This window comes from Rhinolophus ferrumequinum, chromosome 22 (assembly GCF_004115265.2).
Source record: "Rhinolophus ferrumequinum isolate MPI-CBG mRhiFer1 chromosome 22, mRhiFer1_v1.p, whole genome shotgun sequence".
Classification (NCBI taxonomy): domain Eukaryota; kingdom Metazoa; phylum Chordata; class Mammalia; order Chiroptera; family Rhinolophidae; genus Rhinolophus; species Rhinolophus ferrumequinum.
Window position 1 is genome coordinate 16,483,545 of NC_046305.1, and position 531,642 is coordinate 17,015,186.

The 531,642-nt window shown below is 36.5% G+C and overlaps 1 protein-coding gene across 1 annotated transcript; it reads left to right on the forward strand.

Moving 5' to 3' along the window:
• The first annotated feature begins 86,740 nt into the window (after positions 1 to 86,740).
• On the forward strand, positions 86,741 to 485,295 carry HMCN1 (hemicentin 1). Its single transcript, XM_033093361.1, has 107 exons — positions 86,741 to 87,389; positions 180,797 to 180,867; positions 199,728 to 199,886; positions 200,790 to 200,912; positions 238,748 to 238,919; positions 240,702 to 240,808; positions 250,468 to 250,588; positions 251,537 to 251,800; positions 253,102 to 253,246; positions 256,893 to 257,014; positions 261,895 to 262,170; positions 281,100 to 281,241; positions 282,366 to 282,493; positions 284,853 to 284,966; positions 290,133 to 290,291; positions 296,823 to 297,017; positions 299,756 to 299,851; positions 301,020 to 301,147; positions 302,585 to 302,729; positions 305,769 to 305,881; positions 307,706 to 307,865; positions 308,465 to 308,633; positions 310,384 to 310,511; positions 311,993 to 312,265; positions 314,531 to 314,626; positions 317,065 to 317,259; positions 318,324 to 318,454; positions 318,613 to 318,760; positions 320,719 to 320,845; positions 323,316 to 323,470; positions 325,550 to 325,828; positions 326,380 to 326,661; positions 327,394 to 327,502; positions 329,045 to 329,214; positions 330,360 to 330,514; positions 334,018 to 334,141; positions 343,057 to 343,158; positions 344,174 to 344,350; positions 345,004 to 345,155; positions 346,294 to 346,417; positions 351,098 to 351,273; positions 353,611 to 353,707; positions 357,418 to 357,540; positions 358,319 to 358,480; positions 362,616 to 362,897; positions 363,902 to 364,069; positions 368,106 to 368,219; positions 368,768 to 368,854; positions 372,311 to 372,502; positions 376,256 to 376,429; positions 377,760 to 377,873; positions 378,739 to 378,884; positions 382,766 to 382,916; positions 384,256 to 384,450; positions 386,105 to 386,218; positions 390,404 to 390,591; positions 392,185 to 392,281; positions 396,570 to 396,731; positions 397,415 to 397,528; positions 397,643 to 397,845; positions 398,138 to 398,219; positions 398,330 to 398,461; positions 398,916 to 399,065; positions 401,047 to 401,206; positions 403,387 to 403,511; positions 403,746 to 403,929; positions 404,524 to 404,621; positions 405,525 to 405,803; positions 411,218 to 411,414; positions 414,701 to 414,782; positions 416,129 to 416,265; positions 419,794 to 419,935; positions 420,941 to 421,085; positions 421,472 to 421,599; positions 421,913 to 422,069; positions 423,598 to 423,719; positions 423,914 to 424,078; positions 425,713 to 425,820; positions 426,220 to 426,357; positions 426,489 to 426,623; positions 429,865 to 430,134; positions 432,724 to 432,914; positions 434,796 to 435,009; positions 436,539 to 436,673; positions 437,092 to 437,282; positions 439,346 to 439,427; positions 443,800 to 444,069; positions 444,633 to 444,803; positions 444,937 to 445,107; positions 449,077 to 449,247; positions 449,545 to 449,715; positions 450,347 to 450,517; positions 450,688 to 450,858; positions 453,383 to 453,532; positions 453,806 to 453,943; positions 454,954 to 455,075; positions 456,337 to 456,574; positions 461,874 to 461,936; positions 462,959 to 463,078; positions 464,019 to 464,153; positions 466,606 to 466,719; positions 467,388 to 467,513; positions 469,369 to 469,497; positions 471,796 to 472,146; positions 475,943 to 476,062; positions 482,177 to 482,303; positions 483,809 to 485,295. Exons 1-107 carry the CDS (start codon positions 87,122 to 87,124, stop codon positions 484,173 to 484,175), a joined length of 16,908 nt encoding a protein of 5,635 aa, XP_032949252.1. The 5' UTR covers positions 86,741 to 87,121; the 3' UTR covers positions 484,176 to 485,295.
• The last annotated feature ends 46,347 nt before the right edge of the window (positions 485,296 to 531,642 follow it).

A 531,642-nucleotide genomic window follows, 5' to 3' on the forward strand; every position in this document is an offset into this window, starting at 1 on the left:
TAGGGGAATTGTTTTATTAAACAAACAGCCGGCCCCATCTTTGCCGTACACAAACTCAGGGGATGGAATTTTAAACAGATTTGATAACATAATCACTGGGAGAGTTGAATATATTGCCCAGTGATAAACTAGACTGCTGGAGGCTACGGGGTCTGCAGAAAATGGAAAGTCTATTTTGGGGATTCATCCAGTTTATACTAGGTTTTACTTTAAAATAGAAGGCATGAGTTGTGATGCTTGGCAATGCTAAAGAGATAAAAAGATCCTAAAATATTGATAATGGATAGTCTTTTTTTTTTAAGCTCTTTCTCAAGGTCTATACATCTAGAACAAGATGTCAAGAAGGGAAAGATGATGTTGGTTTGGCATTATAACTTTTGATTCTGAAATTTTGGGTCCCCATTTATAAAATGTGAATAGGAATTGTCAGGAGATGAGCAGAAGGTTGAATTATAAGGTGAATGATTTTACAGAGAAAAGGGTTAAACTGAAACTCATCTGAAGCTATCTAAGCTAAGAAAAATGAATATATCATTTAAGAGATATATGATTTGAAATGTTGGAAGTCAGATGAAAGGCCAGCAGGAAGAGATAATTTCCAAATAGATTCTAATGTCTAGAAGAAATAGTTTCTTCCGTGTATGAACAGTTTTTTCCGTAGTTTATAAACTATTATACTAATTATTTATGTAAACAAAAATTGAATTAATACCTCTCCCCTCTTTTACCTTTGATGTGTACAAATAACTGCAGTACTTGACATGTTTGGATGTTTGGACAACTTAAGATGTCCAAAAATAGAGCCATGCCATCACTACCTGTGGCTTCATAGTTAAGTATTTTATTTCTAAGAGGCTATGAAACACTTACCCCAATGCATGCACATTATTCTAATAAGTATTTTAGTACAGAAGAACAGGAAAAGCAAAACAAAATTAATGTGTTTTAAGGGCAAGATGACTGACCTCATAAAAGAGAAAGCTGTAAGAAAGTAAATGGGAGGAGAATAAAGCATCACAGAATTAACTTCTGATCCCCATTCGGGGGCCTAACCCAATGATTAACATGGAAGTAATTAATTTTCCTTCTTCCATTACCCTTCCCTAAGCCCTGCCAACCATACTTTTCAGATCTCTTGTCTTTTATGCTCTCTTTAGAGTTTCCATTTTCCAATCAGTCAATATAAAAGGATGAGAATGAAAACAATGGTGAAAAGTCTGGAAATCATATTATGTGAACCTCAGTTAAAAGAAAAAAAGGACATGCATTTGTGTGGCTGTCACATAGAAGAAGAACCCTACCTATTTGGTGTGCCTTTCGTAGCTGGAACTATGAAAGTTCATAGTGGGCAGAAGGTATATCAAAGCAGACATTCAAGTCCTCAGAATTGCTAAAAATCAACCAGGCTGGTTTAAGGGCAGAGAACTCACTGTTATTGGAGGTGCTTAGCTTATTACTTACCCTGTCTTGTACTTAGGTCCCTTTGGCAGGGTGAGGCGGGGGCGGGTCTTTAGGTTTTCATTGCGTCAGCTCTCTCCTCTCTCTCAAATGGCTTTTCCCCTTACACTAGATATTCTCATGTCTCTCCCTTTAATCAGCGCTTTTCTCTTCATCCATTCATTGCATCTAAGTGAGAAACAGGCACCAGGTCCTATGGGTTTGATCTCCTCACTGTCTCTTGAGCCTGCCGTCTTCTGTCCATCCTCTTACTGCTCCATCACAGTTCCTGTCTCTCCCTTGAGATGTGAGCTCCTTGAGGGCCTGGGTTGCCTTGTTTGTTTATTTGTTTGTTTTTTTCTCCCTAGTTAACACAATAGTTGGGCACTCAGTAAGTATATACTGAAAGAATACGTGGCTGTCAACAATTTATTCTGATGCCACTTTTGCTTTGAGTAGCAGGTTGGTGTATGCAGTCCGTAAACATTTTTGAGGATCTACTATGTGCACTGGGGATATATGGTAATTCTCCCCGTCCCCACCCCACCCCCAACCCCCTGCAAAAGATCATGATCTAATTGGGAGGAATGTATGTAAAAAAAATTGACTTTGCTCAGGCAATGTTATGAAAAGAAATATATACCTGACCAAATCAATTGGAGCTCCAGAATATGAGATTCCTACCACTTTGCAGGGGACTTGCAACTAGCTCAGGCAGGTGTTCTTTGAGAAGCTAAGGGCAGGGTTTGGGTTTCATGGGGCTGAAAGTAATTTCTCCCACAGGTAACGGGGATGCCAATGTCTGAATGGGTCAACTAAACAAGTTCGAGAGTGCAACTTGGTTCTGACTACCAGACTCTTCTTGTTAGGGACTGTTTTCCCTTAGTCTAGAGATGCTCATGTTTTCATTTTTCTTCTTGGGTCTCATCTGTTTCTACATCAAACTCTGTTCCACAATAGTTCACCGTCAAACTGGTCACTTCTTATAATAGAGTGCAGGTATAGTTACAGAGCTTTTGAGTTTTCAGTCTTCAGTTATTTAAAATTCAGACTTTCCACTTGGCTTCCCAAACCTAGTTAGCTGTTTTATGATCCCCCTAGTTATTTATTTTCCTGTTTCCAATTTTATGAATCCACGTAAATGCACAGTTAGACGTGCAGGGCTCCTCCAGTGTATATATTCTGTTAACCAGTTCATTGGAAATCCTTGTAAATGACTTCCCTCCACCAAATGTTCTAGTCAAAGCATTTTCTGCAGCTTCAATGAGAGTGGTTTTATAGACCATCCTGGATTTAAGAAGAAGAAAAAAAAGATGTTCTTGGCTGAGTATGACCTGGAAGAATTTCCCTTATGACTGTGATCCCTTCTCCCTCTACTTATTTCTGGTCTCCTTCTACTAAATATCACCAGCTGTAGTTCTCCTGCAACAAAATGTGATTTTGTTATTTTATCTGTTTCTTGCTCCTCCCATATAAGCCGGAGAGGTATTACTATTTTAATAGAGGAAGAAAAGAAATACAGGATTTTGTATGTATGTGTGCATATGTACACCAGAAACAGTAGAGTCAAGGGAGAAAGATCAGAAGAGGGAATAAAACGAATAAATACAAACAATAAAATTTGGTCTTCAGTATTTGTACCCTCAAATTTTACTTTTTTTTTTGGTCTCCAATTTCTTTCCATTTCATCTCTAATTGTTCTGACATGCAGAATGGCAGGCATATGAAATGAGCTTTGTCTCATGAACCCCGATTCCCAGCTCTGCAGTCTGACTCCATGTCAACAGCCGGTGACACACTTAAGCCATGTGATGCCATCGCATCATGGTCAAGTGAGGAGCAGGGAAAGTCTAAAGTATGTGAGTGGAATCATGAAATACACCCTCAGGTCACTTTCCACAAGCATTTGACTTTTAAAAATTGTCTATATTCTGATTTTATTATCTAGCCAGTTACTTATTCACCAAAAATGTATTGCGTGCTGGGTTATGCCATTGGTGCCTTGTAATGATTGGGGTGGTATGAGAAAACCAAAAAGAACATGTGTTCAACTCTTTCCAATTCGTTTGCAAGTTCCAATTAGTGTCAGAGGCATTTGTGTTGGTTATTATTTTCCAGTCTTGAAATGTCCTATCCAGGTGCCTGTATTATTTGGTATTTTTCTTCCATCTTTCTTTTTTCAGTCAGAATTGAAGAATTAAATTCTGCTGTTATTTATTGCTCATCTTCTGCTTATCACACTCAGCATCTCTAGTGGTTTCTGAATTCACAGGAATTCAATCACCTTCAAAGTTTATATTCATAGAAGGCTTAAACCCAAAACTTACTTAGACCTCTTGGGTTCAAGATCACACAGCTTGTTTTCCTCAGTAGTTTCTTCCAGAGGGGGATAATAAAGAATTGTATGTTGATATGGCCAACTCCTGATTATTAAGAAAAAATGATTTGGGCATGAATAATCTCCAACTTAAAATATGTCACTGTGTAATGAAAATTAGGCAGCACATTCAAGTCAGGCACGAATAATCATCTTTCTAAACTTGTGCAATGCTCTCTGCCAATTCCTGATTATGTGGGAGTTGCTGATCTGTATTTTAGATTTTCTGGGGGTCTCCTTAGGTCATGTTCTGTTCTGGGATTTGGGTTTCTATGCTTAACCGGAAGGCTGTGTTCCAGGCTGCTACTTCCAAAGAGGATAGGGAAGCAATCCCCCAGCCCTCTGAATCGTGAGAACCTGGTGTGGGCCCGCTCTACCTTCGGTCACATTAAGTGGCAATTAAAGTGCCTGACTTTAGAAATCTTCCTGAAAGCACCACCTTACCTTGGTCTGAAAATCTCTAATGGATTCTGTTCAGAGACTGTTGTCTCCAAAAGACCATGCTGAAAACAGTTGAGCAAGGTCAGGACAGATCATCTTATGTCAAAAATATATTGAGTACCTGCCTCAGGGCTTGTATGTGTTTGTGCGATGAATGACTATTTCTTGTAGGAGAAGACAGGTCCTGATTTAGTTTATCCGCTTAGCTAAACTAATTAATGCACATAGAGCATGGTTTTGTCCGGGAGAGTATGGCTCGAGGAAGACATTCGTGATAGGCAATTGGTAATGAAACGGGAGGAACTGTGCTGCACGTCTGAATATAGAAGCCAAGAACCCTCCTAGAAATACTGAATCAGGATCTTTGGAGAGTTGGGCCCAGGAATATGCATGTCCCTCCAGAATTCCACAGGAAATGTAGACGCAGCCACGGTTGGGGAATTATTCCCACAAAAGAAAGTTTCCCAGAACGGGCTTGCATTTAGTGCTTTCTGGATATGTGGACAGACAACAGGTGCTTATGAAATGCTGACTGATTGCATGAATAAGTAAATTAGGGTCTGAGCAGAAGATGAGTCCTGAATTATAATTCCAGCTCGTTGCATCCAAGCCTAAGCCTAAGTTATACACAAGCACTACCAGTTTCTCAGCTGCAATCTGGAGGATACGAAAACAGGTTAATTAGCGATGAGGAGACAAACAAAAGATGACAGTTGCAATAGCTTTTTGGGGTGCTTTGGGTATATCTGGCCTCTCCCTGCTCCTCCCCCCAAAAAAGAGGCAGAATGACGTCCCATCTCCACCAGCCTGTTACAGCAAGTGCACGATTGTAAGTAATGTATGGCTCTTCCCAGTCTCAGCCTCGGAGCCGGAAAGCTGACATTAAAATGGTTCATGTGGCAGAAATGTGGCCTCACAGTACCCCCAGGGGAGCTCCAGATCAGATCAGCTGCCCTTCATTAATCAGAAGTTGGCTGTATCTCACGCCTCGACTTGGAACGCGTCTAGTCTCCATCATTATGGCAGAACGGCAGGCTCATGAATAAGGTTTTAGCATGAACCTCACTACAGACTCGTTATTGTAATCTCTGCCTGTGAAATGAAAAGTCTCGCGGGCCGAATCAGCCCCCTCATCTGCAGTACCGCAGGTCGAGTGTCTGTCCTCTTCTTGGATGGCTCCCCTCCTCCTTCCAACACAAACCTGCGGCTGGCGCTCCAGAAGTGTGACCTTAGGCATTCAGCTGGCATCTCCAACTCTAAGTCAGGACTGGAGACAGTCTTCCGAGAAGAAGCCCTGGTGGGAGGGTAACTTTGCCATTTATATGAGCTCTGCGGTAAGTGCGCTGCAGCATAAATTCCTTGGACATGATATTATCACCTCCACGTCACAGATGAGAAAACTAAGATTCCAACATGTTGAAAAGCTTGCCTACGTTTACATACACGGTAGTGGAGGGGATAGTCAGGGATAGAGGCGGGTCGTAGAGAGGTGGTGGGGAAAGCACTAAAAAAAGAGAGGACCTGAGAGTCTTTGTCACAAAGCAAGAGGAACAGAAGATGTGAAAAGGAACAAGGAGAAGAAGGGTTAAATGGAGTTCAGTTATTAATCATTTGACATTTTGGTCAGTTATCTGTATACTCGTTGCTGGTGTAGAGTCTCTTCTCTGAATAGCATTGGCCTTGAAGCCCAGGGGAGGAAATTCTTTGGACAGAGCTGGCTATGGTCTAGTGCCAGCTCAGGCGCACTTGGAATTGATCCAACCTGGGGACCAGACATTCTCTGCTGCTGGTGTCAAGTCAATGTGATCTCGCTCCAGCCCTCCCCTCTTACATGATCACCAGGCAAGGGTCACACACGTCCCAGGAACCACGTGTCTGTGCCCTCCTCAGCCTGTCATTGCCCTATGCCTCTTGCTTTTCCCTGACGGCAAGTTGTACCCTGAGTCACATCACATCACATCACATGATGCAGTCAGAAAAATACTCTGACTAATGTTCCTACAACATTCACTCAGCTATAGAGCAACTAAGTGTGGCAGGAAAGTAATTAAACAGTTATGATATTTTTCTTCTTGGTGTTTTCTTGGACTCTTTGAATATTAAAAGTAATGTTACAATAGCTGCATTTACTACACAACTGAACTGAGATTCACCACCTGTTAGACAATCTTGAGCAGAATTTGGTGCTACACTGGTGAAATTTAAAAAAAGAACAAGCCTAATAATTTCAGAAGTCTGGTAGTTATGCAAACATTAGAGGGGATTACAGTTTCTGGTACCTTTACAGCTCCCTGGAAAGTAAATATTAAATCCCTGTTTTCAATTAGGGACCTTGTTTTCATTAACCCAGTCAGTGAGAGAGCTGACTGTACAGTTAATGAAAGTCTGGGAATTGCAATAGCTTGTACTTCTAGAGAAATTTTTGTCATCTGGGAGCACAATAATTGTGACAGGAGACTAATACGTGTTCTTAAGATGCAGGCACTTGAATTTAGCTGCATGATGATTACATTTTTTATTTTTTTTTGATAATAGGGAAGAAAGACTCAGAAATGCTCTTGTAAGCATGGGCATTTATATTGTGCTTTGTTTTCTTTTTAAAATCATGCTCATAATGACGTACTCTGCCTATCTCCTCAAAGCTGCCCTCAGTCCTGGAAGCTACCTGCTTTGATGAGGGCCAGTGAAGGGGCAAACTGAGTCAGAGTTCTGACTGGGGATTGTGGAAAGCACAGCAAAAGCTGTGTAACTCAAGACACCCTAAGTAAAATGAATCCTTTATAAATAATGGCATGCAATATACTTGGTACTGAATTTCTATAGCTACTATATGGGAGTATTTGAAATAGATTTTATTTATGTTCCTGGTCCTTAGACCTTTATTACTAAATTATTAGTGTCACTTGAGTAACACTTATTTAGTGTTACTGAATTACTAGAATGTCTGTATCTGCTCTCTGTAGGGTCAGTTCTCCAAAATAATCAGATACACTCTTAACTAAAAGAAGCTGGCTAAGCATTCTATACATAGAACATTGTAGCCAAAGGAGAGAACGCCACTCTATAATCCAATGGCTGCTACCGACAGACCTCTGCCTTCTGACTATGGTTTCCTGTCTATAAATGGAGTAATCCAGCTTATTTTATTTAAGAGAGTTTATATGATTATTTTGGGGAAGCTATTCCAAGGACTTTGATCCATCCATCCATCCGTTCGTTTATCCATCCAATAAATATTTACTAAGCATTTAGTATAACAAGCCACTGGGCATGTAATGGTGAAAACAAGGTAGATAAGGTGTCTGATTTCAGGGAGCCTACAATAGATCAGGGAAAGGCCATGGGGACACACATAACCTGTGGTGGTGAGGTAGGGGCCGGGTGTCAGAGAAGCCCTCACAGAAGAAGGGATTTCTGAGCTGAAACCCGAAAGCGGTGTGGGAGAAGTCAGCCAAAGAGCAGGTGTCGTAGTGTCCTGGGCAGAAATGGCCTAGAGGGAGAGAGAGTAATGGGGTGTTTGGGGGACCTGAAATGCTGGAGGTCAGAGAGTAATAGGAAATGGACTTGCGGAAGCAGGGAGGTATCTACCTTCCTCTCCAGAGGAACCTTGAAATGTTAAGGAGACTGGACTTCATCCCGTTACAGGGTTTGGAGTGGGGAAACAACGTGATTCAATTTCTGTTTCCCGAGGATTATCTTGGCTACAGGGGAGAATAGAGGCAAGACTGGACGAAGGGGGACCACGTGGTTGTTGTGGTCTTGACATAGAACAGAAGTAGCCTGGGCTAGCGTAGCGGAGAATGGAGATATGTAGGAAGCAAAATAACACAGGATTTAGTGGCAGACTCTTGTGGGAGACAAAGGGACATGATCAATCCTTATTGGTGACCAGCGTGGATTTTCAAGGGGAAAAAAGTGAGGAGAATGAAGTGGGGGCATTTTCTGGAGCTTGCAGCCAATTGTCAGTCTGATTCTGTATTGGATCGCTTCTTTACTCGATGAGCAAATCTAGGAGGACAGAAATCATGCAGTCTCGTTTCTCCCTACCCATCTGGCATCAGGAAGGAAGTCACAGAACCACTGGGTCTGAGCCCCAGCTCTGCCATTTCATCACTTTGAGATCTTAGGCAAAACACGTAATGCCTAAGTAGAGCCCACTTCGGGCCTCAGGGAGACAACGGTGAACAAGAATGAAAAATCTCTCCCTTTGTCGAGCTCTAGTTGGGAAGACAGACGATAAGTAAATAAATAAATAAACAACGAGGTCATTACAAATTGTGATAAGTGCTATGAAGGAAATGAGAAAAGGATGATGAGGTAGAGCTAAAGAAGGAGATTCAGTCAGCCTCCAAAGAGCTGGGGGAGGAACACGGCAGGCAGAAGGGACAGCAAGTGCACAGCCTGCCTGTGGGACAGGGCTTGGTAGGTCGTGAAACAGGCGCTCTGTGGAGGCAGGCTGTGGAGGCCACAGGGAGATCGCATGGTATTCTAAGAGCAAGAGAAGAGATAAGCGCATTTTAAGCAAGGAAATCTCCACGTCCAGATATGCATGTTTACAATGTCATTCTGACTGCTGAATGGAAAATGAAATGGAGAGAAAGAGAAGAGATATAGGCTGCGAAACTATTATAGTTGTCCAGGAAAGGGCCTCAGAGAATACTAATTAATGCACCTATAGCACTTACGCTCTTGAAAGCAATTTTTTTCCCATGAATTATTTATTTTGGATGAGTTTTGGACCAAAAACAACCCCTGAAACTGAATATGTTTTACCCAATTTTGAAATTTCCATCATTTTATTATAAAAATACACAAAACTTGAAATAAAGTATTATGGTATTACACCATATACCTACCACCAAGATTCTAGAATTAACCTTTTACTATTCTTGCTTTGTCATGTATTCTTCTATCAGGTCATCTTATTTTTTTGATGCATTTCCAAGTAAGTGCAGGTAGCAATATACTTGACTACTAAACCATTCAATTAACTAGGAATATGTATTTTCTTATTCCTTTTTTATCCTTTTGTCATATTATATACATAGTTGAAATGCATAGATTTAAGTGTACTATTTGATGAGTGTGCCAAACACATACACTTGTGTACTTGCGTATGCCCCAGTCTCTCTTTTTCCTCTCCTTTTGGGATTCCAGTGACTCTTTTATTATCCCCTTAGGGCCTGAAGCCTCTGTAAATTTTTTTCAATCATTTTTCTCTCTCTTATCCAGGGTGGATAATCTATCGCTCTTTCTTCAAGTTCACTTTCTTCTCTTATCTCCAATCTACTATTAATCTCATCCAGTGAATTTTTTTTAAATTTCGGTTTTGTATTTTTCAGTTCTAGAATGTATTTTGATTCTTTGTTATAGTTTATGTTTCTCTGCCAAAATTTTGTGTTTTTTAATTCATTATGTAGATATTTTTCTTTGTGATATCATGCATAGCTATAATAGTTGCTTAAAATCCTTGTCTGCCTATTTAAACATCTGGATCATTTTAGGGCTAGTCTACATTGATTGCCTTTTCTTTTGAATTTAGTTCATATTTTCCTGTTTCTTTGTGTATAAAGTAATTTTGGATTATATCCTGGGTACGTGGATGATATTTTGTGTAGACTCTGGAGTCTGGTACGTTCTTCAGGAGAGTATTAATGTTTTTAAGCTTAAAATAAAACAAGAGCTGCCTAATCAAAATGTAAAGACTCCAGTTTCTGTTGTAAGCAATTTACATATGTTGACTGATTAATTTTCACAACCTGTCAATCCTATCAGATAAGCCATTTTACAGATGAGGAAACTGAGGCACAGAGAAGTTAAGTAACTTGGCCAAGATTACACAGCTAGTAAGTGGAGAAGCTCCAGAGTCTGACCTTCAAACACTTCTTGAAGTGTGGTGCTAGCAGTGAATACAGAAACAGGTGAACAGATCTGAAAACTATTAAGGAGTTAGAATCTCTCCAAAACTTAGAGAGCTAAGATATGAGAGAGTGATGGAAAGACAAAAATACAAGAGTGCTCTGAATTTTTGGCTTGAACAGTGGGATAAATCGTAATAAAATTTACTGATTTAATGAAAACTGGAGGAATACTTGTATTTTGTTACTGTTTTTTTTTGGGGGGGGAGGAAAGGGGTGTAGTCTTTTGGATTTGTTGAGTTTGCAGTTCCATTAGACATTCAAATGGAATTGTCCAGTAGGCAGCTGGGACGGATCTGGAGTTTGGAGGGTGGATTGATTAGGGCTGGAGACATACCTGTGACGGTCATTAGCACATGGATGTTCTTTAAAGCCATTGGATTGGATGAAGTAACTAAGGCAAAAGCATAGATAGATAAGAGCAGATGACTCAGGAAAACTTCCTGAGGCACGTAAACCCTAAGAAGTTGGGTAGAATTTGGCAACAGAAACTAAGAAAAAGCAGCCAATACTTCTGAAGGAAACCAAGGAGAACCAGTATCGTGGAAATCAAGACAAAAGAAAGTTTTCAGAACAAGGAGGTAATAACAGTCATGAAATGCTCCTGAAATATTTAGAAAGATGACAACAGAAAAGTATCCATTGGATTTGGCAAAGTGGAGGTCAGTAGAGTAATAATGTTGGAATACATATTGGAATAAGTGAGGAATCAGTATTGGAATGAGGAAATGAAGACAACAAGTTCTGACTCATTAGCTAATAAGGTTTGATGTGATTGGAGAGCAGAGGAATGAGGCAGAATTTTTTGTAGGTTGGAATGATACATTAGAAAAGGGAGACATTTATCAACATCAGTCATTAATCAAATAGCTGATTTAGCCAATTCATTGGATTGTTTTGAAAAATCAAATGATTTCTGTGGAACTATTCTGTAGACTATAAATTAACGTTGAGAACATTTTTTAGGGAGATATTTTTTCTAGGCTTTGTAATTTTGTGGGTCTTTCTGTTTATGTAGTAAATACCTGTTGATCAACGTCCACATTGGTTTTAGGTTCTTTTGTGTTGTGTTACCTAAAAAAATGATGTTTACTAAGTACTTTTTCTAAATCATTTCCTTTTGAGATTTGACTGGTTGTTTTATTCCTCTGGACTTCAATTTTCCCCTTTTGAAAATAGATAGTAAATGATGAAAACCTGTATTTATTGTCATAGAGAGAGGTCCAAACCTACTGCTGAGTGAAAAGGGGGACTTTAAAAACAACATGTAGTGTATAATTCTATTTTTTCAAATCTGTATATATACATCAGTGTATTCATTTTATTCAGTTCATTTATTTCATTTATCAATGTTTGGAAGTATTTTAACAGAATATCAAAACAGAGCTGTTTATCAAAATTTAACAATATGAAAGAGTAAAACTAAAGAGAATAAAGACAACAAAACCATGCAAAAATAGGTAATACTATTTTCTTTCCCAACGTAGGAATATTTTGTTATTTGCAAAGGAATAACTATCAAAATTAAGGTGGCTTACGTGGAGAGAAACCCAGCTTGGTTTATTCGGGTGTGAGCCCATAAAGGGCCATCCATGTTAATTTTGCTATTTATAAGTGAAGTAAAAAAAATCAGCCCGAATCCAGGTGTCTTTGGATCCTTTCTTACACTTTCCATTCTCTGTAAGCCCTTCCTTCAGTGGTATCTGCCTCCATCTACGCTTTGCTCTTAGTACCAGCTCCATTTATTGACCCATTTCTGCAAGTGACTTCTTTGGGTTCTGGCTTTGAACATTTTGTCAGTTGAATCCTTCCCTTTATTCTGGGTTTTATCCAGAGAATGTTGAGTTCCAACTCAGTGTCAGTTCTGGAACACAGATTTCCTGCCTGGCTCTGCAGGACAAATGCTCTTCTGCCAGTTTTTTGTGGCTTTGTTCCACTCTATTTGCAGTGGCCCGTGGTAGGCATCGCATTCTGGTGCCCTCTGATGCAGTCTGCCCCTTGTGCAGCTGCACCTTGGCTTGTATCCCTGTGTTCCAGCATTCTTTGTGATTGTCCATTTTTGGATTTAGAAGTGCTTTATAAGAAATTGGTAACTGTGCTTATTTTGGGTTGCTGGGAAAAGAGTCTTAAGAATATCAATCGTAAAATATATATATCCTAAAACAAATTATGATTTTTCCAATAGTTTTCTTTGCTTTTAAAAGTCATCTGAAGGTGATGGGGTTGAAGGACATTTTCTTGGGCTGTTTACTCTGCCTTAGAGACCCTCCTTCTCCTTTCTCCTCATCTAGTGCAGCCCTGCCTTCAAGGTCCAGCTGAAATCCCAGCCACTCTGTGAAGCCTGCTTCAGGGATCTGCCCTTTCTCTGTGTCTGGTAACACTGAATGTCTGCAGTAGTTCTTTCAAACTTAACCTGTGCTGCCTCTCTGCTCAGTATAAGCTTTGTCTTCCCCATGTGACTGTCAGCTTTGTCCCTTCCCTCACCTATACTGGCTAGCTGTATGATCTTGTTCAGGACACTTACATCTTTATGCCTTAGGCTCCTCCTCTGTTCAATGTGATAACAGTATCTATATTTTAAGGTTGTTGGGCGGGGGGATAAATGGAATAATACATGTGACATGTTTAATACAGTGCGTGGCACAAAGCTAATGTTCAATAATTGTTATCTTTTGTATGCTTATTGTTATTTAACTCCACTATAGTTGAAAGAACTGAAGAAACAGTTACAAAATAGGCAGTGTTTTACAGAAATGGTTTCTGCCCTAACGGAACTTATATTCCAGCCCTTAATAACTAATTCCTCAATTACTTATTTAAATGTTGCTCTTTCAAGATGTTCAGGGTACAATGAGCCTGTGTCACTTCCCCGGAGTGTTTGGGAAGGTTCCCCTGAGGAAGTGATACATGAATTTACATCTGGAAAGGAATAGGTGTGAACCAGGTGAATGTCAGGAAGACTACCCTAGGCAAAGGGAACAGCATGTGTGGGAACTTTGAGCCGGAGGAAAGCATGGAGTATCTGAAGAACTGAAAGGAGGTCAGTGTGGCTGGAACATAGTGGTCGGATCCTTAGGGGAGTTTCAAGAGAGACACATGTGACTTTTATGTCTTGTCATTTTCCTAATATCCTGTGCCTATAGATTAAGGAGCTCTATTAGTACTTGCTACTAATATACTCTACATAAGCTGATTCATCTGATTCTCTTAGGCACCAAAAGAAAGTGGTTTTCTGGGTGAGCAGTCAATTAATAAGGGTCCAGTCAGGAAAACAGAAACCACTTTGGGTATTTCAACTGTGAGAATTTAATATGAGGAGTTGGTTATATAGGCATTGGAGAAATGAAAAACCAAAGAGGAAACACTGAAGTAACATGGACGGAGTAACTGTAAGAAGCCACTACCTCTCCAGACTAGAATCTCAAGCTCTGTATGTATCGCCTCCCTCTCCTATGTGTGGTCTCCCTCTCCTATGTCTGGTCTTTGTAGCCCAGAGGAGCTGGAACTCAGAACCATACACGTGGGTGGGATGGGTACTACCCAGCAGGTGCTGGGAGTTCAAGAGCACAGAAGAGCTGGGAAGACTTCCCAGGTGGTGCATATACCTGTCCTTCTGGGGGTGAACCGCTCAGGTTAGTTCTAAGAACACTGAAATAAAGCGGGAGACTGAGGCCAACTGCACATCCTACAGTGAAGGCCATTGCTAAGAGGATGGTGGTAGGAACAGGAAAGAGCCTGCCTTCTCGCCTCCCTCTAGCGACCCCTATTGGTGGAAACTGACAGGTAGCCAGCAGGCCAAGCAGAAGTGTGATTTGCAGAGTCCCAATCCCATTGTCACACAGCATAGTGTAGAAGGGTGGGTGGAAGTTTTTATTTTTGTGGTGGGTTTATAGAAAAGGTACAGGGGGTAGAAGATAAGAAACAAGGAAGGGTGAGCATTGATCATTCAATATTAAGGGTGACATAGTATTGCGTCTGATTCTCTTAACATCTGACCTTCAGCACACAGTAAATTACTTCGAAAGACTGCAGAAAAAATGTTCCAGTAACTCTTTCTTTGGGGGAGGAATGAAGAGGAATTCCTCTGCTAATACAGAACCATAGAAAAAACCTCTTTGTAAGTTTTTGCCACTCCAGTCTCTGAATTGTAAATACATATGTGTATGTATGTATATGTATATATACACGCACTTACATACATAATACATACACATACCCACTAATCTACATACATACCTCAATATATAATATTTATTTAAGTGTATATTTAAAATTATCGAAAAAGAACAAAACTTTGTGAGACCCTACTCTTGTGTGTGAAGCTGTTGGAATCCAGCATATACACTTATTAAAGGAGACTGCAGATGGTTACACATGTCGGTGTCAGACCCTAAAAGATCTTACCATCTACCACATCTCTCGCCTGTGCACTCCAGGGGAATCTCTGCTTCCCTACCTCTTCCTTGGTGGTTGAGTGCAGACTCCCACGCATGTGGAAAAGACAAGTGCCTTCTAGTCCGGCTCTGACCTAGGTTTTGATTGGCTGGTGAGGCTGAGCAGGCTCCACTCAGAGACCTTTTTGTTACCCTCCCCTCTCTAAGCCCCATGCTGTAGAAGATTTTGTCGCCTAAACCACAAACAAGAGATTACAAATAATAATCTCGGTATTTATTAATAAAAAATATTCTGAAAAGATAAGCACTATTTCAACACTAAGTTGACTGAATTCCAACCACAAGCAAATGGATGTTTTAGTCATCCGCAAGCAGTTTGAACAAAGACAAAAATGTGATGTTCATTAGCTATTTTGGAATATTAAAAATAATGACTGAATTCCCCCCTACCCCTTTTAAGAACCATCAGAGGCACATGTTTAGGTATAATTAATTTTTTTTCATGTGTTCAATATTCAATGATGTGTTTGCATGGAAGATCTGTTTAGTGCAGAAGCGTGACTTTTGACCGATTCCTCTTGGTCAAAGACAGGGCTTGAATTAAATACTTTAGTTCCTTTATTTCAACTCTGATATTTCTTCAGAGAATGAGTGAACTAAGTACTTTGGTGTGCAAAGAACTGTTACCATAAAATTTTCACATAAAAGGAGCATTAAAATTTTATTCAAATTGACTCATCTGTCTCAAACAAGTATATATAATTGAAATTCTGTATAATAATTGAAGTCTTACTGTTTTATTTCACCTGCTTTCCATGTTCTCGTTTTCAGCATTGGAAAAGCAATAATAACCTCGGTGAAGGAATTCCTGTGGACTCTTATTCCATAGCCCACCCTTGCTGTCCATTAATCCCTCAGGAATGCGACATCCTTTGATTTCTGTTGCTTAGACCAACACAAACCAGAATTACTGGCAGTCACAAAGGTCTGATAATTCAGTGTTCAACTGAAAAACAAAAACAGTTTTTATCAGGAATACAAAATCCAATAAACAGATAAATACGTTTATTTCTCAAAAATATGGGCTTGTTATGGACTCCTAAAAAAAAAAAATCAGCCAGATATCAGTTTTAAAAAATAGACCCTGCATTATTTATGTGTTTGTTTCTCTGCTAGTAAAAATATTTATGTGAGAAGCATGGGAAAAAAAAAACCCACAGTGCAAACAAAACATAAATCTTTGATGGGGTCTAGAATTCTTTCCATTTTTAATCTGCATAATATTTGCTGCCTCTTCACAGGATCAATTATGTATTTGAAAAACTAGTCATCTAACGTTATTTAATCTGGACTCTGTGTTTTCCATTAGAATATATTACCACGAAGTGCTGGGTTATAGAATTACATACTTTCACATTAATGCATAAAACTAACTCATTAACATAGTAAAACATACACATTGGCTAGAATTATGAAACATGATTATTATTTTTAAAGTAAGTACCCAATTGAAAACAAGGGTGAAACATGTTAATAAAAACCTAGGTACACTTCTGTACCTGGGTCTGATTCTTAGCAGTCAAACCTCAGCTCTAGTCTATTTCTAATCTGGAAAAAATCTGCCCCTCACTTGGCGAAGACATTTTTGGGGCTTTTCTGCTGTACTGAAATTTCTCGTAGCTTCACTAGGTAGTCTTTGATTCCCACAACAAGGTTTAACTTCCTGCAGACGCAGTCTTCTGACTGTCTTTAGCTTCCTCACTTACCACTACAACAGGCCCTTGGGAAACATTGTTTTGTTTGTTGTAATGTTGATGAGAAAAGAAAAAAAAATGGATTCCCAGCCAAAGCCACGTCTGTGTGGAGTTTTCAGTTCTCCCTGCGTGGGCTTTCTCTGGTGCTCCTGCTTCCTCCCACATTCCAAAGATGTGCCCAGGACATGAATTGGCACGTCCACACTGTCCCCGTCTGAGTGAGTGTGGGGGTGGGTGTAAGTGACCCTGGGATGGAAGGATGTCCTGTTCAGAGTCACTTCCCACCTTGTGCCTGAGCTGCCAGGACAGGCTCCAGCCACCCACGACCCTGAACCGGAATACTTGTTTTTATGCATCTTCCTGAAATCTATGTATAGCGCACGTTGGTCTCAATGTTGAATATTAAAAGTGTTTGAGGTCCTAATTTAGAAGTTTGTTGATGTTTTTATGACCAGAAATATGCCTTAGGAACTTAACTCTTGTTTATCTCAATTACCTATGGTAAAATCGGTTTCATTATATGGCATTTTGCTTAAACTCATAGTTTCCAAGAACCTATCAACGATGTTAAGTGAGGACTTACTGTACTTAGTTCTCTTGCTGAGTTCTGTTAAAAAAGAAGCCATAGACCCAACATTGGAGTCACTTGTGCTAAGCCCCACATCAGCAAACGAAGACTTAATACCTAACCTAATTGCAGTTTCAACCTCCCCCAGAAATATAATCTTAACTGATCAGCCTGGAATTTCCTGTTCAGCACTAGTGAGGTAACCCCCAAAGTACCCTTCTGTCTCCCAAAGAAAGGTGACATTGCCTGAGACAATCCATTCCTCGGTAGAAAACTTCCTTGTTCACCTCCTTTCTGCCTTTAAAAACCTTTCCTTTCTACAGCCTTTGGAGCTATTTTACATTTGCTAGATGAGATGTTGCCCAATTCATTATTCATGAATTGTTGAATAAAGCCAATTTGATCTTCAAATTTAATCAGTTGAATTTATTTTTTTTAAAAACATTTTCCTGTACCCAGTCTCTTGCTTTCTCCTAAATGGGGTAGAAAATCATCCTTCTGATTCACGAAGGTGCTGCTGATGGAGAAGACTCACAGAAATTATCCTCCTCTCTCAGGCAGCAGCACACCTGACTTGACAATCACATTTTCTCCCTCAACTACACAAAGACTTACTAGCTTCTTTGTCTCATCTTAAAGAAAACTACTCTGAACTCCTTTTCTTCTTTCCTGACAAATTGCTTAGTTGAGCGCCTGTACAATGAAATGTACATCAAATCAATTCCATAGCAACCCTCATACCGAAGATACAAGATGTTTTCTTTCTGGCCTTCCCGAGACCAAGAAGTGAACAGTCTCGAGACCAAGAAGTGAACAATAAGAAGTGAACAATCTAAGTAATACCAGAATGTCACTTTTAAAACCACACTGAAACTCTTCCAGAGAGCCAACAAAAGATACAAAGTACTTTTAAAACAAGCTCAAATGTGGAAGAAAACAATAACTGCAGTGTAATGATGCTTTTTGTGATTAGGTGGGACAGCTCCTCACAATAGCTCTTGGTAAGCAGAGTCAATCTTTGGGGAAGAGGCAGGAAAATTTGCAGAGGAGCTCAGGAAATTTCTGGGGCCAAAGAATCCAGGACCTGGCCCCATCCCTTTGGAGTTTTAATGTTATTTGAACATCTTCGGTAGACAGAATTAGTGCTAAGTGAAGTCTTCTGGCAGAAAGGACTCCAAACTTTCCTAAGTAATGTGTAGAAAATTGTGGTGTCCCAATTTTAATATGTGATGGTGGCACATATCCACCACATGTGGATATCGTAGAGGCTAGTCTTGGTCAAGCCAGAGGAACATGCTTGGGGTCATGTTTTAGATGAATATGTAATCATGAACTAAAAGAAGGACCAGCAGAGAAACCATTACAAGTGGACAGACATCCACAGGGCATCCAGTGCTCAGTAGCTGAGTGATGTGGCTGCTTCAGAGCAATCACACCAGTGGTTTTGTTAGACTTCTTGGTTCTCTCCACTTGATATTTGGAAGTAGGACTGACCAATCAGGGCTGAGTAAGTAAACTGGTAGATTTCAGAGCAGGTAGTGGTCCCTAAAGGTAAATACTGGACTTCCTGCTAATGAAGTAATTAGTTGGTATTATAAAAGAGATATAATTATCTTTGCATCCCAAGCTTAATAAAGACATCAGATGGGTTGTGGAGAGGAAGTGAGGAAATCTAGAATGACTCTCTGTTTAAGGCCTGAGAAACCACTGTGAGATGGTCTGATCCCTGAAATGGCAGAAGAGATAAACAAGTGTATAATTTATGAGGAAGATAATAAACTTATCTTGGGATATGCTCAGTTTGAGAGTCTCTGAGCCATCGAGATGGGTATGTCTGGTAGACATTTAAAAATACAAATCAGCATGTCGAGACAGAAATATGGCTAGCAGAAATCACCAGCCGTTGAAGCCTGATAAACAAGATCACTGAGGGAGAACACGGGCTGAGAAGCGATGAGTCTTTGATCAAGGACAGAATCACAGAGAAACCCAAACCATGAGGTAAGAGAAGAGAATCCTGGGGAAAAAAAAAAAAAAGATGAGAAAGAGTGGTGAGAAAAGATGGAGAAATTATGAAGGAACAAGAGAGAGAAGTATGTTAGGATCTACTGTTACTTCAGGAAAGTAGTTTAAGGAGCTGTGGCAGACACAATGCTGCGTTCAATAATCTGTTTTCACTTTTTTCCCCTCGTGGGTACCAGGAAGACTACATTTTGCAGTCCCCCACTGCATCTAAGTGGAGCTATGGGATGGAACCCTGGCCAGTGGGGAGGAGGTGGAGAGGAAGTAAGGTGGTGTCTTGCCAAGTCACCCCCTAAAGCATTGCAGGTGATCTGTGTGCACGCTCTGTTTTTCCCATTCATGTCACTAGATGGAGAGTCATACAAGAGAGCTTCCTAATTGGAACTGTAATGTCTACCGGGGGTGCCAAAAAATGTATACAAGTAGACACTTTGGTCAACGTTGCTCAGAAGTAGTTTGCCAAAATCAAAGTGTCTGGACACTGATGAGCACCTCTTGTAATTGCAGAAGTCAAACGTGACTTGTATTCATCTTTTGTTATTGGTATCTATTAAGTATTACAACTTAATGCAGTTTTCTCCTTTCTTAAAATGTGTATACATTTTTTGGCACCTTCTGTATATTGGACTTTGCTTGAGTGAAAAGTAGACCTTTGTTGTGTTTACCTACTAAGATGCTGAGGTTACTTATTACATCAGTTAACACATTTTGATCACTACAACAATTAAAAAATGTTTTTAAATGGGGATGCCATTATAAGTTATATGTTTGGTGTTGTGGACACTCTTTAAAAGCACAGCCATTCTAACAATGTGTATCTTTCAAGGTATTTTATTTGCTGTCTTTTGAAGCAAGAATGTACTTTTCAGGGTGATTGGAATGGCATCAAATCTTAAGTTTATGTTTAAAACACAGTAATAATAGAGGACTAAAAGGTTAGTCAATGCATCCACTCAGGGAGCATGAGTGTGTCCCGATTAAGTTAGCCCATCATGGATGCTAAACAAGCCTTTTCTCCCCCACCAGCCCTGGGGCCACCCAAACACTTCCAGGGCAGGACCTGACACCTAATATCCCTGGTGTCTAAGGCTCGTGACATTTGCATGTGATTTCTTTGAATGGAATATCTAAGCCGAGGGTTACTACCAGAACAGAAGCTGCCTGATTCCAGATTTAAGAACCAAATACAATATAACATGTCCCTGAGTAGAAAAAGAAGGATGCTCAAGGAGCTTCTTTCACGTCAGTTTTCTGGACTAATAGAAAAGGCCTCAAAGGCAGCCTGAGGAATTAGGAGCTCCTCAACGTATTGTATTAAAGAAGTAAATTCAACTGCAAGAAGGAATTTAGGCAACAAAATTCATAACTTTGTGATTATAACCCAAATTATAAAATGGGTCCTTACTATACGCAATGAGTTATCCTGTTTTCCAAATTGTATGTGGGATGCTCAGAATTTGACTCCAAATACGGTCCTTTTTGTTTTACTTCTCTCTATACCAGATATATCAGGGAGAAGTAGAATCAGAATGAAACCCACTTGTGTTTCTGACAAATAGTCAATCAGTAACCTTTCTGGAAGATAACTTTGAAAGGCTGTTGATTGTAAGAAAGAGCAGGTAGGGGAACAATGTGTTATTCATGATGCAGACGTTTTACCAAACTCTTCAGAGGGCTTCTCAGCCCAGATCCTTCTCCTTGCAGACAAGGCCACCATTTGAGCTTCATTGCACAGTGTTTAATCTCTGTCCTTGAAGTTCACAAATTAACTTGCTCTGTGATTTCCTCCCTGTGACGGCCTCTGGCTGTGTTTTTACTGCCTTAACAGCTACTGGCAGGCAGCTTGTCTCTCACATTCACTACAAAGTAAACAGGAATTTGGTCCCAGGGTAATTGGCTGCTCTCCAGCCTAAGAATGCAAGTTATTCATGAGCATTTTGGGTTTGCTTCTGTTTAACAAACAGACAGTTTTCACTTGGGAGCAGGAGGACAAATGGAGTCGGGAAGGTTTTCAATCTTGAGGCTTATTCCTTTCAAATATGTGATAACCTATAGTTCTTCTCCCCAACTATTTGCTAACCTTCCCCCACCTCTTCCACCATCTTTCATTTCGTAGTGATTACCGGAAGTTTACCAAAGAAACTGCCAGGAAATTACATATTTATTTCAGAAATGCAACTGGCTCAATAACCACATATGGGCGTGCTGTTACTTTGGAGAAAGATTATGTTTACAAACTTTAAAATTAAAATTAAATTCATGGGCATGTAGGGGTCAATGCCAAATGAATTTGTGGGGTGCTAGATTAATGATAATTCAGAACAAACAGTAAAGAAAACCAATGGAGAAAAAGGTGGTTTTAAAGATAGGGATGTATGTACTTTGAAATTTGAAAACTAGAATCCCAGATTTAAATCCTAGATTTAAACTTTACCAAAAATTTAAGAGATTTAAACAAAATTTAAAAAGGTAAAGATAGTTACTATTCATTAGCGCTGGGAGAAAGTAAAAGAATTCTAGGCTCCCCTAAGATAGGGCACCGAAAGGACGTTATTATCTTACCTGAAAGGTTTATACTTTAACACTGGATACTATGCTTTCTAAATTCTGCCATGAGTGACACTACCCACAAAACACTACGATATTATAGTTCTAATGTCTGTTTAGCAGGGACACTAACAATTGTTTGAGATTTGAGAAAAAAGAAAAAAATAATTCCATCGGTTCACTCAAAGCCATACAATGACTGGTCAAAATACAAAATATTAAATACATTATGCATCCTGATTTATTTAACTGTTCATTATTATTTGCTGAGAGCTGAAAACATGTTGCTTTTTTTGGAATATAATTTATAAGTGGATCAGTTCCTTCACATTTCAGTTCCCAGTGTGTGGTACCATTTCTCTTTCTTTCATGATAGAGTTGAACTTTTCTTGATGCCTGCCTGTTGTGAGGAGACTTCTGAGATTGACACATGGAGATTTTCAATGGTCTATATTTAATAGATGTCTGAGGTATAATATTAGTTAACTTCAGTATGCTACTTGCAGGTTTTGAACTCAGCATACCGTGTTTCCCTGAAAATAAGACCTAGCCGGACCATCAGCTCTAATGCGTCTTTTGGAGCAAAAATTAATATAAGACCCGGTATTATATTATATTACATTATTTTAATATAATATAAGACACGGTATAATATAATATAATATAATACTGGGTATAATATAATATAATATAATATAATATAATATAATACCGAGTCTTATATAATATAACATAATAATAATGTAATATCGTGTACTATAATATAATATAATGTAATGTAATATAATATATAATATAATATATAATATAATATAATATAATAATACCTGGTTTTATGTAATATAAGCCGTGGTTTACTAATTAATTTTTGCTCCAAAAGATGCATTAGACCTGATGGTCTGGCTAGGTCTTGTTTTCGGGGAAACACGGTATTTCATAGATCGGACACTTGCATTGCAGGCACTAACACTAAAGTTGAATGATGTATGACTTTTGCCCACAAGGAGGCTTCAGGCCAGTGGAGAATCTGGACACACGGAAACACTGATGATGAAATATAAGAGCAATAAAGGGAAATGCGGCAGACTGCCACAGAAATACTGATGAAAAAGCAATTCATTCTTTCAGGCAATTGGTGAAGGTGAACTTTGGCAAGAAAGTGATATCTGAGGAGGGTCTTGAGGCACATGCTGGAGAAGGTAGAGGCGGGGCGGGGGGTAAGTCCTACATACAGAGGGCAGTGTAGACAGAGGTGTGTAGTGTGAAGACACACACGGTATTTCTGGGTAGTGGTGCGAGGAGAATGGCTGGAGTAAGAGGCCTTCTGTGTGGAGGGCATCTATATGTACTACAATTTATGCAGTTTTGACTTTCTTCTGTACATAGGAGTCTTCAGAGAAAAATAGTATAATCAGATCCAGGTGCCATTTGGGATTTTGTATGGGAGGAATTTAAGTATTTGTTAAACGTTTATAAGCCAATCCAAACATCAGAATGGATGCATATACTTATCTGTACAATTGGATAATGGATTATTACAAGCCAATTATTCCTTAGAGATTGAGAAAGTTCTTAGTAACCGAAACTCTTTGCCTCAGGGTATGTAAAGAGCAGGATAAAACTAACCAGGTCTAGAATTGTCTCACCAATACCAGCATGAGCAAGATTAAACATTTTAATGCTCAGACCTTTTCTCTTCCGAGCAGCTGCAATGGTATCAGAAGACCCAAGTGTGAGCTCCAGGGTTTCACTGCAGCTGCCAAGCCAGTTACATACTCTTGGGCAAGCCCCCAGACTTCTTTGAGTCTCAATTGTTTTATCTATCAAATGGGAAGTGTAATTATACCTACTTACCTCAAAGGCTTATGAAATTAAATTAAATGAATTAAATGAGCCCATATAAGCAGATATTTTTAGAAACCATGAAGTATCACAAGTATGGGGTTACGGTTGTACTTTCAAAAGTGGAAGTCCAACTGCTTATGATAATACCCGTAATGGTAATTATTTATTGAGGATTTGGGGAGGGGGCAGTACTCTAATTTCTTTACATATGTTGTCTCATTTAATCCTCATAGCAAACCTATCAGAACAGTTTTTACAAAGAAGGAAACTGAGAGTGTCAAGGCAAAGACTTCGTGGGCAATAGAGCCAGAAGTCAGACCCGTGCTTTCCTGACTACAAGCTGAGGCTTTTATCCACTACCTCTCAATCTTTGCAAAATGCTGGCTTCTTCCTTTAAAGTCTAGATGACCAACAAGAGATCAGCAACACATGAGAATAGCAGTTACTAGGCTAAAGTTTATCAGTGTTCCTTCTCACTATCAGAAATAGGAAAGTAGAGACAGAAAATGTGATGCATTGCCCTTTATTCCAGATAAGAACAAGAGCTCTTATTGTTGACTACAAATAGAATATGCTACGAGTTTTTGTTGTCAAAATAGGACTCAAGGAAAATTTAATGTGGATGTCATTTTCTCAGGGAGACAAAACCATACAGTCTTTCAGATTATGTTCTCTACTTTTTGTCTTTTAAAGACAACATTGTTCAAGAATGATGGAGCACAGAAAACCTGGAATGCTTGTTCCTAGTCCCCTCCTCCAATATCTCAAGATCCATCTTCCCTTGAAGATTGAAAGAGAAGATAGTTAGTCACTTTCAGATCCATGAGATACTAAGGACACTCCAAAAGGTGCAGGTTTTTTCCCACAATGTTGCCTAGAAATCAAAGAGGTTATCTAGTTTGAGTTTTTACTCCAGAAGTGGTAAAGATTTTTAAAGGGGGGTGGTATATAATTAGTTATATATTGGAAACCCTGGCTTGGTTAAATCGAACCCAGTATCTGTTATTTGTTGACGCAAGTCTTGTCGCATCTCTTAAGCATAACCTCAGTGGCTTCTATCCCATCTTTTTCTAAATGGGTGTTGATGGTCTAGCTGTGACCCTGGACACTGGAACATACTCAGGTCTCCACCAACCATGGTTTCTGCCGCTAGGCAGTAGATGGCAGACTTGAGCTTGGCTTTTGCGATTCTTCTCACCTGTCTTCATTTGTAAAGTTGAGACTGTCAAGCTATTCCTTAACAGCTTTATTTTTTAATCAAAAGTAACTTGATTTGACTCTTTTACTTTGTGGGAATCTCACATATTGCATATTGTGTAATGCTTTTTTGTAAAGCTTATGGTAACTCCAATAAATTTCTATTTCTCACTTGGAGGTTGTCTACTCAAAAAAGGACACCACCCTCATTTCTATAATTTTTCTTCTATCCAGTTTCACTATTTACTTTCTACCCGTCTCTTAGTAAATCTAAAATCAACAGTAGGTTATTTTCTTCATGCCCTTCAAATTACTCAGACAACTCTGCTAGTCTTAAGACTATAATGAAACTCCTGTCTCCACAATATATAGCGTATAGAATAAAAGCGTATTCTTTCAAAGGACATAGGATCCATTTTGGTGTAAATGTGGTTTTTGAGAAAGATAGTGTTTTAAAGGACCTACAACTTGAAGCCACGGAGAGACCCTTAGGACTAATTATAGGAGTTGAAGGAGGAAGAATAAATGGAACTTTGGGAAAACAGGAACCTGAAAGCAGGATATTTTGGTCAAGGGTGAGAATGCCATGGAAAAAGCCAGAAGCCAGTTGTTTCACTTTTGTTGAGAAAGGCTGGAAGGCAGATAATAAATATTATAGAACATCTTCCATTAGAGTACTAGAGGGAAATGCCTGGGAGCTGTGTGTTCCCCAAAAGCAAGAACCAGCTGAAAGAATACCTCCATGAGAACTTCTTGCGATCACAAGTTCTGCTAGAATTAAAAATCCATGTACATTCTAGAGAAACTGTATAACTGGACACTTACTACTTCAGCAATTAGTAGAGCTAACAGAAGACTCTTAAATTGGTTTAGGAGTAAAATAATGGCTAGAAATATATTGCAAAAGGTCAACCCTGAGTCAAACTAAAATAAATAGTCAATTGGTTTACTGATTTATAGTAATACATATCCTACATTTCTTCATGCAAGTAGAAAATGTGAGCTTTGCAATTTATCTGCCTGATGAAACATTTTATGGAAGAATCTGTGTAAGAAGGGTATTTGAGGAAACAAAAAGGTGGAAGGCACAGATGTCAAGATGAAAATAGCCAAAGAACTAGAGAATCTCTGTTATGAGACTGCCCAAGACCTGTGTCTTGATAAAACCTTATATGATTGTTGTGTATTCATTTGATATGATTTCATATCCAGTTGTTTATGACAGAAATGATTTTTTTAAGGAATAAAGTTATTATTTTCTTAAAAGCATATAGTCGTTATTTAGTATGTACATTTTTTAGATGGTATTACCAATAGCTGTTCCCGCTGGCCTTCATTCTGTGATTCCTTGCACCTTGCAGCCTATCCCCAACCAGCCATTTCACAGACATAGGTCTTGATCAGGAAAGAGTGTCAAAGTGAAAAACTGGTCTCCAGTGGAAAGGCAGCAACTCAAGAGGCACCAGAGACATACGGGGAAAGACTGAGTTGTGTGGATTCAGGGCAAGGGCTGGAGGGACAGCAGCCATTACCCAATAAAAAAGTTATTTTGATAGAAGAGTGAGGTAAGCTGTGTCAGGATGTCATCATCTCATTTGTTGTCATTGATAAGCATTCAGTAGCTCAGCTGCTGAGGCAAGCCACTGGGGCTTATGGATAAGAACATATGAAAAAACAACTATGGCAAGGGGACATTTAAACTATAAATACCCTGAGTTTGTGAGGACGATCTGAGAGTGTTCAGTCTGGACAAGATTTAGTCCTGATCTAAAAAGCTTTACAAAGATCTTTGGGGCATTAGCTTTTGCTGCGATAAAGGCAACTTTTTAACTTTCTTTCATTCTTTCCTCCCCTGTCTCCCCTACTCCTCTCCCCTTCTCTCTCTCTCTCTCTCTCTCTCTCTCTCTCTCTCTCTCTCTCCCTCCCCCCCCTTTCTTTCTTTGTTTCTAACTCAGCAAAGGGGAAAAAGAGGTTGTGAGGAAGAGAATATTGGGTTCATGAACACTATTTTAAATGCCAGGTCTTGGTATAAGTTTCCTGTGTTAATTGACCAATTTGGCAAGGGAATAACAGTCATTTTCCTGAACCTAAATTTAACAGACACCTGATAACTCTGTACTTGCTGACATGAACCAAACTAAACAAGAGCTGCTCACAGCTTTGTTGTTATTTCTACTCTACTGAATCCATCTAGATATGGAGACAGAAAGAATGTGACTTGATAGGAAAAGAATTTGTTCTTGAATGAGAGGCTAATCTATTCTGTGACTTAATCCTTTGAACAAAGCCTTTAAAATAATTGGGGGGGAAAATACTACAAAAGGAAAAAAAATAACCTAAGTTAAACTAATAGCATTATTTCTTTTATTGAGAGAAGAATCAGTATAGTCACGTTTTCTTAGAGCTCCAAAATGGAGATTTCAAAACAATTAGTACAGGGGTTCTCAATCTTTGCTTCACATTAGAATTACCTGAAAAGCTTTACAAGGATATCAATGCCAGGGCAGATTTAGTAAGTCCAAGGGAAGGAAGTCCAAGGGAAGGAAAGGTCCAGGTAGGAAATTTTTCAGAGGTCTGAAGGTGATTCCAAGTTGGGAATCATTCGTGGCTGGAATAAAGGATATTTGTTAAGGAATGACACAAAATGAGATTTGAGAGGAACGTTGTATATTAAGTTAAGAAGTGTGTATTTATCCTTCAGTTAATGGGCAGCCATTGAGGCAGAGAAGAGGCGCGATTTTGTTAGTTTTTGATGATGATCACCCTTTTTGTGGTATGGATAATGGATTGGCTTTGGGAGCACGGAGCAGCAGGCTTCAAGGGTTGCCCTCATATTCCATGATCCTTAGATTTGCATGTTTACTCCCATTCCCGGAATCACTTTTAAAATTTTTATTCTGTCTTCTCTCCTTTCTCTTTCAAACTCAGGCAATCTTGTTAGTATGCCCTCAGCTTCTTTGATGATGATTTTGTGTTCTAATCATCAATTTCTCCAGATTATACCTTTAAAATAGTTCCCTAAAAAATCAACAATTGTTTGATTAAATTTAAAGTTTTTAGTCTCTTTAGTTTTTAAGTCTCTTCAGTTTTGAATGTATATACACATGCTACTCCTTTGAAAACATTTCTCTTTCAAATAACCTGGAATTGTAAACCCTTCTCAAGAAAAACAAAACAGTGAACAGATTTTTGTTTTATTGTTAGGAAATTTACAGTTCATAAATTGGAGAATCAAATGGCATTTATTTGATCAAGTACATTAAAATGAGAATTACCTTTAAAAAAATAATCATTTTCCATTTAACTTAAGCCTCTAGAGACTCTTCAGTGCCTGGACCAGGATCATAAGGAGTGATGATTAGGAAGTGGTTTGATGAACATGTCAGAAAAAATTGTAAAAGACATTGAAATGGGCAAAAATATTACTAGGTGTCTTTTCAGCACAGTGTTTTGCATTGTCTAGGGTATGCTGCAGAGTTATCTGATTCTGTAGTGTTCTGTGTCTTTCATTGTCTTTGACCTGTTTTATAAATCTGCAAATTAAAGAAAACTGACAGCAGAGCAAATTTTCTGGAATGCAGCCTATTTCCATCTGCCCTATAAAAGAAGCCTGTTTTGCACCTTTAATGGATTCCAGATTTACTGATTATATATTTTTTCCCTCTAACTCATGTTGCATTACAAAATGTATACATGTTAGTGATGCAGAGAGTAGTTCCCCATAGAGAGTGGACACTTGGTAATGGTCCGAGCTAACATTTAAGGAGAAGAGGCTGTGTGGCAAACATGATGCACCCACCATCTTTAACCCTCACAACAACCCTGGAATGGAGGTGTTATTATTTCCATTTGTATTCGTTATCTATTGCTGTGTAACAAAACCTCCCCAAACTTAGCAGCTTAAAACAACACACATTTATTTAAGCCAATAGTTCCTGTGGGTTAGAAATCCAGGCATGGCTTAGCTGGCTCCTGTCCCTCATAAGGCTGTACCCAAGGGGCCAGCTGACACTGCAGTCACCTCAAGAATCAACTAGGAGAGGGTACACATCCACGCTGCCAGTAAATTGTGCTTCCACCACACATGGCTGTTGGCAGGCCTCAAATTTCCACTGGCTATTGGTCATAGACAGAGAGGCTGAGAGAGAGGGGGAATGTGGGAATTAGGTCTGTTACCTGATCTGGCAAGTGATATCTCATCTCTTTTGCCATAGTCTGTGTTCTATTCATTAGAAGCAATACACTAGATGCAACCAACTGGCAAGGGAAGAAGACTACACAAGGGTATAAATACTGGAGGCCATCATTGGTGGACGTCTTAGAGGCTGCCTACCACACCATTGTGGGTGGGCGGGGGAGAGAGAGAGAGAGAGAGAGAGAGAGAGAGAGAGAGAGAGAGAGAAGTTAATTAATGGTGAGACTGGGATGCAAGCCCCAGTCTGCCTGATCCAGAGCCCACATTTTTTCCACTGCATTTTGAAGCCTTATGATCATTGCTGAGGATGATTCTAACATCACAAATTGGTGCCATAAAATAAAACCAGATATTTTTCATACCCCCTAGACTAAACTACTAATCTTGGCCATTCGTTTCACAATGGCCTATGTGAAGAAATGTCTGGGTAGATCATCAATATAGTAGAAAAGCATAAGCAGCAATGCGGAGGGCATAGCCTAAGAGCAGTGGGCTGTGACATGTATGAAAGACATAACCACTTATTACTGCAGAATTATAGAAAGGGTGGTGCGGCTTCTATCCAGATAAATGGTAAATATAGTCAAAGAGGTATTGACCCAAATATTCAAGTACCTGATAACTTTACAGATTCCTGCTTGGTTGTTAATTAAGTCTCCTCGGCCTAAGATATTTACTTTATTTTGGTGTTCTTCTGTTCAATTTTAACTGCTATTCATTTTGCATTTTCCGTACCCTGAGTTTTGAGATAACTAGTAAATTCTGTGAGTCACTCTCACGTACTTCCTTCTTCCTTTTTATTTTTTGGACCTTTGTTAGATTCACTCAGGTAGACAGAAGGTCAATTTAAAAAGCTTTTGGGTGCTGATCACCAGAGGTAACAGGGAATGACAGGCAACTTAATCACCGCTCCTCTGTCCCTAATTTCTGTCTCTCTGTCCTCCTGGCACTCCACTCCCAGAGTCTCCAGAAGGGGTGAGCTGCAGTGGCTGCCAAGCTCTTCTTCCCAGAAGTATTTATGGCTTGAAGTCCAGACCTTAAAAGACTTTAAATCCTAACTGTAGATGTTGTTCTTCATGTCATAAAGCTTGAACATAGCTGCAGATTTATGTCTGGCTATAAGAAAGACTCGCAGAAATAAAATGGACATGGCATGGTTTGATGTGAACTAGCTGGTCACTGATTGTCATGTAAATCTGGGCATTTTGTTCTTTAGAATCTGGGGATGAGACTTAATAAATCAGCACGTTGTATTTCACATACTTTCTCCTACCTCTTTTTAGAACAAAAATTTTTAAAAAGGGGGGTTGCATTTTTAAAATGAATGATATTCCTCTCTACAAACAAAAATGCTTGGGAAAATATGCTATTTAGAATGCATGGATTCTGTCTTCTTGGAGTTTCTTTGAATTCATTACAGGTCACAGAGTATAACTCTCACTTCCCATGAAACTTGGAGAATAGCGTGGGCCTCATAATAACCCTTCAAAGGTATCCTCTCAATGTCAAACTGCACAGAAATTGCTCTTAGATCCACTGAATGGTGTCTAGATTATAGAAATAGAAGAAAGGGCAACGATTTTATGCTAACCTATTTGAATCTCATCTGGAGGAGATAAGCTTATGTGTAAGTGAAAAGCAAATAGGTGTCTTTTTCCAATAAGTGCCAAAGTACATGAGCCCTTTGTTCGCAGTAAATACCAGGGAAACAAGATAACCACAGCCAGCCTGATGGCAGGTAACCAGCCCTGTGCAATTTAGTTTTCTTGGAATTTTCTTTTCACATAATTGCTTTTAAAAGCACCCCGGCAACTGTGCAACTGAATTTCCACTGTCATCCTCTCTTGGACAAGAATGACTTCTTCTGATTCATGTGACAGTCAGGAATAATAAGGAAACACACCTAAGCATACTGAACTCCCATGAGGGCACTTTACCAAATAGCTCTACAGCTCATGATTAAATCGGGTCCAAAGAATGTCTTTTTTTCCTCTGTTCAGTGACACAGTCATAGGTCTATGAGTTACAGTCCACTGATGGGCAGTCGAGCTTATATAATTCTCAGTGTTGGCCCTAATAGAATTTATATCATCAAAAGTCCAGCACTCCCTTACAAAAAGAAAACAAAACTAGGGTTCTTAAAAGACATACAAAGGTCTGACAATTAAGTTTGCGAACTTGTTGCAACCATGTTGCTAAACTTTTTTTTGTTATCAGAGGGATTATTCATTATGAATTTGCACCAACTGGACTATTTAGAAGTGCTGAAAAAGTTGTGTGAAAAAGTTAGACGACCTGAACTTTTTGCCAACAATTCATGGCTCTTGCATCATGACAATGCACCAGCTCACTTGGCACTGTCTGTGATGGAGTTTTTAGCCAGTAAACAATAACTGGTTTTTAGCCAGTAAGTAACTGTATTGGAACACCCTCCCTACTTACCTGATCTGGCCCCAAAGGACTTCATTCTTTACCTGAAGATAAAGGAAATATTGAAAGGAAGACATTTTGATGACATTCAGGACATCAAGTGTAATACGATGACAGCTCTGATGGCCATTCTAGAAAAAGAGTTCCAAAATTGCTTTGAAGGGTGGACTAGACACTGATATCAGTGCAGTTTCCCAAGGGGAGTTCTTTGAAAGTGACCATAGTGATATTCAGCAATGAGGTATGTAGCACTTTTTCTAGGATGAGTTTGCAAACTTAATTTTCAGGCCTCATAAGCCACACTGGAAAAACTGTGGTGTCTGATCTGTCGTCTAGAAGGTACACATACATGTCTGTTGATAAATGCATGAGAAGCACAGATATTGGGTTAACATAATAGTTACAGCCCTCACTGAAACGACCCTAATGGGATGCAAAGGTTTTAGAACAGGAAGGGAGTGAAGATGTATAGTCAAAAATGGTCCTGTTTATAAATAGACAATCTAATTAACCCCAGAGTATTTAGGTGGGACTGTCAGTTTACTGATTAGTGATGAAGCCCAACTGAACTCAGCAGATTCTTAGTTATGGGTACAGAAGTGAACCTTGGATGATTTAGGCACAGAAGAGATTTAGAGGACACCGGGCAGCTCACAAGTCTCCAGGAAGGCTGGAGAACCAGGATCAGAAAATGGTTGGGAACAGGGGACGCTGGGCAGGAGAAAGCATCTCATTTCCCAACCAATCCCATGAGGTTGGCTGCTGCAACTGTTGCTGACCTCTGGACCCTGTGGGGTATATGATGCAGGTGGCGCCACTCCCCTTGCAAACTGGATTTCAGTCGGGGATTTCCTCTGCCATCAACATAGTGGAACCACCAGGGTCTCTGCTTCTCGGGGTCATGATGTCCCAATTTGAAATGTGATTAGGGCATTGAGATTATTGGGGAAGTGAGTATCTAGCTTTATACAAAGGGATAGTCTTTAAATACATGAAAGGGGCTTTGGAGACCCTTTCAGAATAGTGGTATGAGAAAATGTCTCAAGAAAAGAAATTTCTCTGTAATCTAGTAAAGGATCTAGTAAAGAATCTAGTAAAAAAATAGGAAGACTTCCTTCTTCCTATTACCCAGGAAATAAAATAATTCTAGACTAATTTTGCAGGCTAAAGTAAATTATATAATTATTTCTCTGCTTGGTGGTAGTTTAGAACTTTTTTTGACAAAAAGAAAACAAAACTGTAACAGATTATGTGGTATCCTATTGAAAATAAACTTCTCATTTTGTCTCCAGTAGAAGAAACTTCACTACTTTTTTTTTTCTCTTCTTGTCCAATGAACATTTACAATACCAGATATGCTGACTTGTTCTGAGTTTTACTTGGTTTAAACATATTTTAAATTTGGACTTAGTTTATTCTCATTATGAAGTTCAATAATAAATGAAGGTTAAAGCGATTTTTGTTTCTTTTTTCCTGTATTATAGCCATAATAAAGTTTTCATCATCCGTTATAGTCTTTATTCAGATATACTTATGAGAAACGATTTAGAAATAATATCAGATATGTTTTGAATACACTGAAAGGAAAGCCATTTTATTTACTCAAGATGGACCCATGGGGAAATTGTGAAGGTAAGTTTGTTCTCAGTGCCACTGACCAACTAGCCATCCTGCCTTCCCTTTGAAAAGCCTTTTTCTCCCACAGTGGCCACTCACAGGTACCCTGTATCCCGGGCCTAACCACAGCGGCCACACATAGCTCCAGGGGTCCTTTTTCTATGCTGCTGTTGCTACCATTGTTTTTATTGAATTAATTCCATATTTTCTCTCCTAAGTTGGACTTAAGGTGACATTTAGCTGAACCGATAAAAACAAATTGATGTTGTAATGAATGAAAACGGGGCTGGAGGGGAGCTTCTTAAATTATGCTCAATGCTCTTCCTTCTGTCTTCTGATAAGAATAGTTACTATTTGCTGAATGTTTTCGACAGGCTCCCGAACCCTTTATAGTGCTTACACTGACCTCGATGGGAAAGTATTCTCACTGGTGTTCTCATTGTACAGATTCATGAATATTATATGATTTCTCTAAAATCACACAGATGTTGTGGGGTTTTAAATCTAGATCAGTATGATCAGAATGCAATATATTTCCTTTACGGGATAATTTTATTTCTGGGAACTTTTGTGCTTTCCCTCAAATTTAAGATTATTTATATTAAACTCTATAAGTGTCTGTATAGTCTTTGTGTCTTTTCTTGAGTTTTATGTCTTCCCCTTTCCTTCATTTTCAGTTTCAGTAGAATGTTTTCCATGCACTTACTTCTCTTCTTTACTTCTTCCTTTCCTTGTTATACATGATAGTAACTAATGAGCCAAATTTGAAGCAGCCATTGGCAGATCAATTTAGTTTTTGAAAATAAGCAGTAACCCACATGTCCTAGATGCAAACAAAACAAAACAAAAATCTTTGACCTATGCAATAAATATTAAGGAGAAAGGCTATGTGTCCATTCATTAGGGTTACTGTGACAAATTACTCCAAACTGGGTGGCTTAAAACAATAGAACTTAATTCTCTCATAGTTCTGGAGACCAGAGGTTTGAAATCAAGGTGTCATCACTTCTTGGCCTTTGGCTCTGGTCAAGTGAAGTCACGGTGTCCGCAGGGCTGTGTTCCCTCCAGGGCTCCAGGGAAGGATCCTTCCTTGTTTCTTTCTAGCTTCCGCTGGTTGCCAGCAATACTTGGCATATCAGTGCTTCACTGCAGTCTCTGCCGCCATCATCACATGGCCCTATGTGCCGTCTGTCTCTTCTTATAAGAAAACAAGTCATGTTGGATTAAGGGTCCACCCTGTTCAAGTAGGACCTCATTTTTACTTAACTAATTATATCTGTTTTCAAATAAGTCTGAGGTTCTGGAGGTTAGGACTTCACCATGTCTTGGAAGGACACAATTTAACCCATAACAGGCTGCTAACATTTAACATTAATTTTCCTTCTTATTGTTCCTTAGGGGTTTGAGTTTGTGCTGCCATTACTTGAAAAACAAACAAACAAAAAAGAACACAAACAAACAAAAAACTACCACACATATGAAAAATAGCTATAAAGTGCAATTTTCTTTATATTGGACAAAAAAACAAGTGAGCCCTTGAAAAATTATTTAATTAGTATCTACAATACTTGAGCCTGCAGCTAGGTGTTATGGAGAAGATATAAGAGAAATAAAATCCCATCAACGTCACCTAGCAACTGGTTAGAAATGCAGATTATCAAGATTTGCACACACACACCCCGCACCCAAAGAATCAGAATCTGCATTTTAGCAAATGCCTCAGTCTGCACAAAGATCAAAATTACCCGGGCAGTGACTCTGGAGACGTGGTTCTCAAACCGTTGCACATTAGAATCACCTGGAATTTTCAGAAAAATCCTGATGCCCAGGGTGTACCCCATACAAATTAAATAGGGATCTATGGGACTGGGTCTGGACAGCAGCATTAAAAACAAACAAACAAACAAACAAAAACAAAACGAACCCATGTGATTCCAAGGTACAGCCATAACATTGCTTCTCAGACTTTCAAACACATACGTATCACCTGTGGCTCTTACTAAACTACAGATTCTCTGTGATTTATTAGGGTTGGGGGAAAGCCTGGGAATCTGCATTTCCGACCAGTTCCCAGGTGATGTTGGTGCAACTTTATGTCTCTTGTATACCTTGCAGTGCTTAGCTCCAGGTGCAAGCAAATGCTATTTAAATAAATATTTTTTGGAATGGCAAAACTGTCCAAATACAGAATTAGTAAATATTCCAGGTATGAAGGAAGAAATAATCTTCAGTAATGTCTAATTTGTAAGTACTTCAAAGAGGTGTTTTTTTTTTTCGTGTTTTGTTTTTTTCTCAAACTTGAAGAAGGCAGAAACACTTCAAACAAGATGTCTTTTGTTTTCTCAGGATTCTCTATGAGAAAGTAGACTCAATAAAAGATAACAGCTTGGGCTGTTTTCCTGTTCCTCTTACAGAGTTGCTTCAAGTTTCGTGATTAGTTTCCCTGGGTACAACACTCGGAGGTCGTTCCCAGAGTGTATTAAGTTCCTGTGGAGTGATTGTTTCATTACAACCCATGCACACAGACCAATGGTTTGAAAAACAATAGATCACCTCAAATTCTTTATAATTTATTAGGTTCATGCCACCAATGCATTGTTTTCTGTTTCATAGGAAATACATCCCAGATTTGTCTGAGCGAGGCCACTTGGGTAAGAACTATACGATTTCTCAGTCCTTGATCAAACTTTAAAGAGTCTGACTTGATTCAAAACAATACTTTCAAACAGAATCCACTGCAGAAAACCTCCGAGTTTGGTGTGATATATTTATTCTGAGACATTCTAGAAATAAGAGTATAAAACTATAAAACTGTCTGTATATATGTTTCATCTTACTTCCTGAACTATCACTGCTTCAAACGACCATGTCTCTTCTTGTCTCTTTTTTTTCTATTCTCTTTTTTAAGGTGCTTCATTACTGCTGCCTGAAAGGAAGGATTGTGTGATTCCTACAGTTTGATGAGAGATTCAAACTAGATACGTAATTATCTACTTAGCCCTGTGTGTGCAAATTTAGTTCATCCTTAGGACTGTAAGATGCTCTCTCCCCACCCGCTCCTCCCTCCATTCCTCCAAATTATTCTCTTTGTCTAGGTATTGACATCAGGTATTCTGTCTGTTCTAGGTACTGAGCACAGAGATGAATAAACCACTCCGTTCCCTGAAATCTTTCTCAGTTTTCCCTTTTGCTGAACTCCTCATGTGCTTTTAGACAGTACAATGCCATTTAGGATTACATTGCTCTCTAATTTTTTTTCCTGTGAGTTATTTTTAACTTGCTAAGTCGATCAAAGGCTTGTTGAAGATTTAGCGTTGATAATATTCACAAATAAAATGCAGATCTGGACTGCTGAAGAGGCTCTGGAAAATGATAGGGGGCACTTGTCCTTACTTTCAGGGGCATGGAAAGCTCTTCCAGGGAGACAGCAGCTAAGTGGGGTGAGTGGGAGGTAGCCACATGGAGAGTAGAAGTGAGGAAAGATGTGGCAGAGTGTAGGGTCTCGTTCCATATTCAAGAAGTGGTTTCTGCAAAGAGGAGAGAAAGCATGGCATGTCCAAAAAGCTGCACAGTTAGTTGAGAGTCACCGAATATAAACTGCAAGAGGGTAGAGGTGAAAAGGGAGGTGTACAGTGAAAAATATACAGGAGACAATACAAAGCCTGACTTCGTGTCAAATTTTGTGCAATAGACCCAAAATTCTATAAAGTAAAATTCTACCCATTTCCTAGAACACAAAATGCCCAAATGTCAGTTTTCTTAAGTCACTGAATACTCTTTCCTCACCTTTGATTATTGCTTATTAATAACTGTACAACACTCAAATTGGTAGGTAGAAAATAGTCATGGGGATGTAAAGTACAGCACAGGGGGATAGAGTCAGTAATATGGTGTTGACTATGCATCGTGCCAGGTGGGTACTAGACTAGTCAGGGGAACACTTCTTAAATTGTACAAATGTCTAACCATTGTACACTACACCTGAAATTAATGTAAAATAATATTGAATGTTAAAAAATATCTTACAGCACTGACATCATTTATATCCAAGTTTGCAGCGAAATAAACCAAATCAAGTGTACAAAGAACAGTAGATTATATGCTGAGATAGCAATAGTCTTACCTTCATCTATGTCGTCATCTAATTAGGTCTCAAAAATATTACCATCATGATCATTATTATTACTCTCATTATTTCTTTTAGCTACTATTTTTATAGTTCTTTTTAAGACAAAAGGGATTTCTGTATGTCTAGCATCCCTTCCCTCTTCTTTTTGCCTTTATTTTTTTCCTTTTTGGAGACCATCCCTTCCTTATTCTAACTCCATGCATCCACCCCACTGCCCCTCTCTCCCTGTAAGCATTGTGGGGTGATCGCTATGGCTTGGGTGTGTCCACAGTGACTGATGACAGGTGGGCATGTATCCCAAGGTGGACTGAGCCTTGTCAGGGCCTAGACTTTTGCTGGAGTTTTTGGAAAAGAGGAACTCTTTTAAGTATAAGAGCTTTTCAAACCTGGGGCTAATCAGGCCAGCCTGCTACCCTGAGAAGAGGACCTACCTGACCACGAAGTCGTTGCGTAGGAAAGCAGAGCCAAGAGATGGAGAGGGAGCAACCACGCCATCAAGACATTACATTCTGAAGCCAGTCGTTCCCAAAGGGAGCATTCTGCTTTGCCAGAAATTCCTGTGTGTCCTCATTAAGCCAGTTTGAGGTGGGCTTTTCTTGGCCACTGAAACAGGTACAGATATTATACATATATATTTTAACTATTATAAAAAAGTCCCTGTTCTTAACCACCATTTCCAGGGATGTGTGCTGGTGAAATAATACGAGTACATTTAAAATAGACTCTCTCTCCACCAGCCTGTAAGTTTTGTGAGCTTCTCTTTTAGGAACATTTTACATGAAGACTGTTTTTAGTGTTGCAGCTTAGCAAATGTTCCTTTGTCTATGAGAGAACAAAGAGCACGTATTTCCTCATGGGCAAAGCCTGTTATAGGATGGGAACAGCTGTTGGGGTGCGAATGAGTTGTTTGTGGGTCCCTCCTGCCAGAATTCTCCCTGTCCTCACAGGGGTGGTCAAGTTTGAGGCATTCTCTCAATGCGAGCCCCAACCAATGGAGGGTCCTGGCTGTTCTGATTTGAAACTGGTGAACAAAGGTGAGAAGCCTGCTTTTCACCAGGTGAGAAGCCTGCTGGTACCAAAAATAGTTTTGCTTAATTATAGTCAGTCTTGAAATTGATGAAATGGCCCCCTCCGGTGGTTAGAGCAGCTCCTGTATTCTCCTTCAAGAAGCTTCCTTAAGGTATGAGGCCTAAACTGAAGAGTCCCTTGTCCCCTAATATTTACTGTGTTGGTGAAAACTGTACAAACTAGACTACAGTGACAGCAGTACAACTCAGATGGCATCGTTCAAGAAATCCCCAATTTGAAAGACTTCTAGACACGCAGATGGAGTTCCTTATATTCTGGGAATGGTAATTTCACATTCCTTTATGAGGGGAAGCTCAGGAAATAAAACATTCAGGAGTATTCATTAAACCAACCAAACAATCCTAACACAGTAGACTAATTTAATTATGTTTAGTCTCTGACCTGTAGAAGGGCAAGATTCAAATGCAGGTACTATATCAGAAGGTAAACAGAACAACATAAAATGCAGTCTCCTTGATGTCCCCACACATTTGGCCTAAATGCTTCCTAGCTTGTTTTTAAATCAGCTGATGCAAATGACAAGTTATAAATAATCAGACAACCTGGAGTGCCCTGCGCTGGAGAGATGACCTTTATGTTCACCGAACACCTGCTCTAGCGTTCTCTAGAGAAAGCTACCTGACATCAGAAGGAAAAGAGCTTACTAGGAGTGTTGTTACGAAAAATTCTCCTTTGCTCTCTTAAACCTCATGGGAGTTAAAAATGATGCTAGTTAGTGAAATAGTTCTTTTAAATATTTTTAGAAACATTTTCACTTTTCACTTTGCTGTCAGAGTGGCAGGGCTCCACACCTATAAAATTATTTATGTAGTTTGAAAAATATACCTTTATAGATGTCTGCATCTGTAGATACCTGCAGCGTTGAGTTCTTGACCTTTAAGCCCCTTTCCGGTTCTAAAATTTTGATGGATATGTGTCTGTCAAATGGGAGAGATGCAACTCTCCCATTTACCAGATACCGTTCATCCTTCTCTTTTTGAAATGTTCTCTGACTTTGAGATACCTGATTTGCCTTGTATTTCTGTCCCCTCTCTCTTTGTTGGTCCTTCATCTTCAGCAAGAAGCTTAAACCTTGTTCACCCCAGTGCCCTGCCCATCCTCGGCCCTCTTCTCATGATACTGTCCCCCTGGGTGATTCCATCCTATCTCATGACTCTACTTAACCATTTGTATGGTGTGGTTTGCAAAATTCAGATTGCTATCAAAAATCCTGGGCTGAGCCCTGACCTCCAGACCTGCACCTAAAACTGACTGCCAAACATCTACCTAATATAGTAAAACTAAACTTAATGTAGTAAAACTAAATTTACTATATTTCTTCCCAGAACCTAGCTCTAGTTCATTTCATGGCGTCACACCCCCATACCTGTGGTACATACTAGAACCTTACCTCTCCTTTTCTTTTCTCAACCGAGCAGCTACCGTATGCTGTATTATCTACCCTTTTGACGTCTCTGGTATTTGTCTTCTCCTTACGGTCCTTACTGATGTTGCCTTTATTTAGGCATTCACAATCTCTTTCCTAAACGATCGCAAGAGATTTCAATTTTAAATCAAACTTTGCAGCCAGAGTTAGTCTTCCAAAATGCAAATCAAATAACGTCCCTCCCCTTTCAACACCTTTTAGGGGTTTCCATTTCACATGCATAAAAGTCAATCTCTTAGTGTATTGTAAAAAACCCCTTCACATGTGTCTAATGACCACTTCTCTGTATCAGTTATCTAATGCTACAATAATGTGTAACAAGCAACCACAAAATCTCAGAGACATCCTTAGGAAACATGCATTGCTCTCTTGTCTGGAGGGGTCGTCTGGGTTTCTCTCTTGAGCTTGGCTGGAATTGCTCTTGTGTTTGGGGATTTGCTGTCTCTGCCTGGTCTTGGGTGGACTTAGCTGGACTAACTGGAACAGCTTAGCTCGGACCACGTCTCCCTTGTCTTCCAGCAGGCTAGCCTTGGCATGGTTTATGGGGATGACAGAGGTGCAAGAAAAAGCATAAGCAGAAACAGACAAGGTCTCTTGAGGTCTACGCTCAGAATTGACACACTATCATGTCTGCTGAATTTTATTGGCCAAAGGAGGTCATAAGACTGGCTCAGACTCAGGGTTTAGGAATCAGATGCTGCCTATTTAATGAGAGGAATTATGATATCACATGGCCATGGGTTTGACTGTGGGGAGCTGGGAATCGTGGGGGTGGGGATTGGAGCCTTCACTGCATTCTCCTTCTTTATCTTCACGAGTCTATACTTGTCTGCTCTGGCTGTTCTGTACAAAATGGATGGAAGTCTCTTGAATTTGTCCAGCTCTTGGCACTTCTGTTTTGTTGAGTTCCCGCTATACCATCTGCCCAGGATTGCCCCCCTCCACCCCCCAGGACTGGCCCCAGTACACACCCACTTGCCTTTCAGGATCCGGCTCTATCCTCGACCTCCTCACCCTGCTTCCTTTGAGAACTCTATCTACCCTTTTCTTAGGTCTACGCAAGACCTTATCTGTTTTTTGTCCATATTTTTTTATGTGCTTATGTCCCCCTAGAGACGACAAAGTTATTCAAAGCAGAAACCTTTCTTAGTTACTTTTTTAACATTAAAGACTAGCATAGTGTGTGGCCGATACTAAGTACTGTGTAATTGTTGGTTGAATAGAAGTTTAGAAGTGAAACAAGTGTTGGAAGTGTGGTTTACAGAATCTATTCCTTTGTCTTCAGATCCACTGAATTGCTAAAAAGAAGTCGCTCACGAACGTGATTGATCTGGGAAATAATTTTCAGTTAAACATTTAAAAGACAACTCTTTTTCTTTCTCTCTCTCTCTTTTTTTTTTTTTTTTTGAATGGTATCTTTTAAAACAGAGGGGTGAAAATGGGAGGGTGAAAAACATTTCTAGCCCCTCTTCTTTTAAAATTTACTCCAAGTAAGGAAAATAAGAAAGAAAAGCACACATACCGGTTTGAAGGGGCGAGGCAACATTTATGACCCAGAGACCGATAGTGATTGAAGCAATGGCAAATAACTCATCACAGAGGAGGAAGGTGAACCCGTGTATGGGGTAGATGTGCGTGTGTGTGTGTGTGTGTGTGTGTGTGTACACAAACGCCATTGCAGGATTTACAGGCTCCAGGTACCATGGAAGGTAAGGGCAAGGCTGGAAGCTGGGAATAGGATGGTTAGAAAGTCTGGATAAGGAATGTCAAGGCCTCCCTGCTTCCTGTCAGACCCATCACAGTCAGACAACTACATGTTTCCCATTCTCTCAGGAGAGGTTTGTTTTGTCCTGAGAAACTGAGCCAGGGAAGCTCTGGACTTGAGCTCCCAAGAGAAGAATCAGAGTGAATGCTAAGCTGAAAACGGGAGCACTGAAAGTTTGCATACTGAGTGGTGAGTCCCCTTTCCCTCAGACAGCTCCAGAGTGCCAGGCAGTCTCATTTTTCTTTAGACAGGCTGAGGATCCTTTGCTGGAAAGCCTAAACTTTCCCAGAGAAAACATTTGCAGATACAGACTCTGGGGGCCCCTGACAGACAATTTGATTAACCCCCTACAACTCTCCTGCACTCTGTCTACTCCTACAACTCTGCAGGCCCACTCATGCACACAGAGCTTCCAGCAGTGAAGCAAGTGGGAGACTTAAAGAAGCACTTACCCGCGGCGCTTACCACTGACGTTGCACTTCTCACTGACATTGCACCTGCACAACTTTGAGTGCATGTGTGCCCCTTTAAATTTTGTGTCCCAGGCATTTTGCTTGTCTTAACCACTCCTGGCTCTGGCTTCCAGTCAACTACATAATGTTCCCATATTAAATATGAGTGGACAACCAAGGATTGGCAGATATTTGAAGAAAGCTTCCAATATCCAAGAAAGACCTCATGACAAAGGAAGAAAAAAGAAACTCAGGAAATGGAAATAACACATGGAGAAGGAGAAAACTTCAAAGGAACTATAATTTTTACATCCTCAGAGAGGAAAGAAATGTTGCATCTGTTAATAAAAAACAGAGCTTAATGAGACAAGAAAAATTAAGAGAACATTAAAGCAATCTTGGAAATTAAAAATATCTTGGCAAAAATTAAAAACTCAGTGTAAAGGTTGGAAGATAACATTGAGGCATATCCTGGAAAGGAGAGCAAAAAGACAGAAAAAAGAAAGGGACCCTAGGAAAGAAATAAGATCAGACCCAATCCAGAATATCCACTATTTGATTAATAAGCGTTCCAAATAAGAAAAGGAAATTATCAAAAGTATAAGAAAATGCAGATGCCCGGGGTTTATCCCTTGAGAACTCTGATTCAGAAGGTCAGTAGATTGGAATGAATTTTTTATCTTTCTTCCATCTTCTTTGAAGCACTGAGTGTGAAACACAGACAAAGCAGAATTCCAGAACTGATGAACCATTATTAGCAGTTGTTTGAGGAAAATGTGAAGGTCCCTTGTGGGAAAGGAGTGTAAAGAGGGGGATAACTGTGCTTCAAACTTGTCAAAGTGGAAAGCAGCTACCCAGTAGTGCTCAGTGATTACAGGAAGTGGAGACAATGCAGCTGCTAAATGAGTTCCTTAAATATTGCCATGACTGATCCTAGTGTGTCTTGCTTAGCAGGAAGTGAGAGAGGAAGCAAACATAGACCAAAGCAAACATTTGCTCAAGATAAATGAAGAGAAATACAACCTTTCTGTGCTCCTTCACCCCTGTGAAAACATGGCCATAAGCTTCTGACAAGTTTTTTCTCAGCTTTCTATTGTTATGGACCTGGTCGTGATTTAGCACATTCTAATGACTTTTATTTGTGCTTGTCTGTCGGACCAAATGCTAGATAAGTGTTTTATGTTGACATTGTCAAAACTCTTCTGGGATGAAAGTTACTGCTCTCCTTCGTTACAGACTAGAAAGAAGCAGTCTGCAGTTGTGTTTTTTAAGATTATTTTTTAAATGCTATCTCAGCAGGTCCTATTTTAAAGATTTATAGAACTATGTATACATTACTACAAAGTTAATGGGAGAAATGGAAGCAACTTCTTAGGTAATTCAGAACAGATAATGTATTTCTGAAGTTTTAGATAATTGAGGCAAATTCAGTAGTCTGATGTAGTTGGTGCTTGCTTAGTTCTCTACTGTGCCTTTCATGTGTAGTGTGGGCAGCTGGGGAGTGTAAAATCCCTGCAGAGAAATCTCAGAACAAAGGAATGAAGACAGCACAGCACAGGACCATTTTTTTTTTAATCTCTCTTTTAATGAGAGAAAAATGTGCTATAACAACTCACGTTATATGCAGTGTTAGGCAAAAGATTTTCCTATGTAAAGTTGCTTAATTTGTTATATTCCACCTCTACTGGTTGAAAAAATATTTCTAGAGACATGTTAGAATTGATGTAAGCACACTGAGAAAGGTCTATTATGGTATTTGTCTCTCCTCATTGGCTGAATAGATGTATTTAGAATTAGATTGAATTTTTCTTTTTAAATGGAAATTATAGGCATTCATTGAATGAAATGATAAAAATTCTTATTCTCTCTTTGGCTTTCTATTTCATTCTTTATTTAGACTGCACTTTCCATCTAAAGATTTTAACCTAAAAATGAACAATGGATTGCTGATGTTGTTCATCCTTCCATCAAAGTTCACAGTGGTAAGGAAATGTCTGTAATAAATATATTCTATAATAAATTATGAGAATATATTGGCAGTGCTGCCCTAATATGAAATCATGAGACTTAAGCAAAATTTCAAGCAAGCAGTTGCTATAATAAAGCAAAATATAATTGCCCACATCATAAAGCCAAACTCTAGGTCATCTGAAAACTTCTTCGGGTAGATTTATTTAGCAACATCCATAGCTTTTTGAATATAAAAGAACTTACTATGCTTTTCGAAAGATGCTCCTCATGTTTATTAACAATCACAGATTTTTATGAGTCAAGCTTGGACCAATCAGAAGACAATTGTGCAAAGAGGCCACCAGTAGAATCTGGAAATAACTCTACTACTCAAGTGTAATTTAATTCTTATTTTATTCTTTTTAGAGCCTATTTAAGTATTTCTAAAAAAGTATGATGAATCCTGATTAACTCTGATATGTCACAAGTCCCCATGCGTTTCTAAATAGATTTAATTCAGTACTGAAGCAAAGAGATAAGGAGTAATAGTTCTTTGGGATAATAGAGACTAGCGTTTATATACTCACTGTATCTTTTTAGAAATCATTAAAGACAGGATAATATTTCTCTCTAATCCTTAACTTCTTTCTCTAGGAGATTTAGCCCAAGAAGTGAAATATATGATTTTTTATCCTGCAGAAGTTTTAAGAATTGTGCTTTTTAAAGGGTCTCTATTTTTCCTACCATCACCATACTCCTTTCCCTTTTCCTTCTGCTTCACCATAGTCCAAAACTGCAATTAAAAATTTGCAAAAAACAATGTTAGGTACTTTAAAAACATTGTCTGTTTCAATTTTTGCAACTTACCTGTGAAGAATTAATTCCTCCATTTTATAGATGAGAAAACTGAGATTCAGAATTTACATAAATTCTCCAGTGTTACATAGCCAGGAAGCATCAGAATTGTCACCGAGAACCCAGGTGACATGCTCCCAAAGTCCATGTTCTTTCTCGTCTACCACCTGGCACTTAGGATCATAAGGAAATACTGCCTAACCAAGTCCGTTAGAGCAGTGCTGCTCTAAGTAGCCAGTCTGTGAACTGTTGGTAACTATCTGCCATGAGATAAGGTTACTGCAAGAAAGATTGTTCCTGTCTGGAACAAGCCCCTCATCACAGAATCATAACAAACCGTGTGGGGAGTGGCAAGGTCCTTGGACCACACTTTGAAGAGCATTGGACTCAAAGAAGAGCCTGTGACAACAGTGAACTACTGGGGTCACCGTTAGCCAGCACTGGATGTGAGCCCCTCTGGAACTGGAATCAACTGGGTTGCATCTCTGGAACCTGCCGAATTTATGACATAGTTCTCCATTGCCCAAATCAAAGTGCCAGCTCTAAAGAAGTTCAACATTTCCCACACAGGGAGAGTGAAATGGTTCTGAAATAGAGACAGAACCCTGACTTAAATCCTGGCACTTCCTGGCACTGTGGCATGGAAGAAAAAAAAAGTACATGTTTGAAACATTGGAACTTTGGTAATTAGGATGGACTGGGGAAGGTATGTCATAGTGAGGTGAGTAGGCTTGGAAATTCTACCTCTTTGGTTTGACTTTTAAAAGGCTTTACGTTAGAGGGCTGTTGTGAGTAGTGTCAAGTGCTTAGCACAGCCTCAGACGCAGCACTCCATAAAGAGCGTCTTTATTACTAGATCAGCTTTGCAAGGAAGCAGATACACAGGTGAAGCAATTTGATGGTAACTGGGACCACATCTTACAATGCATGAAATGCCATCTTAAACTGTAATTTCTTCACATTTTAAAGCCTTTTAAATCTTCCAAAAGCTGGTTTTAAACTGCAAATACTCTGGACATCTTCCTCTGTTTGGCTAGTATGAATAGAAATCAGTTTTTCTACTAGTATTTATTTTGCAAATTTTCAAAATGATCATTTCATTCATAATGACGTAAAATAAAAGTATCTACATTTCTGGAAAAGACTCATCAGAGCTACGCTGGTTAAGAATTAGCTTCTGTCACAATGTTTCCCAACTTGTGTTTCATTTTATCAGAGTATGTGCGATATATGCTCATGTAAAGAATAAATAAGATATATCAAATAAAGTTATGATATGCACCTCTGAAGATCCACAAAGCACATCACCATATTAGAGGCCTGAAACAATTCTCCAGAAAAGAATCCTTTACCTAACCTAGAATTTCCCAAACCTATTTGATCAGAGACCACTTTCGTTAGGCATCATCGCTTCATATGCCATGGCACAAATTTTGGTTTAAGACCACACGCTGGCTTAAGAGACTATTTCCAAACTTAATAGTGAACTGAGAAATTCAGATTCCTTAGGACCAGAACATAGATTAAGATGTTGGAACAAGGAGCTATGAGGAGAGGATCCTAAAAGGGGACGTAGGAGGATGATAGTGAACTCTGCCCTACATGGAAAGTGCAGGGAAGAGAAATCCATGTGACCCTTAGTCTACTTCTAGTTTGTTCGCACACTAGTCAGTGACCTGTGTTTACATCCAAATTGCTTAACCTATCTCAGTTTTCTCCGGCATTAAATGGAGGGCCAAGGGAAGATATTTTTGGATCTAGATCAGCTATCCCATTCTTCAATTTAATTATCTTGTTTTGGATGAAAAAATGCATGATATTTTTATTTGGTAGAAGTGGTGATAGTATACATTTGTCTTACCTTTGTAGAGATTTTTAATTTTCTTTTAAGGACTTTAGACTGTCCCCAAGGTCAATAAAAATGTTTGATATAGAGCATTTTGGTAATTTTTTTATAGTTTGAAGATTGTTAATTGTTGGACTACATAGTATCTAGATAGGGATTATTAAATCAAAAATTGAATTAATATTGTGGGTTGTTTTTTTTTTTTTTAATAATGGGAGTTATTTTAGGTGGACAGATCAACTCATGATTTCATTGCTTCATCTTTGATGTCCACTCAGCTTACTGACAAGCAAATTGAATGAAACTTTAAACAATGGTAGAACTAGAAGATGCCTCATGCTCAGTGGCTAACTGGAATAACTTTATAAATCAGCAATTGTATTTTGCTAATGTGTTCACTGTTGACTCAGGTTATCGAGGACTTAGGGAGGGATTAACATATTTTCACAAAATCAGGCCTGTCTGTCAGGTGGTCAACTTTTATTATGAGATGAGCTGTAGAGCATTCAGAAGCTTTATGGAGTTTATCAGCTGGAAAGGGAGTTGACTGACAAAGGTGGAGAATAAAAAGAGAGATCTAGAAGGCATTACTAACCTCTGAATAATAGGTATGCGTATCGCTGGATTTTTAGAAGTAGCAGGTGGTTATGAGTCACTGTTTTTCAACTCGCTCACTTTTCAATTACATAAGGGAGGTATTTTGGTAAGATGCATGGTTATATGGCAAAATAATTATTCTTCCATTAGAGCAATTCCAATGATACTGCTTTGGACATAAAGTATATTAATAATGTTTGTAGCTAAATTGAATACTGATAGTACAATAATTACTTTTCCACTGACCAGCTTCTGGTTTTCCTCCTTTTAATTCTGGGGGAGAAAAACACATTCTATAAAATCAAAGCCTTTTCTCCTCTTCAGATCGCATGATTATACAGAACATAAGGTCTCTCTTTTTTCTTTTTTTTTACCAAGTAGGAAGTACTTTGAACTTGTTGGGTGATATATCAGCAGTTATTTTGGATGAACTTCTCAAGGATACTAAATAGATTTGAATTAAAATTACTTAATAATTTTCATTTTTTAGAGCTGTAGTCAGCCTGGAGAAATAAAATCTTCACTCTGATTCTCTTTCATCTTTTTAATTTAATTGATACATACTTTCTACCTTAAAATTTCCAAGGGGATGACCATCCCTGACCTTGGAAGGACATTGGGATTAGATACCTTAATGGTAGAGTTTAGAAAAAGTGGTAGTTATTATTCTGTGCTAACAGATGTATAGCTCACAATCAGAGAATTCATATTCCCTATGCTTTTCTAAGAAATACTGTTCAATTTAGCAAAATTAACACAGTTTTCCAATTGTATCTCTTCTCTTGTTAGCTGTTAAATAGTATTTGGATTTTTATGGCTAAACAAGACAGGATTTCAAGTGCCAAGAAAGTAAGTGATAAACACACTTTCTTTGTTCAATAAAAAGAAAGGAGTTTAACAAAGGACAATAAAACTAGCTAAGATGACATAAGGTCTGAGGAAGCTCAAAGGTCTCAGACACAAAGGAAATCTCCATCTTTTAAAAAATTCCACAGACTTCCTTTGATACTAAGCTTTTGAATCAAAAGTAAAGGCAAAATGCAGTACAGTAAACTGACAAAAAGAAACCTGTTTGCAAGTGTTTCAGGAAATACATGGAGACAAATTCTCCAATCTACATACTAGTTTGGAATTTTAATACAAAACAAGTATTCCTCGGTGTGCAGTCTTGGAAGGGAGGAGGTGCATGGGCTAGAATTTTCTATAGCACAACGTTTGACTTTGAGGAATAGAAGACCTGTATCCTCGTCCTGCTTCTCCACGCATGAATTTTGTTACCATGTACAAATCATGCCATTTGAGTGGCCTTCGCTTCCTCATCTGCAAAGTGACAGGACTGTATTGACTATTTCATTGATCTTTAAGGCCCTTTTCACCCTATTATTTAAAAATTCTGAGTTTTATGGCTAGCGTTTTTCTAGTTACTATTTTTCTGATCGTAGCTCCTTTGAGATCTAATATTTTTACACTTAAAATTACATATGGTATACTTTCAATTGCCTGAAGAACAGATAATGTTTATTGCAACCTTGGAAGACTCCTTTTTAATAATCCAGAACATTTGAGGAATTGAATATCACTAGACACAGACTAGATTGTGAACTGAGGCTTAATCTGGAAAGTTTTATCACTAACACGTTTTTGTAATGAAGTTTCGGGCAACACCATTAAATTCCTTGGAGAATAACAGAACTGAACAGGAGTAAAATAACTTCAAACCACCATCATCAATCCTGATAAACACCTTATCCTTCCAGAAATTCTCACAAACTGTTTCAAGGATACAGGCCTTGATCTCATCATCATTCTAGGAAAAAACAAACAAAACGTGCTTGAAATAAGTTTTCGACTTAATCACCACTCCTGAGCTAGTGCTTGCGTTAGGGAAACTCAAGTGTGAAAAGACAATGAGGATTTCCTTCCATTTGGCAGGACAAATCAGTTTATAGTGTAAATCCATTGAAGGGGAAGAGAAAACAAGCCGCCTTGACCCTGATTGCACTTCCTCGTGGTGAGGAGACTCTACTGACAGATTCCCAGCAACACAGCCAAGGACAGAGAAGGCAGAAGCCCAGCGGAAGCAGGTCCGGGGAGGACCACGTGCCCACACCCACATTGGCAAGGCAGTGAGTAGGACGATGATACGTGCAGCAAAGCATCAAGTGACCTCGCTGTCCCTCTAGGCTTCTTCCTCCGTTATATAACATCCTTACCAAGGCTTCAACAAGAACCCAAAGAGCATTTCTTTAGCTGTGAATTGTAAATGACTCGGGCACTCTCTCCACTGGCAAAATGAAATAATGGTTAATCAATTTTTACTATGCGGGTGGTACAGACTGAAGGATTACATAGCCAAATGAAAATCAACAGTCAGTTGTTTCCACATCAAGTCTTTTGCTTTGATTTCCCCAAAAGTATGCGACTTGATTCTCAGCTTCATTCCCTTTCTTTTCTTCGGTTTATAAGATTTAAAAAGTTCTTGGTGTTCGGGGAGAGGCAAGAGGAAGAGGATGGGAAATATGGTAGTAGAAAAAGACAAGGAGCTCAATAATCTATAAACTGGGTAACCAGGACCGAAGTTTATAAGAATTATTGGTTTAAAAAAAAGTATGCCCCATAGATCAGACTAATTAATTGAACGTTAAAAGCAGTATGATCATATTAATTAAGTTACTCAATTAATGTTTATCTAAACTGCTACATGCTTGCTATATAGCCTGGAGGGGAACTTGTGTCTAAGACTCTTTACCTCCTTTCTGAACAGGTTCAACACCTCACCTGCTGTCCCCGTGGGCTCAGCCCCCAGAAGAGTACACCCTCCTCCTCCCCCCAGGTGCTGCTATCTCTGTGTATCTTCCTAGGCTGGTGTCCTGAAAATCACTGGCTCTTCCCATCACTTCATGGACTGCTCCTCACCCTGGTTTGTGTCCCATTCTTGTCTTCCATCATTTCCTTAAACTTGATCACTACTTTAGCTTCCTCTGAAATACGTTCCCCTGAAAACTCTGTTTTTCCTTTCTGTGACATTCGGTCACTTGTAAAGGATCATCCTCTACCATGAATGTCATGGCAGCCCTGCTGCTGTGCACAAAATTGTTTCCCAAAATCCATCTGTTGAAGCCCTAAGCCCCAGTTTGATGGTGTTTGAGATGAGGCCATTGGAAGGGAAATAGGTTTAGATGAGGTCATGAGGGTAGGGTCCTCACGATGGCATTAGTGCCCTTATAAGAAGAGACACAAGACAGCTTGCCTTCTCCGTCTCTCTGTCCACCTGCCTGCACTGAGGAAAGGCCATGGGAGGACACAACGAGAAGGTGGACATCTGCAACCCAAGGAGAGAGTTCTCACCAGACACCAACTCTGCTGGCACCAGTTTCCAGACCTGTGAGAAATAGATTCCTGTTGTTTAAGCCACCCAGTCTTTGGTATTTTGTTACGGCAGCCAGGCTGACTAAGAGACTGGCATGGGCTTGACACCCATTGGACACTTAATGTATATTTATTCAATAAGTTAATGAGCATTTGGGAGCCTCCTGGGCTCCTTCCACCCTTTTCTTGGGTCCTGAACCATAGACTGTTACCCTCTATTCTCATCCCACAGCAACTAGCTCACCCACTGACTCATTCACTTCTCACAGCTCTGGAATCCCAGCTGAACCAAAGCCCTGGTTTCTCCTTACCTGGACAGGAGGTCAGACCTCTATGGTCCCCGTAGCGTACATGCATTTGGCACATAAACAACATCCCTGACTGAGTGCCTTCACTTGGCTCTATACACACCTTAATGTTCCCTGTGTACCATAACTCTCTCCGGTAAGTGTTAGCCTCTGACCCAGCAGTGCTCGCGGCAATCATCCTGGATCCTCCTCCTTTTGCTAACCTGCTCTGATTTCTATCCTTTCCTCCATTTCCCGTGTCTCAGCAACGTCTTCCAGGTACCATTTTAATCTGACACCTTGCTTCTAGGGCGTTTCTGATCTTTGATTCCTGATTTATGGCTCCCTCTTGTGGATGTTGGCCTGGGTTTGCCCCCTCAGTCTTATCTAACCCAAAGTGGCTCTGATCTACCCCATTCCTAAAGGAGGAGGGGTTCAAATAAGAATATGATAATATAATAAAAGGCTATCATAGAAGTATGACTAAGGCATAATAGATGTTAGGAAGACCTGAATCTGTCTGGGAGAGAAAGGTTGGGCTGCATAGAACTGTGAAGGAAAAGGGGGAGTTTTTCAGGCAGAGAAGAGGAAAAGATAGTTAAATCATTGGCACGATGCACTTTGGTAGTCAGGTGGGTGGCACTAGGAGAAATGAGAGTCCAAAACAGAGTTTGCGCCGTGTTTCTGGCATCAGCGCCGGGGCTGCTACCCTCCATATCAGAGAGCCTAGAAAGTTAGGAATAAGCAGCTATTTCTCTTGGTTTAATAAAATATTTATTGATCAATAATGAAAATTACCACTGTGAATTAATATACTGAAATATTTTAAACACGGGAATATTTATAAATATTATTTCCATTCAGATAATTTGTCAAAATAATATTTTGACTATCATTAAAGGAGTTTCCCTAAGATCTCTTTTCAAGATACAGTTTTTGGCTTTGGTACATTCTTAGAATAATAACTAAATGTATGGTTAATATTAAGAATATGGTTAATAATGTGTGTTATATATAAAAATAACAACTCTATTCTTCTATAACATAGGTGCTTATATTTGATATTCGATAAGAATGTGTTCAGTTTCTTTGAGGTGCGTGCCCTATGTGATCTGATGGTGGTGAAGTCATGATACATGGGTCGTACTTAGTGTACTGGAGAATTTGCAACAGTGATCCTGGTTTCTGTCTTGCTATACTCTGTGGGTTGTTCACAGCCCTTGCAAAGTATATTTTATCTTAGAACTGATGGAATTAAATATGTTGAAACATATCTCTAGCTGTCAGACTGCCATCACTGAGCAAGATTTTCACAGGTTCTCAAACACTGACACACTTCAAGCACTTAAAGTTAGATTCAAGGATATGGTAAAAGAGTCAAGTGAATTAAGTGTATATTCTTTGAAAGTACTCTTTATTTGATGTGAACTTTTCTTTGCAGATAGATGATGTAGTTTTACTCAAAATGAGGTAGGTAATATCCGTAGAAGAGAGGAATATCTCAAAAGTAGGGTGTATTACCCATCTTACTTTATTATGAAGTTGATTTTATTATTTGTACTTAATTTGGGATTGGGAGAGGTTGAATGTCAGAGACTCATATCACCCACTACTTACTGAAACCTGTCGGGATTTAGCACATTTTATATTATTAGTAGAATAAATACTGTGTATCTATATTTTGTCTTTTAATTATTTTAAGAAGGGGATAAACCAAAGTTGTATCTATTCTCATCTAGCTTAATTTTTATTAACGAGGCCTAACAAACATTTTAAATAACATTTTAAAAGCATTTTAAATAACAAAGAATCTTATATTGTTTATCAAAACAGTACATAAAACAAGCAAACAGAAATGATAGATATTGTTATAGGAATATTAACTTTTTTGTGTGTGCTTCAACTGGATCCTGAAGGGACCGACAACAAGAAAATAATTAATTGCGTGTGTGTGTGCGCATATGCACGTGGGCACCCCTCTGTCTCCCCCCAGTCTTTCATGGAGACCCCCAAAAAGGGAGACCATTGTTCACAGGGAGAACATGGTCCCACGCACAGTGTCACTGGTACAATAGGGGACTCAATAAATACGTGTAAAACAAATGGAATCTCACCTGCCAGACCATGTTATGCGGTGCCAAAGATAGTTATCAAGCTTCTGTTCCCTTGAAACTAGTGTCATATTCATTAAAATATAATTTTTATTGCTTTTGGTATTTTACTTGCAGAGATAATGTCCAGTATCTGTTTTTCTGCCAGGGACTGTGATTGGAGTTGATGGAAAGAATGATTAGAAAAGACACAGTCCTTGCCCTCAGGTGGCGAACTGATGCATGGGAGTGATACAGTCATGGAATGGTGTAATAAAGAGGTGAGCCCAGGGGCTAGGAGAACTGGAGGAGCCGTTGGGTTTCAGGGAGTAGCTGGGATTGGGGCCCCATGGAAGGCTTGTTGGAGAGCAGGAAATCCAATGTATCTTTACTTTTTTTCTTCCTTTGATTAAACTTTATGTTATGGAAAATTTTAAACATATATAAAAGTAGAAGGATAATTTAATAATTATCTGCAGATGGCCAGTTTTGTTTCATCTGTATTCTCTTCACTCCCCCCAATCCCTCGATGGACTATTTTAAATCCAATTCCAGACCTCATATTATTTTATCCATAAATATTTTAGTATATATCGCTAAAAGACAAAGCTTCTTGTTTTTATTTTAAGAAACCCATAACTGCAATACCATTGTCTCACCTAAAGATTAATAGCCATTTCTTATTATTTTCAAATATCCAATCAGGTTCAAATTTCATCTGTCTCATAGTTTTTTAAAAGATGGTATGCTTGAAGCAAGATTCAAAAGAGGTCCACATACTGTGTTTTGTTGATATTGGAGTGTGTGTTGGATGGCACGAAGAATTCCAAGGGAATGTATGACCTATATGGGCAACGGCTTTTGTTTTGTTTTGTTAATTGTAGTTGTTCACTATTTTGATCACTGAGTGCCTAGGACAGTGTTTAAAACTTAATAGGTGCTCAACAAATATTTGTTGTGTAGGTGGATAAATGAAAGAATGGGGTAGGTAGGCATTTCAAACTGAGGAAGCAGAAGCAAGTGTGAAGGTCTGAGGACCTGTGAAATCACAGTTCCAATGTGTGTATTATTTTTACACCACCAAGTGATTCTCTGATACCATCTGGATGTTCTACAATTCAGTTCAGTTCTGACACTCTGTCTGGAGAGAGTATCAGAGCAGCACATTCCACAGGTTAAGAACGACCCCCCCACCGGCCGCCCCTACACACCCCCACACACACTTCAGACAGTAGTCGCAAGCTTAGGTTGTCACCTGGCTATAAATGAGAAGTTCCCATGAACCCCTCCTTGGGTTCGATTAATTGGCTAGAGCAGCTCACAGAACTTAGGGAAACATTCTACTTACGAGATTACTGGCTTTTTATAAGAGGATATCACAGGAATAGCCAGATAGAAAAGATGCATCGGGCAAGGTATTTGGAAAGGGGTAAGGAGATTCTATATCCTGCAGAGTCTCCCTGCATCTCCAAGTGTTCACCAACTGGAAAAATCTCTCCAAAGCCCATTTTTTTGGGGGGGGGTTTATGGAGCCTTCATTATATAGTCACGATTGATTAAATCATTGACCACTGGCGATTGAGTCAACCTCCAGCTCCTCCCCTCTCCCCAGAGGTGGGATCGAATGTTCCAACCTTGTAGTCACCTGGTTGGTTCCCCTGGCAACCAGCTCCCATCCCTGGTGCTTCACCAAAGTCATCTCATTAATGTAACAAAAGACACATAGGAAATTCCAAGGGTTTTAGAAGCTCTGCCAGATCTGGATGAAGACCAAATATATGTTTGTTATTATAAATCACAATATTACAAAAGTACATTTTGGGAACCATCCATTTTACATACTGCTGGAACATAGAATTTGGGTGATGGCAGGTGATGTGATTGAACTAAAGTAGGGGCCAGATCAGGCAGGGTGATTAGAAACTTTTCAAGAGCTTTTAGCAGGCGAGTGACATGATCAGATTTGCATTTTGGGAAAGCTGTGATTTTCATTTATGCCCAAAGGGCTAATGGATTCCTTGCAGATGGTGCCAGATTCAAAAGAACACCAATCAAGCAATGAAAATCAACTAAATGGAAACTAAGTGTTTATTGCAATGTCCCAAGACATTTTCAAGAGATCTCATCCTTAGCATAGTGAACCTTTCAAATTTTCTCTCCCGTCTCTCCTGCTAAAATCTCTCTCATGAACCCAGTTCACACACGCTGTTTTGAATTCTTCACCTTTTACCTTTTTCTCCTCTGTTTTGTTTCCATGACCTCTAATCTAAATTCAGATGGGCTTCAGGCCTCTCCCATTTCCCCTAAGCCCATCAGGCCAGATGAAAGTCTCCTTAGCTCGAAGGAAGAAGAGAAGCAGTTACACAGTTATGTCTTTTCTCTGTCACTCTTACATGACACAAACTTCTCAAGGTCCTACAGAACCTATCTGGGTGACAGTGAGACTCTGTCTGATACTCTTTTCCCACTAGAGTGCCAATCCAATGATTACACTTGAAATTGGCCTTTTTCTTTTTCTACCAGAATATAGCTCTACCACATCCTTCAGAATTCCATCATGAGTGCCTTGACAATGTGTTCAGTTCATTAGAATGTCACTGTTCAAGCCTCAGAATTTGGCCTGGTGCCTCCACACACGGTGAGCTGCACCTTGGGGCTCTTTTTTGAACACAGGTTCTCAGGGAAGGAAGCTGGCCATAGGGGAGACTGGCTGGGAGGTGCCAGGCAGAAAGCCACACGAGGACTCCCAAGGAGCTGGTTTCTGGCAGCACTCAGATTTGAGAAATTCATAAAAGTGCATCCTGTTAGGATTAAACTTGATTTCTGGGGACCAGATTGTTTTGGATGAAATTTAGAGTAGTTAGTGGCAAAAGAGTGATTACATATTCTGGGCCAGTCGTTTTATATTTGTGTTATAGTATTGAAACCTTGATACTTATTTTAGGATCTTATTTAAGCAGCATGGGCTTCCTGAAAGATATCTTTATAGACAAATTATGAGGGTTTTTTTTTTCCCTTTTCTAAGCAGCTGCTGCCATATTATTTGCTTTTACTGAATTTCTTTTAAAAGCTTATTTAGAAAAACGCTTGTTTTGAAAAAACTTTGGGAGAACTCACATACTAAAAAATTCTTAATATCACTGTGAAATATACCAAAAGTAGCCTCTGATGAATGGCTACAAGGAAGGTTTCCTTAGATTTAAAGTTAGCCCTAACTTGAATTGCTTCAATGTGATATATTATCAAAACAGACCATTTGCGACTCAGTTGAAATTTAAAGGATTTTTTCCAAACATATGTTCAAAGAAACAGATGGGTAAAGTACTAAATTTGAGGTTTAAAAAACTTCCACGTTGCAATAAATAAAGAACAGCATGAGTTTCAGTGCTTGCCTTCTATTACCAAGAGTCCTTTTTACACTTTAAAAGGATATCAAAGTTCAAACTATTGGCAGTTGCTTCTTAAACTCATGTTAATCCATGACACAATTCATAAAGAGAGAATAAGATGTGAAACACAGCAATCATAAGCCATGCTGACATGGCTCAGCAGCTCTGACAATTAAGTAGAAATTCAAGTGAGTTAATGAATTGTTACGCTATTGATTTCAGCTACCATGTAGTTTCCCAATTTCACAAAAGTAGCTAATACAAGACTAGTGTCAAAGTGGACCCTAGAAGAATGCTGCTTCCATCTCTCAGAGCAGTGCTTTCTTTTTCTTGTTGATATTATGCCTCCACATGCTTTCGCTTTTGCTTCGAAATGGGTACTCAAAATATATATTGATTTGCTAGTTTTCAAAGGGTCAGATGGTGGAGGCACTTGCGAGATATGTAAAGGAACTTGGATTTTATCCTAAAGGGGATGGGAAGTTAGTTAGTGATCCTATTTGTATTGCAGGAAGCTTTATCTTCCAAACCTCATTATTTTTTTGCTTATACAATTTATGTCATCTCTCAATCATTACATCTCCTTGTTTTTACATTATCTCATTATATAAATGATAGACTTGCCCACTGTGTCATGTGGAAGTTGGTTCAAAGGATCTTACATTTAGATTTTAGACATATTATAGCATATGTTTATACTTACGGCTTTGAAGTCCTTTCTTCCACTAAAAAGGAAATAAATTGCAGAATGGTCTATAGCTTCTGGCAAGAATACTATTTCAACTGCCTTTTTTTTTCTTTCTTTTTTTTTTTTTAAAGTAAGGATCTTGTTTTCTTGAGTCTGGTACAAATTATGATTCCTAACACTGGATTTATTTGGATAGAAAGCTCAATTTATCTTAGAAACGACCATTAACGGCAGTGAAAGCTATGGCCCGAAATCGATGCACAGTGTTTCAATGGAAATCATTCTATCTTCCTGACATTGAATAAAATTCTTATAATCCACTGACTACTTTAACATGTTACTGATGAAGGGAATATGGTGGAGAATCAAGTCAAACAGATACTGGGTTTTCCTGAGGGAACCAAGAGGTTTCACACAGGTTCATGATAGGAGAATCAAACCTGAATCAGGCTTCTCACCTGGGGTATCATTGGCATTTGGAAAGTTCAATTCTTTGTTGTGTGGGAGGCCCCCCAAAGGCAATATGTGTAGCATTTCTGGCCCCTGACCGCCAAATGCTCGTAGCACCCACCAGCCCACGATGTGACCTCCCCGCCTACATTTCAAATGCCAACTAGAGGGTGCTTCTGTTCCATGTAGAGATGAGATGATAACCATCCTCCCTTTACGCAAACCTCACTCTGAAAAGAATGTCTGAGGAAAGATCTCAACCTTTTTGTCCAAGGCAAAATTCCTGACCAACCCACTTGACTGACCTAATACACAGAGCTCATCTGGCTGCTGCGTGAGAAAAGCTGAGGGCTATATGTAGCCCACTCCCTTCCCTCCCAACTAATTTGAGACACAGTGGTTCATCCATTTAGGGCTGTAGCATAGTTGCCGCAGAGCAGTGCTTCCTAAACTTTAGTGTGCTAGGAATCACTGGGAATGTTTATTACAATGTAGATTTTGATCTAGCAGGTTTGAGCCAGAGCCCAGAACCCGCAGTTTGCAGAATCACTCCAGATAAATGGGATTCAAGTTGCCACCTGTCCACCCTTTCTATATACACTTCCTTAGAAGAGTTCAAATCCAAGAAAACTCTTATAGACCGACTGGCAATAAAACTTTTAATAAGAGCATGAAAGAGATGGGAGAGGTGCTAGTATAAGTGGAGGGCGGTATTAGAGGCAAAGAAAACAGTTGTCTTATCTTAGGTCTAGGTCTTTTGACAGTGGTTCGGGGCTCACACCTGCCTGGCGGGAGGAGAGGAAATAGACAGCCTGGTCCTCCGGAAGTGGCCACAAGTTACTTGCCCTCTGTACCTTCACCAGAGAAAAACCATGTAAAAAAATATGGGAATGTCCTCAGCACACAAATGATACAAACTCCAGGGTAGAGAAACACTGCAGCAAGAGACAGAATCAAGAAGTAAGTGTTAGGGGGCGGCCCGGTGGCTCAGGCGGTTAGAGCTCCATGCTCCTAACTCCGAAGGCTGCCGGTTCGATTCCCACATGGGCTAGTGGGCTCTCAACCACAAGGTTGCCGGTTTTGACTCCTAAAAGGGATGGTGGGCTGTCCCCCCTGCAACCAGCAACTAGCAACGGCAACTGGACCTGGAGCTGAGCTGCGCCCTCCACAATTAAAAAACTGAAAGGACAGCAACTTGAAGCTGAATAGCACCTTCCACAACTAAGATTGAAAGGACAACAACTTAACTTGGAAAAAAGTCCTGGAAGTACACACTGTTCCCCAATAAAGTCCTGTTCCCCTTCCCCAATAAAATCTTTAAAAAAAAAAAAAAAAAAAAAAAAAAAAAGAAATAAGTGTTAGAAAGAGCTTTAAGATGGCAATAAAGAAATGGGTTAAAGGTAGTTTTCAAGAAAGAACCAAGGATCTTACGAAGGATTTTTATTTTAAAGGAGAAAGATTGTTCTATAAATGATGATAATCTCTTTTTATTTAATCCAAACTCAACCAATCCATATTGTATCCCAAATAAAATTTCTCCTATGCTTAGATCTCAGAGATTATTTCCTACATATGAACTGTTTTTTGCCTTATAGTGTCAGTAATTTTAAAAAATAATAACAACCATTTATAGAGTACCATGTGCTAGACACTCTACACGATAACTTATTTTGTCCTCAAAGATAGGTATCATTATTCTCTTCCATTTCACAGATAAGGGAAGTATGGTTCAGGGAGGTTAAGCAATTTGCCAAAACTCACAGCTCTGGACACATCCAGCTTCACATCTCAAGTGTGGCTGAATCCAAACTCTGTGCTCCTAACTCTTTGTCTCGCTTCCTCTTTTAAGTGATATCCTAATATTTGCTAAGGTTTAACGTGTTTCCACATTCCAAAATCACTCAGAGCAGTGGTTCTCCAAGTATGACCCTCAGTTTAGCAGAATCAGCAACCTTGGTAACTTGTTAGAAATACAAATTCTCTGTCCCCACTCCAGACTTAGGGAATCAGAATCTGGGGTGGGAGGTGGGGTGCAGGGCCCAGCAATTTGCATTTTATCAAGCCCACCACGTGATTCTGATACACACACAGTTTAAGAACCACTGCCTTTACTGCTACCTAAGCTAGTAACCCATCACCTGGCCCACGCATATTACTTGCATTCCACCCCTGGAGAACGTTTCTCACACTCTCAGGTTCCACAGCGAACCAACCAATATGCATGATGACTTGCAAGTGTACAGATTTTGTTTTGCTTTACAATGGTGTCACATAAGCTTACACTGGTAAGTAAAAGGCAACATTTGAACAAAATTTAATGCTGTGGTAGATTGTAAAAGGTCATTGTGCTTTTCGGTTAACGTTGTCATGTTTCTCCACTTCTGCTAGCGTCCAGAACAGGAAGCGGAAGTTCTAAATTACCAGGAAGCCGGCTCTTGGTATTTCCGGACTTGCTGAGACCGGAAAGTAGCGGAAGAGACAAAACTTCCTTGTTACAGTTTCCATTAGATTTCCAAATCGAGGTGCATAGGATCAAAAGTCTCTTAAGTACAGATCAGCGTCCCAAACTTTGATGCTTATCTAAATAAACAGCTTGGAGCTCTGCTCTACTCGTTGTAACATAGGCAGGTGACAGAGATAAAGACATAAATCAGACTAAGGAATGAGGGGAATTCCCACCTAACATCTGAAAGCAACAATACTTAACGCCTGTGATTGCCTTCCTGTTTTCATTTTCTAAGGTGTAGGTGATCAAAACCTTTAATAAATTGGAGATTGAAGGTCTTAGAACTGAGTGAACTCGGAGGAAAACAATTTGCACAAATCAGTTCTTTCATTACAATCAACAATAGCAGAAGAACTTGAAGGAGTTAGCCTGCCAAGAATTTTAGCTATGGTTGAGTCTAGTTAATTAATGTCTGTTATATGATCTCTAAAATAAGGCATATGGAAATGGAAGAAACAGACAGAAAATATCGTACCATGTTTTCTATTTATTATTTCACTGAGATTTTCCCCTTTCAATCGTCTGTTTGTTTCTGTAGGGAAGAATAATTATTCACACTAGAAGAAACCAAAGGAAATTCAGATTATTTTTAAAATAATGAAACTCCTAGATGAGTAAACCTGGAGGGTAATTTGTGAATCAAACAAGTCTGTTTTGTGTGTAAATGAGGAAACTGATAAAACCCATTCATCTAAAGAGGAGGTGAGGGTTTTCTGCTGTCACCAGGCCTATCTTGGTTAAGTGAGTCCCACTACCATATACACATGAAATAAAACTAGAGGGGTATTTTAGCCATTCTTTTGGTTGAGAATCTTCAGAAGCACTAATCTGGCACTGCTACCTGTCAGGTTAAAAGGAATTAGTTATTTAATACCAGCTATAAAATATCTGGACTAAAATAATTATATTAGCCTTTGTTAAATGTACTCATGATCGAGTGATATAACAATAACCTTCCTCCTTTAGCCCTAAAGCTTGAAATTTCTAATATAGTCGGTGTGTCTACTTGGCTGACTGACAGTATGCTGCTTAGAGCTTCCCGAAATACTTGCACGCCATATATATTTCTAATCTCTATAAAAGAACACTGATATATAAGCCTTGTATTTTCCCCGAGGTTAAAATAAGTCAAACTCTGATACAACCTGACTGAGAATATGTACAACTCTTATCTTAGAAAAAGTTCTGGATTCGAAGTTGAAGTCAACTATAAAACTAATCTTTGCTTTAGATCTCCACCTTGTGGTTAGATGTTTAAAATGTAAATTCCTTCGGATTGTGTTATCCTGGTTTCTAGATTCTTTTAAAAAGGAAGTCAGGAAAGACATAGTCTGAAAATAGTGGAGATGACATTGTCTGAAAACCACTGAGACTTATGATTTGGTATTTGGAAATTTACAATTCAGATTTAGATTACTTTGGGATGAAGTTTTTCTCTGAGGCAATCGGTGGTCCCTTTTTGTTCAGCTACCTTGAGAAATTAGTTTTGGGGTTGTTAAGGATTGAAGAGACTTTTGGAGACCATCTTTTGAGTTAGTGCTGATATCGAAAGATCCAATAAGAGGAACCTTATTGGTGGTACCTTCCCATGCCTTCCATAAACTCCAATGGGTGGAACATAAGGGTTCTAGAGCTTACAACCTTAGGACATGGGGGAGAAATGTAAGAAATACTCCAACAGGTAGTTTAATTTGGTCTAAGAAAGCAGGCAGAGGACAACTAGAACACCCTCTGATTTCATTTTCTGCGTTTCCTCATGACAACATAGAAAAGCTGTCTGGCATCTGCTGGGTGTGCAGAGGTACTCTGTGCAGCTAAAGGACCATGGGGTCCCCATGCGGTTCTGCTAAGCATGGGCTTGACATGCTGGAATCAAGTTTAGAGCTCTGGATTTACATTTGGCTGGATTTAGGTATTTACTTAACAAAACGCAGTATTTTATTATACTCACGTGTTTCCATATTATCCTTGACTTCTGTCATTTTGTCACTCTCAACGGCAATTGGTGACTCTACCTTAAAAACATACCCCAAATCTGACAACTTCTTGTCACTTCCATTGTTTGTAGCAACCAGACGGATCCTATTAGCACATGTCAGATTCCCATCACTCCTCTGCTTACAAACCTTCAAGACTCCTCTCTGACTCAAAAAAAGAAGCCCAGGTCCTCATAGTGGCCTTCTGGACTCGTCTACCTGGCCCATGTTACCTCTCCAATCTCATGTCCTCTGACTGTCACCTGCCCTCCTTCTGTAGCAGCCACACAAGGTGGTCTTGGCACAGAAAAGCCTTTGAATTATTGCTTCGTCTGCCTGTGGTGCCCTCCTTCCAGACACCCATCTTGTGTGCTTCTCTCACTTTTCAGCGTTACTCAAAATTGATGCTTCTTTCCTGGCCATCCTATTTAAAATTGCAACACAGCCAGTGTCACATCACTGCCTTAATTTCTTTTTTTAGCCCTTATCCCACATGTTATAAATTTTCCTTATTTCTCTAAGGTACAGTCCTCCCTTATCTGCTGTTTCACTTTGCGTGGTTTCAGTTATTCGTGGTCAACCACCATCTGAAAATATTAAATGAAAAATTCCAGATAAACCATCTATAAGTTTTAAATGGCGCAGTGTCCTGAATAGCATCATAAAATTTTGCACCATCCCGCTCTGTCCTGCTCAGGATGTGAATCTTGTCTTTGTCTGACATACTCACACTGTATATGCTACTCACCTGTTAGTCACTTAGTGGCTGTCTCAGTTTATGAGAGAGAAAGACAGAGAGAGAGAGAGAGAGAGAGGGAGAGAGAGAGACATTTACATAACTTTTATTACAGTACATTGTTGTAATTGTTCTATTTTATTATTAGTTATTGTTGTAAATCTCTTACTGAGCCTAATTTATAAATTAAACTTGAATATAGGTATGTATGTGTAGGAAAAAACATAGTATCTATAAGGCTTGGTACTATTCTCAGTTTCAGACATCCACTGGGGGTCTTGGAAAGTATCCCCTTCAGATAAAAGAGGACTGCTGTATTACCCATCCGCTACACTAGAATGTAAGCTCCGTGAGTAGGGAGCTTGTGTTTGCTTGTTTTTGTCTGCTTGTTTTTGTCCATTCGTGTATTCCTATTCTCACAACAGGGCTTCTATCAATGGGGGTTGGGGGGTGGGGTCTGGGTACCCTAGTAAATATTTGCTGAAGGAATGACTATCTCACCCATTAATCTTTAAGTCCCTTAGGGCCACATCTTGTTTCTTTATAGTCTCACACCTTGAACAATGCCCAGAACCTAGTAGATTTTTAGTAAATGTTTGGTGGGTGAATAAGTGCCTATGAAAGTGCCTTCCTGAGTATTCTTAACCTATTGAGCATATAAACATACAATGATTGCATTATTTATTTATTTCTTACTGATTTTAAATATTCTTTGTTGAACTGCCCTTAAAAATATCTGCCCCATTTCATATTGTTTCTGACAATTTGATTGTTGGGACAGTCTAATTATATGAACATTTAAGACTGTTCATTTGAAAACTTCACCTCAGCTTTTTTCCTCCCCTTTCCCTGACGCTGTCTGCCCAGTGATCTGAAAATTGGTTGTATGTGGACTTTTCTTACTCATTCTTTCTTGTTTTCTTTTCCCTTTGGGGCTTCCTTCTCACCTCTCATTAGACCCTAGGCTCCTAGTTGTCTGCAATACCCACTGCAGACAACTCAGCAGAGAGGGAGAAGATGCTCTCTGTTCCCCTGACTGGTGAGGGAGTCATGATTTATGGCACTGTTTCTCAGACGTTATGTGGGTATGAATCTCCTACTGGGCGTGGTAAAAAGCAGATTCTGCTTCAGGAGGTGGAGGGCGGGGCTTGAGACTCTGCATTGCTAATAACTCCCAGGTGATGCCGGTATGCCTGTCAGAGGGCCACACTTGAGTAGCAAAGAGTAAGAGAGCTTCTCTGCACCTTCGGCTTTAGCTTGCTTGTGTCTGGGGCTCATAGCCTCTGTTGATATGGTGGTCTCTGCATCGGGACTATTGGTGGCTTTTCGGAGACACAGTTTAACTTCTTTGACCCCTTCATTGCTACCAGGGGTAAAAGTTCTAACCTCTCTCCAGGTGGAGCTGCTGGGGCAGCTCCCAGGGCTTCTGCCCCTCTGCTAACTTCTGCGTCCCTTCATATGGAGCTAGGGGATGAGAGGGTGGTGGGACAGATCCTCCAAGGGCCACAGGGATTAGGTAGGGGTTGCCCCCGTCCTCCTGTGAGACACATCACAGGGCAGTCTCATCAAACCTTACATGTGTGGCCTCCTACATCCGTGACCTCTTACCATGGGAACCGATGCTAAGCAACCCTGCCTTCTTCCCAAGATTGGGCAGGGGACCAGAACATCAAACATGCTACAGGCCTCTCCTCTGAGAATGGACTACCCCCACCATGAGAATGGTCTCGTCAAGCTTGGCTCCTGTGCCAGACTGAATGTGGACCTGTGGGCTCTGCCGCCCAATGTGGATCTGGAAATGATGCCCCTTTGCCCCTTTCTGCAAGCGCCCAGCTCTCCTTTAGGACTCTCCTCAGAACTCCTCTCACTTGCCTTCTGGAAGGAAACCTTCCCTCTACCTACTCCCCCCCTGACACTCCAGCTCAAGTTTTCAGCTCAAGTCTTACCATACCACGGCTACAGCAGTAAAAATTACTGCTACTTATTGAGTGAAAGTACATACTAGTTACTTCCCCAGACATTTTAAATTCACTTAGCCATTTAACCTTCAAAATAGATGCTATGAGTAGCATCTCTGTCCTTGTTTTGCAGATAAGGACACTGAGGCTTTACAAGTTTAAGTGACTTGCCCAAAGTCACACAGCTTGTGAGCAGCAGAGCTAGGATTCATGCCCCTACAGCCTGTTTGCAGTGACAATAAAAGGAAAATAAAGGCTTGACCTAGCTACCCCCGCAACTCGCGAAGTATCTTTAGGTTGTGTGGATAATGAAAATTAATGCTAGAAGAGAGATCTGGTCTGAATCCTCATTCTATAAAGGCAGAGTGACATACCCCAAACCAGACACTAGTGATTGGCAAAGCTCTGATTGGAACCCCTGAAATTTGCTTCATTGGGTGTTCTCTTTCCTTAGACAAAACACGGCAACATGAGTAGATCTATAGCAGGACATAGGTCTTTCTCTTTAAGTTAAGTGAGCTGAGAATATGGACATTCTCTGGCAATTATTTTCCTCAAATTACTTTAGGAATCTCTTATTTTATGCAGTATCCTCTCAAAATTTGCCTGTAAGTCATGGAATGGAACTGGATGGGACTTTAGAATCCATGGGCCCACTCTTTCATTCTTAGCTAAGGAAATCCTTCCCAATTGAGATGATAGGTTTCTCTAAGGTCACACACCACTAGCAGTACCAAAGCCTTGCTCATTCTACCATCCTGCTTTAAGCATTTGTATTGAGAAAGAGAGAAAAAAAGAAGGGAAGAGGAAAAAGAAAAGTTTAGAGTCTTAGGGCATTTTGATCCTAAAAGGTCCTATTATGAATTATTTTGTACCATCTAGAATCCTTCTATGAAGAAAATAATTTCCCCATTTATATCTTTTATTATTATTTTTTAAATTTTGAGCTTTTTGAATTCATCATATACCTCAACTTTTTGTCCAAGGCAGCGTGGATCCTTAGACTGAATTACCCACAAAATTTTTATTTTCAAATCTGAATTGTCTGTACCTTTCTTTCTTCTGAACCTTGGGTATGTGAACCTATGACAATTCACATGGCTTAAAGTCATCCTGCATTAAGCAGAAATTTGGCCCCACATGTTGCCAAATGGTTTCTGTGTCAATGAGTATGACATACCAACAAGGTGCAACACGACTTAAACCAACAAGCCTACTCCGTTGGAGTCTAGCTTTGTGTTTTCTCTCCTGTTGGCAGGAAAACTGGAATGAAGCTGTATTTCATATGTGTTGTGCTAGCCAGACATTGTTAGCATGTGGTAACATGAGCCTTATCTCTGAGGCCAATAATAAAGGTTGGAATAAGCAAAGAAAGGGAAGCCGATAGCAATTGTTACAGCGATTTTGAACTCATTGCAAATACAGTTGTATAAGAGACCTTAGAACTTCTGCCAACTTATCTTGCTGCAGCAATTGGCAGCTGTATTCGATTATGCCAAAGGCCCAAACACAAGAATGCCCAGCTATAAGGAAACATATAGAAAAACTCTGAATTTGTTTAACAGATGAATTAGAAAGTGATAATTCCCATTGCTAAATAATTTTTCATTTTGTACAAGATTATAACTATTTTCCTAATAGGCTTCTCAGGGTTCCTAATGCATAATTTTTCGAAAATTAGAACCATGACTCACATATAAATGTAAAATGAATACATGTCAGAAATTTTATTCACTCATTTGTTAATGAGGGAATCAGGAGATGTTGAGTAGTTCAAAGAACATTTGCACACTTACATTCTGATAGGAAATTTAATAAAAAAAAAAAATCTTAGGATAAGATTCCTGAAAAATACCAAAAACTGGTTAATATCCTGTAGGGAAATAACCATAATTTTTGGGCTTGTCCGTTTCATAAAATAGACATTATTTGCATCTCCGCTGGACAAAAATCTACAAGTTTCATGGTAACATCACTAAGTCTGGGACCTTTAATCAGTACGTAGTAAATAATAAATGAAAAGGTGACAGCCCCTAAATAATCCTTCAATCCATATGATACTGGTAGGACATGCCATCTACTTGTTTTACTTTTTCCCATTTTGGATACTTTTCCTTAATAAGGCATTTAAACTAAACCCTTAATTATTGGGCTCCAAAGCTTGTGCTTTATAGAGGTTACTCTGTACTCTACCACCTCTCACCATATCATTATGGGGTAAGGATCTTACCATTTTGTACATTTAATTAAAACACAAATACTGACTCTTAATGCTCGTCTCAGTTTGAAACGTGGGGCTGATCTTTAATGGAGAGGTACTGGTCGCTATGCAAATGCCTTGCCCTCCCCAGCTTTACTTACTTATTTTATTAGTTTCAAGTGTACAAAACAAGATAATGATTAGACATTTACATCTCTCACAAAGTGATGATCCCAACAAGTTTACTCCCCCTCTGATAGTACAGAGCTATACAGTACCACAGACTATCCTCCCTGTGCTGTACTTTATAGCCTGTGACTGTATGTCTATATATGGTTAGGCATTTATATAATTTCTGAAGTGATCGCCCCGATAAGTCCGGTACCCATCCAACACCATACATAGTTTTTATAACATTATTGACTGTATTCCCCATACTGTATTTCACATTCCTGTGACGATTTTGTGACGACCAATTTGTACTTCCTAATCCCTTCACCAATCTCATCGAACCCCCACTCCCCCTTCCCATCTAATAACCATCGGTTTGTTCTCTGTATCTATGAGTCTATTTCTCTTTTGTTTGTTCGTTTATTCTGTTCTTTAAATTCCACATATAAGTGAGATCATATGGTATTTGCCTTTCTCAGTCTGACTTACTTTCACTTATCATGATATTTTCTAGGTCCATCCATGTGTCCTCTTTGTCTTTTCTAATTATCCCAATAACTCCATGAGGGGGATTAAAAAGCACCCTTAGTTCACAGTGTAGGTCAAAACACAATGATATTTAGCTAAATCACAATTTGCTCTGATTTAAGAATCTCCAAGTGTCTTATTGCAGCCTATCTATAAAAGAGTCTCTTTCCCTCTCAGAGTTTATAATCCAAAAGAGACAGTGTAAATGTAAGACCATATTGACATCTATAAAACTACGCAAATGCTGAACAGAAGCATAGATTAGACAGAGGTCTATCACGTATCATTAGCAGATTTCCTAAAGTACTGTCAACATTTCATAGAGAAAATGTGTCACTGGCACATTCTGACTTTGGAGAATCATGAGCTTTACTATGCTGGTGCAGAAGTTAGTTCAGTGATTGAGGCTTTCTGACTCCTGGCCTTCAATTTAGAAAGTGGAGTTATATGCTCTAATATAACTTAGTTTATTTTCTTTCCCTCCCTCCTTTCTTTCCTTTCTTCCTTCCTTTTTTTAAAAATCACTGTGTACAACTTGGCATGACTCAAGACTTGAGAAGCACAAATTTTCATAATATTCACATTTGATTTTTTACTAAGGCAGTTACAGTGCTTCTCCTGGTGTCAAGAGGAGGTTACATAGACCCGAGCACTCCATTGGGAGAGCGTCAATATCTTCATAGCCATCTGCCAGAGATATCCTGTGGCCTCTGCCAGATTCTTATTGGTACTTATTGTAAGTTAAGGTTGTTATTTTCTTCTCTGGGTGGTGGGTTTATGGGATCTTGGTACATTAGTAAAAACAGGCAAACAACCAACCATAAAAGTAAATAATTAAGAACATTTGTGGATCAGTAATGAGAATGTATCTTAAACCAAGTATTATGATTATTAAATTTTGGTGCCCTTGAGGCCCAATAAATAACGGAAAACAAATGTGAAGGTTACTATTCATATCCCTCCACTTGGATGCCCCAACTTTCTTAAATATTCTTCCTCTGATGTGCCTTTAAAGCCTCTTACCACCTCGGTCATGGTCCTTTCAGTGCTCTCCAATTAGTAAGCATTTTTCTTAAAGTGCCACACCGGAAGGCAAAGATGGCCTCTAATTGAATGCAGAATACAGTGGGCTATTTGCTCTTTTGGCGGGTATAGAAATATTTATATTAATACTAAAGTTTGCATGAACTTTTTAGTAGCCATCTCACAGCATTGCCTCACACTGAGCGATGGTCAATGGAAAACTTTACATTATTTTTTTTCATTTCATACTCTACCATACCATATTTTTCATACCATCGTGTCCAGATTCTCTCATATTACATTTTACATTTGTTTTCATGAATCTAAAGATAGTCATTTCCATTCGTCTTTGTTAAAATTACAAATAGATGTCTTCCAGTCAATTTTTGAGATCTTTGAGATAAGACAGAATCTCTGTTCTGTTGCATCGTGTATTAACTGTCCTTACCAATTTTGTAATAGTCACGAGGATGATTAGACTGCTGGTTATGTTTTGATCCAAGTTTATCAGGACAGGACAAAGAATAGAATCCTGGCAAGTTTAGCCTAGGATTATTTGTTTTTAGTGAATCTAGGCTTTCTTTCTTTCTAAGGAGTCAGAATTCATCTACGTACATTAACTTCTCACTTAACATTGTAGATAGGTTCTGCAACTTAAAGCAAAACAACACATAACAAAACCACCTTTACCATAGGCTAATTGATATAAACACAAATTACGTTCCCGTGGCATCTCATCAACCTTGTAAGGAAACAACATTGAAGAAAATGGCATTATTTAAGGACCTGCTGTATTTCTTATTTCAAGAGAAGGTAGATGTTATTTTTGCCAGTCTGTGGTTTTCAGAATCTATTTGAATTGATTATATTCATTCATTCATTCACTCATTCATTCATTCACATATGTTACAGACCCTATATTAGGTGCTGGCAATAGAATAGTAAATAAGAGGTAGACTTTCACTTCAAAGACCTTGTAGTTTTGTTTCTCCTGTTCCCCACTCCCTTGAAAAGCAGGATTTTGCCTATCTTTGGTCTTCTGGCAGAGTTCCATCATTTCCCTAAAAGTACTGACAGTGGGATCAGATTTATGAATGTTATATTGAGAAGACAAAGAGAGGGTTAGAGGATAGGAAATTGCCACCTTACTTAGGCAAGTTTTTGTGGAGGAAATGGAATTTTAGGAAGCCTTAAACCGTTTAAATCTTGAGTAGATTTTGTTAGATTTGAATTTTGTTAGATTTGTCACATTGTGATATGCAGGAATGTAGAACTCAGAACTAATTATTAACTTGTCCTCAACCACACAGTAAATGTGAAAATTTTTACCACTGTTGGAATATATCTTAGAATGTGAGAAAAAGCATGTAACTCACACTAAAACTAGTTCTGTTTTTAAAAATGAACCTTATTACATTTCTCACTGTAAGTTTTATATTGATATTCTGTATGTGCACATAATACTAGGCGAAGAAATCTTCTGGAAACAGTGCCTCAGGCATTGAAGAAACAAAGTTTACAAATTTTATTGTAGAACCAACTTTTTTCCTTCAAAGCAGTAACTTTTTACTGCCTGGTTGTACTCCATTACTGTGATAGTAAATCTGTAGGGATAAGAAATTGAGACGTTACTAGAGGTGAGCCAAATATAACTTCCCCAAAACTAAGTGCTTGAATTGTCATTTCATGACTGACATGGACTTCATTTTACCATTCATTTATTCTTTTCAACCAAAATCTCCCCGTTATGCTGTGTGTATGTGTGTGCATTTTGCTAGTTTCCTTATTTGTCTCCCCCTTTCTGTTTACCTCACAGTTTTTTTCCTTTTTCAGAGTGGAAAGAGGGAGAAACGATGAAGATTTTCTTGTTCCTTTCTTTTGTTGTTTCTTTTCTCAGAGGCTCTAATATTGGCCGAAACTGAAGGTGGTGAGAAGCACTGGGTTTGGGATGGCTTTTGTGACAGAAAGATTTTCTTAGGGCTTCTTAAAAGCAATCAGTCATTGAGAGATTCTTAAGAGAAAGGAAGTACTATAAAGAAGGTAGAAATGGTGAGGCTGTACAAATTGTTGCCACACATTCAAGGATATTTCTTCAATTATGTAAGTCAGTCTTGGACTGAATTCTCTGCCCCCAGAGAAGGTCTACTCTTAATGGGTTTTTTTTGTTTTTGTTTTTTTTTTCATTTTTGTTTCCTGTCCCCGTCTATTTTTGTGGGGAAGAAGGCAAAGGGGAGTAAGGAGTAGAGACAGGGACCAGAAGGAATGTTGAAGAAAGAAAGGGAAAGGATAAAGGTGGGGAAAGGATGGCCTTGTGTAATTAGAAAGAGTCTGTGGATAGGAACTTAAATGAGATTTCTTATTAAATTCTGAGCTTGAAGGCAATTTTTGATGAAACATTAATGATTTTGGCCAATACCATGTCACATTCTGGTGTTGGGCATAGTAAGAAAAATTCAGAACTTCTATAATCCTTTCTATGCTATGATATAGAAAAAAGATGAACAAGGGCTTTGAACTGACTGTTTCACTTGGCAAATGTGAAGACAGGCAGAGAAAAGCACTGAATAGTATAATCCATTGATTTGTAATTTATTATTTATTAAAATTAGGTATATACTTTCTTTTTGGATATAGCACAAGCTTATAAACTTGAAAGGTCACCTTTGCCTCCCAGAAAGCCTCCCCCAGAATTTGTTATATATACTTATGTTGACTAAGGTAAAATAATGGTAGTAAAGTTTCTGTTTTATAACCTACTCTTTTCAAGTGATTCAGTATCGATTGCCGGTTAACAAATACACTGTTTGTACTTAACTTTCCTTTCCCATGTTTTATCCCTACTCTATTTAGTCTTTAACTTATCCCCAGAAGTTTTCCATTGTTGATCGAGCGTTGTAAGACAAGAAACAATTATTATTTTATTTCCACTGAAAAGTAACATAAAGGGGTATGTATCTACAGTCAGTCAACTTTACTTCTTTCTGAATAATAGATCCATTTGTGAATATGTTGAGAGTATAAGCCTTGTCTGCATAAAAATGTACATACCAATCTGACATACAATTTCAGGGGGATAAAATTCCCTTAAAGGTACAGGGATCCCAGCTTAATGCATTTATTTGGGATGTGAAGCAGCAAGGGTGAAAATGAATCATATTGTTAAGATCTAGACATGGAGCTACCATGTTTCCCCGAAAATAAGACAGGGTTTTATATTAAGTTTTGCTCTAAAAGATGCATTAGGGCTTATGTTCAGGGGATGTCATCCTGAAAAATCATGCTAGGGCTTATTTTCGGGTTGGGTCTTATTTTTGGGGAAACACAGTAGATCTGGTATCGGAACAACGGCAGTCAGGTGTTGCACGTCTTTGCACAGAATATTTCTTGACGGTGTGGAAGCTCCTTTAATTAAAATATGACGAGAGCAGCTGGCCACCAGCTAGCATTGGCAACACAACAAGAATGTCAAGAAATGCACCAGAGGAGAAAACTTACAGGCACAGCTGTTTCTAATGGAGACTCTGAGTCTGTAGTCCTACAAAGTCTTCAACTTTTCCATTCTTGCTCACACTTGCTATAGCATCTTTAATATTGAAAATAAACAGAGAACTTCCCCAGAATTGTTTAAAAATAAAAATACCACCGAGGGCACTTAGACTTTGTAAAATGCTGGAAAAGTAGTTAATTCCAAACAACTCACAACATGTCTTATTGTGAGTCACCGAGAAAACCAAAAAGGAATGAGCGCCAGCACTGAGATTGGATGTCGCCCTTAAGCAGTACACCGCAATTCCATTGGCCGCTGGAGAGGGTGCGGTTCTAGGATGCAATGCCCAAAATGGACGGCAGGGGGCACTGGTGAGCACGTGATGGCTGCTCCTGAGAAGAACACAGGTTGCAGAGCATCCAGAGTGGGTTGGGATGATCCCTGAACAAGTCAGAACACAGGGCTTCTGGTTTTAGTTCCCACATTTCTCCTCTCAGTTACCTCAGCTTTGAAATGGGGGGCTAATGTGAAACTGGAATGAGAGAGTGCATATTAAAGTGTTTAGAAATCTGCAAATCATTAATCTAACGGAAGGTGTTATAATTTCTCCACTTTTACTTAATTGGGAAATGACTCTAAGTAAAATAAATTTTCCTAGTGCTTTTTCCAAGGTAGGTAACCTCTTTTGAACTCAGTAGAAGATCTAGAGCAGGCAAAATATGGAAGCTTATATATACATATTCTTATTGTTGGTGGGGGAAAGAAAGCTTTGACAACTTAAACATAGTGTAACTCAGCACATTCTCTTTCTTCTCTCCTCAAAAATGGATCCAAGCTTAATTTGCTCCATAATTGTGATTAAAAAGAAGGAAATTAGCCATTTACCTGCAAGGAAAGGGAAGAGAATAAAAGTTTGGAATGCTAATTATGTGCCAGATACCTTACCTATTTTATCTCATCGAATTCCTACAACATCTCAAAAAGGTAGTATGATGTTTCTTATTTTACAGAAAAGAAAGCTGTAGCTCAGAGAGATTAGGTGGCTTTCCTACCACCCAGCTGGGTATCAAAGCTAGGATTTAAATCCAAGTCTGTCCACCTCAAAAGCATATGTTCTTCTACATACCATATCACATTCTACCCTAAGCTTTTTCTTGAGAAATAAGGCCTGATTTGATTAAGCAGAGTAAATGGAGTAGGCCAATTCATTTATCTATTCAACAAGCTCTCCTTAAATATGTATTATAAATGGGACACTGTGCTAAGAACTAGACATACAAAGATGAAATTATACTGCTCATTCACCACCAAAGCTTCTTGTATTCATCTACATTTACCAGAAAAGAGAAACTCATTGAAGCATAGCGGAAGTAACTCCCAAGAACCGTTCGAATCTTTTTAACAAGGAGCCTTCATTTGACAAACCTCTCAATCCACTAACATAGGATCATCTAAAACTGAGTTTGCACAAATATCTTGAGACAGTCATGTCCCCAAGTCTCATGCCACATCTGAAGTTTTACATTGAGCGAATTCATACACTTCAATGGAGAAAAGAGAGGCATTATTGTTTGTTATATGGGGTGACACAGACTACTCAAAGTTCAGAGCCATCTAGTTTGGAGGGTCCTAGAGAGTCTTGGATACTTAGATTCAGGTTCAACAAAATGAGATTGGGAAATCCCTGAATTTTGAACTGCTTTGCTGTGCGACAGTGTCTACATATGATGTGGATAGAACTATGTTTTTTAAAGTATTTATTTTGGTTGCTGCTGACTGTATTTATCATCATTGCCTAGACATTTTAGATTTTATGTCAAAATGAGTTCCAAGTATTACTTATAAGAAACAAACTCTAATCTCTTAATGTCCAAATGTATCCTCCAAAGACTGAGGAAATATGGTAAAATGGCAAAACAAACACAATGATTTTTACTTGAGGAACCTACCAGCAGAGGGCAATATTAGTTTTCACACTTTCCTAATACCTCTACTGATCCTAAATCACTAAGTATAAAATAGCTATTTAGTGGAAATCTTAGGCTATACTTTTTATTTTTCCTCCAGGAAAATAAGACTAGTAACATAGTAGAAGCAAAGATAAGGCATAATGTTGATTATTAAAATTCCAACATCTCTGATAAGAAATAAGCTAATTTATTAACTTACCATGAAAACTGTAGATATTTGCTGATTATAACACTGCTGGAGAGTTACCATCTCCTTATGGTGTTTCCCTAGTGTCTTGCATATATAATAGAAAATTCTCAAAGACTGTTCATTGAATGACTTATGAGTAAATAAATGCTAATCAAATATATGCATGCTGGTTTGGGGTGGAGACTGAGGGTAACGTGAAAAGTGCTCACATTTTCCTCTCATTTAGGATGTAACCATTTTTGTTCATGGTTTCTCTAATTGCTTCAAATAGCACCTTGGAAAGCCATTTCTGGTTATGCAAATTTTCGGGCAACCTTAATTTTCATAGCTTCATATTAGTAGAAGACAAACACTATTGATGAATTTTCCATTAAGAGAGTTCTGAGGTTTACTTAACCTTGGTAAAGACATTTGGCTATACTGGATTTGTGAAGAAGAAGATTAGGAAAATTAAAATATTGTTGATCAACTGCTGGTTAAATGAGCCACTTGACAGAATTAAAGTCAGAAAGACAAACTAATGTTTTGAGGCTAAATTCATTTGAGAGATTTAATACAAATCGTCAGCTGTGTCTTCTTTGTCACTTTCGGTGTACTGTGATTTTATTGTTATTTTGTTCCATACATAGGATGATAGCAGCAATGTTGGTAGCTTGAATTAGTTGACATAATGCCCAAGTTTTTTTCAGCATCTGTTCAATACCGTTCTAATTTTTTACTCTCACTTTCAGTATATAGCTAAATATTTAGTATTAAGGAATACCCTGGGGGATGACTGAACGAGTTTTCATGCTTCTAGGAGTTCATCGTGCATTTGTGCTTACAGCATCAAGCTTACGGCATAAACTGTAGGCCCAGTGGAAGGAACCTCTTTTGGTACACAGTGCACTCTTGACATTTAGTTCTTTGGCCAGCCTATAAGTCACAGCGAAAGGAATTTGTGGAGATGCTTTAAATGTAGTACAGAAAATCCTTTGCTGGGAGACTTGGGATTAGCTGCAGTGTGAGAGGAAGGACTTTGCTGAAATTTGTCCACCAGATCTCAGCAAAGTTCTCCCACCAGAGTCACTTAGCATCAAACTTGCTTCACCTCTGCTCTTGTTCTCTCCTGGGTTAATACAGGTCAAGTTTCATACGAAAATAACACACCTGATCTATCATCAACAAAATGTCCTGTTTAAGCAATTTTTCCAGGGAAGGGTTTGAGTTTATGCTGATGTAAGCACGCTCTTGTCCCACATTGACTAATGGCTACAAGGCTGGGAGCTGGTATTGGGCTGGAGTTTGTCACCAGATATAGTCAAACGAGGTGATACACATGCTAATGAGTTTGGTTCCATTAGCAAACTGTTCTGATTGAGTACAGCAGTTGCAATTTTTTATATATAGGTTTTTTGAACAAATAATCACGAATCTCTGCCACCCTCAGTGTTTCAGTAACTAACACTCGACTTTCCAAGCCTTGCTCGAGTGGCAGTGATTTGCCATATGGCAACGAGCAACAGTAGTATTATTGCTTCATGGTACATTTTCAGTGTTTATTTATGTTATATAATGCCTTCTGTCTGACTTCCAATAGGCCCAGTAGAATTTCTTTCAGATGTTCCGTCTTTTAAGTGTAAGACATTATTCTGCTGGTAAAATACACTCATGCATTACCATGAATTATTTAATTCACTTTATCGTGTGGATCACAAATGACTAATAAAAGTAATTTTTGTTTCTTGATGCTATCATATTCATGCCTCATTAAAAATGGTTTGGGAACTACTTTTGCCTTTGATTTATTTTATTTTATAAATAACCTTCTCATTTTACAATAGTTTTAGATTTATAGAAAAGTTGTGAAGATAGAACAGACGGTTCCCATTATATCACATACCTAGTTTCCCCTATTGGTTGTTACCAATAGATATGGTACAGTTGTTACAACCAGTGAACCAATATTAACTAAATATTAACTAACGTCCACCATATTTTATTCGTATTTGCTCGGTTTTTACCTAATGATCCTTTTCTGTTCCCGAATCCCATCCAGGATACCTTAGGCCTCCTAGACTATGACAAGAAGTTTTTTGAGGGGATTCTTGGAAGGAAGACAATAGATGCTGTTCCAATCACATCACATCAACAATACATGCAATCAACATGACTTACCATGATAACTTTGACCATCTGGTGGAGTTAGTGTTGGCCAGGTTTCTTCTCTGTAAAATTATTTTCCCCTTCCTCTACTGTATTCTTGAAGAACAAGTCAGCATGTGTAGTGTGCGTTTAAGGGGTGGGTATTTATCCTTTATCTCCTTGAGGTGGGTGTATCTACATACATTATTTGAAATTCTTCTGCATGAGAGAAGAGTCCTTCATTTATCTATTTATTCAATTATTTATTTGCATCCTTACAAATTCAAGGATGTTTATTTTATGCTTTGAGTTATAATTCAGTATTATGTTATTTTGTTGCTCAAATTGTTCCAGGGTTGACCCCTGGGAATTCTTACCTTTGGCTTCCGTGTACCTTTGACATATCCCATAATTGTGTGTATGTGTGTGTGTGTTCCTTCAGTTACAGCCCTATAGGATGCTCCAAGCTCTTCTTTATGTTCCCTGTCCCAGCCTCAGAAGCAGCCATTTCTCCAAGGTGCCTTGCTTCCTCTTAGTGGAAATTGCCATTAGAAACCAAGACTTGAGCTCTAGGTGTGCTCATTGCTATTGGACTGTTACCACTTCTAGGCCCCGTGAAATGACAGAGCAATGGAATACATACGTGTATGTTGACCTACATGTATATACATCTCAATAATTATTCATATATTTATCCATCTGTATCTGAAACAAGTCAAACTTGAATTCATTCTCCTTTGCTTGTTCTTGTTCGTTATTTCTCAGCATAGGGAAGAGCAAGGTTGTGTTCCATGGGCTATGGATAGGAAAGGTTTGTGCTCTGTTGTGAGCTTCACCCAGCTTGGCTCCTATCATCTCCCAGCTACAGTTTTCTCGTGGGCAGAATCCAGTCCTCCCACCCTTTCATGCATTTCAACACTTGGGTCTAATGTTTCAGGAAGCTGGGAAGTCCAAGATCAAGACGCTGGCTGGCATGTTGGGTGTCTGGGGAGGGACTGCTTCCTGGTTCTTGTGTCCTGACTTGGTGGAAGAGCCACCAACTTGAGTTCATTCATTCTGATGCCTCCAACTCTAATCTATCACCACAGTACCGTGCTAGCCTTCTTTAACCTTAAAGTTTTTCAGAAAAAAATCTCGATTTTTAACTGAGTATAGGCTGAAAAATAAAAAGGAAAGAAAAAAAAAAGAAGATTGGTTTTCAGGATATGTTCCCTTATTTCTTCAGAGTAACCTGGGATATTTATTACATTTTGATTAATGTGGTTTGAATAGGACTAAGGTATTAAAATAAAGGCAGAAAGCTTGAATCCAGTTTATAGTTGTTGAAGCCAATACCTTTTCCTTTTCATTAATTGACATAGGGAAAAAATATATGTGAAAAGTTGTGACCAGCTGTAGTCCTTCTGAAAACAGAAGAAAGAAGAAAGGCAATTAAATTATATTAGAAAATTATAAGGGAAAATATTCTGATAAAGGGAGTTACTGAATGTTGGAATGTAAGATAAGAAATTAGATTTTTTCCCTCTGTTCTTTAAAATTAGCACAGATTACTAGCTGTCTGGAATAGTACGTGTTTTCTGATTTTTAAAGCACTTTCCCTCCCTGAATTCTGGGACTCTTTACGTACCAAATCAAAGCCTTCGCCTAGGAAAACCCCTATTTTTAAGCGTGGGTGGGAGGTTTGCAAAAGGAGAAGAAATTCGTACTTAAAAAATTCATATAGGTGAAACAGAAAATGGGTTATATCTACCATTAGAACTGTCTTCTCATACATTTTTGTATTCTTCATTGTCAAGTAAATCCATGTTAGAATTTTGATCTTCCCCTTTTGCATAGCCCTTCATGGTTAATACAATCTGGTCATAAGTACTAATGGATGTTTCCTTCTAGTAAACAGATAGGTGACGAGATATTCACAGCTCCATACTATTCTCTTTTCATAGAGCCTCTTTGTTTAAAGCTACTATTTGCTAAATTGTCCTCACTTCTACAACTCTCTCTCTCTCTCTCTCTCTCTTTTTTTTATGTGAAATGTTTCACATAAATAAGATGGCTTAAACAATTACTTTGGCCTTATGATGATTAATGTTCTCTACAGAATACTTATTTTCCTAGAAAAGTTATACTCAGGTTACTAATAAAATTATTTTGCATGGTGGCAATGGAGTATATTGGAAAGAATCCTGGAAGACCTGTGTTTTACTCCTAGGTGTACCATGTATTACCGATGGGATCTCAGGCAAGTTTCTTGACATTCTGAGTTTACTCTGCTTGTCTCTGAAATGGCCATAGGAATATTTATCTTACAAGGTTATTGTGAATATTGAATGCATTCATGAATTCTCCTATGTGCTAAGACCATGTTTAAAGTCCTCATAAAATGGCGGTTGTTATTGTTACTGTTATTATTATTAATCATTCTGAATTCAGCAATTCATTAAAGAAAACAATTATTGAATTCCTACTAGGTAGTGGGTACTATGTGTTTATAAAAATGACTCAAACACAGGCTTTATTCTCAAGGATTCATTTTTCCCATGGCATCATGGGAAAAATGTAAAATTAGTTTGAATTGCTCAGTAGTGAGGGAGAAAACGCAGAAATAAGCTTAGGGGCAAGGAAAGCTCATTCAAGCATTTAAAAATGCTTCACAGGAAATTCACAAAGCAAAAGAAAACCAAGACTGTAGTATTATTTTTTTTCCAATATAGTATGTGTATTATGTCAACGAGGAACTCTGCAATATGCTATAAAGTTATATATTTCAAAGTTTTATTATCACAATTTTAAATTTAATGTAAAATAATAGGGAAAATGTGGACTAGTGGCAGAAGGAGGAGAATAAAAGTGAAGGGAGAAGGATGAGCTATGAGAACTAGGACAGATGGCCTAACCTGTTTGTGAGAATGTCATCTTCAATTCTCTTTTCTGTGAAATGCGGATCATTATATTAACTACCTCATAGTTTTGGAATGATGGTTAAAGGTGATTAAAGGCGTTAGTACATATAAAGCACCTAAAGTAGTGCCTGCAACATAGCAAGTACTCAATAGATATTAGCTAGTACCTCTGGTGAGATGGTAGAGTGATAATTACAGGTCCAAAATATACTTCCTGCACTACTTAAAATTGTCATGAGATCTTGAACCTCATGAGATCTTGGGCCTCAGTTTTCTCTCTGTAAAATGAAGGTCCTAGAGTAGAAAAATGACCTCTAAAGTCCTTTCTGGCTTTTGAATTGGGATCAAGGAGCAGAAAAGACTGGCTGTGTGAATATGGCCTCGGCCTTGGCTCTGTGGGACCATCAGCTACTGTGAGAGAGGATGGAGGTTTGAAAGGACATCTTGAGAGGGGTCGCTGAGGATTCATTTTAATTTCTTCAATATATTTTTCAGAAAGTGAAGCTGAGGCATTCTTGGTGCAAGCCTCTCTTCTCCATTAAGTGTTCGGCTAGACTTTCAAAACTTCTCTCCAAGTCATATGGAGATAGCTTGGAGGTCTCTTAGTCTTTATTTTGGGAGAGGTAGATAGCTGTGGTCCTTATAGAGAAGATTGCAATTGAAACGCAAACCAGAATCACGAGTCCTGGAGAACTAGGACACCAGCTGAGCCAAAAGGGCGGCTCCCGTTGGACAAACTACCAGACACATGTTGCCTGAGTCCTGTCCTCTTGCTGTGAGCCAGCTCCCTCTTTCCCAGGCAGAGTACTTCTTGTTCATTACAGGCAGAGAGTTTTGCCTATATAAGGACTAGGAGACTAGACCCCTGGAGCTTCCCCCCTTTTGGTTGTCCCCTTTGCTGACCACAGGCTCTGTGGCTTCATGAAAAAAAGTAAAAGCAAAGTGTTACATTCCCCCAAGTATGCCATGACATAGTTATTTTAGTGCTTTCTTCTCTTGACTTTCGTACCAAAGAGAATAAGAATGTAAACATCTGTTTTATATAAGCCAATTCCAGACTTATAACCTGATTAGTCTAAGAGAATATTTGATGTGATTAATTTTCCAGTTACAGCATGATGGTTTTCCGTCCTTTTATTGCCTTCTGAAGGGAGACAAGAGAAAAAAAAGTTTTCCTTTTTTTTTTTTTTTTTTTTTTAGTTTCATAGCAGTGCCAAATATAACCACTATGGTTGGTGTAAAAGTCCTCTATGTTTGATTCCGTTGTAATAGCAAGTTACTTACCCTGTAGAAATGTGCTAAAGTAAACATAAAATAATCCTGGGCCTATTACATAGAGAACCAGACATTTTTGGAAGGATCCTTAGGGATAACATCAAACCATCTAGTGATTTGCAAGAGGCAGTTACGATAAAGCAATGCATGTAGACACTACTTCATAGCAATCATTTTCAGAACTCTTGTTCTTTTAAGTCGGCGTGTTTCTGGGCTAGGCTTTATCAGGCCTCGTGTGAGGAATGCTTCCAATTGGGTGATCACTTGAAACACTTAACCAGTGAACAGACTCTTATCCTCTCCAGGGCAGGTAGAAAATTTTCAAGGGAGAAAACTGAATTTGAGAGAGGATTTTAATATTGGTTTTGCTATAAATGTGCTAGACCACTTTAAAAAAAAAATTTACCTTTCATATCCCCTCCCCCCCAATATAATGTATGTAAAGAGATATTTGAGAGCTAATTTGGTGATTGTTAGCATGACACTGGAAATGTTCCATAATCTACTACATGTCACTCCAGAGTCTGCCTCTGTATGAGTCTCCAGGAGGAGCGAATCGCTTCTCTACTCCCATCTCCTCTCCTAGGATCTTGTAGGACTTGCTGGAGGGATGGGTGGTGATGGTGGGTGGGATAGATCAAAGATAGGTATCTGTTCCTGGTAAACTAAGAAGTTACTGTTGACGTGAATTTTAGAAATTGGTCAGTACAATCTGCTTGTGAGGGACAGACCTGAAACAATTAGTGGCTAAGCAAGACTAGATTCACAGATGACTGCTCCTTCCATCCTCAGAGAGACCAATTAATAACAAAAGCAGGAAAAAGACTCGGGTGCACTGTTATTTCTGGGCAATTCCCTGACTTAAGCATCACTGTCTTCTTCACCCAACCCTTCCCACCCCTATCCTGGGCCATGCCCTCCGCCTAAACGAATCACTTTCTCCCAATTGCCATTCTTGGTGTTTTTGGCTGCCCGTCTGCCAAAATGTACTTTAAAGGACTCATTTACTTTCAAGGGTAAATAAGATTTCTGTCCAATGAGCTACCTGGTCTCTAGATATCTGCATCGCAACAGAGATCAAACTTGATTGGAAAGCAGTGGCAGGGCCCACGTCCATCTCTTCCATGTCCCACATCGTGCAGTCATCGTTTAAGACATCAATTATATGAAACTAAAATGGAGAGATGCACTGGTATTACATAAGATAAATGTATATTTCTGCATAAATACATATAAGTGAAAATGCCTCTTGAGACATGAAATATTCCTTTTCTTTGTCACCCGTCTTTCCCGACCACAGTGCCCTATGGACCTCCAACACATTCTTAAGTGCTACCACCCACTTAGATTTCAGGATGTGAGTGAAGCTACGAAAGACTTACCCACAAACAAATAAAAGCGCCTCTCTAGTTATCTGTCTCTTCCAAAGCATTGTGTCCCCTGTGCATATACAGCTTTCAAAGCTGTATCCTCAAGTAAATATAATGGTATTAATTATACTTAACTTCCGTTGAGTAATTGCTGCATTGCCAGGCACTGGGCTCAATGCATACACTATAAGCATGCTTTCATTTTATTCTCAGGATAATGATTCCAGAGACGTGGGTAACAAATGAGGCAAGTCCTATTATTGACCCAATTTACCACCTTCAGGGAATTTCCAAGTCACACTGTATGGAGGTGTAAACAGGATGGAGCCTACAAGGCTGCTTGAGTTGAGATGGAGCTGAAAGTACAGGAAGGCTCAGACAGCTAGTGTTTGCAGGAGAGAATACCTGACGAAGCTATGTAGTTAGAAAACCCCAGAGATCTGAAGGGGGTCTCCCTACTATGTTCAGCTGAGTTCAGCTAACCAGCATATGCATGTGAGCAAACGACCTGAAGCCCAGGAGAGAACCACTTGACAGGATTAAAGGTGATAATGCCCATGCTCACACAGGGATGGGAATTGGTCTACATCCCGACCCCGGACCCCCACCCCGCCCCGCCGCCAGACTTGAAAATCCTCCTAATTCACAGAGTGTTGGGTAGAGAACACAGAAGTTTCTTTTCTTAATAATGGAGAATAATTAGTGCTAGACTGAATACTGCATTGGCCTGACCTAACAAATTTTAAAAGTAAATCCCAAAAGGATCACATTGTTTCCAAATACTTAACTTTGTTCCAGAGCAGAGCTCAAGGATATTCATAGGAATACAAAAACATCTAGTACGCAACACGGTAAAATTCACAACATCTGGCACCCAATTAAAGATGATGAGGCCTGAAAGGAAGCAGGAAAATACAGTTCATAATAAGGAGAAAAATTGGTCAATTGAAAGTGATGCAGAACTGACAGAGATGTTCGGATTACCAGTCAAGGGCATTAAAACAGTTGTTATATTCATACAAGATCTGCCAATTAAGTTTGTGAACTGGTTGCAATGACACTGCTAACCTTTTTTCTATATCAGAGAGATTATTCTTTATGAATTTGTACCAACTGGACAAACAGTTCACCAAGTTTATTATTTGGAAGTGCAGAAAAGGCTGCGTGAAAAAGTTAGACGACCTGAACTTTTCGCCAATTCATGGCTCTTGCATCACGACAATGCACCAGCTCACAGAGCACTGTCTGTGAGGGAGTTTTTAGCCAGTAAACAGATAACTGTGTTGGAACACCCGCCCTATTCACCTGATCTGGCCCCCAATGACTTCTTTCTTTACCCCAAAATAAAGGAAAATGGAAAGGAAGACATTTGGATGACATTCAGGACATCAAGGGTAGTATGACAACAGTTCTCATGGCCATTCCAGAAAAAGAGTTCCAAAATTGCTTTGAAGGGTGGACTAGGCGCTGGTGTCGGTGCATAGCTTCCCAAGGGGGGTACTTCAAAGGTGACCATAGTGATATTCAGCAATGAGGTATGCAGCACTTTTTCTAGGGTGAGTTTTCGAACTTAATTGTCCGACCTCGTACACTTGAAACGAAACCTGAGAATTATAAAAAGATCCAAATCCAACTTCTAGAGATGCAAAGTACAATGTTTGAGATGAAAAGTACAGTGAATGAGGATAATTGGCATGATAGACAGTAGAGAAGAAAATACTAGTAAACTTGAAGAAATAGCTATGGAAACTATCAAAAGAAAACATAATGAGAAAAAGAAGTAACAATTTAAAAAAGCTAACAGTGATTCACAATCACTTCAAGTGTACTCATCATATATGTGAACTGGGATCTCCAAAGGAAAGGAGGTAAAAATATTTGAAGAAATAAAGGCCCCAAATTTCCAGATTTGATGAAAACCATACACTCAGATGCAAGAAGGTCTATAATCTCTAAGTTCAAGAAATATGAAGGGAACCACACCAAGGCACATTAAAATCAGATTGCTCAAAAACAGTGATAATAAGGAAACTCTTAAAAGCATCAAGAGAAGAAAGATACGGCACACGTAGAAGGAACACATATAAATGTGATAGTGATTTGTCACTGAAAACAGTGCAAGCAAGAAGACAGTGGAGTCTGTTTTTAAAGCACTGAAAGAAAAACAAAAAACAAACAAAAAAATTGTGCACCTAGAATCCTCTGCCCAGCAAAAAAAAAAAAAAAACCTTTCAAAATCAAACGTGAAATAAAGACTTTCCAATGGAGTAACATCTTTAAGCACTGAAAGAAAACAAAACAAAACAAAAAAACAAAAAAACCTGTGCACCTAGAATCCTCTACCCAGCAAAAAAATACCTTTCAAAATCAAATGTGAAATAAAAACTTTCAAACACACAAAAGTGAAAGAATTTATCACCAACAGAACTGCACTACAGGAAATACTAGAGCAAGTCCTTCAGGGAGAAGGAAAATGATACCAGCTGGAATCTGGATGTATACAAAGAAATGAACAGCAGTCAAAGTGGCAATTACATGAGGAAGTATATCAGGTTTTTTCCTTATTATCTATATCTCTTTAAAAGCAAATTGACTACTTAACCAGAAAATAACATTAGTGTAGTGAGGGGTTAAAAAGACGGTAATATAACACAAAATGGATGACAATAGAAAAAAGGTCAGGAGGAGAGTAATGAAACTATGCAATTCTGAGGTTCTTACAGTATACATGAAATGGTATAATATTACTTGAAGGAAGACAATGATAAATCAAAGATGTATACTATAAACCCAAAAGTAACCACTAAAATAGAATTATAACTAATAAGCTAGCAGTGGAGATAAATGGAATCATAGAAAAATATTCAATGAATCCAAATGAAGACAGAAAAACAGGAAAAAAAGGAACTAAGAACAGATGAGACAAATAGAAAACAAATAGCAAGATGATAGATTTAATCATATCCATAATCACATTGAATGTAAATGGTCTAAAAAGCCCAATTAAAAGGCAGAGATTGCTCGAGTACATACAAAAACAAACAAATAAACAAACAAACAAAAAAACAAAGGCCCAATTGTCTGATGATTACAAGAACCACACTTTAAATATAAAACCCAAATAAGTTTAAAATGACAGGATGGAGAATGATATATCATGCGAACACTAATGAAAAGAGAGCTGGAGTGGCTATATTGTTATCAGACAAAGTATATTCCAGAGCAAATAATATTACCAGGAATAATGAAGGTAATGTCATGATGATAAAGTTGTCAATTAATCACGAGGACATAATAATCCTAAATGTTTATGCATCTAACTACAGGTCTTCAAAATGCCTGAAACAAAAATGCATAAAACTGCAAGAAGAAATAGGCAAATCCATAATTAAGGTCAGTGATTTCAATACCACTCTCAGCAACTGATAGATAGAACAAGTAGGCAGAAACCGGTAAGGATACAGAACAAAACTATCAAACAATTTGACCTAATAGACATTTATAGAACATTCCACCCAATAACAAACATTCTTTTTTAATGCCTATGGAACATTTTCTAAGATGAATCATTTAATCCTTGTTAGACAGATACTATCGTTATATTCCCATTTACAGCTGAATAAACGAAGACATGAAGAAAGTAGGTAACTTGCTGAGGATCCACAGTTATTAGGTGTCACAGCTAGGCTTTGAACTCTGGTTATCTGACCCAGAACTCTTATTAATCACCAGGCTCTGCCCCTTCCCTTGAACACCTGGAATAGCTCAGGTCTCAGTGAAAACTCTAGGATTTAGAATGCAATCCCTTTTGAATAAACAAAGAAGTGGGTTACTCACATAGCATTCTCTAAATAGGACTTGGAAAGGAAGTACATTCCCCCTCTCCTCTCATATTCCCACTCAACCCAAATGGCCTGTCTGCTTCCTTTAAGTGACATGACTTATAGGTATCATAAACTCGGATCCCCAGAGCGGCTGGGTCTGAAAGAGAAGACAGTTGCTGACTATAAAAGGCTCATGGGAGCTGGCTCTCCTCAGGCTGCCTCTGTTGGATCGGTGGTCTCTCAAACACATTGGAACATGATCAAGTTGCTTGTTTGGCCCTCTTTAAATGCCAGTATCCAGACAACTCCTTTTCCAGGAAGGAAATACATTTTGATTAAAATGAAGCAAAGACTCCTTAGCTGATGATTGACTTTCTTTGTCCACCTTCTTATCTCTGTTATTAGTATTATAATGTATATAATAATTACCACACGGAAAAACTTTGTAATGTTTTTCAGGGCGAGGTTTCCTTACTTATCAGCAAGAAAATGCCATAGAGGGGTAACACCTTTTTAATGGATTTTTGGCGGAGACTTGGCACATGGCAGTTCTATGGGAGGAAATGTGAAATGGGGATATTATTCTGCTTCACCATGCTAAGGGGAGGATTCAAACTGCTCAGTAAACATGAGTCTGGTAATGAAATTAAAAAAACAGTTTTCTCTTTAATATCCTCCCCGCTCCCTTCATCTCCTTATCCTTTCCACCTGGCTTCCCCCTGCATTCACAATCCAGCTTCCTTCCCTGCTCCCATCTTCCCTAACGATAGTCAGTGACACCCCACTCCCTGCTGTCTCTCTCATTTCCCTCCAAAGCCCCTTTCCTTTTCCTCCTGCTTTTTGCCCACGCAGCTATCTCTTTCCCCCTTCTTCGCATCTCCCAAGTTCCCGAAGTGATCAGGGTGACAGTGTGGTTGCTGCCCGGCCTGGAGAAGTTTCCAGCTCCCCCTCCTGGCCGGGCTGAGTTGTGGGCTGAGGGACAGGAGGCTGGGCTGGGGCGTCCTGGCTTCTGGGGGGAATTATAAAAGAGGTGTCTGAAGCAGCGTTGTACACAGTCGAAAAAGAAAATTCCCGTTGCGCTAGTGAGTGTGCTGTCCCTCACTTTGGGTCTTTGCCACGCATTCTCCAAAGCCATTGTTTACACTGGGTGTTTGTAGGTTAGGAACAGGGCCGGTGGGAGTGCAGCTGACACTGTGCGCGCTTCCCTGGAACTGAATTGACCCCAGAATCAGTCCAGAGAGAAGTCACCCTCGCGGAGGGGGCGCTTCAGAGCAAAGGGAGGGGGGACTGCAACTGGCCAATCAGGAGGTGAGGCCGAGCCAGGCTTCCAGCTCCTCGCTCCCGAGCAAGCGGCGAACAGTGGAAAGTTGGGAGCCTCAGTGGCTGGCCGGGAGGAGAGCGGCGGCGGCGAGGGCAGGGGACTCGGCGCGGCGCTGCAGGGCTCAGGGCAGCCCCCGGGGCTCGGGCGGGCGCGCCGCCCGCACTGCGCTACACGCCGCCCGGCCGCGGGCAGATCCCGTCCCGGAGGAAGCTGCGTTCAGACAAAAGCTGCCGCATCTCTGCGGCTCAGCCCCTGCAGGGATTCGGGTTCGGTGCTTGTCCCCATCCGATTCTCAGCTCCCAACTTTTTGCTAGGTCAAAGAGATTTCCAGAGTCTAATGAATTGCTGGGAGAGGAAAACCTCTGCCTGTTGTTGAGGAGGGCTAAGCACTGTGCTTAGGCGCTAAGAAAAAGAAAAAAGAAAAAGAAAAAAAAGAAAATGATTTCCTGGGACATTGTCCACACGGCATTCCTGTTTGTTCTCCTTTATTCTTCCCTAGCTCAAGAGACAAGCCCCCAGTCTGAGAGCGGGGCGGAGGAAATTCCCGAGGGGGCCTCCACCTTGGCTTTTGTGTTTGATGTGACTGGTTCCATGTATGATGATTTAGTTCAGGTTATCGAAGGGGCTTCCAAAATTTTGGAGACGTCTTTGAAAAGACCTAAGAGACCTCTTTTCAACTTTGCGTTGGTGCCTTTCCATGATCCAGGTAAGGGGAAATGTTTATTCTTTGTGTTTGTTGTTTGTCATGATCACATCGTCTTATGCTATGAAATTGTTTCAGTGTTGGGAGGTTTCAGAACCTTTGTTGTTTTAAAAATGTGCAACTAAGAACAGTTGTAACAAAGAATTGCTGGCTGGCATGTGGGGTTGCTCTCTGATACCTACTCAGGTCGCAGCCATGGAATCCATGGATGGCTTGTTTCGGGTGCTTGTTCTGTGGTCCCCAAACCTGGAAATGTGGAATTACGAACACCAGACCCAGGGTCTTCAACAGCAGCATCAAAATAGCAGTTAACTGACTTTTTTATTTTAGAGCTAAAGAATGTTTAATTCTGAAGGCAGATTTGGACCTGGGTTTTTCCACAGCAGTCCTTTAAAATAAAACCTAACATCCAGGTTGGGAGCCCACTCAGGATGACTCTCACAGAAGGGGGTGGGGAGCCTTGTGTGAGACACAAGGAAGCTTGTAAGTAATTATTACTCGTGGAACGGAAGAGATGAAAATAAGAGAGAACCCATTCATTTCTCAACTGCATCTATTCATCTTTGCACCAGGACATCATTAGTTAGGTTCACAGATGGGTATAAACATTATGTCTGTGTCTCATACAGTAGAAATGCATGTAATTTGGTATGTGGGTGCTCTTTAAAGGTAGTTGAAGCCAAATGACTTGATTTTTTTTTTTTTTTTTTTTGCCCTAAAGCTATGGGTTTCAGCTGCTCCACTGTAATATGATCCCATTTACTTTTTTCAGTTTCTCTTTAAAGTGGCACCTTTCTGTGAGGCTCACAGGAGCTCTCATTGTCATCGCTGAGGGTAGCATTGCCAGGGGAGTCCTGGGGCTTGCTGTCTAATATCCACCTGAGTTTCATTAGCACAAGTCCCGAACCAGTTGAAGAAATAAAGCAGTGGTTTCTTAAAAGTCCTCCCCCACTGTTCTCCCACATTTTTCCTGCTTTGAAATTCTGTCTTCTTACTAGAAGACCTTGACACAACCTCTTCACAATGAGACCTGCTCGATGCGGAGAATTTCAGAGTCTTTCCTTGTGCATTTAACAAACACATGAGTTCAGAATATTGCTAGGTATTAAAGGTGGCAGGCTTCAGATAGCTTTTTTTTCAAAGTAGTGTGGGGAGAAATTTAGAGGAGAAATAGAACTTTCTGGGACTTTTTTCTTCAAATGATGGAAACCATAACCTATCCTACTCTTCTGGGATGTGCATACATGTAGTAATTTCTACATTGATGAATCATGAAGTGTTCTTTATATGTGAATGAAGAATTGAATGGTCATTTACTATGTTTACTTTCTTAGTGACAGAGCTCATTTTTTTTAATGTTTCAATTTGTTAAATATCAAGATGCCAATTGTGATGCAGTTCATGACTTTTGTTATTTTGGAATAGACCCAAATATGTTTCTTCCATAGGGATAAATCTGAACGTGGCAAAAAAATAAAGTAAAAATTGTCTTCTCTAATTAACACCATAATTTGCTCTTCTTCAAAAGACTCTTATGAAATTATGTTGCTGCAAACGGAACACAGAAATTGCCTCAAGTCATAAATGGAAACTGTATCATCATGATATTTTGATGTGATATGAAAATTATTGGAATAAATTGTATTGTGGTATGCCGCATTCCAATTGTTACCAAATGGGAAAGTTTGCTACAGTTGACTTTTCCTTATAGTTTAGCAATCATGTTTCAAAGTGGGGGAAACTTGGCATGCCTAATAAGAGATGACTAATAAATTAGAGCTTTTAGAATTAATATGAGAATATGATTAAATTGGTTCCATAAAATTAATTGTACATATAATTCAGCAAAACTATTCTACGCATTGTGATTCAGAGTAGAGAGAAGTAGCCAAGTGTTTCTGTTATCTAACAGTATTTTTGAAGATAAAAAGGGAAGTAGAAGTTAAAACATATCAATAACGTTTAATTTAGTTTACTAATTCATTTTAATGGATTGTAGTAATATCTTGGTGTGACATAGTCTTTGTCTCTCTCTCTGTCTCTCTCTCTCTCTGTATAATCATTAAGAGTTTTTGATTTTTTTTTACTTCTAATTGGTGATCAGCTGGGAATGACAGAAAAGGAATCAAATGGGGATCGGCTGTTTTACTAAGTGACATTGGAAAAGTCAGATTACCTTTTTGAATCTGTTTCCTTAACTATAAAATGAGGGAAGTGGATTTGAATGTCTCTAAGGTCACTTCTGACATTTTATGGCTGTCTGTTTTACATGTGGTTGTTTTGCATAATCCCTTACACGTATTCCTATGGTTGGGTTATACAATCGACATTGAAAGAAATAAGGTGTGGAATTTAATATAATAATTATATACATTATAATCATAATTATTATTTATATTAATAACCTTGACTACAGCTTTTCTATGCCCCTTGATATCTGCTATTGCATTTAACTAGATGGAATACTGGACTATAAGATCTGGGATGTAGTCTAAGACATTTGACAAAAACCTTTGACCTTTACAGATGATTGCTTTGGACATCTGCATTACAGTTTGGGGCAAGGTGTGTGCTTGCAGGTGGGGGTAAAAATTAAAATACATGGAAAACATAGATATACAAGAGGAATAAGTCTAACAAGGAAGTGATAAAATCAGTCAGAAAGCATGCACCTAAGAAGCCAGTGTTGGAGGACCAAGAACATACTTATGGTAGAAGGAAATACCAGAGACAACCGGGGTCATGCAACGTCAAGCCAACTTCTTGAAGCTAACCCTATTGAAAATGGGGTTTTCGCTTCCACAATCGCATTTAACGTGTTAATTTTTTAACGCTTTATTGAGATACAATTTCCTTACCATGTAAGCATTCATTTAAAATTTATCATTCAATGGTTTTTATAATACTTGTCCCAGCCCTAAGCAACCACTAAGTTACTTTCTGTCTCTAAAGATTTTCCTGTTCTGATCTTTTATGTGAATGAAATCATATAGTACGTGCTCTGTTTTGACTGGCGTCTTTCCCTTTAGCATAATGTTTTCAAGATTCATTCAGGTTGTAGCATGTAATAGTACTTGATTCCTTTTTATGGCCAAATGATATTCCATTGTATGGATGTACCACATTTTGTTATTTATTAATCCATAATGGGTATTTGGGTTGTTTCCACTCTTTTGGCAACTGTGAATAATTCTATAAACATTTGTATAAAAGTTTCTGTGTGGATATATTGATATTGTGATTTATGATAAGAAATGTATATTTGGTCCTTGTCCCCATTTCTGGCTTAAAGCTGCTAAAACCCTTTGGAATTTCCAAAGTGGTGAGAGCCTTAAAGGTATCTTTTGTTCTGTTAATGAAGTTACTTTTGGACTTCACCTAGGAATAGGTGATGGTTTCCAGGAAACCTAACCATGTGATTAGAGGATTGGAACTTTTTCTCCCACCCCTGACCTCTGGGGAGGAGAAAGGGACTGGAGGTTGAATCAATTGCCAATTGCCAATGATTTAATCAATCATGACTATGTGATGCAGCTTTCATAAAAACCCAAAAAGAGGTCTTTGGCGAGCTCCCAGGTTGGCAAACATGTGGAGATGCAGGGAGAATGGTGAGCTCCGAGAGCATGAAAGCTCTGGGCCCTGTTCCCCACACCTTGCCCTATGCATCTCTTCCCTCTGGTTCTTCCTGAGTTATAGCCTTTCGTAATAAAACTGGTGATCTAGTGAGTAAATGGCTTTCCAGACTTGTTTGAGCTGCTCTAGCAAATTAATTGAACCCAAGGAGGGGGTTGTGGGAACCTCTGATTTATAGTCGGTTGGTCAGCAGCACAGGAGGTAACGTGGGCTTGTGACTGGCATCTGAAGTTGGGTGTGGGCAGTCTTGTAGAACTGAACCCTTAACCTGTGGAATCTGATGCTATGTCCCGGTAGATAGGCATCCGAATTGAGTTGAATTCTCAGACACCCTGCTGGTATCTGAGAATTGTTTGTTGGAAATATGGGAAATACTCCCTCCCCATTCTGAAATTGAGTGCTCAGAACACAAAAGAACATGTCTTCATTTCTTTGAGTATATACCTAGTTATGGAATTGCTGGGTCACGGTAACTCTATGTTTAACTGTTTGACGAACTGAAAGATGGTTTCCAAAGTAGGTATACCATTTTACATTCCCACCAGCAGTGTATAAGGGTTCTGATTTCTTTGCATCCTCATCACCACTTATTTATTATTGATTCTTGAACTTGTTGATTCTTACATGTTAATTTTTACTATGCTTTTTACAACCCTCAACATGTATTTCTGTCTTCCTGAGAACACAACTTTGGGGAGGGCCAATGGTCTCTTCTATTATCACGTAGTCTTTCGTTTCTCCTCTTCTCCATATGGCAGATACCAGAGGCAGAGAACAAAAAATGAGGGAGTGCATTTTAATGAATTACTTCATATAAAGAAATGTTCTCTTCCTATCTTTCACAATTATGTCTTCACTTTTTTTTTTCCTCAGGATGTCTAATGTCAGCCTACATTTATTCATTCATTTACTCACCTATTATGTTTCAGGCATTGCTTCAGACACGGGGGATACAAAAGGGAATATAACAGACAAAAGCTTCTGTACTCACGGAGCTTACATTCTATTGGGGGGCACAGATATATAAAATAATTACAATACATATGGTATATTTATTGATGATATTTGCTCTGGGGAAAATAAGCAGCAAAGGGCCATGAGTTTGAGGTGGGCTGAGAGTGTTAAAATTTTAAATGGAATGATTAGGGAAATCCCCCAAAAGTCACATTTGAACAAAGACTTGAAGAAGATGAGGGAGGAGGCAGTGAGTATATCTGAGGACAGACTTTGGCAGGCAGAGGAACCATAAATGAAATGCTTTTGAACCTGGCAGGAGCTGCCATTTTCAAGGAACTGTGAAAAGACCAGTGCTTCTAGAGCCCAGTGAGTGAGAGAGAGAAGTCAGGAAGCGAGGTCAGAAAGGTGATGGGGCCACACCATGGAAGGGCACATAGGGCCCTGTGACTTTGGCTTTTCTCTGAGTGAGCTGGGGAGCCATTTTAGAGTTTTGAACAGAGCAGTGACATGATCTGACTTATGCATCTGCATAATCATTCTGGCTGTTGTTTGAGAATAGTCTAATGTAGAACACGGGCAGGACCAGGGAAGGTAGAAGACTACGAGCACCATTCAGGCAGAAGAGGATGGTCTAGCGTGGGTGAAGTTGGTAGCCATGGAAATTTTGAGAAAGAGTTGAAGTCTGTGTTTATTTTGAAGAAGAAACCAAAAGGATTTAATGATGGACTGGATGGGATGCGTGAGAAAAAAGAAGACAAGAGAGGTTCTGAGTTTGGCTTGAGTAGGTAGAAGCATAGCATAGCCGTTTACTGAGACGGAGAAGAATGAGCACGAAGCAGATTTGAGAAAGAGTGAGAAGTTGAGGCTTTCATTTTTGGATATGTTTATGTTCAAGATGCCTTTTGGTACCCAAGTGGAGATAAGTTTGATACTAAGTTTGAGATGCCCTTTGGATGCCAAATGAAGGTATTAAGAAGGCAGTTGGATATATGAAATTAGAGTTCAAAGGGAGAGGTCTAGATCAGAGATATAAATTTGGGACGTAAAGGCATACAGATAGATGGTATTTAGAGCTATAAGGCTAGATGGGACCACTAAGGGATTGAGTAAAAGGAGAATAATAAAGGTCTGAGGACCCAGCACTGGGACACTCTAGTATTTAACAGTCAGAGAAATGAGGATAAACCAGTCTGAGAAATTAAAGCCAGAGAGAATGGAGAAGAGTATATTATCCTAGAAGTCAAGAGAAGAAAGCGTTTCAAAGAAGCAAAGTTGGTTAATTAAGAGAAGTACTGAGAATTGGCTCATCTATTTAGCAATGTGGAAATCACTAGTGACTCATAAAGAGGATGTGAAGTGAAGTGATGGGAGTGGAAGCCTGTTTGGAGAGAATTCAAAAGGCAATGGAAGAAGAGGACTTGGAAATCTTTGGAAGTGTATTGTTGTTTCTAACTACTGGAATAGTTTCTTTGTTCATGAAGCTAAAATTGAAACTAGTTTTGATAAATGATTCCAGCAGTATTTTACAAAATGCAAATGTGATGAAGTAGGAAGGACATCCAGTTTGGAACAAATTTGGGTTCTCTTCCTTGTTCTTGTAATTTAAGCAAATCATTTAACCCTGCCAGATGTCTGTTTCTCTGTTTATAAAATTAGTGCATTGATAAGTTAGTATCAAAGAACATGATTTTAATGATCATAATGTAGTGAAAGATAAGTGATTGTAAAGAGAAACATCATAGCAAGGACTTTATTTGTTGGGAGAAATATCGGCATTATATGTCTCTACACTTAGAGTTTCATAGTAGCAGTATCTGTGGGCCCTCAGTGACTTTGTATGATTCTGCAGTACCCACGCAGTGGTACAAAAACACTCCAGGTCTTTTATGAAACGACTTTCTTAGAATATTTTTCTGAACTGTAGTAAAATTTCATGAAACCATAATGAATAGAACAAATTTGACAAGGAAAATATTGCATATTCAGGCCTGGAAAACCTGTAGAAATGTATACGAAATGAACTTTAAATTAAAATATCTTTGGTTTCAGTGGGTATAGAAAAAGAGGCAAGAAGTTATTAGTCTCCTTTTGCCACTGGCACATCCTATGTGATGAAGGGTTTTCATGAGGGAAAGCATTGGTCTTTTAAGTCCAAGAGAAATCCAACTAAAGGAAATGAACTAAAATTTCAGAGTGAGAGATTTTGGCTGGACAATGATAACTTGGTTTCCTCAGATGATAGAGTATTTCAGCCTGAGAGAGTGGGTCCCACGTCACTGGATGTTTTCTGAGGATATATAGAGACGTTTGCTGTGCTTAATGAACACTTTCTCTCAAAGTATAAGGACCACATTTTGATAAAGATGTTAAATGTGTTAGGGATGTTTATAGTTAAAAGAATCCTCTCTGACTCCCACAGAATGAAGTTTGTTTGTTTGTTTGTTTGTTTTTTTCGAAATTGAGGAACAACTTTTAATTGATTGTTGGTAAGTCAGAATTTGGTTTTGCTTATGACTTATCTCTGGTCGAACAATAACCATTCTCAATGGTCTTTATAACCCTGCTTACCTACCTTTCTGTCGGACTAGACATTAAGCTCTTTGGGCAGGACCCATCTATCTTACAGGCCTGGCACATACTAGACACTCAATAAATGTTTCCTGAATGAATGAATGCTGGAAACAAGAACCAAAAATTACTCTGAGTATTTTAATCCTTCCTGTCATGTCTATGATTTTAGTTTTTAAATCATAACAATCAGAAGAATACACTAAAGGATATAACGTTTGCTAATTAGATCTTTTTCTTGATATATATCTCCTACCCAAGCTTGAATATGAAATAGAAGTCTCATTGTGACCTATGTAGTGACTGGGTCTTGGGTAGTCATTGCATGTTTGTACAGCAGGTATATTCGGGGAAGGGGGATTTCTATGCACTCTGGAATGTCTTAGTTGCATGCTGTAAGACAATCTGTCTACTTTCCAATTTTAACTGGATTGGCTGAAGGAGTGTCACTACAAATAAATTAATTTCTGGGGAGCATTGTGCAAACAAAAGATCCACATTTTAGGTGGTTCTCACAAGTCTACAGGCATTCCTAACCTTGGCTTTGTTTTCTTCTGATAAATCCCCATGAGGATCCCCATCTCTATGGAGAGTAGGACAAATTTCAAAATGGACTTACATCAAATGTGAGCTGTAATGATACCAACTTTCCCTACTTTAGTCATGTTATCATGGTTAAAAAACAATATATGAGGTCTGACAATTAAGTTCACGAACTTGTTGCAATGATGTTGCTAACTTTTTTTTATATCAGAGGGATTATTCATTATGAATGTGTACCAACTGTACAAACAGTTAACCAAGTTGACTGTTTGTCAGTGCTGAAAAGGCTGCATGAAAAAGTTAGATGAAAATGACCTGAACTTTTTGCCAACAATTCATGGCTCTTGCATCATGACAATGTACCAGCTCACACGGCACTGTCTGTGAGGGAGTTTTTAGCCAGTAAACAAATAACTGTACTGGAACACCCTCACTACTCACTTGATCTGGCCCCCAATGACTTCTTTCTTGACGTGAAGATGAAGGAAATACTGAAAGGAAGACATTTTGATGACATTCCGGACATCAAGGGTAATACAATGACAGCTCTGATGGCCATTCCAGAAAAAGAGTTCCAAAATTTCTTTGAAGGGTGGACTAGGTGCTGGCATCGGTGCATAGCTTCCCAAGGGGAGTACTTTGAAGGTGACCATAGTGATATTCAGCACTTTTTCTAGGATGAGTTCACGAACTTAATTGTCAGACCTTGTATTGTAGTATCACTGGTGTTGTTCTTACTTATTGAATGACTCACCTTCGTCTATAAATATCAACTAGATACTGGAGAGAAGCCAGTTATCATGAAAAATAATAGAACATTAATAACAATAAGACTGAAAAATTCAATAGAAAAAAATATCTATTTGATGACCTGCCTATCAATCAACCCACCGGGAAAGGACAATTCAGAGCAGTTCAAATGCGGTATCATTCGAATACACTCAATGTTTGAGAAGCGTGGGTTCATTGCTACACTGTCCCTTTGAACCTGAGACCACTGCTTCATAATTGGGAAACCAATGAGAGAATTCAAAAATCCAAAGATAAGCCATTATATTCACTGATTCGCTCATTTATTCACTCACTCATCAGTCAATAATAGACTTCCTACTATTTGTCAAGGACTATGGTAGGTGCTTTTGATTCAAAGATAATGAGGCAAAGATAACAGTCGATGAGACTGAGAAATAACAATATTATTATATATACCTTGATACGTTTCATAGTAGAAAGAAACACAGGGCTGTGTGAGCCCAGGGCAGTGCCCCTGGTCAGCAAAGATTTTTCTGGAAGAAATGTGGCCTGGCTGACACCCGAGGAAAGTCCATGAGCAAAAGCAGCTTAAGCAAAATATTAAGAAATTTGGATTTTATCCTGAAAGTTACCAGGAGCCTGGAAGGATTATAAGTGAGGAGTCACATCATTGCATTTTTATTTTAGATTTCTATCTCTTGGAGGAATTGGAGCAAGGCAGTCCTGAGAGCTGAGAAATGAAATCTGAGGCCATCACAGCAATTCAGGGGGGTAAACACTGAGGTGACTCGGGCATAGGAAGAAGGGTATAGATAGACTTCTAAGAACGTCCAATGAACTTGGCCCTTAGAACATGGTAAAAAAGGAAATATGATAGCCTTCTGTAGGTTAAAATAGGAAATTGGCACGCAATAGAGGAGAAAAGATATGTAAAGTTAGTTTTAAGAGATACCGTTACCCTCAGGCCAGTAGTCTTGATAGTAAGTGGCTGATGCATTAATTAGTCCAAAATAAAATATCCATGAAAAGTTTGGGGGACTCTCTTTTTCATCGCAGAAACACACATCAGCATTGTACAACCAAGGTATTTTTTTTAAATGGAAGTATAATTGACATATAACATTATATTAGTTTCAGGTATACAAAATAATGATTTGCTATTAGGACATATTGTGAAATAATCACTATAATAAGTCTAGTTAACATCACTCACCATACATGTTATACATTTTTTTTCATGTGATGAGAATTTTAAAGATTTACTCTCTCAGCAACTTTCAAATATGCAGCACAGTATCCACTATAGTCATCATACTGGGCGTTACACAGCCAGGACTTACTTATCTTATAACTGCAAGTTTGTGTGCCTTTTGACCTCCGTCACCCATTTCACTCACCTGCTCCCCACCTCTGGCAACCACCAATAATATGTTCTCTCTGTCTGAGCTCAGTTTTTATTTCCTAGATTTCACATATAAGTGATATACAGTATTTGTCTTTCTCTGTGTGACTTATTTTGCTTAGCGTAATGCCCTGAAGGTCCATTCATGTTGTTACAAATGGCAAGAGTTCCTTCTTTTTATGGCTTAGTAATAGTCCATGGAAATATAATTGACACATAACATTGAGAAATATATATCCATTCATCCATTGATGGACACTTAGGTTGTTTCCACATGTTGGCTGTTATAAATAGTGCTGCAGTGAACATAGGGGTGCAGATACCTTTTCAAGTTAGTGTGTTTTTTTGTTTTCCCTTTAGATTAATACCCAGTAGTGGAATTGCTGGATCATGTGGTAGTTCTGTTTTTAATTTTTTGAGGAACTTCCACACTGTTTTCCGTAGTGGTTGCAGCAATTTACGTCTCCACTAACAGTACACAAAAGTTTTCTTTTTTTTTTCTTTTACTACATTCTCTTCAACCCTGTTATTTCTTGTCTTTTTGATAATAGTTATTCTAACAGGTGTGAGGTGATATCTCCTTGTGGTTTTGATTTGCATTTCCCTGATAATTAGTGATGTTGAGTATATTTTCATGCACCTGTTGGCCAACTGTATGTCTTTTTTGGAAAGATGTCTGTTCAGATCCTCTGTCCATTTTTAATTGAATTATTATTATTATTATTATTATTATTATTATTATTATTATTTTTGCCAAGTTCTATCTAGGGTTCAGAGTGTAGTTTATTCTACACTTAAATAACCAGTCCACCCGTAAGCAACATTCCAAATGTGGTGATAGACTGTTTATCTTTATAAATATGTAATGATGTCAGTACATATTTGGATCATACCATTAACTCTCCTTGTTTTGATTGCGTGCTCACCAAAGAGCCTCCCTGATAATTTGACCTCATGTACTTTCCTTATGAGGAGAGAATGCTTTGGTCAGACTGGCACATACATCAGATTTACCAGACAGTTATATTCCTCATTGGTAACTCATATTTTGGCACACCAGCTTTATACGTCAGTCTCTATTGTTTAAAATAGCTGACAGTGTCAAGTTAAAGTTCCCGAGTTTGTAATTCTGAGAACCTTGGTTGATGGTGAATTTATCAAAGTAAGTGCTTCTCCGGGGCGGATGGGGATCTGTTTGGGTGGCCTGTCAGTCTCCAGGTATCACCCTCTAAGCATTTCCAACTGTCACTGGTAGTGTGAAGAGTGCCAAAAAGCTGTTCTGTCCACTTGAAACTTAAATAGATGACAGCTGAAACCATTGGAATAAATGAGGTCATCCAAGGGATATATGTAGACTGACAAAAGAAGGAAGGTGGGATAAAACTATGGAGAACACAAGTATTTAAAAGACACTGAAAAGGGAACTTTATAAAAGATTCTGGAAAGGAGAGCCCAGATCAATAGGAAGAGAAAAAGAAATGAGCAGTGTTTGAAAATCTAAAAAGGTGTTAGATTTAAGCAGAAGTTGTCCGTTGTATTCACTTATAAGGTTACTGAAAATAAAGGCTAAATTAACAGACTACAATGGACACTCTTCATTGGGGTTGTGGAATCAGGAGGCTGAAGTGATAGGAAAGAAAATTGTGGTTAAGAGCATAGGTCCTAGAGTCTGATGCCTCGGTTGGAAGCCTTGCTCCCCCAATTACTTGGCACATGATCTTAACTTTTTGGGGCTTCAGTTTTAGTTGCTGGAGATAATATTAGCTGCTTTATAAACTTGATGTGAGGATTGAAATAGTAGATGTCCAAAACTTCGCACAATGTCTTGCACACAGTAAATTCTCAATAAACATTAATTATTGGGGCTTAGAGTTGAGCAAGAACATTTTAAGATGGCAGAGAGGAGAGAATGTTTAAGTACTGCTTGAAAAGAGTTAACAGAGTAGAGGAGAAAGAATATACCAAAGAGAGAACAGATAATTTCTGAAACCAGGACTCTGAGGAAGCAAGAGTAGACAGGATGCAAAGTAGAAGGGTTGGTTGTTGGCAGCAGAAGAACTTTGGTTGATTGTGATAGGAGAGAAGCGGACCACAGACAGGCACCATCATGGACAAGGTGGTGGGGATGCAGGATATTGGGTGACTTCCTGTCTGGTGGACTCTTCTCTAAGGAACAGAAAGGGGTCATTTGATGATAGGAAGGGAGTGGTACTAGAAGGATAAGTAAGGGATTTTAGAAGAACAATGGAGTTTTGGAAGTAGAATGTGATATGGACACGCAGATGGTATTCCAGGATGAGTTGTGCTTCAGAAGAGGCATCCGTGATGCTTGAACACTGCCTGGCTATGTGACTTTCTCCAGCAGCTCTCAGCAGCCTGGGCGTAACTGCTGAAGTCAGCCACTGATTTGATCTAGGACTTGGGTTTTGTTGAGCAGGTGTGACTAAAGAAACAAGATATGGTTGAGAAGGGTATTTGTAAGAAATATAAAGAAGCGACAGATCATAGGGCCAAATCTGGACTGACAAGAGTTGAGAATTTTCATGTGAAAGACACTGTAACAGGAAGCTATGATTATTATTTTAGAAGAATAGCCAACATGATTGATCATAAAATTTCGCTTGAGTAGAAAAGGAAGTTATACCAGCCAGAATGAAGATTGTGAAATTGAGATCAACGCACTTGAGTCTGCAGAGTTGAATGTGTATATTAAAGTAACCCACATACTAACCGCTTAAAATGGCGAGGAAGACAGTGAGTCATGCACCACTTTTCTATTTAATAAGATTTATTGAGAAGTCTCCAGGTGGCAGTTGTCAATGATGAAGAGGGTTAGAGGGTGCGATAGGTGTTCACCTCAAAATGGCAGGTGCTTTCTCTGAAGGTAGAGAAGTAATGAACTGGGAGTGGGTAAAATGCTGACCGATCTTTTGACCCTGGTGTATGTGGGGTGTTGGAGAATGAGCAGACCCCACTGGGGCGGTGGTGTCATCAGTGGAAAACTCTGTTTCTCCTGAAGTGGGAGGTAGATGGAGAGTTCCTGTAGGAAGATGGTTTGGAAGGCCACAGGATTTGTGAGGCCATCGGATGGTGAATGAACAGGTCACGAGAAAGGAAATGGAGAGGACGAGCGTAAGAGAAAGAGGAGTGGTTTGCATTTGGGGCAGTGACCACAGATGATGGTGATAGAAAGCAGGGTAGGAGATGCTGGTTGCAAAGTCTAACTGAGGCTTGGGTATAAATTTACGAAACCAGTTCAGGCCCTGGGAGAGTTGGAGCCGGGTGAAGTCAGCTGTTGGCAACTCTAAGGGCAGCATGGCTGCCAGGAACTCCTGAGGAAACACCTCTTCTCACATGTCTTCTTGACACAGCCTTAGTAGCATGATTTTTATTTCTAGCAATATCAGCTACCATTTTATTTTCTGAGTCATTACTATGGATCAGACACTGAACTGGATACATTCTGTATTTTATATCACTTATGGCTCACAAAAACTCTTAGTGATAGATGTTATCTTTATTTTACATATGCAGCAACGGAGGCTTGTATTATATAAACTCTCACAAAATATATAAAGTTTCCTGAAAAAGAATAGCTTTCTACAAGTTATTATTATTACTTTTTGGCCCCTTCGTTTGTTTTGAGAAATGTGTGAGATTGCAGAGATATGCCCATGGCAAAGGGACCTCTGTGTTAGTTTCCTAGGGCTGCAATAAGCAAGTACCACACACTGGGTGGCTAAAACAACAAAAAATTATTGTGTCACAGTTCTGGAAGTTAGAAGTCTGAAATCAAGATGTTGGCAGTTTCCTTCTTCAGGCCGTGAGGGAGAGAGAATCTGTTCCAGGCCTCTCTCCTAGCTTCTGGTGGTTTGCTGGCAATCTTTGGTGTTCTTGGCTTGTAGTTGCTCTGTTCTCTGCCTTCACGTTCACAGGCCGTTCTCTCTGTAGACTGTCAAATTTCCCGTTTTTATAAGGACACCAGTTATATTGGATTATTGGCCCACTCTACTCCAGTATGACTTCATCGTAACTAGCTACATCTGCAACAACCTTATTCCAAGTAAGGTCACAGTCTGAGATCCTAGGGGGCAGGACCTTAACGTGAATTTTGGGTAGACACGATTCAACCCATACTGAGACCCCTCCATCATAAGCATTTTTAAAAACAAAACTCTGTAACTCTTTTACTAGAGAGACGCAATTTGGTCTATACATTTGTGATAAAAATATTTTCATCAGGGAGTATCATGGACTTTCAGCTCTAACCTCTTTTTGGATAGAAATGGGGTTCTCAGTGGGAATTATGGAGACAGGCATTAATATGTTTGGGAAGCTATTTAAATCCTTTAACCTACGTTGAATTTTAAAAAAATATATGACTTTTACTTGTAAAGCATTTAATATTTTAGAGCATTTACTCTTAAAACATTTAATAAAGCTTTATTTGATTTTTTTTTTTTTGAGCTGTGGAGATATTTAATTTTGAAATGGGGAAAATTATATAGGAGCTAAGAATTCTGGGAATTATGTGTGGTTTCCAAAATATTTTGAGTTTGCATACCTCTAGGTTTCTTCTCTTGGAAACTTCAAACACGCTAATTGGGGCAATTTTTCCATTAGCACCAAATCTCCAAGAGCTTAGCTTTAAGCACTATTTTATTGCAGGTGGGAGAATTTCCTTGAAGTTCCCAGGCTGGAAGGCACTCTGATTACCACTGAAAATGTTCAGGGCAACTCTTAGCTCACTTTGCCAAGATCTGACAGTGGGAGGCTAGTTTAAATGAGACTGATGGGTGATGAGGAAGATGTAAATCCATAAGATGGATCCTGTTCTTTAACATTTTATTTTTCACCAAATACCAAAGTGAGAAAACACACTATTTCATTCAGCAGTAGAGAACAAATTTCTGAAAGACACTGTACTCTCTTGAATATCTATTTTTGAGATTCAAAGTGAAATCTGTTTTGCTTTTTGTTTGGTTATTTCCACTTCAAAGCCTTTTCCCAGAGAACACAAAAAACCTCATTTCTATTGTTTTGTATTCCCCAGAGCGTCTCTCTGGCTCGTCTTAGGTGAACTTGGTCACCACCCCCTGGATCAGATGATCTCTTCTGCCTTGAAGTTTTCTCCTAAGCCACACCCTATGTTGGAATGTCTCCCTGTGTGAGAGACATTTTGTCTTCTGTAATTAAAAAAAATTCTCAAAATTTTACTTCCAAGGAATTTTCCTGGAGTACTGGAAAAGTGTCATTCAATATTTAGATCCCCTTTTATATTTATTGTACCTTGTATGGACTCGGTTTGTGCCTTTGATAACTTCACTCCATTTTTTTTCCCTTCTCCATTATAACAGAAATTAACCGTTATTTGATTTATCTTGTCAAAGTTAAATTTAGTGGAGTTAGAATGGCGTAGGTTTTGATTGAATTTTTTTCTTTTCTTTTGTTTTTTATTCTAATAACAAATGGACCGATGTTTAATTATTAGTCAGTTACTAAGTTCTCAAAGCCTTAGTTTCCTTCACATTAAAGTGAGAATGACAATCATACTTCCTTTGGAGAGGGGTGAGGATTAGAGGAGAAAATGCATGTAAATCATTTGGTACAAAGCCTGACACAAAGGACTCAAGGGGAGTTCTAGAGAAGGGAAATAACACTTGACATAGAGTCCAAAACCCTGGGTCCTGGCTCTGTAACTGTGCATGTCACTTGACCTCTTAGAGCCTCAGTTTCCTTCTAAAATAGGAATATAATCCGTGGGGTGCTGGTAAATGTTAAACCACTGGCTATGGAGTCGGGGGTGGGTGCAGGTCCTTATTTGCAGTATTTGACAATTTCCATGGTGTAGGTACTTCCCTACTGCCACTTTCAAACTACCAATATGATATCACTGCATGTGGAGCTGAGAATAGATGAGCACAATTATTCAGCCTCCCACGAAGGGGCTTATTTATGTTTAAATGAGATGATATTTGTGAAAGAACTCAGTGTAACAGGCATTCACTAGTGTTAGTTTAATTTTGGTTGGAAAAGTGTTTTAAATGGATGGAGTTAATGAGGATGGAATTTGTGTTTTGATGGAGAAAACAGACTGAATGTTTTCTTCTCCATGACAATTTGAGAAATGTCAGCAGTAAATGTCCAGAGAGGCCGAGCAGGCAACACCAATGCAGAAGTGGAACACGAGAAACCCACCACCTTTTTAAATAGCCACTGGGACATCTAAGAGATATCTCCCGTTCATCAGCACGCACCCCCACCTCCGCCCCACATGTGTCTTCTCCAGTGTTCCCACTACCATTTCTCACAATTGTTTCGGACAACGCCCCTGGAGTCATCCTGGATTCATCTTTCACCTACATCCCACATCCACTCTCTCTGCAGATTCTTTTGGCTCTACCTTCAAGATTTTAATTTGACCACTACTCATTCCCTCTACCCCTGCTCCTCTAGCCTGAGAGCCACTTGAACTAAGTGGACTTCCTGCTACGCTCCCCAGAGCTGTCAGAGAATCCTTTTAAAACGAAAGGCAGACCACATTATTCCCAACTTCCCTTTTTGACCTCCTTCTTCATTTCACTTTTATTATATTGGGCTCTTTATTGATTCTTACAAGCCAGGCACACACCCTCTCCAGAAACATTGCTCTTGCTGCTCCTTCTTTCTCCAGATCCTTGCATGGCTTACAGCATGACTTCATATAGCTCTTGGCTCAAGAGAGGCTTCCTCTGACCACAATCTAACATAACTCCTCACATGACTCTGTGCTGTTGACCTGCTTTATTTCTCTTTTTATGGACTTAGCACTGCTTGACGTTAGTGATGATGTGAACCCATTTGTTGATGCTCTGTCTCTTCCATTTAATGTAAACTCCATGGGGGCAGAGACTTAATTTTCATGACTGTATTCCCCAGAACCTCACATACAAAATGTTGGACAATTAAGTTCGTGAACTCATCCTAGATAAAGTGCTACATACCTTATTGCTGAATATCACTATGGTCACCTTCAAAGAACTCCCCTTGGGAAGCTATGCACTGATGCCAGCGCCTAGTCCACGCTTCAAAGCAATTTGGGAACTCTTTTTCTGGAATGGCCATCAGAGCTGTTATCGTATTACCCTTGATGCCCTGAATGTCATCAACATGTCTTCCTTTAAATATTTCCTTTATCTTTGGGTAAAGAAAGAAGTCACTGGGGGCCGGATCAGGTGAGTAGCTAGGGTGTTCCAATACAGTTATTTGTTTACTGGCTAAAAACTCCCCCATAGACAGTGCTGTGTGAGCTGGTGCATTGTCGTGATGCAAGAGCCATGAATTGTTGGCGAAAAGTTCAGGTCATCTAACTTTTTCATTCAGCCTTTTCAGTACTTCCAAATAGTCAACTTGGTGAACTGTCTATCTATTTGGTACAAATTCGTAATGAATAGTCCTTCGGTATCAAAAAAGGTTGGCAACATTATTGCAACCAGTTCGCGAACTTAATTGTCAGAACTTGTAGAAGGGTCCCTGGCATGTATAAGGCATTCAATAAATAGTTATTTAATAAAAGGATGAATTTTTGTAAATGTTCCATATATACCTGAAAAAAATTCTGCAATTTTTGAGTGCCAAGTTCTATGTATGTTCCCAAGATCAAGCTTGTTAATTGTTTTTCAAACATTCTTTATTAGTTATTGCCTAATTGATCCTCAGTTTTTGAATAAATATTAAAATTTCCCATTGTGATTGTTATTTTGTTAATTCTTCTTATAACTCTAGTCAATTTTTGCTTTAAGGGCATATTAGGTACACACTGGTTCAGGATTGTTTTATGTGTGAATTGTTCATTGTTCATTTTATCTTTATTTTTTTTAGTTTCTTTTTCTTTTCTTTTTTTTTAAAATTTATTGGGGTGACATCATTTTATCTTTAAATATACGACGGTCACGTTCTCTTGATCTACAACAGTAGGAATTCTTTTTGATCTTTTTTTGAGAATGTATGTATAGCACATTAATTCTTGATTAATAGTTTAGTTAGGTATAGAATTCTGTACCTAACTTACTTAGCCCATTGAAGATACTATTTTATTGTTTTCTGATTTCTTTTGCTGTTGATGAGAAGTCTTCCTGTCAGTTTAATTATCATTCCTTTTTAGGCTGTCTTTTCTTGCTGGTTATTTTAAAATGATCTCTTTTGCCTTCCTGTTTCTGAAGTTTCTTATTTAGTATATAAGCTTTGGATTTGATTTTGTTTTTCCTGCTTGGAACCTGGTTTGTCTCCCCAACCTAAGGACTTGAAATTTGCATTCAATTCTGGATAATTCTTATTTTTCAAATATTTCCTCTCTTCATTCTATAATAATATCCTCTGCAAAAAATCCCACTAAGTGTATTTCAGATCTTCTCATTTTATTTTCCAAGGCTCTTTATCTTTCTTTCATATTTTCCAATTCTTTTTCTCTCTGCTGCATTTTGGGTACTTCCTCAAATCTTTCATGTTGTTCTCTTCAGCTTTATCTACTCTTATGTCATCCATTGAGCTTTCAAGTTCAATAACCATAGGTTATTTTTTTCCCCCCAGAAGTTTCATTGAGTTCTTTTTCAGATCTGCCTATTTTATTTTGTATTGCGTGTTCTTCAATATTATAGTCTCTTTAATATTGTATTATTTCTAGCTTTTAGAGAGGTGCAAATTCTCCCAACTATATGGTCTACTGAATTTCCCTCATTGTGGTTTGTCTTATTGTGTGGTTGCTAGATGTTTACTGTGAGTGCATCTTTAGCAGGGAGTCTAGTGTACCCTGGATTGTGCGCCACTGATATTTCTACGGAGGGTTTTTTTTTGTTTTTTATTTTTTTATTTTTTGTTTTTATTTATTTTTTATTTATTTATTTATTTATTTTTTATTGGGGAAGGGGAACAGGACTTTATTGGGGAACAGTGTGTACTTCCAGGACTTTCTTTTTTCCAAGTCAAGTTGTTCTTTCAGTCTTAGTTGTGGAGGGCGCAGCCCAGCTCCAGGTCCAGTTGCCGTTGCCGTTGCTAGTTGCAGGGGGCACAGCCCACCATCCCCTGCGGGAGCCGAACCGGCAACCCCGTGGTTGAGAGGATGCACTCCAACCAACTGAGCCATCCGGGAGCTCAGTGGCAGCTCAGCTCAAGGTGCCAGTGTTCAATCTTAGTTGCAGGGGGCGGAGCCCACCATCCCTTGCGGGACTCGAGGAATTGAACTGGCAACCTTGTGGTTGAGAGCCCACTGGCCCATGTGGGAATCGAACCGGCAGCCCCCGGAGTCAGGAGCATGGAGCTCCAACAGCCTGAGCCACCGGGTCTGCCCAACTACGGAGGGTTTTTGCATTTGCTTTTGTTGGGGGCCTAAAATTAGCTTTTGGGCTAATATTTATTTTTATTTTTTGACTTTATATTCTGCACCATACAATTAGTATAATACAACTCCCACTAATTCTTATATGTTTCTGGCTTAGTGTTGCAGTTTCTCTCAGGAGATTTATATCCCACATTAGAGACCTGTATTGGTGGCAAGCTTTCTTGCCAATTTTCTGGCTTAGTGTGAGGAGTTTTTCCTGATCCCCATTTCACTGATAGGACTTGGCTTAAACAGAGTACTCTATTGTAGATGTCTGATCCAAAAAGGCTGATACCATGAAAACTGGACTCACATGGACATTAAAATCTTAGCAGCCAAATCCTGTATCAGGATCTGACACCCTTTTTTGCTGCCATGGTGACAGCCGGTTTACTTCCAGTTTGAGTTCCCTTTTTATTTTAGGTAGTTGGGAGATTTCCCTTTACTTTTTATCAGTTGAATTTGGCTATTTTGTAAAAAGGAAATTGAACTTTTTACTCAACATTTCTGTTTTGTAGGAAGACTGTCTTCCATGTCGGCTTAGTCTGCCATGTTACTGAAAGGTCATTCCCTCATAGCTTCACACTTTTCCTTGCCTCTGTATTCTTTTCCCATGTCCAAATTTCTCCCATTTTAAAATAAGGTTTTCTATATAGTCATATATCTGCCTCCAAAGAAAACTCTAGTCCCAGATAATTTCTCAGGAGAGCTATACCAAGTATTCAAGGAAAAATAATCATGATTTCACAGAACTACTTCCTGGCAATAGGAAAAAAGGAAACACTTTCCATGAGGCTAACATAACCCTGGTACCAAATATCTCATAAGGATAATACAAGAAAGAGAAATGATAGGTCAGCTTCCCTTGCATCAAAATCTAGATGCAAAAATTCCAAATGATATTAACAAATCGATTCAACGATATGTAAAAAAGAACGTATGAAATGACCAGGTTATTTTTATCTTAAGACTAAAGAGGTAACACTAGAAAATAAATCATGATAATTTCTCATGTTAGTAAATAAAAGGAGAAAAATCACATGATCATTTCAATAGACACATTTGATGTAATTATATATCTACTCATCATGAAACAAACAACTCTCAGAAAACTAGGAGCATACAGTAACTTCTTTAATTAAAAAGAAAACAAACGAAAAAAAAACCACCTCTTCATAAACTCTAGTTATCATATTATCATATTTGGTAGTTAAACTAAAATTGTTTCAGTTTTTCCCATTGAAATTATAATCAAGATAAAGATGGAGTTACTTTAGTGTCTATCTCAAAGACTCAGTTTTCATTTCCAATATCATTTACTTGTGCCTTCTCTTTTTCTCATGATTTGTTTAGGTCAGCTTGTCTATCTCAAGGAAACAGCCTCTGGTTTTTGGATCATTTCTAATATTTTGTTTTCTATTTTATTAATTTTTGGCCCTATTTTAAATATTTCTTAGCTTCTACTTTCCTTACTTTTGTTCTGTTCCCTTTTTAACCTCTAAATTTAAATATTTAGCTTTACCTTTATTATTTATAATGCAGATATAAGGCTTTTGACTTTAATTGATACATTTATTTGCATGAGCACTTTAGCTGCCTCTCAAAGATTTTGATCTGTTGTATTTATGTTGCATTCAATTCTAAATACGTTGTCATTTCTATGGTGATGTCTGCTTTAACCATCTGTTATTTAAGAGTGTGTTTTTTCAGTTTCCAAACACATTTTTTTCTAGTAAAAAGTTATTGAGACTTTTTTTTGTGAACTAATTTGTCAGCTATTATTTTCCAAATATTTTGAATTTTGAATGTGTTTGAAAAACATGAGTATTCTCTGCTTATAGCATATATGATTCTTTACGCATATCTTAGATAAACCTATTCATTACTATATTGTATAGAGAGACAGTCTAACATAGTGGTTAAGAACGTATGTTCTGGAGTAGACCGCCTGGGTTCCAGTCCTGGCTCTGCTACTTGGGTACAGGTCTGTGAATTGGGGATAACCTCTCTCTCCTCAGTTTCTTCATTGTATAATGTGACTAATAATAGTACCTTCTCATAGAGTTGTTTTCAGGCTTAAATTAATAGGTAAAGTGTTTAGAATAGTGCTTGGCACGTATTAAGAGCTATAGAATATGTCTAAAATGCTGTTGTTCACATCTATATTTCTAATTATGTTTATTTCCTTGCCCTATGCATTTATGATAGAGCTATATTGAAATCACCTCGTATGCTGTGTGTTTTTCTCCTTGTACTTTTCTCCTTGTGAGTCTTTCCTCTTTGTTGTAAAGCTGTAATACTGAGAGCATATAGAATTATTGTTATTTACTTGGTGGATTTAACCATTTTGTTATTACATAGTAGTAGCCTTCTTCATCCAGGGCCTCTACTTCATCTAGGTGCCTTTGTGAAGATTAGAAAAAGCCACATCCTATAGGTCAGGCAGCTTGGCCTGTGGCCAGCTAAGGAGGTTGTCCTCGATGGCTTAGAGATGTGTAGGCCCAACGGGATCACACCTGGCCAAAACTTGTCTGGAAGGATGTCTTTCATTGGTTCTCCACTGGAGGGTGCTGCTAAGCCTCAGGGTGCAGTGCCAAAGGAAGACTCTAGAACTCATCTTTAGTCACTGTGAGGTCACGTGCAGCTTGGACAGGGCTGTAGGAGGCTAGGAAACCTAGAGTGAAGAGCCTCAGGTATTACCTCATCAGCTGGCTGAGGAGATCACAGCTGCTCGAAAAACCACATCTGAGGGGTCAGGAATGGGCTGAGGACTGTAGCAGCCAACGTAGCCATGTCTGATGAAAATCAGAGGAGAGTGGAACCCTGTTATTCTCTGGGGCTGATGGGGTTCCAGGGAGACAGGAACGGAAATGAAAGGACTACCTATAAATGGAGCAAAGGAGAACCAAATTCTTATCTCCTGTGCAGCAACCTCAGAAAGCTCTTCTAGACTATCAAATCCATAGGCTGGACAGAAAACGCTCCCAAATGATATCAGCAAGACAGTTTGGGAGGTGGAGCCTGGAGAGATACTTTATGCGAAAAATTTTACAGGGTATCCATGGTGAAATTCTGGGACAAGACAGTTGTTAAAAGCTGTAACCAATTCATTTTCTTATTATTCCCCTTTCAATTTCTTACATTCTCCATTCAAACTGAGAGTTCAGATTTCCTGTACAGACATTTTCTGTCATTGTGTCTTTACTCCCATCTTTCTCGTAGCCCCAGGGAAATGCTAGGTCAAAAAAGGACAGGTTTTGAGTCAGATGGACCTGGATTTGAAGATCTTCTCTCCCAAAGTCATGGGACCTTGGGAAATTTACTTAACATATTTCCCCCTTAATTTTACCTCAGGGAAAAAAAAGGGGTCAGGGTGATGATAACATCTACTTCTGCAATTATTGTGACGTTTAAATGAAATAATCGTTATAGAGTACCTAGTCATGGCAGGTGATCAATACATATGAATTCCTTTTCATTTTTCTCTCTTTCGGTTGCCCTTCTTCTCTACCAGTATTCTAGATGGTCAGGTCAAACAATGTGACACACGCGCATGTGCATGTGTACACACACACACACACACACACACACACCCCAACACTTATTCAACATGTTTTGCTCTCTCTAACTCCAAAATACAGTCTGGATCTGCCCATTTCTCTCAGTCTCCACTAGTATCAGCCAACTGCCGTCATCTCGCTTAACTTCTTCTGCAGGAGCTTTCCATCTGGTCTCCGTGCTGTGGAACTTGCCTTTGTCCACACAATAGTCATAGGAATCTTTTCAACAATGGGAATAAATGACATTACAAACCTTTCAACAGTTTCCCTTCGCTTTTAAATAAAACGGTAAATTCCTTCCTGTGGCCTCTGTGGCCCTATGGATTCTGGACGCTGAGCACCTCTCTTCCCTCCTCTCCTACCCGTCCCTTTCCAATTCCAGCTTTCTTATGAATGCTCTGTTATGGTCCACTCATTCTCATTTCAAGGCCTTTGCACTTCCTCTTCTCTTTGCCAATAATGTTTTCAGTTATCAGCTCAAATGCTAAAACTTCAGAAAGGCCTTTCTTCGCCACTTTATCTGAAGTTGCCTCCTCCTGCCCCAAATTGTTCTCCATCAGATTATCCCATTTTGATTTATTCAAACACAATGGCCATTCTCTAAATGATCAGTAGGTATGTATAGATATGTATGCTTGGTTATTGTTTTCTTCCTCTGTAGTGTAAGTTTCATCTATCTAGATCACAGAAGTGTTTCTGACGCCTTAAACAGTATCTGGCATGTGGGAAAATACCAAAATATTTTCGCATAGTGCATCAATGAATAAATTAATACTATTTTCTTCAGGAAGCCTTTGGGTGCTTTCCCACTGGTGATCGTTTTCCCCCTCCTTTTTGTCCCTACTGTATTGCACTTGCATTTCTTACTATGTTGAACACATTTTCCCTTGCATTTTGGTTATTTGTGAATATTATCATCTATACTAGACTGCAGGATGCTGGAGGGCAGACTTGGAGCGGAAGCAGTCAATAAATATTGGTTGAATTGATGAATTAATTACAAGCAATAAAATCATCCTTATTTGAAACAGTGATAGAAGTGGCAGTGCTGAAAATGTCTATAGCCTGGCTCGTGATCATGTCTCAACACCCCTTGACAGTTGTGGCATTTGGTCTCTAATTGGTGTTGCTGAAAAATATGCACATTCTCTAGGACTGCTCTCAACATACCCACGTCCTTTTCTCAGCCCTGTTAGGTTTATAAAAATGCATTCTTTATTCATTTATACCTAGCTTCTCAAGCAAACCACCAGCTTGAGGCTTTATTTCTTTTAAGTCTCTTAATTTTGTAGCTGTTGTGCTATTGAAGCCAGACAGTTGTATTTTCCATGCTTGATGACATTCGTGATTTAATAAACCTTTCCATGGTCTTTCTTCCCCTCCTTTTCCTTGTCCTGTTCCTCCTCCTTCACTTATTCTTTTTCCTCCTTCCTTTCCTTCTCTGCCTCCCCCTCCTTTTTTTAAAAATTAATTTTTGACCCAGCAGTTAGAAAGCCAACATTTGTCAGGCATCTCATGTAGTTGTTTTTTGTTTTTTTTAAATCTTTATAACAAATGTGTGAAGTAGCTGTTATTTCTGCTATTTTGTTGATGAATATCCGAGAGGTTAAATACCTCTCCAAGACCTCTACAGGTGGTACAGGTGAGATTCAAACCCAGGTATTCCTGCTTCCAAAGTCTTAAGTCCAGGCTCACTCAGCAGTGTTCCTTGCAACGCTGTTAATGGCAAAGCAGAACAGAAACATTACGGAATGTCATGGTTGGAGATTTAGTAGCACAAATTACATCTATTGCTGACAGGCTGTAGCCGTATTGGAAGAAAAATGTAGACATGTAAACATAACTTGACTGGCACCTATGTTTTCTACTGTCTACGATTATAAACACTTGAGAATGCCGTCCTTTCCCCTTATTTCCTTTTTGCCGTATGAACACATTGCCACCCTTTTAACCGTGGCAGGAATGTCAGTGCTTTTTACAGATGACGAAGATTGTGGAGGCATTAGTCCTGTGGCTGTTGAACTTAGCTTCACTCCTTCCTTTTCTGGGATGTTACCTGGTAGAGTAAGACCAGGACATTATAATGAATTGGTTATTCTGTTGGACTGTATCCTGACCATGAGGGTCATAAGGAGAGAAAGTCCTTTTGGATATATCCTACATACATATATTTAGAGAGATTTAATAGAAACAACACACATCCTTCAAAAGAGATGATTTCAGTAGGTGTTCTTCAAGGTCATGAGGGCAACATTTTTTTTTTTTCCTGGTGAAGAGCAAAATTGGAAACCTATGCTTTTATTTCAAATGCTTAAGTATTATTTTAACCTAAATTTAAGTCCACTAACTTGTGAAATTTTAAAGACACAGACTGTGATTTATTCATCTTTACATCTCTATCCTTTATCTTAATACACGACAATATGGTAGGAATTCAATACATGTTTTTGAATGAACAGATGAAATAACATTGTTTTAGTACCCTTGATAAGGACTTGTATATAACCTACCAATATCATCCCTTGATTTTGTTAGTATGAAACACTTTATATTTACATGTCATGGACAATGGAATGGGGTTATAAATATGAAAGATTCTTAAATGTTACAACTAATAAAACACTAGAGAATACAATGTTACTGAATATATTGAATCAAATCATTATTAACAATAATTGTCATTGTACCATAACAGTGAGAAAGTAACAAAGAGTAGAATTCCAGTTGATATTCAGAACAGATAATTCTTTTTTCTAGAGCTACCTAGTTGGTGAACACAGTCATATATTGGGTTGTTATATTGTCAATTTCCTCAATTACTGGTGGGGATAGGATACAGACTAGATGTGGGGAAATGCTTGTCCAGGTGGCAACTCACAGCAGTGTATTTCTTATGCACAGCTCGGGTACAGATCTTTATAAATAGTCCAGGAAACAAGCCAAGTCCAAACACCCAATAAGTCTAAGAATCAAGTAGTTTTGTCCAGGAGCCAAGTTATCAAATTAGACAGAGTATTTCAAGAGCAGACTCAAGTCCAAAAGGCTCAAAGCTAATGCATGGTGGTACTCAGTGTGGGAGAAGTCGGGGAGCAATTCTAGAGCAGTCGAACCCCTGTAGTTGTGAATGGAGGACGTGGACTTGTAGGGATACAGTGACAGTTTCCTAAAATGGAAGATTGAACTCATGGCTTGGAGGCAGAGTCATTGTCTGACAATAATTCACTTATTCATCAATTCATTAACTGTTGATTGAGTTCCCATTCTATGCTTTACATAGTACTCAGTGCTCAGACTGCACCAATACATGAGCCAGAACAGATCCTTTCCTTTACAGAGTTACAATGTTTGGAGGGTCACGCTAAGAAAATGAGAATGATGGTGTAATAATATAGTACATATAGGATGTGGGAAATCCAGATTTTGGGGAAATAATACTAATACCCAACGCATATGGAATAGTTATTATGCATCAGGCATTCTTCTTAGTGCTTTGCGTACATTAACATTTAATCCTCACAACAACTCTACAAAGTAAGTATTAGTATTGTTTATAGTTCGTATATGAGGAAGCGGAAGCCCAGAAAGGTGAAATTTTCCTGCTCAGGGCCTTACACCTAGTAAATGGTAATCTAAGATTTGAAATCCAAACATCTAGTCACTACACCTCTGCCTCCTCCCTATCGCCTATTCATTTCTCAGGTCTTCAGTGGAAGGTGAGTGTGGAGCTGGGCCAAGGAGCCCGGAAACGTTTCCCTGAGCAGGGGCGTTGCAATAAGAGGTACGGGAAGGGTTGGAGGAGTAGTCAGGGAGAAAGGTGGGTGGCGGAGGGCAATGGGGAAGGGGGCTAGAGAAAGCATGTTCCAGAGTCAAAGGCAAACAGGATATGGTGAAGATGGTGAGCAGTCAGGCAATCGAGGTGGGGTGGTAGAGCTGTTTTTGTTGGCTGATGTGTGAGCTTCAGCCTGAATACAGTAGGTCCATGGGGAGAGACTTTTGACTGTAGATACATAAAAACTAAAGAAAAACATGACGTGGAGTATGAGATGTACAAAAGGGGTCTTAGATACTTTACTATTAATTAGATCCTAAGTCCTATATAATTAATCTCCTAAAATGCGAAATTTAAGTGTTTTAGCATGAGAGAAAGGCTAGTGATACTCTTAAAGGCATGTCTTTAAATAGTGTCACCATTAAAATTGCCTGTGTACAAGAATAACGTCCTGGCCTGTTATCCTATTTAAACAGGTTCACAGCCGGCATTCCAGCTTTACCAGTTTCGGGGACCAGAAGAATTTCCACATAGAATGCTCTGTGTGATTTGTACTCTAGGAAAAAAGAGGGAAGAGTATTTTAGAACAATGATTTCCTCTGTTTCTGAAGGAAGACTTAAACTACTCTGCATTTCAATTCCATCTGGAAAGGAATAACTGATATTATTATTATTGTTAATTATTTCTTTTAAAGGGGGTTTCCTTGAGACGTTTTGGATGTCTCTGCACTTTTTTTCAACTGCAGTAATTTATTTTAAAGAAGTTCTAGTTTCAGCAGGTAAAGATATGTCCATGTTATATAGGACTTTCATTTACAGATACCTGGGTGTGTATACGTGGCATTTTTGAGTGCTCATCTTCTGGGTACTTGTAACTTGTGTTAGGGTGCTCCTATGTTGCTTCGACACTGATATAATTAAAGTGAATTAAATTTGTGCCTTTTTTTTTTTTAAGGTTAATCCTGAAACTTTAGTTCCCATAGTCATGGTTCCTCAGAAGTAAGAGAAGTAGGGACACCAGAAATTGCTGTGCTATCAGTCCATCAAGAATGAATCAGAGAAGGAAATTCTACTCCTCCTAGTGATGAAGTCGGGCAGAGAGTCTAACAAGACAGGACAGGTGGATTTCAGCAATATTGGCCACCAGCATAAGACATGTAATTCGGTGAATCCATTTTAACACTGGCCTTGATAATAAAAGTGTCGACCGTATCCTAAAAGTACAACAGCCCAGAAGCCTGAATTGAAAGCTTTGAGTGTAGAAGAGATTTAGACATTGGTTAAGACAACCAGATGCCAGATGTTTTAATACTGAGGATGTTTATACGAAACTTTTTAGACTTTAACAGCAATTTTTGTTCTTTCCTCTAATGTGATGGTCCACCTCCTTCTTGCCTTCCTCAAAGACCGAAGTTTCTCCCTTGGTTCACTTATCCCTTTATCTCCACTCACAGCTATCATAGCCCAAAGGTTCAGGAACAGGGTCAGGGGCCTGAGAAAAACAGAGATCTGTCCTCCGGGTGAGGTTGTCTGGAAAAGGGCAGCATTGATTCCGGGAGTCCCTAGGCCCCCAAACCCAGGGACACTGGTAAATTGATCATGTTTGGATTGATTCCATTTTCTGCGACAAAATGTGAGGGAGAGCTGATACCAGATATGGTATCAGACACCCGAGAACTGGCACTGAGGCAGCCAGAGACAGGCTGACAACCACAGAGGTGCATTAGGCCTCAGGGAAAATTCCAAGGTTGAAATGTGGAGTCAAGAGCTGGCCAGAATTACAGAGAACAAAGGCAGATTCCAAAAATGAGGATTCAGTTGCTGAAAGGATCCGCTTGAAGGAGGGTCCGCATAATCAAGCTGAAGGTACAGACACAAAAAAGATTTTGTCTGCAATAGTATCCTTTACAGGTGCTCCTCCTCCCTTTGCCAAAATTGGGCACTTTATATTAATTAACTTTTGGAGTAAGCTAATGGTAGCTGTTCCAGGAACTTCACAGTTATCTCTTCCTAACTGTCTTGTAAAAATAAAAGCAAACTTACATTTTAATGCAGCCTCTGTCATCTGTTATGTATTTAGAAGAAAATGTAAGTTTCTTATATTTCTTTAAAATAGATACTCTCCTGAAGGCTCACATACATTTTCTCATTTAATGCTCACAGTTTTGGCTTGAGGTAGATTCTTTGTATTCCCATTTTACAGATGAGAAAACTAAGGCTTCGAGAGATTATGGAATTCACCTCGAGTCACTCACACCATGTTGTTGGCCAGTTACTTATGTTCTAAGTTTTATGAGCTATACTATTTGTAACATTCTTTATTTTATAATTAAAAGTTCAAATGATATGACAGGCCTCACGTAATTGAGGGATACCTGTATAAAAGTGATTGTGCAAGTCGTTTATTCAGGTCAGGAAGAGAAAATGTATTCTGGGACCCAGGAGATGGATGTTAATCCTGTGACAGGGTCCATGAGGATAAAGGTCTAGCCAGTTTCCTGACTGGGGAACAATTAAGAATAGTTCACAGCTCTCTTATTCAACTTCTTGAATCAGCTGAGGGAATCCTGTAAAATGAATTCAGGAAAGATAAGAATATACCAACATACTCTGTTAATGGACATTTTGAGAGGAGAAAAAGCCATTATTTTCTACTTCCTTCCATGGTGGTGGAGGGTTAGGGGGTAAAAAAGTGCATGTAATGTTTCAACGTGACAAATAGTTTCAGTAAAGATTTTGGTGAACTCATAGATGATGGATCTATAACTAGTATTTCGGTAGGAAATTAGGGCCGTAGTCGTTGATATTTCAAGATGGTGTTTGCAGAGCAGCTATCACATTTGCATAGAATTATTATCTGGTGCCATTTTTAGAAAGACTTGGATTGTTGTTTTCATTCATATTGATATTTGCTGTGCTCTTCCTGTTAATTATTATGGATTTTCTTTTGCATGTCACTCTCTCAAGCAGTCTCTATAAATTATCCCTTTTATCATGCTCCCTGACTGATGGATCTAATATTAATATCAAAGTAGGCAACATAAATATACACTCAGTAGAACTTCACCCCTGGGATGGGATCAGTTTCTTCCTCTGTCTCTTAGCACTTCCTTCTGGAAGTCCTGTTGTATGTATTGCTGACAACCTCCAATGATCTGAACACATGTGAAGCACATGACAGGAGAGCTCAGACATAGTTGAATAAGGTCTGTATAAAAAGAGGAAGTCGCTTGATACTAGGGAATTTAATCACAGTATTTAATTTTAATGAGAACAGATTGAGCAACAACATTTAATGATTTTTAATCCTGTAATGATGCTTAGACACATCAGTCATGGTATCTGCCACATGCCCAGACCTTTCTAAGTAGTCTTCCCCATTCACTGCTAGAAGAGCAGTCCTGTGCAGCCTCGTTTTATTCCACCCACCCTCTCTCATCCTGCTGCACCACAGCTGATTGGACCAGGAGTAGCGACTTGGCCCAAGGGCAGTGAATTCATGGATTGTTTAGTAATCTGCGATGTGACACGGTAGCAGATGATAATCTAGACAAGTTGAAATCTCTCTTGGGAATTTCAATTGGGAAAGATGGACAGAATTAAGTATGTAGTTAAGAATGAAGTATAATTAAGAACTAATTAAGTATATAATAGTCCTTAATAAACTCAAAAGATTGGAAATAGAAAAGTCATAATTTAACCAATCATGAAGGGGGATAGCAAGTAGTCTGTAAGTGTCTTACAGACTATAAGGAAGTTAAGGAAGATATGCTGGAAAATTTTCACAGCATCAGAGGGAGAGAGTGAGGAGGGAAGGTGGGATGGAAAGAGGGAAGGAGGGAGAAGGGGAGGAAAGGAGAAAGAGGAGGAGGAAGCTGGGAGAGGGGAGAGAGAGAGAGAGAGAGAGAGAGAGAGAGAGAGAGAGAGAGAGAGAGAGAGAGAGAGAGAAAGAGAGAGAGAGAAGAAAAAGCAAGTTAGTGATAGGAAGCAAAATACGACATACACAAAAAGGAGACTAAATACTGAATATGATTTAACAGGTGAATGATAACAATAGCAGCTAATATTACTAAGTGCTTGCTAATATTGGCATATTCTGAGCACTTTACATTTTTTGTTTTATTTAATCTTCTCAACAACCCCTTGAAGTAGGTACTGCCAGTTTCCTTATTTTACAGATGAGGAATCTGAGCCACTGAGACAGGAAACCGGGCATGGAGAGGTAGAATAATATGTCAAGGTTCACACTCCTGGTAGGTGACAAACTAGGACTGGGATTCTAGCAGTGTAATTCAGAGGCTTTGTTCTGGAAGAGGAGAGCTTCTCCTAGGGTGGTCCAGGCACCAGCAGGATCAGCATCACCTGGGAATTTAGTAGAAATGCAAATTCTCAGGCCCTACTTCAGAAACTCAGCCAGTGGGATTCAGCAATCTGTTTTAACAGCCCTCCATGCGATTCTGATTTCTTTCTAAAGTCTGAAAACCCCTGAAGTAAAGTGGAAAGCCCAGGATCTCCTGTGTCTAATTCTTCCAGTGTCCAGGTGGCCCCACCCCTCTCCCCTCCTGTGGTTCAGATTGCTCCTGGGATCTTGTGTACCTGTACCCTTATAACTACCCTTGCTTATGTGAGGTATCCTGGGCTATGTTTGTTACTTGCAATTAAAAGATTGAATTAAAACAAACACTTAAGGCACCTGGAGTAGATTTGCTTTAATGAGGCTTATTAAATCTGAGTAAGGTTCTATTTCTGGAAACACAGTGGGCTAGGACGCTCAGACCATCTCTGCACTGAACACAGCTAAAAAAAAGCTGGGATGAACACATATGCAATCTTAAAAGCATCAGAAAGCTAAAAATAAATAAATAAATAATAGTAAGGAATCACCTGGTGAAAGTCTCCGAGGAAAATGAGAACCCAGAAAGGTCAGTGGAGCACTGAAGCAAGCCACTTCTGCTTGAGGACATTGGCCAGGTATTATTCTAGGCAGAACCTGGTCACTGAGCCCAGGGCCCACCCAGGGTAGGGAGTCCAAGAGGAAACATTCTCCCCTCATGCAGCTGATTTCCCAAGGGCTATACCAGAATAAGGGTGAAGCAGAAGTCAGGACTCCCTGCCCTCCCACTCCAGGGGGACTGTAAAAGGAATGGCATTAGTGCTGAATAGGAGAGGGCACAAGAACCAATCCCAAACGAAATCCCCGAGAAAAACAACATGGATATTCTCAAGGAGGTGTTTTTAAATGCACCTCACCTAGGCTGTTCATAGGATGGTTGGTGTGGATTTGGTTTCAGGTGGCCCTGAACTGGTAGTGCCCTGGCATGTGCCCAGGAGAAGCACAGGAAAACCCTAGGCCTCCAGGAATTCCCACAAATATTTTCATGAGTAAAATGGGGAAACCACTGTAATATTTTACCAAACACACAAGGAAGCCAGGCACCGAGGACAACAACCAGCAGAAACAACCAACTGCCAAAACAGACCTGCAAAAATGTAAAGTTTTAGAATTGTCAGACCGACTAGAAAACACAATCTTCTCTTTAAAGAAGTACTTTCAGTGTGAAAACGTTTTAAGAGAATAGGAAATGAAAATCCTGGTAAATGTGAGAAAAATAGAATTTAGAAAAATAAAAAAAGTAAAAGAAATTAAACCAAGGCACTGATGACAAAGGTTTATGTACACTATTTTCTACTTTAACTTTCTGTATTTTTTGACAGGAGCAGATTGCATAAGATATTTTGTACAGTTAACTTCTGATTTAAATTTATTTGAAACGAATGAATAAATGACATGCTCAGATTAATATTTAAATTCTAAATGGCCAATATATAAAGATAATTTAAAGTACACTAAACTTACAGTAAATCTGTATTTGTTTCCGTGTCCAACTGAAATATAGATAACAGGTATCGATATAGATGTATGAGCAATAAATTAGGCAATGACTTATTATTGGCCCCGATTATCTGAATATATGAACACTGTGAATTTTCAGATTTCAGCTCAATGTTGTCAGTACTCCATTTTATTTATCAACTTTAATTAAAGTGTTAAAAGAGTTTAAGTAACTTTGGAAGAAATGCAAAGATACAACAACAGGGTCAATATTAGAAGCCTGCAAAGGTCAAGTTTCTGGGCTCCACTAGCTTGCAGCTGATTCAACACTAACACAATCTGTGCTCCCCAGAGGATAATTTCCGTTTTCAGGACTGGCAAACTCCTAACTGAGGCTTAGTGTGTGGAAAGGATAGAAGCACTGTTTTCTAACTGTGGCTGAACAGAGCTGCCAATGTTGACTATGTAATATCCAACTCATCTCTAGAGATGCTAATTACCCTTTAAGAATGTGTTAATGAGGCAAAACATACTGCGTGCCAGCAGGCATAATCGATCATATTTCATATCACTCATTTAAATCAGGGCATTAATTTTCATTACAAGATAGAGTCAGTGATAGAAACGGAGGCAAACTGCGGGGAAAGGAAAGTTTAGCAAGTACAGACAATGAGCCGCATAATCGTTGGCTTTTGAAATGCTGATCTCATTTACTTGCAACCAGACTTGTTGAAAGATGGCTATCAGAAGAAAAACAAAAATCCCCTCTGTGGTGCAATATTAATGTTAATAGCCCTTAGCAAGGAAAAAACATAAAGTTCAAGTTAAATACCACAAGGGGTAATTCTTTTGAATGTACATGAAGCCAGGGGGAGGGGAACAGAGTTTCCACTTTGGGGTCTTATTCCTCAGCATCCATTTATTGAAAACCGATCATGTCAAAATAGAAAGGAAGAAGGAGACCTCGTCTAGAAAGCTTATGACACATGTAGCCAAGAGCCAGGGATGAATCTCGTAGATGAGAAAGTTGGCGTCTTACATTTAATGAATATTTTCATGTTTTGATTTGCATTCCTTCCTCCTCCTCTATCTTCTTCAGTTGTAGATAGGAGGACAGGCTGGGAAGAGTAAGAAGTTTTAGGGGAGAGGGCTGATTTCGACAGAAAAGTGCATGTACAGTGAGCAGGTGAAAGTGGCTCAGTCCGTTGTCATGACCTCTGAGAGGAGAAGAAAGCACGAAAGTAGGGAAGGAAACCCCGAGATTCAGAGCTGGGAATGGTGGAATCAAAAGAGGGCCCATTCTGATCTGCAACTGCCACTTGAATGAATGAGTGAACAAACAACCAAACTTAAGGATTTTGGTATTTAGTTCTACAAATTGATGTGAAATTTACTATATTCAAGCCTTTAAGAAATGGTAGTCACATACTCTCAAAGTGAAAATAACCAGGATGATTTAGTGGAAACAGCATAGGCTCTGGAATCAGAAAGACATGAAAACATGAATTAACCTATTTTCTCATAGAAAAGATGAAAGGAGATACAATGTTCAAAATATCTGGCATATAGCAGGTTATAATCCTAAAAGGAATACAGAAAGATTTGTTTCTGTATTATATGACAACTGTATGAATTAGTATAATCTTAAATATTTGATTCTTGAGGGAAATTTTACATCCTTCCTTTGGTATCATGTAGCTAAGAACAACTTTTCCAAACATGTTGGGAATGAGGAGAATATTTGCATCAAAATATAATAATTTATATTATGTGCTTAGGTGAAACGATCGTCTAATTGATGAAAAATATTTAGCCTATTATATAAGAAGAAGAGTAGCAAGGTAGAGAAGATTGTTGTTAAGGAATGTGTACGGGCAGCTATATGAGTTAGTTTTTGCTGTGTAACAAATGATCCCCAAATTTCGTGGTTGGGAACAACTACCCTTTAAAAAAGTTCACAGTTCTATGGGCCCATAATTTTGGCTAAGCTCAGAGTAGTTCTTCTGGTTTTGGCTGTCCTCACTGATGCTTCTGTGATAAGCCACTTAGTCACAATGGCTACTCTATACAGACCTCGGCTGGGATGGCTTGCTCTGCTCCTTATGGTCTTCCCTCATGCAGGATGCTAACGTATGCTTCATCCAAGAGCTGAGAGGGATTCCAAGAGAGTGAGGGAAGTGTGCAAACGCTCTTAAAGGCTGCTCTTGGAACCGGCATACCATCACTTCTACCATATTCTGTTGGCCAAATCAGGTAACAAGGCCAGTCCAGAATCAGGATAGAGGAAATAGACTGTGCCTCCTGATGGAAGGTAAAATCAAATTGCGAAGGATGTGCATGCCGATAGCTGTGGCCATTTTTGCAAACTGATGCAGTAAGTAAGTGAGGTCTAGTAGATTTTATGATGAGAACAAAGGAACTTGAGAAGGAACTACAAGAGACTGATTCCACCAAACTGAACAATTTTCTCAGCGGTGCTTAAAAAGGCCCAGAAGGATGATGTGGAACTTGATGGGAGCGCTGATTGGGAAGAGTACTGAAGAGGAGCAAATTGGATTTACATTTTTTCAGAGAGTATATATTTAAGTTATTCTGCATAAAAAGGAAATCAGGTTTAGAGAAAAAAGAAATTGTTTTGCTCGAAACTTTAATAAAATGGTGAAGACAACAACTGGGTAATTGCAGCATAGAGAAAATCCAGGGGACTGTTTAAATGTTAAAAAGAAGAGAAAGAGAACATAAAGGAAAAGAAATTCAGATTCTGTCCAACAAAATATAAATATGACATATAGCTATCTATGATTTTTTTTTCCCTGTAGAAATGTGGCGATTTTGTTTTATGAGGCAGTAAGCTCCATTTTAGACTACCTAAAGGCTAAAAAAAAAAAAAAAAAAAAGGAAAAAAAAAAGACAACCTAAAAGCAAATGGGAATTTCTGAAAAATCTGATCTGTTTGCACTTGTAAACAGGATGAGGGGAGGAGTCTGGAGAAGAAATAATGTCTCTTCAGCCCTATAAACTGCCTCTAGTTCAGCAATGTGGGAATGTGCTCTGCCTTGTTCATAATTTATATTCTTTATGTGTCCATCACTAATATTCAATTGCTGCCACTGTGGAGCAATCATTTAGCAGCGACTGTCACTCTCTTCCAGCTGATTAAACAGGAAATGAAAATAAAAGTGACATTTAAGTGCACGACCTTATGAAGGCAGTGTTTGTGGTCTCCAGACTGTTAGTGAAAAGCAGTGGAATTATGCATAGCCAGCTCAGCTCAGGCCATCTTACTAGCTCTTGCCTCTTTCTTGGTGCCTGGAGGACTTTTATGTTATTACAGATGAGAGCTGGATCCTGTCATGTTCCTGGCAAGTGGGGTTAAATAAAAATGTAAGGAACAGGGAGGACAGGGCCACATTATAACATTATTATACAAATCTCACTTTGGATATAAGATTAAACAGTGTGCTATTGGGACACTAATTGTATCTCTTTAAATAGATTTAAGAGATCGGTTTTGTGTGTGCACACAAAGAGGAAGCCCTTGCAGAATTCTGACTCCCACGTGCCATGGCCAGCAGGCGAATACAGTTCAAGTCCCCTACAAGGGATAGGAGGGGTCCGCAAGCTTTGGCAGAGAACCACATGTGTTTCTTCACCCTCCCCAGACAATGAAGTGTCCAGACTGGGGCTTCCATCAGGGTGCCAGAAGCAGCGAAGTTTAGATTTTTTTTTTTTTAAGTGAAACCTCATAAACTACTGTCAGCTAATCTGTAATCTTTGGGACAATGCTAATGAAGCTTATGACTTCAGATCTGACTTGAATTCCAAGCTCCTGGGACTTTCCAGGAAGTGCAATAAAACTGGACCAGTCCCTCCAGCAGGCTATGTAGACCTTTTTTGGGGGCAATCTACCCAAACACTGGCTGTTCCTGAAAATGGGTGCTTTGTGCAGCTTGAACTCGAAGGCACGTGTACGTGGATGATATTTAATGGTGACTCAGCCTCTGTGGTTCTCTTGCCAACTTGAAATTAAACTTTTGAAAAGTAATATAACCAGAGCAGAGGAAGTTTGGAAGACAATGAAAATGTAAAGTTTAGAAATTGCTAACGCTTTGGTATTGCCGTGATCTTTTGGGGTATATTTCGGTAGAATCTTTCCACATATGATTTTTTTAAATTGATGTATTTGTGACTGGAATGTAAGTATCAGGTTCATAAGCATCTCTCCATGTTTCCACATACATGCTACATAGTCTTCAGAGCTAATTTCATTGAGTGAATGTAAAAAGATGTAATCAGTCTTTTATGCTGGATTTGTAAGTCACTCCTGTTTTTTTCTTGTTTATAAAGAAGGCTATAGAACCATCTTTATGAAATCTTACAGATTTCCTTCTGGGTGTTCGATTATTTGCCTGGCAAACATTTCCCAAGTAAGACCTCTGTGACAAAGAGAACACACATCTTTATGACTCAATACATATTGCCACATTGCGTTTCCAATTTATAGGCCTTTATAAATTCTGTTCTTGACATGTATCCTCTACTCAGGCATCTTGTGCACTAAGGAATATAACAACAGACTGGAAACAATTATGCCTCTGTTAGTGACTCTCCTTCGATAGTCTCCATTAACCCTGACCCTTGGTTTTGTACTCAGTTTCTCTTTGGTTAGGTTTAAACAACAACAACAAAAAAAGCCAAAACAAAACAAAACTCCCTTCTTGTCTTCTAAAAATGTGGTTTCTGCTTAATTTCTCAGACCTGGTTGCTTCACTCGTTTGGCATCTGTTGGGGCTTAACAACGCTCCTACTGTAGCTCCTGTTCTCAGAGACCCCACCCCTACCCTGTTCCTCATTAGGGGTGAAGTATGAGGAGGGGTTTTGATAGTTTCTGGGAATTCACATGTGTAGCAGCCTCTTGGAATCATGCAGAGAAATGGAAGTGATCATTTCTCTTAACATTTTAGTGATTTTGTAGGTGATGTGGCAGTATTTTTATTTGTCCCACTGATCACTTGTTTGACTTAATTTATTTGATTATTAAACAAATGTTCATTAACATTTTATCTGGCATATAAATTTTTTCAGATAATTTGGCTTATTCTTAGGAATAAGTACTTTTAACTGACTGATTAAACTTAGTCCTAGAGACTTACTATAATTTAGGGTAAATGTATTGAAATCAGTTCAATTAAATCCATTCATATCTGCAGCCCTGCATTTAGAACCATTTTGTTATGCTCTAATCTGCAGTGTCAGACATGGTTGCTATTGATAGAGATAACACCTCACCTTTAGTAGCCCATGATCTAGCTGGGCAGATGGAATAAAACTATAATATGATTCATTAAGGGCTTCACTTAGAATTATATTTTTTATAAGTACTATGGGGATACAGCTGCTAGAGTAATTAATTTCTCATGGGGAGAATAAAAGTCACCAAAAAAGAAATAATACATGAGAAATGTGAAGGACTTGAAGATGGATTAGGAAATGGTAACTAGGTCCTCCCATGCAGAAATACTAACTCAAACAAGTCAGTTATGTGTCGGATGGCATGTCTGGTCTGAGAACAATAAATAATCTGGTGGTAGAGAATAAGATAAGTGGAATGGCTGGAGTTGAGGTTGTAGCAGTGGGCAAGGGAGAAATCACTACAGCTCTTGTATGATAGGCTGAAGATTGCAATTTAGATTTGTGGGTAATGAGAAGTCATCAAATGATTTTAAATTGGGGGGACAGTGATTGGATTAGACTTATTTACTCTTTAAAAATAACTTTCAAAACTTTAGGAAAGCCTGGGAGGGAGGGAACATAATAAGGAGGCAACCACTGAGATATTCAAGTGATAATGGAAATGGAGGGAAGAGAACAGATCCACAAGATGCTTCATCATCAGTATTCATAGGAACTGCTGACGATTGGATATGGGCAGTAAGGGAGGTATTAAGATGACTCCAGGGTTCTTAGTTTGAGCCACTAAGTATCTAGACTGTGATTTGTTAATCAATATTGGGACTTCAAGAAGATAAATATATTTTGGAGGTGGGGAGTAGAAAACAAGTTCGTTTTGGGACATTGTAGTGTTCACTATTGGTTGCCTCGTCAACATTCATTTCCTGTCTTCCTTTGAAAGAAGATGACCATTATTTGTGTTCTGAGGATATATCATGCTTAGTCTAATCCAGCAGTTCTCAGTTGGGGTGATTTTGCCTTGCAGGGAACATTTAACAATGTTTGGAGACATTTTCGGTTGTCACAAGTGGGCAATACTACTGGCATGTAGTGATTAGAGACCAAAGATGCTGCTAAACATTCTACAATGCATAGAATTGCCCCCTACAACAAAGAATTATATGGCCCCAAATGTCAGTAGTTCCAATGTTGAGACACACTGGTCTAAGCTAAGTATGGTCATCTTTTTTCTATTTGCCAGTAATTGGTATAGGAATAAGCATGGATTTCATTCAGTGGGATGTCTATGTTTTCTCTTAAGGAAGTAAAACACTTCTTTTATGGTTGATGTTATGTTTGAATATGACACCTAGAATTGTTGCATCCCTCTTGCCATCAGCTTGAGGATGAAGCCGACTTGTAGAGGAGGGCAGAGCCAAGAAAAATGCAAAGAAAAGGATCCAGAGCCTTGAGGTACATCTGAACAGAGCCTGTAGCCTGCTCGACCTCTTATTACATGGGGCTGTCAATTTACTTACAGTCTAAGAAAGATAAGTAGAAGCTTCCTGTTACTTATAACCAAAAGCATCCTGATTCCGCCAGGTTGGATTGCTTGTAGATGAGTCCAAATGGTAGTGTTAAGTAACCTGTTGAAAATGTGATATTGGAGCTTAGCAAATAGTTAAGACTGGAGTTCCAACTGTGAAAGATTTCATAGAGAGATGATAGGTACAGTCTTGGAACTGATGATCTAAACCAAGCAGGACTTGGAGAGCAAGAAGAAAAGGCAACGGAAGTAGAATCTTTGAATATAACTCTTCAATTGTGAGTTTGAGAAGAGGAAGATTTAGTAAAAGATTTGCTGAAAAGCGTCAGGAAGGCTAAGTCCTAATGGAGTGATAGAGACAGCTTGCTGCCATTCGAAACATTGTGCTTTTGTTCCATACTAGGGAGTCACTGGTCTGCAGATGCTCAACCAGAAGCTACATTTCCTATGTCCCTCTAACCTCCAGAAAGCCTAGTGGAAGATAATTTGTTTTTTTATTTAAAGTTTGGGTGAGTGTTCAGTATATATTCCAAACAGAAGGGGAAAAAGACTCTGGAGTGGAGGAGACAAATTGATAAAAAGAAATAGAAAATGTGATTGGTAGCTTTGGAAGACATATGGAGAGCTGCATTTGAATTTACTGAAGGAAGATACAGCTTTGGAGAAGAAGCAACACCGACAGTACTTTATTACAGGAGTGAAAGTGGGAAGAATGGATACATTACAAATGAAGCGGGCAATTGAGAGAGTTCTTGGCTGAAGTCAAATTTTTTTTTTTTTTTTGACAGTTGTCTACTGAGAGTGAGGAGGGCAGAAGCAGGGAGTCCAGTGCTTGAAGTGAGTGATAAAGGTTTGGAATGACGACTTTTAGGCACTGGAAAAAGGAGCAGAGGAGAAATAAATTAACGGACTGCTGAGCAGCTGCAGTTGACTCATAAATTTGTGATGGATCCCATTAGCGTATTTATGTGATGCCCCCGGGCAACGCTCAGTGACCCTTGAAAGGAAATAGACAGTTATGTTAACATGAGTTTGGGAGGTGGAGTGGAATAGAAGGTAAACTGGCAAAGGAATAATTGAAAACTCTGGTAAGAATGTTGCTGAAATTATTCCACATCACATTGTCAATAGAAACACATTTAGATAGATTGTGAAACTTAGAGTATTGAAGAACATGTTAGGAGTTATGAATGGTTAGAATGGGCCATTAGCCCTCAGTTAATCATTCAGGCATGAAGCTTGCGGGGCATGATGGTGGATCTTGAATGATTTCTTAAAATGAGAATGGGATGAAGTGTAACCGAAGGCTACAGATCACTTCTTGGATGTCCTGTGTTTCACAATTAATACCATTTTGAAATAGAAATGGAATTACCAGATATCATCTGCTTTGTAGATAAAGAATCTGAGCTTCAGAAATGCCAAGGCAGATACCTGCGGTCAGGTAGTCCTCTGTGACTAAACTGAGATTATAACCTGAATATTTTTTGTCCTCAGCTGAATGTGGTTTTCCCAGAGCAGTTCTGGAGTAAAGGAAAGATACTTGACAAAGACTTCACAAAAAGTGCTAGAAAGGGAACAAGTGAGCTTCTTCAATTAAACAAAGAATAGAAATGCCTCAGTTGCCGTGGGGAGTTGCTTGGAAAGCATGTTTCCATCTACCACAGCACAGAAGTTCTAGAAAGCTAGTCACATCTATAGAGGCTGGCTCCCATGGTCTGGAAGGGGCACATTTTGCAGGGAGTCTGGAGAAAAGCCAGGTGAGGCATTTGTTTAGGAGTCAAGTGACAGAGTGGCCAAAAGTCACTGGAGGGAAACAAAAGGGGATTTGATGTAACTGATTGATTGTGAATGTAGCCTGAAGCATGCGAATTGGGGGAGACCTTCACAGTCCACTGGCTAAGTATGTACTTTCTAATCAAGAGGTTAGTGTTCATGTAAGTCTTGTTTCTCTTTTGAAAGGGGCTTATTCATTGGGGGAGTTATTGGGAACATGTGTTTATCAGGCTGGGATGCTGAAAGCTTTAATATTGTTGAAAGAGGTCAGCCATGTTTCTCAACCTCTGTTGTACACTACAGTAATTGACGACGCCACTAATAGGAGCGCGATGTAGAGGGAAGTTGTGTTTTTTCCCTTCAGGTTTTATTGTCCATTCTATATGTTGGAATGTAATGCTGCGATATCTGGGTTTGTTTTTTTAAGTGACCAAGTTCTTAGGGCAGAGCATATGGTTTACGACCGTAGCTGATACGCCATCGCTATTTTCTGTTTATATTTAGTATTAGGTCTAGTTTATTTTCATATTTAAATTTTTGGGTAAACTCACTCTAGTTTTCTTCTTTGAGTTGTTTATGAACCATTCAGTTGTCTCTTTGTGTATTTAGTAATTGGAGAGCAGAGCTGTCCTTCTGCATTTTAATTAGATAGTTTGTTTTTAGGGGCCATACACTTTCTTCAACTCTGGGTGGAATGTCAGTTGTCCTTGAATTTTCCTGCACATGAGCAACCCAGGAATATGCCCTTCAGGTGGTGACTGACTTTCAGTATTAACAATAATTGTGTAGGCTTGTCTCTTTCTCTTGTTTTGATTTCCCTTCCTCTCTCTTCCCTGCTTTCCCCCACCCCCTCCTCTTTCTTTATTCACTCAATGAAAATAGCCATACTATAATGTGGAATAAATATCAGTAAATATGCATCTCTTTTTTAGCAATTACATTTCTATGACTTTCTTTTCTGCAATTAAAAATATCTCCCCAAGAATGAAGCTGACTTCATTAGGTCTTTGCTGGGGGTAGTTTGTTTTGAAAGCTTGGTCACATAAATAGGATTATTATGAGAGTGGGAAAAATATATAAGCTTGTAGCATCCATAGGGTTTCACGTATTCTAGGATAATAGAATGTAGGATTACATAAAAATGCATAATGTGGATGGCAGGTATTCTGGTTGCCTGTTAAGGATGCTTGCTTTTCTTTTAATCTCTTTCCTGGCAGAATACTTACTTTTTGTTAAGACTTTACATATTTTATTTCAATAATTGCTGCTTTCGTTTGGTGAACACCACTTGGCTGTATTATTGTCTATAGTTAAGAACAGGGTCTGCCTTGCCTTTGAAAGCTTGGTTTGCTCATAGCCAATGAAAAAATAAGTACAGGAGAGTGCAGTCATGTTGAACGTTTTACTCTTTCCACCTACTGTCCAAGTGTAAAAGTGAAGTCAGTAGATAAATACAGGAAAGTACTTATTCTTATAGTCTTATTTTGCGTAATTTTCAGTACTCAGGAGCTGTTACAAGTTCCGATGCCTTTTCCCATCCTTTATTTCTGCTCATTTCCTTTGGTTAGTTGTCTGATAGATAAAGACATAGCAAGGTGGAAGCCATGGGAAAAATACAGATGTAGGCTTCTAGCGGTCTCGTCTCCTCTGCCCCTGTTCAAAGATGTCAGTACAGAGCACTTCACCTTCTGATAACTCTATTAGGCATTTATTGGTTGCATTCAATAACTCACTCTTTTTTTTAATTTTTATTAGGGAATATTGGAGAACAGTGTGTTTCTCTAGGGCCCATCAGCTCCAAGTCGTTGTCCTTCAATCTAGTTGTGGAGGGTGCAGCTCAGCTTCAAGTCCAGTCGCTGTTTTCAATCTTAGTTGCAGCGGGGGTGCGCAGCCCACCATTTCCATGCGGGAATTGAACCAGCAACCCTGTTAAGAGCTCACACTCTAACCAACTGAGCCATCCGGCCACCCCTCAATAACTTACTCTTTGTAATCTTATAGTTGTGTTACAAAAGATTCTGCAGTTTCAGATGCTTGACACATTAAAGTAGGATTACTGGGATCCCAGGGTACACAATTTTGGTGCACCATGCTTGTTTCTTTACCTCTTATTCATGTTAGATGCAGGCAGTCGTCACCCCCTGATTGATTGTGGTGTGGTCTTGATGAATTTTCTTGCCTCTACTCTGTTTGAGGCATATTTGTCATGCCCTTAATTGCTGTTCCAGCACTGGGTAGATTGGGTCTTTAGTAGGCTTTTCTTTGACCTGAAGGAATGGGGATGGAGAAGAGGAGAACTTGAAAGGGACTGTGGCTGGCTTTGGTGATTGGTGGACCGATCTCTGTTTGCCTAAAGGCTATTGAAAACACATGGGCTAGGGTTTCCTCCACTATTTGGTAAACTTTCGTACTCCTATGGGTTTCAGACCTTCCCCAGATTTGTGGTGAACCCCCAAAACCTTCACTGCTTTCAAAGATAATTGGTGTAGGTGTTCACTTGCCCTGATTTATTCCAGCAGGTCTTACTCCTTTCAGTTTGTGAGGGGACCACTCTAGGTTTAGCCTAGTGGTTCAGAGAGGTGAACCACTATAGGGACCCTCTATGTGTTTCTCTCTGAAGCATCTGTTATTCCCTCAGAAAATCATCTTATTTTACCTTTTGTTTTTCTTCCTACCAAATCCCTCTTTATGGCTGGAGATTTAGTGGGTTCATTTTGACTGTTCTGTTTTCTCATCCCAGTTTTCTTTCTAGGCAGGGAAAAATGAGTTGGAACTCAGTGGAACTTTCTGAACCTATGACACACTGTGGTGGTAGGAAGAACTTATTTGTGTGTGTGTGTGGGGGGGGCAGGGGTGTTCCAAGTCTTTTCCCTTCCACTTATCCCCTCAGCTGCATCTTTTATTCATTATTTTGAATTTAAAAAAGTTAATCATAGTATAATTTGCACACAGTAAAATGTGAAGATCTTAAGTGTATGGCTTGATGAGTTTGACAAATGTATACACCATGTCACCCATAGTGCAATCAAGATAGAGAACATTCCCATGTGCTCAGAATGTTCCCTTATGACCGTTCTCTGCCACTGTTCCCACCATACAGGCGACCATTTTCTGATTACTGTCATTATGGATTAGTTTTGCATATTAATGGAATCATAGACTCTGTGCTTATTTGTGTTTGACTTCTTTCCCTCAGTTTACTGTTTCGCATATATCAATTCCTTTTTCATTATTAAGTAATATTCAGTTATATGAATATACCCACAATTTGTCCATTCTTTTGTTGATGGACTTTTGAGTTGCTTCCGGTTTTTAGCTATTATTATGATTATTCTTATTCAAGTCCTTTGGTGGGCATATATTTTCATGTCTCTTGAATATATATCTGGAAATACAATTGCTGGGTCATAGGATTGGTATATGTTGCTAAGTCTGCTTCTTTAAAAAAAATAATTGGGGATATTAGTGGAAAACATGGGACTGTCCACTCATCTGTCTTCCTTATTGCTCTGGTGTACTCAGGATGTGGTTTGGGATGACTGAGCCACTTTCTAGAATCTTCACTTTCTCTGGCCACATTTCTTTAAAAAGGCCACATTTCTTTAATGCCACATTTCTCTGGCATTAAGACTGTGTCCTCTTTCATTTGATTGCTGTCATATAATTCTTGGTTAGTTTTATTCTTTCATTTTTTTCATTTGTTAGATTTATGGGAAGGAAGATTCTGTGATCTGGCTTCAAACTGCTAATTTCCCTTGGAAGTCCAATTTATAGCAGAGAAAATTTGAAAATTATTCAACTAATTTAGAATCCATCTCCCTTTCCATGTTTTATGTATATTTCTCAAAGCAGATAATACATTTTAAAACCAATTTGGCTTTATTCTGCCATCTTCCCTCGAAGTCCAATAATTCTGTTTTGAAGGCCAAATAGGGAAAATTTTTCTGCAGCATGACAAATATAATACTATCCTGTTTGTGGCTGATAGCAAACTCTCCGTCTTTAAAAAATCAAACACTTCATTAACATGAACAAATCCTAGGATAATTCTGAGACAGATTCATCTTCTTTAGTGGGATGTTTTAAAAACATATGGGTCATTCTCCTCATTTATGAGATTTTAAGTGATTCTTTTGTGGACATACTTGACTTTAAAACAGCTCCACCTACTAGATCGAGGTCTGTTATGTGAATTGGGTGACTTGGTGCCTAATCCTGTGTCCTCTTATCAGCTATTGTGGAAAGTCAGTATTTTTTCCTGTGATTGAAATCCTCAATCACTAAAATGTTGCATGTGTATCTCAGGGAATTCCATGCAGGTCAACACAAAGAAGTCTGTAAGACACTTTGAGATATTCTAGAAAAGGATGCATTGTGATTTTATAACATCATGACGATGTTGTTATTTATCTGGCTCCAAAGAGGCCTCTTTTAGTTTCCAAATTGAAGGCCCAGAAATCATTTTCCCTAACATGAGGTTTTCCATGGAAATGCAGAAAACAGTGTTTGGAACTTGCAGTTATGAAGTACATATTCTTCCATGTTCTCTCTGCCATGCCCATTACTTTGCATTTAGCCTAATTTTTTCCCCATTAACATTGATTACCCTTTTCTTTTGCCATTTCTTTCTTTGTAGGGGCTCACTATTTGGCCACTAAGAAACAATCCTAATTTTGTTTTAGGATGAAAATGCACATAGGCAATGGGAGGCTGGGCTTTGTATTAAAAATGGCATCTTGGCTCTCTCAGCCTCATCTGGGGTTCTCTTGCATCTTGGCTTGCTTTGACTTTCTTGGAAATCTGTTCTATGGCTCACTCGGGTTCCAGCAGTTGCAGTGCATCATTGTGCAAACCTTAGCTAGCTGCAAATACCCTCTTAAAAATGTATTTAACCGCATATTTCGATCTGCAAATTATTAATGTTAAAACTATTTGAAGAAGGATACATTTCCAGATACCAAGCCAACATGAAGCTTTTACATAAATCAAATATGGCAGAACCAAACTAAAGGTTATTGAATTTTTCCCAGTCTCTAGCTTTGGGCTGTCGTGATGGCCTGATTTCCCATTTGTGGTTAGCATTATCACATCCTCTGCTATGTGTCACCCCAACGCTGCATTTGGCAATGCCGCATAGGGAGCCTTTTCTCCTCCAGGCTTGTTAAAAGTTAAATGTGGATGAAGGGACTTGCTCTTTTGACTTGCTTCTGGCAACATGAGATGCTTTTGCTTTTCAATGTCTTCTCTTTCTCTTCCTGTATTTTAATGTAGTTTCACAAGTTAAACTATGTTCCTTTGAATTGGAACCTATGAAGAGAATGTTTGCTTGTGTATGTGGTAGAGCGGGAGAGAGAAAAGGGCATGGAGCATTATGTTACCATGTTGCCCCGAAAATAAGACCTGGCCGGACAATCAGCTGTAATGCGTTTTTTGGAGCAAAAATTAATATAAGACCCGGTCTTATTTTACTATAATATGAGACCGGGTGTTATACAGTATAATTAATATAATATAATATAATATAATATAATATAATATAATATAATACTGTTAATTTTTGCTCCAAAAGACGCATTAGAGCTCATTGTCCGGCTAGGTCTTATTTTCGGGGAAACACGGTATACATAAGTTTTCTTGACGAAAACCTGGCCTAAAAGGCAGATAGAAAAGATATACCTTCATGGGTACCTTACCTTTGATCAGATATGAGAGGAATTAGGTTAAGACTGGGCCTGAAGGTTGCAGAGAATGCCCTTCTTAGAAGCTGCTTTAAATTCCAGGTTGGCTTGGTCTCTTACTGTGGGCTGGGAGAGTGGAAATCAGCAGGCTATGCCACATGAAATTAGAGTCTGGAGAGACTGGCAGAAGCACGCCCGTGCCCAAGGATGCCACTTGACCAAAGTATATGGTATGCTAACATTGCAAAATCAATTGCCGTGCTTTCTGAGAGCTCACAGTTAAGTGTGTTGGGGAGGGAGTCACCAGTGTGGAAACAAGGAAGGCAGAAAACTGTAAAAATCTTGAACTCTTCCATTGTGACTTTTCAGCTCTCCTTGAAAAGTCCTTATTCATTCTGTGACTGAAATCCTCAATGAGCAAAATGCTGGAATATGTTTTGTATCTCAGGGTAGAAGGAGCAATGCTGGAGAAGAGAGAGGAAGAAAACTAACATCCCTTGTGCTTACATGCATTTTCTCTTTTAATCCTGTGTGGCAGTAATTGTGTTTGTTTATAAATACCATATTACAGATAATAAGGTAAAGCTCTAAGAGGTCAGGTAACTTATCAGAGGCCACGGAGCAGGTTAGTGGTAGCTAGAATTTAGGCCCACGTGTTTGGATGCATAGTATATGTTTGGACTAATATATACTAAACCTTGATCCCCCTGGCTCACCCTCAGATACTAGTATACAAAGTAGCAAGTCAGTCTATATTAAAAATCACCTTAGCTTAGTCTCTCCTACAGGCCATACCCAGTGAATTAAGTTAAATTAATTTTAAGCTAATGATTTGGTAAGTTTGAAATATATAATATTGCCTTCTGTTTTGATTTTTGGTTTTGAAAGACTCCAAGGATTATTGCAGTTTTGACATTTCTCTAATGCCAACACAACAGACAGAAAGAGCACATAGCTTCATCTATGCATTTATTAAAGCGCCATTATAAAATACTTAATTCAACACATCTGTACACACATATGTAAGGCATTGTGCTCAGCTTTTCCCTCCCTTCACTCCTTCTCAAACAAAACAAAACAAAACAAAAACAAAAACAAAGCAAAACAAAAAAACAACTAGAATGAGAGAGTGTGAAAATTAATATTTCATTAGAATAGCTTCTTTTTATTTTTGTAGAACATGGAAAACACATGGAACTTGAAATAGAAAAGATTTACTGTTGACAGATGAATGCACAGATCAGCTTTTAAATAACAGGCGGTTTAACCTATGCTAGCGGTTTGGTTGGAGTTCTGCCATATTGTTTAAATTAGCCCCGTAACCTAGTGGGGCTTTTGCAGGAAACCATTGTAATTTTCATCCCTTAGACACTGGTATTTTCATGAGCTGAAGTTAACTGTGTCTCAAGGGACAATGGAATATCACTAAAACGTTTCCTGAGCTCTCTTGAGCTATACATCGGTATGCCCACGTCTCCTTTCAGAAGAACAGAGCTTTTGTTTCATTTTGTGAGGAAATGATGTTGCCCTCAAATGCGATTTTTTTTAAATGGAGATTTAAAACAAAATCATATTCAGAAAAAAAAAATACAGTTCAAGTAATTTATTCAGTAAAAATGTTCCATACTTAGTTTGAAGAAATCATAGGGATTTGATTATTTTTATTTGCCTTTTAATACCTATGGAATAAAGCAGCAAATTGAAAATATTTGGTTAACCTAATGTTTTCTGAAAAATTATGAAGTAAAGCTTCATAGACATTTTGAGATAGAGAAATTGAAACACTTTAACCAGACTTGTTTTATTAGTGATTCCCGAAGATGCGTAAGTTATTTTTATAAAATTAAAATTCACATATGGTATTTGTCACAACCTTTTCACCATCGATATCCATAAAGCAATAAAAAGCAGCCATAAACAGTGGTACCTTATTGGATATTAATGCGACTTGACAGACATTTATTTTATGTTCCTAGCTTTCACAGCTGGGTGAATGGGTTGTCTGTTAGTTAAGAGAAGAAACAAGGGTACGTAAGAAAATAGTGAGCTGTTTGGGTCTTGTTAGGTTTGCGGTGGCTTGTGGGGTACTTCGCTATTATCACAGTTTCACTGGCAAACAGCCCCAAGGGAGGTTTTGTGGGACTTCATCTCCAGACCTCAGTACAGCTCAGGTAGCATTTTAAAATCACCATATTCTCATTAGGATACAATAAAGAATGCTTGATGATGTTCATTGCAAAGCATATCATATCCATGGATTACTCTGTGATTTTGTGCAGCAGAAATACCATTGTAAATTTTACCTAAATTACGCCACAGATTAGGATAACAGTCCGCAGAATGGCATATGACATGGCTATTTTCTCTGCCATGCGTCTGAGTGGAGACCACCACCGTCTGTGATTGTGGTCATGATTACACTAGATGTACCTCCTAATGATCTTCCAGTAATTTCAGTGACTCTGCCCTGCTTTTGTCAGAGTCTGCTTTATCTGCTATCTCTTAGCTCCTAGGGAGCTCCGGCAAAGAGCCCTCTGTTCCAGGGTCAGAGGTGATCTCTGAGTTAACTACTTACTGTGCAGTCATCGACTCTGTGCATTCCTGCAGGCATAGGTTAAAACTCTATGCCCGAGTCTTTCTGATTGAAAGATTTTCAGTGCTTGAGTATTTGTCAGATCTTTCCTTTCTAAAAAATTATCTCTTCTGGTTCCATTGCTCCAAGATGATCTTCTCCAGTCAGTTTTAATTGGCCCATACAAATAGTTTCTCCTACCATTCATGAAACACACACACACACACACACACACACACACACACACAGCCCCCAGATAGTCTCCTGATCAAAACGAAAAGCAGTGAGAAAAAATCTTGCTGCTACAACTGAACCACTCCTTCAAGCTACTACTTTGCTGTCATGCTACTTTGATGTTCATTGTCAAATTTATTGAAAGCACATTTTAAACCTACCCGAAATTTCCACATCCTCATCATCCCTTCCTGTATTCCTTGTAATAAAGCTACTATTCTCCGATGGTCGCCAACAACATGCTTGTTGCCAGAGCAAACAGTGATTCGGTCAGTGTCATTCTCTCCCTTTTCCGTAGGCTGTGATGCTACTGACCTGATAGCTCTGTCTTTTCAAAAGCTGTCTCAATGCTTGGTTTTCACACCACAGCTTTGTCCTGACTTGTGGAAGGCGCAGGGCTCTGTGATCAGATAGACGTGGTGGGGACCTCAGACTTAGTGTGATCCTTACTATCTGCATACGGACCCCTTCTTTAACCACTGGGCCTCCAGAACAGGAGGCACTGAAGGAAGAGTGGAAAGGAAGGGCATTTGATGTCACACAGCATTGGCATTTGTGGTGGGACAATTCTTCCTTGTGAGGGACTGTCCCAAGCATTGCAGGATGTTTGGCATTCCTGACCTCCATTCACTAACTGCGGGTCGCATACCGCCCTTCCCTCCCATCTTGCCAACTGAAAAATGTCCCATGCATTCTCAGATGTCCTGTACAGAGGTGACACTGCCCTGGGTTGAGGGGATGTGGTAGGTTATGGTTAACTTTTCCTCTGAGAGTCCTTAGCATTTCGTACAAGCCCTTCCTCAATGTTTCTCTTGAGACTAGCGTGGTATGTAAGGTCCAGCATTCTTAATTTGTATTACCCCTGTCACAAAATGTGCACCTCCCATGTTATCCCATTCATACTTTTCCAAACGTGCCTTTTCTTCACTTCCAAGCCGCTATAGTGACATGGAACTGCCTTGTGTCTGGCACATCGTAGGTCTTCAATAAACATTTGCTGTTGTACAAACTGATGGTTGCCAGAGGGGAGGGGGTAAAGGGATGGGTGGAAAAGGACAAGGGAACTAAGAGTTCGAGAAAACCATTTTCTGTTATACGAATAAAACATAAAGGAAGGGAAGTACAGTAAGATTCAGAAAAATTTTTAGGAAGAATTGAAGTAGGAAGATGTTATGTTAAATGGTTGTGAACATTGTGGAATGAGGTGGGTTATGTTTATAATTTGAAGTGTGGAGGGAAATTTCACTGCCGTATCCTGACAATAAGAGTCAACGAAGAATAAATGGACTGAAGTAGCACATACTCCCATCTGAGCTTTTAAAGAATACCTTTGTAGTAAGCGTAATTTTTTTATTCAAGTCATTTTCAAAAACCCCAGATCACAATTGAAAAAAATGGAGAGTTGAAATCAGAAACATAAAGGCTTGTGATTATTCAGAAAGATTTCAAAAGATTAGAATTGGGAAAGGAGGAAGACTTGGAGTTCCCTCCAAACAAAAGTAAATTAAAAAAACAAAAACAAAACAAAACAGAAAAAGCAGTGAGCTGTGCCCTCTTTCATGCAAAGATTTAAATGGGTTTTAAGAATTTCATTTTTCATAGTCTCTGAGCCCCTTTTCTTTATCATTGAGGATGTTTTAAAAATAAACCCTTATTTTAGAACTTAGCTTTTTCTAGTTGTCAGATTGTACTCTCAAAATTCGATTCCATTCACTCTTATAAGCATGTCTTCAATTCTCCATCCATTTGCTTTATTCAAGTAATAGTTGGCACAGCTGGTTTATATAGAAGCCTTTTTTTTCTCTTAGCCTATAGAAAAATATTAGGTGCTATCCAGTGGGCATAAGCACATCTGCTGGTATTTCTCTGGCCTTAAATCTTTACTTTATTGGTGCTATTTAAGCTTTTATGTGGTTCAAGAGACTGGTTACTGATTTGCTTTCCTACTAGTATTCTAATTTTGTCCATAAAAACTGTTCTGTGCTAATAAACCAAATCATTGGCCAAGGGTCTTCTGTAGTTTTTTTTTTTATTCTGCAGTCAAGAAACTAGAAAAGAGATCTTTGCCCTTGGGCATTACAGTTAACTGTTAACATAACCTAGTGTTTGGAGATGAAGATTTAGTTAATGCTTAAAACCAGATGGATTCTTGTTTTTTTTCCTTAATGCTTTTTTTTTTTTGCTGATTTTATTCAGTAATTTTTGAACCATTAACTGCCTAAGACTATATTTATGTCTTTGTAGAAGAAAAAAACTGGAGTATTCAGAACTCAATAGCCATGATTAGTTCATCTGTTCAAATTAATTCATCTATTCAAAAGTAATTTTGAACACATACATGTGCAGGGCAATCCTAAGTAGCTTAAGAAAACCCATGTGAATCCTGAGCTTGCGACAAGTGAACTTGCTGTCTTTTGCTCTGGGATCTGCTTCACCAAGGTATAGGCCAAGATGAGACTGAAGGATATTAATAGGTAGATGGATTGATCAATTGAATAAACATTTACAACATGCCTACGGTGTTCCAGGTAATGAAGGTATAGAGATGAGTAAATGGAGATGAAAAATAGCTATAATAAAAACTCAAAAGCCATGCAATAGAAGTGTATGTCATTTCAGAAGGACTCCTCTGAAGAGGGTATGGTAATAAGTCCGGTTGGCTCTCTTGGTAAGGGGCCATCACCATGCTCATAAGAACAACGGTTTGTACCTGCATGGACCACATAGTATTCATCCTTTCTAGAGCCACAGACCATATTCCCAGTCACCGTCCTGTGGTACGTGAGATATAGAGATACAAATTTCACGGACTGACATCAATCCTTCTCATCCATGAGGAAAAATTCAGTGTCCCCCTCGTTTTTGTTGGTGGCTTAGTACTATCATCTTTTTTTGAGAAGAAACGAATTTCCTCAGCATGTCCATGGGCAGGACAGGAGCTGCTTGAATTAGTGAACATAGTTGGTATTTCAATGTCTTGGTTCCCAAAGGACGCCAGGTCAGAACAGAAACTCAACCCATCCAAGTCCAGCATATTCTTTGTGCCTTTTCTTGGTTTGTATTTTCATGATTGTGGATTCAGTGATGGTCTTTATGATACATGCTTTCTTGTGAACACATTTCTGAAAGGGATTGTTACCTGCTAAGACATTGGCATTACTGGGAATGTTCCAGTTAGCCCACCATCATATCACTATCCTCCCTATGGCTACATCTCATATCTATATTTCATGGTGGGGGTGTGTAACGATATCACCTACTAATCATTGGTAGGACCATGATCACCTCCTCATACTACAACACACTCTACTATAATTATTAAAATGAAGGGGCTTAAATATAGGTGACCATTACTATTTTATAACAATTTTATAATCATTAATTGTTCATCATTCTTTCATAACAAAGTTTTCAGTGTCTGGACTCAAGAATAAATGATCCACTAGTCTAGAAGAGGAGCCAGCATTTCATTGGACAATTGACCTACCGATGGCTGTGATTTCAATACCTTTTCTCATGGTTTTGTCTAGACACGTTTAGGTTAACGCAATTTATGTCACGTTTCTGAGATTTTACAGTTGCTGACATAGCAGCACTGTATTAGTTTCATGTTGTTACTGTAACAAATTACTACAACGTTAGTGGCTTACAACAGCACTTACTGTTTTATAGTCCTGGAGGTCAGAAGTTCAAATATCAAAGTGTCAGCAGGGCTGTGTTCCTTCTGGAGACTCCAGGGGAAAATCCAATCCCTTGTCTTTTCTAGCTTTTAGATGCCGCTTACATTCCTTGGTTCCTGGGCCCTTGCATCCCTCTGACTTTTTCCATTGTCCTGTTTCCCTCTCTGACTCTGACCCTGTAGCTTCCCTCTTGTAAGAGCTCCTGTGATTACCTTGGACCTACCTGAATAATCCAGGACAATCTTCCTGTCTCTAGTTCCTCAATCACCTCTGCAAAGTCCCTTTTGCCATGTAAGATAACGTATTTTCAGGTTCTGGGAGTTAGGATGTGGACATCTTTGGGAGGGAGCGGGAGCAGGGCATTATTTTGTCTATTACAGGTACCAAAAATAAAAGGGTCGCAATCATTAAGAATTATTTTAACGAATATTTAAAATGCCGATTAATGTCCAAAGATGATCAGGTATTGAAATTTTTGAAACAGGGGAATGGGGAAGCATTTTTAGCATCATCCAGGTTTTAGAGGGTAATTTTTAAAATAGTAATGTGCTTCTAGAAGATTCTCATGTATTCCACCTAGGGGTTAAAGGTTGCATTCCCTTTCCCTCCCCTCAGTTGAGAACCACTGCCTGTAATGAGAGATACTACTAATTGGAGCATCTTGCACACATGAACCATAGGCAGACCTAAAACATGGTTCAGTACCAGTGAGTTAAATTTTTGTTAAGAACTATCAGAAAGTTGAGTCATTAACTGTGTTTAGATAAGTAATAATGAGTACATTCCAAACGCTAATAATTTCTGACTTTAATGGCATTCATTTACCACTGCCAATGCTCTTACTTGATTTCCGTAAAACTTCTTGATAAGTACACAGTTCTGGGAAATGTTATGATTTGCCTCAGTTATCCAGGATTTTGTCTTTATTTAATAGATCTTCTTGCCACTTCTGTTTTCTTCCTGTAAAAGGCGCAAACTTTTTTTTAAAGCTTGTTGAACATAACACAGGCATTCTAACTAGACTGTAATGCAACCACATTCTCAGGTCCAAATGATATATTTAGCTATGTCTTAGTGAATGTATGTAGAACATTAATTTTTAAAAAAGTCTTGTAATAACATTGCCAAAACTCGACTTTTGTAAGGAAAATGAAAGTAATGCCACTATATTTAGAGTAGGAATTCTTAGATTAGAACCTTAACTTTCGGAATATTAATATTAGTTCTGAAATTGTTTCCATTCGCCATTAAGATTCACTGTCTATTTCTGGAAGCATCTAGAAGTCTTGGCTGTCTATTAAAGGAACGATGTGTGTGTGCATTGTATTAGAAAGAAGTAAGTCTACCTTAATGCGTGTACTCCCCATTGGACTTTACACAAAGTTCCCACAACTGAGTGTTGAATAGTAGTAGGATTTTAAAGGTGGGAGTGCTCATGGTTGAGCTTGTGAAATATTTTCCCCACAGTAATTGGCCACTAGCTGACGGAAGCTATAGTGCCTTTGACTTACTTATAACTTTCTGTTGCCAATGCAAATATTTCAGTTTCTTTGCTGTCCAAGAAATGTACATTTTTATCTAGTTACTTCATAGAGTCACTGAATCCTAAAAAAATAAAGAGTCATTTCAACATCTTTTCCCAAGAGAAACCCTTTTTCCCAAGGAGCTACATGTTGAGTCGGTTGGTTTACAAATCATCAATTCTGACTGTTGAAATGACCTTGTAGTAACTCTAAATTAGTAATTCTAAATTCGGTGCCCTCGTGCCAAAGACGCAACTCAAGAAATCACGATAAGCATTTGGGTGCCAAATTCTGCTTTACAGTTCTTCATAGGAATATCTTTTTGAGTGTGGCGATAGCTCTTCATTGCTTAAAGTCCTCAGAAAAAGATGTGATTTCTGTTTCCAGTAGTAGGTCATGAAAAGGAGTATGTCCAGCATATGAAAAACAAGAATTTTCTCATCCCTTTAATTCTAGAAAACAGCTACTTGAACCAAAGTTTTGGGGTTTTCCATTTAAATTGCAGCAGGAAATTTTTTCCTCTTACAGGTTTTAAAAGATATACTAAGTAGTTTCAGTGAGGGTCAAGGACCATATCTGTCTTGTTTCATGTTGTATCCCCAGGCCTAGCACAGAATAGGTACTCACTAAATATCTGTTGATTCACCGAGTGAATAATGTTAACGGTTCCTGCTATAGTTATATCACCTTATTTTCAACTATGTGTTGGAAATCAGCCAGTCATCTGTTTAGTCTTTAATATTTACAAACTTCAATTTCCTCCTCTGTAAGTATGACATATATTATATTATATTATATTATATTATATTATATTATATTATATTATATTATATTATAATGGGTTGTTTTAGAGATTAGTGATAAGCACCTAATACATAGTAGATGCTTATTAAGTTGTAGGAAAAATTGTATTATAAATAGAATAATTACAACTTTAATTACTTCATGTATACTGGGGGTGCCAAAAAATGTATACAAGTGGACACTTTGGTCAGCGTTGCTCAAACAGTAGTTCGCCATAATCAGAAGTGTCTGGATGCTGATGGTAACCACTTTGAACACCTCTTGTAATTGCAGAAGTCAAACGTGACTTGTATTCATCTTTTGTTATCGGTATGTATTGAGTATTACAATTTTAATAGTTTTTTCCTTTTTAAAAGTGTGTATACATTGTTCTGGCACCCTCTGTATATAGTTTTGCAAATAAATTAGACCTTTCAGTAAAAATTCCCGTGCATCAGAGTATTTGAATTAACCACATCCAACGTATGAATTGTTTTACTATTATGAATTGTTTCTGTTAAAGAGAAAATAAGTGCCTACTATTGAAAATGTGTTGGGCCATTTATGAGACACAAATATCTGATAACATTTCTTCTGTTTTATTTTTGTGGAAAACAAAAGTTTTCTTAAAATACAAATTTATACAGCAGCTGAGAAAATAAACTACATTGCACAAAGCAAAAGATGAGCTGGTTGGGGCACATTTGAAAATAAAATGAAACAACAACTACATCAAAACAAAAAAACACAGTGGCATGTAGTAGCACATGGTGTAATGCCAGGTACACAGGAGATACTTCTTGTTTCAGTTGAATTGAGAACAACAACCCCTTCCTGAATGAAAACCATATACTACCACTATGAAAGTTTTGCCTGCTTAGAGTTTGGTCAATACAGTCATTCCCCCCTACCCTGGGGATACGGTCCAAGACCCCCAGTGGATGCGTAAAACTGCCTATAGTACTGAACCCTGTATATACTGTGTTTTTTCCTATATATACCTGTGATAAAGTGTAATTTATAAATCAGGCAATTTCACAGATGGAAGATTCGTTCTTATCATAAATCTTAGCAACCTTAGTATACAATTTTTTCCCCCTTTCCATCTTAAATCAGGAACTTTCACCTTTTCACTTAAAGGAAGCACTTTATGGCTTTTCTTTGGCATATTCGAATGGTCAGCATCACTACTCTTGCACGTCGGGGCCAATATTAAGTAAAATAGGGGTGATTTGAGCACAAGCCCTGCAATACCCAGAGAGTCAATGTGATAGGTGGAGAGGTGGCTTATACAATGTGGACATGCTGAATGGTTCCTGTCCCTGGAGAGACAGAGCGAGTGGTGAGGTTTCATCTTGCTACTCAGAATGGCATGCAATTTAAAATTTTCGAATCTTTTTTTGGAAATTTTGATTTCATATTTTAGGGTGGTGGTTGACCACGGATAACTGAAACCGTGGAAAGTGAAACCGTGGATAACGTGGGGAACTACTGTAAGTCAGAATGATTCATGTTAGTGATGAGTGCTGAAACAGAAACAAGTCCATTGGCTAAGATACTATCTCTCGTGTGCTGAGAAAAAGAAATGTTCTGGCAAAATAACAGCCCAGATGACTGAGTATATTCTTCTTCCGTTCCTTGCTTGAGCTCTCCAACAGCTGCGGGTTATTCTGAGGGTTCAGTGCTCCGAGTTTCTAGTTTGGTGATTTACTCTTTTATTTAACAAATATTGCTTCCCCAGTGTGTGAGGCACTCATTTGGCACAGGGATGGTTGAAAAGCAAAAACAGATGCAGTCCCATCCCTCTTTGGCTAACAATCTTGTGGAATGACAGAAATTGATTAAAGTAGTCAAATCAAATATTTGAAAATGTAAAATACAACTTAGAGAGTATGATGTAGTTGGGAGATGAAGGCAAGTCTTTCCCATGGTAGTGAAGGCAAAAATAAATGCCAAGGAGGAATAGGAGTGAATCAGAGAAAAAAGGAGAGGGAAGAACACTTTAGCATAAGAACACAAAGGAAAAGTCCTATGGGATAAGAGTGTGCAAGGTGAGTAAGAGAAACTAACAGGTATGGAGAAAATTAGAGATTGCTGGAGGACTAGGTAGAAGTCAGACCATGCAGGGGCAGCATTGTCCATGATTAGGAGTTTCTACTTCAACCTGAGGGTAATAGGAAGCCACTGGAAAGGTGTAATCGGCAGATGATGCAATCAGGTGTACGTCTCAGAAAAATCACTTTGGCTTCGTGTGGGGAATGGATCAGCAAGGAATTCATAGCAAACGATGGAAGAACTGTTAGACTCTCTATCCATAGTCTAGGTCCTCTAAGAGATAAAAATGGTGGATGAAGACTAAGATTGTGGGTCAGGAGAAAAGGAAAAGTGGAAATAGTCAAGAACTATTTAGAGGGTAAAATGGTTCAGGTTTCTTGATGGTTTAGGTAAGAGAAGAGTGAAGCTGGGGGCATGAATAATGATAACTGCTAAGGTTTTGTATTGTGCAACTGGATGAATGCAGGTACTTTTCCTGAGATGGGAGGCAGTGGAAGAGAACCAAATTGGAGGGTAGAGATAAAATTACAGGTTTTTCTTTTAATATATTGAACTATATGTAACTTAGAGATATTTTAGTACAAATGTAGACTTAGAGATGTTGTTCATTGCATAGGTTTTAACCGAAGTTACTGGCATGGATGAGATCAACTAGGAAAAGTGTAGATAAGATGGCCTAGGACTGAGCCTTTAGGAATTGCAGAATCTTTATTGGCCAGGTACAAAAGAATGAACATGTAACTGAGAGACCCAGAATCAATGATAAAAGAGGAAGGAGAAAATCAGGACAGTGTTATGTCAAAGTCACCAAGGAAACAAAGTGTTTCAAGAAGGAGGGAGTGTAGTGCCAAATCCTATTGAGCGATCTTGTGAGATGTGGCCTGAAAAGTGCTTATTTGATTGAGTGTGATGAAGGCCACTCGTGACTTCACCCAGAGTTGTTTTGGTCGTTGGGGAATGAAGCCAGATTTGATTAAAGTTGAGGCTTCAGAAGGAGATGAGATGGTGAGCATAGACAAATATTTTGACAAGTTTGTCTACAGAGGGGAAGAGAAAGATAGGATTGCAGTGGAGGAGAGTAAGGAGAATGGGGATGTGGTTCTTTTGTTTTTGTTTAAATTGGAGAAATTTGAAAGATTTAAAAGCTAATGGAAAAGAGGGAGGGTTTAGATATATACAAGAGAGAGATCGAATAATCCAGAACATAAGGCTCCTACTGCATGTTTGGAATTTGTTTTTTTCTTTTTTTCTTTGTTTTTCTCTTTGGTTCCTAGAATCTGATTATATTTGCACCAACCTATAAGGAGAGGAATGTCAGAATACTCTGTGAACTTCTTGCCCCACTTCATACAAGAAAGATTGTCCTTTTTATTAAATGCCTCCACTAAATTTAGCAGAACCAAGAAAACAAGAAGGAAATGACTTTGGCGAGTAAAAATGGTGAGATAAGAAAGAAGAGGAAAGATAAATCCCTCTAAACTTACTTTAACCTTCATAAGCACCTTCAAACATATATATTTTTTGACATTTTTATAACTATAAAGTAGTCTCATTACAAACACTCACCATAGTAACTTGAGTCTATAGAAGCAAAGATGAGTATTTATCTGTGGAATTCAGGCAACATCTGGTCATTTAAGCTGAAAGAGCCATGATTATTTTTTTTTCAATAGCCATTATTTTTTCAGTCAGTTTTACCTTCCAAAAGAATTTGTTGTGGGGCTGGAGGATGGGGGAAGAAAAGAAGTGGAAAAGCAAATCTCTTAACAGCACATGTTCTCCCACCATGTAAAAAATGAGACAGAAAAAGGATGAGGCAGAAAAGGTACTTTTGAATGGTTGATACCTGCTTAGAAAGAGGGAAGTAGAATTAAGTAGAATTCTAGTTGTTTTAATATTTTTTTATACTTCAGACTGCTTTTTATGACGTTTTTTCCCCCATTTATGTTAAAACCTTCTTATCCTCCCCTATAATACCTGCTAATCAGTTGTATAAACTTAGACAAATCCTCCAGTCAGTTTTGTCATCCATAAAACAAAGGGATTGGAAAAGATGACATCTGAGTTTCCTTTCTGATCCAAGATGGTAGGATTCAGCCAACTTCAGTCTTTACTCCTTGGCCATCATTTCACTGTCCTCACAACGAATCTTCTTGGATTCTTTAGTTATCTGTTAACAAAAATAAGTTCTTTGTCTTTATTCCTGAAATATCCCTCTGAGAGCCCCGAATGTGTGAACTGATACAGAAAAGAGATAATTTTTATCCATCCCTGCCCACGCCTCCTACATCAGCTGGGTCAAAAAGAGTTTGCAAGTCAGTGTGTTTATGTTTATTTGAAAATGAAGAGAAATGGCTAAAGAGCGCACACCATATACTCTGTGCTTCCAAAGTAAATTTTTGGTAATCAAAATATGATTCTGTGAATTCCAAAGTGAGCAACACGAATAATTATACATAGTGCATCACAAAAACAGCCCCGACAAATGCTTAATTTGGTATAATGTCTGCTTGCTGAGACACTGGCTGCTTTGCATGTTATAACTGCAGTCATCATGATTTTATTCATTGTGTTTATTGAGCTGTTGTCTGTTTGTTTGACAGTCTTCTGGAGTACTTACTACCTAAATTTAAATATCTAGTTCTTTTTCTTCTAAATATCTAATGTGCTTAACTGACAAATTAAAGAAAAAAGAAAGCCTGATTTACCTCAAACTTAACTTCACCTCCTGCAGGATTTCAGGAATGGCCCTGGAACCCCACGGCCCAAGTCCTCATGAAATTTTGTTATACTTGTGGATTACTAAAAACATGTTTATGACTTTCAACTCAAAGCTTTTATGTGCTTGGAGATGGCTTCTTTTGGCACCAAACAGATCTACCCCCACTTCCACTTATTATGTCATTATTCATCTGTTATTCTCACCTTTTGGACATTTCTTAAATATGTCCTTACCTTGACCCAATTGTGCGGAAATTCTTATTTATGTCTTAATTGTTTCCTGTCCTGACTGTAGCAGTTCCTCTTTTATAGTCTTCCTAAATCCTTGTTCTCTAAACTTCAGAGGGGTCTTAGCATGTTATGGCGAGACTACAAATTCCTGCTCTTGGAAAGAATGTGCATTGTATTGAAGTAACGTCTATTGACCTAGTGGTTTGTTTGTTTTGCTTTTTTACTATACTATTTCCCTATTGACTTGTTATGGTTATTTGGTTAGAAAATGGATGAGACAAGTATTTGGAAACAATAGTATATCTGACAGATTCTACTGGAAACTGTATCCTGAATCATTTCAATTAGATTTTCAGTGGGGAAAAATTAGTATGATGGTAGCTTTTTCCTTAAATTTATGGTAGACTTTTATTTAAGTTTCACTTATCCAGCCTTAGACCGAGAGAATGAGAAGTTTATGAAATATAATTATGTTTCTTTTATTTTAAAGACATTAAAATGCCGTTCACAGTTGTGATTGTAGTAGAACTTATTTATATTGTGAAGTATTTTTTAAATTAGAAATCCAACCCCCCAAATATGCTTATGAAGTGGACAGCTGACAGTTTTCCACTCCCCCATTCCACAAGTATCTAGTGGAGAGGCTAAAGTTCAAATATTTTACCTCTGGAACTGGTAAAAATTTCATTGTCACTTAATAACATTTCGGTAGAAGTGTCAAATGTTTGTGTGTGAAATGACAGTATTACTGACTATCAAATAAAATTTGATTGGCACTTCTTAACTTCAATAGGCATTATTGTTGAGTTTTTGTCACACTTCATTATTAATAAAGAACAAGTGTATTTTATCTCCTTCAAAAAAATCTTTAGGGAACCTTCTTACTTTATCAAAAAAAATTTTTCAACCATTTGATCTTTTTGTGATTTATTCTGGGAAAACAGGATTTTGCTATATCATATGTACTATTTCTCCCCTCTCCTCTCTCTCTCTGTCTCAATCTCTGTCTCTGTCCCTTTAACACATATATCTAACCTTCATCCATGGAGTACAAAGGGTACTTCTGAAGATTGTGCGGGCATCACAGCATGTCAACTCTGCGTTTCTTCCTGAAAGGTAACGCCCCAGTGTTTGTGGAGCCAATCCTTTAGTTGATCTTGGTGCAGGCAAAACATCTGCTCTAATCATTACCATTTGGTGCTACAGCCATGATTGTGGCATGGCTCATTTTCCATTAAAAGAAAAAAGTGGGGCTAACAAAAGAGAACCCTGTTGTTTTTATTCCTGGGGAAACCATTCCCCATTGCAGAAGAGGCATTCTAGCTGAAGAAATTAAGAGCTTACTGTAGAGTGAATCTAAGCATACACAAACTTGACATAATGGTGATAATAATAATAATAATAATAATAACAATAATAATAATAATAATAGGTAACTTTTATTGGGAGCCTACCACATACTCATGATCACTATTCTAAGTGCTCTCATTTATTAACTCATTTAAACGTCCAGTAATGCTGCAAAGTGGTTCTATTATCTGGTAAATTAGAAAAGCGGCAGTAAGAGGTTAAATGCTCTAATAGCTAAAAAGAGACAGAAATGGCATTGGAACATGGTCTGACTCCAGAGCTCACATCCTTAAAACCAGTAGGCTTTACTGCCTCTGATATCTTGGTGGTGCTTTTCTCAGATTTACGTTACACGTTTTTTAGGTCTAACAGGAGAAGTTTCATTCAGCAACATTTACTAAGTATCTCTCAGGGATGTCTCTACTTCTTGCTTCATTTACCTTTGCAAACTGTCTTGCTTCTTTGAAAGAGCCTTTTTTATTTTTCAGAGTTGGAAAATTAAATGTAGCCCACTGTGAAGATTTGTATTGATGTAATATTATGAATACATATATTAAAATGCCCACTGTGTTTTGGTTATGTTTAACTTTATTTGATGTGGCTTAATGCAGGCTACATATTGAGAGGGTTGAATTAGCCGTGTTATGAAACTCCCATTCTCATTTCCTGTCTTATAAATTTTTTCTTAACATTTCATCAGTGAAACAGTTGAGGTTTTTCTTCACTGATTGAAAATACTTAATATCGTGCATTTGACTTTGAAATAACTTCAACTTCACTAGTATTTATGATTACAATAGTAATTAGTAAAAGAAAGGATGCTTAAAGTGTGAGCTACTTGTATGTTGAAGACTGTAAAATAAGTAAAACTTGTTTGCTGTTAAAATAAAGTATTTCTCCCAACTATCCAAGAACATTCACAATCCCTGAATGATATGAAAATATTTAATACTTCAGTGGGATTGTTTCCTGAGAAGATTACATAGTCCTTGTAAAATAAAGTTACATTTTGGTACCATAGGGTCAATATTCAGACTTCATCTTCTTTAGCTGTTACACAATTTGGCATAGTTCACAAACAAGAAAACAGATTGCTTCTCAGAACATGAAGAATAAATCTGATTAAGGAAAGCAAACCCGCACATAAACACATGTACACACATGCAAACATGCACAAATGCATTCATAAACATGCACACGTGTTCATGTAGTCATATATATACAAACACAAATTTGCACACACACTCATGCACACTCACATACACACACATTAACTTACAAATACATGTGTACACACACTCACACCTACACACTCACAAATAGACACATGTGCACACAGATACATATATACATGTTCACAAACACACATATTTGAGAATAAAACTAGTTTTGGCCAAAGGCTATTCTTGGATGGCTTTTTTTTTTTTTTGGTATTAGGATTCAAGAACTCCTTTAAAGTAAGTTTTCCAACATTATTTATAATTTGTGAGAATGGGCCTTGCATTCTTATCTTTAGTATCACTTCCTTCATTTTTATGAATTTTATATCTTACATTGGATTCTTTCTGTAAAAATTCTTTATGACAAGAAGACATCTTCTATTCCTTGCAGTCTGAAAGATAAGAGATAAGTTAAGTAGCATAACTTAGTAGTTTTCTAAAAAGTAAATAGCTTGGAAACACTATTTTGTTCAGAAAAACAAGTGACAGAAATGCTTTCCTTTAGAAGCATTTAAGGCATGAAACTTTCTAATCTAATTTTTGGGTGTAGAGAGACAGTTCTGGTTTGTATTGAAATTTCCAAATGATCATGAAAATAATTCATCGAAAAATCACTTAAAGCCCAGCAAATTATCTCTAGTTTGTCTTTGTTATTGCTTGTGTTATGGAGTACTTATTAATTTTTTGAATGTATTGCGATGCTTCCCACAAGATTTTCTTTCTGTGGGAATAAACCTGCAGCTGCATTTCATATTTTATTTCCATCTTTGCAACTCGATGAACTGTGTGAAATAAGGGGATCCTTCAAAGTGCATTCTTTTTTCTCGACTCCTCAGGCATCGGAATGACACGAGAGGTTTAACTGTTCCATTTGTCTTGGAAGATCCCTATTTCTTCCTTTGAATGTTAATGATGTGATGGCATCCAACATGGATCTTTGGGCAACTCTTGTAAGAGTCGAAAGTATTCCGAAGGGAAATAGCAATAGGCAGTACGTAATGGATTTGCTCGTTGGAATGGATAGTTATTAATTTATACCAGATCACTTGTTCAAGGTTACTTTACCCACCCTCCTCTTCTGTGATCCAGAGCTGAAGGATTCAAATGGGTAATTACCTTTTGTCAAATTATATTTTGACCTACCTTATGATAGCTCTTGGTACAGAATTTTTCTCCCAAAGGACATATAAGCACTTTATTAACATCTCTTTCATTCCTAACATATGTCTAAGAATAAAATAGAGGCCAAGTATTTTCCTTTACTACAGTAAAATCCCCATTTTACAGACAGGGCTGGAGACTGAGGCTATTTTCTGGAAAAGAGATTTTGGCAGAGTACCCGAGAATTTTAATTTTGAAATACTCTCAATAACTTTTATTAGTAACAATCTTTGAGATACAATTAACAAAATATGTTTTTTCTGTACTCTGTTAACAGTTTTATATATATATATAATTATATATACATATGTACATACACATGTGAATATATATAGATATAGATATAGATATAAATATATATATGTCTACACATATATATAGTTTTATATATCTCACTGGACATTCCTAATCACTGTATGTAAAGTAGTTTTGGGGACTCCTGAAATGTCAGCTGTTCATCTTGTATTCAGCTGGGTGATGAAGATAGGAAGATAATGTTGATAAAAAGCTCATACTTGCCCTTGGCATTTCTGAAAATGATATTAAGTAGGATCTTTACATACTTTCTTGTATGTGGATATTGGATCAAACAAGTATGAAGTATTCCGAAAGTATTTAGATTTTTGTCTACACTTATCAGATTTAGTAAATTACATTTAGCTATTAATCACTACTTTGAAAGACTTAAGATATGTTCTGAAGCAATTCAAACCCCTACCACTACCTACTATTAATAGAAACTTCAAAATGTTTGTTGCAGAATTTAGGCAATCCTTATAGTATTATTTTTCTCTTTGGCATCAATTTGTATTCTGTATTCTGGAATTCCTTTGGCCCTACTTATAAATCTTATCTAGTGAGGATATTAAAGGTGAGGTAATAAACTCTTGAAGGGGCAAGCTCATCATTGAAGCTCTTTTCAGGGATTATTAGTAATTGCAAAGTAATCTTTTGATACTTAGTTTGTAGCACTGCAAAGCACAAGAGAAGCAGATTTATTTGAGCCTCCATCACACGAGTGAATGAGAGGGAAGACATATTCTGCAGTGAAATTATTCTATCTACTCCCCTTTCATCCATCGACTTTTTCATTCATCAGTGAGCTCATAGTATTTCAATAGGGCAACTGCATTGTAACTGAATTTAGAAAGTGTTCCTTAATGGTTGGGAGAATTCTGCATTTGCACACAGAGTTTGGGACGAGATGGAGGTGAAACTTACCAAATTATACTCAGTAAACATTTTAAATCTAAAAGGAAAAAAATATTATTTGGCCCAATAAAAAGATTCAGAGGCATCACAGAAAGGACTGAAAGTGAAACTCAAAAATAAGAAAACTTGCATCAGTGCTTTACTTGTTGAATATTTTTTTCAACAGTATTTACTTGTTGAATATTTTTCAGCGTTTGACAGTGAGTACTTAAATATAGGTAGTATTGCATATTACATAAAGATGGATCCAAACCGCTGTAAGTAGTAAAATGAAATATTTCATCCCACAATCTGTTTCTGGACAACTTTAAATATGTTCCTAAAGAGTGACAGTTGAATAAATACCAACTGTGTGTGTGTGTGTATGTGTGTGTATATGCATGCTCACGCACGCACGCACAACATGGGAAAACCATGAATTCTCCCTGATTATTAAAATTTATAAAGTACATAGAAAGTAAAAGTACAAAGAAATATGTATCAGAAAATGTCAAATATATAAGCTCATTAACACTAAATTGGTAAATTCCATTTTTCAAAGTTCAGCTGGGTGGTGGTTTAAGAAAAAAATACTCAGACATTTCAACATTGTTTGCTTATGGAAAACATTTGTAATTCTGTTAGCAAAGAACAGTGTCAAAAATCTAAACGTTTTTCCTTCAACATCTGCATTTGCTTATTAAAAACACCCCACACCCCCAATCGCTCAAACAAGTTAAGTTTGTCACGGAATGTTTTTCAAGTGTCATGAAATGCAATCTCAAATATTTTGTGCATCTAGGAGTTTTAGTCTGATGTGTTTATTTCTTTTCCACATGACCTTACATTTCAGACTAAAGATAGAAGAGGTCTAATACAATTTTGAAAAAATGCTTAAAGAAAAAAGTAATTTTGGGATATCAATCTGAGGGACAGAGTAAACTAGATTCTCTTGTCAAACTTCACAAAGAAGTATGTGTGCCCCCCCCCTTCACTGGTGCTTCTTCAGCTGAACTCTGTATATTCATCTGGGGCCATGACAGCTGTCATTCTCCACATGTCAGGCTACTTGAAACAGGGAAATACGATTTTGGTAGACATGTATGAGGGTCTGTTGGTATAACCTCTTTTCTTATGAATCTGATTTTTAAGCTAGGAGATTAACAAGAAAGAAAGGGCAACATGATCTCTCTCTTTCTCTGGAAAAAAAAAAGTATATATAAGTGTATATACATATGCCTTCATTGGATTATTTTAACTAAAACATTAGAAGAAAATGCTGAACATACTGAAGTAGCCTAACTGTGAGATCTTCCTTTTTGACATATTTTTGCATATATTTTTTTTAAAACTTGGTAGATATTTTAAGATTGCCTCAGCTAATGAGATGAACTTGTTTCTAGGGCATTTCCTTAAGAATTGTGATGTGATAGAATACAGGAGACATATTTAATAATATTTACAAAAGTCATTTATTTTCAATTTAAGGCAGATCCTGTGAATTAAAGTTCTGGGTAAAAAAAGGGAAGGGATTAAGAAATACAAATTGGCAGTTACAAAATAGTCACAGGGATGTAAAGTACAGCGTAGAGAATATGATCAATAAAGTTGTAACAACTATGTATAGTGTCTGGTGGGTTCTAGACTAATCGGGGGGAATCACTGCGTAAATTATATAAATGTCTCACCACTGTACATTACATCTGAAACTAATATATAATAATATGGAATGTCAACTGTAACTGAAAAAATAAGAAGGGGGAAAAGGTGAAGGGGAAGAAAAGGCTCAAGTTTCTAGGTATAAAACAAATAAGTCATGGGGATGTAATGTATAGCATGGAGAACATACTCGTAGTCAATAATATTGTGCTAGTTTGGTACGGTGTCAGATGGTTGCTGGACTTATCATGGTGATCACTTCTTTAGGTCTATAAATCTTGAATAACTATGGTGTACCCCTGAAACTAATATAGTATTGTATGTTAGCTATATTTTAATAAAAAGCTTTAAAACTATAAAATGATATTGAATGTCAACTGTAACTGAAAAAAATACATAAATAATTAAAAAAAGAAAACGAGACATTTAATAGTATTTGTCAAGGTCATTTACATATTTTTTTATTTAAGGCAGAGCTTATGAATTAAAGCTCTAGGAGTCTCACCTTTTAATAACCCCATCAGCTAATCTGTAGGTAGTATATAATTGTTTCAGATGGTCAATTTAAAAGAAAAACTACATCTGCTTAATAGTATGTTGTTATTTTTAGGGCAAGATATAAGTGACGATAACAAGGAAAGAAAGGGCGTGAGTGCTGAACTGGTAAATGGGGTAATTGCTGAGGTGCCCAGCCTACATTATTTGGCTGATTTCCTCTCAATCAATATTTTTCTACTGAAATGTTAATTTTAGTTATATATTTGACACGTTTAACTGAAAAACATAATATACACACACATACAAACATTCATGCTCGTCAGTGGACAACACATGAGTGTAGAAGAGACTTGATCATCTTAAGAGTTGATTGACAGGGAGAGAAATGAATATAATTTTGGCTTACTGACACTATTTCTTTTTTAAAAAGGGTGTGCTGCCATATGCGGCTCCAGTAAAAATTAAAGTGATTTCTTATTTGCAATCCCTCTTATTAATAGTTTTTCACATTCTCTGGTTATCTGTTGGTTATACAACACATAATATTTGAGATCTAAGAAGTGAAAATTATATTTATGATCTGCTTCCCATTACAAAGGCCACTTTGTAAATATTTAAAGGTAAATATTAGCACAGATATGAGGCTTTGAAACAGTTGTATTTGTACATAAAGTAAGAATAATTGAATAATTGAGGAAAAGTATTGAAAATGTTTCTGGCAATTTAGTTATTCACTAGATTACTTTCTAGCTCTTAATTACCCCAGTATTGACACTTTCATACACATACACACACACACACACACACACACACACACACACACACACACACATACACAAACTCATACACATGCATATTTTTCCATTGATATGCTTCATACTTACTGAGATGGGAATAAATCCAAACTTCCTTTTAATGTAAGAGAGAAAATACATAGCATAAATTTCCAAATTTACAGTGTTGCAGTTTTATAGAAATAACTATTATTACTTGTCTCTGTACAGTATACATGGGTATACTTTTCACATGCTTTTCTCTTGAGAGTATTTTTTTATTTCCTCACTGCACCTGATTGAAATGATAGAGACAGCTTGAGTAAGGATTTGTTTAATTTTGTCCCTCAACTATAAAATTCACGTCTGCCTTCCTCAATTCTGTCTCCCAAAGCCTAACAGGGGACTTGGCCCATAATATGTAGCTGCTCAGTTAGTATCTGTAAATGAATGAATCAATGAATCAATGCAATCATTCCATCAGTCAATCAACAGATATATATTAAATTATATAACGTTTGTCCATTTATTAAAATTGAAACATGGGTGCATGGGAACAGGGTAAATTACGTTTAATTACTGAGGTTTTTACTACCTAGTTAAAATGTGAAAAATATAAGCCAGAATAGAAAGTTAGTACAAAAGCAGAGTAATTTATATTTAATTTTACTCCTGGACACATTTTAAGAAAAATCAAATCCTAATTAATCTTGTAAGTTATGCTGCTATGGAGGTTTAAGTCAGTTTTGAAAGAACACATTTAGGACTAATCTTCGAAGGGTTTTTAACATGGATCTGGAAGTACCAGTAGGTGGCGCTGTATTCCAGTGCTCAATAACAAATGTACTGTTCCAGAGGGTTGACTCTTGTGATAGAACCAAAATCCTGGTCAATCATTTTATAAGGAATTTTGTATGTCATGGTATGAAGCACACATCTTAAATTCTGTATACATATACTATAACCATCATTTGCAGTTTAATAGGAAAATTTTTTATTACTCTTTTGCATTAGTTTTGGATTTGAACCTTGAGTTTGAGTTTGCTGTCATGTAAATTGTTATAATTTTCTTATATTACATTTGATTTACCTGTATACTAACAAAATACACACACCACAAACTGAAATAGAAGTAACTGCAAAACCAAGTTCAGATCCATCATGAAGAACGAATTGAGAAATGATGAGTGGATCCATAGAAAATGGAATTTACTCAAAAGTGACAGACAAACTGTAGTGGTGTTTTGGATAGTGTTAGTTCACGTAAGCATGTTTGGCTTATATGTCACTTCTACATCTATGAAGTTTTGTTATTCACTGATGAAGATACTGCATATTTTGTTCTGAGAGATAAACTGGAATTCCAAAAAGGAAAACAGCAGTTTTAGATGTGAGCAGTCAAATTTAACCTCTAATTTGAAGAGAAATAGAGCGAGAACCTGACAGCTTGAAAATGGAAGAAACCCTGACATTTGAGTTTTGTCTTCTTCCTTTACACCAAGCAATTCTTGATAAGTCTCTGACTTATATGTTTTATTCTCTTGACTTTTAAATAAAATATGTTTTTCTGGAACATCTATATACTATAACATTGAGATTTACTGCTAGAAACAGGGGTGGGGAAATACTTCCCAGTATATACTGGGTTTTACAGTACAATAAATTGTAATAGACAAAGCTGTGTTCTGAAAAATTATTCTCAGTCCTACCTGGGTATAGTTGAAAATAAACATCTGCTTTCATGCTTCTTTTCTTATTTAAACCGTAATTTAATCAAGGTATGTTATGCAGTTCCTTGATGTATCACCATAGAAGCCATATTTGTTTTTTAAAGGAACTGCCGCCAGCTTGATATATTTTGTTTTTATTCACATGCAACTACATCTTTTTGTAAATATTCATGACCATTTTAGACATTTTCTTGAATTGAAAATTAAGCTTACCAGTCTATGTATGCTTTCCAGTATTTGTCACTCTTTCCCTGTTTTTGGAAAATAACATTTTTTTTCTATTCATCATTCTCTGTTACATTTTCTCATTGCCCATGAATTCTCAGATATACATAAATCTGCATCCTTATGTATGTTTTCAAAAACTAGAACACTTCAGTCAGATACTTGAGAAAAATATCTCATTAAAATCGATTGTTTTCTTCCTGTCTTTTCAATGATTTTGCACCTACTTCTCTGATTATAATGACTTTTTAAAATAACTCCTTATAATCTTTCTTCTTACATACTTTAATTTAAAAATTATTCTTCTTTTGTTGTTTGGAAAGAATTGGAGAAAGAAGCAATCTTATAAAGGAATTGCCCAAAATATTTTAAAACAGAGAACTCCAAAACAAATCAAGGAATTATATTGAATCACTGATGTTTTTACAGTGGAATGGTTAATAAATCAGTTCAATGTTATGAACCCCAACCAAAATTCTGAAATGTAATCTTATTTTCCTTTCACTAACAATGCGTCATGCCATATAACCTGTTTAACATGACCTCTTAAAGGTGCAGTAAGGCACAGGAGAAGAAATAAAAACCCAGAGAGGGAGCAGGAAGTAGATAAAAGAAATAGCAGAAAGGAGAAAAACACAATGACTTGTGATAAAGGGGGTAAAGGAGTACAGGAACCACTGCTAACGGGCTGACCAATACGTGCGTGCTATAGGTCTTTGATTGGAAACTGTGAGCAGGGGCAAGTGTTGATGTACTCTCTGAGGTTACTTAGGTCTTATTCTCCAAGAGACAAAATTGGCTCGGGGCATGGATCCCAAATGAATGTAGCCTCTCCTTTCATTTCACCCAGTAGCTTTATTTTTGTCACTCAAGTGGCCATACAAGTTGGGATGGAATTTTGCCATATTCATTTTACAGTCCAAGGCATTCTTCATTCATGTTCTTTAATCTGGGATTTAAAATGGTAAGGCTGAGGCAGCCCCAATAATACATATTCTTAGTTGGTAGGATAGGTCATCAACAGACCGAGATCAAACTAATCAGAGGAGAAAGATTTGGTTCCCAGTGACTTCAGTTTTCGAGGTAATCTCTGTTTCTCTGAAATTAAATTTGTTTTCTTTGATTTAAAGAAGGCTACAAATAGTAAATTTTAAAACATAGTCTGAAAAACTGTATTTAAGTTCGTGGTACATGTTGCTCTTTGCAGCTTTAGAATTTAGGGGATTAATTATATGATGAAAATCAAGCTGGAGGCAATTAGCCACATACATTTGAGTCATCAGAGAATACTTTGTGGGAAACAATATTGATAGAATATATAGTATTTTCATGCCACATAGCAATATTTTGTGGTTGTGAAGTACTTGCAATAAACTGCATGTAAAATGGACCAGCCTTGAGCTGGATAAAGATACTTGCTCCGGTAGATGTTAGCACACTGATTTTGACATATAGACTTTTTCAAGTTTTATTTTTTTATATTAGTTTCAGGTGTACAAAACAATATAATGATTAGACATTTACACCCCTCGCATAATGATAATCCCCCTCAAGTCTACTACCCTCTGACATTATAAATAGCTGTTAAAACATCACTGACTATATTCCCTATGCTGTGCTTTACATCCCGTGACTATATATATATATATATATATATATATATATATATATATATTATAAATAGTTGAGATAAACATATATGAGCCAATATCTCTCACATACAAATACTCTTATGCACCCTTTTGGAATGTGTGTACCTCACAGTAGAGACCAATAACGAAGGGTAACATCTTCCGGCATAATTTAACTAAAGGTACATACGTTGAGAGGAATTCTGAAATTAGCTCCAAGTTTTGTCTTCTCTCTTTTTAAGTTCATAGTAACTGTCAGTCAGTAGGTGTTTGCTATATGTTTGATCTAAGGGAAATAAACTTTCTTATGCGTGGAAGGGTTTAGGAAATTCATGTCATGTATTAGTAAAAAAACTAATACATAGTGAGCAAGTTTGAGGGTAGTTTACTGTAATCCCTGCTGAGTTGCAGACAACAGTGGACAATTTGTTTGCCCAGATTGCTACATATAACTCGCAACCAAACCAACTTTCTAAAATGTAATTCACTTATCAGATGCGTGAGTTTAATGACTGAGTACTTGACTGAGTCCATTAGAATACCAGGAGTGCTTTCCTGCAGCCAGTAAGTGTTTTTAACTAAAGGGTCAGGTTAAAAAAAAAAAAAATCTATCTTTGGCTAGCATTCGCAATGAGTCTTTTGTTGAATCTGTTTCAGTGAGATTCAGTGGCATATTTGTTGCCTAACAGGAGTTAGTGCATCCAAAATAAATAAAATGTTAGCTGAAGATATGGACTTCCTCATTTAGGATTTCCTAATTTTAAAAATGAGTAGTGTTTCTCTTGACAGAAAATACCTGTGTAGTGGACAGGAAGAATCCTATTTGATAGAGAATACTTAAGATTAAGGATTTTTTGTTTGTTTGCTTATGAAAGCAATTCATGTTCTTTGTAGAAAACTTGGAAACCATATAAAAGTATAAAGAACAACAAAATCAGCAAAATTCTAATAATTTTACTGTTAAAATTTGGTATATTTCTTTTGTCTCTTTTACTTCTCTCCCATTCTTTCACTGTTCTTTCTTTTCTCTTTGTTTCAAATGGAGATTATATGGGATATTTTATTTTTTATATTTCACTTCCCCCTCCATAAATACATCATGAGTATTTCCACAAGGAATTAACATTATTGCAAAACAGTATTTAAAATGTTACATGTGCACCGTTCATTTATTTCATTATCTTCTATTGAACATTAAGATTTTTTTTTTCCCTTAACAGAGAATATTGGATTGGATATAATAATTTTGGGGGAGCAATTTATTCTTGTCTTGAGACAATATTATTTTATGGAAAAAGGTAGTTCATTTCCCCCCCCCCCCTATAATCAACAGCGTATCTAAGACAAACATGGAAAACAAGTGTAAAAGAGTGGGCAAGATATTTAAAAAATGCTTTTAGAAATTTAAGGTAAAGTGTAAATGATGTTTAATGTTAATTTCATACCTCTACATATTGATATTTTTTTGTTGCTGTTGTTTTTATTGCCTCAATTGACTACAAATGTGATGTTGCCTCGATTTACAGATTTCTGGCAAAGGTGCTCAGTTTTATGATTGAAGTTAGTCACGGGCTTCCCAGGCGCCATCTCTTGGCTTTGTGGTTTTAGCGAAATCCAAGTCGAGTCGATTGAGCCGTTCACATGTCTGAATGCCAGAAGATAGAACCGAAGTAAAAGATCCTGTTCTGGAAAAATAAACCACCCAGAGGACCTGCGTGTCTTTCCTTATTTCTTTTGATTTCTAAATTAAGAACTAAAATTTAACTACGAAGCAGTATTTTCAATTTAGAATTAAAACAATCCAGACTTCTAGAAAGAAGTAATTAAATGACCTAGGTGCATAGTGCAGTCAAGTGTGTTATTTTCTTTTTATTGCTTTACCAAATGTGTTACTATTTCTATGTTTTTTTTCTTCCAAGTGTATCTGAACAGTGGAACTAACAACAATTTGTATGTTTGTGTAAGTCACCATCAGCAACATTTTATGGGTGAACTGACAGCGTATCTTTGATAGAAATGGGATTCGATGTAAAAATAGTCTGTCCTCAAAAAGCTGTGAGACTTAGGCGATAATGATATTATCATTAACTCATGTGATTTGAGTGCTGGGCTTTATGCTTCAATTTTGTTTAATCTTCTCAACAATTCTGAGAAGGTCGATTCCATAGATGAGGAATGTGAGACCCAAGGAGTTTCAGTAAGTCACCCAAGGTCATGCAGCTAGTAAGTGGTCCAGCAGAACTGGAGCACAGGATGTCTCTCCTTCAAACTCCATGTGTGTTTAGGCTTAGTTCCCCTAGAGATGTGAATATTGTCTCTCTAAATTCCTGTGGCTTTTTTTGCATCATACTTAGCTCACAACAGTGTTGTTTGTACTTATATGATTCATTTTTATCTTCCTACTAAATTATAAGCTGTTTGGGATTAGGGGTTGAAAAACTGAGAATGCGCAAATTGTGTAACCCAATAAAATACATCCTCTCTGCAAGCCACACAGTGCCTTCTAATAGGAGCTAATAAATACTTATAGATTAATACCTACTGTGGGCTAAGCTCTGGCTGGATCCCAGGAGTAAATGGACGTATACACTGGGTGCAAGCACAACTGGAACTGTAAAGACATTTGGCATTTTCATGGAGAAGGAGCTAACCTTTATGGAATGCCTACTACATATATGTGTTTACATATCCCATTCAGTTCAGACCAATCTGACAGATGAGGAAACTGAGGCTGAGAGATATTAATTAACTTGTTATAGCTAGTAAGCAGCAAAATCAAAATTGGTATTCATGTTTGTTTTATTCCATAGCCTACATTTTTTCAAACCTTTTTATTGTATTCTAAAGTTAACTCTTATATATGTGGCCAAACATGGAGGAAGAAATAAATAAGTGGAGAATGAATACAACTATAGGCTAAAAATCCTTGAGAAAAACTCTGAGTAGAGTTTTGTTACCATTATTTTATTAGATCTTAAGGCAACAGAAATGAGAAACAAGAAATTGTTCACAATTTTATGTAGATTCAGTAGATCTTACTGAGCATTTAATATGTATTAGAAATTATACTAGCTGTACACAGATATTAGCCACACAGAAACACTTAGGAGAGGTATTTCCAAGTCTATTTTATCCACAAAAGCACTGAAGCTTAGAGAAGTAAGTTGTCCAAATTCATACCACTAATAGCGTAGAACTGGTATAAAAACACAGGACTTGAATAGAAATACAGTGCTCTTCTATTGTGTCTTTTTTTTAATGCCATCCTGAGAGGATAGCTATTAATTGTTAATAAAACTGTATTTTGAAATAGGGAAGATTTGTGCACTGCTTTCTTTTTTTGAATGGTAAGACACGTGTGTTAGCAATTGCTAATTTCTGTCTGTAACTATGTTTGAAATATTGGATATTTGGAGTTTTCATATGTGTAGCAAGCTTAAAATTGTTCATGAAATAATTATATCAATTCTGCCCAAAGTGAAGCATTTATAATCTTACTCTTAAATTGTTTGTCATTTGAATTCTCGCCTGTTTGTTATTTATGTTATATTCATTCAACGTTTATATTTTAGGTAGGGGGTGTGTCTACATTCTTCATCTTTGTCAAGTCCATTGACAGGCACATTTATCGTGGTGTTTGGTCAGTTGCTTAGGGGACAAAACCAAACAGCATATTGGTTGTGTTATGTTGGGCTTTGTGGTTTTACAGTTTAGGAAGTCCAGTCCTTGCTCAATAATATGCAACCATTTTCTGTTCTAAATTTTTTCTACTATATGTAACCAGTGCTTTAAAAAAAAAAGTATTTGGAGGAGACTAAAGAAATTTAGATTCCAAAACAAAGCAATGATGCCAGAATCTAATCAATCAGGAATTCTTTTGTTTCTATAACAATTAAACATTTAAAAATTACCTTTAGAGAATAGGGACGTATTTGAGTGTGGTTTGGAGTAAAGAATGTGGACTCTAGAGTCAGGTAGATCCAGGTTGAAATCTGGGCTCTGCAATTCATTTGTAAAATGAAGATAATAATACCTAACTTTCAGGGCTGTTTTGAAGAGTGCACAATAAAATAAATGTATGTGTATGTACAGTGCCAGACAAAAAGCAGATGGCTATTATTATTTCCTACTACTTCCAACTCAATTCCTAAACATATAAAACATGTGGATTCTGAGAATATTAAATTGTTAAAACTAAAAATTAGTGAATTTAGGATAAGACCTCTGATTTGAATGTGGTAGTTTTAAAGTCCCATTATGCCATCGTCTTCCTTGAAATTATCCAAAACAACAAGGTAATGAGACACAAAAATGTAAACAACCATTTTGGGTGACACTAAGAGACTACTAAAACCCCAGATTTCCCCCCCAAAATGAAATTTCTGCCCAAAGCTGTGGAGATTGTGCAGTGGGATGTAGAAATGGACAAAAATGGAGACAGAAGGCAGCACTATAAGAGGACTGTTTTTGAAGACAGAGGAATGCACGCTGAGTTGCACTGTCTGAATGCCATTTTTATAACAGGACAGATTGGTTGTAGCAGCAGAGGGCAGTTCTTCTCAGACCCAGTCTCAGCAGTGACGAAGGTGGGCCAACCACACGAACCACAGGCCATCCTTTCAGCAAATGGCCAGTCTCTGTTGCAGTGGAGAAAAGAGTGTTTGAGTTCAGAAAACTGCCACATCTCCTCTGTCTATTGACTGAAGGAATGTAAACGGCAAATCAACATACAAACAACATACTTTATCAGGCGTGAGAGTGCTGTTACCCTGAGCCATGTATGTCCCTGGATGCTTCCTCACATGAACCTACAGCAAATAGGTGGTATAGAAAAACATTGTCAGTTTCAATACTGTGATACAAAAAAGAACCAGATCAAGATCTTTTTTTTTTTTTAATTGCAAGATACAATATGAGGAAAGAAAGGGAAAAACCAAAAGCTAGGTAAGGGAAGTTTATGAGAAGAAAACAAAACAAAGCAATGTAGCCATGAAATAAACAAAAATGGTTATTGGACATTGTGCCATAAATTTAAAAATAAAGCAAAAACAAAACCTTGAAGAAATAAAGGTGTCTATGAAAGATTAGCATAAATCAAAAATACGAGAAGTCAGAAAAGAGATAGTAGGTAAACAGTGGGGAGACTCAAGAAAGAAATAGAAGAGAAAAATAAAACCATCAAAGAAATAAGTTGGCAGGAAAATTAAGAAAGAATAAACACTGCTGAAAACATGGTGAAGATCTAGAAGACAGATGTGAGAAAAGTGAGCAAAATGAAACAGAAATTTAAAAAGTTTAGATGGATCAGAGAGAAGATGGTACCTATAAGAAGACCAACAAAGGAAATGAAGCATGTACATTATGAGTCACTGATAAAGAAAATGGAAATTATTGACAAAATAAATATTTGCAGATATAAATTAAGTGAGCTTCATCAATTAAAGAAGACTTGAACTTAAATATTGAAAAGTATACCAAACGCAGTGGAAATTGCCCCAGAGCCATGAACATAAAAACATACCCAAATTAAATTGCTTAACATCAGAGATAATGAATGAATCCTTTTGGTGACCAAGGAAGAAGTCACTTGCAGAAGAAAAAGATTACTGTGACCTTAAATTACCCTATAACACAGTCAGTGCCAGAAGATAGTACAATGAGTGTGACTCAAGAATTTTATAACCAGCAAAAATGTCGTTCAAGTACAAAGCAATAACAAACGATTTTGAACATACACAACTCAGGGATTTTTTAAAAAGATGAACTATAGTCATTCAAGAGATGTCTGTAAAAACTATGTCTGCAAAAGTACTAGCTTTGTGCCCTGGGTCCATGTAACTCATCGACTAAGAGTAAAACAAATATGGGGATTAGGACAGCATATCAAATTATAATGTTAGTTGTGTTGACAGTAGAAAGAATTAACCATACAAAAGTGGGACAATAGAGGGAAAGAAAATGTCAGGTAAAATAAGCACATTGATTTCAAATGTATATTGAAACAAGGTAGGGTAAGGATCTTGATGATATAAGACAAGGTTTACTTTAAGTCAAATTAACCTGAAATACGTCAAAAGATCATTTTATAATGTTAAACAAGACAAAATAACACTTTATATATTGAAATATTCACAATGAACATATAGCAGTGACATATGTATAATTGATAGAACAAAGCAATATTGACAGAAGTAAAAGTGTTTTAGAGTAAGAACCCTAATTTTCTTCCATAGTTCTTGACAGATCAAGTGGACAAAATTACGTAAATCTATAAGACCTAGTTAACAGAATTAATAAAATAGATCTAATTAGTATGTAAAACTGTTTCCTAAAAACAGAGATGCACCTTCTTCTCAATGATCATGGAACATTAACAAAAACTAAGCATTTATGGTGTCTAAGGAAAATTGTACAAATCGCAATGCAGCAAAATTAGAAATTAATAACGAGAAAAATATTAAAAACAATTCATCGAATGTGAAAATCTTTCTATCAAAGTCATGTCAAAGAGGAAATCAAAACTAAAATTATTAAAATCTAGAAGATAAATACAATAAAAACACAGCATATCAGAATCTATGGTATACGAGTATAGATAAAACAGCTCCCAGAAGAAAAAGTATAAATTTACTATTTTGAGTAGTAAATTAGGAAGTCAGAAGAAAACAAAATCAATCTATGCAAAGCAAAATGAGACAATTAAAAATATAAAAACGGAAATAAATAAATTAGATAAGAGATAAATAGATGTACTTCTTTGGGAAAAAATATTAGCTAATGAAAGTTTAAAAAGGTAGAGGCCACAAATATGTAATGTATGAAAGAATAGGATTCTAAATATGCTGGAAATTTAAGCAATAAGAAATGTTGTTTTCTAAACTCTAGGTGAGTACTTTGAAACACTAAATAAAGTGGTTCAATTTCTAGAGATAATTTACTAAAGATTCCAAAATGTATAGAAAATAAAAATAGACAAATGAACTGGGGTTGGGGGGGAGGGGGAGAAGAAGGGACAGAAATCTAGGTCCTGATGATTTCAGAAGGGAATTCTACCAAACCCTTAAAAACCTGATAAGTCAATTGTATTTAAACTGTTCCAGAGAACAGGAAAAGGAAATTTAACAATTTTAAAAATGATGTGTGTATGATGCTGACATCAACATTTAGTAAAGATTGCACTTAAAAGAACTTTAGAATCGCTCATATTCATGTTCATGCAAATAACTATGCAAAAATCCTAGATAAAATGTTGATGAACAGAACCTAGCACACATTAAAAGACTAAAACATCTTGATGACGGGAGGGAGGGGACAGGGGTTATTTCAGGGACATACTGTTTCAATAAAATGAAATCTATTAACATTACATTTATGGAGAGAAGCTTGTGATTTTAATCGTACATGTGAAAAGGCAATAACATTTAATATTTATACATTACTTAAAAAAAAAAGAACAACCTCTAATACAGTTGGGAATAGATAGATATTAACTGGATAAAATATTTCAATCCCAAATCCAGTATCATACTTAATGGAGAAACACGCGAAGCATTCTTGGTAATTTCAGAAACAGATAATAAGTTCATTATCACCACTATTATTTAACATTGTTCTGCAGTACTGACCAATTCAATTAGACAAGAGAAAGAAATGAGAGATATAAAAATTCGAAAACATTTTCAGCTTATATGATTGTATACTTGGAGAACCAAAAGAATCAGCTGAAAATTCTTACAGAGTAAAAAAAGTCAAAACAGTGGTAAAAGAAAATAATGATACAAAATAAATAGCTTCTACACATTAAGAGTTACAGCCATTTAGGAGATACAATGAAAGAAAGACCCCCAATTTTCAACATCAAAAAAATATATAAAATAGCAATATGCTTAACAAGAAATGTGTGGGCTTATATATGGGGGAAGGGAGAGGGAACTTTGAAAGGCTTCTAATGTTACCAAAAGAATACTTCAATAATTGGAATATTGCACAATGGAACGTCTCAGCATCTTGTTAGTTTATCCTAATTCATTCTGTAAATTTATGTGACATCCACAAAAAACCTACAGGATATTTTTTTGGACCTAGATATGCTGATCTAAAGTTGATATGGAAAAAATACTAGCACAAAAAGCCAGGAAAATTCAGCAAAAAGACAGTAATGATGTGGAATTAGCCCCACCATAGATTAAAACATATTAAGCCTCAGTTATCAAGACAATTTGGTTCTAGGACATGAAGGGAAAGATTAATGGAAAAAAATATAGAATATGTGTGTGAATTGTAGTGGCATATAATATCAAGGGGGAAAATGGACTTTTCAACAAATAATGATGAACCACCACAGTAGCCATTGGGGAAAATATGGATCCATGCCTCATAGTTTACACCAGCAGGAACTTGAATGGATCATAGATGTAAATGTAAAACATAAACCATGAAAGTACTAGAAGACATCATGGGACAATCCTATATAACTTCAGCATGAAAGAAGTTTTTTCAACTATGAGAGAAAAACCAGAACCATAATAAAAATAGTCATAAATTTTACTACATAAAAGCAAACTTTCTGCACGGCCAACATGGCTATAAGAAACATCAAACTAGAGAAAATGTTTTGCAACTCCTGTTACAGACAAAACCTAATTTAATGTATTAAGAACTTCTATATTGATACAAAAAAACAACAACACAATATAAAAATGGACAGAGGCTGTTTTTTATGAAGAAAGTGAAGAGAGGTCTTCCCTTGATACTGTATATTAAGCATTTCCTTCCTCCATTATTTCTGTCTCAATAGCCATCTTATTTCCATCATAGCACTTATTCTAACTATTGCTATTTTTTCTCTTTGCTTGTTTACTTGTTTTGTTCTCCATTTTATTCTCCATTTTCTCTTTAAGACTGTGAATTCCATGGGGAATGTGATCATGTCTGTCTCCTCTGTAGGTGGCTCCCTTGTGCCAAGCACTGTGCTATGAGATATAAGGCGCTTAATAATGTGTTCTATTCTATTCTATTCTATTCTATTCTATTCTATTCTATTCTATTCTATTCTATTCTATTCTATTCTATTCCTTCTTCAGAAAAATGCCCCCTAAATGTACTTCCTTATGACCTATGCCAAACATACTCAACTTTCTTACAGTAAACTTGCGAGATGGGTTGAGATTTGCAGAATTAAAAAGAAGTCACATAAATTCACATAGTAACAGAGCTAGAATGTGAACTGTATTAGGCTTTCGATGGCCAGCTTCAAGCATGGGACATGATTACCTAGTAGGGACTAAAAGATTATTTGTTGAATTAAAAAGTGTTAGAAGAATGTTTGCCAGAAGAGATCGTATATAAATAATATAACTTGATAATAATATTTTCGTATAAAATATTAATTAGTAATCCTAAATCAGTTATCTATTTTATCTTTTCGATAAATGCTGTTGTTTTAATCTCAGTCTTGTTTGGATATTACTATTTTTAAGAATCATAGAAATGGAAATTAAAGATCAAGTATATTTCTGAAATGCTTTAATCACGTAACTTCAAATTCTGAGATCTGATTTAATGGTAAGTATGGAAAATGATGTTCTATTATCTCCAAAGGCAAGAAAGTGGAGTTTGAATTTATCTAAAATTAAAAACTCATATAAACACGAAGTTTGACTTTTTCATCTCATGTAAGGTAAACATATAAAGATTGTTTTCGGAGGCACGGCTTAATCAGAAGGTACTTACTGATGCCTTTTTGCAATGGAAATTTGAATTCATTAAGTTGTCTTAAGTAGGGATAGGAACAAGAAAAGTTTTCTTTTTTTTTTCCTTCTAAAATATCAGAGGGAAGTTGTTCCTCGTACTATAGTGCATATTTATTTTACCTGGCATAATGTCTTTGATGTTGTCATGACAGTTACGGGCAGGAGCAGCATGCTATCCTCATTAAATTCCCAGGACAACTCTGTGGAGTCTCTATGATTATTATCTTCATGTGATAGATGAGGAAACTGAAAAGTCATTGGGATTCAGGAACTTGACAAAAAGTAAAAACAAAGCAGAACAAAAAACTGAAATGTGGCAGAGGCTTGATTGTAACCCAAGTAGTTTTGATTCCAGTGCCTGAATTCTTAACCAAAGCAGTAGACTGCGTGTTAGGTCAAACATTTAGTACATGTGTGCCACGTGAGTGAACAGTTCCCCATCAAATGCCATGTTTCCTCTATGCTCTGTGCATTTTCTGGTGGGGTCTGGAATAGCACCAATCCGAGCACTATTAATCATTTTGGTTGGGAACTTCACTTGGACCTCTCTCCCTTTCAGAGTGTTTGCTAATTGTTATTAATGGATGACTGTAAAACACATGTTAATTACTGCATTTGGGTTTGAGTACAGATTGTACACCAAAGAAACAGCCCCTGCCTTTGGAGTTCAGGTTTTAAAGAGAAGGCTTGATAGAATCAGTGAACAGGAATGTTCTTCAGAGTGAAGTAGAGAAGCTTGGGAACTTGGAACAGAGGTATTGAAACCCTGTGATGATAAGACAGGCCTGATCACTGTGATACCAGAGAAATGCCGCGGAATGTCTTTTGTTCCTCATCTATAGTTTTTGGAAAGTTCTGGATATGTGCCGCAGCCTGTTGGTAACTCTGGGGACACCCATGCCTCTCCTTGAAAATGCAGCTGTGCTTTGGTGACATGGGAAGAGAGGGAGTGGGGTGCTTCCTATGTGGACACTTTCCCATCACCATGGGAAATGATGTGCGGGTTTGCCTTGGGTTAAAGATGCCTTTGGAGAAAATTGACACTGGAACAAAGTAACTTCATTGACCTTAAAGAGACTAGGTTAGCTTCCCAATCTAGGATGGTTTTAGTTACCAACTGACATGAATATTCCGAACTTCTTCACATTAGGCGAGGTATTTAAATTCAAAATGAATACTGTGTTTCCCTGAAAATAAGACCTAGCCAGACCATCAGCTCTAATGTGTCTTTTGGGGCAAAAATTAATATAAGATCCAGTCTTATTTTGATATAATATAGGACCGGGAATATAACATAACATAATATAATATAATATAATATAATATAATATAATATAATATAATATAATATATAATACCAGGTCTTATATTAATTTTTGCTCCAAAAGACCCAGTAGAGCTGATGGTCCGGCTAGGTCTTATTTTTGGGGAAACATGGTACTCTTTTAAAAGATGATTCAATTTTATGTTCAATATTTGCAATTATGCTGCATATTTCATATTTTTAATATTTATTCTCTGAAGAGACAAAAAGCAAGAAAGATACACACGTGTATATGAATAGACACACACCATTGCAAGAGTGTGTAGAGAAAGTAAAAATTAGTGGTAAGCAGAAGGGAACCCACATGTGCCCGTGGTTGAATTTCAGTGTTACAAGTCTGAAGAGTGTTTTATTTCATTCATTCCAAAGGAATTCTTTGTATGTTCAATAAAGACTAACAGTAGGAAGATGACATTGCCAAGAGTTGTGCACTTAAAAGAAAGATGAAAGCTTTAAGGGAGAGGATTGAAAAAGAATACCATACGCAGATAATGACAGTTTTGATTAGATTCTAAATACTTAAAATATTTTACCTCATAACATTAACGGATAATGTCTCTAATCAATGCTTTCCTTGTTATCTTGCCTAATGCTGAGGAGTATTTCTGTGCCTTTTCCTGGTGGCCATTGTGAACCAATTAAGAACCACAGCCAGAATTCATAAGCACAACTTCAGGCTTGTATGTGATCACGTGAAATTCCTCCCTTTCTTCTTAAAGTATAAGTATGTACAGTAATTTTAAAATTTTGAAGAAAGGTAAAAGTACTCATTATTCTACCTGTTCTAAATATCCATTTTTACTCTGGTATGACCTTTTAGATTTTGTACTTTTGCATATCTGTCTTTGTAGATAGTTGCAATCAGAGTATATATACAATTCTGTTTTGCCTTTTTTATTTAATGTTATATGATAAACATTTACTTGTTGGAGCAGTAGTTTAATTGCTGCCTAATATTATTTAGGGAATCATATGGTTTTACTCATATATCTATTTTGAAATTATTTATTGATATCTTAGTAATGTCACTGTCTTTTTATGTTCAGTGAATTACAACAAAGAAGGAAATTATTGCAACATGCTTTTAAGACTTATACCTATAATACACATAACTATGGTAAATTCACAGCAGTGGTAATCACTTATAATCTTACCAACAGTATAAATATTCCAGGTCTATTATGACACTGGTTTGAGTGATAATCTTAAAAGTAATTGTGTTCTTTCTTACATCAAATTTGCTGCAGTCTACATCTCTTTCATTCACATTTTCTCCTGGTCTGGTTTCTTTGCTATCCTTCGTTTAATGAATTTTCTTTTGATATAGTAATTGGTAATTTATTATTTTTTGTCTATAAATTGAATGATCTCTTCAAATAGTACAAATTTTGGTCTATTTTATTTGATGACATAAATGTTGCAAAATCTGTTTTTACGTATTTTTTCATTTTCATTTGATTTCTATATATTCATACCTATCTATTTTCTCTTGTGATTTCTTCTATTACTTTGAAAAGGAGAATGTCTCTTCTATTCAGATATATTTTCTCATTTAGATTCAGTTAATCGTAATGGTTATATGAATCATTTAATCCTTTTGGAGCTTATGTTACAATGTACTGTAAAATATGAATTGAAATTAAATATTTTAAAATGAGCAATCCTGTTTTATGTTCCTTGTCTTCAGATACTAGTTTGTCTATAGCTTATTAATTCTTTTGTAGTTATCACATATTTATTTGTATACAGCACTTCTATACTCTTAGTTATTGGTGCTTGTAATGTTCTTTATTGTCTTGTCAGTTTTCATTGATATAAATTGCCCATGTGCTATTCAAAATAAATTTAAGAATATTGTTACTAAGTATTCTAAAACACACACAAGCAAAAAAAAATACTTTTGAGATTTTTAATGTATTAAATCCATAAATTAACTTGCCAGCATATACATATTTTAATATTTAGCTTTCTTTTATATAACTATGGTCTTTTTTTCATTAAAGAGAGGTCTTTTATGATTTTCAGTAAGGAGTACTACCTAATTCAATGTCATGATAAACCTAGAACACTCATACTGTTGGCTGGGATTCTAAGTGAATGGTTCCTTCTTCCACCTTCCTAAATCTAGTTTGTTTGTGTCTCTTCTGGCCAGCTGGAGGCACCATCTGGCATCAGCCATAAAATATGAATTGTGTATTTTTGGGTGAATCCACATAGGAGTTAAATGCTCTGATATTTGCATTTAAAACTGGCATTGCACAAAACAAAGATGGCTGGTAAAATTCATGCTGATAGTTTAAGCCACAGGGTTGCCAGGAGGAAAAGATCTTTCAGGCATGGTACCTGCGAGGGAGCGCCCATGGGTACCTGGATACCTGTGGGCCAAGTGCAGACCCGTGGTAGCCCTGAAGTCCCACTTTGGGATGTGGCTAAACTCGGCCTCCGGCCAGATGGGCTGCTGGGTTACCCCTGCTGCCAGGTGCGGGACCAAAGCGCTGTGCTCCGCCTGGAGTGGGATCTGGTGAAATTGAGGCAGACATTTCCTCTTCCCATGGCCCCACTGCCTTAACCTTTGGCAGATAGGTGACCCCCAGGGATCTTTCAACCTCAGTGTTGGGATGTGCTTGGTATCTGGGTTGGGAGTGCAGGAAGGGCTTACCCGGCGAAGGGCTGAGACTTGGCCTCTGGCCTTGGCCAGTGCTCGCACTTCCTCATCCCAGCCCTCTCCACCCTCACATCCAGGTCCCTTCCGGGGCGGACGGTGGATGGTGGCAGCCAGCAGAAGCAGAGATGGGGCTGCTTGGTAGGACCTGGGGCCGATGGGGGAGAGGAGAACAGGTGACTGAGAACTGTCCTCAAAAGGTGGTGAGAGGTGGGACCGTGCGTCAGCCAAGGCTCCACGCTCGGAGTGCACATTCCATTTTGCCTTGAAACTTCACTTACAAAACACAAATACAAAGATAAAATGGTTTCAAGACAGTGACTGCAAAACATTAAACCCCAGAGGGGGAGAGCCCTTTGGTGAGCAGGGCTTTGTACCAATGCACTCGTCATAAACCCACGTCGTCAGCCTTTGATTTGTAAGACACACCCCGATATTTCTGACTCGGTGACACTCAAAGATCCCACTCTTCAAACGTATTTGCTTGCTTGTGCTTTCTCCTGCCCTCTTGAACGGACCTTAAGGCTATAGTGCCTGTTTGTTGAATGAATGAATGCAAGTATTTAGGGAAAACCATACACATAGTATCACAAATATGCAGACACATAAAAGCTTCTGTCATATTTTGAGCAATGTCTCTGATTCCCATATTTTGCAGATAAAGGGTTTACGTCATAAATATGGTTTTGGATCACTGAATTACATTTTCCCTGAAAATAGACTGCATACATTTGTTTAGTTGTGCAAACAGTCAGCGCTGAAGTTAAGTCTAGTCCCCTAACGTGGAAATTTCAACCATATTAATGATTCTTTTCTAAGGACTTGCAAACATATTTTTTCCTTCTTTTTTTGTGTGTGTTTTTTTTTTTAAAATTTATTGGGGTGACAATTGTTAGTAAAATTACATAGATTTCAGGTGTACAGTTCTGTATTACATCCCATGAACCCCATTGTGTGTTCACCACCCAGAGTATTTTTTCCTTCTTCAACAACATTTTACCTCCCGTTTTGTAATTTTCTTTTCTCTACACCTCATTGATGTCTAGATTTATTAGAAAAGTCATTCACGCTAAAGAATTGTCCACGAGAACAATTAAAACTTTGAAATAAATTCTAATATTTTTACCTTAAAATTTAAAAGACTTTTTTTCTATAAGATTATCATTTAAATTTAAATTTTAAATTTTAAACATTTAAATTTTAAAATGTTCTTGTACATGATAGTTTCTTCTTTTTTGCTGTCAGAGTACCTTGATCACGTGGGAAAGATTGTTAATGAAATTTTATTAAGTAGCATGACTTACAGTATTATATTTTCTTACCTCTCTGAGTAAACCTGATCAAGGCATGGATATATTTTGATGTTAAAATGCCATTTCGTATTTAAAATGACAGGTGAAACTGAGAGTCTGAACTTTGTTGGCCATTAAAAATCCCACGGCTGTTTTTGTAAGAGCGCTTGCTGCAGCCCTGGCCGCAGTCCAGTCTAAGCAATAACATCCTAGTAAGTCTACCTCAAAGTCCTGTGTCAGTTATTAAGGCATTCTTCTTTGCTTCCTGTTCTAAACAGCTGTGTGACGTTGCTGGATTCATGTTCACGATTTTTCTATATCCTGTTCTGCCCTTCAAGTGAAATGACTTGCATTGTACATAGATTATCTGCAATTTTGTTAAGTGCATATGTTTAAGGTTATCATACAACTCATTGTTAAGTGATGAATCTCTTTGGATAGTCAAGTGGAATGCTATTTAATCAATATTGGCTAACATGCTATGCATGAATTCATCATTGACCTGGATTTTATAAAGCACACCAAATTCATCACTTGTGTCAAAACAATCATTAAGGGCCTTTGAGTGGTCTTGAAAATTACCTGTTTAATGTGAGTAGGAATGTACTCCATTAAATGAGTCCTGAAATATATTTGGCATCAGCTCAGCTCGAAGTCAGGAAACAGTTCTGTGTTAGTGGATTATTTGCAGATCTTTTAAAAATGGTACCGGACAGGAACACTGTAACTGAATGAGGACAGAGAAATCTGGAAAGAGTATATTGTACATTAAATTGAAAACAGTAAAAGCAAATGTAGTTACTCATCTGATTCTCTGTAGCATCCCAAAGCAGGAAATATAATTTATTAATTTTTCATTTAGATAACTTTCATGCTTTGCCTACATAGATTTATACTAGCAACTTTGCACACGGAAGACATTATAATTAATTTGTGTTAAATCAATTGAGAGTAGAAATTAGGAAATGGAACACGTTGAGCTATATATCAGTGAAGGGATTGCGAGCAGGCCACATCCCAATGCCTGGAATTTCTTTGCTTACTGTGTCGCCCTGTGTTAACCTGGTATTCTCTTCAGGTCCCAGCTCACACCTCATCTCCTCATTGACGCCTTCACTGTGTGTTTTCCTAGAGTTCAGCGGTTTCTCTGTCCTCCCTGGACACTGAGAACATTTGCTGCCCCGTTGCATCTGTATTACTTGGCTCTTCTCAGAGGCTAGCTTCAACTTTTTAACTTTTCATAGCTTGGTATTTTTTAAGTTTTCAACTATATTTAAATTTCCATTATGGCAGATCCTGTGATTTATATATTTCCTTGATTCTTCTGTAATGTTTTGCAAATATTGATTAGTTTGTAATGCGGCTTAGGGGCTCTTGTTTTAACTTTTCCCATACTTATGTGTAACTATACATGTAAGACCAAGACCTATATATATATATAGTTTTAAAAAACAAAGAAATTCTGGACACTGATATCAAATCATGCATAGGCAGTATTTAGACCCCAGCAAGCAGCAGTAAATATTCTTCTTATTATCAAGGAACCACTTTGAGTGAAGAAAAACTATAAGGAGCAGAAGTCTGTTAGTGGAAAGGAAAAAGGAAGTGAGGAACTGGATATTGATCTTGCCAAGTGAAGCAGTGAAAGAAAATACTACATGGAATTTCTTTCCATTATTTTCTCAAATACAATCCAGCAACTCAGATTAGGAGAACAATGGCTGAGACGCTGGAAATAAAGTTAAGCCATCTGATAAATAAATCATTAGGAAACAGGCTATAACAAAATTAATGAAAAGAGGAAAGACTTCCTTTGTGTTTCAGATACTGTTATGTTTTTTAAATCAAAAGTGATCTTCTCAAGCAGGACATATTTCATCCTTTCTTTTTTTTTAATTGGGGAATATTGGGGAACAGTGTGTTTTTCCAGGACCCATCAGTTCCATGTCAAGTTGTTATTTTCAATCTAGTTTTGGAGGGCGCAGCTCAGTGGCCCATGTGAGACTCGAACCAGCGACCTTGGTGTTATGAGCACTGTGCTCTAACCACTGAGCCAACCAGCCACACAGGACATATTTCTTATAGTATTTGTAATATACATCTTACTTTAATGTTTCTTTTGTTTTTTAAGACATGCTATATGTGGAAAGTTGTATCTTTGGATTATCTACATCAATAATTTTATTAAAGTAAAGAACAAAACATTTGGTTAAGGGAGGAAACTGAACACTTTCTCAGTTGACTAATCAGTATTACCCGGGTTGTGTAGCATGATCTTTAGCCTAGAGCACAGAGGCTCAATGGTGTAATGAAAAGAGTAAGAAATAAAGGATCCGAAGGCCTGGGTTTAACCTTCCTTTTTGAAAAAAATTTTTAAGATTAAATTTATTGGGGTGACATTGGTTAATAAAATTATATAGGTTTCAAGTGTACAATTCTGTAATACATCATTTATAATATAGCATTGTGTGTTCACCACTGAAAGTCAAATCTCCTTCCATCACCATATATTGCATCCCCTTTACTCTCTTCTCCCTCCCACTTTCTCCCTTCCCCTTTGGTAACCACCATACTGTTGTCTGTTTCTATGAGCTTTTGCTCGTCTTGTTCGTTTGTTACTTTCAGTTTTATATCCCACATATGAGTGAACTCATATAGTTAGTTCTCAACTTTTTCTGTCTGAATTATTTTGCTTAGCACAATAATCTCAAGATCCATCCATGTTGTTGCAAATGGCAGTATTTCATCTTTCCTTATGGCTGAGTATTCCGTTGTATATATATATATATCACATGTGGCCACATGTGGTAACCTTTCTTCTTTTTTGGTCTTCCTTCATTCCGTCTTGAAACATTTATTGAGTATCTCTTATAGGTGCAGTGAGACCATTCATCTCCTTGTGTTGACAGTCAAGTGAGGGAGACATAAAAGCAGTGGCAATCACAGTATCACACGGTATCAAGTGGCAGATGCCATCATTCCACAGGGAACATGGTACTGTGGTCCTCAAAGGGACTGGGTGGCTTTGGTTTATCACCTAACCTTCAACTGTTTACATAATTATATCTGTTCTACCTTCTTCATGACGTTTTTGTGAGGCTTGAAAGTATCACTATATGTTACAAAGTATTACGAATTGTAAAAAGTACTTGCAAATGTAGATATAGGTCATAACAGTAGTTTGATAGAATATGGGAATACCTTGTAAACTTGATAAATAGAATTGAAAAATAAATGAGCATTAATACAGAACTTACTTGTTTTCTCTAACTTGAAATCCTAATTTTTCATCTCCTTTTTGAAAACTCCCTTGGTTCTTTTTGCAAAGAATATTCTTTATATGAATTAGTGCTCCCACACCACTTTTCCATACTTCTATTTTTGTATTCACTACATTGTACTATTATTACATATTTACAGTTTTATCTTCTCCACCAGAGCTTCAGACTTTGAGAGCAGGGTTCACCTTTGTTCATCCTTATATCACCAGTGACAACCATATATACTAGGTGCTCAATATACGTTTGTTAGGTAGACTAGAAAAGGAATTTTCCAGTGAGGTTTCTTTGTGTGTTTAATTCCAGTGTCTACTAGGCAAGAGGAATTTTTGTTTTCTTTTTCGGTCACTTAAAGATAATTCCCAGGCATGCAACAGTAAAGAATTCTGGATGTTGTGTGCATCAAATTGGGCACTCTGAAAATGCCCGTGGTGTTCCAGAGGAAAGGAGAAGAAAGTTCCTAGTGATATAATCATGGACAGAATGGAAGCCGTAGAAAACAGGAGGTTAGTGGACTGCTCAGTGGGTTGAGTGGGCTACACAGCCTACTTGGTGTAGTAATGTTTTCAGGTATCTTAACCTCTTTCTTCACCACCAAAGTTCTTCATTTTCGTCTTCTGCGGACCTCACATTTTCTTTTCTGTAGAAAAGGGGATTGAACCGAATGATCTTTAATGCCTCTTCTAGCCCAATGATTCTATTTGGAGACTGATGGTTGTTTTATTATCTTTTGGTGGGTTTTCTTTATAAATAACTCGATAAAATCAGTCAAATGAAGGGGAGATGATCTCTGCATTCTGTTAAATGTTATGCACCTTCATTCGTCCCATGTCTTTACTGTAGAAATATTATCAAAACAGCATTCAAGTAAATTGGAGAAAAGGCAAAACATTCCAGGAGGTAGGGCTTAAATCAGGCTTTATAGAGTGAGAGGTGTATGAGCTGATGAAAGACGGTGGGGGTGACCATGGGGATGGTAAGGAAGCACAGTCGCTTCGTGCAAAGTAAGGGGTGTTGAGTAAGGGTGTTGATGAAGCTCGAAGATTGGATTAATGGCAGTGAGGGCCTGGAATACCTGGGAAGTTCTCATTTAATTCTGTAAGTAACAGCGGACCATGTTCAGGCAGGAAGAGAGGACAAAGTTGTACCTGCTGAATGTCATCAGAGGCTTGGCAGGGGATGAAACCAACACAAGCAAAAAGGAAGAGAAGAGGAAATGGCTCATGACACAACTGGCACCAGGCTCGATTAAGTGAAGAGAGACTGGGATGGAAGCAAGCTGTGAAAGGAGGAGGGCTGATTTTGCCAAATAGTCATATCATTCAATTCAAGAGTTGGAAAGGATACTTACAGCTGGAGGGATATGGCAGCTCGGCAAGCCTTTACCTCTCCTGAGTATTTCTCATAACTGATAAAAGATTTATCTCAGCTGTCCAGTGTGGTTTGCAAAAATGTTTATTAATGAACTGCAGGAGAGGTTTCCTATCTTTGTTGAAAACAGGTGGATATTTGAGTCTCTGGAAAACTAAATGAAGGCTAATCGGTTCTCTTATTTTAATAACATTCCTTGGTCTCCACTCTTGAAGCAGGCATATATCCAGAGCTGTTTTTTAAAAAATTATTACTAAAGAGAATGTTCTTGCATGTATGCACTTTTTATTCTTATGTAATTGCTTTTTTCCCCTAGCATTTATTTTGTATTCCTTTCTACTGCTCGAGTTTTGAATTCTAGAATTATTTCAGTATTATGCCATATAGGGTCACAGAAGCTTGGCTTGACAATACCGCTGGCAATTTATATGTCAATAAAACTGCCTGGCATGTTCTTTGCTGTTTGCATTCCTTTGCAAAGTATGCCATTGTTTAGTCTTAAGGGAGTAGGCTTCGCTGATTTTCCATATTCTTGGGACATGACTTTTACACAGCTAATGACTGTTCTGCTTTGTATGGAATGTTTGCATTTTCACACAGTTTCTCCAGTTGCCTCTCCATTCCTTGTATATACTCCAAGGTGTCTAATATACGGTGAAGGATGGAAGCTTTTTTTTCCCAGGTATTTTCTAAGAAAAACTACATGGGAAGACAAATTGTGCTTCTTTTCCAATTTACTTCCTTAATTTCGAAAATCCTACTATCTGTTTTTGTTTCACATTTAGCACATTATGGAAGACCTAGCTAATTAATTATTCTTTTTTGAAGTCATGAAGTCCTTTTCTAGAAGTTTTCTTTTGAGATTAGAAAATGTCTTATAAAAACTAAATATTAAGTATTTTATCTAACTGTGTACTTTAGTTGCACATGATAGTTTTGAAGGCAGCCCGTGTCTTCATTAGATAAAACAGAAAACTTTTATCCACCCTGGGTATTTAAGATGATATCTGTGCACATTATAGCCAGATGAATTTTAGTACTATTATTTAAAGATATGGATGTTGCTTGGAGAAAATAGGTGATACCTATAAAGGTCACTTTGCACTTGTCTATTTTAAAGGCTGATTATTTTTAAAGAAAATGATCTCTGTGAATTAAAATATTTACTATAGATGTGCTATATCCTACAAAAAAAATATTACTAACATAACCCACACTGTTATCTGGGCTCCTGGTTTTCCAGCAAATGCCATGGTCCCCTACCTGTTCCCACTTGAAGCAGTGGTTTGCGCAGTACATCAGGGCAGTTCTGAGGGTGGCAGTGACCCCAAAGGTAATCATGGTGGTGAAAGCCAGCTCAGGAGAGTAGTGATAATGATGGACGTTGACTCCAGCCATGGGGAAGGAAGAATTAGGGACTATTTCTTATGCTTTTACTGTCCTCATGTCTGTGCTTCTTCAAGTTCTTAGAAACCTTATGGGCATTGGTTGTTTTTTTTGTTTAGTTAATTAAACTGTTTTATTATGAATGAATTTGGACTGATGGAAAAGTTGCTGGCACATTTACAATTTAAAGTTTAAAGAAAAAAGAATCGTAGGACCAATACGTGATTTATTTACAATCCAACAACAAAGTCTGCGTGCAGTAAATATTTACTGACTGGTGAGAATAAAAAGGGACTGACACTGGGGTCTCCTGATTCTTTGTCTTATGACATTTTTGACTACTCATTAGTATTTTTCAAGGCTAAAATCCACTTTTTTAGGTATTCATAATTTACAGCAAATTGTAAAGTATACTTTGGTAGAGTCTGTTGTTTTGCAGACGATTTCTTATTAATAAATAACGATGTAGTTTACAGTGAAAAAATATTTGTAAACATGATGCATTAAAGCCTTGAATGCTATTGATTATTATTTATTGATCTATGTCATTTTTATCTTCACAGAAATTGGCCCAGTGACAATTACCACAGATCCCAAGAAATTTCAGTATGAACTCCGAGAACTATATGTTCAGGTGAGTACTTGCTTTTGATTTTATTTCTTTTAGGGGAAAGGAAAATCATGAACTTTTGGCTGATTTTCTTTATTCTTATATCTGAAAGAAGTAATCACTGATTTTTTTCACTCAGTACCACTTCTTTTTCTCACTTGAGTCCTCAATGAATTGGACCACGGATATGGGAGTGGGACAGATTGGGTTCAAAATATCACCTTCATTTATGCATTGTCAATGGCTGCTTTCATGCAACAATGGCCAAATTGAGTAGTTATGACATAACGTTTGGTCCACATAGTCTAAGATATTTACTATATGACTCTTGACAGAAAAAGTTTACTGACCCCTGCTCTGGATGAGTCCCTTCACTGAGAATCATAAGGAATAGTTAATTCTTCCCCCACAACAGTAATGGTATAATTAAGGTAATTTTGATAGTCTATGCTGTAAGTCTATCATATAAAATTTTTGACTGTTAAGAATAATTTGGTTATTAGGGAAGAATAACATTGGTTTAAATGTTATTCTGGAAGCAGGACTTGGAGATAAGGTTGATATGTACCTTCTCAGGGCTGCTTTGAAATCATTATTCCCAAATCCATTCATTAAAAATCACTCTACTGTCCTCCTTGGATGGTGTGTGCTGCTGTCATCTGCGGACCTTTTGATCCCTGCCCATTATTCATCTAAGCTATTGGTACCTGGATCGTTGGCTACCTTACCCCTTCAGGGCTGTCATCATTCTGGGGGCTTCAACACTTCTGGGAATGACCTGTCAGCACCTTCTCTCTTCAGTCCCTTGACCTGCTAGTCATGTTTAATGACCTTTTCTTTACTCTGCTTCAGTCTTCTATTCCCACACACACACCCTGGACCTTATCACCTCCCCAATCTATTTGCATCTTAATTAATATCCAGCCACAGCCACCTGTCCACCCACCTTGTTGGTTCCTTACATGACAACGGCCTCTTCACCCTCATCAAGACTCCAGTCCATGGGCCCCTAACCCGTCTCCCCGGCCATCAAATTTCTCCTTTTATCACACTCCCTTAATCTAATTCAGAGTTCTGTTATTTCAAAAACACTCCTTTTTCTTTCTTGTCCATTGCCTTTCTGTTCAAAAGGCAAAACCTCATTCCTGAATGACCCCAGTGATGTACATTATTCACGTCTGTCCACCCCTGGCCAAGGGGTATTGAAGTCTCACAACGTGGCAGGTTGATTCCACTGAAAATACATAACCACCTGTCTCCACTGGACCCTTAATACTCCCATGAGCCAACTGTGTTTCTTTGGTCAACGAAATCTCCCATTCCTCTCAATGACAATTATAAATCTTGTCTACTCTTAAGCCTCCATCCCTCCATCCATTTATCTCTGGCTATTTCAGCAAATGATTTACTCTGAACAAGTGACCTCACTTACTGTTTCCCACAGGCACATACAAAGGGAAGTCCTCTGCTTCTTCATACCAGTATATAATCCACCTACCTATACCCAATACCCTTCCTGTTCCCATTCCTTTTTTTTTTTTTTAAAGAGTTTATTGGGGAAGGGGAACAGGACTTTATTGGGGAACAGTGTGTACTTCCAGGACTTTTTTCCAAGTCAAGTTGTTGTCCTTTCAATCTTAGTTGTGGAGGGTGCCGTTCAGCTTCAAGTTGTTGTCCTTTCAGTCTTAGTTGTGGAGGGCGCAGCTCAGCTCCAGGTCCAGTTGCCATTGCTAGTTGCAGGGGGCGCAGCCCACCATCCCTTGCAGGAGTTGAACTGCCAGCAACCTTGTGGTTGAGAGCCCACTCTCCAACCAACTGAGCCATCCGGGAGTTCAGCGGCAGCTCAGCTCAAAGTGCCCTGTTCAATCTTAGTTGCAGGGGGCGGAGCCCACCATCCCTTGAGGGAGTCGAGGAATTGAACCGGCAACCTTGTGGTTGAGAGCCCACTGGCCCATGTGGGAATCGAACCAGCAGCCTTCGGAGCTAGGAGCATGGAGCTCCAACCGCCTGAGCCACCGGGCCGGCCCCCCATTCTTTATTTAACCTCAACCCCTTGCCTTTCTCAGGCTCTTCCTATCAGTGTTTCTTTCAGCTGCTTGAGACTTCCCATTTACTTTTGACTATGTTCAAGAATTTCCAAAAAACAAATCCTTACAAACGAAACCATGAATAAATAAATAAATAAACAAACAACACATCTCTGTTTTTCGCAAACTCTCTCACAGATAACAACTTTTATCTTTCTCAGTTCGTTCAATGCCAAGCAAGTGGTCTGTATTTCCTGCCACCATTCCCTCACACCCCCTCTCCCGCGTTCACTACTCAGTCCCCTCCATTAAAGTAGCTCCCGCTGGTGAACCATGACCTTGATTTTGCCAAAGGCAGTGGAAACATTTCCATCGTCAACATACCACGTGGATGTCTAGGTAGTCTTTGACAATGCTGACCTCTCCCTCTTTCTTGAGACATTCTCTTCCCATAACTACTCTCATTTTTCTTTCCATTTTTCCTCAGCTTTCTAGGCAATTCATTTCCCGCTGTTTGGACATTAAATATTGAGGTTCGGGGGGAGTGGGGGGTGGGGGGGAGGGTGAGGGGATTGGAGGGCAGTCGGTGACCACAGGATGGCCACGGGGTTTGAAAATTAATCTGGGGAACGTAATTTGGTGGTTACCAGAGCGTAAGGGGGTTGGGGGGTGGGGGATGAGGGTGAGGGGGATCAAATGTACGGTGATGGAAGGGGAGCTGACTCTGGGTGGTGAACACACAGTGTGATTTATGGATGATGTGATTCAGAATTGCACAACTGAAATCTATGTAATTCTACTAACAATTGTCACCCCAATAAATTAAAAAAAAAAAAATAAATAAAATAAATAAATAAATATTGAGGTTCCTGAAGGTTTGGGAACTGGCCCCATTTTTTCTCTTATCTTATATTCTCTCTTTAGGCAAAACCATCCATACCCAGATAAACATGTTTCTAACCTAGACCTCTGCTTTGAGAAGCAGACCCTTATGTCAGTCTCTTAGATGTCACAGTCCCTCTAAAATGAACTCACAGATGTTCCCTTGCCACTGCCCCAAACTTGGCCCTAAACGCTTGCTCTTTGTTTTCTCTTTGTTACCTTTGTTAACGATGGTTACAATATTTAGTTATACTACCAAACATCTGAGTCATTTTTAAGACATCCCTCTCCCCCATATCAAGTTTTGGTTTTTAGCTTTTTAAATTTTTTATATCAATTGAATTCTCTCCATTTCTACTGGCACCACCCTAGTCCCAATTTCTATAGCTTTAGCTTAAATTGATGCAAAGAACTTCTAGGTGATTTTCCTGCATTTACTCTTGCTTTTGTTTTCCAGCCTTTCTCTACTCTGCAGACAAAATTATCTCCAAGTACATCTCTGAACAATTTTTCTCCAATACCCTCTCCACGCATATTCTACCATCACCTCATCAAATTCTTCCCATGGTTCTGAGTGGCCTGAGACCTAGCTACCTTTCAGCCCTATCTAGTGCCTCTATCTCCCTTGGGCTCTGTGATCTGCCTTGGGGCCTTGCATAGAGCAGCTCCTATATCTCTATCCTCACCAGTCTCCCCATAGAGCTTTTGCATGTGCTCTTCTCCTTGTACAGGAATTTCCTGTCCATCATCCTGCCCTCAATTCCACGCTCCCCTAACCTAGTTTAGAATTCTCCATTCCAAGTCTCATTTAGAATATCAGGTCCTCAGAGAATCCTGCCTTATCCTCAAAGCTTGGTCACATTTCCTTACCTCTCTTAATCACAAGTAGTTGGAAGGACCATATCTGACTGATTTAGCTCGAACTTTACCCTGGTAAAATTCCTGCCATATGGAACATGCTCAGTTTTTTATGAATAAAAGAAAGAAGGAACGAATATACCACTATGTACAAATTAACAGAATCCAAATTAGACTTTGAGGTTTAATACCTTGGTTTCACTGTTAGGTGAATGACCTGATTTAGAACTGTATGTGGTATGAGCATAATTGGGGCATAGTGAAAACTCAAAGTTTGGTATTCCAAATATATATTCAGTCATGATTCTTTTATTGTACATGTCTCATGTACAATATAACATACCAAATTGAATTATATACTAAATTGAATTATATTTTATAAGTATCCAAAGAGATTTTATATGGGCATCCCTTGGCTATTTTTCCCTTTTACTAAATTTCTTCTGATAATCATCTCTACTAATAATCTTTCATTTCCTTTCTCTGAGACGATGTTTTCTTTTTCAGTCATTATCTTGATACTTATTTACAATTTACTTTTCCATCTCTCAGTATAGCAAATTCTTTGCCACTTTGGATGTCCAGAATCTCTGAAAAAAATCTTTACATAAAAATGTCCTCTACATGAATCACAGGAATTAGAAATTTTATTGCTCTGGTTGTTTAAATTGTTATATTCCCCTATTGTACCGTGAAATCTTGAGGCAAGAGTCCTGTAGCTCTCCTTGAGTATCTCATCCATCTGTGGGATGAATTAGTGTCTGCAGTAGAGTGGATTTAAATAGCCGTTGAATAAATGACTGTCATATGAGGATGCCTATACTTGATGGTACAAAAGATCCCTTAAAAACCTAAGCATTTGTTTTCATTACCGAGAGATTCAGAAGCGCCAAGTATGGAGATTTCTAGCTGATAGACTATTAGGAAGGGATTTACTGTATTCATTTTTTTTTCCTCTGCAAGAGTACAGCTGGGCTCCATTCTTGGCTATCTGGCTAGAATGAAAATACCTGTATTCTCAATGAGACCTGGCACTGACACTTCCTGATTTCCTGCCTCTCCCTTTCTTTTGTTCTGAACAATTTTCAGGGAGTGACCTTATCCTCCTTGCTTCATTTATCTCCAGAGTGAAGGGCTGTGACTCCTGACTCATACTCAGTCGATTCCCTTCCCCAGAGCACCCCCCCCCTAGTTTCTGAAATTGAGCCTGATACAGACACTCTGCAGCTCATATAGTAACTCTGTTCAAGAAAATAATCTTACTTTCTGTCTCCCGTGGAATGAAAGGCAGTGTCCATTTCTCTGGAGCCTTCCTGTGAACTGGCTGCATCTTATAGATGCATTTTTGCATTGTCTTGGGAGCCAAGAGAATGCTTAATTAGAACAACCAGCCAGGAAAGAAATCAATATTTACTTTTTCCCTTCATTCAACATTGGGCACTGTTAGAGGCATTGAGGAAATGTTTTTACTTTCACAGTTTCTGGTGAATTGTTCTTTTTAAAATCAATGGCAAAAAATTTCGTTAATTAAGTGTCACCTATGAAAAGCTTGAGGCTGCATCATCACTTCTATTCAAAATGTGTTTTATTTTCTCCTCAGTATTTGCTTAGAGAATATTTTATTATTTCATAAACCAGTCTGAGAAACTAAACTTCACAAATTTCATAAAACTTTAGTGTGCAGCACTAAAGTGTGTGCTGTGTGTGATTTCCAGACCCTTTTTCTGTTCCCCTTCTGCCATTTTTTAATAATTCCCCCCAAATCACTGACATCGGGAGCAAAAAGAATTGCTGTCCTGTTACAAATAACTTGGACTTTTTAGAAAGGAAACCATGAAAAATATTCCTTTCACATTTGTAATAGTTTTGAAAACCAGAAAAGTAAATTCAGTTTCAAGTAAATTAAATAATCACCCATTAACATTTCACTAGGCTCAGCTATTTTTCTTATATAGACATGGGATTAATTTGAGGAAAAGAAAATTTAAAATTTCCAAGAAAAACTTAGCAAAAAAATCACTAAGTTTAAATCATTAAATTTGTAACTTTAATTTCATTTTGCTTTATCCTCTTTCTTCTGGCATCCAGATAAGTAACTTTAAAAGCAACTGAGCTTTCTCTCTGGGGAAAAGAAGGAAAGAAAAATGACAGCAAATGGTATTCAAATCACACAGAGCTTTGGGAATTAATATCCTTTTAAATATGCAGTGCAAAGTCCTACTTCGGGTTACGGTCTTTGTAAGAAACTATAAAGCTTGTCGATTTTTAGAAAATGGTGTTGGTAGTGATATGCTTTCAAGCCGTTTATCTAAATATTTTAAAGAACAAAAAGCATATTTGTCAAACATTTGAAACTTAAAAAAAGATATTTCTGCAATAGTGGAATTATAAGTCTTTTATATAAATAATTGATCCCCAAAACTGAAAATGTTTCACACATAATTTAGTTTACCTTTTGTGAAATCTCTTAATAAAACTGACTTAAAAAAGCAGAATAAGAGTAAAAAATGTGTAGAACAGTATTGTCACATAACAATAGGTCAATGTTATGAAGAAGATAAAGGTCAAGTCTAATTATTGTGTTTCTTAAACAGAAACGGAAGAATAAATATACAAGCTGCAGCAGGCTGAGGTTAAGGGGGAAATGTTTGGCTGTGATATGAAAACAGTAGACGTTAGAATTAATTGCCAAAGGAGGATATGAAAAACCGTGGCCAGTTAGATAAAGACTCGTGAAAAGATGAGGACAAGATAATACTGATTTTAGAAGAACAGTTTCTGATACCAGTATTGGTATACACTTTATCTAATTCCTAGTATTCTAAATCATGCCGCTATGCAAAAGTGTGCTTTTTATTTCTGGATTTATAGAGAAGTCTTCTATATGAATTGAAAAAAATCAAACTGATATATCACCAAAAAACGTTAACGCAGAGAGGAAAAAAATTTGACTAGAAAAAGAAAAGGGAAGGCATTATACGTTAGCATAGATACATATGTAATATAGATCTATAAAAGACGAGATTTTCATTTTTGGTGTTGGACATGGTTCAACTTAAGAAAGCAGTTTTTATTTCCATTGAGGTTTTCTTAATATGCATTTGACTTACAAATGCATATATATATATAGAGAGAGAGAGACACACACACACACACACACAGACACATGTATATATGGTGCCAAAAAATGTATACACATTTTAGGAAAGGAAAACTATATTCAAATTGTAATACTCAATATATACCAATAACAAAAGATGAACACAAGTCACATTTGACTTCTGCAATTACAAGAGGAGCTCAAAGTGGTTACCATCAGAGTCCAGACACTTCTGATTACGGCGAACAACTGCTTGAGCAACGCTGACCAAAGTGTCCACTTGTATACATTTTTTGGCACCCCCAGTATGTATGTGTGTGTATATATATATACTTTTAGTATACACATATATATACACTTTTAGTATACATATATGTGTATACTAAATTTTATATATATAATATATACATATATATATACACTAAAAGTTCTACTGTTCCTGAAGTTTTTTACATGTATTTTGAGTTACATGTATTGGACTCTATCTCACTTTCTTCCCTAAATTAAATACACACATTTCTACCTCTAAAAGTGTCTCTCTGTGTGTGTGTATGTGTGTGTATATACTAAAAGTGTGTACACTTTTAGTATATATATATATATACACACTTTTAGTATATATATATATATATATACACACACACACATACTTTTAGTATACATACACACACACACACACACACAGACACTTTTAGAAGTAGAAATGTGTGTATTTAATTTAGGGAAGAAAGTGAGATAGAGTCCAACACATGTAACTCAAATACATGTAAAAAACTTCAGGAACAGTAGAACCAGTGTGTGGCCTAAAGTAAGGGCTCAGTAAATACTACTATTCCTACTCCTACCTCTAGAACTCAAAGTACTTTTCTTTAGGGAAATAAACACCAAACAATTATACCATAAATGAGCAACAGGTATGGAACATGTACCTTGTTATTTCCCTAAACCAAGTACTTCGAGTACTAGAGGTAGGAGTAGGAATATTTTGCGAATATTTTTAAGTCATTCTCTCAATTTAAACCCACACAAATATTAATATTGCTATTTACAAATGTAGACACTCAAGCTTTGAGACATTGGGAACGTGTTACTCGGGTCAGCAAACTGACACGTAGCAAGACTGGTCTCGAAACTGGAGGTATAGTCCTTTTATTGCTCTGCACTTTCCTTCTAAACATTGGTTTCAGTAACCTCATTGATCTCATCAAACTAACATTTATTTATACAATTTCTCTGTGTTTTACTTCAAAGTATGAAAGTAGAAGAGTAAAGACAAATGTAGGTCAAGGGGAGTTCTCATCCTCAATGAAATGAATTTCCTCCTTAAAGAGTTTGACTTCCACTTTTATTAGGTTGGTGCAAAAGTAATTGCAGTTTAAAAGGTTAAAAATAATTGCAAAAACCACAGTTATTTTTGCACCGACCTAACACCATTCCAATGATCACTTTCAGTAAAGGCTCACCTAAACTTACTGAGCAGCAAATGGCAAAGTTAATTATAGATTAAAAATGACTGTCTTTGCTCAACATGTGTTCTTGATACGTAGGTGGTAAGCGTATTTAAGTGTGACCTCACAGACACCCTGCAGAGACACAAGAACAAGGTGTATTTTAAGAGATAGAAAGGTAGTGTTTATACTATAGTTATGTATGTGGGTGTTCTTTTGATTATTTTTATTGTTAGAATTAAAACTTTAGTTTGCTGCTAGACTTTTCTGCCAGAGTAATGAATTCTCTGAGGGCCAAACACTCCTACGTCCCTAGGGGTTTGAGGATGGGGCTGAGATGAGAGAACGGGGGACGCTGAGGGGGCCTGCTTGGGTCTTTTCGGGCCATCCATCCTGGTACCCTTTGCAGAAGCAAGTAGCTGGTTGATTTCTTTGTGATCTTTTGGGTGCACTTCAAAGGACAAAGAGTATAGAAAAGGTATTAGGGCTGCTGAATTGCTCTTTCAATGGGGTGGGTGTGGATTATGATGGCAAATTTCTTGATTTTCTTTTCAAAGTGTGCCTGCGTGGGAATATTCTTAAGGTAAATACATGAGTCATTGCAGAGTAAATATTGCAGTTATATGTGACAAAATAACATTTAACAAGGGTAACCCACAGACCTGTAATGCCTGGATTCACTCCATACGTGCTACTGAACCAACCAAGGGCTTGCTCTATTCTCCACAATAAGTACAATATCCGATTTTGTCAGATTTTCGGTGATGGAAAGGATGGAGGTTAAAAAGTTTTCCGTGGGAGAATGTCCCTTGATCTAAAGCCAGGACCCATAGAGTAAACTGTAAACCTCAATTTTTAACAAAATGGATGCGAAGGAAATTAAGCAGTTTTTTTTCTCAGTCCAAATTGATCAGAAGCGGTGCTCACGAAGCTGTCTTTTTTATTCTTAGGCCTTGAAAAAGTCTCAAGAAGAATTGTGGAGTCTTGTTGTTGGTACTGACTGTGTATTATTTGCCCAGTTACCCCATCAGATGTTTGAATTCCTTTGAGAAACCTATCAGTACCTCAGGCATGAACTAATACCAGTTAGAGGTTTGATAGCACTGGCCTTCGTCTCCAGATGACACGTGGGGGTCTGCTCTGGAGCGATGTCTGGGAGCCTCTGTTGATGTCTGGGGCTCTCTGGGCTCCTTTGGCAGGCATCTCACATTGTTGAAAACTGGCGCAGTCATGGCCAAGACCCTCACGTTTCCTCATATAAACTTTAAACCGGGTCCTCATCCTTCTATATTCATGATGATTTTTTAAAATCCTCATTTATCTACTCTGTCTCTATCTATGTACTCTCCTTCTCTGAGGTGCCCTAGATCTTCACTCACCAATTCTGTTTAATGACTACTAGCGCTAAAAAACAAAACCAAACAAAACAAAAACAAAAACAAAACGACCCGTAACATTTGTCTATCTCAAACTTTTCTATAATAATACTTATAAATTATAACGATTTTATTGCTAAAAAGTGCATTGTATCGATAATTTTTTGTCAAGACCTAAAACAACATAAGCAGTATAAATATATTTTTATCCCATTAAATAAAAAGAATCACAACATTACAGTCTCCTTTGACTACTCTAACAAAGGTAATAATACCAAATGTGCTGGAACGTATGTAAAATTCAAATGTGAGTGTTGGAAGAGAAAGGAGAAGAGAGAGAGTTTGGTGGGCAGGTTGAATAATAGTACAGAGGAAAGATAGGAAAGGATCATAGCAGACGGAAGATGGGGAGAAGGAAAACCCGTCCAGTGGAATTACAAGCAGGTTGATGTTCATTCTTTGAATAAGCGAGTGATGACTGACTCTAAGGGCCCCTTACCCTCTGCCTCTTTCTCCTTCTGGCTCATTCTTCCTGAGGAAATAGGGAGCCATCTGGGAGACTAAGAATCCATCCCAGCCAGGGACGAAAGCAATGTCTTAATTTGATGGGAAAAGGTAAGGTCACAATTAAAAGGTACAAAATCCTTGCAGGAGAGAGGAAGGAATTCTCTAAGAAGAAGGGGAGAATTCCTGAGGGGGAGATTGAGAAACACAAGATATCATTTTGAGTTTTCCCATGTTGGCCTACAGTTAACCCTCCTTCCACAAGTCTTCTGATTAGAAGCTATATGGCAGTGTTTTTAGTTAAGCTTTTAAAATTTATTCTTCAATTATCATTGACATACAATATTATATTAGTCTCAGGGCAGTGTTTTTCTTAGACTTGGTTGCCTCCTGCCATTTCCCTCAGCAAAGGATCATGGTGCATTATAATTCCTGTGAATTATGAAGCTTTCTTCAAACTAGTGAAGGACAGCATAGTGGACGGCCTGGGATATAACATTTTCTTTCATTTTGATTAGGGAGATTTGAAGTTTGGACTCCGAAATACTCTGATTATCTCTTCAGTATATCCCTGCCATATTTTCTACAAGTGATGAAGCCCAGCACATGTCACTGACTGTAGAATTCTCCATTCGTTCTGATTGATTTTATACTTGCTTGGACCCAACTTTAAATTAGAGTCAATGTAACTTAATGTTTTCCACATGTACATTCTGTTTTCTTGGTCATTGAGGTCTACAGCTGTATTTTAAAAACAAGAACTGAGGGTTCTAAACTTTTGTTCGGCTTGCAATGGAGTTTCATTCTTAAATTTTATAGGTAAAGGGCAAATTATGGAAATAAGACATTGCAAGCAATGGGTGTTCCATGTGAAAGGAATACAGCCTGACTTTGGAACTAGGCTTAGTAAGTTGTATTCATGTTAGAATTAGGGTAAGCATTGTACTGCCAATAAGAATTCTTTTGACTCAGGCATGACTCTACCAAAAGTTTCACTGTTTTGATTGCTTAGAGTTAGGCACACCTGGAAAACAACTGGTATAAATGGTAGTTCAGTGAAAAGCGATGATGAGAATAGAAGAATTGAAATGGATTGACTGGAAGAGAAATAATAAGACATAGACAACGACTTGCTCTCAGATTAGCCTTCCTGGTTCCCTGGTCCCTAGTTTGATGAACATTTCCCCATTAGGTTTGGACAGGGACCTCATTAACTCCTCTTGGGGTTTAAAGGTTCAGTTTATTCCAGTGCCACTGCCACACTTGTATTTAGAAAAGACAGCATGCTAATCTGTTTTATTACTCTCTTGACTGATAGGATTTCTACTCATTCTTATTTAATCTTTCCAGGAATTTATTTTTTGAACAGAATTATCACTGTAACGCTGAGGTTACAGTTTTTTTCTTTCTCTTTAATTCCAGGAGCACCATACTGTGAAAGGTTACATGCTTCTGATTTTTCAATGCACATTTTTTTTCTATCTGAAGTGTCTTTCGCAGCTTAGTAAATTGTAGCCATCAGTAGAATTATAAAGATAAATGAAAATCAAAATCCTGAGCAAGAATGTGCCTACTGATACAAATTAGTTATATTTCAGACGTTCAAATTAAAACATAAAGTGAACAAAGTCAGGCCCTCCTTATATACTTTTAGGGAATTTTTCAATTCAATGCATTATGCCTTCATCTCCTTCACACCTTCCATTTTCATGTATGTGTGCAGATTGATGGGGGTTTGGAGGAATAAACTTATACAGCCTTGTTGTTTTCTTTTGTTAAATATTCAACCTGTCTTCATTCCTGAAGAAAGAGGGAGAGGGAGAGGAAAGATAGATGAGAGATGAGGGAGACATATATATATATACACAAGAATACACACACAAAACCAAAAAATGCATACACATTTTAAGAAAGGAAAAAAAACTGTATCAAATTGTAATACTAAGTATATACTGATGACAAAAGATGAATACAAGTCATGTTTGACTTCTGCAATCACAAGAGGTGCTCAAAGTGGTTACCATCAGTGTCCAGACACTTCTGATTACCGCAAACTACTACTTGAGCATAGATAGCATCGCTTAAAATGTGTATGCATTTTTTTGGCACCCCCAGTGTGTGTGTATGTGTGTGTGTGTGTCTGTGTGTGTGTGTATGTATAGTGTTTGGATAAAGAGCAACTTTTCGAACTTGTACTTTTAGGGGACTTACCTCTGGAATCATATGACTTGAAATGAGATGGGCTAGGCTTGAGCAGAATTCAGGCTGAATACAGCAAGTGTGCCTAGACTGTGTCAAGATTGCTTTGCACAATCTCATTCACCCATTGACTCACTGTTCATTCATTTATCCATTCATTCATCAGACAACAAATAGAACGGTTACTAAATTCCTCATGGAACAAAGATCTAGTAGGAGGAAACAGATAAATTATAATACAACTCAGCAAATGCTACAATAGAAGAAGGAACAATATTCTGTTGGCATCCAAAAGAAGGAGACTTTCTTCCTCTGCTTTTACAGTGTCTCTGACAAGCTAAATTTATAATTTATAAAGCAATGTAAACTTTGTTTATGAGCTTTGCATCTATCTATTGAAACAAAGTCAATAATTTATAGATTTTTGGAATAGACTGTAGCTTGGTTACAAACCTTTCGTAAATTAAAGTAACATGAGTTTTGTTTCTAATGACTTCTGCCAGGAAACAAAGTTCGTGCAAGACTCTTAGATCACAGCAACAACCTTACACATAACAGTCTAGAAGGAAACCTATGTAACTAAAGCAAATGTATCATTCTAAAGCTCTGCTGTCCAACAGAAATATACAGTGACCCACATATGTAATTTAAAAAAAACTGGTGAACACACAATGTGACATATAGATGACGTATTACAGAATTACAGAATTGTACACTTGGAACCTATGTATTACAGAATTGTACACTTGGAACCTATGTAACTTTATTAACTATTGTCACCCCAATAAACTTTAATTTAAAAAATGGTTGAAATTAATTTTAATAATCTATTTAACCCACTATATCCAAAATATTTTAATTTCAATGTCATCAATATAAAAAATTAGTACTTCTTTAGTTTTTTAATTTCAATTATTTAAAATAAAATAAAAATTCAATTCCTCAGTTTTACTACCCATACATCAAGTACTAAATAAGTCACACGAAGCTAGCTAGTGACTACTGTATAAGACAGCACATGTCTAAGGTATTCCTTTTATAGGTACTTTTCATGGTTATTTACAAATTTAAATGATTAGAACATCAAACTCAAGTATCAGATAGGGAGCTCTTATAAGAATATAATATTATATGTTAAGTTCTTTTAGAAAAAGAAACTTTTCTTTTCAGGAACCTCCATCCATAATGAGATGGGCAAATAGTTTCACTATGATATGAATTACTAGTTAACATTTATTCTTAGATAACCACTAACTACTATATGCAGGAAGGTAATTATTTAAGGATAATGTACTATTTGGGGAAGAGAAGAGTTTTATTCTTGAGAACGACTTATAATTAATAAGGAATCAATGTGATTACAATATAATCTGTGTAGGCAAATGTGAAATTTAGGGCAGAATAATCATTTTTATTGTAAAGAATACACTGATTTCCACAGCAGGAAAAATTAACTAAACTACACAAATCATTCCCAAGGGATGTATAAAAGCACATCCATAATGGGTTTCAACATACATGGGTCAAAATGTTTCCTTTTGATTCTCCAATATTATGGCTACTTTGAGACTTTATGTTGGTTTCTCCTTTGAAGTTAGAGAGTTGTTTTGGAGAGTAAGATATAAAAAAGAACAAGAAATAAAAGGAAAGCTTTTCATTTGCAATTGTAGTTGTGAAATTTTCTGTGCAGTTATAGCTATGTCTGCTTAACACACTCTTTCCTTTGGATATTGACTAATGTTAAGCACCGTATTTATGAGGTTCAGTGTTTCACAGAGGTGTTTTTTTTTTTCAGGAGAATAAGGTGGTTCCAATACTTAAAGCAAATAACGTATTGACTATACTGCTTTTATTAATATGTGGTTTTATTTATTTATTTATTTATTTTATTATTTTTTTAATATGTGGTTTTAAACTGCTCTATATAAACATATAGGGTAAAAAAAAATAATCAAAGGCTTAGAGGTCCCATTTCAACACATGTTTTTTTTCAGGGTTTTAGGTTTTAGTATTCAAGTTTTAGGATGAGCCTGAAGTTATGGAGGGATCTCAAGGGGATGAATTCGTTTGGAGTCACTTCCAAGGATGCTAGTGGTCTCTAGAGTTGACTTGTGGATAATGTTTTGGGATCAAATAAGGCACCCATCCCTAGATCTTCTTAGAGTGCACTTGAACACAAGTCAGTTGGCTCAGAGACTGTCCTTCACTCAATAACTGGACGAGGTTTATCACTCTTGCCATTTCTAGCATGGATCTCAAACTCAAGTTTCAGATAGGGAGATTTCTTAGCTATTCTAATTTTTCCCCACAGACAATAGATTTCTTCTAGCCTCTTGATAGTAGATGACAATTAGCAAAAGCCAATTGATTTCTCCTCAGAGTTTTACCACCAGGGAGCTGTATTGTGTACTTGGCCATTTAAGAATTACTTGTGGAGTGGATAAATTATATTGTGATTCACACTCAGGTACATCATTCGACCACAGTTGGGGAGTGTTTTGGTGTTGTTTGTTTGTTTGTTTTAAGCTTCTGAAAATACAATAGGAGTCTAAATTTTTTTGAGTTGAGAATTCCGGAAGATTCATAAGAGATATGCCAAATTGGCTGCAAGAAAAAATTGTTCCTATCCAAATATAAAGTTACTAATCTGCTCAGTAGCTATTTCCCACTTTCCTAGCACACAAATGCTCATTCAAGGGTATTTGTTGCACATGAAAATCTCTCCAAATAACTATTATGCAAAGGAAAATATGTTATGTCATTAAAGGGTAAAGCATATTAGAGCACATCTGAAAAGAAAGGACGTACATCTGACTGGAAGAAAAGACAAAGTTTTAAAGAGGGGAAGGCACATTATCTCAATCTTGGAAGGAAAATAGTTCATTTTGACAAACATTTACTCAGTGATTACTGTATGCCAGCACATGCAATGAACTGAGGACTAAAGGACTACGCAAAGCCCAGTTCCTGCTATCAAAGAGTTTATAGAAAATGGGAGAATTTAGACATGCATATACTAGTGAAGAGTGTTTGATGGTGAAGATGGAACAGTAGAAAGATCCCTTGAATGAAAGTTCTAAAGACTTTGAAATGTGAAGCAAAGGAGCCAATTCAAACAACAGGAATTGGTTTCAGCTTAAAGGAAGCAGCCTATGAAGAGGGAGGAGGAGACAGAAAGCTAGGAAGATACTTTGATCCAACACAAGTAGTTAGTGAAAGATTTTAAGGAGGAACATGATGTAGACAGCTTTTTACATAAAGTGTGGTGGTAGGAAGAATAGAAGATTAGACAGGAGGCTATACTTATAATAAATTTAATGATACGAAGAGTGAATTATAGGACATAAAGAAGAAAGGAGGGGACAGATTCATGAGGGAAGTAGAAGGAATATGGTTTGACCACTGATTAACTAAAGGAAGAGGGAGGAATCAAAGATGACTCAGGGTTTGAACTTGACTATGTAGGCAGACAGTACTATTAACAAAAATATGGAAGACATGGTTGGGAGAAAATATAATGAGTTTCATTTTAGATGTATTGAATTGTAGAGAGCCATAAAACATCTAGGAGTAGATGTTTAACAACCAGTTAAAAGTAGAAGATTGGAATGTGGGAGATAAGTACAGTCTGAGGATACAAGGGTACAGATTTTTGAGAGCAGTATTATCTGTTACACTAAATACCATGAAAATGCACAGAGTAATAAGGATAAACGATAAGCCCTGCAAAAATAGAAGGGACTGCTAACTCAGTAACATTTCTGGGAGTCTATAGCTGATATCGTCTCAAAAGTGAAGATCAAGTTACTGCAGCGTCCAGCTCCCTACTATTAAGAAAGTGACAAGATATTTAATGGGTGTCCCAATTTTAGAAGCATTTAATAACAGTTGCTCTCTTCCAACTCACTTAAGAAATGGTACTCAATGGCTAGAAATTTTGAGTGGGATCCAATGCAAGACAATATTCTTCAGTTTGTCCAGGCCACAGTATAAACGATCCTAATGTTTCGTTCTTATGACTCTGATTAGATTTATGATGCTCAAGACATCTGTATCAGAATCTGAGGCTGTTTAGAGTCTGGGGAAAAATCCCCAATTGGAGAATCAAGCAGAATCCCAAGAGTTTAAAGATAAAACCTTATCCCTTTCATTGAATAATTATTTTCTTTTTGAGAAAGAGATCTTACATATTGGATTCTGGTAGACCATGGACTCACAAGGGCCTCCGCGATCTCAAGTTGCCGTGCATTTTATTTGATTGTCTTTTCTAGGCTATGAGCTCCTTGAGAACAAGATACTTTAGCTTATTCATTTTTGTATGCTTATTCTAGCAAGGACAGTTATTAATTGCTCAAAACAGATTTGTTGAAAGTCCATTCCTTTGGCCCTGCAGTTATTGACATTTATGCTAAGGAAATAATCAGATATAATATATATATATATATATATATATATATATATATATAATATTTGTATTTATATATTTATAATAGAGGAGAAGTTGTAAAAACATTAATGTTCAACAGTAGAGAAATGGTTGACTAAATTATGGGATGTAGGCATTATAGAGTATTATGAACTAAATATTATCACTAAAACCTGTGATTTTGAAGAACATTGATGACATGGAACCATAAGCAAGGTATAATCCTAAATTTAAAATATAATACATAAAACTGTAAATACTACATGCTTCCAATTTCATCTATAAATCCATCTTTTTATTATTATTAGTTTCATATGTACAAAACTACATAGTGATTAGACATTTACACACCTCATGAAGAGATAACCCCAGCAAGTCTACTAGTCATCTAACACTGTACATTGCTATTACAATACCACTGACTGTATTCCCTATACTTTACATCCTGTGACTATATACTTTTTAATTATAGCTGACATTCAATATTATTTTATATTAGTTTCAGGTGTATAGTATAGTGCTTAGACATTTATATAATTTATGAAGTGATCCCCCCAATAAGTCTAGTACCCATCTAACACTATACATAGTTTTTACAATATTATTGACTATATTTCCCATACTCTATTTCACATCCCCATGACTATTTTGTAGCTACCAATTTGTACTTCCTAATCCCTTCACTCTTCTTACCATCTATTTTTGAAGGAAATAAATATGATAAAAATTCCTCTTAGAGTGAGGATTATTTTTGTTTAGGAAAATACGAGGTGTGATCAAAAACTCTGATGAATGTTTAAATAAAAAAAATTTATTACAGTAACAGACACATTGCCATTAATCCCCCGCAAAATACTTCCCCTCGCTTCAAACACACTTATCCCATTGTTCTTGCTCCTTTCTGAAGCAGTTCTGGAAGTCCTCTTTCGTAACTGTCTTTACTTCATCCTCCATCATGACAACACTGTGTGTCACACATCGCTTCTGGTACGGCAATTTCTGTCAAATAAAAACATTATGGTGTGTCCTCATCCACCTTATCCACTGGATCTGACACTGTGTGACTTCTGGCTCTTCCCCAAACTCAAAATGATTCAGGACATCGAGTCAACCATGACCGCGCAGCTAAAGACACTCACGAAAGAGGACTTCCAGAACTGCTTCAGCAAGTGGCAAGAACGATGGGATAAGTGTATTCCAAGCAAGGGGGAGTAATTTGAGGGGCATTACTGGCTATGTGTCTTTAACTCCAATACATTTTTTAAAATTTAAACATACACCATATTGTTTGATCTCACCTTGTATATTGAGCCTGTTCAAGTAGGAAATAAAACTCAGAGATCCTGTGTTCATAGGAAAAATGAAGCAGAGTGAAAAGAGTGACACAAGGTGAATTTTATATAAGTTTGTCATGGAAGGCTGCTCTGATAGGCAATATCTGAGCAAAAACTTGGGTTATGAGGGATATGCCGTATGTTTGCTTGTTGGGAGGAATGATCCAGTAAAGAGGAAATATCTGGTGGAGTAGAGAAAAGAGATAGCCACAAGAGCCATGTCCTTGACTACGGTAGGCTCAGGTGACTAGTTAGCATTAGCTATGAGCACAGATGAGTCCTTCATTCTGGGTGCTATTGCTGGTAGGTTAATAGGTATCATGAAAGTTCTCTTATGGTTGTTTCCATTTACAGCAGAAGCAAGGTCATCAAATAAGAGTAAAAAGAGATAAGAAAAGAGGAGATGTATGAAATAGTCATGTAAGAGAATGGTAAAATGAATCAACATTTAATTAACTAAATTTATATATGTAACAATTTTTATTTTGTGTATTTTGGGTGAATTTATAATTTATTCAGAAGTGCAGGTTTTTCCATCTTTACGTCACTTCATATCTTTTCCATCTCCTCGTACCAAAGTGGTTAATCCAGTGGCGAACTGACAGAAAGTGAAAGTGAAGAGAATTTGCTCAGTTCTAGAGCACCCAAAGTGAACTTTCATAACTAAAGTATCCCTTTTTTCCCTACTGATGAAATAATTGCATATTTTCCCCTCGCTTTTCCTTAACAGGGTGGTGGAGATTGTCCAGAAATGAGTATTGGAGCTATAAAAATTGCCTTGGAAATTTCTCTTCCTGGTTCTTTCATCTATGTTTTCACTGACGCACGGTCCAAGGACTATCGGCTAACGCATGAGGTGCTGCAACTGATACAACAGAAACAGTCACAAGTGAGTAGGAATCAGCCCTAGATGTTCCACGGCTGCAAGTAGTACTGCACGTGAGAGGTTGCCTCTGCTCTGTGACTATACTATGCGTGGCAAATGTCAATAATTACAACTATTGAGCCATAGATGCGTACTCCAATATGTATGCATCATTTAATTTAAACATATTAAATGGATGTGTGATATTTGCTCATAGCATATGAGTGCCTTGTTTTGTAATACAGAGAAGGAATGATTGGGGCTTAATTAAAGTGCTTGTTGCCATTGTATCCTTATAACTGACAAAAACGTAGACCTAACAAAAAAGACCTGTGTTTAAAATACCACCTTCTATGTGGAATTTTGTCAGAATCAGAGTTACTTATTGTATCAATTAGCTATTGCTGCATAATAAGCTTTCTAACTCTCAATAGCTTAAAACAGCATCATTTATTTCTCACATGTTTGCAGGGCTCATTTGAGCTAGAATGTCTGAGGATACTTTGAGTTTGGCTTATGCAGGCTTAATTCTGGGGTGACTTGCCTCTTCTCTGAGACCAGTAGGCTACTCAAGGCATGCTCTTCACACGGACAAGGCAGAAACACTAGAGATCCAGTGGAAACATGCAACGCCTCGCGTGTAGGCTCAGAACTGGTAGAATGTCCCTGTTTGTCGTATGCTGCTGACCAAAGCAAGCCATGTGCCCAAGCTTTGATTCAAAGGTGACATAATGAGCTCTACCTGTTTAGTAATAGAAACTTCCACAGCTTTCTCAAAGTCCATGGATATAGGGAAGAATATATATATATATAATACTATATATGTTCTACTTGCCTAGTAGTATGTTAACATATAATAGGTGCTCAGTATATGTATATTGATTTCTGAAAACCCTTTAAACTGTCTTCTTTTTTTAAAAATCGTAGGTGGTATTTGTGCTTACTGGAGATTGTGATGACAGGAGCCATATTGGCTATAAAGTCTATGAAGAAATTGCCTCTACAAGTTCTGGTCAAGTGTTCCACCTGGACAAAAAGCAAGTTAATGAGGTCAGTTTAATAAAGTGGATCTACTTTATTACTCGCTACCAAAAATCAGTTTGGCCAATCTAATTGTGACAGATTTGATTTAAAAAACATTTTGAACAAAAGTTTTTTGTTGTTGTTTTTTTTCCCCTAGGCCACAGGTCAGTAGAGTCATTAGACCAAAGTGGAGAAGCATAGATGTATCCTGTATTAATTTCTAGATCGTATTATGCTATACTGACAAATTATTTAAATTTAAGCATAAGGGTATTTAAAATTTGTTTAGTGAGACTTGAACAATTTTATAGTTTGTTCTTGTTGTTTAATAAGGTGAATTTGTGTCTCTGATGCACAGCTTTTGGCATGGATGAAAGGAGGCTTGACTGTTTAGTGACGTAGAATGTGTGTAAGTTATTGAGCAAAATTCTAAAGAAGTTTGATGTCTCAGATTAAAAGTAAAAACCTATAACTACTTAGTTATCTAAAAACTTTTATGATAACAAAAATCTATAACTTGTATACAATGAAAATCTTGGTGATTTCTAAAAGTGTTAGAGATATGTCTGATTGTCAAGATTCTTTTTTTCTCTTTTTTGTTACCTTGCCTTGTCCTCACTTGTTTAGTGAAACTGTGTTTATTTATATATTTACTTGACTCCCACTTAAGTTTCCCACTGGCAAGTAGGAACATGCCAGTACAAAGATAAGGTTGTATGTGGAGATAATTCACATTTGATTGATGTGGCCCCTCTATCTATCCACGTTCTATTAATGTCATGGTAGACTCCTTTCTGTCTTGAATAAAATGGTTCAGTAGTCCTCTTGTAACTAAAGAGTTCCTATTACATTGTGATGGAACCAGTAGGACATTGCAAGTTCCAGAATAAACAATCCAGCAAAAGTATTTTTTTTTTTTTTTTTATCAACAGACGATATACAAACCTGGAAGGTGACTTTAGTCTAAAAAACTTTTTCTTGGAAAAAACAGCCTTAAATGGGGTTGTGGCTTGAGTCCATATTGTGTCCTTTGTAACTGTTCAGAAATCCCTGACAATTAGAGAGGGAAGCTCTTAGCAGTTATTTGTATAAACGTTTGCATGAGCATTTGGGAGCCTGGGAAGAAAAAGTTGGAGAAGAGTGCAGGACTCTCTCAGGAACTGGGTTTCCTGTCCCATCCCACAGACTGCGCTTGACCCTAGTGAGGGAGAGGCCACTGTTGAAATTGTTTTTAATCTGGAATTGTGTAAGACCCTGGGGTACAATCAATATTATCGGTACAAAGTAGGGCACGAGTGAGGAAGAGCGTCATTCTCTCCTGCATCAGTGAGGACACTATCCACTTACGGTGTTGTGAGCCTTTTAGTTGGAAGAGACCGTGGAGTTCGGTACAGACAGATGGGGCATTGGCGTCAGCAGAGGATGTCATGCCCGGTGGACACGGTGGTTCCCAGCAGAAAGTACTAGAGAAGAGAAGAGGCGAAAAGAGACATAGCTGGCACTCAGGGCCTTTGAAAGAACAGTTGTTTGTATCTGTTTGTGAGCAGTCAGGCACAACTTGCAGATTCCCAGCACAAATGAGGTGAAGCTTAAGGAGAACCATAGACTTCATTCAACGTTGGGCCATAGAGCTGAAAAATAACATGGTGTGTCCTGTGACTGTAACTCCATTTGTATCCATATACCCAGGGAAATTGACTTACACCGAATTGAAGATATTGTTGCCTTACACAGACAAAATAAGCCCCACAGAAGCACACACTTTATTTATTAAATAAACAGCATGATGCATAATTTTTTGTTGTCCTAATATTTTTAACAATTCTGATAATTACCAAATAATTTACAAGAATTACAATTTACAAACATGTGGTGTGTATTGCAGAGAATTTTGCGTAGATGTATCACAGAAATTTCACCCAGTGGTTTATTAATAGTGTTTCTTTCCCACATTATCCACTGACATTCTGATCTTTCCATTTAGTTTATGCAGAAAAGGACTAGAGAGAAGCATTGCTAAAATTGTCCATTTTTATAAACTGAAGTTTGGTGTCAATGGGGATGGGCCTTAATTTGTCTCTCAAGCATAGCAATTCCAACCCCTTGCCAATTGGTATGGCCTCCACTTTGGGCCATGTAGACTCAAGGGGAATTTAGCTAAGGATGCCTTGGGCAAGTCCTCTTGTTCTAGCTATTGTCCTACATGCATGTGAACTCCAGATCTGATGCAGGCATCTTCATACAAGTCTGAGATGAAACAATTACAAGGGGGAATAAAGAACTAAGAAGATCCAAGACCTTTGGATTAAGTCAACGTTCAAATCCACCCTATTACTCAGCCTCGAGTTAAAGAAATGATCTTTTGGCGTAAGCTACTTAGAGTTGAGTATTCAGTTGCCTAAGGATAAACGCATCCATGGTACAATCTCTTCAGAAACAGTGTGGCAGTCTCTTGAAAAATATGCATTTACTGCATGACTTAGCATTTTCATTCCTAGATAATTTCCCAAAAGAAATGAAAACATGTGTCCACACAGACTCGTATGTAAATTTTCACAGCAGCTTTAGTTATAATAGTAAAAAACTAGAATCAATCCAAACGTCCATCAACTAGTAAATGGATAAATTGTGATATATATCGATACACTGGAATGTTACGCAGTAATAAAAACAAACTATTGATACGCACTACAATATAGATGAACTTCAAAAATGTTATGGTAAGTGAAAGAAGCTAGACATATTGAATGATTCCATTTATACCCATTTCTAGACAAGGTGAAGCTACAGAGAGAAAAAGCAGGTCAGGTGTTGCATGGGCTTGGCAGTGGGAGTGAATATGAACTTCAAATGGGCGTGTAAAATATGTACTGGATTTTGAAGAGTTGGTAAGAAAAAAAGAGTGTGAGTAGTATCTCAATACTTTAAAAAATGTATTACATGTGGAAATTGAGACAGGTTAGTTAGCATGTTGCTAGGTAGACAGGGGGGGTCCCTGGTGGAATAAACAAAAAAGCAGCCATATCCTGAAACTCCAGACTCTGGAACATCTCCTTCACTCCAGGACAGAGACATGAGAATACACCTTGAGGTTAATAGATAATCTCAAATCCCTGTTGGCTGGACAAAGAAGCAGATCTGATAGATAGAAATGGGTTATTTTGTTAATCCCTTCATGAAGGGCAAACAGGAGATCCTGATAGATGAATCCCATTAGAAGTCTCCAGCCCCCTTCCCCAAACAGGCAAGGGAAGGTATAAAAGTAAGAGCTTTTGCCTCAGTCACTGGGCACCCCCATTCGGTACCCCCTCCCGCTCGGGAGCTGCAACCTCTTCTTCTGCCTCTAATAAACTATCTTCCTTTACAAAAAAAAAAAAGAAAGAAAAAAGAAAAAGATAAATGCATCCTAACTGATAAAAATTCTGTATTTCTTTGTGACATAGTGTCTGCAAGGCCCAGTTTTCCTTGTTTGTCAAAGGGGGATAATAGAATTATCCATTTCAGAAAATTCTTGTAAGATTAAATGAGATAATGTAAAGTGTCCCACACAAAGTCTGGTGCAGGATAAGGTCCAAATAAATATTATTATAATCCTTGTAATATTGTTATTTTGCTTTCAAAGTGAGGAAATTGGGCCAGTGTGTTTGTTAGAAACCAGATGGCTAGTTGCTAGGAAATGAATTTGAGTGGGAGAGTCCCGGAAGAGGCTGGCGTTTCTTTTTTCTTGTGTGTAAGGAAAAGATATTGTGAAGGGGCTATTGGAACTGTGTAAGCCAACATATTCCTTATAGAAAGCTACCACGGTGGAAGATTTTGCTAACAAAAAGCAGAATGACAGCGTTAAAATTGGATTTGCAAAAATTTTAGTACATAATGTAGCCATTTTTCTTTTCTCTTGTTCCAAATTCTCCTATTATAAAAACATTATAAATTCTAGGGACACTACATGCTACAGTGACATTTGTGCATTTCGTAGACATAAGAACTGAAGGGAAGCCACCCACATGCTGAGTCCTTTCGTTTTACTCAAGAGCATTTTTTTCATCTGCTGTTTTTAAAGGAAACTGTAGAGTCTTTTGCTTTACCCTCTTAATCTAGTTCATCAATTTCCTAACCTAGTGGGGTATATTTTGTATCAACTCTTTCTTGAGCCAGTTTGAAGTTTTTTCTTCCTAGTTTTTTTTTTTCTTAATAATGGTGATTAAGTAGAAGATCTAGGTATCTTTCATCTTTATTTAACATAAAAGGGAAACCAGTGAAGAAATTAATTGGCCAAGCATAAGAAGTCTATAAATCACTGTATAGTATTACATTTTAGAAGCACAAGTTAAGACACATCTCAAAGATGTACTTAATTCACCTTTGAAGATGAAACTGGAACCAAACAGTCTTACCCTTCCATTCTTTGTAAACTGGATGATTGTCAATGGATGTAATTTAATGCTTCCTTTGGTATAAGAAAAGTCCAAGTTTGAAATCTCAAAGTTACTCACAGATGCTATATTTGTTGTGTTAAAGAAGCTAACACAGAGATCTATTGCTAGTTGGATGATTCTTCATCCCTTTTCATTTCTTGGTGACTTCCATTTCCCCCAGTCTAACTGGAAGATGGAAGACCAAGTTGCCCTGTGGAGCCATTCCATAAAGGTCAGCATCCCAGGGCACAAACCGTCTGGAAAAAGGTCGAAAACAGATCGGGAGAGACAAAATGAAAATATCCAACACAAGCAGTACTGTGTAGTGGTGAAGACTCCAGGCTCCGGACCACGACGCATACCCGAGCCATGTGACCTTGGACAAGTTACATAGTTTTCTGTCTCAATTTCCTCATCTGTAAAATGAGAATGATGGTACCTCCCTCATACGTTGTTGTGTTTAGAACATCAATAAATATTAACTGCTATTATTTTTATTTAGTGACACATGTTAGTCAAAATATTCCAGCAACATTTTAAGAATTTTCCCTAAGACAAAGAAATATATATTTAGTGTCCATCAAGGATGAGATGGTCAAAGGCCATACGCTATAATGAGAAACTCGGGCTCTTTAGAATCAGGGAGACCTGGGTTTGAAAGACCTCCCTGTCTTTAGCTAGTTGAACAACCTTATATAACTGTACAACTTCTCTGAGACTGTTTCTTCATGTGAAAACAGGCACATTAAGTCACTCCTAGGACTGTTGTGACAATAGAATAAGAAGTGCATATAGTAAGTTAAATAAAGTCCAGGAGAATGAAAATCGCCCACCCGAGAGATTCTTAGAACAAGCAATGGCTCATTTGTTAAGGAAAGCACCTATGGTTTTGCTTTGATTGTAGTCCTAGGGGTACTGTTTTCCGATGAGGGCTCAGAAGGAGAAGGGTATTTTGGTACATCCTCACCCCCACCCACACTTTAGAAATAAATACCTAAGGGAGAATGGACTCAAAACTACTAAAAACATTTGTAAGATTCTCAAACTTTTACAATTTACCTGTATTTGTCAGTTTTCTTACTTCCACATCACAAAAATACCATTAAAAATGTAAAGGGTCTAACTGCTTATTCTGAGAATAGGAATAACATCATAATAATCATAATAATATAGGTAACAGTAGTTATGATATTCCAAGCACTGTGATGAGTGCATTCATTTAATCCTAACAGGCCTATGGCCATTAAATAAGTTTTTAAACTATAAATCAAATATGTTATTTTTCGTTTTTTTCTAAACAGATGGAAACATAATATACACGTGGCTTCATTTAACCATATTGGTGACCTTTAAAATAATAATAATTTTAAATATTAAAATACTACTACTAATAATAACATAGTAACATAATATGCACTGTATAGGAATCACTAAGGAAAATAAATGCTAATCCCTTGCAAGTTCTCCTGCAGTAAGCATGTGTGTATTCAGAGCTACTGAGAGGAGAGGAAAGTAGACAGAGTCCCCGGTGCTCCTGCAGGAAAGAGAAGGGAGGGGATTTGGGCCTGAGAAGCATCCTGGCACTGAGCAATAGACAGATCCATGGAATTCTTCTGGAGGAAGACAGAGCAGATGATCCTATCTTCTGTCTCTAACGGGAATGGGGACTCTAAGATTTAAAACAAACAACCAAACAAAAAAAAAAACCTTTATTTTTTCCACTAAGGAATTTCCAGTGGAAAAGAAAGAGTTGAATTCACTAGACATTTTAGAGGAAGCAGCTAAAATTTAGGAAACCAAAGTGACAGTTTTGCAGCCAATCTGTGAAAAATAGCAACAACCTGGCAATAAAAATCCTCATAGGTGAGAGATTACTGGATATACTTCTCTAGCTAGTTTTATATTCATTTTCACTGGGGTCAATATTGATATTAAAAAAAAACTATCAGCTTTGCTGGAGTACGAATTCGGCATAGCCCCTTCCTGCTATTTAGGTTGATGGCTACTTGTGACTAGAATTCTGACCAAGAGTTTTCTGCATATGTGCTTAATGATGAGAATCTGAAACCCAAGGTTTTGAACAATTAATAATTAATTTAGATGAGGTACCTGCCATTTTTTCCCCCTTATTCTGAGTTTCACTTCAGACATTTTTAAAAACGTAACCTTATTGCTGACCTTGAAAATAAGTAGAAACGGGTGTTTCCTCTGAAATTTGAAAATGTATCAGAGACAATTATTACATTGCAGAATGCTACAGGAAATGTGTGAAAACAATGCGTAAATGTTTCCACTTATCCCTTCTTTGAATTCACCTAATTAAATTGAAAAGGAAGTGGAAAGCTCAGATCTCAAACTTTAAAATATTTTGGAAGTCTCTAAATGCTCAAACACACCAAAAAAGGAACACTTACCTTAGGTTCAGTGGAATGCTTTATTTCTCTATCCTTATGCTAAGAATGACATATTATCCTCATGAGTGTGTGGTGGGGATGCTAATACTCCAGGCACAGTGCTTTATAGGTCACTAATATAGTTAAAATGCAGCCATGTGTGCTTTGTGTTTCCATTTGTTTAGAAAAAAAGCAAAACATAACAATTTATTGTTCAAACAATTATTTATTGCTCATAGGCCTCTGAGAATGTGAACAGTTTTTCAAAATGATATTTAAAGTATATAAAGTACATAATATTCCTCGCAAGTGGAGAAAATAAAAAAGATGACTCTTCTCAATAGAACTGCATTTAGGCAAAAAATACCAAGAGTCCAGCAGAGCCCTCCACATTGTGAAAAAGTGGGATGTGGAGGGTGCATTGTTTAAAAAGATAAACCCTGTAAAAAGTGGATGTGCATCTTACATTGCTTGGTTTTGTGTATTGACTCTGGGACCTGTTGGAAGCACTGGTTACAAACTGTGGCAGTACATTCGGTGACGGCAGTAGAAGTCATATCTTGAAAAGAAAACTCACTGCCTGTGAGTTTTCAGTATGTAAGGTTCAGTATGAAAGTGTTCCCCCACAGACCTTCAGAAGACAATCGTAATATGTGGCCCCTGGTATTACTTGTCTATAATTCAGAAAACAGAATGGATACTGCTCACTAAAGCTTCTTCCTAACATACAAATGCAGAGAGAAAGGAGAAAGAAGATTATATAAATAACTGAAAGAATATTTCCGAAAAGAAAAGAAATGTTATTTAAGAGCAAATGTTAGTCAATAGGTTACATGCATTCAGCAGGACAAAAACACATAGCAAAAAGAAATAAATCTGTTTATTTAGTTTGACAACTATTTTGATTAGAAGCTGAAATAAAATATCAATCTATGAGACGTCCGCTTTAACTACATCAACCAATCACTTGCATAGCTCACTCTGGGTTTTCAAGGGTCTTAACTATCACAAAGTTATAGCATCAACCTCAGTCTTTGAAAAATTCATTCCAGCTGGCACTGGCTTGAAAGAGATGATCTATTCTCCTCATGTAGAGGGCTCGGTCTTTATTTTTACTGGAGTTGTGGTGGAAACTAAAGATTTGATTTGAGAGAAAAAATGTCGTGGTGCTTGATAGTTAAAACTGAAACAAGTGGTTTACCACTGACGTCCGTGACCACGATCACTTGAAGAGTTGACCTGTTGGGAACCACAAAGGAACACAAGAAACCATGAGGAAAAATCTGCAATGTTGAAGCAAATAAAATTCTAGTGAACCATTTTCAGAGCATCAACAATTTGGATATTTTCTTTCATATTTTATCTCTTTAAATTTTAAAGCTTCCTTTTAAAATTTTTGTTTAGAGAAAGCATATATCTATGGTCAAATAAACCTCTCTCTCTCTCTCTCTCTCTCTCTCTCTCTCTCTCTCTCTCTCTCTCTCTCTCTTTCCCCCTCTTCCTCTCCTTCTTCCTCCCTTCCTCTATCTCTCTGTCTGTCTCTCTAAAACCACACACACCCCAGAGTCTATCTGATCTTAGAAGAATTCAGCAATAACAAGAGAACTAACACATTTAAAAGGTTATATACCTGTTGTTTCAAACAAGATTGTATTTGTATTTTATAAAGATTTTAAATCATGGTTAAGAAAGCAGTTCCGTTTCAATAATCGAATCTAGGAATTAGAGACATATACAGAAATAATTTTGTTTGGTGTGAAAATCAAGTGAAATCATGTGTCCAAAAAATTTTGAAAAGGACCAAATTTTAAATCTTGGGAAGAAGAATTTTGGAATCTTAGTCTCTTTTTTTCCAAAGGCTCTTTAATATCTAGAGCAGTTGGTCAATCTACCCAAGAGCTTCTGTGCCCAGGATACCAAAGGTCAGTCTTTTGTCTCTCAAAAAAGGGGGAAAAATAAAAATATCTGGTTACTACATCATTTCTCCAGATCAAGAGGTGCCTCCTCTCCTGCTAGTATTTTCCCTTAATAGTGATAATTTAATAATCCAGCCCAAGGTAATTGGCTGCTATTAATCTCTAGACATAGAAGAGTTTATATAATTTTCTAATTGTTTTAATTACCAACCCAGGAGTTCTATTATATAATTACTATTCATATGAAAGAAAAAGTCGTAATTTTATACTACACACAGAAGATAAATATTATTTTAAAGTTGCAAGAAAAGACTTGGTTAGTATCTCTGGCAGAAATAATTGTGTCAGTTAGAAGTAGCTTAATACCTTTGGAGAAAACATTTGAATTTGTTGTTTGAAAAGCAGTTTCAGGGATTTCATACAAAAAGAGTCAAGAATACTCTAGGCCTTATTTTCAATGTTTTTGTGTGATACGAATCAATAGTCAACTTGGAAAACAGTAGACTTACCTAATGAATTGGCAAGCAATTCCATGAAGATATCATGTTGCAATTCCTATGTAAAAGCCTATATATCATGATTTATCCATATTTGCACTGGGTTCAACATAAATAAAAACACCCATCAGGGACAATCTAATTTTTAGTTCTTTTTCTGCAATAGCAAAGAGGAGATGAAAGAGTTAAGAGTCAAAGTAAGGGAAGTTTTATTTTAAAAATTTCCTTATGACCAAAGGTAAATAAATGGAAACAGAATACATGCTTCATATATTTTGCAGGTTTCCTTAAGCATTCCTAGAATGAACCAACTGTAATAGGGTTATAAAAGCATAATGTTTTGAGAGATGGTGTGAGGTAATTTTGAGAGTTCCCTTGTAACATTTTGGTTATGATTTGGCTTTGTGACAAAAATTACAAATGGCTTTTCTCTTTCTTGCTACAGACCCCAGAAGAAAAATGTACTTTCAGGTCATTTACTATATAATTTAAACAGCTTTGGTGTGAGTGAATGAATACGAGAAAGGAAAAAAAAATTCAAAATTCTTAGTTGTAATTTTAAATAGGCACAAATAATTTATTTATTTTAAAATGTTTTTGGGTTACTTTATCACCTTTTTAAATATAAACTCATGAAAAGGACATGGTATGGTTAAACCATTTACAATTTGAATATTAGAATCTTCTGTAAATAGGAAGAAAGTCTTCAGGAATTAGTGAACCCTTTTGTGAAAATTTGGCTGCTGTCCATTCAAACAATATTTATAAAATTAACAAATTAACTCAATAATATAATAATGAAATGAACTTAAATAACAAATTAGTAAAAACAAATAATTAAAATTATTATTACTTCAAATGATGTTTATTAAGATTACATACCCGGTAAGATTGCAGTTTTTAAAAATACAATATATACATTTTTAGAAAAAAATGGGAAGATTATACCCAAATATGTTGATGGTAATCACTGGATAATACAATTATAGGTCATTGTAATATTTTTTCTTTTATGTGTTTTCTTGATTTTTAAAATGAGTGTGCATTATTTTTAAAATAAAAAAAACAATGAAGGCATTTTCACTAAAAAAAGAAAATTTCACATACTTACAGAGTGGGTTTATAAGCAAGGCTTTATGCTGTGAGCTATAGGGATTATGGATGAATCGCACACCTCAAGATGTCAGATTTTGAAATCTAGGAGGAGAGAATAAGTCTCCCCTATCCAAAAGCAAAATTAAGAACCAAACCCCACCTTCTAAAGTTTGTTTCTTTCTCAAGTACAGGGCTTCTGTGTTCTCAGCTGGAAACTCTGTAACAAAAGATAGATTAAAAAAAGAACAGCAAACAGAAGTTTATTAACATGTCTACTTCACGTATACTCGGGAGATACCCAAGGCAAAAGGAGTAACTTTCAGAGATGGCTCAGAACTCAGGCTTAAATAATACCATCTTCAGTAAAGACAAAAGAAAGGTGTATGGGAGGCCAGTTTTGGGGAGATGACCAGAAAAAGGTTAAGGTTTATTATGTTGATTTAAGTCAGAGCCTACTCCTGTGTCTGCTGTTTCTTAAAATAATCAGGTCAAATTAATCTTTATGCACAAAGGCATATTTTGGGGTGGCATATTCTGTCACCCTTCCAAAGCTCTTCTGGATCCTTTCTGGATTTTTTTGAATTGGCCTATCCATCAGCTGACATTATCTTCTTTGTACATAACACACACTCAGTTGTCAGGTCGTTTTTGCCACAGAATATATGGTCCCCTCTGCTTTGGGATTTTTTTTTTCTTGTTATTAGGATAACCATGGTTGTAGTTTTAGAAAAATAAGTATGCAGAGGTATCAAAGAGCCACTAGAAATTTGCCACAGATTTACTTTATGTGAGGCAGTTGATACACGACAACAAAGGACTTTTTGTAGTGATATCTAAATTAGCATAATCTGTGGGAGTGGAGAAAGTTCATGGGTCAGTTAGAAATGTATAGCACTTCAGTCTTTTTAAATGAAATAATGCAGTCTTATGCAATGTATTTAAGTAATAAACTCATGAATAGGGAAAGATCAGACAAAAGGACCAATTTCATTTGCTTATAAATTTAATTCACTTTGTTATCTTCTTTAGGAAATATGTGATTTATCTCGAATTTCAATTATTTTATAGTAATAGAAATGTCACAAGAGTAGGTAACCTGCTTGTGGTTCCCTGGATTTTTGTTTTCGTTTTTTTTTTTACAATGTCCTCCATTTTTATTAGAAATGTAGAGTACAGCAGAGGGCTCAATACATAATTTTAGATAAATGTCATTCGTGAATTCAGCCTGCAGTACCAAACAGAATAAAGTTCATTTTCAGATGAGGTTTCCAAAGCAAACACAATAATACCCAACTTTTGAAAAATAAAAACCAATTTGTACTTTTTCCCCAAAACTTACCCAGCATATTTTTGCAGCTTCAAAAATATTTGGATAAGTCTTGTAGTATTTTTGCATTTCACTCACTTCTTATACTTTCTCTTTTAAATGGGGTCTGGAAGTGGAAGTTCAGAATTTCAAAAGAGAACTGTTCTTTCAGAAATTTCTAGCTTAAACAGATGTAGAAAAGACGAGGACCTTAATGGAAAACCATTCATTAAATACATGAAGGTTTGTCAGACTCAATAACTTTTTTTTTGAGAAGTTTAAAGTTATTTTTGTTTTAGATTAGTACTTAAGTATTATTTTAAAGTGCCCATAAACTTACTTGGCTAGCTCTATTGGCCATGAAGACTTTCCAAATATGCATTGATTTATGCAACTGTGGAATGAAGTGTAGCTTACTCCCACTTGAAGAGACCCTATAAGCCAAGCTTCATTGAATAAACTCTAATGGAACATTAACAGCTTATTAGTTCTGACCTGAAAGAATAAGAAGCAAATTAATGTATTGTCCTTGTGCCAGTATCAAAGAAATGAATCAGTTGTTTTTTAATTATGTTATTATTTGCTTATGCAGCTAAGTGGTTTTAAGCTGTGCTTCAGAAAACAAACTCAATGTCCAACAATGGTGAATGCTAAAGAAAATCTTATATATGACATACATACATGCAATGGAATATTATTCAGCCAAAAAAGAATGAAGTCTTGCCATTTGCAGCAACATGATTGGACCTTGAGGGCATTATGCTAAATGAAATAAGTCAGACAGAGAAAGACACCTTCTGACTTGAGAAATTAGAATATAAAGAGTGATAAAAATAACATTTAGTTTTGGGGATTGAGTATCAGCTGAAGTCTATTTTATGGGTTTTTTATTTTCCCCTCCGATGCCAATGCTAGCTAGCATTGGTTTGAGTCTTCAGTCATAAGAAATGATTATTTATAATATATTCAGCTCTTGAAAAGCTATCAGAAAAAAATCTGTGCTCATATTTGGCAAACATCAAAGGCTAAACAAACGTATTTTCCATCTCTAGCTGGTACAGGACAACATTGACAAAGCTCTCAAAACGTAGAGTCCTCTTCTCCATAGAATTCTTGTGCCCTCTCAAATCAATACTTCTTTCTTCATATGAACTCTCCTGTTTCTCTGATCTCTGTAATAGTGCCAGACTGTGAGCTCCGGAGGGCAGGAGTTTTGTCTTAAACACTTTTAGCATCTTATCCTACTGTGATGTTCAATTACTATTATTTTTGAATAATGAATGAGTGAATGAATCACATATAAATGGAAATTATTTTGTCTAGCTCTTTTCATTTAATGTTTTGAAATTCATCCACAAATTATTGTATCTAGGTTTTTAAATTTAGCTTAATGTTTTTGATAATTCAACTAATATGTGCATCATTAGTTCATTTCTTTTTATTTAGTGCAGTCAATTTTATGGATATATCACAATTTATTTATCCCTGTCCTTGTTGTCTGACACTTGGGTAGTTTCCAGTGTTAGTCTACGTTGCTTAAAGCTGCTTTAGGCATTGCCGTATGGTTCTTTGTGCAGACATATGTTTTCATTTCACTTGGATGAGTAATTAAAAGTAAGTTTGCTGGGTTATTTGCAAGTATATATTTAACTTTATATTAAAAAAAAACAACTATGAAGCTATTTTCCAAAAGTATTGTACCATTTAACATTTGCCCTAGCAACGTATGAGTTCCAGTTGATCTACATTCTTGTTAACACTTGGTATTGTCAATCTCTGTAATTTTAGCCATTCTATTAAGTGTGTTTCTATTTTCTGATTTTCATTTGCACTCTGCTTATAACTAATAATGTTGAACATTTTTTTCTTGAGATTATTGGCATTTGTATATCTTTTTTTGTGAAGTGACAGTTCCAACCTGTTGTTCATAATTTATTGGGCTGTTACAAAAACATTACAAGGAAAAAATAGTACAGACCAATATCCTTCATGAAATATATATATCTATATATATGTCTATATGTCTATATATGTCTATATATATAGATATATATATATTTCATGAAGGATATTTTAGAAAATCAATAATTTGTTAAATATATATATCTATATATAGACATATATATAGATATATATATTTAACAAATTATTGATTTTCTAAAATGTGTTAAATATATGTATTTTTTTTTATTTCATGAAGGATATTGGTCTGTAGTATTTTTTTCCTTGTAATGTTTTTGCTGAATTTGAAATCAGAGTAATGCTTGTCTCAAACAAATGAGGTAGGAAGTGTTTCTACTCTTCTATTTTCTAAAAGAATTTGTACAAGACTGATATATAGTTTTTTTCTTTAAATATTTAATAGTCATTGCAACGGGAGCAATCTAGGCTAGGAGTTTGTATGTGGGAAGATTGTTAATTATGAATGCACCTTCTCTAGTAGACATAGGCTTATTCAGAGTTTCCATTTTTTTCTTGAGTATGTTTTAGTAAACCATCTTTCAAAGACTTTTTCCGTTTTATCTGAGTTGTCGAATTTATTGACAAAAAGGAAAAGGTTTTTTTTTTTTTTGGTAATAATGCCTTATTATTCTTTTAATGTCTGGAGGATCAGTAGACATGTCACTTCTTTTATTTCTGATATTGGTTACTTATATTTTCTCTCTCTTTTGCCTAATCAGTCTGGTCAAATAGCTATCAAATTTTAAAATTTATTTTAAGATATTAAAAAATTTATTTTATTCTGGGTTTATTGATTAATTTCTCTCTCCCTTTCTCTTTTGTTCGTGTCATTGTTTTGTGCCTTATTATTTTCTTTCTCCTAACTTTGCATTTAATTTACCCTTCTTTTCAAATTTCTGAAGGTAGAAGATTAGATCATTATTTTGCTTTGAGATCTTTTTTGCTTTGTGATACATGCATTTAATACTCTAATTTTTTTTTTCTGTAAACACAGCTTAAGCTGCATTCCAGGAATTAGGATCTATTGTGTTTTCAGTTTTATTGAGCTTAAAATATTTTCTAATTTCTTTGTGCTTTCCTCTTTTGATCCATGAGTTATTTAGTAATATTTTGTTTAATTTCCAAGTATTTGGAAAATGTCCAGAAGACTTTCTGTTATGGATATTTAATGAAATTTCATTGTGATCAAAGAACATGCTTTGAATGACTTTATTTTAAAGTTGTTGAGACTTGTTTTTTGGCCACTTGAAAATAATGTGTATTTTTCTGTTGGGTGGAGTGTTATATAAATGTCAGGTCCAATTGTAATATTTCTCAGATTTGCATGCTACTGACTTTATGTCCACATGCTCTAGCAATTACCAAGATAGATGCTAAAATCTAATTGTGTATTTATCTGTTTGTCCTTTTAGTTATGTTAGGTCTTCCTTCATGTATTTTGAGCCCCTGTTTTTGGGTGCATACATAGGTAGAATTATTATGTGTTCTTGATTAATTGAAACTTTATCATTATGAACTCTTTTATTTCTAGTGATATTTATTGTTCTGACATCTAGTTTTCTGATGTTAATAAAGTAATACCCGTTTTCATATATTTAGCGTTTATATGATAAATCTTTTTTTTTTCTTTTCAGTTTCTGCTTTTAGTCTACCAGTGTCTTCATATTTAAAGTGTGTTATTGTTGTAGAGAGCATAGGATTTGGTTTTCTTTCTATATCCTGAGTGATATTCTCTTTTACAAAAATTGGACTGGTTAGGCCATACATATTCAATGTAATTATAAGTATGTATGGGTTTAAATATATCACTTTAGTATTTGGTTTTGTTCCACATATTCTTTGCTACATTGTTTCTTATTTTCTCTTTTTCTGCTTTCCTTTGCATTAATTGAACATTTTAATCTCTCCTTTAATCTATACTATTGGCCTATTATCTATTTCTATTCTTCAAGTCATTAGTCTTTTCTTGTACAGTGTCTAATCTTCTATCAATCCTATCTAGTGTATGTTTCCTTTCAGGTTTTGTATTATTATTATTTTTATTTTTTTATTATGATTATTTTTTTACGTTTTCAGAAGTTCCATTTGGTTATTTTTTAATATTTTTCATTTCTTCTCATTATGTTCAATTTTTTAAATATCCTTCATCATATGAACATATTTGTGTCATCTGTTTTAACTTCATTGTCTGCTAGTTCTATGATTTCTGAGTCTTTCAGTTGAGTAGTTGTGGGTCATATTTTCCTGCTTCTCTATATGTTGAGTGATTTTGGACTATAGGTTATGCATTATTAACTTTATACTGTTGAGTGTTAGATTTTGTTGTATTCATTTAAAGATTATTATACTTTATATGACAGGGATTTGACTTACTTCTAGATTTGGTTTATCCTTTCAGGCTTATTTATAAGCTCTTATAGTGTGGGTAAAAAAATGCCTCTATTCTAGGAATAATTTAATAAGGGATGGTGGTCTCTACTAATTTCACCATGAATTCAATAAGGTCTCTACACTTTGGCAGAAAAGAACTCATAAATCCTGGTCCTGTGTGATCTCTAGGAATTTTTGTCTTACTTATTCCAAGCAATTTTTCTTTTGTGGGAAGTACTTCTCTATTGTCCTCATATAGAGGGTCTGTGGGGGATCAAATGAAAGAAATTACGAAGAACATGATACCTCAGAATCAGTGAGGGCTGTTTTACTTTATTATGTCATACAATGGTCACTGTGCCAAAAGTGGCTTAAAGAATGGCATTTTTTTTTGTTTGTTTTAAAGGATTCAACGATACTGATTTTGTAGAGAAAAAATGCAAATTATTATGCATAAAATTGGTAAAATAGACTAAGGATAAATAATAGAAAACCTAGAATCTTAAAATGTTATAAAGTTGAGAATTAATGATTAAGGTTTAACATTACACTTTTTAAGGTTTAACATTACATTTTTTAAGAATGGTTTTTAATAATCAATGGAAAAATGCCATTATTGGACAAGCCTTTATTTTGTATTTTATCTGGTAGGTAGGAGTACTTGTTTTTCAAAAGAACTGAGAAAAACTTGAGGAATTCCAAAGGAGCAAAAGTTATTGAAGGAGTTATGGATTCAGTATATTATAAAAGATTATTTATTATTTTTAAGAACGAAGGTACATTACAAAGCGACGATAAATATGAAGATAGCATACAGAAAAGGATGGACACTATCTTAACAAAAAGAAATATAGGGAAGAATAAGAAGAACTATAGTTTGCTTACATAAAGGCATAGAAACATAAAGATCATGATTATAGAGCTTTTGAAAATCACTAAACAACATTTACCATCATCTCTCTTGAGAGTTACAGACATAACTGAAGCAGAGAACTGGATAATCTGATTCTATCCTTTTCTGAAATTATGTTCCATAGGTAAATAGTAACTCTTTCATTGTTAGCTATGTTAAAAACTACCCTTTTACTTTTAAGCTTTGACCAATTTCTGAAAGCATTTCTTTTTTCTAAACCACCAGCATGATTCTACTACATGTCTCTATACTAAAGGACAATGTTCCTATACTCAGTCCTCTAAATTATGTCTCTTGTGGTATAGGCTTAGCTCCAATTGCTCTGCTACTAAGATTTATAAACAGAAGTATATGTCTATAACTAGATGGATCAGAAGATTTTGAATGAGTAGATAATTATATTTCCTTATGTCAGACACATTACCCTCTTTAATTATGTCTACTGCAAGTAAAGGAGAGACAATAGCCAGTCTTCTACCCTGTAATTCATAAAATTTCCAAGAAAATAAATTGATGACAGTTTTTTCTTCTGCAATGCAGGTAATACTGTGTTTTCATAGCCCTATAGCTTAAGGGAATAATTCCATATCATGCATGTGATCCCAAATTTAATTAAAAGTAGTGTCTTTACAGCTTTGTAGTCATTCTATAGATTCACCAATTGGAAATCTACCTTTTTAAGTTAAGAAAGTGCCTAAATGTTTATTGTGCGCCTGAGATTCTCTCTAAAGACAGACAATCGTTATTTGCATAGCTCAGTAATGAAGACCACATAGGTTTTGCTCCATTTCATTGAACAAAGCACTTTGCTAAAACATTTTAAGCCTTAATATTAGTGTAAAGATTATAAGCACATGAGGCTTTTGGTAAAACTAGCTAGAGGAGAAAAGGGGATGGAGATAGAGATATGTAGAGATAGAGAGATACATAGGGAACCAATTATGTACATGTTCAGGGGCTTATAATCACTCATGATCTAAAGGAAGTATACATCCAACCATAGTTAAGTAGGTTAAATACCCAAGAGATTCTTTAGTTAGGTGTTTAGATATTTTAGGTTTTAAACTTGAAGATAAAGCTTGAATGAATCTTCTTTGAAAAGCTTGGAGGTATTTCTCATTATAACTCTTTTTTAATCTCTTTTACTTGCACAAAATGCATTATATTTATAGATCAAACACATGTTCACATTTCCAATCTTACGTCAAATGTTTCATAAAAAAGGAAAAGCATGTACATAGTTGTTTTTTTTTCTTTCAGGAAGTTGTGCCTTACTATAATGTTAAATTTAGTTTTACACATGGAATGCATCATAAAGATAAATTGTGGAAATTTTTATTTAATGTACTTTCTAATGCCAGGATTCTAGCATTCTAGCCCAGGTCCTCATCACTTCACACCTGTATTACTGCAATAATTTCTTCCTTCTCTACTTCTAGTTTTTCCAATCCAATCCAGTAAGATAAGTTTCCTCAAACATCACTTCAACCATGTCTGGTCCCAGTTCTAAAAACTAGCCCTTACTGCCAGTTGAATACTACCCAAATTGTTTTTGTTGGAATTCCAACCCCTCTATAATCTGACCTCACCTTGGTATCCAAATATATCTCCAGAGATTTCCTAATACTCTGAGATTCCCCACTCTTATTAGGCTATCTCCTCTCTGCCGCTACACTGCTCCGCACTTCTGCTTCTAAAGCTTCCATAATCTGGAATAACCTCACCTTCCAGCTTTTAATTTGTTTCCATTCTACCTTTCCAGGACCATCTTTTGTCCTACTAATATGTGAATCCTTTTTAGAGTATCTGCCATGTGGACCCTTTCCTAGTTTGACCGTCCTCAGTACTTACTTTCTATTATGGCACATTTCTCACCCATCCTAAGAGGCACCTACAAAAAATAAAAATGAAAACAATATATTTTAAATGGAATTGATTTTACAATTAGTGGCTTGCCATAATTGATTAGAAGTGTTTTTCCTTTCTAATTGGCACATAAAATAATAGTGCATCTAGAATTTGTTATCTTTAGAGTTGAAAATCAGTGTATATACTATTATTTATTGTTTCCCAATGGTGTTCTATGTCTGGTGTGTTGTCCAGCGTTACTAAGAATTTTACTACCATGGAAATCTTTTATTTATTTTTTCCATCTTCTTTTGAATTCCCTATATTGTTTTAGGTATATAGTTGGGCTTCTTGAATTTAACTAGTGAAATTTTATTTCAGTTAAATTAAACTTAATAAATATAATGAATATGTTAGTTAGAAAAGTACTTTTATGAAAGATTGTTAGTTTTTTTCTTTTATTTTACACTTTTCACTGAAGTCTTATATACATACAGATAAGTGCACATAAATAGGCAGCTTAATACATTTCCATGAATTCAACACAACCTATGTATGTAACCAACACCAAGATAAGAAACAATACGTTCCCAGAACCCCAGAGACCGTTATTCAGGCCATCTTCCAGTCACAAGGGTTACCGTTATACTGTTCTTGAAAGGTATATATTAGTTTGGTAAGTTCTTTCCTTTATTCTAGAACATATCATTTGTTGGTGTATGTATTAATTTCTACTGGTCAAATATCTAGGAGCAACAGTGCTGGCTCACAGAGCACCGTAAGTTCACCTTCAGTAGATACCATAAGCGTTTTCCATATTGGTTTCAATTTACACTTTCCCAGCAGTATGTAAGAATCTTGGATGTTCCACGTCTTCACCAATACTTGGTGTTCTCTGTCTTTTTCATTTTGGCCATTATGGAGGCTGTGTATCATATCAATATTATGTTTTTGTACAGAAAAAAACAAACACTTTCAGCAAAATTTTGGATTTTCCTTCATAAATGTGACAGTTATTGAATATAAGCACTATAGGTTGAGCTATAGATATTCTTATAAAAACAATTACTGAAACTATTACCATTACTCATTTTGGATATTTGCCTGACTATAGTTCAATGCCTGCATGACTAATAAACACTGTATTAGGGTCTGTTTCTGGTGATATTTTTCTGGTGACATTCAACTATAAATCATTTTTGTCCTTGTGGAAATGTATTGACCATTTCATTTTGTCTCCAGAGTTATCTATTTAGTTCTCCTGACTTCTGAGTCAAGAATTAGTTAAGCTAATTCCTGGGAGATGGGAACAATTTAATCAGCATTTTGTTGGTTACCTATTTGGATTAATATCATTTGTTTTTGTTTGTTTGTTTGTTTGCAAATGACTGATTAATACCAGCATTAGTTACTAGATAAAGTTAGAAATGAAACATTTGAGCCTCACTGATGCTACAACTAGTATCTATTGTGAATATATGTTACAAGTGAAAGTCATGGTTTAAAATGTGTCTTTAATCTCTAAAAAATTATTTCTCATTGATTTTTTTATATGTTCTAAGATATTTTAATACTTAAAGTATTAGATAATTAGTCTATAATTCCATTTCTCTACCCTATGATTGCTGAGAGAAGCACTGTGGTCATTTTTCTTGCCAATATTCTTTCCTACTCATGGTCAGGCCAAGACATTTGGTTTCTTACTGAATCATAAAGCTATACTTTTTTAATTGCTCTAAAGTCAAAGATGCTGACTTCAGTATATTGAATTCCAGAAGTTTGTACAGAATACATGGCTAATTACCATAAAATTAATTATGGCCCAGAAATGAGCAAGGTGTATTCCCTCTTTCTATTGCAATGTTCCGTTTATAAAACAAGGCCTTTGAAAATAACCAAGGGATCATTGCAATAATTTTATGAAACCATGATCAATTTCCAACTATTTCTTTTGAGGTTTGGAAACTCAAAGTGCTGAGTTCAATTGGTCTGTGATGGATTGCATCTTAAGAGCCTTTTACTGAATAAGCATATATAAGACCTTTCTTTTTACAAAGTCACTGGGTAAAGCATATTTAGTCGTAGGATTTACCTCTTTCCCTGGTATTCTGGACACGAATTACTTCACTACCTATAAATTGCTGTATTTAGTTTGTCTCCTAACTTCAACGTTAAGTATCTTATTACAATCTCATTTAATAAGTTAAAAATCTGCTTTAGGACATGAACTCTGTCTAGTTTTTTTTATATTCCCAAAAGTCTCCTAGATGAGTGAGTGCATAGTAAGTGTTCATTTATATGTACTGAAATAGAAGTGTATAAAACTATATGTGTAGCATAATCCTATTTATGTAAGTCTGTGTACACACACACACACACACACACACACACACACACAAATGCACAAATATGGAAGGAAATACCAAAATATTGAAGAGTGATTATTTGCAGGTAATATAGTAGTAGATGTTATTTATTTTCTTCTTATATAATTGTGTCTTTTCCAGTTTTTTTACATAGCATATATTGCTGTTATGATAACAAAAAGTTTTAATATAAAATTTGAAAATAAAAATGTAATACGAAGTAGTTTATCTAATTCATGTTAGAAACAGAAACAGCAGGATTCTTAACTGATCCCTCAAAATTTTGGTTAAAGCGAATGTCAGTGTTATACAATTGATACAGAAACCGGGATTCCTGTAATTGATTCAACATAAAATACAGCTCAATAGTCGTGGACACTAGTTTTGTAGTCATTCTGTTGTAGTGTAGGAATCCAAAACTAATGAGTTTATTTAATATTTGAATTTATAGTTACACTATAACTTGAGTTTTTTTCCTTATCCTTTATAAAAGTACTGTCACTTAAAACTGATAATTGGTGTAACATTTTGTCTTTGTAACACATTTCAAATATACTTTCATGTTGTTTTAGTTTTATCTTTTCCTCTTAGTAGGAAATGTGATGACTCTTGAACCTCACTATCCTTTTGTATTTCTTGTCACAGGCAAAACAGCATCATCATTCTTCTTGTTTCTCAAGCCAGAAATCTGAGTCATTCCAGACTTTCCTCTTTTTTCATGTCTCACATTAAATAGCTACCTAGGTAACACTGAATGTAAGATATCTTTGTCATCTATTTCCTCTTCTTCCTTCCCATTATCATTGGTTCTTCTTCATTATTATTATTATTATTATTATTATCATTATTATTTTGCCTAGTTTGTTTGAACTGTCACATTGCTGCTCCTTTTGCTTCCAGTCTTTTCTTGACCCTCCCAACCCATCCTCCATATTTTTCCAGTATGATCCCTCCTAAATATAAATCCAATTGTGCGACTCTGTTTCTAACCTCTGTTTGTGACTTCCACAGATCTTCCGGTAAGGTTGGCTATCTAGCATAGCATGTGAGGATTTCCATGTTTTTCCAAGCCCTTCCCACCCTTCTCTCTTTGTACGTACACCAGCCATGAAACAGTTTTGTATCTTTTGGAGGTGCCATGTTATGTCTTATCTTCATGCCTTTGAATTTGTTATTCCTTCTGTCCCAAGTGTTCTTCCCCTTCTTGTCTATTCACTCCTGCTCATTCTTTAAAACTGATCTCAAGGATGGATGGCCACCTTTCCAGGTAAACCCAGCCTTGATCTTTTTTTCTGTGCCATCATACCTGACATTTACTTTTATTATTGCGCCTCCTATAGTTCTGTTATTGTTTATTTCCATGTTTGTTTTCTCCACTAGACCATGAACCCCCCAAAATAGTGTATCCATGCTTCACTCCATGAGGACTGTCTCTAGCATGGGATCGCTCTCCTCTTAGCTGCCTCACTTTAAGAGATAATGTCCCCGGTTTGATCTTTAACCCATTTCTTCCCCTCCATAGTATATGCATTCACTTTTCCTCTTTATAGGTATTGAATATTATAGGGGAACACTCATTCATCCACCTTACCTACTCCTCCAGTTAATTCTATAAAATGGGAAAAATAAGCAGAAGTTGTTCAATAGGGTTAATTATAATATTATTAATGGCAAAACTGAATGGGAATGGAGGGAAGAAACTTCTGTCTCTCACCGAATTTCATATTGACCCCACACCCAGTCACAGGGAGTGAAGCTGGAGGGTGATGGCCCTCCTCCCACATCGGGGACTTCCAGCGATGGGTGTGATACAGAAGATAGGACATGGGGGAGGCTGGGGTGCTAAAATCTAATCAGACCCACTCGTGTGCAGCGATGCTGCTCCTGCAGGACCTGGGACAATGGATTCACTACGGTGAGTCACGTCACCTCTCACAGGGAGAAACAAGTCAGGAAGCGGAGAGAAAGGCCTGAATAGTTGACTCCATCACTCCCACAGTCAGGAGGTCTGAAGAGGACTGCAGGCTCGGAAGTTTGCTGAAAGCAAAAGTTACCAATGCCAGTTAAAATGGAAGATTTATTCTTTTAACCGAAAAGACAGATGTTTCAACAGGAGTACCACACACATCGGGGAGATGAGTCCTAGCCTGGGGAGCCCTCCACAGATGGTCCGGGGGTCCATGAGCCCTGCTTTGATACTGCTGCACGCTGCTGGAGGTCCTGTACCCAAGCAACAAGCCCTAGATCTCAGCCTAGGGAGGAACTTTGGAAGTAAAGATACCAATGATAAGGGCTCCATAGCCGCTGACTCTGGAGGGTCCAACATAGGTAATTTAGTTCATTTTAGAGATTTTGTAGAACCTAATGGCAATAACTTAAAATGGTCCCTGGGTATTTTATTCAATAATCAGTCCAAGAATGTGATGTAGTTGAATCTCTAGCTGCTAACCAAGCAAGGGAGATAGTGAAACCCACTATTTACTGAAGAAAGGGGTGGGGAGTGGAGGAAGAAGGAAGGAAAGAAGGGAGGGAGGAAGGAAGGAAGGGAGAGAGAGAGAGAGAAAGAAAGGGAGAGAGAGAGAGAGAGAGAGAGAGAGAGAGAGAGAGAGAGAGAGAGAGAGAGAGAGAGACCTGACATTGATGGTTGCCATTTGGTTGGTCTAGTTAGTGGGCAAAGAAGTTGTAATTAGCATATCCTCCAATGAGGCAGGATTACAGTGAAGGTAAAGAAACTTAAGTCTCAGGGACTTTGTCTTGTGTGAATCCATTTCACTGCTCTGGGAAGTGAGCCGAAATGTGTTCACAGAGTTAAAAATTGAGGGCCAGGGAGTGGAATTTGCAAAAGTAAGATATCTAAAATGATTTGTTAAGACTGCTATTTCCTTCAACTCTGACTTCCCCTCTAACACATGTGCCAGTGACATTGCGTCCAGTGACATTGGGGTGATTTGGCCATGTTTTTTAGATCCGTAGATTTAGCAATACTATAAACACCGGGTATATCAGTGTATGAGGTTGGTAGTTTTAAAGCATCCTAGATAAGAATATATATATATTTAATATATATATATATAAATATATACTTATATTTATATATATGTATTTGATAAGTGATACTGGAGAAAAGACTGAATTATCTATTCTCTCTATAGAAAATATTACACTTTTTTTTTTTTTGGTCATGGGAATAGATATTCAAAGATTACGCAGCCAAAAAACCAAAGGAAAAAGAATTACAGACTCTTGTCAGTTAGTAAATAATAACATTGTTATTAATTTCTACATTTTGTGGGATTTGCAGTATTTGTCAGCTTTTAACAATTTGAAATGTATGTGAACATTTTTTATTGTAGACAATTATTTTTGTACCTACTTTTATAGTTGTAATTTTTCATTCTTTTTTTTTTTTTTTGAGAGGGTCCCCAAATTGTATAAGCTTTAGGCCCACAGAATCTGGGTCTGTCCCTGACTAGGAGTTATTTGAGGGAATATTTGTGTTCCATTATCACCTGCTGAGGCATTTCTTCATTGCTCTTCAATCAGAGACCCTGCTCAAAAAACACGGACTTACTAGAGGTGAAACAGAGAGGATACGTTATCTTAGTTTATAATAGCAAATGCCAAATGCATGTGTGCTCCAAATGCATGTTGTTGGAATCTGGAATCTGGCCTTGTAACTATTATAGGCAGGAAACATACCTTTCACTGATGTGTACTTAGTGCAGAACCCACTATTTGGCAGAATGACTTACTTAAATGTTTATTGACTTAATACAAAATCCCCTTTCAGGCCATAAATCACTTTCATTTTTTCTTCAGCTGTTAATAAACTGTGATAATTAACTTTGAAATAAATATAAACAGTATTTACTCCAAAGACCCTAATAGGCTACGAGTTAGATGCTTTGTCTCCTTTTATTGCTTTCTCTGCCCCCTGATGCCCCCACCCTCCTCTCAATATTGAAAATGTCTTCCTTCTGCCTCTGTGTTACCTTTACTTTGCATCTCATCTTTTTCAGACATCTCGATTACCAGTTGGTATGCTGATGGCTTGGACTTAGACCATTGCTTTCATTTACTTCCCAAATTTGGATCCTTGCTTTACTTTTTTCCACTTAGGACCTCCTAACATCTGTACAGTTGTTTCCAACTGCCATCTCTGCAGCGATGATATAGTTGTGGGAGTTAATAACATTTTACTGTAATTTAAAAGGGTGACTGAAGATGTTTGTCGAGTGCTGAATATTCACCTATATGATTGGTAACGTTACCAGTAAAATCCAGGCTGTTGTAAATTAAAGGGTCCTTTCTAAAGATGAGAGGGAATCTGGAAAGAGTTAGTGTGGCTATGGTTTTTGCACATGGTGCCAGATTTTAAAGGCTGTGAAGTTTTACCACCTCTATTAAGCATTTCCCAATAATTTTCATCCACATTGATGGCTCCTCATCGGTGGCCTGAAGCACACATTCATACCAGCTTCGTTGCCTTGTGGAACCTCTGAAATAACTGGATCTTTAAAATCCTCCCATTTATGTCCTCCTTGAATGCACTTAAAGCTCTGTTCCATGACATTTGAATGTATGCTTCCAAAAGCTTGTTTTTGAGTGTGTTGTTAGTTCTTAGGAGGCTACTTTGCAAATATGGAAAATATGATGATATCTTGAACACTTCACTTTAAAATCAACACATAATCAGTGCGGAAATATACAAAAGGCTCCTTTTAGTGGCGGAACGGCTTGGGGGTAGGTGAAACTTGCCTGTAACTTGACTACATTTTACAATATTTAAATAATGTGTCAATCAGAATGGGTGCAAATCAACATGGAAGCACAGAAACAGTGAAATCATGAAGGGAAATGTTTGCAGTGCCCACCCAGGTTCTGTCTAAAAGGGAGGGAACCTCAGCCAGCTGAGTTATGGTCTGCTTGGTCCTGTATGGTTCTGATTAGTGAAGAAGAGAATTGTAGTCTATAGACCATGAGATTTTCCCATCTCATTGATGAGATTAATCAACCAAATGCTGTTGTTCATTGCAATCACTTCTACTATTTTCCCAAACTCAACAAGCATGTGACAGTACACTGAATTTACTTTTTAAGAATGTGTGTGTTTGTGTGTGTGTGTGTGTGTGTGTGTGTTTGTGTGTGGTGGGGGTGGGAGGGTAATCTTAAGCCAGGACATAATTTGAAAATTGCATATGGTCAAAGTTATGCTTGCAGTCTCTTGAATCACTTGTAAATTGCTAGGACCTAGGTAGGACCTCAGAAGCTCAAAATCTATTATATGTATTTCTCTCTCCTTTCCCTCTCTCTCTTCTCCACCCCCTTCCCGTTCTCTCTCCTCTCTCTTCCTCTCATCCTCTCTTCCTTTCTCTTTCTCTCTTCCTCTTTGTTATTTCCCGGAGGCAGTTGGAGTCTAAGATTTCTTTCCAAGATAGGAATGAGGGGTAATGGGCACCCAAAGAACTTCACTCTATGTTATAATTTTGCAGTGGTTAAGAGCATGAGTTTTGGAAACCTATGCCTGTTTCTTTTTTTGAGACTGATACTTACTAGCAATGTGTTACTTACTTTAAAATGTAAATGCTTACAGGATATGGAAATGATTAGATGAGGTAAATTTTGTAAAGTTCTTAGCATGGGGCTTAGCATGTAAGTGCTATTTATATGGTAGCCATTAAAACAACCATACAGTTATGATTTGGATTCCTAAGCCTGCCCCTAGAAGCCATAGAAGCCAGTAGAGAAGTCACGTGGTCATCAGTGTTCTGATTCCTCCTTCTTGTGAATGTATTACTTGACATGATCGGGTTTGGGAGTTCAATGTATGTGTGTCTGCCTTAAATAAATTAAGTGTTCTACCCCCAATTGTTCTAATGTCAGTTGAAATTAGGTTCCTGAATTTAAGAACCAGAACTTAGACCATAAAAAATTCTTTTGGGGGAATGTAGTCTATATTTTGAGGTCTGTTGGAGAGATCTTGCTAAATTCCATTAGGTATAAGCTCTAAAGGACTCATAGGATTTGTACATGTTTAGTGTAAAACAGGCAGTTTTATATTTTAGCTTCCTTCCAGTAAAATGGGGGTAGGGGCAGATCAGGACACATAAGTACCTAATTTTTCTTAGTCATTATAAATTAAATTTTGTTTTAGTCCTGGGGAATACTTCAGCTTCATAGTCTCTTAATTACTTAATGACTATAAACAAACACTTGAAAAGAGCTTGTAGCCCATTTATGAAATGCAGAATTCCTTTGTAGTGTGAATTATTTCATGCTTTAATTTATCTATTTTAAGATGTTCAGATCCTTTTCAAAAAATTAGTAATGTACATTTCTATAGAAGAGACAGTTCCTCTGTAAAGTTGTTTCTTAAAACTCCCTCTTGTATCCTTTTGAGAATACAGCCAAACTGTGCTATGAATCCTCCTCCGGTGTACTGTACACATATAAAAATTTCTGCCTAGTATACAGTTGACCCTCTGTACATGGAAGTTGTACATCTGCAGATTCAGCTAACTATGGAATAAAAATATTCCCCAAAAACCTACATTGTTGCTGATGATATAATCAGGTCTACTCTGGTTGTGTCTGTACTGAACATATACAGGTTTTTTTTTCTTGTCATTATTCCCTAAATAGTTTGGTATGACACCTATTTACATCACATTTACATTGTATTAGGTATTATAAGTAATCTAGAGATGACTTATAGTATACAAGAGGATGTGCATAGGTTATATGCAGATGCTATGTCATTTTATAGAAGGGACTTGAGCATCAATGGATTTTGGTATCTGCTGGGAGTACCTGGAACCAATCCCCTGTGGATACTGAGGGAGATTGTATATTTAACCAAAGAAGCTAACTTTGGTGGTGTTCAAGTACCTCCTTAACTAGGGGTTGTTTTTGTTACTCATAAAGAGACTTGAGTAAAGATTGAACTTCTTCATGATTTTAGTGTACCCAAGAGTGAGATCCTAACTAGTCTATGTATGTAGGCATACATGCGTGTATATATGTATCTACAGATGTATGTATGTATGTGTACGAATGTATGTATTTATGTACTTATGTATTTTTACAATTCCTTTTCCTTTCATAACTAGGAAGAGTTTTAATGGGACAATGGAATTCACTAAGATTTTTCCATTCTAAAATAGATGTTTAGTAGAGGAAAAGAAAACATCAAATGAACAAAAAAACACAAGCAAACAAAAAAGAACTTAAAGATATGAATGAAAAAGTCAATCTTTTATATTTATGTTTTTTCAGCTTTAGTGGGGCATGATTGACAAATAAAATTGTAAGATGTTTAACATTTACATTGTGATGATTTGATACATGTATATACTGTGAAAGGATTTCCCCATCTATTTATCACATCCATCACTTCACGTATTTATCTTTTTAAGAATTATTGTTATTTTTTGGTGAGAACACTTAAGTTCTACTCTCAGCAAATTTCAGTTATACAGTACAATGTTATCAGCATGGTACCACTTATAGATTGAATCTGGAAAAAAAAAGTCAAACTCATAGAGTAAAACAGTGGTTGCCAGGGGTTGGAGCGGGGAGTGAGGAAAATACGGAGAAGCTGGTAAAAGGGTACAAACTTTCAGCTATAAGATGAGTGAGGTCTGAGGATCTAACGTATAAAAGTCAATCTTTTATATTTTTATTATTTTAAATAATGAGTATTTTTTGGCAAGCTAAATTTCCTCCATCATTTGTAACACATTGAAGTTGTGACACAAGAAATTTATGAAGATTAATTAATAAAATACACTTTAACACTTTAAAATAGCTAGCAGAAATGATTTCACCCTTCAAAAATGTCTGAAGTATGCTTTTATTTTTTCAGCTGTTGCACATTAGAGAACTTTCATCATGTTGAAAGTGTGGTAGTTTTACCCAAGTTTTAGGTGTTCATAGAGTTGAAATTGAGGGTCACTTTTGTCATCAGTCCTCTGTAGTATCCCCATTTAACCCATATTTACTAATGCCCTTCCAATTTCTAACCCCTCTTGCAACCCATTTTCTCATATGAACTAGGTAAAATTTTAGTTCCGTCAGAAATATTTTTTTTGAAAAAGACCTTACGACATAAATTATTTCTTATTTTGCATTCCTTCAGCACGAGCATTGGTGGTCTGTACAGTGAATTGCCAGCCACAGTTGTTTATGAACACTTACTATTGGAAAAACTCATTCTAGAATATTCCAAATTAAGTAGGTATAAGGTACACAAAGACTAATACGAATGGATATTATCAGTGGAAGATCTTCTCAAGAGACCTCAAAGTGTGACAGTCTCTGGTTGATTTGCTAAGATGTGTAAACTGTGAAACTGGTTTTGTCAGTGCTCGAAGAGTGGACCCGTTCTCAGGAATAGACTCTTATTAACCATGCTCACAGCACTGATTGAATAAAATCAGAGTGCCAACTCCTTTGCCAATGATGAGAAATCTAATTGCCGTTAAGTCTAGAACATTCGTATCAACATAGTGCATTCTCTCCCTACAGGCTCACATACAAGGGGGACAAGTCATCTTCTGAAGGTTGTCTGGAAGCAGGACAAGGGGAGACTTGTTCCAAGGCTCCGTTCTGAGCCATTATGTATTGATATCTAAGTTTATTTTCACAGGATGTTGTATTTCCCCATCTGTGTAAATTCTTGGTGGAGAGAGGCTGCCAGAGGAGCTTCATAAGGTTAAATTCTGGTGTACCTCCAGCCTGGACTTCTCAGCAGAACTCCAAATCCTCATGTCTGACTGCTTCCTTCATGCATCCACCTGGATGTCTAACAGATGTCCCAAATTTAGCATGGCCACACTGAGATCCTACATTCTTGTCCTTATTGCATCACCCCTTTAAATCAACTCTTTCTGCATCTTCTCAGTCTCAGTTAATGGCAACTGTGGAATCGTTTTCAGACCTCCACAACTGGTCTTCAGTAGTCCCTATCAAGTCTGGCTGCCATAAACATCCACAGAACTGGCCATTTCTTACTCCCCAACTGCCACAACCCTGGTGCAGGTCACCAACAGCTCCTCATTGGATTATTGCGGTGGCTTCCTGTCTGATCTCTTTGCTTCTGACCTTGCACCCTCTACAATCTGATTTCAACACTGAGGCTAGGGTAATCCTTTTAACACATGTCATGTCATGTAAATTCTGAGCTATGAAGGTTTAGCTTGAATATACTGTCTAAACATAGGGATATGTAGGATCACAGTACTACATACTTACTCTTGAAATGAAAGTGAGTACCAGAGTTTACGTGTTTATGTACCTGAAATGTAACTGGGAGTTCTTTGAATTAATGTCTTTGTAGAATGCAGTATTTCTAAGGGGAAAGTAATAAAAGTGTTCTAATTTGAAGCTTACATGTATTATTAAAACAATAGTAATAAGAGCAATTATTTAGACTTTAGACCAACAGAAGATTTCAAGAAGGACTCTTGGACTGATATTGTTTAAGATTACTAAGACATAATGATATTAAAAAGCAGACCAACTTTTAATCAGTTTTATTATTGTTTTTAAATTCTCCACAGATAATGTACCCCTTTATTATGGCTCACGTTTCACCCCTTAGTATGCTCTTGGCTTGTTGGGCTTTATCCTGGATATAACTGGAAATCATTAAAATTTTTTGAGTAGAAAAGTGCATCAGTGTTTAGGACTATAAATTGAACATTTGTATTCTGATCTTGCTTATTTATTATGTGAAGGTAAAAACTAGTTAATTTGTTTTTAATGTCTGTCCCATTTGTCCTACTAGATTGTCATGTATTATAAGGCGGGAACTGTGTTTCTATTTCTTTGGTATTCTTCATAACATCAGGTACTATCCTTTATATTCAGTAGGTGCTTAGTAAATACTTAGTGACTTCTAAGCAGATTCTGAATTATGGGCTCTATGCTATACTACAGGGTAGCAATGAACTTGAACCTGAGGGGAAAGGCTCTCCTTGATATCCAAAGGAGATCTCTTAGTCAGATCAGAGTTGAGTGAAGTCTGTCTCTGCTATCATGTACGGCTTGCCAATAGATGTTGTTCTGGAAACATAGCAAATCTTTCACATCAAATGCAATATAGATTTAAAGGCTTTAATATTTTTATATGATTTAATTCTTGACTGCCCAACTAGTGATAAAATGTACAGCTAATCAAATCATTATGTTTTACATGCCATTACTTATTAAACAAAATAAATAACAAATTACAAATATATGAATAATTACTAATTGTGTCTAACACCTTACCATATTTCTATTTCCCACCAAAAGGACAAAGGATATGCTGGGGAAATTCATTTGGATATAATACATTACATTTAAAATGTCCTTCAAAATTGCACCAAAAGAACAAAATACCTAGAACTAAATTTAACCAAGGAGATGAAAGACCTGTACACTAAAAACTATTATACACGGATGAAAGAAATTACAAAGAAATGCAAAGATAGTCCCTGCTCATGTTTGGAAGAATTAATATTATTAAAATGTCCTTACCACCCAAATTAAAATTTCAATATAATCCTTATTAAAATTTCAATGAATTTTTTCACAGGAATAGAACAAACAATTATAAAATTTGTATGGTCCACAAAAGACTCCCAATACCCATAACAATCTTGAGATAAAAGAACAAAGCTGGAGGCATCATACACCCTGATTTTAAACTATATTACAAAGCTGAAGTCATTTATATATATACATATATATATACATATATATACACACACATATAATACATATATATACATACACACACACACACACAAAATATATGAAGAATTCATAAAACTCCATAGCAAACAAACAAATGATTAAAAATTGGGCAGAGGATCTGAATAGACATTTTCCTGAAGACATATAGTTGACCCAAAGGTATATGAAAATGTGCTCAAAATGCAAATCAAATCACAATGAAATATCACCTCATGCCTGTTAGGTGGGTTATTATCAAAAAAGACAAGAAATAACAAGTGTTGGCAAGGATGTGGAGAAGAGGGAACCCTTATAATAGGGAATAAGGAACACGTATGTGTATGTGTGTGTGTGTGTGTGTGTGTGTGTATGGCATTGGCATAAAAACAGACAGATCAATGGAACAGAATGGAGAGCCCAGAGACAAATGTACACATATATGGTCAATTAATTTTCGAGAAAGGAGCCAAGAATATACAATGGGGAAAGGACAATCTCTTCAATTAGTGGTGTTGGGAGAAGTGGCCTGCCACATGTAGAAGAATGAAACTAAGCCACTCTCTTACATCCTGCACAAAAGCTAACTCAGAATGGGTTAAAGACTGGAACACAAATCCTGAAACCATTAAACTCCTAGAAAAGAACATACTAGGTGGTAAGCTCCTTGACATCAGTCTTGGTGGTGATTTTTTGGATTTGACCCCAAAAGCAGAAGCATCAAAAACAAAAATAAACAAGTTGGGTTACTTGTTTTCAAACTAAGAGGCTTCTGCACAGTAAAGGAAACCATGAACAAAATGGAAAGGCAACATACCAAATGGAAGAAAATAATTGCAAATCTGACATGAGGTTAAATACCCAAAATATATGAAGAATTCATACAACTCCATAGCAAACAAACAAATATTAAAAATTGGGCAGAGGATCTGAATAGACATTTTCCTGAAGACATATAGTTGACCCAAAGATGTATAAAAATGTGCTCAACGTCACTAATCATTAGGGAAATGCAAATCAAATCACAATGAAATATCACCTCATGCCTGTTAGGTGGGTTATTATCAAAAAAGTCAAGAAATAACAAGTGTTGGCAAGAATGTGGAGAAGAGGGAACCCTTACAATAGGGAATAAGGAACCCTGGTGCGGCCTCTATGGAAAACAGTATGGGGGTTCCTCACAAAATTAAAAATAAAACTACCATATAATCCAGCAATTCCACTTCTGGGTGTTTATATGAAGAAAAAAACAAAACACTAAATCAAAAATATATATGTGCCCTCATGTTTTTTTTTCTTTAATTACCATGTTTCCCTGAAAATAAGACCTATCCAGACCATCAGCTCTAATGCGTCTTTTGGAGCAAAAATTAATATAAGACCCAGTCTTATTTTAATATAAGACCAGGTCTGTAATATAATATAATATAATACCCAGTCTTATATAATATATAATGTAATATAATATAATATAATATAATATAATATAAGACCGGGTCTTATATTAATTTTTGCTCCAAAAGACGCATTAGAGCTGATGGTCCAGCTAGGTCTTATTTTCAGGGAAACACGGTATTAAATTTGTTGGGGTCACATTGGTTAATAAAATTATTATATATTGGTTTTAAGTGTACAATTTTGTAGAACGTCTTCTGTCTATTGCATTGTGTGTTCACCACCCAAAGTCAAATCTTCTTCCATCAGCATATGATTGACCCATTTTACCCTTTTCTACCTCTCTCCCTCTCCACTTTCCTTGTGGTAACCATTATACTGTTGTCTGTGTCTATGAGATTTTGTTTGTTTGTTTGTTGTGTTCATTTGTTACTTTCATTTTATATTCCACGTCCGAGTGAAATCATGTGATTCTCGACTTTTTCCATCTGACTTATTTAGCTTAGCATGATATTCTCAAGATCCATCCATGTTGTCACAAATGGCAATATTTCATCTTATGGCTGAGTAGTATTCCATTATATATATGTACCACATCTTCTTTATCTAATCATCTATCGAAGGACAATTCGGTTGTTTCCATATCTTGTATAGATGTTAACTAGTTTTATTGTGGTGATCATTTTGCAGTATATACAGTTATTGAATCATTATTTTGTATACCTGAAACTAATATGTCATATGTCAATTACATCTCAATTAAAAAAAAATTTTCTTCCAAACAAAGCTGTTCTTTCAGGTTCTATCACCTTCAAAAATTGACTTCACTTCCATTTCTTTTTTTTCTTTTTTATGTATATATTTTTAATCTTTATTAAATTTATTGGGGTGACATTGGTTAGTAAAATTATATAGGTTTCAAGTGTACAATTCACTTCCACTTCTATTTAATACTATTCTGTTTTATAATACACAATGTATTTGTATATAATAATGTATTTAATGCTTAGAAATAATATTTGCATCTCATTCCAGAGTGGAATATACATATGAACTTATTTATAAGTATTGATTATTACATAGGATGCAAAATATTTAAACTAAGAGAATATCTTTAGGAACAGAGAAGCTTATATAAAAATTAAGTATTGAGCCAGAATCAGTCAGATTAAATATTTAAAAGGTACAAGAACTCTTTCAAATATCAGTTTCCTCATCTATAGAATAAGGAACTTGGATTAGATTGTCTCAGTGCCCTTTGAAATAGTATAAAGTGCTACAAATCATCAGAGCACCACTTATATATTAAAACTTTTAACTTATAAAAACTTATAACACTTATATATTAAAACTATAATTAATGGTTCCCTAGTTGTTTGAAATAATTTTTGTGTTAGTAAAAATAGACCAATCCAAAGACTCACTTTATTCTACTTTTTTCCATTTGACATTATAATAAAAGATAATTTCTAATCTTATGAGGACATGTCTCATAATTAGACAAGTAAAGGTTTTTTTTCATATATGTGGCAACATTAGAGACCAGAAACCTCACTTATGGTGATTCTGTAGTTTGTGGTGATCTAGTTTTATCCATATGTTGGCAATATCCGTATTTTCTAATAAAACGGGTTGCATCTGTTTTCAATTTGATTTTTTCGTATAAGTGGATAAAACAGTGATTTGAGGCTCTTGACAGAAATCTGTTCTGTATCTTTCCCAACAAGTAATATTATAATACATGGTAATCCCTTTGTGAAAGCCTCATAAATGTTGATGAATTGGAAATGGTATTAAGAGCAAATCAAAACCTGCTTATATTCCATACAATTTGGTCACACTTTCCCAATGAAAATGCAGCTAAATTAGAAAGGCTTCCATTTTCATAAGATTGCCTAGATTTAGTGATTTCCATGCCTAGCTAATAGACAACAGGATAGACTTCCAGTGATATATCATAACTTCTTTACTTTGGGTTTTAAGGAAAGATAGATTTGACAGGCATCCAGAGATATATTATACTTTTAAAGAAGGATGTATAAAAAGTGATTTTACTTCCATTTCTACCTATCACTATTGAATTTCATTGTTAAAGTTGAGATACTATACAATTCTTGTTTTCTAATTATTTTTCTCCTTTTCAATTGAGATTTATGGCCCCGTTGTGTGTCTTACCCTTAAAACAAATGTTCTGTCCCTTCATCCAATTTCTCTTGTCCTTTGCCCTCTTGAGTCTGTACAGCAGATATTACCCTCAAAGTTATTTATTATAAGTCAAATTTATCAACTGCTTTCTCAGACAATAAGTCAATCCTTTCCATTTCCTTGCGTTAGGCAGCCATGTTCTATGTATAAGACATAAAAATGTCAACAGTCTGATTATTAAAATACATGCTCAGTTTATGGTCAAATATTAGTTACAACAAGTCTGATTTTTGTAGCCATATGGATAGATTTGATGAGCCATACATTTTAGTTCAAGCATGATATGTCACTCAGAAGTCCTTTTTTCAAAATACAGCATCTGCTTCTTTAGACAATTATGTTGATATATGTTTTATTTCATATGTAAAATTCCAGGTGCTTTACAAGGTTAAAATTTGAGGAAATATATCATTTGATTTATGGGGTAATTAACTGTAATTCACAGATTTGGTTTTTCTGTTAAATTCATTCATGATACCACTGCATTTTTTTTAATACCACTTTTATTGCACTACTCCTCTGCTTAATCCCTTCAATAATTTTTCACTAGTTTTTAGAATAAAATCCAAATGTCATACATAGCCTGACTTTGTGGCCACACATAGTCTGTCCTTGACAGAAGCTTCTAACCTCATCTTTTGCTTCTCCTTTTTCTGAACACTTAACTGTAGCCAGTTGGATTCAGTCATGTTCCCATATTTGGAGATATGGGAACAAGTAATTAGACAAGTAAACAAGCCCTTTCTTCTACCTGGAATGACTTCGCCTCTCTTTCTCATTTACAGAAATCTTATTTGACTTTCACGGATGCATTTTTTTCACTCTGCCTATGAAGCTATTGTTGAAATATTCAGTTAGGGGAAGAGGAGGGAATTTAGTTGGAAAGGGAAGAAACCATTTGAATATCTTCTACGTGGCAAGTACGGGGCTGGGCACCTTACATACATTGTTTCAAAAAGGGCTCCCCAATTCATGAATCCCCATGCTATTATTTTATTTATGAAGACATAATTATTATCATTATTATGACCAACTTCATGGACACTATGTATATCTCACCTTTATCATGGGTAAAGCATGGCACTTGGTTTTGACTATACAGAGATGAAGGAGATATGGTTCTTGACCCTGGAAGAAAGGCAGGAAGATTTATTAAAAATAAATAATGTATAATATGAGCCAAAAACTTAGTAAATACTGCTAATTCAGAGAAGACTTGTTACCAAATATTGAGACTAAAAATATGCTCATCAATACTTATGCAGTACCAGGAAGAGTACCTTGAATGATAAACAATTATTTTATGAATGAACATAATTGTCTCACATTATTAGTTATATGATACGTCTTCGCCACTTTCCTCATCTTTGAGGACAGAAAAAAGGATTGCTTTTTATAGAGAATGGAGTTATTGCACAGTATTGGTGGTTTGATTAATTGATTTGTGACTACCACTACTGAAATTTAAAAAGTGGTTTTGTGTATTTTGAATAGCTTGGCGGTAGCTCAATATCCAGCTCTGTCCAGTGTTTTATGTGTAATTTCAAGTGAAATTGTTCAGAGGATATAATCTAGAAGGATATATAAATCAGAGAAAGATCTGAGGTAGATTAAAGATTATCATGATAGAGAATTAACTATAGTAAGTTCAGACATACACTATTTATTGAATGAGGAATTGTAGTTGTTGCAAAACACTTCTGTGAATTGAAATTGTTCCTTGTTCACAGTGAAGCATTAACACCTTTTTATAACCCAATTTCTTAATATTTCCCAAAAGACTACTTTCAAGAATACACTACTTAAATTGACTCTAACTGGAAGTGTTTTTGTATTTTTCTAGAATATAATAGTTACTTTTTCTATTATTTTTGGTACTTGTTTATTTTTAAAAAAAGAGAATATTTTGCTGTCATTGCACTTGTTTTGTAATAATATACTACTATATATTATAATATCCAGTATATAATTACAATATATAGTACAGTAATGTATATACCTAATATATTGAAATGGGATTTCATAATTTGCTAATTATTTTTTATAAATTGGACCTTGAAAGAAATCCAGAAGAATGGAGGGAAAAGGGATCTCAGAATATTGGCAATGCCATTTTTTTATAGGTTCTTTTCATTTCTCTTGAGAAATATAAAACTGTCAGTAATATCTCTGCATGTCTGACTTAACTGGTTTTTGGACACTATAATCTCATTTTGAATATATTATTCCAAGGTAGAAAACTTGAAATTTGAGCATGGGTGAAACTAGCATTTTATTCTGAATCTACTACAATAACTGGATGTAGGAAACACTTTGACTTCACTGTGATGGAAATGAACTTCACACCAGTACAGGAAGTGTCTGAGTTATGTAATTAACCAAAGGCAACTACTGCCCCTGGAAGTCGCTGTGGTATTAAACTGTAAATGTTTCTGATATCACTCACTCTTCTCTTTCTCTTATAGGTGTTAAAATGGGTAGAGGAAGCAGTGCAGGCCTCCAAAGTTCACCTCTTATCAACAGATCATTTGGAACAGGCTGTAAACATATGGAAAATTCCTTTTGACCCCAGCCTAAAAGAGGTTACCGTGTCTCTGAGTGGCCCTTCTCCAATGATTGAAATTCGCAATCCTTTAGGTAAGATATACCGAACATCATATAATAAAATACCAAAACTATGAAAGGTAAAATATTTTTTTCCACACTTATTCATGTCCAATTAAAGCTAACTTTATGAATGAATTCAAAATTGACTAGGCGATATGTTCAAAATATAAAACTAATGTTTTTACTCATAAATATCGTTGAATTAAATGAGATTCAAAAAGCTAAGACTCCTAATAATTTAAACAGATAAGATTTAGTAACTAATTTGTACTAACCTATCACCTCCAAATGTTTAAATTGAACCTGAAATTATATTTTCCTAATATACTACATATAAATAAATATTTCACAGTAACCTATTCTGTACAATTCAGTCTTTTATGTTATTTTTAAATGAATCACCTGAAAAAATTCCTTTTAAAATAACTGTAAATTTTTACTGTATCATCTTCTTGACAAAGTTTAATTTTACAGAAGGCAGTTGTTAAAAAACAGGTTTATAGTCTTACTAGAATAATGTTTTAATTTACATTGCATCCTCACTTAACTACATGTTAAAACCCTAAGATTTAGTCTGATGCCATTTCTGGTTGAATATCACAATAAGACTTACGTTGAAAAGTAATCTAGTAAAGACAGAAACCTTATTTTCCCTAATAATTTGCATTTAGAAATATTTTTGCCTATTGATATTTATAAAACATTTTTATTTCCATTGTGGCTTTAGTACATGACACATTTTAAACCTATTTGTGAATATTTATAAATGAGGAAGGACTAATAGCTTTCTTACTTTATGTGAGTCTTAAACAATAACTGATACCAGAAGAAAACAACATATGGAATTGTCCTGAAAGACCACATCCACACTAGCAATCGAATTGAAATTTACAAAACAAGCAAACCCTCTTTTTCGAGACTTCTGCAGGTCTGGCTTTATCAATTGGTTTGTCTGTTGAGGTAGCATTCCACTCTAATAACATCCGTGCTCCCAGGAAAGATTTGTGTTTTTCATTACCTGGATACTTAAAAGTCCCTCTACCCGATGCGTGATGTTGCTACTACTTTCAAAAGTCATTGACATCGACATCAGCATTTAAAAAGTAATTCACAATGATGATAGAGCTTTTGATGTGAACATGGAATTCTTATAATTGATTTGTTCATACAACTGCAAAAGTAGTCCACGGGAGAGCCAAGAGTGAGTGAGTAAGTGAAGTATGGCTGAATTCCAAATGTGCTTTTCTTCCTTTCTAAGTTCCAACTGTTAGATACTTCAGATACATCTCAGGTTAGTAGGAGATGGTATCGTGCTACTTCATTACACTGACTCCTTTAATTATTCCTATGACAATAAAAGCCTTCTCCTGTGTTTCATGCAAAACTGATTAAAGTTTTTGCGTTTTGTGCAAAGATATTGCAGGGCTCCTGTGTTATAATACCTTGAGGGATCTCCAAAAACATGTTTATTCTGGTTTACTGTTTTGTCATGTTTTAAATCTAAATGTCTCTAGTGATTGCATATAACTTTTCAGTAGCCACAATCATTGTTATCTAGAATGACTTTGAAATTATGATTATAGTCTGCCAATTGTCCTCATTTTAAGACCAAATCAGCATAGCAAATGGGAATCTTACTTCAGGTCCAATGTCCAGAAATCCTACTATTACATATTGTTTAGATGTAAATAAAATAGCGTCTTGAGCTATAAAAACAAATGTCCATCAGGTAATTCATACTGGAAATGTATACAGCTAATGTACATAGCCGAAAGAAAAATTATGCTTGTTACCTGTATATGTGTCTTTCAGGGAAGCTGATTAAAAAGGGATTTGGCCTGAATGAGCTATTAAATATCCATAACTCTGCCAAGGTGGTGAATGTTAAAGAGCCAGAGGCTGGAATGTGGACAGTGAAGGTACTGTTATTTTACAATGTCTGTTTATTATTTTATGTTGATGTTGGCATGTTCTATAAAGTGTGTACAATAAGTTTACTTATATCTTCTTTTGCAATCATGGAGAGTGCTTTTACTAAGAAGCAAATACATAGTGCATTTGTAGATCTCTTGATCATATGAATTTGATAGCATTGTTTTAAAGACTAGGAAAAGCATTAATACCGCCACAAAATACACTTAAAGTTCTCAGAGAGTTTTCGTATCATCAAACCTGAAAATTGATGGTATTATTCACATCCTGTCTCTAGAGCAATCAGAGATGGAGCTAATAAAGAATAATCATTAGGGACCTAGGTGAGGAAGTGCCGGGGTTGGAATCTCAACACCACCACTTAAAAGCCATCTTGCCTCGGGAGTGTATCTTCTCTGTGCCCGGCTTTCTGCCTCTGTGATATAGGGATGCAAGAACAGTCCTTTGCTTTATAGAATTGTGCTGAGGATTAAATTAATATGATACAAAGAAGACACTTGGCATAGTTCCTGTTACAAAGTAAGCACTGAAGTACTGCTATCTATTATTAGGTGGCTCTACATTCATTTTCACTTGAACACTAATAGTATTTGTATCCTACATTTACATTAATTAGTGTATAATCACTCTCCAAAAGCATTGTATGTTGGCAATATGGAGGAAAGAGCATATACCCCAAATTCAAGATACCATAGGTCTCAGATCTAGTTTAGCTACAAATTGCATGTGTGACCCACTGGTGGATATTCTGAGTCACTTGCCCATATTTCTCGGACTTTTCCGTGTGCTCTGGCCTATTGCCAACTCTAGTATCTGCATTTCTGAATCTGAGAGGTTTTTTCCCCAGAACAAGCAAAGGCTGTTCTCCTGAAGAATTAACCCTGTAGGAAACAGTGTTTAGCCCCGGCAGGAATAAACTCCAGTTGTCCACAATGGAAGCAGGATTTAAAAGCACACCCGTAATTGGCTGCGTTCCTTTTTCTGTGTCACTTCCCCTCTTCTATTTGCATCTTTTGCACCTCCCAGATAAACAACTGGTTCTAGGATCCTTCTGGAGCAAGTCAAATGCAGATACCCCTTGCATCATGGACTCTTTTGTTGTCTTGGCTTCCCTACATAAAACCTGGGACAAATGGGCTCATGATTCAACTTACAGAGCTGCTGTGAAAGTACGTGGAGGAATTATGCCATAGAATTTCAAAGTACCATTTTTGCATGCCAGATTTTGTTTCTTAAAGAATATCTATATTAACTTTCCCAGTTTAAAGGATGAAGGTTTCCATGGTAACTCCATTCAAACCTTAGAATATCAGTTCTTTATTCACAGAACTCTCAGCCTGTCTTTTGCTGCTATATTTTAAATAAACGTGGCCAAATTTGATGTGACAGTCATTTTGACCAACTTGCCCAAAATATGATGAGTGTGGAGTGTGACTTCCTGGGACCACAGTGGGAAGGAGTATAAGAAGTTTTGAGTCACCTTTTCCCTCCATCACTCTAAGCATGACCTAAGCGATGTCCTGGGCTAGCAAGTCTGTTAAGGCAATTCGCTGTTGCTTTCTGACTAGAACATGAAGTCACTGATTGTGAAATGTGTACAAGTGACGCCATTCTTCTTTGTTATTTGAAATTTATTGTGGAAGTATTTGAACCCCTTGTAAAGGTGATTTGGATTGCTACCAGCGGTATTTCCTCTATTAAACTCTTGCCTGGAAGAAGGATATGAGCATGTCTGTTGTTTTACCTCGTGACTGCCACACCTACTCATTCAGTCATCCATTCATTAAACATTTACGGGGTGTCTACTCTTGGCCATGTTTCCTGATCCTTAATAGGAACTAAGCACGTTTTAATTGATAATTAGAATGGAGAAGCACTGAGGATTAGTCTGTGAGTGAAGAGGAGACAGTAAGAGGATGAGGTGATGGGAGAATTCTGTTTGGACACGTCTCTAAGCTCAGTCTCCTATAATTAAGAAAACAATAAAAAGACAGTTATTTATTATCATATTATCTGAAATTTATCTCACCAAAAATGATTCTAGTTCTGATGTTACACCATTTGTAGAGTACAATTAGTGGTACCTAAACAAAGGATAAGTGTTACAGTGCAACTTAAAGATAATAAACATATTTGCTCCTATATGAAATACTGCGATAATGGATCAGTTTGATGTGAAGGAAATTGAGCTGAAATTCCTGACACAAATATTACTGCTGACTTTGGATCTCCTTTCGGATGGCTAATGAATGGTAATGTTTTGCAGGTGTGCTTTCTCAAGAAGAGAAATGTCTGAGATTAGGTGGTATATCCTGTCTTCCTACACTCTACTATCTGGGAAATGTCTGCTCTATCAGTAGAATTAATAATGGTTTTTGAATGTTTCACATAACAGTTTTTATCCCAAGTATGGAGAACCCTCCATCCATTATTTGACCTTAGTATACTTGGTATTCAAGGACCATCAAATGAGCCCCAACCAATCATTCCAGTTTTCTTCCATCACTTGCCTTTACACTCTAGCAAATACAATTTTGTACTGTTTCTTACCCTCTCTCCTACTGTATTCTCTTGACCTATGCTTTTGCTTAGACTGTTCCTTCTCCTAGAATTCCCTTCCTTTCAGTCTGACTTACAACTGTCTCCTAAAACTCAAATGGCAAAACTTTCATCAAGCCTTCTCTGATATTTCTATCTAAAATGCTCTCTTTTTCCCCCTACTTTTCTACTGCAAATTTTCTTCACCTCTCTTTTGGATTATTTCCCCCTTTCTATCATATGTATTTCTGTATAGATTTTTTTCTTCCTATTTTACTGTAGGCCAGATTTTGTCACTAGTATACTAATACATGCCAGAGTGCCTGGGAAAGAACTTATAAATATTCATGAATAAAAATGAAGACCTTCATTCCGATGATATCCAAGGAAGCAGGAGAAAGAGTTGATTTAGCTGACAGTTGATGTACTGGCACAGAACACTTAAATTTTTCCATGATTTAAAATGCTGTGAGAGTGGCAGTATTTTTTCCTTCTGTAGTTTCCCTCTGAAACCCTGGTAATTACTTTTTTGTAACTTATTAGGACACTTTTACTAAACAGAGGCAATGAGTCAACTTACCTGTATAGATCATATAAATGACCCAGATGTTTTTAGGTCACTTCTGATGCAGGCAAACTTATGTTAAAAAGAGGTAACTGAAAAGAATGTAAGGTTTTATTACAAACAGAAGGGAAGGTTGTTTGATGTCCCTAAGTTCCCATTTGTGCAGAAGCTGCAAATCCTGGATCTTATTTCTCAGAAGCAATATAAATTTTCTATTCAGGGAGCTATAGCTATATAGAGAGTATTTGAACATAACCATGCAACTCTCAGGCCAAATTTTGTCTTCTGCTCTTTACGGGAAACTCCCTGCAAAGACAAGAAAGTTGTCAGCACCCATTGGGTTTAGGAGGTACAAACTGTTTCTGTTAATGTAGGATTATCAGTGTGATCATGTAATTTAACACATCCTCTGAAGTAGCTTTCCATTAAGTAAATTTGGATAAACTGTCCTTAGATAATCTCCCAAGTAGAGAAGGGAGTGTACCCGACCACATGCTTACATTGAGATGCTGACACTAGGAGAAATATTTTGGTTTTAGATAGTTATATTGGTTGCCAGAGCCTACTAATGCATTTTCTAAGAATAAGGCTATTTTAAAAACCATGCTCAAGTGGCATAAGCTTGTTTAGGAATCATAATTAAATAAACTTTAAGTCTACAAAGGACCACCCAGGAAGAATATTGTGCTAGCCTCTGATTATTCTTACCTGGTGACTCTTGAATAAGCCTGAAAACTACACCAGGTGTGTTATTTAAATGGCTTAGGTGTGGTATTAATTCAGTGTTTTGGGTCAATGGAATGCTTTATAGATTTTTCCTGGAAAATATCCTGGTTATTTTGGTTTGCCAGTATCAGAGTGTCAACGAAATGGAATGTTTCCGTTTCATTTTTTAAAAAGATGTCTGTACACGTGTATATGTATAATGTACGTGTGTATGTACATATATTTAAGTAGAATTTATTCTATCCTTTGAGTACATTTCTCTCCTTACATCACATTTCTCTAAACACACAATGCCTAATAAAATGATAGTATTTAAATCTAGCTGGCATTGTTATGTCTTTCTGTCTGGCATAATGCCTAGCCCAAAGTAAGTTCTCATAAATATTTGATTGAAGCCATCATGTTCTTTAATTTGTACAGAATGGAATGTCATTTAAGAACAAATACAGTACTTTGAAAATAGCTTGGAATCTATTTTAATTGAAGATCCGCTACTCAATACCTTTTTGACTTTGAAGAAATTATTTAAACTCCTTAAATCTGAGAAAAACGGGGGAACATAATACCTACTTTATATTGCTGTGATTAAATTAGATGTTGGTAAAGTGCTTAAATAGTTTCTGACACATGAATAATACAATTAGTTGTTCTTGAACATGCATAGTTGATATCTATACTTTCTATGAATGCGGTTACACATGAAGTATTTTTTTTATTTGGGCTTATTTATAATTCTATAAAACATCGTGACTCTTTAGGAGAGACAAATGACAACCAGCTCTATCCATCACACTTTAATTCAATTTATAACAGGACAGGCTTCATATTTCGTACCAGGAAGAATTCTCACTGGCTTAATACAAGACATTTAATTCCTCACCAATGTTACTGGTCCTGTGGGGGTTGACGTTCTACTTCACACAGTCGCTCAGGAAGCCAGGCTAATGGAAGTGCCACCATAATGTTGAATGTGCAGCCTCTTCGGTTACTTTAGTTGGGAAAAGAGAATGTACGCTGAGTTTTTTAAAAGGAAGGAATTTGTGTCACTTCTGGGATGCCACAGACATCTCTGAATGACAGACACACTTCACTCCCTTTATATCACATTGACCAGAACTCTTACAATGGCCTTATGGCATACTGAGGCTGGCTCGTGATAGCTCATGGAGAATCAATTACATGCTTTCTCTTCCCAACTCTGTTCTGTGACATCATGTTGAGTACTTGAAATCGATCATGGTGGTAGTATTTATACCACAGAATTCAGAAAATGCTAAAAATTAGGGCTTTCTTTTTTCGTAGAGCACTTGAGCAACACTCCACTAACCTGGTCCCTCCTAAATGAAAGTTTAGAAATGTAGAAAGGCAAGTGAATAGTTGCAGGGTATTATCGTCTTCTATGTCATAGGGTCCAAATCAACCCAGAGATAATGCTATCCTAAAATGCTGTGCATCGGCTTAGGAACTATAGAAAGAGTATTGACTTGGAGTAATTGCAACTGAACATGTTGTCTAAACCTAGGCAAGTAATTATTTCTTTGAGCCTCAGTTTCTTTATGGTGCTATAAAAATCATCTTTCAATGTAATAGGATTTTATGCACTGTGTGAACATGCTTAGCGTAATGCTTCTAGAAAAATTCAAAGAATTCTTGGTGAATCTGGCATTTGCCGATCCTATTAGGCACGTATTAAGTGCCTATTGAGTAATATTTTGTAGGTGATGACATAGTTATTGTTTGAAGGGATTTTCAATCTAGAGAGGTATTTAGTAGCCCTGCGTGTTAAACTCAGAAGTAGACCCATCTGCAATAGAGCTGACCGAGAAGATATCAGAGGAACACTTTCCCTGGAGCTCTCCATGGTGCTTTCTCCACTTCAGCCTGTGTTCCTCCTTTATTCCTCATAGATTCACTCCAGTTCAGAAACCTAGACTCTGGTCCACGCTGCCCCTTCTTTTCTCTTACTGCTTTGTGAATAAAGGTTACCTATTTACAATTTTAGGTTGCCAGGAGCTATCTAAGTATAATCTCATCTTTGCCTCACATTTTCACTTTGCTGCAGTCTTTGTATCCCTGACTCAGAACCTTCTTCAACTTAACCAACATGACATTCTAACTCAGAGTAGTAACGTAGCTCATTATGAACTTTTAAAAATTGTGTGAATAAATACATGCTATTTGAAATGCAACTCTCAGAATTTCTAGACCACACAAACCCTGTACAGAGTCTGGTGTCTAGAAAATTTCCTGTTATGCTTGGAGCCATTATGCTGCTCCTTCATTTCCCTCTTCTTAAAAGTACAGAAGCCATGAGGTTAGGCTGGCTCTGTGCAGGAGCAATACTTCAAGAAATTCTATGGTGGAGAGATACATTTTGGAGCCAAATTCTAATTTTAATGTAACCCACAGGTTAAATCTACATGACATAAAGACTAAATAGAAAACCATTAAGCCAGTAGCTTTGGTCTTACTAATTCTATTGCATATATAGAAAAATGATACTAAGATGTCTAAAATCATTTGGAAAGGAAGAGAGAGGGCAAAAATATGCAGCTGGACTTCCTCTCTGCTTGACTCATTTACAGAATTAATTGAATTCTCTCTGCCCCTTCAAGACCTTCATACGATTTAGTTCCCCTCCAACCCCGCCATGTTCATACATGTGAAAATCCAAAGCCTTCTACTAACATTTCTGGAGTTTCCTGAAAGCTTACTTTCTTGTCACGTCCTTGTCTCCTGATCATTTGAGTGTGGATTCGAACCTTTTATTCTTTGAGGCAAGGTGAAGCTCAGCCCCTTCAAAAATTTCACAGGAAACCCACTAATAACCGTCTTTTTGTGAGGTTAGTAGTAGATTTTCCTCTGGATATGGGGGTGTCTTGAAGTACCTTGTGTCCCTCTGCTCTCTCTTTGTCCCTCATCCTTCTTTCCCCCCATTTTGTTTCTGCTTGTCTCAGGAGTTTCATATCACTTTTCCATTTTGTAGAGTACATCAGCATATTTCAACCTCAGTGAAGCCAGCATAACTGAATCCGTTGCAGTAATCGTGAGAAATGCATGGGTGGTTATGGAGGTCAGTTTCATTGGGTTGTCACCCCTGCTCTGCCACCTGCTGTATCTGTGACATTGAGCAAGTCACTTAACCTCTCCGATCTGTGAAATGAGGATAATAATAGTACTATCTCACAGGGGCTTTTGTGAAAATTATAGGTGATAATTTACATAAGAGATTTAGTTTGTTGTACAAAATACATTTTGCATGTGTTAAAACTTCTTTCATTTACTGGTTTATCATCCTTATACTGAAAACCTTCTTGTTCCTATTACATTAATATTTGAAAAGGGGAGCTCAGCTAAGAAACAGACTAAAATAATAGCTTACTTTTTTAAAAAAGACCGAAATAATAAATTACTGGTACTTTCTCATGCAGACATTTAATGTGATGCTTTGTGTTCCTAAAATATTGTCCAAATATTGTTGCAATTTTTAAAGAGAATGAGTAAAGAATGATAAATGCATGTGTGAATATCTGAGGTCATTTTAAATTAGTTTACTTTTTCTTCTTGTTATGTTTTTAAACCATAATTTTGGTATATTTATGACCTCCTTTGCCCCATTACCCTGATTAATCCAGAGTTGGATACAGTTGTGCCTAAAAACTGACTCACTTGGAAATATCTTTTATTTGCCAACCCTTTTAAGTTCTATTCAGACATTCCTACTGTTTACAGAATAACATAGAAACATGAAGTTAAAGTATTTTTAACTTATTGCCCTTTATGTTTTTAGCATTTCTCAGAGAATAGTCAACCTGTGTTCTTGTTTCCACGTATTTGTTAATGTGGTATTTTAAGGATCTAAATTAATTTATTTTACAATAATTTTGTAGCGATTATAAAGGGTAATTTATGAATCAATTCAGTTTTATTTTAGTATATTATTTAGCAGCAGAGGATATCATATTTTCAAACACTTGGGTAATTTTTAATTTTCTCACTTAGATATTAAGCACCACTTTTTTTTCCGCAATGGACTCTGTCAGCTGGCTTTTGTACACAGAACACTTGGCAGGCGATTAGCACTTGACAGACAATATCAGTCATTTGGCAAATTGTATCCTATTTTCCCTCAGAGCCTCAACAGCTGTTTTATCACAGGGGACTTTCCGAGCAGCAGGGCAACTAATACTGATAGATGATGTCAGCAAATCCATCTACATCAGCTCATCATAATATGGACCATTTGCTTTGTCCTCACATGAGATCAGGAGGCATTCATGTCTTAGTACAGCTCTACATTATCTCAAGCAGCTGACATCAGACTTAGCAAAGTTTTGGGATCTTTTTTATAACTGTGTAGGAGATCCTCAGTTTAAAATTGGATCATGGTCCAGTTTCCTTTTTTGTGTCTATTATGTAAAATTCATAACACATTTTCCTTTAGAAATAATGGCATAAGTGCCACTATTGAGATCCCTACACTTTACACATACAGTCCTTGGTGATGCTTGTAAAAGTGAGCTGGAGTAATTGGCAGCATCGTTTCTAGCTGGGTATAATGGAATTGTTTTAACCAAGTCGTGTTTTTTTCTTTCTCCTCACTTTCATTACGCATACAGTCCTATGAGTTCCTGCAAGTTCTGCTCAATGAGGGATAAATTTGGTAGCAACAGGACATGTTGCTACCTCACCTTTCTTTTCCTCATAATAAAAGAAGCCACAATGGTGTAGGGAATGTTGTGTAGCTTGCATTCTGCCATTGCTCTGATACCTAAATTCACGTATGTGTTGAGCTTGAGATGTGTTTGGTGCCCTGCTGTTATCATGTGAATGCTTTTCTCACTCTCCCATCTTCTACTTCTGCTTAATTCTGCTATCATGCTGTTGTTTTATTCTGAGGCAGAATCTTGGTGACTTCTTTTCTGTACACTGGTGACAATGATGGTATTATGATGAGGATTAAAGAAGCTAATTTATTTAAAGAGTCTGGGCACAGAGAATGTGATCAATAAATGTTAGTGTTATCATTTTATCCAGTGGCCCTAATCCAAATTACTTATGATGTATGCACGTCTGAGTCACTTCAGGACATCGTTGTCATTCAGCATTTAGACCCGCCATCATCCCCTTTGGGACGTTTTCATTGAACTACAGGATAGTCTGTACTCCTTTTATGTTTTTCTATCACTACATCATATGAAAGATGTCTGTTTCTCCATCTGTCTCCTTCCCTGACCATGAGCTCTTAGAGGGTGAGGACCGTTTTACTTTGTGTCTTCAGCCCTGCTTGCCTTGCTGGGACACTGCTGATGTGACCATGTTGGTCAGCTGAAATCTGGAAAATAGTCCGCTCTCGTGCTTGCCCTGGTTGTATCCTCTCAGAGGCAAAAAGAAATATCTTCCATAATTGAACCTGGAGGGTGTTTAGCGGAGAAGATTTAGTTGTTAATTCATTTCCTCCACATTTCCTGAACTTCACCATGTGAACTACAGTGAACAGAACAAAGATCCATATCCTCACGGAGCTTTTACAGATTTACTTCAGATTCATTCACTGGTGACTAACCACCTGTGTCTTTTGTCATTGGGCACGCAGTGTATTACTAAACTGTATTTGTGAGCAGTCGTCTGTGATATGTAGTATAAAACATGCATTTAAGATATAGAATCATAGTTAAGTTCAGAACACGCAGATCAGAGCCTCGATTATTGGGCATCCACCTTCATTAAACCCTCTGTAGTTTCCCATACTGGTGTTTAGTGTAACCAGCATCCTGGATCAACGGCTGATGGGGTTTGTCATTCAACATTTTTCAGATTTCCAGCAGTGGAAGGCACTCTGTTCGCATCACCGGCCTCAGCACTATTGATTTCCGAGCTGGTTTTTCCCGAAAGCCCACCCTGGACTTCAAAAAAACAGTGAGCAGACCAGTACAAGGTTTGTATGTGCATATTACTGAAATTGGCAGGGTAGATATCCCAGTGAAAATATTTCCCAGAATGTGATTTCCTAATTCTTTAGTAGTCAATAAAATTGGGAAACATAGCTTCTTTAAACATGATTCCACTCTTGGCCTAGTCACTGTGTTTCAAAATGTCGTCCCAAGACCAGTGATAATGAAATCGCTCAGGGAGGTGGTCAAAAATTCAGATTCTTCAGTCCTGCCTCAGATCTCCTGCATTAGACCCACAGGAGGTAGGGCCCAGGAACATGCACATTAAAGAGCCTTCCAATGGATTCCTATACTTAACTAAACTTTGAAACCTACTGACCTACATCTTGAGACTTCCTCTTACCAACGTCTATAAATTGCCTTGTTGTCAAAATGAAAATGTGGATTTTGTGCATGTGTGTATATGGCTTAAAAATTAAAGACATCGTGTATCATTATATGATCAAAGGTGAACTTAAAACTGCTGATTTTTAAAGCTTGTTCTTCCTTTGGTTTTATTCATGAATGATTATTTATAGTTTTATAGCTATAAAAAATGCTCAGTCTTACTGTGACTCTTTAAATTTCTTTTTCTGGTTGTTGTTCATTTTATTTGTGGCCGCAGTTGCTGGGATGATACAGCAAGTGAATCTTTAAAAATATTCATGTACTCAAACATCATGTAACACAGTATTCACAATTCTAGTTTTTCTACATAAACATGATTAAAATACTATAAAAATAGTCTCTTAGGTTTTCCTAAGTTTCTCTGGTCATGAATAAATTGGTTTTTTTTATGTAGAAAAGATTCCACAACTGGGCCACAATTTGTAGGGCAGCCTGTAAGTACTCATACTTGTGGTACTTGTTATCTGTTGTTTGAATGTAAAAGCGTATTTGATAGCAAACCTCAGTTGTTACTTGTAAATAATAACAAAGTCTTTCTCTTGTAGGAATACCTACCTATGTGCTCCTGAATACTTCTGGAATTTCCATCCCAGCTAGAGTAGATCGTCTTGAACTTCTGAGTATCTCAGGCAGTTCTCTTAAGACTATTCCTGTTAAATATTACCCAGATCGAAAACCTTATGGTATATGGAATATTTCTGACTTTATACCACCAAATGAAGCTTTCTTCCTCAAAGTAGCAGGTTACGATAAGGATGATTATCTGTTCCAAAGAGTATCAAGTGTTTCCTTCTCTAATATTGTCCCAGGTAAGTCATCATTTTATTCGGCACTGGAGTATTGATAGCTTAATAGGGTGATGTTGTCCTGTAAAGGTAAAGAATGGATTCTAAAGTCCTGTAAAGGTAAAGAATAAAGAATAAAGATAAAGAATGGATTCTAAAGTCAGAAATAATGTCCCCACATTGTTACTGGGTCACCAAATTGATGAGCATTTTCACTTAGCATGAAATGACACATCCAAAGTTTAATGTAAGTCTCACTGGTTGTACATCTGAAATTTTTAATTATTTCAGTCAATGTAAGAACAAGAACTGGCAAATTTCGGCCCTTTTACTCCCCCTAAAAAGCTTGGCACCTAAAAAAGTTTAATGTTGGATCAAGCTATTTAAATTGGCCAAATGGACTAAATGTTTCTGTACAATTGTTAGAAACCATCTACCTTTGGAACAGTAGTTTATTGTGAACAACTGGTGGTGATTCTGCCTTTATCTGCTAAGTTGGTTAGTTAGTTAATTAGTAAACTAATTACTTATGTTTGCTATTATATAGAGATGAAAGCACAGATTAGAGATTATTTGGGGCCATCAGGTAGCATTTCAATGTGTCTGTACTTGAGCTGTTTCTTAACACTGATTATGGAACACTGCTCAAAACTTTAGAATTGGATCTAGAACTGTAGACAAAGATATAGAAGGATTGTTTCTAATATTGTACTATTGGATGGAGGAAAAACAATTTGTCATTTATGCACAAGGCTGTGATTTGGGAAATTTAGGAGCCACTCTATAGCTGCTGTTCAATAGTTGTAGAATGGTGAGAACACAACCAACCTCAATATTTCCTCATATACAGTATCCAAAGTTAGTTGTCTGAACCCCTAAATTGAATACTTTAAAATCTACTGGATTCTTAAAACTCAATTTTCCATTCTTTTTAGGAAAGCAGTCACCCCATGAATTCAATTCTAAGATGTGGGTTCTTTTCATACATTTACATTTTTGAAATCAAAATGTGTTCTACAATGGGTGATGTATTGTAACTAATTTGGTAGCTTTTTTTTTTCTATCTTGGCGGTATAAAAAATAATGTGACATCTTTAAATCAGTGGGGTTTTAGAGTCAATGAATACCTTAGTAAGAGGTTGATGGAGATCATGAAATGAATAAGCTATGAACAAAGAAATATCACGAAAGTAATTTTTAGTGATTTAGATGAACTGAAACACAGAGGATTTCCTGGAATATTTGAAATCTGAAGCTTCTGAATTTCTTAACAGGAAGTACTGAATGTCATTGTGACCTTCTTGCCCATGTGCTTTTTTCCCTAGGTGCTCCCAAAGTTACAATGCCTAGGAAGACCCCGGGATACTACCTGCAGCCGGGCCGAATTCCCTGCTCTGTTGAGAGTCTTCTGCCCTTTACTTTGAGCTTTGTCAGAAATGGAATTACACTCGGAGTAGACCAGTACTTAAAGTGTGTAAATGTTCCTATCAGTAATAATTTGTAGCACTAAACACCTCAGTACAAATGATACTTATTTGTAAAAGATGCTTATTTCAGTGTACTTTTTCATTGGAAATTCTCATGAATTGGCTCCAAAACCTTGGAATATAGCCATGAGCAAAACAGACCCATGTCTGTGCCCTTCTGGATTTTATATTGTAAAGAAAACAGATGATAACTAGAATATGTTAATGTAATGAATGTTAGAATGCCTTCATGAGTTGATTTAGGTTTTACAGAATCTGAATTGTATACACTCTGAGGGTCCCTTGTTAAGACAAAGAATACAAAATTATGGATACAAAGTTGGGTACCGAACCTTGGAAGAGTCTCTGCCAATGAGAGGCACTGAAACTTAAGCTTTATTGACTTCCAGATACACACCTCTTGGAATCTGATTTAAAGTGTTATGATAAGCGAAGTCGATCTGTGTTATGGCAAAATGTCAAGCAGGTTAATTGGGATGAGTTGCGTGAGCAGGTGGGGTGCATGTGTTTCTGTGCGACTTGCGATTTTAAAATTCAGGATAAAGGCATTTGTGCAAAGACCTGAACATGATGAGAGAGACGGTCATGCAGATATCTAGAGTGTGCATACACCAGCAACAGCAAATGCACGAAGGCTGGAGTGAGCAGGGCATGTAGGGAGGAAAGACAATAAGGAAGCTAGTGTGGCTGGAGCCCAGCGAGCCAGGAGAAGAAAAGTAAGAGGTCTGCGGAAAGTGGTGTGTGCTGGGGGTGGGACGACAGGTAGAGCAGAAGCCAGTGTGGCTGCTGCATATAACAGGAGTGTGCTAGACGGTGCCTTGTGAAGATGGGGGACTTTTTAAGACAAATCTCAGTAATCGAATCCTAAAAATTAAGTAGACCCTGACAACTAGAGGATGATTTCTGGAAAATGTTTTTTTGTTTTTTTGTTTTTTAAACTTACTGTGAAACAAACTACATTTTGGGAAAAGCTCTAGGAATTATTTATAAAACTTTTATGCTGTTAATTCAATATTAACATAAATAACTTCCATAAGATATTAAATATTTGACAGTCTTAGTTTATACAGTCTCTTTATGGGGAATCATCTTACATCAAAACTATGGCTGAATGTTCATTATTACTTTAGAAATTTTTCCGTTATTTAAAGGTTGAACTGTATTATTTCCTGCTACTTTTTCTCTCACATTGTGTATCTTGACAATTTACTTAGCTGCATATTTAAGAACCATAAATTAAACATAACTGACCAGGATATCAAATGATGAAGCTACATAACTGACTGATGAAATCAAACAATTCTGCTTTGTGTTTAAATAGTAGCATTTCTCAAAAGTCAGGAGACTCTTTATAAACATTAACTCATTAATTCCATGCAGTTTCTGGGAGGTAAGCCACAAGAATTCTTTCTCTCATTTTTTCTGCTCTGTGACCGGAGATGTAACATGCCTTACTGACACAAACTAAAGCTTTTGGATGTGAGCGGCTAACGGCAGAATTAAGCAGGGATGCTGATGGATACTCTAATCTTGATTCGCACATCTCTGCCCTGGATTTCCTAAGAACTTGAGACATATGACTGAATCTCTGTTATATGCATCATAACAGGGGGATGTTACTAGGTCACTAGGTCACTAGGGGGATGTAAGAAAATTCATTTGCGTTAGCAGCAGAATACGTTTTTATTGGAGTGCTCTTCCCCTATTCCAAAGGCCATTTCTTCAAAGCATTTTGTGGCCATATTATCATAATGCAACTGAGAAAGCTACATGAAAGAGAGAATTATTTTCACGCAACACTTCGTAAATAAGAGAGGAACTAGGATAACTGTGAAGAATATCTTCAAGCAACCTGTACACGGGTTATGTGCCTTTGAGCAAATTATTCGTCTTTCTTCCTGGATCTCAACTTTCTCTTTTTTAAAACGAGGGACTTGGGACTAGAAGAACTGTCACTTTCTAATCTAAATGTCCATGTGTCATTTTTGACGAATCCTAATATATGTTCGTTTCTGAAGTAGGCACTGCAGAGGATGCAAACGACATACTGTGTTTCCCTGAAAATAAGACCTAGCCAGACAATCAGCTCTAATGTGTCTTTTGGAGCAAAAATTAATATAAGACTTTATAGTAAAATAAGACTGGGTCTAATATAATATAATATAATATAATATAATATAATATAATATAATATAATATAATATAACATAACATAATATATACCGGGTCTTATATTAATTTTTGCTCCAAAAGACACATTAGAGCTGATTGTCCGTTTACGTCTTATTTTCAGGGAAACATGGTATGTATTTCGGAATCCTACCTTCCTGGGACTCACCAGTCCTTCTAGAAAATGACGTCTATAAACTTGGGCTTAGCGTACTGCTGTTAAGCATTCAAGGTACAGCTTAGGTGATCAGTACAGAACAGAGTCAAGTCATGTTCCATTTTCTTCTGCATGTGCCCGCAGAGACCACTGGCACCTAGTGCGTACACAGTTGAAAGGAAACAGCATCAACTGGAAGGACTCTTCTCAGTTACTAAAATACATAGAACAGTGATCTTGTTTAGTTTCTGACTTTTCTGGTGGCAGGAACTGTGCTTTAACTTTCTCTTACAAACCTTAGGTTAGTGCTAAATACACACTAAGTGCTCAGTTAGTCCTTTGTGGTTTGTTTGATGTTGGGTGTGTTTTGTTTGGATGTCAAGGGACCTGGAATTATTACTGCAAGGTATTGTATCTGATACAACTTTCTGACTTCGGTAGAAGATGTCTTGACTCTGTAATGGGCTTTTCAACTCATCTATATCTTGAATGTTTAAAAGGTTATAAGTAGCTGTGGGTGATTGTAAGAAAAAATTATGGAAGTATTTATGAGATTTCAATCATATTTTAAAACAATATAATATCTGTTGTATAGATTATTGGAATCTTTTAAATAAGGATTCAGTATCTATTACTAAGATATTTCCACAAAACGAGAAATAATTTGAACACTATTAGAGAACAAAGTATATGTTTATTAAATGGATGAATATGCAATATAGTAAAGGGATTTTTTTAAACCTAAATGACAAGTTTGACTGTAAAACATAATTTTTAAAATTTTCTCGTTGTATGCATAGATTGCACCAGATATGGCATGTAGACTTATGTGAAGCTTATCTATAAGAAAAGTTAAAGACAATTTATTTTTTGGAGTCAAAAAACCCATTTTCTACCTTGAAACCGCTTGAATTGCTTCATCTAAGAACCTCCCTGAACACGACCCAAAACTAGAAGTGACCGAGGAAGGAGAGAGGATTTAAGGAGTGTTTCTCTAACAGCTCTTTATTTTATATTTTGACATTGCCAGAAAATACTTCCCTAATGAAATTTATAATCTCTGTAACTTATTGTCTTTGCTATCTCTTTGCTCAGAGCAGAGAAGCTTAACTTTCTTATTAACATATAAAGTTTGTGCAATTTTAAGCTATAAAGAACTCTGCAGCTTAATCTATTTTTTTTTTTTTTTACACATTGTTCTTTTCGATGACTGCTTCAAAACAAATAGCAGAATCACTGCTTTCAACAGGGTCAGGGTCTTGTTTTTGTAGTAACTAAATGTGTTCCTATTTTCTTACCCCAGAGAATCTGCCCATGTGAACTGGGATATTGAAAAGGTCAGTCTGTCTGACGAAGGCTTCTATGAATGTGTTGCTATCAGCAGTGCAGGGACTGGACGTGCGCAGACATTTTTTGATGTGTCAGGTAATTATCACCCATTGCGTTGCTGTTACCAGAGTATTAATGCAGCTATGGAAATGGAAAATTTACTTATCCTAACCTCACCACATATGAGCTGTGTCACCTTGGGCCAGTTACTTAGGGACTCAGTGCCTTGGATTCCCTAACTATAAAATTCAGATAATAATAGTAACGGTATCTCATGGAGAACCTGTGAGGATTCAATGAGATAGTATACGGGAAGCACGTAGAAGAGAGCTTGGCACATAGAAACACTTAATAGACATTAGCTGTTTGTTATTAGATTGCTCTTGTTGTTGTTATGATGGTGATGGTTATTATTGTTGTTATTATTATTGGGTCTTGATATTTTTTTGAAATGACCATATCACATTTTCCTTGGAGAAAGTAAAATGAAGAACAGGAGGGGATCTATCCTGATAAGAACAAGGTTAAACTTTCCTTTTCCTTCTCCCGTATTCATAATGAGCAGAGAGCTTTTCTGAATGCATTCTGACATCTCAACTGAAGACAGTAATGAAAGTGACCATGTTCAAGAAACACAGAGCCTCAGTGGCTATAATAATGGTATTAAGAAGGACAGAAGACGTGCTCATTATTTTACATGTACATAATGTGTTTCCTATGAATAAATGGAAGGCAGGACTCGCCTTCTTTTATAAGGTAGAACATCTTCTAGTGAAAAAAATCATTTTTCCACGAATCTCCCAGAATTCTAAGGAAACAAGCAAAAAAATACCATATGTAATCAATGATCAGAGTTTAAGTCACTTATTCAGCATATATTTAGAATTTACTGGAAACTGTTTGGACTGAATTATTTTCTACGTGCCTCATAGACTTGTGTTGCTGTATCTTTAGTAGTCGTCTTATTCTGACCTAAATGTGGCGGCTGAGTTTATAACAATGTCTACACATGCCTTTAGCTCATTTTCTTGAGACAATTGAAGACAAAAGAAGCTTGATAATTGTAGAACTGTTTAGAAGCCTAGGATTTTTATTCGTTATCAATACATTCAAGCTGAACTTTAAAACGGAGGCACGCAAGCGTGTTCTTCTTGCAATAAATTATTTGTAGTCTCTTATTCTTAAAAAAATAAAGTTTTTCCTCTGGAACAATTTAGCAAGTTGACATGCATCATAAAATATTTATTTTTTTTCATCCCCAGTAATTATGAAAAGCATTGGAATTGTGTCAACATTCCTCAGCTTCTGAGAAAACAAACATTTGAGTATTTGAGTTGGTTTCCCAGCAATATTAATTAAGGGAAGGACAACAGGAACAGAGGTTTGAGTGAGTTGATTCAGACATCATATATAAATAACTGGGAAGCGCCAGGAAGAACTTGTGAACTGACTGTTAAGAATCTGGCTGTCTGGTGTCGGCAACTTCTGTATGTGTTCTGCACATGCCCCGCCACGACAAACCTGTGCCAGTCAAGCAGTGGTATCACTAGAAAATTGTACTGTGCCTACTCCAATTCTCCAGAATCTTGTCCCACTCAGTCAATTATGAAAGAAAGAGGCAGAAGTATTGGGAGTAACGACAATGACTGTAACAGCAGAAGGATCAAGCAAGCAACTAACCGCCCCTTTGGATTGAAAGAGTGGACATTTCTTTCTGGGCCACCTTTTGCTTAACTTTCGAGTCTCAGACCCCAGCCCCTTTCTAAATCTTTGACTACACTGAGGTTCCAGTTCAGCCACCCCTCTTTAACTACTTACCACACACGGGAATCAAGGGCAAATTCACAGGGTGGTTAGCTCGTATATTTCAGACAGGAGGGTTAGGAAACAAGACATAGTTGTATAATTGTGGACATTATTTTATAGTCAAAAAAGATCACCCAAGAGCAGTTTGAAGAAAAGCTGAAAGTTCTGCCAATTATGTTACCTTAATTTTTTGGTCAGCATTTTCTTTTACCTGACGTGTTGAAGCATTTTTGGTTCATTGGAAACCTTGGTTATTGATCGTTTCAAATGCAAAGTATGTATAAAAACATCCTACATCTCTTTAATCGCATATGCGAGTATACACATAGAAACTAATAAATAAAACTGTGGAAAATGGGAAACTTCTTTTCACATGATATTTGGTAGTTTATATAGTTTAGTATGATTACAAAAGTATATTAATTTTCTCTACTGAATTTCTTTATTAACACAATCCCCTTTCTCCAACACACACACACACACGCACACACACACACACACACATACACACACACACACAGTACTAAAATTCTTGGTTTAAGTAAAATACTGAATAGAGAAAACTTGTCAAGAGCATGTCAATGACAGGCGATCTTAAAAATTACAGGACATTATTTTAGAACAAGATAAGATTTGGAAATAATATGACACCATCTCATCATGAGCCTGAAGCCCAGAACAGGCAAGTGACCCATTTATGATGGGTAGGTAGTGAGAAGTAGTTTCCTGGCTTCCTGACTGTCAGTCTAGTGACCTTCACCTAATGTGACAAGGCCTAGGCTTGTTATTGTTTCTTTCCTCTCAGGGTTGAAGTTCTGTCTCTGGTCCATGAATCCCATCTCAGTCAGTTTTTTTCACTAAGGAATGACTGCCCTTCATACTCCCAGGACTAGGCTAGTTGTAGTCATATGTTATCTTGGCCTCTTTTGTAAACTGCTGGAATTCTCCTTCATCATCTCCCCTGTCATCACCAAATTTATTTATGCATTCATAAATATTTCACTGTGCACATTTATTTTCTCCAGATATGTATGCAATGGTGATATTGTATGTCATATTTCAAATCTCATCTATCCCTGTGTGGTCTTCGGCAGTTGACATTTTACATATTTGAATTTATATTTGAAGGGGAAATAGACTCTGAGACAGATTTTGCATGCAATAGGGTTATTGGAGAGTTTGCTAGGGAGAAGTACCTGTACGGGTGTGAGGGAGGTAGCAGACGATAGATTGTGATATAGTCACAACAGGAGCCTCAGCTGACCCCCCAGGGAGCTGGGATAACCCTGAGTTGAAGCAAGAGACTCTGGTTCCCTTATTACGTGGTCCCTGGAAGTGGGCGCCACTCAGGACCTAACCCTGAGTATGTTAGCTCCTTTGGCTATAAGCTGTCAGTAGCCAACAAGCAAAGCAACTGGAGAAATGAGTGTCTTAGTTCTTTAGGGGGATCTAACTATGCACCCAACATCTCCTACATGCCCATTACATGGATCTTACATTCTCCAAAAATCTTATAAAATCCCTCGTCTCATTAAAGAAGTTTGCTTAAAAAGAACAAAAAAGAAAATTACACAAAGCATCTTGTGATCTTCAGATGGATTTTGATAGAGGGTGAACACGTGCACACAAATGATCACTTCCAGGTCTTTGTTGGCCTATACCATCTTGTTAGAATCATAGAACCTTAACACTAGAAGTGGTCTGTAAGGTTACTGAATTCAATCATCTCATTTTCCAGAGAGGGAAACAAACACGGAGTAAATTCGCTCCTCTAAGGTCACACAACTACTTAGGGGTAGAACTAGGCAGTCTGTGATTGCCAGATGTAGCAAATAAAAACACAGGATGCCCAGTTAAATTTGAATTTCATATAAATATGTCCCCTATATTTCACGAGACATAGTTATACTAAAATATTATTTGACGTTTATCTGAAGTTCAGATTTAACAAAGCATCCTGTATTTTGTCTGTCAAACCCAGGCAGATTCCAGTCAGAGCTTCCTAATATTGCCATGTACTCTTTCCACTTGATTTACCAGCAATTTTCATAAAAGATTTAAAAAATATGACAGAATGATAAAAAAAGAAAATGTTTCTTTTTTTATAATTTAAAATAGCATGTACTCATCTAAAAATTTTGGGGAAAGATAAATAAAGGAAAATCTGGAATATATACGTATTTCTTTCACTCAGAGATAACCGCTATGGTTTTGGCATATTGCTTCCAGGTTTTAGTCGAGGCTTATGATATTCATCTGCATTTATACTGCATTTTAAATAAAGAAGGATAATTTGAATATGTGATATTATTTCATAGTTAAACTAAAACAGACATACGGGTTTCCTGCTGGCCTAGCTTACCACAGCTTTTATTGCTGTATTACTCAATAATGGCTTGCTACAGCAGATCATTTTAAAGCTTTTGGGCAGAGTGAACTTTAGAGGGGTATTTAGATTTATTCTCTAACTTAACTAGAGCAGTAAGTGGTCCTCTCTGGAAATCTTGGTTCCATATTTAATTAGCAAGTGGCTTTTGACCACATCTGAAAGGAGCATGCGTTAGTCAATGCCTTTTGTGTACATGGCTCTATGTGTACAATTTTATGAAAGGTCCATCCCTACTGTTAACTTGACCTTAAATCAAAATGTCCCCTATCCCTTCTGGGGGAACATTCTTCTTACTCTACTGTTGTATATTGTGTGTCTTAATGAGATTGTGACCCCTTCCTCCCCATTAAAGCTGATATGTCAAATCTTTGTCATATCTACCATACTTTCTGTGCTATTTTTCAAAAAACACTAAATATTTTTAAATTTAAAAAAAAAATCATAAATTCTACTTTCTTCAAAATTCAGATTGAGATGTGATTTATTCTACAATCCTAAATCAGTCTAGTCATATCCTTTGCCATGCTTCTTTGATTCTCCCATCTCTAATTTATAGATTTAGACATGAATATACTTTGGTATGAAAATATACACTCCTTTTAAAGCATCTTTCAAGCAGATGATAACTTATTTAGGGTATAGACGTGTATTGATGAGTTAGTTCTTTTATACTGCATCTTTTCTACTAGCTATTCAATACTCATTAAATTTTAAACCACATCTATACGTGAGCAAATGTTGTTTTTGGGTCTCTTGATTTGAATCTTTTCGTTTCACACAGAGCCCCCGCCAATCATCCAACGGCCTAATAATGTTACAGTCACTCCTGGAGAAAGAGCGGTTTTGACATGTCTCGTCATCAGTGCAGTGGATTACAATTTAACCTGGCAGAGGAATGACAGAGATGTCAGACTGGCTGACCCAGCAAGAATGCAGATCTTGGCTAACCTCTCCTTGGAGCTAAGGACTGTGAAATTCACTGATGCTGGAGAGTATCGTTGTCTGGTTTCCAATGAAGGTGGATCATCAGCTGCTTCAGTTTTCCTCACGGTGCAAGGTACTGTGCTTACAGTGACTTCTGCGTGACAGTGTCTTTCTCCTTCCCTCCTTAATCTCTGTTCTCTTAAGTTGGCTATCTGAGAGCGACAGTTATCTACCCACATAATTAAAGGTTGAATGACAGAATGCTTGTGGACCTTGAGTAGTCTAAAGCTGGCAAAACTGGAAACAAAAACATCATTAATAAATACGTGACTTTAAAGCTAACACAACTAATCCTAGTAGTTGAAGACTTTTATTTTAAGAGAATATAAATAGAAATTGCATGATTTAATAGTTTTAAATTCTGCAATCTATCATGTGGCTTTCTTAGAAAATCTAATTGTTTTAAAAATTTGTTCAAAAATTCTTTCCCAATTTGAGTATTATATTATTGTCATATCTAACTAATTTACTTGCATTGTTTTAATTGCGGTTTAAGATGTTTCTCATCTTGGTGAAATTTTATTGAAACTTTAGCAGAGTTCTTTTTACCTTATTTATCTTACACACACACACACACACACACACACACACATACACACACACACAGTGCTTATTGAAAACAAACTAATGTTAAGCCAAACTTGAATTATGTCTGCATACACTAAATGTTCATATAGCTGAAAACAAGTGTATTAACAATGGTTTAATGGCTACCGAATATGTATATTATTCAGGAACATCAAATTAAGATCAGAAACTCTTCCAATGTATCTCTTTCAGTAGAATCATATTTGGCTTCTAAATGTCTATAGACCAGCTGGGAATCTTAATGTAACGAGCAAATTAGTGTTGGCAGTTTTTCACTTTTAAGCTGAAAGTTTCGGTTGCTGTCTCAGCAGAATATTTCATTTCAAATCCTTGATGTGGGAAACTGATTACATCAGAATTGGGTCTGGGTATTTGGTTATGGTATTAGAAACAACTTTATATCATGCCTGAAGTGACACTCTCAGATGATGTTTTAACAAGGTTATCTAAGAGACTGACCATTCATTTCAAGGCTGGTTCTTAGAATGTTATTAATGACAGGAAAATGAAACTACCTTGAGAATTAATAAAATGGCTGACATCTGATTCTAGTTTTCTCTCTGGTAGTTGAGATATGTTCTGCAATCTGAATGTGTGTCTTTTGTTAGTTGATCTGGTGAAACCTCGAGGGAAACATTGCTTTTGTAAATGGTTCGCTACATTTCCACATGGTACACTGCCTAGATAATTTGAGTCAATCCAAGTAGTAATTTGAGTTACTAGAATTTTGAAACTATTTTTACCAAACTATAGTTTCAGATAGAATAAATGCTAATGGGCTTTGGAAATTTGACCTTGGTTCTTTACCCTTTCTAAGTCCCTTACTATAGGATTGTAAAATAAAATCAGAAGCTTCCTTATTTATCCAGGTTAACATTTTAGACCGTTAGTACTCTGCTTAGTGAATTAGAGCAGTTATTCTCAAACTTTCATGGATAAAGAGTTATCCAAGGAACTTACTTTTTGAAAAGCAGATTTCTAACTCTATGTCCAGAGATTCTAATTCCATAGGCCTGGGAATCTGCATTTACAACAGACCTCTCAGGAGGTTTCATGGACAGTATTTTCTGAAAACAGCATTTGAACCTACAGAATGAACCTTATGATCTAGAAGTGTATATCTTTAAAGGAAGCCATTGACTCTTCTTTTTGGTAAAATAGAGTCATTATTATCCAACAATTTAAATAAGTCTTGAGGTAACATTATATAACACTAATATAAAAAACATAAACATAAAAACAAATAACATGACATGATTACTGTCTAGTCTGTATAGTCTCTAGAGTTGTAAAACTGTTTGGAGGCATTATTTTATGGCCTATGTAGTTGCCTTGAGTTTAAGAGATCAATTTGGTTAAAAAAAAGAAAAGGATAATTTGAAAATCTAACAGAAATGTATTCTAGGGTTGATGACTCTATTTAATAAAATGTCAGAGACTGTAGCTAATTGTAGCCATCTGAATGTATTATTTTATGGTTGAATGCACTATTGAAATGCTATGGGTATCTGATGAAATAAACCGCTGTATCAACGTTATAATGCAGAGATGGAACTTCACTCTTAAGATTTACAGGCATATAGCATTTATAGATCTATATCAAAGACAACGGAAAGTAAAGAAATAGTGAAAGATGTAATTGGAAATAATTGTCCTCAGGAGGAAAATTAAAAAATGTCCTTGGTGAGCAAATCATCAAGGTCAATGAAGGGAGAAATTCGTATAGACATATCCTGTCTGAAATTTCAAGTTCCTGGTATGAAGACAAAAACTCTGTAAGCATAATTAAACCAATATGTTATAAAAAGTAGGATAAAATCAGACTAGTGTCAGACTGCTCAGATACATTAAGGCTAGAAGATAATTGCAGTGCGGATTTGTCATATTTTGGTCTTAGAGGCTGAATATTGCCCCTAATTTAGGGAGGAATTTTGTATTATCTTACTGGGAAGAAGAAAACAAGTGAGATCAGAGAATTCCCTTTCCCCACCCCTTTGTAGGTCACATGATGTAGTCAGCCAATCAAATGTTCCCAGTGGGATTTTGATTCTTGCTGAGACCATGGATACTAAAAAGATTTCAGTTTTGGCAGTATCTTGGAATTTTGAGTACAGTAGCAATAGAAACAAGTGTCCCAGCAACCCTTTTCCATCATTCTAATACACTATTTTTTTAGCCTAACATTGGCAATGTTTTCAGCTGCCCAGCCTCCTTTGGTTTCTAACTGATTTGTAGTCTCCTTTTGATTCTGTAGATCAAAAACCATGCTTCCAATGAATTCCTTTTCTGCTTAAGTTAGCCAGCGCTGGTTTCTATTGTTTGCAATTGAAAACCTTAACTGGCACAGTAATGAAAAAGACACATGTAGGTTTGAAGGAAAATATCGGGATCCAAGAATTTAAGATCCAGTTAAATTATCTTTCCTATGAAAAGCCATCAAAAGAATATTCCCAAATTTTCAAGGATATAGGTAAAATATCAAACACATAATCTTCTTTGAATGATTTATTGGAAATACCAGTTAACTGCCTTGAAAGAGAGAGAGAGAGAGAGAGAGAGAGAGAGAGAGAGAGAGAGAGAGAGAGAGAGAGAGATATTAAGGCAGGGAGGGAAGGAGGGAGGGAGGGAAGGAGGGAGGGAGGGAGGGAGGGAGAGAGATTGAGAGAGAGAGAGAGAGAGAGAGAGAGAGAGAGAGAAAGAAAGAAAGAAAGAAAGAAAGAAAGAAAGAAAGAAAGAAAGAAAGAAAGAAAGAAAGAAAGAAAGAAAGAAAAAGAAAGAAGGAAAGAAAAGGAGGTCAAATATATGGCGATGGAAGGAGAACTGACTCTGGGTCGTGAACATATAATACAATATATAGATGGTGTATTATAAAATTATACACTTGTAGCCTATATAATTTTACTAACCAATGTCACCCCAATAAGTTTAATTAAAAAAGAAAAGATATAAAAATTGGGGAGAATGTGGTGTAAAGAACTGGTGACTATTAGGTTTAGTTATCGGAGAAATCTTGAGAAAAAATACTGATCTCAGAAACTATGGCTGTTTCAATCAGTCACTAATGAGCATACGAGAATGTGAATGGGTTGATATGCTTATTTCTTTATGAGATTTCTCACTATGGAAATAATGGTGTAATTATATATAGGAAATTCCTCAGGAAAGGGATTCCCTCAAGCAGGGTTTACCACAAGACTCAAAGTCCAGCTAGGCAAACAAATAGAAGTCACCACAGCTACATTCGGAGAAAAAAATTGGATTAATGTATACAAAAATTTGAATATGATTGGGAGCAATGGAACTGTGACTTCTTTACTTATGCTTTTCTGCTATCGAAAAAAGTACTGCATAGGAATGGATATTTTTAAACTTTTCCTAAACAGTACTTAAAAATTTCTGAAAATTAATTTATTTGAGGATTGAATTATGTATAGGTAATATGTTTTTATTTCTTTGTTCGCTAAATACTCTATACATTTGCTTTAGCACTTTTATATTGAAAGTAATAAAAATACAATTAAGAAAGTAGAGACACTGCAAAATAAGGAATAACTAACTAATAAAACAAATTAAAACGTCATGTCTCTCAAAAAGAAAAATAGTAAGACTGAAAATAAAAATCATTTTTAGATCAAACGTCTATTCTGAGTTACATAAATAGAAGTATAGAGTATGACGTAAGGATCTAGTGGTATGTACCCCTAAATTAAAAAGTTTAGCGCTGAAAAGTTTGTCTTGGCAAGCTAATAATCTTCCTGAGATTTATTTGTTGGCAACCCCAGTTCAGTTAGGTATAAAGGGATGGAATGCAATTCCATCACTGCATGCTAAGCAGAAGTTCTTTCCAGGTACAGATAACTGAGAAATGGTATCCTCATGCTAGAAAATTATTACTTTTTAAAATAATTTAAAACTTATTTAAATATATTATGTTAGCATTAAGAGAAACTACTGCTTGATATCAACATAAAATAACATCATACATAGTGTATCCCTAGTGGCATCTCATATTAACGTTAACTTTCACATATTACATGCTTTCATTTCAGTTTTCTTTTTCATGTTCAAATTGCAATTCACTCATTAAAAAAAACAAACTCCCATGACTAAGTTTGTTCCCTCACACTATAAACTATGGCTATTAAACTGTTTCACCTTTGAAGATGGGCTGCTCTTAACTTGTTTTTGCAGGATATCAATTTATTTCTGAGTGCTGATGAGCTATCTAAGTTGCTGTTTTCATATGTAGAAAAAAATAGACAGTATTTGGCCCTTCCATCATTGCTCAAACATGGCCACCACTCCCAATGGTTATGGTAGCATGAGTCACACACTATGCAGGTAAAACTTACAAAGTTTACTTTTGAGAGAAGCTGCTGATATGAAATTTCTTTTCCTGCAATTGCTTGTCACTAGAAATTTCTTTCCGAGTATGAAACTCATTTTAAAATGGCAAATACATGGAATTTACCTGAAGACTCTTAGAGTTGAGATGATGACCTCACTTGGCCTTCAGACAGGATTACTTGTGCTTGTTCCACCCACTTTGGAAGTTTATCTTATAGCTATAAAATTTTAAGAGTTATTCTGTATATTTTTAAGTCCCTTTGGTACTTAAGTGTCCACCACATGGAGTTCATTGTAAATTAAAGTCAATAAAGCAATTAGGCTTAAGGTGTCAGGTTAGGACTTTTGACAGCACACAAATTCATGTGTGAAAGCTCAGGGGTATGGAATTTTATAGAACTATATTATAGAGTAAGCTGTTTTAAATCCTTTCCAAACCAAAGTGAGGTTGATCAAAAGAATAAATGAAGAATTTCAATTGATAATTAAATTATGTATTCTTATACTGAACAGCCCATAAGAGAGCCATGAAAATCCCTGAAGTACCTCCGTCAATTTTCCCTTTGCACAATTTTCATAAGAATAAATTTTGATTTGTAGAAGTCCAAATCCATGGACTAATGAAATTGTTTTTTTTTAGCTCATTTTCTTTTCCAGACATTTTAGTACGTTGAAGTCTTGATAGTTAATCTTTCTTATTTTTGAAGGTTGACCTGAGAAACATGGATATCTGCTTTGAATACTAGTGCTGTCGTGGTGGATTTCATTGGGATGGAATGAAATTACATGCTTAAAATGAAAATCCCCAAATCACTACTTGTTGTCAAAAGTTCATTTTATTTACAGCCTGGGTTGTCCCAGTATGAATCAGTACAAATGAATAAGATGTTCTGTTAAAATACTGGCTTTTGTTGCTTTCTGTACTAAAGATCTAATGAGTGAGTTGGAGCCCTTTAGATTTGAAGGAAAATATTCTAGTGAGGTTTTGCATCAAGTATTCACCACAATTATATCCAAAGAATATGCAGTTGGACTATAGAGATAGTTGCATTCCTAATTTGTTCTATGGTGACTGTAAACTGTATGAAGAGAAAAGTTTAATATATACTATCTTTATCTGATGAATGTCTTCTACCGACTCCGTGGTTAGGGACAAACTTCTTTTATAATACAGTCCACTTCCTATCAAGACAATGTATAAATGAATGTCAGTACATTTTCTTTTCTTTTGTCTTTCCTCCAAGACATCTATGTGCTCGTAGATGAGAGAGCACTTTAATTATAGATGGAAAGAATCATATTTCTCTAATGCTTAGGAGCGAGAAATATTGTTAAAGTGTCTAAATAGAAGTTACAAGGAATTAGAGTTATTTACATTGTAGAAGTAAAAAGGAAGGGATATGATATATACATATAAATACTTCAAGTAAATAAGGAGTTGTTATATAAAAAGCTATACACCAAGGGCATTTTAATTTCTGGCAAAAATGGACTGTGAGAAAAATGTATATTAAGTCTGATTGATTTAAATGAGGTTGAAAGAAAGATGTCCAGATAATTGGAAAGCTTAAATGCTCAAATCTGATAGTGTAGGAAAGGTAATCATGTTTTCAAAATGCAGGGGCTGCCCGGAAGAGATACAGCAGATGACGAATCAGCAAACACTTCAACCTACATCAATGTCAATTCATCAATGTCATTTTCCTATCCATACTCAAAAACCCTTTATTTATTTTTTTCATCCATGTTACCACCAAAAACTTGAAGTGTCAGGCATTATGCTTCTTATGCTCCTTGCTGAGGGTATAAATGAAAGGAAAACAGCATCCTTCCCCACCATCTAGAAAGGTCCAGCAATGTGTTTTTGGTCAAGGCACTTCATGTGATTCAGTATTTGTTTCATTATTAGGGATAAAAGTAGTATTATTTAGATAGTGCCATGGGAAATAGCATAAATGTAGATTCCATCATCATAATGATTATCTATCAGTTTTGCACTCTCAATAACCGGTTTGATTCCCATATGGGCCAGTGAGCTGTGCCCTCCACAACTAGATTGAAAACAAATACTTGACTTGGAGCTGATGGGTCCTGGAAAAACACATTGTTCCCCAATTAAAAAAAAAATTGCTAGAAAAAGTCAGAATTGGTGTCTTTTTGTTAATTTGTTTATACATTTATTCCTTCATCCATGTGATCACCAAAAATTTAAGTGTCAGTTCCTTACTGAGGAATTATGTTCCTTGCTGAGGGTATAAATGAGAGGAAAACAGCATCCTTCCCCACCATAAGCCCATAATATAAGAACGGAAGTAACTAAGTGAAATGAATAAATATTTGCAACACACTATAAAAACTACATACACCATGGTACTACAGGAGCCTGTATTACTGTCTCAGTGATGAATAGAGATTGACAAAGGTTTCATAGAGAAGATGATGCCTGAGGTATCCACTGGAATATAAGTTGGCATTTGCCTGGTAGAAGTCAGGAAACAGCCTTTCTAGATGGAGAAAACTACATGTGAAAAGCCATGGAAGAATGAGGACACAGATGTGGCCTTGCTGGGAGTGGAGAGTCCAGCTAATATGGAGACCTTGTCTCCATGACGGTGTGATTGTCTTTTTTCTGCCGTCTCAGTAGCTTTTTCATACACAAGTAGAAGAATCATTTAGGTTTGTGGTTTTGTGAGGATGGTTCAGCAAAAAGACAGGGTAACTAAAAAAAAAGTGGTTTCGGTGATGATCTATGTAGGCTGGGTAAAGAAAGAAGTGAAGGTTAAGGCTTGGTCTGATTGATTGTTAAAAAAAGAAGGTTCCCAGTGGTTGTGGCCATGACGAAGTTGGAGAAGGGAAGTGTGGGAGTCAGGGACTGACAGCTGGAAAGGTGGCAGGTTGTGAATCTCAGATTGGACTCCCAAGACAAGTGTTGTTTCAGTTGAATTGTGGGTTGCTTCCCTGAGAAGATAACTAAGGTAGCACATGAATGTGTCTAACAACTTAAATTAACTGTCAGGTTATTAAATCTTTCCTTCATGGAGTGCTGTGAAGATATACTTTCTTATGGTTTTGATTCTATGACTGTTGCATATTTGTAAAATTACTTTTTTGAGTACCATAGCCATTTTTTTTAAGACTATTTTGTTTTTTTAGAGCAGTTAAGGTACAGAGATTTCCCATAGTCCCCTGCTCCCGTACATGCACATCCTCTTCTGTTATCAACATCCCACCAGGTGGTACATTTGTTATAATTGATGAACTGCATTGATACATCATAATCACCCAAAGTCCATGGTTTTACATTAGGGTTCATTCTTGGTGCTGCACATTCTATGGGTTTGGACAAATGTGTAATGACATGTGCCCATCATCATAATATCGTACAAAGTATTTTCACTGCCCTAAAAATCCTCTGTGCTCTGTCTATTCATCTTTCCCACCGTCCCAACCCCTGGAAACCACTTGTCTTTTTACTGTCTCCATAATTTTTGCCTTTTCCAAAATATCATACAATTGGCATTATTTAGTAAGTAGCCTTTTCAGATTAGCTTCTTTCACTTAGTAATGTGCATTTAAAATTCCTCCATGTCTTTTCATAGCTTGATGGCTTGTTTCTTTTTAGTTCTGAGTAATATTCCATTTTACATATATGTAAAGCTGTAATAATATCCTTCTAATATGCCATGAAATAATAATGCTAGCTATGATTTGCCACTTTTTCCCCACATCAAATGAGAATGTAAGTCTCAACTTTGGCCTTCCTGTCTTATTTGGAAATTCTGTGGTTTTAGAAAATTGTTGTAAAGAGACCCAGTTAAAAAAAAAAAAAAAAAAAAAGCAACGCAACAGTCAATGCTAATCATCATTTAGTTGGAGATTTTCTAAGTAAGAAAGAATAAAACTTTAAAAATTTTATCCTTCTTATCAACCATATTTATTGTCTTAATCTGTTTTTATTAATCACCCTCAAAAAAAATCCTGAATTCATGATTTTTGTTGTTAAGAAAAAATATAGCATTAAATGGAAGCAATATTAATGTAGAAATAATTTTATACTAAGAATTACTTAAAATGGATATCAAGGCAGCAAACCTCTGCTACATATACATACCCTTATGTCTTATACTGAGATAATAAAAATTGTAAATTTTTAAGAAATCTCGATGCATTATTTGCCAGTAAGGTTTCGTCATTAAAATAGAATCTAACCTAAATTTATCAATATATATCTCTGAAATTATTGCCCTTCTCTGATTAACTGCATTTCACAACCACATTGGTGCTTGGGTGTGGATTTTTTGCAAATCCAACATGTAACTGTCAATGTGTAGTTCTTACCTGTGTGCTTTATTGCCAATGCACCACCTACTGGTAAGTCAATGCATTCTCTCAATAGATTTTTTAATAGACTTTCTCTCTAGTCCAGCAGTGCCCAATAGAACTCCCTACAATGATGGAAATGTTGTATCTGTGCTGTGCTACGTGGTAGCTACTAGTTATATGCGGCAATTCAGCACTGAAATACGGCTAGTGTACCTAAGGAGCTTGTTTTGAAATTTGATTTAGTTTTAGATTATTTAAAATTGAATTGAAATAGACATGTAGGCAGCAGCTACAGTATTGAACAGCACAGCTCTAGTCTTTGGTAAAAGAAGAAAAGCAGCAAGAGCAAGAGCAGAAGCTTTAGGAAACTTCTTGCAAATACTGTGTAGATTAACCACTACCATAATTCATTTGAATTATTGCCATTTAGGAATTATTCTACCATTTTGGAAAGGTGGTACTAGGTCTTCATATCTGCATTGATGAGATCATTTTGAAGTGTTGTATTGGATTCCTTATCTTTGGGATCTCAGTGACCCTTGCCTCTTTTCCCAGGTAATTGATCTCTGTTTTTGTTGAAAGCATTGGTTGGTTTTTAGTTTTTGTCCTTTGCTCTTTGGAAGGGATCCCTTGGCCCTTGTGCAAACTCTCTGGTAGGAATGGGAAAACGTAAAAAATGTTAAAATATACTCCATTGCCACTTCTATTTAGGAAAATTAAGGAAAATTTAAGTGAGCAAGCACTTCCATTTGCTGTAAATCATTCTTAGTGAAATTTTGTTACTCTCATCGCGCAAGCTTCATGCTTAAAAGTTAGGCCCAGAACTAGCTGGAGTTACCTCCCTAATCAGAAAAATGAAAATCATGCATTTGTGAACAGTGTGACTATGTTTTAAAAACAAATTGGGCTAAATCAGTAGGTATGCATCTTTTAGGATGGAACATAGCTACGAATTACAACTCTCAGCAGGCTCAGTGATACTCATGTAACTTTTTGAAGTTAGCTTTTTCTACAGAAAATACATTTAGAAGAACCAGAGAGCCTATAATATATATTTTGCAAGCTGTGTGATTCAATAGAAATTAGGGTCTATAATTAAATACTAATTATTTTCCCACTTCTCAGGGAGCATTGCTTGGTGTTAGATCATCCAACAATTTAGGGGAATATATTAATTACTCACAATGAAAAACATATTTGGGAACAGTTGTAAACCAGTTCTATTATTTTTTCAGAAATATAAATCAAGGTGGTTGAGCCAAATGTAGGGTTTACGTAAGTATCTCCAAAATGAGGATATTTACTTAGAAAACATTGTGAGAATTAAAATAAGAAAATAATTTTAATACTAGAAAGTAATTAATGTAGTAGATTTCTTCTCATCAGAGTTTTTATCCCTCGTTACATAAAATTATCGGTAGGAATATTTAGACGCTTGGGAATATTCCATCATGGAGACCTAGTAACAGCCTTGAAATACTATTTTCCAAAATGTAATTTAATGCCTTTTTAGGCAACAATTTATAGTCAGATGTTCCAGTAGGTTTCTTTTGGGCACACATCCTTTTGTGGGAAGTTTTAAAATCTTTTAAAACTTTATAATCCTACTTCTTTTGAATATTGAAAATTATTGAGATAAAAACGCTTTCATGGCTGATTCTGTTTGTTTAATTTCTTTTTGGGATAATGAAAGGGCTCTAGACCAGGCATCAGGACACTTGGGATCCACCATGTTTGCCCAAAAATAAGACTTAGCCGGACCATCAGCTCTAATGCGTCTTTTGGAATAAAAATTAATATAAGACCCGGTATTATATTATATTATATTAAATTATATTATATTATATTTTATTACATTACATTACAGTATATTATATTATATTATATTATATTATATTATATTATATTATATTATAGACTTGGTTTTATATTAAAGTAAGACCGGGTCTTACATTAATTTTTGCTCCAAAAGATGCATTAGATCTGACGGTCCAGCTAGGTCTTATTTTCAGGTAAACATGGTATTTTCAGGAATCATGCCTTAATCCTTGACATATTTATTTATTTTATTTATTTATTTTGGGGGACACGTTTTTCGTGGGCTGGTGCTTAAATCAGTGGATGCTTGGCAGTACTGATAGGAATCAGTGTGAATGAGCTAATGTGAAATTTAGAATTCAGGTGGGATTATCCCAGATGCAATGATGTTTTTAGGCCTAGAAGCCTCCCCCTTCTTTTATGCATGGTTTGTTCAGTTCTTCAGTCTCTCACACCACTTTGTTCCTTCTTATTTCTACTGGTGTTCCACCTCCTTCCTATCAATGCCACATGCATACACTATTAAAATCCTCTTTGTATAGCCTTTTTTTTCTCTTCCCGTTTTATTCTCCCATTCTAATCCATAGTACATGTAGGTAAATTTTCCCTAAATATATTGCTTTAAATGTCTATCCATTCAAAACCTTTTTGTCATTTCCTAATTACCCCAGAATAAAATTTATATTCTTCAGTTCATCACAAACTGACTCCTTCATAATTCTTTTAACATTGAATCTTCAATATTTATCCTCATAAAACAACATATGGAGAAGAAAAAAATAAAAATGTTTCCTTTCAATATATGAATATTGTTTACCTTAAAAGAACCACCAGACATTCATCTGTCTTTTCTTTTATTCGTGTTTCCTTCAGATGGGTAACTGAATATTTGAAATTGCTATTAAGGCTTCATCTCTAATTATGAATTAAAAGTAGAGAAACTATCAGATTAATTCTTCAGTGCCATAAAATATTACTGATGCGCTAAATTGTATGTATCGGAGTAGCATCAGACAGATAATTTTTGGTGTCTGTGTATGACTTTTGAATTTTCTTAGTATTGAATTTCTCAAAAGGATGGATAAGTACTACCCTTATCCACGTTCAGTCTCCAAACTCAGTTGTTGTTGGCCAATGAATGTTTTCTCTGCCAGACTATATGTCCATTATACGTATACAGTGGATTCCTGTTTCCTAACCCTTGGACTCTCGCCCCGCTTTGTCACTTTCTGTCCCTCCATGATTTGCCCTAACTCCACTTCCCGTTCCTGAGTCACAGAGGCATCCTGACTGCCTCCAAATGACGTTACTCTGATTCTAGTTCTAAGCCTTAGCTTTTAGAGCTGTTTTGACTTTAAAATCCCAATCCAAATCCTACCTATAATGTAAAACCCCTCTCATAAACCACCTCTTTCCTGAATATTGTTGGTCTCTTGGTTCTGGTGGCCTATAGAATTTTTTTAATTTTAATTTTTTTTTTTTGCCACACAATTTTGCTCTTAATCATGATCAATTTCATCTGTTTGGTTCCTTTTTCCGCTACATATGCACTGTGAGATACTTACTGACCATCCCGCCCTTTTTTATTAATCATAATACCTTCAACAGAGGGAGAAAAAAACCCCAAAATTTCACTCAATAGGTATGCATTCCTTAATTGCTGAATGTACCTCAAACATACCCTCAAAGTAACAATAGCAAACTATAAGGAAGTTTGGGTCACTAACCTCATCTTTCATGTTTCTATCGTGTTTCCCAGAAAATAAGACCTAGCCGAACCATCAGCTCTAATGCATCTTTTGAAGCAACAATTAATATAAGACCCAGTCTTAATATAAGACCAGGTATAATATAACATAACATAATATAATATAATATAATACCTGGTCTTATTTTGCTATAACATATAATATAATATAATATAATATAATATAATATAATATAATATAATATAATATAATATAATATAATACAATACAATACAATATAATATATAATATAATATATAAGACTGGGTCTTATATATTTTTACTCCAAAAGATGCATTAGAGCTGATGGTCCGGCCAGGTCTTATTTTTGGGGAAATATGGTATGTCAACTTCAATGGCTTATTTGAATCACATAAACAACTTTAGATTTCATTATGTAACTACTTTCTTCTCCACTTGTAGCACATGCCAACATATAACTGCCTACGTTTAAAACCATATTTTATAACAAAATCTGATTATCTCATGAATATTGTATGGAGAAGTCATTTTTAAAGTATTACTTAAATTAGTTCACCCTAATTTAAAAATTATGTTATGTGAGTGAGTTCTGCAAAATTTTCTGAAGTAGTCTAAAGCAGTTCATCACTTTTAAGGTGACACAAGGGCTGTTAAATTTCCTAATGGTGCTGAATTTCCAAAGGAGTAGAAGTTACATTAAGTGGGGTGGTATTTATTTATTTGTTATGAGTTTAAGGTTTGATTTAAAAGATACTATGTTTCTATTCATCTGGCAATAGAAATAAATTTCTCTATTGATTTTATTAGCTGTCCTTTCATGAAAAGGATTTTAAGAGCTAAAGATGAATGCAGGTTTCCTGGTTAAATTTGACCGTATTTAGTGCATTTCTTCCACAATCACATGTTGCCACCTGGAGATCAAAGGGTCAGACAAAGCATCCTTTTCCCCTTCATGTTATGTCTGTATGAGCATTAGAACTATTAATGTGTCTTCTGTGGTGTCAGGAAAGGGTGGATATCCGTCACTAATTAGTCCATGTCACCAGAGAGAATATTGCAATGAAAAAGGAAACATTTCTCAAGATGATTGATGAAGTCAGTCCCTAATGACCAGAATTACTTCACTAAGTATGAAACTGATCTGATCATTACCATATGCTCATTGCATCATCATAACTCTTTTATAACATGTGCCAGGTGACATGGTATTAGCATGTTGTTGTTTTTTTGCATCAGTAAAATGTGGAAGAACTAAATTTATCTATTTATATTAAGATTTCTAATAAATTTTGAGTATCTAGAAACATCTCAAATTTCAGAAGAATCAAATAAGACATAATAAGTATTATTTATTCGTAGGATGTGTAATCTAAATAGAATATGCAAGTGTGAGAACTCTGACCACATTCACATTTGTGAATGTCTACATAATACATATGTAAATATATATTTTAAATAGTATGTACTCCTTTTGTCATTTTTTGTCATACTTTACCATACAATGGAATATCAATAATAGCAAAAATTACCTAGTGCCTACTATGTGCCAGGAATTGTTCTAAGTGTTTTATGTATATTAATTTAGCTAATCCACAATAACTCTCTGAGTTAGGTACTAGTATTGTCTCCATTAAGGTATAGACCAGACACTATGGGTCATTTAACCATTTTGAGCCTTAGTTTCTTTATCTGTAAAATAGTAGTAACACTTCAGAGGGTTATTGTGGAAAATAAATGATAGGGCTAGAGTTAGATACCTAGCACATCATAATAGGCACTCAATAGCTTTTGCCCACCTTCCTATTTCAATGAACTGACTACTAGAGAGAGATTTAGTCCTTAATTGTGCATAGTATGCTTTTTATACTTTGAGATCTCTGGTCATAAAGTGTCTGAAACATAGTAGGTACTCAATAAATGTTTGTTGTGTGCAAGAATGAAAAATCAAATAAATTTGTCCAGTTACGGTAAATATACCAGGGGTGAAAAATATTTTAAATTGTTGCTTAGGTAATTCAAAGCATTACCATTATCTTACAAACCTGTTGATGATAATTAATTCACCTTAAAGAGACAGTCCTGAAGTCTTTTCTTTGAGAAGTTCCTATCAGAGGCAGAACAGCAACAAATCAGACCCCACCGACCACTACCAGGAAACGTGCCTCCTGCATGTGAATGTGATGTTAGAGATTTCCAAGAGCTAGGCAAGATTTTATCTTCCCTAGCCTTGGTAGGCAGAGCAATGGCTGCTTTTATGGGCAGTTATAATTCCTTTTGCCAACCTTACCATTATTATGTATTAAGACACCTATGTCTTAGTGTTCATTTTTTATTCTTAGCATCATAATCTGTGTTTAACTTTTTAAAATCCTTGGTGAGATTATAAAAACATACGTATTTTGCTTTTGTCATGATTAAAGTATGAAAAATGAATGACTACCTTAATACCTTATAGTGTGCCATGTTCCCATTGCTTTAGCTAATGAAAAGCAAGTTGTTATAAGTGATGATGATGGTATTGTTTGATGGTAGGGGTGATGATAATGATAAGCACATTGGTGGTGATGACTGTGTGATGAAAAGAGATCGAAAGCCAATTAAGAGTGGATTACTTCTCCCCAAAGCCAAAACTTGGACTCTGAACTTTGATGGAGTTGAACTATGGTTCTTTAATTCCTTGTTCTTGCTTTATTAAAACTACTTTATTAAAACAAGAGGGATTCCTTTTTTTCTAGGAATTAAAAAAAAATTGACCATTGAAATAATTATAGTGGTTCATTCCATCCTTTCTTAAACCAGTCAAGTAAAGTCTGCATCATTCTGACCATCTTTCTTCAACTATTACTTGGTAGAAATCCAATTTTGCTTCCTTTTATTTGTTCATGTCCTTTCTGATTTTCTTATCACCAGCAGGAATATTCTTTCCAGGGCAATGGTAAATTTCTCACCTTCTGTGGGATGATGTCATCCCATCTGTATGTTACACACAGACTTATTTCATGACCCTGAGCAACACCCTACATCCAGGCTTTATTTGCGAAATGACCTCTTAGCTCTCCGCATCCTGATTTGGTTAACTGATATTTATTTTCACTTTGATATCTGAACTACAGAGCATACCAGTGGGATTCTTACTGGGAGAGATGCCAGGTTAATTCTGGCAGACTCCACTGGAAGGCACCTTGTTTAGACAAAAATCTCGAGAGCTGTTAAATCTTTGCAGCAGTCCTATGTCAAATGAGCTAGACATGAGAAACATTTTATTTGAGCAAGGTGGGACTGAGTCAGTGTGGGTATTCAATAAATTCCAAAGAAAAAGAAGTGTTCATCTTTTCTTCCTCATCCTCTGAAGATTGACTGCAACGCTCACACAGCATGTGTAGTCCTCCAACATTTTAGAATTGATGGACTCCAGATGGAATCACAATTTGAACTTGCTGGCCGTAGCCAGTCTGCCCTTGACCTCACACTTTTCCTTAGCCCTATATATACCAAGAAGAATCCATGGAATAATGAGACTATAAACCAAGTCCACGTGCCAGAAAAATCCTTCAAACATTAACTTCAAAGACAATCATAATTTGAAAACCAAAATGTGAACAGGAAAAAAAAAAAGAGTGACAATTGTAAGCTGCTAGCAATTAGGCAATAATTACATTTGTTCAATTGTGTAGCTGCCGGGTCTAGTGGTACCACTTGTATCTCTTTCAAATGAATAAGGCTTCCACAGGCTAAGTTTTTCTTAGTGAAACAATTTGCAGACTAACTTATAGTAAAGGTATGTCATAAATATTTCCAGATATAACTGACTAACTAAATTTCTCAAATTCCTTAATTGTAAAAACCCAATTAAATGGAAAGCTGACACTATGCTTGTCTATTTGGCTTATCAGTGCATCCTTATAAGTTAACAGAGAGCTTAGAACATAATAATTGTGCAAAACCCCACGTTATTTAATTAATTTGTTTATTTTTGACATCTATTTCAAACACTGTGGAAATGAATTTATTTTCATTTATGTTAGTGAGTGGAGGATATTTACACAAAGAAAATTATTTAGTATTGTTTTGATGGTCCCTTCCTTAAAGATTAGGTCATTCTCAATAGTAATATAGATGCAAATGTGTAATTGATTAGACTAGATATATCAACAGTTTCTCGGTTACCCCAAATGATTTTTTGTCTCGTTTTTCACAATAAATTTCTGATTTAATATTTTATTTTCAAGTCTTTTTTCTGCCATAAAATTAGAATACAGTTGGAACTTTGAATAATTGACATTTTCTGTAGTGTTGAGGTCCTCTGAATCCATAGACATGAGGCGAATGATCAATATAGTAGGATCTTGAGAGGCTAGTGGGTATGAAAAGTCTCAGAGCCAAGTTACATTTTAGGAATGGCCACGTATTCCGTCAACAGTTTTAAGTGTGTTTTATTTACAAGTCACTGCATGACAAGCAAAGGATGTTAAATACTGTAGAATATAATGGCATATGGAATATATGAAAGATATGGTCTCTACCTCAACGAATTTATAATCTAATAAACAAAAAGAAAAAGGGCAATTCAAACAAAGCAGGCAGTAGTCAGGACAAGTTGTGACTCCAAACCTGGGTTCACTAAAGAGGCAAAAAGATCCTATCTAGGGACTTTGCCTAAAAACAGGTTTTTGTTGAAGTTCCAGATTAGCAGACAGCAGCCAGTGGTCAGCTGGTAGGAATAAGTAGCAAGACAACCACTGGAGATACAGAAACATGACATTGGGAGCAAATTCATTTTCCTCTCAAAGAGAATTTACTTCTCCTGCTTTCATTACTTGTGGTTTCTCTCCTGCACTGATGGGGCCAGATCCCTGCTAGGGTCACCCAAAAAGCTCCTTTGCAGTCTCCACCGCGGCTGCAGTCATCTGCCTACTGCACTACTGGGGTCGGGTGGTGGCAAGGGCACATATTCCTTCACTTTGAGATAAAGGGTCTCTAGAAGCTGGAGGTGGACCACCCCTGTATCATTTATAACCACCAGAGCTTCCTGGATGTGATGGGCCTCATGGAGGTGCTTCCCAGAGGCTGTGTGAACATGGCCAAGTGAGAGCTGTTCTTCACGGGGCCTGTGGGCCTGATCAGGTACTTCGGGGACATTGTCCTTATCAACTGGCAGTGCTCTAGGACTGCTGTGATCATGACGGCCAACTGGGAAATGCTCAAAATGTGGATCTACCCCAAGGGCACGTAGAAAGACAATGGGGATCCGCTACCTTTCAAGAAACACATCTTCTACCTGGCTATCCAGGCCCAAGTGTCCTTCATACTTGTCGTATACTCTACCTTCTCCTCCTTTCTGCAACCAAAGACGGAGCTCTTCACCTGAGAAACCCTCAAGGTAGAAGCGCTGGATGCCGTCCCAACCATGGCTGACAGCCCCAAGCATGTGGACACCTGCCATGAGGACTACCTTCTTCCCCGGTAGAACAGGGCCACTACAGGGCCTGGTACTGGGCCAAGCCAGTGGCAAAGGCCAGGGGGTAGGGCAGGATCTGGCTAGAGAATGGACAGTGGGACCACCCATCTACCCCAGAGCTGCCAAATATTACTATGTCCCGCTCTTGCAACTCCCCTGACCTTCATTTGAGCCCCTTCCTGTCACTAGCCTTGGATCCAGGGTCCTGACATCTCCTCAAAGGAAAGTGTGCCAGACCCTCCCCAAGCTCTGGGAGCAGGGCCTCGTCATTCTTGTGCCTCCAGGACCCACGAGGAGGAGCAGGCCTGGGGCTCCAGATGGGCTGACAGGGCTGGGCTGAGCTTCAGGGTCTCTGAATGAATGGCCGGAGGTAAGGCCCTCCACCCTCCTGCCCTGGGCCTGTGGTTGTAGAGGCAGGCTCCGGGGTCCTGGCCACAGACTACATCAGGCTTTTAGGGAAAGTGGGAGAGGAGGGTCTGTGGGGACCGGGACTTCTGTGTAACCTGGGCCGTGAGGAGCCAGAAGGCAGGGTCTGCCACTCCTGCTGGCCTCGGGGAGCAAGTCTACTGAATTGGTACTGCAAATCAGTTGCTACTTTTTATAAACGAACGCTTGGAAGTGCAAAAAAACAAAATAAACCAGGACATGATAGTGAGAAGCCTACAAGTTTGCTAACAGGAAGCTCCTGACATCAAGGTAAATTGTCATTTCACTGTATATGTTTCTTTTTATTTGCAGAACCACCCAAAGTCACTGTGATGCCCAAGAATCAGTCTTTCACTGGAGGATCTGAGGTCTCCATCATGTGTTCTGCCACAGGTTATCCCAAACCAAAAATCGCCTGGACTATTAATGATATGTTTATCATGGCTTCACACAGGTAGTGGATATGTATCATGTTCTTTGTTTTTATTGAGTGAGACAAGTTGATGAAATTTCTGGACAAAACTAATCTGATCAAATCCCTATGACTAAGAGAAGTATGACCCAAATCCATAGCTTTAAATTTCTAGGTAGGCCAGGAAATGTCAATAAAATAATACTTGATGAATTTATAGAGTTTGAGGTTCTTAAGTCCTGAGTTCCATAGCTTGGACTAAGTGCTTTTCAATACTTTGTGTTGCAAACGTAACACCGTAACAGTGGGTTTACCATGACTATTTGAAGTGAGGATAATAATCTTTCTGTGAGGTCAAGTAATGTGTAGTTTTAACCAATCTATTAAAGATGTGGCCCTGGGATTTAACAGGAGAGAGAGGGAGGCAAAGGACAGAGCAGCAGTTCTAACTGAAGTGTGTGTAGACATTTTTTGTAACCCCTATTTACTTTTACTATACTTCATTGAGAAGTACTTTATTCTACTGGATGCTTTAAAAATAATTGAATCCCCTCACGCTCAGAGAGCATAAAGAACATGTGGAACATAAACAATGAAGCTTCCAACAATTGGGCTTCCATTATTCTGGTTTTGGCATGAGGAGGAGGGCTTAGGTATGAGCCAGATTCTACTCGTATTCCTAGATTCTTCACTGACTCACTGAGTGACATGAGTCCTTGCAGTTCTCAGGTTTTCATTTTGAGGAAGCATTTAGCATAGCAGTTCACACAGAGTAAAATTGCCTGGGTGCAAATTCCATTTCTTCTATTTATTAACTGTGAGCAAGTGATAGGACCTCTTTGCTCATCTGTACAGAAATAATAATAATAATATCTAACTCACTGGGTTGTTTTGAAAATTTTATATGTTAGTAAAGCTCTTAAGGCAGTCTTTGGCACCTCGCAAGTATTGGATACATGGGACTTATTATTATTATTATTATTAATTATTACTATTACTATTATTGCTACTGCTATTATTTTTATTACATTTCTGCTTATGAAATTATAAAGTTAATCATTTCTGCAGTCAGCACCAAATATTTGAAGATATGTGAGAGGAAGGTGCTGTAGTTCCTTGATAGTATTATTAGGGTATTTTCAATTTTATTTTCTTTTTGTTCATAGGTATAGGATGACTTCAGAAGGTACCTTATTTATCAAAAATGCAGTTCCCAAAGATGCAGGGATCTATGGTTGCCTGGCAAGTAATTCAGCTGGAACAGATAAGCAGACTTCTACCCTCAGATACATTGGCAAGTATAATCAGTTTAAGAGGAAATTAAAATGAGATGAGGGTCATATTAAGCAGTGTAAAAGTACTTTTCTGAAAATTAATATTCGGAATGAGTTATACCTAGTCTTATAATTTGTTATTCATTTCACACATTGATAAAAGCAAATATTATAACTAATTTAAGTTAAAAGTTCAGGAAGTGAATAGCTTCGTTAGTCAACGGAAATCAAGGAAGCTTCCAGACTATGGAAGAGTTCCAGATTGTCCACAGAGTTCCATCCTTCCTTGGTTCATCGATTCTCTATAGTATTTCACTTACTAATTAATAAGGTCAATATATTTTCTGGTTTATCTCAACGTCCATTTTATATTTTCCACTTGTATTCAAAACCGTTTATAACATTTCTGTCACTTATCTTGTCTATACATTATTTTCAATTTTCATATTCAGTTTTCCCTTCCAGACTCAAACATTTATTGAAAGTGCACTTCATGACAATTATTCTACAATGTAATATTCCATAATGTAATAGAATACAACATGTCCTAATATATAATAATATAATATAATATAATATATTCTAATATATTCTAATATATTCTAATATATAATCTTACACATTCTAATAATATATAATATTGAATAGAATAGAATATTTCCTTTAATTTAATCTTTTTTAAACCAATAAATGACAATGACAATGACAAATGACATAACTCAATGTTCGTTTGTAACTGTGGATAATTAATGGCTAGCAACCCGCCCTTTCATTCAATCTCATTTGCCATGCGTAGTAAGGCAGTGAAACTGGCAGTGGAGAGGAAGGGGTGTAAAAGAACCACAGTAAAAACTGAGAGTTGTAGTTCATAGATATAGATGGGAAGTAGCAAAAGTCTCATACGTATTGAACCTGAAAGCCTGGAAAGAAGTGGTCTCATTTATAGAAATGAAGAAGGCACATGGCAAGCAAATTGAGAAGGGAAGGGACTCAGAGATTTAGAGATAACAGATTTAGAGATAACAATTATAAGTCTTCACAGAACACCCAGGTGGAGAGGCAATAGATAGTGGGGAATGAAGAAAAGGGGTTGAAACAGATTCTGCATTGCAGAAGCAAATTTTGGTTCATTTTCAAAGAACCAAAGTATTCGACCTATTTATTTAACTTGTTTATCACCCAAATGTTGTGCTAAAGATTATGAAGTATAAATTTTTAAAATGTATGTTACCAAGTTCTTACTTTTCAAGAGCTTGCATAAAGAAATATCAGAAGACAGACAGATAAGTACTGCAGTAGAAGATTAGCAGAGCGAAAGATTAATTATGACTAAGGAATTTGCAAAGATTTCTCAAATGAGACAGGGTTTAAACTCAGTCTGGAAGAATGAGCAGGATTTGAAGGGCTGTGGCAAAAGGCTTTTCAGGCAGAGGAAACAGCTTTAGCAAAAGCGGGAAGATAGGAGAGAGTAGGGAGTATTTTGGACTTCCAGTGTAACTCCATACCGTGGGATAAGTAAGGAAGTGACATGGAGGGTAAGGTTGAAAAGAAAGCTAGGACCGGTTTATGATTTTTGAAAGTCAAACTAGGGAATTATGAAATGGAGTCAGTGAAGGTTTTCTAATAGAGGAGTGACGTGGTCTTTGAGAAGTAACTCTTGACTTTGTGTAAAACGACTTCATTTGAAGTTAGGAAGTCCTAAAATGTCCAGTTAAGAGAAAAATATGTGCGTGAACTAAATATTCGGCAAGGGGGTGAAATGAGCAGAGCTAAGGAAAGAAACTTAGAGAATGTCTATAGTTAGCATCAAAGGGAAAAATAGAGTCAAACCTGGGAGACTCTACTTTTTATAGATGCAGATTTTAGCCTTAAACTACAACTATCTCTTTGTAGAATATCTTAAAGTCACATAAAAGTGCTACAATAAATTTACCTGCAGTTTTATTATCCTCAAGTCCTAATGTAGCCAATTGAGCCTTATCATCACAGCTCTTTTGATATTTTTATTACTATCATCTTTGTCTCTGCTCTTCTAGCATTGTTTCTATCAGATGTATTCAGCTTTCGAAGATTTGTCTTTCCTTATGTACCTCTTTTTTCATAAAGACCATCCAATTAATTTCCTAAACTTCTTTGGACTCTTATTTCATCAGAATTATTTTTTGCCTCATATCCTTTTTTGGCCTGAACAAATGATCTTTTCATCACACACATCTATGTGCATGTGCATTATAAAAGTTTTTCTGTTTATGAAAACTGAAATAGCCACAAGTACATAAATAAGGATAGATTTTTTTTATTGGCTTATTTAGTAAATATAAACAAGGCACATGTGGCACTGTACTAGATATTAACTATTTGCATGTTTATTGTTTTCAGAAGCCCCAAAGTTGATTGTCGTTCAGAGTGAGCTCTTGGTTTCCGTTGGGGACACAACAGTCATGGAATGTAAAACGTCTGGTGTTCCTCCACCTCAAGTGAAATGGTTCAAAGGTACATGTCTTAAGTATGTTCATGTCTGGACTTAGTTTTGTTTTTGCTTTAGAAAAATGATTTGTTAAAAGTTTGTTTTGGTGTGTGACTTAGCAGCCCCATAAAATGTGTTTATGATCTCACTAGAGACAATAGTTTAAAATTCTGCACTCTGCATTTCAGGATTTGACATCTGGTGTGGATTATAGGACCGTGAAAATCAAAGCAGGAAAGGTTCGCCTTTGCTAATCCAGCTGAACATTCTCTTTGTTAGTTTAGGATTGTTTCCTGTAGAAAATGGTCCAAGAATCCTCAGCTAATGTTTAACATAGCTCCACTGATTTTTCAGTTCACTTTTCTTAAAGACAATCACTCTCACTATTAGAAAGTTTTCTAGATTCTCAAGGACACTTTCTATAGTGATCAACTAAAGACATGCATTGAAGCTTAAAATTGAACGGCACATGTTATTCAATTAAGAGACATGTTATTTCGTGGTCAGCTTCCTCATGCTTGGTAGGTGCTTATAGCAGGTATAGAAATGCTACCTGCCTACATTTGTAACATAGAGATTACACCTCTGTGTTTCTGTAATAAAATAATAGTAATGTCCCATTTTTCCTTAGTGAGAATACACTTGGGGTCTTGGTCCAGGCTCAGATACTGACAGCATATATCTGTGTAAAACATCCTGCTTCTGTTTCTGTCTCAGTTCTTCCAATCCATGAGAAAGACAACTTCCCGCAAACGCCCTAACAGGGAGGTTGCTAGGATTATTGAGATACTGTTTGCAAAATACTTTTTAATCTTCAGATGAAAAATGCAAACTAGTACAAAGCACTATTGTTATGATTCTGTTTATGAAATCACAGACTTTTCCATAGCAACGGGTTGATGTCATAATCACAAAATTATGAATTCATCTCGGGTTCAAATGCTTGGGGAACATGAGGCAAAAAAGAAAGGCTTTGTGTAGAAAACAAACACTTTTAAATAACAGAAATCAAAAACAAGGAAGGAAACTAGGAGATAATGCCATGTTCCATGTTAAATGATTTTTAGTCTTCATGTTTTCTCTCATAAATTATTTCCGGATTTGCTTCTTGATTAGGTTTATTTCAATTAACATAAAGTAACTTTACGTATTTAAAATACTAAAGTCTTTAAATTACAAATGAAATAGATATCAATTTCAAGGTCCTGTCATAATTAAATTGATTCAGAAAAAAAAATGTGTTATAGAGGCAGTATTTCTTTCTTTATATGTCAGTCAGTAGCGTATATTAAAAACAAAAACTTTTAGAAGTAATGGAACTTGCTGATTTCTATGCCAGTCATACATATAGTATACAGAAGTCGTAGAGAAAGCCTTTTATTCTCCTAAATTGAGGCTCCTTTCCTGAATAACTTGGTCTTCATTTCAGCCTTGGTCCCACAAATGGCTTGGAAACTAAAGGAGGAGTTAGGGAGTCATGCAGCCACCACACAGAAGATTCTAGAATTGACTACTCATTACATTCTTCTCTCAATCACTGATGTTAGAGTTCAATGGGCCCAGTAATAATATCCAGTTTTTCTGTCTGAGTTATGAGCCAACAGAGCTAGAATGTGGGTATTAGCTACTCCATGATGGAGGACATACTCCAACATTCATCAACAATATGTAGAGTGTCCGTGGACCCCAGGGTGAGGGCCACTTATTCCTCCCGTGACAGGAGGCTCACTACATAAGCAGAGTCTGGATCATCAAGAGCAAAACTAGAGGACAAACTCTTCTACATGCAGACTGGCTCCAAAAAGAAAGGGGGAAGAGGCACCTGGGCCTTCCCCTCCCACTTCTATAGGGGAGGAGATACCAGGAAGGTTAGGAAAAACCTACCTTATGGAAATCACAGGGGTGGACAAGAGTTCTTATCCTAACCATAACAAGACCTTTTTCTAAATGTCTTTTTCTTCAGGCAATTCTGATTGAGTAAAGTAGGTGGTTATTTATTTATTTATTCATTTAATTGTTGTGAAGAATACTTGAGATCTACACTCTTAGCAAATTTTTAAGTGTATAATACTGTATGGTTAACTCTAGGCATGCACTATGGTGTACAGAAGAGCTCTAGAACGTATTTGTCTTACGTAATTATTATACCTGTTGAACAATAACTCCCCATTTCCCTTCCCCCATCCCCTGGCAACCACTATTCTTTAATAAATTATATTCCACTTGGACCCATAGAGAAATGGAATTCCATAAGTACAAATGCCCACCACACTTTCAGATTTTTCATTTTTAGAAATGAGCAACATAAAATGGGTTCAAAGAAGAATCAGGGACACTATTAACATGTTATGTAAAGGATATTTCTGGTAAAATATTAAAGAAATTGGATTTATTTATTTAGATCAGTAGTTCTTAAAGTGTACTTAGTTAGGAATCCATAATTCTTTTCTGAGAATCCACGAGATCAAAGTTATTTTCCTAGTAATACTCAGATGTTATTTCTCTTCTTTACATTCATTGTATCATAAGTATATAGCGGAGTTTTTGCAGGCTCCGTGACATGTGATATTGGATAAAGTGAATGCAGAAGCAAATTTGAACACTCAGAGATTATTCTAGAAATGTCCAAAAATGTTGGATAATGCCACTCTTCTTACTAAATTTTACTTGTTTTAGGAAATATAATTATTTTTTCATAAAATGTATTTATTATGTTCAAATGTCATGAGTTTGTTATTATAAAATAAATTCATACCTTTTCAAAATTTTCAGTTTCATTTATAAAATGATAAGTACAAATAAATATAATCAACATAACAAAAACTTTTGAAATTCCCCAATAATTTTTAAGAATGTAAAAAGTTCTTGAGACAAACATTCTTGAGAACCACTTAATTTCCATCAGCTATTTGAAAAGATCTTATGCCAGGAATAATGATCTCTGTTAGTGTTTACATCTATAGAGACCAGAATTGAATTTAAATTACAGCAGAAAGAGAATCCTCTTCAACGGTAATAATAAATCCTAGAATCAATTATCAGGAAAGTTTATATAGTTTACTATGTATAACATTCTTCTAATCTTTAATAGAAACTACAGCCTATTTAATTTCCAGGTTAAAGTTTTGTATTTCTCTCTGGCTTCTCAATTGTCTGATGACTAATTTTTCAGTAGAAATCAAGAAAGGAGAGATTATTCAGATGTGATCAAAATGGAAACTGGATCAAACCAGTGTTCTCCAATTCATATTTTGTTTTATTACTGCTCTTCTTTAAACATTTTTGTTCTGAAAAAAAGCTACTCGCAAAAAAAGGTCTTTATTTCATCCTGTTATAGTCTGTGACATATATGGAAGAAGTAAGGGAGAGCGTTTTAGTCTAAATATTTTAATTCTTGAAGAACAGCTAGGTCACATGGCATCCTCCCTTAGTGGGAGGAAAGTTTATGTCAACATCATCTGCTTTTATTTATGAAAATTTCCCAGAGGCACATAGACACGCCTTTAGTTGCTTTTCTTTCTCGTGTGGTATGTAGTAGCAAGCTTAAAAGGATGATTGGGGTTTTAAATATTGGAATGCTGAAAAATACTTTATTTTTGGCATTGGCGGATGCTAATATAATTTTTTGTGCTGTTAAATTTATGGCTCTTTTGACCTCTCCTCCTCTCAAAATTGTAAAAACAAAAAGAGAATTGTCTGTTTGTTGCCCTGAGTCTGTTGGTTGGTGCTTTTTATAGTGTCCTAGAGAATTACTAGCTCTGGACTTCTCTTTGCCTGTTAGAAGCTAAGGGAGTTAATTCTGTAGTTCTCAGGCCCATAGCCCATGGCTAGGCTAGTCTGTGACATTTTGGAGAGTATCTTTTCAGACTTGACATCTGGGCATGCTATAAAACCCTAAGAGCGATGGCTCTAAAATCTCCTGGAAGTTTTCATGACCTCCACAAAGAGTTTGATATAAGCCTCTACAAAAACAAATAAAAAAGCTATGGACACTAAGCTGGCATCCAGTACTAGGTATTTTTTACAATACTTCTCATCTTGGTTAATTATATTCTTAGAAGAGGAGACAGCCTGGAGGAGGGAGACCATAAGGAGAGGCTAACCTAACTTACAGATTTGTTGAGGCATTGCCTGCCTGCCTTCAAGTAGAAATGGTTCTCAGGGGATCTGAGGTGCTAGGGGATACACAGCATATACAGGTATCTCAGACATGACCAAGCTTTCATGGGTCATCCTACCCTCACACTAAGGTCAAACTCAATACGTGGTTCCATCCCACATACATTTATCCCCTACCTGCTTCTTCCAAAAAACCCGTAACTCCAACTTACAGAACTTTGATGAATAAAACAGATTTAGTAGAGGTATCCTGGGAGATTTGTACAACACCCCTCTTTGGCCATTGTCAGAAGTTTCTCATCCATTCTTTTCTACCAACAAGCTCTTCCCTACCTTCTCCTGCTAGCTGTGGGTCCTTCTCTACCAGTCATTCTCAGACTCCTCTAGGCAGCTTATACCGCTCACAAGATAAAATGTAATTGATAGCATTCAGCAAAACAAAAACCTGGTCATTAACCAAATTCGGAATCCCTGTAGTCTCCTGATCATTTCCTGGATAACCGAAATTCATCCTGGCACAAAGATAGTAGTAGAAACTTCCTACAACTTTCATCTTCCCATTCCCTTCTTACCTGATACAGCCACAGTGACAACTGCTACCTTTTCCCATTGCGCCAATGCAGCTTCAAAGAGTTCGTTCTTATTTAGGTACATACCGTGTTTCCCCAAAAATAAGACTGGGTCTTATATTAATTTTCGCTTCAAAAGACGCATTAGGACTTATGTTCAGGGTATGTCATCCTGAAAAATTATGCTAGGGCTTATTTTTCAGTTAGGTCTTATTTTGGGGGAAACACAGTATATACCAGAAATATCTGTATGTTATTCACGTAAGACCAGATTTGGGGCCATAGGTTAGCCCGTAGAATTATACAGACTAATAAATCAGCTCAGTGCCAAGAAACGCTTCATTCTTTCATTGCATAAACATTGTTTAAGCATCTACACTGGGGGCCAGACACTTGTATTTAAAAATTTTACAATTGGTTTTCTTCAGAAGTTTTGAAATCAAACCAATAGCCAACTATGTAAATACTTTCATGCTTAATATTCTCCCCTTTGTTTTGACTTAGGGGATCTTGAACTGAGGCCCTCAACTTTCCTCATTATTGATCCTCTCTTGGGACTTTTGAAGATTCAAGAAACTCAAGATCTGGATGCTGGTGATTATACGTGTGTAGCTATCAATGATGCTGGAAGAGCAACCGGAAAGATAACCCTGGATGTTGGCTGTAAGCATCCCAGCTCTGATAGACAAATTTGTTTTCAAATCGATCTGCTCCTTTTTCTATGCTAATAACTTTGAAACAATTGGTTGGAAAAATTTTTCAGAAAGGCAAAATTAGAGTTAGAATTTAACATTATTAATATAATAAAGGTAATTAGCATTTACCAAGTACTTTCTTAGCACATTTGCCACAGTGCTAAGAACTTTTATATGTTTTTTCTCATTAAACCCTGATAATGATCCTAAGGAGAAGTTACCCTAATTACCTCCATTGTATAAATAAGGACATGGAGGCTTAAATAGGCTAAGCAACTTGACCACGGTGACAGAGCTGTGGAGGCAGGGAACCTGGATATTTGAACCCAGGTTGCCTGACTTTAGAGACGGTAGGCTTATCATCTATTGGCAAGTATTTTTCTATCAAGAATCATCCATTCTGACACCAAATTCCTAAGTATTAACATCTGGAGGCCATGAATTAGATTTTGGCCCTAGACCGTAATTTGGAGATGTTGATGACAGCAAAGGTAGCAGACTGTGCTTTTACTTTTATTTTTTTACTTCACTAGCAATGACTCCTCAGTGTATAACATAAAGGACTAACTACAAATAAATGTCAATCACCATGTGAAGGATACAGCATGTGCATGACAACTATAGTTGGATTACTCGAGAAGTTTGGTCCTCCCTCCTTCTTTGTCTCTCCATCTCATGTTTCTTGAAAAAAAGAAAAATTCTACACAGTGTGGTAACACTTGAAATAAAACAGAGCTTGCTTTGTTTGAAAAAGAACCTGGCAGCTTCATTTTAACAGATAATTCAAATGTTTGCATCATTTAAATTTATAAAATATAACTTTTCGTTAAATTGTATTTTCATTTATGTATGATGATTTTCCTGCCAAAACTGTTTTGTTTTGTTTTTTTAACAAAAGTTAGGAACTGTAAAAAAAATATGTTTTTTAGGATAAAATAACGCAAAAACATTTTAGATCTACTATCGTAATTCTTTAAATGAAAATCATGGCCCGCTAAGCTTAATATTTCGTTTCATATAAACTAATTTTTTCCTCCTGGGTTTTTTCTTTCTTTCTTTCTTTCTTTCTTTTTTATGGTCCCCTCCCACTTGGGCTGTCTGCTGAACACTCTGCTTTCTTGCTGGTTAAGCCCTTGGGGTGGGATCAACAAAGCTGGAAATGGCCACAAAGACCACTGTAGAATCTGCCTAGGACACAGCAAGAATCTTTGAACCAGGACTAAACTCAATGGCTATTAAAAAAAATGCCTTGGAAATAAGATTGGAATATGTGGGTGGAGGATATGGAATCGACCAGCAGAGTGTAAAACACAAGTGATTCTTGTAGAAATGTAAGGAAGTTCACTAGGTGCAGAACTCTTATTTTCAAGACATTTCGATTCTCAGCATTTTCTAGTTCTGCTTCTCCCTTCTCCTGGCACAGATATTTCATATTTACCCAACATTCTTTTAGAGTTATCTCGCTCCAGAGGAAGTAGGAAAGAGCCTCCTCGGTCATTGTTCCCAGCAAAAAGGGAATGACTCCCTCACGCCCCCTCCAAGAGAGAAAATCTAAATATCTAACACTTGTTGCTTTGTTGACATACTGTACTGCCTTCTTGATAATCTTTTTAGCTTTTGGACTTTCCAGGTTCTCTCTTCTGACCAGTGATAAACTGTATAAGAAGTAGGGCTATCTCTGCTGGAGTGACTTGTGTTGGATTAGAAAACGTCCTAAGAAACGTTTTGTGTTTACCCTTTATTCCTTGAGTGAAGTTTTGTTTTATTTTCACTCATATTCAAGGTCTTCACTCTATGACCCTTTCTAAAGCAATGGCTTTCTCAACTTTATTCCAGTAATTATCCTAATGGATCCATTAACATAAACTGAGTTGTTTGCTCACTGCAACCTTGATCATTGTTAACAATTGCCAAATAACTTAATATTAAAGTCCACGCCTTTCAGGTTTCTGTTATGCCTTACGTACGTAGTCAGTTCCTCATTCCTGTAAAAGTCCTGGTCATGTAGCTTACAACGTTTGATTAGGCCGTTGTCTGTCCACATAAAACTATTGTTACATATCCTCACAGATACAGGATGTAACTAAGAACTGTGCAAATCACAATTGTAATGATTGTGGTTATCACTATTAGGCTTAAAAGCAATCAAACAAAACCCCCAAATTGTCCCCAAGATGTTCTATAGTGGTTAAGAGAATGGGCTCTGGAGAGAGACTGGGTTTTCTGCCTGACATTTAATATTCCCTACCTGATAGGTTGGTTATAAAGATGAAATGAGGTGTCATTACCCGATGTGCATTCATATGTCAGTGGTTACTGTTCTTCATCTGAAGCTGCTTAGTGGAACATGTATCAATAGGTGAATATGATTAACTTCACAAATCAAGCGGTCGTTTTGATTCTTTGAGTCTTGGGGAAAAAATGTAGAAATGCACGTGTAGTAGTGGCGTAGTATTTAAGATTAAGCATTGGGCTTTTAATGTGAAAGATGTTTCAACTCGATTTTTTTTTTAAAAAAGCCTTGAGGCAAGGATTGCTATTAGTAGTACATAAAATTATTCATTTGAATTCCAAATCTATTAGGCATAAATCTAAGTCGCTTATGATTTAAGAAGAAAAACATGCTTTTATCCATATCATGTACCTCTTTGGGCTATCTGATTGTTTTTGTGGGCCTATTACTTTGCATCAACAATACCAGATCACACATTTTTATATGGTTATAAAAATACGATTTCATATTATCCTTGAATTCTAGCTTCTTGTAGTGAGTCTCTTTTTTTGTCTATTTCTCATTGTCTTGACTTTAAGTTATGGACATTTCAGGTCAACAGGGAAAGTTACCAATGCCTTTCATCCTTTTAAAAAAGCGGTAGTGAATTGTGAAGTCATTTGGAAGCAAAGAAGATTGGCTACATGAAACAAAAAGTTGGCCTGGCAGTGATTTTATTTGCAGCATTCCACACCACACAGGGTTTGAGTCTTAGACGGTGGTTTCATGTTTTGTGGTTTGGTAGAAACAAAACAGTGTGTTCAGCCATGTTAGGAAAGAAAATCTCTGTTTGACTAATATAATGCAAGAGTTGCCACGCGGAGATACATTTAATTATCACTAAAGGAACAAGAATAATGTCATGGAATAGGTTTTAGAGCAAGATGGTCAATCTGTTTGCACCTTTTGTATTTTCACGCTAATGTGGGCACACAGTGTATCTGTTGTCACTTACAAATATTTATTTGTTGTCACTTACGAATACTTATTTGTAAGTGACAACAGAAATGTACTTTGCGTTAATCCCATATAATTCTCAAGGTGCTTGCACACAAATATTTAGGGGATCACAGAGGATTCAGCATAATCCTTATAGAAGCCAAAAATTGAAATTAACAATAGACATATTAAACTCCAGAACTAAGATTTAATATTTAACTCTACCATATTTACGATGCATGATAATATTTGGGTGATTATTACATGCTGAATGATTAATAAACATTCTCTCTTTTAACAACATGAGATAAGAAATGTTATTATCATCCTTTTCTTCATGGGAAAATTTAGTCTGGGGGAGGTGAAATAATTTTCCAAGTTTACAGACTAAGAAACAGTGGAACTGCCATCTGAAACCACCTACTGGATTGCAACTTCTTTAAGCAACACAGCCTCCTCTACAAAAGTCCCGTATTTTGTACTGCAGTCACTTCTGCTTCTTTCCCCCTGGTCTCTTTGATCTGTTTACCATCCACCCAGTGTAATTCATTTGAAGTCTGAACGGGCCACATGCAAGAGGCTTCTTGGCCTGAGTTTGGAGTTGCTTGGTGTTTGAGGTTCGCTTGTCAGTGATGCTGCCGTGGCTGCTTCCCTACTTAGTATCTGGTACTCTCATTTGTCTTGTTTCCTGGTGCCAGTCCATATATTCCCTGACCTAGTGCTTGCCTTGTACCTGACACTGTTCCTGAAGCTTCTTCTCCCCAGATGACTTCTCCCTTCTTGTGTTTTGTAAGCACAACTTGAGCTCCACTTATCCTTTTATATTCCAATTTGTTCTTGGCTTCCTTAGTTCTGAAAATTCTAATTTGTCTCTCTTTTCACTGATGGTTGTATTTTATTATGTCAGTGTGCTGGGTTTCCTCCCAAATACTTTGTTGATCGCAGGCTTCTGCATATCTCTTTGCTCTTCTGGGATTTATTATCTGTCCCATCTCCACATTCGCATGCCCACACTCTGGGCTTAACACTTCCTGAGACTTTTACATTAAACCTCTATTTTTTTGGGAAAGCACCGACTCTAGAGTAAATGACTACTATCACGTCGGAGAAAACTCACTAGGCCTTACAAATCTAGGATAAGCAAGCTAGGAATAACTATTTAAAATAGGTTTATTGTGCCTATTATTTTTATACGTCAAATTCTCATATAGAATTATTAAGAGAAATCTAAACACAGATGCATTACTCCTTTCTAAAAACGTATTGCTCAACTGTGGTATTTAACTTAATTTTATTTAGGTTTGAAAAGCAAGGAATAGCATTTCTAAAGTTGCCTTGTTTTTTTTTTTTTTTTGAAAAGTGCAAATTCAAATGCCCTGGATCAAGGTTGTTATCACATACACTTACGCAAATGCACACACGATTATTGTTCAAGTGTTTTAATATTGACTGAATCATTTACATTCACAAAGATCTAGCAGCCATGTATATAATGCACTATGTTAGTTGCTATGAAGGATAAAAATATGGTTGCAAATATCAACTCTCTAGGGAAAATCAAACATATAGTCTAAGAAAAGGCTGAATGTGGTCACAGTCATGAGAGTGGTAGAGTGAGTTCTCGGAAACCTCATGTTCATTTGAGATGGGAAGAGATGGCATCGAGGAGAGGCCTTTGAACTGGATTAAAGAATTGTCAATATTTTTATAGCCAGAGACCAACAGCAGACATTGCCTTTGAAAGGGACGGCAGTAACACAGGTACCAACATGAGAAAGGTCAATCCTTGTTTAGAAAGGATTGAGGAGTTCTGATTGTTTAGGGAACAGGATTTGTGAAGGGAGATAATGGGAAATGAGAACTTCCTGTTTGAGGAGGTTCTTTCTCCCAGGCTAATAAAGCACTAATGCTGCTTAGAAGACAACTGTACATCCGAGTCCCAGGATTCCCATTGAGAAGGAAAGATGTGATCTCTGGACCCATTTTTATTAGTCTCCTAAACAGATTGACTATGGACAGTGGTAAGAACCCATAGAAAAGGGGAGGCTGATAAAATAACAAGGAACTGTGATTCTGGAGTCAGACTGACCTGATTTTCAATCCTATCTCCACTGTTCAACTCCATGTGACACTTAGCAAATTACCTGTGTCTCAGTTTCTTCATCTATAAATTGGAGTAATAATAGTACCTACCTCATAGGGATATTGTGAAAATTAAGTGAGCTAATTAATGGAAATCATTTAACCCAGTCCCTGGCTCTGTAAGTGAAAGTTGCTGTAATTCCTGACTAATATTTAACCTTGACATTATCAAGGAGACCTCCCTTGGGTAGCTCCTCTAAGAGTCCTTCCTACATGAGCAGGTTTAATGAATTCCCTCTAACAGTATCTTCTACGTTTCTCCTTGCCTGGAGCCTCAGACATCTTTACTCTTATAAGTTCTAGAGGACACACTGAGTGCCTCCTCTGTTTGGGCTTGCTGCCAGCCACCTACCTCCCTGTATTACATTCTGGTGTTTTCCAAGGTGTGCCTCTGACATATTTCTAATTCTTCCTCCTGACTTTTGTGGTTTGTTGAATTATGTAAATAACTGTAACCTTATTATCTATAATTTTAAAATTTCTGAATCATCTCTTAACTCTAAGATTTTAAGCACTCACTATTCTCCTTTTATCAAATACTATAATCTGTTACTTTAATTTGTATTATTAATTCTCAAGCTTAAATGTCTTAAACTCAAAGATGCCCAAAAATGTGATATTTTGAGAAACAAGAATATGATATAGAATGGATATAATTTGAGATTATATACTATTACTTTGTTATATAGTGATCTATTGAAGAATGAACCCTGGCATAAATTAAGTTCATTTAAAAATTTGACTAAATGGAGTAAGTTTTGTAAAGTGTCAAAATATTTCATTGCCAGGCAAACTTCTTCATAAGAAAGCTTAAAGGTTTGAGCAGTATGGCATAAACTAGAATTGAGAACAGATTTTTAAAATGAAAGATTCTCTTTATTTAAATTAATCTTGATTTAATTCCCTACTTTTCTTCATTGATTGTTTAAAATGAATAGTTGAACTTTTTTGTGTCTCTAATTCATTTATAAAGCAAAAAGGGAAATCTGCTATGTCAATAGCAGACAGGAATACTTAAAGGGTAAATTTATAATATATGAGCAACAGTTTGACTTAAATTCCATCTGTTGACAGTTTAATAATTAAGTTTATACTTAATATGCCTGTATACTGTCCCAATGACTTTTTTTTAAAAATATCTTCCAGCACCTCCAGTTTTTATACAAGAACCTGCTGATGTATCTATGGAAATTGGCTCAAATGTGACATTACCTTGCTATGTCCAGGGTTATCCAGAACCAAAGATTAAATGGCGAAGGTTAGATAACATGCCAGTCTTCTCAAGACCCTTTTCAGTGAGTTCCATCAGGCAGCTAAGAACAGGAGCTCTCTTTATTTCAAGTAAGTTAAAGGAAATATATTTTATACAAGTATATATATACATGTTACATATTTATGGTATGCATAGGTATTGCTATGTTTAAAATAGTGAATTAATCTTGTCAACACATTTTGTGTTTGTTGCATGTCACTTTAAACTAGTATTGAACTCTGATATTTGAGAATTGTCATACATGAATTATATTTTATTCAAATATATAATAGTTGTTATATCTTAAAGGCTTATGAAGCAATATGACTTCTTCATATCTCACCATTTCTTATTGCAAATAGAATCACCTGGGTGTGTAGGTGGATAAGTGATTACATTTTATTGACTCTTGAACCAACTCTTGTATACAAAGGAAAAATATTACTAGCAGTAAATGTTAATTATTATTATTATTTTTTTGTCAAAAACACATAACCACATGCATGGACCCTATACCCTATGGAAATTTCTTGATTAAAAGCTGTGTCTATCTGGAGCAAAAGATCTTTTAAAAAACTCAAATATGCCATCATCAAAAATTTTGCCTATCAAGTATTAAAGCATTCAGATATTTGTAAACATGTTGCACTTTTCCAAACATTGTTAAGAATATTTGGATAGCGGCACCAGAGGAAAAAAGAGACATTTAAATGATTTACTGGTTTTTAATAAGTAATTGCATCTTTGGGATATTTTGTAGAAAGCCTCCAATAAGTGATTTCCATATTTATTAATGATGTTAAATGTAGATTAGCCACTTACACTGTCAAATATAGATTAAACTGCCTAATTACAAGTGCTTCAGTGTTCAGCTAGGCTCTGTGGTGAAGATAGAAGTCAAATATGGGCTTCCTTACTGAGGCCTTTTACAACCCACCATCAGAGTGGATGACCAGAAATGTACGTACTGGGAAATACTCTTTAGATTAGATTGCATTGTGCAGGCTCTGAAATGTGCCAGTGAAGAAATGCATGAGATTGAAAATTAGAAGCACCCCAACCTCAAGCTTCATAGGCAGGGAAAGGCATTTGAAAATACTGTTTCAGGACGACTCCTCTGCAGGATAGGAGGAGAGATGAGAGAGAGCAAAGAATGGGGAGGCTCACGTCGTTATACAAGGAGGGTGAAGTGAGATGAGAAACAGCCCAGAGAGAAACAAATTAGATTTGAAAACAAAGCAATTAGAGGAGATGAAAGAAAGGGAAGAATAAAAGAGAGCAACGTATTGACCAGTGGTGGCCCAGTTGTCCAAATGAAATCCTCTAGTAGGAAGCTCATGATTACAAACTTAGTTCTCAGTATTATTTTGTATTTCTACACGAATTACTCCAAGAGTTATTAATATAAAAAATGTCATGGTTAGAAGTAATGTATGACTGATGAACCGGCTGACCTGTTGAGTTTTCCATTGCAAATGAATGTTTTCTATTGCTGAGTGGACACTGCCTCAGTGGACCAAATACAGTTCTGCAGTGATAAGCTTGGGGTGAACAAAAGAGTAGAAACTTTGTCACTGCAGTTTGTCTGAGAGGGAGTGGAACTCTTCATAATGGAAAGGTACATTTTTGTCTGTCAAAATCTTATCAGTTGATTAAACTGTGCTTATTTTAGTAACGACGCTTGCAAAGATGACAATCTCATTCCCCTATTTAAAATCTTCTCTTGCCTCCCCTATTGCTCACAAGACCAGAAAAAACACACTCTTTAGAAGGCACCAGGCTGCCTCTTCAGCTTCAGTCCTGGCTGTATGCACACAAACTGTAACCCACGAGTTCTCATCCTGGTCCCCCTAACACCCTCTTTCATTAAAAATATTTTGTAATATCCCTTTTATTATTCTGATAAAATTCTGTATATTTGATCTAGCTACATAATAAAAAACTATTTTGATATTCAAAGTGTAGTACAAAGGAAAATGAAGTAATTTCATTTAAATTATGCGTATTTCAATTACTCAGTAAATATTCTGGCAATGTCTATGCAATGTGCATACGTGTTTATGTATATCACCATGAATTTGACAGCTCAAATGTAGACTGATACCCGAGTATGGGATTGATCACTCAAAAACTCTAAGCTGGTCAAGTGACTTTTTAAAATAGTGGGCATTTCTTGCTAAAATACTTTCTTCTACTTACACAAAATTAGATTATAGGCTCATATAATTATAAACAGTCATCAAATCCATGAATTTCTAGTGGAACCTTCAGAAATCTTAGGATAATTGTTCCATTCGTGATTCTGCCTCACACATCACCTGTCTAGTTTTTGCCCAGAAATGCCCATCATCTCTCCCAATCATTGAGTCAACTAAAAAACTCTCCCCTGCAAGCCTCCAAAATACTGGTGGGTGGTGCAGCACCCATGGGTGGTGCAACTTCCCATTCTTACAACAGACCATGATTTACCTCAAGTCCTGCTTTTTTGCTTTTACAGCCTATTGGGTTTGGACTGCCCTTCCTCTACTCTATCTTCTGTTTAAGGTATAGCTGAGATATTTTCTTCTATGTGAAGCCTTCCCTAATTCTTCCATATGCCATCAGTCACTCTTGTCTCTGTTTCTGCAGCTCATTGTTTGAAGCTTTAGTATTAGAATTTATCACACTGTGGTATGATTGTTGTGCTTTGTGTATGTCTCCTCCCTTAGAATGGAAACTACCAGAAGGCAGTGCCATATTTTCTACCCTCAAATCTCAGTCCTGTGCCTCGCACATAGTTAATGCTCCAGGGATGGTGTTGAGTGAATAAATTATCTCTTATTTTTAGACTTATGGGCAAGTGATAAAGGAACCTATATTTGTGAAGCTGAAAACCAGTTTGGAAAGATCCAATCCCAGACAACAATAACAGTGACAGGACTTGGTAAGAGCAATTAAGTGCTTAAACACCACACTCTTGAAAATCATCGGTCTTCTTTTACTATATCATCTCTTGCCTGTACCACTTTCATTTTTTAAAAAGCCAGGTAAATAGCTGACTGGTAGATTGGTTTTCCTTCCCCCACTCTAGTTCCTATTTCATAGGATGTTTGAACTGAAAATAACCCTAGAAATCATCTTCTCCAAGCTCCTTATGTTCCATTTGAGGAAATGAAGGTCCATTTGAATAAACTGCTTTTAGTCTAAATATGAATATACACACATATTAGAGTAGTCAAGTTCTGTTTACCTTTTTTACATTTACCATTTTAGTTCACATGGAATTGTATTGTGTATGATATGAAGTAAGAATATAACATTGTTTATTTCCAAATGGTAAGGCATTTGTTTCAATATCTTGTATTGAATATTCTCTTCCCACTGATTAAAATACCCATTTGGTAACGTGCTAAATTTGTATTGCTACATTTATTCTTCAGAATTCTATTTAGGCACTAATTCTAGATTGTTTGAATTATTATAGCATTTAGCATGATTTTTAAATCTGTCAGTGCATGTTTCTCCTTAATCCACTTTCATAAAATTTTCTTTATGTATCTCCCTTTATTCATCTACATATACTTAAATTTTCCAAATAAATCTCTTATGGATTTTGCTTTAATGTATGTTAAACGTATTCACTGATTTCTAGAAAAGAACACCTTTACGATAATTCTCTACCATTTCATCTGAGCGAGTCCAGTATGTTTTATTTGCTTGGAAAATGGCAACCTCCTCCCGGATCTCATCCCTTCCAGTTTCTCACTTCTCCAATAAGTCCTATGCACAGTTTTATATTAATATTTCCTGACAATGTCCCAATGATTCCACTCTTCTGTTTAGAAATGCTTTTAGTCACTCTCCATCTGTCTACTGGATACATTGTAAATTTCTTGGTTTGACATTTGTGGCCTTCCATGCCATAGCCATATTTGTTTTTCCTTTCTCTGTGTCTATGCTTTTACCTGCCCTCTTGCAGTGCTTAGAAGGGCCCTTTATCTCTATCTTCTGACTCTTTTTAATAGCATAATTAGTCATCATGGTGTCCGATAAAAGAGTTGCCTCCCTGTGGGTGAAGTAGAGTTGATGGTCCCTGTGCTCTCTCTGACCAGTTGCTCCACTCATTGGAATCAGCCCTTCGGTGATCAGTGTAATTGAGGGACAACAGCTCACGCTGCCTTGTGCTCTGTTGGCTGGAAACCCCATTCCAGAACGTCGGTGGATTAAGAATTCAGCCATGGTAAGAACACTTTAAATCCACGCATTCACATTCCTAATTTTCTTGAGCAAGAGGCAATGTCTATAGAAATGCACACGTGAAACCTATGTACTTTTACTAACCATTGTCACCCCAATATATTTAATTGAAAAAAATAATAATAATGAAAAGAAAGCCAATGTATTCCCACTATTGAAATTTCAATTTGTAAATATACAAAAAAATATTTTGTGAGTGTACCAAAACTTTTTTTCCATATTAACATGCTTATGCAGTTCATATCATTTGGGAATTAATGAGATGGAGAAATAGTCAATGGTGTACATTTTATAATTTTGCATTAAATTCAATGTAATCATAAACTCTTCAGAATATGTAAAACCTGAAACAAGTATAAAGTTATTTTCATACCACTTAAAATGTTTTTACATCCTTCTTTGCAGGGCATAATGAAATGTGAATATTCTCATAAAATCCTTCCATTTTATGTATTAATCTTTAGTATTAACCCCATGCATTGTCTTTTATTGTGAACTATTTAAAAATATGGATCTATTTTGCATCATTGTTTTATAGTATATAACTTTTAATTATGAAAGGATGTGAAAGATTTTCTCAGTTCTATGGAATTTTTTCTGTAAACATGCTATCTATGTCAATAAATTTTCATCTAGTTACAGCATTTTTTTTCCATTTTCCAGAGCAGTCAAACTCACTCTCTTCTTGAAGTACTAATGAAAAGTGAATTGACTCAATGGAATAAGACGTAAAATAGTTCATATTTGCATAAAAAACCTGAGAAAAACCAGTACACCTCCATCAATAATAAATGCCCTTATAACATAGTATGATACTTTTTGAGCACTAAGGTATCATGTGATTGAACAAAACGAATCAATGGTACAGAGTCAGAAGTGACCATTGTTAGCAGAAAATATTGTCCACCTTCTCTGACATAGTTCCCGTATCATACATTGTCCTCTAATATTTGCGTCTTTCACTGAAAAGCGTGGGTATTGAGATTAAGTCATATTCTGTCATCTTGAATAAGTGCCTGTTTGCCAAAATAAAAAATATCAAATGGCTTGCAGTAAGGTCTTCTTGCAAAAGAATAAATGAATCCAAAAATGAAAATTACCCAGTGAAATTTGCATCCTCAGTGATAACAAAAATTACAGAAACATGACACAAGTGGTGTCTCTATTTCTTTCCTTTTTTCAGCATGTGCATAACTCTGACAGATGTTAGTTGGTATCATTTTTGGTAATATATCAGGATGACATACAATTGATACTACTCTTGGTTTAGCATTTTTTGCTCATCATTTTTCACTTAAGGATGTTAAAATATTTTGTTATTTTACAAGACATTTAATAACCCAGTTGAAAAAAAGCAGATTCAGTTTTGGCGTAGGCAACATTGCCTTTTTAATTAAAAATGACCTTTTTTGTCTTTAAGTTGGTCCAAAATCCTTACATCACTGTACGCAGTGATGGGAGTCTCCATATCGAAAGAGTTCGCCTTCAGGATGGAGGTGAATATACTTGTGTGGCCAGTAATGTTGCTGGAACCATTAACAAAACTACCACTGTGGATGTACATGGTAAGAGATACACCCATTATAATTCTTTTCAAACGTGTTCAAAGCTGAGTTCATTCATAGCTTTAAATGAAATAACTCTGTTCCTCTAGTTATAAGAAATAGATATCTTTCCTAACTGTTGTTCTGGACAAAAAGCCTTGTTTCTTGAACAATATTTACATTGTTAAGGCTGTTTCCAGATTTCTCTTTCCTATGTACACAAAAAGACATTACTGGGAGTTACCAGCTGAGTCTGGCCAAGGGCTGTTGTAAGTGGTTTCTTAATTGGTGAAAGTGAACTCGGCTCTCAAAGAGTTATGTTTAAAAATGCATTTTAATTTCAGGCAAGCTGAACTTATTATACCATCCAAATTGCCTTTTCTTTTTGGATTGTGCAACAAGCATGTCCTTACAAATGACCCCTTTGTGTGTTAGCTAGCAATGACCTAAACTTTTCTAAAGGCCACCTCATGTGCTCCAAACAATCTTTTTGCCTGCTAAATAACTTAGTAGTCACAAATAAGAAAATCCAGAAGCTATCTTTTTTCCGTTCGTGACTAATAGTTACCAACTGTTTACATCTCGATAAATAAGTGACAGCTTCATAGTTTAAGAAATTGTCCCAAGTTTTTTTGTATGTTCCCTTTAAAGACTTTTCAACATAACTTTTTTTTTAAAGTGTGGTATTACAAAATAGTTCTGTGTACAGAGATGAAAGTAGCAGAGAACATTTATTTTTAGTAGTTAATTCAGTCTTTTTTTTAGAACATGAATTGGAGAATCCAAGTAATTTCCAAATTTTGCTTGGTCTGTTGAAATTTTCAGTGGATGCAGACCATCTTCTTTCAAAAAACTATCATCTTTTTATTATCTGCTTCTCATTGTAAATAGTCACTTCCACCTCTCTCAATCTTATACTAATCTCAACCAACATCACATGAGACATTCTTGAAGAAATATTATTTTGAAGAAATACTAATGTAACACTAAATTAGTTATAGACTAAATTATATATAGTGTATACTCATATACAGAGAGAAAGTAAGTAAATGCATAATCGCAGATTGGATAAAGTTTTGTTTAACTATTTTTAAAGAAGATCAATCAATAGATTTCCTGGAGGGTACTTATGGATTGGTTTGAGAATCCAGTACAGAAATACATTCATACCATTTCCCTTTGGCTTCTAGAAACTGCCTAGAATATGATGTTGGGAAGGATTCTGAGGCATATTTCCACTTGGGTGAAAGTGACGTAGTGACACAATTAGTTCCGATGTCTGCCAGATCAGAAGAGTGAGGCAAAGACAGACAAATCAATGATGTAGTTTATCATGATGCAAAATATTTTAACAATTAAAAGTTAAAGGTTATTTCATAACATTGTTTCACCCTTCTTAGTCCAAAATGAGTGTCTGATTTAGTCAATAAGGTTAAAAAAAAAATCAACCCAGACATTTGACATGAACTAAAAGCAAGCATCCCTTTAACCCACAGATTTGTCCTTGAGTTGGATGTGAAGCAGCACCACAGGTCCTGTATTTCTGTTAATTAGCGTGCTACTCTCGTATCACTTTGCCTCTCCACTTTTAAAAAGACTCATGAAAGGCCCTCAACCAATTCTTAAAAGAATGACTTAATGAATGCAAATGTAAATGCAAATTAAAATGACAAATAAACCAGTTACATGTCATGTTGATTTCTGTAGATTGACAGTCTGGAAAGAAACAGTTCTTCTATATTCAAATGGCATCAGATTTGAAAACTGTTGCGAAGTTCGCCACTGTCCTTTATAGCTGTCAAACTTCATATACCTTCAGGAATATGGCTTATTCCTTGTTGTCACAAAGTGACCGCATAGCTGAAAGTTGATTGATCTGTGATGATTCTGAAAATTAAATTTCTTGCTTCAGAGAGTAGTCTGGCATTCTTGTTCAGAGCTGGGAATTTGCTTCCAATTCTTGAAGAATAAATTATCAAAAGAATAAACCCAGCCTTAGGAAAATATGACTATGTAGCAAAGCTAATCTAAGCCTTCTAAAGAAGTTTGTGCACGAAGGTCTCTGGTAGCTCTTATTCTGGTAAATTTCTACTCCATGGTAGCTGTGATAATTCTAGAGAAATCTGACTTAAAGGCAAGAGACACTGAGTGGTTGAACTCTAGGGAGCAGTTCTAGTCTCATCTTTCGAGAGGAAGGAAAGGAAATGTCTGGTATATACGTATTGGGCTTTCATTACGTCTCTTGTGTGTACTACAAATATGTTAGGAACTTCATGTATGGGAGTTTCTTTAATCAGATTCATTATTTTGAGAACATTGAGTACTGATAATTTTGTGCGCAAGTTGGTTATGATTAACTGAGATATGCACAGAATGGAGTGATTGAGATTCTTTCTTTTCCTTCTGCTTGTACTCATACAATGTTAATTGTCAGTTGTTTTCTTAAGTCAAAAGGTGGCATTATTCTTCTTAGTGAAAAATATTGACTTAGAATCTATTATTTTAGTCTTTTAAATGTAAACTCTTAAGGCTTTTCAAGCTTTACTGTTCAATTCCTTTTAAGAAAGCAAATCACTTTTTCTAGGTTAAATTCAGTAGCTTGCTAAATGATTCATGTGTATAGATAGGTCTTCAGTATATAGTGACTAAACAGCCTATTTTCCTGGTGGTGGGCATAAGTCAGCTCACTCAGCTTAATGGGGAACGGCCAATAATGAAAGATAGGTGTTACCTGTGTAACTATTAGGATGAAACTCTATCTTGAGTTTCCAGGGAAAAATTGATTTTCTTCAGCCCTCTCTTATTTTTTGTTCAAAGTGTCAACTTATTACATATAATTTATTAGTTGATTTTTAAAGTTGTTGTTAAATTCTTCAGATCATAACTATTGTATTTACTTTGTTTATTACACTCCTTTACAAATTACCCTACATTTCTATCTGGAAATGTTGAGTGTCTGCGAGTTTTTATAAATGGCATATCCAAAAAATGTTCAAGTTTAAACATCTAGGGCTAAATGGAAGGAGAGATGCTCAGATTTTGAATCCTGCTTCTTTTCAGTTGTGCCAACCATTCAGCACGGGCAGCAGGTACTCAGCACAATCGAAGGCATTCCAGTAACTTTGCCATGCAAAGCAAGTGGAATTCCCAAACCATCTGTCATCTGGTCCAAGGTAAGTGACCCATGTAGTGATGTTTGTTAATGTTACGTGTTATGACAATAGTTAAATATTCTTCGTCATACATGGAGCTTGTGACTGTACCATAAAATCTTATAAAAAGGAAAACCCATGCAGTCATACTACTTGGAAGGGACCTTAAACAAGCCTTAGAGAAGTCACCTACCTGATCCTTGCATAGTATTAACACCACAGTGAACTCTACTATAGCACATTCTGCATACCAGAAACTTCCTACACACTTTCCATGTCCTAGCAGGTCCTTTTACCCCTTGCCTCATCTCCTCAGCCCTTTGATTTCAGCGCAGCTCTGGTGGACAGCTCCATGCACTCTGCCAGGGTCACACGTCATGCATGTGCCTCTGGGTGTTTGGACTCAGGGCTTTCTCCAAAGCCCCACTCAGCCTGCTGTGAGGTATCCAGGAAATGCAGGGGGATTAACTCCTGTCGGAGGCAAGTGTCCTACATAAATGCCTCACTTCTCATTCGTGGAAAGAATCCTTTTGAGGTGCATTGTTTCTTGGAGGGTCCCCAGCACATTGAAACTTGTCAGCCCAGCCACAGAGGAAACCAGAGCATTGAAACCCTTTCTTAGCTTTCCTTCCTTTGTGCCACAGTCTCCCATCTCCCTGCTCAAGGCCCTGGGGATCACTACTCACGTAAACTTCCGGTCCCCAAATCTTTGTCCCAGACTCTGCTCTTCCGGGAAGCCAAAATAAGACACATATACAAACTCATTATTCCCCTCTGTATCTCTAGTCATGGAGTTGTCGGGCTTCTACTTGTAGTTTTGCAGTGAGGAGAAAACACATTTCCTGAGGCATTCCTTTCCATCTAAACAGCCATGAAGATGGCACGCTTTTTTTTAATGTAAATCTGGTGGATATGAGTTATATAAAATGATGACATAATTATGAAATGTGGCATTTGTATAATTAGTGCAACAACTGGACGATTTTGCCATACCATCTCATTATATACATCTAAAAATCTGTGAAGTTGGTGTTATCAGCAGATTAAATTAAAAAGATAAGATTTCAACATTCTGGACACAAACACACAATGGTGAAGCTGATCCCCAAACTGTACAGTGTCTGGTACTGAGTAGAAGTTTAAGGAATTTTAGGACAATGGAAAAGTGAAATCTTTCCAGTCTGGCTTTTGTGCTGTGATCAAGCCCAGAGGTTCAGAGTTTGGGCTTCAAAGCCTTCGTGCTGGGGTTCGAGTTCCAGGCCGACCACTGAATGACTCCGTGACCGTGGGCAAGTTATTCCACATATCCCTGTAGCTTTAATATTTTCTTCTGTAAAGTGAGGATTGTCATCGTTCCCACTCATAAGATTGTGAGCGTTAAAATGGCTAATTCATGAGACGTGCTCAAAATAGTGCCTGGCTGAGCATAATCACTGTCTCATCCCTTACTATGACCAATACCCCCTCCATTTTTAAAAAAGATGTTATTAAAATATAGCTAGCATACAATATTATATTAGCTTCAGATGTATACCATAGTGATTCAACATTTATAGACCTAAAGAAATGATCACCATGATAAGTCCAGCAACCATCTGACACTGTACCGCGCTATCACAATCTTATTGACTATATAGCTTTGACATGAAGGGGACACAGTTTTGTGTGAAGAAATATCACCTTTGCTTTATTTGTTTAATTTTTTCTTACAAATAACTTTCTTCAAATTAGTGTGTTTTTAATCTCATGTTTCCCCCCTTGGAGATCTTTTTTTCTTCCTCTTCCAGACATGAAGTCACTCTTTATTATCTTAAAAAATACTTTGCTCTTTGTTGTGTTTTGCAGAAAGGCGAGCTGATTTCCACCAGCAGTGCTAAGTTTTCTGCAGGGGCTGACGGAAGTCTGTATGTGGTGTCCCCCGGGGGTGAAGAGAGTGGGGAGTACGTCTGCACCGCCACCAATGCAGCCGGCTATGCCAAACGGAAAGTACAGCTGACCGTCTATGGTGAGAGCTCCTGGAGGAATGTTTTTCTTTGACACGGTCTGTCTGTGCCAAAACTCTCATTTCTCTCCCAAATAATGTTACCAGAGAGAGGGTAACATTAAAGTGAATTTTGTTTTACAAAAATGCATTTTAACTGTTAACCAGCATCTCCTTTACTTAGATTCAAATTTAAAAGGAGAGTAATTGTGTAACCTTTTGGAAAAATTTGACGGTGTTGTCCCAAAGAGTGTGTTTATTGAATCTAACCGTCTTCAGAAAACACCAGTTAGTTAAAACTCCCCACAAAGCCAAACCTCAGTTATGTGTTGGTTAGCACTCTGCCTAGAGGGGTTCCTTGTACAGATGACAAACGCTAAAGGACATTTCAGCTGACTTCTTCATTGTGTCATGAAGGAGAAGCTAAAAAGGGAAACTTTCTAATCATTCTCCTTTCAGCTCTCACAATAAATATATTAATGGAAAGTTTTAGATACTCCCCAAAACCTCGGAATAAACAGCATCTTTTTGTCAATTATTTAAGAATATTTGTAGTCCACATTTTAATGTAAATTAAATGTTTCAATGTACTATTTCCCTTCCAAAACATGTGTTTATTTTAGTAAGGCCCAGAGTGTTCGGAGATCAACGAGGACTGTCCCCTGACAAGCCTGTTGAGATCTCCGTCATCGCTGGGGAAGAGGTGACACTTCCATGTGAAGTGAAGAGCTTACCCCCACCCATAATTACCTGGGCCAAAGAAACCCAGCTCATCTCGCCATTCTCTCCAAGGTAGGAGACCTGGGACGAATTGCAACACAGGAAAACATAATTTCTCAGACTAGATAGTTGTACCTATTCAGGTTTTTAAATGTTTCAAAAAATAACTTTTGAATTTGAGGTAATTCACACATACATTCGAGCCTTTAGAAAATATATATGCTTTCCAAATCATTCTTTACTATCACAAATGCTAACAGTAGGCTTTGCCATAATTTTCCATGGGTGTATCTTACAAGGTAGTTGTAAAGATAGAACATGTGTTTACATTGACTCATGTTAACACAAAGTGCATGTTACACATAAAATTCCATTAATCCCATAGGAGAACAAAACACAATAGGTACTCGAATGTCTAGGATTTGACATCATTAGATGGTTTTGTAAAAATCTTGATGAAACCCTTAGACAAATGAAGAGCCCCTGAGACAATATATTCGATATGCTAAGTGACATGGAAAGCAGAATGCCAGAGCCTCCAAGAGCAGAACCTTTGTTGCCATGCAGGTACATGTTTCAATTTACTCTGCCACTTAAATAAAACTTGCCTGAAACTTTTGGCAAGTTTTCTAGTGGATCTCTCTGAACCTCAGATGTCTTGTTTATGAAATGGGAATAATACTTACCTGAAGGATTATATAAGATAATGTACATATATTCCACAGCCCCAGTCCCTAGTTAGGAAGAAATGGTAGCAATTACTGTTTTCACTCAATATCCTGCCATAAGTTACTGGTGAAATAAGAATTATAGTTTCTAGCTACTGTCTGTTAGACTTGTTATGAAGCTACAAATTTACACTGCTATAGTTTCCACTACCACTGCTGAGGAAAAAAATAAACAAGTAAGAACTGCTTTACATAATTTTACTATTCCTTTGGAAAAATATTTGCTTTGAATATTTTTATATAAAAGAAATTCCATATTACAGATAACGGTGAAGTTTCATATGAATTTTTATGTTGTGCGTTGTATTAAGTAGTGCTCTAATTTTATGTATTTATTTTTCCCATGTGGTGAGTCAGTTACCCAGCACCATTTTTGAATAGCCAATCCTTTCCTACCTTTTTTAATATCACCTCTGATATCGCATAGTACTTGTTGAGTTCTTATATATGCTTAATTCTTTTGGGGGAGTGTCTTTATGCTTAACTATTTACCCATTTGTCTGTGTCTAGGACAGCAGCACACTTTATTTTTCTTAGTTTTATAAGAAATTCTTGATATTATGTAGATCTACCTGCCCCCCCTTAAAGCTATTTTAATACAATTAATATAATGACATTTTTATATGTAGGTCTGATTCAACCCACTATGTTATTTTTCTATACAAGGAATATATTCAATATATATTTGAGAATTACATACATATATATCTCCTTTTGCCTTTATTTTAACGTGCTAAATTTTTAAATGTTTTTTAGAAAGAACAATAAAGTATTCAAAATATATTTAAAATTTACTAAAGTATACATTTGCTTTGTACTTGCAATTTAATAAAGCAGAGAGATGCACAATTTGATGGTTTCAGACCATTAGATTAGATTTAAAGGAAAGAGAACGCTGATTTCGTATTTTCAAGAACATCATACAGAATACACTAGATAATTATGAAATTAAACTGGCTTTTAAGGTGTATAGAAATGACATTGAAATGGGAGAGTTGTCTCAAAAACTGCTTGGATGGTAGTAATTTCACAATGCACACGGGATATTTAAGTTCTCATGTTCTATAGTCTCCTATGTGGTTTCTTTATTTTAGACACACATTCCTACCTTCTGGTTCAATGAAGATCACTGAGACCCGCGTTTCAGATAGTGGGATGTATCTTTGCGTTGCCACAAACATTGCTGGGAATGTCACTCAGTCAGTTAAATTAAATGTTCACGGTGAGTTTTGAAATGAAGGCACAGATATCTGTGTACTGGCCAAAGGGAAATCCATCCTCCCAGTTTCTTTGTAGGTTAACTTCCAAAATGTGTGTAGAGTAATTAGAGAAAAGTTTTCTAAAGTTTGAGACATGATTTTCCTTTATTTACTTTGAAAAGTTTATCTTCCTTCTATAAACAACTCTCCCCTTTTTCCTCAAGTGAACAATACTAAGATTTAGGATCTCAGTTTTGCTAGATGTCCACATTCATTTATGACTATTGTTGATGTACAGTAATAAAAATTTGTTTAGATGGGTGGATTTCTGTAGACGTGAATGTGTGTTCTCAAAGGATAATTTAATAGTACTTAAATATCATTTTCACTGTTTAAACTGAAAACATTCCGCTTCCTAGGATTCTTTGCTTTAAAACTCTCTAGTTAGTCTGTTTTATTCTCAATTTATCATAGTCTGTCCAATTATTCATTCCACCAATATGTATTTGGTGAGTACGTACTCTTAAGCCAGACATTGTATAGGTGCCAGATATTGAAATATTGTAAGAAATTTCCTCTGATAATATTGACCTGACTTCACTCTCAGATTAATCACTACTATAGTTTCCTATTGATCATGAGATTTGAAATCTGATGAGAGTTCTTCGTTTACTAGCTCTAGGGCATTAGGCGTATTAGTAACCTCTCTTATCTTTAGTTTTCTCTTTTATAAAATAATGACAATAATACTATCAACCTTATAAAGTTGTCAGTGACAACCTGTAGAAAGTATTGGTTAAATATTAAGTTTAAAAGAAAGGACTGAGGGGGGCTCGTGAGGGACGTAAGGTACATAAATCCTAATTATATCCTTGTGAATCAGTTTGATTCTTTCGCACACAGTGAATGCCTGTAGAAACCAATAATGCTTGCCAGTTTTTTGATAAATGATTTCATTTAAATTTCTAGAGGAAGGTAAATAAAGAGAAATAATAGAGACTTATCTTGATTTTCTTCTATGAAATTAGCAAAGGCTTGTATGAGAAACTTTTCTTACTGTCTGGCTAAATGTTCCACAAAGACTACAAAATCTAAAAGCACACAGAGAGAAATGCTTTTTGTTTTACTCTCTTATATTATAGAAATTATCCGGATGGCCTTTTAAGAGGGTTTTAAATCTTCAGTTGTTTGTAAGTTAAACGAAACCTAACGTTTTTAAATGCTTGCTCTTCTTCAAGTTTCGAATGAGGACTTTTGTATTCATTATTTCCCATCATCCTTGCATTGTACTGGTATTGAAGAGGTAATTTTGCTTGGACTGTCAAGAAAGCAGGCCTCAGGAAATTTACTAACTTGCCCAACATCACACCGTGAGTGGCCTGGGTCTCGATCCTGATACAGTTATACCGTCTCATGCTGCCTCATGGGAAAGGGCACAAATTTAAAGTGAGAAAAGGAAGGAATTTTTTTAAAAATTGGATTAGTAATGCTCAGTTGTTTCTAGTTCCTCCAAAGATACAACGTGGCCCTAAACTTATGAAAGTCCAAGTTGGTCAAAGAGCGGACATTCCATGCAATGCTCAAGGGACGCCTCTTCCTGTAATCACCTGGTTTAGAGGTGGAAGCGCCGTGCTGGTTGATGGAGGGCAGCACATTAGCAATCCAGATGGAACGTTAAGCATCAATCAAGCCACGCTCTCAGATGCCGGCATATATACATGTGTTGCTACCAACATTGCAGGCAGTGATGAGACGGAAATCACACTTCATGTCCAAGGTGATTTTTGGTATAGGAAAATATATGTATGGTGGGGGTGGGAGTGGGAAAAACTCCTCAAATCTATACAAAATATAGTCTTGGATCACTTTCGGAAGATTTCTATGTAACTTTTATGACTCCTTTACTTAACTTTGAAAGGAGAACCATTCCAGAAAGAAACGAAAACATACTGTTACTAAACCTACATCCATTTTTGTATGTTTATTTTTGAAAATGAAATTGCCATGGATAATGTAGATGATGGAAACAATCTTAGATAAGTGCCCCACTCGCGGTATTTGGTTTGGGAAAAGCTGTGGGCAGAGTTGGTTCGAGCAGGATTTTGCATCTTAGTGGTTGGGTGCCTTCAATATTGATCCCTAGGAAATCTAGGTCTATTGTTCTCTCTAATGATGTCAGCCTTGTTTATTCCTTCAAGCTACAAATATTTATCAAGCTCCTGCCAGGTGTCTGTCATGTTCTAGGCAGTGAGGAGAAAGTAGTGACAAAGGCAGAACACTTGCTTTTATAAGCTGTTCTACTGTGAGTAGGCAGAAAGCGAGCAAACAAATGAATAACAAATGCAGATCGTGAGAGGTGCTGGGTAGAAAAATTAAAATAGGGTGATGCTTCCAGCAGTTGGCTACGTTAGGTTGTCAGGTTGGACTCCTCTGAGGAGATCATATTTAGGGTGAGGTCTTGTTGACCAGAAGGAACCAGCCGTGTGAAAATCAGGGGGAAGAGCATTCCTAGTCAGAGAGAATACCAGTGCAGAGGCAAGAAGAAGAAGAGATAAACAGGTATCGTACTTAGCAGAGTACTTTGTATTTCGTTCCAGGCTCATCGCAATTCTTTTTGGATGGATGGCTAGGACGTTGTTGGAGAGCTTGTCCAGTTCATTCATTCACTCAGCAAACTTTATTGAGTGCTTACATTTATGGTTGAATAGGAAGATAGACATTATAAAATAATCTCATAATTACAACAAATTGCTTAGTGCCATCATGAAATGGTAGAAATAGCTATATAAGTTTTTAACAGAAAGATAAATCAAAGAAGAAGCCTTCCTTAGGGTAGGGACATGCCAGATGAGATTTGAAGGATGGGTAGAAGTATATTAGGTGATGGGCACGGGTGCAGTAGGATGGGGTGGGGGAACCTTCCAGGTCATAGACTATGAAGAGGAGGGAACGTGATATTTGGATACACTGGGGTAAATAATAAATTAACCAATAAAAGACAGCTGGCTGCATTCCAGAATGTGTGCTGACTGATACGGGGTAAAGCTGGACACATAATCATGAACCAGATTATCCAGGACCTAGGAACCGAGATTAAGGTGTTTAGACTTTTTCCTAAGTGCAATGAAAAGACTTAGAGGCCTTATTCCTGGAGAAGTGATGCATCAGATTGGGATTTTAAAAGGTCACTTTTTGGGAACAGAATAATTTGGCCAGAGAAGTTGAGGGGAAACAGCTGGAAACTTGAAGTTGTTCAGGCAAAAGATAATGATAGCTGGACTTGGAGAAAGAAGGGTATGGATTCAAAAAAAATATTTAGGAGAGGAAATCATTAGGAAATGGTGACAGGTTATATATGGGGAATGAAGGAGATGGAATGACTCCCCAATTTATTCATGAAATAGATGGTGAGGCTGTTCAGAGAATTTGGATACACTGAGGGCACACTGGAGAAAGAGCAGGTGTGAAATTTTATCCTACAGCCAAAATGAATAAAAGTAATTATTTTAATCAGGAAAGCCATACGATGAGACTTGTGGTTCCGAGAGAATATTCTGAGGACTCTGTAGAATCTGAATCCAAATAGACACATGTTTGAGAAAAGGACACCTATAAGAAGCCTATTGAAATAGTTCTGGCAAGAGAAAGTAAGGGTTTGAAATAAGTGGGGGCCCTAAGGATAGAGAGGAAGATACAGATATGTAAACATATGTGGCACTATGTGACTGATTGGATGTGGAAGTCAGGAGTAAGAGAGAACGTCCTAAGAAACACCAGGTAGAACATAATGCCTTAACTGAAGGAACAGAGGAAACCAAACAGGATTGTAGGAAGCATGAAATATTGACTTTTGGGAGGACATTTGGAGTTTTAGATCCCTGGGTCATATCTAGGTAGAAATACCTGGCAGTTAGAAATATGAGTTGTATTTAAAAGAAGAATCAGGAATGATAGCAACTCACTGATGTAGGTGGTTGATGATGCTTCATGGAGTGATATTTCCCAAGGATAGCCTGTGATAATGCATTTATTTTTCTAATAGAACCGCCTACACTGGAAGATCTAGAACCTCCATATAACACTCCATTCCAAGAAAGAGTGGCCAATCAGCGCATTGCATTTCCATGTCCCGCAAAAGGTATGTAAAACTCGGACATACAGACATTGGCGTGATGTTACAGTGTCCTCAAATTCTGTATTGAGCCCAAAACATCATTTTTATAAATTCCACTTGTAAGTCCTTGTTATTACATTTGGGCATAATAGAAACTAATCCCGCTTTCCAATAACAGCCCTCAGAAGAGGTAAAATTCCCTCCTAGGAATTGTATTGTCTTCCATGGAAAGACCTGACATTCTCTCAAACTTGCCTCATCTAGTATGTTTTCCATGTAGTTCACACTCTTTCCTGTCACTTCTTAGTTCATTCCATTTTGACAAGATTTCTCTTTAAAATGTGGCAGCTTAGTGCTATTCAAGATATTCCACATTTATCTTGCTCAGTGAGAAATATAAATGAGGACTGTCCCGTTATTTGTTCTGGATACTTCTCTTCTGAAAACCTCTTTTCTTAGATTTACCCTGTGCTGGGAATTCTAGAGCCAGGTTGTAACTTGGCCCTCAGAGACTTATTCAAGACCCCTCTCTCCCTGAGTTTCTGGGTTTTCTATCTGCCATGTTTCCTGGCCAAAGATTGTTATTATCTCTCCTCAGGGGGATGTGAGAGGCACTGTCGCTATTACCCTTATTCTGGATGCTCAGGAGGTAGTTAAGAATATCCTCTCGGTCACATGCATTTATCTGCAATGACTCAAATGGGTTTGTAGCAGTTCTGGAAAAACCAAGCAGTATTCTTTCCCTAACCGCGAGGAGTGTCCATATCGCTGGTTGCGTTAGCGCCCCTACGTGTGCCTCTTAGCAGTTGTTCTTGGACACAGCCCCAGTGAAGGTCCTCATGGCTGCTTCTGTTTCCGCAGCAAGATTTTGCATCTCTCAACAGTAGTTCTCACCAGTGATTATTTTCTACTAGCTTAAAAGATAACTATAACAAACTTTTCAGATATCAAAAGAAGTATCAGTAACTATTCCCAGAGCCAGGTAGGGAGGAAGGCACAGAATGGAGAGGAAACCTTTAGAAGGGTTTAAGTTCATGGAAATATGTGGGCACTCCCTATGGCTAGCCCCATGCCAGTGATCCGTATTGTTCCTTGCTCTCTACTTGGATCCCTAACTGCTAAGCTGGCTTGGACTTCCCCTTTTCAAGCTGTTTTGACTTCCTTTTGTGAATTTCATCTTGTCACTGGCTATTCTGCCATTTATAAATTAAAGATAATGCAACTTATTTCTTTGCTTGCTCATTTGTTTTTTTTCATTTATTAACTCAACAAATATAAATTGAGGAGTCCGAAATCCATAAAAGAATGAGTGGGCTGTCACACCTCTTTTTTCCTTGACAATATAGACAACTGCGGTCCATCAGTTTTACCTTCTCTTTCTCACCCGTCCATGTTTTACGGTCAGCACAATGAAATAGGCCAAATTTTTAAATTTATTTTTCTCATAAATATATTGTTCACAGTCACTTTTAAGTCCTTAACTCAATTTGAGTTTAGCCTTAATCACACATTCTGTATTTTCCTGCCATTTTTTTACTTGTCTTTGATTGTATGACCATTCTTTAATAGTTTTTATTATCCTTTAATATAAAAGATTAACAATGTCTTTTGCAATAATTAGTTTTATTTAATGTACTTTCTTTATATCTTTATAGGATGAAGTAAATTTTAAAGTACCTATAATAGTGCCTGACACATTGTTTCCTAAATAAACATTCTCAGTACAAAGTTAATGTTTGTCTATTTCCAATATGTCCATTGGCTCATTATGTACTTTAGGATGGTTTTATCACTTGTACTCACAAGCACATCACTTTCATTTACTCTGTTGGTCATAAATAAATGCAAGACATTAATTCTGCTCACTGCTTTCTCAAATCTCTTTTCAGCATAAAAAGTCAAAAATTATTCTATTGTCTTATGTTTAACAGCATGAGATCTCCAGGAGACCTGTGGATATTAAAATTTTTCATCTCCACTATATCAGGTCTATTTGAAATGTGAATTATAGAGCTCAATTTCTTTTTATCATTTATGCATTCTATTTGGTTGGGAATCGTCATGCTGTGTTCCTATGATAGTATCATATTTTTGCTCTTCCTTTATTTTCAGCCAAAAAACTCTCCCTGCATCTAGTCCTTGTGAGTCATTTTCCATGAACTCACTCAAGAAAATGCTTTGCTTTGCTTACTATCATCTGTATATCTCGATAAATCAACTCTGATCAAACTCTACACTAGAGGCCACGGGTCTCTTAAAACTAATCAGGAATTAGAGGTGTTAAATACCATAATCTCTTTAAAATTCCATGCTAGGAAACATATCTTAAAAAGTAGCATTTTACGTTAGGGTACAAATTACAGACATAAGAAAAAAATTTATTTCTCCTTAATATACTTACATATTTAATAATGGTTTCTAATTTTGTTGTAAATATCATAAGACTTTAATTTCTTGTTTAGGTACCCCCAAACCGACCATCAAATGGTTGCGGAATGGTAGAGAGCTGACAGGCCGAGAGTCCGGTGTTTCTATCTTGGAAGATGGCACTTTGTTGGTTATTGCTTCTGTTACACCATATGACAATGGGGAGTACATCTGTGTGGCAATCAATGAAGCTGGGACCACCGAAAAAAAATATAACCTCAAAGTTCATGGTAAATATAGATAAAAATGCTAAAATCACATAATTGAATATGTGACATTTTCAAATTATGTATGTTATTCTCTCAATGTAGTATTATTTAATATTAAAATGAATAGAAATGTTATCAAACAGAAAACAGGTGATCTGATCACATTTATTTACTGATTGATTTGCCTTAAAATTTTATGTAAATCTTTATTGAGACTTTATAACATTGAAAATTCAAATGGTAGAAAAAGATACATAGTCAAAAGTCTCATGACCCTGAGCTGAACCATCTGTACTTATCCTTCCTAGGGGGAAAGAAAGTATTAGCTTTGTATGTATGTGTGTGAGTGCATGCCTCTTTCTGTGTGTGTGTGTGTGTCTGTCTGTCTGTCTGTCTTCCCAGAAATATTTATGCATATGCAAGGAAATCTGAATATATAGTTTATCCTCTTTTATGTATAAAAAGGTACACATATAGTAGAACATTATATCCATTACTGTGCACCTTGTCTGTTTCACTAAAAGGAAAATTCTATCTTGGGGATTGTTCAATATTCCTAGCTCTTATGTATACCTACATAGCATTCCACTCTATGGTTGTACCGTGATTTTCTTGACCTTTCTCTATTAATGGTAAGCATTCAGGTTGTTACCAATTCTTTGCTATTATAACACTTCAGTGAAAATCTTATACATTTCTCATTTTGTCAAAGGGTATGTGCTTTTTAAAATTGGATGGATATTGACTTTCATAGCCACTGGGCAATATTCATTCCCATCAGGAAAGTAATGAGCCCCATGTGACTTATTAAGACCCCAGGAGTTTGTATTTTAAGTGGTATGTGGAATACATAAGTTCTCCTTTAAATTTATCCTAAAGTTCATCCCTAATTCCAAACTCTGAAATAATAATTAAAGGAAAAATTCAATAAGGGTTACTTAGAAACATATTGGTGGAGACTTTTCACTTTATATTATGGCACATGCTTAAATATGACCAGCCTTTCTAGCTATCACATGTCTCAGAATTTGTTTAAATAATAGTTACAATAAAATTATCTAGCCATGGTTCCTCTCTTTTTGCAGTCCCTCCAGTAATTAAAGATAAAGACCAAGTAACAAACGTGTCTGTGCTGGTCAATCAGCTGACCAATCTCTTGTGTGAAGTTGAAGGTACTCCATCTCCCATCATTATGTGGTACAAAGATGATGTCCAGGTAAGTGGAGACATCCAAAATCTACATCATTCTTCACCTCTGCCTCTCAAATGAATCATTCAGTTGTGACTTCTTAATAATATCGAAATTTTACTTCGATTTTAATTATGCATTTTTATTAGGACTGGAAATAACACTGACCATTTTGGCCTTTAAAGGTGACCGAAAGCAGTACTGTTCAGATTGTGAACAATGGGAAGATATTAAAGCTCTTCAGAGCCACTCCAGAGGATGCGGGAAGATATTCCTGCAAAGCAATGAATGTGGCAGGCACCTCGCAGAAGTATTTTAACATCGATGTGCTAGGTGAGGAAAACATGCTTGTAAAAAACTACAATTCAGATGCATTTCTTACATAGGACAGAGCTGACTGAAAGAGTAAAGAGATAAAAAGTTGATAGGAGAAATGTCATTCGTATCACTCTATCGTTATTTTTGTCTTTAATATGGTTAAAAGGAACCATATGAAATAGAAAGTGTAAAGGGATTTATTGTTTATCATGCAGTGAAGTCTTTGGTTATTTGGTCTATTTTGTACATAAAATAGTAAATTACTACTTTTGTCAACTTCTCCATTTAGGCTGGCAGGAAATTCTCTGGGTAGTAACTATATACGATGATACAGAGTGAAATTCACTCATGCTATCAACATCTCCTGAAGCTGCCAGATTGTACTTGAACTAGGGAAGGTAGAAAATCCACCTTCCCCTGCATTCTAATTATTGTGACTAAATCACCTCAGCCCTGATTCTAATTAAGGGGGGGAGAATTCTGGGAGTGGGTAGTAGCTGTAATAAATTGGGGTATGAAACATTTTAAATTTTTTAATGGTAATCCTAAATTTAAAACTTTAGAGTGTGTGAGATTATGTTTGCCAATATGAGTTTACATTGTAATAAAATGACTTCCTCTCTTGTCAGTATTTTGCACATCAAAATGGGCAAAGGGGTGTCAGTGAGGTCTAGGAATGATGCTGCATTAAAATTACCATGCATGAACTGCTATACCTTAAAAATAGTCCCTCTCATTTGTCTTCTCAAACCCTGCAGTACTTTGCATATCTTCTACCAAAATTACCATTATTATCTTTAAGTATAGGCTATAAAAACTAAGTAATCATCTCTATCATTAATCTCACTGGCATTATTTCTCTTGGCACTCATTTATTTGGAATTCTTTTTATGTGCTGATGACGCCTAAATTTTTATCTCCAGCTCAGACTTCTCTGAATTCTAGTGATTTGTAGCTAATCTTCTCCACAGACCCTGGACTTGAATATCTTACTGGTGTAGCAAACAGAAAGGTCTCAAGGAATGTCTATCCTGGTCACTTCAGTGATGCTTGTCATAGAGACGACACCTCCATCCAGCCACTTGCTTCTGCCAGGACCTAGCACTCATTCTTCCTACCTCCCTGTCCCTGACCCCTTAAATCTACATCTTCTTACGTCGACTTCCTAATTCCATTTTACATTTTTTATCCTTTCCATTTCCACCGTGAGAATATTATTTCTAAATGAATTAATGTAATAGTCTCTTCACTGCTCCCCTTCATCCACTCTTTGCCACTGGAATCCACTCTTCATTTAACAGCTAGTGTGGTCTTAGCTGATATGATCACAACCCTCCCCTACTGAGACCCTATAGTGGTTGGTCATTGTTCTGAAGACGAAGACCAAGCACGTTAACATGATGTGAAGGAGAGGATTACAAGGTCAGGAAGGCTTACAGGAGCTCTTCAGTATGCTTGATAATTCCAAAAATAAAAATTAACATAGTCAACATTACATATTATATCCAATTTTAACATAGGAGCCCTTTAAAAGAGACAAGAGTAATATGTTTCAAACAGTGCTATGGTGTAATATGTAGAATTTGAACATTATACGATTGACATCAATTATATCATTCATTATCTAAAATGTATAACAGTAATAAATTGTATTCTATGAGTGTCACTGCTCACTAATATTCTAAACTCCTTTTATACATAGGTTTAATACTCCTCAAAATGAGCAAAATGAGTTCTATACTACCATAATTCTTTCAGATAATTGTCCTGCTATCCAGTCTTTCATGAGTGTGTTCCTAGGTTTAAATTTAACATTTGGTTCCATAGATGTGATATGAAAATGGATTATTGTGTGATATTTTTAACAATAAGATCTTGTTGAACTGCTATAAAAATCACTGATTATCTACTCTCATTCCCCCTACTCTTTTTGCTAAGTCATAGATTCTCATGATAAAATGTCTTTGTTCCAGTCCCACCTACCATAATAGGTGCCAACTCCCCAAGTGAAATCTCAGTTGTCCTCAACCATGACACCACCCTTGAATGCCAGGTCAAAGGTACTCCCTTCCCAGTTATTGGCTGGTTCAAAGATGGCAAGTGAGTATCTTTTCTGTATTTGTTGCAAGAGTCTAATAAATAGGAAATAGATGTGTAAATGCATGTGGATTTTCTCCCTCTTAATTATTTCACCAGAGTATTATTCAATGAATGTGAACGAAAACCAATATTGCTCAAAAAATGGTCTCAAAGTCTTGTAATACCTTTCGTCCTTGTGAATTACAAAGCTCTTTATGATTGCTGAGAATGTATTTTAGAAACATAGAGAAGCTCAAATGTGTTATACACTAAATAATCTGTCCCCAGGCTAAGAATGAAAAATGCAAGGTCCAAAGACAGATAATTTTGCCTTCATATAGAACTGTTTAAATGATTAAAAAGGAAATATGTTTATGACAACAAGATGAATACTTAAGCTTAGTTCTATATATGGACAAAAGGCACCAACACAGAAGAGCAATTAGATGTTTCCCAGACTTTAAGTTCAAGGACCGCTGAGGTTTGCCCATACTGATATTACTCGTGAGAGCTTATTTCTCACAGCATGGTCACAGTTCATGTATTATAGTTTCTGAGAGCAGCAGTGCAAGACCTAAGTAGCAAAGGGTAAAGATGTGCAGTGTATGAAATAACGGATTGTATGCAAACTTTTAACAAATCAATAAGAAAGACAAACTACAATGTAGAAAATATATGGAGGGTATGAGTAGACAATTGAAAATACATAGTTAAGCAGTATTTGTATTAAAAAGTGGTCATCCTCAGTAATTTGCAGAATGTAAACAAAAATAATACAATTTTGTTTTTCACAGGTCAGATTGGCAGAAATAAAAAGAGGTTGAAATTATCAAGTGTTGGCTAGTGTGGGAAATCAGGATGTAGTACTCTGATGGGAGAATGTACATTAGTTTTCTGAAAGGCAGTTTGTTGATATCTATTAAAATTTGAATGCTCATATGCTGTAATATAGCAATTACACTTTCAAGATCTGGGAGCGGGAAGTAGTCATGGGTGTCCAAAGCAAAGCTTGGTTGGTAATATTCCCTGCAACTTTGTGACGGCAGAAAGGTGAAAAGTGACTAAAGAGAACAGGTAGGTAACTTATGGCAAGGTGGTATTATGAAACACTGTGCAGCAATTAAAAAGAGTAAGATCAAACTATATGTACCAAAAGTATCTCCATAGCTATTGTTGAGTAAAAAGAAAAGTAGAGCAATGACATAGCATCATTTATGTATAAAAACTTTCGATCCCTTTGGAAGTACGTTTATGGGTGAAAATGTTTAGAAAAACATGTGGAAGAATACCAGTCACACTATAATGGTGAGAAGTCTAGAGAAAAGACTCACATTAGGGAAAATAAGCCAAGGAGAACTTTTCTTATTATAACGCTTTTTTGTTTAAATTTTTATGTTACTTGCTTAATTACCAATCAATAAAAGTTTTAAAGTTACTTAAGTTTAAATAACATTACTAATTATTCACTTCCTTTAAACACTTAAAATGCATTTAACTAAGGTACTTTAGTCCCTAAGCTTTTGAGAACTTTATATAAAATGTGATACCAAGAAATAGTAAAAGATGCTACTATAGAAAATTAAATGTTTCTGTTTAATCTTGTAATCTGACTTCTGGTTTATTAATGTAGCTGTGCATCTAATTATCATGTTGCCAAGTCTCTGCAACTTTTTAAAAACTATGGGTCTTCCTAAAAGAAGATCAATGAATTTTAAAAGTATGACGGTTGGGAGATCATAGACTTCAAAAACGATGGTGTTTCAAGTATTAAATAAAGCTGCTGTCTATTATAAAGAGAGTATTATATATTAATAGTAGTTATTAAATAACTGAATAGTAGAAAAAGACTTCTTTGATCACTATGTGTGAGCATAAATATCTTTAGGCATAAATATCTTTCAGTATTCATGGTTATAAAAGCAGTTATATTTATTACAATGTCTACTTTTTGGAAAAGTTGGCATGAGCAAAGCCTTTAGTAAGTAATAATCATTCATTCTCTTGTGAATACTTTTCCAGGTATTATGATGATATTGGTTTAAAAATAATATTGGTTGTCCTAGTGAAGCTCCTATACTCTTAGTTTTTCTTTTCTAAGTGATGGTAGAAATTATGGCTATGCAAACCAAAAACAAACAAACCAACAGCCCAGAAGAAGAAAAAGAATAAGGGATGAATGAGTGAAGCAAATAATGACACTACCGGGTTTCTATTAATATTCTTCAACAATTTAAGTTGGAAATGAAGAAACGTTTCATTTCAAAGTGATAATTATCTAACTTTCATTAGTAAAGTTGTTTACTAATTCTATTGTTCTGAATAGGAGTACTAACCACATCATTATATATATTTTTTAGATTTATACTAAAAAATTCAACTTTGATTCATATTTTTAACCTCAGATGACCTAATGATTTTTGTTGTGATTACTAAGAGAGGAAACACAGGGAAATAAAAATAGACCCATGGAATAAAATTTTGTATTTTCTAGGCCTTTATTTTTGGGAGATCCCAATATTGAACTTCTAGACAGAGGACAAGTTTTACATTTAAAAAATGCACGAAGAAGTGACAAGGGGCGTTACCAGTGCACTGTGTCTAATGCAGCTGGCAAACAAGTCAAAGATATAAAACTGACGGTGTACAGTAAGTGTGACTTTCTTACGTTTTTTATTATTATCAATTCTCAGTATAAATGGAAAAGCCAGATTTACTCTGATAATAACTGCTCTTTTATTCATACTGAATAATTTGGAGTGCTACTTGCTTTAGAAGGAAGAACCTGTCTTCATGTGTTTTAAGCTAGAATGTTAAATCCAATTTTAATGCATTTTACCATTACGTATGGATTTCTTCAAGTGGTCTAGTGGTTTTCATAGCATCTCACCTAACAGGTCAAAAATTTCCTAATTGCTTAGTCTATACATAAATCAAACATCTATATCCTTTAAGGTGCAAAAAAAAAAAGAAAATAATCCTCTTAAAAGAGTAGAGATGCATGACACAGAATGTAGCTGATGGTATGCCAACTCAGTTGTTCTGTTTTCAGTCCATCTTGGTATTTATCCTGATCACGTTGTAGTATTTTAAATGTCTTATAGTGTGCTGCTATTTTTTCCCAACTAAGTCCGCACCAGAGATATGTAGCCCTCATTTCACTAAAATTCTCAATATCCCCTGAGGAAGGTGACTGGCAAAGTCATTTTACTTTTTAGGCACAGAACCATAAGGAAGACATAAGGAAGAATATTGTGTTGCAGGCATAAAGAATTACACAGTAGAAAGGAATGACACTCAATAGGTCAGTCATGCTCATTGTGATTCCACTTAATGTTGTCTAACATCATTCTCCACTAAAAGGAACCAGGGCTTCTTGGAGAAATGGTTCATTCTAGGGCCGGGGCAGAAAATATACAAGATGAGCCTGGAGCATGGAGTAGGGCCAGAAAGTAAAGAAGTGCTAAACAATAAAAGAACATGGCTATGCCATAGGGTCCTAGGAGCCAGCCGAAATAGCTTCCAATGGCCAAAACTGGAACAATTTGAAGAACAAAATAAATAATGTAATGTTAGAGTAGAACCCAAAGTATAAAATAAAGTTCCCCGAGTCCATATGGATATAAATAAATGATTGAAAAATAAGTAAATTGGAGAGAGGAGACAAATCTTCCATATAGAATAATTCCAAATAAATGATGTCCCTCTGAAGGAGGTAGCACATAGCTTCCTACCCCATACATAAGAGTGGTTTCTTTCAGAAGAAAGGGGGTAAAGAGAGCAACTCTACAATGGGGAAACCTGAAAAAACTACCTCAACCAGATTGTCAAGATCAGGGATAATCATATTGATAGTATGTACCCCTGCCGTGATTTGATGACAATGGCAGTTTACCTCTGTGATCTTCTCCAAACCCATAACCCTATTCCAACCATAAGAAAAACATTCCACAAAATATCCTCTTCTAAAATAAAAGTGCAATAAAATAATGTCAAGGCACTAAGTTCAAGTGCATGCCATTTGATTTCTTTTAAATTGTTGCAATTATAGTGCAATCCTGGAATATCCATTGTTCAGAATATGTAGCAGTTCTGAGCCACTTGAGTTGTTCCAGCAGCAGAGTCATCATGTGGTGTGAGACGCCAGGCATGTGGTTGCAGAATTATGGAAGATACATATGTACCCAATTAGATGAGTAAAGTTGAGTGGATGACGTCTTGGCAGTTCCAAAAAAAACCGAAAAACAAAAAAACAATGTAAGAAGCAAAAGTTAAAAACTGCACAGCTATGACCAGTAGCTGGTTCTGCAAGCACTTAGACCTTTAGTATTTTTGGGGGAGAGGGCCTGAGGTTGTACCACATCTGACATTTTTCCTCCCTTCGTCTAATTTCAGATGTATTATATTTACTTTAGGTGGGGTTTTATTTTGTTCTGCTTTGTATGTTAAACATAATGTTCTCAATACTATAATATAATCTATTAGATCTAAATGAACCCCTGCAACAATAGCTGTGACTCTGCTTTTACTGAAATCTGAAACCCAAAAGGAAGGTGATGAAGATTGACAAAGCAGGCCATTAATTATCGGTAGATAAATCACAGACTTCCTAATTATCTTTAATTTGTATTTACATTAAACGCATTACTTAAACATCTATAACATTGAAGTTTTTGAAGCAGATACTAAAGCTTAGAAGACTTGTTTCTGTTCTGAAATTGTTTGTAGTTCCACCAAGTATTAAAGGAGGGAATGTCACCACAGAAATATCAGCATTGATCAACAGCATAATTAAACTGGAGTGTGAAACACGGGGACTTCCAATGCCCACCATTACTTGGTATAAGGACGGCCAGCCAATCATATCCAGCTCTCAAGCACTTTATATTGATAAGGGACAATTTCTCCATATTCCTCGAGCACAGGTCTCTGATTCAGCAACATATACGTGCCACGTAACCAATGTTGCTGGAACTGCTGAAAAATCACTCCATGTGGACGTCTATGGTAAGGAAAAAAATATGTGCTTGGATTATATACCTTTCTTTCCAGGCTCTCTAATTTGCCAACTTCCAGTTTCTTCACTAATAAGGTCTTGGTGGGTTTGGTGATTTTCAATATGCATGGGGTGGAATTGGAAAAATGTGTCCCATGATTTGGAAAGATATTTTTAAAAGCTACGGTTAGCAAGAAGTGGTCCATTCATTTGGCCAACCATTTACCCATGGCACTTGGGCCAACCATACCATTTGTTTTTTATGGAGGAGGTAACATTATATGGAGGAGGTATAACATTATATGGAGGAGGTATACATTATAACGTAACTGTTTGCCTCTTGTAAACCACAGTGTAGAGTATCCCACAATATTAAGAATAGTCGCAGATTGGGTGAACCATGAAGGCGAACCCTCTTTCCTCAACAGCCTAGAGGGAGACGGACCTGTAGGTAGTTTCTGGTCAAACTGTGTGAGGAAAAAAAAAAACAGACACACACAAAAACCTTTATTTCATTAGGATTCAAAAGAAGCATCTGAACTATTAGTCTTTTTCTCTCTAGTTCCTCCAATGATTGAAGGTGATCTGGCTGTACCTCTGAACAAGCAAGTGGTTGTTGCTCATTCTCTGACACTGGAGTGTAAAGCTGCCGGCAACCCTCCTCCAGTTCTCACCTGGTTAAAAGACGGGGTACCTGTGAAAGCCAGTGACAATGTTCGCATAGAAGCTGGTGGGAAGAAACTAGAAATTATGAGTGCCCTCGAAGCGGATCGGGGACAGTATGTATGTGTGGCTACCAGTGTGGCAGGAGAGAAGGAAATCAAATACGAAGTTGATGTCTTAGGTAAATAAGGATGTCGTTACCTGGATTCTCAGTTTCACAGCCAAACCTGACTAGTTTCTTAAGTGCTTTTTGGGGGCCATGAAATAATCAAATAATCTTAGAGAAGTTAGTTATCTTAGTTATCTGTTCTGCTCCGGGCTGCACATTCCTGAGTGGCAGATTTCGCTATCACCAGAGTACCAAGATCTAAAAACCCTCGTACACTGTCCACTGATCTTGATAGGTATACTTTGTAAGGACATAGGTGCATTTTACTTCAGATGACAACATCTGAGTACAATGAGTGATAACATGGGTTTCTGTCATGAGCACTGTGCCACAGAACAGGAAACTAGTCTCTGGGTCTTCGGAGGTCATCTTGCAACCTCACCAGTCTCTACTTCTTTATTAATTGAAGGCTTTTGAAGAGAGACCCCATTTTGGAAGTCCCTTTCTCCTATTCTTATGAAAATATGCCATATAAAATATGGATCAACTTTCCATTTAGATGGCACCAGCAGCAGCATAGTGCTAGATTAATTGAGAAAAATCCACAATATGTAAAAAGTACATTCATCGATCCTGGCAAGTGTGTATTGTAATATGTATTTTACATTACAAATCCCCTTCATGTACCAAATTACTGTGACACTTGCCAACAATCTAAACTGCGACTTAATGTTGTTTAAAGTGATGGCACATTTTTTTTCTTGTATATATTTCATTACAAGCGACATCTCTGTTGTTTTCCAGTGCCGCCGGCTATAGAGGGAGGAGATGAAAGATCTTACTTCATAGTGATGGTTAATAACTTACTGGAACTAGATTGTCAAGTGACAGGCTCTCCACCACCAACTATCATGTAAGGGTTTTGGTATGTCTTCTAAGTACCGCCCACTTCTTTGTTTGAGTGTTTTAGAGAGCTGTGTTGAAAGAGGTTCTGTGTCATTGAAAAGTGGTTGTAGAAAATTACATTCTTTATAGTCCTCTTTTAAAAGACATACTCTATATACAAGGTGGCTTTCACTTCATACTCACAGGGCCCTTAAATTTGCTCAATTAGCGGAATTCCATTTATGCTCTTAGAAATTACATTTTCAGTTCATAGAGATAGACTATTGGTCAGTATCTGTTAGATCTTCCCGAGGCACTGAAATGTTTAATGAATGACTAAATAAAAAGAAATGTACCAGACATGTTAGGGAAATAGAGTTAACATACATATATGTTTACTAGTTCTTTATTCTCATTCCTTCATTCACAAAGCATTTCTTGAATACTTATCTTGTATTTCAAAAGTACTACAGGATATGCAAAGGTGTAGTCAACTAAGGGAATAAAATGTGTTCACTATGATTATAAAACTATATGGAAAGTGATTAACTCTTAAGAAATGAAAAATAATGCTAAGATTGTGTTCATTTTGCTAGTTAATATTATTTAAGCATTTGATATAAATAATATTTAGGGGCATTTGCCTCGTCCTGTAGCCCAAAATTAATAGAAGAATGAAGAACTCAACACTTAGTTACTAGGTTCCAACAATATGCAAACTTCTGTATTATGCCAGGTTTCCTTTATTCTTTTCCTCATTTACTATTTATTTTATAAAATGAGTAAATAGGAAATTAGGCAAAAACACAACTGAGAATTTATGTATTTATGTATGTATATAAAAATCTAATATATAAATAAATGTAGTTCCTCCAAGAGATATAACACACACACACACACACACACACACACAAGATGTGATAAAAAATACAGTGACTGTTTAAATAAAAAAAAATATTATAGTAAAAGACACATTAATCCCCCTCAAAATTCTCCCCCTTGCTTTAAATACACTTATCCCATCGTTCTTGCCACTTTCTGAAGCAGTTCTGGAAGTCCTCTTTTGTAAGTGTCTTTGGTTGCACTATCGTGGTTGTCTTGATGTCCTCATTGATTCAAAACATTTACCTCTCATGGTCATTTTGACTTTGGGGAAGAGCCAGAAGTCACACGGTGCCAGATCTGGTGAATAAGGTGGATGAGAACTCACCGTAATGTTTTTATTTGACAGAAATTGCCATACCAGAAACAATGTGTGACATGGAGCGTTGTCATAATGGAGGATACAACTGTTTGCCCATTTCTCAGGACATTTTCTATGCACATCATTCAAATGCTCTAATAAGCCCTTATAATATTCAGAGTTCACTGTAGCGTTCCTGGGTACAAACTCAGCTCACACAATTGCATCAAGGTCAAAATACACAACTAACATCTCATTGATGGCACTCAGCCTCAGCGTTCACCATATTGTTTGATCACACTTCCACATACTACATTCAAGGAATTTAGTCGGTTATTTAAAATGTATATATATATATATAGACTTCTTTTTGCCTTGTTTCTGTAGGTGGCTGAAGGATGGCCAGCTAATTGATGAAAGGGATGGATTCAAGATTTTGCTAAATGGACGCAAACTGATTATTGCCCGGGCTCAAGTGTCAGACACAGGCCTTTATCGGTGTGTAGCAACAAACACTGCTGGAGACCACAAGAAGGAATTTGAAGTGACTGTTCATGGTATGCTAAAGAAGGGACAAGAGCATTACATTTCAAATTAATTTGTGCATTGTTTCATTATCTAATTCAGATTGTAGCTCTAGATAAATTTTGAGCTGTGGAAAGTAATGTAAAGAATGTGAATTTGAGTTAAATAATAGTAGATTTTGAGTCACTTTGCTAACAGAGATTTACCCAAGAGATACCATGTGAGTGAATATAGACATAACTTAAATGTTAAGAAGTCTATGCTGCATAGAAAGCCAGGGTCTGAGAAATGAGACCAAATAAGATAAAGGAGGCAGGCAGCAAATTTCGAATAAAGGGGTTAGGTCAGCATTGAAGGGTTTAGCCAAAATAAGAGGGAGTGTGAATAAAATCATTTCCAGAAATGGAGGCTGAGGGTGTTGTACAGGATCCAGGGCACGTAAGTGCATTCATAAAACTGGCACAATAGTGTTAAAACCATTAATTTAATGATAGAAGCGACTTTCTGCCAGGGTATTGTGTGTCTCACTGGCAAGCAGAACTTGGGAAGGGAGGGACTGGAATGAGAGACTGGAGAGACACTTGGAAGTGACAGCAGAGGTTTCTATGAACATCAACTTTGTTTTCCCCTCCGTCAATGCAGACTGCATTTTTCCTGCTTTTCCAATCCCGTGGTGGAATATAACTTTCCTGTTTCTCAGTCTCATTTCCAATTCCTGTGGGAGAGAATCTGGCAGGTCCAGCCTAAATCAAGTTACCATCCTGGGTTCATTCAGCCTTGTTCGGGGCAGAGTCATACAGTATGGATATGGATACTGGAAACTCACCCTGATTTAATGAGGCAGTTGTTGAGAAAGGGAGGGACATAATAGATTGGGAAAACACACCAAAATGTGTAAGCCAAACATGCATGTAGATTGTAGTTGCTATAAATACATTTTATTTATTCTTTGGAGAATTAGAGATCCATAGTTAAGCAATAAGTAATCGCTTAAAATATAAATTAAATGCATGGGATGAAATTGTTTTATTTTTCTTTTAAAGAGGGATTTTCCTCTTTGAAAGTTTTGGTTTCAGGTTTTCGCATATAGATTTTCAAGTGTTTAGCCCCCTGATTATGGTTTTCATTTCTTCCCTGCCTCCCTCCCTTCCTTCCTCTTTTCTTCTTTCAAATCTAGTTCCTCCAACAATCAAATCCTCAGGCCTTTCTGAAAGAGCCGTAGTGAAACACAAGCCTGTCACCTTGCAGTGCATAGCGAATGGCATTCCAAATCCATCCATTACATGGTTAAAAGATGGCCAACCTGTGAACATTGCCCAAGGAAACCTCAAAGTAAGTATAAATGTCACTGAGTCCCAAAGGAGAAAGCTACATAGATCTTCCTGGAGCTATCACATTCTTCTTTCTTAATGGTAGATTTTTCCTGTTGGACAGATTTTGCAGAAAATTTATTAAAACAAGATATGTTTTCTTTAGAGTTTTTTAGAACTTAACTTAGTATTTTGACTTGAAGAGTGTAATTAATTAAAGAATAATAACCTTAACAGTGACATCAATTTTAACATATTGGTTGGTATTTTTATTATTTTGATTTATGCTTAACTATGGTGTTTCATGGATGAACAGTGTTCATCAATATTAAGTCAGAGTATCCCCCATGTGTTTACCATAGATTAAGATTAAAGTCATATCAACATAAACCTAACTGAAATAGTCTTGAAAAACATATTTTAAATAATTTATAAGCTTCAAGAGGGCAGAGACTCAATCTCTATGAATAAATTCACTCCTGTATCCTTCACAATGAATATAGTCCCTGGCATATAACTGTACTTCAGTACATATTTGTTAGATAGATAGATAGATAGATAGATAGATAGATAGATAGATAGATAGATAGACTGATTGATTGATTTCAAACCTGGATATCTATATGATGCATTTAAAAGTCCAAATTAATAGCTATTACTGCTAGGATCAATTTAATTGACGAATGTGTGTTGAATTTTGCTTGTAGTTAAGTTTTCAATAATGAGGGCTGTACTGAATTTTTTCCCCAGTACACATGGTAGCTATCTGCTCAATTATTGTTCCTATTCCTATTCCAAATCCAATGAACCTAATGTTGTACTTTGGCTAGTGAAAAGATTCAGTATGTAGCCTTCAAACATAGTGCAAGTAAACAAGTGTTTACCTGGAAGGTGGGTATTTATAATCATACAAGAGTATAATTGCAAACTGTAATGAGTAATTCTAAGAGAAAATATGGAGAGGTGTAAGAACACATAATGGGGAAAGCCTTTAAGCATGAGAGTAATTTATGGAGAAAGCCTTTGAGCAGAGATCTGAAGAATGTACAGGAGTAAGTGGGTGAATTAAAGGAAAAGAACGGAGTAGGGTATTTCAGAGAAGATGTGCACGGACAAACTTAAAGTAAAGGAGAAGCTGACACCTCTTGAGGACCTGAAAGCAGGCCAGTGGAGTGAGGAGCAGATTGCAAGGATGAGAATATTAGGGGAGACTACAGAGCAGGTAGGGGGCATTTAATACCAGTGATTTTATTTTTACTCCAAAGCAATGGGAGATCATCGAAGGGTTTTAAGAGAGGAGAGACATGATAAGGTTTGCATTTTAAGAGTTACCCAGGCCCTTTTTGGAGAATGAATTAAAGGATCAAAAATAGGTGTGTGGAAATCAATTAGGGCTTATTTGTCTAGGAGAGAGAAGAGAGAGAAGAGAGAAATTTGGACTTTTCATGCTGACCATGGAGATGAGGATAGATGGATATATTTGTGAGTTATTTATTGATTAAATCATTAGGGCCCAGTGATAACTTGCTTGTGAAAGGTGAGAGAGAAAGTAAGAGAAGAAATCAAGGAAAACTAGCAGGAAACTCAGAGGAACCTAACTTACACAAATGTACAGATTGTCATGCCATTCCGTGAGATAGGAGACTCTGTAGGAGGACAAGTGTGAAGGGGAAAAAACTGATTTGAGTTTTAGACTTTTGAGGGTTGAATTGACTTTGAAATAAACTAGGGAAGATGTCGGGTAGACCATTGAATATATGGTCCTGGAGCTCAAAGGAAAGCTTTAGCTGGAGATACTGACACATAGATGATATTTGAAACCATGGTCGCGGTTGAATTGATCCAAGTGGAGAATAAAGAGTAACAAGAAAGGAGAGAGAACTGACTGAGTTCAGAGTCTTAAGAAATTATGGCATTGAAAGGCCATGGGGCAAAAGTCTAAAAGTGATTATAGATTATAAATGTATGAATGTGTTGCTTAGCATGTTTAGTACAGTATGGCTGGAGAATAGTGGGAGTTTACATGGGAGTATATGGAGAGAAGATCATTTGGAGTTGGACTGTGGTAAGCCTGGAAGGCTATGCTGAGTTAAGATTTCATTCTGGGCAAAGTGGGGAGCCATGAATGAGCTTTGACGGAGGACTGGTAAAAGGATCAACTTTGCATTGTAGACAAATTATTTTGGCAATGGTATGCAAGATAGATCAACAGTTTGGGAGGTTGGAGACACTGGAATATAAATTAAGTTGTTATAATCCCATAGTTGTTATGAGAATGGAAAATAGGGGATCTGAGAAACATGGAGTGGTAGAATTAATAGGAAAGTTATAGTGGGCTCTGAAACCCAGATGACTGGGAGAATATTGGATGCCATTAAACAAGATTGGAAACATGCAGTGAGAAGTAGGTTTAGAGATACAAGGAAACAATTAAAGCGTTGTTTTGGATATGTTCAATTCCACGTGCTAACCTGTCCGGCAGATAGCTGGAGCCATAAGTACTGAGCTCAGGAGAGAAGTTGAGGCCAACACTGTAAATTTAGGAATCTGTACAGGATTCTTCACTGAAGCCAAGGGTTTGGCTGAAAACTATCAGAAAGTTAAATTTCCTCTTTATGGGACAGGAGGAGGAAGCAGACTCTGTAAAGTAATCTAAGAAATTCAGAGAATGAGAACTGAGGGAAAATGCTATGTCTGCAATACTCAGAGAATACAGCAATTCAAGGAATAGGTACCGTGTTTCCCGGAAAATAAGACCGGGTCTTATATTAATTTTTGCTCCAAAAGATGCATTAGGACTTATGTTCAGGGGATGTCATCCTGAAAAATCATGCTAGGGCTTATTTTCCAATTAGGGCTTATTTTGGTGAGAAATTTGGTAGATAGTCAACAGCGCCAAATACTATAGACGATGAGAGAGTCTGCGATTACTACGTGGGCTGCTGGATATTATGATTGGAAGTTACTGGTAGCCTCTGAATAATCAGTTGTAAAAAAATAATCGCTGAATTTCTAGTTCCAAAATGGTGGTAGCCAGTTGCAGTGGGTTTAAGAGGGAAGTAAGGAAACACAGGAAGAAATTTATCTGCATTTCCATGACTCATATTTTATAATTTTTTATTGTTTTTCTGGCCCCCATGACCATTTAATCAAAAAAGATTGTTGTTTTAAAGCTATTTATGAAGTGTTATATAAATGTGACCATGTTTTTTCAAATAGCTTACATTTTCATCACATACCTCATAGTTCAGTGCTAAAGTCTTTCATTCAGTGGAGTTTTATGACTCTACCAGCAGGCTGGCCTTCGGTTATTTTCTCCAGTGAGTAAGAAAAGCTTTTCAATCAGTCCATTTTCTACTGCGTGATGGAGTGATCTGGCTCTTAATCTATCAAGACATAATTACGATATTGGCATAAAAATATTATTAGATATTATACATTTAAATCAGTTCCTCTATCTTAGCAAATGTTTTTAAGTCCAAGTATAAAGTACCAAATCCTGCCATGCTTTCTGCTCCAAATTAGATTCAATCTTCGGGTCGAGTTCTACAAATTGCCAAAGCCCTGATGGGAGATGCTGGCAGATATACATGTGTGGCTACCAACGCGGCTGGAGAAGCACAACAGCGTTTTCAGCTGCACGTGCATGGTAATGTCATTCCCACATCTTAACTAAAGAACATCTCTAGGGTCCTTTTGTAAACATAGTGGGCTCATTTTTATTGAATTACGGTGGAAAAATGATAAATGTTTTAGCATATATGAAAAAAACCTAGATAGCTTTTTTTTTAACATTATTGCAATTATAATTGATCATATTAAGATCTTTAGTTTTCAAGTTGTCAAATAGGATGTGTTAAAGCTCATAAATAAATAAACACATTGCCTTGTGTTTTAAATTATTTGAATCTTGTTAACTGATTAACTTTCCACAGATAACTTTCATTGAAAAGACAAAAATTGCAGCGTTGGTCCTTAGCATTAGTTTTCATTTTCTTGCCTGCCTATAAGAGGGTTTTCATGAGTAGAAGCTATCCTTGACTTAGGATGTTCTCTCATGTGCTTTAATAAAACGTCTGGTGGCCATGGAACACCTTGTGAATGTTACAGCTTCACAGTAAACTTGAAAGACTACCTGACCTTGAAAGTAAGACTTCAGATCTCTGGAGAGTCATCAGACAGGGCTAAGAAATGCAGGCTTGGACTTTCCTAATTCAGCCAAGGATATTGGCAGAGAGCTATTCAAGATCTCCACGTATGCATTGTTCATTTTCTCTAATTCCCATGACTGCATGTTAAACCATTGTTTCTTCTTCCTTCCCTTGTTTTCTTTCTTCCTTTTTCTTTCTTTCTTCCTTCCTTCCTCCCTCCTTCTTCCCTCCCTCCCTCCTTACCTCCTTTCCTTCCTTTCTTTCTCTTTTTTTCTTTCTTTCATATATTCACTCCACATTTACCGAGTAATTTAACCTAGGAGAGTTTAACCTTAGGCAGTCAGTAAATATTTAACAAATGAAAGAGCGAATAGTAAGTAAATGAAAAAATTTTAATTGGACATTAAATTCTTTTAATCTGCTTCTTTACATATTCTTTTATTTAAATCAACCACTTAAAAGATTCAAATCATCAGTTCCCTTCAATGTTTCCAATAAACCAATTTATTCTTTCCCCAGTTTCCTAAATATGAACACTTAACTTACGGATGTCATACACACAAACCATGTTCCTTAAGAGGACCTTTATTTTTTTTACTGACTAACTTAAAGACCAATATCTGATTGTAACCATCTTGGAATTGGCTCACCACGCTGAAGGGTTTGGGGACAGGCTGACCCTGCTCTCCCTTAAGTGGCCTTGAATTGAACTTGTTCTTCATAAGGCCTAATATCTCTCCCTGCTCGTCTTTGGCAACTGTCTCCAGCACATACTCAGACCTCCACTTCCATCTAAGAGTGTGCTGGGAGGGGTGGGCTTGCTGTCCTTTCGCTGTTTTCCTGCCCTGAATCTCCATTGTTCCTTCTTGTTCAGGCAGTTTATCCTTCCCTTCCAACAATTTCAGTCCTTATCTGCTGTCCATTGTTGACTAAGAGAATAGCTGGTTATGTTACAATCATCTCTCGCACTGGAGCCAGGCCGACTTTGATTTGTGTCCTGTGCTAATCATGTTCTAGGTCACCTTGAGCAAATTATTTAGTTTCCCTGAACATCGGACTTGTAGAGTGCTTTAGTGGTGTTAGGTATAAAATACCTCCCACTTCTACTCTCTCAGGTGTTATCAAAAAGAAGGATGCTTTTGTTCTCTAGATTGGCTTAAAATACTTAAATGAAGACTCTGTAATGAAGAACAGAATGTATGTCTCCAGAACTGGGAAGAACTACTCTTTATTGTTTGGGATACTCAAACTCCAATGTTTAGGAAAATCACACATATTGCATGTTAAAAATACAGTCTCCTGGGCCCAGTTGCAGATCTTCTGAAACGGCGTGTCTCATGCAAGTGGTCTGTGTGCAGTTACTTGGAGAAACTTTGGCCCAGACTCTAACGACTGGCCTACAGACTTGCCAATGTCATCAAGAGTGACTGAAAAACAGAGTCCATGAAAGAAAGCAAGCCTCCCATCAAATACTGAGCAATAACAGAAGAGAAGAAGCAGAGTCAATATGTAGGAAAACAGAAATTTATAAACGCAGCGTCTGATCATGATAACAAAAAGTATGTTAGCAGAAGGTGCAATTAGGGTACACACCTGTATGGAAAATTATCAGAGAGGTGAGGAGCAAGCTGGAAGACATCTGGGTTAATGTGAAAAGTAAGAGAAACAGAAGGTTAGTCATTGCAAGGATTTATTAAAAATTACTGAATCAGGTAGAGAATATAAAACAATCTTCTTGATACGAATCACAATTAGAATAGAGATAAGATACAATACTAGCTGAAAATGTTTCATCTAATACCATCTTGACTTGTCTGTATAATAGTTCATCAACCTGAATGTAGGTTAAATGATAATGTGAACTTTGAATTTAGTACTTTTTATGATCAACCTGGAGGAAAGAGTTGGCTAAGCACATGTGACAGGAGTCTGGACAGAAAGCTGGCATATCCTCTTGCATCACTGCAACGTTTAGTTGGATACAAATGGCTCTGAATTTGATTCGGTCCTCTTTCATACTTATATTAATAGCTTCAGTGAGAATTGGAGATGGTAAAAAAAAACCTGTAGGAATTTGTAAGGAATTAGTTGGTCATCGATTTCAAAAAGATCTCAGAGGTTAAAAGGACAAGTTAATCTAATTTGAAAAACTATATTAGAATAGAGTGGAAGAAGAGTGGCTTAAAGACCACACATTGAAAGACTTGATGTATTAATGGCTGTCTTCAATTACTGTAAATATGATAATTCAATTTCATCCTAAAGTTAATCAATTTTAGAAGTCAATAATAGAAGCTTATAGTAGTCTGAAGAATAAGAGAGGAGTTAGATCTGTTCTACTCTCGCTCCCTGAATGCTTCCAAAGCATTATATCTAGTTCTGGTGCCATATATTAAAAGGGACATTGAAAAATCTATAGGGAGGCAACTATCACTTAATGTAGTTCATTTATGAATTTATTTAACCCATTCTATAGTTGCCTTTTAATTAGGATTTGTTTTTATCCCAACCTTTATTGAGGGGTTAACACATTCAGCAAATGAGCATTTATGACAGTTTGTCATCCAAAAGTGTTCAATCCTAAGAAACTCAGCTTTCTAATTGTTTAATATTTTCCTTTCATATAAAAAATATCATAATGCTTCCATTCTTCTCAAGCATGGCAAAAAAAAAGTCTTTTCAAAAGGTGAAGTAAGGGTGCATGGTGTCCTGGACTGGAAGACCAAGTTATGATCATGAGAAACGGAATATTCTCACGCTCCCTTGGGGTTTCCAGGGGGAGTTCTGTCTATTATAGAAAGCAGAAGCTCTCACTAGGTGGTCCTTTTTGATCATCAAAGTTTCATAATTCTGTAAGTTCTAATTCTCTAGACAAAACTATGAAATTATATCTAAACCTCAGATATTTGCCAAGTGAGACAGATGTTTCCACAAACAAATGATTATTTGGGGTCTAATGGCTCAAGCATTCATTTCATCTGCACTTAATTATTTCCTAGGAAAAAAAAAATCAGCCATGGTGAGGCACCAGAAGTGCAATGTTGTGGATAAACGCGTGGACTTTGAATTTGGGTTCCTAAAGTGCCAAGTGATAGCTGTAGAACAGTGAGTTTAGTGTTAACTGTTTGAAAGTTCAGTTTCCTCATCTGTAAAATGGAAAGGATAATGATAATACCATGCTCAGGAGGTTGTTGTGAGTGTTGGAAGGATGAAATGAAAGATGACACGGGAAGAGCTTAGCCTGTTGTCCAGTTCCTAGGCATCATCTGTAAACGGTAGTTTAACCAGTATTTTGGCCTAACTCGTTTTTAGCTTCTGGCTCTTCTCACTGCACCAACATTTTAACAAATACGTCTAAAGTCCTGCTACCTTTGCTGTTAGCCAGGAACCATCTAGGGCCTGTATTAGTTGTCTGGTGAAAACATTAGTGAAGCACCCCTTAATTTAATTTTATTATTTTAGAGTATTTGCTTGGCTAACATCTGCTAACACCCACTTAAAAAAGGTTTTCTCTTTCGTTGCTGGGTTTTGCTTAATAGCTCATTTGTGGCCTAAAAGAGATTGGGAATATTGTAGGGAACTTTTTCTTTCTTTCTTGATGGATAACTTTAGTTCAGGACTCTACTATGCTATTTTCTCAGTATAGGTGAATTTATTACTCACTATATCATCATTTTGGTGGTTAAGGAGGATTAACTCACCCATGTAATTTTTAGATCAGTTATGTATTAATTCAAATTGAACCAAGATTTGAAAAAGACAACTCATGCCTTTGAGTGATTAAAATAATAGGCAGAATCTAGCCTACCATGTGTTCTGAAGAAGGTGTTGTGGTTTTGGCATGCAGCTTTTGGAAGAAGGAAAATAGAGGCTAAAACCAACAAGTCCAGTGGAATTCAACCTCCTGCTTGGAGTATGCAGACATCTTCTCATTGTTAACATAACATACTGTTACCTTACTAATGCTTCTGTCTAGAAAATTGTTCACCTAAACTCAAAATTGCAACACTATCCCTTTAAGAAGAGAATAAGTGAATTTATATTTATATTTATTTTTTACCTAAAAATGTCCCAGCACCATTTATTAAAAAGACTATTTTGCCCCACTGAATGGGCTTAGCACTCTTGTTGAACATCATTTGACTTTAGATGTAAGGGTTTATTTCTGTAATCTCAATTCTATTCCACTGCCTAAATGTCTATCCTTACGCCTATACCACACTGCCTTTTTCATTCCTTTTCCATCCAAATAAAATTGTACATATTTAAACTGTGATGATTTGATATATATATATACTCATATATAACTATCTCATAGTTCCTGTGTGTGTGTGTGTATGTGCGCACGTGTGTGTGGTGAGAACACTTAAGATCTACTCTCTTAGCAACACAGCATTATTAACTCTAGTCACCATGCTGTACATTAGATCCCCAGAGCTTATTCATCTTCTAAATCAAGGCTTGTCCCCTTTGACCAACATCTCCCCATTTCCTCCACTCCCTCAGTCGCTGGTAACCATCATTCTACTCTCTATTTCTGTGAGTTTAACTTTTCTCTATATAAGTGAGATCATACAGTATTTGGCATTCTCTGTTTGGCTTATTTCACTTAGCATAATGTTCTATAGGTTCATCCATGTTGTTTCAAGTAGCAGGATTTCCTTTCTCATAGCTGAATAGTGTGTGTGTGTGTGTGTGTGTGTGTTTGTGTGTGTGTGTGTGTGTATGTGTCTTACATTTTCTTTATCCATTCATCCATTGATGGACATTCAGGTTGTTTATGTATCTTGGCTATTGTGAATCATGCTTCAGTGAACATGGAGGTGCAGATGTCTTTTTGAGATACTGATTTCATTTCCTTCTGATATATTCCCAGAAGTGGCATTGCTGGATCATATGGTATTCCTATTCTTAACTTTTTGAGGAACCTCCATACTGTTTTCCATAGTGGCTGTGCCAATTTACATTCCAGCAACAGTGCATGAGGGTTCCCTTTTCTCTACATTCTCACCAACACTTGTTCTCTCGTATTTTTCATAATAACCATCCTAACAGATGGTAGGTGATATCTCATTGTGGTTTTGATTTGCATTTCCCTGATGATAAGTGATGTTGAGTACCTTTTCATGTACCTGCTGGCCATTTGTATTTTGTATGTCTTCTTTAGAAAAATGTCTATTCAGATCCTTTGCCCATTATTTAATCAGACTTTCTTTCTTTCTTTCTTTCTTTTTGCTATTGAGTTGTATAAGTTTCTTACATATTTTGGATATTAACCCCTGATCAAATGTATAGTTTGCAATTATTTTCTCCCATTCAGTAGGTTGCCTTTTCATTTTGTTGATGGTTTCCTTTGCTGTGCAGAAGCCTTTTAGTTCGATGTAGCCCGACTTGTTTATCTTGCTTTTGTTGGTTATGTTGTTGGTATCATATCCAAGAAATCATTGCTAAGACCAAGGTCAAGAGTTTGGTCCCTGTGCCTTCTTCTAGGAGTTTTGTGGTTTCAGGTCTTACATTTAAGTCTTTAATTCATTTTGAGTTGATTTTTAAGTACCACACGATCTTGATTAAATTGATTGATTGTCCTATGTTAAACCAACCCTGCCTTCCTGGGATAAGTCCTCCTTAGTCATGGTGTATAATCTCTTTTATATGTTGCTAGATTCGCCTTACTAGTATTTTGTTGATTATTTTTGTGTCTGTCTTCATAAGGCATATTAGTCTGTAGCATCTTTTTAATGGCTGTCTCTGTCTGGTTTTGTTATCATCGTAAACCTGGCTTCTTAAAATGATTTGAAAAGTGTTCCCTCTCTGCTATATTTTGAAAGAGTTTGTGAAGGGTTCATGTTAATTTTTCTGTCAAGTTATATGCCTGGCATTTTATTTGCGGGACATTTTTCATTACTAATCTGGAGTTCTGAAAAAGTTGATTTTGACAATATTTCAGTGCTCTTTTTTTTAAAAAAAAAACCAGAGGAGTGGGTTTTTGGAGTCCTTACTCTGCCATTCTTCTTGACATCTAATCTTTTTCCTTTAAGTTCTCTAGTGCAGTAAAAAATAACCAATGCACTCCATAGCCTTTTTTATTTCTTATTCCTACCATATTGTTTTATTGCAGCAGCTACATAGTCTGTCAAAGCCTTCAGTGATCGCTTCAGTCCAGAAGGCTTTAAGTGAATATTTAAGTAACTGATTCGAAGGACTGTGCCATGGACTAATTATTTTTCCTTTCCAGTTAAAAAAGTCAGATAACCATATTTAAAGATCTTTTGCCCTGAAATACCATATCATCCATCACAATCAGTGCAGAAAACAGAAACATTCTAGTTATTTTAAACAAAAAAATGTTAATACATTGAATTAGGTAGATACAAAGGAACAAAGGATGGATACAGGTGCGAAAGAGGTGTGGGTTCTATGTTTTGTCTTTAGGAATAACTTCCAGAAAAATAGAGATCTGACCCACAAAGACATCTACTTCTGAGGACAGACTTTGTTTAAAACTTGCCAAAAACCAACTTTGAATTTTATTGCCTTTTTGGTTGTTTTGCTCGCTTGTTTCCTTTGGTGTTGACTTCTGCTTTTTTATTATTCCTTTATTCCTGACTTCTTTTGGTGTATTTAATTGGTCTTTTTCTAGAATGTAAATTGAATGCTTAGAACATTTTTTTTTCATTATTTCTTAGTTTTTAGTATATTAATTTTGGCGGTAAAATTTCCTTTAAATATTGTATTACGTGGTGACATTCCATAGATTTTCATTTTAATCTATCCCGTTCTAATTTATCTTTCTAATCCTATACTTTTATCTTGATTTTTCTCTTTAATGAGGTTTTCCCCATGCAGAAAGCTTTATATTTTTATTATTGATTTCTAATCATTTTTGTTATAGTTTTATTAAATTGTGGTATAAATGCTTTATTGACAATTTTGTGGCCTAATATATAGTCTATTTTGAAAATATTCTATTGACATTTGAAAAGAATATTTATTCTTTGTTAACTATAAATACACATGCACAAATACACACCCAATCTGTACGGGTAATTTTATTTTTCAAATTATTTATAACTTTATTTTTGTTTCATGCATCGTCAATTTCTGAGAAAGTGGTACTAAAATATACTACTTTTATATTTTTTCACGTTTTCTCTTCTTTCGAACAACTTTTGCTTTGTTATTCAATGCATAAAGTATTGTCATTATAATGGATTCTTCATGAATTGTAACAGTTTAATCAACAGAAAGCATGTTGCTTTGTTGTGTTTAATGATTTTTGCTTTGTATTCCAGTTTGTCAGAAATTGATATTCACCCTTGTTGTCCTGGCAAACCTTTCTCTGGCTCTTTATTGTGAATATTTTTATGGGTTTTTTTTTTTTTTTTTAATTTGTGCTTTTTATCTATTTGGATTTTTTTAATTTAAAAAATTGTGTTAACTCTCAAATAGTGTCAGTAACTGTCTGCCTATTGACCAAGAAAATGAAGTCACTCACATTTATGCTCTTGATTCAAATTTAATTTTATTTCTGCCATCTTATTTAGGTCTAATTTTTCTTATTCCCCTTTCTCCTCTGTTTTTGCTAACTTAATGGATCAATTGTTTGATTGTATATGAGGTGGGGATGAGGGACTCAAGTGCATAGAATGAGTTAAATTTAGCAAATCTTTAAAATATGTTTTTTAATAAACTTTATGTATTAACTTATATCGATAGCATCTTTTCCAAATAAGACAAGACCTCTAGTCTATTTGTCATTTTTTGATCCCAGCATCCCTTCTATGCTCCTTGAGACAGTGTTGAAAACATGGGCCATTGTTCCAAGTTGTTATTCCTTTCCCACTATGCCTCTTAGACTTACTGAATTCCCACAGTAAACAACAGACCAGTATTAGCTAGGATTATTTAAAGTGGAAAACGCAGTTTTCTGTTTTAGTTTATTAATATTGTAATTGTAATTTTTATATCGAAAGAAAATAACTTATAAACAAACAAAAAATGGTTCTAATTTCTCTGCAGTGGCTTAAAATAGTCAGATATTTTGAGAAATATCAATTTTTTTCCTTCACTAGAAGAGGTCAAATGTGATAGATTTCTTCTTAGTGAAGGCACTTTACCATGAGACCAATCAAATTTATTGGAATAAAAAATAAATACCCTTCTACCATTTTTCTACTCTGCTAATCTACAATTCTAAGGATATTCCTTTCTGGGCACAGAGAAATGGATGATCCAGAAAAACTGTTAAAGTCTTGTCTCATCCAGGTCTTCAATTCTATTCACTACTATACTTTAGTTTTATTCCAAATATATCAGTGTATATATATGAAAGAGATGACAGTTCATACTGAGAAAACATCCAATTTAAATATGATACTTACATGAATTAATTATCGTTTTGGGCTTCTTGCAGAACCACCCAGCCTGGAGGATGCAGGGAAGATGCTTAATGAAACTGTGGTGGTGAACAGCCCTATACAGCTGGAGTGCAAGGCAGTTGGAAATCCCTCGCCTGGTATGTTTACTTGTGGACTCTGAACTTATTAACATTTTAAGATTTCTGGGAATAGTTAAATCTGTTTGTGAGCATGATATATTACTAATAAAGGAATGATGATAAAATACATTTCAAGAGTCAAAGGATATCATTAGGTAGGTAGATGATACTTTTGAATTTTCATTGCTTTTAGCTATGTGAAATAATTTACCCATTTAAGCAATGCAGAAATATGTGACTAATTGTCTTATTGTCCTTACTGTGGCCACAAAACACACCATGGTATTTTATATACATTTATGTTAAAGAATATTTTTTTTCTCTAGTCCAGATTGATTATCTTTATAAATCAGTCATTTGATGTGATGTGACTATTATTTTGTTTATTCTCACCACTGGTAAGTTATATGAATCAATAATAATATAACTATTTTGAGGCTTATAGTGTTTGGTTTTGAGTTGATATGTAGACAAAACTTTTTTTAATATATATATTTTTTATTTTTCAATTACAGTTGACATACAATATTAGTTTCAGGTGTACAACATAGTGATTAGACATTTATATAACTTACAAAGTGATCACCCCAATATATCTAGTACCCATCTGGCACCATACATAGTTACTACAATAGTATTAACTATATTCCCTATGCTGTACTTTATATCCCCGTGACTGTTTTTATTTTTATTTTTTTATAGATGAGAGGAATGTGTACAACAAAAAGAAATAGAATCAGTTTAAAGTTTGCTACCAAATGACATTCATACATTCAAGATAATATAGAGAATATCCTTTCTTATAAATTAATTTCAGGGCTCTTTTATTGGTATGGCTATTCTTGTTTTTCTTAGGGTTACCTCCTCTTAAAAAATCAACCCTAAGAAGATATTTAGACAGGTTAAACTGAAATGATAAATATAAGAATAAAGCAATTGTTACTGTTTTATTTAAGCTTCAATGTAGTGTATGTATTGAGCTTCTAGAAGAAAAATCTTAAATAGAAGGGCTTCTTTCCTCTTCCCCTTGCAGCTATTACGTGGTACAAAGATAATCGTCCACTCTCAGGTTCCACCGGTGTGACTTTCTTAAACAGAGGACAGATCCTTGATATTGAAAGTGCCCAGATCACAGATGCGGGCATATATAAATGTGTGGCCATCAACTCAGCTGGAGCAACAGAGTTATTTTATAATCTACAGGTCCATGGTTAGTACTGGATTCTCCTAGATTCATCCTGGGATAAAGAAACATTCAAAATGATTTTATTGTCCTTCTATAAAATACTAGTATAAATATTTAACAGTGTTTTAGTGTCATCTTTTATTAAAGAGTGCAGTGTTCTAAAACTGATAAATGTTTTTATTTCCTGATTCCTATTAAAATGCTCTATTTTCACATGCTGTTGAACTTAAGTTTGCTTTAGATGAATTGTTGAAATAGTTCATCAATGATCTTATCATCTAATGACAACAGCTCTATTTGTGAATAACTGTCTATCAGGATCATAATTTTAAACAAATATTTCCAAGTTATTATCACTAATAACGCTTTTAAGAGGACTTGATAGTTAACATACTAAAGTGGATACAGTGGAGGGACATACATACACACAAGAGCCTAGAAATCAAGAAATAGAAATCCACTGTGACATCAAAAACTGGACTTCCTAAAAAAGGGGCAAAACCTATGTTTTTCATCTGTAAGATGGAGAAACTGGTAATTGCCCTACTTACCTCACAGGATAGATGTGATTAGAATCCCAAATAAGAGATGTGAAAGAATTTAAGGGGGGAAGTGAAATCTTCTGTGTGTTAACATATCTTACTTTTATTTATATATCTATTTTTATTCCTTTTCAGTGCCCCCATCGATTTTTGGCAGCAATAACATGGTGGCCGTGGTGGTTAATAACCTGGTGAGGTTAGAATGTGAAGCCAGAGGTATCCCTGCCCCAAGTCTGACCTGGTTGAAAGATGGGAGCCCCGTCTCTGGTTTCGCTAATGGGATACAGGTACTTTCCATCATTCCTTCAGTGAAATCTACTACCTGATTATTCAGTACGGGAAGTACAAACAGGTAAAGCTGTTGAAGAGATTTGGAGAATAAGGATTCACAAATGTTATCCAAAACCGTACACATATACATCCATAAATACTATGGACACACAATTGGGATTTCTAAACAATTCATTAAAAGCTCAGTATATTTAAGAGTTCCTGTATATCTTATACAGCACTGTAGTTTGACCATTTGTGTTAAATACTTTCTACCTTTCTACCCCCATTCCCTGCCACCGCCACAACAGACACCTTTCACAAAGAAATGTTCATAAACAACATAAAACAGGAATTTCTTGGTAGAGTTTACATTTAAATATATGGAAATAATAATGAGTCAGAAAACCATCTAGAATGTATTTACTTCTGCAAAATCATTAAATAATAAAGTAAGAAATCATACAGGCAACATTATGAGAAAAGAAATTAGAGTCTAAAGATTTTAAGTGCTTTACACTGACTCAAAATTAAAAGTACAGAAACACACATATCTCATTTAAAGTGTACTTTAATTTTATTTTGCCTAGCAGACAACGTAGTTCTCCCACCATTCATTCTACTTCTTGATTTTTTTCTTGAAAATCCAATGCTTGCAGAATTTGGGATCATAAACGATCTGGAGTTAATGTCAATATTTTAGAGGTATAACTAGATCGATGGGATAAAAGGGCAGTGAAAGTGACTAATTAATTTATTTGGCTGCTGCTTTGCTGTTAATTTGAACTTCTTTCTGGTTCTCCCAAAGAAAAATTAAGAGGATTAGCTCCTCTTATTCCTGCCTCTTCTCATCTTTCTCCCATGGTGGCTTTCTCTCTCTCTATAGTCGGTATGGATGAAATTAGACCTTCACTTCATCCTGTATATCAAGACTTGTTTTCAGCAGTTATTACCAAATTTGTTTGGCTCTGGCCACTCAGTCTTCTCCCACAGATATGAGAGGGGATTAAATGATGCTTGCCCACTTTAAAATATCCAAGTGGAAATCACAGGCAAATGTCAATTGATCAACCTCAGAAAATAAGACGAAAAATCTGTTTACACCTGCTATTCTTAAGGGGTATGTTGGTTATGTAGCTTTCTTATCATTGATAGGTTCTGTCTGGGGGTCGCATTCTAGCTTTGACCAGCGCCCAAATCAGTGACACAGGGAGATACACCTGCGTGGCAGTGAATGCTGCTGGGGAGAAGCAAAGGGACATTGACCTCAGAGTATATGGTGAGACATTTTAATAATTATTTCTTCTCTGATATAGCTGTGTTTAAGTCCTAAGATCACTGAGGAAAGTGAAAGGAAGTTTTTGACAGTGAAAAACTAGGAACAGTAGAAATGGTATTACAAGGTTAGTTCAAGTCAGATTCTCCCCTTCTGCCTTACATGTAACTTTAACTAATTTTCCTCTTTGAGACATTAAAATGCATACATGTGACATGTAGGGTGTTGGTTTTATGGGGTACCCTGAGGACCATGGCTACGGAGAACGGCTTTGCAAGTTGGAGCACACAATCGTGCCCCTAAAGCAAGCATACGTTCAAGTAGCTTTCTTGGTCTACAAGTATTCTACTCGAAGCCTTGATTTTATTACTTTTTAACTGTATTTACAATTAGCATATTTTGTAGTTAGTACTGTCTATGAATTAAAGGCTATTTGAGAAGCAAAACTTAAACTAAGCATAAATGAACAGACAAACCAGAAACAGACTCATAGATAGGTACAGAGAACAACCTGATGGTTGTCAGATGGGAGGGGTGTTGGGGAGATGGGTGATAAAGGGGAGGGGATTAAGAAGTACAAATTGGTAGTTATAAAAATAGTCATGAGGATGTAATATGGGAATATGATCAATAATCTGATAATAACTATGTATAGTGCCAAGTGGGTACTGGACTCATTGGGGGGATCATTTTGTAAATGATGTGGCTTTCTGACCACTGTGCTGTACACCTGAAACTAATATAAAATAATGTTGGATGTCATCTGTAATTGAAAACCAAAGTTAAACTAAGCATGAACTTAGACAAAATTCAAGTTTTTCCCCCCCTATCTCTGATGCAGCTGTAAAGTACAAAGACCCCAGTATCTTATGTACTGGGGTCTTTCCTGGGGCCATCACAGCCAAGCCCCTCCCCCCAGAACAAAGTTGTGGCCTCATTGGCCTCCATCCGTAGATTACACTTGTCACTCCACATTTTAGTACCTTTGCATTTAGAGCCCTTTCTGGCTTTTCACAGCGTCTTATTTCCACTATATTTCTTGGTTTTTGGTTCCATGGATTTCTTTCTTCTGTGGCCCCTCAAAGAATTTCGGTTTAATGCAGTCCTTCTCTTCCAAGTCCCACCTCACTTCCAAATAATTCACTCCTATTCAACTATATAAATATTTTTACACTCCAGATCATGTGGGCTGACTTCTCTATTTAAGTTTGCCAAAAACACATGTAATTATCACAAATAACTTATAAAATAAGTCATAATTTTTTCATAAAAAGGCCCCTTGTTGCAACATGGATACCGTATATGTCTCATTAAGCTGAAACATCCCCCTTGGCATGAGTAGATTACCGAAGGGCTTTCTATGCATCTCTATTTTCTGTTCCTTCTTTAGTTCACATGGGTCTATATCCAACCTCCTGCTTTGCTGGTGCCCCCCGTCTGACATAACAGTTGGGTCTAAAATGCCCAACTGCACGAACTCTAACTCCTTTCCTTAATGGGCCACTTTTTTGCTTTATGAAGAATGTGCCAATCTAAAATACCCCTGGAGAATGATTCGTCAATCAGTCAAAGTATGTGACACAATAGATCATTCAGTTATTAGCAAGCAGGCAGAGTGGTGACACTGGTATTTACTTTTAGTCAAATGTGAAAATTGGGATTGGCTCCTTCCATTCCTATATTGGTTAGTGTCAAAAATAGACCTGGAAGATGAGAAAGAGTTGTTATTTTCCAGGAGTTCTAAAGATGTGCATCACTGTTCTTTATCATTTGCTAAGATACTCCCATTACCACCCTTTCCGTCTGAAAACCAGGATCTTTGCTATGTTGTAAAAGTCAAACGGCTAGCTAATATGTACATATGTTTGAGACTGTGTCCATTTGTTTAGCATTTGAAATATATATGCATAACAAGCTACTAAAGGAGTGAAAAACTAAACCAGGTTTTTAATCTGAAATTAGTTTACAATCTGTGTTCCAGTATGAGTATTATTTCCATACATTATATTCCTGTATTTGTAGTAGTAACCGTGGCAATCTTGTGTCTAATTGGAGTCTAAGAATGTGCAGCCCCAGAGGTCAGTCCCCTTCAGGTTTATGTTGTAGAGAGTAGTGGTGGAAGGAAGAGTAGACAGTGAGTACAATAGCTGTCTCTACAATATACAAGTGTAATTCATTAAAATATTTTCTCCGTGGTATAAATTCAGAGTATGTTTCACCATATTCTGAGGTACCCCCTTCAAGAGGATTGAGTTTTTAAATGATTTAGATTCCTGTAGAACTTTTTCTTTACCATAAGCTCAGAGAACTTTCATAGATACCCTCACATTCCTCAGGGTCTCAAGTGTAACCCTATGGCAGTTCTAATTTCGGTAATTAAATTTAAAAAGTATAATGTGTAGGATGAGAAACAGACACAACCCACCCCTTCCTAAGCAACATAACCACAACGCAAAGTAGGGATACCATCTAAGGAAGCTGAAGGTTTAAAGGGTAGAATCTTGTTCTCTTCTCAGACTAAACAAAAATTTGGAAATGAAAGACAGGACAGAAAAAAATAGATGTGTTTTAGTGATATATATATATATATATCACTAAATATATATATATATATATTTCTAGCCGTAATTAGATTTGCTTGAATTTATGTTCTTTAAGAAACAAATACTCTATTGTTTTGGGGTTTTTTTTGCTTTTTCCCTCTCAATTTTAAAAATCTTGTATCCTTTTGAACTTGATTTAACTCACTTAGCTGTAAAGAAAAGTAACTGAAAGAAAATACTCAGAAATAAATTAGCATTCTGCTTTGAATTATTTCTGACTTTTACTTCTACAAGGATCCATAAAGGATCCATGCTCTTTTGTAAATTCTACAAATAGTCTAAGATAAACATATTTTTCTATAGTTACGGTACTTTTTTTATCCATTGAGACCAGACTACCTGAAGTTATTTCCAAGCTGTGAAATTGGCTATTCTTTTTAGGGCTTTCTATTCTAAGACTGATGAATGTATCTGTTTTTTTAATGTCTTAGAAAATGGCACTAATTGTGCTGATTTTGCTAATATTATAGCAGTTTTCATCTGAAACTTGACTAGCTGTGTATCTTGTATCTAATGTGACACATGTTGAAAACAATCCCACTGTTTTCTGTTCCCCATAGATTACTTTAAGTTTATCGAGAGCCAGATGTCTGTGTGTGTTATTAAATTTAGCAGAAAGGGCATCGTGAATCTCTGCACAAATGCTCCATGGGTCTGTTCCAGTCATTTCTTCTTTTAGCATCGATTCCTTTGGGTGTCGCATCCAGAAACAGCTCAAGAAAGTGCCCTTAGTTCATTTCATATGTCTTTCCCTCTATAGAAGACATGGTAGCAGAGAAACCTCCTAGTTATAGAAACACAGAGTTACTAGTTAAAGTCTGTTGCATTCATTGTCATTTTGCCACATGCCAGCACTATGAAGCCTGAAACAATGGCTAATGGAATATAACAACATTTCCTCACCACAACAATCTTATTTCTACCAAAGCATTTGGAAAGTCTTTTGGGAGTCATTTCAGTGCAACTTAACCTTTCCTGTAAGACAAAACAAAACAAAAACTATAAATATGGTAAATGGCCTACAATCCTAAATAGTTATGGGATTTAGTGAGAAATGGCCAAGGACATTCCCTCCTGTGCTTTTTTGGAGTGGCCTTTGTGTAACAGGCTTGATTTCATCATTAGTTTGTGTATTTGAATTATTATAAATACAGGCTTGAAAGAATCCTTGAGAGGTTATGGAGCCCACCCTCTCATTCTTGGCAGGGTTGTACCTAAACCATCTGAGGCAAATGATTGTTTACTCTATTTTCCAATACACCCAAAGGAAGGAGATTCCTTAAACTTCTCTCAGAACACATTTCAGCATCTGACAAATCTTATAGCCAGGGAATTCAAATTTTAATCTCATTAACATTTCAACTCATTTCCTCTTTTTATGTAATTGTGAGTGTGTTGTACAGCTGGTCACTGATTTAGTTTGTTCTTTATTGTGCCTTTTATCCCACATGGTTTTTATTCTGTAGAAAGTTGACAAAGTACCGTGGAAAACCAAAAAGAGCTCTAAACTTCAAGTCAGAAGACGCCTGGCTTTGCCACCAATTAGTCGAGTTATTTCAAATAAGCTATTATCTGTCACCCATTTTATGTTTTGCACACCGTGACTGGATGGGACTGGATGATCTCTTTCACCTCTTTTATTTTTATTTTGCCTCTGGTGACAATTAAATTTATTTTCTTTTGCAAAAAATATAAATAAATATCAAAAGTGTTTTTGCTTTCATTCATTGTTATTTCCAAAATATTTCATGAATGATTTATTACTTTGAAAATCTTAAACAGTAAAATCTAGTTCAACAAGTTTTTTAAATGGGCACTTAGTGAGAACTTCCAGTTCTAAAACTTTTTTAAGAGAAAAGTTAGTGAAAACTCTTTTTGTTCAACAGGAAAGCATTAATCAGTGATTTATTATTAACACTTGATTCTGAGCCAAATGATTCAAAGAGGGTATGTTTGAATGAGTGCGATCCTACATCTTAAAAGAATTAATAGAGTGATTCTCTATATGTCCTGATGATTAATAAAGATAAGCAGTATTCTGGCCTGTTTTATCCTGAGGGGAAACCCATCTTTCACTTAGTTCCACCAAATATTATGGGAGAAGAACAGAACGTCTCTGTCCTTATTAGCCAAGCCGTGGAGTTGCTATGTCAAAGTGATGCTATCCCATCACCTACTCTGACTTGGTTCAAAGATGGCCGCCCCTTGCTGAAGAAACCAGGCCTCAGTATCTCTGAAAATGGAAGTGTGTTAAAGGTAAGGCTATAGATTCATTGACTTCTTCTTATATTACTCCTAAGCTCATGGCTTTGGTATTGCTCCCATGAAACTTGCAAGTTCTTTACAAGTGTTATACTTATTTCATATTAGAAAATTCTAGGAACCCTTTCATATATGAGACTTGTAATATTTTTAAACTTTATTCTTAGTAAGATTTAAATATTAAATTTTCTATCCATATTTGTAGCCAGAAACAATCTAAAAATGCTTCTGGGAAGATATAGGAATATTGTAAAGAGTGCCACATCTTCAGTCATTCAACCAATCAGCCAGTACCCATTCTAGGTGCTCTGGATAGGGATGCAAAACAATGTAAGATGCATTTCCTGCCCTCAGTGTTTTCTAATTTTACATAAACGTATAAAAAACTGACAGTTCAGTTGAAAGTGTAGTAAGTGCTGTAAGTCGGAGTTAATTACCAAGTGGATGATACAGACAATACATCTTGGGGGTATAGCAAACGGTGAAGCTGTGATCGTCTAGAATAGTCTTGGAAGGCTGCTTGGCTTTTTGTACGTAGATGGGACAAAAGGCATGATTAAGGAAAGCAACTGAGCTAATGTGGCTAAAACAAAATTTAACAGAGTGAATATTTGGAAATAATGTTGACAAGGTTGACTCGAGTAAAGTAACAGCTAACATTTAAAGCCAGGCTAAAGAATTAGGATTCAGGAATGTTTATAAAATCTTCATGATAAGCCTGTTATGAAATTGAAAGACTAGCTAAGTAATCTGCCCACAGTTACTAAATGGCAGAAATGGGATGCAAATACAGAAGTATAGCTTCGGAATCTGCTGCACCTCACAGCCTCTTGATAAAGGCAATTTATTGCTAGCAAACAAAGAGTCAGTAAGAGAAATAGGTGATGGATATTAGCACACAGGAAGCAGAGAAACTTACACAAGGCAGACAGAAGCATCGGAGAGATTGGGAGGGAATGTGAAGGTATATGTTAGAGGCAAGAAGGTAGAGACCTTGGGAATTATGATCCCATAATAGGGAGCTGGTGAGAAAGGAAAGGCCAGAATCTCTGATGGAGCAAAGTAGGATGAGTCAATCAAGCTATATAGGGGGGGAAACAAAGAGCACTGCCCCTGCTCGGAGGCAGAGCCCAGAGTTCTAGAAAGTGAGTGGTAGAACTCTCAAACCTCAGCTCTACCTGAATGATATAGGGAGAGGGAGACAGCCCTGGTTGGGGGAGCTATGAGTGGTTAGAACCATCTTAGCAAACTTAACTGAGTATAGCAGGTTCATTTGTTCAGAGCACAGATCCTGGTGTTGTTGGGAAGCCAGGAGAGAGATGCTGAAGAAATCCTGGGATCCATTGAATCCCTACCACAGAGGCCAGCCAGGCACCCTGGAGTATGCAGGTCCCACTGGGGGCCAAAGAGAGAAGAGCTCGTGGAAATGAATACTTCTAGTATATGCATCCTTCTATATAATAAATACTTTCAGTGAAAGTATATACTAAATTATTTCAATGATACCTGCAACTCTAATGATTCTCCCTCTTTTGAATGTTTTAGCAATGGATCATGGTTACTTAGCAATCAATCACATACTGTTTGCTTATTATTTATACCTTGTTTATTATTAAACTCTTTTTTGATGTTCACATACTTTATATTCTCAACCAGATTGTAAACTCAAGTCAGAAACCATATATGACACTATACTTCTTTGTATCTTCTACCTGCAGTACCTTGTACAAGGTTCTGACTAACTGCTGAACAGTCAATGAATGAGTGATGATAGAGTATTGATGCATGTTGCAGATAAATACATAGAAAATATTTACTGATATTCAATTAACTCCTAAGTACCAAATTGAGTACTAAGAAACTGAGACTAATTGAATGTAATATTTGACTTGAAGAAGCTTATAAACCCAGTATAGGAGAAAAGATATAATAAACCAATAATAAGGGTGTTATTTTACTGAACAATATCCTAGACATACAAAGATTGTATATTTCAAAGCCTTAAATAACTTATTCAGAAGTGGTCATTTTTTTATTTTTGTGCTATTTTTTTCTGGGTTATATTGTAAAAAACCTATCTAGACCTTCAACAACTAATGTTAATGATATTAAGACAAGGTATGAGAGAGATGAAAATTGTTGAATCTTGATAAGTGTTGAGTGTGGGTGATGGACATATAACCATCCATTTTACAATTTCTCCATTTTTCATATGTTTGAAAATATTCAGAATACAAATGAAAAATAAGACATCCTAAATAACATTAATAGAAAATCCTCAATTACATATTAAATAGAAACTGTGGTTTTAAAGCATGATTTTATTTTCAGATTGAAGATGCTCAAGTTCAGGACACTGGTCGTTACACTTGTGAGGCAACAAATGTTGCTGGGAAAACTGAGAAAAACTATAACGTCAATATTTTGGGTAAGTGTGATCAGAGCCTATAAAGCAAATGATGCAGCGTGTGGTTTAACCTTTTATTATTTGTGTCAACTCTTAAAATGCCATCCATGTAACTAAGGTTGATCATGAAACTAATCAGTATGATTAGATGATGCTGAACTGTCCTGCCTATCAGCTCACATAATTAATTCAAGATCAACTATAGATTTCCTGAAGAACCTAAATATGTTAATTACTGTCACTTTGATGTAGAATGGTTCTGCTCTCCTGTCTGAGTAATATGCCTTTTAGCTTGTTCATCCAAGATCTTTTAATGATTGAGCATTCTGTATGAATGGAGGGTAGGTTTGTCAATGGAAAATAAGTCAAAAGGGCAAATTACATATGTGAATTGTGTGTGTGAATGAATGAGAGAGCCTTGTACTTGTGGGTGGGAGATGGGGTTACTATGCTGACCAGTGTGATTAGCTATCCTTACTTGAAAGTTTGCTATTTGTTACTATTTAATGTAATTCTTAAGAATAGTCACAACTTTTATATTGGCTGTGGTTGTCTGCTAATCATTAAAAAGTGCTCTCATTTCCAGTGTATTTATTTTTATTTTAAATACTTTTAAAATCATTTATAACATATTAAGCACTCTTAATTTTGGATATGTTTTTCAAATGTTTAATTGTTGAGAGAATGAGCTGAAATTTAATTTTGCTTATAAAACTTTATTTAAAAACACATTTTAAAATAAAAATAGGTAGAGGAAATAATTTGGTGCCAATGGAGAAAAAATATTTTTGAAACTTTAAAAGCATGCATTTATGTAGAAAATGACCTATTAATTATAAATCATCATAAATCATTATTACAGTAATCATGATTATAATAATGATTATTATAATGATTATAATAATGATTCGTGATGATTTATAATTAGTAGGTCAAATTAAACATAAACCACAAAGTATACTTTACCAATGAGTAGACCGATGCTTCTAAGCAGATATACAGTAGATAGAAGAATGAATGGCAGGGGAGAGAATGTTAAGACATCAAGGATAGATTCACTGAAAAAATATTCATAGTGTGCCTCTGTGTTCTAGACACTATGCCACGTGTAGCCACAGAGAGGTTAATGAGAAAAGACAATGACACTGCTCACACAGAACTTCTCTTCTGCTGGTCTAGAAACATCTTTCAACAGCCAATTAAACTTCCTAAGAACTATCATAGGAAGTTTTGCAGGAAAACACATCATGGACTCGGGACATTTCAGATTTTAAGGATGAGTAGGTATTAGCTCTGTGAAGAGAGTGGGAGCATTACAAAGACCAGAATAATACTGCATTCACTGTACCAAACATGATTCACTGTGGAGCCTGGTGTGGTGCAGAGTGAGAAGATATTCGGTAGTAGAGGTTAAACGGGGCATGTTGAAGAAGGTCTCTAAAATCCATTTTAAAAGTATAGATTTGGTTCTAAAGGTGATACAATACCATTAAAGGGATTTAAAGGAGGGCTGGTGTGTTCAGATCTGTATTTTAGGAAGAACGCAGATAAATTCTAGAAGTATTTAAGAAATTGAATTAATAGGATTAATTGATTAGGTGGAAAGAAGAATAAAGGATTGATGTCAGTATGGGTTGGCCAGCTGGACTGTGTGGACAGTAATATCCTTTGCCTGGAGAGGGAGCAAAGGTGGCTGAGTTCATTTTGGGGCAAGTCAAGTTCGACAATGCCTCTAAGGAAGGCATCCAAGTTGAAATGTTAAGTAGTTGGAGGGGGTCTGCATTATAGGTACAGATTTACAAGCATTTGTATTAATAGAGGCCATAGAAGTCGCGGAGGGTAGAGTTTAGATTGGCGATCATGAGTTTATAGTGGTGGTAATTCATGTAGTTGTCATTTTCTTCTGTACAACTTTCTATCTGTAGTATAGGTGATGACAGGGTAAACTGTAAGATCCATCCTGTGTTGCCAAATAGAAAGGCAGTGCTGCATGGCAGTTGAGAATATTGGCAAAGGAGTAGTTGCAATGATTGATCTTTAAATCTAAGCTGGATAGAGAAGTCAGTAAGTAAAAGAGTAGGCAGCTGGATTGGGAGACTTCTGAAAGCTGAAAGGAGTTGAGAATCAATCAGGTCGATGAATTGAGAATTGGGGAAAATTGAGTGAAAGAGCTCTAAACGTGGAGCGGTTGTCAGAGAGTACCCTAATTTGTAAATTTATAGAACGAATGTTCTAGATGATGAAAAGCCTATAGCCTTTGATGGAGAAAGGGATGAACAGTTCAAGGAAGTGAGTAGGCAGGGTGTTTGGACTGGTTATACATGTGGATGCTGATTGCATACATGATGATAGCAGGTCTTCAGGTAAAGAGGATGGAAAAGAGCATCCTCACCGAGCAAATTGTTTGGTGAACGGAAAAAGAATGTAGTTCACAGATGGTGGTAAGAAAGAGAAAGAGAAGAAAATTGGTGGTGTGAGCCTCAAAGGAATAGAGGCTTTCACAGGGATGGCTGAACAATGAATGACTGAAAGCTGCATTGGGGAGAGAGGGGGATTCTCCCGGAATTCTCCTTCTCAACTCCCAGGAGCTTGCAACTGCTGCCTGACTATATTGCAACCAGAGAAGTGGCCAAGGAGAGAGTTGGGCCAGCAAATGCAGACGAGGCCTCAGAGAGAAGCATGGGTAGTCAGGATTCACTTTGAATTTTTCAAGGAGAAGGTGGAGGCCAGTGGGCAGCAGGCTGTGCGATCTAGAATAGATAACGTCTGTTTCTTAGATCAAATTCCTTGCCTCTGTTCTTTACTGTGTGTTACATGCCTGTTGTTTTCCAATTCTGTTCAGTATGTGAGATATCAAAACTGGCCAGACACAAATGACTGGGTTAAGTTTAAACTTGGTAGGTGCCTTCATGTTTTTGGTGCAAGACATCTAAATGTCTATAGTAAATTGGCTTCTTCTTTCTACGCCACTCTGAATATTTTGACAATTAAGTTTCTGTCTATCAAAATTTGAAGTGTGTTATTAGGTATTTAGTCTATGTCTTACAGTTGACTTTTTTTTTTAAGATTTTTTTTTTTATTATTGGGGAAGGGGAACAGGACTTTATTGGGGAACAGTGTGTACATCCAGGACTTTTTTCCAAGTCAAGTTGTTATCCTTTCAATCTTAGTTGTGGAGGGTGCTGTTCAGCTTCAAGTTGTTGTCCTTTCAGTCTTAGTTGTGGAGGGTGCAGCTCAGCTCCAGGTCCAGTTGCCGTTGCTAGTTGCAAGGGGCGCAGCCCACAATCCCTTGCGGGACTTGAGAAATTGAACTGCAACCTTGTAGTTCAGAGCCCGCGCTCCAACCAACTGAGCCATCGGGGAGGCAGCTCAGCTCAAGGTGCTGTGTTCAATCTTAGTTGCAGGGGGCACAGCCCACCATCCCTTGCGGGACTCGAGGAATTGAACTGGCAACCTTGTGGTTGAGAGCCCACTGCCCCATGTGGGAATCGAACCGGCAGCCTTCAGTGTTAGGAGCATGGAGGTCTAACCGCTTGAGCCACCGGGCCGGCCCTACAGTTGACTTTTAATGTGGTGTTGATAAATGTTAACCTCAAGTGCTAATTATTTCCTGTGTCATTTGAGTGCAAACCTTTTGCTTGTTTTACATGTAAACTATTAGGGAAATTTTATATTAACATGATTGCAAAAAAATTGTATTTTGTATTTTTTCTTTATTTTTAATCTTTCAGTACCACCAAATATTTATGGTTCTGATGAACTTGCTCCACTTACAGTCATTGAAGGGAATCTCATTAGTCTTTTATGTGAATCAAGTGGTATTCCACCTCCAAATCTCATTTGGAAGAAGAGAGGTCAGTTTTCATCCTTTGACATTTATAAAATTAAATATAAATAAAATATAGATGAATTTCTATTTTATTTGACAAACCTGTCAATTTATTAACAAACTTTCCTGGGATTTGCATACTAAAATACTTGACAGAGTAATTAAATATGAAATGTGCAACTTGCAATCTTTTGTACTATACAGCTCAAAATATTCAATTTTGAGATTACCTGCCACCCAGAAAAAAACTATTTTCTGTATTAATTGCTTTTTAATCAAATGCACTGCAAGGCACCTGTAACTATATTTTTCTTTAAAATAAGTTTAAAAAAATTATTTTCTAAAGCAAACAGTTTTGCTGTATTTGTGACGGCTTTGTAGAGTGTTAAGACTGAATTCTACAGTTGGACAGATTTTCAATTTATTCATCAACAAATATTTATTTATGTCCATTAAGTTATGAGACAGATTACCTAAAGTTTTATCTGGTTTTAAAATCATTTTTGCTTTACTGTTTTATGATTCTATTTTGTTTATTTTCCTACGTATGTTTTCTTTAAATGCAATATTGGTTGAAAGAAAATATTGCAAAAGATTTTCTTGGTAAGTATTTTCTTCTCCTCCTCCGCCTTCTTTTCCTTCTCTTCCTAATCTTTTTTTCTGTAGGATTATTTTTTAGTGCCCTTTGCCTTCTAGGTACTTGAAATAGGAAGTAAATAAATAAGTATATATATTCATTAGCAAATGTACACAAAATGCTTTATATTTTTGCTTCATCTTCTGCCATTTGGTTTTCTTTGTAGGCTCCCCAGTGCTCGGTGATTCTTCAGGACGAGTCAGAACTTTATCTGGAGGCAGACAGTTACAGATTTCAATTGCTGAAAAATCTGATGCAGGACTCTACACATGTGAGGCATCAAATGTTGCTGGAACTGCAAAGAAAGACTACAGTCTGCAAGTTTATAGTAAGTTATTGATTAGCCAGGTTTTGGCACAGTTTTCTTTGAAATCTTTCCATCCTTCCCTTTTACTTTTTCTTCATAAGTTTAAGATATATTCAAAGTAGTTTGGTTATGATATACCTCTCATAAGACCCACAAATGTAAACTGTGCTGACATAATGATGAGCTGTTTCTGTTTCTTGCTGTAATTTATTCAGCAATACAGCTGTCTACTCTGTATCAGCTTGGCCATGGCAGACACAGGAATGTGGCTGTAATTTGTTGGGAACAGGATAGTGAACATGTAGAATGGGGGGATGGCATTTTACCATAGGGTATATTTATAATATGTAAAAATATATCATTTTAAATAATAATTTGTATAAGATTTTAAAGTGTTTAAAATATGTAATTATCTCTTTTAGTCTTTACCTGAGTTGTAATATGAGACAAAATTATTGCCCCCATTTTTCATTAATGAAAACTTAAGCCCAGAGACGATTCCATGACCAACTGAGGTCACATGGCTTGTATGTGGTAGAAATGGCACTAGAACACAGGATTACTAACACTGGCCCATTTTTCTTCTCACATACATATGTATTAAGAGTTGATCTAATTTTCTTTCTTGGAATCAGTATTAATTAGGCAACATCAGCTGCAAAGTTACAGAATAACTAATGTTCAGTGGCTTAAACAAGTAGAGGTTTATTTTCTCACATAATGAGAAGCCTGAGGTTGGCAGTGATGAGGTGGTCAGCACTAAACAAATAAAATTAGAAATGAAAGAGAAGTTACAATTGATACAACAGAAATTCAAAGGACCATAAGTGACTACTACAGTAATCATATTCGATAAAATTTAACAACCTAGAAGAAATGCATGAATTTGTAGCAATATACAAGCTTTCAACACCAAACCATGAAAAAAATAAAAAATATATATGAATAGGCTGATTGCTAGTAAGGAGATTGAATCAGTATTCAAATACCACCCAAGAAACAAAAACCTAGGACCGTCTGGTGAATTCTACCACACATTGAAAGATTTAATGCTTAACCTTCTCAGACTCTTCCAAAAAATTTAAGAGGAGGGAATGTTTCCACACTCATTTTACAAGGCCAGCATTACTCTGACACCAAAACCACACAAGGACACCAAAAAAAAAAAAAAAAAAAAATTAAAGGCCAATATCCTTAATGAATATACATGCAAAAATCTTCAACAAAATATTAGCAAACCAAATTCAACAATACATTAAAAGGACCATACGCCATGACCAAATGGAACTTATTCCAGGAATGCACAGATGGTTCAACATCTGCAAATCAATGTGATGCACCATATTAACAAAATGAAGGACAAAAACCATGCGATCATCTCAATAGACGCAGAAAAAGCACTTGACAAAATTTAACATCCATTTCTGCTAAGAACCCTCAACAAAATGTGTATAAAGGGAACATACCGCAACATAATATAGGTCATATATGACAAATCCACAGCTAATATACGCAACAGTGAAAAGCTTAAAGCTTTTCATCTAAGATCAGGAACAAAACAAGGATGCCCACTCTGCCACTTTCATTCAACATAGTATTGAAAGTTCTAGCCACAGCAAGTAGTCAAGAAAAATAAACAAAAGCATCTAAATCACAAGGAAGAAGAAAAACTCTCACTATTTGCAGGTGACATGATATATTATAGGTAGAAATCCCTAAAGATTCTAGCGAAAAACTGTTAGAATTAATAAATGAATTCAGCTAAGTTGCAGGATACAAAATCAATTTACAGAAAACGGTCACATTCCTACATGTTAATAATAAACTATCAGAAAGAGTAATTAAGTAAACAGTCCCATTTACAATATCATCAAAAGAATAAAATACCTAGGAATAAATTTAACCAGGAAGTGAAAGACCTATATACTGAAAACTAAAGGAATTGATACAAGAAATTGAAGAAGAAACAAATAAATAGAAAGGTAGTCCAAGTTCATGGATTGTAAGAATTCATATCATTAAAATGTATATATTACCCAAAAAACCTACAGATCCAATGAAATCCCTATCCAAATTCCAATGGCATTTTTCACAGAACTAGAACAAATAATTATAAAACTTTTATGGAACCACAAAAGATCCCAAATTTCCAAAGCAATACTAAGAAAAATGAACAAAGCTGGAGGTATCACGCTCCCTGATTACAAAGCTACATTAATCAAAACGATATGGTATTGGCATGAAAACAGACACACAGATCAATGGAACAGCATTTACAGCCCAGAAATAAACCGATACATATATGAACAAATTAATTGACAACAGAGAAGCCGAGAACATATAATGAAGAAAGAACAGTCTCTTTAATAAATGGTGTTGGAAAATCAGCCAGCCACCTGCAAAAGAATTAACCTAGACCACTATCTTATATACATAATTAATTCAAAGTGGATTAAAGACTTGAATGTAAGACCTGAAACACTAAAATTCCTAGGAGAAACATAGGCACTAAGTTCCTTGACATCGGTCTCAGTGACGTTTTTATGGATTCAACTCCAAAGGCAAGGGAAACAAAAGCAAAAAGAAACAAACAGGACTCTATCCAACTAAAAAGCTATGCACAGTGAAGGAAACGATCATCAAAATGAATGGAAGAAGGTATTTTCAAATTATACATCCAACAAGGAACTAATGTCCAAAATGCTTAAAGAACTCATACTACTAAAAACCAAAAAACCTTATTCAAAAATGGGCAGACATTTCTCCAAAAATGACATACAGATGGCCACCAGGAACATGAAAAGATGTTCAACATCACTAATTATTAGGGAAATGCAAATCAAAACCACATTGAGATATTACCTCAGACCTGTTAGAAATAGCTATTATGAAAAAGACAAGAAACAATAAGAGTCGGAGAGGATCTGGAGATGAGGGAACGTTCATACACTGTTGGTAGGAATGTAAACTGGTGAAAACACTATGGAAACAGCATAGAGATTCCTCAAAAATTAAGAATAAAATTACCATATCATCAAGCTATTCCACTTCAGGGTACTTATCCAAAGAATATGAAAACACTAATTTGAAAAGATATATGCACCTCTGTGTTTACTGCAGCAGTTTTTTTTACAATAGCCAAGATATGGAAACAACCTAAGGGTCCATCGATGGATGAATGGATGATAAAGATGTGGTATATGTATACAATGGAATACTACTCAGCCACGAAAAAGAATGAAATCTTGCCATTATTACCTGGATGGACCTTGAGGTTATTTTGCTAAGTGAAATAAGTCAGACAGAGAAAGACAAATAAGGTATGATTTCACTCATATGTGGAATGTAAATAACAAAAGAGAAAAAGAAAACAAATAAACAAACAAACCTAAACAGAAACAAACTCATAGATACAAAGAACAGAGTGTTGGTTACCATGGGGAAGCTGTTGGGGGAGGGGTGTGTGAAATGGTTGAAGGGGATCAATTGTATGGTGAAACTAAAATTTTGGTGGTTATCACTTTGTAGTGCATACAGATGTCAAATTACAATGTTGTACACCTGAAACGTATATGCTATATACCAGTTTTACCTCAATACAAAGTTGTATCTTTTCCTTTTATCAAGAGAGCTAAAAGTTTTCAAAATCTATACCTCCCATCCCCTGCCAGCAGACCTTTATTTAGAGTTTATAGACCTGAATACATTCATGTGGCCATCTCAGTTTTCAGAGACTACTGAGAAATAGTGTCAGCTTTTTCAACTCCTATAGTGGAAAGTGGAAGGAAGAAAGGAATTGGTAATAGATGTTAGGTTGTGAGCTACACTACCACATCTATTTTAAAATTAATGCTACAAAGACTTCTGCAAATGATAAGTTCAAATATTTGTATACCTTCTCAAAAGCAGGTAAAGTAGCAAACATGACATTCTTCCCTTGCGGTATGGATAGCTTTAGTTTAGAATGAAATCTAGAAACATTGGAGAATTCCACCTCTCAATATAGCAATGCCACATCTGTTAGTCTTAGGTTTTTCTTTCGCAGTTAATATTTTGATATCAAAAATGAATTTAACGTTGGCTGATGAAAATTCCAATGTAAAACTTGAAGAAAACATTTCTTGTTTTCTTTCTTCTTCTTTTTTTTTTAATCCAGTTAGACCAACCATTTCCAACAGTGGCAGCCACCCTACTGAAATTATTGTGACTCGAGGGAAGAGTATTTCCTTGGAGTGTGAGGTGCAGGGTATTCCTCAACCAACAGTGACCTGGATGAAAGATGGCCGCCCTTTGACCAAGGGAAGGGGAATGGAAATATTGGATGAAGGTCGCGTCCTTCAACTGAAGAATGTTCATGTATCTGACACAGGCCGTTATGTGTGTGTTGCTGTAAATGTAGCAGGAATGACTGACAGGAAATATGACTTAAGTGTACATAGTAAGTGTAATGAGCTCAATAAGTCTATTCATTGGCTGATATAACCTATTGCATTCTGGATGGGAGATACAGGCCTTGAGTGTTGAGTCTTTTATTTATAGTCTATTCTTTTTTACATAGGCACTACTTCCCCAGATCAATCTCGTCACTTATCTTTCTATACTTGACCTACCATTTCTTACCTTGCTGAAATAAGCACATATTAATTCTTTTAGGAAAGCACATAGTGAAGTAGATAATTGTCCTCTTCAAGTACTTTTGGTCCAGTGCTACCCCAATTACTATTCTTTGATTCTATGTTTTCCAAATTGTCTGTCTTGGCTAGTATAAACCTTAGAGCTTACTGACTCAGCGTTAGTTGGTCACAAGGTATACTGCAGTTAGCTTTAATATTCTAATTAATGAGTCATAGATATCAATAGGAATAGACCAAACATATATGTTCTCGGGGACACTTACTTGTATCCATATAATTTGATTTACAATTTTTAAATCTATAGAAGCAATGGTAAATTTAATAGACACAGTCTTATAACTTGAGTCTAGTTAGGACTCACACAAAGTCCAGTATTACTACCCTATACTTTGCAGCCAAAGCTTTAAGAAATCAGGATGTAAAAGAGAAAAGGAATCAATCTTAAGTATCTTTTGTTAGATTATTTTAATTTTTAGGAGTATAATTATTTGTTAGAAAATCCTGCCTGTAAGAAGGTCATGAATCTATATTAGAGACTTACCTGGAAAGATGAGTGACTCAGAAAAATCACTCACCACCATATGTAAGTCGTTTATTGCTGTTAGGGGGGAAGAAGTGACATATTTACTTCCAGGAATGTTACACTAAAAATACTACTACTAATAGTGAGATTATTGATGTGATTATTTATTGTGCTCACTGTTGATCAGAATCTGAAAGTCTTATTTTTAACAATAAACAGTTTAGGATTTGATATATATCAGCCACCTTCCTTTCCATTTCTTATGTGTTTCATTTTGTCTTACAGCCCCTCCAAGCATCATAGGAAACCATGGGACACCTGAAAATATCAGTGTGGTGGAAAAGAACTCAGTGTCCCTGACTTGTGAAGCTTCAGGAATTCCCTTGCCTTCAATTACCTGGCTTAAAGATGGGTGGCCCATCAGCCTCAGCAGCTCTGTGAGAATTCTCTCAGGTATTAGAAGGTTTTGTCGTCTGATAATCTGGTTATCTTCAAATGGCCATAATTCTTCATTGCTCGCTTTTCCCTGTTTTATATTTCTTTTTGATCTAGATGCATACTCTAATACCCACTGAACATATTAGGAGCAACATATTTAGAAGGACATCAGAAGCTGTATGAAAAGAGAAAATTCTCTAAATTATCTCTAGATCCTTTTACAATAGAAATCTTGCCCACTCACTTATTACTTAAATCATAGCGATTCAGAGCATTCATGCTACAATGAGTATCAACCAGTTTGAAAAGTGAAGAATGAAAAAGAATGCTGAAATTGATACCAGCAATTCCTCCTCTATAATGTACCTCCATAACTATTTCAACTTATTCATGACTCTAATCTGAGTGAGTTTTATATTTCCAGGATGGGATAGTTTACAGTGAGGTAACATTTTATTATTGTTGTAAAAGAGATACTCAGCTTATTCCTCATGTAATTATGTAAGGAAGTCTATGAGGTCGTTCTTTATGGATCAGTTTAAGTGTGGATACAGGTGTTTTGGGGCATGCCACAGGAATCCGTACTTGGCCCCTTTTGTAATTACTTGGATACAACTAAGAAGACTCTTGCCAGGTTTGTGGTTAATAAAAAGCTTGGATACTTAGCAGAACACCTAATGTGTTGACTGAAGGCATCCGAATTCAAACACACCTCATGCTGGAGCTTTTGAGTTAAACCCAACAAAATAAAAGTTAAAGTAAGTCCTGCACGTAAGTTCAAAAGCCAGTGAGGAAAATTAGGGAGAGATATAGTTTCAGCATTCTTCAGATGAAAAGATCTCTGAATCGTGTGATACGTTGGGTATGCATTAGCAGTGTAATGTGGTATCAAGAAAATCAGTGCAGTATTTTGCCACAGTAACAAAATATATTTTCACCAGTAAGAAAAGTAAGAGACCAGTTGTACTCTGGACTTCAGTGACTCAGTAGGAAAACTAGAAGAAGGATTTATTGACAATATCTTTAAAGGAGGGTATCCATGGTGGTAAATGATTACAAAATAATTTATGTCAGATTGTACTAAACCTGGCAAATAAACCTTATGTAACCTTATGGTTACATAGTGAAAATTAAATTTAAATACTTGAAGAGCTGTGGTGTGGGAAAGGATTATGTTAGTTCTGTTAGTTCCAGGGGTAGAAAGTAATGCCAGTGATTGGAAGATTCTAAGGAAAGATTTGGGTCTGAATATAAACAACTTAAAATATAGATAGATAGATAGATAGATAGATAGATAGATAGATAGATAGATAGATAGATAGATACAAGTCAAGATGAGCTGTTTCAAGAGGTAGTGACCTCCCTGCTCCTAACTTTGTTCAAAGTTTAAATTCCTACTTTTGAAGACTGTTCAGAAAAAAATTCTTTCCTAGTGTTTCAATTAGGTCTAAATAGCCTAAGGTTTCTTCAAGATCTAGTTCTGTAAATGATAGGAACTTGAAGAAGAATATCTATCACTATTGACCTCATTTGTTGCCTATAATACTCACTAGATGTATGACCTCATGCAAGTTACCTGACTTTGCTAAATTTAGTTTCTGTGCTCGTAAAGTGAAGATATTAACAAAATTTACTCCTTCGGGTTTTTGAAAAGATGGAATGAGTTAATGTATGTAAAGCGGTTAACACAGGGCCTCCTTCTGTGGTAAGCAGCCAGTCCACACACGTGTGTTGTTATTGCTATGGACAAACCTGTTAAAGATTTGTGGCCTCCCTGTCGGGGAAGATGTGCCGTTATCCTTACTATGATGCTTTCATTTTCATAGGCCTTCCAGGCTCTGCTGGTCTTTGGAAATCATAGTAGCAGCAAAGATTTTTTTTTTACAATTTGGTTCCCCAAAACCTGAGCACATTATCTTCTTATCTTGACATTATCATCCTATTTTTGACTTTTTCCTAATTGTCCATTGCCGAAAAGGGAGGAACTCATGTTAAATATACTAATCACATCAGAGCTCCTGGAAATGAAAATGGCAAGATAAAGTGATGTACTCCTGCTTATTGTAGATGTACAGGAGTGGGGTTTGGGTTTTGTTTCTTGTTTTGTTTTGCTTGACCAGCAGCTGGAAACCCCTGAGCGAACCCAGTAAAAGTATTTCACCTTGTGGTGCTGCCAATAGAATCATTCAGGTTTACAGTCTGAACATGTATGTTGCGCAATGGATGGATGAGAATCAAATGAATGGCATGTGACCCGCCTGGGTCTGCCACACACTTCTGGCCCATTAAAATTAGTCCCTCTGAGACTTTAAATACAGCTTCTCTGAAAGCGGTACTTGGGTGAAGTCTCTATTATTGCTATGAAGTTATGTGCCAAGAAGAGATACCTGCTATAAAAACTTAATAGGTACAAGAAACGTCTTTGTATAAGTATCGCTACCTATCAGACCCATTTTTGTTTTCCACTGGATGAAGTGAGAAGACCAGAAAACAAAGAGAAAAGATCATGAGATTCATGAGGCTGTTGCTTGTAGAGCCAGCAATGACTCATAAAAGTTGGATCATTTTAGTATCTCTCAACTGGAATCGTAGTGTGGTTTCACTGATCTGAAGTAGCAGCGAGTTCTTGAATCTTTTCCTAATTACCACAAGTCTTTGGCATGTTTAGATGATTTCTGTATTCAACTTGGCTTATGGGAATTCAGTTGGGGAAAAAGACTGAATTCAGGTAATCAGCTTTGTTTGTCTAAACAAAGTACCACTAAGTTCACCTTTTAGTGGTTTGAGGATGGAAAGGTTGCTTATAGGAAAACTCAGTGACAGCTTGCTGTGTTTATGAAAACAGAAAGTAGATGGAAACTCCTGATAAATCCAGATTCAGGTGCATATTTATATGAAAATCTGATGTTTAACCATTTCAATTTGTTTAGTTCAAATTGAAGGTACTAAGCAAAAGTATACCAGGTAGAAAATTATTACAAAACCTAAGAAATGTTGCACACTGTTTACTTAGACTTGACTCCTCAAATGGTTTTGAGGACTCCACTCTCAGTAGTGGGTCTCTTAGTTCCTTTGTTTCAGTCTCATTTGCTGGCTCCTCCCTCATCTTTTGTCTTTAAATGAAGTTTCCCTCTAAATTATACCCTTAAGCATATCAGAGTTTCACTCTCAGCCTCTATACATTTATTGGCTGAAGAATCTTTCTTTAAACAAAACATAACATTATATGGAAGTTCAAAATGTAAAACAAAGGTGCACAGTGAATGAGGTGATCCTCTCATAAACTTTGATATAAATAATTCTAGGATTTCATGACACTCAATTGAAAACTGGTGGTCAGACTTAATGATTTCATCCATTCGTTCAAAATCATTGTCACCCGTTTCTGGATTGCTGGTGCAGTTCTCTTTCTAACATTCCCACTTCATATATTCAACGGCAAACTGGGAATCTTTCTTTAAAACATCCTGTCACAGTTGTCTTTCTAAAGGACAAATCAGATCATGACTTTTTTTTGTTTTTTGTTTGTTTGTTTTTTTGGTTTACACACTTCCATAGCCTTTAACACAGTGAACACAGTAAAGTCTAGACTCTTTAGTATAACATTCAAGGGTCCACAGAATCTGACCATACTCCATCTAGCCTCATCTTTCACCATTTTCTCCACCTATTCTGCTTAAGATACCTCACCTTTCTACCTCTGTATCTTCATTTATACTCCACCTACTATGGAGTCTCTCTATTCCTCTGTGTGTTAAAGTATAATTACCTCCTAAGGTTATATACAAATATCACCTCTGTGGAACTCCATTTCTTGCTTGCTGTCACTTAGGATTATATTTATTTTGTATCCATTGACCCAGAAAATTCTTCTGAATTAACCATTCTGTTTCACGTAAAAGTGTGTGATTTATTTTTTAAAAATTTGACATAAATTCATTTAAAGATTTTTGAAGCATATTGATTAAATTTTACCTATATTGAATACCACTTAGAAAACTTGTAAAGTTTGAGATTTCTTTTTGAGTCATCTGGTGGTTTACTTCTCCAGGAGGTAGGACTCTGCGGTTGATACAGGCCAGAGTAGAAGATGCTGGGCAATATACTTGTATCGTAAGGAATGCAGCAGGTGAAGAAAGAAAAATCTTCGGACTTTCAGTATTAGGTATTTATATAATTTGCATCTCTAGAAAAAAAATCTAAATCTAATTAGCTTACATACATTCTGAACCAGAGTTTAAATTTATCTACAGCTTGATCTCACACTTATGTATTCTTTGACCCCTGGACGATCACTATTGATAAAAATTCAATGTTAAAGTGATTTGGAGGTAATTAGCTGGATTAAAATGGGTCAAATGCCATGTCTTGTCAGTTCACAATTGTTCTACAGTATTCTAAGATGCTGATAACTTATTTAATGTGAGTGCTTGTTAGAATGATAGTGGGAAAAATAAATGTTCTTACTCACTGACTTGTTGACATTTTTATCCAGACTTTGATTTATATTACAATAAAATTCTTTATATAATTGAATTCATGACATATAACTTTATATCTTAAAATTAGAATTGATCAAAATAATATTATGACATTATTCTAGTAATTAATTTGGGGGGTTTGCTTTAAACGTTATAGCTTAATAAAAATAGAAACCTAGATGCTTATATAATAACAGCCCTGTTGTTAAAATTACTTTTTCTGTTTTTTTAGTACCACCTCATATTGTGGGTGAAAATAGACTGGAAGATGTGAAGGTGAAAGAGAAACAGAGTGTTACACTGACTTGTGAAGTTTCAGGTAAGAGGCTCAGTTCTGATACTTCTACAGCTCCCCCTCTCACTAATTATTCATTATCTCCACTACATATCTTAGTGGCGAAAAAGTCAAGCTGCCGTAATATGCATTTGAATTGAATCCAGTATGTAGAAAGGTAGGAGGAAACTTCTTAGATTCTATGGAGATACAAAAGAAATTCTCTCCTGTAAAGAAAGAAGGGAAGGAAGACAGGAGGGAGGGAGGGAGACACATTGGTCTTTTCTTTCAATTCAATAAATTTCTCTTTTTTTAAAAAAAGTTCTGCTTCTATTTGTATGTAGGGTTTTCTTGTCCTCCTCTTATTTTCTGTTTCCTTCACTGTTAGATGAAGGATGTACCTTCCTTTCCTTTTTCTGTTTTCTTAAATTTCATTTCAAAGAAATAGTTTTGGTGAAGTATGGAATTATTGATAGTGGAGATTACTGAAAAACAGAATTGTTACCTTTTGTTAACATGTTTAATTTTCATGTTTTTCATTTGTGAATTTTCCAGCTTTCCTCCTGTTGTTGATTTCTAGTTTCATACCATTGTGGTCAGAAAAGATACTTGGTATGATTTCAGTCATCTTTAATTTGCTGAGACTTGTTTTGTGGTCTAACATATGATCTATCCTAGATAATGTTCCATGTGCCCTTGAGAAGAATTCTGCTGTTACTGGATGGAATGTTCTGTATAAACCTGTTAGGTCTATGGTGTTTTTCAAATCCTCTGTTTTGTTTTTGATTCTCAGACTTGGTGATCTATCTATTGTTGTGAATGGATTATTAAAGTCCCCAGCTATTATTGTATTGCTGTTTATTTTTCCTTTAGTTCTGTTAGTATTTGCTTTATTTACTTAGGTGCTCCAATGTTGGGTTCATAGATTTATAGATATTTATAATTATTTTATCTTCTTAATGGATTGACCTCTTTTACATTATATAATGACCTTTGGTTTGTTTTTTTTTTTTACCACTTTTAGCTTAAAATCTATATTGTCTGATATAAGAATAGCTTCCCTTGCTTTTTTATTACCATTTTCTCAAAATATCTTTATACATCTGTTCACTCTCAGTCTATGTGTGTTTTTAAAGCTAAAGTGAGTTTCTTGTAGACAGCATTTTATTGGGTCTTGTTTTTTATTCATTCACCCATTCTATGTCTTGACTTGAAATGCTAATTGCCAGCAAAAAAACCCCAAAAAACAGCCAGCCTAAGAGAAAAGTTACAAGAGTTTATTTGATTCAAACTGATGACAATTGCCAGGAAGCAAAATCTCAAGGGACTGAGATTTTTCTCCACAAAATGGCAGCTTTGCAATTTATTTTATACATTTGAATCAAAGGAGAAAAGTTACAGGAAATCAATTGGTGGTAGATTAATGAGGTGAGAGAAAGCAGAGTGGGGACATCTCTGGGATTGGATAAAAAGTAAATTGGAGAGACAGATACTTCTTTTACATTGGTGGCTGTGGGATAGTTAATAGCATATTACAGTACATAGAGATTGCAATCAAAGGACAAGAACAATAATGAGGGATTCTGTAGTTTCCTGCTCTGGTGTGACAGGTTGTGCCCTGGGGGGTCCGGAAAAAGGGATTACTTTGTCATTCCAAGGGCATATTATTTTAGATGCAAAAAGACAATAGGCAGGCTCACTTAAGGTAAAGATTGGCATTTGTCAGTGAAGCTACAGGCCAAGGATGTGACAATGGGCCGTGACCCGCTTTTAGTTAGGAACTTTCATGTTCAGACCATCCTATCTGGTTAATTTCAGTCTCTGCATTTGTAGGGCCTGCATACAGGCCTCTCCTGAGCTTGTCAGGTTTAGTATGTAGCCCTTCTTTTTTCATCCATATAATCCATTTACATTTAAAGGAATTATTGATAGGTGAGGACTTATTATTACCATTTTGTTAATTATTTTGTGATTGTTTTGTAGATCCTTTGTTCCTTGCTTCTTATCTTGCTCTTCTTTTATGATTTGAAGAATTTGGAAAGTTCACTGATTCTCCTGCTTGGTCAATTCTGCTTTTGAAGTTCTCTTTTGAATTCTTCAGTTCAGTCATAGTATTCTATAGCCCTAGGATTTGTTTTATTTTGTTTTTTTTTTTTTGATGGTTTCTATTTCTTTGTTGAACTTCTCATTTTGTCCATGCATTGCTCTCCTAATTTCAGCATCTGTTTTTGTGGTTCACTAACCTTCTTTAAGAGGACTATTCTGAATTCTTTGTCAGACAGTTCATAGATCTCCATTTCTTTAGGTTCCGTTATTGGAGCTATATTAGTTTCCTTTAATAATGTCATGTTTGCCTGATTTTTTTTTTTTTTTTCAAATGTTGGTAGCTACGTGTTTGAGTAAAATGTCTCCTCTTCCAGGTTGTCCAGGTTCATTTCAGCACAGACGACTGTGCTTCACCAGTCAGCTCTGCTTGGGGTTCTGGACAGGTTAGCTGGTAGCATCTTTGGGCTGGTAGAAATTTCTATCAGGGTCTCTGTTCGGGTAAAGCCACTGCCTGAGCTGTGAGGCTGGGGTAGGGGGTGACATTGGCTGGGAGCAGTTGGACAGGACTGCTGGCTTTGTTCTCTGCCCAAATGCAGCTATAGGATAGGCTCCATGACCTCTCTGATCAGGCTTCCCCGTCAGACAGGACTTTGTGCGATACTCAGTATTTGGGCAGGCCTGTGAATTTGCTTCCCTGCCTGGGTGCGGCCATAGAACATGCTACATGGCCAGTACAGTTGAACCATCCAGTTTTAATATAATGTCATCCTAGCCCTCTTTTCTAACAGAACTTGTTTTTATGGTTTTAACATTAAAATTTCAAAAATTATTTGAGTAATTTAAAACTATTAACATAAGTCACATGTTAAAATAAGTATAAAAGGTATTTTCCCTGTAGGCTATAAATATTAAAGGAATAATTACTATATATCTGTATTTACCTATTTACATATCTATGCTGGAATCCTGGTATAAACTCAAAATACCTGCTTGTTGAATTATTTAATTAAAGGCTTTTCCCTTTTTTCTAGGCTTCTCTCAAAAATGTAAAATATCCTTTAAAATTTTAATATGAATGCAAAGGTATTTATAAGTAATAATTTTAATAAAAATGCTGATCCATTCTTTTCTAAGTCTATTTTACTATGAAAATATTTAATCGTAATAGTCTAAGGTATGATATAAATTTAGTTCAACATGACTAATTTAGAATTATTTCACTTATATATGGAAACTAATCTTCATTTGAAATGATTTGTAATCTATGTATGTTAAAAATCAGCATGATTATTATTATAAATCAGGTTGTGGTTGCAAATGTATTTTAGATGAATGGTTGCTTCATTGTTTTAGAAGTGGGCTATTTCAAAAGGCAAATGAGTGAAATGCCTTCTTTCAGTTATCATTTGTAAACATGCGATTATAGCCAGCTCTCAGAAATGGCTTTTGTTACAGGAAATCCAATGCCAGAAATTACATGGCACAAAGATGGGCAGCTCCTTCAAGAAGATGACACCCATCACATTATGTCTAGTGGCCGTTTCCTTCAAATTACCAATGCGCACGTGTCACACACTGGAAGATACACATGTTTGGCTTCTAATCCAGCTGGTGACAAAAGCAAAAGTTTCAGTCTCAACGTGTTGGGTAGGTATAAGCATTGCTTCAGATCTTGAGGAATCAGACATGACTATAGTCTAAATTCTTTTCTGTTTACTTAATGTTTCTACCATAGAATTTCATTACTTAAGGAGGACCATTACTTGTGTACATTTGCTGTTTTTCTTTCATTAATTCATACATTCATTCATTATATTTGGAAGACGTGCTATGTTCCGGGTACTGTGTTTTATGCCGGGGACACAACTGCAAACAACATAGATGTTCAATAAGCAGTAGTAAAGGATAAATATATGCTGGTCAAAGAAGTAGGTCACCAGTGAAAGGGGCTCAACCTGAGATAGTTTATCCTTTCTTGCGGGGCACTGCCATTATTAGTATTGTCTGTACTGAATTCTATGTTTGGTAACAATGATGAAAGAGTTGCAAATGCAGAGGAGCCCACCACAATTTTATGCTTTCTCGTGACTGATAACAACTGAACAGAATTCCTTGCAAGTTGGAAGGGTTAAAACAAAACAAACCAGCTTTCAGTACTTTTATTATAGAAGTGTGGGCCCCTTTGTCTGAAAGTACATCTTTCCTTCTCTTCGCCAACTCATATAGCAGTGCTGTGAGCACATCTGCTTCCACGGGGGTGAGCGACTACCTTAGATGTTATTTTTCTTCACATAATATGCTGCTCGTCTATCTTTGCGTGTGTTTATCTGTGTCATTCGCTAACTCACTAATACCTAAAAATACTTTAAGGGAAGAAAGTTGAAGGGACATTACCTGGAAATGCAATTTAATCAATAGTTCTTTCTTCCCCGATAAGTTCTTGCCCCCTGAAATTAATATGAAATGTGTAATTTCTATGTTGAGTCAATGATTGAGCTATGAAGACTCCTAGGTTAAAATGGAGACTGGGACCACGCATGTGAATTTTAAATCTCCCGTGATATCCTTCTGAATTAACACAGATTAATTTGTGCATTTGAATACCAAGCCCTTTGAGAGCAATAAAAACTACACCATGCAAAAAAATGGACTAGGAATGATGAAGTAACTGCACACTCCGTTCTTACAGCATCAACATTGTGCTTATGTCTCACGAATGACAGTAAAATAGATTTTTAATTTCTGCTCATGTTTTGAAATTGAAAATGTACCACCTAAATGGATTGTGTTCAATTACTAACATCAAAATACTTTTCATTCTACTAAAATCAACTATATTTGAGTATGCACATTTTTGCAACTGTTTGTTTGTTTGTTGTTTTTGTTGTTACTGGCTAGACTATTTTGGGAATACATAGTCTCATACATATAAAGCCCCCATACAGGACATAGCCCTCAGGTAGCTTACAGTCTAATGTATATACGTATGAAAACTTAAATCAAAATACTGGATAATATAGAGTGTCAAAGGAATAGTATATAAAGATAATAATTATATACAACTATAAACTCCTCAAGGCACAACCCCTCTTTATCTTGTAAAGGATTTAGCCCCAGCACCTAGCTTGGCATTGAATAACAGATATATGGATAAGTATGAATGAGAGTTCATGAGCCAGTTGTCTCCTAACACACCTGTGCTCCTTGCACACCCATCAGTGTATGTAAGCCAACTGCCCAGCCTGGATTTCCTCTCTTCTCCTGTAGCTCATTGCTTCTCTTAGAGCTCTCATTCCCACATGCCTCCTTCCTCACACCACTGATTCACCTCCCAATACTGACTCATGTCCAGATCCTATCCTCTGTCTTCTGGAAGCCTGATTTAAAACTCTCTCTTGCTCCTTGCTGTAATTGAAATCCAATTCTTCCCAAGAGACACCAACCCTCTAGTGGAAATCATTTGTTCTTTATCCCAAGTATCTCAAGTCATGCTATCTCATTACTTATCTATTTCTTGTCCTTCTCCCTTGTTCATTGGAGACTGAGGGAAATTAATCAAAGCCTTCTTTTCCACCAACTTCATAAACTTGAGGCTACTTAAATGTATGTGTTTGCAATTTCCATTTCACCCAGGCATAATTCCGTGTGCCCCTACCCTTTCTTTTCCGAGAGGTTGAGTTATCCTTTCTCACAGTTTCCGCTGTCACTTATGTCTTTGATCCTGTATCTTTCTACCTTCTTTAGTATGTCAGTCATTCCCACCATCCTCTTTATCTGCAGCTCCACCTTCTACTGTCTCCATCACTTCGTGTTGTAACCATTCTGTCTATGTTCTTTTTATTTTTTGGTACTTTTTTTTTTTTTTAGTTTATTTTTCTGTTAGTTTCAGGTGTACAAAACTACATAATAGTTAAACATATACACCCCTCACAAAGTGATAACCCCCCCCAATCTACTACCCCCTGACATCATATATGACTGTTACAATACCATTGACTATATTCCCTGTGCTGTACTTTATATATATAATTATAGTTGACATTCAATATTATTCTACTTCAGCTCTTCAGCTTCAGGTGTATAGCAGAGCGGTCAGACATTTACAGTCTATGAAGTGATCCTCATAAGAAGTCCAGTACCCATCTGGCACCCTACACAGTCTTTACAACATTATTGATTATATCTATACTTCTTATCCCACTATAGGCTTCTGCCCACACCATTGTTGACGCTGCTGTGGCAAAGACCACCCTGTTGCTAGAGCCTACAAATATTTTTTAGTCCTTAATATTTTGTACATTATTTGTCAGTCTCTCCTTTGCAGTGTTCCCACCTAGTTGTCTTTGCACACCTTTGGTTGCTCCCTTTCTCTCTCCTTTATGGACTCTTACTTAATTCATCTGTCAAACATCAGGTCCCTTAGAATTTTGTCTTTACTTCACCGTTCATTTTACTCTAGCTATGCTCTTCAAGTAAAAAAACGTAATTCCCAGAGTTTTATATATCTCCTATAGTCTGTTGACTTTTTAAATCCATACCTGCAATCCAGATCTTTTTCCCAAAGTTTGGATTTCTCTAAACAATTGTTTGTTGGAGATTTCTACCTAGGATTCTAATGGGCACTTAAATTTAAGATAGTCAGAACTGAACAAACTATCTTTTCCTCGAAGTTAAAGGAGCAAATCTTTCCATGTTTTCTATGTATGTTACTTCACTGTGCTTTATCTAGATTCCCAAGCAAGAAAACTGGAAGTTATCTTTGATTTGGTTCCCCACAATGCCCAGATTCTATCTTGCCAGTTGCCTTCCTAAATATTTGGTTAGTTCCCTCCTTAAATACTCTAGTTCAGTCCCTCGTTATCGTTTATGAAACAAGTGCACCTACCTCTGTTATCCTTGCCTCCAATATTGACCCCCATGAATCCATTCTCCAAATATTCCCTGCTTGCCCTTCGCTGTTGACGCTCCTCTGCTCCCAAGACACTCCCTCTTCATTCTCATCTCACTTCTTTGACTTTCTAATTACCAGTAATCCTTCAAGTTTCACTTTGGAATCTCCTTCAGGAGGCCTTCCCCCAGGACAACCTTACACCCCACAACCTTACACCCCACATCTCAGATTGACTGAATGCTATGCCTCCACATATCCTGCGTTGGAATTCCCATTATTACCCTTTTTACACCGTGTGATAATTCATTTTGATGCGTCGTCTTCTTCATCACCCCGTGAGCTTTTGGAGGTTCTCACTGCTTTCGTGTAGAATACAAACACTACTCAATTGTTTTCTCTAATTGTTACAGAATGGACTTAATGCAAATAAGTATAATGGAAATTTAGAGACGCACAAAGAGAGACATTTCTCAATATATTTCTTTGATTACATTTTAAATCTTTTTTAGTATCCCCCACAATCTCTGGTGTCGATAGTGACGGCAGCCCTGAAGATGTCATTGTCATCCTTAGTAGCCCCACGTCTTTGGTCTGTGAAGCGTATTCATACCCTCCAGCTACCATCACCTGGTTTAAGGATGGAACACCTTTAGAATCCAACCGAAATATTCGTATTCTGCCAGGTAATTCGCTTACTTCAGATGCCCAAGATGCATTTGTGCTATCTACTGCTGTAGAAAAGCAGAATCATTGCTTCCTTTATATATACATAAAAATACTAATGTTGTTGGCTGTTATGTTCTGTTGACATTTTAATTTTTTAAATTATCTGTATATATCTTGTCATCTAAGGTACCTGAAAATTACTTTTTGAAAGACCAATAAAATAGCTAAATAAAAGGCAACTAAATAAGTACCATGGTGTAATTAATTGCTAAAATATATTATGTAGAATTCCAAAGAAAAAAAGGGTAGAAATTTATTTCTTGTTGAACTGAACCTTAAGGACAGTTAGTATTTTGATTGAGTTTATTTATTCCTCTTTACTACCTGGCAATATATATGAAAGTAGAAAGAATTAAAAAGTATGATCACTGGCTTTAAGAAATTTGCAGTCTTATGTGGAGGAGATAGAAAATGTTGAAAGTTAATTAACAACATGAATCCATGAATAATCATGGGTTATGAATAGTCGTGGAATATGATTAATGGGGCAGTGACATGTTTTATAAGAAATCAAAAGAGAATGGCCACCATGGACTGAAGTAGTTAGGAATTGCTTTGTCGCAGTCAGAACTTGAACAAGACCTTAAAGAAAATTATAGAATTCTGTTGGTTAGACATGAATTAGAAGAGATTTCAGATCCATCAGTATGACTCTTGTGGGAAAGGTGCAAAGTGAGAATGGCTTATCTTTGTGTAAGTAATAATAATTAGACTCCTCACCTCCCAATGGAGTGGAGACATTATGTATATGTGTGTATATGTGTGTGTAGCAGGAAAGGGGGCTGGGTAGGAGATAAGGTCAGGAAGGACCATCAGGGTCATGTTTTGAATACCTGGATTAAAGAGTTTTTTGACTGTATACTTTAGTCACTTGAGAACCAGATTTTTAAGGAGAAAGCTATAAAATAATACCAACTGTGTTTTAGCAAGATCAGTCTCTACTGGTAGACCAGATAGATGAAAGGAAGAAACTGACTAAGGCAGAAGACCTATTCATGAAAAGTGAAATAAGGACTTTAGCTAGAGTGTGTACAGAGGCATGGGAGGGTCAGAATAGCATGAGATAATCATAACCACAAAGGACCACTGAGAACTTCCTGACTGTCCTCATCCACCATGCAGGGCCCACCACCTATATTGCAGTGTGTCTTGTGTCCAATAACTGTTACAGAATTGGCATAGAGAAGAAGAACTCTATTAATAGTAAGAACGAAAACCCTGGTGGTTTGTGTGTACTCTGCTGCCACTGTGACCTCAGAGATTCTTTGGTGTTCCATGATTTTTCAGGAGGTAGAACTCTGCAGATCCTAAATGCACAGGAGGACAATGCTGGAAGATACTCTTGTGTAGCCACTAACGAGGCTGGGGAAATGATGAAGCACTATGAAGTGAAGGTCTACAGTGAGTTCTGAAAGCACACTGTGTTTCCTATTTTCCCCAAGTTGTCTCAAGTGTTTAATCCTGTTTTTCATTATGGGTTCATAGTTATTTATATTCATTATTAGAGTTTGTTGTTTACGCAGCTTGCTTCATTGAGATGGATGTCGAATGAAGCATTGTGTCCATGATGCTCAATTGCTTAAAGATGTAAGGAACCCATTGCATTGGCTCACTAACCTCTTGTTGGAGAACTTGTCAGTGGCACTTCCTTAGGTTTCTCTCTTTTTTCTTCTGAATTATCCTCTGGGCTAAGTTATAATACATTCATGCACAAAACTGTTGTTTAGAAATGTATGTTCCAATCAACAGACTAGGATGAGTTCATCAGTGACTTTGGGTCAGTCTCCTGTACATTGACCTGTAAATAAAAAGCAAAGCTACTACTGCTATTCATAGTGCCTACATTTCTGGATTTTGTTTTTGGTTGGTTTTTTGTTTTTGTATTTTAAAAGGAAGAGTATCTTTCTGATTGTCTTTTGTTCTTTTGATCAGTCCCTTTAATGACCTGTAAAATGCATTTTTGGAGGGTCATGCTCAGGCTGTGTCTGGGGACCTGGTGCAAATGAAACGAACTGTTCTGTGAGGGATATTAGCTTCATTGGCAATATTATAACGATGAAGATGAATGATACTCTTCTTCATATTCTGTATCTGAACACTACCCTTTCATAAGATGCTAACTTGGGTCCTGGATGAAAGGGGTACATAGAAAATGCTTCAGTTACTTCCTTGTTTTCTTGATAAGTGATCCTTAGTGTGATTTGCATGGTATTCCATGTATTTAAAAGAACCAGTGTTTAACTCTTTAATATTTGTTTTTCTGCAGTTCCACCCATAATCAATAAAGGGGACCTCCTGGGGCCTGGTCTTTCCCCTAAAGAAGTGAAGATCAAAGTAAACACCACCCTGACCTTGGAATGTGAAGCTTATGCAATTCCTTCTGCTTCTCTCAGCTGGTACAAGGATGGCCAGGCCAGTCACAAGATTTTTCATTTGCTGATGGTTTCTTAAAGACTAAAATGATCAGTTCAATAAAACAGACACAAGTAATTCAGAGAATCAAGTGACCTTAAAACAAGCACAATCCCATGCTCCTACTATATAAAACTGCAAAAAAAACTTGAACCATGTTCAACAGTATTGGTATGATTCCATCATTGAAAAGTTTGAGGGATTCTCTTTATGTACATTAGCAACTATCTATGAAAACCCAGCCACCTTTCCACTGGGGAATCACTTTTGTGTTCTGTGGCTTTGCAAAGTAACTTTCTGGAGAAGAAACACTAAAATAGTGTTAAACCAGATTATCCCGATAGGCTTAACATGGGAACTAAATTTAATTAAAACTTTCTCTAAACACCTTTAACTCTTTTACAAAAAGTAACTATGAAGGGAAAAAACTAAATATGATGATTAAGTGTCTAATATAATTAACTGGAGGCAATGAGAAACTTTAAAAAAAAAAAAAAAAGGCACATCCTTCAATTATGTGATCTGACTTTCAGACCACAATTCTCATTTCTCATTCAACTTGTGTTCTTCCATGCAGGTTTTCAAAGAAATGTGCTGGTGTTTTAAACCAAAATACATTTTTTTAAGCTATTGTTAACACTGTGCTTAATACAGATGTGCCATAGCTAAGCTGCTCTTTGCCCTGTTTTATACATAATCGACAAAATGGTCAGTTAAATCTAGTTCTAGAAGTTCAGGTTAGAGTCATGATTTAAGATGCAGAAAGATATGGCTTTATTTTTTCAGATCACAGATGGATTTTGCAATACTGGCAGCTAGAAAAAAATCATCTCATATAAAATAAGCAAGTTTCATCTGGAAGCCATTGCAAAAGGAAAAATATGGAACTCCCACCATGTTCTGTTTACAGTTTCTTTTCTGACTACAAGCACACTTGATGGTACAATATCAAATCTATATGAGTTTGCTTGGAAACAAATAGTTCTTTTCTCCTTTGAAATCTTATTTTATTTCTAATTTTATCTAAAGCCTTTTCATTCATTGTGGTGACTACCCATGTGTGTGCGTGTGCACACACACACACACACACACACACAAATACATACACACATAAAAATTGGATAATGGCTAGAATTGCATTAGGAATGAGGCAGTTTGGGTGTTTTTTTTAATTTCATAACGAATAGTTAAATTACAGTTTCAAATCCAGACTCTGAAATTGATCCAATTGTGATACTTTAAGCTGCTAAATTTTTTAAGGTTTGGGATTGGTCCCCTAGAATGTGTACAGAAAATACTGGTTTTTGTTTATTTTCCGTACCCTTTCTTCTGTTATTTCATTCTTCAGATAAACGACACTATCTGAGCAAAACAGTGTTTTCGACAAAACCCACCAAAATTATTGGCAGTGTTAACTGCAGTAAGTCTTGATAGAATCTTTGAGTTGTAGTTACTCATGCTCCAAAGTTTTTCTTTTACAATAGAAATTTTAAGTTGTGCTATTTTTATACAGGTGATATAATATTAATAATGATTCATTGCATCCCAAATAATTTACTGAGCATATCATACTACTGGCCAGACACTGTTTTAGATGGAGGATACAGATATGAAGGAAACAGAGAAAGATCTCTGTTTATAGGAAGTTTGGGGAGACAAAACTGCTAAACAGACAAATCTGTAAAACATGTAATGTGCCAGATAGGGTAGGTGTTTCGGAGAAAATTCAGTCAGGGAAAAGAAAAGTGAGTGGGGGGAATGTGATCTCTTATTTGTATCGGGAAGGCCTCACTGATAAGGTGATATTTGAACAGAAACTCAAGGAAAGTGAAGGAAGCAAAAATAAGAAATCGGAGGGGAAAACATGCTAACGGGAGAGAATTTCAAGGGCAAAGGCTCTGAGACATTTTGGCTGGAGTGCAGTGATGTTTGTAAACACAAAGGATGTGAACAGAAGTTAGTGGAGAGCTAGATCATACTGCCTGGTAGACCAGTTGGCCTTTATTCTGTTGAGAAGCCACTGGAAACTTTTAAATACGAATGATATGATTTGACTTAAGGTTTTTAAAAAAAGTACATTGCTTCTGTATTGGGAGAAAAAAATAGAGGATCTACATTTGAATTTATTGCAATGGTCCAAAAGAGAGATGGTGGTTGTTTGAATGAAGGTTGTAAGCAGGATGTGAGGGAAAGAGATGAGTCAAAGATGAGTCCAAGATTTTGCGTGAGATCACTAGAAGAATGAGCTTAGACAGAAAGAGGAGAGGTCCAAGGATTAAGCCCTGGGGTACTTCTACATTTAGTGGTTGTGGGGCAGAGAGTGAAGTGTCCCAACGGATAAGGGGGAAAAAGTATATCAAAATGAAGACAAGCTAAGCTGTGGTAAATGGCACTGAGAATTGACCAATAAATTAAGCAACATGGATGTCATTGGTGACCTTGACAGGGTCATTTTGGTCAAGTAGAGATGGTGAAAGTCTGATCAGAGCAGATTCAATAGGAAAGAAATGGAGATGACAAATGTAGAAAACATTTTTAAGTCATTTGGCTTTTATGGAAAATGTGGGAGTAGGGTACAGTCTAAAGAATTTTCTTGAATAGAGAAAATTATACGATAGTGTATGCAGATTGACATAATCCAGTGGAAAAGAATAAATTGCTGATGATGTAGGTAAGAGAGGCCACAGTTGCTGGAGGGATGTCCTTGACATCGACCAGGGGATGCTTGGAATGGACAGAGATTGGTATGAACCAGGGTTAGGGTTCTGCCAGGGGAGCCAAATAAAGAGCAAGGGGGCAAAGGTGTTAAGGGTTTGTACAAAGAGTGATAGCCATAATAGACTTTCTTTGAGGAGGGAATAGAGGTCAGGAGAAGAGTGAAAGGCAATGGAAATATTACAAGGTCAGTGGATTGTAGGTCCTCCCACAGGGTCAAAAAGTTACTGGAGTTGAGATGCTAGAGGAAGTGAGTTAGAAAGTTAGGAGGTTTCAGTCAGAGAGTTATGAAGCAGATTATGAAGTGGTGCAGTTACTAGTAATTATAAAGTCTAGCATGACTCACCTATTGAGTGGCAAAGAGAGGGTTGGGGACAAAAGGTAGAGGAGAAGAAGTCAAGAAGCTGAGAGCACACAGTATTGGATGATTGTCTATGTGGGTATTGAAATCATCAAGAATTATGAGAAAAGTATCATTAGAAGGAATGGGATTGAACCAGGAGCTAAAATCTTTAAAGAATAAGAAGGAATTCAGTGTAAATGGAAATGCATAGAAGATGAGAAATGTCCTATTAAGTATACATAATGTTATCAATAAAACATCATAATATAAATATCTGTAAGTTAATGTTCCATTAATCATAGTAATACTTTCAATAAAACATCACACTATAAATATCTCTAGGTTAAAATTTCTCACTTATGATGTATTAATGTTTCTGAATGAATAGTGATTTTTAGATTAAATCAGACTATGTTAATACCCTCAATCATTCATTAAAATACTCTAACTTGTTTTGCAAAATTTTAATAAAAGGATATGCTTTTTAAATACAATGTGGGATCAACTGAAAATATTTTTTCCAAAATGGATATGGTACCTAAAAATAATTGTTTTTATCATAAAATGTATATAAATGTATCACCCAGAAATACCTGGCAGAGATGTAAATTATATGAGCTACTATTTTTAAATAATAAAAATGTGATTACTTCAAAACAAGCAGTTTAATCAAAATATAGTAAATTAATTAAATTATTGTTGTCTTGAGTATTTCACATAAAATTTCATTTTTATTCGTTAATCATAAAAAATATCAACTACATGGTCTCTTAGAGGATTTATAAGAGTACTTAATGCTAACATTATTATAATTGAATCACAGCCCCTTACATCAGATGATCATGTTAATATTGCTGAAAATGGACACACACTTCAAATAAAGGAGGCTCAGATATCAGACACTGGACGATATACTTGTGTGGCATCTAATGTTGCAGGTGAAGATGAACTGGATTTTGATGTGAATATACAAGGTAATACTAATATGCTTGTTGTATATCATTTGATTTGCATGATATGTCAAAGCAATGAAAAAGAGATTTGATTTGATTTATTTCAAATAGTTGTTTTTGCTCTTGACAATAATATAAATTTATTCTTAAAAACTTGGACGCAAGAAATTAACAAAGAAGAAAATAGTCCCATTATTCAGGATTTCTTCTGTTATTTTTATGTGGTTCCTTTTGATGTTTTTCCTTCTGATACATTTTTGTAAGAGTATACTATGTTTATAGATTAGAATCACATGATACATACTTCTCTCTTACATTAGCTTCCCCCCAATATTATATCATAAAAGTTTTTTTAATAGCATTTACTTGGAAGGCAAAACGGTAAAGTAAATAATTTAAAGCAGTGAGACTTGCAATAGAATGATGATTTAGGCTCCTGCAACTTTTGTGACTTGGGTAAGTTACCTAAATATTTTAAACCCCAAATTCCTTGCTTTTAAAATTAATGCCTTGTAGAATTGTGGTGAATGTTAAATAATATAAAGTAGTAAAATTCTTAGAAATATACTTAAGAAATGATGGCTGCTATTATTGTTCATATTGTTACTCACAGTATGATTTTTAATAACTGTACCTGCTTTATCATAGAGAATCCTAATATTTATTTACTCAGACTCCTATTGTTGAATGTCTGAGTTGTTTCCCAATTTTCACTGAATGTCTTTGTATAAACTTTTGTACATCTTTGATTTTTCACAAGTTACTAATAGTGGAAAGTTTCTGTCACAGTGCTATACACTTTTTAATGTTTTTGATGTACAGGAAAATTGCCTTCTAGAAAGTTCATACATGTCTTCCAGAAAAGTTTGAGACTATCCTGTTATTTTTGTTAATGGACTTATTTTAATCTTGATTGCATAGCTTTAACTTTCTTTGACAGATTATTGGGAAATGCTCTCAATTTAGCCATTATTTTTTAATAGTTCCTCAAAATTTATTTTTTTCTGTTATAATTATATTCCTTAGCCATCTTTATTTTAGTAGATCCTTCCTGGGAGCAGGCCCCTTTATCTTCTAAGTGCCAGAACCCTTTAACAGGGAGGGAGAGCAGGGCACGAGCGCAGCATTCTGAGCCCCACATTTCTTGTTCTTCCGCATGAAAACCAGCTCCAACTTCTGTCTACTACTTTTTTGGCTAACAGCTAGGGTTGGTCCATGTATTAATGCTTGAAAAGATTTTCACGTTGTCTACTTTATTACATTTACAAATCACTCTTGTGAAAACACAGCCAGGAACTTTGTTAAATGGATTGACACTGGCATTCATATGTGTTCACAATTCCATGTCTTTCCTCCCTAGTTCCTCCAAGTTTTCAGAAACTCTGGGAAATGGGAAACATGCTGGATACTGGCAGGAGTAGTGAAGCCAAGGATGTGATCATCAATAATCCCATTTCTCTTTCCTGTGAGACAAATGCTGCTCCTCCTCCTACCCTGACATGGTACAAAGATGGCCGTCCTCTGACCTCAAGCGATAGAGTATTGATTTTACCAGGTACAGATTGCTACGAACAGGGTGAAGATCTGAATCTCAACCAAATGTGTTGCTTCTCATTTATTACCAGTGGAATTGATTGACTTTCTGGCTATGTGATTTAACTGACGCAGGCTGCCGAGTGCCACTGGTATCCATGTAGCTTCAAGCTAGGAGAATCTAGGTTGAAAATTTGACATAGAATAGAACATTTTTGCTAATTTTCAGATTTATTACACAATCATTCTGTCAACTTAAGAAAATCCTCTGACTTTCTTGTGCCTCTATTTTTCAAATACTGTGATGAAGTAATCAGTTTGATTTCTATACATTGTTAATGATAAATTCTAAAATATATTTGCAAATAGTTACTACTACAGTTTGTTAAATGCATTTATCATACCAATAGCAAATATTAAATATAGTTAAAATATTTAAATAATTTAAATAATTTGAAACTATATAAGTATTAGTTTCAAATATTTTAGTAATTACATGGTTTATTGATGAAGAGGAGATGTATAAATTATAGAATAATATTTTTAAGGCTTCTGTTTACTTTTAGCAAACATTCAAATAGGCTTATAAAAATTTATAAATTATACACTTAAGGTCAGTGCATTCCACTGTATGTAAATTTCACCTCCAATAAATGAGAGAATATCTTGTGGGGGTGGTGGAAATGGAGACTAAATAGAAATGAGAGTTAAATATAACATGTGATCCTAAATTGATCTGGGCTTGGGAAAAAAGAACCAAAAAAGACAATATTATTATAAATAATAAAATTTGAATATGGACTAAAAATTCAATACTAGCTTTATATTGATTTTAAATTTTCTGATTTTGATCATTATACTATATTTATGTAAAGGGTTATCCTTATTTTTATGAAATATAAGTTTATGAGTATTTACGGATACAGGTACACCATGTCTCCAACTTACTCTTAAATGGTTTTAAAAAAGATTATATATATATAATAGGTTTTATATATATATATATATATATACACAATATATATATAATATATGTAATTCATATATATAAAAGATTATATATATGTAATATATTTGACAGATAATATGCATATATGACAAAGATAAAACAAATGAAATATAAATAGTTGATAAACATAGGTAAAAAGTTTTTTTATACAATTATTGAAACTATTCTCTAAGTTTGAAATTATATCAACATGAAAAGTTAAAAATACAAAGTTATTCTTGGTATTGTTTGTGTAATGGTATACTTTATGCCTTTTTCATCTTTGGCTATTGTTTTCTAAAAACAGCACTTGCATCAAACAGTGTAAACTTTCAAATAGTGTAAACTTCTTGTACATGCATTCAAAAGTATAAAAGCAAGAAGTTACTACGTAGTAACATTTCACATGGAACATGGTGAGGGGCATAGAGCAACTTTCCTGCCTTGAGGAAAATCTACAGGAGCTATTCATTCTCAGAAGATCTGATTCATACATTGGATCACTTCCATAATGCAATGTTTGTTATAAAAATGGTATGTAGGATTAAAACTGAACCATTGGATGAAGTAAGAACCTTTCAAGAAAATGTAAGGAAGTCATTAGATCTAAAAAATTGTATCTCTGTTTATGACCAGTACTATTCTCTCTCAGATTTACAGAAATAAACGTATTGTGGTATATTTTCAGGAGGGCGAGTGTTGCAGATTCCCCGGGCCAAAGTAGAAGACGCTGGGAGATATACATGTGTGGCTGTGAATGAGGCTGGAGAAGCTTCCCTTCACTATGACGTCCGTGTACTCTGTGAGTTTGTTTTCTTTTGCTTATTATGCATTTTGTCACTCAAAAATATTTTCAAGGAACTAATGTTTGCAAGATGTTGTACTAAGTGTCTTGAAGACTATAAAGATAATCAGAAACTGATAGTTCTCCCAAGGAATTCGTTGTCTTATACAAATTGAGAGCACATTAGTTAGGATCCCTGAAGTATCAAATAACAAACTGGCTTAAAGAGAGAGAGAGAGAGAGAGAGAGAGAGAGGGAGCGAGGGAGAGAGGGAGAGAGAGAGAGAGAGAGAGAGAGAGAGAGAAAAAGAGAGAGAGAGAGAGAGAGAATACATTGACGAGTGAACTTGAAAAGTCCCAAGGTTGAGCTGGCTATAGTCTTTTGGACTTCTATGTCTCAAAAGAGGTCACCTGGACTTTACCTTTCTTTTTTTCTTGGTTTTGTTTTTCTCTGTTAATGTCACTCTCAGGTGGGGTATCCCTTTGGACGGCAAGTTGGTCCCTTGAAACTCTATTCTTACACCTTCCTAGTTTCACACTCAAATGAAAACTTTTATTTACTATTGAAGTCAAGGGTCAATCCTATATCCATCCCTAAACCAATGACAGAGGCAGAGAGACGTAATTGATAAGGTCTAGTTCATATGGCCACCATTGGGCTACAGTCACCTCCCACTGAATACATGGACTGAGAGTGGAAGAAGCATTGCACTTTTAAGGGAAAAGAGAGGTGATGTTACTAGAATCAAGAACAAATAGATGCTTCTGTAAGAAGAGGTTGAACTCGAGAAGTGACAGTAGGAATGTATGGGAAGGAGTAGTTATGGAAGATTTTATAGAGGAAGAGATTAAGTGATAGGAAGTGTTAGGCACTTGTCTCAGAGTATAAGATGACAATGAGATTTTTATCCTGGGTGATTAAGAAAATAGTAGCAAGATTAATAAAAATAGAAGACGTCGGAAAATAACATGATTTGGGAAGAAGGAAGTGCATTTTGTTCATGTTGAATTTGGCATAATTCCAGAATACTTAGATAAACTACTGAATGGGCTGTTGGAAGGAAATATGGAGCTACAGCATGGGAGAGAGAACTGAGCTAAGAGTATAGAGTTGAGAGTCATCCACAAACAGGTGATATTCAAAGGCATGAGACTTCCCATGGGTTATAGATAGAAAGGGTTATAGATAGAATAGAAGAAGATCAAAAGAAGATCACATACAGGTAAGAGACAGGAAAAGGAAAACTGAGTTAGAAGAGAAACAATCTGAGGAATTAATGAAAAGTGGTAAACTATCATGTCACAGAATCCAGGGCATAGTAAAGGTCATCAGGAGGTGGGTTTAATATTGAATGCTAAACCAAGAGTAAGAAAATAAAAACAGAAAAAAAGCCCATTGGCTTTGAAACAAAAAACTCATTGGTGAAATTCAAATGATCAATTTAGATAGTATGGTGTGAGACAAAGCCACAGAACAAGAGGATAAATATTAAGCAAGTAAGCAGAAAGAAAAGGAAACAAATACAGAGTACTCTTAAGACATTTTGAAGAGGAAGGAAGATGTGGAAGAGTTTTAGGATAAACAGCTTGTTCGAAAAAGCTTGTTTAAGAGAGATTTGAGCTTGCTTATAGACTAAGGAAAATGATATAATAGGAAGGGACAAATTAAAGTTTTGTGTGGGTGAGAGAGAGAGAGAGAGAGAGAGAGAGAGAGAGAGAGAGAGAGAGAGAGAGAGAGAGAAAGCAGGGATTGATGGAACAAGGTCCTAGAACAGGTGAAAAATGCAATCAAGGAACCAAGATGGGTGAATTAGCCTTTCATGGTACTGGATTACCATTTATTATTGGAATAGTAAGAAGGGAAATGTGGGGATGCCTATCACATGTATTTAGTCCTTTTTCTTAAGTATAAGAGCAAGAGAAACAGTGGCAAGGATGGTATTTGGATCTGTGAAAAATAGAAAATGTTAGTGATTGGCACTATGAGGGATGTGATAGACAGTCAGGCATTGAAGTTGGAACTACTGGGCTCAGTCACTGCTTTCTACCACCACCTTCAGCAACCTGGGGCAGAGGTAGAAAAAACAGACCATATGGCCTAAGCGGGTGGTCAGGGTGATGTGCTACAAGGTAAACACTCGAGAGCTAGAGAGACTAGAGTGTTCAGTGAGACAGACCATCATGGAAATGACCCCTATGAGATCTGAGCAGGCCAAGAGAAAAAATGAACTAGGAGGGAGGCTGACAGATCAATTATAAGTGAGGAGGTGTAGAAGGGTTAGAGTGTTCAGTGCAAACAAATAGCAGCTTATGAAGGAAGCCCAAAAAGAGGTGGGAGAGAAAAAACACAAGAAGTTTAACATTTATTTATTTGGCAAATATCTGTTGATTGCTCACTGTGTGGCAGGCACTGTGCTAGGCACCGAGGATACAACAGTGAATACAGTAACATCAGTCCTTCTTCAGGGAGCTTAGACACTTGGAGAAGGAAGAAGCATTATAATTGAACCGTCCAACGTAGGACTATCTACATCTGGCTTTATTTTACCTAAGTTTGGAAAGAATTTATTTGAGGACAGTGTAAGGGTCTAATAAAGAAGTAAGATCATGTAGTTTGAGAAGGACGGGGATTCTGTTCAATTGAATTGGAATTTAGGGGTTAGGTAGTCAAGGGTAGATGTTCATGCCTTCAGGCTGTTATTTGAACTAGGAGGAAGTTAGAAAGCTTATTGGAGATGAGATTAAAGAGGAGGGAACAAAGCAAGAAAAATGAACTGGCTAAATTAGGGATGTTTCACAATGCTTGATGCTGACCCCTTAGGTACCAATGAGAACAATTCTGAGTGATATAACCCAGCTGTTGGCGGGGACGCAGCTGGATGGGGCAGGTCAGAGCTAAGGGTTTTGGTGGAGATCTCTATAGGTCAGACCTTGGACTTATAATGTACATCCTGGTACCTCCGATGGTTCAGCTCCAGGCAAAAGTTGAGGAAAACATTGAATCTTTATGTTCCAACATTTTATTTTATTAGTTTTCAGGGTGTGAGGTTAGTGATAGCCTCATTTAATCTGAAATTCAAGTGTATTATTTACTAATCTGTAGTTCAAGTTATATATTTTATGTTTTCTCAAGTATAGTACAAATCACTAACTTTGAATATGAAAATATGCATTAAAAATAACATTGAAATTCTATTGTGTGCCTTTGTAGCCTTGATTATTTTCTTTACAGACTTTCAGTTTAGTTTATGAGAGACCCAAAGACCACAAGACTACATCTACATTAAACATACAGTCTTTACTGATCGCTAAAGATATGGTACATTTTAAAAGTGTGAAACAAAATAACTAAGCTTTCAAAACAAAACGAAAAGATTATTCACTGTGAAAATGAATTTCTACATTTGCAAAAGCAGCCAACATCCGTTTCTAATTTATGTAACATTTCCATTTTTTAAAATTCAGTGGGTAATATGTGATTTTTCATGACTGACTAGTCTAATGTAAAGTAGACATGAATCTAGATGCCACCATATTATTTTAAATGAATATACGTAGGAAAATCTAGAGCGTGACTTCTCAAAATTTCACATGCATAAGGATCACCGGGAGAGTTTGTTAAAACGCAAACTTCTTGGCCCCTCTTAGTGCTGCCAATTGAGGAGGTCTCAGGTGACCCCCAAACTTTGCATTTTTAACCAAGCTCACAGGTGATGCTGATACCACTGATACTTGGCTCGGGAAACACACTTTGAGTAGCCCAGATAATTCCCTTGCAAATGAGACCAAATCTGTTCATTTCAAATACACGTTAAAGATGTAATTTATCTGGCTTGTCGAGATGACCAAATAGAGTTAGCTGTTAATTCATGCAGATGCTTGAAACCCAGAAAGAATAAGGGAAGGGACTGAGAGAAGAAGCAAGACAAGATATTGGGGGACAATTTGCATTGACCTAAATGGGAATGAAATTATGGGAGGGGTTAGTCCAGGGTAGGTGAAGAGAGGGAAGAGAGTAAACTCAACTTCACACAATTTTAATTATAACCCTAATTTATTAGCATAAAATGTTACTTGGGGGTCATGATTTCTTCAAGTTTTGCTCCTCTATTATCGAACACTTTTTAAAGTTGTCAGAAAGCTAGAATAATTTAGAAATAACCTTGTTTCCTGTCATTGTCTCTTTGTTGCAATCACTTATTAGTGCCACCAGTTATCAAGGGAGCAAATAATGATCTCCCTGAAGAGGTTACCGTGCTGGTGAACAAGAGTGTGCTGATGGAGTGTTCATCCACTGGTAGCCCCGCACCAAGGAATTCTTGGCAAAAAGATGGGCAGCCCTTGCTAGAAGATGGGCATCACAAATTTCTGTCTAATGGAAGAATTCTACAGGTAAAAGTGAAAAAAATCTATGTTTAAAATAGCTGCTTTTTTTAAATATTTTTTTATAATTGTGTGTTTTGACTTTTAAAATTTTTATTGGTTTTTATAATTATCTTTTGACTTAAAATTTTTATTGGTTTATAGATATTATATTTGTAAAAGTAATCATAAAAAAGATATATAAAATAAAATTCTTTTCCTCCAATTTAGTCCCACTATCAGAGGTGATCCCTATTAACAGTTTTGTGTGAATTCTTCCAGAAATTGTATATTCAACACACACACACACACACACACCTAAATTTATTACAATATGGCCTTTGTGATAAAAACCACATTATAAGCAAATTATTACAATCCTTTCCATTGCATGCTTCTGCTAGTAAAATTCTAGGTGGTATAAGGTTCCCTATAGATTAAAACTTTCCTCTATTGTCAAAGAATTGATGATAATATAATAATAATGGAAACCACATAATTGAATTGTTCATTGCCTATGTTTTTCTTTTCAAATGCCCTTAAAGGAAGTTAGGCACTCATAGAAATAGTACCTGCTCTTTTGTTAGGATACAACTTAATTTCACGAACATATAAATGATGTTCTGTCAGCCTGAGAATCTAAGTGTAATTGTCAGTGTATCCAACACAGGACATATCTCATAGAATTCCTTATCAAAAAAAAAAAAAAAGAATCATGTTTACTGACTGTGAATTAACCTTGAATTCTCAAAGTATCTTATAAACATCCTGATTATTTCCATTTGATGATCATACAACCCTTACTGAAATACTTAAGTATTTCTGTGTCTAGAGCCTAAGGATATATAAATGGATAAAGATCTCTGCATAATAAAATAAAATATAGCTACTAAATTAGCTAGCTATTGGTATATAAAACAAACCACTCCAAAACAACGACTAAAACAGCAAGCATTTGTCTAGCTCACAAGTCTTCTGGTTGGCCGGGGGATTCTTCCGGTCTCAGCTGGGCTTACCCAAGTTCCTGTGTGCTGTGGATGTGAGAAGTGGCCCTATTGGTCTTGGTTGGGCTCTTGAACACATCCAGGGCCTCAGATGCAGTAACTGGGCTGCTTCTTTCCCAAGTGATCTCTCACCTTCCAGCAGGTTAGTGTTGGCTTCATCGTATGGTGGTAGCAGGGTTCCAAAAGAGTGAGAAAAGTGACAGTATCTTTTGAGGCCTAGGTTTGAAATGGCACACTGTCACATCCGTCACATTCTATGGCTCAAAGCCAAGCACAATGTCAACACAAATTCCACACCTTTACTCCACCTCTTGAAGGGAGGAGCTTCAAAGTCACATTGCCAGAGGTGCAGAAAGGAAAGTGCGAGAATAATTTAGGACTCTTTGTGGTCAGTATACCACAAGTATGTATAAAATTGCCTGTTCTGATTAGAAATCTTTATAAATGTTTATTTGATTAACCTGACTAATAAAAGCCAACACCAGCCCTATCATGCACAAAATTTGTTTTATGTTCATCTGGTATTAACTAGAAAGAATATTATTGTTTATTCTCAAAATGATGACAAGTTGCTTTATAAAAAAAAAATTCAGTTGCAATTTCTTCATTTTTCCCTTAGATTCTAAATACTCAAATAACAGATATCGGCAGGTATGTGTGTATTGCTGAGAACACAGCTGGAAGTGCCAAAAAATATTATAACCTCAATGTTCATGGTAAGAGCTCAGTTTCAAAAACATCTGTTTGAGTATGCTTGAAAAAGCAAGGAAACTGTGTTTTAGATTATGTAGGCTTCTTTTGTATTTTTTAACTTGAACAGGTGGTGGAGCCTGCATTCGTACACTGTCCTCCCTTCTTCCTACCCATCACAGCTGGTAGGATTTATAAAGTACAAAGTACAAATCTTCTAGGGAGCCTGTTTTTATAGTATGTCAGTCCTTTCAGAGAAAGTAGTTACTCCTACATATTGAGAGTAAAAAAATAAAAATTTGAAATCCCAAAGATTACGAGTTTTTATGAAGTATGAACGAAATATAGATCTTCGACTCATGAAGATTCATCCACTAGTCCTGATTGAAACCAGTGTCTTTCATCAAGTGTAGAAGTCACATTGAGCTTCACCCTCTAGTACCTAATATACTGCCTGGAGAAGAAGTCACTCTGAGGAGTTAAATAATTCCTAAAACCGTCAGCATATCTCATTCCTGCATCAAACTTTAAGTTTTCAATATGTGCTAGTCACCCCATAAATACTAATTTTTTGCTTTAAAAAAAAGCAGTTGATTGTCTAACACAGAACAGTAGTTTTATTTTTGTGACACACAGCTACTTCCAGAATATTAAATTAGAAATGATGAACAATCATAAAAGATTTCCTTTACATGTGTGATACACATGTAAAATTCTAGCTCATTTTGGAAATAGCTGAAATTTGAAACTTCATGAAAAATTTCTCCCCTAGGAGGACTTTCATGTAGCATCATGGGTATTTTTCTTTTCTTTCTCTCTCTTTCTTTCTTTCTTTCTTTCTTTCTTTCTTTCTTTCTTTCTTTCTTTCTTTCTTTCTTTCTTTCTTTCTTTCTTTCTTTTTTTCGGTGTGATGTGTAGGGAGTATTGATGTCTAGCAATGTTTGGTGTTTGTGTAAAAGATATTTGAAACAGTTTTATCTTTATATTCCTCGATTTTAGCACAGTGAGTAACACACAATAGGTGCTTCATATATATCTTCTAAGTTCTTTTAATGAATAAATATGACTGAAACAGAAACAAATGTGTTATGAATTCCCAGGAAGAATGAATTAATGAAGCAAATATAATCATTGTGAAAGCACACATTCTAATTTGTAAGGTACAATAGAATAAATGTTGAAAAATAAAAATGTTCAGGATTTTTCCTGATTGATCAGGGAAGAATTCATTTTTCCTCTTTATGTGATCAAAAGCAACTTGTAAATACGCCAATGAAAGCAGTTACATGTGTTGCCTAGTGTTACCTTTGTATAGCTCTATCTTCACCTCAGTCCCATAATTTTATTGTAAATGCAATAGACAAATGGTCATTTCTTATGGATCTTGGTCTCCCTAAAGTTGGAATGGTGTCTCTAGTTGTGGTAGTTACTAAATAAATTTTTGTTATTCTTTTATTATATTTCCTTCATGCCCATTGCCTCTTCATACACAGCAAAAACACCCAAAGTGGGGGCCTTGTGTGACTACAGGGGCTGCAGCCACTCTGTTTACCATTGAGGATTAGAGCTTAGAAGGGTTTTTCCTCTTTCACCAGTTAATGGCATCTTGAACTCCTAATGGTGCTCAGAAATCCATGCTTAAATACTGGAAGATTCTTTTGGGGGAGAAATAATTTAAATTATTTTCGCCAAAAATCATACCACTTGTTATATCCCTCTATGACAATGCTTGCTTCTTCTGTACTCTATCTTCAATCTGACAACCTATCAATTTTCAACCATGTGTGTCTTCACTCTGTTTCACTTCCAGCTTAACTTTCATGGAACAGTGTTTCAGTCACTTCTCTTAGCCCATGTCTCTCAGTGCTGAGCTCAGTAAAAGCTCAGCCCTGCCCATAACAACACAACATATTGACTACTTGATGCCCACCAGGTACTGTGCCGAATGTTTTATACATATTATTTCACTTAATTATCTCAATAACCCCAGGTGGTTGGTACCATTTTATATCCCTTTTACAGATGAAAAACTGATGTTCAGTGACATTAAGTAACACGCCCAAAGTTACACAGCTTGCAAAGGACGAACCAGGACTCTGACTCAGGCAGTCTGGTTCCAGAGATATCGTACTTAGCTGCCTTTCTGTACTGCCTGTCATTAAACTCCACGTCTGCACCACACCTGCACCTGTAGTTAGCCATGGCTGGAGGAACTCTTAGAATCAGAAATACTGGTGTCATTATAAATTCATAAGTACCAGCTTGAACTGGAACCTCCATGCTGCCTGAGGGAGGGTGGGGGGGTCCTCTCCTGTTTTTACTCCAAATTATTAAATGGAAAATTCCGGGAATAAACAATTCATAAGTTTTAAATTGCGCTCCATTCTGAGTAGCATGATGAAATCTCACACCACCATCACTCTGTCCCGCCCAGGATGTGAAGCATCCCTTTGTCCAGCGTATCTGTGCTGTAGAAGCTCCCCACCCTTTGGTCACTTAGTAGCCATCTCGGTTATGACACTGACTGTCACCGTATCACAGTGCTTGTGTAGAAGTCAACCTTATTTTACTTAATAATGGCCCCAAAGTACAAGAGTAGTGATGCTGGCAATTCGGATATGCCAAAGAGAAGCCATAGGTGCTTCCTTTAAGTGAAAAAGCAAAAAAAAAAAAAGTATATATACTTCAACTGAATCATATGGGATTCAGTACCATCCTCGGTTTCAAGCATCCATTGGGGGTCCTGGACTATATCTCCCTCAGATAAGAGGGTTACTGCTGTGTGTTCTGCCTTCTTTCTGGAAGACACACCCATTTCCTGTCTTCCACTTAGCTTATTCCTGGTCATATTTCAAGTATCTTCTTAAATGTCACTTCCTCCTCCTGATCCCCAAGCTAGGTTAGTTCCCAGCTGTCACCCTACTCTTCTGATTGACACTCATAGCACTTGTAATTAATAGACAGCATAGAACAGTGGCTAAGAATAAGGGCTCTAGAGCCAGACTGCTTAACTTCCAAACCAGTGATGAACTGTGAAATTTGGGGCAAGATGCTAACTTCTCTGTCTCACTTTTTCATCTGTAATATGAGGATAAGAACTATATCTAGCATATAAGGTTGTATGAGGATTCACTGAGGTAGTGTATGTGAAGTGTTCAGAGCAATGCCTGGTACAATGTATCCATTCAAAACATGTTAGCTGTTATTTTTAGTCCGATGTCTGTCATTACCACTTTATGAACTCTATCTGGCTATTGTCTCTTACATTTTTCACACTGCTTCAGCACCCAGCACAATGTCTGGAATACAGTAGGTATTCAATAAATGTTTGATACTTAAATGAATGAGTGAGTATTAAAATTAATTAGTGGGTGAAAAAAACGTGATAGTGAAAGAAAAGGAACACGTTTGTCTTTTTGATGTTCTGCTTTTGTTTTTGAGGTTGTTTTAAGACATCAGTTTTAATTTATTAGAGCATTAATTGAATTCCTTAGTTCATGTCTATCTTCAATCATCTGAGCTAGGCCCATCTCTGCTTTTATTTATTAATCCATTCATTCATTTTTATGCCCATTCCTCACTCCTATTTCCCCTGCCCCTTCATAGGAGACATTCAAATGTGTACGATGTTGTTCTTTCCATCTGAGTGTATTCTGTATTGTTCCATATGCATATGCATATGTTTTAATATGCATAAATGGCGTTGCATTATTAATCTCATTCTTTTTTAGTCCACTTTTTCTCTGCACTACTTTTGCTTGTGGAATTCCTTTTTTGGTTTTGAGCAACAAACCACAGTATTGTCTATTTCTTAAATGTTCTGCTCATCTTGAAAGTCATTGATTTATTTACATTGTTGAAATGCCTGTAAAATTCATTGGTAGACAGATATCCTAAAATTAAATTTCTACTCTATAAATGCTATAGTAGGAAAATAAAAACTTGTAAGGATGCAATATTTAAAACAAGAATATTCAAACATACTTAATAGAAAGCACTATTACGTCTTTCTTTGTACATTGATAAAACCATCTTAGGAATCGCCAGCTACATTTTCCAAATGCAGAATAATTCTGTCTTTGAAAATTCTGGTACTCTTTCAACTGGGAAAAACAAAACTGATCAACATAATTTGGTAAAGGCATTAGGGGATTCTAAGAAGAAAGACAGCTGAATAATTAACAGTTTAATAACAGACTTCCTACTAATTAAGTCAATGCTTTAGCAGACTACAAGCGTTGGGCTTATATTAATAAATTGAACATGCATTACTGATAATGTCAGACTTCACTCCTAATGTACTTGCTGTTATAGTTCCTCCCAGTGTCATTGGTCCTAACCCTGAAAATCTCGCTGTTGTGGTGAACAACTTCATCTCTTTGACCTGTGAGGTGTCTGGTTTTCCACCTCCTGATCTCAGCTGGCTCAAGAGTGAACAGCCTATCAAGCTAAACACAAATGCTCTCATTGTGCCTGGTAAGGAACGTATGAGTCTCATAGGTGGGCAAGACATTCTCCTTTTCCTTTGTTTTTCGTACAACTGGCATTTCAAGTTAGTCTCTTTCCAAACGTTTGTCTTGCTTCATTTATTCACATTAATCTTTGCCCATTTGGGGCCATTATGATAAGATTGTATAGACTTGTATGATTTTAGTGGGAATGTACAGTAACAAGTTCTACTGCAAGAAATTATGAAATTTAGGCACAGTACTTAGTAATTCCATGGGAGTGATAGATTGGTAAATAGTGCTTTCTTTAGATAAATTTACTTGTTCTTTTTAATCAATGTTAAAGCTCCTTTATGACAGATAAACAGATAGACTGGCACTGTGGGAGATTTAAACCCAGAAAATACTTCTTAACATATCTGACTATTGTACAATTACTGTTGGCTCACTAGGACCTATATCTAACAGTTCTATCCATGTTTGGTTACTAGAGAGAAAAATTTTATGAATTTCCTTTTTTATAAAGAAGTAGAATCAATAATAAGGGAAAGATCCATTCAAGAAAACGGATTCGATTCTTTCATTTTAAATATGCAATGTTTCTATACAAATTTTACTGGAAGGGAATATTTTGTCATTTATCCTATTGATAAAATAGTTATTAGAGCAATTTCTATACTGCTCCTCAATTTTCATTATATTTGCCCACAGGTGGTCGGACTCTACAAATTATTCGGGCCAAAGTATCTGATGGTGGTGAATACACTTGCATAGCCATCAACCAAGCTGGTGAAAGCAAGAAAAAAGTTTCCCTTACTGTTTATGGTTTGTTTTCACTCTCCTCATAAAATTCTTTCATTTTAAAACTGGTATTATATATTTTCTCTCTGTGTGTCTTAATGAGAAAAACCTCCTTCTGTTCTTATTTCCTTTCCTCAGTGCCCCCAAGCATTAAAGATCATGGCAGTGAATCTCTCTCTGTAGTTAATGTAAGAGAGGGGACCTCAGTGTCATTGGAGTGTGAGTCCAACGCTGTCCCACCTCCAGTCGTCACCTGGTATAAGAATGGGCGGATGATAACAGAATCTACTCACTTGGAGATTTTAGCAGATGGACAAATGCTACACATCAAGAAAACTGAGGTGCCTCTTTCATTCTTGTTTGCGTGTCATGACTCCTTCGTGGGATTATGACAGAGAGAATTGGGAGCTGCATATTCCCTTTACTACAGGGAAAATAATTAAAAAAAAAAAAAAACATTGTCAAGGCCATTGACCTTATTTTCATTAAAAAAACAAATGGAGGATTGTAGAAGGCAATTAGAACTGGGGTGTTTGAACATAAAAGATGACTGATGATTTAGCTACACTCGAACAGTGTGATTGGTCATCTATAACGTAATGGAGCACATACAATAGTATCTTTTTCTTTTAGGTATCTGACACAGGCCAATATGTATGTAGAGCTATAAATGTAGCAGGACGGGATGATAAAAATTTCCACCTCAATGTATATGGTGAGCATCTGCCTCTAATACAACTTTTTTTCCCCCCAGATATGCAAATGAAAGAAAGTGTCCCGAATTAGCTTAATGAGGACACATGATTTTCTTCTGTCTTTTCACAGTGCCACCCAGCATCGAAGGACCTGAAAAAGAAGTGGTTGTTGAGACAATCAGCAATCCTGTGACCTTAACGTGTGATGCCACTGGAATTCCACCTCCCACCATAGCATGGTTGAAGAACCAGAAGCCCATAGGTAATACAGCTGTGCATTTTTTGTCGTTGTTTTCTTTTGCTCTTAATGCGCTAGATTTATAAGCTAGCACATTTTCTTATTATGCTCATAGCCATGTTTCATTCAGAAAGCCTAACGTACCGAAATATAATCTTACAAAATAGACTCGTAAAATGATTATTCGTTTGATTAAGAAGATTTTCTTTTACCTTTTTCAAAGAGGGTCTTAAAATAAAAGTACAAAACAAGAGACATTTTAGAGACATTCAAAAGAAAAGATTTATAAGAAATAGAGTCAATGGAATTGTAGTAGATAGATGTATATGATGTCAGAAGGGCAATAGATTGGGAGATGGGGGATTATCACTTTGTGAGGGGTGAAATGTCTATTACGTTGTTTTGTACACCTGAAACTAATAATAATAATAAAACCTTTTTCATGTTTTGTTTTGTCTTGCTTTGTTTCTACCTCTAGAAAATTCTGACTCACTTGAAGTTCATATTTTGTCTGGAGGCAGCAAACTCCAAATTGCCCGGTCTCAGCGTTCAGACAGTGGAAACTACACATGTATTGCATCAAATATGGAGGGAAAAGCACAGAAAAGCTACATTCTTTCAATTCAAGGTATGTGATTTATCTTCAATTTCTTTATTGTATTCTATCTATAGTACAAATAAGTGAACCTAAAGAGATCACTTGTGATTCAGTCAGATCTAAAGTATCTTTAGATCAACAAAAAATATTGTCAATTCTCTGTCATACTTTTACCAGTAGATTCTGTTTTCGTGGAAATTGGCATAAATGTGGAAAAAAGAATAGTCTAAATTTCATAATCTCTATTTTTTCCTTGTTTACCAAAATTGTCACCTTCCTATAGTATATAATCTATTGAATTATACTTATTCATTCAAAACTGGCATAATTTATTTTGATGATAAGCCCATGTCTACTCTTATATATACATATATATCTATATCTATAGATAGATATATCTATATACACTATTTAGTATATATGTGATTTAATTCATGAAAAGGCTCTGCATTATGTTATAACTATATGTAGGGGATTAGGTAAATTTCAAGTAATCATTAATCTCATGCTACTTTGGGGTCAGAATAAGGAACATTAATTCATCCAACAAATATTTACTTAATGTGTACCAAGTTCCAGCATAGAACTGTATTGAGAACTGTAGAGAGAATTTGCCTCCTCTCGATTTTCGGTAAACTTCTAATTATTACTTTTGTCCCAATAGTTAATTGAAATGGAAGTCTAACTTGAAATTAAGTCGAAATGCTTGCTTTTTCCAATGTTATTATAGTTATTTTGAAAAGAATTTCTCATAAATTATAAATGTAAATTATTATCAATCTGTTGTGTGCTCTGCTAAAGCTAGCTAGAAAAAATTAAAGAAAAATTAAAATAAGTTTATGGGCATCAGTATTTTCGTGGATCAGTGAGGCTTTGAGATTTCATAAGCAAAAAGGAAAAAATAGTTATTCAAGGATTCAGTGTTAGAAATTGCGTGTTTCATAATGTTTAATGCATTAATAATAGTAGCTGTTAATCATGGGGTGTGTGATGTGACCAAACATTTTACCAGACTTTTTACATTATGCCCTAAGACTAGAAATAATATATGCATTTAGGGCCTAGTAAAGTGCTTCTCATATATTAAAGGATGTTCCTTATTAACATTCTCATTGATTTGACTTGAGAATCAATAAGAATTCTGCAAATTTGGTATAATTATCATCTTCTTAAATGAGGATAACTTAAATGAGATTTGGAGAGATTATGCAGTGAGGTGCTGGTAAATGTTTAATCATTGACTCTCCAGATAAAAAAGGTCCTGATTTGTAGCCAATCGTTTGCCAGTTTCTATGGTGGAAATATTCCCACCTTGGCTCATTTCAAGCTACCAGTGTGATGTCACTGAATATGGAGTAGGGAAGACATGCAATATTGGCTCTTGCAAGCTGATGTAAGCTGCTCAGCAGACCCCTATAATTAATGATATGAAAGAGGAATTCAGATGTGCTTCTGTCTAATACCATTGTCAATATTTTTATTGTACATTATTTCTCAATCAGTTTATTAAAGGGTAAAAACATGACTAGAAAAACAGAATAGAAACTATTGGATCTTAAATACTACGGTAAGCCTATCTATTGATCAGAATAAATAATATTTAAATTGCCTTATGGAGAAAGTAATAACCAACTTAGGTATTTTTCTCAGACCCTCATGCCAATATTTTATAAAAGAGATTCTCCTGAATTGTATTAATTCTTAACTATCTTTTGGGAATTTAATCTAAGAGTGATTCTATTTAGCCATGAAGTATGTCCGCGAGGTAGATTTGTCACCAGTCCCTATGACTAAATAATTATATCAACTTACAAATAAATCAGGAATATTGAAGTGATTCCTTCACCTATTCCTTATTTAAAAGTAATTTATGAGGATAACAATGTTTGATCTTGAACCACAATCTAGGAAAAATATGAAATTAAAATGGCATACTATTCTGGGATTCTGTTGTATTCATTAGAATTTATATCTTTGTGCCTTGTTAATGGTAGTTGTTATTTCTCCAAAGTTCCTCCAAATGTTGCTGGTGCTGAAATTCCAAGTGAAGTCAGTGTTCTTCTAGGGGAAAATGTTGAGCTGGTCTGCAATGCAAATGGTATACCCACCCCAGTTATTCAATGGCTTCGAGATGGAAAACCCATAATTAGCAGTGAAACAGAAAGAATCCGGTACGTTTACCAAGAATCTTTGCATCATTAATTTTAAGGTCTTCGACCATGTGTTATGCTTCATATTTCACATGAATAATACCAAATTCAGTTTCCTTGGAAATTGGCTATCATTATCTTCAGAAAGAAAAAAAGATATATTTGTGGAGAGTTGGACAGAGAAATTCTCCTTAGGGAATCACTCAGTTGTGTGTGTGTGTGTGTGCGCGCGCGCGCGCGTGTTCCTTATTCAGCAACTCTGTTATAAAATTTATTCATTCCTAAAAATGTTAATTAACTGGTATTGATTTTATTCCTCCTAATTGTAGAATGTGTATGCCAAAGTCCACATCATACAATAATTAGTTCCTTTCCTGCTAACATCAAACCAATGTTATCCTACAAAAGATTCATCAATAATCTCAAATATGATTTTGTGTCCTGAGATCACCAAACATGCCATATTGCATGGCTTATTTTGAGAGACGATACAATATCGTCAAATTCTGGTTCATTCCTTGTAGTGATTTGTCCAAATCTCATTTTCAGCTGACATTTGTTACCCACTCTACGTACCACATAGAGATGGAATGGTAATGTGGTAAGGGCCTCCTGTTATTTTCAACAACAAATGCCTTTGGAAGAACAATCCAGAATTCTATGCTCTACTAAATTACTTCATGACAAAGCCCCATTATATACACATACCAGAGTAATTATAATTATTTCAAGACTCATATATGCATAAGTAGGCATTAATTAAATATATTGCAGTCTTTATCATTTTGAACCAGTATTTTAAATTTAATAGTTTGGAGTATATTTTCTAGTTAATAAATTGAATATATATAATTTAAAGAAAGATAAATGTTTTTTTCTTTGAAGTTATTTTATACTAAAATTTAGATATTTGTCTCCTTTACAACACTGGGTAAATTGCCCAATAATATTTTAGAGATACAGTTTAAGTTTCATTTCTCTGGTGTGGACATCCATCTCTGAATGGTTTACAAATATTTAATTATCTTTATTTAATCAGCCGATATCAACCACATTCCAAACCAAGTATTGATAGTTGGAGGGACCTAAAGATCTCATGTAATATTTGTACCTAGGAATTTACAATCTATCATTTCTTTTCTTACGTGAAAATCCAAAATGAACTTATTTTTATATCCATTTTATTGATTATTTGTTCACTGTTCCACAATATGTTTATGTTTATAAGTGGAATAATTCATCAAGCAAAGTACTTTTCCAAAGTCAACTTACTACTTTCCTTGGTTATGGCAACTTGCTTTTTTGTTTATTCATGTTAAACTTAGGGAATTTTAAACTCATGAAAATTTAAAATTCATATTTTGAAAAAGAAAAACATATAACAGACTCAGATTATAGTACCATTCTCAATAATTGTATTTAATAAAATGATATGGTAGAAATGGAGTCGTATTTACTTTTGACACTAGGAGAATCTAATAAAATCACTATTGTAGGAATAACTATTGATAGCAACTTAATTTCTTTATATAACACAAGAAATCTTGTTTGATAATCATGTGTGAAGAGTCAATAATGCAATAATCTGAACTTTGATATCTTTGATAATCTAATTGCATACTTATTGTTTACTATCAATGTACTTCAAAGGAGAAGCTTTAGCAACTTGTACAAAACTTTTTGCAAAATACACCCATAATAAATAAATTATTCTGCTCCTCATTAAGAGCCTTACTCAGTGTTTATAGCTAGCTTTTTTGATATATAATTTCTTCTTGTAACATTCTTCAATTTTAATACCAGAGTGTTTTATAATTTTCATTTAATTCGAGCCTTATATTGACCAACTGAGGATAAAATATTCTAACTCTGAGTAAAAAACACATCTTTGCCAGTGATTTGGCTAGAGAAGTTCCAAACTTGATTTTGTTAATTTCCATTTTTCACATAAGGAGACAGTGGGTACAGGAAACCCATGACTGTACAATTTTAGTTGGTTGCCTGACATCTCCATCAGTTTGACTAGCTCTGACTTTATAGGCTTCCATGTACTTAGAGAAAAGTACTTGAACCATTAGATCCAAGAGAAAGGTGCATTTTATGGTGGCTTTTGTTAAAGAACACAGTAATCTGGAATGAGTCTTCCATATTTTAGCACCACAGAAGTCATCTCAGTGCCTCTTTTATGACCTCTTCTGTAGGGTGACTGCGAATGGCAGCACATTAAACATTTACGGAGCTCTCCCATCTGACATGGGGAAATACACGTGTGTTGCCACCAATCCTGCTGGAGAAGAAGACCGAATTTTTAACTTAAATGTTTATGGTAAATATGAAATTTCACCCTCTTTTGACTATGCTACTTCAGGAATCTATCTGTAGAAAGACATGAAAGTCCAGTATAGGTATCCGAAGCATATAGTTTTTAAATATGATGTCATTGCTGTTTCCTTTTTGGATACAAAGCAGAAATGTGGGCAGTTGTAATTGAGATGATTTCAACTAGTAATACACATCTCACACCCTTCTCTCTCTCTCTGTCATGTTCTGCATGGCATAGTTCCACCAGCAATTAGGGGTAACAAAGAAGAAGCAGAGAAACTAATGGCTGTGGTGGATACATCAATAAATATTGAATGCAGAGCCACAGGGACGCCTCCACCACAGATAAACTGGCTAAAGAATGGACTTCCTCTGCCTCTCTCCTCTCATATCCGGTTGCTGTCAGGAGGGCAGGTTATCAGGTCAGCTTTTATTTTGTGTGATTTGCTAGACAGATAAAGTGATTGTAAACTTTAACTTATCTAAACGGTGTTTAAGAAATGTTTTTTCCCCCCGATGTTTTTACTATTGTTTGTTTGGTGTTTTACCCCTTTCAGTGTCTTTTTAGAAGAGAGGGAATAACAAATATAAAATTGAAGTGGATTTTTATGCTTATTTAAATGTTCATGTTTTAGTAAATTTGTATAAACTAGGTCTTTTATAGAGAGAAATACGTATGTCCAAGAACTACTATTTTAGTTAAATCTTTATATGGCAAAATGATAGGAAGATGCGTATTATGTGATTTTCATGTTAATATCATTCTCTATTAATACATGTTTGTAAAATATTTACCCCTCAAATTGTATTATATTTTCAGGGGTTTACTGTCAGTGTCTAATCAACCTAATTGCATTTAGGCATCTATACTTTTTTTGAGAGATAGTTATAAGCTTCAAACCTAAAATTTCCCAACATAAATCACTTCCTATAATCTATGTAGAAATCATAAGTATTTTATTTGTATATGTTGAATGGAGTCAAATTATGAAATGTTGGGTCAAATTGTTTTCCAGGATTGTGAGAGCGCAGGTGTCTGACGTTGCAGTTTATACTTGTGTGGCCTCCAACAGAGCTGGGGTGGATAATAAACATTATAATCTTCAAGTTTTCGGTATGTCACAGAAATGACCCTAAAACTTTACTATGTGTCCAGTATTAAGCAACAAGCTTATATTTGAATATTGCCATATCAGAACAGATTGATAAACTAGGATCCTGTTAACTATGGAAGAATGTGTTTTTTCCCCGGAGGGTTCATATTTATTGGAGCATACTGTCTGTTTGTCAAAATACTCTTCTAACATGGAATTTTGTATTAAATCAAATCTAAATTTTAAAAACTAGCATTTCAATCCCCAGACATGGGACCATCTTTTCATACAAATAGAAAGTTAAGATTATTTTCTAGTATTATTAGTGACTGATTTAGGGTATTTACAGTATGAATTGATATGTATGTGTATGTGTGTGGGGGGGGTGTATGCATGGGTGTGTGTGTGTAGAGAACTCTTCAATGTTCCATTTTTGAAATATTAAGGTTTTCTTGTCGAGATTTCTCAATCCCCAAGAACATCTCAGAGCATTCAGTAACTATTTACTATAGCCCACAAATGACTTATGCTGGATTATATAAAAGTTACTTTAGAACTTGATATTATTTTATTTATCCCATATAAAGTAGTTGAAAGTATACTACTGGAACTATAATATGCAAGAAAACAAATTAAAGAAGCAAACCTAGGAAGTTAAAAAATGGCCAAAATTTAAAACACATTTAAATTTTGTATTACAAGAAACAATCCTGAGGTTTCACTGCTAATAATACTGTTGAAGTTTCATAATTAGCCTACCTAATGCATGTCTTTATAGTAGTCAATTAATTACATGCTATTTTAAATCCTACATTGTTACAGACCATAGAAATACTATAATTGAACCCTTCAGTTGTTTTATCTAAATTGATCTCAAGTTAAAACAGATATGTAAATTCCACCTGTTTGGTTTTCTCCTGTAGTCCCACCAAATCTGGACAACGCGATGGGAACAGAGGAAATTACAGTCGTCAAGGGTAGTTCCACCTCCATGACATGCCTTACAGATGGAACCCCAACTCCCAGGATGTCGTGGCTTCGAGATGGCCAGCCTCTGGGGCTTGATGCCCATCTGACCGTAAGCACTCAGGGAATGGTCCTTCAGCTCATCAAAGCAGAGACTGAAGATTCGGGAAGGTACACCTGCATTGCCTCAAATGAAGCTGGAGAAGTCAGCAAACACTTTATCCTGAAGGTCCTAGGTACATAAACATTCAATAATTGGGAAGGAAGGGACAATAAAGACTTAGTTAATAAGTGGAATTCTGAGACTTATTTGCTACGGGACAAAATTCATAAAAACTTCGTTGTCCTTCATATTTCTGATAAGTAGCTTTTTAACTTTTTGCAAGAACTAAAAGCACATCTGATAGTAGCAATTTAATGAAAAAGTATAATATTTATACTATTGTATGTTATTGCAAACAGTCTTTACATGTTTACATGATCCATCTGTAGATTATAGTTGTGATAGTCATTTCAAATTCTATTTACTCTTGTGTGCTTTAAAATAAATATTTAAGATATGTGTTCCAGTGCCCTATACACAAATAAATATTATAAAGAGAAAACACATCTCTTCCTTGAAGTGAAAGATTTTGACTTTGGAAGATAAATGAAGATGAATGAAATGAATTGACTATTTCAATAATCAATACTTTTTTGGAGTTTTGTTTGTTTTTTCACTATCATGTAGGTAAAAACCTCAGCTCCTTAAATAAAACAGAAGGTACTCCTCAAGGAACAACAAGAAAGATGTGGGCAAGAGTCCAGCCAAAGAGGCTAGGCTATGTTTTCAGAATGCCCCATAATATTTGTCATAGTACCTATTCTAATGTAATTATTTGCATAACTTTAAAAGTCTGCTTCGCTCTTAGTTAAACTCTATGATGGGCAGGACCTATCTTAATTATTACTGTATTCACAGTGGTTACCATGACATTTGACATATAATGTTTATTTGTTGGATCGAATTGAACAGAACTCTATACTTGTCAGCTGGATTAAAGGGAGTTTTAACTGTAGAGGGAGGCAAAACAATATCTAAATAGACAAAAGAGAGATACTGTGGTATAGATAAGTGTTTCATAGAATGAAGAGTGGTAATGGAGGCCGGACTGCAAGATATTTAGAGACAAAAAACAGAAGACAGTATGTGTCTGTGAGGAGTGGAATAACGAATTCCTGAACATCACTTCACAGAATATGAGGAATAACAGGAGATGACACAAGTGTGCTCTTGTACCTTGGTTATTGGCATATTAAGTATTAATTAATGACTATAGAATATATGCCAGGCATGATTCTCATGATCAAATAACATATAATTATTGAATAACTACTATATGGCATATGACGTGACAATTACTTGGGTGCATTATTGAATAAGAAAGATGTGCTCTTAGCCCTCAAATTCTTATGTCTAGGGGGAACACAGATATTGAACAAGTAAATACTTTTGCGTGTGATGAGGAGTATATGGCTAAAATAACATTCCGTGGGATGGTAGAGTTCAGAGGTGATCTCCTCAAGGATAAACCTGAGCCTTAAAGGGTAGGGCTGTGGAGGTGAGCGAGGCATTGCTTACATCTTTCACCTGGAAGTGATAGAGCTTGAGTTGTCTATCTGTACTCACTGAAACTGAATGGGAAGAGTAACAAGAGACAAGACTGAAAACTATATGGGCAGAAGCCAAACTCTGAGAGCCTTGGGAACATTTTAGAGAATTTGGACCTCATTACAAAGGCAATAGAAGAAGCTTAAGCAGGATGTGTTACAATCAGATTTCATTTCCAAAAAAATAATCCCTCTGATGACAGAGTGAAGAATGAATTGAAGAGTCTGTTGTCTTCATACAGGCGGCCAGGAAAATGCAGAGGCCTGGTCCAGAATATGGCAGTGGGGAAAGAGAAAAGGAAAACCCCTCTAGGAATTCACAAACTCAGAAACAAAAACAGTGCATTTCTGGATGTAGAAAGTGAAGGAGAAAAATAACACCTATTGTTAGTAGTTTACAAAGAGCAGCCTTCACAGCTGAAGGCTCTATAAAGATAATATTTTCTTAAAACAGACTTGAAAACTGGCTCAGCAGAAAGACGAGAAGTTTCTGCATTTCAGCATCTGTTGAAAGCTAATTCCATTAAAACCTGAAAAACTCTTCACTTGAAGCAGTGCTACACTCAGAAAGTGAATGTAAATGTCCTAATTTGGGGAACTGCTATTTTCAACTTAATTCTATCCACATGGTGGGAGGTGTCATGGGGTATTAGTGGTTCTGAAAAGTCCAGTTTGGCGAGAATACTGAAAGCAAATGAGAAAAATCATATAATGAAAGCTAGGGTTTTTTGACAGGGCCCAGGCTATGAAGGGCTTTTTGACTACATTAAGAATTTTGGATTTCATCCTAGAACAATGGAAAACCATTAGGAGTGCTACTAAGTAGAATGCCATGAGCAGAGTTGCAGTTTGAAAAGACCACTCTGACTGCAAAGTGGAGAGCTCCTCGGAGCAGGACAAGAGTAGATTATTAGGAATTATGTTTGGGAATAAGAGGACATCTAAATATATGACAACTTAAACAAAGAACCTTTGTTGTTCTTGCTGAGTGAGATGTCCGAAGGGAAGCAGCAGTTGCGTCGGTTCATCAGTTTTCAGGGGGTTTTTGTTGTTGTTGTTACTGTTGTTTTTATCACCATAGTTTTTAATGAAGAAACTTGTTTAACATTGTAAAGGAAAAAATGGGGAGGGGACAGCAAAATCTTAGCAGCAAAGTGGTTAAACAATTTGAAAATATTAATGCGTGAACATTAAAATATTAAAGCATATGTGTTACATATAAAATACAGTACAGAACCAGAACTTGCACTATACTAATCAGTGCTTAACGGAAGAAATGATTTAATTTGTTCTTCCCAGAAGTATATGCACAGTTCATTTCCACAGCATAGTTTTGGCCTTTCCATCATAGTTGTTTCGTGATCATGCATTGTCGGCTCACCCGAGCATCACTAGATGCAACAATGGAGCAGGAAAAATAAGAAGGGCATAGAACTTTAGGGACTTTCTTAGAAGCCCCACAAAACCACTTCCACTTATATCTCATGGGTCAGAATCTTCACGTGCCACTCCATTTACTCTACTAAAGACAGTAGGGAATATAGTTTTTAGTACATTGACAATCCCAACAAAATCGGAGACTGTTGATACAAAATATAATGATAATAATAATAATAATAATAATAATAATAATAATAATGAGTAAGCACCTGCAGCCAGGAAGAAGGAAATATTAGTGCAAAAAAATGGTTTTATAACTCAGATTAGTGATGGAGGTGAGAAAAAAAGATGTACTCTGGAAATAATTGTAGGTAGAAGTACTAGGAGTTAGTTTTGGATTTGAACATAGGGGAATGATGAAGAAGTTATCAAGGATGACTCCTACTTTCCGGTTCATGTGACTGAATGATTGATGGATCCGTCACATAAATGCAGGGAATGCTGGAAAAGGACCAGGGTTTGAAGAATACGGTAATAGGTTCAGATTGAATACGTGTTGAGTTTAAACTAGTTTGCAAACATATCACAGAAAATGTTTAATAATTAAATTTATGGGTCTGAAGCTCAGAAGAGAGATCTAGGCTGGAAATATAATTTCTAGAGTCATCGGAGTATGGACAATTCCTACGCTACCCAAAGTACAAGACATACAGACAAGACACAGAGTGCAGTCATTCACAATCACTGATCTGATGCCTGGAGACTGAACCAGCTGGGAACATGTTTCTGTTGTCACCGTTGTTAATGTTGTTGTTTTTAATCTAGTGACGATAAGCTTTTGAGGATAAAGACCATGCCTAATTAATCTTTCTATTCACAATGACTGACACATAGTAAATAACCAATAAGTGAGAGGAATAAAGAATTGACCATAGTCAAATGGAGAACCAGATAAGTGCTTTTGAGTGATACAAACCACATGCTATGGAAATTAAAAGGGATAGAAATTTTATAGTTGGTTGAGAGAATGAAGAAAAGATTTATGGTTTTGACAAATGAACTTAACAACATAAATGTGACCTTGGTAGTACTTGAACTTGCTCAGTGATGAGATGGGGCTTTTGGAGGGTGTTCCACTGGAAGGAATGGCATTACTAAAGCCATAGACCAAGAAAGGACTGGACTTGTTGAAGGAGAGAAGTAGTCTAACTTAAAGTCTAGGTTACATATAAGTATATTAAAAGTAGATAATATGATAAGGGTAGGTTGTGGCCATGTTAAAGAAGCCATGGAAGCTGGAATGTAGAGTTTTTATTTAATTCACTAAGCAACATGGAGACACAAATCTCTTAAAGCAAGAAACCTTGGATCAATCTAAAATGCACTTAAGAAAATGTATTTTGTCTAACTTCTTAATTACAATCTAAAAACGAATACGGATTTAACATATTCTCTTTTTTTTCCAAAAAGGAAAATGAGGACCCTAGGGAGAAATTTTTAGGAGGCTAGTTTTAATGAAAGTACCAACAGCTGTAGTGGACACTGTAGTAGTAATAACTTTTTAGAAACCTTTAATTATAAAATAAAACATTCAGAAACACAAAAGAAATGTATGTAGTTTATAGATTATCTCATTGAATCCTCACAACAATCTATTAGTTAAATAATAGTACTATCCTTATTTTGAGATTTGCCCAAATCCATTATCCTAATAATTTTTGGAGCCAGGATTCAAACTCAGGCTGTTTGACTCCAGATCCTCTGCTGTGAGCCTCTGTTGTAAATTATGTGCCTGATTGAAAAAAAAACAAAACACAAAAAACAACAACAACAAAAAACAACCAGCTAATATTTGGAGCTGTCCAACAGCAAGTTTGGCTGCCCTATGAAACAGTAAGCTGGAAATGTTCGTAGAAAACTTGAATGATCATTGTAAGAGAAGTCTGTTTTAAAGGGATTCCTAAACTTAGGAATAGTTGGACTAAGAAACCTTATTTCTTTCAAATGTCTAGATTCCTTAACATCCTCTTGAGAAAGATAATTTAGAAGTATAAATAACAAAAAAAAAAGGAAAGTATTTCAGTCCAGATATAACAAATGTGTTTTTTGCAGAAATATTCTCCAAATGTTACTGTTTTTTCTTTTGCTTAGTCATTGTTTCCTCTTAAAGTTCTGCATGGGAAAGATGATAGCAAAATTCCATAGCATTGGACTGTTGCTTTTGTAGAAACAATAGGTATTTAAAAGGTACAAAAACATACTACTATGTTTAAGTACCTCTCTTTAAAAATGTTACAAAATGGGTTTTGTTTTTATTGTTTTCAAGTCTCCACAGTTGGGTGAGACTGCTCCAATTATCCAAATCCCAATTGCTGAGTTATTACCTTGTAATGCCTTGTCATTTGCTTTGTAATCTATCATAGTCATGGACCACTCCTTTTAAAATAGTGCCAGTGACAAGTAGTAATAACATCTAGTAATTATCATTTTGGTATCCTTATTCTAATCAATGTATATCATAATAACCATAAATTTGAGTTGGATTTTCTTTTTAAAGGTTTGCTAGTCAGTAGTATTTTACAAACAACTCCAACTATTGTTTTTAATTTCCTTTAAATAGAGCCACCTCGTATCAATGGATCTGAAGAACCAATAGAGATATCAGTGATTGTTAATAATCCACTTGAACTTACCTGTATTGCTTCTGGAATCCCAGCTCCTAAAATTTCCTGGATGAAAGATGGACGGCCCCTTCCACAGACAGATCAGGTACAAACTCTTGGAGGAGGAGAGGTTCTTCGAATATCTAGCAGTCAGGTAAGTTCAAAGTTCATACAATTATTTTATCCTAGGTTAAACTTCTCACTTGCTAATATATGAGAAATGTTGGAGAAACTATTTCTTCTAATCCAAATATATCACAGATCTCTGTAAATTTAGCAAGGGTAGATTGATTCTATGATATATGTGACTGGGTAGACACTTACAAGATAACATGACTAAAAAAGAAGAAATGGAAGTGTCATATTAAACATGGAAGAAAGCAGGACACATTAATTTTTGCAGGTTTTCACAGTGCAATAAGTGACAGTATATTTCCTGAAACTCTTAACTTGTGTCAGGTAGTCCGTCGACTAGCAAAAAGCAATTCAACATACATTCATATGAAGCCTCAAAGAGCACTGTTGATCTCCAAAACGAACTACCAGACATGAAAATCCGAAGAGACACAATTTTTCAAAATAGGAACAATTCAATCAAATCGACTGTTCTTTTATGTTGTGTTTAAGGAAATTATTCAGAAATGTGAATATATTAAAAGAAAAGTATGTCTGAGCTCTGTCTTACGTAACACTCTTCTGTTCTATGAACAAAGGCAAACCTTATATTACAAATATTATCTATCGTACCCCATTGCCCTCATCTGTAAACTGAGATTAAAAGTAATAACAATGTCTAACTCGTCTACTTGGGGATTTAGAGATAATCTAACATGACGTGCTTAGTCGGATGCCACAGGCATTGAGTGATGCTAAAATCGAGTTAGAAAGAATTGTTGTTGATACTGCTATGATTGTTATTATTGTCATCATTCCTTTCAAAATAGAATAATACATCATTTAATCACATTTCATGTGCATTTTCACTGAGGAAAGAGGAAGGAAAAGGAACTAGAAAAAGAGAGCTGAGGATTATAAATTGTCAGTCCTATGTTCATCTATGGAATCTATCACACTTGTGACCTTCATAACAACTCTATGAGTTAATGTCTTAGCCCCATTCTACCAATCCAGAAACAGACCCAGAGAGAGTAAGTACTCACCCGCCAAGGACTTACCGCTGCTCAGTGATGGAGCTGGGTCTCAATCCTGGGTCTGGTTCAAAAGCTTAGCCAGTGGAACGAAGCACAGTTCTTCTGTCTAACAGCAAGGAGAGCACACTTTCCATTCCTGTCTTCTCTCCATCAAACATTGCCTTAGCCCAGAGAAAACACGAGTCAAACTATCAGATCACTTTCTGAATCAAAACCCTTGAATGTTATAAGTTCAACAGACCAAAAAGAAAGCAAAAGAATGTTGTATGAAGACAGGAAAGTATATGGAAATGAAATCATAAATGTAGAAAAGAATCGTAAGTATAAAAGAATCATGATAAATAAAGCTTGAGGGGAAGATTAAAGTTACTTTACGGTAGGTCTTAAATGCAAGAATGAAAAGTTGGGTTATAACCCAACAAGACAAAGATCCCATAGAGTGTTAAATGGTGATCACATGTTCTAGCTATCGTAGAGGATACAAACATAACATATAAGACATTTCTCAGCCTTCAAGAAGTTTCCACTTGTCTAGGAGAACTAAAACTACGCGTATGATAAAATTAGGAAAAGAAATAATAAAACCATTAAAAACATTATAGAAGTGAAAAATTAAATATTATCAAGTACAAAGACTACTCTTGCTTCCTCTACTCCTCTGTGTTTTCATAGCATTTTGGACACATCTCTGTTATAGCACTTACTAAATTATATTTTATGTATTTGAACTTTGGCTTTCATATATATATATATATATATATATATATATATATACATATGTGTGTGTGTGTGTGTGTGTGTGTGTGTGTATATGACATATAGTTTGCCTGTCACTTAATGTCTGTTTTACAAATTCCAAATTGTGTGGTAGAGACAAAAGTTTCCTAAGACATCTTTCATCAAACACTTGTCTGTGATTTATTCCAAAGAGGGAAAAGTTCTATGACCAAATTGATTTGGAAGACTTTATGTACTGTACCTTCTCCTCCTTTGTGAACCATAATGCATGTGAAGAACTGCAAAATTTTACACTAAAAAAATGATTCACTATAATTTTTGAACACTCTATTAATGGAATATATTTTAGAAAATGTAGCTACAAATAATGACTACTGATATCCCGAAGGGCATACCTTGTCAGGAAATAGTTCTTTAAAGAGGCAAGATTTACGAGTAGTCATTAATGATTGTTCAACTTTGGCTAAGAGAAAATATCATTTGGGAATAAATTGAGTTGGTAGGCAAGAGTTGACTTTTAGGGGTTTTAATGATATGATGAGAAATTCAGAAATTATTCTCTAGGCAGTAGCACATCATTTTAAATTCTTAATTGAAGGACTGTGTGAATGCCATTCTTCTAAAGTTGTGTTTAAGTATTTTTCCAAACATACTAACTTTAACATACGGGTCTTAAATTTTTTCAAAGGAGTTTTTTGCAGCCTAGCAAAAAGTTTTTCCATAACCCATAAAGTCAGTTTTGAATGTAAGAATTTAAAAATTCCCAATATACTAAACATGTTCAAGTAGTAAAATGAATTAAAACAAGATTTTTCTACTTTTCCAAAATATATTTTTCACAGTAATAAAAGCATCTATTTTCCGAAGTGTACTTTATATGTACATAAGCGTGGGCCGTGTTAACACAATATCAAACATGAATGAAGACTAACGCTTCCAGTGGAAACTGCATGAGGATTTTTTTTAAGAACTGTTTCTGGTTTTAGTTAGAAAATAGTAGATTTTGCTATCCGTCTGATCCTATTTACAGCCAAATTACATAACATAGCCCTTTTGTTTCACCATATATATCAAAAGTAAATTCAAAATATGGTATTAATGTGCTTTAATGTAAATGACCTGGTATTTTATTTTATTTATTTAAATTTTTTCATGAAGGCTCTGATTGAACTTTTCAGTCTACAATTCAAATCTATAAGTACTTATTTCTTCAAAAACATTGAGTATTTAATCTGTCACGTGTAGTGCGAGGTCCTATATATGTGTGTCTTTTCTGAGATCATTAAATATACTTACCATGCAAACATTCTGAGATCAAATATTGAAACTCTGTTAAAATGTAGATTTACATGTAATAGAGATGCTAAGCAATGCTTGCTATCAGAGTGCTAATCACAAATGTTAAAACAGTTTATTAAAATTTAATTATCATGCAATCTTAATGAAATCTTGCATTGTGTGACACATTTAAATTCATTCTAGTGGTTATTTGTTCTCATCACCAAAACTGACATGATAACACTGTGTAATTCACTTATTCGGATTTTGTAGGTGGAAGATACGGGAAGATATACATGCCTGGCATCCAGCCCTGCAGGAGATGATGATAAAGAATATTTAGTGAGAGTGCATGGTAAATTTGGCAAAATGTTCTGCAGTCCATCATATCCTAATACCTAATAAGAAGCCATAAATATGGAACGTGGAACAACTCCATAGCAATTCATAATATGTTTATACGTTAGGAGATACGTATTTTGCAAATCTGATTTTTTTATTTGACGGATCCATTGCTTTTCAGGAATAGTTCAGTGGGCTTGTTATTTGTTTTGGTCCTGCACAAATAATCATATTTATTGATTTAAAATCATAGAATATAAATTATGATAAAAATATAATAAAAATTATCTCACCACAGGAAATATCACAAGACCATTTTGCATATTAATATTTTGTTACAGAAATGCAATCGTACAGCATATAGTATTCAACTTGTTTTTAATCTCACTTGATGGTATGGTGAACATGTTTTCATGTCAAAAAATAAATTTTTATAAAATTTTTTCTAGTGATTACATAGTATTTCATTTAATGAAATGCCATCATTTATTTAATTCATTCCCTATTTTTGGGTGTTTAGGCTGTTTCTGTATTTTCACCATTATAAGCAACACTGTTATAGACACCCTTGTGCATACATGTTGATCTATTTTCTTAATTATTTTATTTTGATAAATTTCTGTAAATGAAATTTCTTACTTGTTTATACACACGCACACATACACATTTAAGGCCAAATTACTTTCTAGAAAATTTGGGCCAGTTAGTTAGACTCTGGCATAAAAATGGGAATTACTCTTTATGGCAAGGAAAATTTAAAAAACTAAACAGAAGGTTTTTATCTCACTCTCAGCTTAAATGACTAAGCAGTGCAAACTGCAGGGGTTGTGTAATGTAGGAGTGTTCTTCCCCGTCAGCCCTACACACAAATTAGACCTGCCACTGATTGACATGTAAATTGTGTATTACGAGTTACACTAAAAAGATACATTTCTGCATATTAAGAAAAAATATATATCTCTGTATATTTTGATGAACAGACCCTAATTTAATGGTTTTTAAATCTCATGTTCAGAGAAAATCGTAACCAAGTGCATTTCTGGACAAGGAATCTCATCTTTGTGCCGTAGTTTCTTTACCTGTTAAATGGTGATATTGATGTGATTATATTACTTATCCTATCATTCATACGGTTGTTGGAAGAATTTTGTCACTTCATGTATGTGAAAGTATGGAGTAAAGTAAAAACACATGCCACTATTTGTAATCATTCGTACTATAAATTCAAAGAGTAATGTTTTAAGTTTATGCGTTTTATTGCGTATAACAGAAGCAGCATTTGTTGAACTCCTATTTTAATTCAGACCATTTTACATCTCGTTTATTGAAAGCCTATGACATATTTGTTCTCACACCCAGTACCACCCAATATTGCTGGAACTGATGAGTCCCAGGATTTCACTGTGTTACGGAACAGACAAGTGACACTGGAATGCAAATCAGATGCAGTGCCCCCACCTGTAATCACCTGGCTTAAAAATGGAGAACGGTTACAGGTAAATCTTTCTAAGTTCCACAGATTCATTTTGAGGAAGAAAAAAAAAATCAGCTATGGAGTCTTTGTTAGGTAGACAAAACCAAACAGCATCAGGCTACTAGTTATTTAACATTGCAGGTGATGGGCCTCCTTCTTTTCTCATTCTTTACTAGGGTAGTTAGCAACTGGTTCTGGGTCAAACAACAGGTATTTTGATTCAGATACTCTTTTAATGGGCCCTAGTATGTATCTCCTGGAGCCCACGGATTAAAGTTGGATTTGAAACACTCAGCTATTTCTTTACTTAAGAGAGAAGAAACCTTCAGAGTCTCAAAAGAACTGACCTGTCCTGTCAAGTCTCTACAGCAAACCTGTTCCTAAATTTCCCTGGTCTGAATTTGGATGTCAAGGGTAATTGAACTATCGTGAGTCTAGAACTGGTGTTCTGGAAGAACATATCACTGACTCTCTAAAGCTTCCCATGCTCAGCTGATAACTGTCTGTTGTCACTGAGCGTGACAGCCCAGGCTCCTAAGTAGCCCTTTAGGGTTGGCTCGGTCTTGACTTTGAAAGTTCTTCTAATTGTCCTTATCCTAATAGTTATCTTATTTTCCCTCCTTTGTTCTTCCTCATCCTGTTAGTTGGTATTGCCTATTATGGTACACTGTGCCTTATTATAAAACATGATGTCCCCTAACACCTAAGGCAGAAAGACTTCCACCACCACCAAACCACACCAAACACCAAACACAGAGAGATTGGATTCTGAGAGTGAGTTACATGTTAAATCATCATGTATATCACTTAACCCTCAGTTTTGTGCCTCAGTTTCTCTATTTATTGTGTGCTTGCTAAATAATACTAGGAGCTGTGATTGCTACTGAGAGTAGTCTTAACTCTCAAGGAGCTCACAGACTGTTTGAAAAGATACAGAAGTAAATCAGATTATACAGTGGATACTGCTGATAAATTATATGTTAAGGAGACGTATGGCATTTTATGGAAAGACAGAGGAGAAGCAAGTAACTCAGGCTTAAGGGTAAGGAACAGCCTGGGGAGCCTCTTAGAAAGGGTGAATTTGTTTTTAACTGATGGGTACATGTTGGGTAAGAAAGAAGGTAATTCCAATCACAGATAATGGCATGTACAAAGCCATGAGAGGAAAAGTAGCTTAGTACGGCTGAAGTAGAACTTGATGAAAATTATTTGATAGATTCCCCATAGATTTCAGGATTCAGGTTAGACTCCCCAGCTTAGCTCACAAGGCCCTTCATGCATAGTCTTGTCTCCTAGGTGTTCATTTCACTCTAGTCCATTCGGTGTTCATATAGCGACTGAATGAATGGAGAAGTGTACGCTATTCCTAGATATGACCAATTGATATGGCTATAAGGAGAGAGTGAGTTTCCCAGTAGTGGGAAAAATAAAGATGAGGTCAGTTTTAGATATTCTGAGTTTGAAATACGTTTATACTATCCAAGTGGAGATTCTAAAAAGCATTAAGGAATATGGGTCCATAATTCATAAAAAAATTTTGATTTGGTAGTCCTCATGGTACAGCATGTTATTGAAGCCTTAGGTTTGTATTAGGTCGGCCAGAAAGATTACAGTGTGAAGCCCAGTGTATGAGACAATATTGACAGTTACAAGGTGAGCAAAGGAAGAAGAGAAAATGAATGGGATTGAGAAGGAGGACTCGGAGAATAGAATAAACCATAGGAGATATTGGTGTACTGAAAGCCAAGGAAAAGGGAAGGAGTGGTTAGCAAGCCACATTAGGATACAAATTAAGTTGTGTCCATTGGCTTTGGCAAGACACGGAAGTGACTAAAGATCTGAACAACGGTTCTTTAACAGAGCCATTAAAGTAGAAGACAGGTTACAGTTAGGGGTGTTAAGAGGAAGTAGAAATAATTGTGGACTATTTGTTTAAATATAACAGAGATTCGTACATGTTTATTTAATGAAAGAGATTGAAGATATAGGAGAGAGAGAAAGAGAAATTTATAAGTCCAAGTGAGTTGGATGGAAAGGAATGGTACCCTGGTCACAGGAGAAGAGATTAGTCTTGGACAGAGGACTGACCTTTTTTCACAGAGATGGGAAAACAGAAATGACGATTGCGTTTGTATATGAGATGAGAGGAGAGAATTGCAGGCCTGGGGCTTTGATTTTCGCAGTGAAGTAGGAAAACAAGGTCACCAGACTAGAATGAGTTTCTCTCTGAGGAAAGAAGTCGACTTTGGAAGAATCGCTGATGGTAAATGGGAAGAGAACCAAAGAAAATTGTAGTAAGAGTTAGTAAGTTAGCAGAATTTACTGATGTTTATAGAAGAAAGATATAAAAATCAACTCTGAAAATTTTTATTAACCTAAAGCTCCGCTATGCCTACATAAAAATTCAAATGTATTTCAAAGAACTTGCCATGAATGTTTTAAAAATCACTTATTCTCATCAGAGGTAAAAAAAAAAAAAAAAAAAAAAATTATCACTAATAGCCCCTAGAGAAAATCTGCATATTTTAGTGTGAACAACTTTTTTCATTAGAAATATATACCTACCTGGGACAGAGTCTATATGATAGAAAGTCTTATTTGGGCTCTTTCTGAAGTACCATCTTAGACACAACCAGAAAATATCAGTCTTTGATGCTACCTGGCATTTCTTAATAATTATGAGCATCATTCATTTAAATTTATATTAGGTTGGTGCAAAAGTAGGTGCGGTTTAAAAGGCTAAAAAAAATTGCACAAGCCACATTGACTTCTGCACCAACCTAATACAAAATTATTTGTTTATTACTATTTCCCCAATTGGACTAAATAGCACAGTTTAAGTTTAATTGTCTCTATATTTTCATAATTCTTAGTTCCGTGTCTGGATACAAAATAAATGCTTAACAAATATTTTTAGACTAAAATCATTTACTTACTTATTTTTTTCTATAAGTTAACCAAAGTTACATTAATTTACTAATCAGGAAGCTTTCAGTTGTAAGTGACAGAATTCAAACTCAAACCAACTTAAATGAAAAAGAAAAAAAAGAGGTATTTATTAGTTACAATATATGAACTTAAGCTAGATCCAGAGGCTCTACTCATGTAATTAAGCATCTGTGTGCTTCCTTCGCATCTCAAGTCTGCTCGAGTTTTACAGCAGGCTGTGTCCACATGGTAATAAGACTGCCACCAAGCTTAGGTCACCAGTGATTCTAGTGAAAAAAAAAACCGAGCCTTATTCCCCAACACTTGCAGCAAAGTCCTGCAGAGGGCGCTATGCGCCCAACCTCAGTCACAGGACCCTCCTTCCTCCAGTGGATCATTGTGGCCAGGAAAACGGGGGACATTTATTATGCCTTTGCCTTAACCACACTCATAGAAATAGTTTCTAAGGGTTTTTGAAACTAGGATAATGTTGGGGGTTGCAGACAAAGCATACTGAAAGACAGGCACTATATAGTTCACTGTAGTTATTTTGATGTTATAAAGTAATATTTTATTTCCTTTTCCTGTCGCTTTCATGATAAATTGTCCTTGCTGAATCCAGGCAACACCTCGAGTACGAATCTTATCTGGAGGGAGATATTTGCAGATTAATAATGCAGATCTAGGCGATACAGCAAATTATACCTGTGTTGCCAGCAACATTGCAGGAAAGACTACAAGAGAATTTTTTCTCACTGTGAATGGTAAGAAAAACTAAGCATTGTTTCATAACTTAAAAATTTAGCTAAGGGCATTCTAAGAGATGAGCAAACTAAATTAACCGTGGTTATCTTATTTCTTTTGAAAAAGACAACATATAGTATTTGTATTATAGCTATAGTCAAATTCACTTAATTTAAAAAAATAAATAATTAAAGATACATTACTCTATCTTAGAGGATAATATATATCCATTTGGTATGCATATCCTGATGTTCTGTGTCATTCAGATCAGAGCCATTTCAGGAAGTTAATACCCTAAATCTCCAGATAACAAGCGGCCCGTTATTTAGTTCACCTTTAGTGATATTGGTGTTTGAGTATACATGTGCTAGACAGAGACTGTCTGTAATTTTCTCAAATATAAAATCTAAACACTAAAATTTGCCAAATTTCAGGAAGATAATACAGACTTTTCCTTAAAACAGTCCCTTTGGCTTTTTAATATATGAAACTTCACAGGATATTGGGCGACCCACACAACTAATATCTCTGATACTAAAATTGAAATTCAGGTTTTGTATTCCCATATGCACTCAATGATTAATAAAATACATGCTCTGAGACTTGCATGATTAATCACAGATGTGCTTTTTGTTATAACAGCCCACTTTCTGTTCTTTATTTAAAGTGAAGTTGTGCCAGTGTTAACATTCTCTGACCATTATTTGGCCAAAGAGAAATAAGACATATCATCTTGAATTTGCATCAGACCAGAACTGATTTTTATTCAAGCCTCTCTCATAGAAAGCCAGATTTCACACGCCATATCAGGGATTTAGAGCCCTCTCTCCCCATCTACTCTTTATTTTTAAACACAGAGTATCTTGAATAAGATTTTAGGAATTAAACCCCAATTCTATTTATATTAACCTGAATTAGCTGTGGGCAACATTAGCTATTTGACTCAAAGCTCACCTTGCGTGACTTCAGAGTCACAGTTCAGGCTATTGTATAAATGAAGTTTTCCATATGCATCTCTTGTGCAGTGCCTCCGAATATAAAGAGTGGCCCCCAGAGTCTTGTCATTCACTTAAATAAGTCAACTGTTTTGGAATGCTTTGCTGAAGGTGTGCCAACCCCAAGGATAACATGGAGAAAGGATGGAGCTATTCTCTCCGGGAATCACGCAAGGTAACGGTGCTGGAAAAGGATGACAAATACTGTAAGAACTGAAATACAAATCCTTGAATCTTTTTTCCAATGAATTATTTTGGTCTTGTTATGTTTAGAATGAGTCTTTTCATCTTCATATAGAATCAAAATGTAGTATTTTAAAAGCCTAATTCCTAAGACTTATATCCAAAACAGAATGATGAGAATCCATCTATGATCACAAGGCCCATCTGCTGTGCACCTTTGCAGAATATCCCTTCCCCCCCCCCACCAATTGTCAATTTCTAAAGCAGGAAAAAGACTAAAAATGGATTTAACTAAGTTTTTAAAAGTACTGTCAGTCAAAATGTGAATTATCAGCCAAGGCTGATTCAAGGGGATTTCACTGGTGATCTTTCTTCTAGATACTCCATCTTGGAAAATGGATTCCTTCATATCCAGTCAGCACATGTCACTGATACTGGGCGATATTTGTGTATGGCTACCAACGTTGCTGGAACAGACCGCAGGCGAATAGATTTACAAGTCCATGGTAAATGCAGTTTTATGAACATCATCCAAGCTTTGAGTCACACGTTCTTTGATAGCCTAAACCTGTAAGGTCATAAAGACCTTGATATCCATGGCTGTTTAAATGTACTAAAATATATGATAAATAATCAAGACCCGTGATTTCTCCTCATTATGAATAGCACCATCACAACACTATTTAAATTCACAGAACTGGATTGTTTTCATAACTAGAAAGCAAGTTACCAATGATTAATTTCAGGTCAGCAGAAATACTTCAAATGGCATACTATTTGCTGAATGTATTTCCCTCTTATTTGATGACTTTGTTTTAGTTCCTCCATCGATTGCTCTGGGTCCTACCAACATAACTGTAACAGTAAATGTTCAAACTACTCTGGCTTGCGAGACTACTGGGATACCAAAACCATCAATCACCTGGAAAAAAAATGGGCAGCTACTTAATGTGGATCAAAATCAGAATTCATACAGGTAAGGAATAATATAATTGAAAAATCCCACCTACTATTTAAAAGAATATTTTTAAAAGAATTAACAGTCTGAAAAATTTGTATGTCAAGAGTATATATTTTTTCCTTAATATGGAATTAGTTTTCCAACCTGAAATATTTTTTCTGAATCATAGCTGCAACTTTTCTATACAGAAGCCCTGTGGATGACTGCTAGTGAGGTTTACAGGATTAGATTTCCATTCTGCTTTATTTTTCTGGCACCTTTTGGAATTTTACCATGGATGAAAACATGATTTGGTGTAAAAGAAAAACTATTTTGCAAATACAATACAAGCTTTCGTTGTAGGATAAAAATCAAATTTTGTACCTTGAAACACAACTTAGGTATTTGACACCATGTGGAAGGAGGAAAAACAAACAGCATTTTCTCCAATGTTTGCATTCCTCTGGCTTTACTAGCTTAATATGACATAATATGCTCGTCATATGACAATGCATGTTTTTTAAAGGTTAACCTTTAAGTCACTTGGAATTTCTGATGCTATAGAGGAGCATCAGTTTTTGTATTTCAATTAAGTTAATAGATAGGTATCTGGTCAAAGGATTTGCCATATTACTAAAAAGAAATGTTTTCATAGATCTACTTTGACAAAAATCTATTCTAATACACCAGGAAATATGACATTAGGGGTGTCTCCCTTGAAATGGCTATTGCTTCTCTCTCTTTTTCGCCCTTTTAATCTTTTGACATTGCAGTTTAATGACCTGAAGGTACACACTATGTGGAATTGTACAATGCCCTTCAATAAAAAAGCACATCAAATATGTTCCCATTAAATCAAATTAGTTCTATCCTATCAGTGCACAGTTTGAAGTAAGAAAACAGATGTTCTTATTTAGGTTTACTTTAAATAATGCATGTGTATTTACTAAACTTCCTAAACCTTCGAAATGATCCAGGTCTCTTTTGTTTTGAATTGGTTAGCAGTTAAGGAAAATACTTACTGATATATGTGCTGTGCGTCTCCTAGGGATGCAACACATGTAAAGGAGAAGTGTGAAGGAGGGAAATGTGCAAGGCAGATAGACTTGTAGTTACCTACCCAGCTGTCAATGGAAATAATCAAGTACCCACCTGTAAAGTTACTGTGAAATTTAGAGATAATTTATGTGAAGCATTTGAGATGGTGCCAGGAATATATTCAGTTCTCAATAAACAATGGTTATCATCAGTGCTCTCCTTGCACTGTATTTCACTTAGGAGAGCATGGCTGACCATGATATAAGCATTCAGAAAATGCAAGATTCCCCCTTCAGGCAATCCTGCTACTCAATCCTTCCTGTAAATGTCAAGGTTGAGGCCTTATTCCCCAACTGCCATCATATAAGCTCGAAGTCTGATACATGAAGTATCAGAGAAATGCTGCTTATTTGAATGTGAGGAAAGAGTTCCATTGCCCTCCATTCACAACATAGCACCGTGTTGAACAAATTGGAAACATTTGTGAAAACTGATCATAGTACCTCATTGCTTTGACATCTTCTAGGCTCCTTTCTTCAGGTTCACTCATAATTATTTCCCCGTCTGTGGATGACACTGCAACCTATGAGTGCACGGTGACAAATGATGCTGGAGAAGACAAGAGAATTGTGGATCTCACCGTCCAAGGTAGAACCATCTTAGTATGTAAACTGAAAGTGATTATAATGATATCGTTTCATTATTCCAGCCTCACAAAAGGGACTTCCTTTTCCTCTTAGTTAACACTTACTTTCACTGTAGAAAGATGTATGATAAGGCTTTGGAAATCTGTAAGAATTGGAAACGTGTATTTTTATTTATTTTTATTGTTATTGTTTTAGTTCCACCTTCCATAGCTGATGAGCCCACGGACTTTCTAGTAACCAAACATGCACCAACAGTAATTACCTGCACTGCTTCAGGAGTTCCATTTCCCTCGATTCACTGGATGAAAAATAATATAAGACTGCTTCCCAGGGGGAACGGCTACAGAATTCAGTCCTCAGGTAAGACTAGGTTCAGTGATTGCACATCTATTTTTTGGATTAATCATTAATGGGTGGCTTTTTTTTGCACCAAAACAGAAGAATAAAATAAAAATACACCTTCATTCCTGGACGTAGGCATCTGGAAAAAAATTCAGTTAGAGTTCTTGGAAGGGGAACTGGGGAAAGAGAAAAAAAGTATGGAAACAAAATAATTAGTATCTAAGACTGATCTGAATATATTAAGAATAAGCACGATCACTGGAATATCACGTGCATATTTACTAAACCTAAGGTTTAACAAATTTACTTTTTGCCTTTGAGTGTTACCACTCTTCTTCCACGTGCCAGACAGAATGTCCATTCGTTTAACCAACATTGAGTGCCCAAAATATGCTCTCTACTACACTAAATTTCTGAGGATATACAACTAAAACAGGGTTATTATAATTTATAGGTTTTTATAATTTATCAGATAAGGTTTTTACAATTTATCAGATAAGGCTGAGTGGTAAGTGCTATGATAGATAAATTTTGAGGGTGATAGTAGCCATCATTTATAAACGTTATGTACTGAACAATTGGTAGTAGTGAAGAGAAAAAATAATTCAGCTAAGTGAAAGCATACATGATTGGCATAGGTGTTTTTGAAAACAGCCTGCTTGGGGAGGTACACCAGAGACAAATGAAAGCAACAACTGACATCTGAGGGTTTTATGAGCTTGCATATAATTCTAAGGGAATTTGTTATTTATTCAATAGAAAGCAAATAATGGAAGATTTGTTCTTGGGATGGAACTTGGCTTTCAAAGCAAAGTATTTTTGCTATCTCAGAAACCTGTATAGATTGGTAGCAATTAAAATTGTAAAATATACCTTAATTGCCCTCAGCACAAAGTATTGTGCCAAGAAAACAGTTTGGAACTTTCTCAAAATGTTAAAGAGTTACCATGTGATCCAGCAACTCCATTCTTAGGTATTCACTCAGAAAAATGAAAACATATGTTCACACAAAGACTTGTATGCAAATGTTCATACAGCATAATTCTCAATAGCCAAAAAGTAGAAACAATTCAGTCGCCCATCAACTGGTGAACGGACAAACAAAACGTGGATAATCCACACGATGGCATTTTATTTAGCAATAACATAGATCAAAAATACTGACACATACTACAACACATGAAACTCAAACGCTATGCTCGCAGTGAAAGACGTCAGACACAAAAGACTTCTGTACAATTCCATTTGTATGAAATGTCAGAAAAGACAAATCTATAGAGACAGAAAGTAGACTAGGGATTACCTAGGGCTGGGGTTGGGAGTGAGGAGTGATTGTAAATGGGATGAGATTTCTTTCTGGCATAATAGAGATATTCTGAAATTAAATTATGGTGAGAGTTGCACAACTCTGTAAATATACAAAAATCATTGAGCTGTACATTCAATGGGCAAATTTTGTGGTATGGAAATGTTGCCAATAAAGTTGTTAATAATGATTTTAAAAGTACTATGCTAGGTACTCCAGGGGGCACAAGTTTGAATATAAGCCAAGCACCACAGCTATGGGGATGAAAACACAAACATCGGAGAGACGTGGTTTATCGAATCAGAAAAACAGGATGCACTATGCATGCAAATTTTTTTCTTTTTAGGAGCAATTGAAATATTTGCCACTCAATTAAACCATGCTGGAAGATACACTTGTATCGCCAGGAATGCAGCTGGCTCTGCACACCGACACGTGACCCTTCGTGTCCAGGGTATGGAAGATTATTTACTTGTTAAAAGCTTGCTGTTGTTTTGTTTCGTTTGTCATGTTTATTCTTGAAAGGTTGTACTATCTAGAGCTATGAACCAAGTAATATTTTGGGGATATGAAAGCCTAGTAGATATTCTTCAATAGACTAAAGAAGACCCACAGGTAACAATCCACACAATACAACCCTGAAATTATTTTTCTTCTTGAATTTTTTATAATCTGTTTCTGCTTCTGGTCTTCTAATGGAGTTCTTCTCATGGGACAGAAAAATGTAATATGGCCAATATTCGCTTTTCCCTGGGACAATCAAATCACTGATATTTTGGAATTCTGAATCTGGGCATGTTTGGCCTCATGGTCACTGGTGCCATTGCTTTTTTCTGTTGATTGGTTCTTACAGAGCCTCCATTCATTCAGCCTCAGCCAAGTGAACTAGACGTCATTCTAAACAATCCCATTTTATTACCATGTGAAGCAACAGGGACACCCAGTCCTTTCATTACTTGGCAAAAAGAAGGCATCAATGTCATTACTTCCGGTACGTACCACTGTTTCCACAAGAAAATCAAAGCAATACGGTGTTTTCTAATTCAGAAGTCAGTATGAGTTTTTTTTTTTTTTTAAGGAAAATAAAAACTCTTCTCACTCTGCTTTTGTACTGTGATGTAGGCAAAAGCCATGCCGTTCTTCCTACTGGTGGCTTACAGATCTCCAGAGCTGTCAGAGAGGATGCTGGTACTTACATGTGTGTGGCTCAGAATCCAGCTGGTACAGCGTTGGGCAAAATCAAGTTAAATGTTCAAGGTACCTAAATAACAAATCACTATAGCTTCATTGCAAAAATGTTTATAACCATGAATACCAAAATTCGCACATCTAAAATAATTATGCTGCTAGAGTTCTCAACATTCTTAGTTTACATCATCCTATTTGCTTTTCTATCACTCTTGTGAAGAAAAAAAATTTATGTTTTGGGAGGTTTTTTGTTTGTTTCTTTGTTACTTTGCATTGTCTGTCTAAGCACACTGAAGCTTCTTATCATAGTTTGAACTTCTGTGAACCACTGTTGATACTCTGTTTCATTGTAGCACATATTTAAGGTGATTTTTTAAAAACCATTCTCTCCATAATACTGCTTTGGATACATTAGGAAACACCGGATTGTAATATCCACTTAAAAAGCAAATTATAATTGCAATTAAACCAACTTGATAGGAAAAAATTATTCTAAAGACAAAACAGGTTTTCCTCAATTTTAACTGATATATTCTTGATATAATTTTCATATCTTATGCATTGCTTTTGTGATGAAATACACTAAAAATAGGTGCTGAGCTACTGAATTTACCTTAGCTGATTTTGAATTTTCTTATCGTGTGATTTTCTTATGGTGAATGAATGATTATAGGACAGCTCACTTACCTGCAGATCGTAACCCTAATTTCTTTGTACTTTCAACAATTTTTTTTCAACAAATATTTATTGGGTTAATAAGTGGAACTACATTGAACATTACAAACATGATCCTTCCATTATAGTGTGGAGAAAGAAAAAACTAAACTACCAAGTAAATTAAATAATTATAAATTCAGATATATGCTATGCAAAGGAAAAAACAAAATGCTGAAATGGAGAATAATGGGGAAATAAAGGGGCCACTTTAGATGAGTGGTTAAAGTAGTTTCCTTTAAGGGGTCCCATTTAAGCTTGACATTTGAATGATGAGCTGTGTAAAGGTGGCAGTGTCCCAGGGAAAGAAGACAGCATGTGCAATGGCTCCAAGGCAGGAAAGAGGCTGAAAAGAAGCATGCCAGAGGGGCTGGGCAAGGGTGAGTGATGGGAAGTGGTGAGTGACCGGAAGTCTGGCAAAATGGGAAGGGTATCAGAAAAGAAGGCAGGGCCAAGGCGTGGAGCGCCCAAAGGACCACAGAATATTAGATTTCCTTCTCTATGCAGTGGGGAGGCTTTTAAGCATTTAACCAAGATTCTGGTTTGGTTTTAGGAAGAGCTCTTTTGCTGCTATGTAAATAATAGTTTAGAGAAAGGGCAAGACTAGAGCTGGAAGAATTATTAAAGTCATCCAGGGCAGATATTGTGGTCTGGCCAGGAGTTGAGTTGGGATAGCTCTGTGAGTTACAGATAAAAGTGATAGATTCAAAATATTTTTGAAGGTATAATTGCCATGATTGCTAATAAATCAGATTTGAGAGCTTAGGAAAAGAGAAGCATTAATTATGTTTCCTGGGCTTTGGGCTTGAGCTAATGAGTGGATGATAATGTCATGGGGACTGCAAGGGGAGGAACTGGTTTTGGAGGAAGGAAACCATGCTTTCTGTGTAATCATGGAAAATGTGGAAAACTGTTAGAAATCCTAGTGGAGATGACAAATAGAGAGTTGAATATTTATGAATTTAGAGCTCATGGGAGAAATACAGTCTGAGACACAAATTTGGAAGTATTATCAGTATATTTCAGTCTACAAGACTGAGTGAGAATTTGGACAGAAAAGAGCTAAAGCGAAAGCCGGGATACTGCATTGTTTAGGGGTCCAAATAAAGACAGGATGCTGGGAAAAAAAATACAAAGGAGAGGGCAGAGACGTCAGAGGAAAACTAGATGGGGACTGGGAGAGGAGAATATTTCAAGAAGTGAGTGGGTAGCTTTGTTGAATGTAAATGAGAGGTCAAGTAGGATAAAGACCAAGACACACTCGTTGATTTTGGCAGCATAGAGGTCATAGAAAAGAACCGTTCCAGATTTTAGGGTTTGTTTGTTTGTTTTCACCAGTTGTTTTAAAATATTGTTATGAGCAATTATGGGACAAAGAAACACATTAAACAACTAATAGCATTTCAACATGCCAAAAGCAACTGTAGGTAACTGCATGCTCTAGAGATATTAAAAATCCTCAATACCATCTCTCCTTGCAGATAGAGTATATAATTGCAGGCACAAATACAACCAAATAATTTTGGTTGATATAAATAATTTTAACATGCTTATTCATATTTTTTTCACAACGTGTTGACTTTATTTTACTCATCATGATTAGAGTACTCTAAGATTTGGTCTCTGCATGGCTGGCCATTTCTCCACAGCTTCTTCTGGAAACACAGCAGATAGTTCTAGATCCCCAAGACTTGCCATGCACAGGGCATTACTTGGATTAGTAAAGTTCTCAGAGATCTTGTTTCTGATTCCTTTTCTTAGCATGTGATAACAATAAATATCATTGGCCTTGTGTCTCTCTTAAGCTTTCTTGAATGGGTGGTAGATGCTTCAGAGAACACACTTAAAGTGGTATTTTCACCATCATGGTGGTCTCTGACCTGGCACTGAAGGGGAGGGAGCCATCCTGTCCTTCCTTTTTTATGTACTTGTGACTGGTTATTCCTTGCTCGTGGTTGATTATTTTCTCATACTTATTTAATGTATCTTTAAGTCTCAATAGAATATCCAGGCCAATACCTAAGCAGTAATCAGCCTATTGTAAACACTAGAAAGAGAAATTCTTATCATTAGCCCTTCCACAGTTTTCTGAAATGGGAAGTTTTATCTATGAATTCTTTTCTATGATTCATTCATTCATTCATTCAAATAATACTTCATTAAATACGGCCACCATGCTAACACACCATACTAAGCACTTTAAAAATGCTTGAGTAGAGTATCTTTGAGCAGTTGAATAATTTTCAAACCTTGAAGAGGTCTATTTTGAAAATTTTAAGTAACTAAAGTGAATCACACAATACATGTATGTTAAAGAAAATGCCTCTGTCAACACAGCCTAAATTTTCTAGACACCCAATCACTCAGGAATATGTTTATGTCCTGATTTATAATTGATTATTGTTTACATTTGTTAACTACATAGAAAATAATTTTCTGAAATAAATTCAATGAAAGCAAACTGTAGTGACCCTTTGATGATGAAATGCTAAAGTCAGGATTTTGTTGCTTATCAATGTGATTTCACTTTGCTAGAGCAATACTGTAATGTGTAAATCATGCTTTTAAGATGAAATCTGAACTTTGTTTCTTTTAGTTCCTCCAGTCATTAGCCCCCATCCAAAGGAATATATCATTGCTGTGGATAAGCCCATCACACTGCCCTGTGAGGCAGACGGCCTCCCACCACCTGACATAACATGGCACAGAGATGGGTATGCAATTACGGAATCAGTCCGCCAGCGCATTCTCACCTCTGGAGCTCTGCAAATAGCATTTGCTCAGCCTGATGACACTGGTCAGTACACGTGCATGGCAGCTAATGTGGCAGGATCGAGCAGCACGAGCACCAAGCTCACTGTCCATGGTAGGTGGTTTAACATAAACTATTTCAGTCGCGACATTCCCATGATGTGATGGCAATCAAAACCATGCAAAACCAATAATTCAAAATCTGGAGTGTGTGTGTGTGTGTGTGTGTGTGTGTGTGTGTGTGTGTGTGTGGTGTAGGTACACTTGCCCTTCCAATCTGTTTTCTGTAAGCTACATTTATTTGTGTATTCGCATATGTGTGTGAGAAAGAGAGATGTTATTACTGTAGTCAAGGTAATTAATATGTTGTCAATAATCCCCTTCTATTGTGATTATTGTGATCTATACTTTGGCTTATAAGAAGTCCGTTTATGTTTGTGACTCTTCGACTTCATTTCTCAAGTTGAAAGTCCTCTTGGCTCAAAACCAGTCACCATATGACTTACATTATACATATAGTGCGGACGTAATGAGAACTTGAGATCTATTTAATTCATTATTTTAAAGTAGCAAAATAATTACATGTATATTTTAAATTAAATTCATTGGGTGACAATGGTTAGTAAAATTACATAGGTTTTAAGTGTACAATTCTATAATACATCATCTATATGTCATATTGTGTATTTTTGTGACAGGAAAAAAATCACCTTTTTTCCCTTTGTATTCAGACAACTATCAAAATATCTAAAGATCAGCTTTGAAATATTTTAGTTGTTAATGTATATTTTAAGAATAAAGATAGGATACCTATTAATATCAAACTGTTTCTAACTATTATTTCCAGTACTATTATTAGTACTAGTAACATTAATATTAGTAATAATACTATTACTCTTATTTTAATGATGAGCTTCTGCTTTACTTATTTTCAAAAATTTATGAAAGTTACTTTTTAAATTTTTCTGGTGTATTTGAATTTCCTGCAGTCTTATAGTTACAGTAAAATTTCAAGTGGAAAAAATTTTTAATTGATAAATGAATAATTTAGCTAAACTGAAAAATCACCATTTATGAGTTTTTTAAATGTCTTCCTTGATTTATACCTGCTTTCAGTTTATATAATTGAATTAATCAATATGCATTTGTCTCTTAATAAATAAGGGGTTAACAAATAAATAATATTCCTTCCTTTCAAGTATTTGTGGAAAATTTACCCAAATTGCCCATCCACTAAACAACAAAGAAATCATTGAGACTTAAAAATACAGGCACAATTCCTTCCCTCAGTGCAATAAAGCTAGAACTGTGAAATGAACTTTCAATTCCAAAACCCCAACCCCAGGGAAATTTTAAAAAATAACCATTCTAGCTAACAAGTAGGTAAATGAATATGTTTTTATTTTCAGATTATTCAGAAAACAATAAAAATAAGGACACTACGTATCAAAATGTAGGGGGTGTGGTCAGAAGCTAAAATCAAACATAACATCATTGCCTTAAATTTTTCCTTTTGAAAAAGAATGACTTGAAGTCGATGTACTAATGTTGGAACTCTGAAACCACTAGCAAAAAAAGCAATAGTAACTCCATGGAAACCGGCATAGAAGAAATAGTGAAATACAGCATAATTTAAAGAAAAAAATGAATTGAATATATAAAATGCACCATTCAGCAAAATGGATTTTTATGCTTTTCATATTATCTATAATGGTTATGAATATATCCTTCACACGTGTATATATATTCCTCATCTAACGATAAACGGATGAAAAATTGGAGTCTACACAATAGCTTCCTTTTTGCTGAAACCAACTGTAGTCCTTTCACTTTTTAAAATATCATTAACATTGATCCATTTCTCACTGATATGTTTGAAAAATTCCAAAATGCATAGTTTTATAAGGGGAGCGTATTTTTACTTTTTGAGCCAAATGTCCTTAATACTTAAAGCCTTTTTCTTTAGCCTATCTCAATTCTACATCCACTAAGGTATTTCTTAGTACACCAAAATATGTAATTCATCTTTATTGCCTAAATTCTAGTTCAAAAAAATGTGAGGCATAGGAAATATCTGGTATCAAAATATACAAAGTTTTGAAATCACTATAAAAATTTCCTCAGTGACAGCATAAAAACTGAATTAAATGCCTTGACCTGGTTTTATTTTCATTTGTTGTACTTATGTGAAATACTGCAATAAAAATTTTTTCTTTAGCACTTTGTGATATTCAATACAGGCTGAGTATTTTAGAGTGTTTTAAACAAGTGACTTTTATTAGTTTGTTCTCGCAGTATGTCTGTGATATAAATCCAGCAGTTATACAACCACAGAAGCATTTTTGTTTTGTTGTTTTTATGTGTTGGTTTGTTTGTTTCACTTCACTGTAATAAGTAAAAGAAACTCAAGTAAAGAAAAGTCAGAAAGCCAAATAAAATCTAAAGATATCCAACCCTGTTCTAAGTCATTTGCTCAAAAACTGATTGTAAATATACTCAGTAAGTTCAAAACCATTAGAATTCTTACTAGCATCAAAAATATGGATTGCTTTTATAGTAACAAATTAATATTTTAATAGATTTGTTTTAGTATTTCTAGCAAAATTGTCTTCAAAAGAGTCTTGTGTGTGTTAATTTTCAATGAGAATAAAGATATTATTCAACTCGACATCCTGAATGACTATGAATTTTAAACTTTTCATAGTGCCACCCAGAATCCAAAATACAGAAGTATACTACACAGTCAATGAGAACTCACAAGCTGTTCTTCCGTGTGTGGCTGAGGGAATCCCCACACCAGCAATTAATTGGAAAAAAGACAATGTTGTTTTAGCTAACTTGTTAGGAAAATACACTGTTGAACCCTATGGAGAACTCATTCTGGAAAATGTTGTGGTAAGTAAAATAGAAATTAATAGATACATTAAGAGATCCTTACCCTCATGGAGTTTATTTCTAGAGGAGAGAGATAGACAATAAAAATAATAATTAACAATAATAATAATAAATAATATAGACAACAAGTCAAAAGAAAATAAGTGGTGTGAAAAATAAGAGAGCAAGGTAAAGGGCATCAGGATGTGGCGGGGTGCAGGTTACGTTTTTAAAAAGCATAGTCAGAGTCCCCCCTGGGAAGGTAGCAGTTGAGCAAAACTTGAAGAAAGTGAGTTAATCAAGCAAATATCTGGGGTAGGAGCATCCCAGGCAGAGAAAATAGGTAGAGCAAAGAACTTAAGGTGGTAATGTGCCTGATGTGTTTGAGAAACAGGAGGCCAGTGAAAGCAAAGAAGAAAGAGAGTGAAAAGAGAAAGAAAGAAGTCAGAGAAAAATGGAAGCCAGATCATATCTTGTCTTGTAGGTCATTATAACAATTTTGCCTTTACCCTGAGTAAAATCAGAAGCCATTGCAAGTTCTGGGCAGAGGAGCAAGGTTAAATGCCTTACATTTTCATTTTTGCAATATTACATTGGCTATTGTGCTGAGAATAGACAGTAGGGAAGCAAAGATAGAAGCAGGAAGACCTGCTGGGAAGATGGTCTGGAGGCAGAGGAGAGATGATAGGACTCAAGGCAAACATTAGCAGAGGGGGTGGACGGTTAGATCAGTTGGTTAGAGCATGGTGCTGGTGGCACCAAGGATGCCGGTTTGATCCCCACATGGGCCACTGTGAGCTGCGCCCTCCTTAAAAAAAAAAAAAAAAAAATGTTAGCAGAGAAGGGGTGAGACATGGTTGGATTTTGCATATTCTTTGAAGTGAGGATTTCCTAGCTTAATTGCTAGTGTGGAAAAAAAAAGAGTAGAGGATGTCTGAACAAAGGCATGAACTGGAAGGACAAAACAGCCATCAACTGAGATGAAGGCCGCAGCTGTGTAGATCGGGAAGGAGAAAAAGGAAATTGGGAGTTCAGGTTTGGACATGAGTTTAAGATGTCTTTTAGGCATCCAAGCAGAGAGTTGAAATGAGAAGTTCAATATAATTGAAGTTTGGAAGAAAGAGCCAGGCTGAGAAATACTCATCAGGCTATTGATGGTATTTAAAGCCATAAGACTGGATGACATCACCAAGGAATTGAGTACACACAGAGAAGAAAAGAGCACCAAAGACTGGGACCTCTCACGTGCCCACATTAAGACAATGTTGAGGGAAAGCCAGCCAAAGGAGATAGGAAAGGCACATCCAGTCAGGTAGGAAAGAAACTAGGGGAGTGGGGGTGTCCAGGAAGCCAAGTGAAGGCATGGCTTCAAAGAGAAGGGAGTCATAATTGTGTCACATGCCACCAACACAACCAGTAAAATGAGTGCCAAGAGTTGACCATTGGATTTAGCAAGTGAAACTATAGAATTTTAGGGAATGTTGCACCTATTCTTGCCATTTCCTTTGATAATTTTGGTGGTCTTTGTTGCCACATTACCCAGGCAGCCAATGGTGCTGTCAAGATGCTACCAGTCTTTACAATTATTTGTTCTTGATTTTAGAACATTTTAGAACAGCAGTGCATAAACTGTTTAATAAACTTTAGAATCTGAAGTTTGCTGAGCTTTTACGACTTAAAATGCTATAGTTATGCAAGGAATGGGCTTTTGTTTAAACTCTTCTGCATTTTAAATCATGTTATGCAAAAGCTAGACAGATGGCTCAGACTACAAGATGGAAACTTAAACCGTCTTTAAATAAGCATGCTCCTTTGGGGACCATACTATGCAAGTTTATGTATTTTCTGTAATATGATGTAAGGTTAAATAATTGTAAGCACTGTGATGTTTCTTTATTTAAGCTGGAGGATTCTGGCACCTATACCTGTGTTGCAAACAATGCTGCAGGTGAAGACTCACACACTGTCAGCCTGACTGTACATGTTCTCCCCACCTTTACTGAACTTCCTGGAGATGTGTCATTAAACAAAGGAGAACAGCTACGATTAAGCTGTAAAGCCACTGGTATTCCATTACCCAAGTTGACATGGACGTTCAATAACAATATTATCCCAGGTTGGTAATTTCGTTCTTCAGAAGAAAATAAATACACCTATGAAGAACTCTAACCCAATCTCCATTTCCTTTAGCTTTGGGAGTTCATGGAAAGTTATATGAAGAATCAATTGCTCTAAGTTCTGTACAATGTGCACCTTTGCCTGGATTTTAACCTATACCCACCATTTATGTGCTTTCCATTCTTTTGAAAGGATAAGTTGATCATAGGACCATCTATTGCAGGATATAAGTAGATTTTTTAAACTAAACATAATCTCCCTCCCCAGAAGAAGACAGTATCGTATCTACTGGCACCTAAACTCAACCCCTCTGGATCTCCTTCATCATTGATTAATGGACTAAGGTGGCTACTGCTAGAGTCCTGAAGACCTACCTAATTTTATGGAGAACTCTGCTTCTCACTGTATGCATTAATCTCTATCAATTATGTGGGAAATTCCTAGTGAGTATGTGCACTACATATAAGGTAGTGCCTGGAACCCAGGAGCTGGAAGGACAAGCACCTCCCTCTTTGTTAGACTTTGTCATCAGCATAAAGATGCCACAATAATGAAAACTCATCCTATCCCAAAATTGAGTTGTCAAATCTTGTACTATTAGCCTTTAATATATATCTTGCTAGAAAAAGTAGTAATAAGCTTGAGTTTTTTTTCTATTGTACGTATTTATGTTAATGACTGGAATCCATCAATTATATTACCTTAATCATGATATTATATGTCACTAAATATCTTATCAGTACTGTTTTCTGAAGATGTAGTACTAATTTCAATTTTTAAAGTTTAATTTTTCACTTAATATTCAGCAATATGAAATTTCAAAAGATAATTTGAATGGCGAAAGCATGCAAGGTAATCATACCTAACGTAATTAGATATCAGCTGGCCTAATCAGAGACTTATTTAGCATCAGTTGTCTTAGGATTAACATAAGTTTACATTATACTGTATTTCAAATATAACTACCTTTGTAGGTATTTATATCATCACCATTAATGGAGAAGTTTGAATTATTACAAATTTAATCATGTTCTCACTAACTGGCATATGTTTTCATGACATCCCCTCTGCTTTGCCAAGCTAGTTGAATTATAACTGAAAAAGTTTACATGTTTTTGATGTAAATTGTTTGAGAGGAAAGACAGTGGTGAGATCAATGAAATGGAAAATGTCGTATTTCTGAATGAAAGATTTTTGAAACCCAGAGAGAGTATGAGCCAGATTTAGGCATCACTTTGAGATGAAAGGTGTACTTTCAATCTAAACTAATTTTAAAAGATGTTTGTTTTCATTCTCTTTTCCGTTCCTTCTGCTGTTTTTCATTCTTCAAACAAGCATCTATAGACATAGCAAATAGCTCAGAAGAAGAAGTCTGCAGAAAAGGCTTCCTTCCCCAAGGTCAAGATGAGATCTCTCGTTCAGTTGCTGGCCAACCCATAAATCTAACTTGCCAAACACTGAGCTGTTGTGATATTTTCCTAGGTGACTGAGAGGCATTTGTGTTGCTTCCTAACTTGTTTCTCTCAGCCCACTTTGACAGTGTGAATGGACACAGTGAACTTGTTATTGAAAAGGTGTCAAAAGAGGATTCAGGTACTTACGTGTGCAGCGCAGAGAACAGCGTTGGTTTTGTGAAGGCAATTGGATTTGTTTATGTGAAAGGTAGGTACAAGTGCACTATTTTTAACTTATAATGCATTTATAAGTGGTTTGTATTTTGCTTCCTTATTACATAGTAATATACTATAAGTTGAGTTTATGAATTCATTTAGTCCCTATTTCACAGATGTACAAATTCACAAGAAATAGAAAATTATGAACAACTCAATAAAAGTAGGAAAGCAATAAGTAAAGAGATCATCTGGCACGAAGTGTAATCATCTGCTTAGAATTATTGACACTGATGAACTTATCTAGTTGATTAGCATGAGCAGTTGATTCTGGAAAATGTATGGGGTTCAAAAGTGGTTTTACCCTCCCCTTCTTCACTAAATGATCTTTCTAAATAGGTCAAAGTCAAAATCATGAAAAAGTTGTCAAAGCTTCCTTTTACTTATACTTGTCTTCTGTTATTTTCCAGAACCTCCAGTCTTTAAAGGTGATTATCCTTCTAACTGGATTGAACCACTTGGTGGTAATGCAATTCTGAATTGTGAGGTGAAAGGAGATCCGGCCCCAACCATCCAGTGGAGCAGAAAGGGAGTGGACATTGAAATTAACCACAGAATCCGTCAACTTGGCAATGGCTCTCTGGCCATTTATGGCACTGTGGTAAGTCACACTGGAATTGTCGATTATGCTTTGATGGCTTTCCATAGGAGCCATGTATGGGGAATATTTCTCTTGCAGTTTTATTTAAGTCATGAAATCTGAGTCAATAGGTTCTTATTAAAAAAAAAACAGAAACAGTGGTTCAAATGGATGATTTTTAGCCCTTTCAAAGAAATATGAACAATAAAATAATTTTGTTGCTTTGTTCTTGATCTTTGACCTATTCTTTAGCATCAGTAGATAACTTCCTCAAATCTGTTTTAGAACAAGAAAATTGAAGAATTACAAATAAATTATAGGAAACTTTTCACCACTAAGCTGGTAACTATATATTAGGCTTTCCAAAACTTTTAGTAATATAGAAAATGAGTGGTGCTTTAAGTTATTCTAATTTGAGGGTCAAGTGAATAAGATATTTTATCTAAAAATTTCTCAGCTAGACTACATAGGGGTAATTTGTTAACCCATTGTTGAATTAATTAAAATGTACGATCTAATCACCTAATCCAATGACCACTCTCAGTCTTTTATTATGCTTGGTTTTATTTCAACATTAGATGTTGTTAATTGTCCCTTCAATTTTGAGATGATATCTACCTTTAGCTGCTGTAACACTAATGAATTTCATGTTTCTTCATTACGTTCCACACCCGTTTTGCTCTACACAAACGTTAATATCACTGTTATACCTATGAAGTTCTTGGTACTTCTTCTAATACCAATGTTCATACTAATAAGTTTTACACCATACAATTTCCAATTCTTAAATATCTATCCTCCACCCTGACATTCATCCAACTTCCAATTGCAGTTGCCAATGTATTATCCAAATAAAAATTTCTATTTGGATAATGCATTGACACCCAATTAAACATCTAAATCAACGTTTGTCTTCTTTCTCCTACACTCCTCTACTTGTGCAATTCAGTTTCCCTTTATTGACTTAATGTTTCTATTAACGAGGCCAGAATTCTCCTTTTCACAAGACCTTCAGTGAAATCTGTGACTCTGATTAGTCACCAAATCTAAACTCATATAGTACTTATTTCTCTACCACATACATATAAATTTGTGAATTACATTCTGTGTTTTATAATTACCAGTAAATTAGTTTTTCACTTCTTTCCTAAATTTCAAGCTCTCTAGATAGAGGCCAAGCTAATTTTTTTTTCTTTTTTATTAAATAACCTCCATTAGAAAGAACTCAGTATTTATTAATTTGTCCTGATTATCTTAATGCTTGTTAAAGAAACTGTAAGAATAGCATCTGCCATTATTTTTTTTTTTTTTAAGATTTTATTGGGGAAGGGCAACAGGACTTTATTGGGGAACAGTGTGTACTTCCAGGACTTTTTTACAAGTCAGTTTGTTGTCCTTTCAATCTTAGTTGTGGAGGGTGCCGTTCAGCTTCAAGTTGTTGTCCTTTCAGTCTTAGTTGTGGAGGGCGCAGCTCAGCTCCAGGTCCAGTTGCCATTGCTAGTTGCAGGGGGCGCAGCCCACCATCCCTTGCAGGAGTTGAACTGCCAGCAACCTTGTGGTTGAGAGCCCACTCTCCAACCAACTGAGCCATCCGGGAGGCAGCTCAGCTCAAGGTGCCGTGTTCAATCTTAGTTGCAGGGGGTGGAGCCCACCATCCCTTGTGGGACTCGAGGAGTTGAACCGGCAACCTTGTGGTTGAGAGCCCACTGGCCCATGTGGGAATCGAACCGTCAGCCTTTGGAGTTAGGAGCATGGAGCTCTAACTGCCTGAGCCACCAAGCCGGCCCCATTTTCTTCAATAAGATGATTTTGGATGGACGATTGTAAAATGTTATTTTTGCTTTGGTGTCCTCGCAGTTATTATTCCCAGAGAGCAATGATAGGCTGAATAAATTTTGGCTGGGAATTTCTTTTTGTTCTTCTTCTTTTTTAAAACGATCTTTGAGGGTAAATACATGTGGGTTTTTCTATTTGCATTAAAATGCCTTCTCACAAAGGAAATGTCATGTAGACCAGACACCGCGACCAAAGTTATTTTCCCTGTTCTGTAAGCTCATATTTTGATCAACTGCTTCTTTCCATAGAATGAAGATGCTGGTGACTATACATGTGTAGCTACCAATGAAGCTGGAGTGGTGGAGCGTAGCATGAGTCTGACTCTGCAGAGTAAGCTGCTTAATTCAATTCTAATTCAATTTATGAACCAATGTCAACCCCAAAAATTTAATTTTTTAAATATCTAATGAAACACCTGCTTTAAGAAATGTTGCCTAATGAGAAATGTTCATTTTCCTTAACTTTATATCAAATATATTAATGGTAATTCTCAGAGTGTCTGTACTTGAATGTTCTGCTGACGATAGAGTAATTGTTATCAAGCATAAGGCTGATACAGTTTTGCCCAGATTATTTTTCTCTATTTTATCTAGCACATGCAGTTCTAGATCAGTGGTTTGGTGACAGAGTCTTTTTTGTTTGTTTGTAGTATGTTCAGTCAACTACCCTTCTTATAATTCATCACAGTTCTTCTAACATACTTACGAAGATGCCATTTTATGGCACTTTCAAAATATGTATTAAAAGTAAAGACTAATGTAAATGTCTTTAAGTGCTCCAAGTCAATTGCGCTCCATCTTCCATGAAATAACTGTACGACCTGGGCAGGATTATCACGTTCATGATGAGGCCCCTCAAAATCAGCCACTGGAAGACAGAGATTTTGTAATTAGAAAAACAGGAAAGACTCCAGTAGCCCATTGGACAGTCTCCAGAACCACTTCAGGGGCTGACCCCGGGACACCATCACTGGGTTGAGAATTTGAGCAAACCAACCTGTTTTGTGAATAGGCTCAGTATTTGATGGGATGAATTTACATTGTCTTCACTCACTATTGAGAAATGCTATAGACTAGGATTTACTAACAGCTATTTACCAAACTTTAACATTTGAAAAAATTTTTAAGACTTTTAACATTTCATAGATATTTTTAAAATATCTAACAGAGTGTTTTTCCTCCAGCTTCATTGACGTAAAATTGACAAATAAAATTGTATATATTTAAAGTGTACAATGTGATGATTTGATACATGTATGTGTTGTAACATGACTGTTACAATCAGTTAATTAACACATCTATCACCTTACACAATTACCATTTGTTTTGGTTTGTTTTTTTTGGTAAGAACACTTAAGGTCTATGTGCTTAGCAAATTTCAAGCCTACAATACAGTATTATTAACTATAGTCACCTTGCCATACATTAGATCTTCAGAACTTATTAATCTTATAACTGAAAATTTGTATCTTTTGACCATTTCTCCCACCCCTTAGCCCCTGGCAACCACCAATCTGCTCTTTGTTTCTATGTGTTCAACTTTTTTTTCCTTTAAGATTCCATGTATAAGTGATACCATACATTATTTGTCTCTGTCTGGTTTACTTTACTTAACATAGTGCCCTCCATATCTATCCATGTTGTCTCAAATGGCAGGACTTCCTTCTTTTTTAGGTCTGAATAATATTCCATTTTGTGTGTGTGTGTGTGTGTGTGTGTATCACATTTTCTTTATCCATTCATCCATTGACAGACACATTGGTTGTTTCCATATCTTGCTAAGTACATATTTGTCAAATGATAACCTTGTGGGATGTTATTAGGAAAAAAGTAGAGTTCCATGGTCAAATAAGTCTGAGAAAAAATAGTTTAAACAAAGTTCATTCAAGTATTAAATATATAAAGAGCACCAGTATATGCCAAGACCCACTTGTGTATCAAGTTTCTTTACTACAGAGCCTTCCAGAAATGTTAATCTGCTAGTGTGAGTTATAATTCAACAAGAGGAGGATGTAATGTGCCACATTTCCCAAATAAATGTCATTTCTATGAAACATTCCTCCCCTTTTTGTTGGGTGAATGTAGGTAGAGCATCACACAATTAATCTTTCCTAATCTGTAAGAATATTACACTGACCCTGCTTAAGACAGGATACATCAGATTAGCTCATTTATACATACTGACAATAACTTCATTTAAATACATATAAATGAAAAAACCAAAATACGATTTGTTTAAAATTAAGATTAGAGTACCGGAAGCAATGTCTTCATTTGGATAAAAAAATGTCCATATTTAACTGATCATTATGTGACTGGTGGAATTAATTCAATCTTGAAAGATGTACATAAGGAATTTTATTGCTGAATTAATTTATAGCCTTATGTGCAATTGGAAGTGTTCTAATATGGTATCTAAATTAAGATTCTGAGTTTTATTTGACATTTTCTTTGACCATAATAATATGAGCAAATGAGCTCATTTAGTCATTATGTTGTCATTTATTGTTGAGTGATTAATCTGAGGTATTTACTTTATTCAGCAATAGTTGATTGAATACATAGTGTAATCTGAACACTGGGAAAGAAATAACAGCCCCAGCCAGCTGTGAAAGTTTCGAAAGTGAGGTTAATGTAAACACCAAGTATGAAGGCAATTGTGTAGGACGGATGATGTGGGCATTTGTATGAATAATGCATTCGTGACTCTCACTGAGAGATTCAGATTTCATATGAAATTACTTTTGTAAAAGATATGTCAGTGATACCTTTACATAAAATACTATTATAGCATGTTAATATCACAATAAAACACATTTTACTTCTATTTTTGTTTTACGCTCTATTATTCCACATGCACCTCTCGATCTAAAATCTGTAGCCACCACCGTGAATTATCTGCTATCCATTACCTCTCATTGAGTAAATCATCCCACCTGTCAATTAATTCAATCCCACTAAAACACTGTTTTCATCAGTCATGTTCCTTCAAGAATATACAAGCTCCCCTTTGCTTTCCTGTTCAATTGTAAACCCTCCTGATTTTCTTTGAAGATTTTAACCAAATATTTAAAACCTTGTTTGCTACAGGGTGAATCATCCTTTCAAAGCTAATCTCCATGCCATTTGCTTCTCGCCAAGTGGACTCCTTTCTCATGTACATAATCTTACCCATTTCTGAAAATCCCATCTAGCTTCTTGTACCACATGAAGTCTTTTACATTCTATCTTGCTTGGACTGTAGACCACTATAAAGATAAACATTCTGTCAGCAGGTATATACAACTCCTTTTACAGTCATTAAAATGACTTCACTTGAGCCGCTGTCATCCGCTATAGATAGCATTCACTACCCGCTCCTTCTTGAAATGCCTTCTGTTGGTTGTCAGGATACTGTTTTCTCTGGAGTTTCTTCCTACCTCAGTGATCAGTTCTTAGCATCATTTATAGGCTTGTCTCCTGTCCATCTCCTAAATAATAGTGTTGCAGTAGTTTCTGTCTTTGGCCCTCTTCCTCTCCTTTTAGACTCACTGCTGAAGCAATCTTTTCCACTCATGGAAGACTCACAAGTCTATAGTTCTAGCCGCTATCGTTATTCTGAGCTCCAGATATGAATATTCACTTTCCATCTAGACATCTTTACATCAATGTTCCACAGATACCGCAAGCTGAACGGTTCTAACTGGATGCAAATCATCATTCCTTACTCCCCCACCCCCAACCAATCTGTTCTTCCTCCTATGTTCTGTTGAATTGCCCAACACTCATTATATTGCCCAAGTTAAAACCCTGTAGCCATCAATTCTTCCAGGTACTCCATCCCATTTAATGACACAGGCCTACTATTCCTACTTTGCTCATAATTCTTGAATGAATGTATTCCCTTTTCTCTCCATTTCCAGTGACATGCTTTCGTTTGATTTATTTAGCTAGTGTTGTTTATGCTCCCATATCATCACACATTTACTGACACTATCCTATTTTATTCTATTTTATTTTATTCTACTTATTCTATTACTAAATTCTGTAGGTGTCTTATAGCACTGATAAATAATTAGTTACTTTTCCATCTTATCAATGGACTGTGAGCTTTTTAAGACTAGAAGTTATATCTATTATCTCTGTACCTCAGCATTTAGCACAATGCCTGGCAAATAGGTTCTCAATATATGTTTATTGAATAAATGAATGATGACCAATAATGAAAGAATAAGTTAATAATGACTTTTAACTTCAAAAATGATGTAAGGGGAAGAAGTTAATGTTTACCATGTAAAACAGACAAAAACAGCAATGACAATAGTACAAATAATATTGTGTGCTTATCTCGTCAAAGAGCTGTGTTTATATCATCTTAATGGAGTCTAACAAGAATCCTCTGGATTAGGCACCATTTGTAAGGTCACAAAGTCTCAGAGAAGTAGTAAGTAGTAGAGGCAGAATTTGAATTCAGAAAACATGCCTGCAGAGCCCATGCTCTAGACTAATCTACTTAGGGATTTAAAATTTCTGACATTCCCTAAATAAACCAGAGCTATGAGAATTCTATCAATGGCAATTCCAACCATAGTAGTTGAGAAGCTACAGTATTTTATAAACTAATCAGCTTTCTTTTTTCAAAATAACGTTACTATATACTATTGATAAAAATGTTACTATAACTCCACAAAAACTAAGAAACACTATGTGCTTTTGACCTTTAGGTTCTCCTATCATCACTCTTGAACCAGTAGAAACTGTTATTAATGCTGGTGGCAAAATCATATTGAATTGTCAGGCAGCTGGAGAGCCTCATCCAACCATCACGTGGTCCCGTCAAGGACACTCTATCCCCTGGGATGACCGAGTTAATGTGCTGTCCAACAACTCATTGTATATTTCTGCTGCTCAGAAAGAAGATACATCTGAATATGAATGTGTTGCTCGAAACTTAATGGGTTCTGTCCTAGTCAGAGTACCGGTCACAGTCCAGGGTGAGTGAGATTGGAGGGATATTCGTATTAAACATCACTTGGGGCAACTCAAATCATAAAAATTGTTAAGCATGTTAGTCCAAATCTCCTTTACTTCGACGATACTCCTAAGTTATAGAAATAGGCCCAAAACCACATCACAATTTACACATGGAAGGGACTAACAACAATACAGATTAGAGCTGAAAAATACCAAGTTAATAGTTCAAAATCCCAAACTGAATTTTTGATTGAAAACGAACTCAAATTTATTCTCAGAAATCAATGCATATATTTGGCTTTAAAGAATGACTTATGTCCAAAAGGTAAACACTATAAACTTCTTGGTTGCTAACTCAGCAACCGTATCCAAGCGAGTCATGATTGAAACTGGGAAGAAACTAGTTAACTGAAGTTCTTGTCTCATGCTTCGATGTTAAAAAAATAAAGGAAAGCTTCCATAAGCAATTTCTCAGCAATTACAGATTTAGCTCTAGATCTAGTGCATATCTTAAATGAAATCCAACTTGCAATTTTTTGTTTATTTACTAAAGCAGAGACAAAGTACAATGTTTTATTTGCAGTTCATGGTGGATTTTCTCAGTGGTCTGCCTGGAGATCTTGCAGTGTCACCTGTGGAAAAGGCATCCAAAAGAGGAGTCGTCTATGCAACAGCCCTTTTCCAGCCAATGGCGGCAAGCCATGTCAAGGGTCAGATTCAGAAATGCGAAACTGTCAACATAAGCTGTGTCCAGGTACATCTCTTTATTCAATGCATAGGCATATGTTCAATAGATACTCATGTCTGTGCTCTAACAATGAATTGTCCCAGTATTAGTACTTTCAGTTGAAATATATCTGCTGGTATAATGTTTCGCCTTCATGTAGTGGATGGTAGCTGGTCAGAATGGAGCCCCTGGGAAGAATGCACAAGGAGCTGTGGACGTGGCAACCGAACCAGGACCAGAACTTGCAATAATCCATCAGCTCAACATGGTGGGCAGCCATGTGAAGGAAGCACTGTGGAAATACTCATGTGCAACATTAGGCCTTGCCCAGGTGAGAATCCACCCATGAGCAAAGCTTTTATATTTTTAACTCCTATAAAGGGGTTATAATTACCTTTTGTTCTTCATTGTGAAAAGATGTTATGGCTGCTACCCTGAAATGTATTCATTCTCCGCGTTCTTAGTTCTGTCTCATGGGTAAATTTCTGGAGATATGATGTTCGTCAATGTTAAGTAAGATACCTGATTTAATGAACATGATAAAAGGTTCCAAACTGAGGTGCATTTTTAATCATGTAGAGAAAACATAACTAGTTACAAAGTCATAAAATTTTAGAGGTAACGAGGACCGTAAGTAACATCTAATCCAGCCATTCATTTTTCAGGTGAGAAAAATAAAACCTAGAGAGGTTAAAGACTTTCCCAGAAACACAGAATTAGTGAGCGTTAAAAAAATGATAGCTACCTTCGACTAAACACCTATCATGTGCTAGGAACCATGCTAGGTGCTTTATCTACATGTTGCTTTTGAGTTTGTGAAACAACCCTATAGCATAGGTATTTCCGGGCTTTTTCAGATTAAAGTGACAAATCAAACATCAAAATAAGCTTAAGTAGAAAAATCCTACTTTCACGTACGACTGAATCCAAGGATTTGGCCAGTGTTTTTACTAGTATGTTTTCCATCTCTCATCTCTGCTTTCCTCTGGCTTTATCCTCCTTTAAACTCTTTCCATGTGGTGGAAAAAATGAGCTGCTGGCAGCTACTGGCTCACAGGGCCCTTATAACCTAAGGCCTAGGAGACAAAGAGTTACTCTCTCCCTCAGAATTTATATTAGCCTCTGAGAAAGAACCCTGTTTGACTTTGTTTGGATCCCATGTTCACCTCTGAACTCAAGTTCAGGAGAAGGATACTTTGAGAGTCAATTTGAGCTACTTGCTGACAGTGTGTCAAGAGGGTCAGGGCTCCTTGTTTGACAGCCTGAAAGAAATCATATGGAATAGAAGAGTGGCTGTTCATTCATTCATTCATTCATTCATTTATTCATTCATCCAGAACATATTTATTGAGCACTCATTCTATGCTCAAGGCACTGTTCTGGTTGCTAGAAGTAGGATGATAATCAGATAATATCATACAGAATAAAACAGAGTTGAAATGGTACAGCATCACTGGGAGAGACACCGTAACTGAGATGGTCAAAAACAGGGATGTTGACAAACCAAAATGAGATAGTTATCTGCTGCATTGGGTATTGCGTCCTGTTGTCCAGATGAGGAACTAAGATTCAGAAAATATATCATACTTAATTCACTGAGGTTACATAGCAAGTAAAACAGTGAGTGAATCAAGGATTTGAAACCAAGTCAATCTGATGAGTCTCAAGCCTATTCACCTAGATCCTGGGTATCTTGATTTGTAGTTCAGAACTTCCACTCCATTGCAAAAACAAAATACTGCCACAAAGCCTTAAAGAAAATAAACCACAAGCCAAAGTTTTTTAAGCTTGAAGAATTAGAAAGCTAATTATAGTAGCACAATATATAAAGTAAAAAAGCCAAAAATACCTGATTACAGCAATCTTTACACAGTTTGTCAACTATGATATCTATAGAATGAGGATCTAAATGATGTTTGTAAGTGTCCTTGATTCCTTGAACGCTTCCTTACTTTCTGGTGCAAAATAATATTTTAGGCTTACAGTGTCCTTTCCCCGTCCCAGTTAGAATAGTATTTTTAAACTGCCAATCCTTCCCCTAAAAAAGATTGGAATCTTCTGGAGTGCGCTATTCTGCTGCCAGTTAAGAGTCATTGTCATCATATACTTATATACATATATACACATATATACATATATACATGTAAACGTATATATTTATTGATATATAATTATATATATCAAAATAATATATTGTATACATATTCTTACAGAAGACTTAAAGAATGAGCATTTTTACAAGCGTTTTTTCTGAAAGTCGTTGAGAACTTTGAGTGAAGAATGGCCATACTAGCTCATATCTTAGCTCCCAAGTATGCAGTACTTACGGTGTGTCCTGCACTGTTCCAAGCATCTTTCATCTATAAACTCATTATTCCTCACCCTAATCCTAGTAAGGTAGATTCTTTTATTATCCACATTTTGCAGATTATAGACTCGGCCAACAGAAGCCCAGGAACTCATGTGAGATTTCAGTTAGTAAAGGTACAAACGTTGTTATTCGCCAGGCCCAGGGTATCCCAGCCAGAACCTCTGCCCCTTAGCGCCCTGTTCTATTGCCTTTGCAGAATCAGAACTGCAATGTAGAGTAACAATAAATGTATCTGTTCTACTTTTCATTCCTCTTATATATTAATTCCCCCATAGTTGTCTTCTTTGGTATTATTTAAACACCACGATGTCTTATGCCTTCTCTGGTTTCCATTAGTATTCTCCCTTTTTTCTTTTTATCATTCCATTCATATAGAAGAAACATTTCAACTCTGTCACATTTTATGTCATGAAGTTCAATCTGGTTAAGGTTTTATGTATTGATTAAAAAAAATAAAAGGTCTTCAGCTAAAAACTTCTGTTTACATGTAATAGAAACTACGTAGATAATAAATGAGTAAACATCACCCAATTATAATTGTTTAATAAAAAGTGCATCTATGCTATAAGACATTATGTTGTAAGAGGTGTGGGCTTTCTTTAACCAACAGCCTTGAAAATAGAGCATGAAAATAATTGGAACAGCACAATTTTTTAGATCACATAGTCCAAATATAAGGTCTATGAACATCTACTATCTGAATTAATAAAGTAGTTTTGAGTAATATCTGCCATATATTTAAAGGCTTTCTTCTTTCCTTTTAAGTTAATTCAAATACATTTCAGTGCAAATTCTTGTCAGCTAAAATAAATTCAACTCTGTTTGCCTGTATCTACAAAATACAGGGATGTGTACTGAACTCAATTAGAAAACAGTTAATGAAAAGAAAATGAAAGATGTGTTTTAAAATGTTTTCTAAACAAGGCAGCCAAATGATAATTTCATTACTTGGTTTTCAATGTATTCTTCTGGTGTCTTACAGGTTAAGAGACTATTTAGACACAGGCCTTAAGGCCCTATTTTGGTTTATATCTTGATCAAACTGGGTAACAATAAAAAACATACTTTATGAGCCCCACATCTAGAAATTACCCTTAAAGCAAAAATATGACCTGATACTGATTTACACATAAGAGAAACTATAATGTTAATTCCCAGCCCTTGCACCTGGTAAGAAACATAAGGTTGTTCCAATCTTGTGGTTAGCTTGTGTAATATGTTAGTTAATAAATGGAAGGCTTTAATATAACTCGTTGGAAAATACTGGTCAATTTTTTCTGTTGTTTCGGAAGCAGGTGAGTGTGTTATTCAGAACTTTTAATTCATGAACATTATGTAATGGAGAAACATTTTTCAAAGAGTTATAACTGTGCAAATCATCATGTTGTTAAAATAAGCCAAGTGCATTTTTAAATATGAAACTGAATCAGGCCACGGAAAAATGTGGACTTGCAGTCTGGGGTACAAGTTATCAGGGTGGAAACCTTTGTATTATCCGTAATTGCATCTCGATCTGTTATACAGCCCTGCTCCTAAGCTTCTGGTTCCTTCCATTTCCCCCAGAGTACAGAGCACAATCAAATACTTACCTAGGATCTCAAAACTCAGATTGTATTTACATGTGATAGTTTGGTTAAATTTATTTTAATAAAATAGCCCTTTGGATAATTTTAAGCATTAAGATCATTTATTTTGGCATTAGGTAGCTTTCTGAATTTCCCTATCGACAGTAATTACCATGAAAATCTAACCTGAAGAAGAAAGGAAGAGCATCATTTATGTCTTCTCTGGTTCAGTTTTAATTATTTTTAGATTCTGGACTCATTTAACTCATTATTGAGTTAATTTACTTATATCTTTTTTTTTAAAAAAAAAAACAAACAAACGTGGTTCTGTGACTTGAAACTCTGTCGCTTGGGCTGTTTGTAGTTCATGGAGCATGGAGCACTTGGCAGCCTTGGGGCACATGCAGCAGAAGTTGTGGGAAAGGTACCCAGACAAGAACAAGACTGTGCAATAACCCACCGCCATCGTTTGATGGATCCTACTGTGATGGAGCAGAAACACAGATGCAAGTTTGCAATGAAAGACACTGTCCAGGTAAGAGAAATGCAATGTTGATACCATTCATAAATTAACGTCTACCTCTTATGTAGGCAGTATGTCCACAAGAATTAATGTTAATAAGAAAATCACTCAACCTAACAGTGCCCAGGGTTTAACCGGTCTTTTTTTTTTTTTTTTTAATTAAAGATAGTTGAGAAACATGATTTCACTGATATGTGATATATAAAATGGAAAACAACAAAGGAACAAGACAAACAAATGAAGAAACAAAAGCTTATAACCAGTCATTTTTAAGTAGTAACAGAGCACGTATGTTTTTCCTCCATCCAGTTCATGGGAAATGGGCCACTTGGGCCAGTTGGAGTACGTGTACGGTGTCCTGTGGAGGAGGGGCCAGACAGAGAACAAGGGACTGCTCTGATCCTGTCCCACAGTATGGAGGAAACAAATGTGAAGGGAGTGATGTCCAGAGTGATTTTTGCAATAGTGACCCTTGTCCAAGTGAGTGTTGGAAATAGTGAGTCAACATTATACTTTCTTAAAGTTCCATTGTGGCTTTAAGTCCTTAAAGTTCCTCGATTCGTCTACCTTTCATTTAGGATATCAACATGTTGTCTGGTTTGCTGTTATGTCTCTATAATTCCACAGATGTGATTGATTTCTACAGCCAGGGGCTGTGTTCTATTTTGTTTGCTCTATAGGACCAGCTGCAGAGTGCAAGGACGACTGACTTTACTTACATACTAACTGTTAATGATGTTGATAGTTTTTTTATGGAGGCAAGCAGGCAGCTCTTTGCCTTAATTCAGTCACCAAACTAGATTTTTAGACCCTAGTAACTTCTGAATCCGTGGTCTCTTGAATGTTATAACCTTGACTCATCAAGAGCAGAGACCTTGTCTTATTCATATCCTCCAGGGACACTATAAGACTCAATAAAAGTATGTTACATGGAATTGCGCAGTCACTGGAATATATACCCGTTTCTGGTCAAAACAACAGCTAAACCATCTCCCTTTGGAAGTTGTCTATTTACAGATGTGTATGTTTCTTCAGTTTCTGGGGAGAGTCTTTTTATACTTTTTGGATGAATGTCATTGTTTAGCACTTTTCCAATGGTTCTGTATTGTAGCTCATGGTAACTGGAGTCCTTGGAGTGGCTGGGGCATGTGCAGTCGGTCGTGTGGTGGAGGGCAGATGCGGCGGTACCGCACATGTGACAACCCTCGACCCTCCCACGGAGGCAGAGCTTGTGGGGGGTCAGACTCCCAGATCCAGAGATGCAACACTGATATGTGTCCTGGTAAGCTCCCTGACTCCTGGCAGAAGAGCAAATAAAGCATTTTATTTTGTGTTCATTTTAGCAGCACCATCTTCTCAGATCTTGAAATGAAAGTTGTATAGGCAGGGTCACCCTAAGTGTAAATTTTAAGAACAATTTATTAATATTGACCAGTCCATTCTTGTTCACAGTGGATGGAAGTTGGGGAAACTGGCAGAGTTGGGGCCTGTGTTCTGCCTCTTGTGGAGGAGGTGAAAAGACCCGAAAACGGCTATGCAATAATCCAGAGCCATCCAAAAGTGGTCGCCCCTGTCCAGGTGATGCTACTCAGGTATCCAGATGCAATATACAAGCATGTCCAGGTAGGTAACCATGTTAGACTTTGGCAGAACCATTGCTAGCACATTTATAGCCTTTCTGCAAATTAAAAAGCGTGTCACTCTGAACCCACAAATTACAAAACAGTGTCAATTCTGGGACGAAGAATTAGGAAAAATGTACTCCCTCCCCTCTACTTATTACAGCTCTACTCCAAAGCTCATGGCTGGATTTTAGCCCTTGTTTGCCCTCTTCCAGGCTCCCTTATAAAAGGAGATGGTCTTCACAGCTATAAATAGTAGTCCTGGGCCTGCAGGATAAAAGGGAGTGGAAGAGCAGGGAAAGCCAGGCTAAAAAATGAGAGTGGGGCAGAAATGGAATATCTAACAGAAATACACAATTGGAGGCTGTTATTTCATGGATGGAAATATGGAGAACATGAGTGTGGAAAGTACAATAGATGCCAGTTCAGTTCAAGGAGAAAGATTAGGGAGAGTTCAACTGCCATAAATCAAGTTATGCCACATGGCCAGATATTGTAAGTAATGTAAAACTTTAGAAGGAATAAAGTCAGAATTCTAGAACACATGAACCTTTAGAAAGAGTTTGCTGGAGTCCTAAGAAATGGTGAATAATACTAAGGGCACTTGTCTCAGAGGACAGACTTTCTAAGGGCTATAAGAAGACCAACAAGGACAGTTTCACATTGTTGAAGTGTTGAGAAATGACTGGACTTTCTAAAGCTTTACGGTTGCTTTTGAAATAAAGTATCCCTGGAAATCAAGAAGACCCAGAAAGAGAAAGGAATCCTATGAAAAGATTTATAGGATCTAGGCAAGCTAAAAAGGTAAGTGTCTATCAATCAACTGCTCAACATTTCTTCTCAACATATCAACTGATTACCAAAGATTTTGAGGCTCTACCATGTAAGCATGGTAACAATTCTAGTTTCGGTTGAGGCATTTTGTAGCTCAGCCTGTGGTGGTTCCAGGGCCCCAGTGACAGAAGTAAGTCCAAATAGGCAGACAGTTTGGATTACAGAGTTTGGCAGAAAGTTTCAAGGATTCCACATAGGTAGCCAGAACCAGGAGACATCTGTTGAGCATCATGACTCAAGTTCCTATGTGAGACAGGGAACTAAGGTCACAATGGGAGGCCACTCTTGTTGATGATGACCCAAAGAACTGAGTGAATTAGGGATCCTTCTATTCCTCTTGCTTAGGAATAAAGATAAGAACCAAAGTGGTCCACGGGCCCTGATTGGTCCTACTATCTACTTTTCCATATCATCTTTCAGTGTGGTTCCCATCACTCTCTACACTGGCAGATGTAGCAAGCGACCACCTCCCTGATGTATATAATACTTGATAACAATATCTGAAACACCTAGTGATTGTTTTAAAATATATTCAATGAAAAGGCATCAAATAATAAATATTGATAAATTTCACTATCAACTTCTTCCCAATGTGTTTGTCCATTATTAAACCATGCAATTCATGTAAGAAACAGTCATTAACCACCTATTCTGTCATAGTTACCAATATAGTTTGTTGAACAATGGGAAGAAGGCATAAAATTACTGTAGAGATGCTTTTTAAAAAATCTATAATTGTTTTTCAACCTGATTGTCTTTGCATGAATTTTGCAGCACTGTTAAAAGTACGATATCCTTCTCAAATTTTTCTCAAGTTAAGCATTTTCTAGTAAAGAAGTAATATAAAGAACTTGATAAGCCCTGGATATGGAACCCAAGACTGAACGATACCCCTTAGATACGCCACATTGATACTAAGAGTGACCTGTCACAGGCATAGGAACTGTTTTGTTGGTGATCCCTCCTTTCCTCTGTGTTCTCATGAAGGAAGCAATACCGTGTTTCCCCGAAAATAAGACCTAACAAGAAAATAAGCCCTAGCATGATTTTTCAGGATGACATCCCCTGAACATAAGCCCTAATGCGTCTTTTGGAGCAAAACTTAATATAAAACCCGGTCTTATTTTTGGGGAAACACAGTAGATAAAAGAACATGGGTTTTGATGCCAAGCACATCTGTATTCAGATTCTCCTTCCATCAACTCCTAGTTACGTCATGAGGGGAGTCACTTGGTTTCTCTGAACTTTACCTAGTCTGCAAACTGTGGCTACTGAAAACTAGCTCATCGAATTTTTTAAATAGGATTAAAAGAGTTAACTTGTATTAAGTGCTCACTCTACTGCATGACATGCTCAATAAGTTCTCATTATCATCATCATTTCATCACCATCAACAAACTTTATTTTGGCTTTGGGACGGAGCACTGATTGTATTCTTTGGGTTGTGAAATAATGTTATGATGTGCATAGATTGGGAAAGATCCTAGATTTATGTGGGATGATGAGTGTTACATGAGAGTAGAGAGTTTTGAAAGTTTATTTATTACACTCTTAAATTCAGATGTCATATGATCTTTTTTAAATGTTTGAGAGAAGATTTGTAGCATCTTTGAATACTGGCCTCCTTTTCTCCCGTGTCATGTTGATGCAATTATTTCCTTATCCAGGAATGTTTTTCCTTCCCCCAATAGGTGGGCCCCAGCGAGCCAGAGGAAGTGTTATTGGAAATATTAATGATGTTGAATTTGGAATTGCTTTTCTTAACGCCACAGTAACAGATAGCCCTTCCTCTGATACTAGAATAGTACATGCCAAAATTTCCAATGTGCCTCGCAGTCTTGGTAAGTCTCTTTGCTTATAACAAGTTGTTAATAACCCTCTTTATAAAACTGTATATATTATTCTTCATTTTATTATGTCCACGTAAAATTTCTAGAGGATGCTATTACTGAATGACTGATCTAACAGTCTTTAAAGACACATGAGATATTGGTATTTATTTTGTTCTTCAATATTATTTAGGATTCATCCTTATGACTAACATGCTATGAAGACAATAACAATGAACTGTAAATATTGTACTTTGTCACCTTATTTATCCTTTTTTTCTATAGGTGCAGCAATGAGAAAGATAGTTTCTATTTTAAATCCCATTTATTGGACAACAGCAAAGGAAATAGGAGAAGCAGTCAATGGCTTTACCCTCACTAATGCAGTCTTCAAGAGAGAAACCCAAGTGGAATTTGCAACTGGTGAGTGCCAGCTGAACTTAATGTTCTGTTATTATAAAAAAATACGATTGCTTTAAAAGTTGGTGGTGAAAAAAAAATATGTTATATGTTCCCATGGAGAATCATTTCAAAGTTTTTGATACAATCTTATCATAAACGATATAAAAGCAATTTCATAGTTCCCTGTAAATTTTTACTGACATGGGTCTCTAAGAGGCCATATGTTTTCAAACAGTATAGTGATTTTTATACCAGCAAACTTTTTTCTCTTATTTTCTGTATCTTTTTTCCTTAAATCCTTAGCGTGGATTTTAAAATCGAGAGTAGGAAAATGAGTCATTGCTATTAATGAAAGGCTTTTGTGTATGAACCTGAGATTCAATTAGAATACCTTATAGGGGTTCTTTATCAAAACCATGTAAAGAAAACAAGCAAATCTAAACTCTTTTTGCTTTATCCTTAGTCTTAATGAATGTGTGTTAGCTATTCATGGCTCTTTCCAAGTGCATACAGGTTTTTATAGATCTCCATCTTGAGTCTCATCAAAGGTGGTCAGCCTCAATGGCAGTGACCTTTAAGGAAGAAGGGCTGAGGGAGGACACAGCTTGAATCAGCCCAGAAGACAAGTGGGTTTCTTCATGGCCATTCACTTACTAAGATGCCCCTTTGCAACTTCTTGAAACATCCGAAAGAACAAAGCTCTGTGGCCAGACTTGTGGTTATCACCAGTCTGCGCAGTGAAGCTGTCTGTCCCTTCTCACATAAGCTATTACTGATGATTTTGAAGTGTGGAATCCTTCACATAATTGCATGCTACATTTTTGCCACATGAAAAAAGAGATGTTAGGATAAACTTAATTCAATAAGCCTAAGTCTAATTTGGGGGCTAAGGGCTAATTTAATTCTCTTATTGTCAATGTTTATTCAAGTTTTAGGTAAAATAACAGCTGAACTGGAATGTAAGGTAAATCTCTGTGCTTACACAAACCATATAGTTTTTGCTGATGAAATGAATGCATTGTAATTCCCAGGAGAAATCTTACGGATGACGCATATTGCCCGGGGCTTGGATTCCGATGGTGCTTTGCTGTTAGATATCGTTGTGAGTGGCTATGTCCTGCAGCTTCAGTCACCTGCTGAAGTCACTGTAAAGGTAAAATGTCAACATAACTTGTCTTCACTGTTTATCAGAGTAATGGTACAAGTAGCAGTCAGAGAGCCATAGAAAGATCTCAGAGAACTTGTGTCGTTTGCCTTGTTCACTTTGGGGAGTAAATGTATAAACCACTGAGGTTGGAAAGGGCTACCTGTGTTTACGATAGCCAAGACATGGATACAACATAAGTGTCCATCGACAGATGAATGGATAAAGAGTATGTGAGATATACAGAGGGTGCCAAAAAAATGTATACACATTTTAAGAAAGGAAAAAACTATTAAAATTGTCTTACTCAATATATAGCAGTAACAAAAGATGAGTGCAAGTCATGTGTATACATTTTTTAGCACCCCCGGTATGTGTGTGTGTGTGTGTGTGTGTGTGTGTGTGTGTGTGGAAAGAGAGAGAGAGAGAGATAATAGAATACTACTCAGCCATAAAAAAGATGAAATACTGCCATTTGCAACAACATGGATGGATCTTAAGAGTATTATGCTAAGTGAAATAAATCACATGGAGGACAAAAACTATATGATTTCACTAACGTGGAACATAAAACAAAAAGTAACAAATAAACTAATAAAACAAACAAAAACAACTCATAGTCATAGATACAGAAAACAGAATCGTGGTTACCAAAGGGATGGGGATTGGGGAAAGGGAGTGGGAAAAGGGGGCCAGATATACGGAAATGAAGGAGACTCTGGGTGGGGAGCACACAATAGAGTACACAGATGTTGAATTATAATCTTGTACACCTGAAAATTATATAATGTTATTAACCAATGCTACCCCAATAAATTTAATTTTAAAAAATCTTCAGGGACAAATCTTGACAAATTCTTAGTGGTTTTATCAGGACCTGCTTATCAGGACCAAGATCATGGCTTATGTTCATTTAAGTCATTTGTTTAATTTTCTACAAAGAAAATACTAACTCTTGTGTAAAAGTTTTTGTGTATCATCCATAAAATTTCTGAAATTAAAAAATAATAACAATCATCCTATCTCATCTTTTCCTTACTCTTGACCTACAACTTTGAGTCCCTTATTAAACTATAATTTATGACAGCAAAATCATGAAACTGATGTAGTAATTAAAAGGCTCAAATATTATTTCTGAACACTACTGTAGAATTACAATTTTATTTAGAACTATGTACTTTTAGCCCCCAAAGGCTTTTTTCCCCTCATTTTGCATCTCATACTGCAGGATGAGTCATGCTGATCCTTGTATCAATATTGTCCTTCTTAGGATTATACAGAGGACTACATTCAAACAGGTCCTGGGCAGCTGTATGCCTACTCAACCCGACTGTTCACCATTGATGGCATCGGCGTCCCATACACTTGGAACCACACAGTTTTCTATGATCAGGCACGAGGGAGAATGCCTTTCTTGGTAGAAACACTTCGTGCATCCTCTGTGGAATCTGACTACAACCAGTTAGAAGAGACATTGGATTTTAAAATTCATGCTTCAATTTCCAAAGGTAATTTGGTTAAAGGAAAGTCCAGATATATCTAAAAGGGTAAAAGAATTGCGTTGATGGCTGTTCAAAATAAGGGCATGAAGGCATGGACCAAACATGATGATATCACGTTTTTTGTGTATATTGTCTGCGTTTTGTGGTGGTAAAGCCCTGTGGTAAATCCGGTCCAATGGGAGTTCTAAAACATTTGTTTTATTAATGTGCTTCTTCATATAGCATAGTGGAGTTGTTATTCTATTCTATATATGCAGAGAGGTTTAAAAATACATCCTCGGTCAGAATGATTTTTCTTTGGGTAATAAAGTCCATTTATTCATGTTCTGAATTTTATATTTGTCCAGGAAGTTTTTAAATTCCTGAAGTATAATGTCAAGGTGTCTTAACCTAAACTAGCCCAAAAGTAAGCTTCCATATTTTAAAAGGAATGCAGCAATCATCATGGTTCCAATTGTCATTTCTTGTCCCTAGAAGTTATCATTTTTGAACTGCTTTCTATTTACCAAGCATGGTTCTATAACCAGTGGTCTCAGCAGTCTCCCTATGTTATGTGGGCCTTTGATGTATCTATACCCAACATATCCTTTTTGGTTATAAGAGGCACCACAACAATTAGCATTCCATATTCGTTGGGGTCTTGATGGTAGGAGATACTTGCATGTCGTTCATGTTGTAGACATTGTAGACACTATCTATTTGAATGATTTTGATGTTGAACTTCAGACTTCTTGAGTATGCTTAAAATGATTCGTAGTGGCCTTGTGAAGTATGTGTTTTGCTCTGTGCTGGCTTTCCTAAAATAGATCCAAATAGATTTTAAACAGCATCATTTTTATCATGCTCAGAAGATACGTTAAAATTTTATTTTTACCATTTACTCTTGTTTTCATCGGTTGCACATATGATTATTTTCTTCTTCAGTCAGAACTGTTTCATTAAAATTGAGGTCATCGTAATCTAGGAGTCGGTGTTCATAGGTTTGGAGATAATCACAGATTTATAAAGCCTTGTTAGCCAGTGGAGTCCATAGCCCCTTACGTCCTCCACCAGCACCTTATTTTACTATTGTCATGCATGATCAAGTCACAAACAGTGGACAAAAGTGAGAGCCACTGAAATAAAGGATTGTCTTCTCTTCCCCAATAATGCCTACTTCTCAAATCTAACCTCTCTTTCTACTTTTTCTAGTACTCCATACAACTTTGTTATAAAAAAAGATAATTTGGCATAAGACTTTGGTTAACAATGAATTTATACCATCTGGCACTAGAGGAATTAATTAATGATTTTTAAAAAGTCCTTCACAGTTTCTACCCAGTTATGAAATCCTCTACGCCTGAAACAGCTTGAAGGTCTTTGTGGTTCGTGTAAGGATGTTGTTGGGAGATTTGGGTCCCATAATAGAAGGAAACACACTATAGGACTTTCCAAACCCCTTACACTCTTTAGATACTATGATTGTATGAATTACATCTGATATGTGTGCCCTTTGTTCTTTGAGAATTCCAAGAGCTGTGTACCTGCACTTTCTTTTTAAGTGACCGCCAGGGGGCAAGCTTGCATTCTTGGTTGCTTAACCAGAAAGTTCTTTCTCTTCCATGTTGGGCCTAGACTAGAGCTATGGTTATGGTGCAATTAGAATCACCTAGAACGTTCAGATTTCTAGGCACAAAGATTTGGGTTTAGCTAGACTAAGGTAGGGTCTGGGCGTTTGTATTTTTAACAGCCCCTAAGTGATTCTAATATGTCTGGTCTGCAGAATGGCATTTGGAAACTACTGGTCAAGACAACTCAGACTACAGATCAATATAATTTTTTTTTTAATTTATATCTATAAAATCAAATGAATTTATTTTTAAAATATAATTATAGAATATGTTTAATGTTACAAAGTAAACAAAGAAGACATCAGAAACAATAAAGGAAATAAATTTAACTACAAATAAAGTGTTTAAGACTTCTTCATGGGAGAAAAATACAAAATTGAAAAGGTAAATATACACTAAGAAAAAATATTTACATTACATATTACAGACAACTATGATTAACCTTAATATATACAAGGCTCTTAAAAATCAATAAGAAAAAGGCAAACACCTCCATAGAAAAGTACACAAAGACTACAAATAGGAAATGCATAAAGGGAGAAACAATAATGACAAAATAAATGTCAGAAATTGTTTAACTCATCAATAGGCAGAGAAATGCTCACTGAAACAATGAAGTACCATTTTTCAATTATCATTCAAAGATTAAAAAAGATGATACATGATATTGGAGAGGTATGGGGAAATGAACTTCTTCATACTCTGTCAGCAGGGGTTGTAAATTTGTTTACCATTTCTGGTAAGCAGTATGTGTCAGTAGCCTTTCACATCTTCACATCTTTTTAGTTATCTCATTTTAGGGGTATACCCTAAGAAAATCACAGAAATGGCCTATAATAAATGTCCTAGAAATAAAGGCAAATATGTAAATGATGGCACAGCTGTATGATAAACTCTTAAACAGTCATTAAAATCATCTTACAGGAATATTTAGCTCATTTATTTATTTAAAAATATAGGTTTAGTGCCTACTGTGTACCAGACACTGTTCTAGGTATTGACAATATAACTATAAACAAGTGACAGAGGAGAATGTACATGACATAATAATTGAAAAGCAGTACATACACAATACGATTCAAACCTGGGTTGCCCACACCACAGTATTTATAAGAAAATCTTTATACAAAACAGATTCAAAACACAGATTCCCAGGCTTCTCCCTTGGCAATTCTGACTGGGACAGGACGAAAGGGTCTATATTTTTAATAAGCTCGCCAAGAGATTTTATGATCAGTAAAGTTTGACTATTAGTCTGTGAAAGATCCTAACTTAAATTTCAAAGGGTATACTTATAAAAGTGACTAGAGAGGGAAACATCAAAATGTTGGCAATAGTTTATCCTAGTGACAAAGTTGCAGGGAATTTTATACCTTTCAAAATTTCTACAATTATCATACTTTACTATAACACAAATAAACAAATATTTTGTATTGTCCTTTACTACGTCAAAATGAAAATGACTAATATAATTCAAAATAATGTACTTTCATATAAAGAATAAATGAAAGGAAAATAGTTTATAACAAAATAGAATGTAGTTCAGTGTGCAAATGTTTAGACATTACTACCATGCAAGGTAAGAGAGAAGTGTTCAGATGGCCAAACTTATATATAGCGCCCCAGTATGATTATTTTTTAAATATCAAGTAATTCTTGGTGATGTTTTGAATAAAACAATGTACAGTCAACCATCAATTTATATGACAGTAGTATTTCTAGAAAATTCATTGTATAATTTAATCACACTCAAAAAATGTTTAATATACGGAAGATGGGTTCTAGTCTTAGATAATTACAAACAGATCTCTCACTTCATGAAAATCTTTCAGAGCAAGGGACAAATCTTCATCTTGCATCATTATCTTACATGTTGTAATAATTTAAAACCTGCCCCAGGGTCTGCCCTACTCACTAAATTTTAATGGGTCCCCTTATCATTATGACAACCAAAGTTATCTCCAAAAAAAGCTTCCCAACCACCTAATGGAAGCTATCTCCCCCATTTAGAACCAGAAATCTAAGGCTACTATCAGATAATAACTTGCTGTGTTTATATGACATAGTTTTTCTGCAATTATATCCCCAATACAGTCCCCTACACAAGGCTCTGGTTAGATTAAAGGCTCTGGTAAGTGAATAAATAAAAGTGAAACATGAATTATAATCACCACCTGAGTTGTATTCTAGAATTCAGTCGTTGAAAGTCAGACTTGCATCAAAATTCTTCCGCCAGCTTATATTAGGTCTTTGACTTTAGGCAACTTATATAGCCTCAGTCTCTAATTCCTCGAAAATCAGTTATGATGGGAGCAAGGGAGTTACGAGGTTTAAATGAAATACAGCACACGAAGCTCACAGTACTGTGTGAAACGTAGTAACCATTCCACAATCATTTAGAAATATCCTGGAGACAGTTCTATCCCTCCCATCCTATTTCCATACCCCCGCAGGGGCTGGAAGACTTGGATGCTCTGAAGGTCATTTTTACAGTCAGGGTAGGAATAGATCATGAACCTCTGCTTTCTCTTCAAGGTTTTAAGCAATCTGATTGCTTAGAAATAGTGAATAGAACTCCAGTTTTCTAGTCAAGGAAACGTTTTCATTGGAGTAGTGTTTCTTTCACCCTCCAAATATACAAAACAGTTTTGAACAGTTTCATGTCCTCAGCAGGTATCAAATAATATTGTAATCAGAGATTCCCCAAAGTAGATTGAATCTGAAAGACTAACTAATGCTCAGACTCCCTCTATGAAGAGCACCTAAAACAATAATAAAAATAAACACAGTAGCATGCCTTTAGAATTGAAAGAAAAGTCTAAGGTAATTTCTAAGAGATTGAGTGGGAACTGAATATATGATACAAATTAAATGAAATTTCCCTTAGGAGAAATTTGTTATATAACGATTGTCGTTTAAAGGGTGTGTGTGTATCTGTGTGTGTGTGTGTGTGTGTGTGTGTGTGTGTATTCACTTTGGTAACTTGAAAGATAAGTTTCGTTTAAGTTTTTACAGGTCATTTATGTTTGCAAAATATTTGCTGAACTGCTTCAACCAGTCAAGACACAGTTACTTTTTAAGGAAAGAGATTCTCTAACTAACCTGCTTATTCTTGTTAATGTGTTTTTGTTTTTGTTTTTGTCTCTAACTTAAATCTGTCACAATGTGCCTATTTCCTTTTCCTTTGACTACGTGGGAAAAGAGACACTTGGTCACACATAGGGACTTGGACCCAGATGGAGGAGATCCACAAATGGAGAAGTTTTCTTCCTTAGAGTTCCTATTTTTCACTGGCATAAATTATTTTAAGTGGCTTGGAAATAGCGTTCCTACTCCTAGAACAGAGTAAGGAAGGGCTGGAAGAGTAGGATTTTGCCTGTGGTCATTGCCAGGCATATACATTGATCTTGGGTCCTTTTTCATTATCACAGAATAATTTTATTTAATTTTCTTTTGATTGATACAAACAGCTTAAACAGAAAATCCGTTTCCAAAGGCTGCTTGCTAACAATCTCTAGACTGATTCATTTAGTTCTTAGTGGAGAAACAGGAAAAGGTTTCCATTCCTGCTTGTTGTTCTTTAATTGCATTTGTTGTGCCATATGTTCTAGTTTCCCAGGGAAGATTGTACTGGAAAGAAATAAGGTGCTAACTTTCTAACAAGCCAGTTAATTTTGCTTTTCTCTCTGTGGTAGGAGATCGCAGTAATCAGTGCCCCTCTGGATTTGCCTTAGACTCAGTTGGACCCTTTTGTACTGGTAAGTATAGAAATAAACAATGCATTTTTATTTACCATGAAATATTAATAATGGATATCATTTAATGGACATCTATTGCCATTTTGCTACAAATGTAATCATCACAATAGCCCTGTAAATGTCCCTTTTCACAGGTGAGTAAATTGAGATGTAAAGAGTTAAGTAGCACGCCTAAGATCACTGAGCTATCAAGTGGCAGAGCTGGATTTGAATGTAAGATAGTTACAAAGCCCGGGTTCTTTCCGTTTGGCCACAATCGAGTGTGTCAGGCAGGGATATAAGCAAGTACAGAAGTGGAGTGAGCACGGGGACAAAACACTGGACTCTGGCCACTTGATTGCCAGGGGTGTGAAATAGCAATAGTTCAACTCTAAGTCACCTGACCCTAGAGTTGCTCGATCAGAGGATACGGCAGGACTGTGGGCCAAAACCAGTATTGTCTCATCCAAGTGCCAGCACTAGAGAGTCACAGGTAAGTAAACAGCTAAGTTGGTGGCTTGAGGAGTTCCAGGTCACATAGGGAGAGCCTTACTTTCACTGGTAGGGGGTGTCGTATCCTATCGTGGTCAAACGTGGTCATTAGAAACTGTACTGCCCAGATTCAAATCTTAGCTCTGTCAGTAATGACCTGTGTGACCTTGGGCAATTTACTGGACCTCTTTTGTCCTCAGTTTATCATGCAAATGAGGATAGTAATAAAAACACTATCTCTTAGGAATGTTGGTAATCAATGAGCTAAGGTAGGTAAAAAGCATTCAGATCATGATTAAATGGTCTTTTTATCTTACTTATCATCATTAGAGTTTTAGAATTAATCTAAACATCTATTCACTATCAAAGATACTTTAGTAATGAAAAATTAATTTTTAGTCAACGTTTCCATTTTGCGGCACTTAGAGCATTTCTGTTCCATTTGATTCAATTCACTGGCCTCTTTAAACTATTTTCACCAACTTTAATAACCTCTCAAAAGTAGAAAGTAGGGGGTATACATGCTAATTGGGCCTTTTTGTTTCTTTCAGATGAAGATGAATGTGCCACAGGGACGCCCTGCTCCCATGTCTGCCACAATGCCATGGGGACATACTACTGTTCCTGCCCTAACGGCCTCACCATAGCTGCGGATGGAAGAACATGTCAAGGTATTTATTCACAAAGCTGAATCTAAGAGACGCACTCCAGCAATGGCCATGACAGTCTCCCGCCTAGGAAAGTGTGATAGACCGATGCTCTTCTTTCCTGCCCTTTCCACCCCCATTTGGCAACAAACAGAGATCTTCCTTAGGTTGAGAAAGTAAGACAGGGGGTGGAATACTGCTCACACACCGCCTTCACGTGGGCACTCTGGGGGCAGGCAGGGCTGCCTGTAAGTGACACGCTCACTCCCCACAACACAATGAGGAGAGGCTGGCAGGGCTATTACCATATTCATTTTACAATGAGAAAACTAACGAATAAAGAGGTTATAAAGAATTTAAGTAAATTGCATGATCCTGGTAGCACTTTGGGGACATTAACAAAAAACACCTTTCTATCACACACTAAGTATGCTTCAAAGTTAAAATTGTGTAAGAATCTAGTTTTATAATTTAAACAAAAATGATACAAAAAGGACTTCTCCCTCTGGGCCTAAGGAGGCCCCCTTCTAATTGCAAAAGAAAAAAGGAGTCGGGATATGGGAGAGGAGAGGAATAACTTTTACGCAGTGTCAGTATGGACTGGGTACCTCCTATACATTATTTCCTTTAATTTTCAAAGCAATGCTGAGAGACAGATATTATTATCCCCATTTTGCAGATGAGAAAAGTGAGATCTCACAAAGGAGAAGTAACTTTTTTTAAGCCCCTTAATTTATAAGTGGTCTAATGGATGGGTTGGTCTGTGAACATATCAATGCTGTTGTGAGCTTTTCAGCCATTTAACCCACCTGAAATGACTCAATCAAAAAAGAAAAAAATCAGCATTCTTGCGCTTGTATATTTTTCAAGTGCTGTTCATTGCTTTTCCTATCCCCGTTTCACAGCAGGTTCTGGGGTTGGTTTTCCTCAACTCACCTTGGTTGAAAGACTCACTTTGTTGCAGATATTGATGAGTGTGCTTTGGGTGGACACACTTGCCATGCTGGTCAGAACTGTGACAATACCATTGGATCCTATCGCTGTGTGGTCCGTTGTGGAATTGGCTTTCGAAGAACCTCTGATGGACTGAGTTGTCAAGGTATAAAAATGGAGGCCCTTAAAAAAAAAAAAAAAGGAGGCCCTTGCTTTATCTTATACTAATAATGAAGACCCCCCCACCCCCATAAACCTTTATTGATTAAGCATCTTGATGTGATATTTAAATATAATATTTTATGGCTATTTTAAATATTTACAGCACAGTGGTTTTGAATAATAACATTTACCTGTTATAGTTAAGAGAGGAGATTATGTAACATGATCTAATAGAATCTATTTCATAAAACTCCAATGCATAAGACTATTAGAATATTTCCTGTGGGACTTTTAAAATAGACTTTAGTTTTTAGAGCAGGTATAGGTTCACAGCAAAATTGAGTGGAAAGTAAATAAATTCCCCATATACACCCTGCCCAAACTCATGCACAGCCTCGCCTACTATCAATATCCTGCACCAGAGTGGTACATTTTTTTTTTTTAAGCAAGGATGAACTTACATGGATGTATCATAATCACCCAAAGTCCATTGTTTCCATTAGGATTCTTGGTGTCCATACTATGGGTTTTGACAAATGAATGACATGTATCCTCCATTATAACACCATACAGAATAGTTTCCCTGCCCTAAAAATCTTCTGTGCTCAATCTATGTATCCCTCCTTCCCCCAAACCTCTGAAAACCACTGATCTTTTGACTGTCACCATAGTTTTACCTTTTCTAAAATGTCGTAATTGGACTCATACGGTATGTAGCCTTTCCAGATTGGCTTCTCTCACTTAGCAATATGCATTTAGGTTTCCTGCATGTTTTTTCGTGGCTTGATAGTACATTTCTTTTTAGTGCTGAAATAATATTCCATTATATGAATGAACCACTGTTTATTTATCCATTCACCTACTGAAGGATGTCTTGGTGCTTCCAAGTTTTAGCAATTATGAATAAAGGAATTTTTCATGGAGGCACGAACAGTGGATACAAAACTGAATGCCTATCAATAATAAAAGGAATGAAGGAATTATAGAACATCCACACAATGAACCATTGTGTGACCATTATAAAGGGTGGAATGGAGCTCAATTGTTTGGCTTAGAGGAATTTCCATGATGGGTTGTTGAGTGAGAACACCATGAAGTAGGAAAGTATATGTAACTTGTGTAGAAAAAATTATGTGACTGGAAAACAAATAATAATCAAACAAAAAAGAAATGGATTTATATATTTAGGTAGATATATATATATATATGTATACACAGAAGAGATATATTATTATTTATACTAGATTGATAATACAGGTTGGCTTTAGTGGATAAGGGGTAAAAAGAGATAAGAGAGACCAAGCAAAAGAGGAAAACGTATCTGAATATCTTTTAAAAGATATGATCATACTTGTGTATTTATAGTAACATGTGCAGATTTTGAAAGATTAAATTAAAAGTTCTCAAATAGAAAACAGATACAAAATAAGACATTGGCAATCTCAAGTTTGGGAATGAAAGGTGAGGATGTGAAGAGCCTAAATATGGTAATTGTTCTTTTTAAAAAAAAATTTGTATTAAATTAGTTGGGGTGACATTAGTTAGTAAAATTATATAGGTTTCAAATGTACATTGCTCTTTCGAAGGGTTTGGAATAGAACAATGAAGAAATGGAGGCTTGAGATGAGTATAGACCCGAGAGAGGGATTTTGTTAGGATAGGAAATTTTGCTTATGCTTGTAAGGTTATGGGAAAGATGACAGGAAGGAGGAAGGACTCTAACAATATCCAAGAGGAGAGAATGATCAATGGACCACAGTCTTCATCTTGGTGAGGAAGGAGGAGAGGGGCTGCAGAGCTCAAAAGCTCAAATTGAGGGACTTACATGGGAGCAGAGGTCTCTGCTCTGGGACTAGAAGGAAGGAGAAGGGAGAAGGTGCAAAAAATAGGCAAGTGCACACAAGTTTGAGGAGTTTATCCTGCACTTTTTTTATTACACAATGATCCAGGTGGTGTTTGGGAAGATTAATTTGTCAACTGACTACAGACGAGAAGAAATGCTAATGTTGCTGCAGTTAATCAGACACAAGATAAAGACAGAAAAAATCGGGACGAAAGGTCAATTGCAAATTATATTACAGAAGACCTTAACTGTTACTTATTTTTTCCTATCTTCATATTCCAGTCTGTCAGCAACATTCCAGTGCTGACACTTCTTAGAAACAGGAGTGGGAGCCATATGGTAAAATAGTTAAGGTAGAGGTATGTTGCGTTGGCATAGTTCCGAGTCACTAGCAAATGTCGACCTTTGAGTAATATTGAAGAAAGATACCTTCTCCGGCAATTAATTCTATCAGTTGTCTAGCAGATTATATAAGGGTAATTGAATTGAATTAGTTTTAGGGAAGATCTTAAACGTGATAATTATCAAAGATCACTAAAATGTTAAACATTCGGTTTAACATTAACCCAAGTTTCCTAAGAGAATATAATGGAAGTTTTGTTTTATTTTACAGATATTAATGAATGTCAAGAATCCAGCCCCTGTCACCACCGCTGTTTCAATGCCATAGGAAGTTTTCACTGTGGATGTGAACCGGGGTATCAGCTCAAAGGCAGAAAATGCATGGGTAAGGAAAGGTCTTTGAATTCAAAAGCAAGGCATCTTTGTAACGTCTTAATGGTGTCTGATCTACTCCACTGGCTGCGCCCTGACCCTGATTTATAGAAAGGATACCTACCATGCATCATATATATATAATTCATACAAAACCAAAGTTGAAGGAAATGCTATGCTTTAGGGGTTTGATTTTCTAATTACATAACCATTTTTTAAACATTTTCCCTATTATATTTCCAACTTTTTCACAGAAGTATAATCTATAATGTATACATATATAAAATTATATATAATATATATACTATATATTATATATAATATTATACTATATTATATATATAATACTATACTATATTATATATAATATATTGCATATTATAATATATATATATAAATATATAAATAATATATATATTGTAAAATAGTTTTTATTTTTCCAGGAGGAGGAAATGGTTGGTATGGCTACCAGCTCTGTGAAGTAATGTTTTTATTTTTATTATTCTGTTTTAAAATGAAGTGTGTTACATACCTTGATGGATTTAAACATTTTATATATGATGATTATGCAGTCACATCTATACTAGTTTACAATAACCTTAAACTCCCAAAGTATAATTTCTATGGAAAAGTTGAAGAAATCCCTTTCTCAGTCTGCATTGCCTTCATTCTTTTATGAAGATGTGAATGAGTGTCGACAGAATGTATGCAGACCAGATCAGCACTGCAAGAACACCCGTGGAGGCTATAAGTGCATTGACCTTTGTCCAAATGGAATGACCAAGGCAGAAAACGGAACCTGCATTGGTGAGTGACTGGTTTTTGGATGACTAAGATCAAGCCAAGTAAGGCATCTTTTTTATAACTAACGATTGGAGTAAAATTTGAGTAAAAACAAAGAAGTCTTTCTTTTTCTCTAGTGTTTTTTTGTTTTGTTTTTTATTTCCAACTTCTAATATGGTTGAGCTCCAGAGTCCCAGAGTCATGGCTATATCAGGAAATGGAAGCTCTGCATGGAGACTTACGATCATTTTGACCTATCAGTTACACATTTAGTTTATATAGGTTAATATCCACATAAATTAATAATCTCACATTATTTCTAATATGAAAGTTAGCATATATATTCAGAATTTCATAGAAGGGTTGAGAGAAAATCATGTTTGTAGAATTTATTAAAAGTTCAAAACATGATTATTTTAGAACCGTTCTCTAAATGTCAAGTCAATGACCAGACAATAAAGTAAATTATATTTCTCTCTAAGTTTTTTCTTTGCGTGCCTGCTCTGTACCAGTCTGCCATAGTTAGCAGAACTATGAGCTGCGCGATTTACATAAATGAAACGATGATATTCCTGCTCTCATGTATTTGCAGTCTACTGGGACAGGTTGGCCAATTCCTTCACCAAAAGGAAAAAACAAACTATAATGCAGGCAGAATGAAACACCATAAAAGAAGTACAAATAAAATTGTACGAGAGTGCTTGCAAGATCATATATAATAGCAGTGACTATACAAATGGGTATCATGGAAGGGATCACCTTTAAACATAGCCTTGAATAAAATAGTAACAAGTGGAGGTGGTAGAAGAAGGAAAGAAAGAAACTCTGTTCAAGGGGAGAAGAGGTGGACTTAGAGATAATATGTTAAAATTCATCCTTCTTTCTTGACAGCTATCTGTCCTTGAACAGATAATCTTAAGATGACTCAAAAATTTAATCTTCTCATTTTAAAAATGGGACTTTTTAAAAAGAATCTGAAATATTTAGTAATAAACTTATATTTTAGATTTGTTTCAAAATAGTATAAGAATAGGGGGATGTACAGATATAAATGAAGGAATATTGACCACTTGTTGATACTTACTGAGGTACATGGAAGTTTAGTATACTACTTAAAAAAAAAAGGCAACTGAGAGTGGGGTTGGACTATCAGATTTCAAAGTCTCTTTTCAGCTCTATGGCTATATGTAAATATTTTTCCTAACACCTAAGAATAATAGCCAACTCAGAGCATTATATGCAGTTATGTGCATTTATAAATGTTTTTAAGACTATCAATTCTACAATTATGTATAAGATTAATTAGAAATGAGGTGAGCTGAAAGATCAGAAGACTGTTTAAAAAGCTACAGCAAAAATATAGCTAAGTGGAAATGGAAATTGGGGATACGTAGGTTTGATTGAAGGACGTAGAATTACCCAGTCTTGGAAACGGAGGGAATAAATTCGTGATAACTCTGACATTTGCAGCCTGCTTGATTGGGGAAAAAGAATACTGTTACCATAAATAAGGTAGTAATGATAAGACACGAGGGGCATGTTGAGTTGAAAGTACTGGTAAAACAGGGCGATGGAGATGAGCAGCTAGCAGCTAGAAATGTGGGACTATAGATCAGAAGAAATGCAGTACTATTGCTCTAAATCTATAGCAACACGCTTACTAGAATCACTAGTATAAATGAGATGGCCAAAAAACGAGGAAGTATAGAGAAGCAGAAACAAAACAAAACAGCTGGGACTTGCACCTAGGTTTCCTGACTCCATGTCTCAACCACATAGTGAGAAATGCAACCTTTGACAATTCTAAAGAATATTCACTTTAAATATTAGGTTTTGAAAGAGGAAGTGTTATTACTTTTTGTTGCCTCCATGTCTATAGATATTGATGAATGTAAAGATGGGACCCATCAGTGCAGATATAACCAGATATGTGAGAATACAAGAGGCAGCTATCGTTGTGTATGTCCAAGAGGTTACCGGTCTCAAGGAGTGGGAAGACCCTGTATGGGTAAGTTAACAGGAACTCTTATTCAGCAATCCCTACTCATATAGTTACCTAGTCTTACCAACTTAAGTAGGACCACTCTATCTTCAAATGCTTTCTCACTACAATTAAAAGACTTGTAAGTTGATTTAACTAATTCATAACAGTATGGATTGCAGTTGACCCATGAACAACATGGGTTTGAACTGTATGGGTCCACTTATATGTGTTTTGTTTTGTTTTTTAAATGAATACACAGTCAGCCTCTGTGTTTCTGAGTTTTGTATCTGTGGATTCAACCAACAGCTCATGGAAAACAATATTTTCAGTCTGCAGCTGGGAATCCGTGGGTATGGAGGGCTAACTGCATGCACTGTTCTGTGCCATTTTACATAAGGGACTTGAGCATCCTTAGAGTTTGGTATCCGCAAGGTCCCGGAACCAATCTCCCTGCAGACACCAAGGGATGACTGAGTTTGGGGGGAGTCAAAAGTTATACTACATGGATTTTCAACTGCGTGGGCTTTTGAAAGCCCCACGTTGTTCAAGGGTCAACTGTACTTAGAGACTTCATATTGAGTTTAATTTACACTAACATTTCAAGTGATAATAGTAACCACTACAGAGTGTTTACATACACTACACATATCAAAGTGAGGTTCTGATGTAATTGCCATGACAAGTTAACTGTGAAGATTCTCTCATTGACTATCTTTATGCACGTGACAAAATGTTTGTATAGGTACATTTAATTTGAATATGAAGTATACTTGTATGTAATAGGGGGTTTAGGTATGACAGATTAAAATGTGCATATACAACTTAAGCAAAGTGATAATTATTACTTTATTTACCATATATTTTGCACTTAGTGTGTGCCATGCTAAGCCTACCTCATTTAAGCCTCCCAATTGCCTATTTGTTTCCATCTTAGTTAAAATTGAATATAAAGTAAGACAGGTAACAGATAATAGAAAATATCTATAAGAAGGTAACTATATGCTTTTTATTAAATTAATGTATTTATAATCAAAAAACTAACCTATCAAATTCTATTCCTCCTCATAAATATTTAAATGCAGCAAAAAATCATGTGGGCTTTTAAACACTGGCTTCTGGTTTGCATGCTATGCTTTAAAATTGGTTGCCATGGTTGTGTACCTAACAATCATTTATAGTAAATTTTCCCATAAAGACTTAGCTCTGTCTTTAGGCAGTACCTAGCATAGTATTTTGCACATAGCAAATGTTCAAAATAATACCATTACTAGAAACTTTTAAATAAATACTTTTTAGTAATGGAAATACATATTTTACTGTTCTACTGAGACAATGTAATTTATATGCAGTTTAACATCTAAATCAATCTTAGCAATGACCTAGCAGAATACAATGTGTTTATTTGTTCACTAATTTGACCAGAAGTTGAATGTCAGGCACTGGACTGAGCAATAAATCAATGAAGGTAAGGCCATTGCCTTAAAGAGATTAAAAATGTTAATTTTAACTTTTACCTACTGAAATAATTTTGAAGCAAAACTTACTACTTTTACTTTATTTATTCATGTTTCCTTTCATGCCACTATGGTAATGAATTAAAGAATTTGGTTTTGATCTCTAGTTTTCATATGCTTTTCCATTTTATAGGAAAAGCATATTCTGTGAAAGCATATTATGTGAAAGTACGTATTCTGTGTTGACCTACGAACAGAAAGAAAAGTAGTTTATTTTTTAATTATAAACTTTATGAGTTTACATCTTAGTAAGAAATTATTCTGTCATTTCCTTGCTTTCAGTTTTTTTGTAAAAAATGTAATTGGTTTGATCATTATTTAATAATTATTGATTTAAAAGAAACAACATAAAAATGTTTGTAGTTGTACCAGTATTCCTGCATCTGAAACTTATAAATGTATGAAAGATTAGAGGCACTAGTGATCAATATTATAATTAAATGCAAACTAGTAATGTGTCTGTGTTCTTCCCTCCAACAACAAAATTAAGATCTACATTAGCTTTGAACTCTAGTTTTTCTGGATTCAAGGCTACATTTTTCCATACGAACCTTAATGTTTCTACTGTGTGTGGGAAACAATCTTTAGGGAGAGTAATAGACTCTTCCTGTATATTCATAACTGAACGATTAAGGGCTTTCTCAAACGTTTGCAACAGTTGGGAAATTACTATATTCCTGGCTTTAGAGGGTAACATAATGTCTTCAGTTTGTTTCACAGGCTGATTCTTTATTCCTGTGTTTTGTGTGTGTATGTATATGCGTTTTTGTTTTTTTTCTCTTTTTTATGTATCATGGCACACGAGCAGACATTAATGAGTGTGAACAAGTCCCTAAGCCTTGTGCATATCAGTGCTTCAACACCCCCGGCAGCTTCAAGTGTATCTGTCCACCAGGACAACATTTATTAGGGGACGGGAAATCTTGCGCTGGATTGGAGAGGCTGCCACATTATGGCACTCAATACAATAGTTATAACCTTGCACGGTTCTCCCCCGTGAGAAACAACTATCAACCTCAACAGCATTACAGACAGTACTCACATCTCTACAGCTCCTACTCAGAGTATAGAAACAGCAGAACATCTCTCTCCAGGACTAGAAGGACTATTAGGAAAACTTGCCCTCAAGGCTCTGAGGCAAGCCATGACACATGTGTAGGTAAATGTCAGCCATATTGCATTTCCTTTCTGTGGGCTCACCTGTGGGCCGGTCTGAACATATGTACAGCACCTATAATAGTTTGGGTGCAGTGAACTGCATCTGTTCTCAAGTCTGGGATGACTCAAAGTTTGAAGACATTTATGCTAGCACGTAAAACGATGACAAATTTGATTCAAATAAATGAATACTGTAAATGGTATTTACATGTGTGAATTCTAATAATTTATTGTTTTATATTGATGGTTTTTGATCACCCTGAAAGTGTTATGAAATTTAATGCTACATAGAAATAAATTTCTGTAGCATCCAGACTCTGTTTTTTTTTAAAAGAATATGCATGTTGTACATAATATAATGCCATAATTATGGCTATATCTGCGTGATGCCAAAGCAGTGGGTTAAAAGCAAAACTTTCAGCTACTCAGTCGACTGCTTGTTCTGTGTTGACTATTGTCCTACACTCCCCGTGGAATTTTCCAGTTCGATTATTTTGTGTATATGTATGTCACTGAAAAGATCTTGTGAGCCAGGACAAAATTAAGTTGCTTCCATCATTCTAAAATATGTGCTTTCAATATCTTTATCTAATCTCACAAGTCTGTAATTCAATTTGTTTGCAAAATTGAAGTGTAATTTCCAACTCAAGAATTGAGACCTTGTTTCCTGCTAAGTTGCAAACATTAACATCTGTCATTCATTTAATTCCGTTTTCTGTGAGTATTCATAGTTTGCATGTCGTTGAGCTATGCACCAAGAGGAATTAGCAAACGGGAATTAGCCCCTTCTTTGTTAGATGAAAAAAGAAAGCAAGAACGAAAGGGAAGAGGGAGGCAAGAAGGGAGGGAAGAAAGAAATTATGGTTAAATTTAAAAGACCCTTATACCAATCTCGTTTTCTTGCATTTTCCTTAAGTGTTTTATACTTTCCTTACTTTCCCCTCAATATGCTTTCTGTTAAACATTTCTTTTAAACATTTTAAAAACGTCTTCTCCTGCCGACGTCAGTTTTTGTCATTTCTTTTGTTACTTGTTTGAAGCCTGTTCCTGCATCATTATTTTCTGAGACATGCTTCCTTAGTCACCCTTGGAGTCGACCACCTTCTCATATCACCTCTACTCAGCTGGACTCTCAAATCCTCTGGGCACTTCAACGGTAACCTTTTTTCTTTAGGTCCATATTTTCCCAGAACTTTCCTATCTAGATGTCCTGATGTATCTGAAACTTAATATGATAGATATGAAGTCTTCTTCCTGTGATCAGCTTCCTAGAACTGTGGAGAGTGCTAGTTTCTTTTACTCCTTAAACTCAAACCTTAACAACTTAACGTTTTGTCCCATCTGGTCAAACACTGCCTAATTGCTAAGTGGATTCTATGCCCTTGTTTGTATAGCAAACACAGCTCTCGACCTCTCCAAACCATTCTATTGGTAATTCTTTTATGCCCACATTTTGATCTGACTCTCTTAGTTAAAACTTTTCACTGTTCTTTTATTGACAGAATTAGCATCTGGCATTTTGTCTTTCAAAGTTTCTTCCAAATAGTTATTCCCACTGAAGGGTTTTCATATCCTATGCTCATCCCACTCTTGCCCTTCCTTTTAGACAAGTTCTTCTTTTCTACCTGTATTCTCCTGCCCCCCAATCTTGTATCTATGATGATAAATGAATGAAGCTACCTTCCCACACCATATAGATGACACCATATATCATCTAGCTGACTTTTTCTCAATCATCTGAAGGCCCAAGTCATTTTAAGAAAGTGTTCCTGGTTAATAACCCAATGTTCTATTTCTTTATCACTATCTGTGTCCTGTAGTTTCATCATGGTAGTGGGTTATAAATGTTTTCTATGTCTTTGTGTTTATCTTACACTAGTACTATGTTTATAGGAATTATCTTCCTCAACCTATCTTCTGTTTGAGGCAGCTACTGTTTCAGAGTGAGGACCAATCTTGGAGAATCTAAATTAAACTTCCATAACTAGTCAATTACTGGACAGTTAAGTTTTAGTTGGGGGCAGTTAAATGTTTGGACCTTTAGAAGTATTTCTTTAAATATGGTGAGTATTTTATAGTGTTGGTACTAATAGAGAAATTTACACCAAGACTGCAGACAGCTTTGGAATTATGTGATGAGCAACTTGCAATGAACACCAAATGCCTCTAATTAATCATATGGGATAGACAACTTACAAAAGATTCAGATTAACACTATGGAATCTTATTAGACTTGGGTAAAAATTAGCTTTTTAAGGAATTGATTCCAAAGCTTCATAGGAAAAATGAAGATTCCAGTGCTTCTGAATGCAGAAATCACTCTGGGGCCACTTTAAAATTCATATCCTGGAAGTGCGATGTGGACTACTTGAAGTTCAACATCACTTGCATTGTTATTCTAGGTTAAAGCAGATTATAAAGGGAAAAAGCAAAAATAACACTTAAGTTCTGGAATGAATGCTTTGGTTAACTAAAATAGGGCAAAAACATTGAGAAGTATTTGATGAGTGTTTATCATTAATAGATTTTCAATCATTGCAATTCTATTCTGAGCATATGCAAAATGAACAGATCCTTTTTCTCTGAGACATCTCCCAGTTTTCACCTTCTCTTCTCTGTACTTTCACCTGATAGATTCCTATTTCCATTTCAGGTCATGTTCTCATCTTCATTCTTCCATTGGTTGGTGGGTGCTCAGGGACTGTGATCAAATTTTAATATTAGTCAAAGCAAAATACAGTTGGGGCAAGAAATCTGAGGCCTCCCAAATCACATCTCTTATCCTGAAAGCAAATAAGAATTAATTGTTAATTATCACCTATTCTCACTCTCCTTTGTATTGCTATTTTCTTGGCTTTGTTTAATTACAACAGGTAGATATCTTTTTATAGTTTAGAAAATGCTTTCACATATATTACTGTATATGAACCTTCCAAAAATCTGTAAAGTAAGGAGATTGTATTGATGACTCCTTTTGGCAGAAAGATCAACTGAGATCCTGAGAAGTTAAGTGGCCTGCTCAAGGTAACACAGCAACTATATGTGTGTGTGTGTGTGTGTGTGTGTGTGTGTGTACACACATATATACACACACACATATATACATATATATATACATATATATACATATATATATAGTTGCCATTAGTACTTTACAATTATATGAATTTTGATGCCTATTCCTATTTAGAAAATAAAAACACTGCCACTTGATAATATCTATGTATGGGAAACTGCATGGGTGTTGGGGGCAGGTGCAGGGGGAGAGGGAGAGAGGCAGCTAAAGTTTAAATAAAATAAAAACTAACATTCCTTTTTCCAATTAATCTCAATAGAAACTTTATCTTTTAGGTAAATCCTACTATTCTGTCAAGAGTTTAGTACTTTGGTGGTCTAGGATCTTGGACAAATCTTTTTTGTCTGTCATTCCAGTCTTACTTTCTTAACTAATATAAAAATTGGCCATTTGGGGGTTTCAGCTTATATGTGTTTATACACAGAAGAGATGTTCATATTTTATAAAACAGCACAGTTTATATTAGACTCCATTAAAAACAGACTCTGATGTAAAACAGCTTTGAGCATTTTTAAACACATGAGTGTTAGATCACGAAGAAGTTTGTCTATTGTGTATCAACAGCTTGTTTATATAGTTTGGTGCAAAAATAATTGCGGTTTTTGCAATTATTTTTAACCTTTTAAATCGCAGTTATTTTTGCATCAACCTAATAGTTGGTTCTGTCACAGTTTCTGCCTTTCTTTTGCATGCTTATACACTCTGCTTTCTCTCCACACAGATATCGATGAATGTGAAAATAGAGACGCCTGCCAACATGAGTGTAAAAATACCTTTGGAAGCTATCAATGTGTCTGTCCAGCTGGCTATCAGCTCATGCTCAATGGAAAGACATGTCAAGGTGAGACGACGTTGGGATGATTATTGCTGCAGTTTGACTTAAAACCAACATAGGAAAGTGTGAGAAATTAAATGTTTCCTTTTTCTGAATAATTATTCTCCTAGTTGCCTCCTTTTCTTTCTCATTCCTGGTGGTTTGACTTATCTTTAAACATTACTTTTGCCATAGGAGAAGCAATGAGAAAGCAATTAAGAAAAAAAACATAGTTGAAAACATTTTTGGTATGGTCTTACTAGGAAGACTAAGAATGCCTGAACCAGTTCATCTTATATATTTTTAAAATGTAATGGGGATAGACCTCTTCAAACATTTTTTCCTCCCATAATTCATCTAAGATGGAAGGGGAAATGGAAAGAGTGCCCAGTAAACGTACTTCAGTGTTAGGCATTATTTTATATTTTGGCTTGGATATCGGTGGGTAAATCAGTTAAATAATCCATTCATTGTTTGAGTCTATGAATAACGTTAAACAATCATGTTCTAGCATTGCAGAATGCAAAAGGTTTAAACCAATGAATGATATGCATTTTCTTCCCTTTGAAATCTTAGATTCTAGTGGAGACAGGCATGAAAATAAGAACATAATAAACATACAAGGTTATAGGTGCTATAACGGAGTTTTGGACAATGTACAGTGGTAGTAGAAAGAAAAAATATCAATGTCAATAGTATCGTTTTACACAAAAACATGAAAGGAGCATTGCACTTTGATAAGGTGTATTGCAATGTACACTGAGATTAAAAAGAAATAAGAACTTATATAAATCTTGAAAATCTTCTTAGACACCTTCTCAATTTTGTGGACAAAATCTAGGACCATAATGTAGGTCTTAGCCTCTGAATTATATTAATTTCTCTCATGTACAAGCTATATCCTTTTCTAAAGTACAGCAAATAAAATCTCCAAAATAGTGCTTTATCAGGAGCAATCGAATTTAGATTGAACATTCCTTCTCTGTGAGAGTCGGAAAAGATGTGCCAGGATGCAGCTCATGGAAAATGTGTCCTGGAGACAAAACCAGGATGGACAATGGCGTCCCCTGAGGTACCCTGAGCTCCCCACCCCTGCTCCCCCCATTTACTCATGTACACTCCCTAAGTCCCCACTGGATCATGTGGGCTGGAGAAGAAAAGTAAACACAATAATAATCTTTGCTCCCAGCCAGCAGTCACCAAATATTTATTAAGAAAGTAAAAGAACCTTTTACTGAGATTTGAAAAACTGGAATAACATATTTATATGATAGTTTTGTTTTTCCAAGTCAATGATGATCTCATTTTAATCAGCCATACAGATTTGTCAAGAGCAATAATTTGTGCCCATCCTACAGATACCAAAACCGATTCTCGGAGTGATTATGTGAGGCTCAGTATCCTAAAACCGTCAAGCAAAAGTAGGATTTGATCTCAGATCTCATAACGTCTAGAGTAGTCTTTTGTCTCTCCTATGATACTCTGAGCACCAGGATTGTTGTACTATGGCTGCAAAGTGAGGTGAGAGCATTTATATGGTCCCTGTTGTATAATTTTACCCAGCTTTTCAACCCAAAAATCCTTCTGAAGAGGTGGCAATGGCCAACACTAACATTACACTTCCTAGAGCTACACCACGCACCATGGAAGGAAGCAGGCTAGATACTGAAGCATTTTGAATAACCAACTGGACGGCAAACCGCTTAGCCAGATTTTTAAGGATTATATCACGTCATATTCTCCTTTTCCTCTTTTCTAAATTATCCCAGTTTGTATTTTAATTGCCCTTGTCACTTATTCAGTTTAAACATTTTCCAACTTCAGTTGTGCTTCAGAGTGTGGAAAATAATGCAGACAAATCAGAAGCAGGTGTCATTTGAAATGGTTGCAATTTAAATAGGTTGCATATTTTTGTGGTTTTAAAAAAGACATGAAAGAAAACAATTATGCCCTTTAAAGAGGTCTTTACGCTAAAGAGTAACTTGGCGTCTTTTTATAGCTTTCGAAAGTGTTTGAGGCATTTATGAGGAACAAAAGACTACTTTTCATTCACATATGCATTTTCGAAGTTTTATACATTAGTGATAGAAATATGAGTAATAAAAAGGAAGTTAAAGTGAATTTGACATTGATCAAGGACAGAGATTCTAATCAAAAGTAGAAGTCACCAGATGGCAAAATGAAAAACAGCAAACATGACCAGTCGTGATTTGAACAAGAAATAGGAGAAACTGAAAAATCTTTAAGTACCACAATTCTAATTCTAAACATTTTTAAACATTGTATTGGCATTGCATTTGAAATGAGTGTTCTAATCTATCCAAGTTTTTAAAAGTAATCCATATTTATCAAGAATCAGAATTACTCTATACTTTCTGTAAGATGAATGTTTCAAGCTCGTTTATCCTAAATTATTTTGTAATGTATCCAGAAGCCCTTGGTGAAATGCATTCATATGTTCTAATGCTATTAAGCTATTAGTATGAAAGTTTTTCAGCTTACCTTCGTTTTTTTTTCTTGTAGCAATAATGCTTATGTTATAAAATGACTATAATTTCTATTACAATAATTTTCTTATAATAGTACATAAAAACCAGACATCACCACATTGTCAGTTAACAGAAGACTACACGATTTCTGCATTCTTTCTGGCTTCTTTTTTTAAGGCCCATGAGTAGAAAGAATGAGCACAGAGAGTAGAGTGAGTGCCTATATGATACCTGAGGAGGGAGTAATAGATGGAAGACAAAGAAGGGCCACCTACCCAGAAGCTCAAATACTTTAAAAAGCTTGTCTATGGGAAGTGTACATTATTATGGGCTAAGAACAAATATTTTGTATATTAGATTCTGATATTTGTGTATAGATTTAGCCAGTGAAAATATATGATAAAGTAGCTGTTCTTATGCACACAGACGTATGTCCATATTCTGGTCTCCACGCCACCATTTTCATGGGCCCTTGCTGGTCATTGGCCTCCATGTTTCTCCATGAGTTCACTATAAAAACTAATAGCTAAAATGAAATTTGGAGGATGGGTGTGAAGGGAATGTTTTTTGGTTTTTGGTTTTTGTTCTTATTCTTTTATGAGAGAAAAGAAGATAAGGCTAATTGAATTTCTTTCACATTTCCCTAGAGGTCTTTTCATTACCTTTTGAGGCCATCTTATTTTGTTAAGGAGATGAAGCACTTCTGACAGATAAAATCATAATTAGAAATTGGTTTACAGAGATAATAGGCAAGACTTAAGCGAAATAAAAATTTGTTTCATACTGTGTTTCATTCCTGTAGGAAAACTAGTCCTAGTATAAAATTAGTAATAGAGAGAGCACATTGTCAGCACATTTCAGTAACTAAAAAGTCAAGTAAGTACTTACTCCGTATCAGTCTGGCCCAATATCTTTTTCCTTTGTGCAGACTATTAAGTTTAAAGTAAATAATTACATTTTTTGTCATTTCCTTAGAAAACAGAATATATTTGAAACCAACCTAAAATGCTCATTTTTAAGACAGAAATTCAAGTAGTCAATAATTCGGAAATAAAATTTAACATGTATTGTCCATGATTAATATGCAGTTCTCCCTCACCCACGGTTTCACTTTTCAAGGTTTCAGTTACCCAGATCAACCACAATCTGAACATATTAAATAGAAAATTCCACAAATAAACAATTCTCAAGTTTTCAATTGAGCACGATTCTGAGTAACCTGATGAAATCTCGAGCCCTCCCACTCCGTCCTGCTTAGGACGGGAATCATCCCTTTGTCCAGCATATCTACACTGTGTCTACTAATCCCTCCCGAGTCACTTAGTGACCATCTCAGTTATCAGATGGGTTATCAGAGTGAGAGATTACATGCACATAAATTTTATTCCCATATGCTGTTATAATTATTCTATTTTATTATTGTTATTGTTAGTTTCTTATTGTACCAATTTATAAATTACACTTTATTATAGGTACGTATATGTGGGGAAAAAACATAATATATAATAGGGTTTGGTACTATGTGCAGTTTCAGACATCCACTGGGCGTGTTGGAATATATCACCCTCGGATAAAGGGGAATGACTACTGTCTCTAGGAATTTCTTCTCTCCTTTCTCTTTTTTTATAGCACTATTTCAAGTTACTTAAGAGTCCACAAAAGAACTTCACAACTTTAACCCAACTCCAATAGAAATACCATCATGCAGATACCAAGTCACTTCCTGTGAAATGACATAATAATTACGTATGCCCATTGGTCTTGGTACCGATTCCAAGATAGAAGTGCATTTGCCTTTAGGACCTACTTCTCCAGAGAACTTATTTGGGTCAATTAATTATATTTGTTCCCTCCTATACATCAGGATCTATGTTTATTCAAATACTAAAAAAAGAGGATTGCTAAACGCAGCCAATTGACTTAGACTTTCGCTAAAGTAAATAGTCTTCAAATTTTTTGCTTGCCTACTTCAAAAAGAAATTTGAAAACCTTATATTTAACTCATGCTTTTAAAAAATAACCTTTAAGTAGTTGCAAGGGATGTGAATTCTGGCATTGTTGTTCAATGTGCACATGTTTTAAATATATTTTCATCAAAATTTTGGAGCTGCAGACATAACTCACTCAGTTAATGGAGGATGACCCCTATATAATTTAAAAGCCTGTACTCATTGTTAAACAAGCAGATTGACTGTGAGAAAAAGTCTAAGGTCATTTTTCTATTCAGGTAAAAGTATTAGTAGGTTTTCCCATGACAATCAGTTCACTTCTGAAATTTAATTTAAAATAGAGAGCTAAAACCATTGGTTTGTAGCCATGATTAAATAAGGCCTGTCACCATCAATATGTTCTCACCCTGTGTATGTGCCTCGAAGCATTTTATACCCACGTATCATAAAGAGACTAGGGATTAATAGAAACCTGTGTTTTGTAAAGCAGAAGGATGTAAGAGGGAAGAGGAGAAAGGAGAACCCTGGGCTGCAAACCAAGCTCTTAGGCAGATTGGTTTTAGCAAAGGAGAACTTAGGAAAAATGAAGTCCTGAATGGAAACTGGTTCCCTGAAATTTTTTCCTGCTCTCATGCTACTGGAAAGCTTTCATGCACCACCATGGGAATGCAAATACCACAGTCTGAAATTGTTGCTCGAAAATATGGTTCTTAACTTTGGAATCTCAAAACCCCTTAAAAATTTTGTTGAACTCTGGACCCTCTTTCCAGAAAATCCATTCTCTCTCTCTCTCTCTCTCTCTCTCTCTCTCTCTCTCTCTCTCTCTCTCTCTCACACACACACACACACACACACACTCATGCACAAAAACATTTTCATTCACGGATCGTCTGATACTCAAAAATGAACCCCAAGTTAAGAATCATGGCTCAAAAACACTCATTTTCGGAAACCTGAAAAATTAAGATGTTTCTTCATTTTAGTGATTTATGTGTGTTTTTATTTAAAATAAAGACCTTTTCTTTTACATGTTTCTCCATTACCCTAGGGAGAACACCCCTTCACCATAACAACATAGGATGGACTCTACAGTTCTGATTTGCTCAAACTTGGGATCGTGGCCCTTGGGTTATTCATTTGAACCTGCTTTTGTCTGTATTCTCTCTCTCCATGCAATCTGACTGACCTGCACAGTCTCCTCCGAATTTATGACTTGACTCTTAATTTCCACTACCCTGACTTCCACTCAACAGTTTGAACTTACAAAACAAAATACTAGGGAAGGATCACCTACATTTTAAAGAGATCAAAAGGTTCAAAAGTGTACTTTAAATTTGTACCTTGTTTTTAGTGAACTTAAAAGTATTATTTGCTTTATAAAACTCAAATGGACTCTATTTTCCAAATACAGAAAACACCAGAGAGTTCTTAATAGCTTCCCTCCTGCTTTTACAGTGCTGCTTTTTCTGTGTCCTTTCACGTGTTTTTTAAAATAACTTATGCTCAAAGCACCCTGATAAATCGCACATCAGGTTTCAGGGTGGCCACTTCCTGGGTGAGGAAGCTTAGGTAGAGCTACCAAGTCCATTCATGGGGAGGCGACCAACCCTGGGCATTCCAGGCCAACGCTCCCGCAACGCCTGCTCTGAAGGCCTGTTCTGACCTGTGTTGCTGACACTGCGTGTTCCTTGTGTTGTTGCTAGATGTTGATGAGTGTCTGGAGCAGAATGTGCGCTGTGGGCCGAATCGCATGTGCTTCAACATGAGAGGAAGCTACCAGTGCATTGATACGCCTTGTCCTCCCAACTACCAACGGGATCCCGTCTCAGGGTATGTCTTGCCTTCTCTTCACAGACATGCTTTTGAAAAATCCTTCTTTCTCTCTGTCCTTGGCCCACAAACTCTGTCTGTATAGTCATCTTTAACTCACAGGAAATCACTAACCTCAGGGGGTATGGAGTAACAGTGTGTTCCTTCTTCAATGAATGGGCAAGACGTGAACTCATCCCACAGCCCCCACTGCGGCCTAAACTATCACTTTGGGCCGCCCAGGTTTCCCGGAGCAGCCTCCCCAGCGTGTAATCCACCGGACATCATCTAGAATTTGGCCTCAGCAGTGAGCATTTCAGGGGGTGGGTGAAAGAGCCCGCCTTTCCCTGAAATGTTCTTGTTTCCGTTTGTGTTGCCACAGAGTTGTAAGGTCTCTCCGCACTTACAGCCCTCCAAGAAGTACGTTGGCCATCACTGTGATGACTCATGGTGACTTCATGAGAAAAGGGGTTGAGCAAGGATGAGTCAGTCGTCTGCCTGTTCATACGTTTCCTGCTGTCTGAAACAGTCTTCCCTGAGTTCTGAATCAACTTCTCTACTATTTGTCCCTCCCCTTACAGAAACGTTGTACTCTGTTCAGGTACCAAGTTATGGGGTGCTTCACAGATAATGGTCTTCCTGAATAGAATCTGCTAATAGGAAGGTGGTTCTGAAAACCAATGCTAGTTGGAACTCACACTTTGATTTTCCTCTTAGCAGTGACTACCAAGTTACTGTAACATGGTCTAGTGCAGACTGCCCAGATCCACTAAAAAGCTCTTCATATCTGGACTGAGCGGAATAAAAAGGAGGAGAAAATTAAAAATACACTTTTATAAAACTTCTAAAAATAATCTGACTGAAGAATCTGTATCTTCGGAAAAATGGACCTTTGTACACATTTAAAAAATTTTTTTCTCTTTATTACCAGTGATTTTTGGCAGACAATTTAAAAGTCATGATGACTCAAACACAGCGAATGGGGCTCAGGAAAAAGAAAATACAATATTTTTAATCTAAAATATATGGAAGATGAACACAAAAAAAGGCTTTTCTTCCAGGGCTCCTAATCGACCTTTTATTATTTTCAAAAAAGAAATAAATCAAATGTCATTATTTCTATTTCAGCTTTCAAACAGCATTAGGATAGATATTAAACTTTTAAAATAGCCTGTATTTCCTCTTTAAGAAATACTTGTTTCCAATATAAGTGCAGATGCTTCTATTTCCAAAACTGACTTTTTGAAGCTACTCTTGGTACTCATACTTACTTCCGTGGTTCAAAAGCTTCTGACTTTAATGGAGCTGAGAGATAGATATTTGACTCGAGACCAGCATACGCTCATAACCATCTGGCATCTGGTTCGAGTTAGTGACACAACATGGGGTGAGCCTTACTGCTCTTGCAGTCAGACTGTCTCCTGCCTGTAATGCCCGAAAGTTGTCATGGATCATGTACACCTGCCTCATGTCTTCTGCCTCCCAGCCAGACAACTATATGCGTTTCATGTGTTTGTTGTCCGCAGGTTCTGCCTCAAGAACTGTCCACCCAATGATTTGGACTGTGCCTTGAGCCCATATGCCTTGGAATACAAATTTGTCTCCCTCCCATTTGGAATAGCCGCCAATCAAGATCTAATCCGGCTGGTCGCATACACGCAGGACGGAGTGATGCATCCCAGGACAAGTTTTCTCATGGTCGATCAGGAACACACTGTTCCTTTTGCCTTACGGGATGAAAACTTGAAAGGAGTGGTGTACACAACGCGACCGCTCCGAGAACCAGAGACCTACCGCATGAGGGTTCGAGCCTTATCCTACAGTGCCAATGGGACCATTGAATATCAGACCACATTTATAGTGTATATAGCTGTGTCTGCCTATCCGTACTAAGAAGCTCTCCAAAGCCTAATCCACATATTTAAACTGCATTAACCACAGGAATCAAGGCCCCTTCCACATTACCGTCTCCTGAACAGTTGCAATCTTGGCAACTTGAAAATGGTGCTATGCTCTGTTGTGTGTGCCTTCCTTGATACCGCTGAGGTATTTTCACGATCCCACCATGGTTCCATCTTTTGGTAAGGTCTAGAAAAGTCCCTTCTTTTCTTTATTTATTACACTGGAGCAGTTACTTTCCAAAGATTATTCTGAACATCTAACAGGACACATCAGCGATGTTTTATGGCAGTATAGTAACTAAGATAACTTTCCTAAAAAAAGAAAAGCAAAAATAACTATAATAATAATTCAAAGCCAAGGAGATTTTTGAGCATTTGGTGACTTTCAAAATAATAAAACTGGTTGCTATGTGCTTTGATCAAAGCTTATTAAATAACTTATGAAGATGCTTTTTTTTTAAGTATTGCTATTTCACAATAGGACTTATATACCTATTTTAACTTTAAAAAGAAATGCCACTCATTTTAGAAATATAGTACAACTTCTAGGAGGTTAGTTTGATCCCAAATGGTGCTTACCTTGATTGAACATCCAAAGTGAGGATATTATTTTAGTGGTTTTGTAAAATCAGTTGAACCACTTATAATAGAAAAAAATATTACTTTGTTCTTAGATAATTATTGATGGCATGGATCTTTACTCTACCATCTTGATATAACCTTACATTCAGTTAGCTCCTTAACTTTTACATTCCAGAATTCTTTTTACTTTCCTGTCAATTGGAAACAATTTTTTACAATATCAACGGGACAATTTTGTTTTTCTTTAAAAATCTCATATGTTCAAATTAGCATAAATGTTAAACGTCAATACACTGTACATGGTGGTAACAGACTCTGGAAGCAATTGCCAAGATGTATTCTATTTTTATGAAGTGTATATATATTACCTTAGTGTGTATTTTCTATGTAATATCTTGATGGACTCTTTTATAAAATTATTTTATAAGAAAAACAATGTTACAAGAAAACCAGCCTAAATAAAATTTTCACATCCTTTTTCCTAACATTTTTGAAAACCTAAAATTTGCTTCCTTACAGCTATAACAGGTTAATTAGAGTTTATAGTCACACCATACGTATGTGCATACGTCACACATATCATGATGTAATCATCACAACAGCTCTTGTAGTAGGTTAGTACTGTATTGTTATTCACATTTTATAGGTCAGAATCCTGAGACTCAGATAACTTATGTAACTTCTTTAAGTCAACACAGCTAATTAGTGGCAGAATGTTATACCTTCTACTTCTTATGCCTCCTAGTCAAATGACATGTGCGTTGCATGACAGTTTTCTCACCTACTTAAACTGTTTCTTTATATCTCATCTCCTACCTGTGATAGGTAATACACTTGTGAAAGCCTAATTGTGGCCTGTGAGTGAATGATTTTTACCTAGAGTCACATTATTCAAATAACCTGGAAAAATCATCTAGTCTACAGCCTGGCAGACATGCAGGTGATTGCCTAAATCAGTGTTTGCCAAAGAATATTCTGTAGATCGTGGGTTCCATAGTCAAACAAGTTTGGAAAACACTGTATAATGTGTTCTCCTAGTATTAAATATTTACTATGAAATACTGACACTTAAAAGATCTTCGAAGTACATAATAAAGAGATTTAGTTTGTTCAAGTAAACATTTTCCAAAATATTTCATCACAAGCCTTTTTCCCCCCACTATATTATAATATCTCACTGAACACTTGGAGAAATGCTGGTTAAATATAGTCAAGACATCTGCGTGACTCCTCAGTCCTTGGAAGGGACACGCTGCAGCCTACTTTGGTAAACAGTTTCAACACATTACCCTGATGATTGAACTTTCTAAATTAAACCGCATTACTCTGCCTCATATTCTCTGTCCAGTGTTCTGCAAGCACAGAGGGACCAGCCATGCTCTTCTGCTCAGTCATTTGTAGGAAATGGACTTCTGGTTAGCACAATATTTGATTTGGAAATTCCTGTGTGAAGCCAGAAGATCTAGCCAGAATGTTGGCTTTACTCAAGTACTTTTGACAAAATGTCCTTGAAATGCCTCATCCTAACCTAGTAGTTGAGCCAATAAGACAATGATATTCATTATCAAGCCTGAATGTTCCCTTAGGATGACAGAACAAGGTGTGGAAGCCCGTTACAGCACCTCGCAGAGCTGTAAGGAGCAAGCCCCCGTCTCGTATGTTGCCATTACAGGCCTCTGATCCTGCAAATTCCACAAAAACCCCAGGTGGGATGACTAGCAGAAAAAGAGAAGATCTCCAAAGGAAGGAAGAAACCAAAGGGGAAATGAGAAATCTAATAGGTAATATTAGATTCAAATATATACAATCCCTTACATGTCATAGGAAGTCTGCCAACAATATAATTAATTAAAATCTGATCTTACAAAAAGTAGGGTCTACACTGGTGGTCAGAAAAGTTTTTCTGTAAAGGGAAAGAGTAAATAGTTTAGCTTTATAGGCCATATGGTTTCTCTTGCCACTCCTTAACTATGCCATTTTAGCACAAAAGCAGCCATAGGCAATATGTATACATGTGTTTCCTGTGTTCCTGTTGCTTTGGGTGGGTTGGGGATAAGGAGCCAGCATTGGTGTTGACGAGAGACAGGGAGGATGGATCCTAGTAAGAAGGCATGTGAAAGAGGAAAAACTGTCTCTACCAGCTGCCTTTCAAAAAGAAAAAAACTTCCCGTGGTTTTACATTCATTCAACCAACAGATGCTCCCTACTCACTATTCGCAAGGACAGTTGGTAAATAAGGCCTTATTCTTTTATCTTCCTCTCCCTATGAGACTTGTTTTTCTCTTTAAGACTTATGTCCATACCCATAAATGGATGGATGGATGGATGGGTGTGTGTGTGTGACTCAAGCCCACAGAGAACCCCTGTGTTCTGGCCTCCTAAGAATGTTCCTAATGATAATAAGACACTTTAATCCAATGGGACGATTGCTTGCTTTCTCTCCAGGCATTCTGGAGGGAACAATGGGACAAAGAGAAAGTCTTTAGCTGCCACATGATTTTCTGGTGTGAGGAGGCTGCCCTTTTGCACTGAGCCACTTTGTTCTCATTCTACTGGTTTTCAGGCTCCCAGGATGCTGAATTTTCAAGCTTGTAATCCACACAAGCTAATGTCCCGATGTTTCCAGTTTCCTCCACCTCCCAGTCAGACAGCAGGATAGAGACCACTCGTGCTCTGGCCTGGGCTCCCAAATAAAACAGTTCCATGTGTGGAGGCAGTGCCTGACATGTCCCGTTGGCCACGGCTTGTTCCAACTCTGTAGGGACACTGAAAGAATGTATCAACAAACTTGCCCAGGTATCTAAAACACATTTTCAAAATGTCAAGTGACCCTTGCTGACCAGTTTTGCTGATTAACTGCAACGTTCCAGGGGTCCTTGGAGGGGACAAGCTAAGGCCAAGTTTTCTGTGTGTAATCACCTCTCCACTGAGTCAGAGAGCTCACTGCCAAGCCAGAGGAGCAGTAGGACATATAACTGGTCACCATGACTTTAGTTTCCCAGTCACCATCCTCTGCCAAGATTCTGTTTCAAATTCTGTATTCTCAGAGGGACGGCCTGCGAATTTGGAAGTTCTTCACAGTGGTTTGGGGATAAGCTCCTCCCTGCCATTTCTACCACTTCAACCCTCAAGCTGGCCATCTGAGCTGCAGTAGCTTCGTAGGTTGGTTCTCCCACCGTTCACGCCAGCCTGCACCCAGTAGCAGAATTATCTTCTGCTAGGGTTGATCTCTGTCTTTCTTGGAACCTGCAGTCCTACTTGCTACTGAGGTAGAGATGACATAAACCAGCGACCAAGGTCCTCAACCCACGGTGAGCCACCCAGTCACCATCAGCTCACACAGAGGCATAAAAAGTTAAGACAACAACACAGGCCCCTCTTGAGTTCAGATACCTTGTGCTTACACTAGGAGTAGGACTATGGACCTCACCAAAATCAGACTAAGGGGTATTTGTGACTTCTTTTTCCTGGGCCTTTCTAGGGAAGGTGAGCCTCCCATAGTTGCATGGGAGATGGACAATAGAATTCGAGAGAGATTGTGAATCACGATGGAGGAAGCTCAAAGAGAGAGAATATACCAGGTAGAAGCCCAAGCTTTCGACCCGTCTGCCCATCCCATTAAAAAATGTGCCACTCCTGAACACCAATGTGGAGGGCCAGAGTTATCCTGACAATATGGCTGTTGCTTATCATCAGACAAAAGAATTGTCTTTACAATGAAGAGCTTCCCAAATGACAAAGGAGAAATTGTACATTAAACAACTTTAATAAATATTCTGTAAAAAATTAAATATTGAAAATTTAGATGGATATCTCTTTTTTAAAATTAAAGTTTACTGGGAGAGGGGACAATGTTTAGTAAAGTTATATAGGTTTCATGTGTACAGTTCTGTAGTACATCATCTATATATCACATTGTGTGTTCACCACCCAGAGTCAACGCCTCTGATAAGGGGCTAATATTCAAAATATATAAGGAACTCATACAAATCAACAACAAAAAACAAACAATGCAATTAAAAAATGGGCAGAGGACCTGAATAGACATTCCTCCAGAGAACATACAGGTGGCCAATAGACGTATGAAAAGATGCTCAACATCACTAATCATCAGAGAAACGCAAATAAAAAACCACAATAAGATAATCACCTCACACCAGTTAGAATGGCCATCATCAACAAGATACTTATATCTCTTAACTTATGTATCTTGGTCGGCTTCTCCACAAGCTTACTTAATTGCTTATATACATTATACTCATTAAAGTATACATTTTTAAATGTAAAAAAAAATTAACAACCTGACTTCTTCACATGATCATTCTTCAGAGCACACATGCCCCTGATGTCTCTTTCTGTGTCCAAAATTCCTCTTCTTACAAGCATACCAGTTCGATGGGATTGAAGCCCCCCTAATGGCCTCATTTTAACTTAATTGCCATTTTTAAAGGCCCTACCTCCAAATACAGTCACACTGTGAAGTATTGGACTCTAGGGCTTCAATAAATGAATTATGGGGTTACACAGTTCAGTCCATAAAAATAGTATATGGTAGTGATCTGTTTACATGATTCTTCTAAGTCCGTACCAATGCATTTATTAATAATGTATCATAGCCCAGTGTCTGGCATATAATAGGAGTAAATGAATGTTTGATAAGTGTATGGGTGGTTTGCAAATGTGTAACAGAGTTGTGGTCAGCGGGGAGAGTTTTATTGATTTGCCTGGCTTTAGGTGAAAGGGGGAAAAAAAGAAAACAACCAATATTGAGTATTAACCTAAAGACACTTGAAAGTTGCTCAAAATCTCTTTATGATTCCAGCTTTGTCTCCAAAATCAAACATCCTTGAAGTTCTGGTTCATGGGATTAAAACTGCCAATTTTCTTCCGTGCTATGCTATATTCATTTAATGCTTTGTGTTCACTTATGTGTGGATTGCAGCATCGTAACTGTTCAAAAAGTTAACAATTAAGGGGAACACAGGCAGAAGCTTGGGAGTACAGACTAAGACCGAATGAAAAATTCAGTGAGAGGAGGAGAAGAGTGGTTACTAAATGAATCAGCTGTTTTGATGTCAATGAAACAAAATGAGATTAAAGAAGTTGGAGCAATACATAGAAACATCTGGAAAAATTCAGTCAATTTTCCCAGATGTATGGTCTACACAAAACTTCACTCCCCAGTAACTGAAAGCATTCAGAGGAGTGTCTGAATGCTCCATCTTTCTCCTGGGTTTCTCTTGTGTGTTCAGACACAAACTTCTCATACTCTTGACTCCTGGTAAGTTCAGGGCCTAAAAAAACAGTCATTTACCAGTGCCAAACGATCACAGCAATGAACGAGGAAAGATTGTGTGTGTCTCCTATGGCATTTCCAGGATATGGATAACAGTATTATTAGAAGCAGTATAAAAAAATGTATGATGAGATATATGTGCCTGTTGGTGCATTACGTACATCTGAATATTCATCACCAAGTGTGAAGCAGAACTGGAAACAGATCTGTGACAGAAGTAGAATTTCATCATAAAAACTCTGAGAGACATCCTATCCTTTTAGTGTAGAGAAACTTGGTAAAAAAGGAAAAAAGTCACGTGCCAAAGAAATGAATAGCTTTCAGGACCTACTGTAGTGAATTAGCACGTGAAAAGAAGTTGCACTTCAGACCTACATAATTTTACTAACTAATGTCACCCCAATGAATTTAAGAAAGATAAAAAGAACATTCTGTCTACCAGTAGGGAAAGACCAGGATGTTTTACAGACATGGCTTTCATCTTGTTCTCCTTTGAAAACTAAACTTATGTGGTACTTTTGAGGTTGGTGGTTTTAAGGGACATTTAATGGGCATTCTTTAAATGACTTGACTATTCAATACAGGAGAGAGTAAAAAGAGATGGTGTATCATTACTCCGCAGTAACAGTATTAAACACGGACAAACAGGACTGCTCCAGCTCATCTCACAGACTTCTTTCCCGGCTGACAATATCACGTGATAAGAGATCTAACAAGGGCAGGCTAAGCACAGGGTACAATTAAGGTACCTGTAGAGACACTAAACCAGCACGAGGGGATCCCCAAGGAAAGGAACAGCTAAGCTCAAATCTGAATCACAATAAAATTAGTTCACAATTAAGTCACACACTGTTCTAAGTGTTTTACATGTATTACCTAAATTAGTTAATGAAAACTTTAACAATCCCTTTAGGTAGCTACTGTAACTTATCTAGCTTATAGTGAAGAAACAGAAGCATAAAAAATGAAGTAACCTGCCCAAACTTAACATGGGGAGTAAGTAGCACAGAACGCATGTAAAACCAGGTTATTATTGGCTCTCACACTCTGCACCCCACTGTGCAATGGATGGCCAAGAGTTACCCAGGTGTCACAGAAAAAGTCAACGGATATAGGCCACAGAGACTCAGAGGTGAGTGAGTAGGTCAGTGTGGCTGAAAGGCTGGAGAACTCCGTAAGCAGCTGCCAAAATATGACGGGTCCCATAAATCCTTCTAAGGAGTTTTGACTTTATTTCCAGAGTCATGTGAAACAGAATTTGTTTTAAGAGACCCAGAAGGGCTAGGCTGAATGAGACCAACCCTGGGAACTTGGTCATCATCCCAAACTGAGGAATGTAATAGGAAATTTAGGAATGGATTGTTTTGTAGTTTGCTAAAGTTCATTTATTTTCCATAGAGTAAAATAAGTAAATGCCCTTATTCTAGGTGGTGAAGTTGAATGAGTTTTAGTCTCTTCCCTCTTAAAAGAGAATGTTCCAGACAGTCAGCCAGGAGTTCAGGAAGCCAGAGCTGGACTTACTGACACCAAAAAACCAGGACTAGCTGTCTCAGAAATGGGATTCCCTCAAAAATTTGAGGTTGCCCAATCATTGTTTCTCTGGCAAAGCCTGAATCTGGCCATTAAAAGGCAAACAGGGTCCTCGCTGAGGCTGATACATGGGGTGTCTGTCTTCATGATAATCCTCATTCCTGGTCTGAGATCAAAGGTACCAACAAATGTGGAAGAATTGTTGAAGGAGATACAGCACTTGGCAGCATTTGGAAAGCTATTACTACAGGCAGGCAAAATTCCTAAGGACTTGTTGTCAAGTAAGATTAAAGCAAAAATAAAATGTATTAAATTGACAAGCTAAAGTGGTGTTTGATTTTGTTTGCAATTTTTAATTTCACTTTGAAATAAACCACAACTCAAATTATCTGATTACACTCTAAGAAAACATTTCTTTAAAACTTATATATTATGGATAGATGATTAGATGATAGAAAGATATGTGGATAGATACAGACAGAGAGAGAAAGAGAGAGAGAGAGAGCACTTTTTTCTCAGGTAGCACAAAACTAGCTTTTATTCAAAGCCGATAAGAATGAACAAGAAGTAATGCTTCTATCCATCTACTTAGCTTCCTGCCTTCAGGGTATTATTATTCCACAGACAAAAGGTAAATTATAGAGACACTTTAATCTTTCTCACACCTCAGGATCTTCATTCCTATAAACTGACATTCGAGTACCAATTGCTACATCTGGATTCTGAACAAATGAAACTAAGCTTTCTTAGCCTCCGGTTAGAACAGACACACGCATCTGTCCTCAATTGACACACACCCAGCTGAAATGTAACAGCATTGGTTGGCCTTTTGTCATTGCTCTCTTGACAGCAAAATAACTATCATCTGGTTCATTTGGAACAAAGAAGGACATTCATTTGATGTAGGGCTGCTCCTTTACAGCATAACACTTCGTTATTATTACCTCTTTGCAACATGATGCAGAAATGAAAAATAGGCATCCTTTGATACGCAACAGAAACAACGACCAGACCTACAGACTGAATTCTGACTGTTTGCCCGGTAAGCTCTTTCCCAGTGCTACTTCCACAATTCCTCCATTCTTTGGAGTTCGCTTCAGACGTTCGGTCGAAGGAAACCTTGAAGTGTGAGCCAGAAACCACATGAGAGAGATTGTTGATACATGTGCTCCAATGGAGAAATGAGGATGTACTACAGTTTATCTGCAGATCCCAGTATGCCAAACAGTAGGGCTTGTTTCAGGCTGTCCTAATCTCCTCCCCTAATCAAAGGCCTGTGTTTCAGAAATGTTGGCTACCCCAGTTTGTTCACACATATTATGACTTCTCAAGCTGGGAGATTTAGAGGTCATTTTACACATGAAGACATTGAGTTCAAGAAAGGATGAATGGTATGGGTAAGGTCAAACAAACTTGTTCAGGTTCCCCCCCGTAGGCTGGAAGGCACTCAATAGAACACTTTCCAATCTTTTCATTGCTGGTTACACTTACAAATTTCAATGTTTACCGTGGTCACCTGAGTATGGATAATGGAAATAATCCTAATGAAAATAAACATGAGAGAAAGTTTAGAGAATAGGATAAAGAATAGACTATAGAATATTAAACAGAATAAAATGATGAAAGGATGTAATGCAGGGTCTCTGGTCCCGCTCTCGGAGGGTGGACACAGAATACAGTGAGGCCAAAAAGGAACACCAACTGAGCCATGGATAGGGGGTTAAAACCACTATATTTTTGCTGGCGGCTGGGTTGGAGATACCGGAAGCAGGATCCACACAATCCGTAATCTGCTGTCCGCTTCTCTGCCAACTGCTTTGCCAGTGTGGCCACGGAGGTTATATTAGTGGCTAATGGCTAACCAGTTACAGCTGATGGCCAACTAATTACAGCTGATGGCCATCTAATAACCGAGTCAGCACCTTTCTACGTGAGGCCGAGAGCCTGAAAACTGCTCTCTGGGACTCTGTCCCTACAAAGGATAAAGAAAAAAAAAGAGAGGGCTTATTGTGAGTTCAATTTTGTCCCCCCAAAAGATATGATAAAGTCCTAACTCCTATTGTGAAATTGACCTTATTTGGAAATAAGGTCTTTGCAGATACAATCAAGCTAAAATGAGGTCACTAGGATGGACTCTAATATGATTGGTGTCCTTATGATAAAAGGAAAATATCACATGAAGAAACACACACACAGAGGGTGCCACGTGATGACAGAGGCAGAGATTGGTGTGACACAACTCCAAGCCAGTGATAGTCGAGGATTGACAACCACCAGCAGAAGCTAGGAAGAGACAGGAAGGATTCTCCCCTACAGGTTTCAGAGGGAGTGTGGCCCTGTGAACACCTTGATTTTGGTCTTCAAGCCTCCAGAGATGAGAGAATGAATTTCTGTTGTTTTCAGCCACCCAGTTCTTAGTATGTTGTTACAGAAGCCCTCAGAAAGTAAGACAGGGCTCATGAGGAGGATCCTGAACCTGGGGTCATCTAGCTGTACCCTGCTGTGAGTAAAATTAAGGAGCTCCACCTGATGTGAAGTAGAATTCAAGGGCTTCACCTGTCTGCTCAAAGGCCTAACATATTTAGAATCTACTTTATTGTTTTGAAAATCAAAACAACTTTCTTTATGCTCAGCTTTCCAACATCTCTCCACTTCTTCACAGCGGTACGGAGATCTCTGAAGCCAAATTAATAATTTCATTTGCAAGTTCTGTCAGTAACCTGGGATTTAATCTGTTCAGGCCTAGAGGCTTGAACTTATTTAAGGCCTTTAGTCTTAATCTTAACATTATAAAACTATAATCTTTACATTATAGTTTTATCTTGACAATGTTCTATCCTCTTCAAGTTGAAGTTCAATCTTGCCAATAGACAGAACTGAAACCAATTGGATTCAGAGTTCCATTTCCCCGTGTTAGCTATAGTGGACTTGGGTCAATTTTTTGTTGAACACACACACCACTGTCTGCCTGTGCTGTGGGGTATCTTGCATTGTGTGTAGTATTGCTGGTTCACAGTGCCTTATCTAGTTCCTTCCCACAAAAGTCAAAGTAAAGAGGACTCACCTCTTACCATCCTCCTGCGTGGGACTTTGCATAGGGCACAAATGACACAAAGCAACCCCAAGGTGAAGGGGTGGCTGAATTATTAGAGGCAACTTTGTATTTATACTCTGTCAACTGCTACATCCTGGTCACATTGTTCTGCCAAGATGTAATTATGATACTTCCTCTTTCTTGCTTCTGATCGATTTTTCTGGAACATAAATTATTGTTTTCTGTAAATTACATCTTTGTTTGTCATCTAAGAATGATTTCTAGAAGTGGAATTGCTGGGTCAAAAGTGATGATGATGCTTGAGACACATCTCCAAATTGCTCTGAGAACAGGTTGCATCAATTTACACTCCCAGGTGGAAAACCCCTTGATTTTGTCAACTTCACAATACATTTTTGCATGTATAAAAATTACAAATTGTGTACACTTTATTGTCAACTTGCTTATTTGTAAATCTACCTATGAACTATAAACCAAGCAAGGATATTTTTGAAGCCAATGTTTTTCTTTAACTCTAATTCTTATTAGAGTTCTCTTTTAAAAGCTTGTGGTTTTTCTTTAATTTGCTTGTGTTCCCCATACCCATACAACAAATAACACATAGTCAAGTGCATAATAAAATTTTAAATAAATTAATATGAATTAGTGTCTGAATGAAAGACCAGTCTGAGGAATGGAAATCAACAACATTGCAGAAAACATTATCAGTGTTTTTGTTTTTGTTTTCAAAATAGAAATTTTCTTAGTCAGTAAATAATAGGACAAATAAGCAAGAATACACCATCAAGGTTTTGCCAAATATTATTTTATTTATTCTTCACTTTTGAATGAGTGATTTATTTAAAAAGTACAAACAAAACCACAAACAACTGATACAGAATTGAAAAGTAAATCTCCTTCCCATTCTTATGACTGAATCTCCTACTTTCCTTCCAAGAGGCAAATACTAATACAGCCAAACAACATTTTTAAATGATATTAATTCACTCAGAGGCATTCCCCAAATTCCATCAATCAATGAACACCATTTCTATAGATAAAAGCGTGCTTTGCAAAGCATTCCACAATTCTTCTTTCTAGTCTTGGATGAAGATACTGGGTGGAGGGCTCCATGGTGATGGGTGACATCTGGAGACCAACATCACTTCCCAACTACCCTGCGGAGAAAAAGCAAACATCTGTGGAGTTTGCCTTGTCTTTCCAAAGAGGGCCTGAGAGCTCATTCGTGTGTTCTAAGGGTGACATCCACTGGTGTCCAATCATAACTGCATGTGTCAGGCCTTCTAAGAGCTGCAAATGAGAAATCCTTAATATAAACATTACACCAGGCATAGTGATTCTTAGACATTCATCCATGCAATACTCCTAAATTTCCAAACCTACTGACCAGCTTTACCTACTATGAATCTCAGAAGAGAAGATATAATAGACACCAGGTCTAGATATGCTGCATCAGCAATAAAGATGTGCTTTTGGACATTGATTCATTTGTAGCAAAAATAATATTGAGAATGAACTACAGGCCAGTTACTGAACACCTCACACTGTACTAGCAACAATGATAAAAAAGACACAACCACACCCTCAAGGTCATTTTCAAATAAAAAAAGAAGTGAGATGTGTACAAACAACAACTGGATATGGATGTGACTGGCAAATCCTACCATCATCCATGCACTTGTTTGGGCTTGATATATTATTTCATCTAGCCCTCACAACAATTCTAGGATAAGCAGAATTTTACATATAGGAAACCCAAGGCTCAGAGAGTTGTTAAGTGACCTGCCCAGTTACACAATAAATGTCTGAATCCAATTTGGCTTGCTTTCAAAATCTAAGCTTCCAATACCACCCAATGCAATCCATCAGCTTCATTCATAGATCAGGGGCAATGCATATTATGTTATATAAGATCTGGTCTTATAGTAAAATCAGACCCGGTATTATATTATATCATATCATATCATATCATCATATCATATTATATAAGATCTGGTCTTATTTTACTATAAGACCAGATCTTATATAAATTTTTGCTCCAAAAGATGCATTAGAGCTGATTGTCTGGCTAGGTCTTATTTTCACTGTATACAATTATTCCCCATAAAAGTACTACCAGACATAGTAGGATTATAAATATATAGGAAAAGAAATCTTGAAAGTCATCAAAATTGGTAAACCATTTTCTTCTTTATATTCAGATTCTAATTAAATTTCCTTCTAGCTCATCTATTCATAGACTTGTTGCATCATTGTAGGTCCTTAATTGGTAACTCCTTGTGAGCTAAGCTTTCTAGGGAAAGAAATTCTGGCGTATATACTCTTAGTCGCCAAAACAAACCCCAACATTGTCATGGTTTGACCAGAGAAGCAAAACCGCTAAGAAGTTATACAGAGGGTGCCAAAAACATGTATACACATTTTAAGGAAGGAAAAAACTGTATTAAAATTTTAATACTCAGTATATACCGATAACAAAAAATGAATACAAGTCATGTATATACATGTTTTTGGCACCCCAGGTATACAAGTTCTGACAATTTAGTTCGCAAATTCATCCTAGAAAAAGTGCTATATACATCATTGCTGAATATCATTATGGTCACCTTCAAAGTACTTGGGAGCTATGCACTGATGCCAGTGCCTAGCCCACCCTTCAAGGCAATTTTGGAACTCTGTTTCTGGAATGGCTATCAGAGCTGTTGTCGTATTATCCTTGATGTCCTGAATGTCATCAAAATATCTTTCTTTCAATTTTTCTTTATCTTGGGGTAAAGAAAGAAGTCATTGGGGGCCAGATCAGGTGAGTAGGGAGGGTGTTCCAATACAGTTATTTATTTACTGGCTAAAAACTCCCTCACAGACAGTGCCGTGTGAGCTGGTGCATTGATTGTCATGATGCAAGAGCCATGAATCGTTGGCGAAAAGTTCAGGTCATCTAATTTTCTCACGCAGCCTTTTCAGCACTTCCAAATAGTAAACTTGGTTAACTGTTTGTTCAGTTGGTACAAATTCATAATAAATAATTACTCTGATTTCAAAGAAGGTTAGCAAGATCACTGCAACAAGTTCACGATGTTAATTGTCATACCTTCATATATAATAAAAGATTATTGTAGAGATTTGACCTCACACAATTATGAGAGCTGGTTAAGTAGTTTACTTTCTGCTGTTATTTCCACATGTCTTGCTGGGCTGAGGTCAACAGGTAGGCAATCAAGAAGGAAATATGGTGGTGAAGCGAGGAGAACAATGACAAATTGGAACTCACAGGACAAGCTGGACTCTTGGTCTCTTACACGCTCCAAACCTACAATTTCGATGATTCAGGTAACCTACAGGATGAGCTGGCACTCTCCATTATGGAGCTGAACATGTACTTAGCCCAGAGTAGAAGTCTGGTGAGGGCTGGAGATATCCAGATGCTGTCCCATGCCGATAAGAAGAGTCAGCAGATCCAAGACCACGTGTGTCAGCTGCACTAATCATCTGAGTGTAAAAATAATATGGCTACCACTGATTTCCATCTTCCAAGTCATGTGCAAAATGTCTCTTGTGAACCACACTAGCCTGGAACTGTGCAATGAAAGAAATTCTGGGAAACGCAGCTTAGATAAGTTGCCTTAAGACAAAGCAGAATGCAATCCACAAGCAGAATTGTTTTGCACAATGTTTTACTTAGCTATGAGTTATTTTTATCTTTAAATCATTGCTAAGGCCAATCTTTGGCTTACTTAGCTAAGATGTTAATTCCAATCTAATGGCCAGAGAATAACTACGAAAATGGGTTCCCAGTCATGAGGAATAACAGCATGAATTCGTTGTTTTTCCTATTAGAAGTATCTTGTAGGACATAAGGGAAGTGGAAAGTGGACATAAAAGCCATGTACATCCTGAGAAAACCCAAAATTCTTCAATAATTTCAGTATCCACCTGAATTTCTTCTATGTCAGCATCCCCAGGATGCAAGTATCATTTTAGCTAGAGCAGCAGGAGCCCAATGCTGGAGACCTAAGGCTATTTGACTGCAACCATTGACAACATGAGATTCCATCTGCTCATGACTTTATGAAACTGGAATCTGAGAGTATACCCTCCAATTATACATAGAATGATTCTCTATACACAGTGGCTACCCACAGGCTTCCCACTCACCCCACTTTGGCGTTACTGAAGTAACAACCAGAGCAAATGACTCTGGAGGCTTTAGAAGTTTTTCGAGGAGACGCTCTTCAACAGTCTTAGGACAGGACACCAATAGCAGTGGAATGGTCTCTGGTCATTATATGCACTCTTTCTTTCACATTCAACCATTTCTAAAATCTTGACAGACTTGGTGGATCAAACCACAAATCTTAATTGATTAATCATAAGCAGCTTAATTATTAACAAAATAATTTACGCACAACTTTAATGAGGTTTTAACATAGAATTAAATACTAACTACAGTCTTCTTGTCTCTCAATAGACTTAATTAAAAATCTGAGTTTACTTAATTCTATTATATTCAATCTATAATGTCAGCTTTCAGAATAAAACATATGACAGATTAAAAAAAAATACTGTCTCCATTTGCAAATATATGACTATTTAAACTAACCAAGTACCACACTTTTCAGTAATCTACCCTTAAGTGAGTAGGAGACAATAATGAAAACTTGAAACAAATAGGCACCCAGTCCCAAAGACTGGAAGATCTACGTAACAGAAGAGCCCAGAAAAATGATATTATGGGAGATTCCACGTTAAAAAGAGTCAATGCATGTGTGTTGTAGGTGTCCTTGTGGAATCTTTTAACTGGCGGTTGCCTTAGTCTCCCCCTGGGAGGTTGAATACAAAATTGTTCACAAGTAACACAGATCTAACTAGGACCTCACTGCTTACCTCTGCTGAAAAAGATCTGTACCAACAGGTCTTTCCTTTAACATGCTCAATGGGACACAGCCATATTCATGTCTATTCAAAACACAGTTTGTATTCTTGACAGAGGAAGGGAAACATTTATTAAGGGCCTAGTCTATGCCAAGCACCAAGTTCCGTATTTTTCTCATTACTTTCTTATAACAAAGTTTTCCTTCTATCTCTTTTTCTTTCTCTCTCCTCTCTCTCTCTCTCTCTCTCTCTCTCTCTTTCTCTTTCATCATTATCTCTATTTGCTTATGAAGAAGTTGAAGCTCAGAGAGGTGAAATAACTATTTTAAGGTTGAAAAGTGGAAGAGCAGGGCTGGAATCCTGATCTGCCATTTGCTCTTGAGAACAACACTGCACTGCCCACAGGTCTTGACTTGCTCAGGTGTCCTTTGGCCTGAGTCCTTTGATACCCACTCTGCTACAGAGCCATGCTCGAGTGCCCTAGGGATTCTGGAACCCCTGGACCTCTGTCGCCTCTCCTAGAGTCTTTTATTGTATTTCACTTTGTCCAGGGTGGGAGTAGGTGGGGATTCCTCACCAAGTATCTCTCAGAGATACTCCCTCTGTCCTCAAAGCTTCAGAACACCTCATAGAATCTCTTCTATGGGATTTTGGAAAAACAAAAACAAAAATACAGAAAGCCATGCCACAAACTTCCCCTGAAGCAAAGAAACCCAGAGCCAGATCCTTATTCAAATTAAGGGAAAAAATAAAAAGGAAAGAGAAACACAAAGAAGAAGAAGAATTTAAATTATAACTGCCAAAGTGTATACTGCCACCAAAGGGGTGGACATAGTGCAGTGACCTGCTCAGACTTGCTTTTCAGGACAGTTGCTTGAGTTACTGGAGATTAGGGTGAGGGGAAACATAATGTGAGATCAGAGAGCCAGTCGTTGAAGTAATCCAGGTGAGGACAGATAAGTGACAACTGGTTATAACAAGCGGTTGTGGTGGAGACGGAGAAATAGCAAACATACTCGAAAGGTAAAACCTAGAGACATAATTATGGCTGGTAGAAGTCAGAAAGGAAGGTGTCAATAGTACTCTTGCTTTATATATGTGTTTATATCTTGAATCCTCACAGCAACCCTGGGATATGGACAATATTAAAGTAGCTACAAAATCTAGAGACTATGAGTTGTGTTATAATAAAACACTATATTATTTAGGTTCGTTAGTGCTGGACCAAAGCCTTTTCCCAGATAACCCATCATCAAAAAACAATATTTTTTGTTCTTTGTTAAACAACAACAAAGCCAGATTTACTAAAGAAAGGCTTTATTTGAAAAGGATTACCTCCAGGGGGAGGTGGGAAAAGGACTGTTGCAGTGAGGAGAAAGCTGTGACCCTAAGATCTGCAAGTCTCAGGAGTTTAGGCAAAAAGGATTTCTCTTTTGTAGAGTCCTAAACAGGGCTCCAAAGGACCACATGTGGGGAAGTGGGATTAAAAGTGCTGTGATCATCAGGCAGCAGATCAGAAACTGTTTTACCTTGAGTCCGTCTTATTCTCAGGAGGGGCTGTATGCTGGGCTGAGTGAAGGGCAAGTTTCAGGCATTTGAGGAAGGATAGAAACACAAACTCAAAGTTTCGCTAATGAGCATTTTGTTCCAATTGACTAATGGGGAGAAATAGAAATAGTTCAGCTAATTATTTCTGAGGATGGGAATTTGAAGGAACTGCGTCCAGCCTTGTCATAGGTGAAAACCAGGGGGATATCCATGAGTCTTATCTAAGTCACATGAGAAACGATGTTTTTTTTTCAGTAAGCCATTTTCCAGAACACAAAGCGTAGTGGGGATTTCTTAACCTTCACTGTTTTCCAGGATCAGTTAAAATTCAACATTGTCATGTTTTATCATGTTCAGTGTCAACATGTCTGAGCAGTTAGCTGGTGTGTGAAGACAAGGGTTAATACCCCTGCTCCAGTATCTCTGTTAGTCACAGGCTTTGAACTGCCAGCATTTGATGGTCGTCCTCCTAGGTTAGGACATCTGACATTGCCTCCCCAGGCACCCTCTTTTAAATGCAAATATTCTTGGAAAACTGTTGAACTGAAAACTGTTGATAGTCTTTAATGGGATGCCAGAAAGGAAAGAAGCTAGTATTTTCACAACATCCACTTGGAGCTAAGCACATTCATTTTATTCATTCATTTGCTCATTCATGCAAAAATATTTAATGAACCTCTACCATGAGCCAGGTGCTCCCTACACCACGGGGATTCAGCCATGAAAAATGACAACAAAACACCCTACTCCTTTGGGGCTTTCAGCTATTGGGAGAGCTAGTCAAGAAAGTACAAGAAATACATAGATACGTAAATTATATAATTTGTTTTCATGATGAAATTAGGCTAAAGAAGTAGGTAGTGATGGGTGAATGATCTCTATATTATATAGGAAAGTTCAAGGTCATCCTGAAGTGAAATTTTAAGAGACCTGAATGATGGGGAAGAGGGAGCTGTGCAAAGATGTGGAGAATATTCCAAGCAAAATCATAGGCATGTGTAAAGGCTCTGAGGCACCAATGAGCTGAGAAATTTGAGGAAGAGCAGGAAGACCACTGGAGCAGAACAAGATAGGGAAATAGGGAAAGAGCAGTGGATAGAAGTAGAACAAGAGCATTTGTGTGTGTGTGTGTGTGTGTGTGTGTGTGTGTGTGTATTTCTGCCTTAAGTCTTTCAATCCTTACAATTACACAATTTTTGTGGTGGTGGGGAAACTGAGATTCAGAAAGGTTTAGTGTATTTCCTAGGGTCACACAGCTAATAAGGGCAGAAGTGTGATTTAATTAGTCAGTCTATCATTACCAATTAGAAGGAACAAGAAACGGCAGAGGCAGGTAGAACCCACTTACGAGCAAGTCCACCAATTTCACACTACTAGTCAGCCTAAAGCTGACTAGTAATTCTCAGTGCTGTCATTCTCAGAGTAATTAACATGCATTGTAATGTAATTACAACTTGGGCTTTTGGCCTCCATTTTTCAGACTCTGCCAATTTTCAGAAGCAGGCCTTAAAAATGTATAGTAGAACTTCTCGCTCATAAACCCCTAGTGCTTCTGGCTGGGTTCAGTTCCCAGCTATTGTGAAATTCCTCAGGCTAGCTTGAGGCATAGTTGTGATGTGAAGAACCTATCCCCTTTTTTGAAAAGTCCTTCCCATCCCTAGCAGGCCTGATCCTTCCTTTCTGATTATCCAAACATCCAAACCTTATATGTCAATTCTGTGATCAATTACAACAGAGGTTTGTTCACACCTACTTGCCAACTGAAGTATCAGCTAACTTGTGTGAGAAAATTTAAGAAATGCCAAACCGGCATTTACCTTTTAGAAGGTAAGACAGAAAGACAGAAAACTCAAAATTATGTTTCACTATCCTACCTGTAAAATAAGGTCTTTATTACTATGATCTGGCCAACTTCTTTACCAAGATTTAGATAGAATTTTTGTTATTAGTAATCGCTCTGTCAGGCTTATTTCCCTGCACTCATGCCTCTGCGCAGGTGACAAACCTGGAAATGAGTCCTACTTTTCCACTTCACCTGTGTGTGATCTTGGGTAAGTCACTGGATGTGTTGGTCCAGGTCCCATGAGAAGCAGATGCCAACACAAAATTATATTAGGGAAACATCTGCGAGAGAAAATGGAGGAATGGGGAAGGCTGGAAGAGCCATCAGACCATAATGCAAATCTGACCCTTAGTGACGAATAGAAGGAGGGAAGGAATGACAGGCAGACTAAGGAAAGTTTAGCAAGCCCATTAGGCATCCTCAAACAAAAGTGGCCTTCGGAGGACTCCTGTGTTTCCCAGGAAGGAGTCTGCCTGAGTATCCCCTCTGTACTCAGTCATTCATTGGCTGGGAGCAGCCTCTGAGAACTGTGGCCTCGCTGCAAGCAAACGCAGAAGGTTTTTTTAGAGCAAAGATGGAGTTGAAGCTCTACAAGCTGCTTTGTCATGGCTTCCACACTGAACCTCTCTGAATCTCTGATTCCTCATCCAAACATGGGAATAATCACGTCAGTGAATTGTCACGACGTCACATTGTCTGTTAAAGATAACTCTATTTTATAATCACCATTTATCTGCATGAATTTGTAAGAACAAACATATTTCGCTTAACCCCGAGAATATGACAGCCTTTACGTTAAGTGCAAGAAAATCAGTTGTTTTCACAAGAGTCTTAAGTAAATTCATTCTTCTCTAACAAATGAGGAATATAATTTCTTAAAACAAGGATTGTAGTTGATGATTCTTACAGGATGCTTCTTATAAACAAACCACCCAATTTTATAATGACAAGATACAGGATAAGTATAGATTTGATAAGAAACTTTCTTCATTCCTTCAGGCCTTGTATTTATATATTTAAATTACCTGACTGGTGAATATTCTCATCTTATTTCTTAAATTCTTTATAAAAAAAGAAGTTCAGATTACTTAGTGCTCTTTATTCTCAAAGCACTGTGTTAATTGTGCAAATGTTCTAATATTCTTCAGGGTCCTTCTGTTGGAGCTTGTGTCCTCTGGGTGGATATTAATTTTAATAAGTCTGAAGCAAAGATCTTTTGAGCCTATAACAACTTATCTCCACAGTTCATTTTCAAAATTAAATGAAATCATACATGTAAAGCACTTAGTATAGCACCTGACACATAATAGGTGCTCAGTTGCTAAGTAATTATTCTGAGGACCTGTGCTATTCTTTTCATCCGACATCCATTTGCTTTTGCTGGGTCCTTTCTTGGATGTCATTAGGCTCCTTTTCTGCAAGTCCAAATCCCACTTAAGACCAGCACGAATGCTGCTACCTCTAAAGAGCCCTTGCCTATCTTTCTCCCAAAGCACTCTAGTAGACTCACAGTATACTGGTTTTTCCTCCCTTCTATTACACTTTTATGTCTTATTTTTATTGAGCAGTAAGCAATAAGTGCTTTGAAGAGAGGATCTTTGTCTTATTTATTTTTATATTCTCCACACTACCTAGCTGAATGATTTGTGCATAGAAGAAGTTCGATGAATGCTTGTTAATTTATTATAATTAAGAAATCAAAATGGTGGTTAGGAAACAGGATCAGTACATGCAAAGCAAGGAGGAGCAAGTGAGAAGTTCAATGATTGCTCGGGAAGGAGAAAAGGCACTGTGAAGAAGAGAAAGAAGCTTCTGTAACTTCAGGTATCTTCCTTCCTTCCTTTGCCTTCCTTCCTTTTCCTTCTTTCTCTCTCCCTCCCTCACTCCCTCTTTTCCTCCCTCCGGTCCTCCTCCTCCCTCTCTTCTTTCCTTTCTTCCTTCCATCCTTCCTTCCCTCCAAAATTGAAGGCCAACTATGCTCAAGGTGCTGAAGAGGAAAAAAGAAAAAGGAATAGTAGCTACTGGTTACTGACTTATATTTTGTGTGCCAGGCACTTTGCATACGTACATTTTTCAATTGAGATGTAATTGACATATGACATTACATTTGTTTCAGGTATATAATACGATGTGATATTGTATATATTGTGAAATGATCACAAGTCCGGTTAACATCCATCACCACACATTTTTTTCCTTGGAATGAGAACTTTTAAACCTACTCTTAGCCATATGTTATTCTGTTACATCCTCGTAACAGCATCCCAAGAAGAGTAACTGAGAAAGCTAAAGATTTGAGGTTATGTTAGTTCATATATCTGGGTGACACTGTTCGTAAGTGACAAAGCTGCGATTAAACCTCCGGTTTGTCTGACTTGCCCATGTTGTGCTGCTCTCCACATTGATAGATGCTTAAGTTCCAACTTACAGACCCTCCCTGCCAGCAAGTCATGCAGCTACTTATAAAAGAAAACTGACAGTCAAGAGTGGAAAAGAAATCCCTGAGTTTGTTTTAAAATGCTCCACATATTTCTGTTAAGTCATTTGCTACTTGAAGGATTCTTGCATTTGCCAGAGTGGGAGAACTCTGCACCTGGTTTCCTTTCTTGGCATTCTTCAACAGGGGGCCAAAAAAAAACACCGTATTTCAAAAATCTCCGACCAATAACATATTCAAGGACAATTCTGAAACCCACTGCCTCTTGATATTCTGTCATAAGGAGGAATATTATCCCCAGCAGGAGTCTACAGGGTATCTAGACTGGGTTTGTTTCTCTGTAATATCTTGTTATTTGACAAAATGGAAGTGGAAGAGCCCAGAAAAGATGAACATCGCTGGGATTTGGGTGTGTTCAGAAAAACATATTTGCGGCAGAGCAAGATTGTCTCAGTTTATGTCATTGGGTTGGGTCTGACGAGGGACCAACGCCTCGCACTGGCTCACTAGTGTTTTGGGGTTTCCAATCCCTGAATGCTTCAGGACAGTGAAATCCTGGTGGAAAAAAAGAAGAAAGCTCCCCTGGAGCCTCACTGTACAAAGAACAAAAAAGGAACGTTAAGGAGAGCCAGAAATTCATGTCTCCTCCAGAGGAGACGAAAATATGCCTCAACATTCAGAATCTATTACCTCAGCATAATCTTCTGATGAAACAAGTATTAAGCTACATGGGGGAAGGACAGGCTGGGCTCCAAAAAGAATGGAAAACAATGTGCGTACTCCTCCAGAAAGGGACATAATTATCTGTCTTAAGTAAATGCTACGTGGCTGTTGTCGTGTAGCTGAAGGAAATTCACACATGAGCAACAGGACTTTCCCTCACGGAGGAGCAAAGAGCAATTAAAATGTCCCTAACCGGCATTTCATTGCTTCTGTTTACAGCTCTTACAACAATGTGTGACGACATTCCAACAGCATGACACAGGGGACAAAGGCGGCATGGGGTGAGGACAACCCGGCGACTGAATCTGGCTCTGCCATGAAGTCTGTTGTACCTCGGCCTGGAGGTGCGCGAATTTCTGCTCCTCAGTTTCTGCAGGTGTGAAACGGTGAACGTAATACCTACCTTGAAGGATTGTTTTGCGGAGTGAAGAAAACAATGGGGGTAAAATGATCTGGCTCAGTACCAATGACATAATGTCACCGAGTAGCATCCCTAGCGTTTCTCAACACCTAAATTGCGTCACAAGCTACACTTGCTTACAGGAACTGTAAAGGATTCCCGACTTCAAAGATCAAGGTGCCAAGCGCAAAAACCAAGATGGCGTTGGGGCATCGTGTGCAAACAGGGCCGTGCGCAAACAGGGCCGTGCGCAAACAGGGCCGTGCGCAAAACAGGGCCGTGCGCAAAACAGGGCCGTGCGCAAAACAGGGCCGTGTGCAATAGAGGAATAAACCACACATGCCTAGAAGAATTTAATCATTCCACGCCACAGCCTATAAATACAGGAGGCTCCTCCCAGATGGGGAGAAGGTGCCTTTAGAGCATGAGCTCACCCTTCTCCATTCCTTGACCAAAGAAGAATGTTTCTGCTCTGCTTTACAGAACTCAGTCTCCTTCTGTTGGTGTGAAGGGCACCGGGCAGAAGGACCCGGGTTTGGGTCCCTGACCCCGAAGGGTCAGTAATAATAACAGGTATTTAACAGAACTAGTGTATGGTCATAATCAATAATAAAGTAAAAGCAAATAACTTTTTCTATCTGACACCAAATACTGTTCGATGTGTTTTCAACCAAATGGGGAAATTTTTCACTTGGAAAATGAAATGATCAAATTAGTAAGTTGCTTTGACATCATTCTGACCCAGCTGCTATGATTTGAATGTTTGTGTCCCTCCAAATTCATATGTTGACATCTGTCATGCAGGGTGTCACGTGGGGTCTCTGGTCCCGCTCCCCACGTAAGAACGCAGGACACGGTGAGGCCAAAAAAGAACACCCGTGGAGCCATAGATAGGGGAGTCACGCCACTATAATCTCGCTGGCAGCTGGGTTGGAGATACAGGAAGCAGGAGCCACACTATCTGCAACCTGCTGTCCACTTCTCTGCAATCTGCAACCCACACTCCGCCGTGCTAGCTGCAATCCGCGCTTGCTAGCTCAGCCACCATCTTCTTGCTAGCCCCCATTTTCTGCTAGCATAGCCACGGCAGTTATATTGGTGGCCAATAGCTCACTGGTTACAGCTGATGGCCAACTAGACTCAGCTGATGGCCATCCAATCACAGTTGAGCCAGCACCATTCCACGTGAGGTCGAGAGCCTGGAAACTGCACTCCTGGCTCTGTCCCCACAACATCTTAATACCCAGTATGGTAGTAATAGGAGGTGGAGCTGGGAGGTGGTTAGGTCGTGTGGATAGAGCCCTCCCTAATGACATTAGTGCTTTTATAAAAGACACTCCAGAGAGCTCCCTTGCCCCTCTATTTTTCCAGTGATGATATGTTAGTATTCAAAGTACACTTTCTCTTCCCCTCCCCTGACACATACATAAATATATACATAGACATATACATATATACGGCTGTAAACATATGCTATCTGGGGTGTCTGTTCACACTGGTTTCTCCTTATCTATTTCCAAAATGCAAATACTTGAGTCTCTACCTTTGGCAATAGCAGGTTATCCAAAAATCAAGACTATTACCCTCTAGGTTCCTACCTGCAGAGATTCTTCTCATGTTCAGAGAGTCTGGAAGAAAGAGACCAGTCCATCTCAGACCTTTGTTTGATTTCTGCAATTATGGCAGAGGGCCACTGGTCCTGATGAAAAATTAGACTTGGAGAATCATGTCTTGAAGTTTAGAAATTAATACAAAACCCCAACCCTGATGAAAGCCATAGCCAGTGGAGCAGCATAGTTCTCTAGTTGAAGCCAATTTCTTTATGGTAGACAACCCACACCCTAGTGTTAACAAATTTGGCTGTGGTAGGACCAGGCCATATGGCAGTAGTGGAGTCACTTTGGCAGAAGACACGAAGCAATTCAAAATGAGTCTCACACCCCATTCTGTTGGCTCCTGTAAAAGTCTTGCTGTTTGGTAAAAAAAAAGTCACAGGGTGCAAGTTCATGTGTAATTTTTAATTCATCTTCCTCTTCAGTAATAAAGTACAAGCTGTTCCTCAATATGCTGAAATCTGCTAGATGACTCTAGAGATTAGGGAGGAAGTAGGAGGAGGGAGACTGAATTTTCACAGAACAAGCCATTAAAATTCAAGTCTTTCAACTAAGAAACCACATATGAATAAAGGAAGTCTTCTTAATCAAAGTCTCTGCCCCAAGTGTTCAATAAAATCCTAACTTTATATTCCCTATGCTTCAGGAAAGAAAACAAAATAAGAAAAAGAAGATCAATTTCCAAGAAAGGGTCAGCAAATCATCCAAGTATGGACCAAGGGAATAGCCTTTTCTTTGACATTGATTTCACCTCCATGAATATGGTTGCTGCATGTTTTGATCATCAAGCCTTTAAGAAGTTAATTATATGTGTCTCTGAGATGTTGTCCTAAAAGGAAAGCTTCCTCTAAGTAATGCCAAAGACACTAACAGTTTTCACCACCACCAACAACCCAACACTGATTTATTTAATATAGTTAAGGCTTCAATTATCCCATAAAAACTAAATAACATTGGTTTTCCTCTAAAAGGCCTCTTCTGTGACTTCAAGAAGTCCACTGGGCTCCCTCAGGAATATATTTTCTCTCTATCTCAAATATTTCACCACATGTTTTTGTTATGATTGGCTGAATAAATGGTGACCAGCATTTAATTAGGGCAAGATTTAACCTCCTAAAAGAAGATATGGTTCATGTTTTCAAGATCTGACCTTCGGAGAGTGCCCTCACAAACATAACCCAGTGAAACCATGATTCCTTCCGCGAAACAGATTTCCGTTCATGTTAGGAAGGGGTAATTTTAATGTTCTCAAACTTTCGATGAAGATAACTAAAACTTTCAAAACCTGAGGACATCTGTTTTTGAAAATAATGAAAAATGCATGTTTTTCTATTGTAATTTATTTCTGTGTGTTTCCTGTTGGCAAGGTTTCATCATGGGTATATTTAGCTGTGACCTCTAATTCAGAGCATTTTATTAAAATATGTCAAATTAAATTACTCATCATAATTTTCAACCAAATATGAATTTCCTCCAGACACATTTTTATAATTGTCTGTATTCATTTCATTTTTTTTCTTAGAATTATTTTCTTAGCTTTGTACATTCTCCCTATTTTAAACTTGTTCATAAGTGAGGGAGCTGTATTTTACACGCTCTTCTATAACTTTGTGTTATGTGTAGCAGAATTCTGACAACCAAACTATCATCTCCAGGAGTGATTCTCTTCAAAACTGGTACTAGTTGAAGTATGCCATTCTTATGCTATAAAGTAAATGAATAATAATAGAAAATTGTTATTATATAAAATACAGTGTTTACTCATAACATATAGCATTAAACAGTGCTTGCTCTGAGACAGGCACTATTCTAAGTGCTTTACATTTAGTAACTCATTTAATCCTCAAAACAACCCCATGAAGAGGTACTATAACCTCTACAGATGAGGGATTTGAAGCAAATAGAGGTTAAATAATCCTCCTTAGTCACCAGCTAATAAACAGTATAGCCAGTTTTCAAGCACAAACAGTCTAACATTCAGAGATCCATTTTCTTAACCACCAAGTTGAGCTGCTTATCAGTATTCACAGGTAATGTAATAGCCAACATAGAAAACCAGAAGAAATACAGATAAATTAGAATTAATATGGGGGTTTATCAAAGTTTTCAAATATAATATCAATAGGCAAAAATTCATGATAATTCTATGTACCAGTAATAATGAGAATACTCTATTAAAAGTACAATACATGCTTGATAGTGTATCCAGATATACCTCCTTGTTTGTCTTGCTTTGTAATTCTGGATCTGAATCCTGTAAACATTTCTCCTATCAATGTACATAAAATAAATATTCATGAATCCATACTGTCCACAAATACATGATTGAGTAAAAAAAAAGCTACATGGGGGGAGAAGAGACAAATTTCCCATGCAGAAGAATTAAAAATAATACATGTAGATACTCTCCGTAAAGAAGGTAGAATATAATTTCTCAACCCTTTAGTGCTGGTTTTAATTAGCAACTTACTAAAGAGTATGGAAAAGGGGAGGAAATAACTTTACGGTGGACAAGCCTGGGAAACACTACTTTAGCCAGCTACTCAAAGATAAATCATGTTCATCACATGTACTTGATATGTGTTGAGAATAGCACTTCACCTCTGTGATCCTCACAAAACCAGTGACCCCAGTCAATTCATGAGAAAAACACCAACTAAAACTAAATTGATAATAGTCTACAAAATAGTTGACCAACACTGTCTAAAACCATCAAGGTCATCAAAACAAGGAAAGTCAGAAACTGTCACAGTTAAATTCACAGAAGAGCCTAAGACATGACAACTAAATATAATATGGTATCCTGGAATAATCCTAGATCAGAAAGGGGACATTAGGAAAAAACTAATAAAATTTGAATAAAATATGGAGTTTACTTAATAATAATGTGTTACTATTGATTCATTAGTTATGATATTATAGTGCAAAATGTTAACAAGAAAGCAAACTAGGTTTGGGGTATATGGGAACTGTCTGTACTATATGGGATTTTTTTCTATAAATCTAAAACTATTTTAAATTGAAAATCTATTTAAAATATATATAAAGTAAAACTAAAAAGTACTATCAATGTAGTTTTTCATGACTCTTTAAGATGATTCTAAAATGTATATAAAAGGAGAAAGAATTAATGATATCTAAAATGAAGAAGAAGAATGAGGTGGGACAATTTGCCCTCCCAAATAACAAGACTGTATTTTAAAGCTTCAGAATAATTAAGATAATACGGTGTTACTGCAGAGATAGGAAAGAGAGCCATGAATTATGTAAAACAATGTATGACAGAGTTAGTTTTGCAGGTCAGAAAGAAAAAGAGGGAATAATCAATAAAAGGAGCTGAAATAACTTGTTATTCAGACAAAGAAAAACGACATTCAATCCATATTTCACACAACACACAAAAATAAATGCCAAATGGATTAAGAAATTAAATGTGAAAAGATCAAACTATAAATTATTTGGAAGAACACTTAAAATAATAACTTTAAGTCCTTAAAAGAAGCAAGAATTTCTAAAATGAACACAAAGCATAATGCAAAAGAGGAAAATATTTATATATTCGAATTCATCAATATTAGAATTGTCATGCATTAGAGATACCATAAATAGATTGAAAAGTTAATCGATAAATGGAGAAAAATATAACCAACAAAAGATTAGTATTCAAAATACATTTAAATCAACCGGAAAAATAGAAACAGCCCAATAGTCAAATGCACAAAAAGAAAAAAGACATTTTTCAGATGAAGGAATATATGAAGAGATACTCAAATAAAAAGTGAAATTGTTATAATTTGTCATTTCCTATCCACCAGATTGGAAAAAATAAAAAGTCTGACCAAGTCTGCCAAGTATTGGCAAAATTGTGAAGCAATGAGAAATTTCATGCTGGTCCAGAAGTACATTATACAGTCACTTTGGAAAACAATTTGGGATTACCCAAGAAAGCTAAAGATGCATAAATCCTACACCCACCTCTTCCATCCTAAATACATACCCCATCTTGTTCCTATATAAAAGAGTACATACATATATAAAAGAATTTCCAAAACTGCATTTGAAATAGCTAAAAACAATCCAATTTTCTATTAAAATTATAAGGTATAAATAGTGAGATATTACTATGATGGACTATTATATAGCTCCAAAAAATAAATGAATAGTAGCTACATATAGCAACACAGATGAATCTCCAAAGAGACTGTTAAATGATGACAATAAGTCAGCAGTATACATAGAACATGACATTATTTATTAAATAGTTTTTAAAAGGTAAATTAAGCAAAACATTTTTAGGGAAAAATTATGTATATCTTTTATATGCGAAATATGTTTAATAATATTTAATTAGATACACATGTAAGTCAATGAGAAAAAACATTTGAAAGAATATTTAGCCACACTAGTGACCAAATAGCTAAAAGTTAAAACAATGAAAAACATTTTATCTATTGAATTTGCAAAAAATAAATATATGTAAATATAATATAGGGGCAATGAATCAGGCACCCATGTTCATTTCATTAGGTGTAAACGATTATTATCATGGTGTTTCTTACAAATTCAAAAAAATCAAACAACTTATTGTCAAAATAAAATATAGACAAATAAATTAAATTACAGTACATGCAAACATTGAAAACGTATCTTCAAATTTGAATAATGTGAAAAAACATTCTATAAAATTATAGAAATCTCAGGATTCTAAACAGCTTATACAAAATCCGATGGGTCTTAAAGCTTTAAAAATTCATTTTCTTTCATGTTTTAATTAATCTTTTAGGCATCTATTACAAAGTGTCTGATAATATTTACTCTTACATTTTTGGAATATTTAGAATATTAATAGTGATTATCTCTGGACGAAAAAATTATAGGGGCTCCTGTTTCATTCTTTACATTTTGCTGTACCTTTCAATAATCTCACTTAAGAGAATACATATTTTATACAAAAAAAGATGTTATTGGTGTTTTTTATTATTCATTCAATAAATATGCATTTCATCTCTGCTGTCTAGACACTGAGGATTTGTTTATGAACAGGACTGACACTCTCTTTCCCTGCTCCCTCAGAGCTTACATTCAAGGACAGGAGACAGAAAATAAACAAGATAAAAAAGCTCCGCTGGTTTGGATGTGGCAAGCTACGGGAAGGGAGGACGCAAGATAGTCTGAGCAACTGGGAATATGGTGTCATTTACTGAAAGAGGAAGGGAATAAATGCATTGAGAGGTTATGGATCAAGTAATACTTGTGAAATACACATATGAAGGAAAGTGTCATCGGGATTGGCACTTGTCTGAATACACTGAAAACTTGTCCGACTCCCCATTTCTCTCCAAGTCATGAAAAAAAAAACTGTTTTTATTATGAAAATTTCAGTCTGAGTTAAGCACTATTTATCTGAGGGGGAAAAATGAAAATTAAAGGACTTCCAAATTCTAGGGTTCATTGCTGGTTCAGGTTTGAATTTCTTAACTTGCTTGAGAGACTGAGATAATTAGGTGTGGAAGCTTTTTCGAGGTATTTTATAGGATTTTTAAATCAAATTCATTTCCCTATCTGCCTAAATGTTTACAAGGGTTCCAAGCCTGCTCTAAATTACAATCATCGTGTGTACCTCGATGCAGATTATTACATCTCCTTCTGGCTTTGAAAGCAAAAGAATTCAGAATTATGAGGTTTTAATATCACACGCACCTCCTACTGTTTTTAGTCACTAGTAGATTCATGTGGCATTATTAAATGGCAACCTCAGTTATTGTGGCTTATAAAACATCAAATAGTTAAATTATGTTTCCACACTCACACACCTGAGGAAATAACTTGTACTCCTTAATTTCATATAAAGAACATTTTCAGTATCATTTTATGTGACAACCAAAGTCATAGGAGGGTCTCTACAATTTCAACCCTACCGTTTCCGGCCCTCTTGGCCTGGAATGCCCTTCTCCCTTCCCATCTGGTCTGTTGTTATTATTCTTTCTATTGTTACTCCACTATTACAGCACATCTTAGAGGATCCCTCACTAGATGGCCCTTACTGGATCCCTTTCCTCTGACTGGTGAGGTGCTGCCATCTCTGTAGGAGCTCTCCTTGTCCTTACCTCGTTCGTAGCTACATTGAACTTATTTACTTATCTGCATCAATCGTTGATTAACGAAGGCCAAGGAAATGTGCTAAGGACTGGGGATATAGTGGTACAGAAAATAGCCCTTATCTGAAAACCCCTGGAGGAAATATAACTTTTATAATTCATGCTCACCGTTTTTTTTAACTGCATGAATAAATAGAGAAACCAGATAGAGTCCTTGTAATCACAGAGTGGGTCATAAAAATATTAGCTTTGGTAATTACAATACCCTCTGTGATTAGTTCAGCAAACCATAAAGAAACCTCCAAAAGTTGAGGAAATGTCCATGGGTCCATTGACCTAGAATCTTGAAGAAATTAAAACAGCACTTTAATCAAAAGAAATGAAAAGCAGTCAGAATATGAAAATAGGAGCTTTTCATAAATGTTGAAAATGCTTTTCAAAACACGGAAGCAGTCCTTTTGTTCAGGCCATAAATGTGTTTTGTTTTTACCTTTTCATGTTTGTGCATGTGTGCAATGCTTTTAAAATCAGTGCCAAATTGTGTTAAAAAAAACTTTTAACTAAGAAATCAAACACTTTGGTTTTAGGGCAGACGCCGTCATTGCAGTCCTTTTAAGGAGGCTTTTAATACCTCTTAGCTTAATATTATTAAATTCCCTAATCTGCAAATGGGTAAAAAATATGTGTCCTTCTATCTCAGAGGACTGCTATGAGGTTCAGTTAAGCAGTCATCGATATAAAAGTCCATCAAAATTTAAAATTCGCTAGAGAAATCTATTTTGCTGGAGAAGAAGTTCTATCATTGGTATCAATGGTAGGCAGAATAATGGCTCCCCAAAGATGTACAAATCCTAACTCCTAGGACCTGTTAATATGATACCTTATATGGCAAAAGGCATTTTGAAGATTTGGTTAAATTGAGAATCTTGAGATAGATTATCCAGGTGGTAACAGATTCTCTCCTTGAGCACAGAGCAGCGCGTACCTCCTGGTTACTTCCTGGGAGGGGGCTGGGCACCTGAAGACAGACTCCAGTACATTTTGATATATTATCTGTTCAAAAATTCATAACTTTAAAACTATTGGAGGAAAATAAAAAGAAGCTGAAAAAAAATTTTCTCCTTGATCAAACTCTAGTCAGGCTCCTTAGAGCCTTCTTCTCGAGTAGGCCTCAACCCTGGCCTATAAAGACTTGAATGAACACACACATAGTTTCTGACAGCTCCAGGGCGCATCCCTAAGATAAACCTCCCTCCCCTCTTCCTCGCCTCCCACCCCTTGAAATGCCTGACAGAAAACTCAAGCCTGTCCAAAGAATTTACTGTTTGCTCCAGCCAACACCTGTAGATAGGGCCCCGGCTCCCAGTCTCTGTGGGAGGGGAGGAGCCTAACTTCAATAAGTGCCAGCTAATAAACTCAGAGGGATTTCACAAGGACGAACCCCTACTTCCTGCTTTTTATAATTGATAACTTCCCCGACTTTGCTGAAGCCATTCCCCCTCTCTACTCCCTCATTCCTCCTTCGTACTCCCTCATTCTCCCTTTAAAACACCCCATCACCTCTGCACAAATCAATCGGAATAGGGCTCAGCTCTTTTTCCTACTGTCAGTAATCACTGAATAAAATCTGTTTTCACTGCTTTCACTATTAATGTCTTAACTGCATTTATTTTGGAAAGCAGGCACAATATAAAAATCACAAGAGTCCACATAAGAGGGAGGCAGAAAGATCAGAGACGAGACAACAGAAGCGGAGGTAGTGATGCAGCCATGAGCCAAGGAATACAGGTAGACTCTACAAACTGGAAGAGGCCAGCCAAGGATTCTCCTCTATGACCTCTAAAACTGAGAGATAATAGATTTGTGCTTTTTAAGCTGCTACGTTTCTGGTAACTTGTTACAACAGCAATAGAAAAGTAATTACAATGTCCATGCTCCATGATCAGCCCAAGGAAAGTATATTAATATCACATAAGCACCCAAGACAGTATTAAATTAGTCATCTGTAAGGACTGTGGTGACTATGGAAGGTCATGAACTTGTGGCACACTGACATCAACACATTTTAAGGAATACATCTTCAAGTGGGTCTGCCATTCTACATCAAATCTCTTCCTTTGGGAACATACAACACATACTAAATACCAGAGCCCTTGCAAAAGACCGAGAAGTTACTGCTAAACATTTAAGTGTTAAATCATAATCATTTTCCTCAACACTTTAACAAGGATGATTCATTTTTACTGAAATTGTTTCATTTCACAACTTCTAAGGGAAAATTTTGACTTATATCATAACGCACTCTTAATTAGCTCTGCTCATAGGGGCCATATAATAAAATGATATACTGTAGACCCAACCCCAGCTTCTTATGAAACCTTTGAAGGGTTGTGTGTGTTCACTTGGTGTGCTTATCTATAGAAGGGAAAGAATGATGGACTGTTCTCAGGAACAGTGTAGAGAGACCACCAGACAGGCAGCGACCAGCAACTACATGTTGCTGGAGGTCAGATGTGATTTCCATGTGGTAATTCATTTTTCCTTTCTGGAATTTAAAATGATTAAAGACACTTGTACTTCAAGGTATTTCTGTTGTTTCTTTGTTTTTAATCCTGTGAGGCAAAAATTACCCAATTCAAACTGTATGGGGCTTGTGGTGTTATATTCAACAACAAGAGGTGATTGTCGTTTGGTAGTTTTATTTACTTGCAGCATATATAGGAGACCGAGGATTCATATTCGAAGCTATCTCCCTGATGGGAGGCTTAGCCATTGCTTATATATACTATTTGGTTAATTACATGTTGATTTCTTCTTTGCAGTTGGCTAAACTTGCCCCATCGGGTTCTAGCAAGCTCATCTGGTTACAGCTGTGTCTGCAAAATACTGTGCTAGATTTTAACATTTTGCAAGAATAGAATTTATTAAGAACCACCCAGACCTTGAGACCTTACTACCATCGGTTCCTTTTATGTTTGCTAACTTACTGATGTGATAAATTTCCATACTCGTAGTTAATATTATTCAGGATTAGCATCCGGTCCAAGTTTGCCCAGTTGTTAAGATGGTTATAAACATTCCCACTAATCTCATATTTCTCTAATACTCTTGAATGTGTACTTTATAATCTCCAATAACACCTCTGGCCTCTCACAAAGCAATTTCGCCTTTTACAATTAATACAGATTGTGCCTATTTCTATCCTGCTACATTTTCGCCTGCCATGTCTAGGGAAAATAACTAGAAAATCACTTATTTTCAGGACTCTTACTGAGGTTAGTCTAGGTTCAGGGATATTAACAATTCAAATTGAGTGAACACTTGCAGCAGGGCAAGTGAAAATTATATTTTTCTGGGAACTCCTCTTTTGTCACCATGAAATCATAGTATGAAATGGTTTTAGATTGGAAAGATTCCATCTCTGCTACATGGGCCCTGTGGCTCCAACAGGGCATTTTCCTTCAAACTATAAACTTCCTTTAGCTCAGTTTAAATTTAAATTAACTTCAGCAGGAAAGTGAGTAAAGAAAAATATTATGTTTCAACTGTCAGTTTGGAAGGGATTTTGTTGTTGTGTCCCTTTACGGGTTTTGTAATGGAAAAATTGCATTGACTGCAAACAACCCTTCTTTTAACAGATGTGCATGATACACATGGTTTAGGAAAAGGAAACCAATTATGGCCTGAAATCCATTTGTAATGAAGTAATGTCTCTGAAATTACCGTGGACATTAGACCTTCTTTGGTGGCAAGTCTTACAAAAGCAACAGCTAAATGAATGAATTTGTTACTTCTATTTGTGGGGGTTTACAACTGGTACTTCTCCTGATGAGTGACTTAATGTTTCATAAATGCATTCTAAATTAATTAAAGAGTACCCAGTAGGAGAAACTTAGAACCGGTGAACTTAATTTTGAAGACTTGGGATGTAACAAGTCTCTAGAAGTTAAATTTCCTCAAACTCATACTGCCTTTAAAGAAATGCAAACTGCTCTTCTAGAGAGCCAAATTAATTTGGTTGCCTATGATAGTTGGCGAGAGTAAGATACTGAATAATAGATTATTCTTATTAAGAAACAGTTTGTAAATATGTCTTAACTAGATGGCTAATTTTATGTAGAAAATTTAAGGATAATAAATATAATTCATTTTTTTTTAATTTCTATGATATGGACTTAATGATTCTAGGAACGGCAGACCAAGCTTTGTTTACTTCCAAAGTTTCACCAATAAGTATCCTGCTTTAATCCTTATTATATATACTTTTTCATGTTAAAGTAATTTCTTCTCTTTCTTATCTGTTAAGTGTGTGTGTGTGTGTGTGTGTGTTTCCTTGTGAACAGGTGTTAGATTTTATCAAATCATTTTGAACATCTATTAAGGTATCAAATCATCTTACTCACTTAATCTAATTTAATAAATTATAATGATAATTTTTCTAATGTAGAACCATTCTTACATTTCTGAGAAAAATCTAAATAGGCCAGAAAGTATTAAAGTATTATTCTTTTAACACAGTGCAGTGTTCAATTTATTAATGTTTTACTTAGCTTTGTGCTCATAAATAAAATTGGCTTAAAGTTTTCTTATGCCGTTCTTGTCCAATTTTGGTACAGGGTTTTATCCTAGCTTCATCAAATGAATTGAGTAGCTTCCTATCCTAGATTCTGGGACATTGCATAGGAATTATTAGTTTCTTGAAGACAGGCAAACTCAACCCATAATACTGTAGAGATCTGGGGCCTTTTAGATTTATATCTCTTACTACCATATAAGTTTCTTATATGAATCTTCGTCTATTCAGGTTTTTTACTACTTGATGAGCTGATGTTAGTAATTTGTATTTTATAAAACTGTTGGCATAATGTATATAGTATTCTCATCATTTAAAAAAACTTATTTAGTATCAGAGGTAAGTCCTATTTTTCTTCCTGATGTTGCTTATTTGTAGATTCTCCTTTTTATTTGATTATCTTGACACTCTTTTCTACTTTTTTGGTCTTAATATTAGGTTTGATCTTATTGAGCAACTGTTCTTATTCCTTTAGTTTGTTTCCTATCTCATTGATTTCTTATTTTCATTTCTTTTTTCTGCTTTCTTCAGATTTATTTTGTTTTACTTTATCTGGTTTCTTGAAATGAAAGATTATTTGATTTACTTTTGGTCGTCACGGTTTTCAGATAAATGCATTGCACTCAATATTTCCTCTAAACACTACTTTAGCCACATTCCACAGGTCTTATTATTTAGTGCTTCTTTTTGTTTATTCAGTCAACAAACATTTATTGAGCACCTACAGTGTTCCAAGGATTGTTCTAACTGCTGGGAATACAACAGTGAATGAAGTGGATAAATAGTTCTTTCCCTTATGGAACTTACAGTCTATTCTTATTTTAGATGGACTGAACAGAAAATTCCCCACTAAGGAAGTGAAGTTGAACGAGAATGAGAAAAAACAAAAATCCTCATTTTTTTTTTTTTTTTTTTTTTAATTTGGGAGGAAATCACAGCGCAGAAAACAGTAAGTGCAAAGGCCTTGAGGTAAAACTTGCTTGACTTGCTTGTAGCAAAGTAAGGAGGATGGTGTGGAAGCAGCTCAGGGGTGACGAGGAAAATGGAAGAAGAAAAATAGCTAGATGGGACCTGGAAGACTGTGGTTAAAATTTTTAGACTTTCCTCTAATTGTGATATGAAGCCAAAGAAAGGTTTAAGCAAGGAAGTGACATGATCTGACTCATGTTTTTAAAATGTCTCTCTGGTGACTCTATGGAGAGTGGACTATAGTGAATAAGAGTGTTTCAGTCCTGAGGTGTTTTTAATTTACACTTTGGATTTTTTTTAACCCCAAAGTCATTTAGCAGAGAGTTTCTATTTTCTAAATGTATACATATACAGTTAATTTGATAAATTTTAATATTTATTGCATTGAGGGAAGTGACTATACCTCATCTATTAAGAAGTTGATTTTATATTATTGAGATTGAGACCCAATTCATGTTCAAATTATTTAATCAGATTCGAAAACTTTTCATTAAAATCACAGTATCTTTCATATGCTTTGTCTATACGACTAGTAGATTTCTGTGAATGTGTATAAAGTACTATTAGTTATGATTTAACTATTTTGAGGTGGTATTATAATATATAACATTTTATGGCTTCCTTTTTGGCAGAGTATGCCATTTGCCATTATGATTCATTCTCTCTCCTTACTCTTTTTCTTTTCTTTTTTTTTTTGCCTTAATGTTTTATTTATACTGTTAACCTGCCATCTTGTGGCTATTTGCCTGGTATTTTCTCACACACTCACTCCACTCTTGCTCACTCTTTTTTCAGTCTTTCTATATCATTCTTCTTAAGGAGCCAGGCTATATATAGGTTATTCATTTATTCGTTTCTGATTGCCACATCTTAGCACATGGATAATTTGAAGAAAACCTAGGAAATGACAATAACAATTGTGCAGGATCTGGAAACCATGAATAAGTTCAAAACAGTAGTGCACACACACACACACACATACACAAAATCCTACAAGGAACGTAACAGTTACCTTCAAATATCAGAAGGTCCTGTGAGCATGTTATTGGAAACTGGAATCTGAGAACTAGAAGCTATTCTTCTCTTCCAAGCTCTTCATTTTACAGACCAGAAAATTTAGCTTAGGGAGATTCAAACTCTGACTTAAAGTCATAGAGCTCAGAGTTACCTGCTGAGTTGGGACTACAATATTGAACTTCTGATTCAAGTTATTTACGTTCTTTATAGCTATAGGAAGGTTGTCCTAGTGTCCTGTAAATCAGAAATTTCCAGTGATTAGAATGCTGTTATAGGTTGAATGGTGTCTCCCAAAATGGTATGTTGTAGTCTTAACCCTCAGTAACTATGAAAGTACCTTATTTGGATTTATTTGGAAACAGAGTCTTTGCAAATATCAAGTTTAGATGAGTTCATACTGGATTGGAGTGTCTATATAAGAAGAGAGAAGTTTGGACAGTGATACACAGGACAGATGGCATGTAAAGACAGAGACAGAGATTGGAATGATGCATCTACATGCCAAGTAACACCAATGATTACTGGCAACCATTAGAAGCTAGAGGCTCTGGGGAAAAATTTGTTTCTTCACCTTTTCTAACTTCCTAGGGGCTTCCCACATTCCTTGGCTCACAGCTCCGCATCTCTCTGAATTCTACTTCCCTTACACATCTCCTTTTACCCTTCAGACCCTCCTGAATCTCTCTTAAATGGGCCTTGTGATTACACTGGGCCCACCTGGATAATCTAAAATAATCTCCCTGTGTCGAGATTCTCCACTTAATCACATCTGCAAAATTCCTTTTGCCATGTAAGGTCACATATTCACAGATTTGGGGGCTTTTGGAAGTGGGCATCTTTGATGGACCATTATTTGGCTTGGAGTTAATTTTCCAAAGTTAACTGTATTCACAGCTTGCCTTTAAGCAATATGAGAACCTTAATAGTTTCCATTATTCACTCCCACTTCAAAGCTGCAAGCCTCCTATACAGAAACTTCCCATTTTCCCTAGATTTTTATTTAAAATTTTGCTTACATAAAGGATTTGTTTAGATAAGACATAAACTTTCCAACAATAATTGCCCTACTCCAGCCATATATCACAGGAAAAAAAAAAGTGCAGCTCCGACCCTGACCCCCATCAACAAAGGCTGAGTGAAGAACCTAGATCTCCACCCTTATTTTTCCTAATTTTTCCTAGTTTTTTCCTAATTTTTCCTAATTTTCCCTAGATTTTTATTTAAAATTTTGCTTACATAAAGGATTTGTTTAGATAAGACATAAACTTTCCAACAATAATTGCCCTACTCCAGCCATATATCAAAGGAAAAAAAAAGTGCAGCTCCGACCCTGACCCCCATCAACAAAGGCTGAGTGAAGAACCTAGATCTCCACCCTTATCAGCAGTAAAGAGGGACCCCTCCCTTCTCTGTTAAGATAGTGTCAGAGGAGACCTAGTGGACAGTCAGGACTTTTAGTACTGTGTGGTGTTGCAACAAATAAACTATGGTACATCCATACCATGGAATACTACTCAGCAATGAAAAGGAATGAACTATTGATACATATAACAACCTCTATGAATTTCCAAGAAATTATGCTGAGTGGGCAAACGGTCAACCTCAAAAAGTCATATACTATATGATTTCATTTGTATTACATTCTTGAAACGACAAAATCATAAAGATGAAACACAGATTTGTGGTTGCCAGAAGTTAGGGACAGTAGGAAAGAGAGTGGGAGTGTTACTATTCTAGAGAAGCACGAAGCAGACATTTGGGGGGAAGGAAGAGTTCTGTATCTTGATTGTATTAGTGATTACACAAATCGACACACGCATTGCGCCAATGTCAATTTCCTACTTTTGATATTGTACTATATTAGTAATATACTATAATACTATTTATAATAGCACTATTGTACTATAGTTGCATAAAATATAACCATAGGGGGAAACTAGATGTAGGGTACCCAAGCCTTCCTGTGTAATTTTTACAACTTCTTCTGAATCCATAATTATTTTCAAAAAGTGGCAACTCTAATTTGACAGCCATTTAATTTGAAGGAGCTTTGCTTAGTCATGTTTTCTAATGATTTAGCATAGCCCTCTGGGACATTTGGTTGAAATTTGAATGAATTACCACTAGATGACACCATAGATTGCATAACCAAACCATCAGAATATCTCTGAGGGTTTGAAGTTTATTTAAGCCTCCATTGTTTTAAAAAAACATGATGTTTTAGAATAAAAATATGGGATTTATAATCAGACAAAATTTTATTCTCTGTTGATATTAAATCTTCCTTTGATTATATCTTAAACCTTATAGATGTTTTTATTTGTTTTTAAATTTTTGGTCCAATTTAAAAAAAAGCATTTAGTTAAAAAAAAAACAGAAAATAAAAAACACTTCTAAAGATTTTCTTGGAGGTGCTAAAGTTACTTTGTGGCCAGAATTGAAGATAAGGAATTGTGGAAATATCACTAGAGAACTCTGAAAGATGTAAAATCCTGTGAATTATATTACAACCCAACTTTAGATCAGGAAGTATCTACATGAATCTTCCCTATTGGCTATAAATGTCTAGGAGTGCTTTCAGGCCAAGTAACCCCACACCAACCTTTTACTTGAAGGTACATCTGTTTTCCCTGGTCTTGGAGTACAAGAGATGTCATGTGAGGTGACAAATACATTCCAACCTCAGAACCTTTTCATTGTTATCCTTTCCTGGAAAAAACTCTTCCCAGATGTCAGTATGACTCACTCCCTCATTTTACATAAGTCTCTAAAATGTCACCTGCTCATAGATGTCTTACTTGAGGCAACCTCCCAATGTATCATATTTCTGCAGCCATACTATCTGCTTTATATTTTTTTTCTTTCTTTCTTGTACTTATGTCATCACATTGTGGCCTTTTTTTTCCCCCAGGGTAGGAACTTAGTTTATTTTATTCGCTTCTCCTATCCACCTCGGTCAGTACAAACGTGTTTGTAAGATAAATGAACAATTAAGAGAGACATATACAGAGGGTGCCTATATATATATATATAGATATATATATATATATAGATATATATATATATAGATATATATATATATAGATATAGGCACACACACACACACACATTTTTAAGAAAGGAAAACTATTAAAATTGTAATACTCAATATTGTAACAATACTCAATACTTGTAACAAAAGATGAATACAAGTCACGTTTGACTTCTGCAATTACAAGAGGTGTTCAAACTGGTTACCATCAGTGTCCTGACACTTCTGATTAAACTACTACTTGAGCAATGTTGATCAAAGTGTCCACTTGTATACAGTTTTTTGGTACCCACGGTATATAGCTGGGCATATACTACATGGTCAGTAAATACTAGTTCCTAGGGCTCCTGGGTCTTCTACGTTGCTCGCAAACTTACTCCCGATATCCTCTTCTGACATCTAAAGGTCTATAAGCAAAACACGGCTGTTTGAAGCTCTTAACAGCTTAGTATTTAAAACCTGATGGCTTTTCAATGAATTTTTATAATTAAGTCATATTTTTTTAAATCATACATTTTTAAAGGGCAGAAGTATCAAAACAGAATAATTAGGTGTCAGTGAAACTTGTAAATTTATAGAAGAGTTACAGCTTAAATTAAAATTTTATATTAGCTTTAGTTTCTGCCAGTAAAACCCAAAACATTTGGTTTTGCTTGTTCTTATAAAAAAACTAACAAATGTTTCTTAATATATAAAGGTATAAATCATCAGTAATATTATTTTTTCTTCTCATTCGGGTAGTATTATAAAAATGAGACTCCGTAATATCAATATAATAATTTAGTACTTATGTTTAACTACTAGTACCTTCTCATCAGTATTTTCTTACTGTATGTCAAGAAAATTATACCTTCAGTTATACAATTTTGTTATTTCTTGTATTCAAGTCATATGTACACTGAAAAGATGAATTAGGTAAAAAAAATGATGGCATAATTTATATTCAAAGCAAAACCTTATTCACAATTCTACAATTCAAACTAGTTCTGAAAAGTGAAAAGTATTCTATAATCTATAAAATTATAGAGAAGCACTTTTAAAATGGCAGAATGAGAAGCTCTGAAAATCAGCTCCTACATAAAAGCAGTATGGAATACTGGCAAAAATTGTCAAATCAACTTTTTCAGAACTCTGAAAAATAAGCAAAAGCTTGCAAAAATACGAGAAGTATTTATGAAGAATTATTACAACTCAACAACAAATAGACAAATGACCTAATTTAAAAATGGGCAAAAGATTTGAATATCTCTCCAAAGGAAATATAGAAATGACCTATAAGTACATGAAAAGATGTTTGACATCATTAGCCATCAAAAACTAAAATCAGTCGAATACCACTCCATAGCCACTGAGATGGCTATAATAAAAAAAGATGGAAAATAACAAGTATTGACAAGGATGACGAGAAATTGGAACTATCATACATTGCTAGTGGGAATATAAAATGGTGCAGCCATTTTGGAAAAAAAAGCTTTTTCATTTTTCGAAAAACTTAAACAGAGCTACCGTATGACCCAGCAATTCTACTCTTAGATAAATACCCATATGTTCACACAAAATTTGTCCCTGATTGTTCATACCAGCATTATTCACAATAACCAAAAAGTGGAGAACCAAAATGTCTATTATCTGATGAATGCATAAACAAAATGTGATACATCTATAGAATGGAATACTATTCAGTAATGAAAAAGAATCAAGTACTGATATTGATACATGCTACATCGTGAATGAACCTTGAAAACTGAACTTATGCTAAGTTAAAGAAGACAGACACGAAAGCCATATATTATATATGTATAATTCTAATTACATGAAGTGTCCAGAATAAGCAAATCCATGGAGACAGAAAGTAGATTAGTGGTTGCCATGGGCAGAGGCAGGAAGCAATGGGGTATGATGAATATATTCTAAAATTAGATAGTGTTGATGGCTGTACATGTTAAAATGGTGAATTTTATGGTATGTGAATCATATATCAACAAAGTTGTTTTAAAAAGAAAAAATATATTTTATATAAATATATTATATTATATATATAATAATTTGAACACTTTTGATAGCAAAACCTAACTATTATAAAATTATTCATTGTTTTATTTATGCCACTTAGTGTGACTATTCCTATATGTTCCTGCATAAATAGTAATTCATTTCTTTATCAGTTATTGTCCTGGACAATAACTGCTAGAGGTGTTACATAATATGTAATGTGGTCACTCTTTACCCTTCTAAAGTGCTGTAAAACCTGAATACTTAATTCTGAAACATGTCTCGTTCCGGGGGTATTTGAATAATAGATACGAACCTGGATTATTATTGATAATCACTCACATAATAATAAATACTGGACTTCAATTTGGTTCCTCTCTTGCAGCTCAAGACCAGGACAAATAAATGCCTGTTTAATAGAAAGGCTAATGTGGGGTTACTTAGCTTGAAAGCACCCCTAGACACTTAGAGGAAAAAGGGAATATCTGTGATCTACGCAGGTCTAAAGTGAGTTTCTAAACTAGTTTGGTACTTAGTTCTTTTTCGCTATATCCACGAACACCCATCTTCAGTCATGCCCACAAAGAAACCTTAGCACTTCCACCAAATGCTCAGAAGTTGTTTTTTTCATTCTAAACACTTTTTTAATGGGACCAAAAACTTAAAAGAAAACCAAAAATAAATAAATCCAAACAAACACACCTTTACAACGTATACTTTCTGATGTAGAAATCTCTACCATATCTGTAAGACGACTAAGGTTTCTCTTAATGAATCATGGGTGGGACAAAGCCCGAACCAGCTGGAAACCGTATATCAATGTTTCTTTCCTATTAGAATCACAGACATTGTCATATTATACACATCAATGCTGTAACAAAACAGCCTGTGGGTCCCTGGAGATTCTTAATACATTATGAGTAGTTCTTGGTCTATATTTTTGAAAATACTCATTGAGGTTTAATAACAAAAACAAAAACTCCAACAAAGTGAGACTTATTTTTTAGTTTGCCTCTTGCTGGGAGTTGAAAGATATGAAGGACCCCTATATATTTAAACCAAAATGGTGTGGGTACCATATGTATAGGCCAGTGTTCTCCAGGGATGTCCCTGCAAGCAGCATCAGCATCACCTGCGTACTTGTTAGACATGCAAATCCTTGGGCCGCACCACAGACTTACTGAATCAGGAACTCCTGTCAGGGTGGGGCGGCATTGTTTAACAAGCCAATTACGTGATTCTGATGCATGCTCAAGTTTGAGCACGATTGGCTTCTGCAAATGTCCCCTCATAAGCCAAACTGCATTTGGAAAAATGCTTTGTATAACATTCCCCTTTTAGAAAGTCAGGCTGCACGTTCACTGCACTGTAAAGGCTGTGAGTAGCCTGCAGTAAAGGAAACAGGAAAGCATAGGCCCAGGACTAACGCAGGCATGACAGTGTGTTCGGGAGGCGTTTGTTGCTTTCCTGAGATAGAACTTCAGTGTGTAGAGACCAAATCTGTTTTTCCTGTAAGCAGAGCAGTAAAAATTATTTTTCATGATCATTTCTGCTCTCTTTTTGCCTTGCTAGGCCACTATTGGTCTTTATGTACGCCACATCTGTGCCAGTAATGGGGTTTGGTAAACTGCTCTGATCCCCAGAGGGACCACACATGGCTTGGCAATCTTTCCCTGTGGGAGGGCTTGGTTTTGGCCTGCTGTTTTCCATAAATGAAAAGCAAGGATGTGAGTTCAACGAGAGACAAGTTGCAAAAACTCAGAAGCTGGCACAGATAGGGTTCGTTAGCAATATTCTAAAGAGCCCAAAGAAAGCCAAGAGTGGAACATTCTCTCTCTTGTTCTCTCTCATGCTTTGTACGATATTCTTTTCTTATTGTATATCAGATTCATCCTTTGACCTTTCAACATCTGTTTAAAATTAAGAAAGCGATTTATTATTGAAGATCCTGATAGTCATACTGCCTTTTAAAAAAGATCATGTATTCTTTTAGCCCCAGGCTTGAAACTTAAGGCTCAAACTGATCTTGAAAAAGTAAGCAACTCTGATTTCATTTCATTTCGTCATCAGCATTGTTCTCTGGTAGGCAAAAAAAAAAAAAAAAAGTCTACTTTCTATTCTCAACAAATGTGTATAGACCAAGTTCAAGCTATATTTTTTATGCATTAACCTTATTCTTCTCTCTATTATACTCTTCCTAAGTTTTTATTTGCACCAACCTTCTCTCTTACTTCTAATTTAATTTGTTATCCTTTTTACTATGTGTTTTTACCATGCTGCTTTAAATACTCTACAAATAATCTATAAATAAAAGTTAATTTTTATTTTTTCTTTCATCCCTATGTATGAAGAAGACTGTGGGGACAGAGCCAGGAGTGCAGTGTCCAGGCTCTCGGCCTCACGTGGAAAGGTGCTGGCTCAGGTAGTAAATGGCCATCAACTGTGATTGGATGGCCATCAGCTTGGCTAGTTGGCCGTCAGCTGTAACCAGTGAGCCATTGGCCACTAATATAACTGCTGTGGCTAGGCTAGCAGAAAAATGGGGGCTAGCAAGAGGATGGTGGCTGAGTCTGCAAGCGGTGCAGTGAGGGTTGCGAACAGTGTGGCTCCTGCTTCCTGTGTCTCCATCCCAGCCGCCAGCGAGAATATAGTAGTATGACTCCCCTACTTATGGCTCCATGGGTGTTCCTTTTTGGCCTCACCATGTCCTGCGTTCTTATGTGGGGAGCGGGAGATGAGACCGCGCAGGCCGCCCCACACTGACAAGGACCCAAGCTGTGTTTTTTTACTTTAGCATCATTTATACCTCGCCAAATATTTTTTGAGCATCCACTGTGTCTGCCCATAGATATATAAAATTACATCTCTTTTATCCTCCAAGTATGAATGAAACAATTAGGTGGCTACCCATACAATTATGGAACAATTCAAATAACAGTACCCGACAATGACAAAGTGAAGACAGGCATGAGATGAGCAACATTATCAAGATGATTTGCAGCCAGATTGCATGGAGAAATTCAGAAAGCTGTCTGCATTTTGTTTCTTCAGTATTTAAGACATAAGTTGGAAGTAAGATGAAATATTGAGAGATGCTTTGTTTAAATTTAGCATTTTAGGGGATCAAAATTAATGCCACTCAAATAAAGGCCTAATATCTATAATATGTAAATAACCCCTTAAAAGTCAAGGAAGAAAGGATTAAAAAAAGCCTGATTGGAAAAAAGAAAAAAGGAACTCTATGAAAAGATAATTCACATACAGAGAGAGAGAGAAAGATATAACAATGGCTCTTGAACACAGGGAATGATGTTCAACCTCATTTACAGTTGGAGAAATGAAAGTGAAACTGCACTTAAATACTATTTGTCTCCTATATAGTGGCAAAAAAATTAGAAGGATGGCAACACATTCTGGTGGTGGGCTGTGGGGAAACAACCACTCTCATTTATTGCTGATAGGATGTTTTGAGGAAAATTTGGCAAACTTTAACAAAATAACATAGGCTTTTAATTTTTGATCTAGTAATCCACTTCTGGCAATTTACCCTGAAGATATACCTCCAATGATACAAAAATATTATGCACAGGTTATTCATTGTAGTATTGCCCATAAATGAAAAATATTTGAAGCACTCTAAATGCTATACAAAGAAGTGTTGTTGGATAAACTATGGGAGTACTACACAACTGTAAAAAAGAATAACTAAAATCTCTACGAACTGATATGGAGTATTTTCCAAAATAATTGTCAAATAAAAAATCAAAGTGCAAATAAGTATCTACAATATGAAGGAAAGGAAAATAATTTAAAAAAATGTATATCTGCTACATTGTGCAAAAACAAACAAAAAATAAAGGCAGGATAAATCAGAAACTCATAAGATTGGTTACCAATAATGAGTGGGGGTAAATATGGTGGGAAAATGGGGAAAAAAGAATGGCATGAGGGAAGTGACATAGTAAATAACATAATCCCAATGAAGTGGAATGGGGAACAAACCAAACTAACCCAAGTAACTTTGGATAATAGTATATTTAAACCATATATTCAAAGGATAAAACAAAAATAACTATACACAAATATAGTGTTCAGTTAGTAGGTTTGTTTTTCCTAGGGATACAGGTTAGCATTTGAAACTATGTGTATTCCAGGACAAAGGATACGTGACATGAAATAAGTAAATATATTGTGGATAATGAGAACCAGGTTTTTCATTGTTAAAATGAGGAGTTACAAATAAAAAAGGGTGAAGAACAGAATGAACACTGTGGTGTTAGATTGGAATTGGAGGTATCAGTATGAACTCATGGTTTTAATACACATGCAGATAATATAGAAATAGATACAGGGTGTGTATTTATGTGTTTTTTATTTTTTGTTCTTCTTTCATTCTGGCTCTGTTCCATGATAGGGCCTAAAAACAAGGACATCTAGCACCGAAGAGCACACCTAGTGCTCAGATTTTGGTTTCTAAACCACATTCTCAAAAAACAAACAAACAAAAACGGAACCGAGCCTCCTTAGAGAAGTGGCTGATTGATTCCAGGGCTGCAAGAAAAACATAATATTGAAACATCTTGTGATGCCAGAAAATAAGAAGTGCTCTAAGAAATGATGAGGAAATGTCTAAAGGACACTGGACAGAACCAGGAAGGAAATGGCCAAATCCACTTCAAACAATAAAATAATAGATTATAACCCATTTAATAAAATAAGAACACGAGTCCATTCTGAATAAATAAATAAAATAGTAAAACTCCTTTTAGAAGAATTCCAACTAATAAATGTTGAAGGAATGAAGAAATTGAAGCACCACCGTTATGATTGGTTTAAACAGATTACCAATGGATGCTAACATGAGTGGATAAAAGTATAACGAGAAACAGAATGTGTGTAGTCTTAATTCATCTCCTCACAAAATATTTATTAATTGCAAAGGTTAAAAAAAAGTAATTTTACAGTAAAGAAACTGGCAGATAGCACCTTAACCAAGTGATCAAATGTATAAAATGTGCCTACTGATACGATATATTAAGAATACTACAATATCATTCTGTGGTATTCTTGACAAAAAATGTATAACCTGAACTTAATTATGAGGAAAAATCAGACTAACCTAAATTTAGGGGAATTCAACAAGATAACTAGGCAGTACACTTCAAAACTGTCAATGTCACTAAAAAAAAAAAAAAAAAAAAAAAAAATTTGAGAAAATTTTCCAAAGGAGAGTAAGGATACATGACATCAAAATGCAATGTATGATTCCAGATTGGATCCTGGGTTAGACAAAAGACATTAGTGAAACAATGAAATAAACAGAAATAAAGTCTGTAAATCAGATAGCAGTATTGTAATGAAGTATTGTAATAATAATATTTCTTGATTTTGAAATTGTGGTGTAAAAATGTTTGCATTTTGGAAATCTGGGTGAAAAATTATGGGAAATTTTTGTATCATTTTGCAACATTTTTGTAAATCTGAAATTATTTCAAATGAAAAGTTAAAAATAATATTTTTAAAGTAGTGCCCTCTTTATTAATAGTTCTCTTTTAATAAAACGTGTATGTTGAGTTATATAAATACACTTTTTCCTCAATAAAAGTTTTTATTTTTAATTAAAAATGCAAATCATAACCATTTTAATTTTTTCTGAATTGCCCTCATGGGAAAAAAAAAAGGAAAGGAAAAACAAAAGTTTGCCATTGTTAAAGTCAATGAGGAAAAAGTACAGAGACCCATTAACCATTTTAATTTTTTCTGAATTGCCCTCATGGGAAAAAAAAAGGAAAGGAAAAATAAAAGTTTGCCATTGTTAAAGTCAATGAGGAAAAAGTACAGGGACCCATAGGCCAGAACATTTTAATACAGAAGGTATAA

Bases quoted from the DNA above. Each gene is read 5' to 3' on its own strand.
- HMCN1 (XM_033093361.1), top strand. From the start codon at position 87,122: ATGATTTCCTGGGACATTGTCCACACGGCATTCCTGTTTGTTCTCCTT. The intron at 382,917-384,255 runs GTAATACTAATA...TTTCCTCCCTAG, and splicing joins TTTTGATGTGAATATACAAG to TTCCTCCAAGTTTTCAGAAA. The intron at 384,451-386,104 runs GTACAGATTGCT...GTATATTTTCAG, and splicing joins TAGAGTATTGATTTTACCAG to GAGGGCGAGTGTTGCAGATT.